Source organism: Notolabrus celidotus, chromosome 3, assembly GCF_009762535.1.
Source record: "Notolabrus celidotus isolate fNotCel1 chromosome 3, fNotCel1.pri, whole genome shotgun sequence".
Lineage (NCBI taxonomy): Eukaryota > Metazoa > Chordata > Actinopteri > Labriformes > Labridae > Notolabrus > Notolabrus celidotus.
In genome coordinates, this window is record NC_048274.1 from 26,158,254 (window position 1) to 26,715,770 (window position 557,517).

The 557,517-nt window shown below is 40.0% G+C and overlaps 17 protein-coding genes and 1 long non-coding RNA gene across 35 annotated transcripts in view; 12 read left to right on the forward strand and 6 right to left on the reverse strand.

Moving 5' to 3' along the window:
- Nucleotides 1-3,618, reverse strand: part of tfb2m (transcription factor B2, mitochondrial) — a 4,758-nt gene extending 1,140 nt beyond the window's left edge. Inside the window, exons 1-9 of the mRNA XM_034679560.1 lie at nt 3,422-3,618; nt 2,507-2,868; nt 1,764-1,947; nt 1,466-1,557; nt 1,205-1,358; nt 805-953; nt 461-550; nt 144-203; nt 1-63 (exon numbers count right to left, since the gene is read on the reverse strand). The exon at nt 1-63 is cut by the window's left edge and continues 86 nt beyond it. Coding sequence (XP_034535451.1) covers nt 1-63; nt 144-203; nt 461-550; nt 805-953; nt 1,205-1,358; nt 1,466-1,557; nt 1,764-1,947; nt 2,507-2,794 — 1,080 coding nt within the window. The 5' untranslated portion in view covers nt 2,795-2,868; nt 3,422-3,618. The remainder of the gene's footprint in view (nt 64-143; nt 204-460; nt 551-804; nt 954-1,204; nt 1,359-1,465; nt 1,558-1,763; nt 1,948-2,506; nt 2,869-3,421) is intronic.
- Nucleotides 3,619-3,633: 15 nt separating this feature from the next.
- Nucleotides 3,634-11,781, forward strand: LOC117810023 (saccharopine dehydrogenase-like oxidoreductase). The gene is made up of 12 exons (XM_034679561.1): nt 3,634-4,131; nt 5,606-5,718; nt 6,394-6,474; nt 6,885-7,014; nt 7,173-7,222; nt 7,380-7,510; nt 8,042-8,159; nt 8,407-8,526; nt 8,653-8,709; nt 9,300-9,411; nt 9,638-9,719; nt 10,247-11,781. Exons 1-12 carry the CDS (start codon nt 3,933-3,935, stop codon nt 10,335-10,337), a joined length of 1,284 nt encoding a protein of 427 aa, XP_034535452.1. The 5' UTR covers nt 3,634-3,932; the 3' UTR covers nt 10,338-11,781.
- A 3,263-nt stretch (nt 11,782-15,044) lies between these two features.
- gcfc2 (GC-rich sequence DNA-binding factor 2) lies at nt 15,045-23,018 on the reverse strand. Its single transcript, XM_034679053.1, has 18 exons — nt 22,589-23,018; nt 21,674-21,775; nt 21,249-21,479; nt 19,864-20,115; nt 19,421-19,521; nt 19,099-19,244; nt 18,788-18,971; nt 18,293-18,416; nt 18,134-18,185; nt 17,866-17,963; nt 17,536-17,735; nt 17,302-17,446; nt 16,973-17,094; nt 16,776-16,852; nt 16,457-16,523; nt 16,186-16,332; nt 15,902-16,038; nt 15,045-15,357 (listed from the first exon to the last, which is right to left on the reverse strand). Exons 1-18 carry the CDS (start codon nt 22,908-22,910, stop codon nt 15,225-15,227), a joined length of 2,640 nt encoding a protein of 879 aa, XP_034534944.1. The 5' UTR covers nt 22,911-23,018; the 3' UTR covers nt 15,045-15,224.
- A 2,128-nt stretch (nt 23,019-25,146) lies between these two features.
- On the forward strand, nt 25,147-65,800 carry itsn2b (intersectin 2b). The gene is made up of 41 exons (XM_034679054.1): nt 25,147-25,279; nt 25,622-25,928; nt 37,204-37,279; nt 38,775-38,867; nt 39,144-39,207; nt 39,334-39,506; nt 39,600-39,848; nt 40,388-40,493; nt 40,653-40,789; nt 41,874-41,937; nt 42,603-42,740; nt 42,861-42,949; nt 43,521-43,783; nt 43,888-44,037; nt 44,179-44,319; nt 44,457-44,548; nt 44,658-44,796; nt 46,841-47,022; nt 47,210-47,985; nt 48,120-48,241; nt 48,336-48,620; nt 48,751-48,947; nt 50,995-51,050; nt 51,228-51,394; nt 51,483-51,513; nt 51,637-51,758; nt 52,390-52,486; nt 53,321-53,515; nt 58,153-58,274; nt 58,368-58,474; nt 58,563-58,746; nt 58,996-59,094; nt 59,237-59,320; nt 60,167-60,250; nt 60,391-60,453; nt 60,900-61,049; nt 61,341-61,459; nt 61,573-61,655; nt 61,728-61,811; nt 63,106-63,279; nt 63,490-65,800. Exons 3-41 carry the CDS (start codon nt 37,273-37,275, stop codon nt 63,636-63,638), a joined length of 5,637 nt encoding a protein of 1,878 aa, XP_034534945.1. The 5' UTR covers nt 25,147-25,279; nt 25,622-25,928; nt 37,204-37,272; the 3' UTR covers nt 63,639-65,800.
- A 6,821-nt stretch (nt 65,801-72,621) lies between these two features.
- Nucleotides 72,622-73,312, reverse strand: LOC117809979. Its single transcript, XR_004630656.1, has 3 exons — nt 73,074-73,312; nt 72,783-72,836; nt 72,622-72,644 (listed from the first exon to the last, which is right to left on the reverse strand). It is a non-coding gene; the product is annotated as an uncharacterized LOC117809979 (long non-coding RNA).
- A 111-nt stretch (nt 73,313-73,423) lies between these two features.
- On the forward strand, nt 73,424-88,418 carry eva1a (eva-1 homolog A (C. elegans)). Of its 5 annotated transcripts, XM_034679494.1 has the most exons (6): nt 73,424-73,610; nt 74,033-74,086; nt 75,271-75,933; nt 82,869-83,039; nt 84,772-85,128; nt 87,004-88,418. In XM_034679494.1, the coding sequence occupies exons 4-6, from the start codon at nt 82,937-82,939 to the stop codon at nt 87,114-87,116; spliced, it is 573 nt and encodes a 190-aa protein (XP_034535385.1). In that variant the 5' UTR covers nt 73,424-73,610; nt 74,033-74,086; nt 75,271-75,933; nt 82,869-82,936; the 3' UTR covers nt 87,117-88,418. The 5 variants fall into 5 exon arrangements, with proteins under 5 accessions (XP_034535385.1, XP_034535389.1, XP_034535387.1 ...); XM_034679498.1 differs by lacking the exon at nt 75,271-75,933; XM_034679496.1 differs by lacking the exon at nt 73,424-73,610 and having other exon boundaries at nt 73,943-74,086; nt 75,267-75,933.
- A 989-nt stretch (nt 88,419-89,407) lies between these two features.
- On the reverse strand, nt 89,408-93,713 carry gnpnat1 (glucosamine-phosphate N-acetyltransferase 1). Of its 2 annotated transcripts, none has more exons than XM_034680998.1 (6): nt 93,519-93,713; nt 91,566-91,727; nt 91,358-91,420; nt 91,007-91,134; nt 90,701-90,762; nt 89,408-90,549 (listed from the first exon to the last, which is right to left on the reverse strand). In XM_034680998.1, the coding sequence occupies exons 2-6, from the start codon at nt 91,717-91,719 to the stop codon at nt 90,402-90,404; spliced, it is 555 nt and encodes a 184-aa protein (XP_034536889.1). In that variant the 5' UTR covers nt 91,720-91,727; nt 93,519-93,713; the 3' UTR covers nt 89,408-90,401. The 2 variants fall into 2 exon arrangements, with proteins under 2 accessions (XP_034536889.1, XP_034536890.1); XM_034680999.1 differs by lacking the exon at nt 93,519-93,713 and adding an exon at nt 92,494-92,519.
- Nucleotides 93,714-95,059: 1,346 nt separating this feature from the next.
- Nucleotides 95,060-105,444, reverse strand: LOC117810383 (E3 ubiquitin-protein ligase AMFR-like). The gene is made up of 14 exons (XM_034680203.1): nt 105,064-105,444; nt 104,245-104,565; nt 104,058-104,150; nt 103,788-103,952; nt 100,487-100,639; nt 100,046-100,086; nt 99,572-99,704; nt 99,350-99,483; nt 99,147-99,257; nt 98,093-98,283; nt 97,895-97,998; nt 97,647-97,781; nt 97,253-97,443; nt 95,060-96,844 (listed from the first exon to the last, which is right to left on the reverse strand). The coding sequence occupies exons 2-14, from the start codon at nt 104,494-104,496 to the stop codon at nt 96,688-96,690; spliced, it is 1,860 nt and encodes a 619-aa protein (XP_034536094.1). The 5' UTR covers nt 104,497-104,565; nt 105,064-105,444; the 3' UTR covers nt 95,060-96,687.
- A 2,337-nt stretch (nt 105,445-107,781) lies between these two features.
- On the forward strand, nt 107,782-109,354 carry LOC117810724 (leukotriene B4 receptor 1-like). Its single transcript, XM_034680658.1, has one exon. It carries the CDS (start codon nt 107,849-107,851, stop codon nt 108,866-108,868), a length of 1,020 nt encoding a protein of 339 aa, XP_034536549.1. The 5' UTR covers nt 107,782-107,848; the 3' UTR covers nt 108,869-109,354.
- A 3,104-nt stretch (nt 109,355-112,458) lies between these two features.
- si:dkey-148a17.6 (uncharacterized protein LOC108190685 homolog) lies at nt 112,459-114,758 on the forward strand. The gene has a single exon (XM_034680100.1). The coding sequence runs from the start codon at nt 112,574-112,576 to the stop codon at nt 113,651-113,653; it is 1,080 nt and encodes a 359-aa protein (XP_034535991.1). The 5' UTR covers nt 112,459-112,573; the 3' UTR covers nt 113,654-114,758.
- Nucleotides 114,759-118,498: 3,740 nt separating this feature from the next.
- Nucleotides 118,499-140,368, forward strand: esrp2 (epithelial splicing regulatory protein 2). Of its 2 annotated transcripts, XM_034680098.1 has the most exons (17): nt 118,526-118,665; nt 118,841-118,993; nt 119,463-119,591; nt 126,755-126,868; nt 127,259-127,373; nt 127,493-127,588; nt 128,357-128,411; nt 128,885-128,995; nt 130,341-130,473; nt 130,680-130,722; nt 132,397-132,698; nt 133,489-133,722; nt 134,038-134,236; nt 135,059-135,263; nt 135,353-135,548; nt 137,249-137,349; nt 139,005-140,368. In XM_034680098.1, exons 2-16 carry the CDS (start codon nt 118,862-118,864, stop codon nt 137,333-137,335), a joined length of 2,151 nt encoding a protein of 716 aa, XP_034535989.1. In that variant the 5' UTR covers nt 118,526-118,665; nt 118,841-118,861; the 3' UTR covers nt 137,336-137,349; nt 139,005-140,368. The 2 variants fall into 2 exon arrangements, with proteins under 2 accessions (XP_034535990.1, XP_034535989.1); XM_034680099.1 differs by lacking the exon at nt 137,249-137,349 and having other exon boundaries at nt 118,499-118,665.
- Nucleotides 140,369-144,736: 4,368 nt separating this feature from the next.
- nfatc3a (nuclear factor of activated T cells 3a) lies at nt 144,737-216,286 on the reverse strand. 3 transcript variants are annotated; one of them, XM_034680892.1, is made up of 10 exons: nt 215,706-216,285; nt 191,719-192,901; nt 184,858-185,020; nt 170,313-170,512; nt 169,619-169,791; nt 169,186-169,326; nt 163,174-163,229; nt 162,864-162,990; nt 159,894-160,976; nt 144,737-146,550 (listed from the first exon to the last, which is right to left on the reverse strand). In XM_034680892.1, the coding sequence occupies exons 1-10, from the start codon at nt 215,794-215,796 to the stop codon at nt 146,474-146,476; spliced, it is 3,294 nt and encodes a 1,097-aa protein (XP_034536783.1). In that variant the 5' UTR covers nt 215,797-216,285; the 3' UTR covers nt 144,737-146,473. The 3 variants fall into 3 exon arrangements, with proteins under 3 accessions (XP_034536783.1, XP_034536784.1, XP_034536785.1); XM_034680893.1 differs by lacking the exon at nt 144,737-146,550 and adding an exon at nt 156,865-156,969 and having other exon boundaries at nt 215,706-216,286; XM_034680894.1 differs by lacking the exon at nt 144,737-146,550 and adding an exon at nt 159,472-159,828 and having other exon boundaries at nt 215,706-216,286.
- A 5,870-nt stretch (nt 216,287-222,156) lies between these two features.
- Nucleotides 222,157-224,391, forward strand: ddx28 (DEAD (Asp-Glu-Ala-Asp) box polypeptide 28). Its single transcript, XM_034680764.1, has 2 exons — nt 222,157-222,412; nt 222,512-224,391. The coding sequence occupies exons 1-2, from the start codon at nt 222,355-222,357 to the stop codon at nt 224,059-224,061; spliced, it is 1,608 nt and encodes a 535-aa protein (XP_034536655.1). The 5' UTR covers nt 222,157-222,354; the 3' UTR covers nt 224,062-224,391.
- Nucleotides 224,392-228,988: 4,597 nt separating this feature from the next.
- tln2a (talin 2a) lies at nt 228,989-345,393 on the forward strand. Of its 3 annotated transcripts, none has more exons than XM_034679957.1 (58): nt 228,989-229,171; nt 259,844-259,891; nt 284,810-284,981; nt 285,510-285,607; nt 287,628-287,757; nt 287,995-288,147; nt 288,273-288,415; nt 288,567-288,694; nt 288,962-289,025; nt 289,134-289,238; nt 294,675-294,830; nt 295,841-295,942; nt 296,799-296,875; nt 300,236-300,416; nt 300,705-300,818; nt 300,994-301,102; nt 301,594-301,802; nt 303,121-303,219; nt 303,877-304,044; nt 305,226-305,360; nt 305,746-305,905; nt 307,953-308,119; nt 311,815-311,943; nt 312,713-312,826; nt 313,079-313,192; nt 313,665-313,799; nt 314,138-314,266; nt 314,450-314,552; nt 315,343-315,551; nt 316,730-316,849; nt 317,683-317,880; nt 318,058-318,197; nt 318,382-318,475; nt 318,895-318,984; nt 319,234-319,356; nt 319,508-319,651; nt 319,884-320,045; nt 320,362-320,502; nt 320,663-320,844; nt 321,960-322,092; nt 323,705-323,806; nt 324,224-324,394; nt 324,491-324,637; nt 330,479-330,580; nt 331,218-331,337; nt 331,608-331,754; nt 333,037-333,203; nt 334,039-334,222; nt 334,362-334,487; nt 335,436-335,552; nt 335,794-335,979; nt 336,120-336,227; nt 336,576-336,681; nt 337,352-337,476; nt 341,188-341,376; nt 341,472-341,654; nt 341,821-341,946; nt 342,578-345,188. In XM_034679957.1, exons 3-58 carry the CDS (start codon nt 284,846-284,848, stop codon nt 342,704-342,706), a joined length of 7,629 nt encoding a protein of 2,542 aa, XP_034535848.1. In that variant the 5' UTR covers nt 228,989-229,171; nt 259,844-259,891; nt 284,810-284,845; the 3' UTR covers nt 342,707-345,188. The 3 variants fall into 3 exon arrangements, with proteins under 3 accessions (XP_034535848.1, XP_034535850.1, XP_034535849.1); XM_034679959.1 differs by having other exon boundaries at nt 229,026-229,171; nt 341,191-341,376; nt 342,578-345,393; XM_034679958.1 differs by lacking the exon at nt 228,989-229,171 and adding an exon at nt 229,391-229,408 and having other exon boundaries at nt 342,578-342,706.
- A 5,828-nt stretch (nt 345,394-351,221) lies between these two features.
- LOC117810283 (tropomyosin alpha-1 chain) lies at nt 351,222-362,075 on the forward strand. 5 transcript variants are annotated; one of them, XM_034680039.1, is made up of 9 exons: nt 351,222-351,517; nt 351,931-352,056; nt 354,722-354,855; nt 355,468-355,585; nt 355,704-355,774; nt 355,919-355,994; nt 356,129-356,191; nt 356,426-356,495; nt 357,143-358,203. In XM_034680039.1, the coding sequence occupies exons 1-9, from the start codon at nt 351,404-351,406 to the stop codon at nt 357,223-357,225; spliced, it is 855 nt and encodes a 284-aa protein (XP_034535930.1). In that variant the 5' UTR covers nt 351,222-351,403; the 3' UTR covers nt 357,226-358,203. The 5 variants fall into 5 exon arrangements, with proteins under 5 accessions (XP_034535930.1, XP_034535926.1, XP_034535925.1 ...); XM_034680035.1 differs by lacking the exon at nt 357,143-358,203 and adding an exon at nt 359,815-361,187 and having other exon boundaries at nt 351,223-351,517; XM_034680034.1 differs by lacking the exon at nt 357,143-358,203 and adding an exon at nt 361,194-362,075 and having other exon boundaries at nt 351,238-351,517.
- Nucleotides 362,076-364,063: 1,988 nt separating this feature from the next.
- Nucleotides 364,064-373,498, forward strand: fbxo22 (F-box protein 22). The gene is made up of 7 exons (XM_034680724.1): nt 364,064-364,286; nt 364,556-364,688; nt 365,888-365,975; nt 368,449-368,547; nt 370,931-371,089; nt 371,180-371,345; nt 371,628-373,498. Exons 1-7 carry the CDS (start codon nt 364,156-364,158, stop codon nt 372,019-372,021), a joined length of 1,170 nt encoding a protein of 389 aa, XP_034536615.1. The 5' UTR covers nt 364,064-364,155; the 3' UTR covers nt 372,022-373,498.
- Nucleotides 373,499-373,811: 313 nt separating this feature from the next.
- On the forward strand, nt 373,812-426,691 carry LOC117810767 (transmembrane protein 266-like). 2 transcript variants are annotated; one of them, XM_034680722.1, is made up of 11 exons: nt 373,812-374,654; nt 375,318-375,452; nt 390,434-390,628; nt 411,316-411,470; nt 413,126-413,199; nt 414,602-414,658; nt 415,091-415,229; nt 419,073-419,188; nt 419,985-420,180; nt 424,537-424,599; nt 425,014-426,691. In XM_034680722.1, the coding sequence occupies exons 2-11, from the start codon at nt 375,439-375,441 to the stop codon at nt 425,652-425,654; spliced, it is 1,650 nt and encodes a 549-aa protein (XP_034536613.1). In that variant the 5' UTR covers nt 373,812-374,654; nt 375,318-375,438; the 3' UTR covers nt 425,655-426,691. The 2 variants fall into 2 exon arrangements, with proteins under 2 accessions (XP_034536613.1, XP_034536614.1); XM_034680723.1 differs by having other exon boundaries at nt 374,379-374,654; nt 390,437-390,628; nt 425,014-426,662.
- A 16,594-nt stretch (nt 426,692-443,285) lies between these two features.
- Nucleotides 443,286-449,570, forward strand: isl2b (ISL LIM homeobox 2b). Of its 3 annotated transcripts, none has more exons than XM_034680489.1 (7): nt 443,286-443,566; nt 444,543-444,824; nt 445,196-445,385; nt 445,766-446,028; nt 447,362-447,660; nt 448,411-448,578; nt 448,781-449,570. In XM_034680489.1, exons 2-7 carry the CDS (start codon nt 444,767-444,769, stop codon nt 448,895-448,897), a joined length of 1,095 nt encoding a protein of 364 aa, XP_034536380.1. In that variant the 5' UTR covers nt 443,286-443,566; nt 444,543-444,766; the 3' UTR covers nt 448,898-449,570. The 3 variants fall into 3 exon arrangements, with proteins under 3 accessions (XP_034536380.1, XP_034536382.1, XP_034536381.1); XM_034680491.1 differs by having other exon boundaries at nt 447,365-447,660; XM_034680490.1 differs by having other exon boundaries at nt 443,286-443,410; nt 443,847-444,824.
- Nucleotides 449,571-557,517: the final 107,947 nt, after the last annotated feature.

Genomic DNA, 557,517 nt, shown 5'->3' on the forward strand with positions numbered 1-557,517 from the left:
GCCTGCAGAGAACAGATCAGCCCGTGGACGCAGGCGTACCAGGCACAGGTGCTCGTTGGGAAGCTGAGAGAGACAGAACAAGAAAATGAAGGTGGGTGCCAAACAGATGATACCAACTCAATTGTTGTTGCTTTCTTCCTTACCATGCCCTTAAGTGCAGGCGAACTCTTCTTTGAAGACATCACAAATGACTCCCAGGGTTCCTGCACAGACAGAGATGGTGAGCTTGACAACTTCAAGGCTCATTCCATAAAGTTTACCCACATTATGTTGATTTTTAGCATGTTGTATATACCAGGAATTTGTTCCAAGAAAGTATCATAAAACATTCGTTTTATGTTTTACTGTATAATGTATTTATTTCTCTGTAGTCACTGTGAACTGTTTGAATGTCAACCATAATGGTTTATTACTTTTACAATAACATCAAATGTCTTTGCCACCCTCCATCATACTGTACCTTGTGCAGCAGTTCAATTTCACATGCCATCTGCCAGAGGACACTGAAGGCTCTGTAGTGCATCATTTGTCCTGGGCGTGACACCAGTTTCTGAAGGAGAAATGATCAGAATACCTATTTAGAGAAGATCACCACTGACCTGACAGGTTCATCAGTAACTTTAAAAAGAAAAGAACTGAGCTATTCTGAATTATCCACATCCATCCATCCATTTTCATTCGCTTATTCACATGAATACAAAAAAAAAAACAGGTCACTATGTGATCAGTGTACACAGTTCACAAATACAAGGATCAAATTAAATATAAATCATATATATAAATAAGGAAATATCACTCATTTACCAGATATTCCCTCTCGCTTATGAAGAGGTTGAGCTCTATTCTTCCGTATCTGTAGACAGACAGTCTTTCAAACAAAGCGTAGACCATCTTCAGTAGCAAACCACGCTCATTACGCTGTGGCAGCATGCCCACCACCTTCACTGGGATGTCTAAGAAGAAATCAATATCAGAGTTAGAAAAAAACACATTCAAAAGGGAAGGTGCACTGTACAATACACTGTTTATTCAGAAAGGTTGTGTTCAAGTGTAAAGCTACATACAAACTGTGTGTTGCTGTAATTTTATTTTTTCAAAATAGTTACTCAAGCCTAAGACTTAATATTTATATATAAAGTTTGCACTGTAGCAGTGTCTTCAGTTTGATGCACTGCTTATGTATTCGAGCATGTTTTGCCCTCACCGTCTGTCCAGCTGGTTTCTGATATTCCCAGGTCAGTGAACAGTTTGTCACTGAACATGGCAGGGGGTTTAACACTCCCGCTTCCGATGGGATCCAGTTTAAAGTAGTCACAGTGAACCACCTCCATTTGACCATCAAGACGACCTTCCAAATCCTACAACATGAAAACATTGACTTTTTAACAAAGTGCTACAGAAGTGGAGAAGAACATTTGAAAATTGAATTTTAGTACAGATAATGAGTTAATCTCATTTGTATTACCCGAAGATCTTGTATGAAGGATTTATCCCCTTCAAGTGCCACAACTCTCTGAGCTCCAGAATTTAGCAGTGTCCTAGTCAACACCCCAGGACCTTAAAAAACACACACACAAAAACAAAAAAGTTTACAGAAATATGTTGTTTGACAAGAATAATACACTGTGTGCAAATATTTGCTATCACTCCCCAGGCAAAAAATATATTGTTTAGTTGGCAAAATAACATTCAAGACACAAAACACACATTCAGGAGGTGGACTCTATGGTTCTCTCTGACTTTAACACTGTTTAGATTCATACCTGGGTTACATTCAAAGATTAAAGATTTAGTATCTTCAGGCTCCAGATGCTGGGCCACCAGTTTGGCTAGTTCAGGGTCTAAAAGGAACCGTCTTATTGTTTTACAGGATTGAGCACGGCGTATGTTTTCCTCGACATCGCCAAGGTCCAGGAAGTCATATCTGCACAAAGGACGGCATTGGCCCTGTTGAAACATATGGAGTTAGTAGGGTGCACAAATAATCTACCACAGATGAAAAAAGAAAGCATTTTTACTGGATAGTGTTCTTCCACACATTTAAATCAATGAGTGTATTTCCTCCATACACAAAGTGGTGATGAAAAACTTGATACATCTTTGTAAGCATAAACATACAATGGATGTAGCATAAATCTAAATTTTAGATTGGAGAACCGGAGAGGCCGTCAGTATCAGAATGCAAAAAAATGATACTTCTAGGATAAAGACATAACAAAAAGAGTCAATCTGTTAGCCAATATCTAGCCTGCTGGGTTCAACATCTAAGAAAACCAATGTATTATAATGGGGGGGGGGGGTACAAGACAAAAGCAAGTAAAGAAAACTATTATCAGAGCAGTGATGTTATCTCTGTAAAAGACGGCAAAAACCTTCCTGACCCCCATTGAGTTGCAGGGATAAGGTGCTAAAGAGATGTAGAACTGGGCTGTTTTGACTGGCCCCTCTCATTTAAAACATCACCAGGCCTCAGAGGACTTCAATGAAGCCAAAGGTAAGTGCATACCTGTAGTGCCACAGCAGACAGGTTCCTGTGTGCGAGAGCTGAGGGGGGTGACGTTCTCTCTGCACGGGGCTGTTGAGAGCATGGACCAAGTGAGGGCCGACCAGGACCTGAAGAGAGCGAGTCCAAGCTGTAGGCCCGTTTATGAAGCACAGGAACCCCAGGAACACAGCGGCCAGAAGGACCCAACGAAGCCAACACTGTTTTGTGCCGACAGGTTCTACCTCTGATGGTCTGGCAGCAAGCAGAGCGCATCAGCAACTCCACTGCTTTACAAATCTGGTGAGACATGGTGGACCTAGGACGGGGTATGGGGGTGGGGATAGGGGTAGGAGGTTATCGGGACCCCTCCTAGAGGTCACTGCCTAGAGAGGATGGAGAGAAAAGGGACAAGGGATTTTACATACAATTAATTCACATTAACACTACCAAATGAATACACCCATCCATGTATTAATGCATACATCCAATTTGGATAGCTTAATGTCAGAGAACAAATAGATAAAACTGCTGTGGCGGATAACAACCCTAGTTTTAAAAAGGTTAGCACACTGAACACAATAACACACAAGCTTTAAATGGTCAACATCATTAAGTTAGTGGTAATCTCTTGAACAGCTGTGGACCAAAGTGGAGAACAGTATGTTCTCCTGCACGTGGGGATGTAAACTTTGACGGCTTAGCCCTGTTGGCCTCACTGGGGAGGTACTTGCTGTCCTTTGCCAAGTGAGTTCAAAGACTATGTTGCATCAGATCTCCAAAAAGGCAAACAAGAACATTATATGCGTTGCGTGGCGAGAACGGTTTCATCAAACTGAGAATATCAACTGCGTTAGCCGCCTGTCTAGCCAAATGCTAGCGTCATGTAACAACTGAAGTGCAGTTAATATCATTTATCTGAAAGAAACACGGACATACCTTATTGCAGAATGTCCTATATAATAAGATGTAAGTGCATCAGTCATTTAAATGTGGTCTTCCTCTGTCGACACGCTGGTAAAGCTCCATGACATTGAGACTTCAGTGTCCCGACCACCCGCAGATTGTTTTCGCAACTCTCGTGGTGTTACAGGCGCATGTCATTGACGTCATTGTCACATGACTACTGCGAGGCCCAATCAGAAACTCACGGAAGTTGTCACGCTAATATCAGTTAACGCTTGAAAAGTAAATTAATTTTGACAGAAAACACGGCTACGTAAAACACAACAAAAGCTCGAAATATGTTCTTTAAACAGCGCTAAGTATTACTGATACGGCTGCTCAACAACAGCATTGTAAATATATATACTAGCATATTAGCATTTGTTGCTACGGAAGTGGACAAAGAAGCACTGTCAAAACTGCACGCAGTCCTGGCTCATCCCTGTCAGTCTGAGAGAGAGGTGAAGGTGTGGCTGTAATCTCCTGCACTCGGTTTGCTGTCAATATGGCTCGCGTTGAGACTTCTTCTAGTAGGCCGTACCACCTGGTTATTTTCGGAGCTTCTGGCTTCACGGGACAGTTTGTGGTGGAAGAGGTAGCCCGGACTGTGTCCGAGGGTCCGAGAGGGACTCTGAAATGGGCCGTGGCCGGCAGGAGCAAACAGAAGCTGGAAAAAGTTCTGGAGCAGGCAGCTGGAGTCCTAAGTATGTATCAGAACTTACGCATTTGTTATGCATATCAAAGCATATTGTTTCTTAAACTGAGAACAATGCAACACATAGCATCTTTGCATAATTTGTTCATAAAGTGTTGTCGCAGGAAATTGGATATTGCAATTAGTGAGTTGTGCTTTTAATCTGATTTACACGGAATGCATTGTCATGAACAGGACAACGGCATGCAACTGTCTCATTAAGGCAGATACTAAGTACGACTTTGACCCTAAGCGTTGTCCACTCCAAAGTACAAGAGAGGTTGCAACAGAGTTATCAATGCCATCATGTATTCTTATTTGTATTTTCTTGCTATTCTGAAAGTGCAACTAATGATGCAATCATCAGCGTATGTTATAATTATTCAGTCAATGTAATAACTTGAATGCATGTCTAAATTATTACTTTTTTTTATAATTTTTTTTACAGCTAACCAACCAGATCAGGTTAACTTTAAAGTGTTTATAGAGCATTTCTGGAAACTCTTTGCATATGAAACCGTAACTGAAAATGAAACTACAAGCTGCCCACGGCTAACATTTTTTGCTTAATATTTAACTTGGTATAATGTTTAATCAGTCAAAGTATGCTTGGTGAAGCATATGATGTTATCATGAACTTGGTTTTAACTCTATAATATTTTCTTGATTTCTCTACAGATGAAAACTATGGATACAAGAAATGCTAATAATACTATAATTCCTTTTAAAAGCAGAAACAAGTTTTTCAACACTAGCCAGATTAAGTGGTGGCCTCTTTATATGTCAGATGTTCTTTCCTCAGTCCTCTAAAACATGTTACTTTATTCTGAGGAGAAATTGTAATTATCACACTTTTGTGCATTTAGATAAAAGAGTGAAAGTATGTATCAATTATTAAAGCAATTTTAATACACTTGTTATGTTTTTTTATTCAACATCCAGTCATTTCACCTCCATTAACAATACTGAAGAAAAATTCAACTGAATGTTGTTGATTTTGAATGTTTACTAAATGTATTTGTTACGCTGGTGATTTTCCATGCAATCCATGCAACTCTCTAAATTTAGAAAACAGAGTCCCTCACTTGATCAAAGCTAGAGAGCTATTTGGCAGCTATGATAGTGATGTTGTTTTTCCAGAGGATTACATAGTTATTATTTGGTCCCCTGCTCTTTGGCTTCTTCTTCAGGGAGTGTACAACAGCTGATGGAACATACCTGCACACTCTACAGCCCCCAGCCAAGAGAGCAACACACAAAGCCTGATATGTTAGATAGTCAGTGAACAAACTGCAGTATCTCTGGCATTTTTACACAGCAATATGTATTTCCTTCCAACAGAAGTTTTGTGTTTCCTTGCAGTTTGGTGTTTTGGCCCTTTACTTAATGTATTTTTGCCATGAAGACTTATGTCGAAGAAAATTTTCACAAAAAAGTGCTTTAGAAACAAACCCTAGCACATAACCCTGTGTATGTCTGTGCAGGTAAACCAGAGCTGAGGACAGAGGTGGACGTTATCGTGGCAGATGTAGGAGAACCCGACTCTCTGGCAGCCATGTGCAAGCAGGCTGTAATTGTCCTCAACTGTGTGGGGCCTGTAAGTAGACTTCATGGATATGTGTGCTGTCTTTTTCTATTTTATATATTTATCTTGGATGGAGATAATAACAAAAAAAACGAACTTGTGCTGTACATCATCTCATCTCCCTTTTGCATCAGTGTAGCACAACTCTGCCCTGTTGTTCTGTCTATCTCCCTCTGTCTTTTCCCTTTCTCTCCCTCACACACAGAACAGCCTTTATTTGCACACAGAAGGCTACTGACTTGCAAACAATAACTCTGATTGTGGTAAAGTCTGAATTGAAAGAAGGTTTCCCCGCGTCCTGTGCATCATCACATAGGTTCTTGTTTCAAGCCAAACTGTGTCACTACAGTAGCCAATGCTTTCACTTTTCTCATAGTTAAAACTTAGCAGACAGTTGAAGCAGAAAGAAAATGGACAATTAGAAGCACATATGTATGAATTTGTTAAAAGCAGGGCTATAAATACTAGATATTATCTTGTAAACAAATCCAATGTAAACAAAATAAAAATGAGTCAATTACATGAAGATTGCAAGACCTGAAAAGTTATTTATCTGATAGTCACGTTAGATAAATAACAAGAATTATATGATGTAATGTTGATAAATAATCACATGACAAATCAGAAACTTGAAGACAAATTAAAAATAAGGCTCTAATTAATCTGTGTGTGTTGATCTGTGTATAGTACAGGTTCTATGGTGAGCCAGTGGTCAAAGCCTGTGTGGAGAATGGAGCCCACCATATTGACATCTGCGGAGAGCCTCAGGTATGTTCAGTATAATCTGTGCTTACTGCTGCTACATCATAACATCTACAGAGCACTATTTTTTTCTCCTCCTTTTTTTCAAAAATAATAAAGCTGACACAGAGAATGCTTTCATTTAAAAGTGCTTGCTAATGTCGCTGCCCTCCACTTTGACCACCATGTTTGGCTCAAAAGCCCCAACTTCAAATTTTCCTCTGACACTCAGAATAGAACATATATGCAATTTAGTACATATAACCATCAGCATATAAACATACAATCAGGGGCTGTCAGACTATGTTACTTCTAACTCTCACTCAGCAGTTTTAACAGAAGATTATCCTCTTTCTCATTAGTAATACACTTTCAATAATTAGTGAAACTTAATTCATTTCAGAATACTAAATGAATCATTGTCTGACTGTTTGTAGTTTCTGGAGGGGATGCAGTTGAACTATAACAGCGAGGCAGCAGAAAAGGGTGTCTACATCATCGGAAGCTGTGGATTTGACTCCATACCTGCAGACATGGGAGTCATCTACACCAGGGATCAGTTCAGAGGTATGCATACCTACGTGACACATACACACACAGGAGTTTGAAAAACAAAAGCCCCTCTGATGCTTAAATGTCATGATACATTTGCAATCTTTCTGTTACTGTTAATGTGCATTCATTTTCATATTTATACGTGTGTGTGTGTGTGTGTTTACCCACAGGTACTCTAACTGCAGTGGAGAGCTTTCTAACTGTCGGTGCTGGACCTGATGTATGTAACTAGATTACCCATAAGTCAATGTAGTACACTTTCTGTATATCTTCTGGATTATCACTCTATTCTCTCTGCCACTGCTTCCTCCATATTTACCCCTTTTGTGTGTGTGCGTGTGCGTGTGTGCGTGTATGTGTGTGTATTCCTCTGTCAGGGTGGATGTATCCATGATGGCACATGGCAGTCAGCCATCTATGGGTTTGCAGATGGTCCAAAGCTTCAAGGTCTTAGGAGGAAGTTCAATCACAAACCTCTCCCCACTGTTGGCTCTAAGCTCAGACGCAGGTAGATAACGGAGTAGTACCTTTCAGCTTTTTCAAATTCAATTATCAACTTTTCCTGACTGCCAGTTTGACAAACTTAGTAAATACATTTTAAATACTATTACGTGGTAACACTCAGAGTATAAACACAGTTTTAGACATTGTATGCCATACCCTTAGACTGATTTGATTTTATCCCGTCATTTGTGTGTGTGAATGTGTTTGCACAGCCTAGGAAGCCATGATATTGGGGTAATAACAAAAGCGTAGCTTCAGAATTTATACAATGTGTCATAGAAATACACCGGCCATGAGTCTTTTTTTTTTATCTTGTGTGTATATAAGGATACAAAACAATGTATTCATGGGACACCTTAGACATAGTAAGATGTTACTAGACACAAAGACGGCAGACTTATTAATGCTCTCTGGTGGACAGACCATGTAGTGTTTCTAAATGACCTCATCTTGTCTTACAGCTACAATTTCATCTTACAGTTTACACTGATACAGCACAAAGGTCATGAAAATGTATTTCTTTGTGCATTTGTAGGGGAACATTGTTCTTCAGTAATGAGATCCAGCAGTACACGGTGCCCTTCATGGGCTCTGACCCCTCTGTTGTGAGGAGAAGTCAGCGCTTCCTGACAGAGGAGCACCAAGCCACACCGGTCAGTTCTTCATATCTCTTTTCATAAACCAATTAATGACTGGTCAGATTGTGATCAAGAAAATGACCCCAAACTGTCCTTTCTGGCTTTGATTGTTGAGTGAGTGAAGTTACTGAATCATTCTGTAAGAACACTTATTTTACTGATTTGTTTTCCTGTGTTCATGGCACAACCATGAACACAACAGGAACTGATTTCACTGCTTCTGCTTCTGAAGCATTAAATAGTCTGTTTTTGTCCACTTCAGGTCCAGTATGGAGCATATGCAGGAATAGGAGGAATTGGAAACATTTTCAAGCTGATGTTTGCTGGCATGATGTTCTGGTTCTTGGTCAAGTTCAGTTTTGGACGCAATCTACTCATTAAGGTAAACAAAACATCATAAAAACTTTTACACATAATGCAATTTATAACTCACAGCTGGCCACAACTGAATATTTTATTGACACAAACAAGAGATGTCACTGATTGCCACTTGTACCCAACTTTTCAGCACCCAGAGTTCTTCTCCTTTGGACTCTTCTCAAAGGCAGGACCAAGCAGGAAGCAGGTAAGTGCTGACAGAACGGGAATCTACAAGTTTATACACTCTGATTCACAAAGGATTGCACAGCTTTTGCGCCCAGTAAACCTCTGCAAATAAGCCAAAAACACATCATCTTATTTACAAAACAAGCACATAGGATTAAGTGCTCCACAAACTTTGCTGCAGAGCAAAGAGCGTCACTGTGCTAGGGTTGTTTGCAAATATATTATGAGCCATTATACATTAGCTGGAAGCAAAACAGCCCCTTTCTATGCAAGTAAGACAAAAGAGCCTGCCACAATGCAAATAAAACCTAATTCACTAAAACTGGTGCTAACATCACCACACAGTCAACAAGGAAGTTAATGGCAACTGTGCAGGAGTGTTTAGGAGCGTTGTTATGCTCAAACCTTTCAGTAATCCAAACAACATTCCTATTTCTGAATTACATAAAAACAACATATCTGTCCTCAAAGTCTGTTAATGTTCCTCCCTCAGTTAATTCTCCTGTAGTTCTGGTCATTTTTTTACAAAATGAAATCTGTTTAGATCAGGGAGGAACGATGCCTCTGTTTCTGACAGGTATGGTCATGTGTGTTTGTGTGTGTTGTTAGATGGAGGCTTCATCATTCCAGTTTGCTCTCTATGGAGAGGGATACACAGAGGGGCAGGATCCCTCCCAGGGAAAACCCAACAACAAGATCCGCACATTGGTTCAGGGACCAGGTAAGTGGAAAATAAGAATCCTTTTTTTCTGAGCATGTTATAAGTTGTTGTAATAATACGTGTGGCCAAAAAGCTCTGTATTAGTTACAACTGTAACAGTGATAGTGAATCATGCTAGATGTATGTCTTAAATGAGTAAAGAGGTAAACATAGCCAAGTTACCCACTATAGCCTATTAAGCACATATGTCATTATGGTTATTAAGTTGTATCTCTGTCATTTTCAGAGTGTGGATATGTGGCCACGCCAATTGCCATGGTGCAGGCTGCTCTGACCATTCTCAACGAACCCACAGCTTTGCCCAAGACGTGAGTCATCAAACCTCAAATCCACTGCCTGATCTGGAAATTACTTTACACTCGAATACAAATATAGCACTACTTACATAATCACAGACAGTATCCAGTCTAACTGTGTAAAGTCACAATGTCAAGTATTTCAAATAAGTTTGGTGAACCCATTCTACCAGTCCATGTAAAACGGGCTCCAAAGGTAACTGGGCTGTTAATAATGGATGATAGACCATATGGTAGTTTGATGTGTTTATTCTAATGAGAGACTCAAAGCAGACGTTTATATGGTGAAATTAAATAACAGCTTAGAAAAATCTTTAACATGTGAGACTCAGTTTACCTGTAATAGTTTTAATCACTTAGGATGGACCAGACTTGTTGAGATGTAGCTTACATCACAGCAGTATTTCATCTATGCAGTCTTTGATTAAATGGTTTGTGTCATCTAATTAACAAGACACATTTTTTAAACACAGTTTATTCACAGAATTAGTTTAAAACCAATTGATTCTAATAATTTGAATTGTTATTTCCATTTCTAGGGGCGGAGTGTACACTCCAGGAGCTGCTTTTGCAAAAACCACACTGATCGACCGCCTGAACAAACACGGCATCCAGTTTTCTGTCATCTAGAGTTTTTCCCCTTCCTGATGCATTACCACAGGTTTTCCATGTCACTTACTAATATGCAAATCAACAACTGGCAAGTTTCCAACAGTAAAAAAAAAAAAAGCTTTTCCTCACAAGTTTTCTTGGTTGTTTTTAGATATTCTTACTCCTTTGGACAGGAACTTGTCAGTCCTTTAGCGTGAATGTACATTCAATACTTTGCTTATAAGACAGAAAAGCACAACCGGTACAGAACAGCAGGAGAATGCTTAGGTTGTCCCTCAATGTTATCCTTGCTAATGAAATGAAATCAAAGGCAACATTTTGTTCTCTGTATTTCTCTGAACATGGACATATATTTTGACAAGCTACACTGTTACTAATATTTGTAGCTTAAAATGGATAGAAAACAGTTTTGCATCATTCTGATGAAGCACGTGATAAAAGGTCCCTTTTGAAAAAATGCAAGATTTTAAGAGGCATTCATTTGACAGAAGAAGATCAATATTCTGTTTGTGTTTTCATTGAATGAATATATTTCTGCATCCACATCATCTGGATAAAAATAGACTCCAGTCAGCTGCCACACCTTCATTTTGGTATTCATCCACACAGCAGGAGAACGTTCAGCCAGAGTTACAATCATATGATTTTTGATGTCCTGTGTTGTAGAATAGCTGAAGTATAGTTGGCTAAAAGCTGCACAGTATTAAACTATCCTTGGAAATGTTAACCTTTCAAGGTAGGGTTCAGTAAAGTAGTCAGAAATCAGAGTGACATATAGGGAACCTCAATTAAAACATGTACACAGTCCAAAGAAAAGATGAACAAACTGAGCTGCTGTAACTGTTTGAGAAAAGTAAACAATCTGTTAAGTGTTTTTCTTGTAACAAACAGTAGTGTTTTATTAAAAGGCTATAATTCACTAGGAGGCACTAACATGGTAGCTGCACATGTGTTCTTTTGATTCATTGGAGTAAAGCTGTCTACAGGGAATAGAAACCTACTCTGTGTGTGTTTAAACATATACATGTCAGCCTGTCTCAGCCTGTTAACTGGAAACCCTGATGTGTTTGATTCTGACAGTTCTTCTCAGACTATCACTAAAACATCATACTCTGTTCAATCTTTGTTTTCCTGTAGCTAAATGTTTCAAACACTGTTCAAATCAACCTGTTTACTTAGAGCTCTGGCAGAAAGTGTGTGATGGTTATATTGCACAGCATGATTGCTGCATGAAATAGATCCTCTCTGCTGTTCTGTTAACAAATATGTGTGCGGTTTGTCTGAAGACGCTTTTGTCTGTACTGTGGACTGGAGGCGGTTCCTTCCGAAACGGTTAATCTGAGACCAGATTCATTCATGTTTTTGAGCATTAAGAGTGTGTCCAGATACTTTTGAGGGTTTGTTTTGGTGTGCTTTATACTTTGGACCTAATAAATGAAGCTAGCTCTGCTGATAGAAACAATCCTGGAGTCTTTTTCTCACATAGTTTTATGTAAGCACGAATGTAGTGTGCATAGAGCAATCTCTGTCGAGGTAAACAAAAATCAGCAGTCAGAATTTATAAATACACATAACATTAAATAGCCACTAACATTCATCTGATACAGTTTACATCTGAGTTTGTGTGATACTATCAAAAGGTTACTTATCAACACTTAAAGTAGTCATGTATAAGCAGTAAAATAACATAACCTTAGGGTCATTTTAATAATCTAGACACAATTTACATATAACATTTTGACTAGTTTCCTAATAACAGTATTTTTATTATGATTGTAAAACTATATTCTGAAAATATAAACTGAAAAGTTAAAAAAAAATTTTGTTTTTGCTGTCACTGCTATTTCTTCACTGTGATGCAATGTGTTCTGACAGCTTTATATCAGAACCAGCATGAACTTTTTTAGCAGTCTGCCCCCAGTAGCTCTTCTGTTGGATCAGACCACACAGGCCGGACTTCGCTCCCCAAGTGTATCAATGAGGCTTGGTTGCCCAAGACCCTGTCACCAGTTCAATGGTTTTCCTTTCATTGAACGCTTTTGGTAGGAAATGCTTTGACCCAGTAGTCTTTAGCCCTTTTCACTCACATTCACATCTTTACACTTGCTAATTTTTCTTGCTTCCAACACCTCAACTACACAGACTAAATGTGCACTTGCTGCTTAGCAAATCCACTCACTGACAGGTTCCATTGAAAAGAGATAATCAGTGTTATTAACTTCACCTGTCACTTGTCATAATGTTATGGCTGATTGGTGTATCTCTGGGATCCAGAGTTTTTTTCCCCTCCAAAGTTGAAATGTTTTATGTGTCATAGAAAAGATAAGTAGAGTCAAATGGAGGCTTTCAGTGCACTTCACCATGATTTCAATGGAAGCTCTGATGTCCCAGGTTAAGGTGTCATTCAAAAACTGTAAAACAATAAGCTAACACACTTACTCAGTGGAACAAAAAAAGTTTCTTGTATCACAACATTTTTGTGCATGTTCTGACCCATTTCTCCTTTTGTGTCTTTGCTCCTCTGACAACAATTATACACAGCAAAAACATGCCTTTAAAATGTTAATAATTAATGTGGAAATCAGAAACAGAATCAGAAATAACTGCAGTACACAGTACTTTTAAATATAGAGCGCTGGGGTAAAGGTGTTAATCAAAGCATTCTCTTCAGTTACTGCTCCTTATTTTGATATATGACATGACAATATGATGACACAATGGGGAGATGACAAATGAGTCGTGTTTTCCACCCAAACAGTCCCTATTCAAATCAGGCTCTTTGCATGAGAAAGCATTGTTAAGCTGAAATTTCAGATATTGCCACTAGTGTTCAGGGAGAAAGACAAGAACGAGCTTCCACAGAAGAACAATTGTCAAATATTGGTCAAGTTTTTGGCTTCAAAGAGGTGAGGTTCCTCCAGCTGCTGATACATTTGTTGTGGATATTTTACAGCAACCTGAGGAAACCAGAAGAAAATGATGATTCATGTGTACGGCCCTGATTTCAACAGCTCTGACTTCAGACGATGTATAATTGCACTGCCATATGAATTTGACATCAGACTTTTAATTCGCTCGGTCTTCATGCTCTGTAATTTTGTGGTGAGCCTTCCTACAAATACATGGGTGATCTGGATCATTTGTCGGGGAAACAGAGAGCTGCTGGCTTTAGAAATCTATTTCTTGAGCCTGGCTGTCTGTGAGATACTTTACTGTTTGGGACTTCCGGCACAACTGTACTGTTTTTACATCTTTGAACCTGTCAGTGAAGGCATCTCTCTCCTGCTGTCGCTACAATGGTATCTGGCTTGGATTGGGAGGCCATTATTCCAGGGCTGTATCTGTGTGGACCGTTACATTGCAGTGGTTCATCCGTTGATCTTCCTCAGGTGAATGTTTAAAACTTTAAGAAGCTTGTTGTCCATAATCTTGCAGTCTGCTGTGAGTAAAAGAAAAACAAATTTCCTATTAAATACTGTGCTGTTTCCTTCCCCAGGTTAAAGTCCCTGAAGTACCGCATGGCAGAGTGTGCTCTGGCCTGGAGTTCCTTCTTTCTGATCATTTCTCTTACACCAGTAGTACAATTCATTGGATTGATTTGGTTCACTGCCGCATTTTGCCTGCTTTTGTACTGCACTCTGTCAGTGCTGTGGTCTCTAAAGCGGCCTGGTCCAGGTGAGAGGGAAGGGGAGGAGAGAAAAGGAGGAAACCAGATGAAGAGAAAAGCCTTTAAAATTATATTAGTCCATCTTTTATGTTTTCTGGTGAACTATCTTCCTGCACTCATATACCGCATTCTGATAAAACAAATACAGATTCCATTTATTGTGTTGGATCTCATTTCAAGTCTCGCAGTGGTCTGTGGGCTAATCCAACCTGTACTGTACCTGAGCAGGGTGGGAAAGTTACCCTGTATCAGTGCAGCACTGACCTGAGGGTCAAAAAGTAATAAATACTTTGAAATTTTGAATGGATTAAAAGCCACTGTTCTAGTGATGGCAAAATGTTTCTAGAGGCACTCCTGGACTTTAAATTAGACTGTTGTATGAGATAAAGGCAGTTTAAGACAAGCCTCAGTACAGAAGATGTAAATACTCTTTTTGCTGCTGCTATGGCTGCGGTGTTGGAATGAAAGCTAAACAAACACCAACACAGGTGTTACCTGTAATGATATGCCTTGCCAATGGTTAGTAAAATGATTTTGTCATGCGTCTGCGTGGGATCATAGATACTGCATGTAAAAGAAATGAAACAAAGTGACAGTGATTGTGATAGAAAATAGAATATAATCTATACAATTCTATAAATACTATAATTTTAACAGGATGTAGTTCAGCAAGGTTTTTCACTAGGATTACAGATCTCATGCTCACATTAGAAACTGATGCTGTTTTCATTAGATGTATTGATATATTTACAAAATAAATCTACACTTAGTTATATCAGTTCTAGATATTCATTGTACCTATATTTTGTTTTGTTGCCACCAATAGCACATTTTGTATGACTGTCAAATAAAAGCTAGAATATGGTTCATTGTGTTTTTTTTTTTAAACCAGATATAACCCAGAGGAGCTTACCTTGCATGTCATTCTGACACTTGCTCTGATATTTGACTTGAACAGAACTCTTTTGTTAGCTGCTGTGCAAAAACTGTTTTAATGTTTGACTTTCAATTGAAATGTTAGGACAAGTGAGTCAAGTTTAATTGAAATATAACTTAAGTAATATTAACAAAAATCAAATATTTATTCATAAAAATACACTCTTGTACAAAACAAACAGCAAATTGTTTAGGACTGAAAAACAGTCCTCTCTGTACAATGCAGTACACTGTTGTTTTTTTATTGATACAGTGCAATGTGTTTGCTGCATTATCAGTTTCCACTCTTCAATGTCTCCTGCTCATACAGCATCTTGGTTGAGCAGCTGGTGAGAGTAGATCAGATCTTCATAGTGATATTTCTCTGCTAAAGCCATGATGGAGTCGTTGCATCGGATTTTACTCAAAACCTGCAGCACTTCCAGCACAGAAGACCTAGAGAAGACAAAAACCCATTTGTCATCATTGACTAAACTCCAGTGTTTTTATCACTGTATTAGGATGCATCATGGTATCTCCATGAATCTGTAAAGATAATTTACTGTTTTCATTTACTTTTTTGTTCAGTTTTCTGTAACTTTAATAAAATAAAACCTCAAAGGTTTGTAGGAACCGAAAACGGATATATAGAAGAACAGCACTCAGAATCTGTGAAGTATAGAGTGCCCATTTTTTTAGACTGCAAAAAGTGCATTAAAGATATGGACTATAAAGCAAACAACGTGCCTAGCAGCATTTTATTTCAATGGCAGAAGTTTTTTTTACGATGGAATAGGATGTTTCTGTTAATCAAAAATCCACCTCTAACCCTCTTATGAGGATGTGCTTATGCATCATCAGGTAAATGCACAATCAGCTACATTAAAGACATACTGATTATTTAAATGAAGACACATTACTTCCCTTCTCATCTTAGTCGATCTTACACCAACTCCAAAGCATTTCTGTTACTAATATAAACTTGTGTTGTTTGTCGTACCTCGTGTTTGGGTCTTCAGGAGGATGCTGTTTACAGAGAGTATGAACATTCTGAGCTAAGCTGTTTTTAAAATTCTGGAGCTGAGGTAAACAAACGTCCTGCCCCTTGAGCCAAGAGGTCGGCAGACGGTCTGCAATCTGAAGAAAGAGAAAAAGAGAGAGAGAGTGTGAAGTTGAGCAAGAGAGCATGAGAGGGAGACAGCAAACAACCAGACCACAGAAAAGATCAAGCGCACAGACACCAAATAACAAAGTTTACGCAGTAAAAGTGATGAATAAACTCACCATCCTGCATGCATGAACAGAATTGCTGTACAATGTCTGACTGCTCAGGGTGATCATCAGGTAGCGGTTCAGGAGTTTGTCCAACATCAGTTCCTTCAGCACCGACTCAGGAAGCAGCAAATCAAATTTTCCCATGTTACCTAGCAGCTAATACAGAACACAACAGAATCACTCTGATTATCAAACAGCCAGAACGTATGTTACTCCACTCTAACAAAGGCTAAAACAAGGCATACAAGTGTTTTAAAACTGAATTTTGTTGGAGCAGTACTTTTATGGCCGTCCCGAACTGTTGATCCCTGAAGTGACGCTGAGGAGATGAGCTGTCTTCTAGGAGGCTGGATAACAAACAGCACATGAAAAATACTGAAATGACTGAAGGATGGTATATCAGAATCAGAATCAGAATCAGCTTTATTCGCCAAGTATGTTTGAACACACAAGGAATTTGACTTCAGTAAACTGTGCTAACTTTGTACAAGGCTTATCATTGTAACATAGAAGTTATAGTGAGTTGAATGAAAATATATTCTATGCTTGAACCAAGACATGTGAGGTGTTTCCAAAAAGAGACAAGAAAAGAAACTGACTTTTTGGGGTAGAGAGGTATGAAGACTTCTTCATCTACACAGCTCCTCAATCGACGCATCACAGCCTCTAGGAATGCCTGCATAAGACATAAATACACATTTCAACAGAAGCATGAGCTGCTTATTTTGAAGTTTAAAACACACGTCTATATCATTTCTACATAAGGAAATAAGCTTATTTCTTGAGTTTTGTTTACCCTGACAGGTTTGGTTTGCTCTCCTTCAAAGATGGAATAATCCTCCTTCAGTCTGTGGCAAACATCAGACAGACAGACTGACTGATGGTAGGACATGGGGTCCCACAACAGCTCTGCATAGGCTAAGAGACAGAGGAAAGAAGACAGTGATGTCTCTGTAGTTTGAATTCATGTGGTTCACACAGACTTATGTTATAGAGAGTGACTATTTAAAAACAAAAAAACCCAAGACCTGATGCTAGCCAGCAAAGTGCTTCGTATTCTTGTGTCTTACATAAGAAATGTATTAAAAATGTAACTCATATAATCGGTCCTTGAGAGTATGATACCTGTTATTTTGGGTAGGACAGTCTTCTCTACGACATTGGACAGAGTTTGTCTGTCTTCATGCTCCAGCTCCTCGTGGCCATGACCGTGACAAAAGGTCTCCACTGCTGAGAACCATGGGAGGTTTTCAAAGTCCCCACTGTCATCCTGAAACACACTCAGAAATTAAATTTGACACAAACTGTCACAAGTTACACAAAACTCTGTTTCTATCTTGATGTATCTGCCACATTTACCTTTAGCGGGTTCCACAGCAGCAGCTGATGTCTTATGATTGGGTTCAACAGCTTGGGCAGACAGAGGGAGATGTATGCGTTGTGATAAGACTCAGAGTAACATCCTCTCCATTCTTCGAAGCGGGAAAGAATCTTCTTGACATTAGAAAACTCATCTTGGACGTCAGAAAACACCCCCTGAGACTTCAACATGATTTCAGCTGGAGATGTCAAAAAAGAGAAGGGAGGATAGAGACAAAAAGGAATAAATGGAGTTGATAACTCAGCTTGTTTTTCTGCTTAATTCAACATTAGAAATGACACAGCAAAAAGAGAGCATTGCAAACCCACCTTTCTTCTTCTGTAGCTGCTGCTCGTCTTCTTCTGAAGGCTGTGTGTCGTCAGGTATATTTAAATGATCCTCAGCTTTAGTTTTAGAGTCCTCCGTCCTGCAAAAAGAAACAATTATTACACAAATTCATACATCTTTTTTTACTATTAAATTAATTTTGTGAGAACTATTTTTTTAAATAACATCAATGTGGTTGTTTTGGGGAAAAAAGAAAAACTTGAATTAGAAAACGTTATCTCAACAAGTGTTTTTTTCTTTTGCACTCACCTCTGTGTTTGTGTTCCATTAGCTGAGCCTTCACTTTGATCATCCTTGTTGTCTGAAAAAGAGGGATTAAAACTTTTGTCTTCATCTAGAACAATATGACACATATTGTATCATTACATCAGAAACACATGCAGGCATGTTAACACAGCTGTTACTCACAGCTGAGCTGCTGCAGACGGTCAGCCTGCTCCTTGACCCTCTGCTGTCTCTGTGCTGTCAGTGCTTCCATTTGATCGGACAGCAGAGTGTGCAGCTCCAGTTCTAATGAGTTGATTTCAACAACCTGAAACAGCCAGCAATTTGTCATCAAACACCATCAACCCAGCAGTGGAGGCAAAACAATTCCATACAAGCTATAGCTGATGATGACAGAAAGCTTAAAAGGAGAAGAAAGAAACAACATGATTCTAACCATTCCTCATCAACACCTGGTTTAAATTTTATCATGATCCCTTGTAGTTGCAATCATGCCACCATATTTTTACTGTCTGGCATTGCCTGTGCTGACTGCTGACATACACGATCATCATCTTGTAAAGGTTCAATTGAAGTTCCTGTTAATGTTAATGTTAACCTTGAGAAGTATTTGATTCATTGGCTTTAATAAAAAGATGAATTCAAGATAATAAATGAACAGAAAAACTAATTTCTGACCTTCTCTCGTAAACACTCCACCAGGTTGTGGACATAGAGGTTCATGGTTCTGTAAAACTTCAGCTTGCTCTCAGAAGGACTCTCCTCCAGAGATTCCACAGAGGTTTTAGCGCTGTCAACATCACCCTCCATCCTCCTCAGCTCTGCCTGCCGAGCTCTGTACACCTCCTTCAGGGACTCTAGTCTGGAGAGATGATCAAAGTGAGTGAGGGAGGAATACAAAGATGTTGTATATGTTCTGCTTGGCAAATTTATAATAAATAAATATCAACATTACAGAATATAAGACAAACATTTGATTTGAGACGTACTTTCCATTGATCCTCTTCTTGACCATTGAGACACTGACTGCAGGGAGAGTCTTTGGGACCCCTAATGGCCTCTTCTTTTGGTTTCGTCTGCCTCGCCTGCTGCTACTAGCATTGCTGTAGCTGCTTGACTCACTGCCAGAAGGACTCTGAGGAAAAGAAAAAGGAGAGGGTGTCACAGCTGAAGGGGTGAGTAAAGTATGCACACTGATTGAAGGCTAAATCTTCAGTAAAGGAGACCATTATACCGTTGGAGAGGAAAAGAACACTGAAAAGAAAACAATATGGGGAAAAGAATAAGACTGTTTGACCAGTCTTTCCACACCTGTTCCCCTGGATGTCTCCTGACTCCCTTCCCAATTTGCGTCTCCTCCCAGAGTTCCTGTTCCTCGCCATCAGTTCCTGAGAGACTGCCATCACTTGCTCCTAGATCACGAACAGTCATACAAAACAACAAATCAAGCAAAGCTGTGTCATGTACGTTTTCATACAATCAAAATATGAGTTGATTTCTTTTGTTGCTGTAGTTTAACAGTTGTTCCGATTCATATTTCCATTGTATGACATTCTGAAAACTTTTCAAAGGGTAAAACAAGTGGATGAAGACTGCCAACTGATCTATTCATACATCCTAAAATAATACCACTTCTCTTTCCTCCCCTCTCTCTCCATCTTTATTTCTCTCTGTTTTATTTTCTCCCTTTTCATCTTCATAACTGGCACACCTCCCTCTCTTTCCTTTTCACCCCATGTCTTTTTATGTCTTACCAAGTTTTTCAGCAATCCTTTCCCTGATGCTCTTCAACCGTGGGGCAAACTGGATTCTTCTCTCATGATCATCTGGCTCATCATCATCATCATCGCCGACTCTGTCATCTTCGTCTTCTCTGCTGTAGCGATCTGGCGTGCTACCAGCAGAGCTGTGGCCGTCTCGACTCAGAGAAATGAACTCTTTCTGAGTTCGTTTAGCATGGCGTTGCCTCCTCGCAGCCCGGATCTCTTTAGCACTATGGACCACTACTGTGAAGACGTGATTGATAAACATGTAAAAAAGGGGGACACAGTGGGCATTGGTGGCAGACAAATACACACATATAGCTAATAGGATGCGTGTAACCACACATGCTTGTTATAGGAAATACATTAAAGATAAGAGCAAAAAAGTGGGAGCAGAAAACTGTCTGCAGAAAATTGGGAAAAATATGTGTATAGTTTGGGTTTCTTACAGTAATAACAGGAAAAACTATCCGATATTACATATGATCTTGAAAAGTGAGGGGTTATTGTAAAATTGATTTTAGGGATGCACCGAAATGAAAATTCTTAGCCGAAACCAAAAACCGAAAATGAGATGAGAAAAAAAAAAAAGAGAAAACCAAGGCCGAAAACTGAAACACTGAAATAAATTATTATGCCAATTATTAGTACCATTGTATTTATGGCTATGACTAACCTCAGTAAAATCAAGGCAAGTCGGTTCTCCACATCCATGAAGGATGAAGTGCAGAGGATCCGAAATGATCTCAGTGAAAGGTGTGCTGACAGACTCTAAGAGTGTACTTCTCATTGTTTTCACTCCGTGGTCTGTCTCAACCTCTTTGCTTAGAAGACGCTTTAGTGCTGCAATTCAAGGAAGAACGGATGCAGACATGTTGGCCCTTATCCAGAGAAGCGCGTACTGGCTGCGGCTTTTGCTTGCGCCATCACAACATGCTGTTTCGGCCGTGTTGTTTCAGTGATGAAAGTCTTTCGGCCGAAAACTGAAAATGCACTTTTAGGCCATTTTTGGCTGAAAATCTTCGGTGGCTTAATTTTCAGTGCATCCCTAATTGATTTCCATATTAACCATGGTAATTTGAGGACTAGTAATTCTTTAAATTTCTCTTAACATCCAGACTGTAATTACTCAAATGCTCTGCCAACAAAATGAATGCAAGTCTGTAATGGGGCTACTGCAGGCAAGGTCTCCACTGCAAACATGCCTGTCAACCTACATGCACTTTGCCAATACACTTGCTGGGCTTTAAGGGTCTTCCATAAGTTAAAGGTAGACACACAAGAATGGAAGAGAAAGTTTGTTTCATACGGCTGGTTGCCTTTTCTGTGAGTTTTTACAAACCAGACATACAGCATACAACCAGACATGCACATACCTGGTTTAGTAGCAGAGCGGCTGGAGTCTGAAGCTGAGCTTGCTGATGGAGACGTGGCACCTAGTTCATACTTGTTGTTATCATAATCAACACTTTCATCATCTTCATCATCATCATTATCCTCCTCCTCCTCATCATCATCAAGCGGCAGGGAAACTGGAGAAGCCACAGAATCTATTTCAGAGTCTGACCTGGGAGAAGCAGATGGTGGGACACGTCTGGCTGCTGGGGCTGGAAGAGAGTAGATGTAACACAAAAAATGAATGGTTTTATATCTTTAAGTCATCCTTTTTCTTAACCAGGGTGCAAAAGGGATAGAAAATCTTTACATAACACAAAAAAATGACAAGCACTGCAAACCACAGCTCCTAGGTGACTTGTAGTAATATGTCTGTGATCCAATGTAATCTTGCCAGGTCACATACCTGTCCTGCGGGTGGTTTTCACAGGTGAAGCCTCCTTCTTCCTTACTTGGAACAGCACAGCTTTATCAGCAGACTTCTTCACTTTAAATGTCAGCTCCTCAGCTAGAGTGAAAGCATAACCAGAGATATATGAGCAAAAAAATAACCCCAGCTGAACCCTGTGCAGTGTTTTAAATTAAGAATATAACACAATAAATAAGATATATGTTGCTGGGATACAGTATACACAAATCAGCCACAGTACTATGATCAGGTCAGGACACATGGACTCCACTAGACCTCGAAAGGCGTGCTGTGGTATCTGGCAACAAGACATTAGCAGCAGATCCTTTATATTGCCTACATGGACTGTACTTTTATGTCCAGCAGCACAACCCATAGATACTGGATTAAATTAAGTTCTGGGGAATTTGTAGACCAAGTCAACATGGTTGGGTTACTCCAGGCCACCCTTTCCATTGCTCTAAGGTCCAGTTCTGGTACTAACGTGCTCATTGAGCTTCCAGCTGTGGACAGGGGTCAGCATGGGCACTCTAACCACTCTGCAGCTACACAATCCCACACACAACAAACTTTGATGCACATTTTGTTCTGACACCTTTCAACAAGAATACATGTTGATTATTTTTCACCAGTTGGACCTCCAGTAGCTCTTCTGTTGGATAATATCACACAGCCTAGTTTTCACTCCCCAAAGTGCATCAATGAAGTTTGGTTGCCCCTGACCCTATCACCAGTTCACAGGTTGGCCTTCTTTGAGAAGGTACTGGCCACAGCAGAAAACACCAAGAGCTGCAGTTATAGGTGAGGTACTCACATCCTTACACTTCAAACACATCAGCTTGTAGGACTAGTAGTAACTTGCTGCCAATCACATCCCACCCACTGAAAAAATACCGTGTCACGTATATTTACCTTCTTTGTCATCAGAGAAACTGAGCACATTGTCTTTTTTCTTCTTAACGCCATTTTTATCTTTATCTCCGACTTCAATTTCTTCTGTCAAATCCAAAGTCTCCGAGTCTTCTCCGTCACTACTGTCCGGCTTGGGAGACGTCGGTTCCCGCTTGGAGCTGCAAGAGATGCCGCGGCCCTGCGAAAGTTTGGACGGCTTGTTTACTCCAGCTTTTGCTTTCTCGTTGTCTTCTCCATCTCCACTGTCCCTTTGCTTTTCCTCCTCGTCACTCGACGTTTCTTTTCTCTGCCGAAAGTTCCTCCGGGGCTTTTTGTTAAACATTTTAGCTCACTCGCATGGATTTAGTAAAGAACGGAAAGAGAACTATGCTAACTGACGTCGGAAAGTGTTCGAAGATGTCGCAAAATGTGACGTAAAGTACCCGCAATGCACCATGGGTTACGTAGAAAGCTTTGAAAGGCAGACTAGTGGCTCTTTGAAGGGAACCGGATCTTGAGGAGCCGTTCCTTTCAAAGAGCCGTTAAAAAAAATGGCTCTTTGGCTCATTGTTATATTTATTTATTGAAGTCAATCAGGGGTAACTCGTTTTTATCAAGGAAACAATCACTGGTAGCAATTATAAGATAAGATTTGGATCAGGATAATTCAAACTTAAACATCCCACCAATATATATACTCTATTGGTGGGAATTGTTCTGAAGTATTGATTATAATTTCATTTGGCATTGTAAACATTCAATAAGATGGTGCCATATCCCCATGCTTCGATAGTGAGATCACCATTTTCAATTTTCCCTCACCTTAAAAACTTTGTGGCACTATAAAAACTATGCAGGCTAACTTTACTGTAAAATGTTCCACACAAGAACATTTTAACAATACACAAAAAATATAAAAAATAATAAATAAGAAAACATATATTTATATAAAATATATAAATACAACTAGAATAAAAATTAGGACATTATGAAAAATGTGAATGCAAACTTGTACTACCCCACCTGGTGTTTCTACACCTGAATTACTTTACAAACAGGAGCTCAGCTCCTTGACTCGAATCCACATCAAAACAATGTAAACAATAACAAAGTTTGGACAATAAGTGTGAACCATAGACTGTATAAAATATGGACGTAGTATCCGTGACATCACCCATCTGTTCCTGAGCGCTGTTTTAAAGCCAATGGACGGCGGAAGCCATATTGGAAATGCAGAACTCAACCAGGCATAGTGTGACGTAAAGGGGCGGTGTTTGAGCTTCCTAGCCAACAGCCATGTGTTCCCAGGGGTGCATCCAGCTCGGCTGGTGGTGAAGCTTTCAGCGGAGTGTCTGCCCCCTGGTGGCTGGCTGCAGTATAGGTAAAAAAATCTGTCCAGTCAAACTTTAAAAAATAAATACACGCCGTATGAATGTTTCTCACATCTGTATGCTGTGGTGATATGTAGTTAGTATTTGACTGTTTTGTGTTCGAGGCCTCTTCTTTCTGAAAAGTTTCCTTTTCGTTAATTATTAGAGTTTAATAAACAGTGTTTTACTCAAGCGGCAAACTCCGGTCTCAAACGATGAAGCCAATGCGGAAGTGATATAAACTGCAATACATCGAAAATCCGCTTGAGGCTGGCTGCAGAAACACCGGAAACCACATAGATATGAATGGGAAAAAGACGATCTTTGCAGCATTAATAAACATGTTTACAGCCTGGTTCAAAAAACGGCTTAGCCCTACAACGCTAGTCTCTCTAATGGCACACACTGTACGGGGGGTGAATTTTTTTCTAACGTGACGGTTCAGAAGATATTAAGACTATGAGTTTTGCCCAAATAAGGACATGACTGACGTGACTCCCGGTCGGGAACACACAGCCATTGGCTAAGAGACTCACACTACGTCACACTCTGCCTAGTTGAGTTCCGCATTACCAATATGGCTGCTGCCGTCGATTTGCTTCAAAACAGCTCTCAGGAACAGATGGGTGACGTCACGGATACTACGTCCATATTTTATACAGTCTATGGTTTTACTTCAGGGTTTACTTTGATTCACAGCCACCGTAGAGAGAAACTTCAAAGGACACACAGCGTCTTGTGATGTTACGCTGTAGGGCCGAGCTCGTTACAGTGGCTTCACAGGCTCTGGCCGCACAATGGCTGTGCCCAGGAGCGGGATTTTTTGGTTTCAGAACCGTACAACGGGAAGAGGCGGAGCAACGCTGTCCATTTTTTATTTACAGTCTATGTGTGTTCCCGACCGGGAGTCAAGTCAGTCATGTCCTTATTTGGGCAAAAACTCGTAATCTTAATATCTTCTGAACCATTGTGTTAGAAAAAAATTCACCCCCGTACAGTGTGTGCCGATAGAGAAATTATCTACGTAGAGCCAAGCCGTTTTTTGAACCAGGCTGTAAACATGTTTATTGTTGCTGCAAAGATCGTCTTTTTTGAATTGATGTGTATGTGGTTTCCGGTGGTAAGCCAGCCTCAATGGATTCTCGATGAGTTGCAGCTTATAACACTTCCGCATGGGCTTCATAGTTTGGGACCGGAGGTTGCCGCTTGATAAAAACGGCTCCCAAATGAACGGCTCGCAACTGCGATCGGTTCTCATCGTTCACTTGAGAGAGCCGTTCAAAGGACTGACTCGTTCACGAACGTCACATCTCTAGGACCAACTTAAAATAAGAGTACTTCGGTAAGATTAAACATTATGCATACACTGTTATTTCACTGATTAGACGATGATCTATACGGTTTTATCCTCAGTGTAAATATTCCGGGGACCTCCTGTTACAGTAAGAAGGACAATTATTCAGGTGATATTAATAATATATGACTTTTGTCTTCAGAAATAAAAGCTGACATGCCAGGCAAATGAGATGAGTTGAGGAACGTTTGAACGTTAAGTCGGTGACTTGAGTCCCTGTAGCTTTTATGGAACCTCCCATGTATTTTCCCATTTAATATTCTCCTCTTCCATCTGTTGAACTTTTATTCCTCCCTGTCTTTCTCTGTTTCTCTCTCTCCTCCCACACAGTGGACGGTCAGACGGGAACAGCGCCCCACAGCAGCCACACAGCCTACTCCGCTCACTCGTCGTCAGCCATGTTGTTGGTGTGACACTGAGTTATCAGCAACAGGTTTACTGAAGAATACGACTCCTCAACCTTCAGGGAAAAATTTCTCCAACAAATACTGCTTTCTGTGGATACTTAACCTCTCCAGTGTGTCGGGGAAACCGTCTCGAAGTGGTGGATGTTAACTCCGGGCCGCCCAGGAGCTCAGAAGTTTGATGTTTTTGTGGCCGAGGTGAGAGAGGCGAAACTGCTTATCTAAGCATGAGCGTAAGTTTGATATTGTTATTTTAATGTTTCATAATTTGGCTTTTGGGTCTCATTTACGCTTTTGGACTATATTGCATATCGCCTGTTTCATTCTGATCCATGAATGTGAGGTGAAAATCTATCTTTGTAGGGAGTGATGCTTGTCAGCCTGGGATGGGAGTTAGGTTAACTAGTGAAGTTACGATATTGTTAGATGTTATGTATAATCAATACCCAAACTTAAACGTACTGAACATGCTTTATAAAGGCGAGTGTACTGGTTTGAATTAGCTGCAAAGGGCAGATTTGCGACAAAGTGTCCTAAATTCCTCTCAGTTCAAACTAGTTTAGCAGGTTGCAGGCAGGTCTAAGACCTGCTGGTGACAAGTGATCAGGGAATGTTACTGTATTAGTCTACACCGATACACACTGGGATGTTCAACTTAGTTTGACAACGTGAATGTAAAATATCTTAACAAGTGAGCTGAGCTGAGTTATGTCCTTTCAGTTTGAAATGTTTGCCTAGAGAGGGTCTGTTATGATGCTTGTCCATAGAGCTATTACAGCCAAGTCAGCAACAAACGCTTTTAACATCAGTTCAAACCACAGATTTGATGGTTTTAAATAGATTCTATATTGATATTTCCCCCTTGTTTTTTATCTTACAGTCTGCTATGACCCGTTTTTTAATTGATTCAGTTCACTGGCATGGAATCGATGTCAGATAATACCATCAGTCACAGTGACATCAAGAGAGGTATTCTTAGTCTTTTTTCTACAGAGACAGCTAACACTGAAAACTTTTCAGTGCATTGGCACAACATGAATACACCATCAACATTATCAGGTGTAATTTGATGTCTATTCTAATGCAAATGTTATGGTGAAGCTGTTTCTGCCTGGCCCTGATAAGCCTGGGGCCAAAGAGCTTTTTAATATTTATGGGACGTTGCATGGAGCAATCACATTATTGTGTTTTTATGGGCGTGACATACTCGAATAATGGATGTTTCACCACAACATGAGGCTAAGCTAGGACTTGCTAGGAGCATTATTCTGTTTGAAGGGCCTGAGGTGAAGTACCTGTTGAAGAGTCTGCTGCTGTCCTGTTGAGATTTAGGCCAACAAAGTTTTATAGCTGACCTTGTAGTATTAGTATGCTCACATTTGCATGCTGTTAAAGAGATTAAAGGCTGTATAAACTGCCTTTTTATGCTGGTTTTCTTTAAAGCCCCAGTGAGGAGTTTTTAGCTGATTATGAAACTCTGAAATGAATATTGACGGCTCTCTTGAGTTACGAAAGCAAACCAGGCCATCGACATGACCGCAAATTATTTCTACATAATTTTAATTTGAATGTTTGAAACAATTGGTTGGGGGGTAAGTGTCAGAAAAGGTGATTTAGAGGCTGAAAAGATGGTTAAGACAGCAAGATGAGACCTTCACTGAAAAAAAAACATAAAGTACAGATGTAGAGGACAAGATGTTGATGTTTATGTATTTGCACAATACAAAATATAAACAAAAGAAAAAAGATGAACGATAAATAATATACAGTTCAGGAAGAGGCAAAAAACTCAATGATTGATATTAATAATAAAATAAACATATACAAAAGTAAAACTAATATAAAAACCGTTATTACAGCAACAAAACCCAAAAGTAGAAAAATAAATGAGATTTTTTACTACTCTTTCTACACCACAGCAATAATATTAGCATTCAAATTAAAAACATATATATATATATATATATATATATATATATATATATATATATATATATATGTGTGTGTGTATTGAGTTGAATGTTTTTTCAGGCATCTTTTGTAACATGTTGCAGACAAACAGTTTTTGCCAAATAGGAATCAATATTTCGGATTTGGTGCAGAAAAGTGTGCTTTGTCTTTGTCCACATGGGGCACCAAGATTGACCCAAACTAAAAGTTCCATACAGGAGCTTTATGGCTGTATTGCGAGAGGCGAACAGTACTTTCTGTACCTCTAGTACTTTCAAAGCATAAATCCCTTCTCTTTCTAGTCATTAGCCCTTTTTATAATGCAGGTCTGTGTCAGCACAATCATACAGCTCTGCCACCATTTGTACCTTCATATTGATCCAGCATAATATTAGTGTCTCATTGTGTCCTCTTACATTGAGTTAAAGTGTTGGGAGAGCACAAGAGGTGCCTGCCCTGCCAGCTCATAGTGATCCCATTTTGTCTCTGTGACGCCTCTGTTTGTTACCTCTACTATTGCGCTTCTGAGATGTTCATTTTGAAGGTGAGATGTTATGATAAATGATGCGCATCTAACAGGCAGTAAAAGGCTACTATTAGAGTTTTATTGGTGAGCGTGGAGTAGTGAACACAGATATTGCACTTAAATTGATCGATCTCATCATGTCGTCCATGATTGTTAAGTTTCCCCCAGCACCTTCACAAGCAACAAAATCTGCTGCTGTTTAGCTGAGCTTCACCCAAGACCCTTCAGATGAGTGAAATGTTCAGGTTGCAGTTTACAGTTTTATCTCAGTGTCTTCGTTATTAGTAGTGATATCATTAAGCTGGCTTGCCAGTCACTGCTGTGATAAGTGTGACCATATGACCTGATTTTTAACCACAGGGAGCATCTCTGGCACTGGCACAGGCCTTGTACTATGTTGGTAGAGAATTCATTTTGCAGATATGAGATTAAAACTGATTTTTAACTCCTCCTTTTTACATTCTTCTTCATTAAAATGCAAATGAAAGTGTTCTAGACAAAACACATGCACATATTCCTAAGTACCTCAGAAGTATCCTGTTGAAACTGACAACAATTCATCAGAGCACCCTCTCAAGTCCTGGTGTATCTTCCTGATATGAGTACAAATCAGGGTGGGTCAAAGCAGAACACAGGAGGAAGGATAATGCCTTGCCTCTTAAGAAAACAAAACACAGAAGTATAAGTAGCATTAATCAAACACAAGCTGAAGTACTCCAAAAGTCATTTGCAGCGCTTCATAAAGCATGTCAAAATTGCTGCTAGATAGTGATAAATACAGAGGGGTGGGTTTTGAAAAGTTGGAGAGTGCAAACTATGGTGAAACAGAGAAAAAATAGTGGAAGATATAACAGAAGGGAGGGGAATAAGTCATGAATGACATAGATAGAATGGAGCATGGTCAGATTAACTGTACACAGTCGGAAAGAGAGAGAGAGAGTGTCATGGCCCAGAAAGGGAGTCATGGATGGAGTTGATGTCATTTGTGTGAGGTCAGTGAGTGAGGCAGCTGAAAATCAATCATTTTGTGGAACAACAGGCCATGCTTGTTTCTGAAAAGAGGAGTGGCGAGGACAGGTCAGGGTCATAGCTCTGTTTTGGTGAGGATTTAGAGGAAGAGAGAGGCAAGCACAGATGTACAGTGACACACAGAGAGAAGAAAATAGACAGCCGAAAAGAGGAAGTGGAGGGATTAAGAGAAGGAAAATTAAATCCCTCAGTTTCCTCCCCGACTGTAAGATGTTTGATTTACTTCGTTATGTCATATTAATAGACTACTTAGCAGCAAGGTGCAGAATAGAGTGTATGGAAACACAGATGCTCTCAGAGAAATACAAAGAGAGGTAGATTTGCAAGAAACTCCTAAAGCAGCTATCCAACAGTGTTTTCTGTTGTATATACTAGCAGGGAGACAGGAATGTCCCGGCGTTTCAACAAGGACCAAAGCAGATGGGGTCAGACCAACATAGCTAAAGCCATAAAGAAGGATAAAACGTGTGGAGTTTCTTTTCCCACCAAACACCTGTCAAGAGTAAATTCAGGTTCAAGTGGTTCATAAAATATTGTTTTATTGACCAAATTAAATCTGAAAGCTGAAGTAGTGTGCAAAATTTTGGTTGTTTTGCCCATTGACTGTCTATGTGGACCATGTGTCCCTCTCCACCCCCTTACAATGTACAAAAGTGAATCCAAAATATCCGAAACAACAGGTGCTGTCTTCTTGCACTGGTGGCATCATTTGGTGCTAAAGTCTGTACATTAGGGATCGGCTTGATCAGCAACAGAGCTGTCAATCATGGCGTCATATGACTTTTAACAGCACTAAAACCAAACCTCTGGAAAATTAACACATGGACACGAGTCAGCACAATAAGAACTAACTACAACAACATGTTAAACATGTTTGAGAAATATTTTATCTGACATAAATTTTGATTAGAAAGTTTTCAATGTGTCCCATCTGTTAAGATGGAGGAGGCAGGCTCTCCAACTAGTGTGTAGAGACTGTTATGGCTTCCCTTTTGGCGAGCTGTCATGTCAAACTTAATACAGTCTGTAGCTTTGAATGAAAGCCCACTTCTACTGCTAATTACAAGTGGCTGACAAGTCTCTTTCAGTAACACATTTGATTCAACTTAGAAGCATACCGCTGATATAACTTATATCATGAAAGAATTGCTCCTTTTAGCTTTGACAGTTTCAGAGCCAGGCCATCCTGCATGCTGGATCACTGCTGACTCTGAGGCTCACTTTTACACTAACAGGGAACAGAGTCATTGTTAACTGTATTGATTACACCTGGGCTCTCACGGTTAATTCCTGTAATGGCCAATTTATGTGATGGATTCATCTTGTTAGACTCCATATAGGGAAATGAGCTCTATAATATCCTGCCACTGGAGCCCATATAATGTAAACAGTTAATCATACAGCTGAGATCTGCAATGACTCAACTGCTTGCTGATTTATATGACCAGAGAACTGAGGGAAACAAGAATGAAGACTTACAGGCTCTTGTCTGTACCTGCAGACTGGGGTAGCTATCTGCCTGTAAGTCATGAGGCCAGTCTTTTTACTTGTACTGGATACCTTAAAGGTTTTTGACATGGTATTAACACATGATCTCTGCCTGGATACATTATCTGGTTAACAACACCCAATCTAGTAAGCATTCTCAGTATCTAAATTCTGCTGGGCTCACTTAAAGTGTATCAAACAGCTAGTGTTTTAGTGTTATGTTGTATTCTGCTTGCTACTTTTTTTTACAGTAAAAGCTGGCAGTTTGGAAATAACTTGTCATTGACAGTACTCAGTTGTGCTAAATGTGAGACTATTAAAACAATGACCAAGTGAAGAATGATAACCACTAACTAGTTTTTAGCCCACGTGTCAGTGAGATGGTCTTCTTTGTCTGCACAGTGTATTCTTATTTGCAATTGTGTTTAAGGTCTACTCCCTTCGTACCTTCTAGCCTATATCTGACAGAAAAGTATAGTCACGTATTATTTTTGGTCCCAGGACCTTTTCTTACTGTCTGTACCAAAGGTCAGAACTGAAATAGAAAAAAAGGCATTTCAGTATGTGGCTCCTAACCTAAGAATTGTCTTTCTTATTCATGGTAACTTTTAAGCAGAAAAGGTTTCTCTGAACAGATTGCATTTCAACCTACCTGATCGGTGGCTTCTACATTTAACTTTACTATGCATTAATGTTTTTAGGCTTTTTTCAACCGCAGGAACTTTATCCTGGAACTAGGGACTTTACCCCTGAACTACGTGCATTTCGACCGGAGGAACCAGGGTCTAAAATTTAGTTCAGGGGTAGTTAATCTCCCCCTGAAAAGCCCCTGCTTGGGGGGTAGTACTTTCAAAGGTCCTGGGACTTTCAGTTGAACGTAACAGTGTTTGTGGAGTTTACACAGTTGTTGAAACACATCAGTTCCTGGGAATGCAAACTAGTTTATTTTTTTTATTAAGATTTCAATATAGGATCGCTGGTGGCCTAGCGGTCTAAGCGTCCCACATACACAGGCTACAATCCTCGTCGCAAGGGTCGCCGGTTCGATTCCCAGCTGGTTGACTATTTCCTGCATGTCTTCCCCCGCTCTCTACTCCCCACATTTCCTGTCTCTCTTCAGCTGTCCTAACAAATAAAGGCAAAAAGGTCAAAAAAAATATAACTTTAAGATTTCAAAATATTTTTTAATATAATTTTTTATCTCCATACGTGACTGGAATGATTTGCACAGTCTACCCGGGACTTCAGCCCATGGTCAAAACGCAGACAACAATAGGGGCACAGGAACTTTTTAGTTCCAGGGAAAGTAGTTCTGGGGGCTAAAAGACCCCAGAACTCTTGGTCTAAATGCACCTTTAGGCTTTATCCTGACTGGATATGAAAGGGTATTTAGGTTGTTGAGTCCTCTTTTCTTCAGAGCTCACTGGAGCTTTCAATAGCGCAAATTTAATAGGTAAGAGTTGATTTAGCATTGAAGTGCTTGGTGATAACCTAGTGGGTTAGACATTATTATCATCTGTTTACTTGTCAACACCTGGTAGTAAGTAAATATCCTGCACATACTAACATGTTCCCACACCTCTGCATGACTGCGAAAGAGCTGTTTCTTCAACTACAGGTTGAAACCAATATGAGTCAGACGCCTATTTATGGTTTTAATCATGACAACAGTACTGGTATTACTGTATGGGTGTGGTGGTTCCTAAGATGGTCTAATACATGCTTCAGTCAAGTCCTTGTCGAATAGTAGGAAAACGAAATCCTGTCTTCAGCTTTGACTCTTCAAGAGAACTAGACTGTACTCTAATGATCCAACACTAGAGAACTCTCAAAATATGGAGTTGAGGAAAACATAAATATATTGAGTATGTCAATAGAACTACCAAAGATTATATTTTTATTCTATTTTAATTTTCTCCTTCTCCATATTATAAATGCTGTGTAGAATAACATTGTAGCTACAGTTTGTTTCCTTTTTGTATGGCACAATTATGGACGCAGCAACAAAATGTTTTATTAGATAATTATTTTTTGTAGTGATTTTGAGCCCATGCAGTGATTTCCACTATAGAGTCATGTCTGTTTTTAATGCAGTTTCGCCTGATGGCCGAAGATCACAGCCATTGAGTATTGATAATCTGCCTTGTCCATGTTTCTCTAGATTCTTTGGACTTTTTAATGATATTATGTAGATGATTAAATCCTCAAATTTCATTGCAATTTTATGCTTAGGAGCATTATTCTGACATTGTTCAATTGTTTGCTCACCCAGTCTCCAACAAAGGATCTCTAGAGTGCCCTTCTTATACGCAGTTATGTAACTAACCTGTTGCAAATTAACCTAATTAGTTGGGAGAAGTTCCACCAGGTGTTATTTTTAGCATTACATAACTTTTCTGTGCTTTGCTGTCCCTGTTCTAACTTTTTAAAACATGTTGCTGATATCAAATTCAAAATAAGCATGTGTTTTCTATGAAACAATATATTTTTTAATTTTCAACATTTGATATGCTGCCATTGCACTATTTGTAATGAAATATAGGATTTAGATGTTTTGCAAACCATCAAAATCGTTTTTTATCAACATTTTCCAAAGCCTACCAACTGTTTTTGAGTTTGGGTTGTACAAGGATCTGATGTCTGGTCTATGCAGACTTTGGGGGAAGGGGGGGTTGAAAATGTTAATAATCATGCAAACCTCTATGTAAAAGCAATGAAAGCCTTGTGCTTTCTGTTGATGTTTTAACAAATGCCTCTCTTTGGTCATGACAGTCATGCTATCAAAACAGCCTGGTGTCTGTAAGTTTCCAACCTTGTTTTCCTAGTAGTCACTGATGTCACCTGTGATAGTAAGACTAGGTTTGTTTGAGGATGGTGGAACATTCAAAAAGGATTTGCATGTGGTTTGCAGAGCTGAGTCTACCACCGTCAGTCAATTGTGCCAAGTGGTCAGTCGTTCAGTCGGTCAGTTAGTCATGCTGCAATCCAGCCAGGAGAAGTCAGACTCCTCTGTGGAAACTGTAAACCTCAAAGTCAACCGTCCACTGCTATCTCTCATTTATTCATTATAACTCCTGCAGTGTAACATTACCAGAGGTTACAGCTGTAGAGCATATACTTAGTGGCTGATACTGTCGGCTGATGTCACCTTACCACAAATGTTTTATTGTAGGGCATTGATGCTGAAAAGTTTGAACACTGGACCCACAGGAAACCAAACCCCCAATTTTATAGAGGCCTTAATGTAAACTAAGTTAAGAAAATTAAAGAAAAGGCACTGAAATGCAGCCTGACAATGCCGTCTTTCACTATGACACTTCAACAAATGAAAAGACAAAGTAGTGAGATGGAGCTTGGATGGCTCATGGGGCCAGCTGAATGTGATATATGGTGACAAATAGGGTTGCAAAATTCTGGGAATTTTCAAAGTTGGAAACTTTTAACAGGAATAAACCAGGAATTTACTAAATTGAAGGCTCTTAATCTGAACCTTAAATAAAGTTGGGAAAAATATATTTTAGTATAATCCTGACTAAGACAACCTGATGTCATGCAAGTACAGTTGAATATCTATGCTATTCCTCAATCACATGCACATAGCACACTGCTTACTGCAGGGCTATCGAGACCACGTCCCCTACATGCACTTTTTATTTGCATTTTGAATGGGGCTTTTTTGGAGGGAATGGGGCTCTTTTTTGGGATTGCATTTGAGTAATACTTAACTCAATATACATGTTTTTGTTCTTCAATGAAATAAGTAATTGTTCAATAAAACATTTAACACTTGATAAAGTTCTACTTACAAATGAATCTGTTTTTAATTGTATTATTTTGGATGGATGTCTGCTTATAACACAACAAATATTTATGCTTGGATATGATACCTTTCCATTAAATTACCCTAAATTCCCAGTTAATTCCCATAAATTCCCATAATTTCCAATTTGGAATATTTCCAAAATTCCCAAGCTTAACTTCCCATGGAAATGTACTGAAAACTTTTTGAAATCTAAGTATGTTGTGTTGTCAGGCATTTGGTAAGAGAGTGACATACTTGAATGGGATGTATCAGTGCTGAAATGTGTTTGTATACATACAAAACTAACTGCAGATTATGCTTTGTTGCTGTCACTGTGTTTGGACTGCCATAAACACAACTTCATACCAAATATGTCCCTCACAGGAGAAGTCTCATTGAGCACTCTATGAAACGGCAATATTTTTCTGACTACATATGAAGAATTATGGCAGAATAAACAACAATAAGGCAAAAACTGAGAGCCTGGTGAAGGTGACTGAAGGAGAGGAGGACTTAATTTAGAAGGAGACAGTAAGAGCGACAGATGGCAGGCAGTAGATTAGCCCTCCCTTGCTGATCTGCCACTGTGAGAGCATCAATCTGACCACACTCAGTATCAACACACTATCACTCTCTTAATCTCATTCAATTTCTGTCTCACAAAGCTTGTATCAGAAAACATGCCGGGGATCAGTGGTCAGAGGTTTTTCCTCCGAACAATCCGTCATCAGTCTGTAATTCTCTCACTGCCTCTGTGCCCCAGCTCTAACTTATTTTCGGAACATCAAAGCCATCCCTCTGCCAAAATCCACGATCACTTCCTGAAGTTGGATGAGGAAATGCTTGTGTATCTGAGGGTTACTGGGCAGGAAGTGTTGAGCAGAAGGATTGGAATTTCTCTCCTCCTTTTCCTCCTACGACCACATCATGTGAGTCTGACGGCTGATCGGAGAGAGGTAGTCATGGAGGAAGCAGGTGCTCAACGTGCCAGTAATGATATGACTATAGAAGCTACAGATCCAAAATAAAACACGGTGAATCAAAAATTGTGACACTGATGGAAAACAAGCAAAAGTTCACACTGTGAATCCCACAGTGACACACTGTCACTGTGGGATTTGTCACTGTTTTATATCCAAACAGGACAGTTTTGTTTTGGCTCCATTTCAAGTGGCACAACAGTCCTGCAGTCACAGAGGGGACCTAGAAGTATGCTGGCAAACCCAGCAGCATAGTTACTGGTCTTTTTTCAGCAAGGAGCCCAAATATCCTACATTCAATCTGTGGACATGTAGTCCAGAACATTTACTGAGCTTCATTTCAATTATATCTAGCATTATACTACAAAAAGTTGTTACAGAAAATGTTAGAATTGAATTATTCCACAAAAATATGAAATAAATTGAACACCTTCTCCTTTTGCACTCAAAACCTTACAAACCGTAGAAGCCACAAAATGCAGGTTGTTGCAAGAGCAGCTCCTGTTTCTACATTTTCTGTGCATGAGCATGACGGGACAAGTATGCTCAAAGCATTAGGTAAGAGAAATGTAGAAAGGCAGGATTGTGGGTGACAGGAAGGCGGGATGAAAATCATTGTGAATGTGCAGTTTCTTATGGCTATGCCAGTTGCTTGCTCCACCACTTTAAGAGTTTGCTTGTCACAATCACTTATCCACATTATAACATGTACATCACTGTATCGTTATGAACTAAAACAACCAGTTAAAGAGCACAGAGTGTTCTTTCCACTTTGTGTGCTTGAGCTGCATAGTTAATGGTTTTCATGTAAATCATATTTTCATCCTCTGTGATATGAATACATTGCAAAAGGCTGCCTGAAATCAACTGAACAAGGAAGCATTTAATTTAAATGCACCATGGGTTTAGATTGAGAATGCACATGTACCAAATTGACCTTTCAGATGAGTCAGTGGATACATGGGCCATGCATCTACACCATTTATCCAGATGAGGACAAACGTGGTTGGTGAGGAGCCTGCAGGGGAAAACACATTTCTGCTTTTGAGTTCTTTGGATAGAGGAGACACGTGTGACAAGCCAAGGTGCTGTGTAAATATGGCACAACACACACAAACTCATGAGATAAAAACACACACTAAAACATTCATTAATCCCATTTCACAATGTCATGGGAATATAAAAAAAAGATCACACATCTCAGAAGGTATTGTAGACTACATGCTTAAGGATGGCTGTGATTGCAGGATCTAAGGAGTAGATAATCCACTCATTAAATTTGGGCAGTAACAGAGAGACTCAAGCTAATTATAAAAGCACAACCAGTTCTGTGAAACAACCTTTGTTAGCCCCCATCAGAGCCTGAGTTCAGTCCAATGAAATGCTGTACAGGGATTTATAATTCTTTGGACAGTGAGTGCCTTTTCATGAAGGTTTTGATCAAACTAGTCTGTGTAGTATTGCTGTCTGGCCACTACAGAGTCAGTGTGCATAGTGTTGGAACACGTCCCGGTAGTTTAAAAGCCCTGGGATGCAGCCAGAGTGCTCCTGACTGAAGAGAACAGGAGGAGCCCTGTTTGACTCTGCTGACTGACCAGAATCTCTCTTTCTCTCTCTCTCTCCCTCTTTCTCTTTCTCACTCTCTCTCTCTCTCCTCTCGGAGACACCAGCGTTCTGTCTTAGCTGCAGTATTGATAACATGACTGACTCTGCTGTGACTGTGTGTTTTGCAGATGGCCACGAGCAGTAGCTGAGGACGCTGCCGGGAGTCCCCCCTCTGTCTGTCTCTGCCACCTGCAAATATGAATGGTAAGACCTCTGCAGAGTGTGTCTCTGTGTGTGTGTGAGTGGGAGTGTAAAGGAGGGAGGGGAGGAGGACCACAAATGTCAATGTGTGTGCTAAGGCTCTGCAGATCTGAGGCCAACACAGAGCCAGTTGTAGTAATGATTCCCAGTTAGATGCACTGACAGCTGCACTTGCATCAGTCTAAATACACACTGTTTGTCTATTTGTCTGTTATTGTTTGTTACTGCTTGCTAACTTTAAGCCGTCCTGCTCTCTGATCATCTAATACATGTACAATGTATTCCCACATCGTGACATCGTTTTTCGAGTTTTAGTGACTGGTCTAAAGTTACAGGAACTTTGTTAGTTTTCTGTACAGGACTCTGTTCACTGTGACTGCTGTTGCACCGTGGAGTAAGCACTGATGTGTATTTAGCCTTGGGTGGTTATGTTGGACAAAGCTACATACAATCCTTAGCAACACAGAGCTTCATTATCACTTTGTCAATATCTGTGCATTCCCACCACCTGACTGACACTGGGGCTGGCCTTGGTCGCCCTTCTTGTTTTACATCTGTGTGTGTTTGTGTGTGCACCTGTCCTACCTCCTGTTCCTCTGCAAGTTGTAAAACAGTCCCTTAATTTTGTGTAAAAGTGCAAAAGGAGTGTGTTGTTTACTTTGCTCAGATTTAGGTGTGACCTGTGTGTAATTAACGTTCATGTGATTTATTTAAACAGGGAGAAAGTAAAGCCGTGGGCCTGTTCAAAGAGCAGGTTTGCCGAGTAGGAGTCCATCATAGTAGAAGTCCTTCTTGGACAATGATTCAGCAAAATGCTGAAAAAAAGCTCTGCTGTTCAGCCTTGATTCTTCTTTTTTTTTTCTTTTTTACAAACAACAGCTTTATATTGTTGTCCCAGGGTCTGATTTTACAGTGTAGGGGCTTTGTGGGAGTAAAAGCAGCATGACGTGTAAACAAACAGAGCTGATGACTGCTGTCTCGTCTTGTCAGTTCCCCCTCCATCGATTTAACTCTGTTATTACGTCAGCTGCCAGCCTATTGGTGGAACGGCTTTACCCCACCATTTACCTGTGTTCCTTTTACACAGACAAGTAGACAGCATGATGACCTAGCGATGTAAAGCGACTGCTAGTGCTGCAACTACGGCAAGACTTTGCTTACAGAATTATTTTAGCATCATTGTTTGTTAGGCCTTTGTTAGTGCTGCTGCTGGCTAAACAGCAGCCAACTTCCCCCTCCCATCTTCTCTCCATACCGTCTACATACTACACCAAGTTGGAAAAACGTAACAGCCAGGACTTGAGCAGGCTGTGTTAAAGAGGCCAGATACATTAACTGATGTGAAATATATTTGGAATCAATCAAAGAAAGACATCTCTGTTTCTGAACAGGCTGCTGCCGATTAGCCGAGTATTTATCCGATAATAATGTACTTTGTCAGATGCTTTATACTTTTCTTCCTTTTTCTACCCCTGACATTTTTTCTCTTTCTCTCTAGGTGGCCCAAGCACGTGGGCGATCTCCCCTGAGGAGAGGGACAAGCATGATCAGAAATTTGACACCCTATCCCCTTCAATGGGATATGTCACAGGTACACAGCAACGTACATATGCCAACAGATTGTTTGACACATCCCTAGGCCATTAGCTGCAAAAAACAAAACTCTTTCTCAATACTGCAACAATACACAGGTAGTAAGTAGTACTTGTATTAAATGCACACACATGTTCTTGATATTTCATGGAATAAGGCAAATTCATACACCTGAAGGCACAAACAATTACTAGCATTTTCTTTTCCGTTTTGTGTTTAGAGGAAACTCAATGTATCTGTTCTTCTCTGTTTCCCTTTCTGTCTGTTTCTGCAGGGGAGCAGGCGAGGAAGTTCTTCCTCCAATCAGGGCTGCCTGCTTCAGTTTTGGCTGAGATATGGTGAGAAACACACACAGACTCTCACATTCACATCCACACACAGGGTGAGGAAACATAGAAGTTTCAGTTGAATTCTGAGCTTGAGTATCTTAACACTGATCATTCTGGGTTTGCTCTGTCTCTCAGGGCGCTGGCTGACATGAATAAGGATGGGAAGATGGACAGGTTGGAGTTCTCCATTGCTATGAAGCTTATAAAGCTAAAACTCCAGGGTATATCACTTCCCTTAGCGCTTCCAATCATCATGAAGCAGCCTCCAGTGCCCACCCCCACCCTCAATAACCCCACCTCAGCCTATGGTACAGTATTACAACTACATACTATATTTTGGTGTTAGTCATTATTAATCATGAAAGTCTGTTTTCTGATCAGTGTTCGTTCTTATGTTTTAGGTATGGGTGGCATTCACATGATGCCAGGGTCAAACCTCACCATGTTGGCCCCTCTCTCAATGTCAACCCCTGGACTCTCACCTTTGACCCAAATGACAGGCCTCACCCCTTTGGTTCCTACATCAGGCTTCAGCCCTCTAATAGGCTCCACCTCCAGCAGGCCCATGATGCCCATGATGGGAAGCGCCACCCTGCCAAATGGCACCATGGGACTTTACAATCCAATGCCAGCTGGAGCTTTGGCCACTGGTACAGTCTGCTCTCAGTCTAGCTTTTTTTTTCATTTTTGTTCCCTCCGCTGAACTTAAATCCTCAGTTTTCATTTGGTTAATAATATGTGTACCAATTAGAGTCCCCTAGATGTTTATTCGCATCATCTCCTCTTTTTTGTTATAACTTATAGATGCTTATTCTCTTTTTTCTAACCCTGGAGGAACAATACCGCGTTCTGAGAGTAAATAAACTTTCACTGCAAAGTGCAGAATACGAAATGTTTCTTTAAAGAAGAAATAAATCTGACTCTGTAAAACCAGGCCGAGTCAGATTTCTGCCTCATCTCCATACCAATAGCCTCTCTGTCCTTCACAAGGTCACAGCAGTGTCTCTTTGACAATATATTACTGACCCACTACAGGGCTCCCTACCCCATCTGAAAAATGTTCCTATTTGTTCAGGGAAACATAGGATCTAATATTTCATTGTGAGTGGCTAAAAGATGATGCCAACTTCATATTGCACATTAATATGTATGACTGTATTATTGATATGTGTGTGCTTTGTTGCATCAGGCCTGCCTTACCCTGCATCCTCCTACACATCTCCGCTGGCCCTCTCCTCTACTGCTCCTACAGGTTTGAACAGGGCTTCGTCTCTGTTGGACCTGGGATCTAGCAGGTACATACAGAAAAAAAAACAGACTTTTGGAAGCACAAAGCAGTTTCCTCTTTTGCACATTCAGATTCTCATCTATCATGTCAGTCACTTTGAAGTGCAAAAAGACATTAAAGTTTGTTGCGTTCTGCTGCTTTATTTGTGTCACTGTTTGTTTTTCAGCTCCGCTTCCTCATCCCCCTCTATGATGTCCCCCATGGCTGCCGGGCCTAGCGACTGGGCTGTGCCACACGCTTCCAGACTCAAATACAGACAGCAGTTCAACGGCCTGGATAAACAGATGGTTGGATACCTCACTGGTATGATGTGTGTGTGTGTGATAATGTACACTGTGAACAGTGTGTTGGTCATGGGAAACGGAATTATGCCGGGAATGCAGGCGCGGACATTCATAAACAACACTTACAAATGATTTCATAACGGTTGCCTCCCTCCTTCTCTCTATGGGTGTCAAGCCCTGACTAACTCTCAGGAAGTGAAGGCCACGGGTGTGTTTAGACACAGGAACAGTTTCTCAACACACACGCACACACACACACACACACACACACACACACACACACACACACACACACACACACACACACACACACACACACACACACACACACACACACAGACAAGTATGCATTTGTGTTCTTGCTTCGTTCTGTTTCTGCAAGCCTCGTTGGACCTGTTCTCTTGTTCGGCCATGAAGCCGCCAAACAACAAATATACATAGTGAGATCATGCACATGCACGCACACACGCATGCACGCACGCACGCATGCACGCACGCACGCACACACACACACACAGGTTTCCTTAAGTAAGACTTTCAGATGATTTCATCTCAGTTTCTTGACATATTTTGTGCGGTCCAGCATTTGTGGCATTTTGAAGTTGTGTAGCACAGTGTAGTTTACAAAATTATACAGCATATGCAATGTGGACAAGAGGCGTGTGTTGGGTTAATAAGTTGTAATAAACTATTAAGAATGGCTTTTATATCGTCGTGCCCCTTTGATCATTATCTGTAGTTTACAACTGTTCAAGTTTTCTGTTTCTATATCACACCCCTTCACCACAAAAAACATCCAGAAAACCTGATATCAGTCCATAAAGCAGCGGAAAAAAAAAACAGCTTTGGAAACCCATGGGCATGTCTCAGACATATTTAAGTTAAATGACCAAGAAGTACACACTCTACCTGCCCTTACCGACACACACACACACACACACACACACACACACACACACACACACACACACACACACACACACACACACACACACACACACACACACACACACACACACACGCACACACACCCCCATGACCTCATCCTCTCTTTACCACTCCCAGAAAATCTGTGCTCTAACATTTATCACTCTTGTTGCCAGGTCTGCAGGTGAGAGGTGCCATGGCAACCACGATGCTGACTCAGACACAGCTGGCCTCCATCTGGTGAGAATGTCATGTGTGTATTTGTATGCATGTGTGTGTGTGTATCTGAACATGTTCTCAGTTTGCTGCTGTGTTAGACAGCTTAAGTCAGGTTTGGCAGCGAGATGAACGCGACATCATTCCACTGAAGCCCGTGTGAGGATAAGGCATTGTTTATGAAGGAAATATTTGTTTGGAAATCAGGGTTGTTTGTAGTAACAAGACTGCTTCACTTTCCCAAATATGTTTGCTCGGGTTGCATGTGTGCAATTGTTTTCAACAGTAAGGCTCTAAAAAAATGTGAACTAGCAATAACAAGTTTATTTTTTTATTACACCAACTTTACATCATACCATCCTCCAGCAAGACTCTGACGATGATAGTTTTTAAAACCTAAAGGTACCATTATCATATGACCCCTAGCACTGCACATGTCAACGGAGATCTGACTCTGTATGTAGCTGAGAAGTTTAGCCGCTAACCTTCACTAGCAAATTCAATCATCTAATACAACAGTGATAAATAGAAGCCAATTTAAAATCATGATTGTCATTTGGAAGAGCTTTTTTTTTTCTTGAGATACCTTCCTATCCTGCATGTAATTGTGCTTCATTCAGAGGTAACAACTGTAAAGTTGGATAAATCATGGAAAAAACTTGCACCTGAACTGTGTAACTCTCCGACAGGAATTTGGCTGATGTGGATAAAGATGGCAAGCTTAAAGCGGAGGAGTTTATTCTGGCAATGCATCTGGTGGACATTGCAAGGACTGGACAACCTCTGCCGCTTACTCTGCCAACTGAGCTGATTCCACCCTCAGAGAGGTTTGTGCACACAAATTACTCCATTTAATGAAAACATTGAAAACTCCCTGTAAGGTAGATGTAGATAAAAATAATGTTTGTGCATTTTTATTAAGAGGTCATTTTTTATGTAAATTCCAGGGCTGCAGTGAATGGATCCAGCTCTTCTCCTTATGCTTCTCTGAAGGATGACCTGGACATCGAGCCCCCACAGAAAAACAAACCCAATTGTAAGTCCTCACACTAACATCCCTACACATAGAGTGTGCTCTTCTGTATCTGCTGCATTATGTTTAGTCTTGTTCTCTTTGTCTCCTTTATATCCCTGCACCAGCAGCTTTGTATCAGTGATACACATTGAAAAATAACAATGTAATGACAAAAATATGCACATTTTACACAAGAATCGTAAGGCAACACACTTAGGTGTTGTTTGTACATACTATCATTTCACACACGAACAAAGCAAGCTGTGGCAGTGAGATTTTAAAGTTTATATCACAGATTTGTCAATATAACGTTCACAGCTGAAGGTTATTTTTTGCCTCCAATTTCCTTAACTTCAATTACAATCTCACAATCCTGTAATCCATGACTTTTTCATAGTTTTAAGTTTCTGTCATACATCAAGGAGTGTTCACGATAAGGACATTCATTCATTTATCCTAATTATATAAAAACACAGTCTCAAAGTCCATTATAACAAAGTGAATTATTGCAGGATTTGACAGCTTACAAACAAACACAAACAAGTCCCCCTACTGATTAATCACTGCGTTTTGTATTTCCGTCAATGTTCAGATTCTTTCGAGGACAAATTCAAAGCTAACCTGGAGCGAGGAAATGCAGAATTGGAGAAGAGACGTCAGACTTTGCTAGAGGCGGAGAGGAGGGAGCAGGAGCGGCGTGCCCAGAAGGAGAGGGAAGAGCGAGAGAAGAGAGAGAAAGAGGCTCGGGAAGCCGAAGAGAGGAGGAGAAAAGAGGAGGAGAGGAGACTGGAGAGACAGAGGGAGCTGGAGAGGCAGAGAGAAGAAGAGCGACAGAGAGAGATCGAGAGGAAAGAGGTGAGTGCAGTGTTAAAGGTCTCTGAATGATTGCTTACACCTTTTATTTGTGAGTTGTTTCTTTACATCTTTTCACTTTTTTGTCCTGTGTGGGTTCATTCCAGGCTGCTCAGCGAGAGCTGGAGCGACAGAGGAAAGAGGAGTGGGAGAGAAGGCGGCGGGGTGAGCTCCAGATAAAGAGGGAGCAGGAGCAAGATGATATCACCAGACTGAAAGCGAAGAAAAGAAGTCTGGAGATGGAGCTGGAGGCTGTGGTGAGTGACAGAGACAGACATTGTGCAGGTTCATTTTCATCCTGTCGACGTAATTCAGTTTATGTTTAATCCAATATGTGCAAATCAGGGACAGATTGTAAAGTTTCTGTCATCCTCTCACATTCTCTATCTTTACCTCAGGGTAACAAGCACCGTCAGATCTCAGACCGGCTGCGGGACTTTCAGAACAAGAAGAAGCTTCACAAGACGGAGCTCGATCTGACCAATCAAAGGATAGAGACGCGCCAGCAGGACATTAACAACCTGCAGAAACAGCTGGAGGTGGGATTTTTGTGTGTGTGTGCATGTGTGTGTGTGTGTTCATGTGTGTTGCAGAGTTTTACAAAGTTGTTCTAGTGAAAGATTTCTTGTTGCTGGTATACTTCATGCATACATCTGATACATTTCCTCTCACTCAGGAGTTCCAGAGGAAGTTGTCTCAGCTGACTCCAGAGCAGAAGAGACTGACGGAGAAACTAAGAAACATGGCTGTGAATAACACATCTGGTTAGTACTGACGGAGGAATTGACCAAACCCGAGCATTGACTGACTTTCTTGTTTAACAGTACCACTTTTTTTAACTGAGATGATTCTCTTTTGTTTCTTTTTCTGTTTGTAGTGTCGAGCACGTCCGCACTGAAGGTGGGTGTTACAGAGAAAAAGGGACCTGTACGAAACTGAGACAGCAGCTGGAAACTCTGGAGAGAGAAACTGCAACCAAACTGACTGAGATGGACCAGTATAACAAAGACATGCAGGTAAGAATTAAATACAGTAACATCAGCATGGCATGACTTAAAGCAACGTTTAGCATGGCAGATGTGTACAAGTCTGCTAGTTAAATAAGGCTAGTCTTTTTTAAATGAAGAAAATGAGCAGTGAGGGCTCTTAAAGGGACAGTGGACTGTGTGTACTATAATCACTGTGCTGTGTTTTGCTGCCTTACACCTCTTATTAGCAGGTGCTCATTTGACTTAAATCAGTTCACTAATTCACCACTCTCTCTTGCTGTCAGACTTATTGTCTAATAATCATAATACTACTATAACTAATATATTGTCACTAGGGCTGTCAACGAATATTCTAAATTTGAATATATATTCGAATATTAAAAAAAAACGGAGATTCGATTCTGAAAATTAATATTCGATTGTGGAAAAAAACACATCAGCGGCTGCTTTGCGAGTGGGCACACTGCATGACGGGTCAGGGACAGGTCACAGGAGTCACACATGCACAGCGTGAAGCAGACTGCAGAGAGAAATCCTTCTGTTCCCAGATCCTCGGTGCGCTCTGAACGCGTCTTTTCCTCCGCTGGGAACATAGTGAATAAAAAGAGATCGGCACTGGCCTCTTCACGTGTGGACTGTCTTGTGTTTTTGGCAATAACCTGTCAGGCCTAAGACCCTACATTGACAGTGGACTAAAAGAGCCCAACAATCAGTGACACTGGGATAAAATGCAGTTTTTCCTCTTTTTTTTCATACTAGCGCCAAGAATGTAAGTGGACTACTTTTTCATTTTTAACTTTAACTTCAATTAATGTTAATAATATTTGCTTCAATCACTGAATGAAGCCTGCCTATATTAGGGACAAGAGTCGGGACCTTTAATTGCTCGCACAAGTCTTGTTCAGCACTCACTCAGCGCATTACGCACAGAGAGGGGGGCGAGCATGCGAGCCAGAGGTCTTCGAAGTGTTACGGTATAGACCATTAGGTCATCTACTTGTTTTGTAATGTGAAGGTATGTTTTAGGCATGTTATATCATAAATAAAAATACATATACAAGTAGTTATGTCTCCTTGTATTAGTTTGTCCACCTGTTATTGACATAATGCGCAAATATAGATATTCGAATGGTTCGAACCTATGGGATTTTTTAGAGCGAATATTCGAACGTCATTTTGGAGCAATTTTGACAGCCCTAATTGTCACTGACATTATTGAACTAATTTTGGGACATAAAATGTATTTTGTGTACCGCTTGTGAGGTACAGTGTGAGTAGAAAATTGTTTTGAAGAGAGCCCTCAACCAACAGGGTGGTGTGAAGACTACCAAAGAGCTGGATCTACTTTTATTAATTTGTCATCCCAGGACTGCTCACATAGAAGACATTTCCAGATCGTTCTCGTACACAAAGTGTGATGACTTCTTCTTAAGTTCCACAATTATAACATACTAACTGCTCTAGCTTGGCCATTAATGCCCTTTTCTCTCCTCCTCACCTTTTCTTCCCTTTGTAACATTTCTCTTCCTCTTCCTGTTTTTTTCTTCCTCTGCTTTGAAAATTATTTTCTTTCTTTTCCTTCATCTTTTCTCTCATCTCTTTCTCTTTCCTCTATCTCTTCTCTCTCGTCCATCTTTTACTCCCTGTCCCCAGACTGTACAGTATGAGGGTGAGGAGGACGCTATGCTTGAGGCTGTCTTCTGTCTGCTGGCCTGCCTCCGTAACCTCTTCTACCTACTAAAGGTTTTCGCTTTAGGTGTCTTTGTTGTTCTCCTCTTTTAATCTCACATCCCCGCTCCTCTGTTTTCTATTGTGCATAACTCTTCTCATTTTTCTCCACCTTGTTTCTGAGCTGTTTTGGCTTCGATTCTCATCTTTCCTTCTTCTTCTCTCTGTGTCGCAGAACCTGCTACTTATCGTTCAGTCAATATTTAGCCTCCTCATAATGTGTTTGTGCACGCCGTGTGTGCTCGCTCCTTTATCAGCCCATCTAGTCAGCCATCAGTCTTTTTTACACTCAGTCACACATGATGGATTGTTTCAGTAAAGGAGGGTTGTTTTGTTGCATCAGGAACTTAGAGAGAGCCAGAGAAAGCAGCAGGCAGAACTGGAGAAACTACAGAGCATCAAAGAGGAAAAACGACGTGAGCTGATTCGGAGGAAGGAGCAGGAAGAGGAAAAGAGAAGGAAGGAAGATGAGAGGAAACGGCAGGAGGAGGAAAGGAGAAGGAGAGAAGAGGAGGAAGCTCAAAGGTATGACTGTTCCTCAGTGATTTATTTTTACGGATTTTAAATTCACAAAGTGAGGGTCATTGGAAAAAGATGTAGATTTCTAAACCTGCTAAAAAAAAATCTCCATTCATAAAAAAAAATTATAATTGTACTTTCTGATTTTGCGACAAACTTAAGAAATGTTTGCTTCCCAATCACCTCATCACAGGCGTATTAAGATGGAAAAAGACCGCCAGTGGCAAGAGAAACTGAGAAAGGATGAAGAGGAGCGTCAGAGGAAGCTTCAGGAGGAGAGGGAGGCCAAACAAAGGGAGGAGGAAGAGAGAGAGAAACAGGCTCTCATCCAGGCTGCCAAGGAGCAGGCCGAACGAGAGCTCAGAGCAAAGGAGGAGGCAGAGCGGAAAAGACGGGAGGCGGAGGAGAGGAAGAAAAGAGAGGAGGAGGAGCGGCAGAGGCAAGCAGAGAGAAGGAGGCAGGAGGAGGAGAGGAGGAAGCTAGAGGAGGAGAGGAGGCAGCTAGAGGAAGAGAGGAAGAAACTGGAAGACGAGAGGAAAAAAGAGGAAAAGAGGCGGAAAGAAGAGGAGGACCGACGCAAGAGGGATGAGGAGAGGAAGAGGGTAGAGGAGGAGCAGAGAGAGGAGGAACGGAAAAGAGAGAGGGAAGAGGAGGACAGGAGGAGAGTGAGGGCGTCTGAGGCTGCCATCCGAGACAGGGAGGACAGAAGGAGGCAAGAAGAGGAGGAGGAGAGGAGAAAGAGAGATGATGAAAGGAGGAGGCAGCAGCAGCAGCAGCAGCAGGAGGAGGAGAGAAGAAAGCGTGAGGAGGAAAGGAAGAGGGAGGAAGAGGAGGGGAAGAGAAAAGCAGAGGACGAGAGAAAGAAGAGGGAGGAGGCACCTCGTCAGCAGCAGCAGCCGGGCGTTAGAGGGAAGGTAGACATCCAGGAGAAACTGACAGCTCTGCTGAGAGGGCTGGAGGAGAGGAAAGGTAACAGACACACACAGACAGACACACACACACACACACACACACACACACACACACACACACACACACACACCCTTACTATAATGTCTAGTCAAACCCATATATGTTGAGACTGATCCCTCGTCCTGTTCTAGGAGGACAACCCAGAGCATTGCAACACAGGAAGTCAGCTGCTCTCACCTCCTACAAAGCGATCTACCCGTTCACAGCACGAAACAACGAAGAGCTTACGTTCAATGCTGACGATGTTATTGAGGTGAGATCACATTTCATGTCTCACCAGAGTTTGATAGTTTCTGATTCTCCTTTAAATGATTTTCCTGTTCTCTACTCTCGTCCTCTCCCATCAGGTTGATGAGACGACCGAGCGGGAGGAGGGCTGGCTGTATGGTAGCAGACAGGGGAAGATGGGCTGGTTCCCAGAGAGCTACGTTGAAAGAGTGGCTCCATCAGGCACTGCTAATGCAACTGCTGCTGCTTCTTCAGTTTCTGCTTCTGCTGCTGCTGCTCCCCCGAAAACGCCACTGCAGTCACAGCTTTCTAATGCTCTCGAGGCTGCCAAGGTGGCAGGAACAAAGTCTGCTTTCACACCAACGCACTCTCCAAACCCTGCACCCTCTGAGACACAAGGACAGGTGAGCAGTGTGAGAGTGTGTAATGCAGTTTCTTCTACTGCTGCAGCAGTGATTTGATTTCAGCACTGTGGTAATTGTGTGGACTCCAGACTCAAATACTTACTGTACTGTCTGTCTGTGTCTCTAACAGCAGGTGGTGGGTAACGTGTTAGCCCAAGCTCTGTGTTCATGGACCGCAAAGACGGACAACCATCTGAACTTCAACAAGGATGATGTCATTCAGGTGTTGGAGCAGCAGGAGAACTGGTGGCTGGGAGAGCTTAAAGGTGAACAGGGCTGGTTCCCCAAAACATATGTGACACTGCTGGGAGAAGAAGACAGCTCAGAGTAAGTCTTCAATCACTCTTTTATCTTTGATTAAACCAGTGGAGAACAGTGGCTCTGTCACTTAGTGAGAATAACCGTCTTTAAATTCCTCTCTGATGGCTAAACATTTTTTGTTAATACACTTTTAGTGAATATTCTTCAGCAGATGTTTCCAGAATATGAGGGAAGCCACCTCTTGTGAACATCATGAAGGGAGAGTCATGAGGCAAGGTTACTGCATGAGTTGGAAGGACAGGAAGAATTGTATACTGTTGATTTGGTTGACAATTTGCATAAAATATGGCATCCCCCTTTCTGATTTGTGACTTAGTTATATTTAAAAACAGGGACATGATACACATGGTTATAAATTCAGTGCAACCTGTAAAGCAATGCGTGTCAGGAAGGGTTTTAGCTGTCTGATGTGTTCTGATTTCAGAGTGGCATTTGCTTCGCTTTGGTTATTTACAGGAAAACCTTGTCTGAAGTGGCAAAAACTTAAAAAATCTGGTTTGTCCTGTAACCAGATGGTACGGGCATCCACATCACACGCGCAGGCTGCAGTAAAAAATAAAAAAATCCAGTGAACGGTGTTTCAAAGTTTCTTGAGGTGTTTTATTGCAAAAAAGAAAAAACAACAAATAAACAAAACGAAATCAATCTTTTTCGAGTTAGAGTTAATCTTGGGGGAATGTCAGTATTCTTTCCTCCTGCGGTCAATGACGGTATGCGCCATGACCCGTCTCCTCTCCCTTCTGTGCCATGCGCATCAACTTAAGTACTAGCGGCCTCACCACCTGTGGAGGGCGCAGACAAAATTAAAAAGCAAAAAACTAAGAATACAGAAAATGAACAAACTATTCAAATAAGGAAATAAATTAGAATATGGCTCCTACAGTGTCAGAAGTGAAGGAGTTTGAACACATACGCCAAAATGCAATTTGATAACAAGCTTTATAAAAAAAAATGTCTCCATTTACTTGTTGCATTTACAGACACAAGCTGTTCATTTCAGCCCCACTCTGGCATCTGAATGTGCACTTGGACTGTAAACATTTGTATGTACATCCATGGGAACATTACTAAAGGAGAGTGCCAATTCTAATTTGACTACTTCTAATGGCACCAGATTTTAGGCTTGAAACACAGGCTTCAAGTATAGCCTACACTTAAATCACTTAATCCACGGCAGCATTCAACTGTTCTCCATGTGCAGATGTCCAAATTTGTTTCCACAATGTCTAGACTTTGAGAGCTCCTGACATACATCTATACCAAGCCTCAAACTTAATGCAAGCAGTCATGTTATATTTCACGTGACATCGTACACATAAACTCAGGAGGTATACCTTTCCACTCTGCAGAACAACATTATGTTTCTGAGAGATGTTTTTTTTATCTAGGTGTACATCACCGAAAACATGCATCAGCCACATGATCTGTCTCTGAGTGTCAGTGAGTTTGAGAGTCTTAAGGTGTGGTATTTATTCCAGTATGTGAGCTGCTCAGGCTGCTGATATGACCTCACTCCTCTCTGATGAGGAGTCTGCTATTAAAAGACTGTCACTCACAGATGACACATTACAATGCAACTCAGTTTACTCTTTGCTGCTGTGGTGTGATATGCAAACTCATACTTTATATGTAACTCTGAGCCTGAAGGTGAGTTTCTTGACAAACCAGTCGGCCAACTGCACGTTACATCGCCTTTGATAATGAGGTTTGATCACCATCAGTTAATGACACGACAGGTTTAGTGGAGCCTCTTCTTCTGAGTAATAAAATAAAAGAGTAAAAACACTTTCAGCCTTGAGTCCAGGTTTTCTAGGGACTTTGGCTCATAGATGCGCAGACCATGCTGCATAGATAAATAAACCCAGTCTTGATCTAGAATATTCAGCATCTCACAGGAGGAGCTGGAGAAAATGGTTGTGAAACAAGTAATGGTTCTACTTAGCTTATTTCTTCACTTCTTTCCACTTTGAACCTGATAAGTTCTGGTGAATGAATGAATGGATGGACTGAGTTGATGAATAAGTGTGCTAATGTCGTCTTTTTATGTTTGCAGCATGAAGAGCTCCCCTCCTGATGCTTCGGAGTCTGGAGACAGTCTGCAGCTTGAAGGTACAGTCAAGTTTCCTCTGATTGTCTTGTGTTCTAATATTTCATGATAGTTGATTTTCAGGTGGTTTAAGGGACAGAAATTGCATGTTTTTCTTAAATTTATAGTGAAATCTTTTCCAAATCAAATTCATTGCTTCCGTGACCTTGCTGCATTTCATATACTCCTTTCTTTCTCAGAACATGTGGCGCTGTACACCTATGAGTCTCCAGAGCCAGGTGATCTGACGTTCAGAGAGGGAGATGCGATCCTGGTGAGCAAGAGAGAAGGAGAGTGGTGGCACGGTGCGATAGGTGACCGCACAGGTCTCTTCCCAAGCAACTACGTCAAACCTAAAGAAACAGATGTGAGTCCTGGTCTGAATTACATGTTTTGAAGTTGTGTTGTAATGTAAATTTTTGATTGTACTTATTTGTATTCCTCTTTTGTTATAGACATCAAGCTTGTCTGCAAAGAAGAAACCAGGTACACTCAGGATTTTGTCTTTTTTATTCTCCCTTTCTCTCACCGTCTCATTTTAAAGCAATTCCTGTTTTTTTATATTTCTGCTCTTTAAAGTTTTATTTTTGTCTCTGTGCGCTCACACAGAGATCGCCCAGGTGCTTCGGGCCCACTCCTCTTCCACCCCTGAACAGCTGAATCTGGAAAATGGCCAGCTCATCCTCATCCTCAGCAAGAATGCTTCCGGCTGGTGGCTGGGAGAACTGCAGGTCAGTGTTTGTGTTTATTTGTGGTGGGTCTATAAGGAAATACTGTACAAGAGTTACCATCAGAGGGTGATAAAGCTCAACTCCACTCTGGGTTTCCTGTTAGCAGCTTTTTTGACTGCAACCCAAAAATTCTTTCATGATCAGTGAATTTAGCCGATTAGTTTACCAAGTAGTGGTTGAGACACAAACTCAAACAGTAGGGGATTGTGCTCGCAACAGTTTTCCAGAGCTCAAATGACATCTTCATAGACTCGTCATTAACTTTAAAAACACTGAAGATAGGGAAGAAATTGTGATATTTAAGACGCCTCAAACATTTAACAGTTTTGCCTGAAAAATATTCTGAGCATAAGCTGCTGTTAGAAAAGCTGGTGATTAATAATCTTTTAATCTACTCATCAGTTAATCTATAAATCATTGCAGCTCTACAGCAGTGGTTCCACTTTGTTTTGGCTGCTTAGTTAAAGAGTCTCAGAAAGCTTTCTGCCCTCCAGTAGTTCATAAGTTTGGTTGCATCTCTGCTGTTTGAAAAAAAACCTGAGATGTCACCTGTTTGTTTGTTTGTTAGTTTTTTTGTTGTTTGTTTGTTTTTGTGATTGTATGTACAAGTGTTTGTGTTTTGTCATTGTAGGCTCGTGGCAAAAAGCGTCAGAAGGGCTGGTTCCCTGCTTCTAATGTCAAAGTGTTAGGATCCAACAGCGGCAAATCCACACCAGCACCCCAAGCAGGTAACACACACGCACACACACACACACACACACACACACACACACACACACACACTCAGGTTCAGTCCCAATCTCCTTTGTTCTGACTAAGTGTGGGAATTATTTTGGCCTGTTCCACTGTCAAAGCATCAAGTGAGCGAGGGCTCTGACTTGCACTTAACAAAGTGATACTGCCCACTTTCTGCATACTGACACTTACCCAGAGTTCAATGCTAAGTTGGTGAAATTGTAATTTGGATTGCAGAGCCCCCTATTGTAAACAAATGTTGTATTCAAGAAGTTGTATTCTATAAAACTTAAAAAAAAAGAACTGATAGTAAACGAAGCGAGGACACGTCAGGAAAACCAGCATATAAGTTTATTTGTAAGTTACAACAGACAGTGAATCACTTTTATGATATTCATATCATGTTTGTTGAGTTATTAATTTTTTTTGTTTAGGTAGCTACTTGGAAAAAAAATTACACTCAATTTTACATTGATCGTGTTTACACACTGTAATGTACGAAAGAAATTGTTATACTGGAGGTTGTTTTTTTTTATTCAATGGCGTATTGTATTTCCAGTAAACATGGGATGTCATAAAAGTGTGTCCCATTCTTCAGTTTTTACCCATCTCAGGCTCTCACGCACTCACACACCCCTCAGCCCCTCACCTCTGACATCATTAAAGTCTGTGAGGGTTTGGTGCTCAGGCTTTAGATGGGGGATTTGGATTAGAGCACGCACAAACACTCGCACACTTCTGCACATCATCGTAACAGTATATTGACAGGAAAATTAGAAACCAACGTTCTAAATAAAGGTGATGTTCACTCTTTGCCTCTCTGTCAGTCTGTCAGGTGATAGCCATCTACGACTACGTGGCCGCCAACGGGGACGAGATGAGCTTCTCCAAAGGTCAGCTGATCAACGTCTTTGACAAGAACAACCCTGATTGGTGGAAAGGAGAGATCAATGGGACCACTGGTCTCTTCCCCACAAACTACGTAAAGGTGACCACAGCGGAATGTGACCCCAGCCAGCAATGTAAGCAGATCTTTGAGTGTCTTCTCTTAAAGAAATGTGCATCTTTTAAACATAATCCTCTTTTCTGTGTCGTCTTAAGCTACTAAACTTGAAACCCTGTCTACCATCACTCTTTTTCATCCACCCACCTCTTTACCTGTGCCTGAACACTGACTGTTTCACTTTGTCCCCTGTTTTTCCTCCCTCCCTCCCATTATGTATTTCTCCTTCCCTCTTCTTTCCCTTGCTTCTGTCTTTTTCTCCATCTAGGGCGATAGAAACTCCTCCTCTTCTCCTCCTGTTCTTCCTACCCTCCTCCTGACTTCAGAGAGACCCACTATTTCACACTGCTCTGATGGGAGCAGAGTGTCTGGACTCCCAATCCACTAACTTCTCCCACTGAGCTAATCTTTCTCTGAGAGTGTGAGGGCAAGAGATTGTGTTTCCTGAGATTTAATCATGACCTGAAAAAAACGTTCCTATGATTCTGAAATTATTCCATGAGCTGTGAAAGCCTCCGTGCCTTATGCTATCTTATGTTGTTTTTGCTCTTTGTTTTGATCATGAACTGATGGAGCTAAACTATACATTCATTTATCAGAAAGTCCACCCAGCAGAGCGATAGTGGGTCTCTCTGTGGCTGGTCCCTCTCTTCTCCCCTGTATCCATACCACATCATCCTCTTCTTCTACCTTCACCCCCTTCAAAATGTGTTCTTTTGCCTTCTTCTTGCGCTTTTTCCATCTTCATCTCCAACATTGAGGGTTCAGCTCACACAGAGCCCACTATTGGTCTATGTCATAGATGTGTCTATATTTAAACTCACCCACAAACCTGTTGAATTTTTGAGCCAGATGGATAGTCTAAGGCTACGTTCACACTGCAAGGCTTAATGCTCAATTCCGGTTTTTGCTCAGATCCGATTTTTTGTTTGCCTGTTCACATTACCATCTATAATGTGACCTGTATCTGATTCCAGTGTGAACTGCCCCGCATACGCAAAAGAACAGCAGCAATGACATCACATGCAGCTGTTTCACAAACGTAAACATGGAGGAAGTCAGCATTTTTGCCTTTGTTACAAAGTTTTTGTGCAGTGGGAGCCCGGTATGAACCCTCAAGCTTTGCTTGTATGGAAGTGTCACCACATATATTTATAAGGTCCAAGACCTCGCTGTCCATCCATTGACTTGCTCCATCGTTGTTATCCTCCATTTTTGCAAGGCTACCGCCGCGCAGAATTGTGTCGCTATAAAGTGACGTGTAAGTATCAAATGCGCATCAAATCCACCTTGGCTGTTCACACTGAGGTCGCATTGAAAAAAATCTGATTCAGGACCACATATGGAAATGGTCTAAATCTGATTTGAAAAAATCTGATTTGGGCCAGATTTGAGTGTTCACACTACCTCTAAAAAATCTGACCTGGTCACTTGACCCCCAAAAAAATCTGATTTGGGCCACTTTTTCCTGCAGTGTGAACATAGCCTAAAGTTTCTTCTCAGGAGTTGAAAAATATGCTTATACCGAGACAGGTAGTGGAAATGTAACATTTGGAATTGATCAAAGAAACATGTCAAGGGAGACATAAAGTTGCACATATGTTCAAAATCTCATGAGAGAACATGCTTTAACAAATCTCCCCTGATCTCTGCTGAACAGATGTTTGGAAACAAGCCTTTGCTTTCACTTTTTAAGAGCTGTAACCATTCTGCAGTGCATTTTGATCTTCTGCCTTTAAAAACCTCCTGTTTGAATGAATTAACCTAACATTGTGTACAAGCAGAAATATTCAGTCTGTCCTCTTCATTTAAAAGCCATAAATGGGTCAGCTGTCATCTCTAACTGAAGCAGTTTTGACTTGAGATGAAGTGACCATATGGAACACTGTTTCAAAGCCATGGACAGACGTAAGCTTTGGCCTCCAGGGTTGATAACGCAAACTGCTGCTGAACCTAATATTTAACCAATTGCTGTTTTTTGCTGCTCTGAATGTTTATTTTTTGTGTAGACAGTGAATACACATCTGCTCTCAAGTGACGAATGTTGAAAATACAAAGTAGTCATAGTTGACAAGACAGTGGACACATCCTCGTCATGCCAACATGTGGAAAAAAAAAATCTATGCAAGCTTCACATGTAATACTGTGATTTCTGCACCCATGCAGATAAACACTGAGCCAGACGGAGATCCAGTGAAGGATACTACTACACAGTTCAGAGGTCTCATTTATATTCGCTGTGCACACACAGGCCTGCGAGTAGCATTCACCACTTTCCACGCTGCATTTGAGATCTATAAAAACAAAGTTTAAGGTTAATGTGGGCTCTGAAAAGCAAACTCTGACCCATGCATGCATACATTTATGAGGTAGAAGAAATTGCTGATGGTGAATTAAATACAAATTATGAATCAATGCTTTTTAAATATTTAAATTTGACATTGTGACTGACCCATGTCATCAGAAACACTAAACTCAGCACATTTGATTTGAACATGTAACTGCAGTGAGCTTTTTTTAAAGTGTCAGGAAGACATATATCTTATACTCCATACAATATCTCAACAGTTTAGTCTTACCTTCACATTCACCATATTCAGACCATATCCTAACTTAATCATTGGATGTAATCATATAAAATAGAATCAAATAGAAAAACAACAGCGGAGCATCTCAACATGTTTGTGTTAACGAGTGTGTGCAGTAAAGCCAACAGCACCTCTCACTATTATTACCTTCCTCATAATTAGTTAAAGTGCCAAGTGGCCATTACAGAAACAACACATTAAAAAGCTTGCATTCACAGATCAAAGTTATGTAAAATAATATCTAAGAGAGTTGAAAACACCACTGATCGACATGAGCACTCTGGTACGTGTGAAGAAATCAGTGCAGGTTTTTTAACCCTCCTGTTATGTTTGTTTCTGAGGAACAGCAATAATGTTCCTGGGTCAACTTGACCCAGGGCATATTATCCAAAGTGTCAGAACCCAAAAAGTCCCAATACAATTTTTTAAAATGAAAAATGTCACACAGTTGCAAAGAAACAATTAGTATTTAACACACTGACCCCTTTTAGCCTCCACTTTGACTGCAGGGTCAAGTTGACCCACGAACAGTATCTAAGTAAATGCAGGGGGGTTGCAAATATGTTAAATCAACCATTTTATTTGATATGTCGTTTACGCTAATTAAGCCAAGCAGAAGAAGTTCCATACCAAAAAAATACTTTTAACATTTTTTTTTTAACTTTGAACTTTGAAATGGTTCAATCTGATCCGGAACATAACAGGAGGGTTAAATATGTAAGGACATATTGAATATATAAGGTCTATGTGGGCATGTAAAGAGCTGATGAATATGAGACTGATGGATGCGATTATTTGCAGGTGGATTGTGATTTATAAAGGGTACATTGCGTGGTAGTGTTTGTGGTTTTATAAATCTGAACTTCTTTTGGCACACGTATACTTTAAGTATGGATTGTACGCAGCGTTTTATAAATGAGACCTGAGATGTGCACTTCTGTCACTTTCCCTGTAATAATGAAGGAAGGAAAGGCTCAGGTTATTCTGAAAAGAAAAGCTTTCACAAACGGTTAGGTTGTCCAGCTCAACTCACCAAAAACTTGTATACGATTTATGAAATTGCTGCAGTGAGTTTTGCTTAACCTAACTGACTGAAACCTGCATCAAGAGTTCATAACAACACGGGCTGTTTGCACCACTGACTCGATAAAATATAAATAATATATAAAGAGAGCATCCGGGACAAGAAGGTGTAACTATTTTTTAAGATGTGTCTGATTTATATTTTCTGATCCTGAAGTAAAATATAAAAAATAAAGATTGATTTGAGAAGAAATGAAGTGTTTCATTGATATTCGATGAAATATGTCGTCACCTCTGCAGGGTTTTTGTGTCTGCTTATAAAGTTATCCATCTAAAATGATATGTAGTTAAAGATAGATAAATACAAATCTGAATAAGCTTTAAACTGTTTTAGTGAAAATGTTTTAAAGTGTCCCTAATTTTATTTTAGCTTGTTAGAGTAGAAGAGGTCAATAAAATAAAAAAAACTAGACCTTTGTCTGTGTTGAACATGCGTCAAAGGATCAGAATAGGGGGGGGAAAGCAAAGAATCCCTCTTCCTGTTTTGGTACAAACAGATTTGGTCCAGGAGAAGTTTTAGTCTTCATACCAGAAACAAGGAGATAACAGCAGAGAGCAAGAAGACAAACAAGGCAGGAGAGCAATTCGATCGGACATCAAGCCACAGAATACAGACTTACTTAGACAGAATATAGGTATGAGTTCACCGAGCAGATTCAACTTTCTGAAACTTTGGGACGAGACAGACGATGAGGCCGAAGAAAGAGGAGGGTCAGTGAGGGAGCAAGAGTCAGCTAGTATTACACCCTCACGTTGGGTAAATGGTGGCTGTGAATCAGGTAGGTTTGTGTGTTGCTCTTCTTTACCTTTCCATCCCTCTTCTTCTTCTTCTTCTTCTTCTTCTTCTTCCTCTCTCTTTCTCCTTTCTAAAAGCCTCAGGAATGTGCACCATGCTTGTTGCTGTCCAACATCCAACAGGAGGCAGTAGATGCCTAGTTTGACTTCAGTGCTTAACCACAGTGCATGTGTTCATCCTCTCCTGCAGGGTGTGCAGACCTGAACAGCCTGGACACTTTGAGCCCGCAGGAGAAGAAGAGGCAGGGTTACATCCACGAGCTGTTACAGACAGAGGACAGATATGTGGAAGACTTGCAGATAGTGCTGGATGTAAGGCACATGCAACATGCTGTGTAACACTAATTTAAAATAATTCCTTTATTTTTGTTCCTCACCACCTTGTTATTATCTTCATGCGTTTAGGTTTTCCATAAGCCCATGTCCGAGTCTGGCCGGGTGAAGGATGCAGAGATGACCATGATCTTTGTCAACTGGAAAGACCTGCTGGCCTGTAACACTAAACTCGCAAAGTAAATATCCACCAAGCATAAGGAATGAGATCTACAGTAAACTGTCACTCTGATAGAAATAACTTCATCATCATTTCTGCATGTGTAGGGCGCTGTGTGCGCGTAAGAAGACGGGTGGGGACAACATGCCGGTGCAGATGGTGGGAGACATCCTGGCCGCAGAGCTGTCCCACATGCAGCCCTACATCCGCTTCTGCTCCTGTCAGATCAACGGAGCCACACTGCTGCAGACTCGCATTGACAATGAGCCGGACTTCAAGAACTTCCTCAAGGTAGGAAGAAAAGGAGAGTGCAGAAAGAGTGAGCAAGGGAATAAAAGTATAAATAGTAAACACAGAGTGACAGAAGAGAGCTGAGGAGGACAGGAAGAGGCAGAGACAGAGAGGCAGTGTTTTTTTTGTTGTTGTGTTTAAACTGACCCTTAAATCATTCTCATTTAGAGTCTAAGAAACCAGATATCCTGTGGTCACATACATGACCGTAAAAACAAGGTTTTTATATGTTTGTTGTATTTCTTCCAGAAAATTGCAACAGACTATAGGTGTAAAGGCATGCCGCTGTCCAGCTTCCTGCTGAAGCCCATGCAGAGAATCACACGCTACCCGCTGCACATCAAAAATGTAGGTCACCATGTTCAGTGTTCACAATGCATTTATGTTTCAACTCCACATAGAGTGGTTCAAATACTGACCTAGTGTGTGTAACTGAGGGAAAAGTGTGGGTTTAACTAACTTGTCTGTGTATGCACTTGTGTGAGTTTAGATCCTGGAGTGCACGGCAGAGGGCCATCCTGACAGAGGTCCTCTGAAAGAGGCTCTAGAGAGGGCAGAAGAACTTTGTCAACAGGTTTGTTCACTTTATTTTTGACCTCAGTCATTGATTTCTTTGCATTTTAAGGGTATCTTTTGATATATTATTATTTTTATTTTTATTTTTTATTTAGATTTTTCAAAAATGCAAGTACACAGAGACATAAGACAAAACGATAACGAAAGAAAAGATGCAATATAATAGGAGACACCACAACACTGGACATCACACTGGTGGGGGGTTGGGGGGGGGGGTACATGATAATTCATAACCAATTCATGATGTGTGAGTTCAGGTACACAATGAAACATCTAGGAGGCTGAATAGCAGTTATAACAGCAGCAGGTAGACAACAACAAGGAAGAGATCTCCTTGCAGAGGACCATGCACACAGATAAATACTGTACAAAGCTCTTAACCCAGACCTCTCCTGACAATGTCAGCCCACTCAGACCTTGGTCAAAGACTTTTAAGGGACCAGCAGGTCTCTCCATATTTAGCAGGTCAAGGTAATCCTCCAGCCAAGAGTCCCTCATGAAGCATGCTGGCTTTTGCTCCTTCCAGTTAAGAAGAATCAGTCTTTTAACTGAAAGGCACCCAAGGGCCCATAGGCGTGTGACAGCAGGGCTAGTTTTAGTCTGGGGCTTATAGCCCAAAATGCAAACAGAAGGGGAGAAGGGAAGAACAGTATGCAAAATTCCTGTCATGACGGCATGCACTTCTGACCACAAGGACTTAACAGCAGGACACTTGCATAGCAAATGTAGTAATGAGCCACGATAGCCAAAGTTAAACCAACATAGAGCAGAGGCATTGTCAGATATGTTATGAAATATATTTCCTTTGAAGAGATTTTCTATGTTGAATCATTTTGTTGATCAGGTGAACGAGGGCGTGAGAGAAAAGGAGAACTCTGACAGACTGGAATGGATTCAGAGCCACGTACAGTGTGATGGAACTGCAGAGGTAATAAGCTCACTGATGTTATTACTCAATTTGTATGTGCTTCATTACCATTACCATCAGTATCAAAAATACATTTTGTTCAATACTGTAATATGAATAAACATATTTAAAGTATTTTTAATGTAACTCTCATTCAACAGAATATGGTTTTTAACTCTCTCACCAACTGTCTGGGTCCAAGGAAGCTTCTCCACAGCGGGAAAGTGAGTAAACCTGCAGAGAGTCTGAGTCAGTGAAGCACTCGGCTGGGTCTTCATATTTCTAGAGAAATTAGCATTTTTCGTTTTACTGGATAAATATTTTAAAGTCTAAGTACGAAGATCTAAGAACCAGACAGAGTAGGGAGCGCAGAGAGGTGAAATGTGGGAACATCAGCAGGTCAGATCCACTTGATGTCGTGGTCACATTTTACAAGCCTCAAACCACAGAGTGAAACCTCCACAGTGGAGATCAGTGAGCTGGTTCCCCTCATGAGGATCTCTGGCAGCGATAATACAACTCCCTGAAAAATATTCTATAAACATTATTGAGGAGGAAATATGTCCTGATGCTGAACTTTGATTAAACTGATTATGGTGGGCAAAACAGAAGTAAGAATTTCTAGTAAATATGTATTTTTCATCCTTATAAATGTGTTTTTTTTTTTCAGATGTTCAAGGTTAAGAGCAACAAGGAACTGTGGGCGTTCCTCTTCAACGATTTCCTACTGTTGACTCATGCAGCTAAACAGTTTACGTCATCTGGGCCTGATAAACTGTTCAGTAACAAAAACAACACACAGCTGAAGATGTACAAGCCTGTAAGTTTCAGTGTCTTCTTCTTCTTCTAACTGCAGCATGACCAGAAAATGAAATCAGTTCTTGGTAGTGCAAATGTGAGCTCTGGCAGGTAAAAACTTTAGGTCAGATGGTATTATGGTAGAAAAGTTTCCTTATATCAATGCTTGTATTTCAAAGATGATCTCAACATTAGAATAGTTAGGGATTTCAGGAGTGGCAGACAAAACAACTGAGTCACTTGGAGAAATATTCAGGGATCTACAGAAGTGCCAGGTGACGAACACTTTGTGTATATCTGTTTTTTCTTGCAGCCTGTCCTGCTAAATGAAGTCCTGGTAAAGCTTCCAGATCCTTCCAGTGATGAGCCCGTCTTCCACATCTCGCACATCGATAGAGTCTATATACTCAGGACAGATAACATCAACGAACGGTATTGCCACTATTATGGGAACACATGCACATATACAGTATATACACACAAACAGATGAGCTGTATCGGGTGACCTTAACATTCACTGTGTGTGTGTGTTTGTGTGTTTTCAGGACAGCGTGGGTTCAGAAGATCAAGGCAGCGTCTGAGGAGTTTTTTGAGACAGAAAAGAGGAAAAGGGAAAAAGCTTATCAAGGTTTGTTTTGAAGCTTAAACTAATAACAGCCTGTGATTTGATCTCTTTATTAATCTGTGTGTGTGTTTGCAGCTCGATCTGTGAAGGCAAGTGGAATTGGCCGACTCCTTGTCACCATCTTGGAAGCCACTGAACTAAAGGCAGGGAAAGCCAATGGTGAGCATCAATTCAGCCCCTACAGGATCTCACAGCTAGCTCTAGGATTATTGTGGCCTAATATTCCTGATTTTGTGAGAGGTTTTTAACAAAGTTGCATTCAAATTGTGATATTTACAGTCTTTTTTTCCGTGTAACACATTACAAATCCTCTGTGAGCAACCAGAACAAACATTTGACTAAAAATGATTCATCGGCTGAGTGAGCTGCTTGGCTTCTGACAACATCTACAGTTAGTTTTTGTGTCAGGATGTGAAATATATGTGCAAACATTGAATGAAACTAAAGTTAATTGCATCATACTACACAGTGCATAGTTAGTACACACTGCACGCGCCAATTTAAGGGCTATTCAAATGTCCATTGAACAATCTACACATTGCTCATAATATTTCTGCTTTAATACACATTATTTCAAGTGCTACACTGTTATAAATCCCACTGATAACACACAAAGGGATTTTTATCTCACTGTACAAGCACTGACATTTATTTATTTTATTTATTTTATTTATTTTATTTATTTTATTTATTTTATTTATTTTATTTATTTAATTTTTTAATTTTTTTTTTATTTATTGTATTTATTTATTGTTTAAAAGGACCATGCATATTAATTAACACTTCTGTAAATATGCCAGTTAGCCAAAAGGCTAGTTTACATCCGTAGTCCCTTGCCAGATGTTAAAAAGGCTCCCTAAAAAGATCAAGATTTAACAAAGATGAAATAGGGTAAAATAAGATCAAAATAAGAAGGTAGAGGACAAACTAAAACACAAACAAACAAACAAAAAACAGAAGAAAAGAAAAGTACAAATAGCACCATACGATTAAAAATGACTTAACATCAACACTGACACATGTAACAGAGCCACTGGTGACTTCGATGAATTGTAGCATCACAACTTTATGGAGGAACTGATCAATGCACTCATATTACAGGCTGTGCTCACAGCTCAGTAGACTTGAAAACACATCATGAGCTTCAAATGATGTGATAAAAAGAAGCTTTTAAATCCAGCTTCAGGCTGCATGCTCTGCTGCACTGACCTAATGAAGCCAGGAACCTTTAATGATGATGCTCTTCCTTTCTTCTCTCTTTAGTTATCTTAGTAACACTTGTGTAGATCATTGATTTAACTCATTTTCTTTTCCTTAAGGCTCTTGGTTTATTTTTGGTCTCACTCCACTTTTCTGTCACTCTTCTTTACTCTCCTTTTAAACCCTTCTTTTACATTTTTTAAATCTCCTGGTTGATCTTTGTGTTCTCCTCCCCCTCCTCTGTCTGCTGCAGGGAAAAGTAACCCCTACTGCGAGGTGACCATGGGAGCTCAGGTCTTCACGTCCAGGACGCTCAATGACACCCTGAACCCCAAGTGGAACTTCAACTGTCAGTTCCACATCAAAGACCTGTACCAGGACGTGCTCTGCATCACCATCTTTGAAAGAGACCAGTTTTCACCCGATGGTCAGTTACTTGCTCATGTCAAATGAGCATTTACATGTCCCCTCCACCCTGTTTCTTTACTCTGTAGGTTCTCTCTGTAAAGCTGCATAAATAGTTAAACCAAACTGATAAATAATGTGTTGATGCTTGAAATCCTTTCTCATTCCTGACCTAGCTCTTTTAAAATCCTAACAAAATGCTCCTCTCTCTCTCCCTCTTCACTTTTTCTAGTGTTTCTGGGTCGGACAGAGGTGCCTGTTGCAACCATAAAAAAAGAGTTGGAGAACAAGGGACCTGTAACACGTCGTCTTCTGCTGCATGAGGTTCCTACAGGGGAAGTGTGGGTCCGCCTAGACCTGCAGCTTTATAGCAAAAAATAGGATGAAGAGAAATAATAACAAAGTCTTAATAAGGCTACCATCCTCCTGCAGAGAAACCAAATAGATAAGGCTGCTTTTTTTGTCACCTAAGCAAACTCAGATGGTTCCTTCACACATGCCTGATACAGACTTATGTAAACCCCTTGAACTGTTTGCCACACAAAGCCTTAAAATGTTAAATATTAACCAGCACTAATAATACCTCCTCTGACATCATCTGAGTCTTCCAATAGGGATAAGGGCTTCAGTGACATCAGTCAGAGCCTCCAATAGTGGTCAGATTCTTCTTGTTCTGGTTCATGACCTGTTACAGAAAGAGAGAAGCACAGTGTGAACTGTACACTCTAATGTACAGTGTGTGTGCATGTGCACGTGGGGCTGAATCTGGGTCCTCTGCTGTCACCATTTCTGAACGTCAGGGACTGCCAAGAACCGGATGAAGATTACTTAAAGGCATTAATCATCTGTCGCTCAAACTAAGCAATAAAACTACAAAAATAAAGGTTATTTTCTACTCTGCTGTCCAGGCTCGCACAGATCTGAACCCCAGGTGCATATAGTTGGTGAAGTTTTTGAGGATTGAGACACAATTTGCCAAGTCCGGTCAACCGTGGTCGTAAAAAAAAAAGCTTCCATTATTTTCTTAAGAGTTTTTATGTTGGAGATGTTTTATTTTGAAAGGACAGGAGATTGAGACGGATAGCTTTCAGGAGGCGCTGCTCTCTGGCTGTCTGATGACTAAGGTGTCATCTCCCTAAAGAGACATCAGCATCATCTGCGGTGAAAGCAGATGACTTTATCCGACAAGAAGTTTGTGTCTGTAGCTCTGGTCTGGAGTTAGTTTACTGTAGATAGAAGATCTTAGGACCTGTTGTTCTGGGGTCGCCTGTGTAACTGTTAAGATGTTTGTTTTGTGTGTGTATGTCTGAAGTGAGGAAAGGTTTGAAAATTACCTTGAAGTTGGGGGATATGTCCTCAGCAAAGGGCTTTTTGATGCTGCAACTTTTGAAGTTAACTCGTAACTTCAGGCTTTAAAAGAAGTCATCTTTTAAAATCATTTAAAAATATATAACTTTTCTTTGAGATGATTGTGGTTTTAGGATAGATATATAAGATGTTCTCTTGCATTCACACAACCAGCCAAGGCCAAGTAGGGCAAAGTAACACAGGGACACAGGTATGAAAAGCTGCATGATGAACATTTGAACTCTCTCCAGCTGACTCAGCTGTTTCTGCCTCTTTTTAATATATAGGATATCAACATTTTGTGGCAGCACAGTTCGGCAGTTTTTCACACAGTATTTGCTCACTTCTGGTTTGATTCTTTACACTCTCACTCTTGCCAGAGAGATTTTCAGTATCACTTTCCACTCCTCACCTCATTGACAAAAAAATTGCCCATCTGTGTTGACTCAGAAAGTTGCCCTTTTCCAAACGTCTGCCATGAACATGTTACAAGGATACAGTTGAAAAGCTTTTATTTATGTTGTGGGTTGATATTTTTGGTGTCTTCTGCTTTGTCTTAACTCTTTTGTCCTTTGTATCCTAACTGAGCAGATAATAACAGAGAGGTATTTATTTCTTAATTTATGCGTGTGTGACGATCCGGAGGTTTGGAGCGGCTCTGCTTGCTGTGTCATCTTGGATAATCAGTTGGTATCCACTGGGTTTGTTTTTGTGTGACGTCAAATATTAAAACATGTTGATACTGTCTTGAAAGGCAATAATGACTTCTTGAATGATTCTCTGTGGTCGAGTTTTACTGTATGTACGTTAGGTCACTCGTCGGGTTAAAGGCCTGTTGTTTTGAGCTCGTAATTAATTTGTCTCTTCAATCAACAAAAGTCTCTTTTTAAATTCCTCTTTTAACTTTAATGTTTCTTTTTGTATGTGTGGAAAGTGCTAATAGACTGGACTACCTTCCTTGTATGCGTAGGGATGTTAAAGTTTGTCTGTTGTTATATGTAACTTTTTATTTTCTGCAGCCGCTGTGCACATGACTGCTGCTGTGCTCAATGAGTTTATGGCCTCTTTAACCCAAATTGTCTGATCAGCCTGGAGTCTGTAACCTGCTGTTTGTACTCACTTTGGCCTCCACTTGGCACTCTCTGAATCAGGGTTTCTAAAGTCAAATTAAAGACATTAAAAGTGAACAAAGTGTTGATTTATTGTCTGAAAGTGACCTTTAACACTAAACTGTCAGCATCAGGCCTCCAGAAGCAGCTTAAAGGGCCATGCAGTCACCTGAAATTCAGCTTTAGATAAGATAATCATTTAATGAATAATCACTGTAAAAATGTCAGACCTAGCTACATCTGGATTTATATTTTATTTATGACAACTGATCATTTACAAACAATGCTTATAGACTTTTAGTCACCAATATAAGTGACAGACTAGATATTGTGTATAGATAGATAGATAGATAGATAGATAGATAGATAGATAGGTCTTTATTTGTCTTTAATAAGGAAATGTGTTGTCACCCTCTGTACGAAAAAATACATATATAAAACACAAATAAACAATAAACATCCACCCAGCAACGTAACAATAAGACAGTGTTGTCGCAGCAGAGCATGCATGTGCCGGAGCATGAGCCATTTAGTGTGATTGACTGTAGTCCTGATATGATCTTCTCCAAATGTTTTTTACAATTTGGACACATTTTATACATAAGAGCTTACATTCAGTGTGGAGAGGTGTTAATTTAACTACTGAAAAACCACACTCTTCTAGTGTACTACATTTGACTTCATACAAGAGGAAATATTGCATTATTTAGTTTATTGTTGTCAATATTTTTAAAATGTTTCTTAAAAACTGATCACATCCAGGGACAATACAACTTGAATGGAGAAATGTTTTTATTAAATTCTGAGGATTGTATGCCCTCTTCGCTGGTTTCTGTTGGTGTCCAGCCACAGAGCCAGTGTAGTGCATAGTGGAGTTGTCAGTGCGCACCAATAGAGCTCATTAAGTCCTTCTTCACCCTCCACTGGCTCTGGGTCCACAGGAGCAACAGTGGTTATGTAACCTCACTGTGTGGCTGCGACAGACTGACAGCAACACACACAGCTGCGTCACCCAGTCAACAAAGTCAGCTGAACTCAACCCTCTCTAACACAGTGCTACTGTTGTAGTAATGGATTTAATGCCGTGGGTATGAGCTAGTATAAATGGTGTTAAACCATTCTGTTCCACTCTATTAAAAACAAATGTGGCCCAGATACTCAACTCAAAACAGACACAATTTGAAAAATGAAATTGCTTTAAACTGTAATCTGCAGTAATATTTTAACACGAGATGAAACTTAAATAAGTCTGTGTGGAGATACCAGGTTACATGACTTAAGGTTAGAACAATTTAAAGAAAGCACATGCTTAAAGGTGACCGTCTCACTGTGAGTACAATGCTAAGAAGATGCATGTGACATCTATAAAATGCTGCACCTCTCTGAGAAAAAGCTCCCAGTGAAGAGAAACGAGAAAGTGAAAGATATTCATTTTAGATTCAACTGAAATTAAAGGTTGTGAGTTGAGTCATTTATTCCAGTAGAAAGCTAAAATCGTACCCACAGAAAGAGATAAGAGTGGACAGATTGAAAATGCTAAATAACACATCCACTGCGACTGTGTGTCTGTTTAATCAGCACGTCTTCAGAGTTAAGGTCATGTGTGTCTGTGAGTTCAGTGTATGCTGTGTGTGTACAGACAGTGTCAGTGTGCGACTGTGGCTCTATGGTGCCATCCCTTAGGAGACATTATATCATAAAGGATGTATGGCATCATACTATGGAAGCATGGATGTGATTTAAAATATGAAATGCTTCTGACATGCAAAGTTCACAGATTTTAGAGGAACACTCCCACAGCACAGTGAATGTGTTGGTTGGTCAGCTGATAATGTCGACTTCTCACTTATGTATTTGTTGCTCCTAGCAACCTCCCATTGGAGTATTTGTGCTCAACTTTTCAGCTCTCCTCTCTGTGGAGTTTCTCTAGCATCCTTCAGCTCATTATTCAGTTTGTTTTGGTTTAGTCATACTGCTTTCATCAGCGGTGTTGTCAGACATTCAAGCAGCTGTTTACAGCAAAAAAAAAGCTCCAATAAACCTAACACGGAACAGTTAGCATCTAGCGGGAGAAAAGTGCAACATTTTAAACAGCAACAGTGTTCATATTTCATCACACTAAGCAGAAGTTTTATTAGGTATCCTAAAAATGGCAAAAAAAAAAGGTTTTTTTTTAACTTTACTGACCACAACATACTTGTGCTTTGCAGCAGAAAGATCTGCATCCTTTTGATTTTATTGATCTGTTTTTTAGCTCTTACATTAAAGTAAATTATGACTCACGATTCATCATACTCAGTCAATAGGATTTTAAATATAAGTAAAAGTACAGTGACAGTAGGGAGTGACAGAGGACAGATGTAGCAATATATAAGGCAATGGTTCAGACCAGGTCAGGAGAGCGAGGGAGTGAGTCAAAATCTGAAAGAAAAGTGCAGCAAAGCAGTAGAAGAGAGCAGTTGGGAGGCAGAAGGAGAAAAAAACAGAGACTGAAAGGAATTAAACACATGTGCAAATAGAGTAAGAGAGTGAAGAGAGAGTGAAGAGAGAGTGAAGAGAGAGAGACAGAGACAGAGAGAGAGAGACAGAGAGACAGAGAGAGAGAGAGAGAGAGAGAGAGACGTGCACAGAGGATGAGTCTGAGAGGCCCTCAGTTCCACTTGACTCAGTCATGGGAATGATTTGATTATCGCCACATGAACAGCTGCCTTATGTAACACACAGACACACACGTACACGTACACGTTCACGTATACAAACACAAACAGCAAACTCTGAAATAATGAGGGGTCTGTGTTTTGGCCAAAAACCTACACTGAGTGAAGGTGGCCCGTAGCAACAGAGAATAAAAGAGAGAGTGTGTATTAAAGGTCAGCCGGGTCTCTTCCTATTGTCAGAAAATATAGCTGCCAGGTTTCCTCATTTGGCAGCAGAACATTGTTTCAGGATATGAAAAATAAAATAGCTTTCAAAGCATTAAATTATAATTAGAGCAGCGCTGAGAAAAGTATTCACATCCCTTACATCAGAGATGACTGGGAACATTTCTGGGAACACAAAAGTGTTTGCATTTATTGTTTGTTATTATAAGATATTAACAATTAACTATGTTCTTTAAAACTGTAATTATTTTCATCAGTAAATGTCATCTATCTATCTATCTATCTATCTATCTATCTATCTATCTATCTATCTATCTATCTATCTATCTATCTATCTATCTATCTATCTAACTTCCATTCAGAGTTAGAGGTGTTACAGTTTTAAACGTTTATAAAAAATTCTTATAATACTTGATAGTACTATTTATAACACCAGTAAAGGAGTGCTGCTCAATTTTTGGTATACATGGTATTTGAACATCTCCTTCTGTAAGATGTTTCTTGTAAAACTGCTAGAGCTGAAATGTCAGGAATGACCTAAGTCTGAGATATAACAAGGAAATAGAAATGAAAATAAACTTTTAAGCTTCTTGCTAAAAGAAAGTGTGAATATCACTTGTGATGAGTGGAATTTACTCACTGAGACCATTAACCACCATCCTCACCTTTTCACCACACTTACTGGTATATTAAGGAAAACACGTATCTATACCTTTGACACGAGTACAAAATACACAATGCCTTCCATCTATTATGCATCCATTTCTTCACCTCTTGCTCAGTGCGATTAAATATTAACAATGTTAAATGTGTGCATGGTGTTGTGTTGTCATACCTCAATGAAATAGCAAGGGACAGGAGTTGTGAGTTTCAAATGTTGGCTAGGAGTGCTTGGTCTGCATATCAGTACAGTTTTTGCTACACTGGTGTTTCATTTCATTATTCATGACCATGTGGGGCTAACCTGCTGTTTGAAATAAAACAGGGTCATCTTCATTATGGATGAAACTATTTAATATTTACTGACAGATTTAAACATGTACTTCAGCTAGAAATATCTCCCCAAATCATCGCTTCTATTACTGTCTTTATTCATGCCCCAGTTTCCGTGGTGAAATCTCTTTTAATTCAAGCACAGAGGATAAAGGATACGCACCCTTTTACTTTTCTTATTGTCATAATATTGATTCAAATAATGAGTAAATGGTGTTCTCAATACCTCTTATTGAAAACATACATTTTCAAAGCAACTTTAATCCAAATGTTATAACATATTATATACAAAGTGAAAGCTATGTGATAAAAGTAATGCTCACAGTTACAAACATCCAGAAAACGATCACCTTAACTTACAGCCGTCCAAAGCTTTACAGAGTTTTAAGGTGAACTAATTGTGTTTCTGTCTCTTTACTTTCTTGGTTCACTGTCTCTGCTCTCAGTATCATGTTCAGTAGCAGGAGGCAGCTGTTTTCAACTAAAACGCCCAAAAGTCTCACTGTACAGCACCAAATAGCTGTAGAGCGGACAGCCAGTATTGGCGACAAGCTCGTGAACACAGAAGAGCATTTAGCAGCTAGAGAGCCGGATATCTCCCTGAGGATTGGTGGGGACCAAGAATAGAACTAAAAGAGAGTGAATACTGGGCTTGTATTCACTGAGTGGACAGAAACACAACTTCAATTTGATGCTGATGTTGCTCTGTAAATGCTACATGTGCTCAAGAAAAATCACTTAGCTAATGAAACTGAAGCTTAATTTCAATTGCTCACAAGTTTGGATTTAGAAACAGGTCACCAATGTAATATTCTACTTAATGAAGAGGCAGAAGTTTATGCACAGAGCTGGTCACGAAGGTGTTCAGCAAATTGACTCATAAAACAGCCAATACTAAATCTGTTGAGGACTATTTTCAGCTGTGGATCAATACACATTTGATGCTCTGGTGAGTATTAATTGTACAAGGACAGTGTGTGGGATAAATCAAATAACTGTGTACTGTGATGAAGAACTCTTCCAGTTCAACAAGTTTGGGCAGTCTAATAGACAGTTTAATGCTGTTGTGTGTTAATAAAATAATGAAAGATATTGATGTCTTTAGGGTCAGATGATCAGGATTTTGCTTACTTTATCAATTTATTGCTGACTTTGTTCCTCAAAGCAAAAAAGGGCCTTTGCTTCAGACTTTATGTGGGCTACAATATTAGGTTCACCTGTATTCTCTATTTTGATTCACATTGAACTTTAACTTCCCAAATTGATTAGAAAGTTTACTAGTTTAACCCCTACCCTATTTATAGTTACTGAAGTAATTAAAAATATGACAACATTATATAGATTACATTGTTCTTACTCCTCAAGCAGCAACATTAAGATAGATCAGTATTCCAGATAGATCTATAGATCAGTAATCTATAGCATTATCCGAACTGGCCACTGCATTAGTTCAAAACAGCTTCTCATCATGGCCATTGTATCCTTCCTGCCTTATTCACAGAGACATTTGAATCAAGTTTTAGCTAGGTGTACTTACAATTTTTCTCAGTCGCTTTGGTATATTTCTCAAATCATCCTTGACATTTGCAAAACAGTAAGTGCATTTCTCAAAACAATTCAAACAAATAGCAAAACACCATGGATTACCTGCAAAAGCCAGTATCTTGCTCAAAGTCCTTAGTTCATCTCTCAAAAGTAAATTCATTGCAAAACAGAAAGAAAAGGCAGGACTGCATAGCACAAAGAAAAAACAAAAAAACATAAGTAGAAATGTGAACATAGGGGAAACTGTACATGCAGTGCTGTAGGAATTACAGTGAAGCGCAGTCTTCCTACACCTCCTGACGTTCCTGTCTGTTGGGCCTTCGTTAGAGAAAGTCAAGATTCACCGTGGAGCAATTTACCAATTCAGGACAGATTTAGAAAAAGGGTCTGATGGAAATGTACAGAAATATGAATGACATATTCTGAAAACATGTTCAACCATTTTGCATGTGAAGACTTATGCGATGAACTAATGCCTAAATGTTGTGGAGGGTGAGACTATTCAACAGAGACCCATTATAATACATGTTGATCAACATGACATAAGCCCTTGATAATGTAGGAAACAGCAGCGAATTGTACATAATCATTTGCATTGATGTAACAAAGCATTTGCAACATGTTTAAATAAATGAGAAACTGCTTTTTTGATGTGCACAAGTGACGAAAGTAGTTTTGAGAATTTCAATTCTGATCTGAGAAAATGTACCAAAGCGACTGAGAAAAACTGTAATCAACTAGGGACTCAGTTCATCATGTTTTTTTTATACAGCACAAAAGTTGAGTTGATAGATTATATTGAGCTGTTTTTCAGGGAGTTATTGTTTGGAGTGTTTATTGGACCTGATTAGTTGGTGGTGAGAGACACAAGTTAATGAGTCCTACTAAGTAAGCTCATAACCTCAATAGATCGATAGATAGATAGATAAATAAATAGATAGATCCTACTAAATATTTCATTGAAAAAATAAGTTTGCTAACATTTTGCTAGCTTTGACAAATGTTACACTCTGCTAGCAGTATTCTTTGTGCTGCTTGTAAACACTAGTGGCAGCTACAATGCATATTGTTGCTTGGGCTTCCATACTTGACTTTTTTTGCTCTCACTGTCTACATTTCGGTCTTATCATTAAATTTGCATGCTCGAGGATAGTGAACATAAAAACGTTTTGTCAGCCAAACAGGAGCAAGTTAGTATTGTCATTGGGAGGATGTTTGCATGCTAAAATTAACATTTATATCAAAGGAATCTTCTGACCCTTTAGGTGTGTGTATCAGGCAAGAAAAGTATGAAGGATGATAGTGACTACAAGCTGAAGACCTGAAGCTATTTTTTCCTCTTTGATGCTGTGATACACAAACTCTCTCAAGGTGTAAAAGGTCAAAATGAAATAAGTATGTTTCCTACCTTAGTCTTCTCCAGGACATCATCATAAAAACCTTTCCAGCCATGAAGAATTTTCTGTAATGCCTTGTAATGTTTTCGCTCCAGTAATTAGTTAGTAATTGGTCTGTGGAGAGAAGTGGGATGGTTTTGATGGATTATAGCACACCCAGTATCCCAATTACTCTGAGGGTTAACACTCATCTGATGGAAACCTCTAAAGCTGTTAAAATGTGTACAGCTGTATTCCAGGCTTTGGGCTCACATTACAAGGGAATCTGACACATCATTTTTGTTTCTCATCTTCATTGTACAAGGCCTGAAAGATAATAAAGAGTGAAAAAAAGGAGGGACATCAGGATATATTTAAAGGTTAAACTAAATATTTGATATCCCACTATCTACAGACATCTGTCACAGACAGCAAAGTTAGCATTGAAACAAATCCTAGCTAGCTAGCAGTACCATAAGTGGATAATTTGCATCTCTTCTATCATGTTGTGTAACATTATTGAACAGTAATGTTAGCTATAAATACTATACAGTGAATGCTTACATTATCTGTGGACTAGTTATTAAAAATGACGTTTTATCTTGAATATGCCACAATATCACCACAGATATTCACCAGCATTTGAACTTCCCATCCTGAGCATAGAATCTGGGTAAAAGTGGCTGCTTGAAAGGACAATGATGAAAAAGACAAAACTCTGTTGTTTTCGTTACTTTTCAAAGATAGCAAGACTAAATGAGTGGTCAGGTGAATCTGGACTCCCCTCAGCAAGCAGTCCTGGGTCAACGGCACGAGCACTGGCTCGCGCGTAAAGTGATAATATAGGACCTCTATAAGATCGCATCATTCCTCTGGCCAAAAATTAACCAGCTGAGAATGTTGTCACACTCAGACAGGGAGGCCGTACACGCTCATGCCCTCACTCTTCTGCAAGATATGCACGGTGCTACAGGTGCACGACGAGATGTCTAGACTCGAGACCCAGAGCTCTCCAGAGACGAGCGCGCTCATCCTCCGACCAAAAGAGCGAACTTTAAGGAGTGGGAAAATGTACAGCGAGCTGACTGGGAAGACGACGAGGTATCTCGCTACATTAAAACTGGTGGAAGATCAACAGCCATCCTCAAAACTTGTAAAATTAAAAGGCCAGACCAGTAATGAATAATGTCGGAGCAGTCGGGCTGTAAACCTAGGTCATTCGGGTTCGACCGGGTTCGGCCGAATTCCGTCGGGCTTGGGTCAGGTCCAGGTCAGGTCTAAATTTTAAGGCCCGACTACAGCTGTAGTACACATGGTCCACCAAAGGGCAAAGTTCAGAGTTCAAGTTTTAAAGGCCTTGTTGCAGTTAGGTGTTGAGTACTATTTTGCCTTGGATAACACATTAAATTGGCATACCGACCAAAAGAGACCACTGTGTAGTCCACTTGGAAGTTTATCGGTTTTGTCTGGATGTAATGGAAACTATTGCAAATCGGTTTTTTTCTTTTTTGATTTATTTGCAGATGAAAAGACAGTGGAACATAGAAATCCAAAGAGACTTGCGCCCATAATCCAAGGTAACAACTTCTTCACAACAGCTAGAATTAGCATTGAACAGTTTTTAACCAATGGTTATCACGCTGCTATTGGCTCAGAATTTACATCTTTTACAAATGAAGTATATCATGTATCATGTGAATATCAAAACTATCAAGTATTTCAGTGGTTGAATGCTAACTTTGGTTTTATAACCATAGCAAATTAAGTGCAGCTGCTTTAATTGTTTTCAAAGTTAATGAGGCTACAAGCAGTCAAATATAGACTACCTGAGAGCAATATTTATTAAACTTTTAAGGACACCTTTGGAGGTTTTCCTTAATTTACCTAGTGAAAGCTTTTAACCTAAATAAGTCTGTCAGCGCCAGACTTAAGGCAGGAGGTTTTCTTGCTTTTCCTGTTGAATAATCAGCGCAAAAATAACCTGCCAAGTTGACAGGTTGCTAGTAAATATTTCATGAAACCTGTCCAAGACAGAGCAGATTTTTGGAAAATGTTGGCTAAGCTTTAAACTTCCAGGTGCATCAGACTAGAGGGAAAAAGAGGACAGTGTATAGTGGGCACTGTTGTCAGGGGGTCCAATGAGGAAGCAGAATAAATAGCTGCAGACAAGATAAGAGGTCCCTAGAGAATGCCTATACAGGGCTCAGTATTTTGAGAGAAACTCTTGCATACTTTCATCAAATCAGTCACACACAGACACCTACACTAACACATTAAGTTTTAAGAACACAACAATAACAACTACAACAACTACAACAACAGGTGTGCAATCATCATTACAATACTCTCATATAAATCTCTGATTCACTGGTATTTGGTGTCACCATGAATGCAGAACTCTTCACATTATTCAATCAGTTGTCCATTTCACTGGTTTCTTTATTGTTGCTTTCAAGCATCAATTTTAAAAATATTAAACTCTATCATTAGAAGTCTATGTTAAATGTTGAATTCCATTAAATTAACATGTGATTAATTCATGCAAAATCATGTGATTGTCAGATTATTTGGGCACCACATGCAAAAAATTGTTTAAAAAATCATAAAGTTTTATGACGGCAAATGTGTTTTTTGACATAACATGTGAAATGTATTCCCTCGTGGGCATTGTGTGGCACTCAGTTTGCTTTTCTGTCGCTCTGTCCCTCCCTCTCTCTCGCCTCCTTCACCCTTTTATCCTCCTCCCCCTGCTGAGAGAAAGGGAGAGAAACCAGGAAGGCAGAGGCATTTCCAGCTATATGCGTGAGTGTGACTGTGCTCTTGTCAGAGCGTGTGTGAGGGCATGAGAGAGACACAGAGAAAGAGAGAGAAAGGCGTTTGGAAGTAAGAGAAGAGAGGGATTTTGCCAACCTGCCAAGGTCTTTGATGTCACTTTTTTGCCTTGAGGAAGACCTGACCTCTATCGCTCTGTGTGGAAAGTAACCTGGAAAAGCTCGAATGGAATATAACGGAAAACTCCACTCTGTTAAACAGCTGGAGCAACACCTCTCCTGCTGCTCCTGTGTGACAGAAAGAAGAGACTGGAGAAAAGAATGAATGAAACATCTGATTTGTTTTTACTTACCAAAGTGAAGAGGAGAAAGAAGCTTGTTTACGAAGAACACTCCGACAACAGGAGGAAGATTTCTACATTTATTCACATTGTTTTATCAGAGGGGAAGGCAAAAAACAGAGAGGAGATAGTAGGAGAGGAGATGAAAGGAAAGGGGGAGGAGAGAGTACAGAGCAAAGAGTAAAGCAGGACAGAATAGAGAGACCAGAGTGGGGAGGAAGAGGAGGACGAAGAAGAGGAGTAGAAGTGGAGGCAAAAGAGGAGTATAGAGGAGTAGACACGCTCCAGATGGGACCCCAGCATTAATGAAATGTAAGTGTAAACAGTGTGTTTGCATGTGCGTGTGGAGAGCATATCATATGATGCTGCAGCTGATGAAATTGATGCTGTCATTGATGATGAAGAAAATGTGAAATGTAGTTCTCAGACAGGGGACTCACTTTGCTGGATTATTCTTCGTCCATGTGCTTTTTCTTTCTCCTTTTTGACAAGCCCATCACTCTCCTGCTTTAATGCCCCTCGTCTGCTATTTCAGTTTTGTGTCATTCTGTGTGCATGTTGTGTTTCTCTGTCTCTCTTCTCTCTCCCCAGGTCATGTTAGATAGTAACGGTGCAACAGCGGAGTGAAAGGCCAGTGTCACAATGCATTAGCATCACACACACACTGAGGGGAAAATACGCTCAGAGTCTGATGAGTGCGTGTGGATGATATGTGCAGAGTGCCTGTAAATCTCCTGCATATCTTCTCCTTGTGTGTGTTTGTGTGTGTGTCCTATAACAGGCAAGGGAACCATGCTGTCCTCTTAACCTCATGCAGGAAAACATAGAGTCTTCATTGTGCCTCATAAGAATTTGGCCAGCCTGCACAGACAGAGGAGAATTAGGGTGAAGATGAGTCTATGAAAACTGAAGGATGGCAAAGCAATTTGCACTTACTGTGATGCATGTTGGATCTTGATTTGTAGCAGTAATAAGTATCACACCCAAGTTGGACTTTTGGAAAGTCTGCCTGGATAGTTTCTTCCTGACATTTGATGAGGCAATCAGTGAAACTGCAATACCAGTGAGGTTAATATGGAGTAACACCCAGCAACTTAGTTTGCCTAGTATAGCTTAACCCTCCTGTTATGTTTGTTTCTCTGGAACAGCAATAATGTTCCTGGGTCAATTTGACCCGGGGCATATTCAATTATCCAAAAGTGTCAGAACCCCCAAAAAATCCTGATACACATTTCTTTTTAATCTCATTATTAACTCCATTACTAACCATTTAAATCAATATAGTGATTTTCCATTGGTGTTCTTTAATTATCACAGATAATGGTTCAATGAGGATAACTCACTCGTTTTTCTTTAAAATTAATGTTAAAACTTGTTTTAATGTACGTTGGAAAGACCTACATATAACTACAATAGTTTTACATGACATAGATTTTTGTTTATTTTATTTTATATTTGGATTTTTTTTTTTTTTAATGAAGTGATGTTGAAAAATTAACATGACTCCTCTTCTGTCACATGCTGCCCAGATTTTTATGCTGCATTTAGCTGGTTTGGAAGACATATATTGCCTAAAATAGAATTTAAAAGGGTCAATTTGACCCGCAACATAACAGGAGGGTTACAGTCTTGAAACAGGGAAACAGCTAGCCGGTCTTCGTCCAAGAGTAACAAAATCCAACAACAAGTACCTTCAAAGCTCATCAGTTAGCATGTTATATGTACATTTATCAAAGCAGTTTTGTACATTAACCTATAATCTATAACATTAATCGAAGCAATGTTTGAATCTTTCAAAACTGCTTCTCACAATACTATTTTTACTGAGATATATTTATATTTGACGGCACAAGTTTTAGCTAGGTGCTACTATTATTATTAGCAACTCAGGTTATCCTGTTTGTATTTTTGTAAAGAGCTAAAATGTATAAAAGATAATTCACTATTTAACAGGAATTCATAGTCCAGGTAATTTATTTGATGTGGCTTGTCAATGATAGCCAGCAAACGGACTCAAGGAAGTCTATGCTCCCTGGCTGTATGGCATGTAACCTCCATAAAAAGTTCATACTTGTTGATCAAACATGTTGGTACTTACAAACAAGTAAAAAAAAAATCAGTATCACTGAGTTCAAATTAGATGATCTAAAGTAAGCTAAACTAAAGTAAGCTAAGTTAACTGGCTTCTGACTGAAGCTTCATGTTTATGTTTTTGTAGATAGATAGATAGATAGATAGATAGATAGATAGATAGATAGATAGATAGATAGATAGATAGATAGATAGATAGATAGATAGCGTTAAGGTGTATCTCAGTGTAAACGGCCCCTGTTGTCTAGACTGCTGGATGGTGTGAGTGGCTGTAATGAGCTGGCTGCAGGCCAAATGTCTCACACTAATGTCCTTACACAACTGTGATGTTCAGCCACCTGATAGTAAATTAAGTCAGGATTTTCCACTACATTTACCTGCTGTGACACTGATCTCTGTTCCATTCTGTTCATGTGCTCTCTGAATATTTTATAGAAGCAGTCACCTCATGGGGCTAGACCGATCAGAGTGGAATTAAAAATAAAAGAAGCTTTTAATATAACAAACTATCATCTGAGATGATGTGCTTTTTTGCTGTAACCTCAAATAGTCAGACCCAAAAGACAGAAAGTGAGAGAGCAGTAGAGAGAAGGGGCAGTCCCCCTTGTCCTGCAAGATTTACACACAACATCATAAAGTGCTCCTGACAGTCGGTGGAATTAGAATTGCTTGGAGGTTGTGTTATGTTTGGTTGTGTTCTGTTGCACTGAAGTATCATAAGACGTCTTGTCATGTTGTTTCCCTTTGCACTTATGTACTATTTAATGCCTCTCGTACAGCTCTTTTGTTAGTTTTGGAATAAAACTATCAATATGAGATGTGTTTTTTTATGTTAATGAGCCTGTGAGGATAAGACGTTGGATTGCTTGGTAGTGTCATCTCAGCCTGAATGTAAGGGTCAGGAGTACTGCTCTTTCTGTTACAGTTGGAGGTTTCATCGCAGAAAATATTCTCAGAAATTAGGCCAGTTTAGACTTCTCTGAGAGCATCATCTATTTTTTATTTGTTCAATCTTCAAACTTTTAAGCCATGCCTTCAGTTTTTGAAAGTATGAAAGCCTCCTGTATCGTGCTTCTTTCTACTCGTGCATGGGATTAACCCCAAGGCTTAAAGCCGTTTAATTTTTAAAGATTGTGTTTTCAGAGTATAATTTGTTTACAGTTGTTTGTTGTGAAGTCAGGTCTGTCCTAATGAAGTAATTAAGCCTGTTTTCAATCTTTAATAAAGGGTGTAATTAGAAGAAAGCTCATAAACGGACAGTGTGAACTCATCCACATGTAATGAGACGTGATCAGAGTTGCCATCTGGGGAAATCACAGAACATTCAGGAAATTAAAAACATATGAAGAGACAAAATCTGTGTCTTGATAACCTGCTTCACTCTGTATCTGTACTTTCATAAAATGATTAACACTCACATCCCCAGAGCTTAATTTTGTTCTTTCCAGAGTTTGACAAGAACATTACGAAACATTACAGAGGAATGTCAGTAATAAAAATGTTGCCAAGGGGCTTCATGAATTCTTTGTATAATCATTGAGTCACGCTTCCAGCACAGCTCACAGATTTTAATGTCACTCATGTGTGCAGATATTGCTCAACTCGATTGTTACAACTTAGCAGGCACAGATTGGACACATATTTTTATTTGTCTTTGACAGTGCAGTGTTTGCAATAATTTCAGCGTCAGTGAGCTCTGCAGGAGATTATGAAATAACCTTTCTTCTTGTTCTTGTTTTACTTACATTAATACTATTATAATAAACAATACATGGGCTACAATGAGTACAATTTTGAATAATCCATGATGAGAGGAGGGGTGTTTGAACAGCTGGACTCACTGATGCAGAGAGGTTTATTTCTGATTATATTATGCATCCACATGAACATGCATTACATATACAGTATGTAATAGTAAACATGCAAAGCCTCAAAGCTGAGTCACCTGTTAACAGTGCACACAGTGCAGGTAAAGCTGAGTGTAAGGTGCACTAAAGAACCTAAGACTTATGTCAGTGGTTTCCAACCACTTTGTTATGTGAGCTCAACAACAACAAATACAGTTTTAAACCACGTAAAATTGAGAGATGTCTTAAAAGTACAAAAAGGCAAAACGAATTAAGTTAAACTATTGTAAGGAAAGCTTAAAATACTACTGCATGTATGCAGTTTTTTCTTTTTGGTTGTAACTTGTCATTACTTTTAGTGTTGTAAGGAGAGTCTATGAGTTATGAAAGATTAGGTGAATGCAGATGTGTATTTAGCACAATGAGCCAAGGCTAAAATATGACAAATATTGTATAGTATACAATAAGAATATTTTGTCATGATTTTTATTACAAGAGAGTGTTTTCTTTATTCAGATTTACTGTATGGAGGGCTCCTGGACTAATAGTTTAGGCAATGTTATCATTCACAGGACACTTGCACACCATTAAGTCAAACTCTTAATGCATTGTGTTTTTGAAGAAAATTGACTCACGTAGGATGGAACACAAGGTAACCTTAATGGAGCAATTCCATAAGAAGTTTTCAATTAAAGTATTTTATGGTAGCCCTTAAATTAGCACATCAGGTTTGCAAAAAGCAGACAGAGTGGAGGCTCTTAGTGTTTCAACCCTCCTCTCCCTCTGTAGGATGGAGGATGATCCTGTATCCACTCGAAGACTTCACCCCTGTTTAGGTCTCACTATCATCAGACAGTCTAGACCTATGAAACTAAATAATTAAAGATATTGTAGTTCGATCTAAAATCTGATCCATAAGTAGATAACACACTTACAAAAAATGTATAATCCTGAGTGTGTCTCGGGGACTTCCAGCTGTCAGGGTGTGGGGCCACATGTCTAGACACAATACTGTATAAAATTGTTTTCCTCCATCTCTACCCTACATTTAACCTGAGTGCTGCAAATAAGTGTTGGCAATAAATGGTGTGGTATATGGCACCAGCGAACACAAAACAAAACACATCCAAGACCTGAGGCAAGATCAGGACAAGATGCCTAAAAATACCTTCATATTTTAATGATGACTTCACTAATGGGTTTGTCTAAACTGAGCTAAGGATGCAACTCTCTTGATGCCGTCATGTCTGGTTATTTATCAAGAGCCAAAGTAAAGTGCAATGTTTTTGTGCTACAAAGAGACACACTTACAGTCACTGAGCATTAAGAAATTAATAAGGGGACAGTGTTTATGTCCAACAGCAAGGTCAGCTCCATTTTGATCTGGGTGAGTCTACTGTACTTACAACCACAAACAGGAGTAACATGAGGTAGCTGATGGCTGTATGTTGCCACCTAGTGGTTGACTCTACATAAACAAACCAGTTCCTCACCTTTACTTGATTTATTTCTTTGATCAAAAAGAGAATTGATAACATCCTGTACTTTTCCTTTATGGTTTTCACCAGTAGCATGTTCAGATTTTTTTGAGTGGTGTGGCTGTGCTGTCCTGACTTATGCAGAGATGGCATGAAGTATTTGAACAAATAGCGTTTGTTTACCCTGTCTTTCTCTACTGGCCAGATTTTTGCCTTTAATGGATAGGACAGCTGAAGAGAGACAGGAAATGTGTGGAGTAGAGAGTGGGGGAAGATATGCAGCAAATTGGAGTTGAACCTGCAACTGCTGCGACAAGGACTATAGTCTCTGTACATGGGGCGCACGCTAAAAAAAAGCTAGGCTAATGGCGCCCACACTATTTATATGCTCTTCACTAATACATCATAAAAAACGACACAAACAATGAGAAAGCCTTTCTCACACTACACAGCAAGAGTTTGAAATGTTACACTTAAATTAAAGAGTACAAAAACTCTAAAGTCTTTTTGACAACTGTATTTTGAGTTTGCTATGAGGGATACCCAAGATGTTCATTTCTCACAGTCCATGGGCAGTATCTAGTTATGCTAGATTTGCAGGTTACATGCAAAAATCTGCATACACAAGCATAATTATTTACATATAGACACAGAGTGCCTTACACACACTGCATATAATTATATTTGGTATAAGTAATTCTTCTACTTTAACCATTGTCAACCTTTGTTTTTAATGTTGTTGTTGCTGCAGGGCAGGAGAGCCGAAACCAAATAATTTTAATCTCTTGTTTTTGTATATTGTGATGTAACATTATGGGAATAATCCTAAAAGGAAAATCTGTTCCTGTTTACTTCTGCTCTGTTTGAGAGACATAAAAACTCCTCTCTGCTGTCATGTATTGTCGCCTCCATTTCACACTCCTTCATTTCCAGACTCCTCAAGATTTAACTGGAAGTGATTTTATGCTGCATAGAATATTATTTGTGCTTTCGTTGTTGTTTATTCTTGTACCGCTCCCCGCAAAACAATATTTCATACATGTTTTGCTGGTGTTTGGCTGTGAATATTCAATGAGTACTTGTGCGGTTTTACATGGAGCAATGTCAGGCACTGGGCTGAAACTTTCAGCCCCTCTACCCCCCCAGTATCTACATGTTGACTCCAACTACAGGGTTAATATATTGTCTCATTGCAGATGAGACTGGAGCCTATGCCAAACACAAAAACAGTTTTTGGCTGATGCAATAAACATTTCAAACCGTTACTAATGTGAGTTGCCTGACTGAAATATGAATATTGGCATGCAAGCTATTTGAGTTTTCCAAGGCACAAATACCTTTACTTTTACACCCTGCAGGCTAACAGCTTAGACATGTTTATAACAGGGGGGAGGTGAGAAGTGAGGTGCAGATTAAGGGGTAAACTGTTAAACCTTCTAAAGCTCGGTATAATTTTCTGTGTTGGCAATGAGTGAAGTCAAACAATGGGTTGCAAACTAGAGAATAGAGCACTTCATTACTCCAACATGAGTCTGGATCATTTCAATGAGCAGGGTTGGTCCCCATACATCACTAAATAAGAAAGAAGGTGAATAATAGCCATATTGATATTATTTGTATTGAGAGAGAGCTTTTTATTTTAAATTTCTAGGAGGAAATCTACAGATAAAGACTGGGATTCATAAATTTAAACAGTGACTCATTCCTATTCCCTAATTCTCCCTCTCACCCATCTCCCTTTTTTCCATCACCTTACCTTTCCATTGTTTGTATCCTTCTATCTATCCTTACTCATGCCTTCTTTCCTCCACCCTTCAAACCTTTGGTCTAGGCTGGTTCATGAAGTATGAGCCTTGCTGACCTCTGGACAACACAACAAGCTCAACTCGCTGTGAAATCATGAGTGCTCCAACGACAGGAAGCCCAAATGTGGAGGTGGAGGTGGGCTCCAAGGAAATGGCAATGATCAGCAATATACTGGCAGCCTACACCTTTATTGCAGGTTGGTCAAATAAGAAATGTGTGCCATTTGTGATTGTGTAAGATCAAGCTGTAGTCAAAATAAAGAGAATAAAGGAGAACATTTCTGAGTTTATTAAGTTAGAAAATTTGTTTGAAAATTATAGCAAATGTGTGATAAAAGATGTGAAAATGTATGAGATTTTTAAGTGGAATAAGGAAAACCAGTGAGCCACACTGCTTCTAAATTTAGTGTAGCTTTTTCTTGGTGCCCAGCTTGTTTTTCCAGGTCAGGATTTCTTCAGTGTATTTGCAACGATGACATAAGTGGACGAGTATATTATATGGCAACAATGACAATGTTTCTAGTCCTAATATCACCCTGGTATTGGAGGACTGCTGAATATTTGGCAATAGGGTTTAGGTGTTAGAATCAATGTCAGGAGGGAAATTCATTTCTGAAGGACTAATCTGGACATGGAATCTTGTTGCAAATGTTTTGCCTGTGTAAAAGTAAAAAATTGGATGCTTTAATTTGAAAATTTTAAACAGATGAACAAAAGAAAGAATTCAGTAATTCTATTCAGTTATATATTCAGTTATTATATACAATCAGGCAGCAGCAGGACAACTTGCTTTCATGGTTCTACGTTTTTAGAGCAAGGCAACTGAACTGAACTGTCAAACTAACAATAACAACTGACAGTCAGGGGTGGATCCAAAGGGATGGCTGGGGTCGGCCTTGGCCCCCCCTTGAAATTTGATTGGCCACCACAATATTCTAAACTTTGGCTTAATCCTAAAATTGTCTATTTGCATTGTCAGAGGCAGGACTAAATTAAAAATATAAACACAGGTATGTGACATCTGTTAGGAGAAAAAATAGATAAAATAACTTAGATAAAAGTGCGGAGGAGCATAGGGAAGTCAGTATGCATTTAGCAATGTTAAAGGTCCAATTTAATGAATAAAACATTATTCATTGCCTGTACATAAACACCATAGTCATCCTCCAGCCTAGCATCTCTGATAATGTGGAAGCAAAAGGGCTCTGCATTGTTTCTATAGCCTACCTCCTGGGAAAACAGAGCTTCTACAAGAGGATTTGAATTTGCTCCTGTGGTGATGTAATGACAGGACAGTTTTGCATAGGCATGCATGCAAAAGTACTCCTATTCCTACTCCTGGAGCAATTCTGCCTCTCCCTACACTAATGTGGTTTTGCTTGGGTGTTGCTAAGTCAAGATGTCAAAGGTTAGATACAGACACACCAATTGCTTTGCAGCTGTTTTAAAAACAAAAGAAATATCTATACTGTCCCAACACCAGAGGACAGTGATTGCTTTTGATTTGAAGATGAGCTGGCTAAAGTTGGTGTTAATATTTTTTTGTTTCAGCCACTTCATCACAGACTGCTCCAACAACAAGGGCCGACCACATTAGATTAGACACAAAAGGCAAGAAAGTAGCAATAACACAACATTTGATATTTCACTCAGAAACATGCTGTTGTTACTGCGGCTGCAACGGTTGCCTGCTCCTGTTCGACGTCAGATTCTGGATCATATGTGTAGTGTACTATCACAGATTCCTCTGGAGCGCTCGCCATTATTTTTTTTGTTGTTTTTCCAGCTCTGTATCGATTCGCAGCTGTCTACACCCTCCAAAAGACAACTGAGACATGTTGCAAACAGGAAAAAACACCTTTATATGAGACCTTTGAAAATGTTGATTTATTTAAAATGTAATAACTTTATCCTCTATTGTCTCTTTAGACCAGCCTGAGAGGACAGCGCTGGTGTTTCTGGGCGGAGTCTGTGTTGGACTCCTTGTCACGCTCTGCGCCATAGTCTTTCAAATACACTGTCAAGCAGACTGTCACTATGGCAATAGTAAACATGCTCACCGCCGCCATAGACACCGGCATCATCACCGTCGCCATCATCACTGTCCACACCATCAGCCCATTGACAGTAACCCGGACAACATGGCTGTGGTACCCTCTGGAGGGGTAGGGCCTGCAGCGGACAGTGAATCAGAGGAATGGGACGAGACCTCTGACCTGTCTGCACGGAGACGCAGACGCTTCGAGAGAGCTCTGCTGAACGCCACTATGTTCACATCAGCTGAGGGTATCTCTTACTGACACATACCCAGGCCTACTATACATAATGAAACTTATAACTCATAAAACTAGGCCAGCACAGCAGAGTATAATTCACATTAAGAATCTGTGAAGTGAGCTAGCATTATTCATTATTGCAATATATATATAAATCCCAGTTTATATTTTTATCTGTTTTTCTCATCTTTTACACAATACCTAGGTTTCAACATGTTACTACTGAATCCAAAATAAATTGGTACCAGTTAAAGTGAGGGTAGCCGATAGTGAGCTTGAGCTTCTTTTGACTTCAACAAAATAATATACATGCATGGACATTATACTCAGGCCTGAGGCCTCTATCCAAAAGGTAAATCGTACACATGCTGAGCAAGAAAGCATTGACTGTTCATGAAAAAATAATTCTTGTTGTTTGAAATAAGTCCACACTTGTGAGATGTGTTTACTGCAGAGGTTACATTGCAATCATGATGACATTGTGATTATTACGCTTATGAATTAAACAGTGAAACAAGAGCCAGTGTGTCTCAGGGTGTGCACAAAAAGCAGAGGAGCTAAATTAAATTTTAATATTTCCCTGAATTACTCTTGATATTCCACACATTTCAGTGACAATGTTTAAATGTGAATGTTTTCTTGAACATTTTTGTGCTATTTGAGTTAGTTGATACTTAAAAATAGTGGGACAAATATATGTTTGGTAACAACATTTTGCATTAGGGCATGAATGACAACAGTTGAATCAATGTTTGCTGATTACAGTTTTGATCAAAAGTAGCTCTGCACATCATAGGCGTTTCTAGACCATCTTTGGGGGTGCTGAAGCACCTTTAAATTGAATCACAGCACCCCTAAAATATGAGAGATTTTTAATTTTTTTTTGCTGTATGTCTTTTTTAACAAGCTAGAAAAGTTTCAAAACCATACAGTACATGGTTGAAATGTAATATTTAACAACAAAAACAAAACAAACAAAACAAAACAAAAATACAGCAGCTCCACCGCGTTTTAAATTTTTCATATCAAATGAAAGTCCAAAAAAATAAATCCAATGTCAATTTTTGGTATTTTTGGTACTCACTATAGGGGGCTGGTTTACTCCAGAAACATACATACTGTTTATGTATATGTTGAGGAGCTGCTGTATCAAAATTAGGTGGCTTTCCCCAGACAGTAGGGTTGCCATATGTTTCTTTTATGATTCCAATCCGTTTCTCTTTTCCTGTGGCTCAGCATTTAAATAACCTTTATCAGATTTGATGGTTTAGTCACAGACGTTCCCAAAAAGTGTTGTACTTTGAATCAAACACATTGAATTCAGCTTCTGAACTGAAAATACTTAAAACATTTCTGCACACAGAGAAGGAACAAGCTACATTTACTTAAAGGGCTTTGAATTATACTATGTTATTGGTGCTTGAACATAAATTAAATTTACTAATTTTAAGTCATCACATTAACAGTCCAAATTAAGTGTTTGGACAGCACATATTTAAGCGTTATTAGATTATGCTTTGTAGTAGTGTAGTGATCTTTTGTGTAAAATGGAATAGCAAACATCATACAAGCAGAGGCTAACGTTTCAGAACAGTGAAAGATAGGATAAAGTACAAAAAACATTTTCTTATAAAATGTTTGTTAAACAATTCTTTAAATAAGATGAATTTTACTCCTTGAACTCTTCATTCTGATGTTTCAGTGTTGCCTGATAAATTGTCAGTACACATTTATACACTTTTCTGTTTCTGAGCTCTGCTGTCATGCACACCCACACACACATGATAATCCTTTAAACATAGAAAGTCCTCTCCATAATTGATGGTTATGTGAATGGACGCTGTATGAGCCTGATTTTACTCTCTATTTGTGTGTGTGTATGCAGAGCTGGACCGGGCCCAGCGGCTAGAGGAGCGTGAAAGGATTCTCCGAGAGATCTGGATGAACGGCCAGCCAGACATCAGCACAGTCACCCAGAGCCTCAACAGATATTACTGACACAGACACAAAACAGGCAGGATGTGAGGAGGACATGAAGATGGGTAAAAGATACATCAAGGTGAACTAATGGGACAAACACTGGATGAAATGAGCAGAAACTGAGTGCCATGGAAAGAACAAGCTGTCCGTCGCCTCATCTTTGTGAACAACAGCAGCAACATGTGAGACCTTATGGCTCAGTCATCTAAGGCAGGATGATACAGGGGAAGAGGAATGTCTTCATGACCGGAAAAGACAACAAATAAAGACACAACAGACATACGAACTGCAGACTACAGTGCAATACGTGACTACTGACATGAAACTGATGGTGAAAAACTGTACGATGGATTTTCTATCTATTTAACAGGTGCTTTAACATGAAGCAAGTACAGGAATTGTAGTGGATGCAATACTTCACATATTCATGAATCTATTCATTCATAAAAAGGTGAAAATGTGTTGTAACTTTTATTTAGGTTACACAGATTACACAGAACAATCGAACAGACAAAACGGTTAGCATAATGCTATGGTAGATTTACTATTGATACTATAAAAGGATTGAAGATGCGTCAAAACCTCTTCACCGTTTGTACAAAGTGATGCCAACATACTATTTGGTGCATTTTAGGCATTTGCAGTCAGCACAGTAAGCATCTGCTATTGGAGCTGCAGTATATAACCAAAACACATTTAATTTACAGATAAAGCAGCAAAGATCCCTGAGGAGAGAAGTCTCTCATCTAGTCTGCTTCTCTGGTGCTCACAGAATTGCAGGACCCTGCATTTGTCAACAGAGCGGTCAATGGCATTTTACCCCTTTTATAGCATTGAATTATCTAAGTGGGAAAACGAATGATCAGGATAAAAAACTTACTTTAATGAAACTATGCCTGAGAAAAATGATTTGACTTGTATTTTTAATTTATAGTTTTATCCATGTCCCATCTGTTTAACATGGAGGAGGCAAGGTTTATGACATATACTGCAGCCAGTCAGTAGGGGGAACTCTAAATCTTTTGGCTTTACTTTTTGGTACTGTCGTGTTGTCTATCTTTTTAGACAGTATATGGAATTCATACATACTGGTGCTATTTCTGCTGTTATTCAGCATCTGTAGGTACAGTGAATGCACACAAATGGCTGTGGTTGTAAAGCCTGACAAATCCTGTGGTTGTTGCACCAAAGGACAGCAGTCATTGTGTTTAGGGGATTATACTGAATTTGTTTGACTTGTGGTGATGAGATTAAAAAAATGAATAAACTTATTTGTTTCTGTACATGTTATTGTGTTAAGTCCCTTATTAAAATGAAACACACTGGCTCACATTGATCTTGTGTCACTGAACATTTGTTCATTATGTGTGTCATCTACTAGGAGGATCTGTGGAGTTTAAAGATATGTACAGCTCATAGAAGAAGTCAGGCTTCCCCCTGGTGGACATTCGGTGCCCCCACTCATTAGACCAGCCCTCTTCTCTTGTTTTCTACACACATTTTTTAAAGCGAGAGGATGAAATTCATGACAATAAATATACGAAAATATCAACATGACTTTTGTGTATCGCACTGACCGCCTTTTTCTTCTGAAGCAAAAAACTTGAAAAGTGAACATTTTCTTAAAAAGCAAAAAACATAAAAAAGTGTTTTTTTTTTCTTCTGAAGCAGAGAAACATGAAAAAGCAAAACATTTTCTTCAGAAGCGAAAAAAGTTTTTCTTCAAAATTAAAAAACATTACGAGTGAATATTTTTCTTCCAAAGTGAAAAACATACAAAAGTGTTTTTTTTCTTTTAAGCAAAAACCTTGAAAAGTGAAAAAAATGTCTTCCAAAGAGAAAAAAACTTGAAAAAAAAGTGTAAAAAACATGAAAAAGTGATTTTTTTATCTTCTGAAGCAAAAAACCTAGAAAAAAAAGATTGTGTTGAGACAGATAGTGGTAGTTGTTTCAGCAGCTGGAGTCTGGCACTTCGACAGCAGTAGGACTCAGAGGAACCTACAAGACAAGGGAGCTCAAGGACTCCCAGAAAGGTATGGTAAGTAACTTTAATGGGACAGGAAGAGTTAAAGTGATGGCAGACAGAGACAGAGAGAGAGGAGTAATAAATGATATGTAATGACAGAAATCTTTACTCCAATTAAATAAAATCAACGTGAGAAGTATCTGCATGCTTAATCATAACTGCATAGAAAAAAAGTTGATGTTCTGTATACGGGTAGTTTTCATGACAGTTTCCACTCTTTACAGGGGGACAGTTTGTATATTTCATGTCTTCACATTCCAAAAAAGACACACAATGGATCACAGGATATTTTATATTTTTATTACATACTTGGAAATAAATTACATTAAATATGTACCCCTCTTCTCCAGAATATTACAATAATTATAAAACTTAAATAAGTGTTCATGTAGAAAAATCATTTCTATCCATTTCCAGTCCCATTCAAATCCTCACAGCTGTAATCCCTTCAAATAACCAATTACAAAACTTCAAGAATGTAAGTTAATTCCTTACTGCGGCCTCACAAATAAAGCTTTCTGTTCACTACAAACATTACATGTCTTCTTGATAGTCATGCTTCATGTCCTCTATTCAAATCTAATCATTTTTGTGCGGTGCCAACATCAGAGAATAAAAGCCAGATCACTTTGGCTTAGAAAATAAGAAAGTGAAACCCAAAACCCTTTTAAAAGTAATCAAATGTAAAGAGAAAGACTGTGTTTCTTTGGTGATTTGCTTTTAGTAATAAATGCAACAGAGATCTATTAGAAAAAGTGTCTTGGTTCTTGGTTTTCTTCATGAATTTGAAACTGTGGTCTGTTGTGAATAATTTCATAATTAATTTCTTTAGAAATCATTTACTATCGTTCATTTCCAAAGCAAAAATATGTACTCGTTAGTTCTATGATAGTTGCAGATATCATTTATACTTAAACTACAGCAAATTAATTATAACTATGTAACACAATAAGACATTACATTAACAGTAACTGACATTCGTTTCTTCAGATGGTGGGGGGAAGATGAGGACAGAGCTCCACCCTGCTGAGGTAGCCATGGTCACCAAAGGGGTGGACTATGATGTAGAATTAGGCAGAAGGCTTCTACATACATTTGTGTTTAATCAGGTATGCTGAATTCAGGATGAGCATCCAGTATGTGTCACAACCACAAACTCATCCTCATGCAGCTTCCCTAAGTCTTAAGAGGAATTTACTGTTGAAGTTCTGATATCAGTGGGCGTGTAAAGATATGGTCCATTCCCCCAAAATGGAGGTTTATAGCTGCCGTTGTCCTCATTCGTGGAATCGACACTGCATGTAAGTCTCATCTGAAGCAGTGTAGGCAAACTTTTGGTAGAAGGCTACATTTCTGGGTGCGCATTCCAGTGTGATTTTATAACAGTTCAGTTTTTCGCTGAGGAGAGTGAGGGTTGAGACTAACCTGTGGGGACAGAAAATACAGCAAGAGTTAAAAATAAAAGAAAAACAACTTAGCCTCTTGTATTTATGCATTTCATTGTCAGACATACAAGGTCTTTAATATAAAAAAAGAACAAAATGTCTTTGTGTCAGACTCCTGCAGGTTCACTCACAGTTTGCCCAGCTGTTTCCCCCTGCACACGTCGCTAACTACGACCTCCTCCACTCGGCCCCTCTGCAAACATCACATCAGAGAGGGTCTTTATTTCACTAATATATCTTTCAGTCAAGACCAATCAATATGTTTCTGTGCTATGCAGTCATAAAGGTAGCCTGATTTGATTTATGATGTAATGCTTTTACCACCGTTCTAATAACCACCACATCAATGAGTAACATATTTATGGCATTAGTCTTTGGAAGAAATGCAGACTTAAGTTTAAATTGTTTCCATTGTGAAATATGCACAAGTAGATTACCTTAGCACAGGAGTGGATGAATTTGTGTTCTGTGATCAATGTTGCGGTGGCAACAATCTGTCCCAGAATTTTATCCTCCACAACAACTACGTAGTAGTCTCCCGTCGCCTTCATATGCTCAAACTTTTCTGAAAGTTAACCGAAAAAATACATTAGGTCAAAGTTTTGTATTTAAAGTTGATTCCTTGGATAGGGAGGGAAGTATTTCTCTTCTTATTACTGAGGGATCTGAGAGGTGGGCCACTTTTGGATTGTAAATAATTTTGTATTAGTGGTAGGAGCTCTGTAAATTGCCATCAGAATCTCACTTTTGTCTAGTATAAAAGCAGTATAATGATAAGCCCGACTTACTTGTGAACTGCTCAGGTGTAACTTCACCTGTCTGAGTGAGTTGAGATAAAACTTTAAAGAACCCTGAAACAGAAACAAAAACAAGGATGAAAATGAGAGCTTCATTTTTTTTCAAAATCCAATGAACAAAAACAAAGTGGTTCTCAGATTCATTGCATCTTGAGAGTACTCAGACCACAATACAATATTAATTCCATCTCTGACTCACCCCGGTTATAGTCTGCCATACAGAGTGGCCGGAGCACCAGGCCTTCCCCTGGGCTGGACGGGGAGAGCGGGGGAGAAAAGGAGACAGTGTTACTACTCCAGTCCAGCTCCTGAAGCAGGGAGGGCTCAAAAAGAGGAGTCTCGTCCAGCAGCATTCCTCAAGCTGTTCATAAGAGACACACACACATTCACACAAACAGGTAAGTCCACTGACATTTACACACCCAGAAATGTATGAATGCTTAATACAAAAATGATACCTTACTAAATCACAAAGTTTTTTCTAATCTGTGTAACATTTTGTTTCAGCACAGATAGTTTAAATGGTCGCATCTTGTCATCTTGGATTTATGTTTGTTCTAGCACAGAACTTTGACCTGACAAATACAATTTGCCTTGGTGATCCAGAAGCAAGTTGGCATATAAATTAACATGTATTCAATTAGTTATAAACGCAGACATGTGATACATTAGCAGTGGTGGACAAAGTACACGTCTTCATTACTTAAGTCAAAGTATAGATACCCCAGTTCAAATATTACTTCAATACAAGTGAAAGTTGTTCTGTCAAATTATTACTTGAGTTAAAGTGCTGAAGTACTTCCTTTTAAAAATACTCTAGTATTCAAAGTACTTCTTAAAAAATCTCAAAACTTTGTATTTTCAAAGTACATAAGTAAAGTCAAGAATACATAGAAGTACATTTCTTACATCATGTTTATCTAGAAACCATTACTTTAAATCTCTAAAACTATACCATGGAGAAAAAACAGCAACTAAGTTACTCCAAGCACAGACAACTTAGTTTGAAATGTTCATTTGGAATTAAATAAATGTTACGTAGCTCAACACTTTCTCAGGTTGGACAGTGAATGTTTGTGTGTTTGAGTAGAGTGAGAATCAGGGAGAACATTTCAAACGATGCGTATCATTCTTCATTTCAAAAACCTCTAACACAGGTTGAAGATATGACCATGGGTGCTCAGGTGGAGAATTATAGCCACCATTACCACCTCTAAATGAACTGCCTGATCTGAGTGAAATTTGCATCTGTGTTTGCTCCAAAAATTCATGAGCTGACTTAAAAGCTAAAGTAGTGAGTAACTAGAGCATTGATAGAAATGTAGTGGAGAAAAAAAGTACAATAATTGTCTTCTGAATGTAGTGGAGTAAAAGTAATAAGTACCCCCCCAAAAATAATACTCAAGTAAAGTACAGATACTCAAAAATGTACTTAAGTATACAAGTAAATTTACTTTGTTACTGTCCACCACTGTACAGTAGTCTAAATAATGCCTCTTCCAGGATTTGGTTCAGGATGTTACATGAGAGGATCCCGTTCACATGGCTAGGTAAACAGGTAACAATGCAGCTGATAGTGGCGTTGACACCCGCCTTTTTGAATAGTTATTCTTTATATAAGTGATATATATAAAGATATTATTATATTATTAAGATATATTAGTTAGATTTAAACCCATTAAAGTAGTCGAGCAAAACGCGTCTCTAAATCTTGTTACCATGGTCGCAAAATACAACCACACTGTACTGATGTCATCATTTCCCGACCACAGTAACAATAACCATATAAAACTCTGTTTATGGGCCTGTAAAAACTCAAGACGACAGATCATTCCCCTGTAGAGGACCGTGTGACATTTCATCAATCTCTTCATGATGACAAAGTACAACAAAACTATGTTATAACGCCAACAGTGTTCATGCAGGTTAACAGCAAACCATTAGTACTGTGACAGCTAACTAACTCACTAGCTATACATGTATATGTTTTTGTCTTTTCAGAAGTCTAGTTAAATAGCCACCTGAGACCAGATTCAACCAATCCGCCCATGTAGAGTAGGATCTGAAGCCCACACTTCACTATGAATATCAGCTGTTTGCTATGCTAAGTAGCAAGCTTGCTAGCTAGCTGTCAACTACTTGAACTACTCACCGGTTGAAAGACGCACAAGAAGAGATAGTCAAAGTTAATCCCGACACAGAGGTATCGTATGATGACAACTGGGAAGTTTGACTAGTTATGAATGAGGTTGGGCTTCATCATTAGACTGTACAACGTGGGTGTTTCCCTATGGTGTTTCCGCCTGGCATGAGTCCTCCTGTATGACGTGGCAGAGACGCAGGACGTAAGGGGCGCAGCCTAATGACGTCAATGGATCATTATATTTTCACATCTTAATATAAAATACAAAGAAACCATTTTAACACTCCTGTTGTGTTGTGGGGTCAAATTGAAGTTTAATTCAATTCTATTTTAGGCAATGTGTTCAAACCAGCTAACTGCAGCAATAACATCTAGGCAGCATGTGACAGAAGAGGTGTCTCATGTTAATTTATCAACATCACTTCATAAAAATAAAGAAGATCAAACTCTTAAATAAAATAAACAAAAATCTATGTCATGTAAAACAATTGTATTCATATTTAGGGCTTTCCAATGTACATTAAAAAAAAGTTTTAACATGAATTTTACAGAAAAACGAGTGAGTTGTCCTCATTGAACCATGATCTGTGAGAATTAAAGAACACCAATGCACTAAATCTTGGTTTGAATGGTTAGTAATGGAGTTAAACATGTGATTTGAAAAACGTGTATTGGGATTTTTTTGGGTTCTGACACTTTTGGATAATTAAATATGCCCCGGGTCAAATTGACCCAGGAACATTATTGCTGTTCCAGAGAAACTAACATAACAGGAGGGTTAATATCATAATGAAAGACAGAGTCCAGTCTAACAAGTGTATGTTTGGTGAAGATATTAAAACTAGCCATCATTTATTTTTTACAGTGTATTTACTCTGAAGCTTTCTAACGGGATGTACTCGGCCAGCTTCACCCCAAATGGTCACCCCCCAAAAAAGAATCTCCTAAAAGAACCTCTCTCAAAAGGATATCACTTAAGGACTTACCAGGAACAATAACATTACCGAAAATTAAAGACTTTTTTTCTCATTACAGATAACTTAGAGTTTGTCTGATAGAAAGACAATTAAAGTCATAGAAACAAGGAGGCAAAGAAACTTCTTAGCAATGTAGAATAAAACATTTTATAAACCCCTGCTCTTTAAATTAACTGTTACGTCATCAATATTATTTAAATGTCTCTCTTTTCCTTACCGTCTTGCCTTTCTTTTTTACACATTTTAAGATGTCATATGTTTTTATTAGCAAAGGGAGAAAATTGAGCGACTCCAGTCAGCCAATCAGATTGATTCTTTCTGATTTAGACTGGGTTTGAACTGGTTTTATCACATCAACTGCATGAAACAGTTTTCACATTAGTCAGTCTATCACACTCAGGCACACACACACATTTATTGGACTGATAAGCTCAAAGGTCCAGTGTAAAAAAAAAATGCTCATAGTGTTCTGTCTGCAGCCGCCTCTGCATTTGTGACGTAGATAAAATTGGACATAGTTAGGTCGTAGCAGAAGTTGGCTCATCTCAAAAAGAAAGACTAGATAAAACTATATTTTGTTAAAAAGCTGTAGAAGCTCTGTTTATTGAGTCGTTTGTATCGTATTAACATATTTTACAAAAATCTAGATTTACAGAAATTATTCATAACCGAACCATTCTTGATTTAGGCACAAAATACAGGGAAGCTCAGTCCAAAAAAATCTTTCAGTTTTGATTGAATAAGTGATGGTTATGAAAGATAAGCCATGAATAGGAAAATATATAATGGAAATTAAGTTGTTAAATAACTGGTGAAAAACATGAGATGGGAAACAAGTTGTCCCTTTTTTTTTTTTTTTTTTTTTGCATTATGACAAAATGGAATACTAAAACTAAGTCTTCTATTTTTAAAACATCCTCAAATGAAGTTTGAACAATAAAATAAACATGAGATCACAACAATTCAGTTTTCAGTGGAAGTTTGTTGGCTGCTCTTTGGGATAAAAGAAACAAAAGCACTTGTCTAGATTCATGCATGTCTCACCCACATTATCCTTGCATTGAAAAGACAAGTACTAAAACAATAACAGAGTCTCTGTATGTTATGATTGTAGATATGCCTCAACTTATTACTGATTCAATGAAAGTTGGGCCCATTCTATGTTCTATGTTGGTTTAAAGATCTTTGAACATAGGACGACTATTTCATAGCTGGTATTATTTTTGATTTAAATGTCCTCAATGAGAGTAAGCAATATAAAAAAAGGATGGGCACAGATCATAAAGACCATTGAGCTCATTATTATTGGAAAATTATATTCTTGATCACGTCAATATGGTCATAAAAAGAAGGTAGTTGAAGAGAGACCAGGAGGATGACACCTGATTGTAATCGTATAAAATGTAATACATCTCCTTTGTTGCCTGTGCATCTCAAGGGAACATTATAAACTTTGACATGCACACTTCCCCTCTTGTTAAATAACAAAATGCAAACTGTTTGCAATGGGTGGTATAACACATTAAATACAGAGCAACCCCATGTGGTTCAGAAACACTTTGTTTGCAGCATTACTTTGATAGAAACATTCATATTTGACAGAAAGGCTGAACAATACTAAAGTGACATTCTCTTACTCCAAGGTAAGAAATAAAAACCTGTTGGATTTTTTTGCCTACACTTACTTCACAGTTAAAACGCCTAAAATAATAACACATCAGATGAGTGTCTTCATCCAAAATATGTAACTTTCCATTATGAGTAGAAGAAATGAAAAGCAAAACGTCTTGATAAAAGAAAACATAAAAGACCCAAAAAGCTCTACCTAGATCTGAAACCTTCAAAACCCCTCTGAATGCAAAGCATGCTTTTCTAAAAGCCAGTCCCAGTAATGGCAGATACTGACCCCCCCTGAAGCTGGTGGTTGCAATGTGTGGCACACGAATAAAGGGGTGATGCAACCTTGCATTTCTTGACCTGCAGCCAACAATTTATATGATGCTCCAAATACTCCATTACCAATACCTTTCACAGTAGTCCCACTTTATTTAGGCAGCCTGAAACAGTCCAAAGGCCATGTTTGCTATGCTTTTTAATATTGTTTTAAAGAGTTAATGACCACTGACTGTACACCAAATGGAAGAAGGGGGTTTTAGCAAATAGCTCTGTTGCCGATTCTCTTGCTAAAGCTCATCTGTGTCTCAGGGTGCTGGGTCATGTTGACTCTGCATGCGTCTCTCTGCAGCTGCTGCCATGGTTCTACGTCTCAGCACAGTCAAGTCCAACTCAGGAATAATGTCCTCCTCCAGTCCGGGCAAATCCTCATCCATGTCCTCTGGACTCTTGTTCAGATATTTCCTAAAGGAAGTGATGAACAATGTATGATCATGGCAACAGAAAATGTAAGATAATTGGTAAAACAAATGCAGTCATGAATCTCTACTATTATTATCATCAAATGTTTCAAAGTAAAACTCACTAATTGTTTGTTATGTATGGCTGAGCCTTTTAGCTGTCCTGGCAGCCAAGCAAAGAAGACCTCCTTTAAACATGTTATTAGCTCAGCCTTGGTTCAAAGACTGATTTCTGTGTAGAAAGGTCTATTTTGATGCAAACAAAGCTGGGCAACGATGCAAAATCAACCCATTGGAGTCACGCTTCAGATCTCAAAAAATGTTGCTTGTTTTCAGCATAGCATCTCTTCAAAATAAGAAACAGATTCACATGCTTTTACATGAGGCAGAAAACAAACAGCAGTGTACAAACCTGCGTGCTTGCTGGATCATCTCTTCTTTTCTCTGCTTTAACATCTTTTGCCTCTCCTCAGCTGACTTTGAGAAGCGCCCTCCTCTGACCTCCATGTTGTCCACCTCACTGAGTCCCTGCTCGTCTACTCCACTTGTCCCTGGCTGCTCATCTGATGCAGGGTTTACCTGTAGGGGTGCACGCTCTATGGCCTAGGGAGAAACAAATACTTAAAGTGACAAGGTTGTTGCATTAACCCCTCAAGATAAACCTTAAGAAGTAATCGACTCAAAGAGATGCAAGAAGCACAGACACAAAAAACATTGTAGAGTCAAAACCTAGTTATTTCCAACAGAGGTCTCAATATAATCATGAAAAATAGCCCCACTGTCAATCCCCATGTTGATTTACATACCTGTGTGGGGAAAGGCACCTGAATGCGTCCCTCCAGGATGTTGTCAGTGGTGACCTCAACTGAGCGGGTCAGCTGCAGGTCCTGCATTACCAGGTAGGAGGGAACCTGAGGGAACATCTCCTGGATCTGATGGGCCTGATGATCAGAGGATAAATCAAGAGCAAAGAGAGCAACAGAAAAGTTGTTAAGAAAATGCTATTTAATGTTCAGCACTATCGAAGTCAACAACAGGGTAAACAAAGACTCACCATGGCCATGAGCTGGGAGTTGTTGGCCTGTGCGATGCCTAAGATGTTGGTGGTGTGCATCACTTCCACGGAGAAACTGGGCAGCCAGCTAGCAATGCGGGACCCTGTAGGCGATGTATGGATTTTAGAATTTACTGTATCACCAAGTCTGTCTGATGTAATTATACTCCACTACCACGTCTTCTCTCTTAGACCTACCATCAAAGTGGAAGAAGTGATTGTGTTGGTTGATATGAGGCCTGGCATCTGCGGCAGCTCCTACAGCGCCAATGTTGTCTTCCCCGCCTTGCTCCTGGCCTCTCGCCTGGCCCCCATCCCCATTGATGTTCAGTGATTTCCTACATGTTGGACATGATGTGTCCTGCTCCAGCCATGAGCGTAAACACGAGCTAGAAATACACATTACATCATTTATAACTGTTATCATGTTGTTCCTCTGTCCAAAAGGCTGACATTCATTTCAAATAGGAAGTCCAAACGGGAATCGTAAATATCAAACATGTTCGATATTAAGATTCCAGAAGAAGCCATATTGCTGCTGTCGAGCGATTGTGACATAAAGAGGCGGGCTTTGAGCCTCCAAACCAACAGTTACAGTGTTCCCGCATGTCAATCAAGTCAGCTGTGCCTCTCATTGGAAGACTCGTAATCTAAATATCTTTGAAATTGCAGCGTTAGAAAAAAATTCACCCCCCGTACAGTGCGTGCCGATCGAAAAATGAGCTATCCAGACTACACTAGTCTTTTGTACCAGGCTGTAAACATGTTTATTTCTGCAGTAAAGATCGCCTTTTTCCCATTCATGTGTATGTGACTTCCGGTACTTCCGGAGCCAGCCTAAGCGGATCCTCGATGAACTGCATTTTTTAGCACTTCCACATTGGACTCATACTTTTAGACCAGAGGTTGCCGCTTGGCTCTAACTCGATCAGGGGTAGTAAGATTGTCATATGGAGACGATACACTTGAGAATTATTTGGACAAATAGTTGGTTACCACAAGCCTTGAATCAGGTCAGGCTCTCTCCCCGTTCTTTGGGGGTGGCGAATCACGTCCAAAATCTGGCCTACAATTTTCTAGTGTGTGGCAAGCCTCACAAACCTTAAACGAACCCTCAACAAAGTGTTTCTGTCTACACTATATCAATCTGTTACCTATTGTCCCGTGGACAGATAAATCCAAAACAAAATCTATATTTTGGTACAAATATTATGTAGGGAATCAACTCCTGCTGATTCAGAAAACACCTTACTTGTGGAAAAGATGGCCACAGGGTAATTTGCGAGCTGTCAACATGGTATCCCAGCAGATAGCACAGTCATCGTCATTAGCTGCCAGCTCTTCTGCCGTAGCAACAGCAAATCTGTACAAAGAAATAAAAAAAAATGTATGAAAATTATGGAAACTATTAAAAGTAGAAAGAAAAAAAACCCAAACATAAGGTAATATTATCACCTGGCCTCCATGTTGTTGATGACACGAAGGTAGTTCTTGTGACGCCGTACACGGCGCTGAACCTCATGGAAGAGATACCGCAGCTGCATGAAGATGACCAAGCTTGCCATGGATAGCCAGATGTTGCCAAAAAGCTGATGAGAAACATTTGGAGAAGTTAGAAATCAGGTGAGCAAACTAAAACACAGAAACATCACATGGCCAACTCCCTATGTATCTTACCAGCATATGGATGTGGTGCATGAGGTCCAGGAAGAGCATAGCCAGCTCCATGATAAAGTCGGTGTAGTATACATATGTTCCCTTGCTCTCCCAGGTCCCTGGATGGTTCAGATCCCAGAGATGTATGGAGTAACTGTGAGGGGAAATGCATGCTTGGTTTAAAACAATCGATAATCATATGTAAACACACCTTAACTAAAACACAGGTGAGAAACATTTTTGAACCGAGGATTTCACTGAACAGCCACAGAACATTTCCTGACGACAGTTTACAAGTTTATATTCACGGCTAAAGCTCTATCTTGTAAGAGTTGTTTCTCCTGCTTGTGTAATCATATCCACCCTCTTCTGGACAAAGAAGCCTTTCATACTTGTGCTAATGTAACTGTAGCCCCTGAATCTAAGTCCAAACCCGCAATGTCAGTTAGACAACTGCAGATTGTGCTTGTACAAGGACGCTTTAAAGTGACTTACCGCATAATGACATGCCCGGTGCGTACTGTCACCAGCAGACACTGAAGAAAAAAAGTAAGCAGGGGAAAATGATGTCATTCTTTCTCTGTACTTCACAAATAACATAACCTAACATATGAGAGAAAAAGTGTGTTGTTTTTTTCCTTCCAAATTTACCTGATGCCACATGTTCTGTGTTTTAAATGGTACAAAGATTACTTTAATAAAAGACTAAACTTTCCCCTGTTGTTCATTTTAAACAGTGGGGAATTAGTTAAAATTGAATCTTGGACATTCAGACCTGATGACCCTGATGTTCTAATTTCTAATGAAGTATTGGTTAGTGCTCTCTGAGATCACTGATTTATCCAGCTCCATTTAAGACATCACCGTGACATAACAAACTACAAATCTTCATTATCAGGCCTTCATTTTCATAAAGCTGTGGCTACATGCTCTCACCTCTGCTCCCATAAAAGAGAGCGTGTGCATGCCATGGGAAGCTCCAAGAAGACCACAGACCACAGCCAGGCCGCAGCAGTCCAGGAGCAGGGAGACCAGCAGACAAAGCACTCGCACATGGCTGTTCATGGGAGTGGAGGGTGAGAAAGACAGCTGTGGGAAAAAAGAAATGTACATAATTAGTGGATTATGAGAGCATGGGAACAAAAAAATGTAGAGAGAGTATGGAGTTGATTAACCATCGGGAAAATCGACAACAATAAAAACCTTCATAAAGACGCTTGTGAAACATGAAACTATGCAACATGGAATATAAAACGGAAAGAGAAAATCCTTTAACTGAATAAATTACTGAGACAACAAAGAACAGAGTTTATTTCTGTAAAAATGTAGAGAGAGTCTGGATGTCTAAAGGGAAAAATCATTTCAGATGTCCGTAATGTCATTCTGAACATCCTAAATGAAAAGTATAATTGGTAACAACTGGACTATACTGTAGATATCTGAAATGAGAGTTTTTTGTAGGAAGATTTCCTTCATAAATATCCAGAATCCTAGATAGGAAAAATAAAGTTGATGGCATCTGAAATGAAAATGCTGGGTAGGAAGAATGACACTGTGGATTTATTTTTACTGTTGAGAATACAGTGCTATGGTAAAACAGCACAATGCTATGGATTTCCACAACATAATAAGTGTTATTCTTATCTTTATTCAAAAAATGTTTGCTGCTCTCTCTCTCTCTCTCTCTCTCTCTCTCTCTCTCTCTCCCACTCTCTCTCTCTCTCTCTCTCTCTCTCTCCCTCTCTCCCACTCTCTCTCTCTCCCACTCTCTCACTCTCTCTCTTTCTCACTCTCTCCCACTCTCTCTCTCCCACTCTCTCTCCCACTCTCTCTCTCACTCTCTCTCTCACTCTCTCTCTCTCTCACTCTCTCTCACTCTCTCTCACTCTCTCTCACTCTCACTCTCTCTCTCTCTCTCTCTCTCTCTCCCTCTCTCACTCTCACTCTCTCACTCTCTCACTCAAAGGATGTTTCAGTCACTGCAGGTGGGCCAGAGGGTAAGGTGGGATTGTCTACTAGTGATTTTGTTTGGATAAAAAAAGATACTTGTAAAAGTGCTTCCTTTTTTAGGCTCAGTAAGATACTCAAAATGTATTTTTTCTGTTGTAATCAAAAGGGGTCTTCATTCTCCGGTCAAATTTAACACAACAGATAAACGGAAAATCTGCAAATACTGTATAATCCCCAAAACATCTATTTAATGGTAAATAATGTGAACTGACAGCTATCACAGTCTACAGTGTAAAGAAAACAGTTCAGGACTTTGCTGACACATATAGAAACACCCGAGCTAAGGAAATGAGTTTGATTCTGTAAAAAATTTAAACCACAAGGCTTCATCGAGACCTTGAAAACACTATCACATCATATACTATCATCGTCAGCAGCTTAACCTATATTCTTCACCTCAAAGCCAGATCCCATATAAAATAGGAAGGAAGACACCTGGGCTTAACCAACTGACAGACTTCAACAAAGAACAAGTTTAAAAATGCAGATCGAAAGTAACTGCTGAGAGAGATAAAAAAAAAAGACTAGCTGACAGTCATACACACCAACACAAAGCCCCTTGAAGCACAGGACATTCACACACAACACTGTAAGCACTAATGATCCTCTGGTTCACAAAACCAGTCTGCATTACAACACAGGCAACACACCAACTTAATGCCCGTTTTAAATTTCATTGCTTGCATGGAGCTGCTTAAATCTGATATTTTGTTTACCCCAACAGGCAGGGCACTATCTGATACAGGGTCATGTCAGTGTTGCGACTGAAACTGTATCAGTGGTCTAACAAGCCGGTACAAGTATCTATTAATAGAGCCAGAACCTAAAAGGAGTACAGTTGCTCTCAAGACTTTTAGGCACACACATTCTTTCTCTTAACAAAACAAGAAAAACACTCTAAAAGGTTTAAGAACACATAACTGAGGTGTGCTAGAAAGATAGTTTCTGGGATAATTTGAACTCAATCTTGGCCCTGATGGAAATAAGGGAAGCCATAATAAGTGCAGAATGCAGGCGTGCATTTCTATCATGTTTCAAGTGTAGGTTCCTCAGGAAATGGTTTCACACATACAGGGATATTAGCCCTATCATAGCCATACAATATGCCCTAGTAATGAAAAAGAAAAAATGTTGCAAACACATTTTGTATTAATTCTAGAAGTGTGTAAATTAACAGTATAGATCCCTACATCTGTTTGCTTCCATACAGTCAATTCCCATATAGACTTCACCGTTATAGGGATTGCAAAACAGAAAACCCAACTTTTCAAAATGCTTCAACATAACTATAACATTTTGGATGACGGTCTGGCCTATTGGTATGTTTACACCCTGTGTATAGATGCTGTAGTTGTCCTCACAGCAGTCGCTGGTTTGAATCCTGGCCACAACCCTTTGCTGCATGTCATCCCCCACACTCTACTCCCCACATCTCCTGTCTCTCTTCAGATGTCCGAGTTGATAAAAGGCAGAAATGTCCTAAAAATTAACTTTAAAACATTACTATGAAATTATCAAACTATGAAACTACAAATATCTTCACATTCAAGACATATAAGGTGCCCATTTCTAAAATGTTGGCATCAGTTACTTAAAATGATATGCAATGTCTCGGTTAACAGACCATCAACTTGTGGGTGTTTTTAAGAGTAAACTTCAGACTTACCTTTTTCATCTAGCTTTTAATTTGGAGTAATTTAATTTAAGACCTGGACTGCATTATTATTTTGATTATTATTTGAATCAATATCATTTGAATTATTGCATTAACATATATTTATCTTATTTATCTTATTTATTTATCTATTTATTTCTTGTATTCATCTGATCTTGTTAACGCTACCTTATTTTTAACTTTTCTTTCCACTATAACTTATTTTATTAATTTTACTGTATTGATTTTATTTTTAAGTATTTTATTTATAATCCTGTCTTTTATAATTTTACCACTGCAGTTGTTTTCTGTCTCTCTGTTATTCCGTGAAGCACTTTGGGCTACATGTTTTTATGTATGAAAGGTGATATATAAATAAAGTTGAGTTGAGTTGTGTTGTCAGCTGATGGCTGGTTGAACATCAGCTGATGGCTGGTTGAGCATCAGCTTGAATATCATTAGATGCTGAAGTTATTATTGGTTGCGTTTCAATGGGATAGTGATGAGAGTGTACTGGAAACCAAAATAGATTCATATTCCCAAACAATTATATCTATGGTTTTTAATACTTACATATTCAAATCGGTCCTTGCAGAGCTGCACCATAAGGTGGAGAAAAACCAGGGCGGAGAACCACAAACACCACATCACTACCTCCTCCACTGTCTGCACATTCAATACTCCAAAGATGAAAATAAACTTGTAGAAAATGAAGTTCCAAAACTTATCCTTTAGATGCTGGGAAGCAAACACAAAAATAAGATGCAAAATGAGAGGTAAATAACTCCAGGTAATTTGCTACAGCATTCATCATTTTAGAAACAGGTCAACACACAGACTCACCTGCTTCTCACTGACTCTCAGTGGACCAAACACCACATACTGAATCATTTTAGCTATAAGCATCAGAGAGCAACAGAAAGTGTTGACTAAGACCTACGGGAGTAGAGATAGTAAAATGACAATTAGTCTTCAAAGAACATCATCATATCAAGTAATGCAGAGTCCAAATTGAGTGGATGATACTCACCCATACAAAGAGACTGTCAGTGACAAGATACCACAAGACAGTGGTTGCCAATTCTGTGTTAGAAATGTCATTGTTCAGATTTTCGAGATCTACATCAGGGGCTGGAATTTCATCGGTTTCCAGGGCCCCAAACCCCGGGTCTGTCACCGTGGTGTAGGCACTGAAGATGCTGCCAGCAAGCAAAGCCACACTCAATGCTGTGTAGGTCTGCAGGCTGGGCCAAGGAAACCTCTCCAAAAACAGCAGAGGCATTGCAGTATTTATAGTCCACTTCTCAACCTGTTAAAAATATTTCTTTCCCGATCCAAGAGCTCCAAAAACCTGTAAGAGTACCGGGAGGTTAGAGAGCATTGAACTAACTTTATTAACGAGCTGATTTTAAGCGTACACATCAATAACATAGCAACTCAATGTTGGCATACGATCACGTCTGATGTCTTAATATTCACTGAAAACAACAGTTCTATTTTATTCAAAGACTGAAAGCAGGCTAGCATTTCAGCCGAATATGTCAGCTAAGACTACTCAGTTCACAAGCAATGCTAAATCCCCTCACCACAGTGAACCAATGTTCACATTTAGACTGTCTTCGGATAAGTGTCATAACTTCAGATGGTCAATCCAGACGATACATGCAGTTAAAGGGAGACTACTTTATATCGTAATAGTGTCAATGCTTCTGCAGTTCACGCCCCTAACATTAGCTATTTACCTGGCTAGCAGCAGGTTACCTAACACTAGCTTACTCGCTCTCTATTAAACGCTACGTAGCAAGCCACTGTTAGCAAGCACCAGACATCAACTCACACCTTCACTTACCGCTGAATACTTGTCGTGTCGATGTTAATATTCAGCATCCGTTGTTGTATCAAGTGAGTTACTTTTAATGCAGCTGCTCAGAGAACATCGTAGTTGTCAACAGCGTCATGTTTACTTCACCGAGCAGCCTTCAGCTAGCTTCTCCCTCTCCCTCTTCTTCTTCTTCTGTTTTGGGTAAGGCAGGCTAGACGCACAACGGCGTATTGCTGCCCTCCTCAGGTCGATGAATCAAGTCCTTAGATCAGTTCTTATATTCGTGTGTACACTCCGGTTCTGTGCAAGAACTCCAACAGTCTCTTAACTTTCGCCCAGTTGTCCAAGTTTAATAACGTGCTCATGCTAAAGACTGCTTCTCCAGCTGTTTGTAGGTCTCCGAACTACTTCTTCTTCTTTCAGAATTTTTATCAGCACTCGGCGTCAAGGTGCTTTACCGCCGCCTACTGTGTTGGAGTGTGGACCAGCGTTATTATCACCTTGACAACAAATTACAGTTTTTCTCAATTGCTTAAACACTCAACCCTATCGTCTGAACCAAACTCCTTAGCGGCCTGAACCCATGTACTGAATCAGTCACTCCTTTGGCAAAACCAGAGGCACTTTTCACCTGTTAGACACAACTTCAAACACATTCTCACTCACTAAAACACATGTTGCACTGTGATGCACTTGTGTTGAATAAAGGTAAGCACAGGTAGCAAAAGTGAAACATTCATGAAGCACAGCTTCAATACAACAACTCATAACTGATCACACCTGTGGCTAATGATGTGAGGAAACCAATATAAGCCAGTTCAGAGAGCACTGGTTGTTGAAGGTTGTACAATGGACAGAAATCTGAGAGGCAAAGGAAGAGTGTGTGTAAGAGGTGTTGGAGGAGGAAGAGGAGGGGAGTGATACCGAGAAAGACAAAGAACAGTAACTTCTGATGAAATCCGAGCTACTGTGATAGACCACGTTCTTCTCATTTATATTTGTTTTGACTTTATTTTGACTGGATATAGGAGCTAAATTCAAAATTCATTTAGCCTACTGTGAAGAATAAACATTATTTCTACAGCTTCATTTCCTGAGCGTTGTGTTTTCAATTTTTTGATGTAGTGTGTAGTGACTGCTCATTATTGTTTTTAATTTTGATTGACTTGGGTTATGATCTGACAACATTGTTTGGTTTTGCAGGAAGAGCCAGAGGTTTGGTGAATGTAGTTTGAAAATTTGGTTATGTGCTCATAGTGTTGAGAAAAGCATGGTGGATATCAAGAAACGTGTGTTAGCAATTGAAAAATACTGTAAAATAAATGTGTATGTGTGTGTGTGTGTGTGTGTGTGTGTGTGTGTGTGTGTGTGTGTGTGTGTGTGTGTGTGATTGGGGTGAAATATGTCACACAGTTGCAGATAAAACAATTAGCATTTGACACTTCTGACTCCTTTTAGCCTCCACTTTGACTGCCGAGTCAAATTGACCCATGAACAGAATCTATGTAATATAAACATGCAGGAGGGGGGTTGCAAATATGTGAAAGGAACCATTTTTTATTGTATATGTTGATTAAGCTAATTAAGGCAAGTAGAAGAAGTTTCATACCGAAAAAACACTTTTAACATTTTTTTTTTTTTTTTTTAACTTTGAAAAGGGTCAATCTGACCCTGAACATAACAGGGGGGTTAACGGTGTATATTTATAAATTATACACAACATTTAAATAAATGAAGATTTCTTTAAAAAATATATAAAGTACATTATAAAGGTGAAAAATAGAAACAGTGACGTAAAAGTTCAGTATGAGCCTCCTAACCCTGTTTTTTAAATCTCTATCAGCGCAGGGCAAGGTAAGGTAATAATTGACTATATTCAAATAGTTGCAATCCAAGCTATAGATAGAACTGACAGAGTCCAAAGTTAAGGCGTGTCAGAGCTTTGTTACAGACACAAATGCAGAATCCAGACACCACCCATGTTTTTTATCTGCCCCATGAGACATAGAGCAATGCATCATGTCAGAGATTACATGAAAAATATCTCACACATGCTCAAACAAGGAGGAAATAAATCCCGTGTTCCTGTGAAACCATACTGCTGTAGTAGTTGATAAGATGAGTCCATGTTATGTTTTAGGATTGATATCACAAGTACGAGTTGTCATGGGTTGATCTGTGCCTCTATTACTGTTCAGCTGAAGAGTGAAAAGGCAATAATCTCTCCAGGAATAAGATATGATTTAAAGTTTCAGCTTATTTTCTGAAGAGGAGCATTGACTAATGCTCAGCAGTTACAGCCTCTGGAGCAGTCTAAGGTCTTTAGTTTTTCAATTATTGCAGCAAATGTGCAAAACAAAGAAAACAGCTGCTTTTTTATGAACTCTAAAGGTAGCACTAACATTTCCAAACATTAACCATTACAAATAGTACAAGAAGTAGGAGATTCCTTAAGAAAGAAGACAGAGTTTTCCTACTGATCCAAAAAGAGGAAGAATAAATGACCTTTGACTTATGCAAAGTAAATCATTACAGTGCAATCAAACGCACTATATGGAATGTACATTCTTCAAGAGCTATAAAGATGCTTAACAAACCACGCAGAAAGCGAAAGCTGGATTGAAAATGGACCAGCTTTTTATAGTAGATTAATCAGCTTTACTTTCTTGACCTATGATACGTTCATAAAACCACGTCTGTAACTCTCGAATGGTCTTAGAAACCTTCCCATAAAGGGAAGTGATGACTTGCTTTTGCAGCAGTTGGTTTTTCCTTTCAAGTTGACTCAACTGTCAGAACACACACTTGGAACATGAACCTCTCCTACAAGCTGTCTTCTTCGGAGAAAATGGTCACTGATGGATTTGAAGGTGGGACAGTGGTGGCTTGTGTGATCCTGGGCCTGTCGTTTTTGGTAGGAACTCCTGGGAACCTGCTAGTGATCTGGACCATCTTGAGACAGATCATGCAGAGATCCCACACAGTTGTGCTCATGCTGCATTTAGCTGTTGCTGACCTGCTGGTCCTCATCACCTTGCCTCTGTGGATCTACTCTCTAGTTTACTCGTGGGTGTTGGGTGAGGCTCTCTGCAAGACTTTGGTTTACATTGTGAGTGTGTGTATGTTCAGCAGCATCTTCTTCATCACTCTGTTGAGCATAGAGCGCTTCTTGGCCATCTGTCATCCGTTTCTGATGATGCGCTGGAAGACCAAGAGTGCTATGAACAGATGTCTGATATTTTTGTGGATCCTCGCTTTGCTTCTCGGAGCGATTTCTTTACTGACCCACCCTATGGATGCCAGTGATGGAACTGAGCAGTGTTTCATCAAAGAATTCAGCTCTAGCACTCAAGCAATCATCTTGTTATCTCTGGAGACCATTCTGGGCTTTGTAGTCCCTTTTATCACTTTAAGTGTCTGTTACTGTCTTGTTGTGGCCCAGCTAAGGAAAATGAGGTTCAACTCCAAACAGAAATCCATGCGACTTGTGCACAGTGTGGTGATAGCCTTTATTCTGTGCTGGTTACCTCACCATGTCATCAATTTAATTGATCTGTACTGCATCCTAAGACCAGACACAGAGCATGATTGTGTAGCACAGGGTGTTGTCTTCACCTCAGGGGCACTTGTTTTCATCAGCAGCTCAGTGAACCCTGTGTTGTATGCCTTCTTCGCCAGAAACTTACAAGGAAGTTTCGAGGAGTCTCGTCTTGTCCGGCTGTTTCAGGAAATGGCCAGTCACACACAAAGGCTGATGGAGCTGGTAGTACAACATCAGACAGGCCAGAGGGCAGCAAATACACAGATAGAGCTAATGTCCGCGCCTGTGTAAAGAAACACTGAAGCCAGGATGATGTGAAGATTCGACATGTGTCTCGTTTATCAGACTAAACTTTTTCATGATGGACTAATTTTCATTTTGACCTACAGATGTGAACGAATGTACCCTTTAAAACAGTGCTTACAACTGCAATGTATTTTAATGATCATCATTAACTTTTACCATCTTCTCTGTTGTACAGTAGCCTACATTTACTCCTAGTTGTCCCTGAGAGCATACACATGACTGTAATATCTATAGCCTATGTTTCCACAATGTGATGGTAGGTTTTTATTTATGTAGCCTACCTTAAGTTGGGTGCTGGCAGCAGGTTGCTTCCAGAATGTCAGCTATTTTGTAGAGTATAGTAGTGAGCTGCTATCTACTGTCTTTTGCCTGCCCTACTGTAGTTCAGGTTTACCCTCTCAGTTTTAGTAATATTTGAGAGTGATTTTGTTTTTTACAGTTTTTTGTAAGTAAACTCTTTTCAAAACTCAACTTATGTGTGTGTGTGTGAGTCTGCTTCTGGGTCCTCCAGCCTACCTTGTCAGTCCACACAATAAAAGGATGCTAAGCCCCTTCTAACCAGTGCCGCCACTCTTCTCTCCTGAGACCCAGGAGAAAAAAAGTTCTGATATTATTTATTTATCTAGATAAGTATTGCGGCTGAAAGACATATATTACAGAAAAAAAAAATTCAATAATTTTGTTAATTAAATTTTGATCATTTGTCCTTTGTATTGGACATTAGGTCTTGATAAGTCCCAGACTGTAATTATATAATGTCATGGATTTGTGTGTTTCTGTTAGGTTTCGTGTCATTTAATCAACCCTTGAAAGTCAGCTAAATCAATTTTTTTACTGATTTGATGTGTCAGTGTGTGTGCATGTGGGCATGTATGGGCATGTGTGTGTGTGTGTGCATGTGTGAGTGTGTGTGTTCATGTATGTTTGGTGTGTGTGTGTGCATGTGTGAGAGTGTGTGTGCGTGTATGTGCGTGTGTGTGCATGCATGTAAAATCCTCTCAGCCTCACTCAGCCCTCTGCTTCCTGGAGTACAGAAATTGGTTAAACACAGATGTATTTAGTCCTGCTGTCCACTACAAAGGACACTGAATAAAAGTTGTGTTTTGAAAGGGTTAAAATAACTGTACATTTGTGAAATATTATTAAATTGAGGTTAAGACTCTTACATTGAAGAATCAATTGGATTATTTGCAAGAGAAACATGATATCTGCAAAAAATGATCCCTCACCTCCTTTGGTGCCTTAAATGTGAAAGTTGAGTTTGCAGCCAATTTGAAAAGAAAGTTCATATGCTCTGTTGGCCACACCCCCACAAGTGAAACATCATTAGAATGCCCAGGATGTCATCTTCATAGGAAAGTGGGGTTTTTACAGACTGCATATATGGTGCTTAACTTAGATGGCTAAAATGCATGTCCTCCACAGAGGACAAAAATGAATTGCCGGGTCTCAGGAGGCTATTGCCATCTTCACAGCTTGCAGCTCCCTGTTCCCAATGTCATAATTCCTCTATGTAGGGGTGAGACTTTTAGAAAAATAGGCACAGGGGTGTAGCTTGCTATACTTCGGAGAGTGCTGGGAGAGAATGGCCCCCACTCCCACCTCTGAAGCATCAACCTCCATGATGCTGGCTAACATTTGCATTCTGTCTCTTCTTAGATAACCTTTCCTTTTTAACAGTGATACATTAGATTAAGGAAAAGGAGACATTTTACTCTTATATCAAAATAAATATTTGGTACATTTATTTTATAAGCCTGGAAGTATAACTGGACCTCTCCCATCTTATGGTGTTAACATGCCTGGAAGCTTATTTTAGCTGTTGTCTAAAAGTAGCTAACAGGGTATCAAAGATAGCATACTGCTACGGTTTTGTGAGCACATTGTGGGGAAAATAAGATTTTGAGAATAAAGTTGTGAGGTATGACAATAAAATACATTAACAAATAAAAGGTTGTAACATTACAAGAACAAAATCATACATTTATTTGAATAAAGTCGTACATTTTTTAGAGGAAAGCTTCAACTGTATAATACAGTAATATAGGAAGAAATACAAAACATTAGGCTGTGGTAAGCCATTGTGTTATTTGAAGGGGAATATCAGAAGAACAGCCAGCCACCTGCACTAAAAAGAGGAACGTGAAGTATCTTGTGAAGTTACACTTCAGTATTGTTTTTATAAAAAACTGCTTTCATTGTTTTAGAATATCAGTACCAGACATCAGGTTTCTGAATAGATTGTGCAAGAATCTCTTCTGAAGAAAGGAAGGCTAGTGGGCGGCCTGCCCACTCTTCCGTAACCTCAGCCGGTGAGTACGGTATAACTTCATAAGATGATCCACGTTCTTCATTTTAGTGCAGGCGTCTTGCTGCTCTTCTGCTGTCCCATTTTTTATTCTAAATAAAGATGAACTATAGCCTGTGTGACTTTTTTTCAGAAAATTTAAGTTTGTCTTGCAACTTTACAACCTTTTTTCTTGTAAATGTATGGCTTAAAAGTACATTTGTTTTCTCTTACAATTTTGTTTTTGTAATATTCCAAATTTTTTTCTCAATATTTCTGCCATAATCCAAATATGCTGTCCCTCATAAAACATGTCCCTCTGGATTACACTACCTCTTGTATCTTCAGTAATTGTTAAGCCCCCCTGTTATGTTCATTTCTCTGGCACAGCAATAATGTTCCTGAGTCAATTTGACCCGGGGCATATTCAATTATCCAAAAGTGTCAGTACCCCAAAAAAATCCAAATACACATTTAAAAAAAAAATCTAATTCTCCATTACTAACCATTGAAATCAAGATGTGGTCCACATCTGTGTTCTTAAATCTCACAGATCATGGTTCAATGAGGATAACTCACTTGTTTTTCATTAAAATTCATGTTAAAACTTTTTTTTAATGTACATTGGAAATATAAATACAGTAGTTTTACATGAAATAGATTTTTCTTTATTTTATTTTAAATTTGGAATGTTTTATTTTTCATGAATTAATGTTGATAAATTAGATTTTTATGCTGCATTTAGCTGGTTTGGAAGGCATATATTGCCTAAAATAGACTTTTAAAAGGGGTCATTTTGACTCCCAACATAACAGGAGGGTTAATTCAGGAGTGAACTATGATGTTTCTTTGTTAAATTTCAAATCAATCAACATATAACCTTAAACAAACTTGCAGTATAACTTTATATCACCACTGAGCCTCCCAACCTGAGCGAATGTAAGGGTAAAATGGCTGCTGTGTAAATATGGGGAACACTTCATGATGTGTATTATAGTCTTAATTTTAGAATTATGTTTTTTCTGACTTAAACAGAAGAATCATGTTATCAAACATAATAAGTTTATCATTTATTTGACCATAGATGTATTGCTTCTCTTGGGAAAGTCGCTCTTATATCTCAGTGCAGCATCTGAAATCATGTCACTTCTAAAAATGATTTTAGACTCTTTATAAAACTTTCTAGAAATCTTTTCAAAATCACTTGGACCCCGATTTTCTTTTAATACTCTGATTCTTGACCTCATGACGCATACATGAATCACCGCACTGTGTCTCTAATAGCTCTATGAGGAAACCCCTTTCCTGTGCTGTCTATTCTTAAAGGGAAGTGAAGACTTGCTTGTGCAGCACTTTGTTTCTCTTTTCATGCAGACGCCGCTGTCAGCACACACACTCAGAACATGAACCTCTCCTACAAGCCGTCTTCTTCAGAGGAAATGGCTCCTGAGGAGTTTGACGGTGGGACAGCAGTGGCTTGTGTGATCCTTGGCCTGTCGTTTTTGGTAGGAGCTCCGGGGAACCTGCTGGTGATCTGGACTATTCTGAGACATGTAAAGAAGCGTTCCCACACAGTTGTACTCATCCTGCATTTAGCTGCTGCTGACTTGCTGGTCCTCATCACCCTGCCTCTGTGGATCTACTCTCTGGCCCACTCCTGGGTGTTTGGAGAACCCTTGTGTAAAGCTATGGTGTTCATGATCAATGCATGTATGTATAGCAGTGTTTTTCTCATCACCCTCATGAGTGTGGAACGCTTTTTGGCTGTGCGTTATCCTTTCGCCTCAGCTGGCTGGAAGAGGAAAAAAGCTTTGAATAAGGTCCTGCTAGCTCTGTGGACAGCAGCGTTCTTGTTCAGCATACCTGTCATCCCCACTCAGGGGATAGGAGAGGATTCCGGTGAGGAGCACTGTCTGTATCGGTTTTACAGCTCTCAGGCCCAGGAGCTGGTGTGTGTGCTGCTGGAGACACTGGTAGGCTACATTTTACCCTTCGCCATCCTGGTGGTCTGCTATGGCTGCCTGTTCAGCAGGATCACCCAGATGACCTTCAAGTCCAAGCGTAAGTCCACTGTCCTGATTGCCAGCGTGGTGGTGGTGTTTGCCGTCTGTTGGACACCTCATCACATAGGAAACATCCTCTCACTCGTCATCCTGGCCATGGGGGACTCTGATGCAGCAATTAATCTGGAGGGTGCCAGGAACACCATGGCCTTCATTGCAGGAGCCATGGTCTTCATCAGCAGCACCACAAACCCCATCCTCTACATGTTTGCAGCCCGCTCCTTCAGGACTTCCCTACGTGACACGGGCATCCAGAAGCTCTTCCGCCACATCTCCAGCACATCCCCAGGTGAGGGCAACAGAGAGTTGTCCTTTGTGTCCAGGAGGCACAGCAACCAGACCCAAAGCTCGCAGTGTATGCCTACTTCAAAGGACCAAATGGACATTTTAGTAAAAATGTGTGAAAATAATCCATCCTGATATTGAACGTATATGCTGTGTGTGTATCTGTGTAGATATTCATATTTGTGTAAGAACTTAAATGGAGGAAATGTTGCCTGTTATGAAGCTTGTTTTCTATGACATTATAACACAGATGAAAAGGAAGTTGGAATCTGCCTGTTACTTGTCCAATTCTTTTTTCTTTAAGATGTATATACTTTTAAACAGTGGACATATATTTAAAAAATATATTGTAAATAATTTTATTCGGTGCACTTTGATGAATAGTACAATATATCATCTTCTATCAAGGCCTGCCACAATGTCAGTTTCTTTGTAATAACACATTCCTTTATTAATTTGTTGAATAGTTGATGTCATTGATTTTGTTGTTGTTGTTGTTATTCTGTTCAAATGATTGCTGTTAGTGTGGGAACATGATTTGTCAGGGCACTGCAGGTTTTCTTTGGGTTATTCTGTGGTTGCGCCTGCCCCTTCTTATTTTTTCCACTATTGCAAAGTAGAATTTTTCACTCAACTTGTCTTTCTTACCTTGTCTGTGGTGGGAAACTATGAAAAAGTCTAACTATTCACTTAACTAAAATTTAATTTCAATTCCTTCATTTTTTAAATGTCTCTTAGAATAAAAAAATCACGAAATGTTGTGAAAACGGGCTAATTATCTCATGACAAAAGAGCCTACAATTGCCATGGTATCCCACCACAGACAACAGTCCGTACATTAACTTCCTCTTGAAGAAAAGATTGCAAAATGAAAAACTGCATGTTTCCTTTGCAGAGCAGCAAAAAGCGGAAGAGTGTCTTAATGTTTGTCACAGTTTTATGAAACTCAAGCCAGCACTTTAAAGAGAGAAAGTTTAATGTCAGCTTATTTAGTAATATTTCCAAATGCACGAGCCGTTAAGAAATGTATACTTTTATCATTACACATAGAGTTTGGTCATGACTATGGAGAAACGCACCTCCACTCCCAGTACACGTCACTGTGTCTATGAAAAGGATACATCAGCTCAGTGTGGCCTGTTTCACTGTCCTGTAGTATTTTTTTCATACTATTTGTAAAATGTAAATAAACATTTCATATGCACAAAAATTGGCTAATAAAGTAAGTTAATACATTTAATGGATGTATATATTTTTACCAGGTATACATGAGGGTATCCTGTAAATTGTCATGTTATGAACTGTGTGTGGACCATGGTGTGGACACTCGGCATTTATGCTTAACACAAAATCAACAACCAATGCCTTTCTGGGTCACTGAAAGGGGACTGGATTTTTTTCTTGACATATATGGTATAATCTGATTGATTCCAGTGAGGAGAAAAGTCAAAACAACTGCAATAACTAATATCAACACCCAAGATTGTTCTACAGAGTGTCATTGTGTTTATGACTGAGAGATTGCTATATGCAATAAAGACACTCCTGAATGAGTAAACCCACTGTGACAGCACTCGTCACCTCTCTGGAGCCTGTGAATATTAGTGAGTCAGGATCATTTTGATTGTGACAGTGGAAAATTACAGAGAGCAAAGAAAGGGTGTGACAAAAAATACAAGTCAGACAAGAGCACACATTAAAACACAGCTGACGCTTAGACACACTTAATGTTTTCTCACAGTATGAGGAAGCAGCACACTCATATGAAGCAATATCAGCTGTGTGGTAAATACACAAACAACACATCACCTTTCATTATTTGTACATGCCTAAACTCTGTACTCTGCACTCTTTATGAGTTGACAACTTTATGTTTTGTAATGTTTTTTACTGTTCATTAATAAGTATTGCAGCAAGATTTGTTACAAAGGAAGAATAATTTGGGCACACACCCTTTGTATGTAACATATTGTGACATGTTGGGGGGACAGCAAAAGTGATCACTTTCCCACTGTATGAGTAATTCCCCTATTTTAGACTCCCTGTAAATGCAACCCATAGCTAAAACTAATGACTACAAGTTCTAAGGAGAAGGCTTCTATATCTCCACCACACACTGCTACAATATTTGTCTCGTCTGATCTTGAAAATAATTTAAAGCGCCTGTGAGGTGTTTGTAAGTGGTTATGAAACAGAGAATATTCTTAGTAAACCCTCAATGTAGGCTACAAAAGCAACTGTGACAACATGTCATGAAACTGACTATTTCTTTATTCAGGTTTTTTTATGTCGTAAACCACTGTAGAGGGGGAATATGTCACACAAGAACATTTCAATTTGACTCTTTAAAGGAAGCAGGATGACATGCTCTCTCAGATTATACCATACTGAAGCATGAAGGACTAGATGATTAAATAATCAAGAGGGAGCCTTTTGTCCACAAGGGGTCGCCAAATTCAGCAGAAACCAAAAGTTCCTGAGAGGAGCTTTAAGAATCTGCCCCTTCATCATTGAGTGTGCAGTTTAGATTGAAATTGTCTAATTAAAATTCAAGCGGAGTAATGCAAACCCACATAGTTTGACAATTTGATGTCATACTAAAATAAATACCTATAAAATAACCCTTCTTAAAAGTTAGCACATAAACTGAAAAGGCAAAAGAACTTAGACAAACTATGGAAGTCAAGGTTTCATGTCTTTCTAAAGGACACTGTAATAGTTGGACTGAATTTTTACCTAACTCTAAAAAAAAAAAATACTTTTGGTCTTCCTTATCCCTTAAGGGCACAAGTGTTTTTAACGCCCGGTTTTTACCATTGGCTTGAAGACCTGTAAACATTCCCATCACATGATACCAGCACTGACGCTGGCACAGTTATTTTCTGGCTCATACAGGTTGCCGTTTCTATTTTTTTTCTTTTTTTTTTTACAGATCGCACCTGCTGGAAGACTTAGCTTGTCATTTTGGTGCCAAGATCGGACAACACGTTTAAGCACGCCAACTATGAGACGTCATGGAGACGAATACTCCTTGCTGTTGTTTTGGGGAAATATCATTGTGTCTAGGATTTCAGCTAAAGTGTTTCCCAGCGGGTCCCCCAACTAATCAGACTGGTTCAGCTGGAGAGAATGAGTCCACATGAGGAAGGAGACACTGGGAATTAGTCATAACATTGGGGGATTTAAAGGAGTGAAAGCAGGTAAAGGAACAAAAAGCCTTGCATTCAACAGTCTGCTGGCCCATAGCAAGCAGAGCTGGGAGTGTCAGGGGCAACAAAACACAGCCTCCTGGGAACGAGGCCAAAGACTGGTGAAAACTCTAGCAGGCCAGTAAGGACCTGGGAGGTTATTGAAAATACTAGATAGTTGTTGCTTTTTTGAAGTGTCATGTTTTTTTTACCATAAAAAAGGGGGTCTGTTCTCTACCCCCTCTTCTTTTCTGCTGTTTTTTTTGCATCAAATTCTGCATTTGGACTTTTAAATAGTATCAGAAATAAAGGTTTTATGAAGCCGACTGAAGTTAGGGCAAATCTTCTGGTTAAGCAAAATACCAGTCACCTCAAGTTTTTGAATTCCCATCAGTGCAAACATTCTTTTTCATTCTCAACTCAAATCTTCAACAAAGTACTTTTGGCCATGCAAGAAGTTTTATTTCTGTATTTGAAAAATATTGCATTGAAAAAGCCAAAGCTAAAATATGCCTTTATCACATAAGAAGTGCTTTCCGTGTGTGAAAGCTCTACTAATAGAATTTAGCCTCTGTCACTATGAGGGGAGAAATTGTGCAGTGTTTAACTAGATTTCAGCATTAAAGCATGCTATATTCATATATGTTCAAAGTAATTATTCAAGGGTGGAAAGCACAGCCCATTATGGAATTATGGATTTCAGGGCAGAGGATGCTGTCCTTCAAATTGCACAAACAATCAGGGACAAAAGGCAGGTCAGACAACCAATAAGGTCCAAAGATGTTTACCTAACACAGTAAATTAGATTCCTATGAGTCCTGTTAGTCTTTTAGAATATGTTATATACAGCAGGCCATTTTTAGGGGAATATTATTTTTTGAAGGAAATATTGTCTCGTAAAAGCACAAAAATGAAATTATTTAAATTTGCCCCATGACTGTATGTAATCGCCTATCTTAAGGGTTCTCTGTATTTACACTGGAGTACTGTTGATGTACTAGGCAAGCCCTATTCAATTAAGCGGCCCGCGGGCCACATGCGGCCCGAAAGCAACTGCTGAGTGATTGTGACTTGGGTCAGGCAAGAAAAAACTGTGCCCCCTGTTTATGTTTTTGATTACATGCACTGAAGTTGTGACTGTCTCAGATGGGACCAAATATGGACAGGGACAAACTATGTTTTTTATTATTTAAAAAGAAGAAAAATACCTCAAGTTCTGAAAAGTTGCTGTTGAGCAAATTACTTTTTTATGCACTTTCAGATATGACCAAAACAAAAGATTGTTCCTAATCTACACTTTGTTTTTTGTTTGTTCATATGCACCTTAACATGTGCTTGTATTTACCTGTCAAAATGTGTTGAAGTCGTGTTAAAAATGTAAAATTTAAAGGAGCAGTATTTCAGCATAGTTTTAGTTTAAGCACTGCTCTTTTATTGTGTTTATGCCCTTTTGGATGTGACAATATGTTAATAAACATCCAGTGTGTTTGTAATCTCATCTATTTGTTTTTCTTTTAAATGGTTAACTTTACTCACTGTCTGCTAAACATGCCCGGCCCAGCTCATGTCCTTAGTCTGAAAATCCGGCCCGACCAAATATTTAAATTAATTGCCCTGTACTAGTCACTGTCAAAGAGAAACAGCAGTATGCCTCATGGAGGCAACATAACCCTTTTCCCAGATTACTTCCTGATTCAAAAGTCCTGACAAATGGCATTACCTTATTCACCACAGCGCCCCGCCCTCACCTTTCCAAACCAGCCAATAGACGACGCCTCCTGAACTCTCCTCGCGCAGAGGCCGGGCCACACAGGTAACCTAGGAAAAAATAGAAAGGAGAGGAGAGAAAAAAACTCCAGGGCTTGTTATGGAGTTCGTGTGAACGAAACACGGATTTCCACCCTTCTTTACCAGTTAAACCAGTATCTCTGGATAGAACACGCTCAAGTACTTCAACAGGTAGAGTCTCTGACCGCAAACTCTTCCGTGGCTCCTCTGAAAATAATCTCCCTCTTCGTTTTCTCTCTACCGTTTACCTCAATTGAGTTTCCAGCCTTTTTGTTCGCTCTTCTTATCACTTGGAAAAAGGTGAACCCTCGTGTTATTTTTATTTTAATCTTTGCTTTAATTGTAGTTTTTACCCTTGTGGTCCCTGATGGCTTCGCACAGTGATACTCTGGTGGTGTTCTTTGGGGCAACAGCTGGTGCAAATGGGGGTAAACTGGGTTCGGATGAGAGGGAAATAATTCTCTTGGTGTGGCAAATTGTGGATCTACATGAGAAAAAGGTACGGACCTTCCTGACCCGTTCGTTCGTTGTACGGTTTCTTATGTAGCAACAGTGTTTGTGGCTTAGTGTCTACCTGTAGTGAAACAATATGTTTGACATTTGAATCAACACGGTGTGCTCTCTGAACCCGTCTATAGCCTGCTTTCCTCTCATGCGAGCTAACGCTACATCAACTCTCTGTCCGCCTCACCCTTAACAGGTGTGCGACCCAAATTTAACTCGCAGGTGAGGAGTGTAACTTCATTAGAGGAGATAACACACCTTTTTGGTTTGGCATGTCAGCTTGTGAATAAAAACAACGCTTTATTGACAATTATGTGCTTTTTGCATTTACATTGTCAAATGTTTGTTTTACTTTTGATAAGAGTTGATTTCCTGAATATTATAGCCTTCACTGTTATTATCCATAAATTAGCAACTATTTTCAAGCTGTATTGTCCGCCATGAAACGTTAAATCCCTTCACAGGTGGGGGAGCTTCAGAGGTGTCTTGTCAAACCAGACACTTTGGAGCTGACAGATATATGTAAAGAGGAGACAGGGCTGACTCTGGACGACATCATCAAAGCTGAACCCCTGGACAAAGTTCTACAACAGGTGAGTCCTACTGTGTCAGTGAGGCCTTAATGTGAGGGACACAAATCCTCTAAAGAAATATTTCATTATTCTCAAAGTAAAATAGACCTTACATTAAGGCAAGGCCACTTTTTTGTATAGTGCATTTTATACACAAGGGCAACTCAATGTGCTTTACATTAAAACATTAAAAGCATTGAAAACATTCAGACATGCAATAAAGAGCACAATTAAAATGACAAATATAATACAACAGAAAAGAAAAGGATTACTAGGAATATGTTACAAGTAAATTTAAATTTTTAATTTAAAGCCAGTTAAAATGAGCTAAGATAGGAAGGCAGTGACAAATGAAAAAGTCTTAGTCTTTGATTTAAAAGAGGTCAGAGTTGGAGTAGACCTACAGCTTTCAGGGAGTTTGTTCCAGATATGTGGTGCATACTGACTAAACGCTGCTTCACCATGTTTAGTTCTGACTCAAGGGACTGAGAGCAGACCAGTACCTGATGACCTCAGAGGTCGAGATGGTTCATACAGTAGCAGTAGATCATCAATGTATTTCAGGCCTAAACCATTCAGTGCTTTATAAACCATCAGCAGGATTTTAAAGTCTATTCTCTGACAGACAGGAAGCCAATGTAGAGATCTAAGAACTAAGGATTAAAAACCAACTATTGTAGGCCTTCAGAGTATGAGGAAAAGCTCTAATGTGCAACAGCATTGTTTAGTTTTGTGATGTCCATTATACATGCAACAAACAAAGTTAAAGTGTGCAGATTGGCAAGACATAACTCCCAGTCGTTCTGCGGTTCTGTTTGGAAGCCATAAGTGGACATGTAACCAAACTTCATCTTAGCCTTTTTCTAAACTTCTTTTGTGCTTTTGCAAATCTAGCGATACTAGTAATGATCATCTGACTTAAGGTCTCTAAAAAACAACTGCAGTCAAACGGTTATCTTTGGAAACCTGAGTAAAATGTATGGGGCTGTCGTAGTTCTCAGTATTTGTAACAAAACCTCCCTCAGCCACTTTTCCCTTACTCTCGTGGTCAGTTATTGGCTTGCTAGCCTTGCTGTTGACACCAGGTTTATTCCAAATAGATAGCATCTCAAGTCTTTCTGTCTTTGGTTATGAGAAATTTAGGAGCTTATTAAACCAAGCCAACTTTTTCTGACAGTCTTTCCCCCACAGCAAGATGAGACGTAGCAAGCTTGACTTGGTATTAAGCTGTAAATTAATGTGAGGGGTGTCAAATTTCCTTGATGACCTTAAAGAAAAATGGTCTTCCACCTGGTTGAGAGATGTCATTGGTTTGTTCCTGACAGTTAAACTCTGCTGACAGTTAGTAGAAGCTCAGGGCAGGGGATAGGCAGAGCCCGAGGCATGCCGAGATAAGGAGGAGTCACAGGTCTCGTCTTGTCCCAGCCTGATGCGTGCTGCAGACATCTGGAAGGCGGAATGTTTACCTGGGACCGCACCTCTGTTTTAAGCTGCAGGACAGATAGGAGGGGAGGCTTTCCGATCCTCATCCTCCTGCAGTCGGTCACGGCACGTTTTTACGACCAGGACGTGAGTTTGGACTCAAGTTCCTCCCTGTCAGGAGGTTTGTTTTTTGTAGAAAGTGGTTATGCTGCCAAACAAGTTTTTCAAACCATTCTCCCAACAGTGCTTGATTGAACTGAATGCACCTTCCTAATCCCTACATTGTCTATGTTTTATAACCTCTTATTATAGTGAGTAAACATTCTGTTATGGATGGTATTAGAACCATGCAGGCACAAGCAGGTTGGTCGGGGTTCTCAATTTACTCAACCTGGCTCATCTCGGCTCAAATTCTGTTGCTTTTTTCTTACAAACATGCAGCCAAAAGTGCTTTAGAGTGGAACAAACAGATAGGAATTAAGTCACCAAAGAAAACGTTGGATAACATTAAGGAAGAATAATAAAAGTTGAATAGTTCAAACAATAAAATGTACAAAATCAATAGATAGAAATCTGTAAAATCAGACAAAATAAACACCAGAGATGAAACTTTTGCGAGGGAAATTAAAACTCAAGTTAAAACATATCTCCAGATTAAACAGATACGTCTTTAATATCCTTTGAAAAATACTGACAGAGCGTGCCAGTGTCATACCCAGAGGCAATGGTTCTCATATAGGAGCTCAAACAGAGGGGTGTCTTGCCTATACTTGTTGTTAAACACACTAGGAACATGCAAAAAAAAAAACAGTTGAGGCCTGTAGTGTTGCATTTTTACATGTTTACATTTTAAGTGTTTTCTAGGTTGCTGCTTTATAGATGACATTCATACTACAGCCAAAAACAATCAAAAAAACATGAGGTTTGGTCTACATGCTCAAGTCATTCGTGCCTCATGCAGCCCTGGTAGGACTTCAGCTGCAGTGTAGGTTAGTTTGTGTGCTGAACCTTTAAATATTAACCCAAGTAATCAGTTTGTTCTTTTCTACCATTATCTCGCCGGTTACTTTCTCTCTATCCATTGGTCATTCTCAGATTAGTTTCATCCCTGAAAATTAGCAAGGAAAGCAAGGGAATTCACAGTCCTACAGATATTTCAAAGTGTTTTGTACCACTGTAGATTAGAAGCAGCTTCTTAAGTTGGTGGGCCCATTCCAAATTGTACAATGAAAAAGGGGAAACCAGCATCAGTCATTCACCTGTGTGGTCAGAGCCCCCAAGGACATCTGTTGGTTCCCTTTGGTAAAAGATTTATTAAGGTTCAGAGACTAGAGGGGTTGGTCAACACTTAGCCTCCTTCAGTTTCTCAGTGGACTTTATTTTGCAAACATGAAGGCAAAGTGTTTGATTTCTAGAGCTTCAGTTGCGCTTAGATTTTATATGTTGCAGCCAGCTGTAAACCACTGTTACTCCATATTACTTGTATGTTAAGTTACATGTTTTCCCAACACACTCCACAACATAACATCTGGCTGCAGACCTCCACAGTCAGGCCCTACCTCTGCAGACCTCCTCTGTGAGGCACCTCCACTGTCAGGACAGGAAGTGCATGCAAATGGTTTCAAAACAAAACCAGGCTGCTCTTTCGGTGTAGCGTTTCAGTCATATTTACTCTCGTCCCGCAAAATGTATGCAAGATATTGACATTTTGAGAATTATACAGTGGAACAGAAATGAGGATATGTTTGGTCCCCCTTTAGTCATTATCTCAACCTATGTCCTGTCCAGTGTGATGCAAAAGTTGTACATCTAAGAGGTCCTTGACGGGCATAAAATGCTTTAAAACTTAAAGTGCAATCAATTTAATATTTTGTTGCACGAAACACAGACTTCCAATACTAGTCCCTCAGTGCTTGAAAGTCACCACATAGCAGACAACCAATTCAAAATTCAACCTTTAGAATTTAATCAGGAAAAAAAGCAAGGACTCTACAAGGAAACTACAAGTCCCTTTAGTTCATGATTATCTACAGGGACCAGAAAGTACAGAGGTTGATCATAGAGACAAAGATACATTTTGAAAAGTAAACACATTCAATTCCCCAGTAAATGATTAGAATTGATAACATGTTATGAAGCCTCAGTCAGAATAGAACAGATGTGATGTGTAAGGTGACAAATACAGACACCATGCTTGTACTCGTACATCTGTGTTTGACGGCATTGTGACTCTTTTTATCACATTATTGAGCGTGAGCGTCACGCCTGCAGCCCAGTGTTGTTCCTGGAGGGGGGCTGACAGATAGTTTCGTTGTTGTCAGACTGTTGCTGACTGCACAGGTTTGACTTTACCCGTGCAACATTGATGGCATGTCTCAGCCTGTAGGGAGCTGCACACATTGGGAAAGCTCGATCACCTTGCAGTTGTTGTTGTGAAACAGACACATTGCTTCTCCTACTGTAATTGTTTTTTCTTCTGTGTGAGACCACAGCTGGAAGTGCCGACTACTGGATTCAGCTTTGAGTTCACTTGTTGATATTTGGTGCTTGTTTACAACGGCAGACATATTATGGCATGGTTGAAATTGTGATTTGTATCTACGAGTGAGTCACACAACCTGAATTTAAACCCAATGGTAAAAGGCTGTATCAGGATGACAAACAAAAATGTGGTCTGAACTCAAACCTGTGATGTTTAGGTTCTTATAGCTCATTTCCAAATCTAGTGTATCCAGCTGTGTGTGACTTTAGATCTCAAAGACTCAGATGTAAAGTTAATACATCTGACAGTCAGATCTTAAAAGAATATGCAAACTTGATTCAGGTAGAAAAAGCCCTTCAGAGCAGCAACTGGCTTATTTTCACATCTCACAAAACACACATCTCTATCTTGATCTTTGCTTACTTTGAATAACCCCTGTGAATGCAAGCAGTGTAGAGCTCCAGTGTGTCATGTAGACATGCTGATGCAGTGGGCGCGTTGTTTTTTAGCTGTAGCTCCCCTCAAACAGTTCGTACAGGGACTGTTCTGCACCTGACACTCCCCGCTGCTCTTATCGAAGCTTGTTTCAGCCACCACCACCCTGCCATCACCTCCGCATACAAACAGTTCAGCTACACTGGAGTGCAAACTCTGATAGCACCATGTTCAAAGGCCACTTCCTCCCCCTCATCTGTTGAAATGCCTTCCAGAGGGTAGAGCGAGACTGAAAGTTGGTTTAACAGAAAAATAATCCTCCACGGTGTGTGTGAGGCCCGAAATGATGCAGCAAAGAAAAACTGAATTAAATTTTAAGCTAAATTAAAAAAAGATATTCTTATTTTCTCTAATAGTACAATAGCTTTAACATGCAGAGAGTGGGGCATAGGTTATCACACCATAGCTAGTAATGAGAAGCCAGGTAATGATGACCGCACCACCAGATTAGGACCTCATTTGTTGTAGTCCAGCCTGTAAGAAGCCAAATACAGAAAAATTATAGAAAGCAAAACAAGAAAAAGTTTTTAGTCATGCACATTTCCAGATCCTGAATGAACCACCCTCTCTGCCTATTCGCTGTCAGTGTGAAATTCACCTTGTGTTGACTTTGTTTGCTCAGTTGACTCTGCGGTTTCTAACCCAGAGGAGAAAAGAGAGGGTGTGTCTCTGCATCTTCTGAAACATTTGCTTTTCTCTCTGTAATCCGGCTTTAATAATTGGCCCTAGGCGGAGCGGGATGCACAGCTATGAGCAAACAGGAGTTGTGTTATCACCGTAAACACCAAGTGAAGTATGGCTATGCTTGAAATGTGCAGCTGGGTGAATCTGCAAACTTTTGAATACCAAAGTTTTTGGATTTGTTCTGTTGGAACAAGAAAGCTTTGGGCATTAATTCGGATTAGAGAAGATGCTTTTTGATTGGTATTGTGAGCTTTGACGCACAATTAGCTGCATTTGAAAAGAAACAAAAACATAGCGAAGACTGTCAGCTGACTTCCTGTACATACATAGAACATGCATCAGTGAACAAGGTGCAGGCTTTTTGGCTGAATTCAGGGACCAAAGTTTTTGTTTGAAGTGCAGCTCCTGTTTGCACATGACCTTGGTCCTCAAAATGTTAGACACACAAGCAGGCTAAGATGCAGGCGGAGGAGCTTAGTGGAAAAAATTGTTATGTAGGTCCATCTCTCTTAGCCTCTGTTACACAGTAGCAAAGAAGATTGCACAGAATATACATTTTACCAACTTTTAAAAAGACCTTTACACTCTATTTTTAAGTTTAGCAAGCTCTTTAAGTGAGTTCTACTTGGTCTGCTGGTGTTCACAGACCTCAGGAATCAGTGCAGCCATCCTGAAAGCTTTTTAATCTAACCCTGAAGCACTTCTTCCCTCATAAGCAGCTGGGTTGGTGTTGCCAAATAGCCCTGCTTTTCTCCCTCACTGTTAAAAAAAAGCTTGCCTCAACACGAAGCTCTAATACCCTCTCACTGTCTGAAGATCTGTCATATATAGCCAGTGGCCATGCGTAATGAGTCAGTCACTGGGCTTTAGGTGGTCTCACACTCAGACGGTAATTTTGCAATTACAGTGGTGTCTTTCAGGGTTCAGTGAAGAACAGGGGACAACTAATAACAATTTACAGAGGTGGCCAAAGACACCAGCAGGAGGGTAGTCTCAATTTGATGCCAAAAGTGAGCCCTATGCCAGATAAAGTGGACGAGAAATGGGTTTGTTTTTGTTGAAAGATCTTTGTCAGCCAGAAACTGTAAGTCAGAGGGAACAGTTCAGCCAAAGAAGCTTTGTTTACATACTTAACTGCCCCTGTTCCTTTGAAGAGAACTGGCTCTACTTAGTGTTTCTAATACTTTAGATCTCACTGAGGATCAATAGCTTTCACTGGTGTTGTTTAATTTGAAAGTATCCACCCAGAACAATAATTTCTCCACACTTCAGTGGATGTTACTTGTGCAAAAAGGTGATATATTTTTTGTCCCCTGGAGTCTTTGTGTTGTAATCATCTCTAGTTGCTTTCCTCTTGAAGATCATGTATATGAAATAAGAAAGTCATCGTTACAAAAAAATTTCTCTCTGACCTCAGATGTCATTTGTCTCATTGTGTGTCGATATTAAATCGTGTCCTCTCTTGAGAGTTAAATGCTGCCATTAACAGGTTGACACAACACAAAGAACAGGGCTCGTTGGATGTGGTTGTAAATAAACATGCATATATGTGGGAGTTGCTGGTATTTGGGAATGGGTGTTGCAGCCGTCAGCATTTAGGTGAGGTGAGACAGGCAGGTCGAACTCGTATATGTTGTTTTTCCTCCCGCCCACTTGAGTCTGTTGGTCACACTGTGAGACGAGTGTGATCCTGGTGATTAGGGGTGTGATCATTCCTTTTCTTTTGTCTGCCTCTTTAGTCACTAAGCAAACACTGAAACCTGTTAGACAAGCTGCGTTCCCCACGAGAAACAAACACAGTCAAATGTCAACACAACACCACCTTCACTTTTGTTGCTTTAGATAGATGTGTCCACTGTTACTGCTTCTACACAGAGGATTGTGTTAACAAAGAGTAACACTAATAGACTGTTTAATTATTAAGTCACTACATAAGTGGGAGTAAATTCATCCCTATAAATTACTAATTGTTTTTTGTACAGTAAACATACCTTGAGTGATGTTCAGATTTGAAAGGTGCATATATAGGTTATGTAAACATTCTCATAATAAAATCCATGTTGTTTCTTCTTTTGTCCTTCTTCTCTGTGTCATCGAGCAGTTCCAGCAGTCGGTGTCTTCAGAACTGAAAAGTCTCGGCAGAAGCTCTTACACACTTTGTGTCAACAACCCCCTCATCATCCGTCAGGCCCTCCACCCAGAAGCCTCCAAGAAGGTAATAGTTGTTTGCACTGCCTGGAGGGAGGAACTGAGAGCTGTTTTGTTAAGTTGATCACTAGTTTTGTTATAATTTAAAGAGACCTGGTAAAAAAAAAAAACATTTTAAAGATTTTAAAGTTTTTAGTTGTCATTTTTTCCCACTGCTAATCACAAATATTATTCCCTTTCCTTATAAGTAAGAGTATTGACGTGTTTCAGGTGGTCACGATTTTATTTGATTGATGTTTTCTTCCTTTTTGTGTTAACTGAATATTAATCCGACATGAGACGATGTCTTCCTTTTACTTGTACTCATCTCTTCGATCGATAAGCTTCCTGCTGTATGTAATCTCCAAATTGTCATACTATGAAGCTAAATCCTTTACTTTTGTCTCCTCCTTCTCAGAATCTTGTCCTTCCAGAATGTTTCTTTTCATTTGCGGACGTGAGGAAGGAGTTTCACAAATGCTGCCCCAACGCTGGCCCTGCGCAGAAACTCACACTCGACTCCATGATGGAGTGTATCCTTTCTGAGCCTCTGTGCTAAAACTGTATGTGTGATCACATCTTATTGGTACTGAATGTGTAGGCATGATTGCTGACAGCTCAAACTGGTCGGCTTCTTTAACTCTCCGGGCAGATGTGGGTCTTCCTGCTGTATCAGAGCAGATGTTTGGGGTGAGGGAGGTGAACAGCATGGTGCAGCTGATACTCTGCATCCTGGATGAGCCCCACGGTAAGCAACAACCAAAGTTTGCATCAAAATGACCTGATATCGTCATCACATCCTTATTTAGTTTATGGACAGGAAGTTTACATAATCAAGAGATTTGTCTTATTGTTTCAATACATAACCAAACACATAAAATCAAACAAGTGCAAAGCTCTCAACTACCTGTGTGATGAAAGCAGGGAACACCATGTCCGTATAGAGAGCAGTGAATTGGCACGTGTTGTTCACAAGCAGTGATTACTGTGTATCAGCTGGCTTTGGCAACCTGATGGTTTGGGTTTCTATGATCAGCACCATGACATCAAAACTGAACACAACAACCCATCTGACAGCTTTTCTTTATAAAGCTTAAAGGTGCGGTAGTTCTTATACCATTAAACAATAACTTGATTACATCAATTGTACTTAATGAGGCAAAAAATACTTGAAGTGATTCTGGCATTGTTCAGTTTAAACTGATCTTAAAATGTGTGTTAAAAAGCAGCTAATGTTACATGATTTACAGACATATGGATTGATGTAAAAAAAACAAAAAAAACGATTCCACACGTGACAGATGAAACTTTGATCTGATATCTTCGTTCATATCTGTAGCACTCGCCTCAGGCTTTACCTTCTTAATAACAGACAAGTATGTATTTGTGTGTGATCAGTAACAGGAATCAGGGGTGTTTGAACACACGCTGCAAGGCAGGATGAACCTGTTCACAGCAGCAGAGTCAAAACATTGTTTGGTACTTTTAATAATACATATGCTCTTTTCTTTTTCAGATCACAAGTTCTCCAGTGTTGAAACTGTGAAGTACAAGTTTGATTCCGGCACATGGTACGTAGGAACTTTTCAATAAGCGTGCACGTCTTTGTGTTTATGCCGCACCTGTTAGCCAGCAGTGTTTTTACGGCCTGAAAAATCCCCCAGACAAATTCAGACCTCAGACCTTTAGCATTGATTACAGCAACAAGGAAACCAACCAGGAGCGTGTTATTTAAGCTGTCCAACTTTGCCATCAAGTGCTTACCTGGGTTATCTTGTAGCAGGGCACCAAATCCTGCAGTCAAAAGCCTGTCACCTTGACAACCCCCTGACATTTAATCAGTGTGTGTGTTACTGTGTTGAGCACTTACTGTGAGTGGCCTCTGTGTCTGCAGGCTGTGGACAATTTGTTCAAATGTAACAGGAGAGGTGGTGGTGGTGTTCTTTTCTAAAAGCTATAGTCCCCTGAACAGATTCCTCTATCAGGCCTTCCTTTGTAGATCATGTCACAATTTCATTGATGTTATTTTTCTTTCCATTTTCAGCAGTAAGACCGAGCCAGTGGACAGTGAGACGGTCATCAGAGCACGAGGGCTTCCATGGCAGTCATCAGACCAAGACATCGCTCGCTTCTTCAAAGGCCTCAGTATTGCGAAGTATGTTGGACTTGATTAGAATCTTCCAAAAGCCCCTTTACATCACACAACTAAATATAAGCTTGATCTGCAATAAAACATTACAGAGAATTCAAACAATATAAAAAAATCTGACCTTATCTGACAATGAAGGAGCTCTTATTTCCATCTGTGTGACTGCAATGTCAGTTTAAACATTTTTAAAGTGTGTTGGTCTTTGAAACGTCCAATGGAATGCTCTGACAATAGACTAAAAAGGTTAATATCTTGAGGTTACATGCACTTATCATTCTTTGTACAGTAGAATTGGAAAGTGATTTAGAACATGCTTTAGTAGCCTATTAAGATGAGCATGGTTCATCCCCCAGAAATCCAAGGAAATAAAAAAAGAGCAGTACCTGCAGATGTAGGAATTGACCTACACTCTGATTAGTCACATTTAGATATGGGGCTGTTGTTCTGCCATACTATGAAATTTGGTTGCATCTTAACTTAAGTGTAAAATGACATAATTAGTTTTCAGTCAGGTGTCTGACAACAGGATTTGAACCACTCTGATCTATGTATGTAAATAATGTGGGTGGAGATAAAACCTAGGTCAGCATAGCGTAGTCTAGCAAGGACTGGGAAGCAGGAAACATGGGTGAACAGTTACACAGGACTTCCACCAGATCCGTGTCCGGTCTATCTCCGATCCGCTGCAGTCCGGCCCCGTGCGCTCTCGTCCATCAACACCCACCGGTTGCGTTTTCGGAACGCAGCACGGAGCAGGACCGCTGGACAGCTGGAGTCATGTGACCGAGGTTTTCCCACGGCAATCACTGAATCAAGGATTCTCCTCCTTCTCTCCTCATCCATGTTGTCTCTATTGGCCTCTGACTTGATGACTCCAGGCCTGCCTCCGCTCTAAATGACATTTTTTTGTCATAGTTAAGTTAAAAACGATCTAAAAACAACACTGTTTTATTCTGAAAATTAACCAGGGTTTTTATTTTGTTTTGGTGCCTACGTCCTGTCTGCACCATCTGCTCTGTGCTGAATTGATGCGTCATGCTCCGGTATCTGGCAAAAACAGAGGTCTTGCGTATTTGATCCGTTGCGTTCCGACCTGCCGGATCAGAGACGCATGGATCTGATGGAATTTGGCTCAAACAGCCTTATCTGTTGCCCCCTGCATGTCTACTGTACAGACTTGAGAGTGGTATCATCCTCTCATGTAGCTCTTGCTATGGAAGTCAAGAGACAAAAAAAACAAACCTAAATGCTTAACTGTTTCTTTAATAAACACAACAAGAACCTGGTAACTGTCTCTTGCCATTAAGTGGGTTCATACTCATCCATTTGTCCATTCTCCTGTGTTTCGTAGAGGTGGAGTGGCTCTATGTCTTAACGCTCAGGGCAGGAGGAACGGCGAGGCTCTGGTTCGATTCATCAACTCGGAGCACAGGGACCTGGCCCTGGAGCGCCACAAGCACCACATGGGCAGCCGCTACATCGAGGTTAGATTCAGCATCTCTCCGTTCCTCACCCATGCTCCAGTTTTGTTCCACCTGAATGGATCTTAAAAACATCTTCTTTTTCACTTTTGTTTTGAGTTCTGTTGTCATAGCTCAATCACTTATCAGTGTGAAGAACAAGTTTGAATTGCATCTTCATGAACAAAGTCATATATTAAAGCTAATCGAAGTTTCCTTTTGTCTGTCAGGTGTACAAAGCCACAGGAGAGGAATTCCTCAAGATCGCTGGAGGTCAGATTTCAGACTTCTCTTCTCTCCTCACCTTGTTTGTATGAACCCCATGATGAAAGGCTTTTTGTTTGTGTAAGGTAGATTTCTATTTCATGGATCTCTTGCATCTCTGAGGAAAAACAAGACCCTTCCACATCTGTAAAAGAGCAGCCCTTTAGTGACTGTAAGAGAAGAGATCTCATTTGCTCTGCTGCTCTCTCTCCTGTTACCTCTGCCTCTGCCTCCTCACACTGACCCTCCAGCAGCTTATCTAGGACTAATGAAAGACGCTTTGTGGGGAACTTCCCCCCTACCTCCCTCCATCCCTTTCCTCACCTCTAGATCCCCAGCGTAAAGCTTCAGAGGCCAACGGGAGAGAAATTTCACTCTCCTCTAACAGCAGCTCACCTGTTCTGTTTAGCCTGGAGCTGCACTCCCCTGAGGGAGAGGAGGCTGACGGCCGGTGAAAGGACCGGCTCAGAGCTGGTACAAAGGAGGTGTGAAGAGACAAAGGCAGGGCCTGAGGCCTCTGGACCACAGAGCAGCCGCCCGCAGCAACACAGGACAGAGATAGCAGACAAAGAAACACAGTCACTCGTAGCAGATAACTTACAGAGGCTGCTGCGAGTGACTGTGGACTTTACTCTGATGTGTCAAGATGTGCACAGGTTGACAACACATTGGACTTCAAGCAAATAGTTTGAGCAGACAAGACACCTGCTGCACAATCCAAAACATTTAGAATATTTAGCATGGTCATAGGTGTTTATATGATATTGGATTATATTAGATTTTTAGCTGTTCTATGTGAGGATTTACATTCCTCTTTTTAAACTGAATATTTCTGGCTTGATCAAACAAGATATCACATAAAACAATGATATATCACGCTTTTATATCCACCGTCTTCATCACCTTGAATTACAGTAATGAACAAAAGCATCTTGTGATGGTTTATCTCATTGCTCTCCTTTTTAGTCTTCTCATAGCTCTCTACTTAGTTACATGATGATCAAAAGTAGCACACTTCTCTGCAAGCTGAGGTCGGTTAGTTTAACACTTTCAAACCAGAAGGAGTTATTTGCTTACACTTCATATGTGACATACCATGAGAAAAGTTTTCATGAACAGTGAGAACATTTTTGCATGGTTCATCCCCGCCTTCACACATGTCATGTTGCAAAGCCAGTGTGACACTTAAGGGTTGCTCACCAGCCAATTTTAGCAGTCCAGAAACAGATCCTTGTAGAGAGCTCTGAAAGACTGAACCTGCTTTGATCTGTTGCTTTGCACCAGCAGGTCAAAGTTGTCTTGTGAAATGTCTCAACATGCTTCACATGGATCAGAAAATAAATCAATATTTCCGGTATGACGAGTCCTGAGGATTTGGTGAACCTCTGACCTTCTCTGTAGTGCTGTCACGTGATTAACTGTATTTCAACTTTGTGATGGTTGAAATACAACGGTATTTCTGGGAATATTTCAACATAAATTCATGATTTTTGCTGTATGATCTAGTGCTAAGATACTACATTATACTACATTATCAGTTAGCTAACATCCCCTACTTCATAAAAGCGTAACAAAACCGATCAAAGAAAGTTTCCCAACAACATAAAAAGTCTAAAACATCTGAGAACAGTTTGAGTGCCTGGAGATGTGAGGTGTTGAATCATTGCTATCTTCTGACACCAGGTACATCTAATGAAGTGGCCCAGTTCCTGTCCAAAGAGAACCAGGTCATCATCCGTATGCGGGGGTTGCCCTTCACCGCCACACCCCAGGATGTGCTGTCTTTCCTCGGCCAAGAGAGCCCTGTTACAGACGGCGCAGAGGGTCTGCTGTTTGTCAAGTACCCTGATGGTCGGCCCACCGGTGATGCCTTTGTGCTTTTCTCCTGTGAAGAGTACGCCCAGAACGCCCTGAAGAAGCACAAGCAGATCCTCGGGAAGCGGTATATTGAGCTGTTTAGGAGCACTGCAGCTGAGGTGCAACAGGTAAATGCTTTTAGTAGAATGAGCAGGAGAGCTCTTTGAGCTGTGAGTTATGTGATGATGTGAAAAAACAACACATCATGTAAGATTTCCAAGAGAAGGCCTTGGAAAGTGTTCGAAGATACTGCATGGAAGGGTTTAAAATAGATGTCATGTCAGAAATGAGGAGGACATTGTTGTAGTTTGGGTCTTTTTCGGTTTTATGCTTCTTTGAACAAGAATCTAATCACATGAATTGAGTTGAGTGTAGTGACTGAAATGTCTCAAAACAACACTAAAAGTGAAATCATAAGAAGGGGAAGTTGTGGCTTTGGTTTTGTCATTCCAGGCAAACATAATCCTGTTTTCATTGGCAGGACCTGGAAAATTATATCATGCAAAAGACCATTACCATATTTTTTTAGGAAGAACTATCGCTTCATTTTATTTTCATAAATTGTGGGTATTGTTAAAAAAACAGAGCATAAGATGTCAAATAGAAAAAATTTAAAATGGCTGCCCTCCTTTTGTTAGACTTCTAAAGAACTGATGTCATGACAACTGAGAGAAGTGAGAAAATACAATGACGAGTGTGTGACGAAACAGTGGAGACATCATCAGATGATTCACAAAGTTTGCACAATGTGGATGAGTCTCACTCTGAGAACTGTCTGTAAACATTTGTTCCTCAGCATCATGTTCAATGAAAAGTTCTTATTCTGAAGGTTTTGTGTATTGTGTCTTATGAAGAACAAACTATCAAATCAAAACAGTAAGTTTCAACCGATTCTTCATCACTCTTCCTCTTTGCCAGGTGCTGAACCGCTACATGTCCACGCCTCTGATCTCCACGCTGCCCTCCTCACCCATCGTTCCCGTCCCTGTCCTCGCCACGCCTCAATTTCTTCCAGCTGCTAGCAGCACTAGAGACTGTGTCCGCCTCCGCGGTCTGCCGTACACCGCCGGCATCGAAGATATCCTGGAGTTCATGGGAGAACACACTGTAGACATTAAACCTCATGGAGTCCACATGGTCCTCAACCAACAGGTTAGATCACCCAGCGCTCAGGAACACAATGTAACTGTCAAATTCTGTCTTAAAGCGATATTGAATGTCGCCTTAGATCACTTTCTGTCAAGTATCTCTATTAGAATCCTGGACAAATCTTCATTCTGACATTATTAAATAAATTAACTGCTATCATCCAGCTCTATCCCTCCTCAGATTTGATCAAAATCCATCACCTAACTGTTGATTTAAAAATGTCATCTCTTTTATACATTGCCAGTGATGTAGCCCCTCACTTTTGTCCTCACTGTGAGTGGTTTATACGATCCGTTCCTTCTTTTCTGTACCCTGCAGGGTCGGCCCTCAGGTGACGCTTTCATCCAAATGAAGTCCTCTGAGAAGGCATTTATGGTGGCCCAGAAGTGCCATAAAAAGACCATGAAGGACCGCTACGTGGAGGTGTTTCAGTGCTCCACAGAGGAGATGAGCATAGTGCTGATGGGAGGAACCCTGAACCGCAGCGGACTCTCCCCTCCGCCCTGCAAACTTCCATGTGAGTGACCTAATTAAAGAAGCAGCTCATCTAATGGCCATGTTGTGCTGCTGTTCATTTGAATGAAGACAAACTTGTTCCTCTACAGTCATATCTTAGAGAATTAAAACTGTCACAGGAGTATTAGAATATTCAAAAGGCTGCAAACATGCTACACCGCTAAGTCCATGCTCTCCGCTGACACAGTGATGCCAATTTGGCCTGGACTGAATGTGGCTCAGTGTACTTTGCTCTGTTATGGCTCATATCTGTCTCTGGTGTTGGAGATTAGATTAGGATTGGCAGCACTAGAGTGATAGAGGTCACTCTGTATTCTGCGTGTCTCTTTCAACTGATATATAATTGACCTCATTCTCAGCAGACCTCTATTAAATAGTCTTTTTTGCAAACGGTGGTTTTGCCTTTTTGCTCACATCTCCCCCAGAATTACTGCACAGTCAGGGTGCATTATATCTTTCCACATAGTTTCTCTCTTGAACAACCTGGAAACACTTCCTCAAGGTCAGCAGTGTTGTGTGACAGCGTGTAGGCGCTGAGGGAGACCACAGCCGCCCACAGTCTCACACTGCTGGTGGCTGTTTGTATGTAAATACAGCAATACTGTCGTTTGTGTGTTTACATTGTAAGTATGACAGCCTGAAGGACGCAGTACACTTTGTAAACAAAAACCTGGCACACAGAAAGTGTGTTTGTCATTCTGGTAGTTGTGTGCTGTGACACATGCAGACTCTGCTTCATCACAACAGTTAAACCTCATCATCTAAACCCAACATGTGAATAACCAGACCTGATGTGTGTGTTTGTGTCTGTGTTGCTCTTTAGGTCTGTCTCCTCCCACAGCCTACGCCCCCTTCCCTACCCCACCTGCCATTCTCTCTGAGGCCGCCCTCTACCAGCCCCCCCTGCTGGCTGCTCCCAGGCCTACTCAGACTGTACCACACAACCCAGCTCACGCTCTGGCCTACTACCCCCACCAACCACACCTGTACATGAACATGAACATGAACTACACAGCTTATTACCCCAGGTCAGCACATCTTCAGCTCAAGCTAGCTCCTCAGACAGAAAATCAAGAACCACACCTCTAACTTTTTTTTTTTTTTTTTTTCCCATCAGCCCTCCAGTCTCTCCCTCCACAGTCAGCTACTTCACAGCTCCTCCAGGCGCAGTGGCAGCAGTCGCAGCCCAACCTCACCACCCTGCAGCCGCTGCTTCTTCCGTTCTGCCTCAGCCTGGGGCCCTGGTCAGGATGCAGGGTCTACCCTACAACACTGGAGTCAAGGACATTCTCAGCTTCTTTCAGGGATACCAGGTCAGCAAAGAAACAGATATATAGGCCCTGTTTACACCTGGTACCTACATGTGTCCTCAGTGATTTGTCATAGAGAGGCAGCCTTAACAACAAGTGGTGATGAATCCAGGACGCATCAAGGTCGCACAGAGATCTGACGAGAGGTGGTCATTGGCGTTTTTTTTTTGTTTTTCCAATAAGTGATGATCACTTGGTGGGATGAGGGAAGCAGGCGTGACCGTTTCTGGTGTGGGGGACAGATGTGACCAACACGGAGTTTATCACATAGACTATATATAAAATGGACAGCGAGATGCACCCCTGGTTTATTGTAGTTTTTAATAATGCACGTCAAGTGGACGCTGGAGGAACTGCAGTTTTTTGCACTTACGGGCATTAACCTTGTTTCCAGCCACTTTGAATAAAGACTCATTGGAGTTTATACTGTCACTGATAAAGTTTTATATCACATTCCCCCCCGTCTATACTCACCAGCCTCATCTTGTCCTCAAGAAATCTCTCTCTCTTTATATCAGCTGATGTTTTTATGAGACCATGTGTGAACAGGTCGGGTGTGAACAGAGGCACTCAGAGCTTTCCACCCTGAACAGACAGATCACCTAGGATGCGTAATAAGACCAGGTGTAAACAATTCACAGTTATTAAAGTGTAATGCTGTTTGATGCGATGTAGGAGCCACACCAAGATGCCTTTGTCCACAACCGCTCAAAGCAGTCATGGGATATTATTGGTTCATGTTAAATGATGTTTTAACGACAGGTAACCTATGTGATGATATTCTGTTGAGTGTGACCTCTCTCCCACAGCCTGACGGCTCACACACGGTGAAGTCAGGAGCTGTCGGACATCTGAGCCCTCAGCCCTGCACTTACTAAAGATTTACCATCGCTGCTTGTTATTGCAAAATCTCAACCACAGTAGTGTCTAATTAGGGGACGTGTGCACACTTGTGCTCTCTTCCCCTCTTCTTTGTGCTTTCCATATTTTTTCGCTGCCAGTCCAAATTAGGTGGAGTCTTCTGAAGCAGGTATGACTCTGACAGGTGTGGCTCCAGACAGTTTGGCTTGTCGGACAGGGAAGGCGGAGAGTGGGTGGGGTTTGAGGTGGAGGGGTTGCACTGTTGTTGTGGAACAGGTCTTGGGTCTGCTATCGGTCTTTATGGGTTCAGCCGTTTATTGTAGTGGATCTGTACCGCCCGTGTGCTTCTGAAGGGTGTGTTTGATTAGTTAATTTGACACTGGTTCAGATACACAGAGCGGGTTTTTATTCCCACTTGAGAAAGAACATGCTGATGGATGATTGCATGTTACCAAGTGTTGTTGGTGGGAGTGTGTGTTTTAGAGAGAAATGAGAATAAATCTGACCCATGTAGTGACTGCTGGCTGGACTACAGTAATTGTATCCTGAACGGAGTGTGAGTGTTTGTGTTTGTTTCTGTGTGTGTGTTTTTGGCTGCAATAGCATCTCTCACACTCTCCCTGGGTGAGAAACAGTTCCCACACCAGCGTCGGTGTCTTTTACAGCACAGTGTGACATTCCTTAACGCAGTATTTGGTGTGTGCTGTACGTTTTTCTGGTTTGGTGTGTATTTCTAAGAGTGTACATTATTCTGCATCTTCTGTGACTGTGTCCTTTAATGTGTTACAACAATGTGAAAAGCCCCTTCTCTGACTGTGCGTTCATTGTCATGCTGTCTGTAGTACACCCCTGAGGAGTACAACGGCTTGGTTCAGATGAGCGATCAGGCCAGGAGTCTGATTCAGCCCAAAGAATGGCTCTGTCTTTAGAGACACCCCAACAGGTAAGAAGAGGCCACAGACCGGTGGACCGTGGTGGACAGAACGGGCTTTTCTATTTATTCAGAACTTATCAAAACAAACTATCTGTATGTTAAAGTGCAAAACGTTTAGGAATGGACAAGAACCAAACAACCCAGTGAGCACTGGTTTGTTGATATAATCGTCCAGACATCAGAGCACAGTTGGGAGTGTTTTTTTTTAGTATCACCATGTAGGCCACATGAAACTTTTGAATACTGAAATATGTTGCATGTGCCAACTTAACTTAAAAACTATGCAAATAAATCAGATTCCTTAGATCTCGACTTACACATTTGATTCTAGAGTTGCTGTTGACACCTGCACATCTTGCAGCTTCTTGAAAATGTCTAGCATTAGATGTCACACTATTCTGCTCACAATCAACAACTTCTAGAGCACGACATCCCTAAAAGTGAAACACATGAGAGAGTTTTTAAAATCACATTACAAACTTGATGAAGCATTAGTGTTAACACTCATCTAAATAGGAATGCCCAATCTGATCCTCCAGGCTCTGAGCTCCTGACCCGGCATGTCTGCTCGCTGCTTACCAAACAGATCTGTTTCATATCTGCTGTCTGTCCTGTAGACCCTTTCAGAGTGCTGAGTCTGGACTTGTGACACACACACACACACACACACACACACACACACACACACACACACACACACACACACACACACACACACACACACACACACACACACACACACACACACACACACACACACACACACACACACAGATTTAACAGACTGTTTGACTTATTAGGCACATTATTCACCCTGTGATGAAGTAACCTCAGGCCCAAACAGCTGTCTCCCAGGTTCATGTCTTTAGATATGACTGCTGATCTGAACTTGTGCCTGACATTTTTTGAAGTGGGGGTTGGAAGTTAACTTTACAACCCAAACTTGAGAACGATTAATTGTTAGTGGGAAAGTAAGTGTACATGTCATGAGCTAGAACTTCTCATATATATATCATACCCAATAGGGTGTAATATTTCACTTTGATTAATACTTAAAACACCAAGCATTACTCCATGAAGTGTAAAAAACACACTAAAGGCTCACATCGCCTCTGAACTGTTCATTCAAATCACTAATGATGTGTAATATCAGTCTTCAGCACTCCATCTCTAACCCCCATCATTCCTACCTCACTACCTCAATTATTGCCAGAGAACACTATCCTGATTGCATTATCCTACTCACACTCTTCCTCTATTAACAATAATCTAACCTAATCTAACAATAATCCTCTTATATGTGCTCTGTACTGTTTGTCATGCATGACTTTAGGAAACTGACTTTCATGCATCAAACATGATCCTGATGAAATATGTGAATGCACGCACACTTACAAATAATCAACGTGTGATTTGTTCCATCTTTGCTTGTGGCTTTCAGGTCCTCTGGGAACAGCATGTGCTCTTCTTCTGCTCTCTTTTCTCCGCCCATTTGTCTCTTTTTTTTCTCCCCATCTAACTGGACCGGTTTGATGAGACTTCTCTTCCAGGGAATTGTTCATCCCTTGCTTTTTGTGCTCCCCCTGGTGTTAAAGGTGCAGGGAAGTAGGTGACACTTCTCAGGTCTCAGGTTTTGTGTTTTGTTTCTTTGTATTGTTCTGCAGCTCCAGCCAGATGCCGTTCTCATCTTGTACAACTTCAGTGGCCAGTGCAGCGGCGAGGCCTTGATCACCTTCCCTAGTGAGGAGATCGCCAGGCGGGCCGTAGCAGAGCACTCAAACCACTCCTTCTACGGCCAGCAGGTCCACCTGGTCCTCTGTAACTGACCATCTCTTTCCCTCATCCCTCACTTTAACCTCCCCCTCCCCTTACTTGGACACTAAAAACCGCTGCTGGACCCCCTTTTCCATCATTCCCAATTTAACCAAACATGAGACCTTCCTGGCCCTGACACTCCTGAAGTCACTGTTGGAGGTTGGACATCAACTGCTGAAGTCACTGATGCTTCATGTGAAGATGTCTCTGTGGAAGTTGAACTGCAGCATTTTGTTGAGATGAGATGGTGTGGAGCCTGGACAAACACTCAATGGCTACACAAAGCCAAATCTGCATGTATATTTAAATCCTCTATATATGAACGTGTACAGATGTTCATCCTGAAAAGCTTGAGGCTGTACAAACCACTTCTGCATTACCTTTATTTTGTTTATATTTCTGACTGTCACTCATAATCACTACAAGATCAAGATCTCTATGCAAACACTGATGTGTGTGTGTGTGTGTGTGTGTTTGTGTGTGTGTGTGTGCATGTGCATGCATGATGTTTATTTAGTTAATGGCTTCCAGCAGTGAAGGGATGCCTTTAAAAAAAAAGAAAAGAAAAAAAAGAAAAGAAAAGAAAAGAAGAAAAAATAGCCATAGAGAAATAAAAACTTTGACAACAGATGGAATGGTAATGTGCACTTGACTCAATGCCACTGATGTGCCAGCGTACCAGCGTACCAACTAATTTGTAACTTTATTTTTAGGAGAAAAAAAGTGAATAATGTACTTTATGTCATCCTATTTAGACCTTCTCAGCACTACAGATTAATTTTCTCCAATCAGAGCGACAATGTTTCTGTAACAGAGTAAAAAGATTGATTTGAATGAAATAGTCTTGAGTGGAGATTTTGTTATGACTTGTTAAAGACTCAGGCGTATCCTTCTGTAACGATGGACCTCAGCTAATGAATATCTTCTTTTGTTTCCACACTATTTATAAACGACTGGTCTGTGGCGTGCTTTCATTCCTGCGTAAGACCTGAGTCCTGTGTGAAAACTGCATGAGTTTTTTTCTTGTGACAGGCCAGCTATTGTAGTTTTTCTTCTTTACTGTGCCTACATTACCCAGAGTGCAATACTGGCCTAAAAAATAGGCTGTGTCAACCTCTGGTGGCAGAGGAGATATTTGCTTCTTTTGTTGCAAGTTTGACACTTGTGTGAATTTAGATCTGTGTACGAGTAAACAATAAAATGTTGGCAATGACCTGTGTTTCTCTTGTTCGCATCTAAAGGGTGGTATTTTAAGATACAATAATTAGGTTTGGCCAAAATACAAATTTCCCCCTCATGTCATGTGGAAGGTATTCTTGATGCCATATGTCTTTCAGTTAATAACAGAGAAGGTGTTTGCTGTATTTTTAGAACTATCCTCTGTTGGGAACAATCAAGTTATGTGTTACTTTCCTTGTAAGTGAATTATTTTCTTAATGTCACCACTAGAGGGTGCCACATCACACATTTCAAATTCCAAATGGCTCTGCAAATTGGAAAACTCATCTTTGATGATAGCTAACTGTAGTGATATTGAAAAGATGTTATCACAATAACATTTTTCATATCAGTCGATATCGATAAATTTCAAGATAAATACCAAATCATTCTTTTATATCATTTTAAATGCAGATTATTTTCTCCTAAGTGAAAGTTGAAGAAACCAGACAGTTTAACTTGTATCAGGATTTAGTACTCCCAAAAATAACAGCAACATTTCTCCACATTTAGCTCCAAAACGTCATAAAAGTGTAGTGCATTTTTAAAAGTCACTTTTTTTAAATCACATTTAGAGGAATATTTGTGACCTTCTTCACATTTCATTTTCTTGTGAAAAATATATTAAGTGAAAATAATTGTTAAATCCAAATGCTAAATATAAATCTAAATGTGAAATAGAAATCTAAATGTGAAATAGAAATCTAAATGCTAAATATAAATCTAAATGTTAAATATAAATATAAATGTTAAATGTAAATCTAAATGTTAAATGTAAATCTAAATGCTAAATATAAATATAAATGTTAAATGTAAATCTAAATGCTAAATATAAATCTAAATGTTAAATGTTAAATATAAATCTAAATGTTAAATCTAAATCTAAATCTAAATGTTAAATGTAAATCTAAATGCTAAATATAAATCTAAATGTTAAATATAAATCTAAATGCTAAATATAAGCCTAAATGTTAAATGTTGCTCTGCAATCCTAAATATTTAGCTGATATGCAGATTCACACTGCTGCCTAGCGGAAATACCAAAATAAAAGCTTCATAAAGCAAAACGGACTTAGCAATAGCAACTTAGCTTGTCCGTACCATAGACTGGGTCAGTTCTGTCTCTGAGCGTTGAGAAATCTCTTTATAGCCTCTTAAAACTGCCTATCCAGCATTTTTACAGCGGGCAGTCCGGCTGTAACCTACTGAAGTCATACTGACAGACTTTGATTGGGATATCTGTATTACTTTATGAAGTTTTTATTTTGGTACTAACAGCTCCCAATCATAGTCTGTAAAAAATATGGACGTAGTATCAGTGACGTCACCCATCTGTTTCTGAAGCGCTGTTTTGAGACCAATCGGCAGCGGCAGCCATATTGCTTCTGTCGAGCCAGTGTGACGTAAAGAGGCGGGCTTTGAGCCTCCTAGCCAACAGCTACAGTGTTCTTGCAGGCAGCTGTGCCTCTCATTGGAAGACTAGTAATCTCAATATCTTTCAAATTGCAGAATTAGAAAAAAATTCACCCCCCTCACAGTGAGAGGACATCGAGAAATTAGCTATTCAGACTACACTCGTGTTTTGTACCAGGCTGTAAACATGTTTATTAATGCTGCAAAGATCGTCTTTTTCCCATTCATGTGTATGTGACTTCCGGTACTTCCGGAGCCAGCCTCAAGTGGATCCTCGATGAACTGCAGCTTTTAACACTTCCGCATTGACTCATATTTTTAGACCGGAGGTTGCCGCTTGCTCACAATACAAATTTACACTGCCGCCCGGCGGAAGTACCAAAATAAAAGCTTCATAAAGCGATACAGATATCCCAATCATAGTCTCTGGTAAAATGGACAAGCATGGCACATAACACCCTAAATTCAACTTTACACTGCATGCAACACCATCTCAAAACCCAATGGCTATTCTCTTACTTTTCAACATTTATGATGGTTAGCAATTAACAACGTCCTTTTCCTTTTTGAAGTCCAGTTATCAACATGAGATGCAACCAAAAAAAGTGACTTTTAAAAAAGCACTCCACATTTTTATGAGGTTTTGGAGCTAAAGGTGGAGAAATGTTGCAGTTAATTTCGGTGTGCACATCTTTACAAACGGCGCCCCATAGTTTAGTGGCCTTTTTTGCTGAGCACTCTGCTGAGCTGGTAGGTTTTGTGTTTTCTTCAGTGTTGCTGTCGCTCGTTTCAGCTGTGTTTACATTCCGCTCCAAACGTCTTTAAGCCCGCCTACCTCTTACCCTGCAGCGTGATTGGCTGTTCCATGCCGACTTCTTCTGTTTAAAGCTGCTGTTGGTAGGAATGGTGTAAAAAACGTTCTTTTTTTCTGCTGGGTTTGGAGAAAAGGTCATAATGCTCATTGGTACTCATCGTTAAGTGGAGTAATTTGAGACTATTGCAAAATCTCTGTGTTTTCCAATGCCTTTGTATCAAGCAATGTTATTATTCCCCTTGTTCCCGTTATGACGGACCAATCATAGCTAATCTCCAATCCTCTGTCCTGATTGGTTAAGGGGCGGCCCCCACTACATCCTCTGATTGGTTATGAGTCCGGCACTATCATGACTGCACACGCCGATCTGTGTTGGGGGGCTAAGAGGAAATCTGGTTGGGTGGGATAGTGTTGACATTCGAAGTCCCTCTCTGAACAAATGTTTACTCTGTGACTACCAACAGCAGCTTTAATATAAGCTGGGGAGTAACATTTAAGACAGACTAGTGCCCCCTCCCTTTCCAGTGGTTGGGGTGTGTAATAACAGGTTTAAATATATCTACGTTTTAACGTACATTTGTTATATTTTTATTGAGAAAAATAATATCACAATAATTATCATTATCGTTTTATGGCCCAGCCCTAGCTAACTAGCCCTGATAATTACCCCAAATAAGCAATAAGTTCCATATTCATCCCTAAGTCAGCCTTTGTGTTAGAATATGAGCGTCTGTGTTTACTGTAATCTTTGTAATATTCATAACGGGAGGAAAACGCACTCACCTTTGCTTCACTCTCAAAAGTGAAGAAAGGCTTTGCACATCTACTTCATGGGACAGGTGCGCAGGAGAGGAGTGAGAAGCTCATAAAATGAAAGATACAAGAATCCTGCACACAGTCCAACATGTGAAATATTTTTAAAACATGTGAAAGGCATTGTTTCGATGTATTAAAAGAAGTCTGAAAAAGTGACACAAAGCCATGGTTGAGTTTTCAGCTTTATTGATATACACTACTTTAGAGCCTACATTATAAGCAAGGTATTCCCTTTGAATAATTTCAAAAAGCACTGCAGTCTTAAAAATTACAAAATTTTTAACATACAAAATATACAGTAAATGACAATACAAGGCTCGGTAAACATCAGCTAAACCTGTATTTCCCTTTTAATTTACAAAACATATATATGGATGTATGTATGTGTATATATATATATATATATATATATATATATATATATATATATACACACAGATATATATATATATATATATATATATATATATATATATATATATATATATATATATACAGATATTTATATATATATATATATGTATATATTTGTGGGTGTGTGTGCATGGATATATGTCGATATAAAAATATCAATACATATTCAACACTCATACATGTCCCCAACCTTTTAGGAATGACATCCATTGAAAGTATCAAAAATAGAGCAGTACAGTCTCTGTTGCTTTACTTTATGTAAAGAGGGAACATATTGTTCGGTCTTTGGTTGTGACAGAAGAGGACGGCAGCCAGAGTTTTATTTTGATGCTGGTTTTGGTTCCTTTCTCGTCTTTGAAGCTGCAGAACCAGCTCTATATGAAAAAAAACGCCTGTCTTGCCCCCCCCCATGACCCCCCCCCCCCCTAAACAAACGAAAAGTAATAATAATAGTTAGTGACTTACGTCTTCGTCATGGAAATAAAAATCAACCCAGAACAGCATACAGAAACACTGACAAACTGGTTTCAAACAAGAGTTAAGGCATCCTAATAGTTTACAAAGTGACATGAATCAATCTATCTGAAGGTCTTTTTTTTCTTTCTGCTCTGTGATGTTCAAAAACAACATCATCACTAATAGTTTATAATCTCTTTTTCTCATGTGGTGTCTCACATGTGCTGCTGTTAAAGTTTGCATAGCCTAAATACATGTGTGTGCTTCTGTTGATGAAAAGAGGACTCTTACGCTTCCTGTCTTCTGTACAGCATATTTGGTATAAACACCATCCATCCACTCACACTAACTCAAAGATACTTGCACTGCGTCCTTGACAAGGCAGATCAGCTGATGAACAACTCCAGGATGCTAACAGAATCTATCCACGAGTCTACTTCTAGAGGCATCAAGGTCTTTTTTCTTCTTTTTTTTTTTTTAAAGGCATTAGGCAGAATTTGAATGCATAGCAGAATCATTTTCACCTGGAAACTGACTTCAAAGCATCATCTGTAACGTGCTGTGCTCCTCACACGCAACAGGAGCATCATTGTCGAGCTTAAGGCAAAAAGAAACAAACGAAAAGAAAACAGAAATCTTCACGAAGCCAGAATCTGCATCTCTCTGTTCAAAGCCACACCGTCTGATCTGATTAGAAAACACTCCTATCGCACGGACTGTTATTGCTGCCATACAGGCACTGCATGTCTTACAGATCAGGAAACACCAGCCAATTCTTTGTCGTGGAGACGTTTAGGGAGAAGTCTCTGATTGTGAACAGCAAACACTGTTTGTCTTTGATCTTAAAAAAAGGGGGAATAAGTATGAAAACTTTAAATCTTTTTTTAGATTGTTTGTCATTATACGTCACCGATCACAGCTGTGATGGCTGCTTGCTATAAGAAGGCACACAAAGGCCCCCTGGAACATTTGGGGAGTTCTGCATAAGAGAAGAAACGTGTGAAACATTTCTCTGTAAAGTGGATATAATCTTCAAATGTCTTTGAATGAAAATGACCAAAAAAGGCTTTCTCTGTCCTGAAACTCACAAAAACACCCCTCATCAGGGGTCAGGTAAAGATCCGATCCACATGGATCAAGTTGCACGCCTGTTTCCACACACAAAAAAAAAAACATCTGTCAAACTCAAAACCAGCTGTGCAAAACAAGAACAAAAAGCTTTAGCTCTCATTCAAAGCTGTGAAGTGTGAATAAGGCCTTTGTTCAGCTTGAAGAAGGGGAACACAGAAGAGGGAAGAGGTTGGAAGGAGGGATTGTTCATGTACAGATATCTACACGGCTGCAATATCGCTAAACGTTGTGGAATGTCGCAGGTTGCAGACCCAGGACCTCCCTGCCGGGGCCGCTGCACCCCACACCTGATCGCTTTCATCACTTAAAGGGAGAAAAGCAAGGAGTGAACAGAGTTGTCATCACTAATGCCACAAGCAGACATGCGTGAAACTTTCTCAAAAGATTTCTATTTTAAACGCGGTACAGCCAATTTGTCTAATTTCACATCATGTCACTTGTGCTGATGCTCGCTCAGCGAAAGAAGAATGTGTTCGTAGCATCCTGGGAGCTTTAATATCCTGATGTTTGAAAAGATGTCGCCTGAGAAAACTCTTCCCACCAGTTAAGAATCCCAGCTCTGGCTTCATGTGAAAGTACCGTGCACTTTTGAGTCTCTCTCCTTTTTACTGTGTCTCAAGACGTCCTCATTTATAAATAAACGTCAATGCTGGTGAGAGGGTGGGGACTACAACACACACTCTGTGTTGTCTCCACCACAGAAAGTCAGTCAGTTAGTGCTCCATGAGCAAGAAGGGCTGATTGATCAGGAAGACAGTGGTGCTTTAACAGGTCCATCTTCCAGCTCGACTGTAAAGTTAACTCTGAGTGAAGATGTGAGTTCTTGAGTCTCTACATGAGAGAAGCGTTGGACGCTGAATGAGATCAGAGGAGACGGATGAGTGTCAGGTCCATGAGGTTTTGACAGAACCTCATTTGACCGTAGTCTTTCTTTTCCCCCTCGTGCCCATCTGTTGTCCCACTGCAGACAAGACCAGCACCTGGACCAGGAGTTGGATCAGCACCAGGGTCTGGAGCTGGAGGAGGGTTGGTTTGAGGGCCTGAGCGTGGGCTGAGCTATGACTGGCCGTGTGCTGACGGAGTACCATGGGTGCTGGGGGACTGGGACATGTCTCTGCCGATGATCTCATTCACTGTGAAAAGAAGGACAAGAAAAAACATTTATTAGAACCATTTTCTGTCCATATTTATTACATTAGACGTACGTAGTGAAAATGGTTGTGTGAGCACAAATCCAAAGCTCCAGTTCTTGTTTCTCTGAAATGGAGTGTAATGTTTTTATCTGTTGTGAGCAAACGAAGACGACTGATTGCGTCTGGCACTTTAAATGTCACTGCTGCCATGCTGTGACCGATGCAGTCAGTTAGTTACAGATAAAGGGTATATATCATTACATACTGAGGGGAAGAAAAATACAGTCATGTGTGCTGGAAAAAAAAGAGGAAACATTTTGACCTAATTGCAAGGAAAAAAAAGTTACATTTCAACAAATTTAAACTAACTAGATTAATACACTTCAAGATTTTTACAATAAACTCATGTATATAAGATTACAAACTCCCATCAGGTGTCACTGAGTGGTGTGTTTATGGTCTCTGTGTTTCAGCCATTACTCCTCAACTTTTGTCATTTTATATCACCCTGTTCTGTTGCCGTATCGAATAATCACACCATGTCACCATGTCAACCTGTCACGCCCACATAACATGTCCAAACTGCCTGATTAGTTCATCTATTTAAACCATGTGTAACATTTGTATATAACATTACATTTTTTTTAATTTGTCTATTTTAATTGTATTTCATTATTATTATTATTTAATTATTTATTTATCAATTTATTTCTTGTATTCACCTGATCTTGTTAACGCTACCCTATTTTTTTTAACTTTTCTGTCCACTATTATTTATTGTATTAGTTTTACTGTATTGATTTTATTCTATTTCTAATCCTGCCTTTTATAATTTTACCATCGCTGTTTTTTTCTGTCTGTCTGTCATTCTGTGAAGCACTTTGGGCTGCATGTTTTTATGTATGAAAGGTGCTATATAAATAAAGTGGAGTTGAGGGTTGAGTATTATTATCATTTTATCATCATTTAATTGTATTTCATTTCTATTTATTACAATTATAATTTAATTTAATTGAAATTTAATTAATTTGAATTTGAACTTAAAAATCAATTTTAATTATTACTTAATTTTTTTTAAATTTGTACTCTATTTATTTTGACCCTTATTCATGTACTACTACCTGCTACTATGTCTCTGTTGCTTTAACATCTGAATGACCCCCCATGGATCCATGAAGTATTATCTTATCTCACTCCTTGTAACAAAGCGCAGTAAAAGTGCACATATCTGTCCAGCAGGGGGCAGTGTTTTCCCACTCTGAGTTCCCCACACCACTGAAAGCTCAACCTCATCCAGCCATCAGCTCAAAGTGGAAAAACTCAAACACACTGGCAACCCCCAAAGTTCAGCGAGTCACGGCAATGACGCGGGATATAATCACTCCTGACATGAGAAATGAGAGAAACTATTCCATTCACAGCTCTGACCTTTTGTCTGAGTCCAACAACTGTGAGTGGTTACCACAGCACACTGACTGCTGTAAACACGGTCCTGTACGGGGCAGGCCTGCCTGTGCGTTACTTCATTACAGCTTTAATAGTGCTGTGGTGCATTCCCTCCCCCTTGGCCTGTTCGTGAGGTTTGAGAGCGTAAAACCAAACCCTGGTTAAAAACGTGCCGTCGAGCTGACAGTGGCACTGAGGCACGGCGAGGTTAATTACTCCGCCGACTCAGTGAGAGCTGCTTTCTAAATAAATAACACAAGTCTTCTTTTTGCTGCTGTTGTTCAGCCAGCACGGGTGATTGTTTTACATCTGCTGCCTCCATTCAGTATTCACACAAGGACCACATGAGACACGGCAGGGAAGCTAGTAAAAGTGCAGCTGAGGAGTAAATCAGCTCGGAGTGCTTTGACGTGGTGAGGAGAACACGAGAGCAGACAGACACATAGACAGTCACAGTTTTATTCGTGTGGAATTCAGGGATAACGTGGTTTTCCTTTTGTGACAATACATGTGTGTATTTCCCCCTCCTGTGTTTTCCAGCTAACGTCACAGGTCAGAAACACACACACACTTCAGACTGGGCAGACTGGTTTAGGAGGGTGCAGCAGACACCTCTAGCCCAGTTTGACACTGGGAGTTTTACAAGCAGACCTGCCTCTACACGACAGCTGCTCTTTATTCCTCTTGAGCTGCAGAATCACACATTACTCTCCTTTGCTGTAATATACAAATGTGTTACTGTAACTTGGGCTCCAAGAAAGTGGGTAGAGGGGGTGAGTCAGTGAGAGATGAGCAGCTGTATTTCACGAGAAAAAGAAACCATATTTAAATTGGATGACACACTAACTGAAATGAGCGCTTCAGATTTAAGTTAGTGAGAAATGCAGCTTTCAATGATTCAGGGAGACAAACATTTCCCTCCGTGCACCTTCTCTTGTTTTATTTGTGTTTTCTGCTGCTTGCTTTTGTGTCTGGCCACCATCACTCACATCATCCTGTTAGCGTGGGAGGCTCTTCCTTTCCCATGTCATCTATGTTCACACACACACACACACAGTCACACTCACAAGCACCACCACGAACCCACGAGGTTACACCGTGAGTGTCAGAGCAAACATTTACCTTCGTTTATGTTCTGCAAGGTAAAGTGTACAGCAGCAGCATGGTCACTTCATTGATTTTGTCAGAGAATTCACTCATGAAATAAGAGTCTGATTGAGCTGTACAAATCTCTACTGAAGGCCGTGACCTTTAGAAAGAGGAGCGGTAAAAACTGTGCTCAGAGTAAACAGTCTTACAGCTTTAAAGGACGACAGAGAAACTGTGTCACCACGAAACAACAACGAGTAAATGGACTTCTCTTGTCCAAATGTCACCCATCCAGTGAATTCAGAAAAGAGACTTCTTTCATATCTTGATGGAGGAACAAGATTAAAAAAAAAAATAATAATAGAAAACAACTATCATGTGTTTAAGGGTCTAAATGAGACTGATAACTAAAAAGACCTGGTCAATCAAACAGCCGTGTCTACAGGCCTTTACATTCTGAGCTCACAGTTCAAATGTGATGTGGTGAACTCTGTAGCTCTGCTGATTGACGGGAGTGAATCTGCTCGAACACCACAGGAATACAAGCGATGAAGTGAGAAACGCCGACATCAAGTAGGCGTTTGCAGAAGCATGTTCTCTTTGCGGTACTGATTAGATTATCGCAAAGGTAAACATTAAGCTAAGGGCAGACAGATAAGAAGGGACATGGGGAATTTGCTGTATAACAATTTTTAAAAATCCTACCTTTGTCAAATGAATTTTTGGAAATTAATCGACTAATTTTTTAACGAGTGTTTTGGGGCTTTTTATTCAGAGGGTGGGTCAGTGTAGAGAGAAGGAAACTGGTAGGAGAGAGAGAGAGGAATGAGACGCAGCAAAGGGCCGTAAGTTGGAATCAAACCCAGGGCGCCTGCAGCGCCTGATTTAACAACCAGACCAAACCAGTGCCTCGTATTGCAAACTTTGTGACTCAATTTCAGGCTGTTGGAACAGGAGTGAATGTAGTTTGGAAGTAAATCTCCATCAAAGTCCTCTAACAGGATGTAGAGAAAATGATTCTTCATCTAGTCTTTGTAGTGTTTGCTCTGATGGGTTATCAATATGAAGCAGAAACACTCAGGCTTAAGAAGCCTGCTAAAGGCAGGATAAGCTTTAAAAGCTCTTCACATAAAACAGAGGGTTAATTTCCCATATCGATGAGCAACAAATTCTGCTTCAGATACAGTCATTCACTCAACACTCGAGCCCCACACATCAACAATCCAGAGGTGAAAGGCAGATCTGAGTCGAGCCTGCCTTGTGAGGAGTTTCGTATGCTGATAGTGCTTTCTCAGATTTACTCGTATCGATGATGACAGAGCAGCAGAAAGCCGGTGATTCAGCGCTGCCTGGTATAGTAAGTGTGGCTCTGAATGGCTCAGCCGTAGGGAGATCCTCTGCAGATGACTGGAAGGGGGGCTCCCTAGTCAAAATATACAAGTGCATTCAGCCGACTGCTGCTGCTGCTGCTCACAGGTAATCTGACATCAGACGGAGCTCTCCCATGTGGTTTAGATGGAATTCTAATATAATTAAACAGAGGGAGGCCAGAAAAACTACAATATGATACAATATGTTGCTTTGACGCTTTATTCTGAATATTCGTGTTAATCTTTCGGGCCAAGCTTCTTTGAGTTTCAGAGGGCATGCTGGGAAAATAAATTATAATTAACTATTATTTCTTGAATCAACAACAATAGACTATTTATTATGTTTCATTCTATTATTACCACCATTTAATAAAAAAAATGTCTTCTATTATTGTTATTATTATTATTTGTTCTACCTTGTTGGAGTCTACCCTCATGTAATACACACATTATCACAATGGTTTTTCATTTTCCATAGATATTATTAATATTAGATTTACTTTATTTCAGACCCATAGGTCCATATCAGCACAAGAGTAATATAAAAGACTAAAAATAATTAAAATACATGTTCAGCAAGAAATAAAAAGATCATATGACTACAGTGTACACATTCATTGTGATTAAAGCATAAAAAGGTACTTGTTCCAATGTTTCCAAAAGCAAGAAAAATACCTTGTGTCACTTAATGTGGGCTGAGTGAGCTCCCTTAAAATGTCATTGAGCTCCCTTAAAATGTCATTTTCTGAATCAGCTAAGCGTCACATAAATTCATGCAGAAAATGTCTTAGTACAGCATGAAATGTAGGGACATTGTGTATGTATGTGTATATACATTTATGTGTACGTGTATACGTGTAATGATTAATTTGTGTGCTTTTTGTACTGTAATTAATATTATTGTTATTAAGTTTGTATTTATTTTTGTCATTACTGAAGGATTATATTGTTTTATTGTTATTGGTATGTGACACTGTTAATTACAAGTATTCAACACGAATGTCAAAAAGTTCTTGTAAACAAAGTTCATAAAAAAAAGTAATAGTAATAATAGCTGACTAGCTGTAGGCGTAAGTAACAATGAGGATTAAAGTGAAAAGTTAAGATATAACCAAAAGCTATTTTAAGCATGCGCTGCTCCTCTCGTTAAAAATGTTAAGAAGTAAAGAATTGAAATGTGAAATACTGTCGGGGACGTGTCCTCTAAATCAAGCAGGAGACCTCAGAGACTTGGCTAAACTCACGTCTCTGTTTCCAAAGTTCAAGTCTTTAAAAAAGATCTCCATAATTCAGAACAGAAGTGAAACAGGCAGATGGACAGTCAGTACAATAAACATATCATCTGTGGAAATGGAAAATGGGTGATTGTCATAAAGCTGTGACACATAGAAAAAAGTTCCCCCGGCCCAGGCTTAAAAAGCATTACTCTGGCAGAGCAGCTTAGGCAAATAACTAGAAGATTGACTGACTGATTCTGGAGTCCAGCAAATGAAGACAACATGCCACAGTGGAAAACATTCTGCAGAGGGAACAAAGACAGAGGCGAGACTTGGTTTTCCTGCAAGAGGGAATATCAAAGCGCACAGTTTCCACTCACCAGGCCCTGTAATGACACGCACACGTCTTCACACAGCCTCAGGTATGAGACACAACGTGAAGTCAAAATGCACAGAGCACTCACACACACACATTGGAAATAGACGGTCAGTTAATGGAATTTGTATTGAAACCTTCCAGATCCTTCTCTGGTTCACTCTTTCAACTGCTGCTCCTCTGTTTTATTTTGATTTCACATTTGTATCGGGTGAGTAGGTGAGGGCTCAGAGCGCTCCTGAGAAAGCTCATTTAAAAGTCAGTTTCTTGAAAGTCACGCATATCTGTGAACTGTCGGCGGATTTCCTATGTGACGGTAAGTGATTCACAAGACTTGCGCTTTCGCTGTGCAGACACAGAATCATGGCTCCACTCAGCAGGTGGCTGAAAGAGCGGTCTTTAAAAGAAGGAAAGCACTGGAGCCAAAATGACCGCCTGGGGAGATCAGCAGAGCCAACTACAATGGTTAATATTATTAACTGTCAGACTTATCAGCAGAGAGCATGATGGGTCTCTGCTGTGGTCCTGCTCCTGATGTTTGATCTGTTATGGATCTGCAAACACATCTGAAATAAGAGATGTGAATTGTTGTTTTCTCTTTTTACCTGAGCAGAGTTTTGTTTAAAGGCTCCTGTTCCATTAGGACAATAAAGAGCTGTAGAGCAGCATTCATAGTTACAAAAGAAAGTGAAAAATATCCTTCAGTCCAAAGTGATGTCTTCATATCTCTTATTTTGTGCAATCAAAAACAGTAAAAACATTTAGCTTACTGTACTTCAAGTAAAGCAATAACAGAACATTTCTAAAGATGAAATATGAAAATATTTTGGGGGAATCTTTGCTTTGGTCAGAGTTTAAAAATCCATATTTCCCACATCTAGTCATCGTCAAACAGGACACAGTAAATCATGACTCATCAGATGGTGAGAGAAAGATGTATAATCTATAAGGCGTAGTTTACACAAACTTGTATTCACTCAGCAGCTCTGCATTTACCAGGGGGGGTGAAATCTACTCCAGCTCTCTCTGTCAAGTCCACACTTGTCTGCCATAAGAAATGTGAAGAGCAGCATTCATCTTCCTGTCAAAAACTGGCGCTCATTGCTCGACCGACTAGAACACATCCCCACTGACCCTCAGAATAGCAAACAATGATACATTTTTAAAAATCTAGGTTAAACTCCTTTAAAAAAACAAGTCTATTCATGTTCAGAATAATGTGTTATTCAGAAACACAGACAAAGAGTTCAAATGTTGCAGTAATCACTGCTGAAGGATTTCCATGCTGCTCCTTCGTCTGTCTAAAGGAAAAAGCAGCACCAGGCTCCGTGCTCTGCCAGGACCTCAGCATTAAACTCTCTAAAACCTTAATTGTACGGAGATGACACAGAAAGTCCCTTTCCATTCATTTCTGGGGGAAAGACCAGTAAAGCTGTGCCATTGTTTTTAATGAGCTGCAGCAGCATTTGATTGAATCGTATTTTCCTTCCACTGAATCAAGAGCTCTGTGTTAGTACTGTTGAAGGCATCATGAAACCTCTGTACAAACACATGCATGTATATACAGTCATTAAAAGGATAATTTATACTGAATTTGAGAATTGAATTAACTATAGTTGTGTTATTATTCCATCCCTGTTGTTTGAAAGAAGATCAATCAAAGACCCAGCTCTTTAGGAAGCACTATGCACTTAGCTAGACTGTTCTCCACTGTTGTCCCCAGTGGCAGATCGTGTCTTCCAGCTACAGTTGACTCGCACAGTCCTGCTCTACTCTGGGAATCTGTGTTCAGCTCTTGAGGGACCCAGCACTTGGTACTTTTGTCATTATTGTGGTGATGTTAATTGTTGATGATGATAATGGAAGGTCTTAAATTGTTTGGTTGTTTCATTGTAGATGTTCCTTATTTAAAAAAGAAAAAAAACATCCTTATTTACTTTGTGCATTGCCTTCACACTGCTTGGCAGTACCTGCACCCAAATTGACTTGAAGCACTTTGTTACTCTTACTGATCTTGTTTCCTCTTGTTTAGATCTTTGCTTGTGTTGTTCTTGTTCTCATATGTACTTCACTTTGGATAAAAGCATCTGCTAAATGACATTGTAACATTATAATCAAAGAGCTATTTTGTGTGATTCAATCCCATCAATCCCAGAGTTTCATACAAAGACCAGTCAATGCGTGATCTGTAAGTAGCTTGATATACTGTTGTTGAATGGTGGTTGATGAGATGGAAATAAACAAGACATGTGGACTTCTACAAAAACAAAAACAGGTTCATATGAACTTGTTCTGCCCTCCCCAAAAAAACTAATATTACGTATTTGGCCAGAAAACCAAAAGTAAAGTAGTTTCATTTAGTAAACAAATATAGTACTATTTCACCACCTGACTAATGTAAGTCCAATATTTACCAACACTTTCTGTCTGCTCTCCTCTGCCAACTCTTAATAAAGTCTTTTTGGATTTCAGACGTTGGACTCTTCATTTCTTTCACTCATTTGACTCTTTCAGCCATTTTTTGGCTGCGGGCTGAGGACAGCTGCCCATGAGCTAAAGGGCACTTAAATCTGAACAGACTTCAAAGTTGGGGTTGATTCTCAGCGGGACTGGCAGCGCTGACAAGGTTTTTAAGTTACAAAGAGCTACTGTTAAAGCATTAGTCCGACATATTCTTTTCCTTGACAAGAGCATTACTGCTCTCATATCTCTCATTAAATATAAGACCGCAGCGAGCAGCCAGCTCACTTAGTTTGGCGTCAAAACTGGAAACAGGGTGAAACAGCTGGCCGTGATCTCTCAAACTGTAATAGTATCAGCCAACCAGCACCTCTTAAGATCACTAAGTAATGTTACATGTTGCCTGTTCCTAGTGGTGTAATGTGCTAACTGGCTTACACAAGTCGTAGAGTGCAGCAGGTGAGGCGAGGACTTTATCTTGTCCAAAAGAAATAAGCGGTAAGCGACCAGTGAGTACTTTATGAAGTGACTACCTCCTGTCAAGTAATCCTTCACATAACTTGGTCTTGTAAAATTTGAGTTTGGTGTTAATTATTGCCCCTTGTGACAGCCAGACTCAGCCATACCTGGTTTTCATTTTTTAAGTTAAGTAAAGCTAACTGCTGTTTCAGTATAAAATCTTACAAAATAGATATTTTTATTTATCAAATACATTATGCATGCTTGCAGGTCTCTGAGTAACAATGGTGTTGCCTGTGAAATTATAAGTTTGTGTTATGTGACAAACTACAATGCTCCGCACATGTGGCAATACAACTTTTTCATAACAGCTCTTGAGAGTTTGTCTTTTTCTGTGCTCTTATAAATCTGGAAAAACAAAACAATAAAACATTTTAAAGATTTGTTTCACTGCCTCTTATATTTGATTACATTTGCAGGATAACATGTGTATCTGTGCACATTTGTGTCAGTCCTGCCTCTGCATCTCTCTTAAGGAGTGTTGGCAGCAGGGCTCGTCCTATTATTAACCCTCAAAGCCGTGCACACAGTTTAAGGCAGCTGTGCATGTGGGCAGGGTCAACAAGAGACCAGCTTTTGTTGTGACCACAAACTACACAAACTATGGACACCACAGTTACTGTTCACCAACACGTGGACTAACACAAAAGTGTTATCTCTTCCCATGCACGCTCTGTCAACAGAGAGATCATCCCGTGCTGAGTAATTAGTTAAATGCACAGTTCCTGCAGCACATCGGCTGCAGACATCATCACGGGAGGGCCAGCTCTTCAGGCAGCTACTATGTTTGTGAGTAAAGAATCAGACACAAGTTTGGTAAAGCTGGCTGACAGTCACACTGGGGATTAAGGAGAAATACAGTATTAATAGTCTAAGTCCATCAGTCATCTATACCTGCTTATCCTTAAGTCCTGAGATAGAAAGAGTGAAGAGAGCCTGCATGTGTGTTTCTGTTGAGGTAGCAACACACCGTGGTCTCTATGCTGGATGTGGAAACATTTACAATGAACAAGCTCCCTTAAGTAGCATTTCATGCTGGTGGCATCCTAACATAAGCTGTTCTTTTCAAACAACAAAGCAGGAGATGTGCACAAAACTAATTTACAGGGCTTATCCAGGTCGCTGCTTTTGTACAAGCGGCAACCTCGAATCTAAAAGTATGAGTCCGATGTGGAAGTGCTATAAACTGCAGTTCATCGAGGATCCGCTTGAGGCTGGGTCTGGAAGTACTGGAAACCACATACACACCAATTAAAAAAAGACGATCTTTACAGCAGAAATAAACATGTGTCGTTTGGATAGCTCATTTCTCAATCGGCACACACTGTACGGGGGTGAATTTTTTTTCTAACGTGGCAATTTCGAAGATATTGAGATTACCAGTCTTCCAATGAGAGTCACAGCTGACTTGATCGACATGCGGGAACACTGTAACTGTTGGCGAGGAGGCTCAAAGCCCGCCTCTTTACCTCACAATTGCTCAACAGCAGCAATATGGCTCTTGCTGACGATTGGCCTCAAAACAGCGCATCAGAAACAGATTGGTGACGTCACATATACCACGTCCATATTTTATACAGTCTATGGTTTCGTAGCATATATTTGAGCTTTTTTTCAAATGTTAAATCTCAACAAAATAAAACGCCACAATAATAAATCCTTGTATTTCTTCAGTTAATTTTAAAGAAGCTTTGTTTGAATTTGTGTTTTGATTTCATCCCCTTACGCTGACACTACACTGCTTCATTAAGACTTCATAGTCAATTTCAAATCCACAGTCCACAAAGCGTAACATCTTTTTGTTTTTATTGACTTTAATCGGAGATGCCAAGTACACTTCAGATTGAGCGTCTCGGCTGAGTGACCCCGCAGTGGGCTTGGATCCTGACCTTGTCTGTCCATCTGTCTGTCAGTCTGTCTTCTCACCTCCTGTGTCTCCTGCCTTTCACGCACGCACACACACACATACAGTACACTCACACCTCAACAACATCAAACAGATCCACACAAACACAATCTCTCATCTAACACAAACACACACACATCTCAAGCATGCTCTGGTGTGCGTCACACGGGCCATCTGCTTGCTAACCAGAGCAGTTCTCTACACACTCGCAGTCATATTCCCGCTCACGCCTCTGACACAAATCTGTGACACTGCTGCAGGAGGTAATTTAAGGTAAAATGATGACGTAGAATATGCAAAATAATCGGTTGATTTTAGGTTTTGATTGGGAAAGTAAATCTATACAGACACAATTGGCATTATTGCATATTTAGCTTGACATTTTATTTTAAATCTATAAAATGAAAGGGGGAAGGATTGGCAGCAAACTTCAAAGATGGAGAGGAAATTAAAATCATGAGCTGTAACAAGTAAAACTGATGCACCTTCATTCTAAAATGTCTAAAGCTGGTTCAAACTAATGACATTTGGTTGAGTTTGATCTTATAAATGATAAAGATAGCCTCATTGTTCCACTGATAACTTCTAGTGCTAATTATTCTAGATAACAACAGTGTTCCAAACATATTTACTATCTTTACAGTCAATACTCACACATCTACGTATATACGTGGTATGTTTTTTACTAGATAAGTATATGTGCATGACTTGTTAAATTCTCCTACATGTATTTGTCCCATCCATTTCCATATTTCTGTCAAACTTGGATGAAAATGGTCTACTTAAGAGAGTGAGCTGTGACCTCCTAAAACTCAGAGCTGTAGTTTTAAGCCTCACGTTGCTACTCCAAAACATGGCCTACAGAGCTGGGCTGGCACAGAAAGCTATTTTTAGCCACTGGCTCAAAGGGAGAGCTTACATTCTCGGCTGAACCGTGTCACTCACAAACTTTCCTCACACTTTCTTCATTAGAGCGACTTTGGCCGGCTACTTGTGAAGCAGCTGTGTGTGTTTACATGTTACACAGAGGCAGAGTAAATCAGGGTTTGAGGTGAAGTGTTTCTGAGGATACAGATTTTATGAGTGCAAAGACGCATCGTGTGAGGCTGTAGAAAGAGAGACAGAAGAGCTAATTCATCAGTTTTTTTGTACATAGATTACATCTGTTAAATGCATGTGAGTGTGTGTGTACGCATACGTATTAAGAACTGATGAACAGTGCTTGTTTGTCTTTCACACATGACTTATTGACATTGGCCCTGTGTTAATTAGGCTGACCCTCGCTTGCACACAATATCACACCTCTCTGACACAGCCTTGCCAGGCTATTTATTAACCTTAAACCTTTAGGACCCTCATTTGAATATGGCGCTGAAGTGCACACTACAAAGCGATGCTGTGAAATCAAGATAAGGACGCTGATTATTTAGAATAGTTTGGACAGACACATTTAAGATAAGGAGGGAGAGTTCATGAATGACAGAGGAAAAAAAGCTGCTAAATGCAAGCGCTGACTTCACTAGTCAATTGTTAAGTCACTAAGTTCTCCTGAGCATGCTAATTGGGGCTGTTAACACACCTACACAGCCATTCACAAATGCAAAAACACATACAGGATGTAATTTTCGGTGGCCCCGAAGGACAAAACAGATTTACAAAAGATGAAACACTTTTACAAGCGGTGAGACAATTTTACAAATGGCGGAACACTTTAACCATTCCTGAAACAAATGTACATTTATTTTTACGGAAAGGGAATGTACCAAACACTGGAAGTGATCCAGGAGTGATCCAGTGAGGCGTCATTTAGTTTGTTTGGATGGAGAGAAACCAAACCGAGTGGCGTTTGGTACTGTTACTCCATTTGGTACCGGATCACTTCCGGTTAAAACTGAATGTAAATTTGTTTCAGGAATGGTCAAAGGGTTTCGTTGTTTGTAAAATTGTCCCAACGCTTGTAAAATAATTTTTTTCATTTTGTAAATTTGTTTTCTTAAATGTAAATTTGTTTTGGCCTTGGTAAAAGTGTTTTCCTGATGTAATTTTGTTTTATAAAATGTAAAAATGTCTTCCAAAGTGTAAATTTGTCTCCAACTTTGTAAAAGTGTTTATCTTTTGTAAATGTTTTTTGTCCTTCAGGACCACCGTAGTAATTACTGCAGCGGCACACAGCGGCAGTTTTGGTTTTCCAGCGACAATCCTTGCATGTAGCACAAAATGATGCAATCCTGTTTAAAAAGATACAGTGTACTTTATCTCCAAACTGCTGCCAGATGTGCAGAAGCTGTGTTTTCAATTAGACCCTTTAATGTGATGCTGCTGCTATCAGTCCTACTATGTCTATGCAACATGATACTAAGTCACAGGACCCCTCAGTAATCAACACATCAGCATGCTCTTATGACAGATGAAACGCCATCACCATTATCAGACATCAAGGTTTCAGACAGCACCTTAAAAATACAACCGGGGCTCTGCACCGTGTTATATTAAATTTATCGAGTGTGCGACATGTTGCAGGGTGATTTTGATCCCTGGGCGGTCCCTTGTTTTAGACTGAAAATGAGATTAATCACAGATGGGTTGTGTGATACAAATAACTCGTGTGAAATTACGGCTAAGGAAGGAAAATGTGATAATGAGAAGAATGACTGGACTGACAGAAAACTGGAAGATGAGAGTCAAAGCAAAAACAAAAGAGACGTGAATATAATCAAAGTGTAAAGAAGCAAGGGAAGGTGTCCAACAGCACCTCCTTCAATACATTTGAAGAGTTTCCAGAGTGCTTGCTGTGTAATCTGTTTATCCCTGACGTCCTTGCCTGTTACCTCCGTGAGTTTCAGTTCAACATCACTTTTCGTGACATTTCAGGAGCTGATCATGTAGACACCAGCTCTAAGAAGAACAACATACTATCATTTCATTGTTACAAAGATTAATAAGGTGAATAAATATCTTACCATCGTCCAGCGTGATGTCCTGCAGGCCAATAGAGCGGAAAGTGGGCTCCCTCTCCTCCGGCTCTTGTTTGATGTTCACGCTCTCTTCGTCCGTCGAGAAGGGCCCCTGGGGGCTTAGAGGGTGAACCAGAGGACCTGGGGACAGGCTGGCCATGACGGGGCTTGAAGCCTGGGGTGAAGGCTGACCTGAATGCTGCTGTTGTAGGGGACCCAGAGGACTGCCGCCAGAGGTGGGGGAGGATGAAGTGGGAGACTGGTAGGGCAGTGAGTGGAGCTGAGGGGAGGAAGGCCCAGAGTGTGGACTGGGAATCATCCGCGGAGGTGGGGGGGCGCTAGACGTTGTGGGACAGGATGCTGACCTTTGACCTACGGGGTGATAGCCCATAGCCCTCTGCATCTGAGAGGGGTGCTGCCCCACAAGTGGATGGCCGCCTGGAGACGGCACCTGGGCAGGGTTTGGGTGATAGCCTCCGAGTGTGTGGAGGTGAGGGGCAGAAGGATTGAGAAGGGGTTGCTGGCTTTGAGGAGACCCAGAAATGTGGTTGGTGGTAGAAGAGGAGGGTGCTGACGGTGAAGAACAGGGGGATGAAGAGTACACCATCCCCATGCCCATTTGGTGTGGTGCTGCACTGGGGCTGTGCTGAAAGGGCATCCGCTCATAGCCCTGAGGAGACAGGCTGGACTGGCCATTGTAGGGCAGGCTGTGACCGTGACTGTGACTGTGCTGCATGGGCTGGTAGGAGGGCCGGGGAGGAGCAGGAAGAGGGCCAGGACCAGAGCTTGGGTGGAACGTCATGTGGCAGTCTGCAGGGGGGTGGTGCAAACTGCGCCCCTGTAGGTGAGGCAGGTGCTGGAAAGACGGGGAGCCCAGGGAGGGGCAGGGGGCCTGCACGGGTAGCAGGCCAGGTCCGGAGCCCGTGGCCAGGCCGCGAGGGGAGCTGGACAGAAGGTTGTCCGATGGGTGGCCCTGCTCAGGAGAAGGCAGCTGGGTGCGCACCAAACTGGCAGCATGTACCAGGGGCATGGACATAGGGGATACTGTAGAAAGGTCCAGCTCATCTCTATTCTCCTGTTTCACCATGACTAAAGAGAGAGAGAGTGGAACAAAGAGAGTGGGAGGAAGAGATGTGACGAAAGAGGAAGAACAGACAGGATGAAAGAGAAAAACCACATTGTCAGTTAGGTCTATCAATCAAATACTGGGTTAGAACAGACACGTTATCTTCACATTTGTCAAGTCATTGCATTGCAACATTGTAAATGTCACTACTATTTTTGCTTCAGGTACAGAGGTGCAGTGACATCAAGACAGCTTCACAAATGGATCAGTAGGGTTTTTTTTGGTTGTTGTTTTTTCAACACCTACGAATTAACTCCCTCAATCTGTGGCTGTGAAGTTGTAACATGTTTCTGAAACCAGAAAAACTCGGTCAGAGGAAACTCTACGCTCACTTCATCTCTGTAATGTATGGATTGTGAAAAGTGGGTCTCCTTCCAGATGAAAAAAACCTCAAACTGATTGACATTTTGATAACAAATGGGGCCATTGCCTTTTACAGTGACAGCTCACAGCTCTGCTATGCCAATCAGTAACCTATTTCTCAATCTGGTGCCTTGTGACAGTGAGTTTTATTTTTATCCAGCTCTGAATCAGAGGGAGAGCATATGTTGTCAGTCCGGGTGCCATCATGTGAAGTGCTGTGTGGGAAGAGGAGCTGAATGCCCCGCAGCCCAGATCAGACGGCAGACAACAGAACAAACGAGTTCACTGATCTCGCCCTCCACTCACCCCTCTCTGCCTCTGGGATTGAGGGGCGAGGGGCACAAAAAGGCCAAACGGGGTTTGCTCTGGCTAAAAGTGGCGTATAAGGGATGTGACGGTTAAGGGAAAGTGCAGAATATTCAAACATAATGTAGGACCAGATTTAGGTTGTTTTACATATTTTATCCAACTTTACTACAGCTTCAGAATGGACTTAATGGAATGGAATAATCTGTAAAAACAAAATTTTTCTTCCAGACATTTCTTCCCCCAAACTGGGCCAAGTCTTCTGAAACCCAGCCCACAATAAAACATCTTTATTTGTGCCACAATAAAGCAGGCGTTGTTCGTGGTGACATTGGTGGTGTCAGAAACCCAGCTTGCCTGAGAGAGCAGGGTTAATCTACTTTGCTTTGATTGGCTGCCCTGATCTGTTAACGGTGAAAACAGGAACTGTCTGTGCCGAGTGGGCGTGCTTGCAAACAGAGAGGCTGGGTGGGTGGAGGGACGAAGCACACATGCACACATACACACACACAAACATACAAACTATTGTGGTAAAAGTCAGGGTTTAGCTACGTTGCACAAATTGTCATTATATTCCACCAACGTTGTTTTCACTTTGACTGACTTCAAGAGGGAAAATAAACCCATAACAATATCAAATACCAAGGAAGGAATTCAGCCTTAATGAGAGAAAGTAAGGAGATCAAAATATTATGAAGAGTGATATAATTAAATTAAACCACAATTCAAGGTTTACTGTTTGATTATGAAAGTTTCCTGGACAGGGATAGATTTGCATGATAAGACCCCAAACAAATATAAAGCACGTGAGTCGGCTTTAGAAAACAAACAGTTGGCAGGTGTTAATGTTAATGTTAGAGGAAGACACCCTCCACTCCCCACAGAAAAGCCACAGTGATGCCTTTAACCGGGGAAAGAGACTGAGAAACTGGGTTAGCAAAGCCCCTGTTGAGAAATGTGCAACATGAAAAGTATGTTACAAATTTTTCAGTTGAACTTCTTGTCGTGACTTAGCCAAGCTTGAGAGACCATTTGTGTGGAGGGGTACAATGAGGTCCAGCAATATACAGTATATTATGGGATCTCAGATACTTAAGTAACACATTAGTTAGTTTTGAGTTAGTTAGAGTTGATGGTCTAAAATCCCCCCCCATAATGGATTTCAAAAACTCTCCTCTCACCTGATAGGTAAGTAAAGCGTTGTGATTGGCTCCTTTTCCGCTTGCCATTGCAGACGTAAAACTGCACCTGCACAGCTGAGCCCACAGTCTTACTGTGGTAGGGTGGGACCTCCACCACGATGCAGGACTACAAGTAGAAAACACCCAACGTTATTTACATACACTTATTCCAGTAAAAGGATAATGACATTTGCATACCATAAAATGTAAAAACAGTTGAAACAACTTATAACAGAAAAGTTTATCAGAGTGTAAATACTAAAAGGACAGAATGGTGTTGAACAACTGTACTAAATAAATGGGTACTTACTCCTTGAGATTTCTCGCGTATTATTTTTGCCTCAACTTCCCATTGCGGTCGTCCATCTAGAGAGAATAAAGAGAAAATGTATTCAAAATTACATGAAGCTGCATAATTGACAGATCATTCTTTAAAACAGAATTTGTGAGGATGCACAATATGATGTTATTCATATCGAATCCTCACATTCTAGATCACATGTGAACCATTGATAATAATACATTTGAATAATATATTTTATTTATATAGCACTTTCAAAATACTCAAAGACATTTACATTAAAAGCACATTCAGGAACAACACAGTAAGACCATAGACTGTATAAGTCATGAACGTAGTATCCGTGGCGTCACCTGTCTGTTTCCCAAGTGCTGTTTTGAAGGCAATCTACGGCGGTAGCCATATTGGAAATGCTGAACTCAACATAACTGCTGTCAAGCTAGTGTGAGGTTAATAGGTGTGCTTGGAGCCTCCTCGCCAACAGCCACAGTGTTCCCGCCTGTCAAACAAGTCAGCTGTGCCTCTCATAATTGAAAACTCGTACAGTGTGCGCCGATCGAGAAATGAGCTATCTAGACTACATTCGTTTTTTGTACCCAGAGGTAAACATGTTTATTTCTTCTGCAAAGATCGTTGTTTTTTTTTATTTGTGTATGTGGTTTCTGATACTTCTGGAGCCAGCCTCAAACGGACACTCGAGAAACTGCAGTTTTAAACACTTCCACGTTGGCTTCAATTATCGCAGTCATAGGTTGTTAAGATTAGGATTGAAGAAAATGAGTGTAAATTAAAATCACATAAAAGCATTAACAAATGAAGGCCTCACATGATTAGTAATGACCATCACTTTATAAATGAATCTCCACTTGAAGTGTAGTTTCTGATATTTTTTAAATGAACTTTCCTCATCTGGAGTAATTCTCTGACCCATTTCTCTATTTTAAGGATGATGATGATGATGTTAGTGTACAGTGCTTTCTCAAAAAGACATGGACCACATGAGGCTTGGGTAAAGCACAAGATTTAAATTTGTTCTGCAGAACAAGGAGACATGAAAATGAGGTCACTTCTAGAGGCCCAGATGCTCCATGAAGAAAATATTAGCAGCTATTAAATAGTAATCAAATGTCCAAATATCCTGCTGTTTGTCTTGTCTGGTTAAAATTATGGAGAGACCAGTGGAATAATTGTATTCATTCTAAAATTCTGTTACGCACTGCCAGATTTCTGGCTAGAAAACATCCTTTCCAGTTTTCCAATGAAGGATCTAATTATTTGGCCAGACATCTTAGGGGCAGACGCTTAGAGGGAAGCAGTCGCGGTAAAAGCATTGACAGACTTGCTGTGTGGGTGGAGGGAATTATAGTCATCGCTGCAGCTAGAGAATAAAAACTTTGATAACGAGAAGTAAGCATGATGAGATCTTTACAAAACAAACATGCAGCCTCCTGCTGTAAGGTGTTTACATGATGCAATTTCACTCTGCACCTGCGTGACCTCTCCTTAAAACCATAGAGGATTCCCCCAGATACCACTGTCAGGCATCTGCAACATGTCTGCAGAGAGGACAAACCTATATATTCAAAGTAAGCACTCAACTGTAATCCAGGTTACATCTAGCTTATTCAGCTTTTTACCAAAATCCACTCTTCTGTTGCTTTAAGTCAGCAATGTACCTGTTAAAATCTCCCTAACATTAGCCTTATGTGTGGTAATCCACCGGCACATTAACCAGTCATAACCTCACACAGACTGTGAAGGAAGAGCTTAGCTTGTGGATGACAAAGAGAACTTTTCTCCAACAGGCGAATGACCTCGAATGTCTTTGCAGCTGACAGCAGTGCATTATTGCAGCGCAGCTTGTTGACATTCAACAGGCAGAAGCAAGGGCCCCACATGCTCTGTCAGACAACAAGCACCAACAGGAGCCTCATACCAGGCTAAGACAATGACTCCCATCCTTCAGACACAGAGTCAGAGGGGGAAAGCAAGCTTGCACCCATTGTGCCAGAGCATGGAACAGAAATAATGAAGGTGATTACTGTTTATGTTGCAATCTCTTTGTAAAAGCCCACAGCTATTTGGTTTTTACGACTGAGACAACCTGCTGACTATTGAGTACACACACTGTATCAGTTACTAGTCAAAGCAGTTAGTGTTACAGCCTTTAAAGTCCACTTCTTTACATAAACATTCAGCCTTGTAAAGTTGAATACTCATACCAATTATGGACTTGATTTGAACTTTGATTAAGTCACTTCATCTGTATTCCCTTTACGTTGGACTTAATCATGATCACTCCTCAAATAATATTTCAAAAGTTGTTGTAAAATAAATTAATCATTGACTAAATAATAGTTTAATTTTCAATGTTTTTTCTCAGTATGTATGAAACTTCTGTTAAAGCTGAAAAAAAATTCTAAAACATGTGAGAAAAACAAACATCTGTGACATATTCTATAAAGTATTATGTGTGCTTTAAAAATGTCATCAACAACCCACAGTCAGTGGCTGAAAGACCTGATGTCTTGTTTAGATCTTGAGAAGATTCGCTACTCGGTCGCTGGCTGTAACAACAAATTCAAAAAGATATGGGGACGTTTCCTGGACCACATTCAGAAACTCCCATCATTTTAAACTAGCACTCTCCTCTTCTAGTCTTTTTCTTTTTTTGAATATACATCTCTGATATATTATAAACATACAATTTAAATCCCTATTGTCTTTCTTTCGTACTTTTTAACTTTTCCGTTACTCATCTACTTTTGTATTTTTCTCAACGCACAGTCGGCTACTTAATTGTATTTCCTTTTTATTTTTTGTTTTTCCGTCATTCTCTTTAATTCAGGCTTCATGATACCCGAATTCCAGCACTCATTTGACCATTAACTACAAAATTTGATACTTAAGCACAGTGACATGAATATCCAGCAGTAGACAGGGATTTGAGGGAACGAGGGAGGGGGTTACTGTTTCTTTTCTGTATCTTTCGCTCTTTCCAAGAGCTCACTGTACTGTATTAATCTGTATAAAAAACTAAGAAAAATATTGTTGAGTAAAAATGTCATCAACTTACAATTAGAAGATTTCAGAAAAGCTTACATTTCAGAAAGAAAGAACAGTAATCCAACCAAAGCTCTGCCTAACAATGGACAGCAAAGCTAAACAAATTTACTCCAGTTTGATGTTAACTCGCTCCAAAATAGAAACAGATCACACATGAACAAATCCCATCCCGGGATATACATAAGTCATTTATAGTACCAGTTTATAATCTCTGTGTACTGGCAACAATAGGCCAGTCCCTGCACTTCTATATGGGCCCACTACTGTCTTTCAATTATGAGAGATGGTGGAAAAATGTCAGTCACTGCCTTTATTTTTCTTTTCTTCCATTCCTATACTTACTCCAATCAGTGTCTTTCTGCACTTAAGCGGACGGATTAGTCATGATGAAGGGGATAGCTTACAAAAACCTAATCAACATCATCTTCCCCTTCCCTTTCATTCTCTTTCTGTCTCCTTCCACAGTCCGCTGCCTCCCTGCACCATGGGGCCCAGCTTTCCTCGCTACCCAAGATGCACCGAGGTTTCCACTTGCTTGACCATCAGTGAGTTTTTTCAGCAATGCTACTTTTCTATGCCATGCTTCACCTAGTACGACTCAAAGAGCTAAAGACATTCCTGGGGCCTTTTTTTTTTTTTGCCCTGACTGAACCTTAAGAGAAAGAATGGCTCTCACTTGCAAAAACAACACTGCTCAACTCTCTGCCATGTGTGAACTTGATTCTGTTGCTGTGCATGACAAAGGTTTCTCGGGCAGGCAGAGACTGGCTCAACAAATGCTACCTATTTAAAATTTCCATCTCAGGGATCCCAGCTATTAACACATGTTGTGATTGCAGAGAGGTGTACAAGGCCGAGAAAACAGAGTGACTTAAACAAAAGAGATAAAACAGGATGAATGGTATGTTGCACTGTAAAGATGAGGCAGTTGCTCATAACATTAGAGCAACTTTTAAAGACACGATTCTTTAATGAAACAGAGACCCCCCCTATATTTAGTCAGATCTCTACTCTGTCTGCAGTAGGTGCATCTGAGGTGATACTTACGAGTTTCTTACGACAAACACCGTTAGACTGTCTCTGTAGTTGCAGCACAGACCCCCACTCCCAAAGACATGCCTCATTTCACCGGGCTTTTCTTTTCAGCAGCTCTCTGTTTCTAGTTAACCAGAAGCAAAACTGGGAGTATCATTTTTACAACAGAAACTGATGGTGACACATATCGTTCATGTGTTTTGTGTATTTCATCAATTATATTCATAGAGAATGATCATTGGCATAAGGTGTAAGAGTAGATCATCGCTTTATTTCTTTAAATCAATGACTAAACATGATTCTGTCTTCATTTTGTCATCACTTTTATGTGTTTATGAAATATATTGCTACTGCAGTTGTGTGATCTTCATAGAAAACAACTTAAAATGTTCATAAATAAGATTAAATTGACACATGCTGCTATTTTTCTTAAAAAACTGCAATGTAAGATTTACTTTTAGGATAAATACTGTATTGCGACTTGATTTGAGTGTTTGGTCTCTAGTTTCACAAAAGTCAACAAAAGCAGAAGACATAAATCTGTTCTGTATTTGACAAAATGCCCAGTTGTAATAGAGTAATTAATTAAATTGTCTTGTTTCTATAATACAGCCAAAAATATTATTCAATGGGGCACTAGTTGGTTTAGCGTTTTAAGCATGCCTCACATACACAGAGGCTATAGTCCTTGTCCCAGCCATTGCTGGTTTTGACCAAGCCGCAACCTCTGGTCTAAAAATATGAGTCCAGTGAGGAAGTGCTAAAAACTGCAGTTCATCGAGGATCCGCTTGAGGCTGGCTCCGGAAGTACCAGAAACCACATACACACCAATTAAAAAAAGACGATCTTTGCAGCAGAAATAAACATGTTTACAGCCTGGTACAAAAGATGAGTGTAGTCTGGATAGCTCACATCTCGATTGGCACACACTGTAGGGGGGATGATTTTTTTTCTAATGCGGCAATTTCGAAGATATTGAGATTACGAGTCTTCCAATGAGAGGCACAGCTGACTTGATTGACAGGCGAGAACACTGTAGCTGTTGGCTAGGAGGCTCAAAGCCCGCCTCTTTACGTCACACTCGCTGGACAGCAGTAACATGCCTGCCACCGACGATTGGCCTCAAAACAGCGCTTCAGAAACAGTTGGGTGACGTCACGGATACTACGTCCATATTTTATACAGTCTATGGTTTTGACCCCTTGCTGCATGTCTTCCCCGACTCTCTACTCCCTATATTGCTGGAAAAAGTCAACCTAACAGGTTGCAGATCCCTGCCATGAAAGTCTGGTTGCATGTGTGCTTTTATTTCTTTTGTATTTCACTCAATTGTCCCTCACTGCTACCTTTCAGCTGAGTAAGCAGAGAGGAGAAAAGGGAGAGATTTATTCATCTCAAACATTCCTTCCTTTAGTAGATCTTGGGCACAAATGTGAAGCTTACACCTGGATAGCTTCACTGGTATTTCTTCCAAAGATTTAATGTAAGTAACTAACATATCAGCCATTAGATTGCTCATCTGTAGTCCGGGAGTTACACGTGCGCAGTGCAGAGAGGGCAGAATTGACACATGCTAGCACCAGTTTTCTGTGTCACAGGCCTTCAAAGTAACGTTTTCCTTTAATTTACTGTTACTTCCTACAGAGCAGTTTCAGCACCATCAAATGCTACACCATTTATTACACCATAATAAATGTTAAAAGAAAACGTCTTTTTACACATATCAGATATGACTCATTCAAAATGTTCATGCCCTTCGCCTTAAAGCATTTGATTATAAATGACATGCAATATTTTACTCTGTGATAAAATCTGTCATCAACGGTACAACATGAGTTTTTATAAACACACATAATTGGCACAAGCTGTTTCTGCAGTGGTGTTTCAAGACTGAGCTGCTGTGCGGACATCAAACATACCAGGGCCTTTCTCCAGGAAGATGACCTTGGACTCTGGGAAGAAGTTGGAGCCTGTGATGACCATCTCTTCTCCCCCACTGACCAGACAGCTGGTCAGGCTGGATTTCTCCACCTGGGGCAGCTCTTGGGCTGAACGCTGGGCTGGTAGAGACAAAGCAAAGGAGGTGAGGGGAGAAGAGGATGATTATTTATTGAGATTTGTTCCTTAAAAATATGTAGTACTTATTTAGAGGTATGGTGATAGCAAGGCACTTTTAAATGTATATGATTTGACTTTTTAAAGCAACATCTTTTATCTCCCAGCAAAAAGCCTGTTTATTAAGGAGGAGGAGGTTTCTGTGTACATGTCTGTGTGTGTTTTTCTAATACACATTTTCTGAATGAGTTCTTTTGGCTGTTTGAATGTGTGTGAATCTGGAAAGTCGACACTCACAGCACTCTACAGGAATAGAGGCAGCCTGTAGCGACAGCACCTTCCCGTTAGGTTGAGGGATGTGCACTCGGAACACCACGCGGACCCGCGTGTTCTTTCTTCCTATATCCGTCTCCCCTTTCCGCAGCTCAATGTCGGAGTTCCGCAGCTTAAGGATGCCAGCACAGTCGATACTGCAAGGTAGAGAAAACATATTTGGCCCTGTAAGGCACCACAGGGACAGCAATCATCTACGGTACATTTAAGTAGTTAAGGTCTGGGAGTGATAAAAACCAACCGCATGCCCAGCAGGGGATTGGCAATGAGAGGAGAATTAAGTGTTGAATCACAAAATAAAAACGCCTGTTAATATGATTTATTGCAACTGTAAAGAGGGAAACCCCTACCAAATCCCTTCCTATGAATTCCAGTGTAAATGAAACCAGACCCTGTGTAAATATAATCATATGGGTAATGCAGAATCATAAATATCTTATAAAGTGGGCTTTTACTGTGTAATGGGAAATCCTCAAATTTTCCTCCAGTGCTTAGCTCCCCCATTAATCTGAATTAAGAAATCTATTAAATCTGCTTAGGCAGATGTTTCCACCCCGTCTGATCATAAATGTGGTCACTTTTTTATACAGCCATTATTTCCTCATGATGATAATCACAAAACGGATTTTTATAACCCCAAAGTGTTTATGGCCCCTACCTGGCTGACATGTTGTTTTCAGGCAGGAGAGGAATCTCAAGAACTTTGGTGCTGGAAAGTATGATTTCTTGGCTGGCAGTGGCTACGGTTTTCCCGGTGATCCGATGCACCTGGTAGAAGGCGTGCGGTCTCAGGTAACGGTCGTCTGCCGTTCCAATGAACATCTGCAGATTGACAGGCTTCTCGCTGTAGCCGATGAGCTGAGACATGACAGAGAGAAAAACAGAACAGAAACAGATGTGAGTTCTTTGGATCCAGACGAGAGTGTGAACAAAGGAATACTCTTTGAGTTTCCACAGCCTACAGAGGGCAACCATCTTTGGAGGGAATCTAAATGTCAGGTCAAGGGTATTATGATTTTTCTGGAAGAGCCGCTGGAGATTCATCTGGAGCTTTGGCTTCAGACTTGTTTGACTTGATGTTTTCAGCTCTTAGTCTCGTAATTTTTCCCTCGCATGCCTGCTCTTTAATGGGATTCTGAGCTGGACGATGTATTCTCCAAAAACCTCACAAGAACTTTAGAACCTGGCCAGGTCACTTCTTTCAAGACCAGGCCCAAAAATTGTGTCACAAACTAAAGGAAAAGGACGACACTGAATTAGCTTAAAGAGACAGAAAGAAGAGCTGCTGTGCTAAATCATGAAATCAGATTACATTAAACGTGTAAGTTATGCCTTGAAGTCATAATTCACACACATGGAGGTGTTAAATTTAAGTGAGTCAAAACATTGAATTAAACATAAAGCTGTACAAAAACATCATTTAGAAATCACTGAACTAAGTGTGTGTGGTTCCAAGCGTAAAGAAGCGTTTTAATGGTTACACTGTGGTCAAAAGGGAAAAAATGCCAGTGAAAATGTCAACATTTGAAATCCAGTGGTTCATGCATGCCAGCCTATTTGGCATGGGGCACCTGGGCGAGCGGCTGCCCCCTCCATAAATGCTAGAGTGCTGCTGGCACCCTGCTTTCTATACAAGCAGGTGAGATGTTCTATGAAGGAAAAGTGTTGTGTGTCAGGGAGAGACAAGGGGAAGATGGAAAGGAGAGCAGGACCTTTCCTCCTCAGAGGGACAGAACAAACACTCAGGCCACACAATCCCACTACTGTTGTAATGTTGTACTTGGCAGACTGCGTGACGGCAAGATGGCAGCCTCCGCTCGCATTCACATTTTCAGCGTACTGCCCTCCCAGTCCACACCTCCAGCTTAGATGGAGGGCAGCCCACTGAGGGGAACTGAGAAGAACAAGACCATTCATTGCTGTTTCACCCCAGGAACTGCCAAACCTCAACCCTGCCACAGCTGGCTCCTGACCCTTTCCTGCCTGCAGGTTTGCGTCACACACCGCTGTGTCAATGTTTGGTACAAAACGCAGGGTGGGGTCGGTAGAAGGAGAGAAAGTGGGTGTAGCTTCAGATTTGTCATGAACTGTTCCAAAACCAGCGAAAATAAAAAGGATTAAATTGATCACAGTGAGGCCCTGGAAACAAACAGTATGTACCTGACAAAGAAGTGTGAGCCAGCACTTCCAAAGAAATGAGTACTTGGTTTCAAAATATTGTCTTAGTTTCTTTAAAGTCAATTAATTATACAGGTTTTCAGCAGGATTATCAAACACAGCTTCTTTCCAGCATTAGTATGAGGTGTCCTGGAACCACTGGTGGAACTGTTGTCGTTGGATCAACAGGTAGCCTGTGCTCTTTTTAGTATTTCCCTCTTTCTCTCGCTACTTCCAAGACAGCCCCCTGTGGTGAAATAAGCCAAGGTATGGAGGCACCAATGTTGAGCTGAGCTGTGGAAAAATTGGAATATGCAGTGTTTGCAGCAGGTCATGTGAGAGGATGAGCCCCCAGAGGCAGATATTATAGGCAGGCTGGATGGCGGGGCCTTCATCTTTTATATGTTTTACTGTTCTTAGCTGAGTAAACTTGTAGGGTTTTACAACTGAGCTCAATAAAGACACATTGGTCCCTAGGACAGAGCTCAACTGAACATAATATACAGTAAAGGGAAGCCTATAGGTTTATTCTGGTGAGTAAACAAATGAAACTTTTTGGTAAAACTTTACACTAGCTACTTTAGAAAATGCACATTTGGTATCTTAACCATAGTTCCCCAAATGCATTGCTTTTGGAGGTAGAGAGAGAACAATTCAACATCCATAATCAACCCTAAGTGGCTAGGAAGCTAAGCTTTCAGCAACAGTTAGATTCTGTAGTCACCATGTATCTTGACTCTGAAGTCACGTTTGACCGCAAGAAACTAAGCAAGAGTTTCAGTTTTGACAGTCAGGACTGGAAAAAAATAATCACACTATAAGAACCAAACTGTCAAATCGATTTCAAAAACCTCTGGCCTGCTGGCCCTGCCTGGTTCAGACAACTCATTGAAACACTTAATGTTTCTTTATCTTTTTAGAAATAGACAAAGGGATGTAAATAAAAGCATAAATATATAGAATTTTAGTATTTCACCGTTTTTTTTCTTACAATAACCATTCATGAGCAAAGTATCATTACCTTCAAAACATAGAATTTCAACTTGAGAAAAAAAACTAATCTGTAAAAGAAAATGTTTTAACTTTTAGTGTCATGTGTAATGGTGTAATTAGAGAAAAATATTTGTTCATAAAAGAGTTATTACTTTGACAACTGTTGATTTATTTTTGGCTATTACAATCTCTCCAACCCAGTGGCTTTGTTTTGAAGCAAAAACTCCCCGCCCCAAGGTATGCCGTTACTCCTCCACCACATCCTCCATGTGTTTTAGCTGCTTACTGATGGAGGCATGTCTGACTTGGAATGAGTAAACAGATGAGTAACCTGTGTTGTTTTTGGGTGTGTGTGCTTCCTACCTAGACTTGATTGCTGCTGTCGGTTCCTGAGGTACAGAAAGTGGTGCTGCAGTAAACTTGAATAAAAGCTACAACATGTCCTGAGATACTCTTGAGCACCAGGGTCAAAGTGGAAGAAACCTAACCAATGCTCAAAACTGCTGTATGTGGCAAATGAAATGTATGCGGAAGGAAGGAAGGAGCAGAATGAGGCCCCTTTAATGACCAGTAATGGGTTCATCTTTGGAAACCACATAAGATCTCAAGAGCCACATGAAAGTACAAATCTTGCTAGTAGCAAGCTAACAGGTAATTATGCATTCCGGTCTGCATGGATCCATGGGTTATAAATGACACCATTATTCAGGATTCAAAGAAGCACAGAGGCACAGGGATCAACCGTATTGTGGTTAGTGTTGCTTGTTTTATGGTCATGTCTGCACACTGTGGAAGTGAGGACAGACAGGCAGTGCTTGCAAATGTGTATGTGTGCATGCGTCTGTTTGCATGGCCTGTAGCGCACTTTGAGTGGACGTGTGTGGACGTGTGTGCCTGTGTGTGTGTGTCCATAAATCAGGGTATGTTTATTTGTAGCACCATGTGTGTTCCAGACAGCATAAAATGAGTTAAAAGTGTTTGGGGGATGTATCTGAGGAAGGATAAACCCATGTATAAAAAACACTGAGAACACCTCACAGATGTAGATAACAGCACCGCAAAAAGAACTCATGAATTATAATAAAAATGTGCAAAAATATTAACCACAACTCAAAAGTCAAGGATCGTATTTGAGTAAAGGAGTTTTCTCCAAAGGTTAAGAATATAACTTTCTCTGTTTAACTCTTCTTCTTACTTTTGTTTACTGTACGGGTACATGCATGCATCTGTGGCTATGCCTATGTGTAGGCTATGTTTATATATGTATACAAGGTCATGGCTGGGTGTAGGTATGTGTATGGGTCTGTGAATGTATATTTATGTAAGTATACAGTTCTCTTAATGTCTAAATCAGGGGGGAGAGGGGAGAAAATGTTATATTTTTTTACTGTACCTTTTTAATGTACCTTTTTTTTTTTCTGAAAATGAAAAAGTTAAAACAAAAAAAAAGAATATAACTTTCAGTAAACATAGAGGAAGTTGATTGTGATGTTTTTTTTCGATTTTGTCAATTCTACCCAGCACCACAAGCTGTCACCACCAAACAAAAAATCAGATTTTCTCCTTTCCTTCTAGTAGCACTCACTTCATCTCTGCCTCCCTAGGTCCTTTTGTATTTTCTCCCTGTCTCCGTCTCTGCACATGAGGGATTTGGTGTTGAGCCAGAGTGTTGACAAACATACGCTTAGCAGGCCGGGAGTTCTCTCCAAATCAAATAATCGACCAGGAAAACCTGATTAGAGAGCCAGAAAGAAGGGCTCACTTTAGCAGTCGCAGTGAATCAACGCCTATGGCCAAACAGAAACAAGCAACACAGATGGACTGATTCAGTCACTCCACTGCAGCTACAGCTGTTACTAAAAACAATTATTTTCTGTTTGATGTTTTCCTCCATTTTTTCATTTAGATGATTGGAAAACATATAGCAGCTTTATAAAGGTTGGTCAACAATAACTAAACACATGCTAGCATTATAATACAGGAGCTTGTTCAAAGAATAACATTTACTTAGCGACGGGGGCTCAGCACATGCTATATGAGATTGAGGTTGAACAGGAAAGGAAGGTGGGAGGTTGTTAGCTGTGCGTTTTCAAAATCTCTGCAAAACATTAAAGGGTATACGTTGAATGGTGCTGTTTTCTTCCAGCATGAACACAATGTTTATCACCCCTAAGACAGCATTCAAACTGAAATGTTGAGTTCATTGATGCCACATGCTTCACTTTTTACACATACAGTTTGAGAAAAACACAACCTGCAAACAACAGATTGTGTCAACAGGCACACAGTGAAGTTATCATTGTCTGGGTGACGGATGCTTCCCCACTGTGAAGTGCACACGACACACACACTTCACTTGTTTCACATTCCTGAGTCACCCCTTCGCCGCCACCCTAAATCCATGCTCGAGTGAGAAATACCACAGGAAGGTGGTCTCTGCACTTTTAACTCCTCACCTTTTTGCCTGCCTAGAGTGCACTGAGCCCAGCTGGTCAGTCAGCAAGTAACTGAAGCCTGATAGAGATCGGTTCTTATATTAAACCACATTGACATTAAACCCAGTCACATGTCCCCGGGCCTGTGCTCGTCCGGGGCTGTAACTAACTAACTTACGGCTGCCGCTGCTGCTGTCGCTTTTGCATGTGGATCAAGTTTAGGATGAACCCTCTCCCCTAAAATAAAACAGCTGGATTCGGTTACACAGTCAGCTCCCACTAAATAAAGTTGGCATTTATTTTTGGCCTTCATCTGTTCCACTGATCCAGTAATAAGGCAAGCAAGCACAGGGGGAAACATCTCCAATCACTGCATATGCACATAAACGACTCCCTGACATACATAAAGCAGTGTTTAACCTTTAGCTCAAACTCTGAGAACCACAGTGATATTAAAGCTATTTTAGGCTCTGTGACTTTTCAAAAATGAAATGTTTACATGGTCTCAGCAAAGAGGGAGATCATCACCTGCTCCCTGACTCTCCTCACAGCGTGTCTCAGCAGCAACTACTTATAACAGGTCATTCATTTTCTCAGTTTATTCTCCCTTCCTACTTGCTTAGCTTTTTATATCTTGTTTTCATCTCTCCTTTTCCCCTCCTCCCCCTTGTCCCACTTCTTTTCCCTTTGTCACTCTCCTCTCCGTCCCTGTCCTCACCTCTCACCTACCTCTGCTCCAGCCCTCTCCTGTAACTCGACACTTTCTCACAGCGAGCGCCTGACTCTGCCAAGTTGTTTCCCTGTGTTGCTCCAAGGTTGCCATGGTGAGACTTTGTGCGTGTGTGTATGTGTGTGTGTGAGTTAGAGAGAGAGAGAGAGAGAGAGAGAGAGAGAGAGAGAGAGAGAGAGAGAGAGAGAGAGAGAGAGAGAGAGAGAGAGAGAGAGAGAGAGAGAGAGAGCAGCTACATACACTCTGCCTGTAAACTACATCCCTGAAGCTTGTGCTAGAGTGTGTGGATTTAAAGACCACTAACTTGGGTGTAAACTGTAACCCGTAGAAAGGTTTGTGATGTGTGTGAGAGAGAGAGAAAGAGAGAGAGATAGTGTGTGTGTGCATTTGTGTTTGTATGTGTGTGTGACCCTCTGGCTAGCATGTTTGTCTATCAGATGTAAAAACCGGAGCATGATGGTCAAGGTCACGGGTGGGTTCATTTATCTGGCAGTGGTTTCCCCACTGTGGCACGGTGGCACCACATTGTATGATCTATGGATACACACACACGCGCACACACGCGCGCACACGCGCGCACACACGCGCACACACGCGCACACACGCGCACACACGCGCACACACGCGCACACACGCGCACACACGCGCACACACGCGCACACACGCGCACACACGCGCACACACGCGCACACACGCGCACACACGCGGTACAGCTCACACAAGCTTGCTATTTGCCCAGCACACTAGGGAGGGCAGAGAGAGCCAGGGGGCCGGTTGACTGTTTGTTTAAACAAGGTCAATACATTCATGCACGCGCACACACAAAAACACACACACACACACACACACACACACACACACACACATACACACACACACACACACACACACACACACACACACACACACACACACACACACACAAAGGAGCGTTTACTGTGTACTGCAATGAGGGCTGTATATGGCCTTGCTAGACTGATCCAAGCTCAATTCTTCTTATTCCTCATTCTGTCCTCCCCCACTCTCTCTCTCTCTTTCTCTCCTTCACACACACACCTTGCCGCCTCTCTTCCCCTCTCTCTGAACACTAAGCCTGATTACAACAAATGAGAGTCAAGCTTCCGACATGTTTACATGAAATACAGCCCTGGGGCAACACTTCACCACATACAGTCTGTTCACACAGTGCAAACCGCATGGCACAGCATTGTCGGTGCGCCCTCCCTCTCATTATGACAGTCAGTCTACTGAGTGCCATACGGAGTGTGTGTGTGTGTGTGTGTGTGTGTGTGTGTGTGTGTGTGTGTGTGTGTGTGTGTGTGTGTGTGTGTGTGTGTGTGTGTGTGTGTGTGTGTGTGTGTGTGTGTGAGAGGGAGAGAGAGAGGCCAGTAAAGGCATGGCAAAGGCTTTACTACAGAAAGACGGATGATCAGATGGAGGTAAAGTGTGATGGATAGAAAAAGATAGAGGTTAAAAGCATTCAAAATGTGGGAGTGAATGACAGAAACAGACAGTAATGGGGTCATGGCCCTGCATTCAATCACTGGGATCAAAATCACTTAATGTGTCCAAGCCAGTGGAAATATAAGGCTGTCTTGGAAAGCTTCTGGCATATTCTATTACAAATCCTTGTTACCAGACACCACGGCTTCATTTAGATTTATGAACTGTCGCAACACGTTTAAAGATGGGCATCATATTTTTTCCAACTGTCTGTTTTCCTTCGGGACTTTCAGACAACGAGGTAGTCACAAGAAGTGTTTGAGTGGACTCATTTGGTTTTCTAACACTGTGTACAGGAAGTGTTACTGTATCTGGCAGCTTTTCTTTGTTGTGTCTGCCTGCCTCTATCCATGGCAGAGGTAATACCAGTGGGGCTCCTTATATTTGTGTGGGTGCTGCAGCACTCAATTAAGCTGGTTAAATACGCACAAGGATACCTCAGCCAGCCAGAGAGGCTTTGGACTTATATGTCTCCTAGCAACAGGTGTACCGATTATGGTCTACAGCGAGCCCCAGAGGAATGGCTAAAACAGCCAAGCAGACAGGCAGAGACAAGGCCATCCTGCAATGTACTGTGTGCAATTACTTTTGAAAAGTCAGCTGGGTTATATATTAAGAAGCGTCTGGATTGTGCACATCTTTCAAATAACCTCTGAAATTTGAATGTTATTACTGCACTATTATCATATATTATTTTTATCCTGTACATATCAGTCATGCCTATCTTTTATTCGTTTGTGTTTATAGTTGATGTTATTATTATTATATTTTAATCTTTATTTTTATGCCTTATTCTTATGCCTTTGTACAAAGAGAGCACAGTTTACCAGAGCAAATTCCTTGTGTGTTCAAGCATACCTGGCCAATAAAGCTGATTCTTATTTTGATTATCAATACCCCAATAAGTGTTTCCAAGTCTGTAAAATGTATTCAAAATTAACAGAGTTAATCTGAAATGTGTTTATGTTGTGAACAATATATTTAAATCATCAGTGTTCAATATTTATATTTTTTCTTGCAATCTCTGGATCATAATGGGGAGGATTTCTGTCATTGCATTCAATTATATTGTGCTTAAGTTGTCAGTCAGTGTTCTGCTGAATAAAACTCTTGACATATGGACTTCAACAATGATACACTGTGGCTAATGACAATAACATTAGCCCTGAGGATCAGTCTTTGCATAGAAATACACATCATTCCCTGCAGAACTCAGAGCAATGAATGATGTCTGCTTGTCTGTCAAAACAATTCAAAGTGAAAACTCTCGTGCTTTGTTGTCTTGATTTGTCTGGCAACCGTCAATTGGAAAAGAAGCTGTCTGTAAAAAGTTGTAGTCTTCGACAGCGTAGTTGCTATCCTATTGTGTGCAACTCTGGTGCCTTAAAGAGCCAAGATGATCATGTGGGTATGTCCACTGACATGCAAGTCTGGATATTTGTTGGCAGCTTTATGATTTATTGATTTTTTCTCAGATTTTAAAAATCACCTCATAGACCTATTTTGTGTTTGTAAACAGCAATGATGTGTTTGGTGGAAGAAAGTTAGCTAGCAGCAGCTGGCAGTCAGTGCTAAACAGAAAGTTATGGACAAACTAAGCAGCAACCTCCGGTCTTCAAAAATAAAGCCAATGCAGTTGTGCTAACAACTGCAGTTCATCGAGCGTCTGTTTGAGGCTGGCTGCAGAATCACTGGAATCCACATACACACTCATTCTAAAAAGACGATCTATGCAGCATTAATAAACATGATTACAGCCTAGTTCAAAAAATTGTTTAGATCTGGGTAGCTCATTTCTCAATCGGCACACACTGTAAAGGGGTGAATTTTTTTATAACTCAGTATTTGCGAAGATACTAAACTTATGAGTTTTGCTCAAATAGAGATATGGCTGTCTTGATTGACAGGCGGACGCCCTGTAGCTGTCAGTGAAAAGGCTAGAGGCCGGCCTCTTTACCTGTGTTCAGCATTTCCAATTTGGCACCCACTGATGATTGGCTTCAAAACAGCTCTTAGGAACAGATGGGTGACGTCAAGGATACTACGTCCATTTTTTATACAGTCTAAGGGACCAACACGCCACTCTCTGATCATTTGAAATATTTGTCAGCAGCAGAAAAGGTGTCTGATAGGGAAAAGCTCATTTTAAGCAACGGGGTGAGGTTTCCTCTCGTACTTGCTGTTGGGTCAGTGGTTCAAGGATCCGATTTTGTGGCCGGAGTTACATTTTCCTGATATCTATGTATACCTTGGAGAGAAATCAAGCATCTGTACTGAAGAAAAACTCAAGGCATGCAAATCTCTGGACGCTTACATTTTTATACTTTATGGACATGTCCAAGACATTGAATACAATGTCTGTGTGCTGTCATAAAAAAGGTAAACAACTATATACTGTGGATAATGAGTATGCCAAAAGTCAGAGTCTGAAGAAATCATCCAGAGACATCAGACATAGTTCTAATTTTGCCTAAGCTGAAATAGTATTTGACAGGCAGACCTGATCAAAAACGCAACGCAAAATAGGTACGGATTAACACATAAATCAGAAATGAAAATAGCTCACACTTCCTCCTCATGTACACTCAAAGTACAACATTTTTGATCTTGAACACATGTAAACTTGACCAGCAGGCACACAGCTTTCCCCAGACATCCTCTTGTTTTCTGTTGACACAGCAGCTCAGTGGTGCATTGATCTGAGCAACAGCATGGCCACAAAAGGAAGTCATCACCATGTCCAGATGGCAGCTATGCCGTCATCTGGTGACATCACGCCACTAGAGTCAAGACCTAAGGAGAAGTCCCACAGGGTGTAGGCAACATAGAAGTACAAAATATAGACAGAACAGTTACTGGAGTGTCATGGTGTTTTAGTTTGAGATAAGCTTGTTATCGAAGCTCGCTTCGATTGTGAAAATGAGATAAACAGAACATTTAAATGTTCATTACAGTGGCTGCTGTCTTATCATTAAAGCAGCACATGCACTTCTTACTATATACACACATTTTTGCTATCACTGTATAGAAACAGCTTCTTGTTAATGATAGCTGCCAAATGGTTTATCCATTACATAAATCACAAACAGACAACCTAGATTGAAATTTGGAAAGGCTGCAACCACATAAGCCGGCACCAGTGTCATTCTGCCTCAAGGGAATTGCTTGCTTCACACCTGCAGTGCACCTGGGAAACATGATATGTGCAAGCTTGTTAACACAGTCAAATGATTGGCTGAATGATTTTGACAACTACTCCAATTTCCAGTTTTAGCTTTAAGCTTTACTACATTCATCTTTGCTGGTCTGACCTTGTATCAGCCATCTAACTGCACCTTCTTTTGATAACCTCAGACAATAATAGAGCATACACCGTGAGCCTAAGTGTACTGCTTTTGGAGTAACCGTATTTGTTCCACAACAATGAGGACGTCACAGGGTGAGGACTTTACATTAATAAGGTCATTTTTTGCAGAGTGGATCAAAAAATAGTCTTGGAATACCAACAATAAAGGAGTGGGTGCTTAGTAAACACAGTATGTCTGTCAGACCTGCTGGACAACTGCTGATATAATCTATCCTCACATTGCACAAGCCAGCTGTTGGTGTTATGTCAACTGTCAACATTAAAAAGGACCAAACAGAAAGAGTATTTTCATCTTTGAATTATTCTGGTGCAAATACTTTTCTGTCAAGGGTAGAAAATGTGAGTTCTGTGGGTCCAATAAAAGAAATAATAAAATGTTTTTGTAGAACTTTTATGATTTAATCCACAATCAAAAAAACAGATGCTCATTCATCCACTTACTGTTGGCAGGCAAATGTTGTCTGTGTGCGTCTCCTGCTTCACCTGCTCTCTCCATCAAACGGACTTTTTTTGTCAATGAGATTGTAAACATGCAGCAAAACCTTTAATGTGTATCACAGCACATGTAGTTAGTTGAAGCATCCTCTGCCCGGATGCCTGTGTTATCAAAAATTCACAACACTTGGCCAGACAGACATAGGTGCCCCGTCAGATCATTAATCTTCTATGCATTGGTCAGTAATTGTTGAAAAGAGACCAAAGTGATTGGTTGATCTGAATCTGATAATCGCAATAACAAAAAAACAAACTACATTAAAAAAACTCATTGATGAAAGCATGTTTGACTGCGATCTACAACTGATAAAATGAATACCTGAGCTGAACAGGTAGATCCTGTAAACCAAATTGTTGGTGAAACAACTTTGAGATATAAACTCTCCTCTCACTAGCTTGTGCAAGGAAACTGCTATAACCAAACATTTCCCTCTGGGGATGGGGAATGAGGGCAAGCGTGGCAAACGCTTGGTTGAAAAAAATTTGGCGGATAAATTATGCATCGTCACATATGGCAGGATAGAATCTCGGTGTAACTGAGGTTGAAATGGTTAATGATTGGCCTGCAGGGAGCCTGCATGACTGAATGTATGAGGACATGGACTGTTTCTAAAGCAACAAATGACAGTGAATTAGCCTTTCTCATTGCTTCAGAAGTTTTGTTTTGTCCACAGCTGTTTAACATATCTTTTAGAAACTGTTTGACCTTGTGTGTACTGTGCAAAATTAACAGTGACTGAAGTCGCCTTGTGACCGCTCTACCTCTAATGTATAGTATCTAGCATACACTGAGCACAGTAGTACCAAAACAAAATACTAATTGCACACAAATCTAGATGTGCTTATTTTACCACAGACATATTATAATGTGTTAAGATATACACAACACTGTTTAGACTAGAGCTGTCGCAATACACAAGGAACAGAAATCATCTCTTTGAAAAATGAAACATTGACATTGTGCTCAGAATAAGCATATTGTAACGGTTTTGGTTTATGGTAGGGGGCGATAGTGTTCTTGATGCTGGCTGCCAACCACCATAAAAGGGATGGAAAACAAAGGAAAACCAGAAAAGAAGAAGACTCAATAACAAGCTAGCTAGAAGGGATGGGCATTTTAATAATAACATTATTGGATAATCACGGCATCTGTTCGGCGATTATTCCTAATCGAGCGGGACGAGGTGTTGCTAGAAGTGGGCACTGGCAGTGTCTGTCTCAGCATTCATGCTGTTTTTTCTGTGACGCAGCAGCGTGGCGTGTATGTTTACATTTTACAGCCATGCTCAGTCTCTGCAGTGTTCTCCATTTCTGAATCTCACACCACTACACACGTATTTCAAGCGACTGTCGCAAATGTTTTCAACTTCTTTCGCTGTTAAATGCACTTAGCGTTCATCTTCTTAAGAGGCTCTAGATCCACCGTCTGGCGGGAATACCGTATTACAACTGGGCGCCGTCGAAAACGATGAAAATAGTATTTTCAAAATGAGATAATATTCACATGAACTCTTTGATTTTTAATAAGTGAACTAATATTGAAGCATTAGAAAATCATGTCCCATCCCTACTAGCCAGCTAGCCTTTACCACAGTTTGTGGCTACTGTAGTTTAAATCATGTCGGAGGACATGTCAGACTCTACTTGCACAAAAAAAAGTTTACTAGCCAGTTCTGAAGTATTCTGGATTTTGTATTAAAAAAAAAGATGCAGAAGTCAATAGTAAGTTTTCATATGATTAGAAACTTATGTCACAATGTTAATCAGTTAGTTGTGTTTATAATTCAAGTTTATGAAGTAACGTGTTGCTCCACTCTTGTCTTACCTGTCCTTATTTAAGGTTTCCCATAAACATTGCAATTGTGGGGTTTTTTTTGGCCACAATAGTTATGAGGACAAAATCTGATATGGGCCTATTTTAGCCAAGTGGCAACCTCTGGCCTAAAAACACGAGTCCAATGTGGAAGTGCTAAAAACTGCAGTTCATTGAGGATCCGCTTGAGGCTGGCTCCTGAAGTACCGGTACCACGTCCATTATTTATACAGTCTATTATTTTAGCATAACAGTTATTTTAAGTGATTTGTAATAACAGTGGACCTGTGACCAATTATTATTATTCTATTATTAAATCATTAGCAAATGCAGCAGAGACTACAAACTTAAGCTAATCTTAATGCAAAATTTTCATGCAACAAAATTCTGAAACAGTTCGACAATCCAAAATTTGTGTAAGTGTGCAAGACAAATGGAGGACAGTGAACTATGTGTGGCAATGCTGGATGAATGGCTGACGGAGCTAGTCTGAACTGAACTCAGCCACTGTTGTCATGGTCCAGCTCTTAATCATACACACAAAGGAAGCTTTTCACCGGGGTTCTGAAATATTAATGGGACTGATATCCTCCGCTCTTGCTCTCTCTATCTTTCTCTTACAGCAGCCCTAGCTTTGTGCAGGCTCACCTCGTCTCTCACAGGTGCTATCAAATGACAGAGCAGCTGACTGGGCTGCAGGGACAACATCCTTGCCTGCCTGGCAGCCTGCTTGTCTTCCTGCTTCAACAGGTTGACTGACAGTCTTGCCATGGGAGAGGATCCATGTGACAAGCAACACATGCAAATATGTAAAATGACACCCTCAATGTAATGCTCTCATTCACAACATCCAGTTGATGTTTGAGCTATATGGATGACCAATGACTTATTTACAGCCATGTGATTTATTCATGTTTTCATTCACATGTGCTGTCTCTATCATTAGGATTAAAATGACTCCCTTTACACAGCAAGGATTAGCATGAGTTTCAGCCACAAGCAAATGTTACCCATGCATCTGAAAATCTTTCAGGCAGTCATTGCTAAATTCAGGTAAATAAGTGTGGTTGGTTTATTTTTCTACCTTTTATGTTTGATTTCACCACAGAAGGCTTAAAATTTGATTAAAATTGCACTATAGCAAAGTTTTAGCACTGTTTTAAACTGTATTTTATTATTTTTATTAGCTTACTTCTTTTTAATTTTAGCTTTTAGCTATTTCCTATGTTTATCTGTTGTTGTCGTTGCTAGGGTCTGAGAGAGAAACGTACTATCAAATCCTCTGTATGTCTGGTGCATACTGCAGTTTTTGACAATAAAGAAGACTTTGAACTTTGAACTTTGAACAACAAGAGTTGACATCTTGGACCTTGTCTGCATGTGGTAAATAGTGGGAGTTGATACAAACTGCTAGATGCTAAGGGAATAAATGAATGAATGAATGTATGGCCAACATCATGTTAACACAGTCAGCCCTAACCAGGAGGAGAAATGTAACCCTCAGTCTGGCAGACACATCAGGTGTGGTTAACAGAGAAAAAGTCTGAATGTTTATGTTCTGTTATAGAGATCTGGGTCTTTTTTCTGCATAAGATGTCAAAGGAAAATGCCTTCCACCACTAAGTGTGTTAGTGTTTGAGTAATAGTGATGCTAATGTCAAGACAGTAGAATGTCTGTCTCATAGATGTGTAAATATCGCACTCTGTTACCTTGACGAGTGGGTGGCCTCCAGACGCTGCCTTGACAGCTCCTCGGCTGCCCTCAGTCTCATAGTGCGCTCTGTGGTGGGCTTTGGGTTGCACCTCTATCTTCAGATCATACTGTCCGAACTGGCTTGGCAGTGGCCAATCTAGAGGAGGCAGTGAGGAGGTCCTGAGGAGAGGAAAAACACAAGCATTGTCTAGATTTATAATGATTCCGTAGAGATAAATCAATGAATGCAACATCACAGATTATGGTCAATCAGCTCTTGCTCTACTTTTTGATTGATGACAAGGACCTGAATGCAAAAATAAAAATAACTGTGGTATTCCCCTTCATGGTCAGAGAGAGTATAACAGGTGTAAAATGGGGGTAAACCATGCAGTGTATTTAGCCCCAGCAGACAGTGAATCATTGGAAAGCCCACATGCAACACTCCTGTTCTTGAACATAACACTTGTAAAAGGCCATGTTGAGCCTTTAAGGGTGAATCACATTCTAAAGGGGCTTTTCTTTTGTGAGTCTCCAGTGTGGGTCAGTGAATGGCTGGTGGGATGAGAGAGTGTGTCAGACAGTGAGTAAATTACTGCGTGTGCAAGGCTGTGTGAACACTGTTCAAGTGTATATTACACGTGCATACACCACAGGAGCTGGTATTGTGTGTTTTTCCTCCAAGCCTCTTTTTATCTTTGTAGGCAACAATCATATTTGAACAGCTGCACTCAAAAATAAAAAACTCTCTGGCCTTCTCTACAGAGAAAACGGGTCCGTCCATCCGAGTGCATTAGAGGAGTTTTTTCCCCCAAAAAATATTTTGTAAACACTGGCATCAACCATTAGCAGCAACAAAGGCCTAATCTTTTCCAAGTGTTGTTGATCAGATTTTATTTAATCACATAGAACTACCCAACCTATCATGATAGATTTTAGAGCATGATGTCACAGAAATCCAGACCTTGCTGTATTTAATTGTGGCCACATTCAAAAATATACCAGCGACATGGACAAAATTATAAAATTCACCAAACTTTCAACATCACTTACATCCACTGTTCTTAATTCACTTTATGATATCTGCACCGAACCACAACAGTACATCTGTTTAACACTGTGAGGTATTTGGATTCTAGTAAAAGCCACAATGTAAACAGTGTCACACCTTGAGAGTGTACACAATAAATTATTCATGATCCAAGAGGCCTGCAGTAGGACAACACTAGCTGTACGTAACACATCCAGGTGTTTTGTCTGGCAGCATGCCTCTTTTTGTTTATATATAATCATAGACTGTGCACATCCCCACCGTGTTCACGCATGTGTGTTTGTATGCCTTGTATGGATTTGCATGGAAGACCTGAGTTAGCAAATTTACCGAAATGTAGGCAGCTTCAGGAACGTGCCGTCTAATGAGCCCACCCTTTGCTCCGTCCACCCTTTTACATGGTGGCCTAAGCTTTTAATTGTCTCTGTCTGAGGCAGTACAAGCTCCTAGCATGCAAGCACACTGCATGACATATATTTGACAGCACAAATCATTTAGAAGGGAAAGTTTGTAAACTTTTTGCCAGCATGATTGACTCCCTTAATTCTTCCCTTTCCAAATGCCTGTCAAAGTGCTGGCTACACGCAAACAAATTTGATCACACTGAATCAAAAACATGTGTGTCAGGCTTTCAGTGGAGCCTTTTCGTTTCGCAAACTGCCTCAGAGACTGGCATCAAATCCAAAGGAAAGACTGCACTCTGGAATAAAATGCATGTGGCTGATATTTTTTGTTTTGATCAACCTAATGTAGTCTTGAGGTCACAAATCTCAGTGAGCTCCATTCTACAAATGCTCCTACCACACGTGACAGGGAAAGTTCATCTTAATCCCCTTAAAGCTGTGTATGATGTGTTTACATAGGCACATAACCCAAATAGTTTTCCTGTTCATCTTTAAAGGTCAGTGGAAATTTTTTAAATGTGACCAAAGAAATGCTCTCAATACCCTCACAGTTTTGACTTGGTGTGATCTGCAAATGATGGAAAAATGAACCAACCGCTAACGGCAAAATTCCACCTGATCCGTGTCCGGTCCGTCTCCGGTCCGTCACGGCATCAGGTCTGATATGTTCCTATTCTAGTCAATGTGTTAACTTCCACTGGATCCTCTCTGTTGCGTTCCGGCTGCGTCTCTGATCCAGCACACCAGAGCCCTCCTCTGATCAGATACGCAAGACTTCTATTTTGGCTGGATGCCGGAGCACGGCGCATAAATCTCAATAGAGAGGATTGAGCCGGACAGGAAGTCAGGCACAAAAACTAAATTAAAACATCAGGTTAATTTTCAGAATAAAACACTCTGTGTTATTACCAGATCATTTTTCCCTTAACTACAACAACAAATCGTCATGATGAGCAGAGCCATGCATGGAGTCAACAGGTTAGTTGTTTTCAAAGGATGATAAAGACAAACTGTCCCCTTAGTCAGCTGGTGAGGAAGTTAATCAGCCAGACTCCAGTCAGCACTGATCCAAAACACAACCAAATTAAACTCATCATGAAGCACTCCAAAGATCTGTATTTAGAACACTGGAGAAACCAAACAAAGACCCAAAGAAGAATGAATTGTTATTTGACCCTAAACCGTGATTATAAATTATCTGAATATCTGTACATTGTCAGAGATACAAAACAAAGATGTATCCTGACCAAATACAGGCTGAGTGACCACCAGCTGGCTATAGAGACGGGGAGACACAGACAGACATGGCTGCCCAGAGAGGAGCGTCTATGTGCTCACTGCTCTACAGGGGACATAGAGACAGAGATGCACTTCCTCCTCCACTGCAGCAAGTTCTCTTTACTAAGAGATTCCCACTACAGGGACATTACTAAAATGGTACCAAACTTCCCAACATTAACCCCAGAAGAGAAACTGTCAGTTCTCCTGAGGGAAGGGTCAGCAGCTCCTCTGGCTGCTAAATATGTGTCTGCCTGTCACAGCCTGAGGGACGCACCATCCCATGGTGTTTGATTTTGGGTGGAGGTTCTGTGAGCGCACTGCATCGGGTGAGGACATTGAGATATGCTGTATAGGTGACACCATCGTTCATTAATGCATATAAAATATGTAATATATGGTTGATATGTATGTGATGAATATAATATGTAATGAATATGGTGTGTGATCAATGTATATATGGTGAGTGTAGTGTGTTGTGAATATATATAATGTACTGTATTAATTTATGTGCTTTGGCAATAACATCTCGTTGTTCATGCCAATAAAGCAAATTTGAATTGAATTGACGACATGGAATAAGAGAGGAGTCGGACATTCATTGTCTGATCTCCTCCACATTGCCACCCCCTCTCGCTCCCTCAGTCTTCCACCTCTCTCCACCTCTCTGTGCCCTCTGCCCGATTAAGCACCATTCCACCCAACTCTGGAACTCACGCTCACCAAACAGGAATATTGACTCTCTAACCCTCTTCAAATCAAGACTCAAACTCATCTGTTCCAAGCTGCATTCTCTGTTTAATTCCACTGCTTCCTTTTAACGTGGTGTTACTTTGCTTGTTGTTTTTATTTATTTTATCGTGTTATTTTATTTATTGTGTTTTAATCCCTCTGTAAAGTGGCCTTGAGTGTTGAGAAAAGCGCTTTTAAATAAAATGTGTTATTATTATTATTAATGCAGTAATTACTGCGGGAAGACCTCAGTCACATGACTCCAGCTGTCCGGCAGTCCTGCTCCGTGCTGTGTTCTGAAATACGCAACCGGTGAGTGTTGCTAATGTGGTTAGCAAACAGCTTTAAGACGCTCTGTAGCCACCATCTGGCAGGAATACCGTATTACCGGTAAAAACGATGAAAAATTGTACTTTTAAAATGAGAAAATATTCTGAGTAACTCTTCGATTTTTACAAAGTAAACAAATATTCGCAAATCATTGCCCATCCCTAAGCCTGATATAAGTAAGGATATAAAGAAGTGATCTACCCATTTTGTTGTGTGTAAGATTCTTAAGAATTGAATGTAAAAGGAATATTGAAATAGTCCTTGCAAATTAATTTATTCTTTGTTGACAGTGTTAGTGAGGCATAGTAAAGTTAAAGAAATATCTGTCTTCTTTTTTTTTTTTTGGTCAATCTGTGAACAGAACGAAACTGTGACCCTTGATCCGATACTAAACTGAACCATGACATTTGTGATGTGTTGCACCCACTTATAACATTAGAGCCCAGGAAGTGTGGGGTTTACGTGACTCCACAATAACAGGAGTGGAAGAGGACAGAAGAAATATGAGCTTTGTAGCAGAGCAGAGCAGGAACGTTGGTCAATGTCTTGACGTATCGTAACCTTTCTCAAATGTCTATCCCTGGTGTCAGGGTGCCCCGTCCAACACAAACCTCACAACCCACATCCTCCTCTCTGTAGTCAAAATAATAATAACAATCTACTTCATTCATTGAACAGTGTGTCCTACAGCTACAGTTGTCATATGAATGTGAGTCATCTCAGCGGATGCCTCCAAACAAGACTTATAAAATTCTCCTCTAAAACCTTCTCTTATTCACATTGTAAATAAGGAAACTGAGAAAATACTGACTTGTACTTATTTCAGTCATGTACTGTCTTCTTATTGGCCCTTTTTATGCTAACAGATTCAAGCCAAAGCTCAGCTTACTGACTTAAACCCTGGATAATGTATTTGACCAAGAGAAATACTGGCCCATTGTTCATATAAAGCTTCAGGAAACCAACTCATTGCTGTTTATAAAATAGCTCATTGTATTACGCCCCTAAGCTGTGGAACTCTCTGCCTCTAGACATTAAAACAGCAAGCTCTCAGGGTGTTTTTAAAAGTAAACTTAAGACTTACCTTTTTAATCTAGCTTTTAATTAGGAGTCATTTATGCATTACTATTTTTATTATTTGTATTATTCTTATCATTTGTATTACTATTTTAACCAGCATTATTTGAATCATTGCTTTAACATATATTTATCTTATTTAATTATTTATTTATCTATTTATTTCTTGTATTCACCTGATCTTGTTAACGCTACCTTATTTTTAACTTTTCCTTCCACTATAACTTATTTTATTAATTTTACTGTATTGATTTTATGTATCTATATTATTTTATAAGTATTTTATTTATAATCCTGCCTTGTATAATTTTACCATTGCTGTTGTTTTCTGTCTCTCTGTTTAGCACCTTGGGCTGCATTTTTTTATGTCTGAAAGGTGCTATATAAATAAAGATGAGTTGAGTATTCAGCTCAGGGAATGAGATGTGAGAAAACGGAAGAAAGTGTCTGAACACCGCACCAACTCTGAGTCCTACCCACACTAACCCAACTCCACCCATATGGACCATCTGTCTAAAGCACCACTCGCACACATGTGCACACAGGCAACTCAATGACCCTCTATTTCATGAAGGAGATTACTTTACGCCTCATGACAGTCTTTTGAACATCTGAAATTTGAGATCTTGGTCCCAATCTAACCAGCATTTTACCTTGCCACAGAGGTTAGCTATTTGAGGCAGGTTAGCATCACCAGTACAGTAACTTTAGTAGGAGCAAGTGTAAGGTAATACTTGTAGGTCAAGGTAAAGGTAAACATCAGAGTTAAAAGAAGGAGTGGCTGCTATGCTTGCTGTGTTATAGAATCCAACGCCGCAGCGATGTCGACACTGTTCTGTCACTGTCTTGGGAAACTTCACTAACAAGGGCAAAGATGCAAAGATCAAATGGTGACTCACCACAGAGCTGACAATGTATCCCTGTTATTGTCTGTGTGAGCAAGCATTAGTGTGATGTCTTGATGTGTTTCTATGTGTGTGGTTCTGTGTGGTTGTGTGTGAGTGTGTGGTGGCCCCCTTGCCATATGTGCCCTGTGCTGATTTACAGTGCTAGGGGCCAGTGAATACAAACAAGGCCATGTCTTCATCTGCTGCACACATTGGAGAACAGACAGCACAGCAGACTCCTCTCCTTAAAAAAAAAATCTGTTAGGAGTTTCTCATTGCATCCATCACTCTTTCATGTGGAGATTGCGCCTGTGTGTTTACATGTGTGTGTGTTTGAAAGGGCTGGTGTTACGTGTGTCCTTATTTTTCCATCCACATACTAATAAACTTGAGTTACTCGATGTCGTGACTGAGCCAGATTGTGCGGCTAACACAAAGCTCAAAGTTCCCCGATTGCTGAACATTGATCTGTGGTTCGATCAACAGGCATTTATCCGTCTTGCTGATACTAATTTATTGCGTACCAATGTGCAATGTGGGGTATTTACAATTTCTGCCTGGATCAAAAAGGGTTCTGAATCTTTATGGCGGCACAAAACACTCAATAAAAACCTTTATCACAGAGGTCTATTTTTTAGCATAGCCCTATAAATCATTTTTGACGATTGACAGCGTCTGTCTGAATTATTAAAGCCTTATTGCCTTAATAAATCATAAATGTACTGATAAAGTGACAGTTATTGCTGAACTATCTTTTCTTTTTGGCTCTATGTCACAACACTCCTTAGTAATATGATTAAATACATCAAGAATCTATTCAGCACTAATACTGCAGTCACAACGGAGGTCACAGAGTCTTTCTCAAATACAAACAGGAAGTAGAAAAGGACGAATTGATTGCAACATGAAGTTGTTTCAACCAGTTGAGAAAGTCCTCTCTAACATTTAAAAAGATTTGTTTAAAAGTCTGAGTTATCCAGACACTTCCTGTCCTCTCTAGGTCTTCTACATCTGCATGAATCATTTACTCTTGCTGGGTTACTTCAGCTGACTGAATCTATGAGATGGCAATGAATCCTCCCCTTTTCTGTTTATTCTCCTCAATTTCATCACATTTACCTGAATATAGGTGTGTGGCCAGGCTTGGGTTTATTCCATGAGAAGTGCGAGGGCACTGAGAGGAACTGTTCCCCCGGTCCATCCTTCTTCAGGCTGTGCATGGTCTCTTCTGAAGGCGAGTCCAGATTAGGAGACATGCTTCCTTGATCGTCCATCCCTAGCTCCCCTTTCCCGGTCTGCATAGCTGTTCTGTCCTGTGAGGTCTTCCTTGTCTTGGATGGGATGTCGACTTCAGATGGGCAGCACTGAAAAGGTGACATGCTTACTGAAGGGCTTCCAACCCAAGTGTCCTCTGTCACGCTGCCCCTGGGTGAGGGTCCTGGTGTGGGTGTAGGTGAGTGGTGAGGAGACAAAGAGCTGGAGAAGCAGATGTCAGCGCTAGAATGGCGCCTCTTCCCACAGGGTGAGGTTGGACGTGAGGAGGGTCTGGATTGTGGTCGGGGGCTGAGCCAGTTTTCATCAGTGACACTGGTGCGTGGCGAGTGGCAGGGGGACTGTCTGGGTGACAGGCTGATGGAGTGTGAGTGGTGCACAAAGGCAGGGTGGTGGTGCTGCCAGTGTGGTTGCTCCTCCAAAACTCCACCGCTGGTTTGAGGGGAGGCACAGCCTGGGGAAGTGAGCGGGGAGCCCAGGGTGAAGCGGGCAGCCGCTTCATTTAGCTCTGAGTCAACATCATCGTACACATGTGAGAATGATTCACAGGAGGAGGCGTCAGAGAACCAGCTCCTAGAGGAAAGGCTGCTGCATGGGCTTGGGCTGAGTGAGGAGTCCCGGTATGAGTGATCCAGGGGTAGATACAGGTGATCTCTGGACAGGGGTCTATCACCGTGGTAGTCTCCATCAGGCCCATTGGCCCTCAGATCCTCCTCATTGGCATCCATCTCCTGCTGGCAGCTGGGGGAGATGGAGGTGATCTGGATACTGGGGCACTCAAAGGCCTTGGGTGCCTCCACAGGAGCAGAAGAAAGCAGGGGGGAGGTTCCATACTTGGAGTCTTGAGCCTCATAGCAGGGAGGCTCAGATCCTGGTTTGTGTGGCTGAAAGCGTGGGGAGGGGCTGATGACCTGGGAGTGGGACTGCATGCCATGACGATGCAGGCCAATAGACTGGTGGTTAGTGACCATAGATTGGGGCTGGCCCACATTTAGGATGTAGAACGATGTGTTGTCATCAGGCTCCAGATCTGGGAGAAGAAAGGGAAGAAAAGATTAACATCAGAATGACTTCAATGCAGTGTTAATTGTGTTAACGAAATTATGACGATAAATGTTCGTCAACGACCCATTTTTTCATGATGAAAACGAGACTTTAAAGATAAAAGTGATGACTTCCTGTGACAGGCTGAGTTATTATCTGACGGGCTCAGTGTTAGCTTGGTCTCTACCTGCAGCAGGTGTGCTTTATGAACCAGCTCTCCTCACCTCCATGCATCTGTCTCATCTTCATTGAGGATTTTTACCCCGGTGTGCGTTACTGACAAAGACACACCCGGGGGACGTCTGTTTAATATTTGATGTTTGACGTTTTTGCTGCTATTACCATAAAAAGCTCCGTGTCTACAGCTTGATTTAAGTCACTGCAGGTGCATTCAAGGACAATACAGTCCTTTCATGGCATTTCTCTGTGAATCATGAGAGTCAAAATACAGTCACAGTGGTCACATCTAGAATGTTTTCTTTTTAACTTTTTAGCAGGGACAGGTTGAATTATTTAACTTAAGATATTACACAAGCAAAAATGTTAAAGGAGTGTTAACGATTTTAACACTTGGTATAACCCTGTTACCAATATTTGATCGACTAAATTCATTATTTAAAGAGTGAAGATGTTTCAGCAAAAATCAAAGACTAAAATGTTTTGAGTTTTCGTCGACTAAAACTAGACTAAAACTATAAAGGGCTGAAAAGACTTAACTGTGACTAAGACTAACAGGCATTTTCATCTAAAGACTAAGACTAAATCTAAAATAGCCGCCAAAATGAACACTGCTTCAATGAAGACTGTTGATTCTTTGTTGATGCTTCTCATCCTGAAGCCTGTGTTGTTACCAAACACTGCAGGTTAGAGTGGTGTGAGTTTAAAGACTGCTGTGTCATATCTCCTGGAGCATCATTCTTTGGATGACTTGTGACACTAACAGTGTTGTGGCACATCTAAGGTTGTTTATGCAAACAAACAAAAACCCTTGTAGACACACCGCTGGAATCTGACTTCATCTGTAATCATAACCATTCATTTTGTTCCAGACCTGCTTTTAAACATTTATGTGCTACTCATGACTAGGCTACACCCTTTTTGTTAACAACATTTTTTTGGTCATCGTCACATGCAGCTGCACCTTGAGTTTATGTTTATACAACCGACCCCAGTTTGAAGAAATGAGAAGTCAGACTGTTGCTGGGTGGCAGGCAGTCGTACAGGCATCGTTCCAAGAGGGATAACCGATGAACAGCACTACTCAGGAAACAAATTCACACAACGATGCGTGCTGTCGGCTGTCATCACAGCTACCTCTGGCAGGCTATTTATACCAAAGGTCATCCGGCACAGGCATTAAGTAGACACACACAAACACACACCCACACACAAACAAATAGACAAGAGCCCATTGTCCGCATTCGCACTACTCTGTTAGAGGTTATTGATAAACTTTCACTGGGTATGCTCTGCTGCTCTCATTGGGAGTAACTCTCCCTCTCACTGTTTCACATGTGAGATGTTCATTTCATATGCAGAGACATTTACAGATTGTAACACATCAGGAACTGAGGATTTTGATGTCCCTGATATGAAAACATACATTTTAATAATCTCCTCACGCGGATATTTACATGACACTTTAGATAAATGTATTATTTAGGAGCGACATTTAAACTCACTGTTTACTTGTCCAGTGCCGCTCACCTCACCAAACCAAAACTAAACTTCATAAAACAACACAACACCTGCCTTATAATCCATTGTAAATACAAACGTGAAACGTGAAAGCATAGCAAGCCTTAAAAGGTCTTGACTTGATAGGAATTTAATGTGAGTTCTCATATTTGTTTCTTTTAGCGAGAAATGAAAAGCACGTAAAAGCAATATGACAGTGTCTTTAAATGAAACTCAAAGGACAGTCTCAATCAAGTTTTCAAACAAGGAAAGGAGTTTTGCTCTCTGTCCTTCTAACCTCTTTACTCCACAGCAGCAATAAAGGCAGAAGCAGCAAGCTCTATATTTATAGCTGCTCGGCTTCCACTGGTCCTGCCTGCTTGTCACAAGACCGAGCGGTGGATCCTCTGACGACAGCATCTGACTGACAGACAGGGAGCATGAGAAGGACAGCACAGAGGAGAGGAAGAAGAAGAAGAAGAAGAAGAAGAAGAAGAAGAAGAAGCTGTGTAGAAAAGAAGAAACTGTTGTCTCTTCAAAAGGAGCCTGAGCCTGACTAAGGAGATAATATGAAGGAAACAGAGGAAGAAAGGAAAGGGAGAATATGAAAAACAGACTGCAGAAGTGAAGACAGAAATATCATCAGTGAGGAAGATGCACTGGTATCACCATTTTCCTAATAACTCCACTGATGTGCACACTGCTGAAATATAACCAACAAAAAAAGAAAACACTGATAATTTTCTTACTTTCTAATCAGCTGACATTCTAGTTTTTTTTTGTTTAATCTGGGAGGCAAAACGTTTCCTGTCAACTGAAATGATGATAGGGCAAATATATCAGCCTCTTTCCTTCTTCCTCTATATACTCATTTAGAATAGAAAAAAAGGGAAACCTCTCTTTCAATTCAGCCAATAAGTATTCAAACCATTTGTAAGCATGTGACTTATCAGCAATAGGGTTTTAAATACCGCCAGCAATAAGCTGAGTGTGTAACACATTAGCAAAGCATTAATTACGCAATTTTAAGGCCATTGTTCCACTGACAGATCTAGAGCAATGTTCTTATAACAGTTTGTGAAACAGACGCATGGAACAAGGTGAGAAAAACATAAATATCCCTCCGTCATAAGAGATCTGAAAACACTAAAGTTACCCTTATTGTTGAGGATATGTTTAAATTTTGTTTTCATTGTGATGCCTTTTAAAGCCTTGTCAACACAAATGTGGATATTTTTGAAAACATAGTTTATTCTCTGTGTTTAAGCCTTCAGCCTTCAGAAAACTGAGGCTTCCAAAAATGCCTTCCGAGGTAGAGATTTTGGAATGTTTTGGGAAACACAGACATACTTTCATATAGCAATTGTTGTTTGTATGTGTTGTGCATGCACCAAGATGACAGCTACCAGTTTGTATGTGTCTGCTTGGTACTTTCAGGTTTAACTGCATGTTTAGAAGGAAACTTTGCTGTTCTTTTTCATAATACCACGGCACAGGGGCAAACAAATATATCAGTTAAAAGTTCTTCATTTGCCACTTCGTACACAGTTTGAAGAACATGTTTACAATAACTGCTAGCTCAAGACGACACACAGTACACATGCAAACAATGTTCTTCTATGATGTTTGACCATAGACTGTATAAATAATGGATGTAGTATCCCTGACGTCACCCATCTGTTTCTGAAGTGCTGTTTTGAGGCCAATCTTCAGAGGGAGCCATATTTGAAATGCTGAACTCAACCAAACTGCTGTCACGCTAGTGTGAGGTAAAGAGGCAGGCTTTGAGCCTCCTAGCCAACAGCTACAGTGTTCCCGCCTGTCAGTCAAGTCAGCTGTGCCTCTCATAATGGAAAACTCGTAATCTTAATATTTACAAAACTGGAGCGTTGTGAAAAGATTCACCTCGCTTACAGTGTGTGCCGATGGAGAAATTAGCTATTCAGACTACACAGGCTGTAAACATGTTTATTTCTGCTGTAAAGATCAGCTTATTTGAATATGTGTGTATGTGGTTTCCGGTACTTCCATAGCCAGCCTCAAGAGAACACTCAAGAAACTGCAGTTTTTAACACTTTCGCATTGGCTTCAATTCTCGCGGCCGGAGGTTGCTGCTTGTGTATGACATGACAGACTAATGCAGCCGTTTTCAACCATTTTCTGTGTTGTTCTGTTGACATAAAATATTCAAAAACACATCTGGTGCGGATAGGTTTTTTTGTAAACGGACAAGAAACGTGGATGTGCCTAAGTGGATTTGAAAACCAATAGATGGAGCAAGGAATGGGGACATAGAGCATGACATAAGAGGCCAAGACAGCCTGCTCAGTTCCTCTTTGCTCACTTGATTGAGAAGCTGTTTCCAGTTGCAGATTAACTTATAAAAGTCAAATAATGTACAGAATTATTTTCTGAAAGTTTCTGGATTTTGGAGGTTTCTGTTATGCTAACTTTCTGGACTCGTTAAAGCTCTTTGGACTCACTCCAAGATAGGGATGGGTACCGAATTCGGTACTTTTATAGGTACCGACCGAATTCCGTCGGTACTACCGAGTACCGATTCATGTAAAATGAAAAGGTACCATGTTTCGGTACCTATACGCATCCTTGTGACTGTGAGGGAGTGGAAGAGGATGCGATTTTCCATACTTTCGCCCTGTAATAAAGTTCGAGACTGATCGGGTGGACGTCTCTGCTCCCTGCTCTCTGCATCTGCACGGGAGCGCGCCACGGAGCCAACGGAGCCTACAGCTGACGGGCGCGCACTCACCGCGAGACAGAACTTCTGAAGGATTGAGTTTATTTTATACAGTCTATGGTTGAGAATAACCCTCTCGCTCCGACTACCTGCCATGTTCATAACCGTTCCTGTGTGCATGAATGCCCAACAAGTAAGTTGTGTGTCTTGTTATTATAAAGAGACGGCGGGCATTCACGTGTGTTCATTGATAAACTCCCGAAAGAGCAATTAGACGCCACGAGCACGTGTCAGCTAATATATCTAATCACCTATATAATCCTGTTTCTGTTCATTTCATGTTAAATTAAATAAACGTGTTAAATTAAACAAATTTGAGATTTTTTTTTTAAATTAACATTTATTACCGCATAAACACACAAAAGTACCGAAAATTGGTACCGTTGAGTACCGGTACCGATTCCCAGGTACCGGGTATCGGTACCGTATCGGTTCAAATGTGAAAGGTACCCATCCCTACTCCAAGAAGACATAAACCCCAGATGATTCAGGGCACAGCAGGGCAGTCTCAGGTGCTCCCTGAGTAATGAGCTGCTACCATAGAAAATTAGGTGCTAATTATATTCAAATAGGGAGCACATCCTGAATGAAAGTGGCAGGGAAATTTGTGCTCCTACATAGGTAAATCTGGTGCCCCCCCATAGCAACGTACCTCTCTGAGTAAGTACATCACGAGGAGCTAGATAATGGGAAACAACATAAGTAAGAGCAACAAACTGCTTCGAGTCCAATCAGACACAGGTGACGACATGCAGTGCCAGGTAATGAACAGCACCAAAGATTCAGCAAAAACATAATCATCATCTTCATGATACTACAGCTGCATCATCATCATCATCATCATGATCATCTTCAACATCACCATCATCATCATCATCTTCAACATCACCATCATCATCATCATAATCATCATCATCATCAATGCCATTGTCATCAATGCCATTGTCATGAACATCATCTCAAGCATCAAACTACCAGGTGCAGTTATTCAGCAGCAGAGCCGAGTCTAAAACTTTCTCAAAAGTAGAATAGGACTCAGTGGAGTGGAATGGAGTTGGGTAATTCATTCCACCACCTGGGGACAAGAGAGGAGAAGAGTCTGGCAAGAAGTTTAGGGCCGTTTTAATATGGGAGTAACAGGCACTTTTCACTGGCAGAGTGTAGGTAGAGTGGTGTGGACCTGGACGAGGGATTCCAGGTGGGCAGGAGTCATTTTTTGTCGCAGTTTTGTAAGCAAGCAGCAGGATGTTGAGTTTGATGCGAGAGGCAACAGATGAGCAGTGAAGTGACGTGCTGTGTCAGGTTGATTGAAGATCAGATGCACTGCTGCATTCTGGGCCATCTGCAGAGGTTTAAATGTGCATATGGAAAGCCTGCCACGAAGGAGCTGCAGTAATAAATGCAGGATATACAGTTGTGCTCATAAGTTTACATACCCTGGCAGAATTTATGATTTCTTGGGTCGTTCCTGTTGTCTTTTTGATATTAAAAGAGTAAACACAGTTGTTTGATAAAATTTTTGCTTTCCCCAACCACTAACAATGAGTGAAAAAAAAGTTTTTCTCTTATCATTCATATTATTTGAAAAATGGCCAAAAAACCAACAAATTCTGCCAGGGTATGTAAACTTAAGGGTAGCACAACTGTAACTATGGCGTATGGAGGACGAACATCTTCACATGCAGAGGAGATGTAAGTTGAGTTATGTTTTAACCCTATGATCATAATCACAGTCTCTGCAGACTGAACATCTATGTTTATTCTCAGTGTACCAACGTCTCACCTGTCAGACTTCAAGAAGTCATTCTGAAATAAGTCAATGTCTTTGTGACTGCTGCTTCTTCAAAAGGGCCGAGTCCTAATGGAGGGAGCAACATTACCTGGATTAATAATATTAATTTTCATGTATGGCTTGACCTATGCTGCATACACTTGTAGTGGGATTTTTTAAACTCTTACCCTGTTGTTTGTAATGTAAACTGAACACATGCAAATGAGATCTATCCAAAAGCAATAAGTGCACTTAATGCTAAATAATGCAATATGAAATGTGACTGTGCAATCTTTTTGATCACTTGAATGTCTGACTGTTGAATGCTGTGTGTCTCATTGTTTTATTTATTATTTCTGTTTGTCTACTGTTTTTATGATTTTTTTATTCTTTTACTACTGTTCTTTTAATGCATCTTTTTGAACTGAAATGGGTTTCACTTCAATTTCGTTGTACAATGTACAATGACAATAAAGATGTATTCTGTTCTCCTGCGGCATGCTTTGTCAGGTAGGGTCTGATTTTAATGATGTCATACAGGGCAAATAAGCAAAACCGATGTCAATGTCAATCAAGGCCACATGAACCTTTAAAGTTAGCTTGCTACCAATGACAACACCAAGACGCCAGGCAGAATTATTGGGCATGAGTTTAGTTGATCCAAGAGGGATATTGATCTGATGTGACTGATATGACAAGAAGCTCAGTCTTTGACAGCTCGAGCGGAAGATGGCTTCCTTCATTCATTTAGAAATATTAGCGTGGCATGATGAGATACAAGCTGAGACAGATGTGTCATCTAGTGGGAATGAAAGGATGAGTGGGGTATCATCTGAATAGAAGGGATGTGAGAAACCATAGGAGCAGATATTTGCACCAAGTGAGGTGGTGTATACTGAGAAGAGGAGGGGACCAAGCACAGACCCTTAAGCCCTCCCCTGTTGATTAGCCATGTGGTTTGGACACTCCTCCCCTCCACAGTACTTTAACCCTTCTGTTATGTTCGTTTCTCAGGAAGAGCAATAATATTCTTGGGTCAATTGAACCCGGGGCATATATAATTATCCAAAACCCCCAAAATTCCCAATAAACATTTTTTTAATCTCATTATTAACTCAATAACTAACCATTTAAATCAATATTTAGTGCGATAGTGTTCTTTAATTCTCACAGATCATGGTTCAGTGAGGATAATTCACTCGTTTTTAATGAAAATTCATTTTAAAAAGGTGTGTATGATTGGGGTGAAATTTGTCACACAGTTGCAAAGAAACAGTTTGACACTTCTGACCCCTTCTAGCCTCCACTTTGACTGTCGGGTCAAAATGACCCACAAACAGTATCTATATCCATAAACATGCAGGAGGGGTTGCAAATATGTGAAATCAACCATTTTGATTTTATATGTTCATTTCACCAATTAAGCCGAGCAGAAAGATTTTCATACCGAAAAAATACTTTTCAAAAATAATTTTTTAACTTTAAAAAGGGTCAATTTGACCCGCAACATAACAGGAGGGTTAAGAGGTCTGCGTAAGCTAGGACATGAACCAATGTAAAGCATATTTTAGAAACCAAGCACAGGGAGTGTGTAGAGGTGGATTTGGTGGTTCACTGTGTGGAAGGCAGTTGGCAGATAAGGCAGCAATAGGACTGAGGAATTTTGGCCCTCTAGCCAATTGCAGCAATTATGTTAACAACAGAAGTGCTGTTTCAAAAGAGTGTTTGCTTACAGCCAGACTGATTTGGCTCAAATAGGTTGTTATTGTGTAGGAACTCAAAGTCCTGATCAAAGACTGAGTATGCAAGTATTTTGTCAGGAAGGGCAAAAGTGAAACCAGTCTGTAGTATTCTACCTGGGCTGGGTTGAAGCTGGGGTTTTATTTAGCAGTGGGGTGACCCAAACTTGGTTGAATGCAGCATGGAAAGCAGCAGTTGAGAGAGGAGTTGATGTGTGTTACTGCAGGGTTAAGGGAAGGCAGAATGTACTGCAGGAGTTCTGAAGGTATAGGGACAAGTGGTGAGCTGTGAGTCTAGCAGAAGCCTGGAGACTTCATACTCCATCAGAGGAGAGCCTGAGCTGAGAGGGGCACAGACGGACCTTGGTAACTTACTCAGCTGCTTTATATCAAGTCATAGGAAGATGTGACGCTTTGCTGAAATATTTAAAGATATTTTTTAAGGGCCGCAAGTCATAAGCTACAGAGTATCATGTCATGATGCTGAAAAATACTACATCTTAAAAACTCATTATGCTGTGGTAAAAGTCTGGGCCTGTATTATATGTCTGTGTTGGCCAGGTTATAGTAATAAGAGCAGTAACTTGTCTGCAGACTGTCTCTTCCTTAGTCTGCTCAGGTAACAGATTAGAAATCCTTAAGCATTAACATTTTACGTTTTTTTTTTATTTGCCGTTATATTCTTTTTTTTATTCCTCTCTCTGTCCCAATGTGGAGTTATAGTTATTTGGCAAGAGTTTAAGTGGTAGATAGTAAGACAACGCAAACAATCCATCTCCTTTAGCATATATTCTTACTCATCATAAAGCGTGGTTTGAGAGATGAGTGGTTGCACAGATGAGGGTCAGACAGGGGACGACCATGTTACCTGGCCCACAGCCCACTTCTTGCCCTGAGATAAGATTAGCCTGCTACCTTAAACCCCCCAGTGTGAGAGAAGGGGTGGGTGGTGGGAAACCCCCTGGTCTGAGCCAAACACCAGTCACCTTAGGACAGGAGGTCAGGAAGAAGAGAAGGTGGGCAAGAAGTAGAAGGAGGTGAGAGGAGAGGAGGGGAGCGACTGAGAAGACAAAGGCAGTAAGGAAGACACAGTTGTTAGATGGTAGGGAACAAGCAAGCAGCCTTACTGTTGTTTTATGAATGGCCTTGGTTGCACACACTCCTCAAGTGTCCATACATCAGACAGCCAATCTGGTTAAATAAAGATCTCTAAGAGGCTTTGCTGTACCTAAGCTAATAATAGCTCCTCCTCTCTGGGAGATGTTTCTGTGAAGTGTAGATTGTAGGACCTCTGTGACATATGCACCACAAAAACCTTTGTGTTCTCACGGTAACCACATGGAACAGCCTGACCCACTGGTGATGGTGGCATCCGCCTTGGCTCTTTGACACACAAAACTCAGCAGGCCTCCAGGCAAAACGTAACACAGCCTGGGGATTCTCGCTTTGGGATAATCCGCACAGACTTTGTTCCTCCCTCCTCCTACTCTCGCTGCACACAAAGTGTGTCAGGGTCCTCTGACCGGCAGTGACACACAGGCACACATTCTGAGAAGGTGTTCTTTATCACTGAGGAAGGGAAGATTTATCTCCCCAAGAGGAGACAACAAGCTCAGCACTGCGGCAGGTTCCTGCTGGTGTGCCCACAAACTTTTTGACTACCTCTTTTTGTGTTAATGTGTAAGTATAAAGGTACAAAAGTGTGGGTGGTGTGAATGTGTGTGTATGTTCCTGTGTACCTGTGGTTGTGCCTCTGTGTCTTCCTGTGAGTTTTTGCACTAATCTATGGCTACATGGTACTACTCTGGCTGTGCATGTGTGTGTGTGAGTTTGTGTTCGTACACCCCAACACATATTATTGTCTTGGGTTACCCACCAGCACCAACACCATGCTGTGCTGGATGTAACCTTAGCCAGGGTTCCCTTTGTGGTGGTAAAGCAGATTGATTAGAGCGGGCTCTGCTTACATCCCCTGGATAGAAGGCTTTGTGTTCACCTTGGTCTCCTCTTTCAACTCTCCTTAAGGGCTGCTGACCAACAGACCACAACAAAAGTCTGCCAACACATCATGCACCGTAAGCCTCCTGGGGTACATGGCTTAGACCTAAGATAAGTAGTCAATGAACACAAGAAAAAATCGGATGTCATATGTTTGCTTTTTCAGTAAAACAAGAGCAAAATGTGAATACTCAGTCTTAATGCAACACTACTTCAAAACAGGGTTGGTAAGCCCGGAAAACTGGCATGAATTTGAATGTAGCATTTCCTCATGACTCCAACATTTTTTTATCAGTGGCACACACAAAACTAAAGTTAATCCAGTAATGTCAGACATATAGACTATACACAGGCTGCTTGTAAAAAGCATAGTATGGACGTAGTATCCGTGACGTCATCCATCTGTTTCTGAAGCGCTGTTTTGAAGCCAATCGGAGGCGGCAGCCATATTGTTGCTGTCGAGTGATTGTGACATAAAGAGGCGGGCTTTGAGCCTCCTAGCCAACAGCTACAGTGTTCCCGCCTGACAATCAAGTCAGCTGTGCCTCTCATTGGAAGACTTATAATCACAATATCTTCGAAATTGACGCGTTAGAGAAAAATTCCCCCCATCGTGTGCCATCGAGAAATGAGCTATCCAGACTACACTCGTCTTTTGTACCAGGCTGTAAACATGTTTATTTCTGCTGTAAAGATTGTCTTTTTTGAATTGATGTGTATGTGGTTTCCGGTACTTCAGGAGCCAGCCTCAAGCGGATCCTCCATGAACTGCAGTTTTTAGCACTTTCGCACTGGACTCATATTTTTGGACTGGAGGTTTCTGCTTGGTAAGAAGCTAAAGCTCTGGGAACCCTGCAGGGCTAAATTGAGCAGAAACACAAGAACTCTTAAAGGGGAACATTTTTCATATGAATGGAGTTATCATCGTGTGAATGTGCTCGATGACACTAAAAGAAAAATAAATATTTTATGCTAAAAATGTTTTTTTATTGGTCATAGTGTAGTTTTGAAAACAACATGAAACATGAGACTTCAGTCCCCCCACCACAACCCCAAAAGGTAAAAGTAGTGAAAGATAATGGATGGATGGATGGATGGATGGATGGATGGATGGATGGATGGATGGATGGATGGATGGAAGGAAGCAAGACTAGTCCAATGTTAACATGGATCATAACACTATAAAGTAGATAACTGCAGACATATCCTCAGGTATCAAGAGACAATGGCGGCAAAATAGGTTTAATTTCATATGTTTGTGATGATAATACAATCTTTTTATTAAAACAAATAAATGTATGTTTGGGCGCTGGTGGCCTAACAGTCTAAACGCCCCACATGCAGAGGCTACAGTCCTCGTCGCAGAGGTCGCTGGCTCCACTTGGCAGCAACAGTTTCCTACATGTCTTCCCCCACTCTCTGCTCCCTGCATTGCACTCTCTCTTCAGCTGTCCTATCAAATAAAGGCATACGCCAAAAATATAACTAATAAAAAAAGTGTATGTAAGGGAACATAGGGCAGGGCTTGCTGGGGCACAAAAAAATGGGGAAGCAATAAGCTGTTACTGAAATTGAAGACATGACTTTGAGTAATGCATTAAATAAATAACAATAATTCAGCATTAACTCCATTTACTTTTGTAAATAAAATAAGTATTTAAGCATAAAGGGTCTTTAAAACTTTCTTAAAATGAAAATATTTCATTTACTATTTTTAACTTTTGGGTTGGTATAGATAGTTGCAGGGATTCCCAGGAGCCCTGACATAAGCAAGTCTAATTCCTTCCTCCTGGGTTTTCCAAGAACTGGGGCTGGCAAGTTGCCTACACTAAACACAGACTCTGTGACGCACATGTACACACGTATTGTTAGGGTTGGCCTACACCTGTGGCTTTAAACCTTCCTGAATGGGTTTGTGCCAAAACTTACTAGTGAACCCTGTGAGTGTGGGCGGTTGGGTCTGAGTTTGTACAGTGTTCATTAAGAATGGTTGAGAAAGAAATCCAAACAGAGGGGACAATACGGCAGCATCATGAGACAAAAGGCACAGAGAACAGGCAAATCATGAAGTGGGTCATCATTCTGGTGTTTGTAAAGCTTTTTGATTGTCTTTTTCTGTGATGATGTGTTAGTGTTACATCAAAAAGCCTTCCTGTGCCGTCACTGAAGTATCGTCAGCCAGCAGAGGCTTAAAAATGGTAGCCTAAGCCAATGTTAACATATGCCGGCAGCTAAATTAAGCTCCTAATTAACAATCTCATGCGGGGATAACATTATGGGATAAACAAAGAGTGCCAAATAACCACCTGAACTAAACACCCACCAACGCACAGTTCCATTCTAACAAACCACTAATTGCCTCTAGGATGTATCAATTAGGTGCTGAACAGAGGATCTCAGAAAAGGTTCATATATGTATTCATTCATCAGAACAGTTAACTGGTCTAACACAGTAGCCCCAGTTAACCTTACTTTGTCTATACTACCTGTGAACTGGCAGCAGCATACCAGCAATATGGATACTTGCTGTGTCTACACAGAAAATAGAGAAAAGTTGTTTCCCAGTACATTGTCTCTTTTACAAGCACTACTTGCATCATAACTTCTCTGGTTTGATGAAGAACTGTACTAAGTTTTTAGTTAAGTATGTTCACTAGGTCAGCAAGGTTTAGGAAGCTCTCAGGGCTCAACAGACAATTCCTCCAATTATATATGTTAAAAAAGAAGAAAATGATTGCTGACAAAAGCACTAAAAAATCCTTTGTTAAGGACAAGCCTTAATTACAAAGTTAGATAAGCTTTGAACTAGGAACAGGACATGATTTTTGAATGTTCGAATATTCATTCACTTAGTAAAAATCAAAGAGTTAACGCTAATATTTTCTCATTATAAAAGCACAATTCTTCATCGTTTCACCATTGCCTGGTTGTAACAGGGTATTTCGCCAGACGGTGGCTGAAGAGCGCCTAAAAGCCGTTTGCTAGCCGCATAACAGGAGAAGAAGATATGCTAACTGCATTAAATAGCAAAAGAAGAAGAAAACATTCGTGACAGTCGCTGCAATTTGCTCCGTTTGAATTTGATTGAGATCATTCTTTTACAACAGGCATGAACAGATGAATGCCAACCAAGAGCTGATCTCAGTGAAGTGTCAGGAATTCTATGCTACACAACAAAAACAGAAGTGGACTCATAATTGAGCCGAGGGGGACCTCACAAAAACGGTTTCACTGTGGGTAGAGGAGGCTTACGTTACCAGTGAGACAAGTGGCACACAAAGTTAACCATGATGACCCACAACAAACCAGTGTCTCATAACTAAAGGCAACAAAGCTTTTCATAAGGTTGTTTAAAAGGAGGTGATCCACTATCCACTGTATCAGCCTAGGAAAATGATTACACAGGTAACATGTGCAGCACCGATGTCAAAGACAAATTTCCCTACGGGGACAATAAAGTACATCGTATCGTATCGTACTTCAAGAAATGTAAGTAATAGTGTAGTCCACAGTACAGCTAACCTGGCTCATTTGGAGACGTTCTGATACAGCGTTTTACCCAGGTTCATGTGGACCTATGTGAACACAGCAATCGCACTCTGATGTTTGAAAAAACACTTGAGCCAAGGTGGCCTAGAGCAGGTCGTCTAAGCCTGTTTCTGATCAAACCCTGGAGCGGTTAATTTACAGTCAGAATGCAAGCAACTCCAGAAACGGAACATGCAACTGTTGACTCATACCATTACTTGTAGTAGACTAGTAGTAATAGCTGCAGAAATACAGCTACCGGTCGATTTTGATTCCAACTAATCATGTAATTAAGGTATTTAGCATAAGAATAGTGATAGGCTAATGTTGCTCATCCTTTTCATCCAGTTAAACATCAGAAGAACAGCTACATCACAGGACTTGAACTCTGTATTTTTCTGAGTGGTGTCCAACTTTTGACACGTATGCTCATTCGAAACCTCCTTGCAGAGCTGTCCAGCTTTCAGAAGCGCTGGTGGGAGGACTGTGCTCCCACCAGGCATTGGTAAAAAAAAAAAAAGAATTAGATGAGCGCATATTTGCATTTACTCTAGGTTTTTTTATAACCTAATTAATATTTTAAGATACAAAAATCATGACCCGTCCCTAAATTAAAATAGGTGTATAAAAATACATGTTGAAACTCTCCTCTTAACCTGCCACCTCCCAGTAACCTAGTTTATTTTGTGCATGTAAGCACAGACAGTGTCAGACAGTTCATGTATGTACTATGTACTATTCTTCAAAGCTACATTGCATCTGAAGATTGGCCTTCAGGCAAATACAGACGGCATGATGGCCTATAATAACCCAGAGCAGATAACATCAGAAGCTACTGCTAGCAGCGGTGACATTTAAACAATCTGTCAGAGCTGACTGTGCATGTGCCTGAAAAAAGACAACCGCAGACAGGGAGAGGGAAAGAGAGACACAGCAAGGTAAAAAGGAACAGACGGGGAAAGAGAGCTATTGTTGAATGTGTGAAAGAAAAAAAGGGACTGTGTGAATAGAGCAGGACTGAGACAGAAGCTTTGACATTCATACACAATGGGTTTCAGAGAAGATACCGTAACTACATCATAGACTTAATACCACTAGCAAACGCAATTATGCCATCCAAGATCCTCTTAAAACATTTAAAAAGATGAATGATTATACTCTCTGTACCATGTTCCTGTAGAACATCATATATTTGATTATTAACAAAGAAACTGTGATAATATGAGACTACAAATTGGTACAAAATAAAGCCTATGTTCATCCTACCTAGTCTCCACAAGTCAGCTGCGGCAAGACCAACCTCCTGGCTTTGGCCCATCTTCATAAGGATAAATTAAACAACACTGAGCAGAGCCACTTCCCATCATCTGTGTTACTGGCTAAGTGGTAGAATGGTTGATAAGAAAAAAGTGAGGAGGTAAAAAAGAAATAATGTGTCCTAAAGTAAAGGGGTCAATGTGCTCTGCTTGGGGAAGCCTCATAACAGTCCTTCAACTTGTTATCATGCTCGCCATTGGGCGAACACAGGATGAGAGGAAAAAAAACAAAAGGAAATAATGAAGAAAAAACAGGGGGATAGAAATTTCCCTGTCGAAAAATAAGAATGGATGAATTGAAAAAAAATAAGAATAATAATTCCTGCATATTTTTCCACAGCCCTGCATGTCCATACGTGAAGAAAATAACTGGAAGTATCTCAGAAACCACATTCTTGTTTTACTCTTTTGAGCGTAATGTTGTGATTATGTATAATGATAATTATCATGATATTTTTTTTCTCAATATAAATATAACAAATGTATGATAAAACGTTGATGTGATTACACACCCCCAACCACTGGAAAGGGAGGGGGCACTAGTGTGTCTTAAAGACTAGTTCCCACCCAACATCAAACAGAAAAAGAAGTTGACATGGTACAGCCAATCCCGTCGCAGGTTAAGAGGTAGGCAGCACTTAAAGACATTTGGAGCGGAAAATAAACACCGCTGAAAGGAGCGACAGCGACACTGAAGAAAACGCAGAACCTACCAGCTCATGGCAGAGTGAAAACATGCTTGACAAGAAAGGCGAGTAAACTTCATTAGTTAAGATATTTTAGCTATTTACCAGAGTACTAAATCCCAGGTACAAGCTAACAAACCATCTGGTTTCTTCAACTTTCACTCAGGAGAAAATAATTCTGCCTTTTAAATGATGTAAAAGACTGATTTGATATTTATCGTGAATATTATCGACATCGGCTGATATGAAAAATGTTATCGTGATACCATCTTTTTGCCAAGCACTAGTTGGGATGTAAGATTTGTAATGGTCAAGCCTCTTTCCTTGTGTTTAATGCAACTGTTTCGAAACACATGGGCCACAATAGAAATACAGTATGTACCATCAGTCAGTAACTGGAGCATCAACATTTTTACGTGAATACTTAAGTCTTTCTTTCTGCATTGTGGTACTGTCTCAATTATCCACCTCAAACCTCCACAGGGTCAGTAGAAGGACCCATAATAATCAGCATTCTTGATTTCTCATTTTAGAACATGTCACACCCAATCACTGGACGCATAGTGGGACATGGCGTGGGACAAGAAAAAAACTTCATGGAGTAGAGGTGCCAATACCAAGCATTAGCCTGGCTGAAATATGGCTTTGAGGGACAGCCTAAAATAAAATGGGATTCAAACCACCCTAATCCCTGTGTAGCAAGCCCTGCCTTGTAGTAAAAGAGGACTGAAGGAAAGAAGAAAAAAAGAAGAAACCAGATGCAGGAGTTCAACAGCTTTCTCTCTAGTGTAATGCAGCCTCTGACATGTTGATACAGCGCAGCCAGCGGTAGCTTCAGTTACACTAAATTTAAACTAGACAGATGCCACACATATTTACTCATGCCTCGCCCCAGGAAACAAACGTCTCATTCATCACGCCGGGCGCTACGACCCCTTTCGGTTCAGCAGGGTTAGGGGGCAACCTCATGGTGATCTAGCCGCACATGTGGACCTCATGCGTGACCGTCTGACCTTTGACCTCTCTGTCTTTTACTTTTTCATAGACGTGTAAGAACCTTTGAATCTATCAACTCTCTCCTCTGGACACAGAAAGCCTCTTATTATAATTGAAAAACAGACAATTGCTCATCAAACAGCCAAACACTACATTTAAATGACCTCAGCTTTGTCTCACTGCCTTTTTTTTACTTTCATCATCCAAGTCTTTTTTATTGTTGTGAATGTGATGGTTGTCTAAACATTTCTCAAATAAAACAACTTGACAATGATGATACAAATATTTACACAAACAAATGAAGTCTCAAGCTAACTGCACATTAGCAAAGTGAGAGTCAAGTGCATTTAATACAGCATGTTACAAAATAACAGACAGTTTGGACATATATAGAAATCACACTTAAGACGTCTAGCCCTATTGACAAAAAGTGAGAAAACTTCTAGGTCTTTGGTCATCGTTTCAGGAAAAGATGAATATCACGTCTGACAGACTTGAGGACAGCTTGTACTCTAATGACAGCTGCCTGTCTGAGTGGTGGCACCCACCCCTCAACATAAAAGTCTACACTACCCAGGACGCACCTGGCTAAAGCTGGGAGTGCTGACACGCTCACCTGGCGATGTAGTGCAGAGCATTCTTCCGCTCCTCTCCCCGTTAAGATCGCAAAGTGCGCAAGCAGTAAAAAGTTGAAGGCTGCCGACGTGCTGAGACGAGAGGGGTTCTCCTGCACTGAGTACAAACGAGTCACTAGAACCTGCCTCCTGCCCTCTGCCACTCTCTTTGGGAGCTCAAAATAGTCCACCATGAGAGCGATGTAATTTCAGTCTTTCCCACGATGACAACTGAGAGGATCGTGCTCTTGGTTAAGAAGAGGAAAGCTATGACAACAACAAAGACAAGGGTATTATTGCTTTCTTGACTCGCTTGCTGTCTGTTAGATTACTTCTCTATGAAAATGTACGTGCTTTGACATTTTCTCATATCACGGCATGACAAAGACAATCACACAGGTATAGGAAATGCCAGAGCACATGGACAGAATCAAAATCAAACCTGACTAGTCACAAAGTGGTTGCGGTGACAGCTAGCATCTGGAGATTTCATTAGCCTACTTCAGTCTCTCTGATGTCACTGGTGGTCTCTTTCATTTCCTGAGACAGCAGTGAGAAAGGAAAGAAGCCTCAGTCGTCCTAGCAGGTCTAAAATGATCAGAACTGATATGGCGGCAACCAAGAAACCACAAAGACTTCTTTCAGTTTGAGCCAAATGAAAAGACAAAAGTCAGAATATGGGACGCATAGAAGAAAAAGACAGATGTAAAGTCAACAAGAGATGGTGAGGAAAAAACTGTCCATGTTCTTCTTACCAGCAGCTAGAGAGCAGTGTGTCCCACCCTCTCCTTTAATTCCACCCTGCCATCTGAACCCCACATGGCATGTCTGGGCAGAGATCCAGACACCTCCGCTATGGATCTACTACTCTGCCGCCCATAAAGGGCACTTCTTTTGCCCCCTACATCATTCCATTTGCAACACCCAATGAGACCACTGCTCCTGACCTGCATAATCCCAACAACCAGATACCTATTTCTAAACCACTTCACAATAGACACTCTGTCACAAAAAAGGGTAAGTGGTACTATGAGGTTTAAAGGGATATTTCAGTTGTTTGAAGTGGGGTCGTATGAGTTACATTACACTAGTGCTCCTGCTAGCCACAATGGGTGCAGGTGAGCTCTTCCCCTTTAATGAGAAAATTCCCAGATGACCGTCAGGCAAGCTAGGCTACAATCATCTGCGGACGGGGACACCTCTTTCGCGGAATTTCACTAAAGTTAAAAAGACATGGTCCAGGCACTCATCATGGTGTCATTGCATGCTCTACTAGAAAAAAATGCAGCTATTGACTTTGCCACCAGAATGATGACAAGAAGCTCAGTCTTTGACATATCAAGCTAAAGATGGCTTCCTTCATCCATTTAGAAATATCAGCATGGCATGATGAGGTCCGAGCTGAGACAGATGTGTCATCTGGTGGGAATGAAAGGACGAGTGGGATATTGTCTGCATAGAAGTGATGTGAGAAACCATAGGAGCAGATATTTGCACCAAAAGAGGTGGAGGAGGGAACCAAGCACTGACCCGTAAGGCCTCCCCTGTTGATTAACCATGTGGTTTGGACACTCCTCCCCTTTTTGATCTCAAATCAAAGCCTTAAAATTTGGTGCATTTTGTGATGGTTTCCCGTTGTGGTTTTGACAAAATCTGTGAAAAGTGTAACTATCTGAACCACTGATAGTTAATTTCTACTACCACTATTGTAAAAAGGTTTCAATTATATTAATAACTCTGCTCTGTGAACATAAGAAAGTAGTGTCTGCTTTGAGCTGCAGACCATTTGACATCATCCATTTTTTAAACACCAATTAGTCAACAGCAAACTAGACACAAACCCATTCATTAGCCTGATACGGACATTTTCAAATGTTAGAAATATGTAATGGCCGTAAACTGACCTTCATTCATTTTAAACAGAACCATACATCCCAAAATAGTGTGTGAAGACATGCACTTGATGGTACATTTTACGGTTTAAAACATATAAATTAAATGTAATTTATGAATTTGTTTATTGTAACTTTTTGGTCAATATTTCTATGAAAAGCTTTGATCGAAATAAAGATGGATTAGCTGCGGTAAATGCTAAGCATTGATTTAAAAGTAATTCATTATGTCAGTGAATTTTAAATAACTGAATCTCACTCTGTGGTTGAGCAATACTTCCAAGTGGGTTGTGTTCTTCTATTGGGCCAGCACTGTACATAACCCGGGGAAAACCCTCATAGTAAGCTTGCCTAATGCCTCTGAAAAGAACAGTAGAGTATTTCACCTCCAAGAGTTGACTGTTTCCCAAGCAACAAGAAAACAGTCAGACGGAGTGAAAGAAGGAATAGAGAGACATCCATTCAGACAGACAAAAAGAGGGGGAATTCACTTAATCATATTCAAATACTCAAGTAAAAACGCTGAAACCCTTAAAGAGTTAGAACAGGAAGTAGATATTCACTTCATTACAACAAAGATAAAGCCATCAGCTCCTCCAACTTTAATTTTCTCTTCAACTAGAAGTTGGAAGAATTGGTTGCAAAGTTGAAAAAAAAATCACAGAACACTCAACAATAAGAGGCTCAGTGCAGTGAAAACCTGCCACATATTCACTGTAGAGGTTTTCAGAGTTGTTACAAAAACAAGCCTTGACTTGATCCCCGCCTTCAGAAAAGGAGACTTACTCAGAAGTGTGCAACTCCCTGTAACTCCGGCAGTGTGATCCTGTATTACACTCCAAGTTATTAATTCAGACAAGCTCCCCCCTGTTAGGCCAAGTCACACAGTCAAGACCAGATTAAAACCACTTGCACAGAGGTGCTTTTATTCCTACGCTTGTTCCAACCTTCGTTTTTTTTTTTTCCCTCATTCCATCTCCAAATCAAACTTCATTTTTAATCAAAGGGGGAAAGAAATTAAGATTGCACAAGCCAAACCTCAAAGTCGTGAGTGCTCTGCCAGAATTTCATAAAAAGGAGAAATGTTGAGAATTCACCAGTTTCAAATGGTTTTGGCCAAACACTGAATCAAAAGAAGGAAGTCAACTTTAGAAGAATGTAAAAACCACTGAAAGTTGCATTGGTTTATAATGACTTGTGTATGTGTGTATAAGATCCCTTCATACAAACTGCACACTTCACATTTAAACTGATAAACAACTAAAATAAAAAAAAGGCTTCCTCTTCTTTCATCAACAGGAGTAGAGCTGGGCGATATTGAAAAAGATGTCACGATAAAATGTTTCATATCAGTCAATATCGGTAATTGTCACGATACATATCAAATCATTATTTCATTTAAATGTAAAGGCAGATTTTTGCCCCTGAGTGAAAGTTAAAGAAAGCAAATAGTTATTGTGTCTGGAGTTTAGTTCTCTGATGAGCTTCTTGAATCCCTAATTTTTGACAGCGCTAACAGGAAGCAGGTCCTTTTAAGTAAAATTTGATTTCAGTGGAGTTTTTGTTGGTAGATTCAAATGTTTCTAAGCGTCCCCTCCCTTTCCAGTGGTTGGAGGGTGTAATTACACGTTTAAATATATCACATTTTTATTGAAAATTGTATATATTTATATCGAGAAAAATTATATCATGATGATTCTCTTTATTGAATTATTGCCCAGCCCTAGACAGGAGTAACTTTCATTATCAGCGGTACCACATAACTTTACAGACACTTCAGTCACTTTGATTTTTTTTACACTGCAACACCACCACAGTGTTTGCATGTGCATTCATCTGTATTCATAATACTGTGTACATGGATGACTGTTAATGTCAGTCCTGACATCTGTAACACACCTTCAAGCAATTTTAGGCTGAAACAGTTAACTGACTATTAAAATAATGCATCCATACAATCCCAGGCATCCAGATGTTGTCACTGTTTGTCCTTACATATTACTATTTTTGGTGAACATGAGGTTTCAAATCTTCCTCTATCCCTCCTCTGAATCTGTAACACACTCTGCATAAATGACATATCAAAATTCTACAAAACCATTTTTATTGGCGTAACATTACATTAACTGGAAAAAACTTTGCAATGAAAGTTTATCATTTAAAGTTACAGTCACGCTCACATTCCTAAAGGTTTTACAGTTTAGTTTCCATTTACATTGTTTTCCAAAAACTTGCACAGTACACTCTTGGTGCACAACAACATTTATTCACTAGATACCAAGTTGTTTCCACTGAAGGCTGAATTTACTGCCACTGTCATGCTCGTACAATTACGATCATCTGTAACAACCCTCTTTTTACATATGCATATATATTTATTTGCTTTAAGCATCTCGAGTCTGATACATTTTGTTCCACTGTGTGTGTACCTGTCTGGTATAGAGTTGACAATAAAGAAATCTTGAAGCCTTTATGTAATCACTACGTCTTTGTCAGTGCTAGTTCCTCAACATTGAAAGCACCACAATAATCACCTGATAATTACAAATATCTCCTTTATTCAAGCCCTTAAAGTTTCAGACACCTAAAGCAAATGTTAATAAGCAGCACAAGAGGCACAATCATTTTAATAGCAAAAAAAGTGCTAGACTTCATGAAAGTTTTTGGAGATACAGTTGTGCTCATAAGTTTACATACCTTTCAGAATTTATGATGTCTTGGGTATTTTCTGTTGTCATTATGATATGAAAAGAGTAAACACAGTTGCTTGACAATAAATGGCTTCACCCAACCAGTAACCATGAGTGAAAAAAAAGTTTTTCTCTTATCACTCATATTCTCTGAAATGTGGCCAAACAGGCCACAAATTCTGCCAGAGTATATAAACTTATGAGCACAACTGTAAATGGCTTGATAAGTTGCACTGCTACCTGATAAACAACTACAACTTTGATTGATGTTAATTTGTTTTGACTTGCTGGAGCTTCTTTTGAGTCGTTTTATGCCTGATATCACATTTTGTATCTAGGAGGAAATCATTAAGCACTATTCAAAAGGCCCTGCTTTCTTAAAATCTACCAACAGGGTCTTTGATGGATGTTGAGATCCCCTGTGGTCACACCTTCATCAAAAACAAATGTATAAGCATTTATTTATATATCTACATGTACTATAAAGTAAATTAGTTATATCTATTTATTAGTCCCCACTTTTCAATTCAAATTAATTTCTACAACACTAATTTACCTTGTTTTGTCAACAAAGAAAGAACAAAAGTTTTGACAACATAAACATGTGCCACTTTGCAGAAATGTGCCTCAGTGACATTCAAACTACTCTCTCTCTCTTTCTCTGTCTCCTTCTTAGCCAAACTTCACTTACAACACATCCAGAAAACTACCTGCTGCCGTCCCGCCAAACTTACACAGCTTTCACTATGCTGCTGCTCTAAATGGAAGAGGCATTTTCAAGTTTTAACTGCATGGAAACTTAATTTATTTAGCATATGGCAATACCAGCAGTAGTGCTGCCCTGCTAGCATGTCAAGCTAATGACAGCTGGTGTTATGATGATCTGTGCGTCCACGATAGGAAGGTCGCGTGTTTTAATATCTCCATTTCTCAAATAAAAGCTCTTAAAGGCGCAGGTTCCTCTTTCACTGAGCACACACTGCCTTCGCATTTGGGGTTAATAAAGGCTGCCAAATTAACCCGACAGTATGTAACTTAACTGAGTAAGTTATATTAACCATATTGCATATTGAATACACATGTTTGCATGAAACATAACACTGAAGCGACGGGAAACACACTGACCTGTGGGGCCTAGCGGCTGCTGCTGCCCGTCCTCTCCGAATATCAGTCTGAAATCCAGCTCCTCATTCCCGGGGCAGTTTGCAGTAGTCATCGGGTTTGACAGCTCGGGTTTTTACCCCCGCCACTCGACCGACTGTCGACCGCTGCTGGAGCACTTTATATGCTCTCCAAAAAAATGTCACAACATTTACCAAGTGCCACGACGCCGAAGTTCAACTTTTAGTTCAGTTTAACTCATATCAAATGAAGCTGGTGGGGGGTTTTTTCGCTCGTTTTGACAAATCCAAAATAAATTGCTCTTCCTTGCTGGCGTCAACTTCAGAGAAAAGTCGCCTGCACCCCTCTGGCTGTGCTTCTCTCGCAGTTTCTCTCTCGTCGACGACAAAGAAGCGCTTTCTCCTCCAGCGGTAGTAAATGTTCGCTGTAGAAATGTCCTGTTCCCTGTCTCTGTCTATCTCTCCGCCGGTCTGTTTCACTATCTCTCTCTCTCTCCCTCTCTCTCTCCGGAGCTCCTATCCCAACTTTTACTAACCCCGCGTGACAAGGCAGTTCCAGCGGTGACGTCAGCAGACACAACACAGGGCACGCACATAAACACACACGCACACACACACACACAGAGGCAGACACACACGTACACATTTGCACGCACGCACGCACGCACACACGCACGCAGTTCACAATAATCTCACCAAAACGGACACATGTGCAATATCTCCCCCGTCTATTTATTAACATGCAATAATTACTTCATCCCTCTCTTCTTACATGTGCAATACTTCCACTCATCTTCTCAGTTCTGTTCTGTACATTGTTATATACCTATTCTACAAGTCTGCACATTTTCCACCTTGTCACTGGTTTTGTAAATACTTGTAAATGTACTTATCTAGTTGTGTAGGCCTATATACGTAATATATGCTTATTTTTACTTCTATAATTTTAATTGCTAATAACTTTTTAATAATTGCTATACATGCTCTTGTTGGCTTTATACTGTTTTGCGCTGTCTACTTTGCTGCTATCTTGCTGTTAAATTTCCCCGTTGTGAGACGAATAAAGGATTATTTTATCTTATCTTATTTGTATGTATTTTGTACGTAGAGTGTCAAGTTTGTGCCTGGCATTTAAAAACTAAACAAAAATGACTGAATACTTTCCATTTATGATTATGTCTTACTAATATATTATTTATTTTTTACCATAGTGTTTTTAATTGAAGTTTATAACCATAAAAATACAGCTTTATCATTAATCATTTTCCACTTTCACAGCTGTATGGCTGTACCTCAAGGTTTACCAAATGAACAAACAACACTATAACAACTAAACAAAAATGAAATAAAATAAATTAATTATTAATAATAATAATAATAATAATAATAATAATAATAATAATAATAATAATAATAATAATAATTAGAATGAACAAAGCTTCTCTGAATCAAACAAAGCTATTCACTTTGAAAGAAATAAAATCAAGGTCAGTTGGCATATATTAAGACGAAATGAAAGAATCTGCATTTCTACATGGATTTTGGGACTGCAGTGTTGGATTGTTTTTTAATATAATCAATGAAGGGTTTCTAAATTCTTTAAAAAACATGTTCTTTGGCTTTCTGGATGTTGTCTGTATGTTATTTTTTCTAATACACTTCTTTTTCTCACTAGTGGAGTTGATCGTAGCAAACCCTTTGACCTTGCAGTAACCAGGTCTTACAGCCACTTTGCTCTATTTAATTGGTCCTACATTCTATCCCAACCACCCACCATTAGATTACATCCGATTGCGCCTGGCTCTTAACCCTACCTCTTTGTTTGGTTTCAATCCAAGCCAGGATTGGAAGGCATAATGACATGATGCACTTTTTACCTTTACATCCCTTGAGCCTTTCAGCACAGAGGCCTATTAATTTCTAATCAGCTAATTCAGGCTTGTAGATGGAGCTATATCGGGGAGGACAAGACATCTTCATCATCAATGTTTCAGTCATTTATGTACATGGGGAAAAAGCGCCTTAAAATGTAAATGAAAACGGGTGCTTGTGTATGTAGAGCTTGTGGTTTACTTGTAGAGCAGGACTGAAGCAGTGTTTCTCACTCAGTTTAAATTTAATCTAAATGTACTACTTGTTTTACAGTATGTATTTATACCAGAACATTACACCAAATATCAACCAACTCTGCTGTAATGGTTGAATAGATGAACACCTTTTGGCATCCATTTAAAATGTTTACTGTTAACCTGTATGGCTGCTATTAAACCATATCTGATGAGTAGTTTTGCTTCTTGCTTCTTTCTTTTTCTTTCATATTCAGTAATCCTGATTTATAATCCTGCTCTGAGGGGTTCTCCTCTGCCACTGGTTTATTTAAATCACAATTCTAAATGCTCCTAGAGACAGGGTGGAAAGAGTAACGCTTTACAAGAGTAAAGCAATGGTAAATCTGTCTGTGTGTGGGCTGTTCCCATCCCTTTAACCCCTGTGTCACTGCCCAACCCATCAATCTCCTCAGGTTAATCTTTATTGGGCAAGCACATCAGAGGCTTTTGCCCTCTTTAATGTACTTGAAGCTTAAATTTGTTGCTGCTTTGATGATCGTCTTGTCCCTATTTGTGTTGATATTTCCCCTTTTTGCTTGTCCATTTTGGGCATAGTTGAATTACTGACAGTAAGGCTACATTAAAAAAAATACATGTTTATTAGCACATTTCTGTGCAATACTGGCAGCATGTAAAGGGTATTCAAACTCTTGTGTATTTTCTGACATGTACAACATATAAACACGCAAATACAAACCCACATATTTGCAGCTGATCAAAATATAAACCTCCATCGAGACAGTTTTTAATGTTTCACTAAAAGCCTGTTAAGAAAAGCAATAAAGCATCTAAGTTTTTATTATGTACAACTCTGCTGTTATTCTTTCTACTATCATACTCCATGACAATAAAATATTAATCTGGACTGTCTGGACTTTTAAGATCAACTTGCATCAAACAGGAACAAGTGCATACTTAAAATCCAACTAACTTTCTTTATTGTTTCTACTTCTAACTAAAGCTTGAACAGTAATGAATAAAAAAAACTTAGAACATTCATTCTGATGCTGAATATAATTTCTGCACAAGCATATTTTGATGTAAATCAGTCCATCCTCAACACAAAGTGCATGTGAGGAAGACAGCAGCCTCTTATTTTTCTGACACAGCCGCGATACATCTACCTATGCTAGAAGCATGTGGGCGTACAGACAGGCGCTCAGCTCTCAAATGCATCTGAAAGCATCAATATCACATTTCCTGTGGTCTTTATTTCCAAGCAAAAGCACAAGGTTTAACCCTTTTGGCTCACATGCCATGTTGATGTGGTTCTTTGCACATTGACTTGTGCTCCTCACAGCATTGTAAGGATCAGTGTTGTGTATTCGGAGTGCAGAACCCTTAGTGTTTGACCAAAGCTAGAGCTTTATTTGATTAAATGTTCCATATCTGACAGTTTAGGGTCTGATTTACATCAAATAAGATATTTTTTTGTTTGAAATGGGTTTTTTTTCATTAAGATAAAGCACAGAAACGTGTTTACAAAACAAAAATGTGTTGTATAGTCAGTCACATTGGCTATCCTTAAAATGCTTACTAAATAGTTATATGTATGTGCAACAGCTTTAAGTACAGCACACATGAAAGTTGCATGAAATATATCTACGTGTAACACAAATTTGACTTAAAATTCAGAAAAATGCAAACAAATTTGAATTATAATATGGCTCTGAGAGATTATTAACATATTGCAACATCATTGTGTCAAATAATGCAAAGAAGAAAAGTAAATTACTGAATCAAAATGTTCCTGTTGCATAATAAAGTTTTAGATTTCCAAAATCCCATGGAATTTTTCCTTCTTCACACGTATTAAGAAAAGAAAGCAATAAAAAAAAAACATTAAGTATTATACTAATTATTTCAAATCAATTTTAATTGACTTCTTATGAAATCATATTACAAATAAATCATTGCACTAATATGTGGCAGTCATACGACTTCCCTGAACTTTCTCCTATGTGGACCCGCCCGTGTCTAATTGAGGTTACCTGCGCCTCTTATCTGCTCAGATGACCTTTGAAGGGAAAAGATAAAGAGAACAAATTGTGTGGGAGGCTGTAGATGTGGTTTGTGATATTATGTTCTTGTCAAGAAAGTTATGAAGGAAGAAAAAAACAGCATCTGCCCCCACACTGGTCCTGTTTGAGAGAGGTGTCACTCTTTCAAGGATTGGGGTTTGCACACACTGCAGAAATGCAACACAGCGCCTTGGCAACACACGCAATGTTCACTAAATGTCAACAAAGATCAAATTGCACACAGCTCTGTATCAGAATGTCAGCTGATAAAGAATTAAAGACTTGTGCAACTGTTACATGAGTCTGGGGTAAGACGTTTTAGGGTTTGCATTTCTCCAATAATTAACACATTAAAATTAATTTTAATCTTAATTTGATGTTTAATGGCCTGCTTTTTTTGTATGGTGACAAACAGATAGCAGTATGTCTAAATAGAGTGTCAGATTGGATTGGTGCAAAGAGTGCTCTAGCATAATTAATCTGTGACAAATAGTGTGTTTTTGCATGAAAAAGAAAACTTGAAATAAATGTTGCAGACTTGGAAGACAGTGCAGAAACTTGCTTACACTACCTTAATTGAGATTTCAGGTGACTTAAAATCTTCCTGGTTGATTTATGCTGCCCTCTATTGTTCAAACTGAGAAACTGACTGTTTACTTCTATTACTTATTCATTCACATGCCTCCTTTTAGAAAATCACATACCAAGAATCTTGTTAGAAATACTGAAGCAGCGTGCATATCAATAATTATTATGAGTATGTTTAAGTGCTCATATTTAATAAACGAACAGATTCCAATATATAAAGGTAACCAGTGTGTGTCCATCTCAGTTATGTCAGGAGACAGTAATCAGACACAGGCCCACAGGGATTCCAGCAGCTACAGCATTAGTTTACTCAACATGTGACAGACAGTCTATTACTGAAAGTGTGTGTAATGTATTATAGCCACAGTAAATCAATCAATGAGCCCGTTCATTCAGCACATGGGAAGGGTAGATCAATGCTAGCACTGACGCAGACAGCTGATTGGTTTCTCTTATGCTGGTTATACATGTAATAAAGTAATTTTCAAAGAGTTATATGATGGGATTATGAATTTTTTAACCAAACTCAATAAGGGACAATCTTCCATGCAGGCAGGGCCAAACAGAAGAGACTTGTACCCCTTTTGGTCCCCTCCCTGGATGCATGCCGGGTTAGATTAGTCTCCTTTATATTAGCTTTCATTCCCAGTGGCAAAGCAGCGGCACTGGATTATCCCCCTCAGTACCCCAGGAAGAGAAAGAAAAAAAGGGTTTCCTGTCTTACACACAAGTGTAGGCTATACATACCAAGTCAACATGCTAAAAAATATATTTAAATTCTATTATGATACAAAAAGTATATCTTTTATTTGGCTAGGCCACCGTTTCCATACCGAAAACAAGTGTATTTCTGGTGCCTTGAGGCTTGGGTTTTGCTGAAAAGGATTGACCAGATCTCGGAGTGACATGGGCACATATTGATGGTCACCGTTGTGTCGATGACTGAGCTCTTTCTCACCCCTCGCTAATCCATTACAATCTCTGGTATTACTGTACCTCAGGCAGTGCTGATTCATAGGGTTAGTGATCAGCTGATTGATTTAGCGTTAGAGCAGACAAAGAATATACAAGATTTTGAAGTACGTTAGACAAAGACACAATACCTAAAAATGAACATTTCATTTGTTTTGTCTGCGATTGGAATTGTATCACACGAAAATGGAAATTAGAATCGTGTAATAATAATTGGCATGACTTTTTTCTGGCAACAACAGTTTTAGACTAATATGACGTTTTTGTTAGTGGTGTTAATATGCTGGTTTTCCATTCTGCTTATTGGAGCATGTCTTGAAGCATGAGATCAGACTTGCAGAGTCAGTCCCGTGTTTTATGTCATTACTCAAGACGCATTTTTACAGGAAAGCTTTTATTGTGTGATTTTATTTAATTTTAGCTCTGATTTTAAGGGTCTGTTTTATAAGTTTGTATGGTTTTTAAGCTTTTATTTCATTTTCCTTTTTATCTCTTCATTTTGTTCTGCACTACGTCTTGTATTATTATTATTATTATTATTATTATTATTATTATTATTGTTATTCGAGGCAAGTATAATATCATATATTTAATTCATTTGTGAAAATCGTTTATTACTCCTCCTTTTTGAAATACTTTTAGCATTTTTAAAAAATTTAAATAAAATTTGCAAATACTTTTCTTTGTTCCTAATTTCTGTGAATTTGAGTGAAATTAGAAAGAAAAAAATATTGGCGTTTACGTCAACAGTCCACGCACATGTGACGTCATCAGCAGTCGCCAAAAAGCATGGCGATACAGCAGCTGTCAAGAAAAGGAAGATGCTAATATATTCGCCGTGTTTCGTTATTCAGATGCCCCTTTTACGATCCAACGTGTGTTTACATTTTTCATCTTGTAATTTAGTCGAGCTTTTTACCAACTAGAAGATATTTAGCCCCTGACAACCCACATAAAGACGAAAATGCAGTCCGTGAAGGTCGGCTACCTGGCGTTAGCGTCCTCAAGAGCTCTGTGCTCAGGTAGGCTTTTCACCCCTATTTTTATGAAATCATCGGCCTGCTGTCGTGTTCATTGTTCTGTTCATCAGACTCGCTTCTGCCAAACTGCTACTAAACCAGGAGAGACCCCAGTGATCCGCATTCCTCGCTACTTGCAGAAGCAGGTAGAAAACGTGAAACAGACTCGAGGCAAAAACAAGATCAACACCATCAAAGCTGGCAAGCTTCTGATCCAGAGCAGAAACCCAGTCATGAATCAGTCTGCGGGATACATACTTGGTAAGTTCGAGCAGCCCGTCCTCTGCTCCAAAGGATGGAAACATAACAGATCATTCGGGGACTATTTCACCATCAACAACATCAAGACTGTCGCACCTTTTGTTGCTGAGTATCAGAAGGAGGACACTGCTGAACAAAAGACAACAGGGACATTTCATAAATTCCGCATCTGCAAGGAGCTGGTGGAAGTTTTGGACAGAATGAATATAACTCATCCCACCACTGTACAGCAGCAGACCATCCCCAAAGTAATGAGAGGGCACAATATTCTCTGTGCTGCAGAGACAGGCAGCGGTAAAACACTGACCTACCTCCTGCCTCTTGTTCACAGACTGCAGGCTGATAAAAAGTCAGAGATGGATGATGAGAACCAGCGTAAGATTAGCGCTGTGGTTCTTGTGCCTTCCAGAGAGCTAGCTGAGCAGGTAGCAGCTGTGTCCAGAGCTCTTTCTGCTCCTTTTGGCTTGCTGACCAGGACTGTGGGAGGGGGGCGAGGTGTAGGACACATCAAGATGGTCTTTAAGAAGGATCAGCCCGACATTTTGGTGGCTACGCCTGGCGCTCTGGTGAAAGCCCTGCGTAGACACTGCCTGGACCTGAGCGAGTTGAACTTCTTAGTTGTGGACGAGGCTGACACCATGTTCGACCCCAGCTTTTCTGAGATGCTGAATGACATCCTGCTCAGCACGAATATCGCTAAGGATCCCACAGAAACACGAGGCCCGGGCCATAAAGCTCAGCTGCTGGTGGTGGGGGCGACCTTCCCTGGTGGTGTTGGGGAAGTGATCAGTCAGGTGACAGATTTAGGCAGCATGGTGGTTATAAAGAGCAAGATGCTGCATTACCTCATGCCTCATGTGAAGCAGACTTTCCTGAGAGTAAAGGGTGCTGACAAGATTCTGGAGCTCCACCAAGCTATAAAGCTACTACAGCAGGAAAAAGAAGGAGGTTCTGTACTTGTGTTCTGCAACAAGTCCTCCACTGTCAACTGGCTAGGCTACTCACTGGAGGAGATGGGAGTCCAGCACGCACGTCTGCAAGGGGAGATGCCCGCTGTTGTGCGCTCAGGGACCTTCCGCTCCTTCCAGAAGGGCACAGTGGAGGTGCTGATATGCACAGATATTGCTTCACGAGGCCTGGACACATCTCAAGTGCGCTTGGTGGTCAACTATGATTTCCCAGAATCCCACACAGACTACATCCACAGAGCAGGACGGGTGGGGAGAGCAGGAGGGGTGGAGGATGGGGAGGTGCTCAGCTTTGTCACTCATCTATGGGATGTAGAGCTGGTTAACACCATTGAGACAGCTGCACGGAGGAGAACAAGTTTGCCGGGGATGGAGTCAGATATTAAGGAGCCACAACCCAAAGTAACAGAAGCAGAGGAGTAGAAGAGTGTTTAAGTGATAACAAGCTGAAAATTAATAAATGTACAGGCAGATGAAAAGAAACGGCAAGTCTTGTTCAGGCTGAAACCTGGAGTTCTGCTTAAAGAGCTTAGTCCTGATACCTGCAAAGATCTAACATAAATAGTTGTTTCTAATTCATGAAAATTTGCACAACACAGTGTCTGCTTTTTGTCTTTTTTTCCCTATAATTTGAAAAAAAAAATGTTAGAATGTATAACCCCTGATGTAAATAATGTTTGTATTTATGATGACTCATGTCAGTGAAATTGTCATCACTGTATTTTCAATAAACAGATGTTACTTTTGCTAAAAGGTGCTGTGATTTCAAATTAAAATCAAGCTTCGTAATATCCAGAACATGTTTTTCTCTAACAAAAAACTATTCATCTGAGCTATTTCAGTTTGTAGTTTGAACCAAAGTTTACTGCATTTTCAGAGCAAAAGCCTGAGTTTAATTCTCAACTATTTTCAAATGTGTTCAGGCTCATTTGAAACTCATTAGGTTGAAATATTTCTTCTTTTAAAATAAAGTTTACTGGGGCGCTGTTTACTGGCAGGTTCTGGCATTGACCATTTGCTGGATGTCTTCCCCCATTATCTACTCCCCACACTTTCTGTTTCTCTCCAGCTGTCCTATCAAATTAAGGCAAACATGCCCCGAAATATATTACTTAAAAAAATAATATAAATCTTACAAATATGAGATGAGATTCCACTCCCACTGTTTGAAATCAGGTCCTTTTCTGGCTGCTTCTAATTGACAGGTAATGACTTTTGGTAACCTGGCATTAAAACACTTTGCTTTATAATTTTACACTATACTATACTAGACTGTACTACACCAAACCAAACCAAACACTATCTAATTCATCATTAAAATCAGCAACAGACATCATGACATAGACAGATTGCCGTGAAACTACAGTTTACAGGAGCTGAAAAGAACAAAAGATAACTTTGTCTTAACCATTAAGCCTTTAATTTGATCATATCTGTCATGTAGTGAAATTCTTAAATCACTGGAGTATTCAGGTAATCTGAGATTTTTTTTCTTACACATGTACTGAGCATGTTCAACCACAAGGGGGTGACATTGGTTTGTTTTTAGCTTCTGCATATGATCAGCAGGTTTGTCCGTTTCACCATGTTTCAACTTCTGTGCTTTGTTCTCTTTATTATTAACTTTGCTCATGCTCACTAACAAGCTGGTCCAATTGATTGTTTCTTGAAGGTTTTCTTGATTCCACTACCTTTTATGTGTGCTTTCCAGAAACCTCAGCTCTTCATTAATCCTTAGTGGAGTTTGATACAGGCTAAAACTTGACCTCACTTCTGCAGGTTTGCTGTTCTTGGAAGATTCTCTGTTCCCTTCTTCAAAGCCAATGGGTGTGTTGTTGAAATGAAACCACAAAAATTAAAATTTACCCGAGTGAAGAAAACTTCAGTCGTATTTCAAAGGTAACAGCTTCACCTGTAATCCGGGTGTAATAGAAACTGGTTCTGTGTGTTGTTCAAGTTTTTTTTTCAGGATTTCAGATAAAATCCCCCAGTAAATACTTCTTCCAGGAAACAGTGCATACTTTTATTTTGAAGAGGCTTGGTGCGTGCTCGGGTTACATACCTGCTGGTTTATGCTGAGTGTTTGTGGCCATATAGAGATTACAGTAGTGAACGGACCTGAGTGTGAGATGGAAGGACAGACGTGTTAATAGTTCTTTCAGTAACAAGGGGCTTCCATCAGAATGTCTGGAATCTAGCCAGGATTGTCCCGCTGGGGCTCAGGTCAACATGTTGAAGCTTTACCCCCCTGTAGGGTTCACATTTCACCCAACTGTACCCTGACAACAAGGACCCTGTCTCCAAGTATAGCATGGGGAGAATATTCCTCCAATCCCTGCATTTATATTTTTGTCTTGACTTAACTCAACTGACCCTTGCAAAAATGCCGTCATAAACACTCTCAAATGTTTCACTTCCAGTAGGTTGTGCGCTCAGTATGAAGTATTTTTTTGTTGGAAATAGTTTTAGGCCACAGATCTAAGCTTTCAAGGGCCACACCCCAACTTCACACCTGATCAGTTTACTAGCAGTACTTCACAGCCTGTGAAAACAGTTGTTAATGTCTTTTGTGGCTCCCGAGGTGTTATCTCAGTTTAGGGTTTGTGATAATGCATTTAAAGTGAAAAGCTAAAAAAAATCTGATTCTGGGTTCTAATTATTTTATTATATAGCCTATTTGCACTGTCACTCAATAGTGTAACTAGAAGTATAATGTGTGACACCACGACCAGTTGGCCAATCATAGTCAGATAAGACTTTCTTAAGTACGTTGTGCAAACTTAAACCTCTGGTGCACTTAGAACTTTCCACTAAAATAGGAGTGTGTCATCAGCATTTAATGTCTTGAAACCAACCCTGGTTGCCAGATTAAAGATAATTCAGTCAGACGGGCAGGAAATGTAGACATCAGAAACTAATCAATCAAAGTTTCTTCTACATAAATCAAATCTAATCTCATATAATCCAGCCAGACTCCTTTAATGTGTCCTCAGATATGTCACAAGAGGGTTTTTTATTTAACTGACTTTGAAAGTGCCCTAATGTAACCTAAGGGAAGTTCAAAACTAAACTGCTGGAGTCCTCCTTGAGACGTTGGTCCGCACTACCCAGTCAGAAGTAAAACAAACAGAGAGCATTTCTGAGCTTCCTCTCAAATATTTGAGCAGGTGGTGTTGTTTGGTTGTCTCTCACAGGGGAATTTCCCTTTTTTCTTGCCTTGTGTTTTGTCTTGAAACCATCAGGTCCCTTAAAGGAAACTTTCACATTATTAAATGCTCCTGTTAGAAGATCCTGTTTTTACCTGGTTAAACAAACAGACACAAATTAATGCTGATGCCTCTTTATGTGATACAAAAGCAAACATGACCATCAGTGACAAGACTTCCTATTTCTGTGTTATTATTTTTAATGTTTGAAACTCCTGTGGGGGCGCGGATGGCCTTGTAGTTTAAGCGTGCACCCCATATACAAATGTATGGTGGCCCTGAAGGATAAAACAAATTTACAAAAGATGAAACACTTTTACAAAGTTGGAGACAAATTTACATTTTAGAAAACATTTTTACATTTTAGAAAACATTTTTACATTTTAGAAAACAAAATTACATCAGCAAAACCCTTTTACCAAGGACAAAACAAATTTACATTTAAGAAAACAAATTGACAAAAGATGAAATACAAATTATTGCAAATTATAAAAAATGCATTCAATCAATCTTAATCAATCAATGTTTATTTGTAAAGCCCCAAATCACAACAAACGTTATTTCAGGACACTATTACAAACATAACAGGTCTGGACCATACTCTATGTTATATTATGAACACCAAGACAGGATACAATCCCCTCTTACTGACAGGACTCAATCTTATCTAATCTTAATCCACCATGAGGATGGCACCTTGCAGTATTTAGCTAGTTACAGCGGCGAGGAAAAACTTCCTTTTAACAAGCAGAAACCTTGAGCAGACAGAGTTGGGGTTGGAAAGAGGGGTAGAGGAGAAGATAGATAGAGAGAGAGCGATGATATGGGGGAGTAGTAGTAGTAGCTGTTACCGCACAGTCTGGAACATCCACAGCAGCAGGATGTCTACAGCAGCGACTCAGAGGAACCTATGAGACAAGGGAGCTCAGGGACTCCAAAAAGGGCTATGGTTTAATGGGGCAGGAAGAGTTACCAGTAAGATACAAACTTGTACCAAAATTGTTACATAAAATGTACTTTCGACAGGTAGGGTGCAGAAGTTTGCTTGCAATTTTATTTTAGAATTTTTGATTACTGCGTTGGAAAAACATCTTATTATGGTCCTCTCCAAATTATGCTTGCATGAAAAATAAATAACAGGGGTGCTGGTAGCCTAGCGGTCTAAGCCGCCCAAATAGAGAGGCTATAGTCCCCGTAATAGAGGTTGCCGATTCGACTCCCTGCCGCAACCATTTGGTGCATGTCTTCCCCCACTCTCTTCTCCCTACATTTCGCTCTTCGGCTGTCCTATCCATACAGACAATAATGTCCCAAAATAGAATTAAAAATAACAATAATACAAAAAAACCCATTAAAATATAGGATTATCCATGATATGTGATGTTTAAATAGATATGATTAGTAAAACATTCATTCATCTGTGGGTGCCCACATTCTTTTTGGTACCCCTGTGACACCAAAGTAAAAATTAGAGATAGTCTGGACACTCAACTCAACTCAACTTTATTTATATCGCACCTTTCATACATAACAACATGCAGCCCAAAGTGCTTCACAGAATAACAGAGACAGAAAACAACAGCAGTGGTAAAAGTATAAAAGACATGATTATGAATAAAAATACTTTAAAAAATACAGTAAAATCAATAAAATAAGTAATAGTGGAAAGAAAAGTTTAAAATAAGGTAGCGTTATCAAGATCAGATGAATACAAGAAATAAATAGATAAATACATAATTAAATAAGATAAATAAATGTTAAAGCAATGGTTTAAATAATAATGATTAAAATAATAATACAAATAATACAAATAATAATAATGCAGTCCAGGGCTAAACATAAATTACTCCAAATTAACTCCCCTGGCTTCAGGGTAGATGTCATTTCAAGTGAATTACACCCCTAGAAAACACTAGCTACTCAGGACATGATCAGTATGGACCAGTTTTCATTCATAAAAAATATAATCCGTGATGCAGTTTTCTTTATATAGCCTATATCACAAAATAATATTATGAAATATTGATGCATCTCGCCCCCACTAATAGTCATCGCGGACGACGTAAGTGTGCGAATGGACTACAAACATTCTGTCCATTTAAAGTGACGCATTTCCTCTTTGCCCCACCGTGGATTATCTCTCCCCCCCTTCCCTTTTACACATACACGCTTACACACACTCACAACACACACACATCGTGCCGCTGTTCACACACCGTCCGGCCACTTGGAAATTTCCCTCAGCGCGGAGGATATTGTACTGCTGAGAAGAGTCGGTGTCGGCGAATGTGCATCTAGCTTGAAATGCTCCAGCAGAGGATCTGAAGGTAGGTGTACAACCTCCGTAATCGGCTTAATTCCGCTGCCCATCTCCCCTTTCAAGCAGACGTGGAGATCTGTCTGACCTTCTCTGCGACCAAAAGCTTCATAATAAACCCGCACACACACGCAGCGTGAGTCTGCCTGCTGCTGCTGCTGCTGCTTCTGCTAGATGGGAGGCTCTCTCTCTCTGTATGTGTGTGTGACTGCATTGCATCTCAGTCCTTTTTGGATGGATCGCTGATGTAAGTTGCTTTTCAGACGCTGCGAGGTTCATTTGAAGCAACGTAACTTGTGGAGCCTTAAATAGTCGACTTCTCCAGTTGCATCGGCGGGGTTTCTGGCGACTTTACGCACCGCAGGGCTGCAGCAGGGGGTCGCCTGGTGAGGATTTTATGTTGGGAAAGCTGCTGCTTTTTATGAGGCTGCAGGATTCAAGCATGTGGATAACGGAGGGTTTTGGTGCTCGTCTGGTGGGTGTACAGAGTCAAAGAGGCATGGAGAGTTCATGGAGGTTACATTGCACTGGCCAGGGGGAGAACGCAGCCTCCGCCATGTTAAGTTACTATCTCATTCAAGCTGCTACAGGCAATTCTTCCCAACTTTTACATTTTCTGTTATCGAGAATTACAAGGACGAAACGCACACATTAAAGGAGAGGGGAGGGGGGCACCTGTGCAGAGCATGTGGTTGGTTGATATTCCCTTGCTAACCTGCGCGCGAGCTTATCGTCGCCAAGGAGATCATTAAAGCAGCATGGGAGGATAAATGTGAAGTGCGACATGTAGGATAATGAAGAGCGTCTCTGCAGCAGGTTACGTTGTTTGAATGGTGAGGATGGCAGCTGTATCGGCTCTATTGCCACACCCCTTCATAGACCGGCTCTCCATACTCCATTTGCACAGTTAAAAGGACCAATCACATGCTTCTCATATCTGTTGTGTTACTACTGCAGGGGGGAACCTCATGATGTGTCCCCAAGGGATTGATCTGAATTGGAACTTGTTTGTGTGCCAAGTTTGTGTTTTCAGATCAATACCATCTATGGTAGAATTGTAGTCAGTGGATCAATCAGTTGTGTGTGTGTGTGTGTGTGTGTGTGTGTGTGTGTGTGGCTGTGAGCTTGTTATAGGAGGCAGATGTGACAGGTCAGATGTCTGTGGTGTTTGATGTGCAAGTGAGCTTCTCTGGCAGTCTAATAGGGAAAAAGTTAACTGTAGCCTGAAGCTGCCCCTCTCACACACTCACACACACACACACACACACACACACACACACACACACACACACACACACTCCTTTCCTCTGTCCCCCTCTGGCTTGTCAGAAAAAAAGACACATGACCTTATAGGCTGCAGGCTCCAATGTGTGTGTAATGCCTCAGGAACGGCTGCCTGGTTTGTTACACATCCTCCAGGTATGTCTCAACATCAGTCTGAGATCTATTTGGCATTTAGGAAATGCATTTTCTTCTTTGACTCTGCTGCAGTTTTTGAAGTATATTTTCCTATAAATCTATAGTTACTAAAGGTGTGAAGAAAATTGCAGCAGTGTGAGAATGTCATCCCACATCCTCAGGTTGCCCTATGTTAAAATCTGTCCTTTCAAAATGGCAGCCCCCGTCTAATGAGCCGAGCCCCCTGTTCTCCTGTGCCGGTCGCTTCTGCTTCTGTTTCATCTCCGTGAAATGTCATTTTCCAAAGCCTTGTATTTAACTGATGCTATCAGCTGCCACTGCCAGTGCTGCTAAGTATTCAAGCTCTGCCACCAGCCACAGCACTGATCATTTATTAAACTGACCAAACTCCATCTGACTCTCCTGACATTAAAGCAGCAATCAAGAGCTTTTTCATTATATTAGCTACTGCGCTACCCTTTTGGAGAATGTGTTTATGCATCCATTATGCTATAAGTAGTTTGAAACCAATCTTCTTCAAGTAGAGTGATCAACAAATACACTCTTCAGGGTTGTAGCTGTTCAGTTTTTTAGTGCTGAATTCAACAGCACAGGAATAAAATAAGTGTGAATCACAAAGGAGGTACTCCGGTAATGATGCTCAAGTCTGCACATTATGAAAGCTGAACCCATATTAACTGCTTTACATTCATAGGATGCTTTTAAATTAATATTTTAATGACTGTTTGTGCACAAGCTGCACTCTAAAGCCCTATTGCCCTTACATAAGCTAACATCAAGATACAACAGCAAGAATTAATGACTCAATTCTGAAGCTTGGTCTGTTGCCTTGAGGCACAATTTTCATTGCCATGTGCGCTCCTGGCTTGTAAAGAAACTTCAAGGCCAAACTCATCCAGAAGTGGAAGGGTTACTCATCAGCAGCACATGGCTAATTTATTGATCCGTCTGTTTGTTCTGCATGAAAACAGGCCTGTGTTGTCAGCATAGACCACAGAGGGAAAGTAATGAGCAACCCATAATGGCACTTAAATCACAAGCGGCACAATAGTAAGACAGCTGACAGCAGTTTGTTCTTCATCCAAGTAACTATACTGAACAAACAGGAAGTGATAGAGTTTAGGGGTTACAGTCTGCAAGTACAATTAATATGAATAACAGGCTGTTCCCCACGAGAGACCGGAAGGGCTAGAGGAAGAGGGAGGTAATGCTTAGCAATAGTTTTCCTTTGACATTTGTTCTACAATTGTTCTGACAATAAATTAATCTTCTTGATACAGTAGGTGGCTGAAGACTATGCCATTACCCTGCTTGTGTCACAAAGCAGCCCCAAGTTGGTCACCTGGAACTGGTAACATGTTTTTATGGGTCTCAGAGCCTAAAAGTAATCCTTTGGAAAGGGGTTGCTGGGTTGATGATGGATGGCAAAATGACCATACTTTGCTTATTCGCTTATACTTGTTGAATTTAAATTCAAGACTGTGCCAGAATGATCTTATGATCTTATTGTCTATATAGAGTTTAAAGCTGCTGTGAGAAATATGGTTCTCAAAATACCAGAATTTTACACGTTGACACAATACTATTTTGATACCACAGCAACAAGAACTAACCTCCTGTCACCCACAGTGGAGTGTCTTTTTATTTATAACCACACTGAAAACAGTGCTGGTTCAGAAAAAGTCACCCAACACAGACCCAGCAGTTGATATACTGATGAATAATACTGCATTTTCTGTTTCATTGCTTTTTTTTCGTAAGCAATGCTTGCTCTTTTCACTTTAATTAAATATAATGCAACCACCATCGCTGTTCTCTTGCTTTGGCTTGGAAACTTGACTGTGAATCTGTCTTCTTCATTAGCTTTGGTACTTTTAAACACTATCTGATGTAAAAATGACTCCAATTGACTTGTTCTATGTAGTGCTGGACAATATTGAAAAATATGTTATCATGGTAACCTTTTTAATATCAGTTGATATTGATAATTTTCACAATAAATATTAAATCATTCTTTCATATAATTTTAAAGGCAGATTTTTTCTCCGGAGTGAATGTTGAAGAAACCAGATGGTTTGTTAGCTTGTATCTGGGATTTAGTAGTCTAGTAAATAGCCAAAATATCTTAACTAATGAAGTTTAGTGGCCTCTCATGTCATGCATGTTTTCACTCTGCTATGAGCTAGTAAGCTTTGTGTTTTCTTCAGTATCGCTGTTGCTTGTTTCAGCTGTGTTTATATTCCGCTCCAAACATCTTTAAGCCCGCCTACCTCTCACCCTGTGACATGATTGGCTGTTCCATGCTGACTTCTTCTTCTGTTTAATGTTAGGTGGGAACTAGCGCCTAAGACACATAGCGCCCCACCCCTATCCAGTGGTTAGGGGGTGTAATGACAGGTTTAAAAATATCAACGTTTTATTATACATTTTATATGTATATTGAGAACAATAGTGTCACAATAATTATCGTTATCGTTTTATCACCCAGTCCTAGTTCTATTCCATATTTTGACAACCTTAGTGAGGAACTTTTGGGATGTGTTGAATTTGGCAGCTCTGGGGGACAAAGTGGGATGATTTATCTTTTTGCTGGTCTTATCCTGTAAATGTGTGAATTGCGTTTTTTTGTCCTCTTCATTTAAATTGTTTACATGCAACTCGCACTACACCTTTGGCATGAAAACATTTTACGAGGGTGCTTTCTGCAGCATGCAGTTATTCGCCTCATCTGACTCTAACCTAGGAGAGGTGAGAGACATTTAAAATAACCATATAGAAATATTAAATCTTCATGCTAAAAACACATTGCAGGAGCTTGAGAATTAAATTAAGTGTAGTTGTTACCTTCATTGTCACCAAATGAACTTTGACTCCATAAGATCTTGAGATTCAAGTTTCAACCCTCCAGTGCAGCACGTTTAACCAGCTGCTGTTAATGTAGATGAATGCTTTTACAAATGGCCACCAACACACACACACACACTAGAGACATTGGTTGTGTAGACGTGCTTACTGTCTTCATTTTGAGGGGGAAAAAAGGTCTGAATGGAGGAGGAGGAATGTCTGGCCTAGTTCAAGTTAACAATATCACAGAATTTCACACTTGGTTGTGACCAGGCCAAGGCATGCGTAACCTTAAACATAAGAGTCAAATCACAAGATTCCAAGCAGGGCTTCCTGTGAGAAACAGGGCCCCTCTGCAATCTTGACTTAGTTCAGAATTGAAGTCAAAACCCCTTTGTTTTTCTCTACATGCTCCCTTATCCTGGCCACAACCTTTAACTGAAAAAAGGCCGTAAATAGTACAGAAACATGGTTTACGAATCATGTTAGTGCTGCACGAAACTTTATGTTCGTCCTCGTCATTTGAAAAGGAAAATCATGAACAACAAATGAGGAAGCAATTTCAACCATCAAAGAGCAATTATATTTGGAGATTGATTACACATTTGAAAGGTTTTTTGCCATTTATAATGAGATTTTATCCATCCCCCTTGATTCTGGTCATTGTTGGTTGCATGCGGCAGAGGCTGCCTTGTTGGCAAATCCAATCTCCTGTCTGTTTTTTCCCACCTCCCACTGAGTTCTGGTTTGCCTGCCTCCCACTCAGTCCACCATCTAATTTTCATTGCATCACAGATATAAGACGGTGCAGTGACTGCCTGCCTGCCGGTAACATGAAGAACTATTTCTGCACAAGTGGCCTTTGCTAATTGATTGGTTTTAAATCCTCAGTATGACTCAAGGATAGGACATGTTTGCTGTGTTTTTTTTTTTTCTAGTCTAAAATTAACCGTGAAGTATGTTTCAGGGGGAACAGTCTGTCTGAGGGGCGAACATACTGCAGCAATCTGTGTATGTGGTTGTGTGTGTGTGTGTGTGTGCTGTGATGTACTGTGATGTACATCAGTGGACCCCAAGTTTTGTTTAAAGATACAACATTTTGGTCATGTGGAGAAGTGTGGTGCAGCAGATGCTGGTCTCGTTGTCATAGTGATGAAGGATAGAAACTCATTCTGCCTACTACTTACTACATTTTGAATAGAGTTGTTCATTTTAAGTGAGACATCAAAAGAAAGCGTGTCCCCACTACAAATAGTGAACCCTCAGTTGTAAGTTTTCTGTAGAGTCATCACCATGTACTTATTAGATTGTTAAGAGCGTGAAGATCAAACCAAGTTAAGTCCTGACATGAAACCTGAAACATATGTGTGATGAAATGAGGGGAAGTCCATTTGTTTAAGTTTGGAGCTTTGAAATCAATACCAGCTATTTCTGTATTTGAGTGTCTTCTTTATTAGCTTCCCAGAACAGTTTGTCACATGACCTGTTACAGCTTTTTGGCTTTAATTTAGTAAACACAAGCTTAAGTGGTTTAAGTGCCTGCTCATGAATTCAGGATTGTCATCAGGCTCTAGTCATCATGCCTATTCCTGTCATTGAGTTATTTCATCTTTGTTGACTTGGTCAGTTTCCTTTTCGCTTTCCTTAGTAGTGATCTATTATGGCATCGGTACACAGACGTACTCTTTGATCGATACTGGCTTTAAAAAACACTTCAAAATAGATTTGGACTCATTTGGTCTCATCCAGCTTGATTTCAAAACCGCAGTTACATTTCAGGGTTTAGGCCAAAGTGAGCCGTCATGTTGAACCCTAGCTGAAAGTGGATCTGCTCTGAAATGTGGTTCAGGTTGCAGCTGAGCTCTTCTGCTATTACTGGAGTGCATCTCTGGCAGAAATCCCTGCTGCCATGGTTGCCACCTCGAGGCCTCATGCCTCTTAGTCACCAGGGCAGAAATGTAACCTAATCAGGTGTCTGCTGTTCCTGTTGCATGAGCACACTGCTCTGCAAACAGAAGCCCTTTGCACACATGCACTCCTAGGAACAAAAATATAGAAAATGTTAGAATGGTCTCCCCCAGACGCTTTCCAAAGATGCTTATTCCTTAGTATTCCTGTAAGATGAGGGGTGGGCGTGGGGTTCTGGAGGCAGGACATGACATAAAAAGGATGCTGCAGGAGCCACAGTGTAATGTTTACAACTAGACATGGGCTGGTATGAGATTCTGCCGGTGTGATAACCTTTAGCAATAATGTTAGGTTTCACGGTATCACAGGGTTAAGATTACAGTTCCGAAATGTGTTATTTTGAAATGTCTAGGACTCTGGGTAAAAAAAACTCAACCTTTTTATCTATTTAACACAATCTATTTCATTTTCAAACAATGTATAGGATAGAATACTTGGAACATAAATAAACATGTATTTCAAGTAATAGTAATGAAATAAATCATTGATAGATTTTATTTAAAAACGTTCACTAATAGTACTGCTACTAAAAACATCTCAAATAATCTTATATTGATTCTGTTATTTCAATGATGACTCACAAATAACTGCCCATATAATTGGCTTCTCTGTCTCTGTTATGATCATCTGACAAGCATCTTTGTCCCTAGTTACCTTGGTGACTAGTCCCGCCCCTTCTAGTTTATGATTGGTTGGCTTGAGCAGCAACACTAGCACCTTGTCGAACAGTACAGGCTATAGCAGATGGTGCGACCAATGATACACTGACTAGACACTCTGAGTGCACTGAATAAGACACTGGAGGCAGCAGGCACTTTGTTTTTGGGTGCTTTGAAAATTATTAAATTCCATATAAACCATTTCTTAACTTTTTAAATCATAAGTGGGTGCTAGAGAAGCAGTTTCGCTATCAGCCGTTGCTTACTTCCACTTTCCGAAACCAGAAATCCCGCGACGCCTGACCCAGCATACTGCGAAACAGATCCAACAAAACAGTCATACTACATACTACCTTCAAATGCAGTATGCAGTATGCAGTATGCAGTATGCAGTACATACTGTATGCAGTATGCAGTATGCAGTATGCAGTACATACTGTATGCTACATTCATATATGTAGCTGGCCGTTTCGATACAACTTAAGAGTATGATTGAAGCAGCTTCATTAACTCAACTAAGATAGAAATCGCCATCAATCCCGCCCATTGTTGAATTTTCCTGAATATTTCACCCCCAAAATTCCTGAATATTATCAGGAGTGTGAATACACCACGAGTGCAGATTAGCTGCTTTGTACAAAACGGTAGGACCCAACATCGTCGTGAACCATGTCACCTTAAGACTCCTTGTCATTTCTAAATATGCGTCTTCTGTTGCTTAAGGAACTAGAATTTTATTTTACGCCATCCCTCATCTTTTTGTACTACAGGCTATTTGATCTTGTGATAGTACCAAAAAAATAATGCTCAAAGTAACAGAAACATGTTCATTTCAGACAAACGGCTGGTTTGCTTCTGCAGATTGAGTCCACAGCTAGAAAGTGAACCCTGAAACACCCTCTCAACCACAAGTGCTCCAGAGCAAAGTGCTTTCTATCACATTCACTCAGTGGACTACTTGATGCCAAGGCCACTTGCTGTTGATATTTTTGGTATCTTATCCAGAAGGGTTTGTGTATGACTTTCACTCAACGCTATTCTGATAAATCACAAAATATGAGCCTATGACCTGTCTTGATTTTTTGGGGTAAATTTTACAAAGTGTTAAGTCCAAATCCATTTCCATTTGGTAGCCATATATTGCTCAAAGTGTAAGAGAAGAAAATGTAGCATTTAAATGGGATAAGATTTCATTTGGATGTGTAACAAAAAAATAAATGGGCATGAGTGAATACAGCTTTGATGGTTCTGCCATTGGAGACATGGGTCCATCATTGAGTTTCTAAGATGAGTTTCTTCTGAAGATCCCAGCAGTTGCTTGTAGGTGTGTCTGTTCCCGTAGTCATGAGCAAATGGTGAACTTGTTTGTACTTTGTTGACAGATTTCAACATTTGTGTATCTCATCATATTATTTTGGTCTCTGTGATGCTGTGGTTTGTGAAAGTAATCCTGTGTTGGAATTCCCCAGGAAGTGACTGAGAAGCAGCTCGTTGCTTTGTTGAGCAGAGCTGAGCGAACATTCTGGGAGTGCTGGAAATGTATCCCACCCCTCTGCTGCTGCTGCTCCTCAGCCCTCCTGCAGCCCGGGGCAGCTATTCTTGGTTTCTCTTGAGGATAAATTCTTGCTTAAAATATTTGGTAGCCAACTTGCAAAGGGAGTTACCCCCACTGTATAAGGCAGAGGGACTAAAATGGTCCAAGCACTGCAAATTAAGAAAGACCAAGTATTGAACATATGTGGGTGTTACGAACTGATTTTTGAAACCCAGAACCACTGTATCATCATATTTGGCAGTTCTTGTACAGTATATCCTATTCAAGAGGCTTTTATAATGAGCTCATTGTTGGCTGGATAAGGTTGGCCTTAAACCAACAAATAATCAGCAGATCTGAGTTAGGCCAAATAATTTACTTTGGGAAATGTGAAATCAAGAAAATAAGTTGTCACAGTCAAAATTATTTATTTTTGGTAATCAAGTAGTGAATCTTAAAATTCAACATGCTCTTTGTTTTTTTTAAGATGTTACATAAAGAATTTAACTATCTGAAAATTCCTGAGAAAGAACGCTGAGGAATCCATGATGAAGTAATGGAATCTTATTACCTAGCTATGTGAAATATACTAATGAAAACCCCACACTACAATAATTAATTATCAACAATAGAGTCAACCCCACGCGTCAAATAAAATCAATCTGTCGAAAGGAGTCCACCAATAGTTTACAATTTTTCCTGTTGGCAAAAACTTTCGTTTTCAATAGCCTCAGTAAAAACATGGAGGTTATTTTTAGTATTAGTCCCCCTTTGTTTGGAGAGAACAAATGTTATATCCGTGGTTAATGGCTGACCATTCATCAGCAGAAAAGAGAGGAGGGAACTAGTGAGGGATGTTAAAACCAAGTGGCAACCTCCGGTTTAAAAATATTGTCCAATGCGGAAGTGCTAAAAACTGCAGTTCATCGAGGATCCGCTTGAGGCTGGCTCCAGAAGTATCAGAAACCACATACACAAATAAAAAAAAAAACAACGATCTTTGCAGCAGAAATAAACATGTTTACAGCCTGGTACAAAAGACGAGTGTAGTCTGGATAGCCAATTTCTCGATGTGCTCTCACTGTGAGGGGGGTGAATCTTTTTCTAACGCAGCAATTTCGAAGATATTGAGATTACTAGTCTTCCAATTAGAGGCACAGCTGCCTGTGGGAACACTGCAGCTGTTGGCTAGGAGGCTCAAACTCCTTTACGTCACATTGGCTTGACAGAAGCAATATGGCTCCCGCCGACGATTGGTCTCAAAACAGCTCTTCAGAAACAGATGGGTGACGTCACGGATACTACGTCCATATTTTATACAGTCTATGTTTAAAACACACAAGGAGTTGAGCGAAAGAGAAATTGACCAAATTGAAGAAAACAGATACAAAGCAACCACAAACTGCAACATGCAGGCTTCAGCAGTGTTACAGGACTGGTTGAGTGTGAAGAAAATGCCATCAGAGTTAAACAGTTACAGATAAGAAGAATTTACATAAGTGCACTGTTATTTTCTGCATCCGTTAAGAATGCCAACAGAATTTTTAGACTTTGCGCGGTGAATGAAAGTGTAGCTTAATGTGTTTTGAGAACAATAAAGCAGGATAAATTATAGACTGTAACTTGAGGGGAATGTTGAGTTCAATGTTAATTTGACCTTCAACTAAGCTTATAAAAACACATTTTTTGCATTTTTAAATACATAGAATTGTCTTTAACTCAGCGCTTAGTGTCAACTTGTATCTATAGTTGGAAGACACTGGAAGGGTGATAAGAGGGATGATGTATAATGAAAGGTTGGTGAGGTGAGATGGAATCCCTTAAGAATGGACAGGTGCTTGTCTCATCCTGAAAGGATCTATTTTGCATCATCACCTGCTCACCATACATTATCCCTTAAATAGCTCATAACTTGTTTTATTGTTTACTTCTATTCTTCATTACCTGAGTTAGCCATATCTTACTATTTTACCTATATTTCAGGACTGTGGATTAACAGATGTTACAAATATATAGCATCACTTCCTTGTTAGTTCTGCAGTTTATCATAAGCACCTTTAATACTTAAAGCCACAACACTATAAAACAGGCTCCATGGCGAAAGCTGGGATTGCTCTGATGACATCACCAAGATTATTTTCTTGCGGTCTCTTTTACACAATGTTATTTTTCCTTTATGCATCTATCTGTGTTTCCCAGTGATGAGTCATGAGTTCTTTTGTTACACAATGCATCATATAGTGCAAATATGTAGCACCATTACACACTGTGAGATACTTGACTACGGGGGGGGGGGGATTTTGGCAAATGCAGTAAACTAACAGGATAAGCTTCATCTCTCCTGTGATATTTGAAAAATATCATCCATGACCCAAAAGGACCCAAAGCAATAAACTGTGCTCACTTTGTTTCCTCCTCTTGGTGTGCGACTCTTAGCTTTCTTTTATGGTTCCATGTTGGATGTGTTTCACCTTGCAGCCATCTCAAACGTATCCAACCTGACGCTGCACATTTCTGCTGATGGATGGCACTAGAAATAGCCCTTTAAGTGGCTGTTAATGTATGACTGTTATACAATCATACTGTCAGTGCTCCTTGCCCTTGGCCAGAACCTTTCTGTCTGGAACAGGCTTGTTTTCACTCCCTACCTCCCTGCACGCCTCTGATGTTGCTTGCGGAGCTTGTCGAGCTTGAATAGAGCTATATAAGGGAAACCATTCTTTGTTTATTAGTTAAGGGAGCGTACATGGGAGTGCTGCCAGGCCTCTTAGAGTAGAAAATGGGGACAGGGAGAAGAAGACGAACACCAATCAAACAGAGCCTATGCAGCTATGTAGCCCTGTAAACAGTGCCCCTTTTTTTAAAGGCGGCGTTATGAGCGTGGCAGCTGTCTTACATTACATGTGGAAAGCTCAGTGTTAATCAAGTGGCTGAAAATAGGCTTTTATTTGTGTGCCGTGCAATGGGCAGCATGCGCTAATGCAGCCGGCCACAAGGATACATTAGATGTCTACCAATGACTTCAAGTGGTGGACGTCGTCGGTTGAGTTATGAGCAGTGGAGATTGTTGGATCAATGCCATCCACCTGCTGCATGGCTGGTGAATGGCAGTAGTAGTAGTTTAGTTGTAGGTGTGTCTTGGTTGTAGCTTTGTTGCATTTTAGCCTTTGAAAGAACACATAAAGCCTGCTGAGGAACGTTTTACAGTTTGAAGTTAATCTGACTCTACCTTGATGGTATTTCACATGATTCAAAATGTGAGCGCGTATAACAAGAGTAAGTAGCCCCTCCATTTAGTTGATGGTTTGCTAGCTTGTGTTATTTAGGGTTGCAGTTGTCAGCTGTGATTCAGTCATTTGCACAGGGCCACAGGCCAAGCGTGCTAAAAACGGTACAACCTCAAGTGCGATATTACTTTTAAACAGTTTTAATAATCTGGAATCACCAACAACATTTGGTTGATTTAGTCATTCCTGTTGATCCAGCAACATCACTGTATGCAACCTGTCTACAGTCATGGCCAAAAGTTTTGAGAATGATACAAATATTACATTTTCACAAAGTCTGCTGCTTCAGGGTTTTTAGGTGTTTTTGTCAGATGTTTCTATGGTATAATGAAATACAATTAGAAGCATTTCACAAGTATCAAAAGCTTTTATTGAGAATTACACAAAATTCATGCAATAAGTCAATATTTGCAGTGTTGACCCTTCTTTTTCAAGACCTCTGCAATTCTCCCTGGCATGCTGTCAATCAACTTCTGGACCAAATCCTGACTGATGGCAGTCCATTCTTGCATAATCAATGCTTGGAGTTTGTCAGAATTTGTGGGTTTTTGATTGTCCACCCGCCTCTTGAGGATTGACCACAAGTTCTCAATGGGATTAAGATCTGGGGAGTTTCCTGGCCAAGGGCCCAAAATCTTAATGTTTTGATCCCCGAGCCATTTTGTTCTGACTTTTGCTTTATGGCAAGGTGCTCCATCATGCTGGAAAAGGCATTCTTCATCACCAAACTGCCCTTGGATGGTTGGGAGAAGTTGCTCTCGGGGGACGTTCTGGGACCATTCTTTATTCATGGCTGTGTTTTTAGGCAAGATTGTGAGAGAGCCCACTCCCTTGACCGAAAAGCAACCCCACACATGAATGGTCTCAGGATGCTTCACTGTTGGCAAGAGACAGGACTGATGGTTGCGCTCACCTCGTCTTCTCCGAACAAGCCTTCCTCCAGATGCCCCAAACAATCGGAAAGGGGATTCATCAGAGAAAATGACTTTGCCCCAGTCCTCAGCAGTCCAGTCCCTGTACCTTCTGCAGAATATCAGTCTGTCCCTGATGTTTTTACTGGAGAGAAGTGGCTTCTTTGCTGCCCTCCTTGACACCAGGCCTTCCTCCAAAAGTCTTCGCCTCACTGTGCGTGCAGATGCACTCACACCTGCCTGCTGCCATTCCTGAGCAAGCTCTGCACTGGTGGTGGCCCGATCCCGCAGCTGTAACACTTTCAGGAGACGGTCCTGGCGCTTGCTGGACTTTCTTGGGCGCCCTGGAGCCTGTTTGGCAACAATTGAACCTCTCTCCTTGAAGTTCTTGATAATTTGATAGACGGTTGACTGAGGTGCAATCTTACTCACTGCTATAAACTTCCCTGTTAGGCCCTTTTTGTGCAATGCAATGATGGCTGCACGTGTTTCCTTACAGGTAACCATGGCTAACAGATGAGGAACAATGGTGTCATGCACCATCTTCCTTTTAAAGTGTCCAGTCACTCAATCATGACAGATTGATCGCCAGCCTTGTCCTCATCAACACCCACACCTGTGTTAATGTGTGTGACACCTGTGTGTCATTGAAATGATGTTAGCTGGTCCTTTTGTGGCAGGGCTGAAATGCAGTGGAAATGTGTTTTTGGTGATAAAGTTCATTTTCAAGGCAAAGAGGGACTTTGCAATTAATTGCAGTTGAGCTGATCACTCCTCATAACATTCTGGAGTATATGCAAATTGCCATTATAAAAACTGAAACAGCAGACTTTGTGAAAATTAATAGTTGTGTCATTCTCAAAACTTTTGGCCATGACTGTAGAACTTCCCTTCAACTGTCCCAAGCAGTCCAAATATTCCCAGCACTCTTGCATTCTTCTGAATGTGTTTTTGCTCCTTGTGTGTAAAGTTTTGGCAAAACATCATTTTCATTTTTTCCCCCTTTCTCTGTTTTCAGCAACCAGTAGAAAAAGGCTTGGATAGTTTCCTAGTTGACCCATGTGATTGAGATTGATGAGCTAGATAAATCAAGTCTGTTATAACATGCAGTATTGAAAACACCTGAGGTGGAGTGATCCAACGTGAAAAGTCCCAGTGGTGTTGAACTGTATATCAGTACTCTTGGAGTTCCACTTGTCCAATCAGATCACTTTCTGTGGTATCTGTCTTTGTAATACATATTATCTACTCATGCACTTCTGTGTCTCTTGAAACACTTGGAAAGTGGCCAAACAATTAGCTTCTTTAACCATGGGGTTAAACTTGCAGAGGTCTCCACTTGTAAAATGTTAAGTGAGACCATCTGTCAATGGAAAAACAATTTAAGAACTGTTAAAAACAAAACAAGAACAACCTTAGGTTTACAGCGGGAACAGTTGTCGTGGGTAGTGGAGGCAAATAATGGAGGTGGTGCTAAGTCATGTTGCAGTTGTCAGCTTTGTATAATAAGCATGGGGCACAGTTTGCATACTGTTTAAGTTTTTCATTGAATGCACTTTAAATAACCTGTTTAACACACACTTACCTTCAACTTCTTGCTGTGCCTTATGTGGGATTAAGTGAAGCATTGAATTTATTGATTTTCTGAGGCCTCTGTATGCAAACACCATTATCACCCCTGTTCCCACTTCGGATTTAACAAGATAATCCAATAAATCATCATTTTCTGCTTTGCCAATTTAAAATAAGATTGTTTCCAATTTTCTTTTGGGCTAAAACTTGGTGAGTGCAGTGTTTCATATCAACATGTCTATGGGGAGCTTGTTCTCCAGCTGGCAACGAGACAATTGCTGCATTGTCAGATTCCTCTTTTTAGATGGACTCAGGCGTTTTGTGTTTTGGACTCAGGGTAGAATGCCAGCCTTGTCCTCTTCGGGTTACTTATCTTCCTGGTGCAGTGCACACCCTCACGAAAATTACTCAGGGCGGCATACCACCCACTCCTCTTAACTCCCAGAAAACATGATGGAGTGATGTCTCCTCCTTTGAGTTTGTTACTCGTGCGTTAGAAATCAGACATCCTCTCAATTAGCTACCAGATTATCTGTGGTAGGACGGCTGGTAGGCAAACACCAGGTGGAAAATTTATTGTTGGCTGCTCTTCAGGGAATGCTCATGCAGAGCTGATTTTGAATTGGCAACATGCATGCTGGGGTGGTGGATTTAAGTGCCAGTTACAAGTGGCAGATGGGAAATAGGATTTTTGGATTGTTTTTTTCCCCCTGATGTCAAGTGCAGTTTGTTGTCTGATTGGAGTTGTATCAACAGCACTGCTAGGCCTTTTACTTTCATGCAGCTGTTGGAACAGGTGAACGCTTCTGAACAGACCTGGCTTCCCTGTGGACTGCCTCACATTCCACAACTTTCTCTGACCCTACAGAGCTGTCTAAAAGCACACTGCGCTCACAAGAAGCACACACTAGCTTGATGTTCTACTTTATGAGTGTAGATACAGAGGGGTTTGGAATGTTGTTTATTGGACAATAGGTGTTAATATGATCGAGAAAATATGTTGGAAAGGTATTTTTGGTATTTTTCTCACAGAAAGATTAAATGGCCAGCCCATCCTTATATCTATCCATTGTAGGTTCTAAATTGAAAATTTTTAGTCATGGTAGAAACTGTTCTTCACTGTGAAGGGGGGCGTAAAGTAATAATGAACCTCAAACAAACTCATTCCTCTCAGCACTTTAGTTCTTAATACCATTTCTAGCTCGGTGTTTTGGTTTCCTGGTCCTTAGCTTCACTGCTTTGGCTCATTCTCACTCTCCCAGCAATGTTTTTTATGGTACACAACCTATCAAACACTAAATTTTTCTCAAAATGAATGCTAATGTTGCTATGTATATGTTGAAGATTCAAATACATTTAATTTTTTGGCAAAAAAAACAATGCTGCATTAAGATGAAGTGGGAGCAACCAGGTGATTAGCATAGCCTAACTTGGCTGAAGTAATGGAAATGTGAGGAACAGCTAGCCTGTCTGTGTCTTACCAATTCACCTTCTAACACCTCTTAGTTTCACTTGTTCACACAAACAGTTTTTGTGTTTACAAATCCACAGTTAACAAACAACAGATGGTATGAAGGGAATTTTGTGCTGGTTTCCCTCGCTAGCTTGAGCTTTATATTTAGCGAACTGAGCTAACAGTGCCACTGACAGACACAGATCAGATTGGAGACAGATCAATGAGTCATTCCCTGTTTCTATTGTCATCTGACAACAGATGCCAATATGTTTGGAAGACATGACGACATGTTCCATATGTCGTCTTCTTGTCAACACAGATGATAGGGAGTGTGTACCTCTTCCTGTAGCTTGTAAATACGTCATCTTTGCTAATTCATCTACCTAAAGTGGGAAAGGGTTGAGCCTATTAGTATTTCTAAAAATCTGAACTATACCTTGAAAAATAAAGAGCATACTTGGTTAAACATACTGAAAGATGCTTTACTTTTCATTGTCCCATTTTGGGCAGCATTTCCTGGCACTTCTGAGTGCTGATGTCCCCCTTTTGGTATAATTCTTTAGAGTTTAGGCTTTCATCTTCACAGCAGTAATCCCAGCATTCTGCAGCATGCATTGAATTCATAGCCCCGGTCTCCTCTTTCCCTCCTGTCCCTGCCTTTGGTGCGGTTGTGGTATTCCTGCTGAAAGATAAGCCGTCCTGGAATCAGCCCCAGTCTGCTGACCGAGCAGGAAACAGTAGCAGCCAGCTCCTCAGCCCCACTCCCCTCAAACTCGGCTAGAGCCACCACCACTCGCTCCCTCTTTATCTCATCCACTTTTTCTTCTTCTGCCACCCGAATCTACCCCTCTCTTACTCCTATCTATATTTCACCACCCTGTCTCTCCTCTCCTTTTCCCCACGGCTAGCAAGCATGTCAACACCTTGGCTGCAGCCCAGTCACCAGGATGATATGACACAGGTTGCCTTGCTGTGCTGCATATCAACACACACATCATCTGGTAAACCCATGAAAAGTGATTGATGGACAGAATATTCATACTGCCTGTGTGACATTTTTTCATTGTGTTTGTCTGGGTATCTTAAAAATTGACTCCTCAGACATGATTTGTGATGACGTGAGGGGACCGCCAAACCTTCATTTAGCTTTACTTAAGTATCGCTGTCACTGACACATCAGAAGAAATTACTGCCTGAGGTTGTTTAATTCCAGTTCTGTATGATGTGACAAAGGAAGATTAACCTTTAAAGCTTTGGTTGGTAATCAGATTTAGATACACTTTTTGTTATATTGGTTAAAATGATCTTTATGTCCAGATGGCAATCAATACATAATGTGTTCTTAAAAAGAGCAAAAAAAAGCCGCTATCTACAGCCAGAGTAAACCTGGGAAAACTCCAACCAATCCATGCCACCAGGAGCCGCTTTTATGTTTTTAACTTTCACTATGATAATGTTTTGGTGTTTTCTTACAGCTGAGTGAGACATGAGTTGACGTAGTGCAAAACACAAATGATGTGCTGAGGACCGGTTTTGAATCAGTCACCATCATATGGTTGCTATTCAGCCAGTGTAAAACATGGATGCTGTCTCACTGACATCATCCATTGATTTCTGAGGAGGTGCCGTGAGACTCAAAGAAGGTGGCCACCATACTGTTCCAACTAACTTTCAGCAGTGTAGCAACAGGACCGCAGTTAGAGTTGCGACTGTTTAAGATATGCATGTTTAGTTGACTAAATGATCAAACGTTGTCACCCTCGTGAGTTGGCACCAGAACCACTTGTTGGTTCATTGATATGTTGATATGTCTATTATTGTTTGACAAAAATGCCAGTCAAATGTTGTGTCTAAATGTGGCCCAGCCACCAAACACTAGCAGGGGCTGTAGCTTGGTTTGATGGCTACTGCCATAATGCTATAAGGCTTTACTACCAGGATGAAAGCAAGCACAGATGACAGTTGGCATCGTTGCTCAGGCATGTAACTACCTGACCGGAGCACTGCATGAACAGAATAGTTAAATTAAAGAAATTAAGAAGGAGGACAGAAGGCTGTTGGTGCTAGCTCTGCTAATGTTGGCCACACTCTTCAAACCAATTTGACATTTTTTAGTCTCTGAGTGTTTTCCTACCTTTTAAACTAGTTGATCATTTTTCATTTAATTTTTCATTTAATTGCCTGAGAACATTCCTAGTGGCCATGGGTTAGCTGTCTTACAAACAGGTACAACACACCCACCTTCCAGTCAGTTTAGGTATGCTCTAAATTATGTGTATTTATGCACAACTCTTAGCCGCAGTGCAGTTTAACCAAACAGGTTATACAATAAATCCATCCTCTGTACAGTTAATGAATAAAGAAACTAGCTGTTTTTGTACCAGCCTGTGAACATGTTTATTTATGCTGTAAACATTGACATTTCAATATGGGTTCTAATGAGATCTCCTTTGCTTTTGGAAACGTTGTTTTGCTGTATAAAACTTGCAACGCTTCTAAAATAATTTTAGGTCATTGAAATGTCTAAAACAAGACCCGAGTTTGAAAAGGATTATCTCCCAAAGAAAATGTGCTTGGCTGCATAGTTCAAGAATAAAACCTAAGAAAACCAGTTGGCTTTGAACAAGAACGATAGCATCCATTTTTTGGATAGTAGCTGAAAAAGTCCAGGTCAAATGGTTTCACACTGGAGAATTTACATTCTATATTCTGAAAAAATACTAAGATTCATTCGTAGCCACTTAATCTGTAAACCAAGTAGAATATTTCTCCTGTGTGGACACCATGATGGTCTTTTCACTGTGGATGTGGCTTTTCTTACATTGCTTTCTTTAGATGCAAAGTCATGTCATTTACCATTTAAATCAGCAACAACTACCGTGGTATTTTTTAAACCTATCTCAAAGTTCTCAGTCTTCCTTGGATCGGCTCCTGATATTGTGTGTGTGTGTGTGTGTGTGTGTGTGTGTGTGTGTGTGTGTGTGTGTGTGTGTGTGTGTGTGTGTGTGTGTGTGTGTGTGTGTGTGTGTGTGTGTGTGTGTGTGTGTTTGTGCACGCGCAACCCTGGACAAGTGTGCCTGCCATTGCCATCTGACTCCCCAAACAATGCAGAGTATTTAATGTGTATGAGGTGAATTGGGAGCGGCTCCTGCCTGGCCCTAACAATAGCACTGACAAGCAAGGGGCCAGGCTTTCACTTTGCAGACAGCAGAGCAAAGAAGGGGCTTGGAGTTGCTGGATTGTTCTCCCTCAATAGGCAGCCGCAGCCCTGTGAGCTGGTTTACCTCCCATGTCATGTTTTTTTTTCTTCTTTAGTATCTCTGGGCCTCTGCCCGGCAAACCAGCCCGCTCTGTAATTGGTTCTTCTGCCTCTCCTTGGCTTACCTGCCTGGAATTGTTATCACATCAGCTTGGCTCTGGAATTGCACTGGACTTTTCAAAAGGGCAATAAGGAAAGTGTCACACCTACAATGGCACTCATCCATTTAGAAAAACCTCAAGCGGAAAGAGCTGCCAATGGGGAAAAAGATAAGCAATAGGAGAGCGGTGCTTATCCTAATTAAAGTGTTTGTCAGTCCATATTACTGTTGACTAAATTAGGTTTTGGAGGCCAGAGCGGGTCGGGCTACAGTAGCAAACAGTTAAATTTCTGCTTGCAGCTGTCTACCCAATGAGCGGATTAGTAGACTCCCATATCTCTGTGACTGAGATGCTAGAAGAGATTAGGTCAGCAGCTCATTGAGAGGACCGTGGCGTCCTAATCTGCAAGACGACTGGCGTGAGACTGCCTTTAAACTAGCATTTGATGATTCATCGTATCTTGGTAATGATCAGTGGCTGCCTGTATGTTTTTAATGGGTCATTTGTTAGGATGAGTTGAAGACGAAGGAAAGAAGCGGCCCAAGCAAGAGACACAACCCATTGTGTACTAAAAAATGTACAAAAATGTGAAGAAATGTCCCCTTAAATCTGGTAAGAAACGTATAGTACTCCTTGTTGTTAATGCAGCACTTGTTTTTGATTCAGCTTGTATCGTCTGCACGGTATGATTATATTCAGACTGAATGGCTCATTGTTAACATTATTAAGAGAAACTTACAGAAGCTCTAAAATAACCAAATATTGACTGAGGCTATTTTAGCGGACTCTATTCACAATGATGCAATTTGGTTTTACATCTGAGTTGAGATCTAGGCTACATCTGCTGATTGTGTTCATAGAAAATGATGATGCAGATACACAACAATAGAAAACATAATAGTGACAACTGTAGAAGCAGATAAACTCAACTTAATGCAAACCACATCATCACCCTGCCTGCTTGCTTGAGGGTAGTTTACCTTTCTGACATGCAGTCCTCCCAGATAATGTTAGGACATTTACAGGAACTTAAAGCATGTACGAAATGGCTCAAAGTTTCGATTCATGCTGCCCTGCTATGCTATGACTGCTTGTGTCTATGACCAGCCCAACCTGATTGGGGACATCACCCATTGCTTCAAATAGTGGACCTCCCTGGAAGCCTTTCTCAGAATAGATGCTGAGCATTATTTTTTACATGTTTCCGTGGTGGCCTTTTGCAACTTGAAAATGTCCTTTATTCTCAGTTTAACATACTCAAATTCCAGGACATGGACAGTTTACTTTCAATGTCACAGTAACTAATCATTAGAAGTATTGGTTTACCTTCAAGGCTCTTTATTTTCGGTTCCAGGTTAGCCCAGTTGGTTGAGCAGGCACCTCATGTACAGAGGCTACAGTCGTCATAGCACTGGTTGTGGGATTGGTTTCTGGTTCCAGCATGATTTGGTACATGTCATTCCCTATTCGCTCTCCAATAACTTCCAGTCTCTCTCTTAAGCTGCCAAAGTAAAGGCAGCCCCCCCCCCCCACCGAAAAAATAGCATTTTGTTTGTCATGTGCTGAAAATAAGTCTTGAACATTAAGATGTCATTAATGAGCGAAAAAATTGCATGCGTTCAAGCCAACAATCTGCATTACATCTTCGCCTTTGATAACAGTTTAACCTCTGTTCCATCATTTGCGTTTTCTGTGCAACAGGAAGGATCTTGGATTTGACCTGACTCTCAGGGTTAAACAGTTGTATAGAATTGTACAGGGCAGCTTTTCTCTCCGTGCTGGTTAATGAGTAACAAAAAGGAAATGGGTGATAAGTGAAACATTTGTTGAGGAATTTGTGACCTCAGTGGCAAGTAAAAGTATCAACATTAGAAACTCCCTCAGCAGTTACTGAAATGTTCTGTGCCCATTTGTCCCCCCTTTGAATAATAACTCTTCATGTGGTCTCTGTTATAAATTAATCCAGGGATATTCTTTGGCAGGCTTAGATGTCATTGTATAGCTGATATTATATTGTGTTGTGACTGCTCAGAGGATGTAAATGGGGCAGACTTGCCACAGCTTTATTTACTGCATAGAGAGTAACATTGTAAAAGCAGTTTCCTCTGACTATTAGTGCAGAGTGTAGCCTTCAGAAAGCAATCACTTAAAATGGAATTTGTTTTGAGGCTGTAAGAAACAGCTCAGTTAATCCCCCCTTTTCCCCATTTTGGAGCCATTTTCACTGTTTCATGCAGCCCCAGTCTGCACTGCCTCCAATTTAACAACATTTTAGGGCTTATGTATGAAAATAGGTTGGCGAGAAAAACACATCTTCACACTGACTTCCAATACTGATGTTCTGCTCTAATGCCACTTGGCTCCACATTTTTTCAGCAAACCTGAAAAGTGAAAAATTGGGATTTATCACCTCTATATGCCTGTCAGAGAGTCCCTGCAACTGTCACTACATTACAATCCACATCAGCTCACAGTGTTCAGGGAAAGAGCAGCAGGATGCAGACAGTCACCCTCACGCCGGGGCCCACTCACAAGCTAGAAGAAACAGTGTCAACAAAATGTAAACCGCAAATGTAAACACATTGTTACCTTAACCGTTCCCACCCCCTACTTGGCCTGATGGGTCTGATTCCATTCATGGACCTGGGTGTCGGCCCAGACGGGGACGAGTGGTCTGTGTAATTGAATTAGTCCCTGCCCCCCCCCCCCCCGTCCCTCTGGAGGGGCAGGACTAATCACTGAGAATCTCTGCCCTCTCAGAGGAGGGTCGAATACTTGCCTTGTATAGAAGAGAGACGAGAGGGGCTCTGTCTGCCGTGTGGTCCCTTTGTGAGTGTGTGTGCATGTGCATCCGTGCCTATTTTTGTGTGTAAAGGTGGCCGTGTGGTGTTCGATTTCCACAGATTGTCCATACCTAGACCAGATTAAATGGTGCGTGGACATAGGGCTCCTGACCCACTGACCTCTGATGGGGAGGCTGTGTAACAAATATGTGTGTGTCTGTGTGCTTACATGTGATGCAAAGCAACAGCTGTTCTCCAGATGTCCTCACCCCCACCCACCCCCCCAAGTAGCGGAAAAAAGAACTAATGAATGAGGCTTCCATCACCAAATAGACATAAATGAGGCTGAGAGAATATTTACTATAGTACGTCATTCTTTGGATGTCGCATAAGGACTTCTCATCCACAGTTTGTCGTACTTGTGTGTAGTAGTTGTGCAGGCCTCTGTAGGGAAACTGATGCATACAAGAAGATATGCATTTTTGAATTATGTCATTTTTATAGTTCCTTCAACCATCAAGCAATCAAAAATAATTAATCAGACACTAGACTCCCCTTAATCCTCATAACAGTAGATTCATCTTAAGAATAAACATCCAAGCAGAAATGTCAAATACTTTTAGCTCTTGAATCTGAAGGATTTGCTTTATCTTTGTTGTCTTAGGTGTTAATGAACTTATTATATCCAGTCAGTTTGTCTCCATTGCTTTTAACTGTAGACTTGATCAAATAAAGAAGTAGAAAAACATCACCTTCGGCGTGATAAGGATGTGTGACCGACAAATATTTTTCACTTTTTTGCTGCCTGGCTGTGGTAGCTGTTTTTGTTTTCATTTGCTAGCTTACTGTAAGTTGCCAGCTCCATGTGTTCATGAATTGAGTGGGTAAAAGTGGGTTATAACTTTCTATTATATCAGGCATTTTCTCCAGGCTTATGCTCTCTGATTTTTTTACAGTCTGCGTGATACCATCTTTCTATCACATTTGATTTTTCAAACATTATGGATGAAACAGATCAGAGTTTCAAGGAGATTGTTTTTAGGACAAGAAGTGCTGTTGAGCTTTACAAATGTCTTCCAGTGTTTTGAGCATCTCAAACAACATTTTTTGTCAATGTTACACACACGTGCTTATAGTATTCTCTATGACTAAAATAAAAAACATAGATAATTATCATTTGAAAGATTCCCTCTGCCCATAGCAGTCATTAAATACTGATCAGTTTATGACATATTAGAAATCATTGCACAGTCTGTATTTCTGTAGTAACTCATACTTAGATGTTCTTTATCTGATGTATAGAGATTAAAGCATATTGTTATAATGCACAGCAGGGTTTTGCTGAAAATGGTGTCATCAACTTTAAATCACTGAATCTCTTTCCCTGTGTGTGACCTTTGATTAAGAAAATTGCTGCTCTAAAAGGTTACATACTCTTTATTTTTGTGAATATGATTTTTATGTACTTGTTACAACTATAATCACAGTTTTCCTCCTATACTCTACACATTACATTGTGTTTTAGCAAGGTTGCTTTGTCTATCTCTACTTATGTGTGGGTTTAATTTTTTAGTGATAATGAACTCTTTATAATCCAATTCTCAACAGGTGGCTCCCTGTGAGGGGTGCAGAGAGTAATAAGTCACTTACAAACACAGAACATCCCCCCAGTATGCATTTATTAAGCCCTGATCACATGGAGCCATTTAGCTAATTGTATCAGGGTTTTCTGCTTATCCATGAAACTGGGGGAAGATACCAGACAGACAGTCAGTAGGCTTCAGTCAGTTTGCAACCCACATGTTTGTTGAGATTAAGAACTTTAACCTCGAGGCATATGGACAATTTAGAATCAGCTGCGTCATCCAGGGTTTTGTTTTTGTTCTTGTCCCCCTCCTCAGTTTTCACCCTGTCTGTCCATATTTCTGATTTTGCTGAATTTCAGAGTCCTTATCAGTGGTTTAGAGGAGATGCGTAGGACAAAAAGGGTCATTTGGGCTATGCAATTTCAGGTCTTTTAGTGTAGTATTGGGTTTCATGCAGTTTTGTAAAGCTAATGGAGGACAGGTGTGCTTAATGGCGTATTCATGATTTGGTATCATTTTTTCCTGCTGATACCAGTTTCAGTGTACAGACTTGAGTATTGGCTGACGAATACCCCTTTGATACTTGTACCGTTTAAAAAAAGAAAGAAACACATATTCATATTATTGTTGACTAGCTATAGTTTATATTGCCTTCCCTGTGTTATGTGCAACATAATGTTAGTATGGCCTGGCTTTATACATTAAAGGACTCTTAAAAAATAACCGGTTGGCCTGGCGGTTGAAGTATGTGCCCCATGTAGTGAGGGTATAATTCTTGTTGCAGCGGTCACTGGTTCGACTCTTGGCTACAATCCTTTGCTGCATGTCCTCCCCCACTCTCTACTCACCTTGTTTACTGCCCCTCCTCAGTTGTCCTATCTGATGAAGGCAAAACTGCCTCCCCAAAAAGTAAATAAATAAAAAAACAAGTGCCAAGAAGCAAGCTAAGCTAATATTAGCACTAGCTGGGCTTGCTAACCCTCAAAGAACGTTGACTGCTTCATTCTGTGTATAACCTGTTTGGGTTATACTAACTTAAGTCTATGGTCTTGACCAGTAAGAATTGCGCCGTCTACAGGTAGTCCAAAATGCAGCCGCCCGCCTGCTGACTGGTAAGAAACAGCATGATCACATCAGTCCTGTCAGGTTTTATTAATTGTTTTTAAGTGTTTAAATCGTCTGGCACCGTCTTATTTATCAGATCTTGTACAGCCTCACAGTACTTGTGTACTAGAAAATGATTGTGTTATGTATGATGACTGAATAAATACTACTTCTACTGCTACTACATTTTGCTAACTTTAACCCATGATGTCATACTCTATGCTAGCGACACACTGCTGCTCCTCTCTTCCTCATTAGCTGTTAAGGCTACAGTTTTGAAGAAGAGGGACACAATCATTTTTGGGGGGACAAAAAATCATGTAACACAATTCAAACAACAGTTTTGTCCAAGCTCCCCCTGCCATCCAGTCTTTCTGCTAGGCTAGGCAAACTGTCACTTTGGTCTAGCTTCATGTTTAATTGACAGAGAAGAAGGACATATTGATCCAGGCATCTTGCTCCGGAAGATTTAACACTATCTTCAGATGTCAAACTATTTCCTCGACACAAAACTTGTTTGTTTACTCAAAGAGAGTTTGAGGAATGAATGAAGCTTTTAAGAGGTGACTTTCAGCAAGAGCCCTAGCCCACAGCCTCACTTTGTTTTAATGGATCTGCAATGGCAACCAAAAAAACTTGTGTGATATGGTGAATTTAAATGTATGTTTTAGCAGGATGGCTATTTTAATTTACCAACATCACACACACACCTTCAGTAATTAATATGAGATGCCATTTGAGCCTGTGTGTGATCCAGCTGTGTTTATGACGGTGTGAGAAGTTGAGAAGTCGTAGTGAGCAGTTTTATTAAAAAGCTCATATTTGGGTCAGGATCGAAGTGTTTCCCAGGCACCATATTGTCTGACCTGTCCCCTTTCTATCCTCCTCTGCAGTGTGTGATTAATGAAACTGCAGGACGGACCAAACAATGAGGTCTCCAGTGGCACATTGTGCTTCTTAAGATTGCCAGTGGCGATGTGCCCCTGCGCCTCACCTCTGAAAACCACAGTGGACCAGAGGAGTTTCCCCACTCATTCAAATTTTCACTAGCTGTAATTCCTGTCATTTATTATTCTATTATGGCAGTCTGACAACGTCTTATCACCAAAAAGTATACTGAGCTTTCATTTAGATCTTTAAGTACACAGTCACTTCTGGTGTCTGAGATGTCTCATACCCTGAGGTGTTGTTTGCTAAACTCAGCATGTTGAATTTTGCTCAAAGCAACCCCCACCCTCAAGCTCAGTGAGGAGACTTACAGGAATGCTAATGTCTCTAATGTTGTGTGAGATAAGGTTTCTCTCTCCTCAAGCATGTTTTGTTAAATTTGGGTGCTCACATTTAGTTTTTCTTGGGGCAGATGGCTCTGTGTTTCTCTGTTGTCGCATCATTTTCAGCTCCTCTCAGTGAACCCTTGTATAGTGTGTCGTTGTTTGATCTGTGAAAAGTTTCTCTCTTGTGTTTGTTGTTGGTTAAAAATTTCACGAGCCTCTGTTTTGGCAGCTGTATAACCACTTGGCATTTTAGATTATAGATGCTTGGAAAAGATAGTTTTGATAGCATTTGATCTTAAGGGGTGTCATGTAAATGACAGAGGGATACTTCTGTAAGCATCTTGCTTTTCTGGCAGTCTAAGCAGTGGTTCTCATATTTTATCCATTATTGTAAAACTGAACTAAATTCTTTTTAAATCTGTTTTTGACTTTTCTTTGTTGCCACACCTCCCCTGAGGTGACTTAGCTATATCAACTTCTCATTGACAGCAGGTTAAATTACAGCAAACATTTAAAGGAAACAAAGCAACATGTGCACATGTGTAGTCTAATATTCTACTGACCAGCTAAATTAGGTATCTAAGGCCTTTTTTGGATTGGCCTAAAAGTGTATTCCCACGGCAGTGAGGACCATTTAACCACCTCCAGGGACAGTGGGGGTAGCCAGTCTCCTGCTCTGCTATCTTGGGGGTTGCAGACTTAAAAGTTTGGGAACCACTGGTTTGAGGTACCTATTGCCTTGAAATATGAAGGGGGTGACTTATTTTTCATATTAGAACAGCTTTTGGGGATTATAAAGGCTTAAGTTGAAAAATAGCTACATGAACTATTTTGTGACTAAAGGTGGAGCTACTTAAAATAAAAAGAAAATACCGTCTGCATCTAGTGACATCACTTGGGTCAGTGTCTGCTGGAGTTGGAGGGAGAGGGGAAAAAAGGGAGTTGATTTAGTAAAAAGTAGGTTTACCAGGCCTCTGAAGTCTGCTCCTTATCTCTGCCTGGGGCTAATGGTTTAAGGCTACATTTTTCATTTCTAGAATAACACATTTGAAACTTAATTGCTGGCTATTGTATTGTATTGTGGGTAATGTAGGCTTCAGGTTTTGATCAGAAAAAGAGTGCTTGGAGTAGAAAATATGCTCTTTTTTTCCCCAGACTGTTGGCCTTAGGTCCAATTCTAGTAAAGATATTCAATGCTAAATTTGCAGGGCATTCTTCAGGAGTTGTTAGACATTGGGAGGCTTGGAATTTCTTTGTTTAAACGTACACAACTTGGGTGCCACCATGCCAGTCCGCCTAGTGGTTTCAGCGCGCCTGCAGATATTGTGCTTGTCGCTGCAGTCGCTGGTTTGACTCAAAGTCACGGCTCTTTGCTGCATGTCTCCCCCGCTTTCTGCTCCTCACATTTCCTGTCTCTCTTCAGCTGTCTCATCTAAGAAAGAAACAAAAAAGACTTACACAGACTGTAATATTGACATAAAGATAAGCAACTTGAGATGAATACCTGTGCCCTTATGTTCGAATTTGTAGCTGAACCTGTGTCTTTATATCATTGCTCTTTAGCATACGCTTATGAAGATTTCCAATTTTTGACATTACCATCAGAATTTGTAGAGTTAGCTGTGATGTTAATCAGTTACCCCCTAATAAGAAACCTAAACCTTTCTCTTTCCCTTCCAATGTCAACCAGTCAATGAAAACTGAGAGACAGGATGTAGCTGCTAGCTTCCTCAACTAAAGCTAAGCTCTGAGGCCGCCTGATGAGTGAGCGGGAGGCAGAAAGATATCATTAACAACCGTTAGTGGCACTGGCCAGTGTTTCATCTAAATGCAGCTGTGTGCATTTGACTGTCTACCATTATGCTGTATTGAATCCATGGCTCTTTCCTGATTTGCTTTCATGGAAATTAAAATCTCTCAGTCTAGTTTTCCCTGCTAAACATACTTGATCCTGTCATACCTGTGCTGTGTATAAAAATGAATCACTTACCTGTGAGAGGATTTACATTGCTGATGCAATATTTCTTTTAGCATAGACTTGTTTGTGTGACTGCAGCATGCAAAAACACCCAAGGGACAAGGGGCCTGCATATAAGCGAGAGCCTGTGGTCCGCATCTATTCCCTCCAATGATCCACCTTGTGAGTGTCTCTTACTTGTCCCCATCAGTCTCCAGCCTGTCAGCACGGCTGCTGCAGCTCAGGTCATTAACTCTGCCTGTGGGCAAACTGTGCAGCCTAGACAGGTGTAATAACCCTCATTGCCTAGTGTGAAATATTTTAGTTGTCCTGCTATGGACTATTCTAGGTGACGACAGTGGGAAACTTGAACCGAAGCAAAATATCACAAATGTTAAACTGAGTGCAGACTGTTGTCACTGTTGTCATTATCTTTTCTTTTTTTACTGCAAGTAATGGGGCTGACTTTTTTCTGCTTCTACGAGTTAGCATAAAGGCTAAAAATGTATGCTCTAATTCCGGGGCTACGTTCTTTGAAGGATGCAAGTTACCAAGGATGTGTCTGTCTTAGCCTGCGAAGACTGTACTCAAATGAGACAGTCTGTTCCACAGGGGATTTCCTGTGTGTGTCATCAGCTCTTGCCCTTACCATTACGCTTAAAAACTACCACTCCTGTCGCCTATCAACAGGTAGCTAGCTGGCTAAATAACTAATACCACTGGTTGAAATGTCCTTGAGGAATCCCTGTAACACCCATGTTAAAATGCCTGCTTTTACAGCAACATCAAAATTGTTTGCAGCCTGGTGCAAAAAATGGTTTTGGTCTGGATAGCTCCTTCCTCTCTTCATTCACTCTGTACAATGGTGATTATTATTTTTAATAAATAAATTATTGGTTTGACTTCAATACCCTTATTCAGTAACCAGTGGGTTACTTTACTGAGATTACGTCCGTGTTTTATACCGTCTATGTGTTTAACCTATTATTTTATAGCTAATTTTAACCTTCAATTCCTCCATTTTTTTCCAATGAATAATGTGCATCTATCATCAGGTTGGCAGTTCAATCCCAGCTACAGCAGTCACATGCCGAAGTGTCCTTGGGCAAGACACTGAACTCCAAATTGATCCCACTGTTGTTCAGTGGTGTGTGAATGTGTATGAATGAGATTAGCTAACACTGATGGTCCCTTACTATATAGCAGCCTCTATCAGTGAGTGAATGGGTGTATATGTGACAAGTAGTGTAAAAGCGCTTTGAGTTGTCAGAAAGACTAGAAAAGCGTTATATAAGTAAAAAAACAATTTACCATTTACCAACATGGCCCAGGAAAAGGACACAATTGTTGGCTGAATTTGAAGGTGCCTTTAAAACAAGACAGCCTTGTCGCACCGTTGTGATGTAATCAGGCTTGGAATGTATCCGTCGAAGGATCCACCCCTTGAATTGGGTCACAGCTAAAGGGTGCTAGGACGAGATTCAATTATTAAGAGACACATTGAATGACTGCACTATTACCTCCAACTTAAGCCAGCTGCAGCTGCAGCTTATTATTAATGTCGATTCTCTGCGTTGACTTAGCCAGAAAATAAAACTATATGCAGTTATGTGTTAAATGTGCTCTTTACATTTAACCAACAATAGTGAGAGAAAAAATTATAGAGAATGGACTTTGACTTTCTGTACTTCAAAAGAGCAGCTGTGTGTCTTTTTAAAATAAAACAAGCTAACTCATTAACTCATATATACAAACAAGTAGCTAGCAGCTCGTTAGTTAGTACAGCTACAGCTGGCAGTATCCGGCCTAAGTCAGAAATGCTTTTACTTTGTGTCACCACTGTTAATGCAAATACTTTTTCTCCTGAACTTTCTAAAGGTTTTCTTTAGTTGCTAAAATGTACAAGGCTTACAGCCCTTAATGCCAAGCTGATAGAGAAAGCAGTTATTTTTCTGTGGCAGTGAATGTGAATGCTACTTAATTATAAAACTGTTTCTTCTAGGGTTGATAGTCAGTATCCTTAAATGTGCTGCATGACAAGTATGTCGAAGGAATAAAACAGTTAATTCAATTTAGCCCATTAACATAATCAACAGGCAACATCATTTCCAACGTGTTGTGGAAATTCATCCCGGCCTCTAACCCCACAAGACTCCGCTTTTATTAGGCCTCAGTGGATTTTGTCAGTTGGATATCATTTAATGAAAAAACTAACTGCTTCTTGGTTGTTGAAACATTGTGTGGTTTTGGCAGATTTAAGTGTTTTAGAGAACAGTGGGGTGTTTTTGAAAGCTGCTACCTGGAGTGCAAAAGGTCACAATGAGCTTAAGGTTTGAGTTTGTTACATTCAAATGAAAAACAGCCCTGAGCGAACCTGATAACAAAGCAGCACAAATCTCTACTCACAAAAACTCTGAGTAAATATTAGCCTTAGGCTCCACAAAGTAGGACACCTGATTTTGATTCAGCTGTTGTAAATGTTCAGAAACTTCTTAAGTTGAAGTTTGAAAAAGATCTGTCAGTCCAAGTATATTTTGTCTGTTGAATTATTCATAAAACAATCCAAATATATTATAATCTCTAACTATTGTTAATTAAAACTCCCTGTACTCTTTATGTTTCAGTCAGTCCAAATTCATTGAGAATACATGCTTTCTGTGTTCGAAGCCTTTTGAACTTACTGTCATCCACTCATTATTAACCTCAAGAATCTAATTAATTTATAGCTTCAATTAGTTTTGCCTTGACAGTATCTTAACCTTCTGCTGCAACACATGACTAAGCCCTTCACCAACAACTACATATATTTAGCTGATCATTTGGTGTCTGGAGGTCTCTCATGAGAAAAATGACTCTTAAGTAGACATGTATTTCTCAGTTCTATTTAAATGAATGATTTATTCAACCTTTATCTATATATTTGAATGTTCCTCTTTTCTAATACATGTCAATCATTTGTCCTTTTCAGCTGTGAAGATCAGCAGACATCCAAGGCTGCATTTTCCTCAGCAATAAGGTAAGAAGCTGATAACAGAGACATGAGTGTGTTTGACATGATAGAGAGCTCTAAAATCATCTCTTTGCGCTGTCACTGGATTAGAGGGTAGAATATCTGAGGACAGTTTGCATGCTACCACATGGATGTATGGATGTGTGATTCTCAGTGCTACAGACACTAAAGCATGAAAAGAGTGTAGGGTGAGTGAAATTGTGTGTTTTGGGCTTTTGATGAGTCTGAATTAAAATGTGGATTCACACATTTGAAAACTGCCATAGAAACATTTTCCTTTAATGTGGTTTAGGTTATAATGACGAAGCTAGAGCCATCTTTTCCCCAACCACCTGTGTTGCTCTGGTCCTCATTTACCAAGTTCTTGTACACACTATTACATATATTGTGAAAGGTCACATTAAGGTAGGTAGATAGCTTTAAGTGCTTTACTTTAACACTTTAATACTATATAAGGCTACACTTGGGGTCTGCTATCTTGCATCAGTGTTTGACTTGTTAGGATTAGTTTAATATCCTGTCCTCGCTGCAGCACAGCAGCTACAGCGTCTTTGTATTTCAGTGCACATAAAGTTTGACGTATTGTCTGAACCTTTTTAGAAGCATGATTCATTCTCTCCTCACACAATATTTGCGCAAATACAGGGAAAGCAATGTGTGGGACCTGCGTCATATGCACACCACCTGCCTCATTCACCCTATAGAATTAAACATCACTTTAAGCCCTCTGAGCTGGGGAAACTAAAGCATCCACTTCCTCTCTTTTTGTCTTTTCTCGGTAAGGCTGAGGTGTGAGTGTGAGACTGTCACTATAGGTCAGACGTACCTGGTTCAAGACGCTTTAGATGCTGAATTGATTTCCATGTGATCTCGTCTGTGCACACAATTCATGCAGGGCAATGGACTTCTTGATAAGCTGAATGTGCTTGTGCCTATGCTTCTGCATCTCTGCATCGCTCCAAGACAGTGAAAAAATAATGTGTATTATCAGGCTGACTCAATTACAGTAACTGGCAGCATCTGGTGCCCAGCCTCTCAGGACTGTAACCATGCTTGTCTAAACAATGAGGTTGCAGACATGAGCATTTTAGTTTTCCAGCACTTAGTGACCTTTTATGTTTATTTGTCTTGTAGCACGTTTCAATAAACCACCAGATCTGAACTTAACTGTTGTGCACTCAGTTAAGAACTAAACTGCAGGCTGAAATGTGATTTCTATACTGAAATGTGTCATTGGTGAAAAGTACAACTTTTCCTATTTGCTCATACAGCTTTGAGCATTGCTGCAGGCACTCTGGAAAGCAGGGGGCAAAGCAAACCAGTGTGTATATGAAACCATAACACATTATGTTTTTATGTAATCTTAAGGGTGAGGAACAACCTTTAATTCTGCACTTGTGTGAAGCTGTGTGAAGCTTTTGCCTGATCAAATTATCGTGTTTCAGATATTCTTCGTGCATTTTAAAAGGATGCTGTGCTCTTTGTGTAATGTGGTAAAAATAACACTGTTTAATCCCAGAGAAAAAAAAAGGCAGGACTCTAGAGGTTTTAGATTAAACAACAACAGCAGCAGTGTTTGAGAGTTTCAGACCTTTATAGTCTTGTATCTGAATCTAAACTTTTATGCATACATGCAAACTGGTGTCTGTCTTGGCCATATTGCATGCTATTACTTCATTCTAGCCTTAAGCCTTTTTCACATATGCACTCCTGAAAATTTCTAGAACATTTCAGGACAGGCTACCCCGGACAAGTTGCTTTTTCACATTTGTCCCAGAAGTTTTCCCTATTTGACAAGGTGTGTCTAAAGACTTTTTTTTTATTTCTGCGTCAAACCTACGCTGCAGGGGCTGATGCGGACGTGAGCACTACATATGTGTGTGCATTGATGTGTCCTTGACACGCAGCAAAGCTCCCTGATAGCCAGGTCGTCTGTTTCCGGCCCCACTGCTTTCTCTTTTTTCTTAAATTTACTTTACACAGCGATTCTGAGCATGTTATGTCAATTTATAGATGACAAATGTTGCTGTTTATCATACAGACATGATTACAGTGAAGAATATGAAGACACGTCGGAGGAGATGAAATACATGGCCAATGTGCGGTGATGCAAATACATTTTTGCCGAGCGGACCAATCACAGGACTTGCGGTCCACTTTGATTCAAAGTGTAGTTACCTTTTGGAGGAGGTGCGCTTGGGCTACGTGCATAGGCCTCTGTGTAGGCACGGCAGACCTACAGTGTAGGCTACGCTGTCGATTCGACGCAGAAGTAGAAAAAACACTTAAGGCGGCAGGACATGATGTAAAAGGATACTACAGTAGTCATTGGTATGGTTTATAACATATCAAAGACGGTGGCAAGACTTTCACAATTTGATTACGTTTTTTCTTGTCATGGTATGAATGCTACATGTTTGGACATTTCAGTATCACAGACAGAGTGGAAAAGGAATCTTCATTATCTATATGAAGATCACACAGGCCCACTCACTTGTGGTGAATTTTTCCTGCTGCGTTTGTACATCAGCTCACCCGACCTCTTGCGGAAGTGTTACCATGGAGGCTGACTAATAAAATGTAATGACAAATGCTGTTTTGTTTCACATGTAGCTCACCTTGAAAATGTTCAGGAATGCAGAGCATGTGTGAATACAGCTATCTAATGTATCAGTGTTGAGACAGGTCTGAAATGACTCTAATTCCATTGTTTATATGTGTCACATTACTATCATTAATCATTTTAAATGCATTATTTATAGGCTCTTTTGTTTGGTTGAAAAAAACATTTTTTCTATCCTTGATCCCTTTTTCATATTTCACACTCTGGCTCATCCTGAACAATTTAGAAATGCTCTCAAGAAATCTGGCAAATTTCCTGTGAGTGTTCTATTGCAGTGCTGCTCTTCTGTGGAGGAAGCAGTCTGCAGCAAACAGCTTGTGTAATTTATCCATTTTGTAAAAAAAAATTAAATCATAGTCACACATGCTGCAGCACCTCATTAAGCTACCTGACATTTACAAATGTGTAAGAGCTCTTATATTGATCGGGCAGCTGCAAACTTAATTTAGTTATTTATTAACAATAATCTGTTGCTTTTTATTACAGTTGCTGGCCGAGTATCAGATTTATCTCCTCAGCCAAAAGGAATAAAAGATTTAAGTGTAGCTTGCATGTGTTTATTTCTGTAGTTAGAGCAAGTATAAGCACTATGCATGCAGGTTTATTACATCTTAAACTTCCCAACTTTTCCACACGGCACAGCTTTGACTGGTTGGTCTTATTTGACGTTTTTTGTCTGGATGGTGGTTAAGAGTCAGCTGTTTTCTTGCCAGCTTGGACATTAATTGTATAGACCATTTAAGTGCATCTTGACAGCTTGGCCATGCTGTTTTTCTTATCTGAAAAAAACTGTCTGTGCTGATGATGTCTCAGAGAGGTCGATTCCCAGTCTGAGCAGTCTCATGTTCAGACGCTCCTCATGTTCAGAGTGTGTTCCTCTGGGCCTCAGTTAGTGGGCCAGACTCGGGATCGACTCTGCAGTGTTTCTGAGCAGACTGGGACTGCACCCAGATTAAACTTTAAGGGCTGTGGGAGTGTGATGAGAGTTACATATCATTGCATCTATAAATTCTGCATACTTTGTAAATTAAATAAAAAAACATACTTTGAATATTCTTGGACGGATGTGTATTGTAATATTTGTTTGCCCAGTGGTAAAACCCTCTGTTTCTGTATCAGTGTAGTCCAATACGTTGACTGTATATAAAGATCTAGGATGTGTCTCTACCTCCTCCCATTGCACAAAAGTGGAGTCAAAATAACCCCCTTGTCACAGGTGACCTATTGGGTTGGTGATGTTTTGAGAGCCAGAGACTGCACATTGAGGATTGGCCGGTTGAGCCATGGTATTGACTCTTACTATTCTCTTATTGTTTTTATTTATTGTTATATTTTGTATGATTATATTGTATTAATATCTGTACAGCACTTTGGTCAACTGAGGTTGTTTTAAATGTGCTTTAGAAATAAAGCTTGACTTGACTTGATATTTGGTCATACATTTTCAGGATGAGAGCTAAATATACAAACATATATAATATTGATATTGGGAAAAATAGTTGACATGTATTTTAATTTTCTACTTTGACTTATATTCCATCTGTTAACATTGAGGAGGCTTTATGTCCTAGAGACCCTTTTAAGATCACCATCATGGTATTAGCTGGAGGCAATACTTTAGTGACACATGAATTGCCACTACAGATTAGTAGGTGTCAGATGAGTCCTGCTATGTTGTTGGTTGCCACAAAAGAAGGAGTAACAGTGTCTCAAAACTTGAATTCTACTCAAGCCGCAACCTCCAGTCTAAAAATATGAGTCCAATGCGGAAGTGCTAAAAACTGCAGTTCATCTGTGATCCGCTTGAGGCTGGCTCCGGAAGTACCGGAAACCACAAACACAACAAATTGAAAAAAAGATGATCTTTACAGCAGAAATAAACATGTTTACAGCCTGGTACAAAAGACGAGAGTAGTCTGAATAGCTCATTTATCGATTGGCACACACTGTACAGGGGGTAATTTTTTTTGCAGTTTCAAAGATATTTAGATTACGAGTCTTCCAATGAGAGGCACAGCTGACTTGATTGACAGGCGGGAACACTGTAGCTGTTGGCAGGGAGGCTCAAAGGCCGCCTCTTTACGTCACAATTGCTTGACCGCAGCAATATGGCGAGCGATTGGCCTCAAAACAGTGCTTCAGAAACAGATGGGTGACGTCATGGATCCTACGTTTATACAGTGTATAATTCTACTGTATACCAGCCACCACTAGCCTGGCGTCACAAGACCAATTCATAATGGAGAACGCGCTAAGCCCTGGTCACCAAAAAATGTCACACTGTTTACTAACACTAAAAGGGTATATACTGCAACCTGTCGGTAGTGTGAGCTCTAAATCTTTCAGCCTCCCCTTTGAGGAGCTGTCATGTCATCCTTTTCCGTATACAGTCTAACCTGGATTTGTATGGTTACTTTTGAGGAAAGGGTCACATCTGCCTATGACCAGATGGGATGGAAATATTGAGTCAAGACAGCAGTTTAATTAAAAAGCACTGTTAGCTGTAGTTAAGACATTTTAATCAACATTGATTACAACTGGCTCTGCTAGTCAGCTCCATGTGCTGACTCTATGTGGACTAAGAGGATGTGGTTAGTCGGTCAAGTACTAATTAAGCTGTGTTGTGTTCTACTTGAAGCACAAAAATGTGATGTATAACTCAATAAGCACTGAACAGCTGTTTTCATAGAATAAGAATGGTGATGCATCTTTGTTCTTATCTATTGTACCACCTTGAATCCAAGCAAACTTGTTTCCACAAGGAGTTAAAACCATATCAGCCATCTTTAAGGCATTCAGGAAGACAGTTCCTCACAGGAATAAGTTTCAGTTTCAGTCAGTGTAAGGGCTCATGGCTGTAATGATTCATCATTAACAGTTTTTTGAGTCTCCTTCGCCAGGCAAACAATTATTTGTTGCATATTTAAATCTGCCAGCAGAAATGAGCCTCAAGGCAGCAATGTGACTAATCATTCAGTTCAACCTGCCATTTCTTAATTTTATGAGCACTGCTCTGTAAGCCTGGAAAAATGACTGGTGCCTGACCACATCCTACTGTTCTTCTTCGCTATCACAGCATTAATTCCACTCACAGACATTTTCCTGGTAAGCGGTATTTGTTCCTCTGTGAGGGGGGCGACTGAGGCCAGCAGCTGGCTGGCAATGTCACAGTGGATCACCTGTTTTTCCCAGCAGAGTTTCTGTTCCATTGAGAGGGTTGTGTAATCCTGACTGTGCCACAGCCAAATGGATCAGGCTTCAGTGTCAAGAAACCTATTGGACTTGTGACCATTCAAATCCAATCGCAATCATAGGTGATACTTTTGGAAATTGTTTTTGGGATTAAGTGAAAATAGGCTCTGATATTTTTTGCAATAAGGCGGCTGAAAGTTTCTGACTCTGTTCAACATTTATGACCTGTTTCAACAAACTGAATATTTTCTTTTTAACCTGCATTACCCTCTAAAGTAAAATGTCTACACTCTAAAGCCAACTGATCCTCACTCAAAAACACTTTTATAGGAAATATATACGTCAAGCTTACAGGTTTTATAACCAACCCCTCAGTAACCCTCATACTACAGCAAATAGCAAAGCTATTACTGATGAAATGGCTCGGTCTAATCTTCGCTTGGCATCCAGAATTGTCCTTTAATTCACAAGAAAGTCCCATGAGGAAGCCAGTCCCCTCAGTATGTGTTGAAACGACCAAAGAGCTGAGATTATGTGAACCTTTGCTGCATGGCAGGTTTTATTGATTCTTCATCACTTAATGATGTGACTTTCAGGCCTTAAGTGTTTACGTGACATGGCTATGTAGTCGCCAAATTTGCTCCCAACGTGAGATAAATAAACAAACAGGGAGGCTAAGACAGATATTTTCTCCAAATTCAAAAACACTGAAACACATGCTTGACATGATGGACTGTTGACTCTTTGTTTAACACATAAACAGGCTGTAAAGCAGTGTTGAAAGAAGATATTATACCAAAAGAATGTCGTATCCAAAGCAATCCATAAAAAGAAGTCTGACTAAATTAATCTCTGCCTGTTAACACTGTTGCATAATTACTTACTTCATGTTATACTAATGTCATACTGGAAAACCCCTCAAGATTGGATTTAGCAAAAATAAATAAACAATGTTTTCTTATATTTCCTAAATAAAACACTAGCATTGCTTTGATATCAAAAGTAAAACATATTTTTATACAAAATGTCCCAAATCAAACAGTTGTATTACACTTTTTTAGGTTTTGGCTCATAAGCTGTTAATAAAGCATGACGATGTAATTTTGACTCAACTTTTTTTATTTTCATACTTATTCTGTACAGGAACAACCAATGTAAAAAGCTACTTGTGATTTGTATGTCTTAATGGTAGCCATTGCTCTAAAGTAAATGTAGTTTGTGAGTATAAGTTTAAAGCAGCATAAATATTGAATGCTAAGTGTAAGACTTTTTTAGTTATTAAAAGTTGTATATTGTAAGAATTGGTAAAATAGTCTGTATATTTCCTGTAATAGACCCCCCTCTGCTAGCTTGCTGTCATAAAAATCATAGTATATTTTAAGGGAGGATCCCAGTTATAGAATGTCCTAACATGCACATACCACAAGATATTAGTTCACTTCTGCATGTCTCCTCAGACCCCACAGTTCTTGGAAGCGCTGCCTGGAGTCTGCAGTGAGTCATAAACATGAGTATGGGGTGGTCTCTGTCTGCTTTGGTGACTCTGGCTTTTCTGTGTCACAGATGGATGTGACTCAGCATTCCAAAAAATGATTTAGAACGCAGTGACTGTGAGGAGAGGGACTTAAGCTCTGAATCTAAGTATGTTTGAGATAAAGAGCTTTACAGACAACTAACCAACTGGAGCATATAAATACAGTTTATACAGTCATATGTGGTGTGTTCTTTTTCTCCTGGACACAGATATACTCTGTGTAAATCTGAAGTGCATTTCTGCTGCTACCAGTGTTGTAGTCGAGTTACCAAACCTCAAGTCTGAGTGGAGTCCTCATTAATTATGTTATTATTTATTACCAGGAAGGCAGTCCTTGGATAGATTACTGTTAACATTGGAGCTTGTCCCCATCTTCTTCTCTGTGGTTCTTTTACATATCCGTCATGTTGCTCTGCTCTTACTTGCAATTACTGTAAAATCATCTCTTTATCCTAGCAGGAATTATAGCTGAACCAGAAGACATGTGTACGCTCATGCAAGCGAACTGAGCTGAGTCCTCCTCTCTATCGTCTAATTCCAAATTTGACCAATGCTGGAGTTTGAGTCTGAGTCATCAATGCTCAAGTCCAATCAAGTCCTGGAAATCAGGAGTTAAATTAGACTTAGGCTTAAGTCTTGGACTTGTACTACAATACTGGCTGCTACAAATTGCATCTGTGTAATTGTTTTGCGACGCCAGAGTATTTGGGTAAAACTTACTCAACATGGATTCATGGCAACATGAGTTGTTGGTTTAATAGCTTTCAACTCAACATCAGCAGCGCTGATGCCACTACAATTGACTTTTTTCACTATAAGCAGTTGGTTCATATTCTGGTGTTCCAGAGACAATGTAAGAGCAACTTCCGAGAATAATGAAAAGCTGGACACAAAGAGAAGTTAAGGTATTTAGTTTCAGGAAAGACGGCCCACCCTGACTCTTCACTGGTTGTTTTGTATATGTGGTTTTGATGTAGGCCTGCTGTTGTGACAGGACAGGGCTGTGTGTGGATGATTAACCTCATGAAACTGATTGCAGGTTTACACTTGGAAAGTACGTGACACTGATACCTGTATATATTTCTGTCACTGTGGCTGCGTGCAATGCTTTTTCTTATTGTGATGTGATCGTGGGGTCGTTGCATGATGAAGGGATGATGATCTATTTTGTATGGTGAATGGATTTAAGGAGGTTTTGTTTAATGAAAATGTTCTACATATTAAAACTAAATTTTCAGCTTTTATCTGACTGTACTTCAGCTTTTTAGGCGGTCAGAGATTCTATCACAGCTTCAAACGTGTCAGTTTGTGCATTAAAATCTGGTCAACTCCTGCTTTTCAAACATTTCATGACAAAATAATGTTATTAGCCTATCATTCAGTGGAACTTTTTGTCTCATAGTTAGATTTTGTGCATATATGATCAATTTAAAGAGCCAACATAAGCACAACTCATCGGATAGCAGTAGCTTCAAACCACAAATGTATCAACCAGTATCAGTCGGACTGTGATGTTTTCTCATTTCTGTGCCCTCTAAAAGAGATCAGATTTAGTCAGGCCTTCGTAACCATGGCAACCTGTATTTTAACACATCCCCTTGTAGAAAAAAAAGAGAGAAGTCTGGACAAGGAAAAAAGGCTTAATCTATGTTCTAAATGGAAATCAGAAGCTGGAACTGAAATGATGGAGTGATGGATGGTTGTAATGCAGGATAAAGTGATCTCTGAGGAGGCTGATACATGTGTAGTCTCACATGCCACCTTCTTTTCAAGTACCCATCAGAAGATATTATGTAGCATGTGCCAAAGGATGGAGAGGAGACGGTGATTTGGCCACAGATCTCAAATTGATTCCCTCCTCGGGTAAAGAGGCTGAATTGATCTCGGGTCCATCTCTCTCACCGTGGCTCACGTTCAATTTGGAAGGAGGTAGGGAGCTCGCTTAACTTGGTAAACATTTGTTGTTCACTTCTGCTTCATTTTATGTGACAAATATATGTTGATAATGTTGATTGAAGCATTACTAACAAGCTGTATGTTTGTATGAGATTTTTGGATGTTTGGCTCTCCTCTCCCTTTGCATGAAACCCAACACTTGTGTGTGTAAACTGCTGCCTACAGAGATGCAACACCTGCCTTCTTGAACCGTTCGCCAAGCTCACTTTTGTTCCCCGTCTCTCCAACTTACTTATACACGCACACACACACACGCACACACGCACACATGCACACACACACACACACGCACACACATATGCACAAATACGCACACATACACAAACACGCACACACACATGCACAAATACGCACACATGCACGAAAAAGGTGTACAATTGAGCACATACTGGCAACACGTGTGTAGTTATTGTGCAGTCTGTCACCTGACTCCAACACCAACCAGGTGGAAATTATGTTCACAGGCTCCATTACTCACATGCAGCTTCTCTTGTATGAGTAGAAACATACATACATGTTTCTGTGTGTACCTTATGTCTTGTGGTACATGTGTTTCAGAGCTGTTTGCAATAGTGAAGAGTCATAAAATTCCTGAGTATATACAGTGGGGCAAAAAAGTATTTATATACACCATAATTTACAAATAAATTCTTTAAAAATCCTAAAATGTGATTTCCTGGATTTTTTTTCTCATTTTGTCTCTCATAGTTGAAGTGTACCTCTGATGAAAATTACAGACCTCTCTCATCTTTCTAAGTGGGAGAACCTGCAAAATCAGTGGCTGACTAAATACTTTTTTGCCCCACTGTAAATATTTTTGTTCTCTATGGGCAGTTTTTCTGACAGCAGGAACCAAATAAACTAAAGAAGGGAATTCAATTTATGATCAGGCATTTAAAAATTGTATTCTCCTTCTCCTTCAGGCCCCATGCCATTTATTCAACAGAAAAAATGTGATTTGTGGATCCATTTCTGCCACCTTGAAAAACCTTTAACAGCAAGGCCCTATTTATACCCAGAACAAACTATTTAGAGAAAGAATAAACTGAACCCTGCTTTAGCCTGAGTAATCATCCAGCTGTACCTCAAGCTCTGAGCAGGAGCAGGCTGTCACTGTTTGACTCAGACGCACTCAGCCAAAGCAGACTGATATTTACTCTGCTCCTCACCCTGCATTTCCTAGAGACTCTAGATTCACAAGTGTACTCTCTTAACCCCCCCGGCCACCGTGCCGCTCCATTCAGCCTGCTGGTTGATGATGACCTCACTCTGAACCGTGTCGGCTCACTCGTGTGTGACTAAGACTGTGTGCTTTAGATCAGTTCCATTTCTGCCTGATGAGTAGGCAGAGAGAGTCTCGGATATCTTGTTTACGCTGTGTTTGCATGGAGATGACGACAACTGTGAGGAAAAAAAACCAGTTGATCATTTGCAGCTGAGGTTATTTCAAAGAAAAGATTGACTTTTTCTGGAAAATAGTTAGAAACAAATTCAGCAGGGACTAACAGTCTAAACTTTCAACTGTAAATAAGAAAGTTTTTCTACTGCAACCAAGACCAAGAAGAAGATCATTTTACTCATATTTTTTAATTTGAAGTTTGAAGGTTTTTTAAATATTATGTCAACTTTTGTGTTATGTCATTCATATGCCCCGACCACAAGGGCTTTCATGACACCATGAGTTTTTAACAGGCCAGGATCAGAGTGCATAACTGGTATATTCATTGTCATAAAACAGAAGAGGAAAATGAAAACAAAAGAAACACCAATTTAAGAGGTCAACCCCACTCCCTTCTTCAAACCACACATCAGAAACCTCAGCAAAACATCTATCCTCAAACTCTGTAACATTGCACGCCTCAGATCATCTCTCTCCTCCTCTGCTGCTGAACTGGACTATCGCAACAACATCCTTTACGGCCTTCCCTCCACCGACCTCCAAAAACTCTAATATGTCCTGAATTCAGCTTCCCGCCTACTCACCCACTCCCGCTCCAGAGCTCACATTACACCCATCCTTCAGCAGCTCCAATGGCTCCCCATACAGCACTGAATCAACTTCAAGAACCTGCTCATCACCTACAAAGCCCTCACCCCCTCATGACCGACCAACTTCAAACGCCACTCTCCATCTTGCCGCCTAAAATCATCAGATGCCAATCTCCTGTCCCCTATCACCAAGCGCCGCTCCATCGGGGACAGAACCTTTGTCATCGCTGCTCCGGCTCTCTGGAACTCTCTCCCTCCACACATCCGCAACTCTGACTCTCTTCAATCATTTAAAAACCACCTAAAGACCTTCCTGTTCAAAAAAGCTGACAACACAAAACCTCTACTGCAGCCCCAGCTCTGTCTTTGTTCTGCTTTATTTATTTGCTTTAATTCACACTTTCTGTAATGCGACTTTGAGTACCCATAAAAGTGCTATACAAGTCCCATCAATTATTATCTCGTTTTCTTTTACAGGCTCTTTAGACAAAACGAAAAGCTTAAACACATCAAACTTAAACAGCACTTCCAGTTCTTGCTCATCAGTTTTTGCTCACTTGGACACTTCAGCATTTCAGGGTTTTGACGAGCCATTCCATGAAATGAGATCTCTCTCTCAGAGGCCGTCACATTTCTTAAGGTGCAAAAGACAGTGGGGCTCACTTTCCACTTCATTCAAATCACACAGCCCACAAAGTCTGTTTTATTCTGGAATATTCTGAAATCATCTAACCTCAGTAACCAGAGAAAGAATACCAGATCTTAACTGTGGGACCAAGGATCTTCAGCTTCTATATAAGAGAGTTGTTACATAAAAATCAGGGATGAAATTCTGTTTGATCTGCACATATGCCACGTGTTTTAGTTTGGACACAAAGTTTTGAAGCAGTTTTTCTGCAAACTTTTTCAAAGAAAGGGCTTATCTTTCATAGAGTTAAAACAGATTATTCCTGTAGATATACAGCATATCCACCTTACTTAAAAATTTAGTAAAGCTCTTTTGCCTATGGAGAGTTATGTTTTTAACTCACTTTCTCGTTTATTCTATCCTCTGCCATTTTGATAAGTCAATTTCACGACTGTATCATTTCACATTTGTGGTGTTCAGACCCTGGTATTTCAGCCCAAACCTCCCTGAATTGCTGGGATTGGAGCAAATCTATGAACCCCCTGGAAAGCATCTATTAGCTCTACCCTGAACAGTGTTTACAGTTAAGTAGTCTTTTAAATACAGCACACATGCAGCATAATTCAGTTTAAGAGATAGGTGTGCATAATAAAGTTGAGTGTTTGTGAAATATCCCTGATTCTTGCATAATTTAAGTTTGTTAGTGATATGTTTCATTAATATGGATAGCAAGCTCTCCAATAATTCAATGCTTCTTACCTACAGTTTATCTATGTTTGACAGAGAGGAGAGTACAAACTTTTGCTTGGAAAAGCAGCCTGAGGTTTATTTACCATTTTATCATGTATATAGCCATCAAGTGAATACTGAAGAACATTTAGTGTGGATTCAAACTTTATGAGTGAAACTTTTTTAGCTGACTCACAGCTACTAACTGAGCAAAAGAGCATACAATGTCAAATCAGAGAGCTAAGGAGAATTTTGCAACGGTAGAAACTGAAAAACAAAATAGACTTGGGGTGGCTGTGGCTCAGTGGTAGAGTTGGTCATCTTTCAGATCAAGGGTTCAATCCCCGGCCCTGCTGTCTGCATATAGAATTGCCCTTTGGTAAGACACCTAACCCCGAACTGCTACCGGTGGCTGTGCTATCCATTTGTGAATGGGATTAGGGGTTAATACTGATGTTCTCTTTACATAGAGGTAGAGCTGGGCGCCCCCCCAACCACTGGAAAGGCAGGAGTGCTAGTGTGTCCTAATGTGTCGGCATGTAACAGCCAATCATGTCACAGGGTAAGAGGTAGGCAGGCTTAAAGACATTTGGAGCCGAATGTAAACACAGCTGAAACAAGCGACAACGACACTGAAGAAAACCTACCAGCTCAAAGCAGAGTGAAAACATGCTCGACAAGAAAGGCCACTGAAGTTCATTCGCTAAGATATTTTAGCTATTTACTAGACTACTAAATCCCACATACAAGCTAACAAACCGTCTCTTTTCTTCAACTTTCACTCAGGAGAAAAAAAAATCTGCATTTAAAATGATATGAAAGAATGATTTGATATTTATTGTGAAAATGATCGATATCAACATGAAAAATACATAGAAGTCTCTGTCATCTCTGTATGAATGTGGTGTGAATGGGTGACTGTGACATGTAATGTAAAAGTGCTTTGAGGGGTCAGAAGACTGGAGAAAGCACCACAAAAACACAATCAATTTACCATTCACTTGTGGTAACGAAACGGTAAAAAAGTCTACATTTTCTTTGTGGTGCATGCTGTGGATTTTAAATCTCAAATTGAACTAACCTGAAATTAAGCTTCTACAAGTGAAACTCAGTAAATGTGACAATTCTGTATGAAAGACTTGAATGTGGTTCAGTTGCAATGATTTCCTTCATTATTACTCAACAAGACCCACTCAAAAAGAAGCCAGACAAAGTGGTGCATTACTTTGTCTAATTATTATTCAGCAGCAGTGCATATAAAGTAGATGGCTGATAATATGCATCTTGCCCAAGGAGCAAATTAGTTCCCTCATGCCACTTGTTAGTCGAGAATAATAAAGCTTGTGTCACAGCAGGAAGCGGAGACAGAGGCTTTACATTTCGGCATGTTTGTGTAGTGTTTATTTTTTGTGGACACATCTGCTGCCTTTTCATCTCTGTGCCCGTTTTATCATGTTTTAAAGCATGTAAAGCGAGACTTCTCTGGAGTCAGATTCCTAGTTAAAAACACAATGATTGATTTTCAAGCAGCTTTGATTTTCTCTGCATCTCCAGAGGCCATGTCTGGTGCCAGAGTGAAAACCACTGTCGTATATAGGGTTGCTCTGTGCTGCACATAGCAGTTTTCTATTGCAGTGGCGTTGATTTGGATCAGTGCAAAAACAAACACTATGTTTCTCTTAAAATGCGTATCTGGACTCTTTAGAGATAAAAAGCTGACAAATTTAAGTCCAGCTTTAATCATTATTCAGTCTTTACTTTTTAATGTTGAACAAAAAACATACATTTAAAAAGAAAAATCTTTTTAAAGTGTTACCTTTTAGTCTTGATCACTGTTGTCACTTTGTCATGTCTTGTCCTGTGCTGTTTGTTTGTTTGTTTGGTGTAAAATGAGGCTGACTCACTAACTGTAAAACAAATCTTACCTAGTTATTTAAAGCTCTTTATAAATACATTGTAAATGTTTTTTAATTATAAAAAGAATAAAGAGTATTTGGGGAATAGAAATATTTCTATTCACCACAGTCAGCTGGAGGGTGTGTGTCTATGTGTCTGTGTGTGTTTGATGGACAGCAGCTGGCAGGCTGCTGTTGTAACTCCATTGGGAACAAGAGACAAAGTAAATGAACTTGTGCTGCAGCTTACATGTCATGTGCGGACAGAGTGTAGTTTTGTTATATCAAAGAGTAAAGACCACACCAGCATCTTACTAGACAGATTTGACACAGAAATTCGGTTTACATGCTGTTTTATTTGCTGCAGCTGATGTGAATTGGCTATCTAGCTGTCAAGGAGATGCTAGTGAATGTTTTGTTGCTTGTTCAACGAGCTAAGTTGAGGGATAAGAAATTTGTGTCTTTCATTTCGCAGAAATGGAAAAAAATTGGCCACCACCAAAAAAAAAAGAAATAAAATCCACATTTTTAAAAATTATTTTCTAGTTCCTTTTAAAGAACTGAAAATGACTAGATAATTCCATAGAGGCTATGTGTAATATAGCAGCCATAAAATGCAATTTATTTCAATATCTGTCAGGCTTCAAACATAGAAACGTCACTAAAGGGTAAACAAAAAAGCATGTAGATTAATGATCATGCCTGTGTTAGCCCTGTTTGGCCCTGGTGTTGAAACTAGGCTACAGACATGCCCTGGCCAAATATTTAATATGCTCTCTGGACCAGAACCATGCTAGGATTGGCCTGTTTAACTTGTGGGCTGCTCTATTATTGGATTAGAGGCCATGTTACTGTAATAAGGTCTGGGCATTCCCAGCAGGCACTGCTCTGCCTCATTGATCTATTGAACAATAGCTACATGTTCCAGTGCTTGGTCTCATTTTCTTTTTATCTCATGAGCCTTTGTCTGACTTTTAGGCTGCCAGTTTTCTCCAAATGAAATCCAATACTGTGCATTTGCAGTGGCAAAATGTCCCTGTTTTCCTCTCACTCTGAGTATCCTCCTCTGCTGTGATTTCTCTTTTTTTCTGTGTTAAATCCCTGGTCTCACTGAGTATTTGACCCCAACACATTACACTATAACATCAGCTCACACTGTTCAACATCATTTATATTTGTTCCATTGAACGTGCTTTTCTCAGCCCCAGCAGAACGGGGCCAAAGCCTTAATGTCATTAAGTAACAGGTGGACAGCCTTGGTTGATAATTATAGACAGTGAGCAACTACAACTACTGCAACTACAGAGCTCAAATAAACCTGCTCAGTGAAGGCCAAGTCACACTATTCAGTCAGTGAAATCATCTTGCCAAAATCGGTTCATTCCTATGGATAAGCCAAGCATAAAATTCTAAATGTATCATTTAGTGTCTTCAGCAAACCTCTCAGTAAAATCTGCACACAGTATTTAGTTTTCCTTTCAGAAAATATTTAATTTATAGCCAGTTTTCTGTATAGGTTTTAACCCATGCCAAGAGAACAGTAAATCTCTGTGTTAGAAACGTATATCCGTGCAAATCCCCTCTGGTGGGAAGAGAAGACAACACAGTATCGACTCATCTGGGCTTACTGCAGGATCTTGTTTCTCCTGTTTGATTCAGGTGCAGTTTTTCTTCAGTGACTCTGACCTCATCCAAAGAGAAACATCTTGGGTGCCCTCACTTTTGCTCCAGGCCAATCTGCTGTTAAAGAGTTGTACAAGTACAGTATCAATTTTCCAAGTGGCCTCAGCTCCACTGTGTCTTTGAAGGCGGGTAAACTTCATCTTCCATGTGTAGTTTTTTTCTCTTTTTGTTGGCATCAGTGTGATACATAGCCAGAAGCACCTCCAGGGCCCCGACTTCTTGAATACAGCTGACTGTTTCTGTGATCACTAGCTTTGCTACAAATAGCTATTGTGAAACTTAGGCAAGAATTTAAAGATGCTGAACCTGAAGCTGCGCTGCGCTTTCTTGCAATTTATCAATGTTGTTTTTTGTTCTTTTAAAAGAGAACTGTGAGGTAAGCTTTGACATAATATATAGTCTTAGGTAAAAAATGAAAATAGGTCTACAGCAATTCAAACTTTTCTCTGAGGCTGTAACTCAACACTGCCACAGTAAATGTGAATGTGGCCATGTTACCCTGGTCACAATGACAATGCTTGTATTTTGATGTTTACCTGGTAAAACCATAGACTGTATAAAATATGGATGTAGTATCCGTGACGTCACCTGTCTGTTCCTGAGCGCTGTTTTGAAGCCAATCAATGGCAGCAGCCATATTGATAATGCGGAACTCAACCAGGCAGAGTGTGATGTAAAGAGGTGGAGTTGAGCCTCTTAACCAGCCGCTATGTGTTCCTGTCCGGGAGTCAAGTCAGTCATGTCCTTATTTGGGCAAAAACTCGTAATCTTAATATCTTCTGAACCGTCACATTAGAAAAAAATTCACCCCCCGTACAGTGTGTGCCGATAGAAAAAGTAACTACGTAGAGCCAAGCTGTTTTTTTACACTAGGCTGTAAACATGTTTATTAATACTGTAAAGATCGTCTTTTTTTAACAGGCGTCTATGTGGTTTCCGGTGTTTCTGCAGCCAGCCTCAAGCAGATTCTCAATGAATTGCAGTTTATAACACTTCCACATGGGCTTCATAGTTTGAGACCGGAGGTTGCCACTTGGTTAGCATGCGTGCAAACAAACCTTTTACCTCTGGCACGACACAAAGTACAGCCAAAGCAGATGAGAATGTCATGCCTTTGAAGATCCTTTATGTATAAGCAAAGCATTGGAGCGATTATGATGTTGTTAGATAAAAGGCTTTAACAGATCAAAGTAATTAGAGTTCATCCTCTGGGGACCATGTAAGCATGCAAGTAGCTGACTCCTAGCAACACTAATAAGTATGTTACCATACTTGTCCAGGAGGTACCATACATGTTCAGGTCAATCAATCAAGTAGATTTTGAGATATTTCACTCAGTTGACAAATGAGACTTTCTGGGTACAAAAGAGGAACATTTCGAATATCAGTCCATCCTGTGGGGAGCTCGAATATATCTGTCGCTTATGCTATGGCTATTCATCTTGTATTTTTTTAAGTACTTCACTTAGAGCTGCTGATGATAATGATGAAGAAGAGAGTAACAAAAATGATTTGGGAACCAACATCAGTCAGTCAGGGTTTATCCTCTGGGGAATGTGAATGTATGCGCAATTATTTTATAGTCTCCACGATATTTCAGCTTTGACAGAAGCGGTGGTTGGACAGCCAAATGAAAGACAGATATTAAGGTTTAAACATATTGCACAGCAGCTAATTACCTTGTACAACATGGTATTCCTCGAAATCCTTATCAACTATTTAATGCAAGGCCAGTCCCTCATGTTTTAATTGAGTGAGCCTCTTTACTGCTGCTGTAAACCACATGAAAAATGTTGCTCACAGCAGAGTGGTACTGTTGAATATTCTTTGTTATGTGAGCCTGCAGTAGATCAAAGCAGTGTAGGTGTAACTGGTGCAGTTGGGTTTAAAGTCAGGAGGGGGAGGGAGGGATGCTTTGTGCTCATGTTTCACAGTGTGGGAGTGTGCAGCGTATTAGTGATTATGGATTTGTGCTTTCTCTGCTTGTGTATGGAATTTCTCTATGCATTAGTGGTCCTGTAGCCTCAATCTCTGGGGACAGTGGGTCCTTTTTCTTCATCTAACTGTGTACCTTTGATTGTAAATTGGGGCTATTTTCTTATTAATGATAAAAAGGTTCTTTGTATTAAACTTTTTTTAGCAGGAGTTGTCAGTTTGGACAGTAGGGAGCAAGTCTGTAAAGAGGGAGGTAAAGTAGACGGATAAAGCTGTATAGACTGATATTCCCCCTGATGCAGCAGGTGGAAGAACAAGACAGTCAGAGGCAGCAGGAAGGCAGGAAGATGACTGAAGCATGCAGGCTAACAGATGGCTTCCATCCAGATGATTTAAGGCTCTAGGATGAAAATGAAGTGCTGTTCTTCTTCATACCATGTGGAAACTAAAGTTGGTGTGTCATCAGCTTCCCATAAACAATTTTTGCTGACTTTGTTCTTTGCTGAATTACATTTGTAGCTTCTTAGTAATAACTGACTTGAATGGGCTATTTAACTGATAAAATGTGAAGGCCAAAATTAGATAATGGAGTTAAACTTTAGGGATTGAGTTATCAAATCAAAGGCTTTTTCAAACGCTTTCCCCAAAACTGGGATTTGATTTTGACAACCTTGAAGGGACATTTTTGGAATCTATGCACCATTGTTTAACATGGCACCACTTAAGTCTCATCCAATGACATCCACTGCAGAAATGAGCCCCAAAATCCTCTGAAATGGGCACTGTTATCTTGCACTGTCTGGACTAAACAAAATACACATTATATTACAGATAAACATCAGAGCCATACTTTGTCTTTACAATGCTACTTACCAAGGCTTAGCATGCATGGTATATTCCGGTCCATCACGCCACCGGATCTGATAAGTTTCTATTCTAGTCAGTGTGTTAACCCCCACCGGATCCACTCCGTTGCGTTCCGGCTGTGTCTCTATTTTTCTAATCTATTCTATTTTCTAGAATACAATTTTTGCCAGATGCCAGAGCACAACTTATCAATCTGCACAGAGCAGATCCAGCGGGACAGGAAGTCAGGCACCAAAATAACATAAAAACGTCCGGTACATTTTCAGAATAAAACACTCTGTACTATCGCCAGATCGTATTTCACTTAACCACAACAACAAACCGCCATGATGAGCAGAGCCAGGCCTGGAGTCAACAGGTCAGAGGTTTTCAGAGGCCAATAAAGACAATAAGGACAATGAGAGGAGTCGTATAATCCTTGATTCAGTGATAATCGCGGGAAAACCTCAGTCACATGACTCCAGCTGCTCCAGTGGTCCTGCTCTGTGCTGCCTTCTGAAAACGCAACTGGTGAGTGTTGAAGGACGAGAAAGTACAGAGCCAGACCGCAGGGGATCGGAGACTGACCGGATACAGATCTAGTGGAAGTCCCGTGTTGCCAGTCAGAATGAACTTGGAAGCTCAAAAGCACACCATGCTAGCGTGAAAGCATTACCATTAAGCACAATGCACTACCCAGGTACAGCCCCACTGTGCTCCTCTCTTTCTCAATTTTAGAAATGTGTTTTTATGCGCCTTGGAATTGTTTACTCATATTGTTTGTATAACTTACAATGACAAAAGTTATGAAGAAGAATCCACTTTAAATGAAGATATTTTCTGTGTATTTTCTATATATCTTCTATCTTCTATGTATCCATAGACTGGCTGCTATCAGAGTTTAAATTGCCATTCATACGACTTGAAAATTAGTTGCTTTAAAACATCCCTAATGTCAATAGATACTTTTTTTGGGAAACGAAAATCAGTCCTGAAGATATACTCACTAATTATTGTTGTTTTGTGCTCCATACTTGGTTATTAAGGTGAGCTTGTTACTTCTCCAGTGTGTTCATATTCAAATAGGAGTCATATTTTCACACTGGCTTTCAGTAGCTGCCTAATGATTTGGTTGTACTTAAGTATTTTGCAGGCCTTACAATCACATTTGATCTCAGCAAATCCTTTTTCAGGCCAGAGAAGGAAAAATGTGTAATGGGATGCTTAAGTTGTAATCCAGCTTGGAAATAAGCTCTGCTTTGTCTTCATGAGAGATGAAAGAGAGGTTCAACTTCATGTTTTTGCTCTATGCGTGTATCCTGCTCCTGATTAAGGTGATCATTTGTTTCAATTTTCATGTTTGCAGCAGTGTTTGTCTCTGAAACAAATCAGTCCTTATTGTAAAACATGTTATTTAAGTACAATGAACAAAATTACAATTCACAGAGGATTCACTCAGGTGCTAAATCTGAACAGGATTCTGTGTGAGTGGATTAAGTTGGGTGTTTTTTCCATGTAAAGGCTGATTTCACTTTTGGGCTTATAGCACCACAGCGTAATGATTGTGTTCATGCTTCGTCAGTTTCTTAGCCCAATTACTAAGAGAGGTGGACTGACACGTTTTTATTCAGTTGAATGGTTGAAACTAATTTGGTCAGGACGAGTTGAGAAGCCTGTGGGGCTCTTTGTTAGGTGTTATGAAATAATTTGTTACCTGAGCTTACAGTTTGAGGTTTGTTTTTGTGCGTGTGAATATTTCAATATCAATACAAGGACATGTTTTTGTACAACGTCTCTTCAGATACCTGGATACAGCCAAAAGTACATAAAAAACATGTTACTTTTCAAATGTAACTTTCACTTTGAAGTCATTTTCAAGTCTCTACACATTGATGGTTACTTTTTTAGTTTCACAGTTCTTGGTGGGAAAAGGAAAAGCACCGTCTTCATTATTATCTCTTAATATGCTGAATATGATAAAATAATGTGATAGAATCCAAAAGGATCACTGACAGAGAACCTCCTTGGATTGGTCTCTTAAGCATGCAGGTATTAGAGCTGCATCAATAGCAATGTGTTGGGCATGTTCTTTGGAAGCACACTGCTTCAAAAACAAGTCAAATATTCATCAAACTGCTGCTTTCATATGATATATAAAAAAAGCACCCAAGGGTACTGTGGATTGTAGAAAAATCTGCAAATTAAAAATGTTGCTCTTTGGTATAGAATAGTGTGAACATCCAAAAGAGAACCCTATGATTGTAACACGGCTATAAATAAGTGTTCTCTCTATGTATTTCATTCTGTGTAGTCCCGCAGAGCCTGCCAGTGGTTCCACTGATAACCATTTCATCACATTATTAGCTTATCATGCTGGTTCCTCGTCCCGTCCTCTTATCTCTTTACGTCTTCCTGCTGTTTGTCAGGCCATTCTTCAGGCTGTTAGCGGCTGATGCTGCAGAGATTACTGTCTAAAATGGGAACGTCAGATTATTCTGTGGTTTCAGCTTACTTGTGGAGGCAATAAAAATACCACCCAGAGGTAAAATCAAAAGCTCTGAAAGGGCCTCTAGCCTGTGATGGGATCCAAACAGAAAGTGGGAAAAGTAAAAAAGTGAACTACTACTCTGACACGCAGTATTTCAAATGCTTTCATACAGCCTGTAATCAACCACAGCCGTGTGTCTGTGTCCACAAAGTCGCCTTTGTTGCTCTCATTCTGTGAACCATCTCTCCTGTTGGTCTTCAAGGGGCATCACAGAGCATTTGTCCCATCCCTATCCATCCTTTTAAGAGACTTTTTTTATTGGAAACAAGTTGGACTGAGCAGCATGGGATCCCAAATATAACAGATCACATATTTTCGAGAACAGTGTTTGTCCTTAAGGCTCAGTCAGGCTCGTACAGCGTGAGTGATTTCAAAGAAAGACTTTGGCTTTTGTCCAACTGCTATCAACAGGAGATTTGTGGAAGTGCTTGACTAATTGAGGCAGAGCCCAAAGCAATAAAAGAGATAAAATTAAAGGCTAATCTAAAATAAAATGAAAATGTTATTTTGGTGAAACAAAGAAGTGAATATTTATTTAAGGAAATGAATTGCTATGCTAAAGAAGAATCTCTGAAAGCCTGTTATATTTAAGTAAGAGGGTTTAATAGCAGATAAAAAGATAAAGTTAAACTTTTTTGCCACTATATCATACACCCTCAGCTAAAGTCTAGCTGACAGTTGGCGTCAGGATCCAGCCAAGGAGTGTCAACTTTATGAACCAGACTAACACCTTCGATCCTGTATGTGAACACATCTCACATAGGAACCAGATTCTGAGTGTATGAGTCAGGGTCAGAGGCAAACCGAGCAGATGAGGGGCCACCCGTGTACTTCAACCATGGCCCACACTGACCTCTCACATTTGACCCTGGAGCAACAGAGCAGCCCTGTGTTCCCATTGGTCCCACACAGAGGATGCTCTGTTGTGGAATTCACAGCTCTCCTCTTTCTCCTCTTTCTTACTACATTTCATCTCTGTTGTTCAATAGTTTTGAAATGTAGGGTAGGAAATTCACATTTGTTGGTGTATTTATTCATATATCTGCAAAAACAGATTTGTTTTTGTCTACGCAGGGGGAGGGATGTAACAGTCCAGTAGAAAATTGGTACTGATGAGCAATGTTTCAAATTCAATTCAGTGTGATCAAAATGAATATTTATACCCTTCTTTAAACAGCAGTACCACCAGTGTTTCCCACACATCCACACATACAGGACATCCCACAAAAGTATATTTGCCAACCATCTTCGCATTTTTTCTGTTTTTTGGGAGGGGCATTTTTGCCTTTATTGGAAAGGACAGCTGGAGAGAGACAGGGAATATGTGAGACAGAGGGTGGGGGAAGACATGCAGCAAATGGTAGATGTCAGGAGTAGAACCTGCAACCGCTGTGTCGAGGACTATAGCTTCGCTTAGACCTTATGTAATGTATGCAAGGTTGCCAACAGCTATCAACAAACTGAACAGTTTCTCTTTCTCTCTCTGCTTCTTGAGCTAATGTTGTGAGTAATGTCTCTAGCAAGCGGCAAGCTCCAGTCTCAAAGTACAAAGCCTATACGAAAATGTTATAAACTGAAATTCATCGAGAATCTGCTTGAGGCTGGCTGCAGAAACACCGGAAAACATACACACCAATTCAAGAAGGCAGATCTTTGCAGCAGAAATAAACATGTTTACAGCCTGGTTCAAAAAACAGCTTGGCTCTACGTACCTAATCTCTCTATCGGCACACACTGTACGGGGGGTGAATTTTTTCAAACGCGACGATTCAGAAGATAATAAAATTATGAGTTTTTGCCTAAATAAGGACATGACTGACTTGAACACATACCTGTTGGCTAGGAGGCTCAAACTCCGCCTCTTTATGGCTGCCGCCGTCGATTGGCTTCAAAACAGCGCTCAGGAACAGATGGGTGACGTCACGGATACTACGTCCATTATTTATGGTATATGGTCTCTAGGCAGCTGCTCTGTAAGCAACAGAGACAGAAAGAGAGATAGCCTTACTTAAAACGATAAAAATGTAAAGCATCATAAATAACTATTTCTGAGGACAAAGCTGGAACCTAAACAAACACCCTTAAAAAATTGTGATCAGACCGTATTATGAACCCAGTATTATGAAGGGTATCCTGACTTGAGTCGATCTTAAATCCCTACTTAGGGGTAGCAGGAATATGTGAGCACAAGATTGACATCCAATAGTCTTTGAAGTTGTTTTGACTTTAAGCAAATTAATTGAATACTTATCTCTCTTTGCTCTGTCTTTGGTCCCTACACGCTACCTAAGGTTACAGCAGACTCTGTATCAAACATTAAAGTTTCCGTTAACTGTTTGGTTCTGAGCATGTAGTGAAAAGTAACTTTTAGACTTTTCTTGGCCGCTTGCTTTGAATAAAAAAAGACCCCAAGAGACAAAACAGAATCAGTTATTTTGAGGACCTGTCAGTGGCACAGAAAGCTTAAACTTAAGAGAACTGTGGACTTCAACATTATGTAACCATGAACAGATGAGGTGGCAGGCTCTCAGCTTATCATTCAGAGTTACTTTCTACACTGTGTAGTTCAGGAACTTGTTTATAGAATATGACACATTCTAACTTTATCTTTAGAAGACTACACTGCTGAAAATCCTTCTGATGCTTCTGTATATATGAAAATGATGTGGATTTACACTTTTGTTCATATTTTAGACTCCACAAAAGAAGCTGATTTTAGATGAAAACGATTTTTGAGAGCTGCCTCTCGAGGACATGTTGTTTTGGATTTCCTCTGCTGCGTTGTTTTATCTTGAAAAGTTCTCATCCACGATTTTCAGCCTCTTTTTTTCTCTCCATTAGAGGCCAGATGGGCTGTTCTTCAAAAAGTGATACATTTGTTGTCGGCTCTTTTGTTTCATGAAGCATGACAATGGCCTCGCTGTGCACAAATTAGCACTTTCTTCACTTTCATAAAATGTCATTGTTTATGACAGTGCGAGGGAAAGCGTAGCATGCATAACGACGAGAAAGAACAGAAGCATGAAGTGTGAGGAATGGCTTCAGGTTGTTCTCTCTCTAGTGAGAAAGTGAGAGAAAAAAAAGATGTTACCTGGTTTACCAGGCGTAGCAGAGATGCCACAGAGAATTAATGTAACTTTTAGTACATTTAGATGTGAAATTCACAATTTGCAAGAGAAATGTGTATCAGACTGAGAGTAAAGTGTGAGCTCTTTTTTTCAACAACAGAACAGTCATTCTTTCTTTTGAACACCTGTCTCATTTATTTACAGTCAATGACTCTCATCACTCCGCTCCTGTTTTAAACCTGCTGGACTCATGCCACGCACTAATCGCAGCCTCTTCTCTCCTTCTTGTTTTGCGCAGGTGTAGCTGCAGCCCAAGCCCACGCCGCCCGCAAAGATGGTGGTGTTGTCGCTGAAAATCTGCGTCCGGCAGTGCAATGTTGTGAAGACGATGCAGTTTGAGCCCTCCACAGCCGTCTACGATGCCTGCAGGATAATTAGAGAGAGGGTCCCCGAGGCTCAGACCGGACAGGGTGAGAATGATGAAGAAGAATCCCACAGGAAGGACGGTCAATGACGTGTAAACTCTATTAGACACAAGGATACAAAGGAAAATGTGACAAGGAGGCAGAGTGATTGCACTATGATTTAGTCGATTCATTCAGTACAACACACATAGTAGGAGATATCACACCCCTGTGCTGCTTGTGCTGTACCACGGTGTGCTCCTTCAGGGAACAGAAGTTATAGACATTACACATTGTTACTTAAATTAATGTGTAGTAAGCATTTGATGACATTTCAGGGTTGTAATCGAGTTGTATACACTGAATCTGATTTGGCAAATGAGTCGTTCTACTTGACTTTTAGAGCAGGATTTAAGGGGTAAGTTGAGGAGATGTGAATGAGTTTACTCGGTGCCTGAAACTGGATGAAATAAGCGTGAGTAATTGTTTCTGACTTTCAACATCTGTTGGGTTGGTGTACCTTTTGGAGCTGATGTTGTGCCCTCGAATCCTGACATGATGATTAACTACTGTTGTCTCTCCTCACTGCTGCAGCTTCAGACTACGGTCTGTTTCTGTCCGATGAAGACCCAAGAAAAGGGATCTGGCTGGAGTCTGGAAGGACACTTGACTACTACATGCTCCGCAATGGGGTAAATATATCAACCTATTTTACCTAAAGCACATGCACACACCAAGCGGCAACTTCCAGCCGCGAGAATTGAAGCAAATGTGGAAGTGTTAAAGACTGCAGTTTCTCAAGAGTCTGCTTGAGGCTGGCTCCGGAAGTACCGGAAACCACATACACACAAATTCAAAAAAGCTGACATTCACAGCAGAAATAAACATGTTTAAAGCCTCGTACCAAAGAACGAGTGTAGTCTGGATAGCTTGGCATACACTGTACGAGTGTGAACGCACCAATTACGAAGATATTAAGATTACCAGTTTTCCATTATGAGAGGCACAGCTGACTTGATTGACAGGCGGGAACACTGTAGCTGTTGGCAAGGAGGCTCACAGCCCGCCTCTTTACCTCACACTAGCTTGACAGCAGTAAGGTTGAGTTCAGCATATCCAATATGACGCATGCCGACATTTGGCTCGAAACAGTGCTTCAAAAACAGATCAGAGACATCACGGATACTACGTCCATTGTTTATACAGTGTATGGGACACACAACTTGAACTCATTGCTTGATTCCAGTTGTTCCAATGTATAACTCAACTCAATTCTATTTGTGAAGCACCTTTCATACAAACAAGCATGCAGCCCAGAGAGCTGTACAAAAGAACAAAGAGACTGAAAACATCAGACATGAGTAAAATAATAGACGTAAACACAAAAAAAAAAAAAACTTACAAATTAAATGAAATCAATACAGTTGAACTAATAAATTATGTAAGGGTAGAAAGCAAAATTAGAAATCACTTAAATTTGAAAAGATTAGATAAATACAAGAAAGAAATAACTAACTAAATGATTAAGATAAAACAATGAAAACAATATGTATATAATAAGAACTACTGAGTTTCTTTATCAAAAACATCATTAAACTAAGTGAATTATTAAAACAAAGTATAAGGGCCACAAAATATTGGAGATTTCAAGAATGAAGGCATAATATTACAAGGAAAAAGTTTGCAATTTTATGAGAAAAAGCCATGATTTAAGGCTGTAGTTAGCCTTTCTGTTATTTCAATATCACAAGAGCAACCAGCCACCTGCACTAAAGTGAGGAACATGTAAATTAGTCTCTTGTGAGTTATTTTTCAGTATGCTGTATGTTTTTCAAGTAACTGGATACTTAATCTTTTGGCACATCAGCATCCCATTGTCTGATGTATCACAACTTAGAGATTTTGCAAGAAATTCCACAGACTGTTCTAGAGAAAGGCAGCCTAACAGGCAGCTCTTGACACTATGATTTTATTACCTAATGACTTAATTCTCCTTATATTACAACTTATCTGTAATATCACACCTTAAGTGTTTAAGCCTCCTGTTTTTTTTTCTTTAATGTGGCCATCATATATTACAATGGAGGGTGAATAACCTAAAAGTTTTACTTGCATTAAAGAGACGGTCTTCAATTGAATGTATGCTTTGATAGCACACAGGATGACAATAACTGTAGAGCAGAATGAAACAATAGGTGCCCAAACTCAAATTTGATGTCAAGTAAAACGTCAAAATCAAAGAAAGCTTTTAAACGTGACTTGAAAGAAGCCTTCGCCCAGCTGTAGATTCTTTGCCAGCCTCTGATCCTCGCTGCCAGAAACCCGGCTGACTGTTTTTTTGTTGTGTAGTGCTCCCTCTCTGTACATCTGCAGCTCTTAAATGGTTTCTCCTCCTCAAATCCACCAAAGGCAACCCAGGTAGAAGGCATGACTGTGACCAATTATTCTGAGCCAAATCTCTCCTCATTGTTTTGATTGGAAGAGAGCAGCAGGCTGTGATAGGCAGCCGTTAAATAAGGTTTTCTGGCTTATATTCTCTCCTCTCCCGCCACGCAAACCTGGATGCATTTGATCATTTTCACAGCGGACACTCTCAGCACCCCCCCCTTCCTTTCTCTTCTGTGTCTATCTCTCATACATTCAATTCCTGCATTCCTATCCTCTGGTTTTGTTCCCTGATCTTTCTTTTCTATACCTTTTGTCTTTTTGCAGGACATCCTTGAATACAAGAAGAAGCAGAGGCCTCAGAAAATCAAAATGTTGGATGGTGCTGTTAAAACCATAATGGTGGATGACTCCAAAACAGTGGGAGAGTTGCTTGTGACTATATGCAGCAGAATAGGTACAAAGCTTCTTTTACCAGCCTTATCTTTACAATTCAACTCTTTTTGGCATTCATTTTATACTTCACATCTTTCAGACTTTTGAAACTGTCACTTCCCCTTTATTTCGTATTTAAAAACAGATAAATTCAACATCACAAAACATCTTTTGAATAACAGGTTTTTCCATATTTAACATAATGCGTGTAAGCTAATTCATCATTTCTGATTGCTTTTGTTCATGTTTTTCATTCCAGGCATCACAAACTACGAGGAGTACTCTCTGATCCAGGAGACAGTCGAGGAAAAGAAGGAGGATGGGATGGGAACACTAAAGAAAGACAGAACACTGCTGAGAGATGAGAGAAAAATGGAGAAACTGAAGGCTAAGCTACATACAGACGATGATTGTGAGTTTAGCTGAATTATATTTGACCTGACATTCAACAGTTCAAACTGATATTTATATCTCAATTTGTCAGACTGGCCTGGAGGGCTTTTCTAATCCGATGCCTGCATCTTCTTGTGTTGTCAGTAAACTGGCTGGATCACAGCCGAACGTTCAGAGAGCAGGGGGTGGAGGAGAGCGAGACGCTGCTGCTCAGACGCAAGTTCTTCTACTCTGACCAGAACGTGGACTCAAGAGACCCGGTCCAACTCAACCTGCTTTATGTCCAGGTTTGGAGATGATTTCTTTAAACCAGAGATCAAATGGAGATTTGTAATTTTGTTCAGCCTCACCTTCATGCAACAAGTAGCTACCAGAATATGAAGCCAGTAGAGTAAAGTATTTGGATGAATGGTCACTTTCCTTTGATTTGTCTCGCAGGCTCGTGATGACATCCTAAACGGCTCTCACCCCGTATCGTTTGACAAGGCCGGCGAGTTTGGAGGCATTCAGGCCCAGATCCAGTTTGGACCTCACAGCGAGCATAAACACAAACCTGGATTCTTAGAGTAAGGGTCTTTACAAATAAATTCCCATGTACTGCGATCACACTGTAATAATTATTTTTCTTAATGTCATATCTGCTCATCAGAGTCAGATTTTTCTTTTTCTACTTGAAACTTATTTTATTTGACTCCTTCATAAAAAAAAAAATATCTGTGATCCCACCGGAAAAATACAGTCTGTTCTTAATATTTGGTGTAGAACCCTGCATGTGGAAAGTAAGTTACGTTTCTATGTATGAATAACAGTTGTTTTTTTGATTTCTTGATTAGTTTGAAAGAGTTTTTGCCGAAGGAATACATCAAGCAGAGAGGATCTGAGAAGAAAATATTCCAGGTGTGGTCAGATGGTCTTTTTCTTAAGCACATATTTATAGTTTCACATTCATTTCACCATTCTCTACAGTTGTTCAGAAACTGACATCATGTTTAATCCAACCTGCAGGAGCACAAAAACTGTGGAGAGATGACTGAGATAGAAGCAAAGGTAAAATATGTCAAGCTGGCCCGCTCTCTGAGGACCTACGGCGTCTCCTTCTTCCTGGTCAAGGTAAATTGGAAATCTAATTCTGTGAGCATTTAAATGAAATACCCCTGAACCAGTTTTATTCAATAAAAAAGATAATCTACCCTCAGAAAGTGAAAAATCCAGCCTGAAGTGAAGCCGATTTTGGAATTAGTTGAAGTGTTGTTGGAGCCTTTTATCTCCCGAGTGTGAAATGTGTTCTCTGGGCTCGGTGTTAACTGGATAAGGAGTCTGGAGGCAGCTCTCAGCAGGGGGAGAAATTGTCTGTGTCCACCTAAACCTTCAAAGCTACTAATGTCAAAATACAGATAAAAAAAAGCCTAGAATGAGGCAATGGGGACTGTTTTTAAAGCTAGTAAAATATTAAAACTACAAAAAAGTCTCAATCCTCAGACTCTACAGTCTTTTTATTCTGCTCAGTTTAAGAGTTAAAACTTTGAAAGAGGTCAAAGGCAGATCTGAAAGTCTTAACAACTGCAGGGTTTTTCATTTTTATGATTGAATGATCTTCTTTTATTCTAAAAGAGAAAATAGTGGTTATTTTATCAGACCAAATCAATAATTTATAAATCCAGTGCCTCTCTAAGAAAGCCACTGGTATTTGCATGCCACACATTCCCCTTACACATCTTTCTCTCCGTCACTAATTCCCTGACACACACACTCATACACCCTTGCATCACCACTTCTACAGGGAGTTCAGTTTGTCCCTGGAAGGAAACCAAATGTGTCTGTGCGGCCGAGTGTGGCACTAAAGATTATTTCAGAGTGAGTGTGGGAGGAAGTGGACTGAATGAGGGAGACCTGGAGACATCACACAGGCAAACCTGGGACACTAACTCCACTAAATAAGTCCAACTGCCAGCAGATGTCTGCTGAAAAGGAACAATTTATTTCTCTCCAACTGTAGCTCCAGAGTTACTGACAAGAGTGACAAATAACTTTTTTTTCTACCTCACATCATTTATGTCCAAGAGGACATCCTGCATAAGAATGATGGGAAACGTCCCCTCTACAACGATAAATCACTTTCCACTTGTCACCTTTTCTGACTACATTGCTGAGCTCTCAAAGAAAATGACATCATTTTTTGGGTAATTGCTTGGAGAGAAAAAAAAGTCACTCGCGCTGCAGTTACTGACTCTCTGCCAGGCAGGTCCTGGCTTTTCATCGGCAGCTTTCAGCACCAGAGGATGAGTGGAAATGAGGTCTAAAAAACACAAACTCTCCATTAGATCAGAGCCTACCTCTTTAAATCTTCATTTGCAGGAGCTTGCATTCCTCAGTCCTGTAAGATCACACTGTACCTCACCTTTTGTTCCTTTTAATCTCTGAAAACACACTCATCCCACCTCCTGGCTTTGGCTGTGTTCTCTCCTCGATCTGGTCACATCTTATCTGCTCACCTTTGTCATTTTCCCCCACCCTCGAGTGTAATCCAGTTGAGCAGAAACATTTTTAAAAATAAACCCTGGAAAAAAATGCAGCTTATAGTCCCCTAACCCATAACCCCCTGAGGCCTTGGATGGTTTACAAGCCCTGCAGGACCTCTATACACCTCACCTCTTTGCCCTCACGTCACAGCCCATCACGGTCCGTCCATCTGCTCGCCGACTGCAGGTCCTGAAGAAACCTTTCTCTTTCCAAGCAGCGAGTAAAGAACAACATCAGAGGCTTAGTGAATACAGGGGGAGGCTGAGGCTTTGTGACAGGCAGATAAAGACATGATTAAGACTAAACGCTTTAATGACTAACTAGGAAAAGTTTCTTCTTTCACTGGTGAGACAGATGAATACCCCTCTTGGCAGATCATTGTGACAGCAAGGTTTGAAATTCGAGCTGCTATGCCTCTGAATTAAAATTGTGTTGCTTGAACAACAGGCTTTTCCTGCAGGCTCCGGAATCTGAAAATCAAAGGGAATGAATATGGAGAGAAAAAGTTAACATTAGAAATGTTTTGATTGCACCATGAGTTTTGGCTCTTGTAGGTTGATCATCTGTTTTTGTTTAGTCAGTCTATCTGTATTAATGCACCCGGTTTCAAACAGAGCAGAGGGTCCTCTATAAACAATAAAATTAATAGGAGAGATGTTACAAACGGATGCCAAAACATACAGAGCTTTGAGTGAAAATCATGATCTGAGGGAGCGCTGAACGGTTGCCAGCAGACAAAATGAGAGCACTTGTAGCTTTTTGGTGGGTAATAATCATCCTATAAACCTGCAGGCAGTGTTGTGAGTGCTAATTGCACCAGTCCCAATATCAGTATCAGAGGCAATACAAAAAGATCCTCATAGGCCATAGCCAGAGGCTTTTTTGATGCTCTTAGTAACACTTCTGTGTGTTTTAGTGGTATTGCAGGATGGGTTTGTTGGATGTGCATGACTGATTACATGCAGAAAGCATGCATTGGAAAAACTGTGAGATTAGATAATTAAAAAAGGCATCAAAACACTTAAAGCTAATGCAACCTAAAGTGTGGATTTAAGGAAAATTTACAAACATAACAAATAAGAAATAGTATTTTATGTTACGGAAAAGTATTAAAGATCATTTAATCGAAGTAGAACATAATGTGTTACATGGCCATTCTGCAAAATCCTGTCTCCAGATCCTCTGCAACACTTTAATTTATTCAAAGGGGGCGATATTTTTCTTTATTGGGTCTGTATGAGGTACTTGTCAGTAGTAAGTGTATTAAACATAAGAGATTTTTTCAGTTGGCCCCTTCATCCATAAACCAGTCAGAGTACCAGCACAGAAGCTAGGCTATCAACCACAGACAGGGCCTGTTGTACCTAAAATTGAGCTCATTTTAGACAGAGGAAATTAATATTGATGCCTACATATGACTTACTAAGTCAAACATCATGACTCTCATAAATATTGATCATTTTCTGTTATTTTAATGTCTGTATTCACTGTAAGGGGGTAAGTGTCTGATGAGGTGATTAACAACATGCTGCAGAAGCCTTCGGTTACATTTTCCACTACAAAGACTCGCAGAAAGTGATTCAATTGACTTTCAAACATAGCAGGATGGGTTGTTTATAACTACATTTTTTGTCAGAACAAAGTACCCTAAGAGGTACTGCTTTGTCCACAGGGTTCACCAAAACTAACCACAATACAAAAGTTCCTCACTGGAGCTTTAAGAAAGACAGATTAAACCAGTTTTGGTGTAAGTGTACGCTGTTTAGAAAAAAGTCTTCACGCTTTAGTTTGCCATCGCGAAGCCACTTTGCATGGCATTGTTTCGCAGACACAAGCCATACATTATATTTGCTGTTGGTGTTTATGATGTATGACTAAACTTGAATTTTGCCCAATAAACTGAAAGCTCCTAATTTTGATATCAGTGCACGCAGTTTAAGTTAAATTAAACCTTGAAATTCTAAACATTGTCCCGCTGATACAGTATAGCCATGGCTACTGAGAAATAAAATGACAATGCAGAATTGATAAAAGTTAAAACAAGTTATTCCCTCCAAAGGGTTCATACAGCAAAAATGTAGATGTCCCCAGCACTGGAGAGTCAACTCATTTCTTCACAGGGTCTGTCAAAATCTCTCGCTACAAAGTCTTGATACGACTGTAAAATGAAATAAAAGCTCTCTGACTGTACAGTCATGGCCAAAAGTTTTGAGAATGACACAAATATTACATTTTCACAAAGTCTGCTGCTTCAGGGTTTTTAGGTGTTTTTGTCAGATGTTTCTATGGTATAATGAAATACAATTAGAAGCATTTCATAAGTATCAAAAGCTTTTATTGAGAATTACACAGAATTCATGCAATAAGTCAATATTTGCAGTGTTGACCCTTCTTTTTCAAGACCTCTGCAATTCTCCCTGGCATGCTGTCAATCAACTTCTGGACCAAATCCTGACTGATGGCAGTCCATTCTTGCATAATCAATGCTTGGAGTTTGTCAGAATTTGTGGGTTTTTGATTGTCCACCCGCCTCTTGAGGATTGACCACAAGTTCTCAATGGGATTAAGATCTGGGGAGTTTCCTGGCCAAGGGCCCAAAATCTTAATGTTTTGTTCCCCGAGCCATTTTGTTCTGACTTTTGCTTTATGGCAAGGTGCTCCATCATGCTGGAAAAGGCATTCTTCATCACCAAACTGCCCTTGGATGGTTGGGAGAAGTTGCTCTCGGAGGACGTTCTGGTACCATTCTTTATTCATGGCTGTGTTTTTAGGCAAGATTGTGAGAGAGCCCACTCCCTTGACCGAAAAGCAACCCCACACATGAATGGTCTCAGGATGCTTCACTGTTGGCAAGAGACAGGACTGATGGTAGCGCTCACCTCGTCTTCTCCGAACAAGCCTTCCTCCAGATGCCCCAAACAATCGGAAAGGGGATTCATCAGAGAAAATGACTTTACCCCAGTCCTCAGCAGTCCAGTCCCTGTACCTTCTGCAGAATATCAGTCTGTCCCTGATGTTTTTACTGGAGAGAAGTGGCTTTTTTGCTGCCCTCCTTGACACCAGGCCTTCCTCCAAAAGTCTTCGCCTCACTCTGCGTGCAGATGCATTCACACCTGCCTGCTGCCATTCCTGAGCAAGCTCTGCACTGGTGGTGGCCCGATCCCGCAGCTGTAACACCTTCAGGAGACGGTCCTGGCGCTTGCTGGACTTTCTTGGGCGCCCTGGAGCCTGTTTGGCAACAATTGAACCTCTCTCCTTGAAGTTCTTGATAATTGGATAGACGGTTGACTGAGGTGCAATCTTACTCGCTGCTATAAACCTCCCTGTTAGGCCCTTTTTGTGCAATGCAATGATGGCTGCACGTGTTTCCTTGCAGGTAACCATGGCTAACAGATGAGGAACAATGGTGTCATGCACCATCTTCCTTTTAAAGTGTCCAGTCACTCGATCATGACAGATTGATCACCAGCCTTGTCCTCATCAACACCCACACCTGTGTTAATGTGTGTGACACCTGTGTGTCATTGAAATGATGTTAGCTGGTCCTTTTGTGGCAGGGCTGAAATGCAGTGGAAATGTGTTTTTGGTGATAAAGTTCATTTTCAAGGCAAAGAGGGACTTTGCAATTAATTGCAGTTGAGCTGATCACTCCTCATAACATTCTGGAGTATATGCAAATTGCCATTATAAAAACTGAAACAGCAGACTTTGTGAAAATTAATAGTTGTGTCATTCTCAAAACTTTTGGCCATGACTGTACATGAGAAGCAGTAACAAACACTTTTAGTCAAGGATTGAAGTGTGACACCTGTTCAGTGTTGGCAATTATTACAAGTGTTTGTCTCAAACATCTCCAGATAATGTGTTTGGTGGTTACTTTATCCAAAATTGGATGGAAAAAATCAGCTAGTGAGAGTTTTTTATTTACTTATTATTCTTCAGTTGCAGTCTGACACTGCATTATTTTCATCTTAATTGTGCTGTTTTTGTCTGTTTTGTACAAAACATTTATTTGATACTTTGCAGGAAAAGATGAAGAGTAAGAACAAGCTGGTGCCACGGCTCCTGGGGATCACCAAAGAGTCTGTGATGAGAGTGGAGGAGAGGACCAAAGACGTGGTTCAGGAGTGGCCACTTACGACCGTGAAGAGGTGGGCGGCATCACCCAAGAGCTTCACACTGGTGAGAGACACACACATACACACACACACACACACACACACACACACACACACACACACACACACACACACACACACACACACACACACACACACACACACACACACACACACACACACACACACTTTACACCCACACCACAGATAAAAACAAAGACTCCTATGTGATTTTTTTTCATACAGATTTAACTCAGAAGCATCTTTTAATTATTTTTCTCAACTTTCTGGGACTTCTAGCTATTTTCCTCTTACCCATTTTCTTTTTTACTCCCTCCAATCAACACTGAGCGTTGTGTCCCTAGCAGTAATAAAAACGTCAGCTTTCCAGTGAACCCAACTGTTCTCTTCAGAGGCCATAAAACAATCACTGTAGTGCTCAGTCCTCTTCTCCTTTCATTCTCTTATGCACTTCATGTATTGAACTCAGTCTTTTGTCTTCCCTGTCAATATCCCTCCTTTGTGTCAGCACCTGGAGTCAGTGAGCAACACGGATTTAATCTTGTAGATATGGGAGAGGGAATGTCTCTATTAAATTAACAAGCTTTCTCTTTTTTTCCTCTTAATTCAGCTGAGTGCTTTGTGCTTCAGGATATGTGTTTCTGTGACACTGGGATTTGATATGGAGTCGAAGGTTTGATTGGTTGCCCATAAATTGAGTTGCATTCTTTAATATGTTGTGAGATCGCTTCACCTCACCTTGTCTTTGATGCATAGTACAAGTGAACCAGAATTCACACTCATTCATATTTTGGGGAGAACAGGAAGATTTTTTTACTCTGATCCCTGCATTAGCTATCCTCCAAGATGCTTCTTGGGTTAATCTGACTCTGCATATGTTTCACCCAACACAATGTGTAACATTCATCTGGAAGTAGCCAGCTCCACAGATTCACAGTAATCCTTGCAGTAAATCCTCAGCGTGTGTGCCGTGCAGGCACTGCAGAGGATTTTTCCTCATTCCAGAATAAAATGCATGTTTAGAAGACAAAGTGTGTTTGTGTGTTTGTGAAGGACTTTGGAGAGTACCAAGAGAGCTACTACTCTGTACAGACCACGGAAGGAGAACAGATCTCCCAGCTCATTGCAGGATACATCGACATCATCCTGAAAAAGGTGAGACATTAATCTCTTGAGACACAGATGAATCATGATGAATCGATTTCCTCCTGTGGCAGATGAAGTGTCACATCTCTTGATGCTTGATGTACTCGGGGTGCTGTGTCATTCAGCTGATGTTAAATAAAGGAAAACAAAGGACAGCTGTGCTCATCTGAAAAACTGTAAAAGTCTACTGTGTCAACCAATCACACGAACAGTTGTTGTTGCTTTTATCAAGATACCACCTTCAGAACTGTGGAACTAAAGAGCTCAAGTGACTTAAGGTTAAGACTCGGTTATTACTCTGTATTTTCACGTTAGATTTGGGGAATTTTATGTTTTTATTCTGAGAGAATAGGACAGTCAATAGAGCAGGGCACCAGGACAGAGACTGGGGAGTGACATGCAGGAAAGGGGGGAGGTTGGAATTGAACCCAGGCTGCCTCGCATGAGGACTCAGCCAAACCAACGCCCCAAAACTAAGACTCAGTTTGACTCAACTTTTTAATGTACTGTATCCACAGTGAGCATCACATTTTGCTCTCCATCCTTCCTTTCCTCGGAAAAGGCAATTTACAAAAATATAACATTATGTTTTCAAACTATAGAAAAGATACACTATTTTGCATTCCACAGATTTAAACAAGATTCATATGTTATTTCAAATGTTTGATAGACTTCATAAGGTGCATTCTAAACCTGCAAATAGAATTTAAAAAAGTGCAAGTCGGAGACCTTTGTGTAGCGGATCAATTTAGGCCCTGGTTTTCTAACATGTGACACACTTAAAAAGATACCCACAAGGCAGCTTTGCAAAATCCATTGTGCTCTTCTTTTTAAAATGGTTTATTTTTTTCTATCCATCCTGCAGAAGCAAAGCAAAGACCGCTTTGGACTAGAAGGCGATGAAGAGTCGACGATGCTTGAGGAATCAGTATCACCGAAAAAGTATGTCAGTCAGCTATTTTTAACCATATTTTAAAATACCTTCTTTATAACTGCAAAAATACACAATCCAATAAACCTGTCACTTTATTCAATAGAAATGTTTGTATGCTACACAATGAACTGAAATAGAATATACATGCTAAAAATCAGGGTGTTCAGTTGTGTGGCGGGAGGAATACAAAGAGGGTGAGTGGGGTTGAATATTTGTTGTTGACCGTCAGCGTCATCGTCATCGTCATTGTCATCGTCATCGTCATCGTCATTATTATTGTTTATTTAGATCTTTTTTGGTATTTAATTATTTTGAGTGTTTCGTTAATAAATAGAAAACTTTCCATGGACTTTGATTTTAATTTATGGCAAGACGCGTCACAAACACGATCCCACTTAGTCACTGCAGCACTTTTCAATCTTAGCCGCTTCACAGGGTTTCTCCTGTCATTCCAAGCTAATAGCATGCTAACTTCAAGCCAAACATGCTAGAAAAGTTATAGACATAGTTATTGTTGTTATTATTATTATTATTATTATTATTAGTAGTAGTAGTAGTGGTATTAGTATTAGTATTAGTATTGGCATTAAATGTGATGTAAAAAATGATATTCTTTTAGAAAGAAAGCATACTTAGCTGCTGGAAAACGTTTTTAAATATACAATAGTGACCCTTTCAGTTCTCCCCATGTGATCCTTACTCTGCTTTATTATGTTGTATTGCTTTATGTTGTCGTCAACTACAAACCATACTGGATGATGATGTTTTCTTCATGAGCAAAATAGCAGCACACAACATCATTGCTTTATTGTCCCAAAACACAATAACAGACAAGGTCCTTTTTCAATTTCCTCCTTACCACTGTTCACGGATCCATTTAATAGAGTCTCATTTTAACACATGAACTCCTCCTAAGCCGGGCTTTATCTGAAAGATAATCATTATGTGAGGTAATTTGGCTGCCCTGGACAAGCAAAGGTTCTTTTTGGACATTTCCTGATTAGATGTGTATTACCGCATTTATTCACTGTGGACTTACAGTGCGTAACTGAAGCCCTCTTTCCTGTCTACCCTCAATTGATATTCCTCTCCTGCTTAAACTCAGAAATAATTTGCTGCGATTGTTTTTGTGTGTAGTTTTCCCCTCTTTGTTTTATCTGTGCTTGTGCACGCTGCTGACGGCAAGAAGTCTTTAATACTACAAACATGTGGCAAGCCAAACTCTGCATGGCCTTATCTGAGGGACAAGAAAACAAAGCTTCGTCTGCCACAAGTACACAATGGGAAGTCTCTGCAGTGTAGGTCTACGTTCCACTGTCACAAATGAACACAACAACACTGCCTAGTGTTAAACCTCTTCCATTAGCAAACTCATCAATCAATCAATCAATCAATCAATCAATCAATCAATCAATCAATCAATCAATCAATCAATCAATCAATCAATCTTTATTTGTATAGCACCAAATCACAACAAACGTTACCTCAAGACGCTTTTACAAACATAGGAGGTCTAGACCACTCTATGTCAAATTATGAACAGAGACCCAACTTCAAGACAGGGTAAGACTCAGTCTGACCCCACCTTAATCCATCATGAGCATTGCACATCGCAGTATTTAGCTAGTTACAGTGGTGAGGAAAAACTTCCTCATAAACACAGACACACACAGAAACACTAACAGATTTTTTTTCCTCTTTATGTTTTTCTCTTCAATAGTTTTGTTCTTTTGTCCAATCACTGATACCACATTGCAGCAGTAGTAGCAATGCTATTTGTCTCAGGTGTTCAGTGTGTATCAGTATGTTATATGTATGTATATGTACTTTAAACAGAAACTGATAATTTGTACACAGAAGACCCCTTTAGGTAGATTATAGTACTTGTTTTTATTCTCCTTTCAACAGTTTCACAGATTAGGAATATAAACATTGAAGCTGTATGCTAAATTATGCTATTAGGTTTACTGAGAGATCAATTTAAATTTAATGATAAGTAATTTATTTTCATGGTTTTAGCTATTCTCATAAATATTGGACAACAAAACTGAATTGTTAAGCTTTTTGATCATCAAAAAAACATTTTTCCAGGTACAGGTTAGTGCTCAGTAAAACTAGGTAGATACATTTAGCTCTTTTTGTGAAGGCTAATTTAGCTCTAACTAAATAGTACCTTGCTCTGTAGGTTTGCATACTTGTCTAGTTTTGAGACATCATATTTCTAAAATGTTGCATGTCTATGCTGTTTTATTTTAGAATAACACATTTATTTTTTTGTAGTTCACTTTTTTCATTGTTTTCAAGAAAGTGCAAAATTCAGGATGAAATAAAACAATACAGAAACCAGATACATTTCACATAAAAAGTAGTAATAAGGGCAATGGCAAAAGAAAACATAGCGATATCAAACAAACAGTAATAACAACAATAACAACAACAAAAAACAACAAACCTAATTTCTAACAGGGAAAGCACGGAGCTCAGTGCATCGCAACCACTCACCCACTCCCGTCACACTCATAAACAAAGGTAGTTATTCCATATTGTATTGTATCCATGAAGGGACCCCATATGTCCAAAAACATCTCCTGTCTGTTATTAAGCTTTGTTGTTTAAAAATGAAGAATAACACATTTAGAAAAATCTTCATTTATATCGTAACTCCATTTTCAAAACAAAGTAGTTTCTGTGTTTTGTCTTTGTGTGGTTAGAATAGTGTAATAATTTCGGGTCTATTGAAGCAATGACAAAATTAATACAAGTAAAAGAAGTTCTCATTATGATGCCTTCTATCTTTCCATTGGTTATCATCTTGAATACTCTGTTGCAAAATACAACAGGTGACCAATGGGCAGACAACACTGTCGATGACAAAGTCTTTTGGCTCATATTGACGACTAATCATTACTTTCTCATGTGGAGAATCTGTCAGTCTATTCTCTGCATTTTCTGCAGCATTTTCATCTTGTTTCAGTGGGATTGGAACCGTTTTTTCAACAGCTGTGAGAACAGTAATTTGAGTGGGTGTGAGGACGATGATTAATCACCCCTCCCCCACCATTTATATTCCACCTCCCTCCCTTTGGTAAAAATGGCCACTGAGCCTATATTAACCAAATTAGAAGGTTTTGCTTGCAACCTTTCATTCTGTGCACACACTGCTGCTTTTAAATAGATCACCGTGATTTGCAGGCTCTATCATCCAAGAACACTTTGACCTCATCTTTTGGGATGTGAATCTAGAGTGTTGTTAGTAAATGTAGCTTTTCTGCTTCGTGTGCAATTACAATAAATTAAAGTAATTAGTAAATAAACGATGTTTTGAACTTTATAGATGCTGTCTAAGTGACCTCTTTGTGAACTCGCAGGTCAACCATCCTTCAACAACAGTTTAATCGTGTAGGTCGAGCGGAGCACGGCTCAGTGGCACTGCCAGGGGTGATCCGCTCCGGCTCTATCGGCACAGAATCACTCAGCATGGGCACCATGCCATCAGCTCAACAGCAGATCACTATGGGTCAGATGCACCGTGGACATATGCCCCCGCTGGTAAGAAGAACAAAATTGCTCTCAGTATGACGTTTGAATTTTTCATTCATGGATGACCTTCTTCTGTGTTCAGGACGTCTGTCTTGTGTGTCATTCATTTAAGATTGTTTTTTGATGTAGATATACAGTATATCATTGTATTTCAGTTGGTCCTCTTTTCCCCTTCTCTTGACTTGTTCCTATGCTTATTATTGGAGAGGTGTCACCAGGGGACATTTAGTTCCTAGAACAAGCCTTCTGGTCTGCATGCTGTGAGAAATGAGCCCACTTATGTTCTTGTACTTGCAGAGCTCAGCACAACAGGCTCTGATGGGCACCATTAACACGAGTATGCAAGCTGTGCAGAAGGCCCAGATTGACCTTGGAGAGGTCGACAACCTGCCACCACTGGGACAGGACATGGTACTGTACAGTGGTCATACATGTGACACTCATTGTAGACAGCACAGAGCTTACTTTTACCTAATGTTGTGCTTTTGATCCATAATAGTGCTGCATGCAGAGTTCAGCCATGTTTAGATGGAATGTATGCATGCAAAGTTCTGTTTTTTAATATGATGTACCACTTTTTACCCAGGCATCCAAGGTGTGGGTCCAGAACAAAATGGATGAATCAAAACACGAGATCCACTCTCAGGTGGATGCCATCACTGCAGGAACAGCATCTGTGGTCAACCTCACAGCTGGTCAGTGGCACTAACATGACTCAGCAGAAAGTATTCTGTTTAAATGTACTATAGTTCACTTAAAACAAAATGTTCAGTGATTGAAGTCTGTAATATATATTTCAAACCCTTCAATGAAACCAGAGAAGGTGTTTGACGTGGCCACAGTTTAACAAGCAGATTTGTAAGGGTGCTGTTTTCTGCAGAGATAAAATTATCTGGCCAATTAAGGACTTGAAGCAGAACCTTTCCAGCAGTCTCGTGTTCATTAACATAACTGTGGACCATGTATAAAATCTAATAGCCTCCTTAAATCCTGCTGTGGTTTGTTGAATTTTGGCAGTATGCCTCTTAGAGCCACTTCACATTGAAATGGGTTATTTTTTCCATTTAGCTTTTCTGTAGACACACAAGAATCTGCCTCTTGATTTCCACTTTACTAAAATAGACTAATGCAGTGTTTTTTGTTCTCTGTATTAATGTGTCACTCTGTCCTCTGTCCCCTTGCTCAGGCGATCCAACAGACACAGACTACACAGCAGTGGGCTGCGCCATCACCACCATCTCCTCCAACCTGACAGAAATGTCAAAGGGTGTGAAGCTGCTGGCTGCGCTGATGGAGGATGATGTTGGTGGAGGAAATGATCTGATGAGGGCTGCCAGGACGCTGGCAGGGGCTGTGTCTGACCTGCTGAAGGCCGTGGAGCCGGCTTCTGGAGAGGTGAGCAAAGAACCCTCAAACCCTGTTATGACACAGTGTCTTGTAAAGTCAATCAGAGACTTTTCTTTACACCACATACTGTATGACAGCATTGTGAGGTTGCCTCCATTTTGCTTTCTAAACAGACATTACATCATTGTTCTATCCTTTCTTCCTGACCCTACTGCACAGCTGAAAAAGGGCTGTCTTGAGGATCATAATTGTAGACAGAAAGTAGATACTGAGGTATGAAAAAAATATGCCAGAATAAACAGAAAGATAGAGGTGGTTCATGGATTGAGATGTAGATTTTTTTAAGGAAAGACAGATGGGAAATAGTGTGTAAAAGTGAACCTGGCTCTACATTTGAGGCTAAGCAGAAAGCCAACACAACACCATTTGTATTACCTCAAATACTGGATTCTGCACAATGATTTTTTCTTCATTCAAATTACAGCCTGAAAAAAATCACATCTTCAGTTCTGTTCTGGATTAATACATGTTCTGTTAAAAATGGAGTGTCTCCCCTCGTCCTCAAAAGTAATACATCTAATTATATTAACATCCTGTGCTGCTGGCCGACCTCAGATAACTGAATTGTCCAGGTGGGTCTGAGTGGAGTGCTCAGAGTGAGGGTAAACTAATTGGCAAGAATTCTCTGCTTTAAGAGAAACAAAACCTGCATTAAAAATCTTTAAAGCGGTCTCATTTTTCTGGTATTAATGTTGTCTGTTTGCTCTTTCATTGTACTGTTCTCACTGAGGTCTATTAAGAGCTTTTATTTGTTGTGGAAGTATCATTCTGAAGTTAATGTTCTGTACAGTTAATGGCTTACAATCTGTATAATGCACAGGCCTATCTAGCTTTGGGACAACCCTGAGCTCTGTGCATTATGCATGAGAGGTAACTTGTAACCTTAAAGCCAGTGTAAGAAGAGATGCAGACTGAGTGATAGACTTTAGCCTCTATTCATCACAGCTATGAGTGCTCTATGACACAGTGATGTATGTTAACTGCATAAAAAACTCAGATGATGCTGATGTTGTTTTTTGAAGCAACATGCAGCACAGTAAATAATTTTACAGGCTAACTAGAAGTCATGTATCAAAATTCAACTGGATCTAGTTTTTCTCTCAGGGATATAAATGCAGCTTTAAATCCTGATGGTCTTCTTTGTGTGTGTGTGTGTGTGTGTGTGTGTGTGTGTGTGTGTGTGTGTGTGTGTGTGTGTGTGTGTGTGTGTGTGTGTGTGTGTGTGTGTGTGTGTGTGTGTGTGTGTGTGTGTGTGTGTGTGTGTGTGTGTGTGTGTGTGTGTGTTTGTGTGTGCTTGCATCTAAAGCCCAGACAGACTGTGCTGACAGCAGCAGGCAGCATCGGGCAGGCCAGTGGAGACCTCCTGCGCCAGATTGGAGAGAACGAGACGGACGAGAGATTCCAGGTACTGATGCAACGCTTTTAGCCATTTATCATTACCATCACACTGAATGTAACAGACAAAGAAAGCTTGGCCTTGGATCACTCATTTAATCAAAAACATGTGGTAACCAGGGAAATATGAAAATATTTTCCTGCAACTTTTCTTTTTATTTGACTTCATCGTTTTGTTTAAGTGAAGCTATTCACTGTAGTCTTTTGTTTTTCCATCATGTTGCTCATACTGGCTGTCCAATGCTTAATGATGTAATTCAGTGTTGTATACAGAGATAGAAAACAAGCCTGGCCGTCACGTTACAGCAGTCATATTCAATGTACACCAGTATTTTATATGATTAATTTAAAATGACATGTACTGATCAGAATAGGGTTATTGTTTTTTTCTTCATGCGATTTGATGCAAATCACCAATAAGAATCATATATTTATGTACAGATGAGAAAACAGCTTAGCTTTTCCTGGAAAAAGATAGGATTTTGATGTCCTATTTTGTCTCTCAGCTTCCTCACCTTTCCTCTCTTAGCACAGTAGCACATTAATAAAGACAAATCCACATAAAATGGAGCTTTACTGAAAAATGGATTATCCTTTATCTTCATTGTCCAAGTGACATGAAAACAATCCTTTGCTAATGAGGTGATTTGTGCATCGTTTATTGCAGGACATCCTGATGAATCTGGCCAAGGCAGTGGCCAACGCTGCAGCCATGTTGGTGCTGAAGGCCAAAAACGTGGCCCAGGTCGCTGAGGACAGTGTGCTTCAGAACCGGGTCATCGCTGCTGCCACCCAGTGTGCTCTGTCCACCTCCCAGCTAGTGGCATGTGCTAAGGTACAAGATGATAAGATTGTGGAACTGTCAGGTAGTACAAATATGCCGAGTGCTGAGTCATTGTACTAAGTGACTCACATCATATCACTATTTATAGAATGTTCTGCCAATTACAGACGAGTACATCCATTAGATCTCATGCACAAAAGCTTAGTGGTGTCATTTTTTCAGTTTCTAATGACAGGTCTGTCAAGGATGTGAATATTAAACACCCAGTGATGTCGGTACATGACTTAGGAAGCTATTGTTAATGCCATTATATGCAGTTTGTGACAGTTAACTCTGATAAGTTTCATTGTCCATCTCAACAGGGTTTCCATTGAGGTTTAGCAACCCCAGAAGTATTGCGAGTAAACTGCAAGTCATCCACAGCTAAAAAACAAGACTTTTTAGAGGGAGAGCTTATCAGAATGCACAACGGCCCAGTTAAATACCCTGTGCCCTCATTATATTTGCACATCTTTAATTGTACAACCCACACGCTTCTAATTAGCTTAAATAGCCTCCTGGCTCCCGTTCTGAATTGTTACGTTTACTAAACAAACCTGCACCTCTTTGCATGGCAGGAAATTAAAATCATCTGCTGAATCCCATGGACTTTTTCTTTCCTTTTTCTTATTTTCTTTCCACTGTTCTCAGTGAAACATGAGTTGTGATTTCATAACAAGAAGACTACTATAGAGGTTTTCTATAATTAAACTGCACAAAAATATTATACTTTGGGGCGCTGTTGGCCCAGCGGTCTAAGTGCCCCACACACAGAGGCTAGAGTCCTTGTTGCAGGGGACGCCGGTTCGATTCCCGGCCGGTCGACCATATCCTGCATGTCCTCCCCCGCTCTCTACTCCCCTTATTTCCTGTCTCTCTTCAGCTGTCCTGTCAAATAATGGCAAAAGGGCCAAATATATAACTTAAAAAATTATACTTTATTAAACCTCTTTAATCCAGTTAACCCCTTAAAGGATGATTGATGGCATGTCTAGTTTCCAGTGAAGATGAGTATACAATTAAAACAGAATAAAATATATGAGCAAAAATATGATAACAAGGCAAAATAAATGAAACAGGCTATCTTTTCTCCTCTGTGAAGACTTGCTCCTTCATGTCAATTAATCCCTCTTTACTGTTATTTGTCTTTTACACCTTTCACCCTGTTGTTGTTGTTGTTGTTGCTGCTCTAGGTGGTGAGTCCCACCATCAGTTCACCGGTTTGTCAGGAGCAGTTAATTGAGGCAGGAAAGCTGGTGGATCGCTCGGTGGAAAGCTGTGTGCAGGCCTGTCTCTCAGCTACAGAGGACGGCGAGCTCCTCAAACAGGTTAGCACCGTTGATGTGTACACCAGCAGTGCATTGAATTCCTTTGTCTTAAAAGATGAAAGTATAACACAAGTTATACCCAGAAAACAAAGATTAGCCCTGAATGATAGTAATAATAATAATCAGAATTATAGGACTTATATGGCCCTTTCTCGATACTCAGAGATGCTTAACATTGTGTGCAATAGGTTGATTAATTCCTACAATACCGATTCACAAGCTTTCCATTTAAACCACACCAGATTCTATTCATGTGCTAGAACCCAGCTTAAGGAGCAATGAAGATAATGAGTCCAGTGTGGCTCTAACCAGCCTGCTGGAATAAGAAGCAGGGAATAATGCAGATTAACACTAAAGTTAATGATGTGTGTCTCCTGTTTTGAAGGTGAGCGCAGCAGCCAGTGTGGTGAGTCAGGCTCTGGGAGATCTCCTGCAGCACGTCCGTCAGTACACCTCCAGAGGAGAGCCCATCGGGCGCTATGACCAGGCCACAGATACCATCATGACCGTAACAGAGAGCATCTTCTGCTCCATGGGAGATGCAGGTGAGTACAAATGAGGTCATTGTTTAAAGATGAGAATGCACATCCTGCCAGGCTGGGGGATTTTTCTCAGCTGTGTAAGGGCTCTGATAAAATGTTAATGTGTTTTTGTTTGTGATAAAGTAATTATGTATGGTTCATAGGATATGGAACAGGTTTATGTACAACTATAAGTAAAACCATCTGCTTTTAGTGAGCTATCATTTTTTGGTGTTTGAGTCCAACACTTTGGTCCCGACTGAAACATCTCAACAACAACCGTTTGATTGATTACCTTGAAATTTGGTCGACACATCCCTTTCAGGATATGACATCATGCAAGTCCCAATGGCTCCAGAATCAGTCGCTTTCCCATCAGCTTCAGCTTATCTGAAGATCTAGTCACTAAATATCGGTCATCAATCATCAACAAGCTTATATACTGGACTATATGATGTTAAGTATATGTTATTTAAGAAAACATTATAACTGATAAAGATGACATGGTAGCTTTAAACATGTCTAAACAGTCTTAGTTTCATTTGAGTTGTCACCTTAAGCCTAAGAATTAAAATAGTCCTTACTCATTCAGTGCATCAAGATAAAGTGCACAATTTTAAATCCAAACATTTTGTCTAAATAACTCAAGGAAGCTTGTGGAATGTTATCAGAGTTCAATGGTCCATTATGACAGCTGTTTCTTTGTCATGATGTAATGTGAACTCTTCAAGGTTTGACCTGAATGTACTTCCCCAAAAGTCAGATTTCCTTTCACACTCCAATTAGCTCTAAATTTGAGGGGAAAAAAAGAGCATTTTTGATGAGTTTGACCCTCCTTAGCCTTCACACTTTTTCATTAAAAAGTAATGAAAGAGCACCTTGGCTTTATCCAACCCAAGCTTGATTTTTTCTTTCTACTGCTCTAAAGTTTCTAGTTCCTGAGTAGATGTGTTGTCTATCCCACGTCACCCTGTCTTCTCTCCTCAGAGACTGTGCCGAGATGTTAGGTTTGAATGGACTATCGTCAGCACTGGTGAAGCCACAGAAAAACGCTGACAGTGATGTTTATACTTCTGACAGCAGAGAGAGACAGATAGATAGAAAGAGATGCATAGAGAAAGCCCCGGCCCTGCGCTCAGTTTAGCTGGATTGATTGGCTCAGGAGACATGTGCAATCTCTATTTGTTTTGACGAGGCTTGAATACATGCAGCCTGTTGGAGGATGCTGCCTTTGAACTGGTGTCAAATATGTCAGGTGAAGTCAAACCTGGCATGTCAGGTACAAAAGTGAAGAAAAACAGAGTGAATCCCTCTGTAGTGCAGCGTTGGCAGATCGTCTGATACATTCATATGAATTATAGAAGCTCAGTGCCAAGCAGCTTTTGTAGTGTGCCATTTTTGCACTACAGTCAGAATGAAGACGACTATCCCTTTTGTCTTCCCTCATTATTCTGATAAAGAGGAAAATATTTTCTAAGGGAATCAAATACACCAGGGCTGGAAGAACATTTACATCATTTTATCTCTTCACAAGTCATATACAGGTGTTGGAACATTTTTCACATCTGATCGTGCTGACAAATACAACTGTGCAAGAAATTTGGAGCAGAGGGAAGGATGATGTATGTTTTTATCTTCTCTTCTCCCACGGAGTGCTGACATTTATCAGTTCAAACATTCACAGACTGAATGATCACACCATTAGTCATATTAACAACTTCAAATGTCTCGTTTTGGTAATAATTAAGTGCTATTGAATTAAAAATCAATGCAGTGCTTTGAAATTTTCATACCCATGTCTAAGATTTAACAGCTTTTTATGTCCCGCATTAATATCTCTAGTCTGCACAAAAGTGTGGAGTCATCACAGATCGTTCGACCTTTCTCACAAGTAAAGAAACAAAGATGCAGTTCTCTGTTCATAAAAGTAAATTCACAGTTTGCAGAAAAATGACGTTATGCAGATATGTCAGAACAGGTTAACTGTCTTAACATACTTTATCCCTCGCCCACTGATCCACTTCCCTTCCTCATCTATGACCATCTTCTAACCCTTGGTCTGTCCCCTCAGGAGAGATGGTCCGTCAAGCTCGGGTGCTGGCTCAGGCCACCTCAGACCTGGTTAACGCCATGAGGTCAGATGCAGAGGCCGAGGTGGATGTTGACAATTCTAAGAAGTTGCTGGCAGCTGCTAAATTACTGGCTGACGCTACTGCACGGATGGTAGAGGCAGCAAAGGTAAGAAGAGCCCAAGTGTTTCATATTTATTCTATTGCAGCAAATATCCTAAATGAAATTTACTGAAGAAAACGTTACTTCCTGTACTGTTCATATACTGACCTCAAAAAATCCTGAAGAGTTTTAATCAGTTGTGGCATTTCTTTAGACTAGATGAGAGTCTACAGAGCTGAATTTATTCTCTTGGACATCATGCATGACCTTTTCAGTGAAGCAGAGGGGAAAGAAGCCTCAACAAGCCCAAATAGAGCTGCTGTGTGCGCCAAAAAGAAAGTTGGGAAAGTAATTCTACTCAGTTTTAATTTCAGAAGTATTATTCTATTATTAGAAACTGACCTTTAAAAACTTTTTCAATAAAAATAATACATGGATGGATATTTCACTAGGGATTCTGACTCCTGAGGTTAGTTTCTGAATGGGGTTTAACAGCGTGTTATTTCATTGGTTTGTGGTGGGAAATCATAGACTGAGTAAAACAAGGGAGCATTTTCATCAGCTGATTGGTTTCTGAAAAGATCCCAAAGATGGTGGTTGCCTTATTGGAAATGCAGACTTCAACAAACCTTCAGCTAATCTACAAACCAACAAAGCAAGGGAGTGCACAGCCTTGCTGCCTGCTGAACAGCTATAATGCACCAACCTGTCATCAAATCAGCCATGCCCCCAATATGCTTAGCTATGTACAACTCGTAGCCTTAATGTGATCACAATGGATGTTATAAAAAATTCCATCACCTGTACAAATAAAGAAATGAAGTACAGAGAGCAAAATAGTTTTAGTATTTTTGTATTACTTTGTAGGCTGTAAACATGTTTATTCCTCCTGTAAAATTGGACATCTACTATGAGCTCTTATCTCTGCTTGGCTGTTGAAGCCAGCCTCAAGTGAACCCTCCACTCACTGCAGTATTTGGTACTTCTGCATTGGCTTATTTTTCAACACTGGAGGTTGCTGCTTGTGAAAGAGTTGCCATCTGCAAACTTTGTCATCTATCTCTCTGAGCTGTCATATGGAGCATTAAGACTTGAATCAGTGCAGAAATTACAGACTTGATCCACTGACACTGAACTGGTTGACATTGGTAGAATCTTAGTGGAGAAAAGTCTCCATTGACAATAAGCAAAAACACGCGTTTTCTTAGAATGAATTAATGATTGAATCTTTGTACAGCAGCTGCAGGATGTGACTCTGATTCAGACTGTTAGTGTGAGCAGCTCATCACATATTTCAGTTCAGCACCTCTGCTCTCATCCTGGCTTTTAACTCCAACAGTATACACAGATCAGCCATAACATTATGACCACCTGCCTGATATTGCTTACCTCTCTTCAGTTCTGGGCCAGAAAAGCCCTGACCCCAGACCTCTGAAGGTGCGCTGAGATATGAGTAATAGATCCTTTAAGTCCTGGAAATTGTGAGGTGGGGCCTCCATGAATTGGACTTTATGCCACAGATGCTCAATTGGATTTAGTTCTGGGTAATTTGGAGTCCACTCAATACCTTGAACATGTTGTCAGGTTCCCACAGGTGACATTCTTCCATACTTTGTGGTCCTGTTTCTGACCCTTCCTATCAGAGCAAGCATTTACCTTTTCAGTACCTTAAGCCTGCAGTAGCTCTTCTTTGATCAAACCACACGAGCCAGCCTCCATTTCCTGCACACATCACTGAGCTTTGCCCTTCCCTGGCCCTTACCACTGGGTTCAGTACCACTTTTGGTAGGCACTGACCCCTGCAGACCGGGAACACCTCAAAAGAGCTGCAGTTTCAGAGATGCTCTGACCCAGTCGTCTCACTGTCACAGTTTGGTCTTGCTCATTTTACCTGCTTCCAACACCTCAAACTCAAGGACAAAATGTCCCTAGCTGCCTATCATATCCTGCCCACTGACAGGGGCCATTGTAAGGAGATCATCAATATTATTTACTTCACCTTTCAGTGGTCACAATTTTATGGCTGATTAGTGTAATATAGATTTACAACTAAGATGTCTCTAATCATAAATGATACTGAATGTAACTTTGTGTGCTTTTGACTGTTATTCCTCTTCTCTTTAATCTGAAATATTCACAAACAAAGTTAATTAACATTTATGTTCAAGTGGTTGCACTGAGCTTTTATTAGATAAGTAAATAAAGGAGATGCTGTTTCAATATTCAGAGTAAACATCACAGTGGAAAATGTAATTAATCTAATATTGATTGATTGATTTGTACACACCTGTTGGTTTAATCATTTGGTTTATCAGCAGTGTTTTTAGATGCATTTACAGACATACTCATTATCAAATGAAATAACAAATGTCAGACTGAATGGTCAAATAGGTTCAAAGTTACAGGTTTGAACATTGAAATATTCATATGAATGCATGGTTCATATTCACCAGTTTCTAGCGTAACATGATTAAAGAGAAATTCAGACTCTTTCTTCCCACGCTGCTGAGGGGCAGCTTTAGCTTTGCTACACGTCCATTCATCTGCTATCTCTCTCCATCCCTCTCATTATCTGTCTGCTGAATCACACACTGATATTAATAACACTCCACTTCCAGCACGGATATTAAATAACGCCCTCCAGCTGGTTGGACGGGGGAGCTTGATGCTAGACTCATCGCCATCACAGCTGTAGTATGTGTTTATCTGTGTCAAAGGAGGCTCAGAACTCAGCCAGTCGTGGTAGCCCTGGTAACTGATTAATTTAGCTCTAGCAGTTCAGCTTTATCCTCGACTGTATTAATGTTGATATTTCTTTTTGCTCAAAGACCATGTCAGGTTATGATGTGCGTCAGTCAGACGCTTATTGTGAAAGTTTTGCATCACCGTAAGACAGATCATTCTTCTTGAAGGCTAGCTCCACTTTCTGAGTTGTTGCGTGTGGTATCTTGTTACTTCCTGTGGAAATCAGCACTTTTTAATAATTATGCAAATTGGCTGTTAAATTTAAATGGTGTCAGCAGGCAGATGACAGCTGCTACACTCAGCAATGATCATTTGAAGCTGGTCACTAACAACATTTTACTGTAATTAATGTTGTGGCAAATGTTGCAAAAAAAGAAAAATTGCTCCAAACATTCAAACCCATGAAAAGAGTGTTTGAACACTTGTGTGCATGGTTCAAAGTGATATCTGGGTACCTGGTGACTGCTATCTGTGGGGTTAAACATTAATGTGATGACATGGGTTTTCACTAGCACACCCACGCCACCTCTCTGTGCAGCTGCAGGTGTAGCTACCAACTTCCAAAGTAATTAACCTAATGGCAGCAGGCTTAGCTGTCTCTCCAACAGCGTGACACACACAGCTGCTGAGTGATATCAGCCTCCTCAGAAACCAGTAGTCTCACTCTGCTGGGTTTAGAAATATACTTTAAAACGTGCATTTATAGTTGTAAAGTTGTTGTTTTTTTGTAGGGAGAGGAGCTGAAGCTTAGTTTAAGTGCAGGGCTAAATTCTGGGTCATCTTAAAAGGCTTGTTTACACTGATGGGATTTTTAAAGATGCTTTGAAAGTGCTGATGTCAGTTTGGGTTTTTGTGTGCTGCTCGTCTCGGTGTGTGTTGTGATGGGTGCTTCTCCTAAAAAAAGCATAGAGTGAGGGAATATTGTGCATAGATTATTTGGGGTCATAATATAAGAGCTGTTATCTTATCCTGCCCACCTGTCATTTATTTGCTGATGTATACGTGTGTTTTCTCAGGGAGCGGCGGCATACCCGGAGAATGAGGACCAGCAGCAGAGACTGAGGGAGGCTGCTGAGGGGCTACGTGTGGCCACCAATGCCGCTGCTCAAAATGCCATTAAGAAGAAACTGATCAACAGACTGGAGGTTAGTGACGTTAGTTTCTTCCAAGGGAGATGTGGAAGGATTTGATTCCCTCCTGTTCCTGAAAATATTTACCTCAAATAGGACATAAAAACACCACAACTAATGCTAAAAAAATGCTGTCTAAAAAGTACAAAGAGGCAACTTGTAATACCCCAGACCTGCAAGTGCTGGTTGTTGATTTCAGCAACATTATATGGAAGAGATGTTTTAAACAGTTTTATGTTTGTAGTAATTCACTTTTTAAAAATTGTACAAAGATATTTTTTTTTCAAATTTCAAGAGGAGCAAATGGTTTGTCTGCTTCAGTAACAGGGTTTTTATTTGTTGTATTCCTAATTTAGTCTGAATAATTATTTAAAATCAATTACAGATGATTTTTATCTATAACAATGTGTAACTTTTGTGAAAACCAGGTGTTAAACCTTAGCTGAACTTGCTAATGTATTCATGTATTTCAACTCATAAGCATTTCAATATATTCCTGTTGATTCGTGACTCATGAAGCCTGCATAAACAGAGAGGCTTCAGCTTTTCATTGTTTGGAGAGAAAATGTATACCTTTTAAGAAACCACAAACCCTCACATAGAAATATCAGGACAGTTATTTTATGTCGACAACTTTAACCATGATATTCAATGTTCAGACTGCAAAGCAGTGGTGAGTTTGCTTTAAATGGACTGTTTAAGAGAGACTGATACAAGAGACAGACAGTGAACTACTGTGTAATCATACTTTAAGTGTGGATGTTTTTGTCTCAATTTTCTCTAGAATGCTGCCAAGCAAGCCGCGGCTGCAGCCACGCAAACCATCGCTGCTGCTCAAAATGCTGCCGCCTCAAACAAGAACACTGCAGCTCACCAGCAGCTGGTTCAGAGCTGCAAGGTGAGCATCAATACTTTCCAGCCTGACTTCCCCATTATTGCTTCTTAAATGGATTCTTCAAAGGGTTTACTCCACAGTGTTTTCTTTTCGTATCCTCAGTAAGCATCATTTTGTCAGCCGTTTGCTGTCATTGTTTTTGTGCATCCAAATGTTTCATGTTTATTCTAAGGCGTTCAGTCAATGTTTGAATTATCCATACTAGATGTATTGAAGCCTGGTTGTGTAAGTGTGACTGATTACTGATATTTATAGGCAGTGGCAGACCACATCCCACAACTTGTGCAGGGGGTGCGTGGCAGTCAGGCCAAACCTGAGGACCTCAGTGCACAACTGGCTCTCATCATTGCCAGCCAGAACTTCCTACAGGTGCAATACACACACACACACACACACACACACACACACACACACACACACACACACACACACACACACACACACACACACACACACACACACACACACACACACACACACACACACATTCTCTAACAACTTGGTGCCCCTGTGCTCAAATGCAGTAACTCCAGTCCTACATTGGGAACCAGGCTGAGCAAAGTATAAATAGTGTTTCTGCCATGAGGGAATCCTTTGAAAATAGGCCTGTAACCTCTTTTTGGTGAAAGCAGGCAGTTAAAGAAACAGTGGCGATGTGGGGGATTATGTGTTTAATGCCTCAGTGGTGTTTTAAAAGCGGATACAAGAGTCACATAATTTAACCTTTTATCCTCATCGTTCCTCGGAGCAACACTTATTTTTTGCTCTCAGAGCTCAAAGGGAAACTATTTTCATGTTTTATTTAACATCTTCTTAAAAGTGTTTGCTCTCCTCTCTGCAGCCCGGTAGTAAGATGGTGACCTCGGCCAAGTCCTCTGTTCCCACGGTGACGGATCAGGCTGCAGCCATGCAACTGGGTCAGTGTGCCAAGAACCTGGCCACCTGTCTGGCTGAGCTCAGGACATCTGCACAAAAGGTAGTGCACATACACTTCAAAACAGTATGTGGCCATGCATATGAGAAGTCACTGCACTTTACATGCAAAGTACATTCAAAAACACATCTAATATGCAAACATGAAGATGCAGGCAGACACTGACCTCTTTGAATCCTGTATTGTACACTCATGGAGAAGACAAAAACAGAGATAATGAAGCTCACTGAGAATAATTCTTTAAAAGATCATTGTGATTGTAGCAGCTGCTTTAATGTGTAACTAGCAGAAACTGAACTGAATGCATTTCTGTGAAAGAGTCACTTCTTTCAAAACATATGTCATGGCCCCTTTAACTACAGCACACCTTTATATTCTAGGCTCATGAAGCCTGCGGGCCCATGGAGATTGACTCTGCGCTCACCGCCATCCAGACCTTGAGAAGTGAGCTGCAAGATGCCAAACTGGCAGCTGTTAACGCCCAACTGAAACCTCTACCTGGAGAATCTGTAAGAGACCCACATGGAAGACTCAGTGTTTATTTGACCAAATCCAACATGAAAAATGGCAGTTACATTGTGTTGATCAAGAAAAACAAAAGATATTGACTCCTGCATGAAGCACGGTCTAATGGGTGTTGGATCTGAATAATTATACCAAGCAACTGTTTTTTCCATCTTTTTCTTCTTTAGTTGGAGAAGTGTGCTCAGGATCTGGGCAGCACCTCAAAGGCTGTAGGATCCTCCATGGCTCAGCTGCTCACATGCGCTGCACAGGGAAATGAACACTACACAGGTAACAATGCTGACATACTGACACCTTCAAAATCGGTTTCATTTCTCAGAACTGATCTATCTTTCTTCTTATGCTACCATACCTAGTTAACTCTGTGAAAATACACAATTCAAACCGCCACTATGAGGAGTGATGACAGCTTTAGCGTTTAACTATGAGCTGAATTTGTAGTCTCTGAACGCAGCTTCTTTTGCTCTGCTATAAACAAAGCACCTTACTCTTTTTCACATGACCTTCAAATATTTGAAGTAGTTGGGACATGATTAAAAAATCCAATAACCTTATACAGCATCAAAATTCCATTTATATTGAGCCATTTTTTGTAGCTCCTTTCCTTTAAATAAGCCTCATTGTATGATGCAGTCAGCAAGACTAGTTAGGGTGTAAAAATATGGTAAAGTCAATAAAATCTAATTCTTGCTGATATCCTGTTCAGCATGTGTTCTCCAAAAACCTTTATTACATTCACAGTGTCCTGAGGAGAAGTGCTCCTTTTGATCTTGAAGACTCTCCTGAATTAATTTCTGTTTATAACACGACAAAATGACACTCTCTCTGACCAAATTAATTTGACTGTTCTGTTTGTTGTGGAACATTTATCAGGACAGAAGAAACACTTTTAAAGCATTAAACAATCATCCTCAGCTAGTAGGGTGTCAGACTTCTGGATTTCTTAAGTAATACATGATCAGTGTCATAAACGCATAAATCCTATATGACAGCCGTGAGGTGCTTTCCAAACTGTTTGCTGTCACATCTGAACCCTGTCTCACCTGTAATCTGTGAGTAGGTATAGCAGCCAGGGAGACGGCTCAGGCTCTGAAAACACTGGCCCAGGCAGCCCGTGGTGTGGCTGCCTCCACCACGGACCCCAAGGCTGCCGCTGCCATGCTAGACTCAGCTCGTGATGTAATGGAGGGCTCAGCGCTGCTCATTCACGAGGCCAAGCAGGCTCTGGTTTCCCCCGGAGACGCTGAGAGCCAGCAGAGGCTGGCACAGGTGAGACGGCTCAGGGTTGCTCAGGGGTCTGGAGTCGATTCATCATGTATATCCCTTTTAGCACTGCTGTGACTTTCAGGTGCTGCAGGCTGGAGGATGAGCTTATCTGTCTGTCAGAGTAATGCACTAGTGCCTTAAAGCTAACATCAAATGTCAATGACATCTGTGCAGCATCCAACCATAAATACACATGCAGCTTGTGAGTTCATGAACCTGAAGTTTATAAATGATATATTCTTCAGTTTCTCTGACCTCATCACAGTGCTCAAACGGCTCAATTAGGAAGATATTTGTACATTTTGTCTCAAGACATACAGCATGTGTTTGTGTTCTATAAATGTTTTATTAATGTAGTTACATATTTAATTCATGAGGTATTCAAAAAGTATCTCAAGCTGGAGGTCTTGGTGAGTCTTTTCTACCAAAACTGAAAGTTGGATGATGCTTAACATCTCACGTAGTTTACTGCGAAACCCTGTTTTAACCTAGAAGTATCTGACATTTAAGAAGGACTTAACAGATTCTGTTTACGTGCATGAATAAAACACTCACCCTCATGAACTTCAAAGAAAACGCTGCTTTTCTGCCTAACAGCACGTCTGTCTTTGCTAGTCTTATTTGGCTAGATACTTTTCTTACGAGCCAGATGAATATCTAAATCTAATAATTAATACATGAAAGTGAACAGCTGTCTAATATAGCAAGGGACTCCTATAGTAAACATTGTGACATGTTTACAGACTGTACCATTCAATTATTGATGTTTTGTCCTTCTCATATGTTCTCCACAGAAAAGCTGGATGATAGCTTTTTTCCTTTTCTAGAGAATTTAATAAGGGAACCAATTACAACGGACTATTTTTATAACTAAAAATACAATACTACTTTGTCTTTTGAAAATGAATGTTAAATTAGGTTAGCAGCCTGTGCTGTGCGCTCTCACTTACTGTTTAATTTACTCCCTCTCTTGTCTTTATGTGCTTCTCCTTTTGGCCTCTGTGATGTTACAACCTGGTTTGTGGTGTAGCACAACCAAAGACACATGTTGTCTGATAATTATAAAAGAACAACAAGTAATATTTGTTATGTCTTCCTACTAATTAGCATTTAAAATGTAGATTTCTTGTTTTGCCTGGTTGCTTCAACTCAGCCGACTGTGAACCTGCTGTTTGTTCCAGGTGGCCAAGGCTGTGTCTCACTCCCTGAATAACTGCGTCAACTGTCTGCCCGGCCAGAAGGATGTGGATATGGCTCTCAAGAGCATCGGAGAGGCCAGCAAGAAGCTGCTGATTGAAACTGTGAGTCTGGTGTGACTCATCGTAGCTCTACAAGCAAAATTGGCATGCGTTTTTTTTTTCTGAAAGCACAAGAGTTAAAAAAACGTTTATGCAAAACTATTGAGAAGAAAGTTGACTTTATGATAGGAAAGTCTCCGGCATTGATTAAGTACTGACCAATGTCAGAATGTATCATTAGTTTAAAACTGGAGAGTTTTTTAGGGGCACCATTGGTCTAGCTTTTCTAAGCCCACTGCCCCATAGACAGAGACAATGTCCTCGTTGCAGCAGTTGCTGGTTCAACTCCCGACCTCAACCATTCCCTGTATGTCTTTCCCCACTCTCTGCTCTCTGCATTTCCTGTCTCTCTTCAGCTGTCCCATCCAATAAAAGATGAAAATACTCCTGTACAGATAGATAGATAGATAGATAGATAGATAGATAGATAGATAGATAGATAGATAGATAGATAGATAGATAGATAGATAGATAGAAAAGAGGAGTTTCACCATTTTTTTATGGCTTTTCAAAAGTAAGCTTCACCTTAACAATTCAATAATTTTTTATTTAAAAAATTGAGAGACTGAACAAAATTTGGTTTCAGGAGACAATTTCCAGAGTTCAGACCAACACATTTTTGTACAGATAATTGTTGTAGCCGAACTTATGAAACTCAGATTTTCTAATTTTAGAAGTTTAAAATAATGCTGTAGCATTAAATCAAAGACTTAGTTAACAATCTTTCTTCATCTGTATCCTTATTCACTGAGCACTCCTGTAAAGTCAACAACAAACTGGCCTTATACAGTAACAATTTTTTTTTAATCATAAACTCTTGTGTGTCCTCCGTTCAGATTCCTCCAGCCTCAAAGTCCTTCCAGGAGGCCCAGAGTGAGCTGAACCAGACTGCCGCAGACCTGAACCAGTCAGCGGGTGAGGTGGTCCATGCCTCCAGAGGCTCCAGTGGCCAGCTAGCTGTTGCCTCTGGGAAGTTCAGCCAAGACTTTGATGAGTTCCTGGATGCTGGTATTGAAATGGCAGGGCACACTCAGGTTGGTCTTTAATCATAGCATTCATGAGAACATCAGAGGTTTTTTTTCTTTTGGAGTCTTTATGAATTCATATCACCCATCACTATCTGGAGCTGCATGTGGACAAAATACCAAATATTTAAACAGCTGATCTATGTTAGATCGCAGTATGATGTTTTGATTTTTTTGTTGTTTTAGAAAAAGGATGACCAGGTGCAGGTGATTGGTAACCTGAAGAACATCTCCATGGCTTCTAGCAAACTGCTGCTGGCAGCTAAGAGTCTGTCTGTGGATCCTGCAGCAGCAAATGCCAAGAACCTGCTGGCTGCTGCAGCAAGGTAACATAGCTAAACACATAAACACCAATACACTCATTGAGTATCAGCTCATATTGAAACATTTAATATTAATGTAAAAGGAAAATGTGTGCTCAGTCATATAAAAACAAAAAATGTTTACAAACCCTTACACCATACATCTCGAGGGATGAGTGTGTGATATTTTTCCTCCTCTGTGTTTCAGAGCTGTGACTGACAGCATCAACCAGCTGATCACACTGTGCACACAGCAGGCTCCAGGCCAGAAGGAGTGTGACAATGCCCTAAGAGAGCTGGAGGTAAACAAAGCTTTAACACAGTGTAACTTTAAAGGTGATAATAAAGTGAGTTTTACAGAGAGCTTCACATGCTGGAAACAGCAGAGCAGGGACAGCCTGGATGAAAACAGAAGTGTAAAGACCAAAAGGTGTCAGTTAGCTTCGCAGTTATTTGCAGGGGCATTTCAAAAGTGGATGTAAAAGCAATACAGTGAAAATAATTAAAAGCAGATTAGGACAAGTGTGTTTTGAAGAGGGATTTTAAATGCAGTAGTGATTCAGCATGCTTAATTTCTTCAGTGATCAAACATAAACAGTCAGCAGTCATTTCAATAAAGGCTGGTACCCAAGAAAATAATAATCTAGGTCCACTCATACGGCATTATGTGGGAAGAAATGTCCAAATGAATAAGGATTTAAGCTGCTCTTTCTTCTCTCAGGCTGTCAGAGGAATGCTTGACAATCCCAACGAGCCAGTCAGTGACCTCTCCTACTTCGACTGCATTGAGAGTGTGATGGAGAACTCCAAGGTAGGCCCTTAAAATTAGACAGCCTGGTGATCAAACACACTCTGCTCACACACACACACACACACACACACACACACACACACACACACACACACACACACACACATACACACACACACACACACACACACACACACACACACACACACACACACACACACACACACACACACACAGAGCTTAGCATGCTAAGCATTCCTCTCTTCCTCTACTCTTTGTCTTGCCGGGTGGCTCCATTGTCTCGTCCAGGTCCTGGGAGAATCCATGGCAGGTATTTCTCAGAACTGCAAGACCGGGGATGTGCCAGCATTTGGAGACTGTGTGGGATCAGCCTCAAAAGCCCTTTGTGGCCTCACTGAAGCTGCTGGACAGGTAGAGAATTAGGGAAAAGAACTCCAACTATGCAAGAGCTATTCAGTTTATTCTATTTCTTTTGTTATTTGAAGTATGAATGCTCGGGATGCTGTAATAGCTAGCGCCAATTCTTGGTGATGCTGATGATGTGGGTGTGTTTTTCCTGCAGTCCTCCTACCTGGTGGGTGTGTCCGATCCCAACAGTCAGGCCGGGCACCAGGGCTTGGTGGATCCCATTCAGTTTGCCAAAGCAAACCAGGCAATCCAAATGGCCTGTCAGAATCTTGTGGACCCAGACAGTAGTCCATCCCAGGTATGGTACAACATTATGTAAATGAAAGCTAGACTATTGTTCTACTCCTAAATGAGTCAGTCCCAGCTCACCAGACATTTAAAGAGATGCATAGTATTACAGACGTAGCTTTTAGTGTATAGGAATATCCGTTATACAAAAGCTTGTTGATTTGATTTTGAGTTCAGATAAGCTGTTCTTAAACATTAAATGTCAGTCAGTCATGTAACACTTTGTTATTTCTGTCATTCAGGTTCTCTCTGCAGCCACAATTGTTGCAAAGCACACCTCTGCACTGTGCAACGCTTGCCGCCTGGCTTCCTCCAAGACAACCAACCCAGTCGCCAAGAGGCACTTTGTTCAGTCTGCCAAGGAGGTGGCCAACAGCACGGCCAACTTGGTTAAAACTATAAAGGTAGGGCTCCTTTGCCAAGCTTATTAAGCAGTTGGCTTTGGCTATTACCTGGCACCCCAGAGTAATTGTGTGAATTTAGCTTTGCCTATATTGTCCTTTTTAGATGGTGTTGATGATTCCTCCAATGAATGAATATTGAAATATTTCTGTTTGGAATCGATTCCTTTTTTTTCCCCAAAATCTTCTCCATCCAACTTCTGTTGTGTTTTTTATTTTTAACTCTTGACTGTAAAAAATGTAAAAGGTGCTCTAGTTTTTTCAGATTTACATAATGCTCCCTCACATTTTCTCTCTCTCTCTGTCCCTCACTTTCTAGGCTTTGGATGGTGATTTCTCTGAGGAGAACAGAAAAAAGTGCAGAGTTGCCACTGCTCCCCTGATCGAGGCTGTGGAAAACCTGACAACATTTGCTTCCAATCCAGAGTTTGCCAGCATCCCTGCTCAAATCAGCAGCGAGGTATGGCTATAATAACAACATTTAAAGCGCTTCATATTCATATACAGCTGTTAGATGCAGCATTGAGAAGCAAGAGCGTTATAACAGGACAAAAACGTCAGGATTTCATAATTTTTTATTCATTATTGATAAAGTGTCATGTTGTTGTTTTTTTCTGTAGGGCTCTGCGGCACAGGAGCCCATCCTCCAATCAGCACGCTCCATGCTCGACAGCTCCACCTACCTGCTCAAGACTGCCCGCTCATTGGTCATCAACCCCAAAGACCCACCCACCTGGTCTGTTCTGGCTGGTCACTCTCGCACTGTGTCCGACTCCATCAAGAGTCTCATCACAGCCATCAGGTATGTGAACGAAAATCCTTCTAAGTGTAACAAATGGGACATGACAGAACTTTTAGACGTTTAATTTTAGCTTGACCTAGCATTAAGACTGGCAACAGCTAGCATGACTGTTGAAAATTAACAAACTGCACCTAACAAAGTTACCAGAGCATCCTCTATTTCCATGCAAAGATGCAGTCACTCCTGAGCACACAAAAGAGATTGTTAGGTGAAACTCAGGTCAGCAAACTCAGAATAAAGCTTTTCCATTTATCTGTGTAATTGCTCTTTTAAAATGCCTGCCAGACTAATGCAGCGTCCTTGAGAAAGCATGCCCAAATCCTGTACCATAGCAAGACAAATGCTTGTTCTTATACCTCCACAGCTTAAATTTTTAATCTTCTTTTTCACACCTTTTGTACCTGACCTTGATCAGAACAAAACCAATGCCTAGAGGAACTAATTCCTGGTGTCAGACATGCTGAATTTTAATGTTTCTGCTCAGCTCAGAACATCTGCGCGTTAGCATTCACAAGCAGCCAGCTGAGCACCCCGTTCAGTTGCCCTGCCCTTATCCAGTCTTCCTTTGAGACTGCAAATTGGGTCCTGTGAGTTTGGCCTAGGCCTTTAATGGCATTGATCCACTACCTTGCCAAAGAACATAGGAACTAACACCAACCTCTGCAAGCCAACCTTATAACATTGTCAGTGTCATCCCACCCAAAGATGAGGTTTTATTTTAGTTGTACTCTCAGTGTGCCACCGTGCATGGAAATGGATGTTTAACTAACCTCATTTGGCCCGTGTGGCCACTGCCCCAGACCACTCAGAGGCTTCAAAGCTAATTTGGCTGCCCAGCTTGATCTCCCTGTGCAGAGACGAGGCCCTGCAGGCCACATTTAGCAGATGTGAGCTGAGCAGCAATGAGATGAGGCAGTCGAAGGAAGCTGTCTGTGTTTTAATAAGTGTTGGTTCTATTTCCTCTCCCCCTGTCTTCTAATATATCTCTTTTCTTCCTTTCTTCATCACTTTCTCTGTCCTGTTTTTCACCCTATTCGTCAACCTTTCATTTCTGTTTCTGACAATTTTTATTGCTCTTTGTTTCTCCACTTTTCCTGTTCTCATTTTATTCACAGGGACAAGGCTCCGGGCCAGCGAGAGTGCGACTCCTCAATTGATAACATCAACAAATGTATCCGGGACATTGAGCAGGCCTCTCTGGCAGCAGTCAGCCAGAACTTACCCAGCAGGGATGACATCTCACTGGAGGTAAGCAACCATCAGAATATAACTCAACATTTTCCACAGACACCTTCAGCTACCTCTCTCTGTTTCCATTTCTTATTATCTTTATGTCCTTGTTTTGTTGTATTTATTAGTTTTTCTTCTATATAGTGTTTCTGTTTTTGTCTTTTTCTGGTCCTTGTGTTCATTTTGTGTCTTTAATAATATGGATCTATTATTGCTAGTTACAGAAGGTTTCTGTCTATTCTAGGTCCCAAAAAGCTCATTAGACAGGAGCCAGGGATTTCATGTTTTTTAAACATAACTCTCAGATGTGCTAACCAATGTTTTTTGTCTTGATTAAAGAAGATATACAGTTAAAGGGACAGTGGGACTGTATACCAGAATTATTTTATGTTAAACATGTAGAACCAGTTACAAAACAGTTTCCGCAAGCTTCACACAGGAAGCGTGTTGACAGCGTGATGGCTGCAGAACGTCTGGATTTTCATTTTGGGCATGCATGTTAACAGATCAGACCACTCAGACCGCCAGCGGGACCCACGCACGTCTCACATCCGTCTCAAGCAACATAAATCAAGAGAAAATAAGGGTCTTTTTCCACAAGCTGCACGCATAAACAGAAACATGTTAAACCAAGGGCTACATTGGTTTTGTATCAGATATAATTATTTCATAAGAATGAAAAATATAGCATGGTAGCACTTTGGAAATGCTTTTCAAGGTAGTAGCCCATCTCTTCTTTCTGTGGAAAGACTACACCTGTTTTCACACAATACTTTTATTTTGAAGATGTGTCCAGGACAGTTATGTGACAAATTAAGTGGCTTGCTTGGGTCTTTATTCAAGTCTCTGCTGATCGTCTGTGAAGGGTCTCAGTCATCCAGGTCATGGAAATCAAAAGCTTGAGCCACAAGCTAACTGGACTGGTAGAAATTCTTGAATACGTTTCACCTGCCTTCAAGAATTTCCACCAGTCCAGTTCCCTTACGGATCAAGCCTCAGATCCCTGCTGATCTATCATGAGAAAAAAAAACCTGACATACCACATTGGCTGCAAGTTAGCCATGTTAATTATCAACTAATATCAGGCTGTTGAAAAAGTTTCCTCTTGTGTGATCTCCTTTTCGTGCCTCTACGTGTCTGCCCCTCTAACTGCTCAGCCAGTGTCTGTGTGTAAATTAAGGACCCGTTTTAATGTAAATGTGATCGTTTTCTAAAGGATAAAACCCCTGAAACCACTCTTGTATAGGAATGGCAATAGCTTGTTGAAGAGTTATTATAATTTATTATAGATCACACGCATCTTCACCCTTTCCCATAAAGAATTGATCCTGTTGATGCAAGGCATCTTCACAATAGAGAGTTTATGGCCTTAACTTGTGTGAGAGACCAGGCTGACAGCAGAATCTCACACAGCCAACATGCTTTCTGTGTGGAACTGGCGTTAGGCTCTTGGACCAATTGTCTTGAATCATAAAAAAGTGAAAGTGAAAGTTAACATATGAGAAGCCGGAGGAGCTTGGGGCAAATATTTCCCAATTTATTTTCCAGTCCAGCTGACTTATTTGAATGTACCTCTTTCTCCTTTGAAAAATAAGACAAAAACTAATTTCTTTTTCTTTCCTCTCTTCAGGCACTTCAGGAGCAGCTGACGTCCACTGTTCAGGAAATTGGCCACTTAATTGACCCTGTTTCCACTGCAGCCAGAGGCGAGGCTTCCCAACTAGGACACAAGGTATAAAGAGCAGGGAGCTAATTACTTCACTTAAGTACTGTTTCTGTGGAGCAGCAAAGTTCTACTTTTTTTAATGAGTCACAATAACACACATTTCCTCTTGTTAGGTGTTAAGTTATTCAGTCAAAATTAGAATTGTGATACTTTTTGTAGCACTATCACTTAATCCTAAAATACCTTTGAAGTCTCATGGGAAAGCTTAGAGGCAATGATTTCATTCCTGATTGGAGAAGAAGTGCACTATTTGAGGGCACAGAAAGATGTCATTGATTGCAAACTGTTCTAAACTGAACTGCAAGATACCATTTGTCCGCCCTTTTCCTCCTCCATAAACATTAGAATTTTTAGTTTTCATAGTTGACTTACTGTAAATGCAGCATTTTCTGAATCACTGAACTCTTCCACCGTATGTCTCAGGTGACCCAGCTGGCCGGCTACTTTGAGCCACTAATAATGGCCTCTGTCGGTGTGGCATCCAAACTGAGGGACCACCAGCAGCAGATGACTTTCTTAGACCAAACTAAGACCCTGGCTGAGTCCGCCCTGCAGATGCTTTATGCTGCCAAGGAGGGTGGAGGAAACCCAAAGGTAGAACTAGAGTTTCACATTACACCCAGCCAAAATAAGATTACATATCTATCTTTTGTTAAATGTCTGCTTTTGTCTCTCTGTCAAACCCCATAGGCATCCCATACCCATGATGCCATAGCTGAGGCAGCCCAGCTCATGAAGGAGGCGGTCGATGATATCATGGTGACACTGAACGAGGCTGCCAGTGAAGTGGGAATGGTTGGAGGAATGGTGGATTCGATCGCTGATGCCATGGCCAAGGTGAGTGCTGCTGAGCATTGTGTGTTTGTTCCACTTATGTAAACACCAGTGTTTCAGATACAAGCTATAAACTCTCCAGATAAGCCATTATTGTGATTGGATTATTAAAAGAACACCCAGTTTTTCCTTAACTAGACTTTTACAGACACTAAACTCCTCCACCTTTTTCCCTTCCATTTGTTTCATGGTAATAGACTAGTAGAGAAAAGCTCAGAGGCTCCTGGAATAGACCTCATTTTCTTTTTCTACCACACATTAATGCAGCATGGAAAAGTGTGTTGTTTCTACACAACACATTGCTATTTTATTATAATATTAATGCGTTTGCAAAATTGTGGGGCAGAAATATCTTGACTGGGCAAGAACTGCAAAAGAATGAGCCAAAATTGTGCTGTAAAACAAGTGGAATAAATTGGTAAGAAGGTAACTGGCAGGAATGCACATATTCTCAGTATTATCTCATTTTATTACTACGAAAACCTTTTCAGGGTTCCCACGCATCCTGGAAAACCTGGAAAACAGTTGACCAGTTTTCCAGTACTGGAAAACACCTGGAAAATGGGAGATAAAGTCAAATGTCCTGGAAAATCACATATAGTCCTGGAAAATGATTCCAACATGGCTGCATGCAACCTGACCCTATTAACAAAACACATCCCCATTCATTGAAAGTTGAGTGCACGCTGTGCTGGAAAAGACAGCGACACTGCGCAACTTTTTTCACATCTTTTCTCCTTCACTTCATAATCATGCATTCACAGAAAACGGGGGTATATTGTTTATGTTTTATGGTACATTAACCTTGTAGAGTACTCTTTTGATTCAAAGAGTCTTATATTTAAGTTATAGTGTGACCAGTGGAGTCAGGCAGAGAGCTTGGGGGTCTGTGCCTCACAACTTTCTCTGCAGGCTGAGAGCTCAATTACCGTACTCTAGCTCAGTTGTTCTCAAAGTGGGGTCCTGGGACCCTTGGAGGTCCGTGAAATAATTTGAATAAATTTCTAATAGATGATAAAATTGTGCTGTGTCATTACAAAACAGCATATACACCATTGTTATGATACCATTTGGTGGCTCAAAGGGATATGTGAGTCTTGCTGCTGTTAATTTTATGAAAGCGTTTAAGATCAATTACTTGAAAAGTATAAATGCTGTCATGTTGAGACCACAAGGAATGAAATGACCCTCTGTTTTAAAGTGAACAAGTGGTATTTACTTGATTCAAATTGAAGTGTTATCTGTTTATCACTATGGTACAGGTCTGAAGTATTTACATTGATACGTTTTACAATACAAATAGTTCCAAGGGAAACTAAGAGTGCAAATGGTAGTAAGCCTGTGCTTTAGTGATGGGAAGTTCGGCTCTTTTCAGAGAGCCGGCTCTTTTGACTCGGCTCCCAAAGAAGAGACTCCCGAATGGCTCTTAATTTAGGATCTTTATAGACATATATTTTACCTTAACTTTACAAAAAATAATGGTTTGTGTTGAAAACCCTTTAACGTACAGTGTTTTTATAAAAAGACTTATAATTGACCAATTTTGTGCATTTATTCTGTTACAAAACCATTCTTACCCTAACCCTAGGGTTAGGATTAGGGTTAGGGTTAGGGTTGGGATTAGAGTTAAGTTTATGATTAGGGTTAGGGTTAGGATTAGGGTTAGGATTAGGGTTAGGGTTAGGGTTAGGGTAGGGTTAGGGTTAGGGTTAGGATTAGGGTTAGGGTTAGGATTAGGTTTAGGGTTAGGGTTGTGATTAGGGTTAGGGTTAGGATTCGGTTTAGGGTTAGGGTTGTGATTAGGGTTAGGGTTAGGATTAGGGTTAGGGTTGTGATTAGGGTTGGGATTAGGGTTAAGTTTATGATTAGGGTTAGGGTTAGGATTAGGGTTAGGATTAGGGTTAGGGTTAGGATTAGGGTAAGGGTTAGGGTTAGGGTTAGGGTTAGGATTAGGTTTAGGGTTAGGGTTGTGATTAGGGTTAGGGTTAGGGTTAGGGTTAGGATTAGGGTTAGGGTTAGGGTTGTGATTAGGGTTAGGGTTAGGATTCGGTTTAGGGTTAGGGTTGTGATTAGGGTTAGGCTTAGGGTTAGGATTAGGGTTAGGGTTAGGGTTGTGATTAGGGTTAGGGTTAGGGTTGTGATTAGGGTTAGGGTTAGGGTTAGGATTAGGGTTAGGGTTAGGGTTAGGGTTGTGATTAGGGTTAGGGTTAGGATTAGGGTTGTGATTAGGGTTAGGGTTAGGATTAGGGTTAGGATTAGGGTTAGGATTAGGGTTAGGGTTAGGGTTGTGATTAGGGTTAGGGTTAGGATTAGGGTTAGGGTTGTGATTAGGGTTAGGGTTAGGATTAGGGTTAGGGTTAGGGTTGTGATTAGGGTTAGGGTTGTGATTAGGGTTAGGGTTAGGATTAGGGTTAGGGTTAGGGTTAGGGTTGTGATTAGGGTTAGGATTAGGATTAGGGTTAGGGTTGTGATTAGGGTTAGGATTAGGGTTAGGGTTAGGGTTGTGATTAGGGTTAGGGTTAGGATTAGGGTTAGGGTTAGGATTAGGGTTAGGGTTGTGATTAGGGTTAGGATTAGGGTTAGGATTAGGGTTAGGATTAGGGTTAGGATTAGAGTTGTGATTAGGGTTAGGATTAGGATTAGGGTTAGGGTTGTGATTAGGGTTAGGATTAGGGTTAGGGTTAGGGTTGTGATTAGGGTTAGGGTTAGGATTAGGGTTAGGGTTAGGGTTGTGATTAGGGTTAGGGTTAGGATTAGGGTTAGGGTTGTGATTAGGGTTAGGATTAGGGTTAGGGTTAGGGTTGTGATTAGGGTTAGGATTAGGGTTAGGGTTGTGATTAGGGTTAGGGTTAGGATTAGGGTTAGGGTTAGGATTAGGGTTAGGGTTAGGAAAGCAAACCAGACCCTTACCAGAACCACACCAGAACCATACAGGAACTGAACCAGAACCGAACCAGAACCAAACCGTATCAGAACCGAACCAGAACAGAACAGAACCAGAACAGAACTCAAGCAAACCCAACCAGAACCGAACCAGAACCGTACCAGAACCGTACCAGAACCGAACCCGAACCGTACCAGAACCGAACCAGAACCGAACCAAACCAGTACCGAACTCAAGCAAACAGAACCAGAACCGAACTCAAGCAAACCCAACCAGAACCGAACCAGACCCGAACCAGACCCGAACCAGAACTGTACCAGAACCGAACCCGAACCGTACCAGAACCGAACCAGAACCAGAACAGAACCGAACCCGAACCGAACCAGAACCAAACTCAAGCAAACAGAACCAGAACCAGAACCAAACTCAAGCAAACAGAACCAGAACCAAACCAAGCAAACAGAACCAGAACCAAACTCGGGAAAACAGAACCCAAACCAGAACAGAACTGAACCTGAACCGAACCCGAACCGAACCAGAACCGAACTTAAGCAAACAGAACCAGAACCAGAACCAAACTCAAGCAAACAGAACCAGAACCAAACCAAGCAAACAGAACCAGTACCAAACTCGGGAAAACAAAACCAGAACCAAACTGGAGCAAACATTATTAATGTCCTCAGGTTGGTATTGAGAAAAATCTGATGCCTCAGCTTGGATGGGCTGATCTGATTTCTCCTCTCAGTGAGTATTTGCCCGGTCTTCAAGAAGACTCTGTCTGAAGGAACAGATGTAGCCAGGATACACAGCCTCCCCTCAATCACCTGAATCCTATATCCTCACATGTGATTGGCCGCATGGCCGCCATGCTGACCAATCAAAACAAAGTTCTGCTGTGAGCAGAGCTGGGGCTGAGCACTGAGAGCTAAGCAATGAAAGGAAAAAACTGTGAGCCGGCTTTCTCTCGATGCGAGCCCGCTCTTCTGATTCACTATAAAGCATCAGCTCTCAGAGCCACAGCTTTTGATCATGACACATCACTAATGTGCTTAATCTGTGTTACAATTATGAGGGGGCCTTGGACAATTTTCCCACCTGTAAGGGGTCCCTGGCTCCAAAAAGTTTGAGAACCCCTGCTCTAGCTAGTAGGAGTGCAAACTCCTGATAGTGAAAACAAACGGAACAAAAAGAGCGACACAGCTGCACAGAAACTCCACGTTGTAGACATCGCTGATCATAATAGACATCGCCATGCAGGAAGACAGTTTACATTTTTTTAAACCTCTGAGAGATCTTCAAATACAGAGTGCACACACCGGTGTGATTTTTTCAGAGTTTACGGTAACTCAAATAAAAAACGTGACATTTGCTTTGTTTTATATCGACCACTTAGCAGGATGAATATCATGATTAAGCAGGTATATTTTGAGTCTGAGTTGAGTTGAGAAACATTTGTGGCCATTTTTGTCATTCAGTTCTATTTAGGTCATTAATGCACTGATCCTCTGATCATTATTATTATTTAATTATTTCAGTAAGGCAGCTTCCTGATTCCTTTGCTGGTTCTTTTTTTTTTTCTTAGCTCATTTTATATTTTTTGAGAAAAGAGAAAGCTGAGATGTTGCCCATCATTGTTACTTGGTTGCACTAATAAAGTGAAGTGCTGTACAGCTGTGATTGCATTATTCTATTATCAATTTGCCATAATTTTTAAGTATGTAAGAGATGATTTCATTGATAGCCATAGACTACATGTCTTTCAATGTAGACTTCCACTGAGAGGAACATATTAGACTATTCAGGAACTAAATTAGGAACTAAATTTAGACTGTCATACCAGCTTGATCAATGAAAATGTCCTGGAAATGTACTGGAAAATGATCTCTTGAAAAGAGTGGGAACCCTGCTTTTATAATTAAAATTTCCTTTTTTTTGCATATTGGATTCACCTTTGTTTCTTTGTTGCTATGTAGAACATCTTGATTACAACTTTAGTGTCTCCACGCACCTCTAAAAGTCATTGATTAGAATATTAATACAAATTATAAGCCATAGCAAAAGAGAGAAATGAGCTTACAAAAACAGCTGTTCTTGGTAGTGTAGACTACCTCTCCAATTAGCACTTACACTATTGGCAGACACATATGGTGTGAAGATAGAAAAAGCCGATTTCGTCTCCAGTACAGACAGAATAGCATCAACTAATTACCTCCTTCCTCGCCTCCTGAGTGAGTCTTACCGCAGGGCTGAGAAAGTTCCTCCGGTGTGGGTCACCCGAAGAGAACAACATCAACTTTGTGCAGCACGCCATGAATAATGAAGGAAGGGGGTTCACTCAGGGTCTGCATGATGAGCGAGTGTGTGTATGTTTTGTCTTTGTGCATGTCAGCAGTTGATTAAAAGGAGATAATCCATCAAAATAATGGTTTCTCAGCTGGGGTTTCAGCAGAGGTGGTTTGGATGTCTGTTGGACTTAAAGTCATTTAGTTAAAGCAGCAAATTCCAAGGTGTGTTTTTTTCCCTTGAAATTTAGTGGATTGATTTCAGCCCCAGCATGGCTACACATGGCATCATCTCTCGTCTCTGCAGCTTTAACTCTAGAAACATAAAGTATGCACTGCGATGGCTGATCCTATTTTGAAAGTGTAATTACAGAGTGGAACTAGTCCATAATTTATAATGAGCATTTATCTTTCACTCCGTGTTTATTTAAATATAAAATTGGATTAACGCTGGTTGGCAGATGATGTAATGCCTGCACACCTGGCAGAATTATTTTAATTAAAAGGTAGATCAGATTATCTGTCACTGTAAATAAAGAGCTGAATGATTCATTGTCTCCATGTTTGAGGATGCTTGTTTATTTAGTGGAGGATAAATTAATCGCACCTGATGTAAACACTGCTGTACTCTATTAACTGTGCGTATGTGTGTGTGTCTTGTCGTCTGCTTTTACCCAGCTGGATGAAGGTACACCACCTGAACCTGAGAGCTCATTTGTGGATTACCAGACTAGTATGGTGAAATACTCCAAGGCGATCGCTGTCACGGCTCAGGAAATGGTAAGCCTTCAAAATAAAAGTCCATTGCACATTGTTTTAGAAATGAGGCTGTGACTTCTGAGTATATTGATGTATTGATATAATTTATTGATGATTACATTAAATCTTTAAAGTGAGATATGTTTAGAATGATCTTTTTTAATTGTAGATCATTCACACTAAAAAATCCTTTTATAAAGATTGTTTATATGATGTCAGGAGAATATAAGGGATAATTGCTTGATAACCATACAACCCAGGCTTGTAGACTGTCATTACAGGATATAAAAAAGTAACAATTACATCAGTGAATGCATGTTCCTTACACAACATTTATGTTTCTGCTAATATATAAGATGTATAGAACAGGAAATATCTTTCTCTTCAAATTTTCACATAAATAAAACAAATGTCTGTTTATTTAATACACCACAAATCAATTCTCACCCAAAATACCTCCTGGCGGATGATTTAAGTCAAATTTATATAAGCTACCTTATTCTACCAAATGACCTACTTACAAATGGATTTATTCTTTTATATGGAGCATAAAGTTATTACACAGGCATCCCATTTGTGTACAGTTTAATAGGGGTCTGGAGGTGAGATGGACTTTATGTTTGTACTGATAGTCCATGTGTGTGTGTTTCTCCCTCAGATGACCAAATCAGTGACATGTCCAGACGATCTGGGAGCACTTGCCTCTCAGGTGACAGTGGACTACAGCCAGCTGGCTGTTCAGGGACGCCTGGCTGCTCACACAGCTGAGCCAGAGGAGGTAAGAATGACCCGGGTGTCACCAAGAGATAGACAGTCTCCCCATAAAAAATCATTATCAACCTTTATTTAGAGGCACCCATAGCTGCAAGTCTATAAAATGGGCTACTATATGAGAGAATGTGTCATGTTGAAGCTTTAATATGTTATGGTATTAAGTCATTAGTAAAGAATAAATAAATGACTATATGAACTCAAAAAGAGTTATTTTTTTCTACTCACTAATATTTCATAAGTAAGTTTGTATTATAATGCGTTCTCAATTTTTCAGATCGGTTTCCAGATCAAGGGCCGGGTGCAGGATCTCGGACATGGATGCATCTTCCTGGTGCAGAAGGCCGGAGCACTGCAGATCATTCCGTCTGACAGCTTCACTAAACGGGAGCTCATTGAATGTGCCCGCGCCGTCACAGAGAAGGTAATATCCTAACATTACAAGATGTGTTGTGTTAAATTGTTTTCTCAGTTAGTGTGTGACTTATTGATTTCTAACCTGTGATTTTGTCATCTGTTGATTAAAACCACTATACTGCTATACTGGTCATATAACTTGCCCCTTACAGTGAGGAGAGCCGATGTACATTTCCCGCCGTCCATGTTCCCTCTACAAATACTAAATCCCTCAATGCTAGAGGTTTCCTTACTCAGACTCACACCACACTAACCTGAAGTATTTCAGTATAGTGTAGCAAGAACAACATACAAGTGTTGGTGCTGTAATTTATTTGATCAAAAGCCTCCCGAATTAAATCATTTTGGAAGAAACCATTTGCCTGAGGCATTCTTGTGCTTCAAAGGCTGACTGTTTAATTCATCGGCCTTGACAAAATAAATGACTCTGCTGCAGACTCTTTTAATGATTCACAATGAAATATGGCACAGATCACGTCCAAGCAGTAAAGCAACAATGTATAGTTGTGTTTTGTAAATGCCAACACTGTATTCTAGAGGTAGCAATCCACAACAGTCTAGAGAATATGATATTATCTTTATTTTCTTTTTTTGTTATTTTCAAGAAAGTGTTTATTCTTCCTCTTTTATATCCTTATTGAAAAAAGAGGTTTCTTGGTGAAACATTATTTCACAGTTGTTCTGTTTCATTCTCCTGACCCCTGTACTTTGACGTCTATTATTCATGCAATGTGAGAATTTGTGTGTCAAACATCCAGAAATAACAGTTAATCAATTTCTGCTGCCACTCAGCATCCGTGCGCAAAACAAATGGAGTCGAGACCAGTTTGACATGTGCTCATTTCGATGAGTGAGTGATGCTGTGCGTCACTCTGCACCAATGGTGTTTTTTGCTGTCACAGCAGAAATGTTAAAATTCTCTTGCGACTAGTGTTGTTGGCTTCTTAGTTGAATTAATTATTTATGAAGTTCAAAAGAGACGCATGTCACAAACAATGCACAACTGAAGGATTTGTTTGGATCTATAGCAATATGTTGATTTATTTGACCCTGTTTTTATCAGAAAAGGTTTGTTTAATTATATTCCGAACAAACAAACCAACAATACTCTAAAGTAAGAAACTAGAAATAAAGAAAAAAGGTGTGTGTTGCCACCAAATAGATAAACACACTGATCCAACTCCATCTCAAACCTGTAAGGTATTTAAAGTGTGCTCTCTGCCTGAGGTCAGGAAACTGCACATACCCACCTGTGTGATTACCGGGTGTTTGTGTCTGTGTGTCCTCAGGTGTCCCTGGTTCTCTCAGCCCTCCAGGCAGGAAATAAAGGCACTCAGGCATGCATCACAGCAGCCAGCGCTGTGTCAGGCATCATCGCTGATCTGGACACCACCATCATGTTCGCCTCTGCCGGCACGCTCAACGCAGAGAATGACGAGTCCTTCGCTGACCACAGGTCAGAACTGGAAATATGCCCACTGTGTCCGCATATACATGAAAGTGTGTGAGACAGCTCCAAGTTTTACAAGTGCAAGATGTGACTGGAGTGAAAATCAGCCCTCCGGTTATCTCTCTTCCGAAAACTGACAGAGTGACATATTATCTGGTTAACAGGGAGGAGGGGATCTTTTAAGTAGGAAACTACAAATTACCCTCAGGGTTTGAAAGACGAAGGATGTGTCAAATAGCTGACTTGTCTTCTCTTTGACTAAATGCTTACCTTGAGAACAGAATTCTATTCCTAAAGGATTCCTATAGTAACCAAAAAGCAAAAGATTCTGGTTATATTCAGAGAAATCCAATAAATGTTTGTTATCTGGCGTTTGACTTTCAGTAAACTCTCTTGGCCTTGTGGTTTTTAAATGACCGGAGTTCAAAGCGAGATAAATCGAATGATCTGAGACAAGTTTTGGCACACAACATTCTGCTAGGATCACCACGTATTAACCCAGATCCTTGTAGATAATTGTTAGTGAAAGTCTAGAGTGAAAATATAGAGAAGCCCTGCTGGGGAAGGATAAAAGGCAATGGAATCACTTTTTAGCTCCAATTATGTCACATATCTCCCTTTTTAAAATCGAGGAGAAACTTTCCTGCAATTTCTCTCGTAGAATAAAAAGATATCAGACTTGACTGCTTACATGACCTTACATATCCTCCTTTTATTTTCACCAGCTTTGATGTGCAAATGTCTTTGATATGAAAAAGAGATTTGTGTGAGTGTGGAATACACACTAGTATCTGTGCCGTGGCTTTTGTCCAACACTTTGGCCTATCTCCTCATCTCTCAGGGAAAATATTTTGAAGACGGCCAAAGCTCTGGTAGAGGACACAAAGATGTTGGTGTCTGGTGCTGCTTCCGGTCAGGACAAACTGGCTAACGCTGCCCAGTCCTCTGCCAAAACCATCACCCAGCTCACAGATGTGGTCAAACTGGGAGCTGCCAGTATTGGCTCAGATGACCCTGAGACACAGGTTAGCCAGCCTTGTTTTACCCTCCCTCAGTCCTTTATTTATTGTCTCTTTTATCATTATTATGAGCTGTGAATGGTAATGTCTCTTTTCTAGTATGAGTTGTGAAAAATGATTGTGTGTCTGTGTGTCCTTTCTCTAGGTGGTTCTGATAAATGCTGTCAAAGATGTGGCCAAGGCACTGGCTGAGCTCATTAGTGCCACCAAGTGTGCTGCTGGCAAGGCAGCAGATGATCCGTCCATGTACCAGCTGAAGAGCGCTGCCAAGGTGAGGGGATCAGGAAAGTATGAGGTACTGGAACAGTGTCATCTCATTCAAAGGACTCCTTTTGGATCAAATACTGTTGTGTTTATGGTTTTTAGATGTTTACGTTTTAAAAAAAGAGTTGGTCAGAGTTATTTTGTATTTTTTTTGTTAGAAATAAATGAGTGAGATGAAAAAACGTCTATTAAGGTAACACCATCACATACACTATCTTTGCAGAGCAGACACCCCCAGTTTCCTCAGGCAGGGCCATTAATCAGTTCCAGCGCCCTCCTGTCACCATGAAACCTGTCCACACGAGTTGAGCTGAGGGCTCTGTCTCAGTGATGTAAATATATGGAGAATTGATGTTCCTGGTGAGAGGAAACTGGGATATTTCTGTAGAAGATAAATCAGCTCAATCCTTCGCTTCAACACACAAGCAGTGTCAATTTTTAAAACCACATTTCACAACCTTCAGACACCACCTTCAGCTGCTCATTATCATCTAGAGCTGTGAAGTTTAACAAAAAAAACATTGGTTTCACAGCCTGTGGAAGCTCAGAGTGTCATGGAGTCTCTCAGATGATAACAACATAGCTGACATGTTATTTTCGATCAAGGGGTGAAAAATCTTGGATATAGTTTCTAAGATTTAGCTACAATGTTTGGGGATAATGTTTTTTTCTGCATGGGTGCTTTGCGCCCCCTATCTATCAGTTCCAAGTATTACATCTTCAAACCTTGACATAAAACAAGGCAAGAAAGGGTCAGAGATTTGTAGTGAAACCCCAATACAAATGATGGAGTTTGTGGAAAGATATTTATCGTTTAAACGTTCTTATTAGTTTCTTTAACTTTCCCTGTTCATATCATGATTGCATGTAGCAATGTGTAGCTGTCAATAATGTTTTTATATGTCTCATAATATCTCATTGTTTCTATTTTGTGTTCTTCTGTGTTTTTAATAAGGTGATGGTGACTAATGTGACGTCCCTGCTGAAGACTGTGAAGGCTGTCGAGGATGAGGCCACTCGGGGAACCAGAGCGCTGGAAGCTACAATCGAGTGCATCAAACAGGAAATGGCTGTGAGGACTGTTTGAGAAAATATATAGACAGATCATGAAAAGGCATGATTGTAGTATCACCTGTATGATGTTGAATGATAGGTTTAAGGTCCAGGAATAGCGTTTAAAACAATCAGAGTAGGAGCAAATAGAAAGGGGCTGGCACAGATTATTTCAGTAAAGCTGGAGATCATCATCAGTCTCCCAATCACGTTTGTTTACTATCCATCAAATGACACCCGCCCACCTTTGTCCTCCCTAGCTGTTCCAATCCAGAGATCCTCCCCACAAGACAACCACACCTGAGGAGTTCATTCGTATGACTAAGGGCATCACCATGGCGACAGCTAAAGCAGTAGCTGCAGGGAACTCTGCCCGGCAGGAGGACATCATCCACACAGCCAACCTCAGCCGCAAGGCCATCTCAGACATGCTCACCACCTGCAAGGTTCCTATTTTACCTCGCCTACAGGACGAAAAATCATGCGTGTATAATGTCATAATGTCATCATATGATGTTTAGAAACACACTTCTCATACATTTCAAATTCCTGTTGAATCATGAGCATATGTGTCCATGTCTTCCAGCAAGCGGCCTACCATCCAGAGGTGAGTGAGGAGGTGATGAACAGAGCGCTGATGTTTGGATCGGAGTGTACAACGGGATACATCGACCTACTGGAACAAGTGCTGCTGGTGGGTTGAGCATCAAGATTTTTTTGTTTTTGCGATTCTTTGTCAGCAATTAAAAGTAAGACTTACACGCTAGATGATCATTCAAAGTAATGGTCTCAGTGGCTTATGCTTAAGGACACAATTGTGGTTTTTGAAATCCAGAGAAAACTTGAGTGATTGGATTATTTGTGTGTCTCGTATCCTATGTTCCAAAGCATCTCTCATACAGCATGGCACTCTAGCTTTTTTCAGTAGAAATCATGTCTTTATTTTTGATGCATCCTGTTGAATCATGTCCCAGCTGTACAGTCTACTCTGGTATAATAGGGTTCTTTTAATATGTGAATATGTGTACGTTCTTGTGTGTAGGTCCTGCAGAAGCCAACTGCAGATCAGAAGCAGCAGCTGGCAGCGTGCTCCAAACGCGTCGCAGGAGCCGTCACAGAACTTATCCAGACTGCTGAGGCCATGAAAGGTAATGGCACAGACAGACACACAACACACAAACACTGACTGCATAACCACACCTCACAAAACGCCTTCTTCTTCAGTGTTTTAAACGACGTATTTAATCTAATTCAGTAATTGTAAGCTTTATTTCTTCACTAATGACAAGTTCAACAAAGTCTGCACGTTTAGATTGTCCAGTATGAGTTTTCTGTAATTCTAAGAGGATACATTTATATGTTCAAAAATAACAATGAAATATAAAATGTTCCTTTAAACAAACTTAAGTAATATCCCTGTCCTCCTTCTCTTGCCACAGATGGAGGTAAGTCAGTGTTGTTTCTGCGTTGTGACTCATTATACCAGTGTTGAGCTGTTAAACACATTTTCTTTTCAGCGCTAACATTGATTCATTTAATCTCATTTTGAAATCAAGCCGCTCGTACTGTCAGCTCCATCCATCACGCTTCGTTTTGCGTTTCATTTCAATTCAAATAAATCAATCACTTTTCGTTTCCATGAATGGCAGTTTGTGGCCTCCATCAGCTTTGCATGGGAATCAGGTTTTTCTGTGTGATCACAGTGGTGTTGTTGTGAGGCATGACCTTTTTGAAACACTGCTTTGTGACATGTTTTTGTTAATCCTATTTTCAAATTTTAATCTTAATCCTAATTCTGTGTGTAAATTCACCCTTCAGGCTCAGAGTGGGTGGACCCCGAAGATCCGACAGTGATTGCTGAAACTGAGCTCCTGGGGGCAGCGGCGTCCATCGAGGCAGCAGCCAAGAAGCTGGAGCAGCTCAAACCCCGGGCAAAGCCCAAGGTGGGTAGCTGTAAGAAGGATAACTCACTGGGACTTCTGCACTTGACTCAGTGAAAAGCTTTATCATCATTATTATTCCATTAGTGTGTTATTAGGAGTAGGGGTTGTTTCAAGATATTTTCACCTCTTCACCTTGAGGTCAGATGGAGGAGGCCCTTTTCTTAAAGAACTTGTTTCCAACATCCACAGCTCTGTACTTTGTGGCACATAGAAGTATACTATTGTCTTCACTGTGAAAAGGATTACTTAGATTCTATGATACCACCCCAATTCCCCAAAAGTTGACACGCTGCTTAGAATAAATAAATAAAATCAGATTCTAATGGTTTGCAAATCATTTAAAATATGAAAAATATTCACATTTTAAATTAGATGTCAGCAACAAATTTTTTTAAGCAGTTGTGTAATGCTTAAAAAAACACCTGGAGGAACATCTCCCAACTAATTAGGTCAATTTGCAACAGTTTAGTAACATGACGCCTGTCTGTGAGAGACTGTGGGTGCATCTCAAAGCTCTTAACGTCCATTTCTCGCATCGTTCCCTCGCGTCGTTTCCTTGCATCGTTTCCTCACGTTGTTTCCTCGTGTCGTTTCCTCGCGTTTTAGTCCCGCCCACCAGAGATGCGAGGAAATGAAACGAGAGGAGAAAGGAGAGAGGAGATTTGTATTTAGAGAAATGAGATGTTCACTCTTCCGGAGCATCACGTGAAGCAACGTCGGTTTGTGATGACGGCTTTAACAGCTGTTTGTGTCTGCACACATGTTCACTGTAATAACTCTAATAAATATAAACAGTGACAGAGCTCTGTCTCTGTGTTTAACTGTTTAACACACACCTGTTTAACAAACACCTGCACATGAAGAGAATCTGCTCTCTGTTTATTCTGTCCTGAAGCATTACGGATCGATTTATCAGTAAAACGCCTCATTATTAAATTATTTATTACTTTAAGGGAAAATAGGAACCATGCAACTCTTTTCAAACCCCGTGCACATTAATGATCAGCCTCATATGAAACTTTATTAACGTGACAGGAAATATAACAAGTGTTTTTACTAACAGACAAACTTTACTTTCAGACTTCTCTTCATGAAGAAAACGAGAACAAACAGGGACATTAACAGGAGGAATAACCGATCATTAACGTATTCTATCTATGATATTACACTCTATTACTCTATTTCATTAGACAGTGAATCTGACAAAAACAATCAGATATAACATAATCCATCCTCTGTTATATTTAATTTATGATTTCATGATCAGTATTTTGCGTTTAAAACTCACATCAAACACTTTTTAATCTCAGCTCATCACATGCAGACTGTTTAGAAACCATCGTATGTTTATGATCTGTTTCAGGGCACCCTGAGTGACTGTTTTGAGGTCCGTCTTTTCTCTGTTATTAAACTCAGCTGATGTTAAGTTTCCGTTAAGTCTATGCCGCTGCAGCGTCCAATCAGTGAGTGATATTCGATAAGGGAGTGTGTCTGTCAGAGAAAAGACTTCCGCGAAGTCTGCTCCCGTGTTTCCTCGATTATCCCTACTCCGATCAGTCTCCTTGCTCCTCTCTCCTGGTGCGTCAGTAACTACTTCCGGTTTGGCTGAGGAGCAAGGAGCAAGGAGACTGCAGTTTAGAGCTTTGAGATGCACCCTGTGTGAGATTCAGAAAGCTGGAGAAATCTCTAGAAAAGGAATAGGACTCGAAATGAATACTAGATGGCCGTGATCTTCAGGCCCCACTGTATTGAAAACAGACATGACTCTGTAGTGGAAATCACTGCATGGGTTTTAATCGATTGCACACCCATTGTCTGTGATCACAGTTGGCATGTTACAGTTTTAACCTGCATTTGAGGACAAAGAGGAAACCATGTATAAACATAACATTGATGACTTCTCCAGGCTCAGGTAGATAATGCCTTCTCCAGGGAGACCCTCCATATTTCAGCAAGACAGAGCTAAACCACATTCTGAAGGTTTTATAACAGCATGGCTCAGTAGTAGAAGAGTTCAGGTGCTACACTGGCTAGCTTTCAGTCCGGATTCTTCAACTTTTTAAAACAATCAACGCATCATGAAACAAAAAATGTCTTGGACCAGACCAGTTGAGCAACTGAAATCTTATATCAGGCATGAATGGGACAACATTTCACTTTCAAAGCCCTAGAAACTGGTCTCTTTGGGTCACAAACTTTAACAGAGTGTTACTGAAATAACATGTGATCCTAAACTACATGCCACTGTGTCAACTTTTTAAAAATGTAAAATTACTAAAACCAATTAGCAACCATATTTTCATAAAACAGTAAAATTTTTCAGTTTCAACATCTGATATGTTTTGTTTTTCACTATTTTAAATCAAATATAAATTTACCATATATTTAATTAGACCATCATTCTGTTTTTGATAACATTTTACACAGTGTCCCAACTTTTCTGAAATTGGGGTTGTGTTGTTTTTTTGTTGTTGTCTCTTCTAACCACCACTGACCTGAAGAGACCTGATACAATATGCTGCATGAGTAGGAATAAAGGACTGATGTGCAGTTAAGATCGTCAGTCCAAAAGGAAAGGGCTGTTTATGTTTACTCCTTGGATGAAGTTTTCACACTTTTAGGTGACTGTCTGACATTAGCTTGTGGTTTTTGTCTTGTAAAGGGCCATTGTATTCTTTGAAGCTTATCTGAGCTTTTAATGAGTAAAATGTATATATTGTATATTTGATTGCCATGCATTGAAGCTTTTTAACATTTAGTGTCTTGTGTTTGTCTTGAAGCATCTCCATGTTTATATTTAGTGTCAGTGTTGATGTTTGGAGATTTCAAAGTAACAAAATGACGAGTTTCGTTTTGTTCAACATTCACAAAGGTTGCTCTTTGTCTTGTGCTGTTCCCTGCCTCTTTACTTATTCCCATCAACTTCACTTTGATTTAAGATCCCAACTTAACCCGACACTCTTTATTAGAGTTTCCCTTTAACTCTTCCAGAGTTTTACCCACTTTACTGTATTCATGCCCATCAAAGTTTCACATGATACGTTTTTATCTGTGTAGCTGAAACTTTTCCCCATTCCTCCTTTCTATATTATCTTCAGTCACATCCCCTTTTCCCACGCAATACATCTACCATGCCCCCACCCTCCTCCTCTTCCTCAATCAACCCATCTATTTGTATTAGTTTTAGCTGAAGCCTGTGCTCTGGCTCCCAGTTAACCCGTCCCCTCCCTCCCCGCCTGCCCCCGCCAGCGGAGGCCTTCTCTGCAGGGCTCTGTCTGATATGTTTGATATATTAGGTTGTTATTCAGTCCCAACTATATATCAAACATATTCCTACAGTGTCCCGCTCTGTCTACAAACTTGTGGTGTGAATGTGTTTGAGTTTGAATGTGTGCTTTGGGCAGACTTAAGTATGATTGGATGTGTGATACTGACAGACAATCCTTGTGCAGTCTTGTGTTTGTTCTTAATTGTCACTCAGCTCCCTATCAGCTGTTGCAATTCAAAAAGCTTTATATGTGGCTGTGGGAAGCTTTTGGAAGTGCTTTGTTGTCTCTTTTGGTTCAATGGTTTAGGGAATGTAACTAAGTTTAAGTTTAAAAACTAAAGGTAGTAAATGAAATGGATTTCTTTTGATGCACATATTTTACTTTGCATTGATTTTTATTGGTTGTATGGTTACAGTGACTCACTGATCTTCTTTCCCCTCAGCAGGCAGATGAAACCCTGAACTTCGAAGAGCAGATCCTGGAGGCGGCCAAGTCCATCGCTGCAGCCACAAGCGCTTTAGTCAAATCTGCATCGGCTGCCCAGAGAGAGCTGGTGGCTCAGGGCAAAGTGGGCCTCATCCCTGCCAATGCCGTGGATGATGGACAGTGGTCTCAGGGGCTCATTTCTGCTGTAAGTGCGCACCTAAGTGTCCTTTTTGTACAATTAACAACCTAAGAAACACTATTTTGCCAACAATCTCTCTCTTCTCTGGTTTCCTCTGCCAGGCTCGTATGGTGGCTGCAGCTACTAGCAACCTGTGCGAGGCAGCTAACGCCTCAGTGCAAGGCCACGCAAGTGAGGAGAAGCTCATCTCTTCAGCTAAACAAGTGGCAGCCTCCACCGCTCAGCTGCTGGTGGCCTGTAAGGTGAAGGCTGACCAGGACTCTGAAGCCATGAGGAGACTACAGGTACAAGGCGGACACACGCCGCACAAGATAGTGCCATTTTTGTTCACCTGATTTAATAATTGTTTTTGGCTTTCTCTTCACACAAGTGTTTCCAAGACTTCATATTTTAATAGTATACCAGATTGTTCTTTGTTTCATTGCACTCAATGCTCTCTTCCCTCAATAGATTGCTGGGAATGCAGTCAAGAAGGCTTCAGACAACTTAGTGCGGGCAGCTCAGAAGGCAGCGTTTGACAAAGCAGATGACGACAACGTGGTGGTGAAGACGAAGTTTGTTGGTGGAATAGCACAGGTGAGAAAATGAGTGTTCAATGTAATTTTAACACCTGCTTTCAAATAAACAGGGCTTATGGTGTGGTTTCCTGTAAGATATAACGTTTAGATTGTACAAGTTAATTCCCATCCAGTGGATTGACCTTCTTTACATTCTGCTCATTTTGACTGTTGTTTGTAATACTGGGGTCAGGAATGGGTGTCTTTTGGAAAGTGAACATTACCTTAAATACAGTTCTCACTTACATATGTGCTCACATTGTCGCAGCATTGTTACGTTATTGAACTTTCTCTTCCACAATGTTTATACTACAAACATTGATTTAATACCTCTAAAAAAACAACCCAGATTTTAAGATTAGAATGCAAATACTGACGCAAGTTCTGTTTTTGTAAGTAAGAAAAACCTACGATAAGAACTGAAGCTGAGTACAGTTTGCGTGCACTTAGAAACTTGATTCACAAAGAAGCTTACAGACAAAGCATGAAAAGTAAAAGCAATGAGAACAGATGACGTGGTGAATGATTCATTTTGTTCTACTTGCAAACCCCCAAAAAGACTTTTGGAAAACCTCACCTAAAATCTCTAGTTGTTTGATGAAGATGTGATTTATCAGAAAGCTTCAAATTATTATTTTTCTGTCTCTTAGATCATTGCAGCCCAGGAGGAGATGCTGAGGAAGGAGAGAGAGCTGGAAGAAGCGAGGAAGAAACTGGCTCAGATCAGGCAGCAGCAGTACAAGTTCCTGCCCAGCGAGCTTCGAGAGGACAGCAACTAGTTTTTCAAAATCTACAGCTCTGCTGCTGACGCTGACGATGATGCATAAACGTAAAGCAGCGTGAAGAGCACATCTGTATCAGTGTGATTTCTGTGTCCTTTTTTAAGGAACTCTTGAATGAACAGGTACGTGGCCTACAGAGACTTCAGATATGTTTAACACACCAGTAATGCCCGAGTCCACGACACATGGAAAGACCTTAAAGTCAACTAGCAAGTCTGAAATACTACTGTGTGGAACTGACTACTTCCTGGAAACAACACAAAGATTGAATGCTTCAACTGAAGAAGTGTTTGTGTCCTTGTGTATAGTATCACCACTTTGACTGATGTAACCTGAACCAGAATGTGACATGCTATGGGACAAACAGTTCAGCTCATACGCTCTCATGTTTGTCCACAAGCTACAGCTTCTCTTTTGTTTGTTTTGTTTCACAGGTTGCAGCTCTAGTTCATGAAGAACTGATTGTATTACTGTTCTTGTGATATAGCCATTTAACTGCAGTGTCACTCAAAGAGCATAATGAACTCAGCTCTGATGTGTGTGAATGTTGGCCTTCATTCTCCCATGAGGCACCTTTAATATCTGTTCAATCATGTGGTGTGTGTTGACTTAAAGTCATTGATCATTATTACTTTCATGAAGGACTTGCATATTAGTGTTTCCAGACTGTAAAATTCCAACAATGAACAGTTTTTTTTAGCAATTATCCTTTAAAGCAGACAGTTCTATAAGCTTCTTTGCTCCTCATGTTATTTTTTTATTGCAGGTGATAACTGTCTCTACATGCAAAAGTTATTTTGGAGATGCAGCAAATTCAACATGTTTGTCTTTGCCCTTAATTTTACGTGTCAGAATGTTTTACATTATGTTTCCATGTCAATGCTTTCTTCTACAGGAAGACATTAAACCATAGAAGGAATATTTATTACTCATTTATTTTTAGCAGAGAAGGATCTCTCTGGTGCAGAAGTAGTCTGTAACATCACTAGCAGCACCAGGCGTTATCCCAGATCCTTTAAACATTTTTTATTCTTTAGCATTTCAGGTATCTAGAACTTAAAACAGAAAATAGATAAATTGATCATGATGCAATAACATGGATGGTGCTTTAGGGGGCAGTATTGGTTTCCCTTACAGCATGCAAAATGAAAGTAATAATATAACAGAGGATGTTGTACAGAATATATTGGCCTCAAAATCATGCAAATTGAGAGTACATGTAAATACCTCAAACATTTTCAATCAACGCCGCTACTGTGCTTTGTCTTCTCCCTGCAGTTTATACTTTGGCCCTCTCCTCCATGATTTTCTCTCCTGCTTTTGTGTTGGAGAGCAAACAGTCATTTTCCAGCAATACTCAGTCACTGCCAGGGAAACAATTAGATTAACCTTCAACTTTGTAAAATCAGGAAGGAGCAAAACAGAAAGCCTGACACTTAATGGAGGCAATAAGTTAATTGTAAAGACTGAAAATATGATGTGAAATCAATGATGTGACAGCAACACTAATCAGTGCAGTTTATCTCCTTTTGTCCATCAGTCTCTGAATACAAGGGTGCTCTGTGCAACTCGACTGAATATACAGTTTTCTACAAAAGAGGAACCTTTTTTGTTTACCGAGTTTGATTGTAGTGTGTTTGGTTCCCTTCGTCTTACTCTATGGGCCGTGTTTCTATATTAAACTACAGTGTATTGTAAGATTTTAGGTCCTGCTGTGAAACTGCATGGCTTTGTGCTTCAGATGCATCTCTTGTTTATACGGTGACAGTCAAACTTTAAGGAATGCACTGAGTGATCCTGACCTCTACATACAGACAGTATCAAGCATCAAATCCCACAATCACATTTCCTTTTTAAACAGGTGAGACTGAATTCAGAGTCTTTTTCTGGTATTGTATTTGTACTGAGCATGGGTTGAAAGGGATCGGGGGTTAGGGAGGGGTCCACTGCTCATCATTCAAGTCTGTAGTGTTATTATTAGTGCCTTAGTCTGTAGCCCATACAGTGTCTGGTCTGCTTGAGTGACAGCTTCACCTCATCTGTCAGGAAGGTACTGGAAAATAATATTTTGAAGGAATGTAGGTTCATGTTTGTGGGTTTTTAATGATTTGTTGTCCCACTTGTTCACACGATGTTCCTCTAAGTGCTGAAACAACTCTTACTCTCTCTTTAAGGCCTTTTGGGGATGGCAGAGGAACTGTCCACCAGTCAAAAAATGTGTTGCTCTTTAAAATGTACCATCAGTATATATACATATATAAAAATATAAGTATGTATATTATATATATGAACACATTTTTTACTGCATTCCATGGGCATGTACCACAGTGCTTCAAAGCTGCAACAGGCTGGAGATTTGGGTCTGTTAACTGCTTTATTGTACGTTATGAAGTCACTCAAATTTGATGGACTGGCTTTTTTTTCTCTCTAGTGCTTTTAAGCCTCTGAAGAAAGATTAAATGTGATAAGAACATTTCAATATATTTGTCACCATTAAGATGTCGTGGCGCATTTCAATGATGTGGAGTATTTGAAGTGTTCAGTATGTTTTTCTCTCCCTTAACAGAAATACAATTATGAAGTTAATACATCAAAGACAAGTGATAACACAGTATAAAAGATATTTATCTGGCCTCAATAAAACTATTTTTTGTATTCATGATAAATAAAGCATTTCAATGTAATTTTGTGTCAGGTATTCTTTTTATGTTCCAAATTAATTATTATTATTATTAACACTGGATTTCCATGGTTTTTATGAAGACTATGTTTTGAAAGTTTCTTAAAGATACCCTCTCATGGTTTTCCAAGGTAGGTAATATTCCACTCTGGAGCACAACATTTAAAATTTTCATATGCTTCTTTTTGACTGCAAAGTTTTTGTTAAAAGATTTCACAAGAAATTAGAACAACATACAGATTACATTTATAATGTCATTAAAGCTCCTGTGAGAAGTTTTTAGCTAGTTATGAAAAAGACTGATATTAACACCAAAGCCTCTTTGTGACCTCAGAAAGCAAGCCAGGCCATTTGCAACAAAATGTACTATTCCTATATTTAAATTTGTAATGGCTGTAAGCAAATACTCACAGTGAGTGATAAATATAACTGTAAAAAGAAGGCAAAGTTAATTATTTTTGTCTAAAAACGCTTCTTACACGTGAACAGAACAAGATAAGTTAAGAGATAAGTGTTAACACTTCCAACAGGTAAGCCGACATTTGCACAAACAGAGAGTTCCTCACAGGAGCTTTGAAATAAACTTCATAACTTTTCTTGCTTAGAAGAAGTAAGCAAAGGTATGCTTTCTTTTTCAGTCAGATATATCAATCAATCTAAACCCTGTGGAAAATGTAAAAATGGGCTGTTTCTTTTTGACACCTGCTCAATAGCAGTGGTTTCTGGCATTTAAAATGCTATAAGGTAAAAGTCTATCTCGTTGGTGATGGTTGTGTTTTCTTCCATGGGTCATAAATAATGATCAATATTGATTCTAGTCTGTTTGATTTGTTAAAAACGTCTCACAGGGGCTTTAATAAAGGGCAGATTTTTTAAATTTATATATTATGCTGTCTACATTCCGTTCCAAACCCAAGAGCAGTTTTTGGACACTTTTTTAAACACACTCAGTTTGACTTCAAAGTTATTTGGGCCACACAACCAGATTTACTCCCCTCCTCAGCTCAAATGTCTGTAACCACAGCCAGGGTCTACTATTGAGGACACAGAGGTCGTGTCCTCAATATTTTCTGTCAATTTATACTTAAGTGGCATACTGAAAGGAGCTCCTAAATTTTAAATTTCCTACCATTTTACTGCCTGATTTCAGAAGGTTCACTTCACATGTAATTTAAATCAGTCATTTAAAAAAGCTGTAGTGTTCGCTGTTTAAAAAAGCGCAAGAAAATTTATAAATAAATTCAATTTATTGTAAATTACTTGGCCCATTTTGAGCATTTTTGTCATACAGGAAATCAATTTACTTGATAGCCTACATCAGTGTTAGAGGAAAACAAAATACCGGCTGAAGAAAAGAATGAAAGTAAACTTTATTCTGAAAATAAAACATGCAACAAATATGTCTGTCCCAACATTGATTATTATCTTTTGACATTTGACATTTTTAAAATCCTTGATTCCCAAAACACACTGGTGTCATTTTTTCGTGAAGGACTCAAGTCTCCAACAGAATATTTCTACTGACAGTCTGAGCATAATTTTGAAAGTGTTGGACATTAGTGTGTGGGAAATACAACTTTTTGAGAAAGTCAAACTGAACAGCTTGCTGAAATATTTAATTTATAAAACTTCCTCCTCTGTGTCTCCACAGCAAGAGACCGGAGGACAGGCTGCAGACTGTCTTCGGTCTCTGTCAATAACACAGAGGTGAGTTCTGGAAAGCGGACAAGGCCTCTTTAAGTGTCTGTGTCAGTTTAGTGTCAGGACAAGAAGGCATTTCTGAGTCAGCACTAAACCTGAAGTTATATTGGTTCCATGCTATGAACTGAGGCCCGTTCTAAATTTGTCCAGCACTAAAATTTGAGGCTGCAATGTCAATTACAGAGTCACAGCTGCTCCAGGGCCACAGCTTTCAGAACTGCAAATTTCCATATTCTGACCAATTCTGGCAATTACATTTTCTTTATGCTATTCCCACGTACTTTAGTCTGAGTGACAGGAATGTAAAACTGAGACACTCTTAAAGATTATCAGGTTGTTATGTGATCTGACTTGTAACAAGAGGCCTTGTTAAAGTGACTTGGCTGAGGGGGAGACATAAAAAACCCTGGCTTAAAGGATGCGGGCATTGAATTTAATGTGGACTAGCAGCTGATAGAAAACAGCTCATCCATTATTTTTATGCCTCAAATCTAATTATAATAAAAGTCAGAGAGCGGGTACGGTTACTAATGACCGCGGTGTGCTACATAGAAAGGTTACTGAAACTACTGAAGACGTTTGTATTCAGAACGAGACTGTGACTTGTTGCTGCAACCAGCACCAACTCTGTCTTGTGTCTTTATACTCTGTCACTCTGATGTGTAGTTAGGGTTTCATTTCCCTCTTTTACGTTTGAACCAGAGGCTCAGTGTCACATCAGGTTGCTCCTCCATTGATGGAAAATGACACGCCAATGTCATGTTACAGGCAGTCTACTCATCACACTCATAACTCTGATATTTATACATGACCTCATACATGAGCGCTGCATGTCACAAGGATAAATCAAGAGATATAGATTGACTCTGCAAAACTGGAACACCAAGATCAATGAAGTGTCAGTCTAAGCAATGGCATGTGATCGTCAAATAAAAACATATTTTATGATGAGCATTGTAAACTGCTCTGTTCGGTGTGCTGAATGTTGCCTCTTTAAATAACTGCAAACACTGTGTTTACATTTATGAGTTCTTCACAATAGAATATGAGTAATATATCAATGTCCGTCAACAGACAATAGTCACCTATTGAAATCAACCTTCAAAGTTCACATGCACCTCTTTAAAAGCTGTTACGTCTTAACCATAGGGCCTCATGCTTTCCTGCATGATGGGAATTCTGGGAGCACCGGGGCTGTTCTTGAGTTATCACTCCCCTTTGACCGTCTCATGGCTATATTGGCATGAATGAATTTAAACTGATGGTCACAATGACGGTTGTGTAAAAATATACTGTTAATTTCCATTGGGTAACACTCAAGAAATGACAGCCTTAAAGATATGCCACAATAAGCTGTCCTGATTTAGCTGCAAGTATTTAAAAAGGTTAAATTAAAAATTACTCTAACCCTTAAATTAAAAAGGTTAAAGCTCCTGTAAGGAACTTTTCTGTTGGTGTTCATTGCGGTCCCCCTAGTGGACAAAGCAGTACCTTTTTGTCTGTTAGCTGATCATGTTCTGTACATGTGTAAGATGTGTTTCCTTTTTGTTTTTTAAAGGTATATTTTTAGGGGATTTTTGCCTTTTCTTATAGCACAACTGAAGAGAGGCAGGAAATGCGGGGAGCAGAGAACGGGGGAAGACATGCAGCAAATGGTCGAGGCCGGAAGTTGAACCTGCGACGAAGACTATAGCCTGTACATATGGGGCATGAGCTTAGACCGCTAGGCCAACGGCGCCGAAGTAAGATGTGTTTTCTGACAAGTAAAACTCATCAAGCTTTCTTTTAACAGTCAAATGTATAACTGCAGTCGATAAAGTAAAAAAGGGGGTTATCCTTAACCATCTGACACCTACCCCCCAGGCAGCAGTTGTCGGCATTAAAAAATTGCATTATTGAAACAGTCAGTCTTCCTGGTAATTGTCTTGTTTGCTTTTGTAGATCATAGAGACCCCTCACTGTTCACTTTGGTTTGTTTTATAACCAGTTCAATACACCTCAACTTGTGGATTTGTATATCTCCCGGCATTAGTAACATTTATTCTAAGGCTCAGTAGCAGTAGCATAAAACATGGACGTAAAAACATCAAAAGAATCCTGAAGATGTCAACTTCATCTTAAAAATACTGAAGACATATCCAATAATACCCTGTAAGGAGATTATAAAACCCATCTGTCCTAGAAACCACAACTGTGTTCAGCTATGATGACCTCTTCATGCACTTTTGCACTCTAAGTATTGAAGATTCAATAATATACCCCTGAATAAGATGCCAAGCTCTTGATCATAGTAAATCATTAATTTTTGGACGGGTACAATGTGGTGATGTTCCTCTATCTATCTATCCAAGGTGATAGGGTGACATGGATTGCGCCCTGAGCCTCTCTGATCTCTGTATACGACCGGCATGCCTGGGCTGGCAGCTAAACAGTCCACAAAACACATGGTGGGATGACAACGCAGTGACAGCTGACTGCCTTAAAAAAAGCAGGATGGACTTCAGGCTGGACCACCAATGGGATGAAACAGGAAATAAAAATGTAAGGGTCAAAGGATTTAATGCCAAAGATAAAAAAAAACTAAAAACTAAGCAGGAATTAAGTAAGTGTTTCTTCTGCAGTCATTCAAACTGGAAGCATTTGCAGTTTGGGGTCAAGACTTCTCTATGATGAGGTGACAAAGTGAAAGAGGTATAATGAAGTTTCTCTCCCGCTTCCTTCATTTGTGCAGCTAAGGCCCCTTTTCTAAAACCTTACACTCAGTAAGAGTGAGAGTGGCTTGAGGGGCCTTGGACATAGTCAAGCAGGTGGTCATCCAAGATCCCAAAAATAAGCTCCCAACAAAACACAAGCATAACAGCCTGCAGGGACAAGAGGAGAAAGAGAGGATGCTAAGGATCCTAAGAGGGATGAAATACTGTCAGTGTGGCGTTATATATGAGGAGTCAACACTCTTCTTATTGTATTACACATATTGTGTATGTGTGTGTGTGTGTGTGTGTGTGTGTGTGTGTGTGTGTGTGTGTGTGTGTGTGTGTGTGTGTGTTTACAACAAATATAACCTTACCATACAAATCTTCTTACTTTCACTCATCAGCTTATACTTAGCAATAATTGGTTACGAATTCTTCATTTCAAGGTCCAATTTCCCCAACATGTTCAAAAATTAATTACTGTAGTCGACAGTAAACTATTATTACTGAACCCTCCAACCGCCCTGACCACAGGTTGTGTGGGACAGCTGCGCCTGTGCCAATGGCCCTGTGAACTATCACAGAGGCTCTGTGAGGGGGAGCGCTGAAATGCCAAATGCTCCTGTATCTTTTTCACAGTGCACGCCAATAAATCCACTGTGGCCCATTTGAGATCCAACTCTCAGGCATGTCTTAGCTGTGAAGAGAGCTAGACAAGCTTGATGATATATTTCTACAAAGAGCAAAGCCTATCTGATTGCTGCATGGATGTTGAACTATGTTGTGACGGAGCTGCTGAAATGATCTTTGGAAGACAAACAAGCCGAACTGGCTAACATGACACCAGTCCACAGAGGGAGAAAAACTTTCACAGGGGCTTATCCAATCACATATATTTGTTTTGTATGAATAGCTTGAGGGCTGTTACAATTCATTCCCATACCAATCTCTGTTCAAATGATTATATGTGTTGTTAGGACATGTTTCATTAAAAAGTGCATGAAATCCATTGTTTTGACATTCAATGTTGGCGTATGATTTACTGAAAGGTGTGTGAAACCCTTTACTCTTACACATTAACAAAAAAATTACTGAAAGTATCTCAAGACAATGGTAAAATAACTCATACTTTGTCTTCTCTGTCATGGAGTTTCTGGTTCATCTTCCTGGGTGATAATTGGGTCATTATTATCGTCATGTTTTGCCCAAATAACCCTCTTCTGAAGAGCTACAACCTCTGAGTCTTCACACTTCACTTCCTGCCTGTCACTTGGAGGGTGTTGGAAATCGGCGTGGACGTCTTTGTGAGAGGGGGCGGGGCCTCCCTGACGCCCACATCCCATGTATAGACACTAAAGTGGTCAAATGACATGAAAGAGCAAATCACAGAGGGGATCCAGAAAAAAAGACAGGTCCCACGTTGGCAAACAGCTGCAGTTGTTTCCAAAAAAGTATTGGGTGTCCAGTAACTGCCCAGCAAAACTACATATTTGACACACTGCAGCTAAGGCGAGCTCGCACTCCAGCTTGGCGTTCAGTGTTGTTCAGACGCTCCGCTCCTTTCATTCAGTTTCTTTTTGTTTTCTGGCCTGCGGGGACAGCCACCGACACTAAGCAGCCATGGATGCCATCAAGAAGAAGATGCAGATGCTCAAGCTCGACAAGGAGAACGCCTTGGACAGAGCTGAGCAGGCCGAGTCAGACAAGAAGGCAGCTGAGGACAGGAGCAAACAGGTCGGCATAAAGTGTGAAACCCACCCGTGCGCTTTTACGCACCGGTGCCAATGACATAATGCGCCTAGCGCTGCAATGTCCTGAGTCCTATGACAATAATAATTATATTTGTGCCATCAGATAATGCAGTTAGCTTTAAAAAACAAAGACAAATATATATGAATTGTGTTGTTATAACTTCCTATTTGGGCAGTGTCTATAAGTTGGGAACAATAGAACACATTCATCAAGGCCCTTTTTGATCTCAGAAAAATGTGTTTGTAAGTGGTTTATAAAAAGTTAATTCTATAAAAGAAACAATGAAAACATGATTAAAATCACTTTTTAGGGCCACCAAGTGCCCTTTCTGATGTTGTGCATGTGTCTGAGAGTAAGATATCAAAGTTAATTCCCCCTGTCTGTCTGTGCCCCAGCTTGAGGATGACCTGGTAGCACTGCAGAAGAAGCTGAAGTCAACTGAGGATGAGTTGGACAAGTACTCTGAAGCCCTGAAGGATGCCCAGGAGAAACTGGAGCTCGCTGAGAAGAAGGCCACAGACGTGAGTTTAGGTTGACTAACAGAAAGGCCCACAGTGAGGCACCTACTGCTTGATGGTCTGACCTTGAAGCACCTCTTGGGTCCCCCCAGGAAACTAAGATTACTAGCCCTACATGCATATTACCGCTAATGATTAAATGATGTACTAATCAATGATGGGAGACTTAAGGGCTGTATGGGATGAAGAAAATATGGATGGTTAAATTTAGCTCCCGTTCTGTATATGGTAAGGTCACAGCTTACTGGCTTACCAGTGCATTCCACAGCCATTTAGACAAATCTGAGGACCAGTGTAGAGTTTCACTGGGGCCTTTTACAAGCATATTTTGGCCTGTTCAATCCTTAAAAGATTTGCGGCTATGCTGACTAAAGCTGGCACTCAACAGTAATGTTCACATCTGATTGAATTACAATTTTATTGACTAGAATTAATGTTTCCCCAATTATGGCTTAAGTCACAATTTGCAACATCCTGTCAACAAAAGCAACCACAAAGTATAATTGTTGATCAAACAAGATAAACTTAATTAACTCTAATGCAGGGCCTCAATGATTGATTAACAGGCAAAAAAAACAAACAAACAAAAAAAACAGTGTTGCATTGAGCAGAGGTAGCCCAACAAAATATTTTGAGCTTACACAAAAATAAAGTTCAAATTTCATATTATTTTTTTTGGTCATATACATAGTTATGTAAAGTACAATGTGCAGAAAACTGCTTTTGTTACCTGTTCTGTCATGGAGATACACATTTTTATTTACATAAAAACAAAAAAACAAAACAACACTCTCAGGGATAAAAAATGTAAACTCTAATAAGCCTATATGGATCAAGGGAAAAATGGAGGTACAGTTGTGCTCATAAGTTTACATACCCTGGCAGAATTTGTGATTTTTTTGGGCCATTTTTCAGAGAATATGAGTGATAAGAGAAAAACGTTTTTTTCACTCATGGTTAGTGGTTGGGTGAAGACATTTATTGTCAAATAAACGTGTTTACTCTTTTCATATCATAATGACAACATAAACTACCCAATCAATTATAAATTCTGCCAGGGTTCATTTTTGAGCACAACTGTATGTTGTTTATTATTATATTTTAAGAAATGTTGTGCAACCAGCAGGTGTTATGTGAATTATGGCGCGTAAAACAGATGTATACAGTACTTTTTTCTTATGGCAGATGAAAAAGACAATAATTTTACAGAAAGATTACAGAAAAATTCCAAATAAATAAATAAAAGGAGAAATTTGACTTGAGAAATACAACATAGTGGAGGGTAAATGTAAGAGAAAGAAGGATAAAACAAATGTGTTGCACTTGTAGCTGAAAGAAGAGTGTTAAAGGTCAAATCAGTACAAAAAAGGTTAATAACACTAATGTCATTAATACCAATCAGTCAATTACACGATTACTTAGATGTTTATACTGCCTGAGCTCCAGACTGAATCAGTGACTCAGGTCTGGAGCTCTTATTTATAGGGTTGGCTCAATTGGCATGTGGGGGTGCCCCTAAAAGATCTCACAGATGAAATAGTTTTTAAAATGACAAAAACTATTAAATATGTCATGAAATTAATTTAAGGAATAATCTCAATAGCCATACATTTTAATGTATTTTTCAGTTTTTGATAAACAAAATTAATTGCGTGCAAAATGAGGTGCTTCCGGGTTTGGTGGCACGTCCCAATCCCTATCAGTGGTTGATTAAGGGAGGTGGTGGGGGCAGGGATCAAACGCGCCGCATCTCCAAGTGTGTCTATGTGTGTGTGTGTGTCTGCGTAGAGACAGCCCGCACAGAGCTGAGGCAAAACTAGCTTAGCTGAAACAATAAAGAGCTGAAAATGGCCGGTGGGAGCTCCCTGGAAGCTGTGAAGAAGAAAATCAAGTCGTTGCAAGAGCAGGCCGATGTGGCGGAGGACCGGGCGGCGTTACTCCAGCGGGAACTGAACCAGGAGAGGAGCGCGAGGGAAGCTGTAAGCCGCTGCTAATTATTTAAGGCAATTAGTGCCCAGACTGTCGACGGCATTAGGCGTAAATCTGCTCAAAAAGCGTGGCCGCTTGGCCCAGACAGGGATGCTTTATGCGTGAATACAGTCAGGTAGCAGGTAGACATCTCTGAAATTAGCCCGTAATAGGATGGGAGTGAACGATGAATGGATGAAAGGACACCACCCGACACATCCCTGTAAACAAGCAGGCTACTGCTGCATCAGCATTACAGGTCCTGTGGAAAACTCCTGCAGGCTACTAGCTCTAGTGTAAGCACAAAAATCAACCACATTAGTTAAAATGTTTTCAGCTAATGCATCAGTGATACAAGAGAACTAAGTAATCAAGAGACAGGGAGTGAAAATATGGAAGGAAAAGTGCACACATCTGTGCACCATTGTCTTTATACTACTTGCATTAATTAGATTTCAAAATGTATGTCAACAAAACATATAAAGCCTCCATCCCTCAGCCTGCATTGAAAATGTGCATATCATAGCCTACATCCCTCCTTTGGGCGTGTTCCTGACCAAGCCCAAGCTCTCCATGCAAAGCATGGGATGGGTCCTGATGTAGGAAGCTTGCAAAGCCAAGTGAATCAGAATGAATGATTTGAGTTTACTGTAACAGAATCGATTAAATTAAATCTGATTTGTTCTTTGTGCTTCCCCAGGCTGAGGGTGATGTAGCATCCCTGAACAGGCGTATCCAGCTGGTTGAGGAGGAGTTGGACCGTGCTCAGGAGCGTCTGGCCACAGCTCTGACCAAGCTGGAGGAGGCTGAGAAGGCTGCTGATGAGAGTGAGAGGTTGGTATCTTGCACTCAGACCCAGACCAAACTTTGTTAACACTATTAAGTCTGAAGCTCAGCTGTTAGTCCAGAGTATTTTGCAGAAAAATCACAGATATGGGAGGTGTTTGGGCCCTCAACTCATTATTTTGTTAGGTCTTAATAAAGATAGTGATATGAAGAAAGGATGTGGGCAATTTTGGTCAAGAAAAGTGTTCCATGATGTTGCAAAAAGAGCACAGTAGTTTTGATGGCATGGAGTGACTTTAAATTGATCTTTAACTTAGATGCTGGACTCTACCAACATTAGACACATTGCACTCTAGCAAAAGCCGCCACTCTTCCACTTCAATTGAATATCTGAGGCTCTTATTTATGTTAATTCCTACATGTGCACTGACTCATAATCATCATGTGGATAAAGTGTTACCCATCAAACCCGACAGACTGCTCCAGCTACTTTGTCCATATAGTAATCAAACATTGTTCTCCATTTTGCATACCAAACCCTACTCAGCATTCACATCTGATATCTTCTCAGTCGTCTTAAAAGAAATTATCAAAACCCTAAACCATCTGTCTTTGGTGCCCATGACTTACCCTGTATCCATACCACTCTCTGTCCCTCAGAGGCATGAAGGTTATTGAGAACAGAGCGATGAAGGATGAGGAGAAGATGGAGCTGCAGGAGATCCAGCTGAAGGAGGCCAAACACATTGCAGAGGAGGCCGATCGCAAATACGAGGAGGCAAGTGCCTCAGCTGTTCACAGCTCTCTGAGCATTTCTGACACTGATGTACTTGAATATAACAGCTGATCATCTCCTGTCGATCAGTGGGACTAAACTCTGCATGTTGTGACTACAGGTGGCCCGTAAGCTGGTCATCATTGAGAGCGACTTGGAACGTACAGAGGAGCGCGCTGAGCTGTCTGAGAGGTAACAACTTTGTTCCCGTTCCTGTCTCTTTAAACTCTTACCTTACGTTGACACTGAAAACAAACACTGACAAATTCTCTTGTGATCGTGTTGTGTTTGTACGCTGCATCTTCCTGCTGGTTCAACCGAACTATGAAACAATAGCAAATGCTCCGAGCTGGAGGAGGAGCTGAAGACCGTGCAGAACAACCTGAAGTCTCTTGAGGCCCAGGCAGAGAAGGTGAGAAAGCCATCCCAGAAAGATCAATGGGAAATAATTCATAGTTTTAACCTTTTTGAAATCAACTTGAATCTTCTTATATATGGTACTCTCTTGTATTGTTATCTAACTCTGACCTTTGATTGCAACCACAGTACTCACAGAAGGAGGACAAGTACGAGGAGGAGATCAAGGTTCTCACAGACAAACTGAAGGAGGTGAGTTGTCATTTTGCTCAAACAAACTTTATCGTCACTGTCCACTTTGGTGATTTGGTTATTGACTCGTTGGTTACTTGAATTAAATATGCTGACTGTACATTTTTCTTAATTAGAAGTGATGCTCGTTTTTCTTTACAGCACTTAAGATCTTCAATCGTCCCATAAGGCCGTAGCTCGTAATGTAACGCTTAAATGTGCATCGCTAATGTTTGATTGTACTCCTCTCCTCAGGCTGAGACTCGGGCTGAGTTCGCTGAAAGATCAGTCGCCAAGCTGGAGAAGACCATTGATGACCTTGAGGGTATGAATCTTTTCCACTTTATTTTTAAGTCGTTTTCTTATCTTCCACAAAAACTTTGGGCTGTTTGTTACATCTGTTTTGTACGATACAGCTCAACAAGGCGACACATAAAGGAAGCTTTTCTTCTTCTCCTGTTATAAAAGAGACACAAGGTTTAGCTACTTCATCTTTGCCACACTTATAGACACCAGAGTGTGTCTCTCATAAAAAAGGGTGTGGTGTGAGGTTATTTTTCTGTACAGCAAGGTGTTAAATAGTCCTCAGGAGAAGTATCCGCCCTGTCAGTTGTCTATAGGTGAAAAAAAAAAAAGCCATGGCTGGCGTGATACTATTCATGTCGGCAGCAACATTTCTCACCACTGTGGCGTTTGGCATTCGGCCGTAGTGACTATCCAAGGCCAGCGAGTCCCAGGAAGCGCTCGCAGGGTCGTGGAACATGTGAGGCGGTTTCTCCATGACTCCTCAGGAATCTAACACAACGACAACAGCTGTTCCCTGTTCACTTCCTATTTCTGTCCCTGCCTTTTTTTTTTTCTCAGTTTCTCCATTTCACTTCTGTTCTCTGACCCTGTCTTATTTTTTTTTCTGTCTTCTTATTTCATTTCCAATCCTTCACTGCCCGCTTCACAATAATTATCACACAATAGATGAGCTGTACGCCCAGAAACTGAAGTACAAGGCCATCAGCGAGGAGCTGGACCACGCCCTCAACGACATGACCTCCATGTAATTCGCCATATGCTTTTTTTTTATTTCTGCCCGCTCTGCCTTTGATCCCCAAACTCCCTGTCCATTGATAACACACACAATGGCTCCCCCTTGTGGCATGTTGGAGTGCTGTGAAAGCCAGTCAGCTCAATAATAGATGGATGTTTTTAAAAGATGCTCGTCTAACATTGAGTTGTTTGTCATCTAATGGAGTTTTGTGTGTTTCTGACTACACTTCTAACAACATTTGGTTGCAGTGTTCTCCCACTGTTTTATAATCTCCCGTAACACACCTCTTCATAAACACTTCCTTTAACGTTTCTATCCCAGTCCTGCATCTCCTTCCCTCCCTTTTTTCATTTTTGCACGTAATTTATCCACCATTCTTTCATTTTTATCCCCCAACACTTCTGTTCTTCTTTTTCCCCCACAGCTAAACCTTTTCACTGTTCACCTCAGACGCTGGTTGAGTGTTGTCACCGCTCTCTCCTGTGCAGCACGGCCCAACCCTTCGTCTCTTCAGTCTCTGTATTTCTTAATTTCCGCACATTGGGCCGTGGCTGCTGCCATCCATTTTCTTATCTCCTACACAGACCTTTTGAGCCATTTTGCTTTCTGTAAAATAAACATTCTACCATCTCTGACAGCCCGCCCCCCTTTTCTCCTGCAATGTTTCTTTCTTTCTTTTTGTTTGTCCTTTCATTCTTTTTGTGAATATTATTTTTTGTCTCATTTGTTTTGTTGAGTAGCTTTTGAATAAACTCCAAAGCTCCTCTTCCATTCATTCTTCCTGTTTCTGTTTGAGAAGACAGCTGTTAAGTTTGAGGTTTTCATTGATACTTTTTTTATATATTTTATAAATTAGTGTTTAATTTTTTCTATACCTGCAAGGTCCTGAGGGACTTTAGCTTCTGTAACGGCATTAGTTCTGCTGATTCTAAGTCACATTGCGAACTGCTGAGGCCACAATAAAACCAACGACATCTTTGAGAGTTTTATATACTGACTCAAACATCTCAATCGTTAATGTCTACATCCTTATTTTAATGAAGGAAGTTCTATCAGGAAATAAAGTAAGGGATAATGTATGGTTAGCAGGCAGTTTTGGGAAATAGAATCCCGACAGGGTGGACTAGACCCCGACTTGATTAGTCAAAGTGACCAATTTGAAAAATAGTCCCTGTGATTTGACTGTAATATTAACATTCCATGGTTTGATGGATTCTAATCTGTCTGTTGTGGTCCATTTAACATGAAACTGTCCACATTCGGCCCTCCTTCTCTGAACTCTGCGGTTCACACACCTTTAAAAATAAATTAGTCAAATGTCAGTACTTTTAACACTTCTGCTGTCATCACCACCGCTTATGGTTTAAGTTTCTTTGTAGCGATCGGTAACTCAAAGCTGCTCTTACCTGCTCCGCTCATTGCTAGGATTGCTGGACAGGATCCAAGATGTAAATATACATGCTGTTTAGCCAGCCGCATTAGCATGCTAACCAAAACTAACGTTTTAGCTAGGGATGCACAATATCATTGGCATTATCGCTATTCGGTATCAGACGATATTGGCTTTCAATTTTTTTGAACTACCGGATAAATAATGGGCTGCTGCACACATGTTGGGCTCATGTTTTAAGTTAAATTTGAATTGAAGCATCAGTCTGTAAGGTACATGTAGCTGACTAATTTACGCACATTTACTGTCAAAGAGTAAACCATTTTATTTAATGTGGGTTTAATTGCTGTACAGTTGCAATTTTCACATATTCCCTGTGAACAGAAGTTAGGTTTACTTACTATGTCAAATGTGAAATTGGCCCAATGTACCCTGCTTGTGGGTTTTGTTATGATTGTCTCAGGGAGAGCATCATCCAAGTTTTAAGTAGGATGTATCTTTTTGTTTTAATTTTGTTTGAAAGCAATTGTCATAAATAAATATGCAGTTTTAAGTATTAAGTATTTTTCTTATTTTGCACGAGAAATGAATATTACATAAAAAATGTGATAAGAGTGTCACCATAATACTGTACGCTAATTCCAATACAGAAGAGAATTGATGATCTCTGCAATTAGGTGTGCGGAAAAAAATATCGGTGTAGGTAATTGGCTAAATGAGTTGTAAAATATTGGATATCAGAAAAAAATCCAATATCGTGCATCCCTAGTTTTAGCCACATTGTTTTGATGCTAACAGAAACAATGCTTTTACCTAGGCTTAGGGTCTTTGGTGTCAACAAACAGAAACAAAATGGGCTGGAACTCTTGACCGCATATTGATTTGACATGACGTGTGGTCAGTTTGCCTATGGTGTAAAAGTTCATATTAGTGAAAGTTAACAAGGGGGTTGTCAAGGGGTTTTGACCAATCAGAATCAAGCATCTTACTCAGTTAAAGCTACAGGGTGTAAAAAGATAACACGTTTTGAGCTTGATGTTTCCATGGGTTACAAAGACAACTTATCCTTTGATAAACTCTGACGTTCAGCCGCTTAAACACAAACTGACACTTGTGTGATTATCTTCCAATCATCATTAACTCTGTATCCTTTGTACTAACTTACCTTCTTTCTCTTCCCCCTTTTCTCTTACCTGCTTTCTGATTGTCCAGACCATCTATACAAGCAGCTCGAGAAAAACCGCCTTCTCACCAATGAGCTGAGAGTTGCCTTAAACGAGGCTTAAACTGGAACAATTCTCGTATGCTTTCATCTGAAACTCAAACGTCCGGGCATATTGTCTAATGCTGTGATATAAAATAAGTATAGACAATTGTGTCTATGACACAAATGTACATCCAGACATGCTTTTCAAACAAACAGGAGTACTAATGTAAGATTGTCACATTATGCATGATCACGCTGCACTTTTAGAGGGGAGGTCAGACAGCCTTAGTATATGAATCGCTACGTAATGAATGGATGTGTGTTCTCAGTTATGGACAGGGCTGTAGCACAGAAGGCCAGCTGGGATCTGCATGGCGCTATTGCTCTAAGGGTGGAGGCTGGTGATGGTGCTAGTGGCCCCCTCTGCAAACTCCTAAGAAGGACAGGATTAATCAAGTATAGCCAGACTATGATGAGATGCAGAAACCAAACAGCCCTTTATTTTAGTTTAGCTGCAGTTTTGAATTCCCGCGTCTCTTTTATAAAGACTTTAGTTTTTGTCATGTAGCATTTCAGCCAAGACACACATCAGTGTTTTGAGAATTTATTATTTATTTACTTCGGGGCTGTGGTTTTTAGCCAATTGCAGTTCCAGGACACAAGAGTAAGACTGTCCCTGAACTCTTGTAACAACATATCTGTTCAGCTTCCTCAAGTCTAATAACAGCTCTGGAAGTAAGTACTTGGATGTGTGGCAGCAGGGATGCAGTACTGACTCCTCATAAATAAAAGGAGAAATGACAACATATCTATTTATACAAGCTGACCGGCTGATGGACACATCTTTGCATTCCTATTTGATTGAATAGAATCTCAAATAGGCGTATTGAACAACACAGCTCGCCATGTAATCCACTGTGGGGCTAAATGTTTTGAAACTGTAAATCAGTGCAGTCATAAGACAGTTTGGGATTTTAGTGTGAAATTTTAATTAGGAGGGTTGATCCAAAAGGCATTTTGTATTGTTCTCAATGTTGATTTTTTAAATTTATATTTGAGTGATTCTGATCAACACAAACATCTTTTGGAAAAGCACACCATATGAACTTGGGCCATTCTTCTGCCTTTAACCCAGCTCATGCAGCGTGGACTACAGCCCTGTTGATAGCTTGAGTATGCTTGTATTTACAGAGGTTACATGAAGGGAATAGACTGCTTTATGAATGCTGACTTCTGTTTATGCTAGAAGATGTGAGAAGGGTGAGATCTTCCAATCATATGGGTTTAACACTATCCAACACATGTCTAACACTGTTAGTTATCCTGAGCTACAGCTTTGTCTGTCTATCTATGATTTTTAACCACTGCACTGCTATATTAACAGATAAACTGACACGTGCTAAAGAAGAGGGCCTGAGCATTAAGCAGATGCTGGATCGGACTCTTATGGAGATGGTGAACATTTGACCCAGTTCTGTTCCCCTCCCAACAATACCTCCTCTGAATATGGCTGGCTCCCATATATGGCTTCTATAGTGATGTTGGGCCATGTGTTTATATGCGTCCTCTCACCTAGTCATCTTGAAGAGACAAGCTGATACAAGGTAGCACGAAATGGGCTGGTGAGCTTAAGTCCAGCCTACACTGTCTGAAACACACGATTACTACCGGTCAGTTTGAATTGAATGTGCATCTTTAATAGATTTACATGAATGTGTTTGGAGCAACTGCACTTTGTGAGGGATGCACATAATCAGCATGAACAAAGCCATAAGTTAAGCCAGTGTTCCATATACAAGGGACTTTCTTATGTTATTTTGTAAAGTTGCTTGTATGTTTTTCTCTCTGCATCATAAGCATTTATGTCTCAGTAAATGGTAATTGGTAAATGGACTTCGAATCTCATTCATACACTGCTGAACAACAGCGGGAGCAATTTGGGGTTCAGTGTTTTGCTCAAGGGCACTTCGGCACGTGACTGCCGGAGCTGGGATCAAACCATCAACTTTCGATTGATAGACAGCAGACTCTACCCACTGAGCCACAGCCACCATCAGTGACTCTGTAAACTTTCAGTCTAGGAAGGAAGGAGTTCTTCATGCATTTGCTTGAATGTGCTGTTTTGTTCGACCGTCTGAAAAATGTTTATACACAGCACCCACCTCTCTGTTTACTTTGGGAAAACGATTTGTTTAATTTTCTGTGTAGTGTCTCTCATTTTATCTTGGAAATGTAAAGATTGAGAATAAATGGTTGGTTCAAGTAACATTTTCTGCAATTCTGGCTTCATTACAAACATTTCTTTGGTATACCATGTGACTGAAAAGGAGGAATTGAGCAATATAACTTTTACAAATTGATATGGCAACATCAACATTTAATTTATTGAAACGAGAGCACAGTTGAAGTATCACTTTGATCTTTTTAACTCATGATATTTCATTTTTTCTGATTATTACCGTCTCAGTTATTCACACATACAAAGGCATAGCTGTGGGAAAGTATAGTGTGTCACACACTGCCTAGACAGGTGCACTTCTACATGCTCTACATGATTTGGTCCTCCTCTGTTGTTTTCCTGTTTTCTAACATCCATGCATTCTCCATTTTGTCACTTATCTTCTACCAGTGGTGGACAAAGTACACAGCTTCATTACCTAAGTCAAAGTATAGATCCTCCTGGTCAAATATTACTCCAATACAAGTGAAAGTTGCTCTGTCAAATTATTACTTGAGTTAAAGTACTGAAGCACTTGCTTTTAAAAATACTTTAAAAAATCTCAAAACTTTGTATTTTCAAAATACATAAGTGCAGTCAAGATTGCAAAGGAGTACATTCAGTTAAATCATGTTTATTTAGAAAACATTACTTGAAATCTCTAAAAACTATACCATGGAATAAAAACAGCAACTAAGTTACTCCAAGCACAGACAACTTAGTTTGAAATGTTCATCTGGAATTAAATAAATGTTACGAAGCTCAACACGCTTTCTCAGTGAATTTTTGGGAAGAGTGGCAAACGGGGAGAACATTTCAAACGAAACATATCATTCTTCATTTCAAAAACCTCTAACATGGGCTGAAGATATGGCCATGGGTGCTCAGGTGGAGAATTATAGCCATCATTACTACCTCTAAATGACCTGTCTGATCTGAGGGAAATTTGCTCTATTTGCTCCACATTCAACCAAGGGATCAGATCTCAGAAAAGAGAATTCATCAGCTGACTTCAAAGCAAAAGTTGTGAGTAACTAGAGCACTGATAGAAATGTTGTGGAGTATAAAGTAAAATAGTTGTCTTCTGAATGTAGTGGAGTAAAAGTTATAAGTTCCCCAAAAAAACAATACTCAAGTAGTACAGATACTCAAAAAATGTACTCAAGTAAATTTACTTGGTTACTGTCCACCACTGTCTTCTACAGACCTGACGTGAATGTTTGGCCTCCTTTGTAAGAACTAAATCATTGACAGACTAACTATATTAATCAATCAATCAATCAATCAATCAATCAATCAATCAATCAATCAATCAATCAATCAGACTTTATTTATAAAGCGCTTTTCATACAATGACATTGTAACACAAAGTGCTGTACAAGAAAAACAACTTAAAATAGAATAAATTAAGAAAGAGATCCCAGCCCCAGCCCCGACCCCAAACCCACCCCACAATCCTAAGGTTAACAACATAATATGCAACAATAGTAATAAAAACAATAAAAATAAAATAAATAAATAAAAAATCGAAATAATTTGCTGAACGAACTGAGGAAACGCTCTGATGATATCTTAATGAGGAAACACTGGAGGTAAAGTAAGATGTTAAAACTCAAAACAGGAAATTAAAATTACCAAAGTAAAATACATATCTAAGATAATAAAAGACTAAAATATTAAACCATTAAAAGAAAATAAGATGTGAGACTTAAAATAAATAAATAAGTAAATAAATATATAAAGTAGATTAAAAGTGACTAAATTTGAAATAGATAATAAATAAATAAATAGATAAACCTATTAAGAATACAAATAAAACTTAGTTAAAAGCAAGACTAAAGAGGTAGGTCTTGAGTTTGCCTTTAAAAATAAATAAATAAATAAATAAATAAATGAATAAAAATAAAGACAATCTTTATTACAGATATTCATTCTCGACTGGACCAAAGCATTTGTTAATTTCCAATACATTCCGTTGTCTACTCAAACTTCGAACTGCCATAGCTCCTCCCTGCCGCAGGGGGCAGCAGTGTGCTCTCTCCTCACCTATCCAGCAGTGGAAGAAAAGCAGAGGTGAAAGTTCGTTGCTGTGCGCCGTGCCGGAGATCTCACGTCTTGAGAGGGAAATATGGGTGAAAACGAAGAATTTGCCGTTTCTTTACAAGACAGCAAAGCTGCATACGTGCTCAGTAACGTTGCGGAAGTGGTTGAGCGAATTCTTACATTCGTACCAACCAAATCGCTCCTTCATATTGCAAGGTAACGACAATGTTTGCATGCTAAAGAGTTAACTTGGCTAACATCGCTAGTTGTCATGGAAGTGAAAGTGTTCTCCAGAGACTTACGGATCAGTTCAAATTTGTAAAACTGCAAAAATAATGTCAGATAAGAGTCATTATATCTGTGTTTTATCGTTTCTAGGGGATTATTCCTATTTCCTGACTTAATTCAACAGCCAGCCCACTGTTAAAACAAGTTTCCACCGAGCTTGCAGGTAAAGTTAAGTGTGTTTGTGTGCTTCTCTTCAGTGTGTGCAGGTTGTGGAGGAACTGTGCCCGCAGAGTCCTGAGGACACCCCAGCAGGTGAGCTGGGTGTCGGCATGTGGACCGTCTGACACCGAGGCTCATGCCCTTTGCAGCGTCCTGGCTGAGGAGGTGGAGGTAAATTATAACCGTTAATCTTGCACCATCACACTGCATTTACTCTGTCCATGTTCCTGCCAGTGTACTGTTACTAACAGACACTTTAATCCGATATGAACTATAGTGAAGAAAAAGACTCTGGACTCCTTTCCAGTATAACAACTGGGTGCTGAATCCTGATTGAGAGTCCAATAAAACAACAACAAAAAAAACCCAATACATTGCATTAGCCTTTTTAATAACCTTGTGCCATTTAAGAGGCTAAAAAAAGGAGGACTGCCCTTTTTTGTTTTAATATGCTACTGGTTAAAAACTTGTTCTAGTACCCCAATATGAATAAAAGCAAAGACATTTTTAAGGATTTTCCATAAACATGTCCCGATTAGCTTATTTGTATGGATGCGCATTGCATTCACTAAAGAAAAACAAAATTAGACCCATTATCTCGTAATTACGAGATCCAGATCTCATAATTAAGAGAAAAGTTTGCATAATCTCAATCGTCACTAGGATAAGACACATAGGGTAGTTATGGTGCTATCAGACTATGTGCTTTTATGTTCTACTCGGAATGAGACACTGGGAAATATTAATGTCTCTAAATGTGGATTGCATTCATATTAGTATGTGAACACAGTTGGCCAAAGTTTGAAAGTTATTCACAGATTCAACCTTCTCGGATCAATAATTTGTTGACGAAAGGTGGTAAAAACACGAAGTATATCTCCTTCCCATCAGTGTAAGACAGACGAGCTACAACATAATTTTCATTAATATAGGCCGTCTCTCGCGTTAGGCAAATAACATTGGTCTCTACGTGCTGCTGGTGGTGAGGCGAGTGGGCAGGGACTGTCTACAAAGTGTACTGCCGAAAAGATACGCCACTAAAAAAAGATCAATGACATCACTCCTTAACAGTGCAGTGTCCTGAAAATCATTGCAAACCTTAATCATGTCCTTCTGATTATACTACAACACTTGGTTTGATAATACACAGTTTTTCAGAACTGTAGGGATTTTTTATTGCATATAATATTCAATAACTTCACTGTTATACAGTGTAGTGTCCTGAAAGTCACTGCAAACCTTAATCATGTCCTCTTGATGATACTACAGCACTTGAAATACACCGTTTTTCAGAATTTTAGGGATTTTTTATTGCAGTTATTGTTTTAATAATGTTCTAACATGTAGACTCTGCTTGTAATTATTTTCAGAAAGTGTTCCTCCTCCCTAAAACAGTTCTGACAATGGTAGACTGTCAGGCCTTCAATGGACAAGCCTATCGCTACGGACAGAGTAAAGGTTAGTGTTGTGATAAACTCGTTCAGGGAAAAGTGACCATTGAATAATGTATTGTAAAATAATGCTTTCTCTGCATGAGTGAGAGAAATAACAGAAACAGAAGCAGGGTCTATAAGAAATAATTTTGTTCTTAAAGGTTTGAACCCTTGACATCTACGCCAGCGCTGCTGTTCTGTCTGAGTAATATTCATTAGTGCCTCCTGTTACTTGTAGCTTTCCATCAAGTTTTGATTTTGTTATCACAACAGCAACATGATTATGTGTTAGGACCTTTATAATCTTAATTAACACAAATGCATAGATAATATAGAATTATTCTCGGTTTACATGTTTTTGTAGTATCTTACAGATTGATGGAATTAGCGTGCAGCTTTAATCATAAAGAGCTTCATATCAAACGTGACTCATGAAGACTCAAATTTAGAAGAAATTATTCTTGAAAAAGTTGGCAATAAACCTTTGTCTGAACTTGTTTGTCTACTCTTACCTTAACAACTGAACAATGAATTTATAAGCGCTGCTCCAAAGCTGGGCCACATTATGATGCAGGCTCTTTAGCTTTAGGTGTAGCTCACTGTTTGTCTCTTCCCTATTTACCAGTTTCAACTGGTGACTGCTGTTCCTCTTTTTCTATGTTAGTGTTCTTGACATGTTGAATATGTCGTTATAAGGTTGTCAAAGTTTCCAATAGTTTGGATACTTTACAATCCCACATGCTTTAAAACAATACAATTTTATGTTTGGTGGTATTTAAAAGCAAAGAAAGACAGAGAGAGAGAGAGGGAGAGAGAGAGGGAGGGAGAGAGAGAGAGAGGGAGGGAGAGAGGGAGGGAGAGAGAGAGAGGGAGGGAGTGAGGGAGAGAGGGAGAGAGAGAGAGGGAGGGAGGGAGGGAGAGAGGAAGAGAGAGAGAGAGACAGACAGACAGACAGACAGACAGACAGACAGACAGACAGACAGACAGACAGACCTCTGCACAGATGTTCAGGAAAGTGTGCACTGTGCTGTACACTTATGTCATGGCTGTGTACTTACATTAAACACACATGTTGGGTTTGGGTTGCATTTCTGAGTTTGGCTATTGTCAGTTGAAGGCAAGTTTATTTACCAGGGAGTGTTCTGTGCTAAGAAGATGTACAGTAGAGTGTAATCCTTTATTTTGGAGGGGGGTTCACTTTTTTGCTTTTATTGATTAGACAGCTGAAGAGAGTGGGGTAAGACAGAGAGTAGAGAGTGGGGTAAGACATGAAGCAATGGCTTCTGCTGTAACAAGGATTGCAGCCACTGCACATTGGGCACACGTCTAAACCACTAACCAACCACTAAGGGCCAACAGAGGCTGTTATAATCCAAGTTTTAATGTGACTGCACTCTAATGTTTCAACAATAAGTGGTGATTCTGTTCATTACTAATCAAAGACAGCAAATAAACAAAGGACTTTTTAGGCTTGAATGCTAATTTTCCATCCTTTAATGTATATTAATCTCACTAAAATATTTAAATCTCATCTACATGTATGTGGCAGTGCCTTGCTACTATAACAAAACCTGATTTAGACTCTCACTGCTCAGAAAAGAAGCTGCTATGCTTTGCCTTTCTGTTTAAAAAAATAAAAATAAAGGTATGTCTTTCTTAATGATATGTCCCTACCATACCTTTTTATATGAGATTATTTCATTCTTGAAGGCCATCTTGACCAGCACTGGGTTGTACCAGCTGTGTGTAAGTTGAAATGTAGCTAGTTTGAATGTAATTTCTAATTTAGGATGGAGTTTATACTCTCTTAATGTTTTGGGCGTTGCACCAGCTGATGTGTTGACAACACACTCTCTGTGATAGATTCCATGAATCAAAAACATATGATGACTCTAATCTTAAATGGCACGTTGGTTTCCCACAAGTGCTGATAATTATCATACATCTGCACAACATTAAAGTACCGTTATATTTTTGTACAGTATGTTGTAGTTGATGATTTCACCACTCGATGTCACTGTTGTGATTTTACATTATAGATTGATTATCAACATGATTTTTTCATATTTAACTTATATTAAGACAAAAAGCTGTTCACTCATTGGTAACGTCATATCTGTGACAATATTTTGATTAGCTTGGACATTGCAGTCTACCAGTCTAGATGAACCTTATGTCCCCGTTGTGAAACCAAACAATGACACAACTAGTTTCAACGTCTGGTTTAGGTTGGACTTTACACCCTAACTTAGGACACAACTTATGCAGAGCTGGTGCAACAGGCCACAGGGTTCACTGACAGAAGAGATGTTTAACTCAGGGGGACCGTTCTGGTAAACTGAAGGATGAGTAGATTTAAATAAATCTGAAACTGTTGTGAAACAAATGATGTTATTGCCTGCGATGCATTTTTATTTATTAAGAATTAAACATTTAAAAACAAATTTAACATGTTTAACATCTCTTTAACATGTTTTGATTTCTATGTAACTCTGAAGCAAAAAGGAGTCGCCACAGTCTGGACACCATTGAAGAACTGAACCTGGTCTTCCCCAAAGGCTGTGACGTCATCGGCATTGCTGCACCAGGCATAGTCTGTAAGTGTTCCTCTTTTCTGTCTCTTGTTCCCCAACATGCTTTCTCATTCATATGGCTGAAAATTACAAACAAACAAAGCACAATCATTTAATTCAATAATCAGACAAAGGATCTAAATATCTTAGATGAGTTTTAAAGCTTTGATGATCAAAAATGTGGCCACAGCATGATCATTCACTAGAATTCTGTAGTTACAATGAAAGCTGACCAGGTGTCATGTTAATATCTAAGAGGAGTAGTTCACCTTTGAGCAGAGAGGACTACACATTAATCCCCACTGCTGCTCCCTAGTTGGAAAGCACAAGTAGTGGCTGGCACCTCCCTGCCTCCCCCTCTGATAGATTGCCCAGCCTGCCTGGTGCTGTGCTCCTCATTTCTCCATATAATCACAAGCCCCGCAGAGAAGTGATTCTCCATCAGCCACGTTCTTTTCCCGTTAGATGATGGCTTATCAGGTTCCTGTCGTCTATCAGCTGTAATGGCAGCCTCAGATGTTTGTGATAACTCTCATTTTGTGATATTGCATCACAGGGTCACTGCAGGGTCAGCAAGCACATCTAATTCAAATTAATGAAATATTTGATTAGATGAGGCTGAGTCTGTAGATTACATGTAATAAGCCTGTCATTCAGCTAGGAGTACCACTAATTATTTATATGTGGTAGTAGTTGGGCTGCACGGTATTAAAGAGATGAATTGTGATACACTTAAACGTTGTATTCCACACAGTGGAGGATGTGGATGGATTAGATATTGATGCCAGCATTAGCTCACTTTTAATACGGTGAATGGTGTTCCTTGAATTACAAATTCAGTAACACATCAGCAGAAAATGCTACTCTTAAACTCTAAAAGATATAGAATTGGTGAACTAGGCTACCTGTTTAATAACACTGTAAATCTATGACCGCACAACCTGATTCTTCATTGATATCATCGCTCATCAGTCCGCTAAACTCTTAAAACATGACTAAACCATTGTTTATAGGTAGTCAAATCCTGCCTGGTGTGGTCTTGTTCTTTGATATGAAATATTTTCCTGATGGATGTGATTCTACTGGATTTATCCAGAACTCTGTCATTCAAAATCAAAATCAAGATTCCATTTAAAGACTAAAATAAAAAAGATCTTTTCATGACATGGACTATGCTGTCTGCTATGGAAATTAACCACAGTCTGGATTATGATTTAATTTATTTTACCTTGTACATGCATGAATCAAAAATGTAGCTCCAGTCATAGTCTGCAAAGTTGCAGATTAAAGGCACTGCGAGGAGTTTCGACTGAATTTAAAATAGTCTTGCTCATATGCTGATGCCTCTACATGCCTTACAGAATTAAATGAGACTAACAGCATCAACACTGACAAGTAAGTTAGTGAGCATGGGTTTTCTTTTTACATAAAATGTTGGACTCCTGACTGATACTGGAACAGAATTAGCCAGTAGCACTGAGATCGATACACGCCTGGTGGCATGAGCCATGCTCATGTCGCGGCATGCCACGCCCAGCACCGGCATACGCCACCAACCCCAACATATGCCGCGACATAGGCGTGGCATGCCGCACCCTAAATATTGGCATTCCACCTGGTGTGTTTCCATCTTGCTGTCACTAAAATTAGCAGAAAGAGAATAATTAATTCTCTGTTGAAGTATTGTTTTGGACAGAGAAATTCTACAAGCAGGGCTTTGGCATTTAAAGTAGCAAAATAACTTTGCACAGGATTTAATATTAATGCTGTCTTGTAAATGCTTATTCACATGCTGGTTTCCAGTCTATGTTGGTGACTGTGTAAAAAGGACCACTGTTCACTTCTCCATTTTATTTTTAAGTTGCAAGCTTGATGATTCCCTGGAAAAAATGATTCCCATCCATCATCATTAACATCAATGTCTAGAGTTGCAGTTCCTCAGGTGGCCACTAGGTGCTCACTGTAACAAACTGCATCTACCAAAATGAAATATTAAGTCACTATTAAGTCATACATTAGTTCCAATTAAAGCTACCCCCACTTTTCTTCAGACACTTCGCTCAGGCGTATTACACTAATATTTGCACTGGCTCCATAAGTGTCTCACTAAAGCATGAGCCAGCACACACTATACCAGGCCCAAGAAGGACCCAGCCATATTGAATTCTGTCAATTTACCTTTGTCTTAACTAATGTAGAGCCTCTGTGTCTTCTTCACTAAAGTTATCACACTCATCAAAAATTAAATCTTATTATACCAAAGAAGAGGACCTCATGTGTTTTATAAACTTTGATAATTTTATAGCTTCAGTTTTGATTGGAATAAAAAGTCACAGGCCTCCATCATGACACCATGAGGCTACCTGTAGATCTGTACCTTACAGTGCATTCTTTTTCTTATGTGCAGTGACTCCCACTGGCCTTTGCTCCAGCCCTCCTCAGGAGTACCAGGAGGGGGAGGGGGAGGCTGGTTTTGCACTCATGTTCCCCAGCGTGGAAGGTTTACACATAAAGCCCTTTCATTTTTGCAAGAAGTCAATCTCCCCAACAGCCTTGCAAGAAGCAGGTGAGTCCAATCTTAAAATTGTTTGACCATCTAAAGTGGGATACAATACACTTTTGTTTGTATCACTATTATTTCTTATTTTCTCTGCAGGACTTGTTGACAACCCAGAGCTGCGTGTGGTCCTGATGTTTGTTTATGAGGCCTATAATACTGGAGGATCACGCTTCCTCAACAAAATACTGGAGCCACTGGCTAAGAGTAAAGCTCTTATCGCTGGAGGGCTTGTAGACACTGTTTTCTCTCCTACAAGGCACTGGTGGGTGAATTTACTTCCCTAGTAATGTTTATTAATAAATAACACTTGCCAGTTATTTCTCATAAATTCCTTAAGCTCAGATTACTGAAGGCCTTAAACATAAAAGGCTTTCTCAGTGTCTCACCAAAATTTTACCTTTCATTTCTGCATTTTCCTAATATGTATGACTTGCAATCGAACTGCAAATAAGATTTGGACAGTATTTTCAGACTTTCAAAGTATTTCTACTGTCTTTGCAAAATTCACACTTTCTCTCTCTCCCTATCATATCTCGCTCTGTAGCTGTAGCCAGGGGGCATGCGGGGTGGTGGGCCTGGCTCTGAGTGGCCCTAAGGTGCAGGGGGCATCTGTACTCTTGGACCAAGACATCACCAACCCAAAGGCGGCCGAAGCCACAATCCGGAGGCTGAAGGCAGCAAAAATTCCTGAAAGAAACACCATAGGGCTTATGTTTGCCTGCTTGGGCAGAGGCTCGAGCTTCTACAACAACCAGGCTAATGTAGAGGCTGAAGCCTTCCGCAAGGTATTCCCCAACACCCCGCTCTTTGGCTTGTTCGGCAACGGGGAGATCGGCTGTGACCGGATCGTTAAAGATGACTACACGCTATGCGACACTGACACAGAAAGCCTGCAGCACGAGTACACTACGGTCATGACCCTGGTGCATCTAGGCTGAGTGATGGACCTACAGTTACGATTGACAAACAGGCAAGATGACCCATCAAGCTCCTGTTTGCCAAGGCGGTGGGAACAAGAAATATTCTATATGGAGTGTTAAACACACTGCATCTCAGAACATTTCTGCTCATAAAGCAGGCAAACAGTCCCTTAAGTCATCACTGTAATGGCATCATTTGGGAAATTGCGACCCTTGGAGACTGTGTGTGTAAACACAGCTTCGGTTTCACAAAGTTCATATATATAAAAGACAAAAGGATCATCTCTTTTTACATTCTGATGTGATAGCACTCTTGTAAAATATATTTGTTTATATTTACCCTAAACTTCGCACACATTCAAGGCATATCTTACCCTCTGACATAAACCTCATGGTGTGTTTGCTTTGCAGGTGAGTGAATTATTCACACTTGTGTGTCCCACAAGTTATTATTCTAGTTATTGATTCAGCGCAGGCACTTTTAATCCATGTAAATAAGACAAATATAGTCCCTCTTCCACAAAATCGAGGTGATCTTGATTTAAATGTTTCCTTGTCATGAAGCTTTTACACTAAAGATTTTTACATTTTGTCTTACCAATGGGGAAAATAATAATCTGAGTAAGCTTATAAATAAAACCCCTTGGGACATACATTCCTCTTGGTTCAGTTGGTCACAGGGATATAACTGTGAACCTCACAGTGCCTCTTTTTGGTCCTTGTGTCAGGTCATATCTCCTGCTTCCTACTTCTAGTACTTAATGGTTGAGCTCAGTGTTTACTTCATACTACACACTTCTGCAGGTTGGGAGAAAAATATTTTGAAAGCTGAAGGTAAAATAGATTAGGATGGCTGTACTGAAGACCGACACTGAAAAGAGGAAAAATGGAATTCACCCCATGTTAAGTGTACAATTAATTCCTCGTGGAAACGGTTGATGGTTTGGAATTGAATCCCCTCAAGGTCAGAAAAAGCTTTTCTGTTTTGGATCCTTTTTGTAAAAAAAAAAAAAAGTAAAGATTCTCTTCAAAATGTTATTATGAATTACTTGATAATATGTTTAAAAGAAAGATCAGAATTTAACGGACAGCTCTGTGTGATATAATATAAGTCTCTGTTGAATTTATTAAGGTATCATTTCTTTAAATGGGCCAGTCATTGATGTAATTCAGGCGTTTTCTTTACTGACACAAATATCCAGCTGACCTGAAAGTGCAATTCTCGGTTTAAATTTCTTGGTGAAGTACTTTTTGAAGTTCAGTTTTTTTGCAATGTTGATTATTGCAGAAAATGTCCAGTATTTTTACCTTTTAATAAATAAATTAGAAATCCTTAACATTTAACTTTTAGTATCTGAAGAGGAACTTTAAAAGTATTGGTGCTTTTTGCTCGTTGAACAAAACATTGTTTTGGTGTTGATGCACTTTTCTACATGTGCCAAGTCATATCTGTTCTGCTCATTTCTTCAATAAATGACAAACATCCAATATTTAATATATATTGTATTTTCTCCTTGTATTTTACCCCATTCCGCTGTTCCATCAGCCAGCCTCAGAAGACCCAGTCCTGGAGCGCGCAGGGCGTTACGCATCCCTCCTCTGTTGTAACCACAGGCCTACTACGGTTTATTCAGATCAGCGCTCTTCCTTATTTGCGCACTCCCTGAAATGTGAGCCTCAGCCTATAACATCTTGAGCAGCCCACGTCCAGGCGTGTTTAAATAAAGGAAGAGACGCTTCAGATTGATTGATGTGCGCTTTAACCATCGACTGGCTAATCCCGATGAATGACAAACGGTTAAGCCAATTGCTGCGAAGGCAATTTATATTCCCATAGTATCTTTATTTTGGGAAACCATAAAAAACGCTCATGACACGGAGAGGGACGACCTACCAGGCGTAAAGCTAATAAAATCATCTGTGGCGATAATCCGCGCTTAAATTGGCCTCAATCGGGAACTGGGAAAATCTTCACTGGATTTTATTCTTTCTCTCACACAGATAGACACACACATAGACGGCCAATATTTTTATATATCTATGTCGTGACCGGAGCGATGCAAATGTCACACGATTCATTGGCTACTGTCAGTCTCCGGTACGAAAACGTCAATGTTTTGATGGCGTTTGGGTGAAATTGGCCCTGCTGCTGCCGTGGGATTGAGAGAGGGAGACGAGGATTCGTCCGGCTCGTTTCAGCACCTGGACAGCTCCGCTCGCAGGGATCCCCGCTGCGCTCGCCGGGGAAACCCTCCTCTACTGAGGAGCGGGATCTGGATCCAGATCTGGAGCAGTGATCCTTACCAGGAGGAAATAATTTTTTTTAAACCAGAAGGACACTTAAAAGCTACCATGATCTTCCCTAGCGACGATGATTCTTGCGTTTGAGCTTCAGCCCCTCTCTGGTTTTGCACTGAAATCCAAGCAGCGCAAGTGGGAGCAGCGGAAGCAGCAGCAGCAGCAGAAGCAGTGGTGGTGTTGGTGGTGGTGGTGCTCATCCAATGCAAAAGTGCTAAGGATAGCTGCAGCCTACACACACTGCGAGCCTGCTGCTGCTTCACTCACTCTGATCATCACCGAGGGAGACATCACTATCAGCAAGGGGGCAGCGGGAGGCACGATTACCCGTCCACAATGTAAATCTCTCACAGGTAGGTCTGAATAAATCATTTATTTATGTGTAGAGAGGATCTTTTAGCAGAAGTTGTGCACATTACTCATTTATTCTCATTTATAGTTACTCCCTACTGGAATCTGATAGCTGCTAATTTTTAGGAGAAGTGATGAAAAGTCTGAGTCAGTCGGTGGAGTGTTGAATGTTTGATCTCAGCTAGCTGTGAGCAGAAAATTGCTCAAGTTTGAGATTAAAAGTTCACATCAACAAAAGTTCATTGGTGGTGGGGCTCAGAAAATTATTTTTATGTATTTTTGTCAATCTAGTGTTTGGGGTTGTCTTAAGATTTCTTTAAACCAAACTTTTCATAAACGTTTTAAGGAGCAGGGTCGGTGTGTCTTTTCCTGTGAAACTCACCAATCTCCCCAAGGCTCACTGTTTAAGCATGTGATAAAAGAAGCTAGTTACATTCACTTATTAAACGAGCAGTTTAAAGGATAGATGTGGAAAGAAGATTTTCTGACAAATACTTCATTAAATGTTGCAGAAAACAGAAGATGCAACTGATGTTGCAAGTACTGGTAAAGCCACCTTTTGAACCTAAGTTGCCATCCCCCACGTTTAAGTCCTGTATCTATGTATCTAAAATAAAATAGAGCTGTTCTTCACCTGCACAAATGACCACGTTCTTCTCTCCCAGGTTCATCATGACAGCATCAATCAGGTGAAAAGGTGAACTGCAGCACACAAAATAACCTGAACTGAGTGCAACCTTTGTGACAACCACCACCACCTTTCTCCTCTTGGGATCTTCGAAAATCATGGCAAATGCTGAGTGAGTTCAGAACATTACTTGTATTTCTTTCGCTGCAAACGAAAACCAAAAGGATAGTAGTATTCGCTCGGAATACTAGTGTTTTCATTTATCCGAAAAGGAGAATTGCTTGCTTTCAGGTTACCCTCAGTTTTCCCAGGACATATCTGAATTTTTTTTTCCACTTGGTCTCCTCTCTGTCACTGCTTTTAAGATTTCTGTGCCTCCGTCTCTACAATAATGATCTTTATTCACTCACACACTGCCCCTGTTGAGGTATCTGACCCTCGTCTCTCCAAATGCAAAACACAGACGCACTCTGAGATGCAGAAACACACCTGCACAATGCTGACCATACAGAGTGTTCATTCTGCTGTGGCATAAACAGGAGGTCACTGTGTTAATCCTTTCTGTGGAACAACACACAGTTTATTGATCAGGATTATACATGAACGTTACCAATTAACACCTTCTTCAAACAAATCCGCTCCAGCTTTAGTCTTCACTTTGATCTCCATTTTTAATTTGTGCTCGGCATGTTTGCACTGAGAACAGCTGATGCATTTCATGCCTTAGCCTGTGTGTGTGTGTGTGTGTGTGTGTGTGTGTGTGTGTGTGTGTGTGTGTGTGTGTGTGTGTGTGTGTGTGTGTGTGTGTGTGTGTGTGTGTGTGTGTGTGTGTGTGTGTGTGTGTGTGTGTGTGTGTGTGTGTGTGTGTGAAGACAAAGTAAAAGGTAAGGAAGAACACAGAAAATCATTACTGTTAACTCACGATTCTGCTGCTGTAGCATGACTCTGTAATTTGTCCCATCTTAACTAGCTGCATTTATTCTCTTGACCTAGATGAATAGCCCTAAATCGGCGCTCCATTTGTGCTTTAAAAGAGAACCGGTTCTGCTCGTGGTCTCACACAGAGCTCAGCTCAGCATGTCTCAGTCGCAATGTCACATCATGCTGTGGTTAAGGTGAAATACATCCTCAAACAGATGACTATATCTGACAGAAATAGCTTTATGAGCTCCCCTTCATTTTTTTTTACCTCTCTATCACTGTCTTTCACGTGAAGTAACTCTGGATTTATGCACTTTTATTTGAAGGGATTTTTGGGTAAATAGATCAATATTTTACAGATCAGTCACTGTTTAATAAAAAAAGAATTAAAAGTAGAATAAGGGTCAAAGCAGTCTCAAAAATGAAGTAGATACTACATATTTTTATCAAAGTTAAAGAAGTTTATTCATACATTTTTTACTTTAATCAGCAAAATAAAGCCTGTGTGACTGCTTCATTAGTAACATGAAACTAGGATTGTTATACTATAGTCTGAATCTGTTAGCAGCATTTAATTATTTTACCTGATTGTTGATTTTACACTTGCATTAACTTTTGAGTTGTTCAATGCAGTGGTTTCTGTCCCAATGTGACAATGGAAGTTCACAAATGAAGTCCAAATCCATAAGGGTTGTGACCAAACTAAATGAGGTTAAAGAATAGAAAAACAAACGGTTTACCTTCTTCAGCATTGAACAGAGCTTCATCCTGACACTCTGCTTTTTCGGAAGTGTCACCACTCATTTATTCTTTGTCTTTTATGAGCTTATCTTTGTATATGTTTTTTTCTTAAAATTTAGAATTAAAAATAACTAGTAAATGCAGATGTCAGTGCAGAAATAGTGCAGCGTTTTCCTCTGAAATGTCTAAAACAGGTAAACAGTAGCACAAAAAAACATTTAAATCCTTGTTTAAAATAATAGACTCAACCCAAATAAGGAATCCATGTCCATGTTCTGGTGTATTGTTCCTCTAAAATCCTGAGAGGTCCTTGGTGCTAGTGGGGACAACTCATCTATCCTCTGGTGTTTCTGTTTACCGGGTTGTTTATGCTCCTCTGCTGGGGGGAAGGATAGGTTAGATGACTTTGCCTCTTTCGTTTGTGTTTGACGGGCAGTGAATGAGCGCATGGTTTTTTTCTGCCTATTCAGAGTTTAGTTTCTTTGACAGGGACCATGCACAATGCAACTGTAGAGCTAGAATCAGCTATACAGCTAATTTACATCTGTAGTCCCTGAGATCTAAAAACATACATTATAGAGAAAGCACTGTGTACCAATAGCTGGACATTTAGCTCAATTCCCTGTGGTTTAATGCACTATGTTTATTAGATGAATAGTAACAATCAGAATCAGATGTTAAAGGGGAACCCTGATAATTTTAAATACTGAATTTATTTGAGTCTTTACTGAGAGAATGCCACTGAAAAAGTTTTATTGTGTTCAATGTAGGTTAACGGTTCTGGAAGGAACTTTCTAAAGGAGAAAAAACATTTGTTGACTATTTAATCTTTAAAAAAAAGTATATTCACAGTAATTGTGATGGTACACTGATAGGTAAAGCGGAGTATAATCATGGCTAAGCTGTGGAAGCCTTCATAGTAAATGGTAGATAGACTTGTACTTTTATATAATTATATATTTTCTAGTCTTTCTGACCGCTCAAAGCACTTTTACACTACTAGTCACATTCACCCATTCACACCCATACACTCACTGATGGTAGAGGCTGATATGTAGTAAGGGACCATCAGTATTAGCTAATCTCATTCGTACTCATTCACACACCGCTGTTGTTCACACACCGCTGAGCAATATGGGGTTCAGTGTCTTGCTCAAGGACACTTCGGCATGTGGCTGCCGGAGCTGTGATCGAACCGCCAATCTTCTGATTGATAGACGACCGACTCTACCCACTGAGTTAGACACCTCAAGTTACCGATCTTAGCTGGTTATATCCTCAGAATGACATCACAGCCACAGAAAAAAACCCTGAAGAATGATGCTGAGAGAGAAAAGAGTTAAACTGCACTCTGAAACTGATGGTTAGTGAGGCTTCACTGATCCTCATTGTTGGCTGAGTAGGATGATACTATCCATTGGTGATGGAGAAAGACCCACCCTTACATTAAGGCATTGATGCCTTGTGGAATTTTGAAGGGGGCAGTAATCAGAGGAAGTCTGGTAACTTTCTGTAAAGAGCCAGCCTAAACAAAAAACCCTGATGATGTCTTTAGGTTCATAGCTGCTTGGACCTGGAGAGTTCTTTTTTTCTAGTCAATCCTCAACTTAGTATTGTTGTATCTGTTAATGACTGTCAGAGTTTATGTTGGACCTTTTAAAACTGCATTCCATGAACATGGTTTGGCAGGTTTTGAGGTATCGTAATTTGTTATTCAACAATTGAACACATATCAGTTAGCTTTCTTTATTCATACCAACCAAGTGGCAGCCTCCGGTCTAAAAAAACATGAGTCTAATGCGGAAGTGCTAAAAACTGCAGTTCATCAAGGATCCGCTTGAGGCTGGCTCCAGAAGTACCGGAAACCACATACACACCAATTCAAAAAAGCTGATCTTTACAGCCGAAATAAACATGTTTACAGCCTTGTACAAAAGATGAGTATAGTCTGGATAGCTCATTTCTCGATCAGCACACACTGTACGGGGTTGAATTTTTTTGTAACGTTGCAATTTCAAAGATTTTGAGATTACGAGTCTTGCAATGAGAGGCACAGCTGACTGCAGGAACACTGTAGCTGTTGGCTAGGAGGCTCAAAGCCCGCCTCTTTACGTCACAATCACTCAACAGCAACAATATGGCTGCCGCCGCCGACTGGCCTCAAAACAGCGCTTCAGAAACGGATGGGTGACGTCACGGATCCTACGTCAATATTTTATACAGTCTATGATACCGACACAACTTATTAATATGAGCTAATCAGTCTTACTCATGGAAAAAGTCTCCCTTCCGTCTATTTTTCCGTGAACTGTTCTAAATATTTTCTCACTCTTTACTTAACTTGCATGTTTTAATAAGATTGAAGCTGTTGCTACAAATACACCACGCTGCACCTCTAATATAGATCTGCCGAATATATTTACCTCTTATATTTCCTCTGTATGTAACAGTTAATTGCAGAAGAAACAAGCCAGTCAGTTAAGTTACTTCTAAAAGTCTACAGAATTCAGTTTATTTCAGTCATTAAGTCTTTCAACACCCATATTCCCTCATGTGTCTGTAGAAATTAAAATAATCTATTATTGGAAACTGACACAAAGTATAAAAGGTCCACGGACCTCTCCATTGTGAAGAAGGCTTATGTACATCTGCTGTCTCCGTCTTGCTCCGTGAGGGTCTCTGTGTCTCCTGCGTCTTCTTCAGCTTGTATCTGTAAAGGTCAGATAAGAGACTGGTCACACCAGGGCCAGAACAGTCCATTGTGCAGTCCACCAATTCATCATAGTTTAATCTGTAATATTATTAATGAGCTAATGTGCCTGGCAGACTTCATTAATATCCACTGGCGGGAAATTACCAAAGTTTCTTTGGAAGTTGAATTGTTCCAAGAAATTACCCTGAGCAATTTGTAAAATCTGCAGAAGTGAGGGATGATTTATGCTACAACAAGAACAATGTGTTAAACACAAGTTTGAATTATGCATGTTGTTGCCTTAAAAAGACTGTTGCTGCTGTTGATAAGGTGAATAATGACCATAATTCAAGTAGCCTGGTTGTTGCTGTTTTAGCATGGGCTAATCTGGATGCCAATAATTTCCCTTGGTTAAAACTGACCCTTTCCTTTGCTCCATCTTTATCTTGTAATTTAAAACATTGCTCACAGTATTTACTGTATTAGCAGCAACAAAAGACAGTTCTTTAGGGGCGCTGTCCTGTACAGTACTCGTTGCAGGGGTCACCGGTTCGATTCCCGGCCGCGACCATTTCCTGCATGTCTTCCCCCACTCTCGACTCCCCACATTTCCTGTGTCTCTTCATCTGTGCTATCGAATAAAGGCAAAAAAAGCCCCAAAAATATAAAATATAACTTCAAAAGACAGTTCTTTAGTTTACTGCACCACAGCAGTCCGTGAAACATTGTCAACAAATCACAACTCCACCACCAAACTGGCTGAAGCATTAAATCAGACTTTTTGTTGGATGTAAAAACGTTTGTAATGTTTGTATGTTGCAACATCAGTGGAAAAATGTTTACACAGAGTGTTTTTAAACACTAATACACAATGAAGTCCAGCTTCTCCAAAGTTCTCCACGGCAGCTGGTGGGAGCAGGAAACATCTGCTTTGTGCCTCCTTATTCTGGCCAAGTTTTGGTTGTGTTTCATACCCTCAGGGGTTCTGCTCAGACAGCCTAATCTAACATGTGTGCGTTGACCCTGTAGTCCACCAAAGGCCTTGGATGTAGTAGAGTGCGTTTCAGGATAAAATGTGTAAAAATGAAAGGAAATCAAAAAAATTTGCTGCACAGTAAATACATTTTCAAAGCTGCTATTGGGCTTTACAAAGAAAGGTTATAAGGAGCTTAACACCTGTGTGTGATGTATTGTTTTGAAATGATGGCTCTTGGTTTGCTTTTCTTTACCGATGCATACATCTATATACTATTTTAGAGCATGAAAGCATGTCAGATTTTAAAAATGGCACAATTTTCCTCAAGAAAATATATTACCTGACACATGCTCACCCTTCGAAGGCGCTAACCTACCCAGACCTATATAGCTGATAATAGTAATACTATGTAGGGAATATTTATAAGAGGAAGGCAGATCTTATCCCCATCATGATGAGTGAAAGTGGAATTTCTGATTTATGAACAGTGTCCAATAAAAGTTTCAAAAGGATATGAACTCAGTGGTTCACTTTACAGCACTTTAAGTCAATTTGATTAAAAAGAAACCCTAATGTCCATACAGTTCTTGTCACGACTTTCTTCTGTAGTCAGCTTTTTGAGGGCAATTTTTACATTCATTTGTAAGAGATTGCACCTTTAGACCTCCAGGTGTCTCAAGCTTATTGAATTGATATTACCAGCATGTCTTAATTGATTGTAGGAAGGAAACAAATCAGAAACCATGTTTTTTATTTTTACTCTAATAATATGATAAAAAAACCACTCCGCAGAAAGCCATTTGTTTTAATGCTCGGCAGTGTCATGCGCTAACTGCTAACCTTAGCACACTTCACAATCTCAATGGCAAAATGCAAATGTTAAGTTGGGAATCATTTATTCATTCATTCATTGACTACTCTGTTGTCAGACTACTATGTAGTGGACTTTATAGTGGGGCTCATGGATGAAAATCCACTTCAAAGTAAGTGGTGAGTTATGTCACGTTCAGTGTGAGTCTACAAACAAGCTAGCAGCTCTCCCATTCTTTTCTAATGAACAGCAGCGCTTTGAGCTGCTCATACGTCTTGCTATGACGATACCAAAATACAAATATTTAGTTGGTATAGTGTCTTCCATGCCTCTAAGTTACGTTTTTCAAAAGACGCTGACATTGCTCATTACCAAACAATACCAAAATCTTCCTTTTCTTTTTCCCAAGGCTGCATGCAACTTTGCAAACTGATCACAAGGGTCATGAGCGAGTCACTCCTGTGGTCGGATAAAGAACTCTGCCTCCCAGTTACTTTCATGACCTTCTGTTTTGGCTGTGAAATCCCTTGAGCAACTTTTGTCACATAATGACCTTTCCTACCTGGCCCACAACTCCACAGTCCGATATGTAATTTTATCTGCCGGCCCCCAGGGAATCCTGCTTCCCTGAATATCACTGCTTTCCTCTGGGTGCTCTACTGCAGTTGCATTCTTTTTAGTCTTTCCATGAAATCATGTTTTTCAGAATTTTGCAATTGCCACTTTCAGTTAGATAGGAACATTGGGCATACACAGAAAGGTCAATATTTATGTTTAGGACAGCAGAAATACCTTTACTTGGATGGATGCAGGAGTGGATTGTCTTTTATTCTCATTGACATTTTTTGGATGATGGTGCATCATATTTACTGTCAGAAATGATATCAGATTATCACAGTGTTACTTGATTGAAAACCTGCTGCTGTTAATGCAAGCAGCTATGTATTTTTTTCATTATCATTAGTGCAGTGCTCATGCCACTTCTTTGTCTGAGTTGCATTAAATGTTTCACAATATATGGGCCTTTAAAAAATGATACTCACTATCTGACTGTTTATTTCTACATTTTTGTGCAACATTAACACAGCAGTAACCAGAATAAATATGACATACACCAAAAAAGATTACCTCGCTGAAGCAGGCCAAAGAAATGTCACCTAAATATCAAACATATTTTAAAATGCATGACTTACCCTATTGCTTAATGTTAGAATTTTGTTTACATTGTACATAAAAATCCTTGGTCTGAGTCTGCAGCTTTCCCTGATATCTTGTCTGACAGCCCTGCTGCACACCAGGTATATTACTGTAAGCTGTGAGCTGGTGGGGCTCTGGACAGCTTGTGTCTGTCATGAGTGGTTATGTGTGCAGTCCTGATTGTTTGGGAAGAGAGCCAAACCTGCTGCTGTGCTGTAGATGAGAGGTGGTATGGATGAGGTGCTGTGTGTAGGAGAAGTGTGGAGAAAACAACATCTATCAGGCCAACCCACTGTGGCATAATGCTGTGTATCCACAGTCTCAGGGCGGGAATTAATTCTTTGCCAAGTAAAATAAGTGTGGAGGTATTTGTCATAGAGGCACATAAACAACTTTCACAGTACAACAATACTCCTCTCCATCTTACCATCTGTGTACCATGAGTGGGACATGTGAGGACACATTGTGTCACCTTGGTCAGTGGGTCATTTTCTATGGGAATGCACTGGACACAGGGTATTAGTGAGGCTGTACTGGAATCTTCTAGATAAAAGTTTTTCATTGTACAATTAGTCAGATTGAAAGATAGATTATTTATCACGCTGAATCTGCTACATAGCAAAAGCAACTGTAAATTTTGATAATGATAAAAACTTGGATTATAATCCTCTGTACAACCCCTAAGAGTCACGATTCTATTCAAGTCAAAAAGTGTTGGTGGGATTTTAACATCACAGCTTTCATTAACTGTAGCTCTGCAACATAAGCAGACAACTCCACAGCTGTTATCACACACTGGTTTAAATGTTGATGCAACCTCATTGTATCTATATGATTTCTGAGGCACTCCTCAAATCAGATCCTGGAATACAATCAAGAACGTCAAATAGAGAAATCTCAACTTTGGTTAAAAAAATGTCCAACTCTGGAAGAAAATAGTTTATGTAGCACATTAGTCGGAGGATGATCATTTGGTATGGTTTACAAGGCCTTTGAAATAAAAATAAGAGTCAAATTGTTTTGTCCATTGTCCACTTTCCTCCTAAAAACATCCCTGGCCCTCCTAGCTTGTCTGGAGTTTGTGATGCAGGGACCAAGCTTCTGCAGTATGGGGCACTCCAACTGAGAACAGTTTGAAGATGTAAAGAAAAAGACCCTTGGTCCTGTTTCAAGTCATCCTTTAAACTTTATTGTTAACTTAATTGAAGTTCAATATTTGTATGCCGTCTGCCCTGCTCTTGTTGTCTTGTTCTTGTTATTATTTTATCTTATCTTAACAATAAGCCTGGAAAACGGACAAATCTGCAATCTTGTGTTTTGCATCTGGTCCCAATGCAATACAGACAGATTTTCATTCCATGTGTTTCCAGTCAAGCCACTCTCCACATGTGTTTTGGTACTTGGGCTACCTACAGTATCTAGTTTAGCAGCATATCACTGTTTTGCTGAGTTGTAGCATTTTGGTCAGTGCTCGTTGACTACACCTCTTTAAAACTGAAGATGAACAGAAAGGATCCAGAATAGTTAGCATTTATAGATTGACCTAGCCATACCAGGACATTAAACTATACTATACTAAATAATTTGAATTATTCATTTTCTAAATGGAGAGAAGCTACGGCATACCAAAAATCTGTAATATTCTGTCTCTTTCTCTCAGCATTAATTTTCTTCACTCATGTAATACATATTGCCCTGTGCATTTGTCAACAGCATCACAGCCTCCTGTGACTGTCTTTCTGACTATATAGAGTATGTATCTTCAAAGAAATGTAAGGCCTGCTTACCGAGGGAAATAATCCCATCAAATTGAGATGAGGGTAACAGCTCTTGAGACTAGACCACAATATCAGTTCTTCCTGAAAGCAAAGGGTTTTTATTAATGAAAAACAAAACAAAAAAGCCTGCTGTCATATGCTATACATGCAGAGATGATGGACCACTCTTGGGAAATGCAACCATCTATCCTTTTTCAAAGTAGTTTCAGCCTCAAGTCACATCAATATCAGTGTAAACTATCAGTCTGCATTAATAATAGTTATTTTGTTGTTATGAGCTGACATTTATGATTGTGTTCGGACAGCTTTGTCTCAACTAACCTGCTTATTTAGGCATCTTGTTTGAACAAGTCAGCTTTATTGTTCCGCTGTGGTTAACTTGGATGGAGAGGGAACTAACATTATTAAATCAATGTAGAAGAATATGCACAGGTGAAGTTTGTCAACATAAAAAAGTGGGCTATGTTACGGCACAGGTCTCAAACGCTCAGTCAAAGGTAGTTCTGAACAAAAATATTCATGGAGAAAAGTATTCAACTTGTTTTCACAATAGTAAATAGATTTCCTCACCTCTCACATCACTACATTCTTTCTTTCTTTCTTTCTTTCTTTTAAATTCTTGTAATCACATCAACCTTTCTGCCTCTATAAACCTAAAACTACCATGAGCAAGGCAGAGCAGCAGTGGTGGTAGTCAGAGACATAGAGGCGAGGTTGAGAGAGCTAGTGCCGCTGATGAAAACAAAGCAGGGAAAGAAAGAAAGAAGGAGCTACATTTTGTTTGTATGCAGCTGCTCTTCATACTAACCACTCTGCTCTGCTCTCTGTCACACATGCAGCTTTCACTTAGCAGAGACACAGACTCTTTAATTTCACAGCTCGGGTGATAAACGTTTTTTTTTAATTGGATTTGATGGCTCATTGATATACACAAGTAACATATGAGAAACGGTGATAACACCTGATCACTATGTTGTCTTTCGGTTCAGTTCTGTGGACATTACTGCACTTTGACTGACACACAGAAATGTCTTAAACACAGACATGTGATAAGATAATAAACACAGACATGTGATAAGATAATAAACACAGACAGAGGCCAGAGTCTGTATTAAAAGAGACACCACCACACTTCACTGGGTTATAAATGACCATTGAGATTTAATATTGCAACAGGAGTCTTTTTTTTTTTACCTTATGTTATAATAATTTGGAATGGAAACTTTTAAAGTTGTATTTTTTAGGGCATTTTTGCCTTTAATGGACAGAACAGCTGAAGAGAGAAAGGAAATTTGGGGAGCAGAGAGTGGAGGAGGATATGCAGTAAATGGTCGATACTGGAATCAAACCTGTGACCTCTGCCACAAGGGCTATAGCCTCTTTACATGGGGCGCACGCTTAGACAGCTGGGCAAATGGCGGAATGGAACTTTTGAATGAAATAGTGTTGCCTCCAAGTACACAAGCTAGTTTATTCTCAGCTTGAAGTTATGAAGGGTATTGCAATATAACGCAATTCTTACTGCATTGTGCCCGTGTATCGTGGTACTTATCGTATCTTGAGGTCCCTGCCACCCAGCCCTTGCAAAAGTGGCAAGACTTTTATTGGATGGAAAAACAAAAAGAAACTGTCAAAATAATTAAAACTTATGATACATTTTCTTACCATATGTTGTTTCAGTTGGTCCTATAGAGACTTAATATGGTCCTCTAAGGGTTTGTTCCCAGGATGATCAACTTACTAAGATACTGTTTGTGTTTATGGCTCAGTAAGGATTTTCTTTTTTCGCCGTGGATTCAAATTAGGAGAGCAGTCATGTTTTATATATCCACGAGCTAAAGTCATAGAGTGAAAGTTAACAAGATAAACAGTGGCTTTCATTTTGTCATTATTTTTATGATCAAATGCCCAACAAAACTCTCTCTCACAACACACACACACACACACACACACACACACACACACACACACACACACACACACACACACACACACACACACACACACACACACACACACACACACACACACACGCCTTGCAGTCACTTGCAGAGAATAGGTTGCCCTCCAACAGCTCAGGTCACCCCAGATTGCATCAAAGGTCTTTTGGTGTTGGCTTTATCTCTGTATATTTTAATAAACTGTGGTTGACTTTTGGGATTGTGTCATTGCGTGTGTGAGTGTGTGTTGGGTGGTTATCTCTGTTATCTGCCTGCATATCCATCTGCCCTGTTTACCTGGCTCTCCTTTCTTTGAGGTAGGCCTGTCCTTCAGATTGCATGCCTCTTCTCTGAAAATTTCAGGTCACTCAGTGCTGTCCGTCACGGCAGTTTGAGAAGGAAACATTGTTTCAGTGTACAGAACATAGCAACTGAAAAAAAACTTATTTTGATTTGTATCCTCTGCGGATAAAACCATTCCCGTGATCACTTCAGTTATGTCCTGTGTATTGCAGTAGCCTGAGCCATGAAGAAAGACTTATGTTGTGAATTTCAGCTCTAATCTCACAACCTAATGACCATTATCTGACAATTATAAATCATTTGGCCGCAACCTCAAATAATTTGGAGCTTCCTGTGTCGCCAGCTAGCAAGAAAGTACTTCCTATTAAGACTTCCTTTTCTGTGGGTTGCTCCTTAGTTACAGTCAGGCTTGCAACCTCCGGTCTCAAACTATGAAGCCCATGCGGAAGTGTTATAAACTGCAATTCATCTAGAATCTGCTTGAGGCTGACTGCAGAAACACCGGAAACCACATAAACATCAATTCAAAAAGACGATCTTTGCAGCATTAATAAACATGTTTACAGCCTGGTTCAAAAAACGGCTTGGTCCTACGTAGATAATTTCTCTATCTGCACACACTGTACGGGGGGTACATTTTTTTCTAACGTGACGGTTCAGAAGATATTAAGATTCCGAGTTTTTGCCCAAATAAGGACATGACTGACTTGACTCCCGGACAGGAACCCATAGCTGTTGGCTAGGAGGTTCAAACTCCTCCTCTTTATGTCACACTCTGCCTCGCTGAGTTCCGCATTTCCAATATGGCTGCCGCTGTCAATTGGCTTCAAAACAGCTCTCAGGAACAGATGGGTGACGTCACGAATACTACCTCCATATTTTATACAGTTTATGCTTGCAACTCTAGAAGTTACAATGAAGTTGGATTTGGGAAACAGTACTTAGAATACTTTTTTATGCAGCATTCAGATGCAGACATCTATTAATAAAAGATAATTAAAGATAAATCACTGTAATGGTGCTTCTGATTGGCTCTGAGATAGCATTATTGTGAACATTGTCTGGACCCTTTTTGCCATTCAGACTACAAACAGAAAACTTTCCAAACCAAAGTTTCCACTTTCTTTTCTTTTTTCATGATCTGTTGTGAGCTTTATTTCCTCTTATCTAATTATATTGCCTTTCTCAAGTTTTTCTTTTAACCCGCCCCTTTCACTTACAGTCCTTCTTTTGAACCTTTGTGCCCCTCTGTCCTCCCTTGTCTCCTTTCCTTGCGCCTCTTCGTGCTGTCAGCCTAGTCTCACTGCGTTCCAAATTTTTTAAACCCATCATCTCTTCTGTTTTTGTTCATACCTCCACTTTCTTTATCACCCTCCCTTCTCTTGTATAACCCCTTGTATCCACCTCCCTTTTTTCTCCCACTCCTCTAGTTTCCCCTCCCCATTCACCTTTTTCCTGACTTCCTTTGACGTTTGAAGGGGAGTGGGGATCCGCTCAGCTGACAAAGGGAGAGGCGATGACGTCACAGCAGACATGATACACCAGCATCTGCTCTGGTCTAAAAATACACACCACAGGGCACACACACTCAGTCTGCAGCTGCACTCAGCATTTGTTTCCACCTCCACGCTTTACTGAGATGGCCCAGCTTTTTACACAACTAGGGCTTTTGGGAAATGTTGGGTTACTTTGTGCTGGCCAACAGCTGAGCATCCTCGATGTGTTATTTAGGGTCAAAGTTTTTGGGTGGATGAGGGGGTCGGGTAAAGGTTGAATAATATGGATACAGAGAAATGTGGGCATGTTTTTATACGTTAGCATCATGACATTTGAGGATTGATTTAAACTTAGATTTCAAGATTTTTTCTGTAATATTAATCAGTGCTTCAATGAGAAAAAATCTGCTGTGTGAAAAAATAATGTGCTAAACTATTTTTATTGTCCACCACACTTTTGGGAAAACAATAAATAAATCAATATTTCGTACTCCATGAAGTCCCCAGAAGTGAGTTTTCTGCATTATTTTTTGTAATATACCCTATTGTCTTATTTGTTTTACAAAATCTATTTATGTATTGAAAAAATAAATCCTTTTTAATGGCATAGCCCAACTGAAGGGCAAGCTAACAGCTGACTGTAGTAGCGAATATAACCTTGCTAGCTAGTTTTAAAGGAGCTTTTCAAGGAGTGGACTTAAGCTGGTTTCAGTGCATTAAGAGCTACCATGCACAAACGTCTTCAAGAAAGGGGCTCCAAGTGTCGCAATACTAATATTGAACCACTCCTGAATCAGAGACGACATCAGAAGTGTCTCACCTACAGACAAAAAGAACGGTTGCTCAGTGTGGAGTCCCCAGAAATGCTGATTTTCTGAAGGACATTGCACCTGTCCACAGCGCCAAAACTCCTACCTAATGGTTTGCTGACCATGAGGTTCCTATACTTGATTGGCCAGCCAACTCTATCAAAGTCTATCAAAGCAACCTAGGCTTTAATAACACCTCAGCAGTGCAGCAAGCTGACTGCCTCCATGTCACACCCAAGTGGCAACCTCCGGTCTAAAAATATGAGTCCAATGCGGAAGTGCTAAAAACTGCAGATCATCGAGGATCCGCTTGAGGCTGACTCCAGAAGTACCGGAAACCACATACACATCAATTCAAAAAAGCCGATCTTTACAGCAGAAATAAACATGTTTACAGCCTGGTACAAAAGACGATTGTAGTCTGGATAGCTCATTTCTCGATCGGCACACACTGTAAGGGGGGTGAGTTTTTTTCCAACGTGGCAATTTTTAAAGATATTGAGATAACGAGTCTTCCAATGAGAGGCACAGCTGACTTGATTGACAGGCGGGAACACTGAAGCTGTTGGCTAGGAGGCTCAAAGCCCGCCTCTTTACGTCAAAATCGCTTGACGGAAGCAATATGGCTGCCGCCGATTGGCCTCAAAACAGCGCTTCAGAAACAGATGGGTGACGTCACGGATACTACGTCCATATTTTATACAGTCTATGGTCACACCCTATTGATGGAGTTATTCATAATAAAGGAGCCATAACCAAGTATTGAGTGTATAAATGCATATTCTTCTCGTAAGGCGGACATTTCTGTTTTTTCAAAATTAGAAAAAATATAAGGCTTGAAATATTTCACTTTATATGCAGTGAATGTAGAATAAATGAAAGTAGACCTTTTTGAATTAAATTATGGAATGATGTAGGTCGAATGCAAATCCTGTAACTCAGCACTCAGCAGTCTGCAGTTTTCTTCTTGCTTGATCTTCCCCTTTTTATCAGTACAAGTTCTGTTTTGTTTGTTTTGTGTTGATGGGAATTTAGCTTGCTTGCTATTTGACAACATTGGCTCACATTTGAGTTAAATCTGGACGGCTGCTGCTAACACACACTGCCCTCAGTAACCCCTGACTTTGAGCAAGGCATCATATACCTTCAGCTCCTTGTGTCCTTCACAATAGAGGATGGTGTGAGTGCTCAGTAGCTCTCTGATGCTGAGTGGGTGTTTGTGTGTAACCCTCTCTGACCCTGCGCTCACTCCCCGAGGCCATCTCTGTAAATAAGAATGTGTTCTTAGTGAAGTTGCTCGGCTGAATAATTAAAGTCCTTTTTATCTGCACTGCTCTTGTACTCATATATATACAGCAAACAATTCTAGATGCATGTTACTGTTTACATTTTTTTACATAGACATGAGTGTTATTTTACAGTAATATTTTCTTTTCTCTATTTCCTCTGTGTGTCTTTTGTCTGTGTGTTGCTGCTGTTGGCATGTAAGTAGGGAAGTGGAGCAGGCAGGTTTGTCAGATTTGGAGATCATCTCACAGCCGGTGGAGGATGAGAACCAGTGTTTGGCTCCTCCGGTCCAGCTGGTGAGTTTTGGCTACAGGGATCTACCCCTCGCTGCTCTGGACCTCTCGCTGGCTGGCTCACAGCTTCTCTCCAACGCAGATGAAGATGAGAACAGGGAAGGGTGAGTAAAACTAGAGATACTTATGGGAACATTTGAATTCTTCTGAAGTAGTCAGCCCTTGGGCTTTGTGAATGGCATTTGTGTGTGATCAGTTATTAGATTCAAACAGCTTCTTCAGTGTACAAAGAAAGACGATTATTGCCTTCTATCATGTGTACATTTTCTTCCAAAAATTTGCCAAATTTCATAACTACTTTACAACTATATAGAACTTATATATGTAGCCGTTATTAGATGGGACAGCTTGAAAGATAGGAAATATGAGGATAGAGTGACATGCATCAAATCATGTCTGGATCATTAATCAATCTTATAACCAGTGCAAGGAGTGTAGCCTTCAGAAGGAGGGTGCCTGCTTCATAGCTGGGCTAAACCAGCACCCCACATTGAAGGTTTCAAGATGGGGGCTTTGCTGAAGAGTCAACAAGATGGATCAATATTTATTGATGTTTAATACCTCAGTTCGAACATCACCATGTTGAGAGGGAAGAGACTATTTCAAAATTATATAGAAATACTTAATTACGTATTGATTACAGATACCTTATGTTTACTCTATCAGTTCTCTATCAGGGTCCTTCCCCGAATGCATTGACGAAAACAATGTGTACTTCCAGGAGTCACTTTTCTTCACCTGTTACCGTGTTTGGCCTGTCACACCAGTTCACAGACATAGCTGCATCCATTGAAACCTCTTTTTCTATTTATTTTGATCTAATGTGAGGATTTCTTGATGAATTCCGTGCTAGTAAAAGTCAGGTAAATATTTTTGTTGGCGTACATAATGTCAGAGCTCTAATAAGAAGCCTTTAAAGAACATGGACATTTATCAAGCATGTGGTGTCACAGACAGATCAAGTATTCTACGGACAAAAAGACAGATGAACTTTGTATAGTGTCCATAGTGCTGTCCTTTTCTGTGTCTTGTCAGTCAACCATATTGTGTTAATGCATTGTTTTGCAGTGCTGTTTCTGTTTCGTCTAGCTGTACCACTGCTCCATGCAAACTTAAATATCTATGGACCAAGTACTGTATGTTGAAAATATTTAGTACTTTTATGCTTAAAGTCAACTTTTATTAAGTTCTTGAGACAACAAAGATCTGAATGTCAGGGTATAGCAGGTTTTCAAGGGATGTGAACATATTCTTCAGCCTCTGATCCTTCCTCAGAGGTAGGCGTAATGGGGGAAGACAGTGACAGTGTATTGCATTAGAGCCAGCAGGGTGGATAAGCGCTGTGTGTGTGCATATCTGAGTGTGTGTATGGGGTTCTCCCACTGTGTGTTCCTCGTGCTTCGTACTGTCCTTCCACAATGCCATAACACAATTTATTACAATATTACGCTTTTATCAGTGTTTAAGTCCAAAAGCTTGATGACAATGTAACTTTGTAATGGCGCTGTTGTTTAACTCGCAACATGTAAGCAGCTTATCATAGCTGCTGTGTGCTGGAACAGCAACGTGAGCTGTTACCACAAGCATTCTTTACATTTTTTTACATTAAACAATGGAATTGCATTCAACACACACACACACACACACACACACACACACACACACACACACACACACACACACACACACACACACACACACACACACACACACACACACACACACACACACACACACCTCTCATCACACTTGCATAAATGCCACATAGTATGCAAGATTGTCATCCATCATGTGTTAAGTCTCCTTCCCCCAAGTCCTTGTCATGCTGTCCCCGTTGCTCAGTATGGCGTCCATTTATCATTAAGTGACAACCTCTGGGTTATCCAGCATCCATAAGTTACCTCAGATCAATTCATCATCCTAGACTTAATACCCCCACAACCACCCCCCCCATTCTGCCTGCTGATAGTAGGAGCCTTTATTGCAAGTGACATTTAGCAACGCATGAGCCAAAAGATAACATGGCACCTTAATTTCTTGCAAGTCTTTTGCAGTGTTTAGCTATACATCCAGTCATATTTCATTATTTCATTGGGTCTCACATGGGTGATCAAAAGGAGGCTGCTTCAGGTTGTATTGTAACACATCGAGTCGTTTGAAGTCATGCTGTCTGCAAATTAAAGGATTACAAGTTGTCACAAACTGTTAGTGATAGAATTTTCCAAGTGTTCAATGCACAACACACGAACAAGAAGAAAGACCTTATCCCAAAGACATGTAGTGTCTAGATTATTAAAAAGCTTGATTTTGAGCTGATACAAATTAAATATAGAGATGATAAAACACATGTAAAGTAACTCCTCAGGTCTCAGGTGATAAGAGTCCTCACTGTAATTTGATTTGAATCAAGTGAAATGTTTGCCCTGCTGTTCTTAATGCTTGTTTTTCAGCTTTAACATGACTGTGTGAAATGCTGGTATGACATATGGATATGAGGTCACATCACAGCTGTCCTTTTGATTAGTCACAACATTAACAGATTTTTTCCCCTCCATGTAAAAACCTGCTCACTGTCCAGTCTTTCCATTTTGTCCAACAACTGTGACTCAAACCTGGCTCTTCGCTCAAAACTCTCACCAGGATGCACATAAACACCATAAGCTGTAGCACACGATCCAACACTACACACATGAGCACACATTCACATACAGACCAAACCCATACACTCTTCCTCATCCAAGTACTCCGTTTGACACCATATCAGGTCTCAGTCCATTGGTTCCCTGCAGTTAGCCAGTGACGGCCAGAAACAGATGGATTTCACAGACGCACCGCCGCCACTCACACTGTGCCTGTATCACAACCAGAACAACACTACATGTGTCCTATTTCAAATCAGCGTCAGTTATGGCATGCATCTCCATCTATGTTAGAAAAGTGTGTGTGTGTTTACCGGTTGTCCTCGCTGTGTTAGTTTTGTTGGAAAACATTTGATGAATGATGCATGCACCATTTTTTGTTGTAGCTCAACTTGTGAAATACCTGTAAGGTTCAGCTAATAACTGGGTCACAAGCCTGCCGTTGTTGTTGACTAATCAAAATATGAAACTACCAATATGTTTAAATGAGCTTTGGTCCGGAGGCGAGATGCTAAATTTCTCCTTCAGGTCCTGAACCCCTACTGTAAGAAGCTCCTGCAACCGATTTACAAGTCACTGTGGTGAAGGTTATTTTACCAGTGAGCTCAATTTAGTCAAACTGTGCTGGGGTCACTATTTCATATTCAAGTCATTAGTGCAAAATGTCTGCCTGTAAAAATGCTGCCAATGGGAGTTGTAAAAGACATTATTCTTTCTTTCGCTTTAATGAAATTCCATTTAAATCCACCAGGCATGAGCTCCAGTAATGTGCATGTTACATCTCCACTATACCTAAACGCTGCGCTAATCTGTCCCATTAATCACCACTAGCAGGCCGTGTGTCTGTCCTTACATTAGGAAGCTTCTTCGAATGTTCCTATATATCTTGCATTGTGATAAAAGAGGTGCATATATGTTGATAGCTATCACAACAGATCATATAAGATGCTTATGCAAACTGGGGAGATTTCTACACAAAGCATAGCAGTGAGACTCTCAGCAAAAGCTGAGAACATGCAAAGAAAAGGGGCCTCATATGACAGTAAGGCCACGTCACCAGAATCAGTGAGATGTAGTGGAGGGAGCGACTGAATGAATGTGTCAGTCAGCCGGCTGCTGCTCCCCACAGGACCCTATTCTATTTTATTCTGTGGATTTCAGCACCTCTGGGGCCTTCAGGTGATTACGCCTGTGCTGCCTTCACCTCCTCATTACCGTATTGATCTCCCTCTCAAACAGACAGCGGTCATTAGCCTCCTTTAATGACATTCACAATCACCACGCCCGTGCACCATCATCAGGTTTCACGGGGGCGTCCTGCGGCAGTTGGCTGCCTTCTTAACTCAGTATTTGGACATCAGCTACCTGTAAGTTGACTTTGCTGGGTAATCACAGTTTGTAAGCACCATCAGGCCTGTATCTGTATTTGCAGTTTGAATGCAAATGGAGAAAAAAGATAGTAGGAGTGCATCTAGCAGGAAACTGCTACACTCACCTTTAGGGAAATGGGGCGGAGGAAATGAACCTTTTTATGGGTGTGTGGAATGATAGAGAGAAGTTGAGAGAAGCCAAGACAGCAGAAGTGGGACAGCCATCAAAATGAAAATAAATGTGGGAGAGGAATCTGTTGGCTGCTCCACTGACTCTACCTGAGAAAGTGGATTGCCCCCCTGCCATGACTCCCGGTCTGCATTAGCTGGCTCATTGGCTTCCTGAGACAGTAAAGGAGCGTCACGAAGGAAGCTTCCCATGTGAAATGTTTAGGCATGCTCAACAGTGATGTTTGGCAAAATGAGAGCGTACAGTGCTGAAAGTGAGAATGTCACAACCATGGAAGAGGTGTTTCCTCAACACAGCGCCGGCTCATTGGGTGAGGGGGGGAGGTTATTTTCACTGGGAATATTGAATGTCTCATCGTCAGCAAAATTACTCTCCTATATTTATTCCAATAGGTGAAAAAAAACTAAGCAAACAGATGCATTTTCTGTTTTAATAAGTTTCCACGAAAATGAATGTAACAACTTGTAAGTCCTTGTAAGTCCAAACACACTTGTAAGTGTGTTTTGAAGTCCGAAATAAAACAAAAAATTTAAATGTCAAAAAACAATTGATGCAGAAATGTATGTAGTTATGTACCAAACAACCCGAGCTTTGTGAGTTATGGTTTGCATATATTCTAAGGTTATGGCATGTCTCATAGCAGAAAGTAAGCACAAGGGATTAATCAAGAGAAAAGGCTCCTGTGTCAAACTGCCACTGTTTGATGAAGCACCTACTGTCAGCCATGTTTGCATATCACAGCCCGTAGCATCGTGAAGGTGGAGCTGACCTTACTGCTATCTCCCGCATAGTGTGCTGCCCTCACTTCACATGACGGGGAGGCATTCACTTACACACAACCCTTCCTCGGTCGCTCACATGTACACACAAACACACTCATATATATGTATTTGTGCATGCATGATGAACTGGAACACAGCGCATAGAGTATTTATACACTGAGAGAACAAGGCCAGGCCTGTAAAGCTTCCTCACTGCACTGGATGTTAATCTAATCCTCTGTAATCATGGTTCACTTCATATTCCAGTTTATACTGGGCTGTCACATATCATTAGGAACAATAGCGCTCCTTCATTGATGCTTCTGCACTTTTAGAAGGGCTCTTCCTACCCTCTCTTTCACCACCTTTCTACATATTTCTGTAATTCCCTTGAATCCTTTTTTCTTTCTCCTCCCTCCAATTTTTTTTACACTTTTCACACTTGAAATCTCATCTTTTCCCACCTTTTTTATATTACCTTGATTTCTCTTAAAACATGCCTGCCTATACTGAATCCCAACCTGCAATGTAACTTCGGTAAAAGCCAAGACACAGCCTGCATGTACATCACATGTCAGCACATCAAACTGACCCAAACTACCTGAGGCATCTTCACATACTCTTGGACCCTCTAGGTTCACAGTCCTGCACTCCGAGTGAAGAAAGATGTCCATGATGGAGATTTCCAGCGCCCGTTTACTGTGTTGTTGCCTAACACACTGTTGAGAGACGTGGGCGACATTGTGGGAGGTGGTTGTTCTAGCTAGCATCAGGGGGCAGTTGCAGTGTTAGCAGTTTTGGCGTCATGGTAAGTGGAGTGTGGTTATTAATAGAGTTGGGCCCATCCATCTTCCTGTCTAGGAAAAATGCTGGGAAGACCAAGGTGGCGTGGGCTTGTGCTCAGCACTTTCATGACCGCCCACTCTCTTCCTAGTCATCAAGCTGCTTTTGTTTGTTTGCACACTTTTTTAGGTTGAAGGATTCATTTTGGTGCATTTAGCCAGTGTTTGTGTAGGATGATGCTGGTAAAAGATAAATGGCTATTTCAAAGAAAGTCAGCAAGGGAGAATCGAAGGTCCTGAACTTACTTGCATTTATTGCTTAAAGTGGCGATTGAATAGCTACTGGTTACAATGTTGCTTTTCCTAAGAATGATCAAACCTTTGGATCACCTTTGGGTGAAGTTTCTTGGGATTGAAAATATCTGACTTGCAGCATTCAATTAAAAAAAATTGAGTATTTTATTGAATAAGGATTTTGTAGCTTAGAAATTGTATCATGCAAGCCTTTTATAAGAATACAAAAAAGTAGTCAAGAACTTTCCAATTTAAGTGAAATTTTTGAAATTGACAAAGCCCTTAAAGCAACAATTACCAAAGCCATGTAACAGGTAACCATACCTGTGACTGTGACAGTACTGCAGTACTTTAGATAACTTGAACTCCATTTACAGGATAAAACAATTTATTCTACATCTGATTTTCCAAAGTTGGGACACTGTGGTAAATATTGAAAAAACAAATGTTCGCGGATGGCTTGGAAAATAGTGCAAAGACAACATATCAAACATTATAACAGAACATTTCCATTGGTGATTGTTCATGAAAAAATATGTGTTAATTTTAAATTTGATGCCAGTAATACGTTTCAAGAAAGTTGGGACAGGGACACATGGAGGGACATCTCCCAACTAATAAGGTTCACTTCCAACAGGTTAATAAAATGATTGGCTATAAAAAGGGAATTCCAGAGAGGCTCAGTCTCTTAATGTTAAGATGGACAGAAGCTAACCACTCTGTGAGACATCCCATGAGCAAATTGGTCAACAGTTTCAGAATAATGTTCCTTTGCGTAAAATTGCAAAGCATGTGTTCATTGCTGTATCCATAAATGTAAGTTAAAACTGAACCATGTAAAGAGGAAACCATCTACGATCATAATCCATAAACACTGGCAACTTCTCTAGGCCTTAGCCCGTTTAAGATGGGCTGACTGGGTTGAAGTGGAAAACTGTACTGTGGTCTGATGAAGCAAAATTAGACATTCTTTTTGGAATTCATGGATGCCGTGTCCTTTTTTCAGTACCGATATTTGACATGTTGTCTTAGCACCATTTTCAATTAGATATCTGGTTTAAATCAATTTGCAAACCACCAAAAAACAATTTAAATTAACACTTTTACACAGTTTCCTAACTTTTTAGAACTGGAGCTGTATGTAATCCTGCTCAGTGGCAAACATAATATTGCTCCTAACAACTGTAACACAAACATTATAACGTATGGAGAAGGTCAGAGTGTGGGCTATGATTCTGTTAGTGTGATAAGGGATAAAGGGAATTACCATGGGCTTATTATTGTCTGAGGACAAGGGTTAACACCTGAATAAAAGTGGGCGCTGCAGAGAGATCTTCTGATTGGCAGAATGGCTGACTGGACTGACCCCCCCCTCACACCCACCGCCATGACAAGCTCACACCTGAGCACTGCAATGATGTCACCTCCCATCCCAGTGATGGCTGTGTGGTTGCCAGACGCGGAGACAGAAGCATATGTTGCTGATACGGCTGTTCCAAATGTGCAAGGAGTCCAGGGTTAGAAACCAGCACCAGATGGTTCATCTAAATTTGTAGAGAGCAAGGGGGGGAAAGAGGAAAAAAACAAGTGCCACCAACTGGCTCTCAGCCAAGGTTCCAAATGTGACATTTTGGAAAAACACGAATAAAAAGACAAAAAAAGATCATACTTTCTTAAATTGTCATAACAATCTGCAGGAAATCACGTAATTGGGACTATAAAGAGAGTCAACTTTTGTAACTTGGAAATTCAGCAAACATCAGCAATTTTGCATAACAGGGACATTGACAGCTTCTCACATTTTTGACTTAATGTGCTGTATGACAACAGATAAGAGCTGGAAAATCTTTGCATCTTCCTGCCCATTGGAGGTGGTTCAGAATCTGATATAATACATGTCCTGCATGTGTATGTGATTTATACTTTCTGTCCATAGTTCTTATAAGATAAAGTCTATTGATAAACACCATTATTAAAGAGGCACCAAGGAACCTCTTGCATGTGGAAGCTAGTTTTAACACTTTACCCTTAAAATATGAAGTAAATATTTATTTTGCAACCATTCATTGCCGAGTCCATTCCTACATTTTTACTTCTCACACGGCAACTTTGTTAGAGGAAAGAGAAAAAAGTCAAATGTGAAACTTTTTGAAATAATGCATTCTCTGAAGGCTCACACCTGGCCGTGCCAATTTGGCTAGATTTAATTAGAGAGCACAGGAAGTAGTCTGAGACAGCGACCTGGGAGTAACCGGCCTCCCTGTTATCTCCCTGGCTCCTTAATTCCTCTGCCACAGGGAGAAGCTCAATGTTCATCGTCTGTCAAAAAGTTCTCTGTCTGTCTTGAGGACAAATAGACATGGGCAAACCTTTTACATTACAGATAAAAAATACACAGTAAAAACCCAATATTTTGATTATATTCCACAATTCTGAAACATGTCAAATGATGTAATTTGCCCTTGCACTGAACCGCCTGTCATTTTGTGGATTAGTGTCCCTTTATACCTGGGACTAAAACAATACATTACATTTAAATTAATTAAGTTTGACCAGCAATAATTGTTCTATACACAAGTGCTTAGACATTATTTGAAATATCAAAACCTTACATTTTACATACCTAAATCCACAAACAGCGACACAATTCAATAGATAAAACAACACTGGAGCTCTAACAGTGCGTTTTTCTCCTATTCAGGTCATCTGTTTTGTGCTGTACTGACTTTTTTCCTCATCATTCTGTCTTTGCTTTTAGTAAGCTGCATAGTTGCTGTGTTTGGAAAAGTAAAAATACCAACCCAGCCTATATGTAGCTCAATCCATGTCCTCTCCATGTTTTAAAGCAGTTGGTATTCACTGGCACCAGAAATGTTCAGTTGCTTTTCTGTCAAACAGAGGAGGGGGACTGAGTGTGGGAGCAAGAAACTATAAGTAGAGACGAGCTTGATGGCTTCAGTACAGATATAAGTATATCTGTTTTGCTGTGTTAGGGGGTGTTTTCTCTGCGTACAGGATTTTAGAAAAAGGTTGATTATCAAAAATGTGCAAAAACACATCACTTTGTTAAAAGTTTAAAGGGGACATATCACGCTTTTTTCATCAATATATATTGGTCTAAGAGGTCCCCAAAACATGTCTTTAAAGTTTATGCTCAAAAAAACACTTATCGTAATCAGATTTTGGTCTGCCTGAAAAGTCCTCTTCTTCATTCCTCATCAGAACACTCTGTTTTCTCTCTGACCACGCCCCCTCAGGAAGTGGATGTGCCTCGGCTCTCCAGCACGTTGATCTAATGTTTACATGTTGGCTGAATATACACGGCTGCTCAGAGATCGCGTTACTTCAACCCTCTGAATCTGATCCTGACGGAGAGGCGCCTGTAGCAGGACCTTTCTGAACGATTGGTCATAGATTTTGTGTTTCTTGTTGTTTTATTTATCAGTATGTAGACGTGTGTCTTGGTACACAGCTACGAACATGTAGCTATGTGGCTATGCTAACTAGCGCTAGCACTTATCCATGATAAATAAAAATCATCCACTAGATCTTCAAATCTGCAGACGTGGGGAGTAAAACCGATCTTTGTGTTTATTAAGACAGCCTACAACTAGAATGCCTCCCTCCTAAGCTCCTTGTTAGCACACATTTGTGCAGGTAATGAAAAACGGAGGAGGGATTCAGTATTATTTTATACAGTCTATGGGCTGAACAAGCTCCGAGCTCTGACTCTGTGACAGACCGGATATTGTTGTTACGTAACAAAAACACGGAAGTCTGAAACGGCTCGTTTCACACACATTTACAGAAAGGTGGAGAAATCAGAACAGGGGCAGAATGGATTTTTTACATTCTCGGGGGGTTTGTAGACATGCCAGGGAAACATATTTCAGGTAAAGAACCATTAAAAAGTCAATTTTGCATGATATGTCACCTTTAAGGCTTGAACACAGAGTTTAACTGGATTGTATTTTTGGATAAATATAGCATTCTTGCAAGGGTACCTATAAGTGACTGCAGAGTAGATCCCTGAATATTGGTTGATAACAGCCCTACTAGATTAAGAATGACAGGTATCCTGCAATGTTGCTAATGTTTTTAGGCTGTCTCCAATCAGGAATATTTGTACACCTTGTTTTAAAGCCCCATGCACCATCTCTACAGTCTTTCTTTTCCATGAGGTCAGTATGCTGCATCTTAAACGTGCTCCACTTTCACTTCCTTCAGATCAACTCACTCTGTTATATCAGCTGAGATCTATAACTTACTGCAGTCTATAGCAAGAGTTCACTGATGTAGTGCTGGCAGAATGGCTTCACACATATGAATGCACATGTAGACATGTATGGAATACAGAATACGCTTTTGCAGACACACACACACACACACACACACACACACACACACACACACACACACACACACACACACACACACACACACACACACACACAAGAGCGCACACAGTGACCTTCCTGTCCCCTTGTAACATACAAATGAGTCTTTGCTCAGTGTTCCCACAGGACCGAGGAAAAGCTGAACACCAGTTGCCCTTGTTCAGTGTGTGTGTGCATGAGGAAGGTATCATGGTAAACTCAAGTCTTCAAGTAGCTGCAGGTTAGATACGGTTGAAGTCTTTTTCTTGTAGCATATTTGTAGTCTGATTAACAGGATGCAGACTATGTTCCTGTCACTGGCTGCTGTTCACAATGAGCAATAATTGAATTATACTTGACTGTCAGATCAGTTAAAATCATTTAACATAGTCTTCATACTTCTTCTAAGATGAAGCCATGTCAATGCCAAGGCTTGTCCACCCAAATGTTAATGAATGTTTCGTCAAAACATGTCTCCTCGAGACGGTATTTTACAAAGATACCAACATCACATCCTGTGTTTAGCTGCTCATGACAAACGTTATTTATTTTAAGAACAACATAGCTTGGAATTATGATTGGTTCAGCTGGACCAATACAAACAGTTACATTAACAACACAACAAAAACAATGAAAACTACAGAAATAAAAATAACAATGACTACCACAATGAAAATTGTAACAAAAATAACGAAGCAAAAATGAAAAAGGGAACTATAACAATGACAAGACCAATGACAACCACAATAACAAAGACAGCTGCAACAACAATAATAGCAACACTACCTTAACAAACAATAAAGCAACACTGACAACAACAGAAACAAAAACAACAATTATAATGATGATAGCAAAAAGTACAATGATAATAATAACAATATGATAATAACTGACATCTGCAAAAACAAAAATAATTCCAACAATGAAAACTAAAACAACCACAGTAGCAAGGTTGACAACAACAATTAGAACAGTCACAACAACAACAAAACTATTTCAAAGAAAATGAAAACAATGACGACAACATTGACAATAATGAAAGTGACACTGATGATGGCGAAACAATGACAAAAACAACTTACCAATGACATATAACCACAAAAATGACGACAACAACAATAACAACATAAAAATCAGCAACAATAATAAACAAATTAATCAAAATATAAATGATTTTATAGACTTGGTTTAAGTTATGGAAAAAAAGCAAGTCTATCTTTAGGTCAGGACCTGGGAAATTTCTAGTTTAACTTTAGGATCCTAGGTTTATTCCTGTGGTAACGTTTCCACAGGAGTTTCAGGCTCACCTCTTCCCTACTGATGTGTTGTGATCAGTGGTGCACAGGCATTGGTAATGGGGAACCTTTCAAATGTAAAATTAATTACCTGCAATCTGACAGCATCAGGGAAACTCAGCATGTATTTTATGCTTAGTTGGTACTCCATCCTTTTCCACGCTTGCTTTAGCAGGAGGCATTGTGTGTATGTGTGTGTTTGTGAGTGTGTGCTTTGGTTGTTGAAACAGGGAGCCTGCTGGAGACTCATTTGTTTCAAGGGGGGCTAGGATGCTGCAAATCTGGTGTCTAATTTGTCAGGTGAGACAGAATTTGCCATCAGGAGACTGATTATGCTTAAAGAAGTGAAATCCATAATCCGTCCTCAAGAAGAAGAGGGTCGTTTGTGCACCTCCACCATCACTTCTTTGCCAGTTAACAACAAAATCCAAGGTATAAATTGCTTATTGAGATGATTTTGTCTTGCTTTATATGCAGTGGGTGGATAACTCCCCAAACTGTGGGCCTTGGGGCCATGGAGTACTGGCAATCAGAGGTTCTGGTTTGTCAAATGCACACAGCTAACAATTGGTGCTGATTGCCAGTTAATTTTCTAACCTCACAGAATAACTCAGAAACTAAACTAAAATAAACAATGAAATGCTACATTGAATCAACTTGATTGGACCTCATGTGTTATCCAGTGAGATATCTTTTTCTCTGTGTGTCTCAGTATTGTAGTGTGTTAATTTAATCCACTGGGGTCAAACTTCTTGTGCATCAGTACATCATAAAACGTGTTGATATGATCTCACTGAACTTCTAAAATAACATCTACTACACCTCACATCCCAGAAATAGTTGTCTCACCAAAGCACTCACGGTGATCAGCCAATAATAGAACTCATGTCGAGAGAAAAACTCCTGAGTTGCAAGTTGAAATTAAAAATAAAAACTGGTTCATGATACAATCATTACACAGAATTCATCATGCCTGACTGAATGTCAATTGTTTTTTAGGGATGACTATATATTATATTATATTTTTAAAGGGATATACTATACTATACTACACTACAATAACATAAAATTGTACAATAAAACAATAAAATTCAACTATTAGGTTTTTTCATTTTCCAAACTTGCACCATGGTGCTATTGACTCTGCTGGTTTAATTGGAATCTTTACTGCACCTCATTTCCATCATCTGTATGGGTTATGTTGGAGCTTCATTTGATGAAAGTGGACCGACAGCACTAAGAACCAATCTGATTGGAGGGTCACTTTTGATAAGTCTAGTTACAGAAACATATTTAATTTAATATTTATTTTCTCTATCACTTTTCTTTGCTTTTATTTTGAGAGCAGCTGTTTGTTTATTGCAAAAACATATTCATTCCTTTGAGGATAGTTTAAAACACATTTTGTACTTGAAATGGACTCAAGCCTCCTAAATAGGAGGCAGCTTTGATGGCCATTATCCAAATCTTTAAACCCAATCGGCTATTGTTTGACGATGATATGCCTCTGGGAAAGATAGCAATCTTTTCAGGCAAATTAGCCAGCTGTTAGCGTAAATAACTTTGAGCCAAGACTCATTTTCCTTACCATTGTTTACAGTCCTGTTAGCAACTTGTGAAGCGATCATGTGTGTTCATATCAAAAGCTGCTTAAAATAAACAAAATTAACTTAATTTCTCTGTCATTTCTTGGTTCAGTACATCCTCAGAATAGGTGCTTGTTCATCTGTTTCTTGTTAGTCTCAGTTTCCCTGTAAATAGTAAGTTAAACAGAGGCTTCACACTGGCTTACTTCAGGAGCCTCAAGTATGTGAAAAACTTACAATAATTGTTTGTTGACTTGGGGTCAGATTCATTATTGCTTGTTGCATTCCAGGAAGTTGGAAAATCTCAACACTGATTGGCATTTACGACAGAGCATCAAGCAGTAAATTATAAGTGTAGGTCTGGAACGCATTGTTAACTGCTCTTGAACACAAGTATCTGTTTATAGTGATAAATAAATTGCCATCAGATTATGTAGATGGTAGCAGAGATGCCATGATGGTGGAATGTAATCCGTCTGCTTTTGCATTCCACAATATTTTTCCTGCATACACCAAAGCCTGGGGTTAGATTACAAATGCACTACAAATAGAAACCAGAACACTTCCCTTTTACAGAAAAGACATTCAAGTAGATCAAGTAGAATGTGAAAATAAGATTTCAAAAACCCAAATCTACAATTAAAGAAATATGTTACAGGGCCAGAAATTAATTAAAAATAAAGGATTAAGATAATTATAATAATAAAAAAGAACATCCATTGAATGTGAATAATTCAAGATCTAATTTTCAAAACCTTCAACAGGCATCAAATCACTTACATTACTCTCTCCAAATATCAATAAAACAATAATTAGCATTTTAAAAGTGTATAAATTTAGTTGTCACCAACACTTAAACATTGCAAATATAGAAGAACAGTAAACTATGGGGAGAACACTTCCAATTCATCATGGATGTATGCCTTAATCTGTATTGCTGTCAGCTGGACTAAGGACTAATACCTGTTTAAGCAACATACCCCTTCCCTGCGCACGCCTTCAGTGGAGTGCTTTATCTGAAGAGGCCATCAGGTGCTGTGGGTCTGACAGTCCCAGTGTTTGGTGGCTTTCTCGACATGCTGGTATCGATTACCTCCCCTGATTTAATCTCCCTCCTCTGTTTCCCTGTCCGACTCTCCTCAATCTCATCGGCTGGGGAAAGCGGTGATGGCTATATCAACCTGCTGTACACACTGGCAGCAGAAAGGATGTAGAGGAAGAGTGAGTAGACGATCACAAAAATAGGAGAAATAAAGATAGAAATGTAGAGTGAATACTCAGATATAGACCTACAATTTGTATTTTTGTACAAAGAACAACTATCATTTTGTGAAATAACAACAGGATGTGAAAAATGTCAGTATAGGGAGTTAGAAACCAAGCAGTTTGAGGGGTGACCTTGTCCGCTGTTTGTGCTTGTCTACTATTGACTTGGGCCAGGTGGTTGTGTCAGGCCGTCAGGGCTGAGCGGGTCAGAGAAACAACATTTGCTACTGTTCTGTTGCTTTAATAAGACTCATTAATATACTGCATGTGTCACCAGCAGTGTCTGACTGCGTCCCCTCTGGGCTGGGCTAGTTTTGGCATGACATGAAGTAAGGACACACATTCGCCGAGTTCAGCCCATTGGTCTAAGGGTTCCTACCTGAGCCTTCGAACTGCCTGTGAACTCTCCTCTCTTATTTGTGTGTGTGTGTATTTGCGTGTGTGAGTGTGATACATTAGCATGTGGGATGGAGTTAGCCCTTTAAAAATGTATGGAACAAATGCTTGACAGATCATATCTTACAGGTTAATCACTTCATTAAATATTTTTGACATCTTCAAGTGTTTGTTTTGTCCAGGATGCTGTCCTTTAATGAAATATGATCAATTAAGGCCCTGACAATTGGAAGTAAATGTCTAAGGACTTCAAAGACATGCGTAATGGTTGTATTAGTTCTGTTACTGGCTGCAGTGGTATACTCAGAGGAGGGCAGGAGTGGATTACCCCCCTTTGTGCCCTCATGTCTGAAAATGCTGGACTCATGGATGTCCTTGTAGTAAATAAAAAAAGGTCGTATCTAGTTCCCTTTTAGTGGGAAACAATGTTCTGGTAGCTGCCCTTACAGTGGATACAGTTTTTAAAAGTGCTCTCTGGATATATACAGTATGTTTGGTTGTTATGCATTTTCAAAATTGTGTATCAATAATTGTATGTTTTCCTTTTTCATCCACATGAATTGTCACCAGAATGCAAGAAATCAAGACATTCTTAAAATGTATTTTTATTATTTTATTGTCGTCCTAGCCCCCCCTTTCTATACCACTTACTCAGTGGCATAGAAAAAAACATCAACACCAATTTGAAAGGGATGCTATGACATTCGAGGAAATATGCTTTTAATTTTTTCCCCCAAAACTTTGATAAGAAGATTGTAACCAATATTGTTTCTGTTAGCTTTGCATTTGATTCTGTGTTGTCCAAAACACCTGGCAATTTTACAAAATCCTTTAAGACTCCCAAACTGGCAGCTTCAGCTGAAGCTTCAGCTGAAGCTGAAGGGAACTTTGTTGGGTGCATTTGTCATCTGATGCTGTAGAAGCCACACACTGGAGTAAAGGTTAGCTAGCTAGCAGGTTACTGACTCTTCTTCTTCTGCTGCCTCTTCTTCATCTTGCATTTGTTTAAAGGTGACATATTATGCTCCTTTTCATCAAATTATATTGTTATAAGAGGTCACCAAAACATGTCTTTAAAGTTTATTGCTCAAAAAACACTTGGAAATCAGATTTTGGCATGCCTGTAAACCCCTCTTTTTCAGCTCTGCTCAGAACAGGCTGTTTTCTGTGTCTGTACCTTTAAATGAGAATGAGCTCTCTGACCACGCCCCCTCAGGAAGTTGATCTACTGTTCACATGTTGGCTGCATAGACATGGCTGCTCACAGACCCGTGTTACTTCAACCCTCTGAATTTGATCCAGAATCTGATCCTGACAGAGAGGCGCCTGCAGCAGGACCTTTCTGAACGATTGGTCACAGATTTAGTGTTTCTTGTTGTTTTATTTATCAGTATGTCGACTTGTGTCTTGGTACACAGCTACGAACATGTAGCTATGTGGCTATGCTAACTAGCACTAGCACTTTTCCATGAAAAATAAAAATCATCCACTAGATCTTCAATTCTGCAGACGTGGGGAGTAAAACCGACCTTTGTGTTTATTAAGACAGCCTACAACTAGCATGCCTCCCTCCTGAGCTTCTTATTAGCACACATGTGTGCAGGTAATGAAAAATGGAGGAGGAGTTGAGTTGTATTTTATACAGACTATGGGCTGAACAAGTCTAGTAACCATGAGTTTCCATGAAGTCACTGCTTTTGCCCAAAAAGTAGTCCATCATGAAACACTCACCAAACCAGACCCCTTCCCATTCCTACCCGTCATCACATTGACACGTAAGGAGCTAGAGTAGCTGTTTCCAGTCTTCGTGCATCTCCAAGTTATCCAGCTGACTGGTGGGATTTAGTGTACAAGCAAGATAGTGGTTTTGATTTTCTCGGTTAGAAAGTGAGCGGCGTAGGAAAAGGATGTTACGAAGGAACATAGACTCAAAACCTCAGTGTGCCTTAAATCCTGCTTGTTGTCCTAATTTGAGGATGTGTGGAGAAATAAACGTAAAATTATTGTGAAGTAGACTTTCCTTGTAAGTCTCATACTCTGTGCTTTTCATTGTCTGCCATGTTTTATGATTCCTAATGCCATTAAAGCCTGAGGAGGCTGTTCCCGTTATAAAGGTAGTGGAAAGAGTATTTCACTTTTACCACTTCCCTTTCCTACTCCCACTCAAGGACTTTTATTGTTCTGGTGATTATTCTTATTTTTTTGCTTGCCTGCAGCAGTTGAGCGAAGCGTGAAATCATTTGATTCAAGATGCACTTTGATGGACTATCTAATCACATGGTGGAAGTTTGCAAAACCATAACCTCCGGAAATAGAGGTTGTTTGAGGCAGTGAAATATTTGAATGGTCCAAATGCATGGATATTCTTTTTTTTTCTCGGTGAGGTGAAGAAAAATAAAAGATATTCCAAAACTGCCTACAGTCTCACTTGCATTAACATGATGCAACAGGAAAATAACATTGTTGGTGAGCCATTTTTGAAATGTTCTCACAGTAGCGTTCTTCTCTACTTATTAAGTTAATTTAATCAGATATGATGAAAATAGTTTGGTTAAATGAGACTCTATACTGGCGTTCTGTGTGATGGTGGGTGTAAGCCACAAATCCATAAAGGTTGGAGAAGGTTATTACTGGAGGCTGACTGGTGCAAATCCCCAGAGACTGCTGGAAAATGGGGGAGTGTGGAGGATGAATGAATAACTCTACACACCTTCAGATACTGTCAAGGTGGCCTTCAGCAAGGCAACAAATCTCAAATGCTGCGGTGAAACAAATCAATGGTGGTCAGTTAATATTTGAACAGAAAGCAATGCATTACAGCAGAAGGAGATGCTTCAATCTGTAAACAACAATACATCATGTTTGTTGTTTATTGATCCCATGAACAAAAGTTTGAAGGTTTGAAGTTTCCAGGTGAGCATAGGTGTGCATTAGTGACATAAACAATTAAGTTTTCAGTGACTGTCCCTTAGAATCCTTATGTCAAGTTTTCCTTGGTTAAACAACAGAACCTTCTTTGACATATGTCGGCTAGATTGAGAATTTGATGGAGCAGCTTGTGTTTATTTGATTTTTTTTTTCAGTCAGGGAAACATATGCTTTGGGGTGTGGCTGTCATGCTTCTGTAACAAACTGCTCCAGTGGAGCTCATAAAAATGATTTTCACTATTCGTGCCTGAACGTGCCATGGTCTGTTCTTGCTTACGGTCCCTTCTCACATGTCATGTCTTGATACAGCTGAAATGTCCTTAAATTTCTAAAGGCTGCGTCAGTACAGCTAATTGAGCTTGGAGTGTATGTTTCGTGCTAATATCTCTGATCCGGAGTTTACATGTGTCTTTTTCTGTCTTCGAAATTTTCAGCCAGTTTTAAAATTTAATGCTAAGAAGAGCCAAACATGAAACTCAATTACTATTATCTGTTTAAAGTAAATGTTAGCACAAGAATGTGTCCAAGATCTATCGATGTAAAATTATACGTATATCCAAGAAAAACATTAAAATATGCCTCTGCTGTCTTTCACTATCATGTAGGCATGTATGCTGATTTTTCGTATGGCACAATACCTGGCCTCCATGTCTCGCCAAGACTCTGGTGGAGCAGATTCTGCACCATCTGGAGCTTGTGCATTTACACTACCCCACCCAAGCCAAGAAGATGATTGCTATCAGCATGATTATGCCTTTATTAGATTAGCTTTGCATTGTTTACAGGCTCTGCCCATGCCGGCCTTGGATGGATACTTTCCTCGCAGTGGAAGTGTGGAATGATCTGCTCAACAGCTGCTGAAAACACTTCCCTTATTGCTACCAAAATGTGTAACTCTCAGAGGAAATCATAAGGAGAATTTAGAAACAGATCCTGCTGTTTGTTATTCTGTGACATCCTGGGAGCAACTTTATAGTTATATATGTGGTCACAGTCCTTGGCTGTATCAGAGCCGTAAACATGTAAAACAAAAAAAAGAGGTAAAAGCAAATCTACTGTAAAATGTTATCATTGTTTCATTATTTTTTTTTTTTGTAGAACCAAGGTTATTTTACTTGAATGTTGATCACTGGTTGAGTTTGTGTGTAAGACAAGCATTTCATATTTTAATATCCTAGGAATAATGCACACAAAGTAAAAAAAAAAAAGAGAGATGTCCCTACCACTGTCTGAGCAAAACCTAGTATGTTTGACATGAGGAGGTCACATGGGAAAAATGTCTCTCCTCAGAGATGATTTTCCAGCAGTGTTGAATCAACTGCAGTCTGTTTTGTTGTCAGATTTCTCCATATACCAAAGCCAGCCTATATATAGTACAGAGTGGTATAGGGTTATATAAGGTATTGCCATATTTGATCAAAATACTATAAAATCTGTTATTCACAAGCTTTATTTCCCAAGGAGGCTGGGTTTACTAATGCTATAGTTACTCAGTAAACAGAGGTAATGGTAGGACTTTAATAATGGCTCAATTTGCATAATTCCAATGAGTTAATAACAGATGCTTCATTTGTAAAAGTCCATTCAAAGACAGCAAGTCAAACGTATTTAGAGGATAAAAGTGTCATCATCCAAGGGTATAAAAAGTGTGACACAATGTAACAAAAAAGTTTCTTCCTGGTATTTAAACAAAGATGAACTACCCCCATCCCTCCATAATGAGTACATCCCAATCAATTCTAAAGCACAAATGGAAATGCAGCCATTTTGCCACCGTTACAGGTCATTTTTGCTCTATGCCAAGGAATGAAGACATGATCAGAGGAGAGAAATGCTCTGCCAATGTCTGTCTCCTCCATGCCAGTGCATGGGGAGAAGGGAAAGGTGGTGGGCAGAGCCAACTTTCCACTCCAGCTGGAGAGCTGGTGAGAGGCATTGTTTCTCTCATCTCCTACTGTCAGCCCTTGTAGTAGCTGCTCTGCAAGGCTCACCACTATTTTTAAAATAGCATTGAGTCATCTCGCCAGACGCTATAGTGGCCTAAAAATGCTGTACTGTTACAGTACCTGGAAAAACAGAGCTTTTGTTTTTTCAAATCTTGAAAAGGTTATGCTTCTCTCTGGAGCATGTTCTCCAAGTTAAAGGCCTGATTTTCTGACAGTGGATTGAGATGTTCTAAGGTGTGCGGTTGACGTTTCATTGAAAAGTCTCTGAATGATATTTAGATTTTAAATACATGTATTTTGTATCCCACACGATCACTTGAGTCTGCAGGATGCTGATTTTTCCTTTAATCCTTCCTTGTAGGCCTCTATCCTCTACAGTGAATCCCTTCATTACTGTGTAAAAAGGAGTCTATTAATATTCCGCTCACACCTACAGCTGATAGTCAAGTCACTAGTTCACAGAGCTTCACTGTCCCTCTCTGTCAATGCTGTCTCTGACCACACTTTGCTCTTTGAACAGACTTAACCTTGCTTAAGTGTAAAATACCTCCCTCTGTTGGCTGTGTCAGGGAGTTCAGATAACAAATCAACGCTGCCCTCGGACTGAGAATCAATGCAAGCATAGATTTATCCATAAACAATGTCAATTAAACATGCTGTGCAGGGATATAATTACTTATTCACATTTCAACTTGTCAGTCGATCAATATGTGCCCTAGTTATCTTTTGTTTAGCAGCATTATTGACTCCAAATCATTGAATTTGTAGCAATCAAAGATGAATTATTTTCTCTCTTAAATTAAGCAGCACTTTAATGCAAATCAATGGTTCGGGCCTACCTTTCTGTTATTACAAGAAAAATTAGTTCATGAGTTTCATATTTCTGCTACGAGAAATGCAAAACATATACAAATCTATTTCATTCTGTTTAAATAAGTGCTTTTTGTGTTCCTGCTCCCCAGGTCCAACTGGCTGAAGCCGTGCTGCGGTCGTCGTGTGGCCCTGTGGCAGGTCTGTCTGCTCAGTGCTGGCTTCAACTGCATCCTGGTGGCCTGCGTCATCCTGGTGGTGCTCTTCCTGTCTCTGGAACTGCTCATCGACACCAAGCTCCTACAATGTAAATATAGTGAATATCTATTTTCTTATTTTTAACCTTTATTTCATCATGGGGAGGTTTGCTGAACATACTTGTTCTTCTCGAGCAAAAATACACAGTGTGACGTTCGCTAAACACCTGGGAGGCATCCTGTGCATATTAGCATGCAGGAGAAGCGCTGGAGCTGGAGGGAGTTAAACGCTGTAGTGTCCTGTTTTTACAGGTTGACCTACCTAATCAAATCTGTTTGCCATCATTCTTATTCTATCTTTTTTTCTGTACATCAACAATGATACATTCTTAAATCCACGAGGATGATATTTAAGATGTGACCTGCTAAGGGTCAACAGAGGAAAATGAATGGAAGAGCACATCAAAGTAGGAAGGGCCTGGTTTCAAATCTCAACTCCATACTGTACTTTAAAAAATCATAATAAGAAACATACTTTACTTGAGTTGTTTTTATTTTATGCTATGTTCTACATTCACTTCAACACCCTTAGATTTACCTTGTAACTTTTAGAGGGTTTCCTGCTATTAGGTGTAAAAACCCTAGACTAAAAGTTTAACCTTACCTTGAGTTGATACGGCAGATCCACCTCAATGAACAAATTAATGTCATAGTGAACCAATCATAGAGGCCAATATAAGTTTTTAATATGTATTTCTGGACCTGTCCTTTTTTGATAAGCATTCCATGTTTCCCAGCGTTGGTTCGGGGTTTAGTCCTGAGGTACCAAGTCTATTTTTCCATTGATTATGCTTCCTCCACTCTATCCAACCATTGTGCTGTTTTTTCAACCAATCCCTTGTGATATCTTTAAATGCAATTGTCAAAATTAAGTCACTGGTAATCAGACCTTGGTAAACAATGCAAGGGTCTCTGGAGGTGGCATGTTCTTATCCACACCATCTCTAATGTTGCTGCTGTGTACCCGATAGTTGTCTTTTTATTTGGGTGTAACAAAAGAGTGCATTACATTTTTCAACCCAACTAAAAAAACTTTTACTTCCCCTGTTTTTTTGTGAATATCAGTGGATAATTTACCCTTAATTGTTTACCAGTATGACACTGATATATAAATGATTGTGCACCACGACACTAAAACACTGTAAATTTGAACTATTACCAACTACTAATCAACCTATGCTAAGTGCCACTTTAAATTTTTGTCTGTCTTTTTATTTTACTTAAACACGAAAGTGTTATTTGATTTAGTTTCTTGGCTTTCCACCACTGCGTATGTAGTCCTGGCAGTCTCAGAGGATCTGCTGATGTTTGTTGGTAAATTGCTGTGATGAAGAGTGATGGAGAGGGTTGATAATGAACTGAGGCTCTTGTCAATGGCAGCAGGCACACGTCCCCATCGATTACTGGCCAGCATCCAGCTCTGATGATACCTGAGTCTCAGTGTGGGGATGGCAGGACCTCAGTCACTTCACATCTATTGTAATGTAGTGCTTTAGCTGATGCCAGTCCTGAGAGACAAATAGAGGAGTGGGCAATAAGGCGGGACCGGGTTAGAGAGTGCAGAAGGTGATTAGTGGGTGGATACTGATTGAATTAATTTGTGCACTCACCTTACACATGCAGATACAGACACACTTTGTTTTTCTTGCACCTTTTCTTGTGTTTTCTTCTTGGTAAACATTTCTCTCATTTTCTCTCTCGAAAGTTTCCAATGCTTTTCAGTTTGCCAGCATTATCCACTGGATCAGCCTTATCATCCTTTCACTCTTCTTCTCAGAGGTTAGTATATTGCCGTCTATAAACCAAAATCCTGCACCCCCATTAACAGAGATCTTTCCTCACATTATGTTTTATACCTGCCTCCCAGCTCTTGGTTTCTTGACACAAGACTACTTTAGAGGAACATTATCCTGACATTTTAAGTAACACATTAAATTATTTCTAATTACATAATGTAATTTAATCAAATCTAACTGTACATTATATCCTTTCCATTACATTCTAGGCCTAAAGGAAGTGGAGTATGTGGTTGCCATGAAATTTACATTACTGTCTATTAACACCTATTGTCTAATCAGGGTAAAACTTTAGCTCAAAGCCTCAAGGCTTAATGGCTACTAAAATCTCTATTATTTGAATCATAACTGTAATATTTCTTAAAATATATATTTTACCTTTTTAATAAAATAATGTCTTATCACGTCTCTGGAACTGCTTAAAAAAACAAAATAGAAAGGGGAGAATTTGGCCCACAGGCCTCCACTTCAGTGCAAACCAATTACCCTGACAGCCTCAGCCCCAACGCCCTAAACCCAACATTAATTACCAGTGAGCCAGCAGGAGCAATAATTAAAGCCCAGCTTAATGAGCAGTGGGGATGGGGTTACAGTGATACGATCCATCCAAACACCTCGCCCACTGACATCACAGAGGAGCAGTCATCTGGGGATGGTGTTGGATGGAAGAAACATATCACCAGTCGCTCCCTCTGTTCCAATCAGAGAGCTGGATTTTAACATGTGGGCGGGTTCTCTGTGCTTCTCACAGCACATCCAATTGTGTTCAACATGGGCTGAACATGATGGATTAGCTGGAGCAGTCATACATGACACTCTATGCTAATTGCTGTGTAAATCAATGACCCTGCTCAACAACGGTCGTATCCACAGAGCACAGTGTATAACATGACAGGTGACGAAATGACTAGTGTTTTGTTACCATTTTTGTTGTTTAATAATCAAAATGAAGGAACAGATGAATGAGCATGGTTAGCTAAAGGCTGATTATACTTCTGAAAGACTGTTTCCCTTCTTCTCTCTGATGTGTTTTTGTCATTATTCAAAAGCATGGCATGTTGTTTCCCTGTATTTCAAGTGCTGACTGTTTTGTAACTAGGACATATTTTTCAATGACCACATCATTTTATTTTTAGGCCACTTTTAGGATGTCTTCCCTTTTAGCATTCTAGCATCGTTATAATTTTGTTTGAAAAAGAGGTGTTTGAGGTACAAAACTCTACAGGCCTTTCTCAGTTTTTAGTCAATGTTCACATTTCTCAACAAAGGTTATTGGAAGTGGTGACAACTCGAAAGACTAAAAATATCACAAGGGCTTTTTTTTATGCATCAGAGCACTCCCTCACTGATAAGTTTTAATGCTTCCATTAATTTTTCTGTTTCAGACTGTCTTCAGGATAGTAGTGCTCGGGATCTGGGACTACATAGAGAACAAAGTAGAGGTTAGTGCTTGTGTTGTGTATTTATTTGTAGATCTTGATGAGCAAGTGACAGATGTTATTTTCAGATAGGTCACCTGTTCGGATACATAAGATATTATCTTAATTATTTTTTCCCACTCAATAGCTGTACAAAATGCATTTTGTTACACTGGGCTCTGTTCCAAGGGTAGCAATGAAACCAAAAATAGAAATGGAGTTGTTGTTTTCACCAATCGAATGTAAGTTTATTCAGAGAAAGAAAAAAACATTAGTGATTAGGAATTTTCCCATTATTCCTTTAAAGCAGTCTTCTGTGCATTCGTCCCAGCCAAGTGCCAACCATGGAGCTGCATCATGGTTTGAAGGTTTTGCAGGATACTGACAGAGGACCTATGGTACACATCATTTACACTTATTTTGATTTTGCATGTTCTCTTGTGTGCATCCTCTTAGGTGTTTGATGGCGCCGTCATCGTGCTGTCCTTGGCCCCCATGGTGGCCTCCACGGTGGCCAACGGGCCCAGCAGCCCCTGGGACGCCATCAGCCTCATCATAACTCTTCGCATCTGGAGGGTCAAGCGGATAATTGATGGTGAGACAGGCTAAATTCTTGTGTCCATGTAAGTTGTCTCATTAAATGGTCTGTATGAGAAGCTGGATAACTTTGAGGAACAACTCAAGAAAACACCCAATCTTTCTTGATTCAAAAGGAGTAAGCTCATGCATAAAAAACAGCTTGTCTTGATAAAGCAGAATGCCCCATTCTCTCCATGATTGTACAAATTATTTACTATTCAGAGCAGTAGAGCTATTGATCATCCCTCCAAGTAAATTGCTGCCACTCTGCTACTCTAACTTGTATTGATTGTAAGGCTCTGGTTAAGTAAATTCAGAGAGGCCATAATGAATATAGTGGTTATTCTCCACTATGCTAATGCTAGCTGGTTCGATATCTGTGCAGAGGTCACCCTCACTACAGGCTTTTTACTGCATAAAACATCAGCTGCAGTGACACAAAGTCTTCTTTTCTTTGATATTTATTTTGTAAAGCAATACTTGATGTTTTGGGTGACTAAGTGTCTTTATTTGCTTTCTGGATGAGTTAGCTAAGACTGGGGCCAGCAGCTTGTTTGCTTTAGCTCAGTGCAGTGCAAGAAATGGGTACAAGGAGAAATAGGTAGCAATAGATCTGTTACCACCACAGCCTCTAAAATAATCGGTCTCCCCACACCAAACCTCACAGAGTTAAACAACAGGGCCATCATATGTGTCGCAACCTCAATAGAACAGGACAGGACATCACACATCCACTAAGCACCCACCTCATCCCACTCCCCTCAGGACGCAGGTACAGGGTACTGAGGTGCAGAAGAGCTTGCCTTGGCAGGGATTCTCCTTCATTTCAATCAAAACACCCAGCCTATGATCAATCAAATGTCCATACATTGTTTGAATACACTGCTTTTACAGAAAAGTCTAAAAAATACATTTCAGTCTTAGTTATTCCTGAAACTCAAAAATAAAGACATTGCTTTCATACATCAAATTCCATTCAGCTTAAAAGGAACACACCTTAATGGTAGAGTAGGTAACTTCAAGAATCAATATGATACAGCATCATGGTACACTCTCAGCAGTATGTTTCCTGCTTCTTTACATGCAGCTCTGGTGCTCAGGGAAAGAGTTTGTGATTGTCCTACTGCACATCTCGACCTGCTCGGTTTGATATCTGTGAGTGATTGAGTTTCCTTGTTATGCAGTCAGCAACACACCTCCGAAGAAAAAAACTCTATCACACCAATAAAGGTACAGCTGAGGGACCAACTGGGTTATCATTGTTGAGGGATTGAGTCTCTCGCAGAGTTATCTTGATGTATAGATGAACAATGGCAGTGTTTGTGTCAGTCTCATGGGTGTGGAAAAACAAAGGAGCAAGCTGCAGGAGAACTTACGTGGACTAGAAACACTAAGTCAAATTTATTAGCAGGGTGACATGTTTAAAGGAGAGTATCAAGTTATCAAGTCTTGTGGTAAGGGTCATGCTTTAAACAACAATTTTCTTTGGCCAAGTTAAATGCAGGTCAAATGGAAACAGGGTTTTATGTTTTGTTGCATTAAGAGACAGGCGTGTGTTAGCAGAGAAGCACTTGACTCTAGGGGAGAGGAGAGACTGAAGTGTTAACCTCTGTGAAGTTCAGATGTGAACATCTTTTATGTCAGAATATCTTTTACACACACACACACACACACACACACACACACACACACACACACACACACACACACACACACACACACACACACACACACACACACACACACACACACTGACACAGATACAATATACAGGAGCATGAATGTATTATTTTGCTCAGTAATGAACGATCAAGCTTTTTCATGCCTTGAATTCTGACAGGACTGACCCCTGTGTGTGTGTGTGTGTGTGTGTGTGTGTGTGTGTGTGTGTGTGTGTGTGTGTGTGTGTGTGTGTGTGTGTGTGTGTGTGTGTGTGTGTGTGTGTGTGTGTGTGTGTGTGTGTCTACTAACCTATTACTATAAATAGAAACAAGGAGCATGTGGCGCTGGCTGCTGTGCTCTGCCCCCCTCAGTATCAGAGAGGCTGTTTCATTCTTCTATCAGTGTTTAGACAAAGCCTTTAGTTTAGTCTTTTAATTGTTCAAATCCAAAATCCAAACAAAAAAAACAAAAATAAAATGAATCATCACAGCATGTTTATTCTCTTTATGTTGCTCATAGCAACATTCCTCATCAGGATACACAGTGCTACAATGTTTGAAATCATGTGGCTGGCTTACAAATGTGATCACAAAGAACTGTGAGGGACTGATTGCCTGCCACCTGTGATGACAACAGGTATCCACATTCACTCTCACTGTCCTTTTTTATGTACAATGTCCCATTCTCCTCGTGGAAGTGTGTCAGGTATAGCTAAAATATGCAGACTGATTGAAAGAGGGGGAAAGTTACTCACTGATCAAAAGTGATCTAAGTGTCTGCACCTCATACTGTCACTTCCTTTAATGGAATAACTGGATACATACATTGAACAATCAGTAATTAATCAACCAATCAGCTTCAGTTTTGTGTAAAATTAAACTTGATGAGTGGTTATGAGCGTTGAAAGAACTGATGAGAGGTGTCTCAGAAAGGGAGCAAAATTATAAAAGAGTGATTTAAGTACGTTGGAAATGGTTGGAAGTGGTTGCTGGAAGGTAAAAGTCAGGGGACCATGTGACTAACAAGATTAAGATATTCATAATAGCGTTTGCACATCATTCAAATGCAGCACATTGGTCCAAACTGTTACTACTGACCAAGCAGACCTCTTCATAATTATGGTCATTACAGCTCATTGTCTTTATAATATCTTATTTTCACTCAAATTTCAAACATTTATTTTGATAACTTGATCATTAAGCCCTGTCCAGTCTGTGCCCTGGGGTACCACCAGATATAATGGGCCCCTTTAAAAGGTATCACATTGGGACTCACCACTTCACTACTGCCAATGTTATAATGAATTTTGGGCCCCTGTCAGTCATGGACCCTTACCCTAGCTTTTCACCTCCATACATCACCCCTGCCTGTACTCCAATAACCCGGCCCATTCTCTTTCCAGAAGTTAAAAGTGTCGTTCTAGGCTACCTTTACTGGAAAGGACATCTTCAAGCCAGGATGAAACAAGTTCCCTGCGGAAAATGTTCAGCACCTTGCTAAAATCATTCAGTACAGGTGTAGGGGTTACCAGTAGCTAGTAATTAATGGGGTTTTCTAATGTGGTGTCAGACATATGAAAAGGACAAATGGACTTCCAATATTGACCTCTGGGCCCATTGCTGAATGTATTTTACTAGAGGCGTTTTTCGACCGCAGGAACTTTACCACTGAACTAGGGACTTACGGGAATTACGTGCATTTCGACCGGAGGAACCAGGGTCTAAATTTAGTTCAGGGGTAATTGATATCCCCCCTGGAAAGCCCCTGCTTGGGGGGTAGTACTTTTCAAAGGTCCTGGGACTTTCGGCTGAACGTAACGGTATTTGTGGAGATTACACAGTTGTTGAAACACAGAGGGAGTTCCTGGGAATGCATACTAGTTTAGTTTTTTATTAAGATTTCAAAATATTATTTAGTATAATTTTTTTTCTCCATATGTCTCTGGCCTGATTTGCACTATCTACCTGGGATTTCAGCCAGCGGTCGAAACGCATACAACAATGGGGGCACAGGAACCTTTCAGTTCTGGGGAAAGTAGTTCTGGGGGGCTAAAAGACCCCTGAATTCTTGGTCGAAATGCATCTTATAAGTACTTTAACCAGCTGTCTCTTGATTACACTTCTTTTATAACTTCTTTGATTGATTATAAATATGGTCTTTATTAAAATCCGTTTTGTCTCCATCTCTCCCATTTCAGCATATGTGTTGCAAGTAAAAGTTGAGATGGAACTGGAGATCCAGCAGTGTGAGAAGACCAAGGCTGTGAGAGAGGAGCAGCTGGAGCGTCTCACTCAGATCTGCCAGGAGCAGGCTGTGAGTACTTGTCCAACTTAGATTTAACCTTACAGCCTTGCTACACATTATCTTTCATGTCTACAGAGTTTTAACATAAGGTAAAGAAAATAAAATGAAAAATTTGATTGCACCCTCATGCACACTGCACAAGTCACTGTCCACATGTTGTTATGCATACAAATTAAAAGTAGTGCTCATTTTACACCTGCATTTTAACCTTAAAGATGGATGCTTAAAACCAAAAACACTGTGGCTAAATGGAACTTATATATAAGTCATAAAAACACAATTTCATTTGGAAAGTATCCCACTAACTTATTCAAAGGCATATTAATGCACTGTCTTTTGCTCTGAATGAGGCCACAGAATTACCTTTGGCCAAGTCAGAAACTCTAAGTTCATTAGCTACCACAAGAGGGCAGCAATGCCTTACAAACAGGTCGACTCTTTGCACACAGCTCATCATGATTCCTCAGCGCACAGACACATTAATGATCTCAAACAGGAAAATGCAGACTACACTGAATATTGTAATCACTTAACCTTCACTTGACCCTATGGGTGCAAGATTGACCCCAGAAATATAGATTTAATAAATAAATTTGTAGATTATCATAAAGAAAAGGAACCAAAATTCATAATACAAATCACATGTTGGACATAGGTTCAGCTGCTCTCCGAATACACAATTTAAGTTACACTTAGTCCAAGAGGCTCAAAGAAGACCTCAGCCATAATGCAATGCGAGTCACAATCGTATTTGTAACTTTTTCTTTTCTCTTTATTTCATCACATACACATCACACATTTCCAGTTTGAGATCAGGCAGCTGAGGGCCCATCTGGCCCAGCAGGACCTGGACCTCGCCGCAGAACGTGAAGCAGCCATGCAGATCCATCATGTATGGGGCAAGCAGGGGAGGAGTTTTCAGGTTGTTGAAGGTGTGACTCCCGGGGAGTCTGACGATGAGGGTGGACAAAGAAACCCCAGGGAGCCACATGCCACTACAGGTACAGTGTGGGTTTTGGCTAAATAGAGAGTGATTTGGTGATTTGCCAATACATAATGAACACAAGCTACACAGCTAATTCTGTAAAGGTAATAAGAAAGAAGCATAAGAATATATAAATCTTCAAGAATGATTTATGACACAAAATTGGGCCAGAAGATAACAGGCAATAAGCTTAATGCAGTTTTTAAATGACAGTTTGCAAATTGAAAACTGAGGCATTTATATAAGCATATGGCATTAAATGCAACAAATTTGAATCCACACAGAGCCTGGTGCAGTGTTTGCTTGAGAAAGCAGCATGACAAACCAGGAGAGAGGTGTAGCATAAAGTATGTACATAATTATGTGAAACAAAAAGTCTCTAACCATGTTACATCAGGTGAACCGGATGCCTGAGCAGTGTACAGTTAATCTGGAGCAGTAGCCCTGGAGCATCTCCCAGGCCAAGCTCTTAGCCCCTCCACTCTTGCACACAACACCCATCTGACCGCAGGCGCACTGGGATCAATATGAGGGCAAAAAAGCTTTTAGGATCTGGTGAATCCTGCAGACAACAATCATGTTCACTGACACTACGTCAGCTGGCATAGGCTTCACCGTTGTGCCCCAACTGCCCCCCTTGCGGCAAGGCCAGCTTGGCTGACCCGGACCATTTGGGCTATTTCAGGTACAGAGTGCTCTGTGCATTGGGCCTTGTTAGGAGAGAGTGGGCTACTGTCAACATCTGTTCCCCTTCACCTGCAAACCGCAATAGGGCACCAGGAAACTCCATGGTGGCCACAATATCACCCCAAGGGCATAGTGGGAAATCTGGCTCTCAGAAACAAGTGGGCCTTTTTGCAGGAACATGGTCACTGCGCACTTAAGCCACAGGGCTTAAGTCAAGCCAGGTCAGCTCAAATCAAGTCAAGCTATTTTTTTTTATTGCTCTGTATTGAACACACACACAGAGTCTCTATGGGCGTCACTCACACTCACCTGCAGGATGCCTTCAAACAAGCAGGAACTGTTATTGAGGCAGTCGTCTTCATGAGAATGACTGACCCAGGAGATTGAGGGCTTCAAGTACCAAATCATGTAGATTATATGGACAGAGAGAGTCAGAGTTACTCAATTAGCCAGTGGAGTTTCTTTCAAGTGCTGAAATTTGGTCATGCTTGGTTGGAAGGAGCTTTTCAGATGATCTATTAGATTATTTTTATATCTATTTCTTCTATTTTGATATTAATTGTAATAAAAAAACAATTTTAACATGTTTTAGCTACCTCAATAAGAGTCTACAGTAACAACATTGGCTCTATGAGGCTTGTCACTGCATGCTAAGGATCCCGCAATGAAGATTCTAGCAAAGTAATGTTCACACTTTAAATAAGTTTAACTTAGCATGTTAGCATGATAACTTTGATAGCACTAACAATGAGATACAGCTAAGGCTAATAGAAGTGATACATATTTTGGCTTATGTTACACATATGCCAAAGTTTTAATGATATTGAAACTCAAAGATTAAAAGTCAGGGGTGCCCCAAAGTTACATTGTTACTATTTTACTACTATGTTACTACTTAGGTAAATGAACGGCTGTACCAAGTATAATGGTTTGATCCATATATGAGTGATGAGACATTCACAACCATCGATGTCAACTTGCTTGGGTAAACTAAAGAAGTCACTAGAAACAATAGGTGTCATCCTCTAGAGACAATGAATCTCACCAGAAAACTTAGAGTCAATCCACATTCTGATAGTTGTTTTAATGTTTCAGTCTGGACCAAAGTGAAGGGTGGACTAAACTAACAGGAGGACATTGACTTTGCAAGAGTCATGCTTGTTAAATAGCCAAATGCCTTTATGATGCATATGTATATAAATATCTCAAATTGTGTTTTTTTTTATATTCAATTAAGATTTATTTATTTATTCAAAATAGTAATAGTTTGTCCCCTTTGTTTATCTGTATTGTCATTAGCTGCAGTTGCTTACCTTCAATTGATCTAGTCTTACAAAACTGATACTTCACTGATCAAATTATGGTTCAAATTGAATTAAAATAACCTCAGCATGTCACTTCTCTTTAGTCACAGACAGATGACAGCTCAGTAACTTGACTGTCACAGAAAAAGCCTATTATATATGCTGGACAGCCCATTCTTTTTTCTAAAGACTCATGTGTTATTAATTGTGGAGGGATTGTCTCGGTCTTGTTTTAGTGAGTGCAATGCTTCCTCTCCAGGGGTGGCTCAGGGATTAATATTTTAGACTGAAAAATAAATGAAATTACCCATCAGAGTCTGCAGCATGTCCCGGGGGACAGGGGCTAGCACTCAGGGTACTCTGGGTTCGCACTCAGCCAGCGGACAGTGAGCTGAAGACCAATCAAGCGAACAGAAGAGCCTCGCAGATCACAGCCATTCTCCACGCACACTTAGGCCTGCTAGACTGAAGAGATCTGTGCCTGAACAAAGAGATCCCACTCTCTCTCTCTTTCTTAGTTCCCACCATTTCTCTCATCCCTGAAACCAAGCCCGTCCTGTACCCTGTCCCAGTTTATTTCTAGTGCACTAGGCTGCAGCTAATGGGCATTGTAGCAGTGTGTAGTCCTGACCACATGCCAATAAAGCACCTGTGGCCTGAGGCAGAAATCATCTCTGTCAATATTATGTTGTAAACATAGGAGATATATTCCATTTGGACTGGTCTGCAATGTTAACACTGAAATGGATCAAAGAAGCTACATAGTAAATGTGTAAAATTCAGTAACGGTCACTGCCATACTGAGTATTAGTAGTATGAAACAGTGACATTAGGCAAATAATGATATATTTTATGTTCTGTATTTATATAATTTGATTAATTCGTGTCTTAATATAGCAACAATCATAAAAAGCACATCACACTTATAAATATTTTGTGTGAAATTGAGCATATAAACATCACAGGACAAACAGAAGCAAGTATAACAAGAAGAATATTATTTATTTAAAGTAACAGCCTTTCGTCATAAAGTGGTTTTAAAAAGGAAACAGGAATTCAGAGCACATGGATACAGGCACTTCTTTTAACCAAGCGGCAACCTCCGGTCTATGTGGAAGTGCTAAAAACTGCAGTTCATAGAGGATCCGCTTGAGGCTGGCTCCGGAAGAACCGGAAGTCACATCCACATGAGTGGGAAAAAGGCGATCTTTACAGCAGAAATAAACATGTTTACAGCCTGGTACAAAAGACGAGTGTAGTCTGGATAGATCATTGCTCAATCGGCTCTCACTGTTGTTGGGGGGGGGGATTTTTTTCGAACGCGGCAATTTCGAAGATATTGAGATTCCGAGACTTCCAATGAGAGACTTGATTGACAGGCGGGAACACTGCAGCTGTTGGCTAGGAGGCTCAAACTCCACCTCTTTACGTCACACTGGATCCACAGCAGCAATATAGCTGCCGCCAGATTGGCCTCAAAATAGCTCTTCAAAAACTGATGGGTGACGTCACGGATACTACGTCCATAGTTTATACAGTCCATGGTTAAAATGCACATTTTTACAACAAAATAAGCATGTCTAGCTAGGTACATTAGCATTTTGTTCTAAACAGCTCATTTATTTGTTAAAACACCTTGTGATTTTATTTTCATTTTTGTAATGCATCCATTTTGAATACATGAAGAGTTATGCGTGGATTCAGATAATGAAGAGCGTAACCGAGTCAACTGACAGAAGGGCACTGTGCAACTGTTTGCTTGGAGGCTTAAGCCCCACCCTAATCTCCACCTCTTGGTTGACTGAAAGTCAGGTTGAGTCGACATTACCAACATGGCGACCACCATCGTTTAGCTTCAGAACCCCTCTTTAGTAATCAAAGGATGACATCACCTAGATTTCATCCATGTTTTATAGAGTCTGTGATTTTACTTGGTATATGTGTAGTTTCTTGTCAGAATATCTCATTGCACTAATATAAGCTACATTGTCTGGACAAGTATTCATATTAATCTTATTTCAGCTCTTCAAAAACTGATGGGTGACGTCACGGATACTACATCCATATTTTATACAGTCTATGGCGTTAACCTATGATTTGGATTAAAAGACAGTTGATGATCACATTCACATTCCACATTGGGTAGAGGTTAACCGATTTTTGGGTGTCCTTGTTGAAATTTGAGAAGTTATTTGTTTTCTCATCAACTGAAAGCAAAACTATGTTGATGTCTTCATTTCAGATATCGGGACATGTAACCAATAATATAAATGATTGCTTCAGATATTAATTTAAGACAAATGTAGTTGTTTCTTTTACATTTCTGTTGAAATAATCACATGATTGTTCTCTTGTTCATTTCTTTACCATTTTAACTCCAGATCCAGTTGTACGTGATGACATGAACAACTACATCAGCCAGTACTACAGTGAGGCAAGCAGTGGTGAGTGACACCACTCTATGAACATTTACACCAATGTGTCTTTAAGTTAATCAGCTCATCATAACTTTGCTGCATGGTTACATGTCAGGGTATCAGGACAGATATAGTTTGAGGTTACATTTATGTTTTGATGTAACCTCAAACTTTATGATTTTCTGCTTGGCTTCTCTGCCAGACAAATATCTTGTCTCTGTTCTCGTGATGATCTCAGTGTTATTGATTCCAATGCTCCTTTTCCTTTGTCACGTTTAGCCAAAACAAGGAAATCTGTTGAGTACATATAGACCTTTTTATTGACTGCCAACTACTTCATTCATATGTTATAAAGTTCAGTCTATGTAACTGACTGAAGGTAAACACTTGTTTCTCTCTAAAGCTCTTGTTTCTATCTTATCGGTTAAACTCTTCCTAAAGATGCTGGAGCTTCTGGCTTGAATGCCCGGGTCATCACCACTGCAGCCATCGACGTTCACCTCCCCACCAACCCAAATCCCATCCAGTCCAACCCAATGCTTTGTATGGAGCGGGTGGGCAGTGCCGTTAGTGATGCCTCAACCAGCATATCTCGGTCGAGCGGCAGCCTGACAGCTCGTCCTCACAGTCTGAGCAGTCACACTCCGGGTTCATCCATGACAGACTGCAGCAGCAGCACAGCTCATGACCTCAGTCTAAGCTACAGTTCCCATCGCTGCTGCCCTTCTTCCTTTCCAGTCCAGGAGCCCTGTAGGGACCCCAGTGTGGTGGTGCAGGAGCTCCTCTCCTCCCTCTCTGAGGACTCCTGCCTTGCTCAGAAGGGCCTGGTTGTGGACCCTGTGAACCTGAAGCTTCCCAGTCCCACTGGCTCAGAAAAAGCCAGTCCTGAGCTGGACAACAGAATAAACATCTTTAACAGGAGGAACCAGGAGGAGAGACGTGGCCAAGGGAGGGGCTGCGTGCTGTTGCAGACTAAGCCACTAATCCACCTGCAGGGCAGCACAACTGAGCCGTCCCTGGAGGAGAAGTACCGACTCCTGGGACCAGCTGACACACCTCTGGGGCACATGCCTGATACATAAACTACATTTACAAAGTAATAGAAGTGTGTATTTTTCTTTTTACTGCCACCCTGTTTGGCTTTTATCTGAACTTTTGTGGCAGGTGACCCTCATTAGAGGGACCACATGAGATTTACAAGTTGGATTTTTCCTTACGCTTGGTAAATCCAATCTCAGCCAATCCAGAGCAAGCTTGAGCCTTCAGCTTTCAGCTAACACTGATACTCCTTAACTTGACATGATCAGAAGTTGATAGTAGAAGTGACAATAAGAACTACAAGCCCTTTGCCATACTGTCCAATCTCCCCTGTTCCTCTTTGATGGATTTTAAAAACCACAGATGCCCTGATATAGCACAAAAAGGACTGTAACATCCCAGTAAGGGGGAGTCTGATGTGTTTTTGGACACATTCGTTATCAGGAATTTTCACTTTAAATTGGTCCTAAAAGCACTGAACGTTCCATGAATTAAAACCAGCAAGGGGCCATTCAAGCCTTTACTGAACAAAAACTTCTCTACAGTCTTGCAAACCAAGACTCTGTTCTGTGCTTTTGGAATTTCAAGCAGTTAAAAGAAGTCTTTTCTAATGCATTCTTCTTCTTATGTTTTTTCTTTTAAACGTGTGATCAAACTGAAACACCAGTCTTGCTGTTCTTTGTTCAGACAGCCACAGGGTACATAAGACTGGCTCAGTTCTACAAACAGACAATTTATTTCCTTCTTTTTTTAACCTTTGCCTTTCTGTCAGCTATTTGTTTGATTTGATTTCATCAAAGTTTCTTCAATTGCATTTTTGTTTTAGTTGTTCAAAACATGAGTAGGGTATATTTGTGTGGATGGAGTGAAAAGGTAAGTGACTGGATTATTCACATGAAACTAGACTGGAGTGCTTGTAGCATGAACCTTTAAAAGAAAATTGTGCCCTAAATGGCAAGCAAATCCTTTGCACTTTAATGTTTACAGACACTTTTGTAAACTTGATATGAAGGAAGTTATTGCCAAATGCAGGTGTTGTCATTTGAATGAAAATAGCAAAAATAAAACTTAGTATTTCCTTACCAGCTGTCAGTTCACTGACTCTAACATATCATACGTGATCGAAAGAAACGCCAAAGACTTTGAAAGGACAGTGACACACAAACTTTTAAAACACACAGGCCTCTTGTTACTTACTGCGCTATACATAATTACGTCTGCATAGTATCCTCATATGCATATTGAAAAACCTAAATAATTTAAGGTTATCAACATTGGAACACCTGTCAAAACAACTTCTATTTGGTCAAGTCACTGTAAGTGTGTCGTGAGAGGAATCAAACCCCCCCTTAATTACCCGCTCATATCATTAATTCAGAAGATAAACTGCTGTACCGTTTTGTTGCTTGTCAAGTGTTTATAAGTATCCAGAGAGTGTTTTAATTGTTAATAACTATTACAGCTGCAATTAAGATATCCACACAAGTGTTTAAAGTGTCCAGGATTGAGTGTAAAATTGCAGTGGTTGGTAAGATGACTAATTTTGATTAGTTAAAATACATATGGGGACCATTACAGACACTGACCTGTTCAGGGAAGTATGGCATTAGTATGAGTTTACATCAAACTGCCACCTTCACAAGTGGTAATTATATTTTAAATCCAAGAAATTCCCAGTGCAGATTGGATATGTTTCATTCTTCTTCCATTTTATTTTTTAGGCTCAGCTGTTTTCAGGCTGGTGATGCACAAACCTCTTCTGTAACTGTTGGGTGTGGGAGCAAGATGTGTGCATATGTAAGAGATGTCTACATTGGGAAATGGGCATGATTTTATTTTTCATGTTGAAAGGAAGCTATTTTAGATGTCTTGAGGAATGAGGAAAAATAGATGCATATATGTCATTCAACATTCAAAATGTCATATTTAAACTTTTGTGCAGTTTCATTCATCCTAAAAGAAACCCCACCAACAGTCTCTGAACCACAGAAGACTGCTTTAGATATGATTTTTACTGTATAATATTTCTTTTATAAATACAGGTGGTCAATAACACTACACATCAAGACCTCTTGTATAACTTGTTAATAAAGGAAGATTCTCTGTAATATTGGAGTAATTACATTTTAAACTAATTACCACTTTTAAAAAATGCAGCCATCTTTTAAACAACCAATAAGAGACATTAAAATAAGAAAAAAGACAAAATAGTCATTAAAAATTAAATAGAAAAATCAATATCAGAGGAAAATTTTAACTAAGAAACAAGAAACACTTTTGCTTTAGCAGCCACCTGTGTTTCTTGTTTTTATTTTAATCCAACATGCAAGTTTATAACCTAAAAAACCTTTCCCTTTTATCCTTTACATTAATCTGACTCACAAAACACAACAATGCCTATCGCATGCCATGGAACATGTTAATAAATAATGACCTGCTTGGCTCCTGACACACACAAAGGAATCCTGTTGAATATGGGTGCCAAAAGTTGGCCCGGCCTCTATCTGTCATGGCTGTCTGGATATTTAATAATGTCTCAAGTGGACGCATGGTGCCTCTTTCTGAACCCCTTCCAGCTCAACCAGCCGTGTAAAAGAAGAGAACACTCGCAGCACCACACCAAGCATCACTGACCGATGAGGAAAAAATATTTGGATGCAGTAACAGGGTCACTTAAGATTAAAGACAATATTGCCTTTCCTTTATGTCTACAGCCAACTGTAAGGTTTGTCTAAATGATTCATATGAACCCAATTTGTCAATACGTATACACTGAGACAGCTTGAGTAAAGTGTTCAACTTTGACAGGCGGGGACACGGAGTGGACCTTTAGGAGACGTGCTCAGAAGTAAATTGCTTGTGGGACCTCTCTGACTCACCCAGAGATACAGTCGCTGTCACACTCACAGGAAGCTAAGTGAATTAACAGTGACCATTAGACACTTAATAATTAAAATTTTGTAATAATGGCACAGAGGAAGTCACTTTTACTGCATTAACATTACATGATCATTGTTTTCAATCTCATTAACTGAGGGAACACGGACAAGTGATACATTAATGTTTGAGGCTTAAAACCATACGGGATCGACAGTAACCAAGTGTGATGTCAGAGACACGGGACAGTCCTGGGATGGATGGCTTTGTGTTGGCAACACAGAGACCTCCACATTTTGTTTCTTTTTTTTTCATTTAGGCCACTAAAATTAAATTAAAATCAACCGATTTTCTGGCACAGTACTCTACATACTTCTTCCCTTCCTTCGTTTCCTACTATACAGTTTATAAAGTAAGTCTTCAAAAGAAAATTATATTGTTATTGTAGGGTCCCTTTTGACATGAAAATGTTAAATATCACATTCATTAAGTGAAGGAATCTCTTTAAGCTTACATTTTACATAAAGGTTAAACCTTTAAAAAAAAATACATTTTGCCCTTTTTTTTTTTTTTTTTTTTTTACCAATCTTTCAAGTCACTCTCTTTGTTGATGGTTCATTCACTAGAAAGAAAATAGATCCCAGGATTGTGTGCTCTGTAAAATATTCTAGTCTTGTCTCTCTCGGGAATAGAATAATGTGAAATGGAAATAGTTAAAATTGTTTTATAGATTAAATATTATTTTTAGACTATATCTCAAAATTATTTGTTTTTGCACTAATATACCCTCTAGGTAAACAGGTACACATTATACTGACCCAAGAAATGAAAAAGAAACCAGGCCGGCTGTGGTCTTACAGCAAAAGTGCTGTCAGTGACAGAAACGTCTTCGGCTGTATTTTCATCTTTCTGTCACCATCCTATAAAACCTAGAGCATCTCATTTTTTCTGTACCCAAGCTTATTTTCTAAACACAGTCCTGAATGCACTTTGTTTGAAAGAGATTAGTCATCTGGGTCTATAAGCTAAGTCTCCTTTCATCCTAGATTCTGCTTTCATCATGTTTAAGCTGGGTCTACAGTTGACAGGGTCAGGGTCAGGATTGGGGCATTGTGTGCTAATGTGAGGCTGATATTGATCATTTATTTATGATGAATTCTCCATCAAACAGGACCAACTGATCGTCAGAAGTTTTTTTTTTTTACATCCTGCATTTGGAACTGATGAAGACCTAAAAGATAAATTAAAGGTGAGCGAATATGAATAATGTGACGAAATAATCCTAACTTGTTTTGTGTCCTCCTGATTTGAGAAAAACAGACGAAAATGTTTTGATAAAAAGTGTGCCATAGTAATGTTTAAAGATGATAATCAATCACAGGGATTTTACTGCTTTAAAATGTAAAATATAAAATGAAACTATTGTACAACTGAACAACACAGACTAGGCTGTCTGAGTGTTACAATGCAAAAAAAGGTCACTGGCAGTGTTGAAAATGGAGTCAATGAGGAAGTGCAAAAAACTGCAGTTACTTGAGTGTCCACTTGAGACTGGCCCCAAAAGTCCAGGAAACCCCACTATTCCAATGTTTAAATCAAGCGGCAACCTCCGGTCTCAAACTATGAAGCCCATGACGAAGTGTTATAACCTGCAATTCATCGAGAATCCACTTGAGGCTGGCTGCAGAAACACTGGAAACCACATAGACATGAATGGGAAAAAGACAATCTTTATAGCATTATTAAACATGTTTACAGCCGGGTTCAAAAAAACAGCTTGGCCCTACGTAGCTAATTTCTCTATCGGCACACGCTGTACGGGGGTTTTTCTAACGTGACTGTTCAGAAGATATTAAGATTACAAGTTTTTGCCCAAATAAGGACACGACTGATTTGACTCCCAAACGGGAACACATAGCTGTTGGCTAGGAGGCTCAAACTCCGCCTCTTTACGTCACACTATGCCTGTTTAAGTTCTGAATTTCCAATATGGCTACCGCTGTCGATTTGCTTCAAAACAACGCTCAGGAACAGATGGGTGACGTCACGGATTATGCGTCCATATTTTATACAGTCCATGGTTAAAATGCACATTTTTACAACAAAATAAACATGTCTAGCTAGGTACATTAGCATTTTGTTCTAAACAGCTCATTTATTTGTTAAAACACCTTGTGATTTTATTTTCATTTTTGTAATGCATCCATTTTGAATACATGAAGAGTTATGCGTGGATTCAGATAATGAAGAGCGTAACCGAGTAAACTGACAGAAGGGCACTGTGCAACTGTTTGCTTGGAGGCTTAAGCCCCACCCTAATCTCCACCTCTTGGTTGACTGAAAGTCAGGTTGAGTCGACATTACCAACATGGCGACCACCATCGTTTAGCTTCAGAACCCCTCTTTAGTAATCAAAGAATGACATCACCTAGATTTCATCCATGTTTTATAGAGTCTGTGATTTTACTTGGTATATGTGTAGTTTCTTGTCAGAATATCTCATTACAATAATATAAGCTACATTGTCTGGACAAGTATTCATATTAATCTTATTTCAAGGCATTTGAAGCCAAACATGAGGACTTAATTGATCATAATGAGTAAAAATGGCTGCCAATGCAGCAACGAAACATTTCTTGACAAATTTCTTCAACTAAGTTTAACATTTTATTTCATGAAAATCTTGATTTATTGCAACATTTTTACGACTGAGGTCTCATTAAAGCAAATGAAATTGCAAACTTCAAAGATAAGGAACACCTTTAATATTTCTCTGTTATCTGTCACTTATATGATACAAATAAACTTGGATGTATTATTAAAATAGCAACCACAACGTATACTTAGACCCTGAACTACTGGAACATCTACAGTCTTTGATGTTTTCAACTGTCTATAAAAAAGACATTGATGATTCACACCGTAGTGGTTTTGTTTGTGGGCGTTGTTTCTCTCAGAGTGCGTGGAAGTGATTTTGAACACTGCCATATGGCCCAGAACAGCTGGTTATCTGTTAAAAAGGGTCAGTCTCAATGAGAACAAATAGATGTGGGGAGCACGCCTGCATTACTGCTGCAGTGTGACAGATTCAGAACACGTCTCACACAGGACGTTCTTTCAGGACGCTCTGAAGCAGAGAGAAAAATACAAATAAATTATACATCGCTCTTTAAAAAGCTTCTCAGGTTCTCTTTTTCAAACATATTTCTTAAGTGCACAGGATCCAGAGGTTTGCTTGGTGGAAGGAATCCACTCAGGAGACTGTTGCCATGGCCACAGAAGTTTTTTTTTTTACATTTACATAATTTTTTTGTGTGTGTATGTGTGTGTGCCTTCCCCTCAGATAGTTGTTCCAGCACTTGGGATAAAAGTGGGTCAACAACAGAAGAAACAGGGAGAACTTGAAACAAGAGCCACTGAGTGACCGAGCTCAATCACTTCAGTCCTCTGGAGAAATCATATCAATTATTAAATCTGTTTTTACTAAATGCAAATGACATCTCTAATTATCTAATAAGATGACACCCTGCAAACTATGAACAGGAATGAAATGAGTTTAAATTAGTTTAAATTTTCTTTTTTTAAAGAGAAAAATAACATAAACTGATTATTTGTCTTGTTGCTCGTGCATTTGTTATGAGCAATCAGATGAAGACGTACGCTAAATAGTCATCTGATAAACATGAGGAAACCACCGTGATAGTCCTCTGGGAGATGGGAGTCTACATCACTCTGTGCTCCAAAGAACTGAATGAAATAATCTGCAGAACATCACAATTAATTCAGCGGCCCAACATGTAAGAGTGTAGTTATGCATGACTTGTTACATGGAGGCTAAATTAGCAAACATTTTCAGTAAAAAGCTTTACTCTTTAGGGAAATAGCGGCTTCACACTTCAACCTCAACCTCACTCTAAATCCATGTGCATATTCATATTCAGTGTTTAGCTTCTGCAGCAAACGCATGAAGATCCTAATCAGACATTCACTGCATCTTATAGACATAGACCTGTGATGTGAGTTTAAACTGAGTCTCTGAAAGTTAAATATTTAAAGCCTTCAAAGTTATATTTAATTATGAAGATGAAACATAATGGCAGCATTTCTCAGCTTGTGACTCATGTTTTGTTTATTGTTCCAAAAACAAATATTTTGAATTAAATAATATTTCTGAGTTGAATATTTTGATCCAATTAAATCCACTTTATTTTTATAGCAAAAACCCAAATAAGTTTACTTAAGTGCTGCACAGTGAAACAAAATGAGTTAAAACACACAGAACAAAAAACACTGTAAAAATAAGAATAAAACACACAAATGACTTTAAAAAATAATAAAAAACACTGTAATTATTAAATAAAAACAAGTAAAGAATAGACAAAGGCAGAGTCCACACAACTCTCATGCTGGATTAAAAGCCAAGGAATAAAATTGATCATGATAATGATGATCATTTATCATAGCTGCACAATATTTGATTTTTGCAGATATCTGACATGCTGAAATTTTCCATTTCATTTTGGTCGATACCGATACCAGTACTGATACAGATGCAGATGCCCACAAATATACACACCTTTTTTTCACTGTAAAAAACATCAAGTCACTCCTGTCCTAGAACTGACCTGTTACTCTAATTGTGACAGCCTACTAAAGTATAGTACAGTCTACTTTATATCTGTTTTAGAAAACAGATATAAAACAGGACAAACAACATTTGATTCTACCATAAATGATAAAGAATTGTTTTTAAAATATAGACATTCAGACATTTTGATGCTGCTGTAATCCTTAGCTTTGTTGAATAACTGAGGCTGTACGTTTCCGCAGGTGCTGATGCTTTTTCTTTCTTTTCAGAAACACATAGTGTTGTTAAGAATGACTGTTTGAGTTGCACAATTAAACTAGTAGTAGTAAATGTGTTGTGTTTGCTTCTCCTTGCACATCTTGTGCTTTAAAAACATTGCAAATTGCTCCTTTGCTGTCTGTTTCCAAAACTTCAAAATACCTCCCAACAGCCGACATGTTGAAGCTTGTTGTCCGTGTATATAAGCTGTCTCTCGTGTGCATAATCAATGCGTCACGTTATCGGATGTACATATTGGCATATTTTCGTATCTGCTGATACCACTTTTAAGCATTTGTCTGCTGATACAGATATTAGGCCAATAATATTGTCCATCCCTTGTGTTTATATAGAAAATAAATATCATGTTTGCAGGCTCTAAAGATACTACTTAGTTTGTGTGACCAACTTACATTTCAGCCAGGGTCTGAATTTCTCAGAAAAAGCAGCAGACCTGTGTTCTAAGATACGAACATAGAGATGGATAGAAATTAATATTGTTTTATTTAACTTATACATATCTTGTATTTTATTCAGCAGCTTAACAAGACGATGTGTCAATTGCATGAGGAAGGCGGCTTCTCTGTTTGGACCAATCAAAGTGTGTGAACACTTAGTTAGTGTTGATGCAATTAGCATTCTCATTTAAGATTTAAGATCATTAAAGATGTGAGTAATGTAATGCATCCATGCAAATGCAATCACAATCTGATCATCATTTTTAGCATCCACCAACAACTCATCGCAATAAAGTACAAGTTTGACAGTTCAAATCTTTCTTTGGATGTTTGTTTTTAAAGTCAGTCTTCATCCTTCAACAAAATAATGGATTTTTATGCTGGTGACTCTTTATTCTATTTTCTAAAATATACATTATCAATATATGTTAATTTTCCTTAGGACCCCCTGTAGTTTGCAAAAAAACACACCAGACATTCTCAGTGCAGACACTGGCATTCACTGTCTTGAATCCAGTTAGTCTCCATCATAGTCTGATTGTGGATCTTAGGCTAAATCACAATCAGTGTCCCGGCCGGAGCTCAGGGTGTCTGCCAGCGTGTGCTGGGGCCCTGCAACATTTCCATCTGGCGCCTGGGGAGTCGCACATCAATTGCTCTCAGCTAAATGCACTCACATATGAATATTTCAGTGCAATTTAATGTTTCAGCTACAGCCCCAAAGGAGCAGAGCATCAATTTGTGAACACAGTTCTCCTGGAGTTAAAAGCCAGGCCGGATAATACAGTATGAAAGGCCCTGTCAATCTAGAGGGCCTTTATTTTTTTCACTCCAGAGAAAGAAAAAAAAAGTAGCCCTCTCTGCCTTCAATATGCAGCTTGCTGCTTCTCTAAGTTTCCTCTGGAAAGAAGCCGACGGAGGCAGCAGTGGGCAGATTTTGGTTCACCACAAACGCCAGTCGATTTGCCAAGCTTGGTCAGTTTTCCCAGAGCTCTACTAGTCTGCTATTTGGTCTCTACATGCTTACACACACACCCACACCCACACACACACAGACTCACACACAAACACCAACAGCTGGTGGAGGGAGCGGGTCAGGGAGTCGTGCACCTGCTGTCTTGTTAATAAAATACCCCAAAGTGATGCTGAAACCTCTTCCTTCACACAGCCAAGCTTCCCTCAGGTGTGAGAACACGAGTGACGAACAAAACAGGCAGATTGTGACACAAGTGAATGAAACAGCTGGTCAGTGAGCAGAGCACTGTGCAGTACATGGGGAAGACTACCGGGCTGGACTGTTGCACCAGCACAACTCTGCTTTAGACAAATCAGAAGCACTAAAAGTTGTGTTTGTGGAGAGAATCTTTTCAGGGTAGAGCTCTGACTAAAAACTATATTTATCATCAATTCATATAATAATTCCTTATAATTAGTCAATTCATTTTTGGTCTAGTAAAGGTCACAAAACAGGGAGAATAGTAATCTTCAATTTCATGGATTCAAAAGTAACAAAAGAGTAAAACTCAAAATGGTTATTTGTTTGTTTGTTTGTTTGTTTTTAGCTAATTGTCCAAAACCATGAGTCAAAGAAAAACAGCAAATCCTCATATTTGAGAATCTGGAACCAGAGCATGGTTCTAGCAATCACAATAAGTGGCTCAGTCATATTCAGCCGTTCAACAAATATGTTACTGTTCTAATAGTTTCACCTTATCTTTTGGAAATAGAGACAATACAAATAAATTCTTCCATACATAAAGTAATGTTGTCACACACTACTCCTGAAAAACAAAATATTAAATGACAAGAATAAGTGCATTCTTGAGCAATAGATCTAGAACCAGGAAGTAGCTTCATTACACTCTAACAGCTGTTTTGTGCATTTATTTGCATTATATTTGTGGCATTTTCGTTGTTTGGTCGAACTCAAAAAGAATCAGAACATATAAGCCTTTTATTCCTTAAGCTTTGCTGGGAAATAAACGTATATTTCAGTTCTTCCTTTTAGGTCTCAGTGGACAAAAACAGCTTCATCATGTTCAGAGTCGTCACACTCTACAGTGGGTGTTCACACACTCTGAATGGTCCAAACAGAGAAGCCGCCTTCCTCATGCAAGTGACAAAGCGTCTTGTTTAAGCTGCTGATGAGCTACGAGACCGCTGCTCTGCTCTGATGAGAGAGGCCGATAATAAAATACAAGATGTGCATTTGTAAAATAAAACAGTCGGTTGACAGTTACACTAATAAGGTAATAATGGCACAAGTTCTTCAGCCCAACAATGCACAACTTGCCCCGAGGCACAGATCAAAATTTAATTCTAATTATCACGTGAATACTGCATTAACTCTGAGGAATGATGAATTATAAATCTGCAACATGGTTCTCCTCTCAAAGCGACTTGCTCGCAGGATGATGTGATTTTTTTTCTCTTCTGCTGAGGCCCTTTTTGAGGGACTGGAACAAAGTCAAAATGCACACGTACCATCATTTCAAATTATGGTATATAAAGTCCATTCATGGCTCAAAAAGTAAAACCTGACCTTTTTGTCTTCTGTGTCATTAATAAATAGTCTGAGGAGGTTTCTCTTTTAACATGAGTGCTTCTTATTCATTTCACTTTTGGCTGATTCTTGATATAAGTTAACATAAAGCACTGAAATCTAACTCACTATTGGTTCCTGTAAATCACTTATAGCTTTAAACCAGACCAACTACATTTATAAAGATTTAAGTGTTTCCAAAAAATCACTGAGAGTAGGCCAACATGTACATTTATCTATCAAAATGTGTAAGAGTAGAATAAATCAAGAATACTTCTCTCTGCCATTCACTCTCATTACACAAAATGCAATTACTGACAAAATTCGCAACATTAAACTCACTGAAAAACCATAACAGCTGTTTAAAAAAAGTTTGCCTTTGTTTCCCAGAAAACATGAGTTCCAATATTCCTGCATTCTCTTTTTTTTTTTTAAGCTTTGTTGATTTGTTATCACGTGTATGTCACAGTTCATGGTGTATGTCTTTGCTGTAATTTGAAATGTTGAGACTAGATTATTTTAATATTTAAAATAACTTTACATTTTTCAATTTATTCTACCACCTAAAATCTAAATTTAAGTTTTAAAGTCCTTGTTTACTCAGAATATCTTATTTATGTCTCCTTCAATGACAAACAAACAAACAAACAAACAAACAAACAAACAAACAAACAAACAAACAAACAAACAAACAAACAAACAAACAAACAAACAAACAAACACAGAGGATTGTGTTATAAATATAAATGTCTGACAAGAACAACAATTGTCAGTCTGCCCTGCATGAAAGCAGCATCTCCAGCAGCTCTATACACAAACTGCATTTCAGTAGTATTGGTAATTAGGAACGCAGCCTCTCTCTCCTTTTCTCTGTCCCACATACAAACACAAAAACCTAGCCAGTACACAAGTAAGTGCACATACTAAAAAAAAAAATCTGATAGACACTCTAAAAGGAGGCTCACACACTCCCTGATACACACCAGAAGAAAGTCACTAAATACACAGAAGAAGGTAGCAGGTAGGACCTGCAACATTCAGATTTTGGCCACTTTCTGCAGCAGCTCTAAGGTGTCACAGCTGTTCGTGTCTCATCCTGAATAAGACAAAGACAGAAACATCAGCAGAAGCAAGGATGGAAAGACTAAATCCAAAAACCCTGCATTAACTTGTGTTAACATACAGCACTCTTCCACACTTGGCCTCAGAAAAGGTTCTGAACTATGAATCACAGACATGATAAAAGAACAAGAAAGGTATTTAAATTATAGGACTACAATGACTTCCAATTGTCCCAACTATACAATCTATCATATAAAACTGTTACTTCCTTTTCATATAAAGTAATAAAAAAGAGGATGTCACTTATTAAATACAGAAAATAGTTGTTTATTTTTGGTCATTGTACCTCTTAAAACTACAGTTAAAGTACTGGTGATGTGTCATTATTGGGTCTGCTGGAACCACCTAAAAAATCATAGATTAATCAAAAAAATAAAGCTTTGAATGTTGGGGCATGTTCATTTTAATCATCTTACAGGATATCATATATTTACTTGATTTGCCATGAGCTAATTGCCACACAGCGTACTTGCTTTTCAGTTAATCTTAATTATGTTGATGAACTGTCTATGTTATATGTTAGCTATTGAAGCAAAGAAGCCCATCTAGGTGAATATAATTTTTTACATACTGTAGTTATTGTGTATGTCTGTCAGCACTACGGCTGTGTTGGTGTCAGATGAGGCAATTTAATGCACACTGTTAGATAACCTTTTCAGAATGTTCCAGGTGAAAAAATCAGTTGCAGTTACACGTTAGACATTTGAAATAGAAGGTTGAAAGTTTTTATCAGAAAATGCTCCATAAACTACCGGTCAAACTTTTGGACACACCTTCTCATTCAGTGGTTTGTATTTATTTTAACTATTTTCAACATTGTAGATTAATACTGAAGACATCAAAACTATGAAATAATCTGGTTTTGCCATAATATGGATTACAACAGTAGTCAAACAGGGCTGTCCATTGTGTACTAACCCTACCTCTGAACAACACAACTGATGGTCTCAAACACATTAAGAAGGCGAGTCATTCTACAAATGAACTCTTGACATGGCTCATGTTCATTAGAAACCATTCCAGAAGACCACTTCATGAAGCAGACTGAGAGAAAACCCAAGAGTGTACAAAGCTGTCATGAAGGAAAAAGGGGCTACTTTACAGAATCTAAAATATAAAACATATTCTGGTTTGTTAAACACTTTTTTGTTAATCACATAATTCCATATATGTTATTTCATAGTTTTGATGTCTTCGGTATTAATCTACAATGTTTCAAATAGTTAAAATAAATACAAACCTTGGAATGAGAAGGTGTTTCCAAACTTTTGACTGGTAGTGTGTGTAGGACAAGATCAATAAAGATGTACTGCACCAAATTCGACCCAACCTGTAAGTTCCTCACAGGAGCTTTAATCAGAGAATTTATTAAACAAAATCTGAGACAAACATTTTTATCCCGATTATTAGTGTGAGGTGAAAATGAGATTTAAATTGTTAGATACTTATTTTTATATTTATTTACATTGTTTACTGTTCCTTAGTTAAAAACAGCAACTCTTTGGCATTGTGTACTCTGCCTGTAAGGTTAATAAAAACTGAGGTTGGTGGAGTGATATTATTGTGATACATCACAGTTGCTGGTGTTCATTTGCACAGCAATCAAGATGTTGAAGACATCAAAAGTGTACCAGACACAATTCAGAAGTTTTCCAAATGATATTTCTTTACCCTCTTTCTGAAGGTAAACTTTGTTAATCATATGAAGTTTGTAGTAAATCATAATACAACCCAGTATTAGATTATAACCAACACTACACTGATTACAGCATTACATTTTCAACAGACCATCATAGATAAAGGTGCAGACTTATATGCTTGTTGCATAAAGGCAACAGGATCCCAGAACACATGACAAATCTCAGATTAAAAACAGACAAAACAGACACTGCTGTAAACATAACATTGATTTTTTTCCCTGTTTTTAATTTGAAAAAAAAAAAAAGAAAAACAGACACAAACAAATAAGCTAAACCTCAGATGCATCAGGCCTGGGGAGTCTGAAGGATTTGGCACAATAAATAAGTTATAGGTCTGACAATAAAGGCAGAGTGCCACAGAAGCCTAAAACATTCAGGAGACACCGAGTCACAGTGAAAAGTTCAGTAATGAAGCCCAAGAAAGCCCCAGCTGAATTCCAAACAAGAACATTTCGCTCTTGCCAAAGTTTAAGTGGATGATTTCAGTCACACATATATATTTCATGAGGTTAATGGGCCCCATCAAATTGTGATTAGAGAATCTTCTGGGAGGCTTTTATACCAGACTGACAGCTAGGAGGGCTGCAGCTTGATGTAGACATCATTAACAGGTCACAGACAATAACTCTGCATGGGTTATTTCTTGTCACTGTAAATTTATTATATATCTATAGAAAAGTTGTAAAATTAACCCTTGATCTGCAGCATAAACAATACAGTGAGTGCATGTGATAAGTTACTTCACATTTAATATTTCATTCTATTCAATGCATAAATGAGCCACAGCATCATGACCTCAACTTTGCCAAATGAAAAAATGATAAGAAATTAGTTGCAATCCAAACCAACATGATTTAATTTAAGTTTCAGTAAATCTTAGGACCCGTGAGCTATTTTCTGGTGTCAATATACTGCCTCAGGTAGCGATGGCTAATTATTTGGGGCTTCTTCTGTTGCTAGCAGTTAGCAATAAGGGACTTCAGGCCCATACTTGCGTTCTTAGGAGTGCCATTGTCTAAAGTCCAATTAGCAACTTGATAGGTGACAATGGAGTCAGAGTTGAGAGGCAACATTTAAGATACCCAGGATTGCATAACTGCAACTTAGCACTGGCTTCATCCTTTGGCCAAGTACTGATGGTTGCGGTTGTTGAATTTTGACCAAGGTTGTCTGTGCATGGCTGTTGAAGTTAAGTTTGGGCCCATAGACTGTATCAAATATGGACGTGGGATCCATGACATCACCCATCTGTTTCTGAAGCGCTGTTTTGAGGCCAATCTTCGTCGGCAGCCATATTGCTGCTGTCGAGCGATTGTGACGTAAAGAGGCGGGTTTTGAGCCTCCTAGCCAACAGCTACAGTGTTCTCGCCTGTCAATCAAGTCAGCTGTGCCTCTAATTGGAAGACTCGATCTCAATATCTTCGAAATTGCCACATTAGAAAAAAATTCACCCCCTACAGTGTGTGCCGATCAAAAAATTAGCTATCCAGACTACACTCGTCTTTTGTACCAGACTGTAAACATGTTTATTTCTTCTGTAAAGATCGTCTTTTTTGAATTGGTGTGTATGTGGTTTCTGGTACTTCCGGAGCCAGCCTCATCCTTGATGAACTGCAGGTTTTAGCACTTCCGCATTGGACTCATTTTTAGACCGGAGGTTGCCGCTTGTTTGGGCCATTGGGTACCTTTCTGGGGAACAGTTAGTAATAATGTAGCTGGTTAACACTGCAAAGCCATTAGAAGTGCTTCATGACATATTTAGTATTTCTCTCTTTTGCATGTGCATGTGCAGGTTGAGGTTAGAATTAGGTTAGCAATGCATTTTTCTAAATCATGATTTAGTGACTATTAGAATATTAATACTTTCAGGTGACAGGACTTGTGCTTTGTCTGTTGAATCAAAAATAAGAGCATAGAGCTGCATACCACTTCCAAGCGAGCCACTATATTGTACACAAGCCAGACAGATGTCTGTCATAATTTGATAGGTCTGCCAACACCAAGATTTGTATATTAACAGCAAAATTAAACTGAGGTTTTTTAATAGTTATGGGCATTTTTTTCACTACATTTTTCATGCTTAATGAGAATCTCTCCTTTGATATCACTTAAACTATTTAAAGCCGTATTTCCAGGGGCTTTGAAATAAAAGACGTAATAACAAGAGTAAGCCTGAGGAGAAACCTTTAAGCTCGACAGCAGTTAAGTGTTCAATCCTCTTTACATTGTCATTGTTGTTTACGCAACTTACCGCATTTATCATAACAGCAGACACACCAGCATCGTCCTGACAAAAGCATCTTGGGATTCGGCCTCAATGATGCCAGAAATAGTAGCCACATCCAGCTTAGCAGACACTCAGGGGAAAAGCCTCTGCAGAGAGAAACTCAACATATTTACGCTCACAAAGCTCTCACAGATCTTGAGTGACAGAGAATGAGACTCTAAAAGTTAAAGTAATGGCTGTAATGAGCTCTCCGAGGAGAGGGTGAAGAGGTTATGTCGAAGCATAAAAGACGTAATGCTCAGCCTGGTTTTAAAAATATCTACAATAAACTTGTAGTATTTTCAATACACTTGAGCAATAAGAAACAAAAAGGGGCTTATGATACCACTTTGTCTGAAAAACAACATACCTTTAGTTCAAATGAAAGTGACTGATGAAAGCGAGTCTGTCACATTGAATTAACCACACAATGCACCTTGTTCAAATACTAAACAGAGAAGAGCCAATCCTAGAAATAAAGATCAATATGAGCTGTAATAAAATACCTAAGATTTAGTTTAATGCATCCTAATTCAATTGAAGTACCATTAGATCTAAGAGCTGACAGTTCCATTGAACCATCACAGATTACAGAGTGAGGTCACTCATTAGAAAGAGAAAAACTTTTAGATGCTCCAGAACACAAAGACATGATTGTTGGAGTTTTGAAATCCATTGTGCATAATTCAATAAATGACTTTTATATGCAGTCCTAAAAAACTTCAAAATATTAATAAGAGACTTCACCGAAACGACAATACCCAAATGAATTTATTATTTTGTGTTGTGTGGCCTGAAAAGAGTTTATCTTGTTATGGCTGAAAGGAAAAAAAAGATATTCTCTCACATCAAATCAAACAAATTCAAGAGACCATGCACTATGAACTTAAAAAATCCTTTATGATAAATGATATTTCAATGTATCACATCTTGTCTGTTTACATTAGACTGGGAGGTCACTTCATTTATAGATAGACTCTTCTCCATATCAAAGTGTCTCTTCTTTTCATGTGTTCAAAAACCACTAGATGTAGAGGTCTTTAATGGTACAAATAGTAGTTAGCATCTCATGGAGTGGACCAGTTTGGACAGACAAGTGCAGATAGTGTCAGTATTATGTGTAGTGCAGACATATTTATTAGGTTTAAGTCCTGTTAAAGTACTGTTGGTCACAATTCAAGCATGATGCCTGACCCACCATGAAGGCAGCAGTGATGGTCAGTGGGGTCATGCTGTATGTTGTTGTGCTACATACTACGAGCTGAGCTTAGTATATATTTGGGGGCTTGGGTAGTTTAGCATAACAGCCAACAGCTTTCACAGTTTTATTGGCACTTATGTCAAGAGAAGCATATTCTCTAGATGTTCTGAAAATGCAGCAGCATAATAACTGAACTAAAACTGTGGCCTAACATCCTCCATTTTACAACATTTAAAAGAGTCACAAAAACCTTTATGCCATGATACTCTTGCATAACGTCTGTTGAAGAAGATTTTAACTTCAAAATTTTACTCTACCTCAGTAGCCCGAGCTAAATAATAATAATAATGATAAACTAAAATCTGTTGTCTGTAAGGTTGAACAAATGCTTGTAAAACTAGCATAATTAGCGTTAACAATGTGCAGCTGCTCAATTAGCTGAGGCACTTGAGGAACCCATACCTACACCACAGCTCGCGCCTTTCACTTACATTCAAGCCAGCTTGATGGAGAAAAAACACTCAGTTCATCCTAATTTGACCCCACGAAAGCACAGCTAAACTTACACCCTAACCTTGGTGTAAAATGGCGAACTTATTTTCAAATATTTCTGCTCAACATCCCCTGTAATTTAATTTAATTTAATTTAATTTAATTTTGTTAATTTCATCCATAACATGTTGAGAAAATGGAAGTGGTGAAAAACCATGGACAGTTTTAGACACGGTGTTTAATACAGAAAGTGTAGGCATCTAGTTTGGGACTTTATAGAAGATCGAATCACGGAGGTAAAGAAGTAATGTTTAAACAGACACACAGCAAACACTGGCATTGTGCAGCTGTGTGTTGTAGGCTATTTGCAGTTTTCAAGACTTCCCACTCAAACAGACCAATCCACTCAAAATAAATGCTTTTTTTTTTAAATCAACGAAATGTTCATACTTGTAAGTAAAATAAATACACCCTAATTGATACATAAAAAAAAGACTTAGGCTATATGATTTTACTAAATTTAAAGAAGTTCTTCAGTCGTATGCAACTGTCCTCTAAATGAATTTTGCTTTATGGTAGTATGGAGAATTATAAATGCACTTACTTTAATGCTAATTTGATAACAAACGATCTAATGCACATTTAGTTTAAATACAATCTACTATATGCTCATTGCCTTTATAAAACGAATCTCCTGTTCTGATGAGTGCAGTTCTGCTGTTTCTCCAACAGATGGCCTCGTTCTCGTGAAGATGAGTCCGGACGCGGAGAAATTGTCGTGTCTTTAGATCCTGCTGATTTTATGTCAAAAAGAAAGAAACAAATAATCAAAAAAACCAAACAAATAAGAAAAGATGTATACATGAAAAAATTAAAACTATCTGCAAGAATTAGGTTATTTGTCGTTCATATAAAAAAAAGGCAGCAATCTTCATCATTTCTGCCTCCAGGTCAACGAGCAACGTAACAACTTAAATCTGTCCTCAACAGATTTAATCACTTTCCCTTCATGATACAGAAATGTAGAGGTTGTGATTTAGGATTTAGATTTAGATTTATTTTAGAGCTAAGAGACTGATCAAAATAGATGTAATAAGGCTTACTGTATGTGATATAAAAATCAGATCAGATAAGTAATCTCTGACCTGTGGAGCATGGTTCATAGATTTTGATATTGACCAAATATATCAAAATTATTTTCCTTTCAGTTCTCAGCTATTAATTAATGGTGTGACAAAGTTTTATCTACTTGAACCCCAAAAATATTGTATTTTTATGATTAACACTTACATGCAGGTTTCCCACGTTTTAATGTCACAGTTTTTAATATTATCGTGTCATTGTGTGCATCTCTGACAGTTTTTTAAAACATACACACAAAAAGTATAAATATTTGTTCTCCACCTTTTTAGACATCAAACTGTACAGAATTTATGTTTTTACAGTTTGAGAGAGGGAGCGCTGCTGTAGGCCGATTGGAGAGTCCGGTGTTGACGTCATGACGTCAGGTCAGCAGCGTGTGGGACCCTGCAGACTCCTCGCCCGCCCCCCCGAAGTCCGGAGAGACACACGTTATCAGGGAGGCAGCAGAAGGGCCAGTCATCTGCTCACATCTTTTCTGCATCGACCACAATCCCCTTCATCCTTCCTGTATGGTGGATATTATTTTCAGCTCTTCTTTCTTGGGTGATATGGGGGATCATTCCAAAAGTAAGTCACAGAAACTGCACCGTGGACTTTTGAGTGACAGATTTGGTTTTCGTCGCAGTGGCACTATGGGCTATACGTGATGTAGAGCAGTGCAGCAACTGCTTCAGTCGTTTTCTTAATAATGCAATTATCTAAGTAGTTATGTGTTTTGGATGCGTTTCTTCAAAGTAAAACTATTTGGTGTTTTTTGAATTGTGGCAAAAGTCTTTATCTGTTACATAAGAGCAAGACTTGTGCACTCTGCAGAGAAGAAGAGTCACTGCAAAACTGAGACAAAGCTACATGCTGTATTTTAATATCTATAAAACAGGGTTCATGCTTAACGAGTCTATGGTATTATGTTTGTTTTCAACGCTGTGATGTTTTTGCAGAGAAGCCAGGATTCGCGATGTGTGTCGGATGTGGAAGCCAGATCCATGACCAGTACATACTGAGAGTGTCTCCCGACTTGGAGTGGCATGCAGCCTGCCTTAAGTGTGCGGAGTGCAGCCAGTACCTGGACGAGACCTGCACTTGTTTCGTCCGGGACGGAAAAACGTATTGCAAAAGAGATTATGTAAGGTAGGAGCTTGGAAATATTGTCCTTAAACTCTGAATCACGTTTACATTTTAGAATGTATGAATGAAGCATAAATGAAACGATTTAAAATGGCCAAACTAACGCCCGATAACCTTAAAGATGTAGTTTTTCCATTGAAAGAAATGTGAAAAAAAAAAAGTAAAGTAGAAATAAATATTTTGTGTACTGTGTTTTGTGGTCCATAAATTACAAAAAAAAAAAAAAGACAAGGTTTTAAATCCGTTTGAATAAAATTTAAAAGTAGACCTAGATAATTTAAAACGTATAAATTTGTCTCTTTACGCAGCTTGAAGTTTAATTTGAAATTTGTTTAAGTCTTTTAAAATGTTTAAGTCTTGCACTTTTTGCCATTTTTCTCTAGGTTATTTGGAATAAAATGTGCAAAATGCAACCTGGGATTCAGCAGCAGCGATCTGGTGATGAGAGCCCGGGATAACGTGTATCACATCGAGTGTTTCCGTTGCTCGGTGTGCAGCCGGCAGCTGCTGCCGGGAGACGAGTTCTCTCTGCGGGAAGACGAGCTGCTGTGTCGGGCGGACCACAGCCTGCTGCTGGAGAGGAGCTCGGCAGGAAGCCCTCTGAGCCCCGGACACCTCCACCCCAACAGACCGCTGCACCTGGCAGGTCCGCTCAACATCATTATTATCAATACTTTTATTAATATTATTAGTATTATTATTGGATATTTACGACAGGTGGTAGTTATTCTAGTATCAACAGAAGTTTGTAAAATCTGAAGGTTGTTGCTAAATAACAGCCTCTCATTTAAAAACTAGCATAACTACAGTTCCACAAATGAAAGGCAAAAATAAATCCAACAATTTTTGAATAACAATTTTTAACACTAAAATAACTGATAGGTTAAATGTTTTTCTGTTTGAATTATCTTTATTTAAATCAGTGTAACTTTTTTACATGTAGTAACTTTCCAGTTCAGTGTGTGTGTGTGTGTGTGTGTGTGTGTGTGTGTGTGTGTGTGTGTGTGTTACTGTGTTTGTGTGTGTGTAAGGTGTGTGCTGCCACCTCTCTTTCGACTTAATTTCATAATTGATCCCATTAGCGTTAACCTGCTCTGTTACCATTATCTGAATAATCTGGTAGGCCTATTTGAGTCGCGACTGTGTATGAGTAAGTGTGTGTATGTTTGTGTGTGTGTGTGTGTGTGTGTGTGTGTGTGTGTGTGTGTGTGTGTGTGTGTGTGTGTGTGTGTGAGAGAGAGAGAGAGAGAGAGAGAGAGAGAGAGAGAGTGTGTGTGTGTGTGTGTGTGTGTGTGTGTGTGTGTGTGTGCGTATGCTCATCTGTGTGCTCAGGGCTGTCATCCTGCCAAGAGAAAGAGAACAAAGCAAATGTGTGAATAATGTTCCTGTTTAAATCGTTCAATTCAAAATAAGTCACAGAGCTGAGTGAGAGGATACAGGCCTGCAGCGGAGACAGGCACGACTTCATTTTTCATCTGCTCCTTTTGAAATGTAATGGAGTTTACAGTAGGCCTATAGATAGGAGGAAAATGGGAAATGGAGGCCTACCTCCTATTTGCCAGAGATATAGTCAAGGGTTATAGTAATCTGTGAACAAACACAGACATGCGTCAGATTGGTGGTCTACAAAACACTTAATCCTAGGTTTAGGAATACGACTTTTACGCAGCTGGCAGTGAGGGCTTCGTCCCTCTTTCCATGGAGGATGTGATTTAAATTAATTATTTGTCACTTAAAAAAGCTACTCAAGAATGTCAATCGTTCTTTATCTCTTGAACGATCTGAAGAAATTATAGGCCTTTCATCCTCTTCTTCTATTTGAGCGTTAAATGGGTGAAAAAACACACACAAAATAACATTAAAAAGCAGAACAATGCAGGTACACTGAAATTGGTTGCAGAAGTATCAACACAGAAGTCTTTCTGAGGCCTCTGTGACACTTTCTGACGGTGCTTTCCTGTCCTCCCTGTCGCCCTCAGCAGACCCGGTGTCGGTGCGGCAGGCTCCGCATCGGAACCACACGCACAAGCAGTCTGAGAAGACGACACGAGTCCGGACGGTACTGAACGAGAAGCAGCTGCACACCCTGCGGACCTGCTACAACGCCAACCCGCGGCCGGACGCGCTGATGAAGGAGCAGCTGGTTGAGATGACCGGCCTGAGCCCCCGGGTCATCCGGGTCTGGTTCCAGAACAAGCGCTGCAAAGACAAGAAGAAGTCGATCCTGATGAAGCAGCTCCAGCAGCAGCATCACAGTGATAAGACTGTAAGCATCTTCGTAAGTTTGACCACTTGATTTCTTTCAACGATTATGTACTTTTCATGTTTTTTGCTGTCTGCTTTTAATTGTAATTTGAATCATAAACATCTGGAATCATCTAACTCAGTAATGTTCCTATTTGAGTGCTGGCGTAAATCTTTGAAAATCTGGTGAAAACATATGCAAGCCACAAGATCTTAACTAATACCTCTATATATATTTTTTTATTAAAAACATCATGTATTCTATTTTTCTTCTTTGTGATAAATTCTATTTCAGATCTCCCTTTACTTCTAGCCACATTTCTCCTTCCTCGTCTGTACTTTTTACATTACTTACACAAAGACAAATTGAAACCGTTCCAGTTGGCTCTGATGTTGTTCTGTATTCAAACTTTACGTCAATGAATAATGAATCAACTGCTTTGGCTTCAGTTGCTTGACCTGGAAGGTAAAAACATCTACTGCAGGAAGACTTGGCCTGCATCTGAGACCATAGTTTGATTGCAGAGTTTGCTCGTTGCCCAAGAGAAAGCATTTGAGGAAGAAGCTGTCTCAATCATCCCAACTCTAGCAATTAATTTTAATGTCACATACCAAATTTCATTTGATTTGCGAGAGGTGTTTAAAAAGCTTAAAGGAAGCTTCTCATCAGTGTCTTATCAGTGTCCACTCAAGTATGACTTTAAGGTGATGATGCTATTTTGCTGGATGAAGAAAAAATGATGCCAACGTGGTTTATTTTTCTTCTCTAAAATTCTGTCTTCAGAACCTGCAGGGCCTCACGGGGACACCTCTTGTAGCGGGGAGTCCTATCCGACATGAGAGCAGCGTGCAGGGGAACCCCGTGGAGGTTCAGACCTACCAGCCTCCATGGAAAGCACTGAGTGAATTCGCCCTGCAGAGTGATCTGGACCAGCCCGCCTTCCAACAACTGGTGCGTGTGTGCGTGCGTGCGTGCGTAGCTGTCTATCTATCTATCTATCTATCTATCTATCTATCTATCTATCTATCTATCTATCTATCTATCTATCTATCTATCTATCTATCTATCTATCCTGTCTGTCTGTCTGTCTGTCTGTCTGTCTGTCTGTCTAATATTACGCACGCTCTTACGCATTGTTTTCCTGTCTGTTCAGGTATCTTTCTCTGAATCGGGCTCTCTCGGGAACTCTTCGGGCAGCGACGTGACTTCTTTGTCCTCTCAGTTACCGGACACCCCCAACAGTATGGTACCCAGCCCGGTGGAGACGTGAAACGGGGCCCTCCAGACCTCCCGGGTCCCCCTTTTCTCCTGCAGGGACATTTGCAGCATGATCCCGGTCCCCTGCATGTGACCAGCTCATCATCACCAACTACAGCGGAGTTTTTTTTTTATTAATATTATTTTACTTCCTGAGATGGAACAGAAGAAAGAAGCGATGGACTCCTGTTTTTTTCTTCCTTTTTATGGAGCTTTCATCGACAAAAACTGAGCAGAACAATTGTTGCATGACTTGATACGGAGATAGAAGATGTACAGAAGACCTCCTGATGGATATACTACAACAAATCTCCCCCTCTGATACAAAAAGGAGACATTTCCAAAGGACATTTCTGCGATTTCTTCATTGTGATCATATTGTGTCTCATTTTTTGATACATTTATTGCGTTGTGGAGTCCAGTTGACTCTTTGTCTTAAGGTCAGAGCATGATAATCTGCAAACTATTCGTGTTGTAAAATACTTTATCTTACGGGCAGGAAACAAGCTGTTTGAGCTCCTCGAACAAAAAAAGTAAATTATTGTTATATTATTTATTGTTAGGAAAGCGGTTCGTAAAGGGATTATTAACTGATAAAAAATAAAAAGATGAACACGTGATGCGTCTTGATGACCAATCTTTGTGCAGGCGATTTGTTATGCAGGCGCATTGGCGTTCTTATTTAATTGAATTGAATGGACATCCAGCTGTGGAAGAAGCAACATCTGTCCACCATTTTTGTAAGTGACTGCAAGGACCTAAGTGAATTTACAGTGTAAAACAAGTCAAAATCAACGAGGAGACATATTTTTCCCTCTCATGACAGTGGAGTCTTGTCTGATTCTGAAACGGGCACTATATTTGCGTTATTGCAGGCCGATTTAAAGACTCGTGTGTGCGCTTCTACCTAAATTAAGTTGGTCTGCCTGATTTGGAGCCTGCAGGTTCAGCTGTCTTATCTTCAGCCTCCATCTTCGGCGTTTCCCCCCTGGGTTATGTGTCAGGAATCGGCCAGTGGTCATTTACTATCTCGGGGGCAGAAATCTGCTGTAAATTGTGCTCAGTCCAGTTTCTCTGGTTGAGTCACAGGCCGGTCTAGACAGCGCGGAGGGATCGGCGACCTCTTATCTAGTCCTGGCATCACCTGCAAGCGATACACTGACTGAAGCCACAACAAACTAACCAAACATCCCCCTCTATATAGACACACACACACACACACACACACACACAGACATACACACACTCTCAGCAAAGCACTTCGTATGAGAGGGGAGCAGAGATCAGCTCGTAAAGGGTCACTTCTCCTGCTCGGTTTATTTTCCTTAAGTGAAATGCGTTATTGGGTTGGTTATTGCGCGCGGGTCAGTCGTCCTGACAGCTCAGGCTGAATGAGCTCTTGACATTTTGTGCAGGACCAAACAAGGCTGCTATGGATCAACTGAAAACCGTGTTTAAACATTGCTTTTTAAAAGTCTTACACTGGCTAACATTGTTTTAAGTTGGCTGTACTGTAGGACTGTATTTTATTGTTTACTGAGTTAAAGACTAAAATACTGAATACAATTTTCGTACACATTTTTATACGATTTTTGTAACAACTGGTTACAAATGGATCAATCCGCGCATTAATAAACAAACTTTCTGTATTGTAATAACAGGTAATAACTTCTAGAAATGGATGAAAGTGTTCTCATATTTGACCGTTTCTCTCTCTCTCTCTCTCTCTCTCTCTCTCTCTCTCTCTCTCTCTCCCTCTCTCTCTCTCTCTCTCTCTCTCTCTCAGAAAGGAGCATCTTTTTCTTAGTGTGCTGACAGCGTCTTGATCAGATGTTTGAATGACAAAAGACTGATAATAGATTTGTAATTGAGCTATTTCAAATAAGATAAGTAAACAATGTGAGCAGATTAAGATAACAGAGATAAGAGAAGAATAACAATGGCGTTTACAGACAAGAATGCAGGCCTATTAACTCTCACACAGCAGAAAATCATTGTGGGGCCATATATGTTTCCAAAACAGATCATTTCCAGCGTGGATACTGTATATAACTCGTCCCCCTGAGGTTTATACGGATTACATTCAAATGGATCACAACAATTATTTCTCTTTAATTGAATAAAAACGTCAGAATTTTAAAACAAAAATAAATGAAGAAAGCTGCAGAGAGCTGTCTCCAAAATAAGCGTAACATAGTCTTTTAAAATTACATTATGCGGAGAATTGTAACATCGTCATACATGTGGATGTATAAAAAATGAAAAATAATTAGAAAGAGAAGGTCTAATTATTTTAAAATTAACATTCTTCAAAACATAAAAGGAAAAAATGTATAGAGGAAAAATAAATTAAACAGACAAGTAAAGGAACAATTACGTACATTACGCAGGGACATTTATTTATTTACTATTGATCTTTTATTATTTTCTCTACAATGTCTTTGTCATTCCTGTTAGTCTGTGTTGCAGTCATAGTTCAGAGATCACTGCCTCTGACCGTCAGAAAGTGACGCCTGAGTACCTGTAAGCCACATGATCAGTGGGCGTCTCCCCTCAGTGCGTTAAACAAGAACCAAAATAAACACTGCTGATCCCGCGCGAGCAATCCCCACCCACTCTACACACACTCTCACACAGCCACGCGCTTGGCTGCAGTATCACTCATCGGATCACACATCTAACTTCAGCCCTGTGCAGATTTTTATTTAAAATAATTTGATGCATCGAATTTTAATTCTCACACATTTGTACCGGAACACACTGACAGTATATGGTTTCCCCCACATTGTGTCTGATTAACTCCGAGCTGTGTCCACATGTGTCATGTTGCCACAATGCAACCAGAAGCCGTCACAGGGAATGACACGCTATCATTAATGATTAAGAGGACGAGTCCATTTAAAGGTGTGATGTAATTCTCTAATTGGTGGAGGGGTGCTTGTAATTAGATCACCCAGCGAGCTCGCGATGGCTACAGCGCCGCCCACCACCACGAGTCGCTGATCAGTCACCAGCAGACACATATATAGAGCATGAACATCGACTGAAATAGCTACACAATGATTTTAATTTTGGTGTGTGTGTGCGTGTGTTTGTGCGCACGCGCTCGCGTGTTTGGGAAAAATAAACCGGATAGAAATGATATGGACACGTGAACAGCGCACCGCCAAATTTGTGTCTCTATATTCCAAGAAAAGGGATTATACCACATAATGTTTACATTAATTTGATGGGAATGTGATAGAGAATTAAACAGTTTAAATATATTTGTTTGGAATTTAAAATGCCAGCACGCATGATTTAAAGTAAAAAAAAACACACCCCTCTTTTAGAAAGCTTTTTTCATTCAGTCTATTTTGACTGTTCCAGGCGTAATTATATCTGACTTCCATCTCCATCATTCATTCCTGAACTTGACTCTAATGCCTTGTGTGAAATTTTCTCGTTAACGGGTGCAAAATGAGTGCAGTGTAATACAAAAGTCTTGCGTATCCTTTTAGAGTTCAGGTTTTACTGAAAATGAACCAGAGATTGTGTTTCTAAAATTAAGTTCACTTCGTTTTTATAAACTAAGTTTGTATAAATATTAGAAACACTTGTCTGTTTAAATGCATAGATTAATTATCTTTTTTTTCCTTTAAAAAATAAAAATAAAAATCGATCCAACTAAAGCTACGATTACTAAAGCCACGACGTAAAACAAAAAGGAAGATTTTGAAGAAACCATGACTAAGGTATGGCACTTAAATTCATGAAACACTGAAATATTGACAAAAAATGGGAAGAAAAAAACCATTTCGTTTTTACAAGGTATTTTATGATAGGAATTATGAAAACCAGCCCCTTACTCTAAAGCATGTGTATCTCACAGTCTGTGTTCAAGTGCCGGTTAAAAGTGCGTGCCAGCTTAGTAATACTTAACCATCTATTGTTTTGATTCAAATATGGGTTCACATTTTTTTCTTTCTCTTACAAAGCTTGAGCTTTTCATAGTTTAAATCCCAACAAGCAAAGCCATAGTGTGTAGCCATTGCATGAACAGAGGATGCCCTCAAATACCTTTCATACTTGAGTGGCATATTTAATGCATCTGAAAATGCATCTTATTTGTATAATTCTACCTCAAATCATTGTTGTACACATAGTGAAGAGCATGACTTTACCATTACATTTATTTTCAGTATATAAGTATAATTTCTGAGAGATTTAGTTTGATGTGTGTTCATTTTGAAAGAAGCCTCTAACATCAGCACTTATTACAGAATGTGATCATAATATTTATGCTTTCATTTACTTTCCTTTTTAACATTTTAGTCCCATCTTTAAGGAGGTTGATCCAAGTGTTATTTGCAGAAACAAAGGTTTGTGCATTTCCATCTCCAGTTATTAGAAAATTATACAGAGACAAAAACAGGATGTTTTTGGATAGCTCATTTTCAACCTGTCTATTTACCTCTTCTAATCCCTTTTGCACATGAAGAAAAAAAGTCCTTAGACCATTAACTCGGTATACTGACAATCATCGTGTGAAAATGAATGTGTGGGATTCTGTGGAGTCTCTGTGAAAGTTTCAGGTCCACTGTGACCTTGCTCCTCCTGTGGGGGCCACCAGCAGAGAAACTGCCGGGACCAACTTCAAGTCCAAAAGTCTCCTGGGAGATTTTTCTGACAGGCTGACTGAAGGCAGAGTCTGAACTGGGAGCTTTTTTTCTGCCAGAGGAAAAAAACCTACAGTGTGCAGGGGGGTAAGAGAAAAGTGTGGCACTTGAGTAGAGACACAACAAAGACTAGGCTGAGGGTCTCAATAGCTTATGTTAAAGTTAATCATAAAGCATGACATGGATGCGGAAAATAAAGCTGTCTGTGGTGTTAGCATGCCATTGCATTTCCACCCAGGGCAGTGATTCCGAAAATGTCTTAATTATTTTTATAATCCACACTTACAGTGCTTTAACTTCTGCACCAACACCATTCAGTGATGTACTGTGTGAGTGCAGTTTTCCACACCTCTTGTCAGGTGTTTTAAGGGGAAATTGAGCGCAATTTATTTCAGATGGCTAATGGCCGATTGAACAACTTGTGTCAAGACTTGAATCTTCTCTACTCTTAGGTTACACTGATAATGAAAGGGTAGTGTCAACATATGTGTCCTGTACCGAGCTACTTGTGTACTATCAATCCTGCGGAATGAATGCTGCTTTTATGGGAAGCTCACACATGAGAAAACATCCTAACAGTATCCTTTAAACGCTAAAAAACACAGAGCCAGACCATGGAGGTAGTTTAGAAAAACACATTTAGAAAACATAAATATTGAATTGTTTTGAAACCAATTAAAGCAAAATCAAAGAAAAAGACAAGACAGAAATAACACTCAGATAAACAACACTCACTAGTCAAATAACACTCAAAAAAGAACACAACCTAAAAAACTCACCCTAAAATAACAATCTCTATAAAGAACAACACTCAAAAAACAGCAACCTAAAAAGATAAAACACCTGCAAAAATGGGAAAACAACAACAAAAACCCACCAATAAAGAACAACACCCAAAATGATTAAAAAACACCAATGTCTGGTAAAAGATCGACACACTCAATTAAAACAACACTCTCAAAAAGAAGAATACTCTTGAAAGACCCCCCCCCCCCCCCCCCCCCCCAAAAAAAAGTAAACACTCTCAAGAATTTACTTTAAGTAAACAACACCCTCAAAAAAAAGATGAAACCCCCAAAACCCATAACAACACCCTCCAAGATATAAAAACACCTTAAAAAATAACAGCACCCTGTACTATGATACTATGATAAGTTACAATTGTACTCTAAATGATGGATACTTAATACAATAAAAATAAATGAATAACAATGCACTGAAAAAGAAAATAATTTGCAAAAGAACATAACCTGACCCAAGAACAGCTTTCTCCAAAGGAACAACAGCCTCAGAAAAAAATCAACATCCCAAAAATAGAACAACATCCTAAAAAATAAAAACAATGCTCTTAAAAAAACAGCACCCTCCAAAAAGCAACTCCATGAACACCTGAAGAAATTGATAAACACCCTGAGAAACAACACCCTAAATATCAGAACAACCCCTTGAAAAAACGATATTAAATAATAAGAACAACACCCTATACAATTCAACACCTCAAAAAATAAACAATATAGAAAAGAACAAAAAACAAACAAATACACAACATATTTAAAAAAGAACCATACCCTTAAATTACAACAAGGTAGAGATAAGAGTCAAGTGATTTAAACTGAGTAAAGGTTCAGTTCCTGCATGCCCTGCTTTCCCAGTGCACTTAAGGTGAACTCATGGGGAGGAAATTGCAACACTTGTAATTTGCTTGCTGTATTACACAACAAAAGCGAAGTGTGTATCAAAGTATCTGTGTGTTCACATTTGTTCAGGCAACAGTTTCTGGTTATGTTGCTTCCGCCATGTGCATGTGTGGGTCTGCAGGGATGTTGAGGAGACCTTAGGCTCACCTGGAACACACACATAGAGCTTCAGTCAGCCTCTCTGGTCCCTGCTGCTGAGACAGTGTCAGAGCTCCATAAATCACAGCGCCCCACCCACGCATAAATCTGTTGCAAAAAAACAACACACCAACGCCCATTAGCAGGGGTAGAGGAAGGCCGGAGCCGCCCCACTCTACAATGACTTGCTATAAAACACAACAAGGGTTCACCTGTAGTTCCCCTCCCTTTTGCTCCTCCTCCTCCTCCTTCTTCTCCTTTAACAGGACCAAACTGTCATTACACGAAGGAGGAGGACAAACACGTGTCACAGGAAACAAACAATGAGACAACGAGTGTGACTCACATAAGATGAGAGCTGGCATCAAAAGGTTTCACTGGGAGACACCGTGGCATTCATCAGGGTCACATCGGTGTCAGTTCAGGAGTTCAAGAATGTTTTCAGGAAGTCTTTCTGTTTTAGATTTAGTGCCCAAGTTCAATTAACCTTCTGACTCGAGAGTTTGGATGGAGCAGAGACAAACTTTAATTATAGCATACAGAGCCGAAACTGAGATGTAAATACTGCTGATTTACTGCTCCTGTCAGATGAAACCACTGTGAGTCAATAGAGTCATCTCTTCACACAAGATAAGACGTCATTGTTGATGGATATTGTTAAAAACTCCCTGTTAAAAAAATACATGAGTTTCCTTGCTAGTTTGATTTGTGTGCTTTTATAAATGACTTGTTGTTATATGACTTGATATCTACCTGGTCATAGTTAATAAGTGACTGCAACGACCCCTAATCTCAGCATTATACTGATGCTATAGTTCAGAGGCCCATCTCTGTTTCCTCTTCTTCTGTGGTAATTTTTAAAAGACTTGTTTTAACCCATCCTCTCTACTTTTTTATACGGTTCCCCTTTTGTAGGAGGGTTTATTTTAGATGATTAATCAGCCCCTTAGTCCTCATAGTTTTGTGCATTATACACTATCTGTATAATGATTTCACCACCCTGTTATGGAAATGTAGTTGAATTGGGAGTCATTGCTGCTAGCTTAGGACAAAACAAACTAAACGTGTGTGTAAATGTGTGTTTGATTTTGTTAGTGTAGGAGCTGGAGCAGACAGTACAACATAGTTAACATAGAGGTTCTGTTTCACTGTGTGTTGGTTATAATAAGACGTGGCCAACAATGAAGCTGTTCAGGTGCTATTTTGAAAACACAGAAATAATGTTACCAGTTCAAGAAATGGTCCCAAACACACAAAGAGCAGCTCAAATGGCCCTTACTCAACGAGACATACAGAGAGTGAGATGAAAAAGAGAAAGAGGCTAAAAAAGTAAAGGGAGGGCTCTGCCTGCCAACTCCAGAGATCCCCTCGTCCCAAGGCGTCCCTGCCACTTTAAGAAATGAAGCAATATCATTAATGGAGGCCTCTGAGGGTTGACATCTTGCTCCGATTCACCAGTCCCCGTCCATCACACCATTACGGTGGGCCCAGCAGAATTAAAATCCAATCACTCCTCTGGCTAGTTTGATTAAGGAGGGCGACCACACAAAGAAGGGGCTCTGACCCATTGTTGCTTCTGCCAGGGAGTCCCCAGAGGCCAGAGCATGCTCCTGGTCCCAGCCAGCACCCAGACCAAGCCTGGAGCCTGTTGAAGCTTCACAATAACCCTGTGTGACACTCCTGTCTAATGTTGGAAGTTTTCTGAGGGTTTTCTGAATTTGTTGATTTATAGTTTTTAAACAGCAGTGGTTAGATATAAACTTGTAGAATATCACTCATTTTTTTTTATTATGCATGTCCTTTTCTCAGCCTAAACTTTGGCATGGTTCTGAGGATAGATGTACTAATTGGTGAAGACTTAAATAATGCAGCGATTACTGCAGAATGCCAAAGACTACTTACAAACAAAGATGGCACAACAGCTCCCCTGAAGTGAATCCAAAACTGACAGAGCTCCTCCTGCTGACTGGCCACAGGATAAAGCATGACTCCTCCATTTTAACAAAAGGAACGTGGGTCAAACTTTCCTGAAACATGGTTTCTGTCACAGCAGCTCATTCTTATCATGAATTATATGAGTTGATATTTCAGAGAAGTTTAGTTTTATTTGTTCACATTATTTGATTCTAAAAAGACAGGATGTGACACTGTTCATTTTGTTAAAGACAAAAACCTTTTTTTCCATAACGAAGATGAGACGATGATGATCACTGATCACTAATTATGAAAACCCTGACCAACGCATGTGTTTTTTTCGTTAACAAGATGATGACAAAACTAAAATGTTAGGGGTGGATTGTAGGACCTTCAAAGTCCCTCAGTTTGCATCTAATCTGCATTCATGCATCTTTCTCATTTTCATTGATGATTTTTTACCAGGTGTATGCCCATGACAAAGCCTTAACCAACTACTGAACAGGCATTTTCATCTGAATAACTGCCAAAATTGACATTGATGAGACATCATGATTGACCGCTGTGTTGACAAATGCCGCTCCTGCAGCATTCTTTACCAGATTAACAGTGTAGAGGTGGAACACTGGGTGTCAGTGTTATTAAACTTTACATAACCGTAAATTTAACACGGTTTATTTTGGCTTCACTTCTTAAAGGAGAGGAGATGGAGGCATGTTGTCCATATTGATATACAGTCAATGGATTATAAACACATGGTGCGCAGAGAATGACACCTCTTGTCTGCAGCTTTCATGTAGCGCAACCAACAAGTTTTGAATGGAATACCACCAAAGGTTGGTACAGAGATTCATGTTCCTGTCAGGATGAATTTTCAGCCACTTTAATGATGCCCTAACTCTTTCTTTTGTTTCATCAGATCAACATTTTAACAGTCCAGAAATTTAGATTCTGAACAACTATTTGCAAAACTCTTCACTAGTCTTAACTCTGTCATCTTTAATTTTCATGTCAGGGTGCTGACACATGAAAGAAAAATTGTGAACATGATAAATTTTTAAATTTCTGCCTTGCACCAACATGTTAGTGTTGTCATTTGTCATTATGAGTATTACATATTAGCCTGTCACTCAGATATGTTAAAAATGAGCGTAAAGCACTGCTGTGTTTGAATAATAATGTAACAGGCTTTTTGGACTACATGCATTGTTTAGTGGAATAAAAAGCCTTAGTTTATATATGGTATTATTTTTTACTTTTGTCTGTATATTGCCTGACTTTTGTTTGACAAAGACTATCTTGTTATTCTAACTTAAAATTTTAATTAATGAATTTTTTAAACAGATTAAACGTTTGAGTGTAAAACGTCCTTTTTTGTACTGTGCTTTCGTTAAACTGGTTCGGACCTGCACACTTCGGTGGCCTCTGACACACATTTAAAGACAACATTTCAGGACAATTTTTTGCGTCAAATTTTGCGCCATGTTTAAAAGGTACATCGGCCTCAGCAGCAATAACATCACTTTCCCATCACTTCAATACACATTGTCCTACTTAGTTTTCAACTCTCTGCTATATATCTGAGGCTACTGCTGTCCTACTGTGGGGTCACATTGGTCAGATTGTGTCTGGGAAACCACGGCAGCGTCGCAGGTTCAGATCCCAGAGAGCAGAGCTTAAACCAAATTAAAACCAGAGGGTTGGGGTGAACCTCCCCCAACACAGTGACATAAATTACAAGGATTTACAAGAATTTTAAAACACTTTTAACAATACTCCCCTTTTAATGTGCTCTCTGTTTAATAATGCACTTTAGGTTTAAAGAGCATGATAAACAAACCAATAATTCACTTTTTTATCATCTGCGGGTGAAGCCCTTCAGGACAGGGTTCTACAGCAGTGTTCAAAGGGTCTCCGATGGATCAAATGAGAGGCTGTCGCAAGATGTTTTGGACAACAGTGAGACTTAACTTGTGATCTTTTTGCTCTTTTGAGGATAAAAGTACACCAAGGTTCATCTTCCCAAGAGCTGGGAAACATTTAAAAGAGACAGTAACACTGAAAAAGAGTAAACAGCAGATTTTATGGCTGAGGTTATTTGGCCATGTTGTGGAATGAGGTAGAAAGAGACTTGGTTCATGTGGATGGCACAGTGGTTTTTCACCATAACAGGATGTGGCATGTTTATGTAAAAGAAGAGAATGTAATGAGTCATTGTTGATTGTAAATAGATGATAAATAATGACAGCAAAGAAAAGAGAAACTATATAAACACACAGCGTACAGTAAAAGTGAAATTGTTTTCATGGCTTGCAAAATCAAAGTCAGCAAGCCTCCTTTGCTCTTTGCGCACCCGTTTGCTGGTGTGTCAGCGAGGCCTGTCAGACTGAGATCTGGGAAAGCTCACAGTAGCTTCTGGCTTGAAGTTTTCAGAGTGTGAAGCTTCACAGGATAAGTCAATGATTCTCCCGGCTGCCAAAACAAATAAAAGACCTACAAGAGAAGGGTTTCATAAATCTGGAAACAATGAAATTCAAAGATTATTAATCTTTCAGCAGGTAATATGTCATAGTTTAAAAAAAATCATAACTGTCTTTTCACTGCAGCACTGTTGTCTTACATTTAGGATTTCTGGTGAATCAGAATAGAAGACAACTTACATCTGTATTAAAGTCAGGACACACACACACAAAGACTGACACACATGCCAGCTGTATGCTTGCACACACACTCTCCCTCACTCGCTATGACTCACATGCTTACTCCGACCCACTACCAGTCACCACAAATCACTGGACCATCTCATATAATCCTCCAGCAGCCTGTGCTGCAGCATTAAACATCCAAACAAATTGTCCTTCGTCAAGTGGCCACTGCAGGGAAACACATAAAGCAAAAAGCAGAGCCCCGAGCAGGGCTGTGGGCTTGGATGTGGAGCAGTGGCAGCCTCTGTATTACTCAGAGAAAACAGGATGATAATGTATTGACTGCTCTCAGTCTGTCAGCCTGCATCAAACTGCTGCTTGCTACTTTACAAAAAGAAGAAGAGATATTTCAGGGATAGCAGAGGCACTGTGGAGCCTCTGGATAAGACAAATAGGCATCTTTGCTTTTTTCCTCTGTCTCTCATCTTGCTGGTGGAGTGGTTTCTTGAGTTGAATGAAGTAAAGTCATAGTTGTTTAGTGGCTGTGCAGCAGAATGTTACAAATGGCTCTTTTTAGCACTGTGATAAAGCAGCCAAAACAGCATGTGAGGGTTGAAAGTTCCTATTGGCGACTCCCCAGAAGACTTTGAGTGTTTTAGCAAAGCTAGCAGTGTGGCTCCAGGGACAGCAATGTCTGTTGATCAGTGCAAAACTGTACATCAATGTCAGAAACGACACAAATGTCTCAACAAACATCAGCTGGATCTATGAATAATAAATTCTTATGATATTAATGATCCTCAAATTTTCATCTAACATCACAAAGAATTAAACATTTTTGTTTGAGGGCACATTTTCTCCAAATTTCATGATGAATTGCCATAAAATTTGGTGCAGATGTTCATGTCCTCGACAAGATGATTAAAATCACTTTGATGATCCCTTATCTTTTCATTCACTGCCATTTCCATCTCCACCATAAATAAAACTTCTTTAGTTTCATTACCAAACATCTGCAACACAGACAATCATACATCATTCATCAGCTCTCGAAAGGAAATTCAATCCATCATACAGTTGTGCAAAGGTTTATATTTTCTTCAGCAGCATTGTGATACTTTTTTTTATTGCGCAACATTCACAGGTTTTCAGAGGAAATGAAGTCTAAACACAGTGGAGAACAGAAAGACACACATTGCAATGAATCACTAGTCTTTCGTTTAAAAGTAATAACATGTTTTCCTCAAAGTGACTGGAACTATGTCATGTATTCTTATTGTTCTACTGATATTATCCCACATTTATAAAAACATTTCTTTATTGCTTTGGTCTCTTCATCAGTTCCACAAACCACCATTTGGAGCAAACAGGTAGGGGTCTTGTGTCATCCTGTTAGGATCACCCACTCACCATACATTATCTCGCCACGTACTAACAACTAAAATACAATCAAGTTGACTCTTATGGTTTAAAAATGATTATATGATTTAAAAATAATTTATTCCTGAAGCAGAAATTAGTCCCTCGGGGTCGTCTGTTCAGTGAATAAACATAAACTACCATTTTTATTCACAGTAAGGATGAATCACGAGTGTTTTTTCATTAGCATGCTTCTTAACAGGTGCCGAAAATAACAGCAGCCCATGTATATGGTTCTCTTCCTTGTAACTTTTACGTTGGCGTTTACTTTCTGAGGATGGATTTGATATGATGTGTGTGATTTAGTCGTCCCTGATCGTACTTTTGCGATTCAGAATTGTATGTAATTTAATGTAGCTAAGGGCTTTTGACCAATCACAATCAAGTATTTAACACAGTTGGTTGGTGAGTTAGGAAACAGGATTAAACTGTAATGTCTGAAAACAGTGCAAAAGAACAGGGCAGGCTTGACAATTCAGCTGTAAGTGGTAGAACTGCTGACTAAGCTAAGACTACAATAACAACTTTCCAGTCAACTTGTCATTTTGGTCAAGAAATTTTAGTTTTTATGAAAGAAGCATTTAAGGGCTAAGTGTATTTGTGCCAAATTTCTGAGAAAATGTAAAATAAAAGTTAAGGTTGGTTGTTCAAAATGTAGTTTTATAATTTCAAAAAACAATAAATGACTGTTTAACAAAGACATCCATCTACAAACAATTAAATTATAAAAATGTATAGGGCTCAGAAAAATATTTTAGCTTGTGACTTTGTGACTACAGCAATTCAACACAATTCAAAAGTTAAGAATAGTCTAACTTTGAACACGTTTTAATTTTTTTTATGTTAGTTAAGTGTGGCCAACTTAAAATCAAATGGAAAACAATTTCTCAAAATGAAAACATAGATAAGGAAGTAAATGGTAAAAGATAAACTAAATACTGGGTTTAGCTCAGCAGCAAAATGGTGAGCCGACTGTGCACCCATTCCGATTCTGACTCTTTGCCCAAAGCTGCAAGTTATTCCCTACTTTCTCTTTCAATCTTTATCAGCTGTCCTATCATCTGAATAAAGGCACAAAACCCCAGAATAACTTCAAAAAACAAAACAAAAGATAAGCTAAATAGCTTCAGTTCCTTGGTAGGGCACTGTGAACATCTTTAAACTTAGATCTGAGATATGTTGAGCAAATGACACCTTGACTGATATCAGCCCAAAAAGATTTCCTGAAACACACACACACACACAACCACACACACCAGATCTCCATCTTCCTCTCTAAGCACAGGCTGGTCGGGTTTCTGATAAGAGTGAAGGGTTAGGGTTAGGCTATATCTGTGAGATCTGAGAGATGCCGAAAGCTCTCGTGAAAAGGAAGCTCAGCTTAAGCTGCAGTGGAGACTTATCTTTACAGTTTCCTATACCACCTACTGACAGATCCTGAGACTGTGTAAATTCCTCTGCCCCCTGAAATTACTCCAGGCAGACAATGAGACGACACTCTGTGTACTGATGTGTACTATAACACAGAGAACAGAGGATATTTTACAAGGTATGTGGCAGACAAAGACAAACACAAGTTTCATGTGTTTCAAATTGTGTTTGAAAATGGACATCCCTTGAAGTAAACCAGTGAAGCGTGTTTCATGCCCTCCTTATGTGAGCTGTATGATTCAGCAAGGATACTTTTATCAACAACGATATATAACTTATTTTTGAACAGTCAAACAACTTTTCATTGAATTTTTTTTAAAGTGACACATTTTACTTTTAAATAGCCCAATAAAAAAAATCCCTGCTGTTTGTGTCTTCATCAGTGCCTTACCATTTTTCCCAGAGTATGATTCAATATGTGAGGAACACCAGGGTTGGAAACACTGAGTGATGTTATCGTAGAACTGATGGTGCATAAGTCACTCCAGAGACAGCTTTTTGTACTATTGGGAAGAGTTATTTATATCCGAGGAGCAGGGGGCATTTATCATCCCGAGTAGTGGTTCCCCTTCAAAGTTCTCCTTTTTTATGACGTGCATTATTTCTCGTGCACACACATAAACAAAGCCCGGGCTGCCGGCACTGAATCAGCAGACTGTGTCACTGTGTGGCCTCCAGGTCAGGCCAGCTTTCTTGTGCCGCCAGTGCTTACATTAGCATGTGAAAGGCTAAAGCTGTTCCAAATATTCCCTCTAAACATTTATCCTGCTCGGATCCTGCATGGAAAAGTTCCAGGGAGCAGGATGAATCTAGGATGCAATAGCAGGAGATAACTACTAATAACATTTTGTACTGATAAGCCAATTAACAAGAGGATGGATGGATAAATGTTAATCCTATGTGCAGAAATTAAGCATGTTTGCATGTTTCTATGATTTGGAGACATCTGAGTCAGTACTGAGATCTGAGTTGGATTTCAGCTAAATATTTTTGATATAAACATATGTATAAGTGTAGTTTAGCTCAGTAGTTTATATGTTTGCATTTGTTACTTTTTAATGTATTGAAACTTTATTCCACATGTTTTTCCAGAACAGCCTCCATCAGTGAAGTGGAGCCCGTCCATAATGTGGCGGGCAGGCAGGCAGGCAGGCAGGCAGGCACCAGGAGTCTGTGTTTACATTGGAAGTGCCTGGAAATGAATTTCCCCACACTAGTCTCATTTGTCTTATCAATCTGTAAATGTGTTGCCAGCATGTTTGAAACACATTTAAAACACGCAGAAAAGGATTTTTCATATTGCAAAATTTGCCCTCATTCCACTTTGTTTGCAACCAATGAGCAGCCAGAGGTGAAGAAACAGGCTGCGCTGCTGCACATTTTTTAAATTAGCAGAATGCGTCTACTGGGGGCAACCACGCCGGAGCATATAAATATTCAAAAGGCACATGTTGTATTCCCAGTCTGCTCATTCTGTTAACTTTTCCACACTGCGAGCAGAATCATCTGTCATTCACCCTAATTTAATCATCAGCCACTCTCATTCAATTATCCAATATAATATGCAAATGAGGCATACAATGGCCCGCTCATGCTAATTATGTACATCAGAATAATTAGATTGGATAGAAGTGGTGGAGGGGTACTGAACTATCATAAAATGGGGAGCAGATTCTTTGATTAAGGCTGCAAAAATTTTATTAGAATCTGTAATCTGCCCGTAAATTGTTGAATGGTGGCTTTGCACTGGGGGGACATTACTCTTATTGGAAAGCGCTCCCTGAAGACTTGCTCAGGGAAGCACAGGGGGATGTGGCTCATATCAAGGGCATATCCATGCTTAAACAGGTTTGCCTTTTATTATGGCAATGATCTTGGACTGTGAACAAGTTTTCTCAAAAGAAAGCAAACCATAGAGCTCTTAATAAACTAAAGAAACTGACTGACAGGACACAGCAGCCCTGGATCTGTTCTGTAACCACTTGCGGTATGAAATAAAAAAGTCTATTTCAAGCTACTGTGAGGAGGTTTGTGATGATTTTTGGCTTCCCCTGTGGACCAAGTGGTGTGCCTTTTCTCTTTGCTGTGTTTGTCCATACATGTGTAAGCAATGCCTTTTGACAGAAAGAACCTGAACATTATTTACACATTTCCAGACAGCAGTCGGCAGAACTAAATGATGTAAATCATGTGTACTGTGCCAAGGCGGCAGAGCATGCCTGGCAGCCAGTTAGACACAGAGAAACCTCAACCTTAATCCTCCTCTGCTCTGCTGTTGCATGCATGCAGGCACCGCTGCCTCCCCACAACAGAGCAGCCACGTCCAGCAGCACCTCACAAAACAGTCTGCCATGGGACACACAAAGGCTCACTGAGGACCAGCAGACAGCCAGCAGCAGGACCCTGCACGAGGTGCTGAAGCCACTGAAATATTTACAGAGGCGTGTTTTGTTGCTTTTGTGCTGAGTGATTGAGGAGTTGGGGGGGACCTCTGAGGCGGTCTACTTCCCCCGCTGACAGTCTATCTGGCCTCTTGGTTAAAAGGAAGTCCCTGGGAGAAAAGAAAAGAAAAGAAAACTATGTCTATATCTGTGAAAATATCAATATTTGTCTCTTTATGTCTAACTTTGTAAATGTTTATAAGAGTAAATAAATGTGCATGGGTGTTTGAAGTTTAAAGCTGTTTGATAAGGAAGATTGAACCTCGTATAATCCATCATTCTCTGAGCAGAGAGACAACAACACCTCTGGTGAATCCTGCTCCAGTCAGACAGTATTTGTTAAACATGTCAGGGTGACAGAACAGCAGCAGGTCAGGAGCATGTAGATTAAAGTGGGAGTGAGTTTGAGTGAGGATGTAGAGATGTGTAAACTGACACATGACACATACGCAGCAGAGATGGGCTGTCTGCTATCTCTTCCTTTACTAATATATCGACAGTAAATGCATGCAGGAGAGAGGCCATTGTTTACTTTGAGAGTCATCTTTGCTCTACATGATATACGTGTATAGAGCCTGTGTGAAACTTTGATGTCATATGAACAAATGCAGAGTCTAGTCCAATTTTCCAGTGTTTTGGAGTTATTCCCATTTCACATAATTTTAACTATGAGCTGGTTCTGTTCAACAGTTCATGCATGAAAATATTTATATACATAAGTATGTACATAAAGTCCTGATGACTAGAGCTCTTAGATTTAGCTTTGCTTCAGAGATTTTGTTTGCTCTAGGCTAGCACAATAACTGTAAAGGTCAGATGGTATGTTTCATTTTGTTACATTGATTGTCACAGTGTTATATTATATATGAATTTATTCTGCTTTGAAGGTTGATTAGAATAATTGTTGTGTTTTTCCTATCTGTAGTAGTCTGAATTAACCAAGTTACAAATTTGGTCATGGAAAAATCTAGAAATAACGAATAAGCATGAACTTTTTAATTTCAAAATAACTATTTAAAAGTAAGCAGAGATTAAAATTGAGCACAGACTTGCTTTACAACTTCAGCAGTTGAATATGAAAATGCCTTTTACTGCTAAACTCTCCTCAGACATCATTCTGCACAATGAGGGTCAAACATTCAAGAGAAGCAAAGGACCTGTGTTCATTGGGGGTTTTTGCACTGACAGTGCCTATTTTCTGTCCTCTCAGTTCAAAATTGTTCAACTTTGGAACACAGCTCTGCTCACTACTTGTAATCACTAACAACTTTTATAACCTACTGACAGTAAGCATTGATTAGAAGCACTCTAACAACGAGGTTGTGGGTGATGCCAGATGCCAGCACAACATTGTGCTAATGGACACAGGCCCGAAGGCTAATTCATCTTTGTGTTAAAGGGGTCTATAAATGACATTGCCTAAAACAAATACACATTTCTGTATTTTGTAGAACATAACAGTGATACCAGTCATTTCAGAATTTGTAGGTATATGAGTGGTGTTTGTGTCTATCCTGACATTTCACTTAACTTAATAACTTTGGAGATTCCATTTTGTGTTGTTGTTTTTTTCTGACATACAGTGCTTTGTGATCAGCTCTTTCACCAAAGGACTAACTGATGAATAAAAGGAATTGTCTCTAGCTATTTCACAGTGTAGCAGCTCTGTAAACACACATTGTTATGCGACGTCCTAGACATCCTCATCCAGACAACGTAACATTTAGTAACCCACCAGGAATTAGTCCACTCTGATCCGAATGTTTATGTAGCGCTCTACAGACTTTAACAATTCAGACATGTTTACCACAGTCACCTTGATGACTTCAGTAGTCAGCATTAGTCAGAGAAGTTGTGTGAAGGGTAAAACTACCATCTAGCTAAGACATTTGCCAAATTAAAGCTAGTTCACTGTATATTTTTTGCCCTATGTTTGAAAATCAAAAAAAGTTGATAAGAAGATAACAGTCACAGCAGGGAGGAAATCACGCCACATTACCTCAGATATAATCACAGTGAAACAGTGATTATCTGCAACTTCTCATCCCTTGTTCCTCCTTTTGTTTGTTTCTGGTTCAGTGTCTATCTCTTGGCTTCCTACCTTTATCTTCTAAAAGTGAACTTTTCATGATAGAGCTTGTTTGAAGAGTTTTTAAAAGGCCGATTGAAGCATCGAAGTACCAAAGCGCATTAAAGAATACACATACCCACATTGTTTCTTGGGAAAAAACAACAGTTAAGTGAATACATGAAAGCAGCAGGTTGACTTAGCTTGACTGGTTCATTAACAATGCTATCTCCCACCCCTGTCCTGCCTGTCCCCATGATGGATTAACAAGGGTCAAAGGTCACACCAGTTTGTCCTCGCAGAGGAAACGTTCTTTCCTAATGACAGTTTAGAGGTACAATAAGAAATCTCCCTGTGCTAACTGCACATCAGGTGGAAACTTTTTGAGCTGATGTGGTTTCTGGTGTGGGACTCATCAAAATGCATGTTGATAAGAATAAATCAACCATTGATAAATTAGCAGCTGTGTATCAGTATTAGTGTTAGGACAGGTTCATCACCAAATATAATGTTTGTGATTTTGGTATGAGTATAGATAATTTGTCGTTCTGATATGTGTCTCTACAGTAAAATGTGTAATTTACAATGTGTTTTTTCCCAATCCTAACATAGGTTGTTTTTGTGAACCAATTTGACAAAATATTTTAGAATGATTGACATTTTTTACCTTTTGGTCATAGCATTGATCTTTGACTGTTAACTTATAGGGTTAGCCATAACTTAGTAATATCATAAGGGCTGTTTTTATTGAAAATACTTTTTTAGAGGCATCAGTAATGCCAATTTTGGAAACCATCAGCAATTGTATCATGATGATAAACGCCTCTGGGAATGATGGCAAACTGTTCTGCATTTCTGGTACAGCTAACAAAACTTCCTGCATTGTTTGCTGTCAAGTTAGCAACTTGAGAAGCAACTTTATGTTCATATCAAAAGCATGGCAAAATTTGTCTGCAAAGTAAAACACCATAATTCCTTGGTGTATTAAATAGCATACGTTCATCTTTTTCTGGTAGGCCTCAGTTTCACTTTTAATTGTTGGTTAAACAGAAGATTCACTGTGGCTGAACCAAAAAATAAACACTTACGGTTTATAATTTTGCCGGAATAACAACATCTTGACACAGATTTGTACAAGCAAAAATACTTGCGTTTGCCAGGTCTGTCCTAAAGCGGAGAAAATATACCGCAACATTGAAAATGCTCGATATTATAAAGGAGGTCAGATCTATCATTTCTGGTACATACCAAAGAGTCAGGAAATCTAGACACTTACTAGCTTTTGTGACACGTAGTTAAGCAGATTGTTAGATTACGTTTTATGTTTTAATTTAAATTGCATTGAAAGCTGCACTTGCATTCAGATGTCTGTCTGTCTGTTTACAGAGGTTCATAAAGTGTCATGACCAAGCGGCAATATATATGAAACTAATGAGGAAGTGCAACAAACTGTAGTTCTTCAAGTGTCCACTTGAGGTTGGCTAAAAAAGCCTAGGAAGTCTCATAGATACCCATGTTAAAATGCCTGTTTAAAAAGCAGAAATAAACATAAAACAGTTTGGGCCTCAACAGTTCATTTCTTTATTCATACACACTTTATGGGGGTGATTTTTTTCCAATCTCATGATTTTTAAAGTTATTCATGTTGAAAGTATCACAACTTTTATTTTTATAGTTAGGGGTGTAAAAACTTCACATACTGAAAATAATGACCCCTGATAATAGATTCAATATTTCGATGAAGAATCTATAGATAGAGATTACTATGATGATAACTTGGACTGTGCTTGTGTGAATTTCAGCTTTTGTCCAACAACAACTGAAGGGCAGCACTGCAAGATCCAATGTGTACCAACAAGAGGGATCTTCTGGACAACTCATGGGTAAGTGATTATTCTCTGATGTAAAATCTCAATGTAGCGTCCAAAGCAAAGAAAAAGGCAAATAAATAAATTGTCCACTAATAGATGTTATAGTCACACACAGTGCAATCCAGATTTTCAAATATTATCACATTTTCCTTTGTGTGAAAAGCAAATACATTTGCTTGAAAGCAGCTGACCTGTGAAGGGATTTATGTAAATTCCAATCCAAAACATTACCCATCAGTTTGCTCCTTTATTTAGAGACTTCTGCACATGATCAGAGTTTGCAGGAAAAACAGCCCGTCAGCAAAACTTGAAAAAAAGCTGTATGGTATGTTGAATATCAAAGGCGTAGCTGTTAAAATCAAGACACTGTAAAGAAAACTTCCCCAGATGAAAGTTAGGGAAGCGGGCTGGAAAAGTAATGATTTGATTGAACACAATTATCTCTAATAAAGCAATTATGTAATTTTCCCCAAATCCCCTGTTCCAGCCAATAAATGTTAAAGTTGTTCACAGCAGGCACACAAACAAACACAAACCAGACTGATCTCTCCGAATGCTGCAACTTAAACTTTCTTTCAGGACACATAATGAGTCAGCAAACATTTTCATTACAAGTTCACACCACTTCAGCCCTAAATGAGTGAGCCACACTTCCTCTTAAATACCACGAGCAGGTATCTCTTACTCAGCCACATGCTTAGCACAGGATGGAGAACTGTATGCCAATACCTCTGCAGTGTAAGGGCCTGATTGTGTGCAGGGTTGCCTGGTCACACTTAATGCTGCACTGAGACACCTGAGCATGGAGGACAGCTATTGTACGTCAGCCAGCTACTCCTTAGCTCTTCTGTCCTCTGAAAACCAAGGCTGGAAGGAGGAGGGAAGACCAAGGGCTGGATTCCACTGCCTCCTGCTAAAATCAATGCATCTGTGGACACCGGAGGGTCAGGGCTGTCAAATGGCACTAAAGAGACACCATTAGGTCTCCTAGAGGCCATGGGTGGCTTCTTGATGTACTCGTCTGAGACAGCACTAAAGACAAGTGTGCCTCTGTGTGAAAGGTAACATTTTAAGGATACATCCACACCGGGGCAAGAAGACTAAATCTTAAGTGAACATACAAAGTGCAGCCTCTCCTCTCCTCATTCCCACACATTAAACTCTCTCATATTATCCACGACTATAGGTTTCATCCACTGGCTACTGTGCAAACTGCCGTTATGTTGAAACTGTGAAATGAGTGAGGGAACAAGAGGCAGGTTTCTCACACATATTCAGTGACAGGCCTGCAGTCGACCAAACAGCTGGCTGTCATTAGAGCACAGCAGCTGGACTAGACATGGACTTTGGCAATGCTACACAGTGAGAGCTGACACTGACACAGACAGGAATCACTCACAGAGATGTGGGATATGTCAGGCTACTGCTGCTGTTGGAAGAATTTTCAATCGGGGATCAACACTATTATAATCTCTGGTGATTTATCCGTAATAAAAAAAACTTAAAGAAAGATTGTACTGACATGACACAGCCCACTTAGTTTACATTGTTCAGTGACTCTGGCATTGATATCTCCCTTGCAGTAAGTAAGGCTAAATTAGACAGTACAACCACTTAATATATTTTCTCTGCATCACTTTTTAAATATTAAATTTTTTTATTTGCAATATTTTTCTCAGACCTAAATCTATATGATAAAAAATAAAAAGTGTGTCCACAATTTCTGTTTAAATTTTGACTGTGCAGGTTGACATGTTTAGTTATATGGGTAAATACTAGCTAACAATGATGCACCCTAAAAAAGTAGTAGGCTAACTCAAACAAATTACAATACAAATACAATTGAACTTGTCAGCAGCAGGCAGTAAGCAGCACCAAAGAGTCCGGCGTGGGTCCTAAGGAGTTGCAGCTTTATTATCTTCACACAAACTGAACTTTCTATTGATACAATGTTGATAACATTTACCGCTAACTCTTGGCTCTCAAGCTCCGACAAGCACACAAAACAGCACACATGCACAGATGTCACTTCCTGCTCCACTCTCACTTGCTCTATGTCCCACAGTTACTCACACAACTATTCCTAGAACAGAGCTACGCTACTGATATAACACCTGATATTATGTCTAGCTGTTCCACCAATTATTTGCACGTTCCTCAACCTATGCTGACCAGCTACGAAGCTTTATAATTATTGTGCAGCGGTCACATATGACTTAACTGTCATTAATCTTGTGCAAGACAACGTATTTCTGATAATATTAGCCAATTCCTTACAAATATTGAAAACAGTTCATCTGTAGGCTTTTCTCCAATGTTCATCACTGTTAAACACGTCACGTCTTCCTGTCGTATCGAGACATTGAGAAGAAAATCTGTCTTCCATTTGTCTGTCTCTTGTATTGCTTTCATCCCTTCTTTTACATTAGACCTCTCACTTTCCTCACAATGCTGATAAAGCTCTCTGATCATCTCCCCTTGCATGAAAACATACACATTTTGTTGCACCCATGAAAAAAAACCCATTTGACTGAAGTTGAGGATGATGACACAAAAGATCCTGACAGTGTTAGAGGAAGTTGAGGGACTTCTGCCCAAAACTAATTTGGGTTTGGAATTGATTTCAGCTAGTTTCACTGTAAAGAAGCTGGCTAAAAAAAAAGACTATAGCCTCCAAGGGAATTGTTAAGACTGAACATTTACATACATAATACTTTTTCAGGCATTTTGATGACAAGTTGCTAAATGTAATAATAAAAAAAACCCCTAGAAAGTAACAGAATGGTCTAAATAATCTAAAGGAACCAATACCTGATCTGAAATTCAATACCCTGAGTCCACCCGTGACTATGCATTATTGCGAAATCCCAAATTTGTCTGGCAGTGACAGGTCCAGAGCACATTCCCTCCCCGCCCACCGCAGTACAAATCACTGGTAATTGGCCTATTACTCTGTCGCCAGGTCTGCTCCTGTAGCAGAGCTCACTGAGCCCTGGAAGGAGCTTCTGCAGAGACCCGTCTCACCTTGTCTGAGTGGCTCAGGTATGTCTATCCCAGAGGGACTGTGGCCCACTTCTCTTAAAGGGATGTCCTGCAGAGAAAGCTGTCCATCAGCGGACCTCCCAGTGTGTCAAAGTTCCTCCAGTCCTCTCTGGATGCTGAGCGGCGTTCGATCATTGCTGCTAAGAGCCTTTAAAATAGCCTTTCTCCCGCTTTCCCCTTCTTTAGCGCAAGCCCACTCCTCTTTCACGTCTTTGTTGAAGCTGTCCATCAGTGCACACTTTACATAAACCAGTAATTACAATTTCAAACTGCTCACGTCCCTCCCTACTCAGTGTGTCACATGTCACTTGGACTTAAGCTTGTTGTTATGACATTCTTCCACTAAATGGCTCCACTAAGGCATCTATTGTCAATTTGTCAGTCTTTGACTCTAGGCTTAGCAGAACAGGAGGTATTTACCTGCGGACATACTAGACCATAAGGACTGCAGGGCCAAGGGTGCCTTGCTGTATACACTTACAGACAAGAGAATGACATTTAAGCATGGGACTTAACAGAAACTGAGCTCCTTTAAATTGATTGAATCTACTGGACATCATTTTTTGTCACTGTGGTTTGCTTTGATTCATATCTACATAACATAACTTTGACCTGCCTAACAAACATGCAAAGCTTATTGTGGCTATACATCCTACAGCCACTATATGCTCAACAACACTAATCTCACACATGTAAACCAAACTATCTAATACAGAGCCCCTTTTTCTTGGAAATGCTAAGTGACAGCATGTTCAAAACTCTTTCACATAACTTTACTGACTGTACGACAGGTCCGACTGAATTCAGCCTTGCAGATTTGCTGCATCTTGTTTATTGTTCATTAAAGCAGAAGTGAAAATTCTCTCTTTTCAGTGTCTCAAATAATAGATGCCTGACCTTTGCTCAGTGCATTAAACTGAGATTCATTTCATCTCTGAATTAATTGTAATGAACAAAAATGTTCTTCCAAGCAGACAATTACTTAATTGTAGCATTTTAAGAGGGACAATAGCGACACTTTGCTTTACGTAATGGCTTCTTGGTGACTGGCCACAATCATTTCCCCCACAGGGCACCAGCAGGAGTCTCTGGCCCTGCCAGCATCCAGTGAAAAGTGGGCTCAATTAAAAGCCCTTCATAAATATTAAACACTATCTATCAGCAAGTTATTCATATAAGTGATGTCTCCACTTGTAAGCACAGACTATCAACATCTACAAGTCCTCTGTAAATACAGCTCAGTCATTGTGTTCTGCCTCTGCTGTAATTCCAGAGCCGGGCAGATGTTAACGGGCATGAGGCCAGCTCTGCACTTTGCCATGCTAGCTAACGGAAGGCAGCAAGGCTAATGTTTGGCCTTCTTTCGTATGATAAGTGATCAGCTTCGTCAGAGCAGGGGATCCCTGCACAGGCTCAGATTCATCCGTCAGCAGAGAGAGCGAGGCCTACTGAAAGATAAACAATGTTTGGAGGGAAAAGTTAGATTGCTGATTTTATTCTTAGTTATGCTAAGAGGATAATTAGACCGAATTTGGTACAGATACATATGGTGAAGTATATCTAAAAACACCATTTAAATATGTTAAGATCAATGATGATGCTTACAGATATTTTGTAAATACCAACCTACAAAATATCATAATAACTTAGACCAGATGAGGTAAGATATGACTTCTTAAAACTCAAGGAAATCTGGTTGCTCTGAAATTGCGGTTCCGTACAAATATAAGGAACAAAAAGGAGCAAAACACATCAAATGTACATGACATCAATAACATAAAGTGTGTGGTATAATATGAGAGAATGAGGGTTACATGCACACAGTTTCTAAATTGAAGTATAAGTTAAGTAATAAAAGAAAGGTAAGTACAAAACTTATTTGGAAAAGTTAAGTCAGACATGTTAAAAGCCCAGCAAACCAGACTTAATGTTGTCTTCACCCTAATGAAATAAAATTTCAAGAGCGTTTTGTACCTTCTCAGAGCTGATTAGTCTCAGAGAGAATCCAGCAGCATTGTAACATGAATAATAGCACATGTCTCTGTATTATTCATCAGCTTGGGGCTAAAAGTTGGTCACCAGAAGTCACTGTGACAGATGCTTTCTGGTCGGGTGCCAAACTCAGGCAAGTGAGAAGTCTCGGAAGTGTTTGCAGCGGGGTGTAAGGGAGCCCTGCAGGTCATGTCAACCCTGTTCAGATAACCACGACTAAACACCGGGGCTAACCAGGAGAGCTTCACAATGACAAACCACCGCCTCCCAGAGTTAACCCTTTAGTGTCTCAGCAGGATGGAGTTGTTGTGTCTGGTCAAAGAGAGTGTGAGGGTGTGAGGATAAGACTGAGACATGGAGAAATAACAGAGAAATGATGAGGAAATATTTGGGAGGTTTAGTTAGTCAAAGATAAATAATGTAGAGCTGCACTAGATGGACTATGGTTTATTGTTCTAAATAATTATGACTGACTTTAATGGGTTATTACAGGGAGTGGTGCTTCAGAATGGTGTTAAGCTTTGGTCAAGTGGGGTGAAAGACACAGCAGTAGGAGGGGCTTGACATTTTCAAGCCATGTGTTGGGTTCAGCTTTCGGTGTGTTATGCATTTACGCACAAAAGAAATTGAAACACAGATAAAAAACGAAGAATGTTTAAGTGCATATTTACTGAATGAAAAAACAGGAGTGGAAGGGCTACATTTCAATTAAAAAAAAACTAATTGTAGGGTTAGGTGCTGAGCTTGGACCAAATCTAACATTCTACTTGCGGTGAGGTTAGAAAGTCAGCAGGCGCACAGACTTGCAGTGAAATGGTGGAAGTTGTCTGATTTAGATTTCCCTAATGTGAACCACATGTGTCGTACACTTGTGATGATTCTGACAAGTCCACATTGTTTAGTCTGCGTGGTCCGTTTACATGAAAATGTGACAAATTCAACATCACTGCTGTTTTTTGATCAAGAGATAGGCTTTAACAATAACACATTACTGCAATGTGTAACAAATTAAGTTACCATAGAAAACAGAGAATTTCTACAGTCAACATCAGCATCTGTATAGAGGTTATGCTATGATTGTTAAAGCTCTATGCTTTTACTAGTGTGTAGCATTTTGTGTCAAGATAAATGCAGACAAATTAAAGATGTTATTATTCCTACAACCGTACTTAACTAAGATTTGAATAAAACTGGTATTACATTTCTGTAGACTTTAGCTTCTCATAGCCATTTGTTAAATCCAGGAAGTAGCCAAACATTTGTGCCTCTTCATCTTCACAATGCTGTGAAGAACTCATTTGTGCCTCTGAATACTGTGCTAATTCTGAAACCCCATTAAATTATTCATGCCAAGTACATAACTTTTCAATTAACTAATTGCCAGGCTCTGGAGGTTTCGCCGTGCCTCCAGCAGGTCACCAGCAGCAAAAGACAGGATTCTTCACCTGGTTGCTTAATAGTCAGTGACTGACAGAGAACATGATTTAGTAATATTTAAGAGAACAAAATGATCCATAATACGTCCACAGGCTTCAGGACAACTGTGCTTTTGTCATTAATGGACATTCAACTTTGGTAGAGGTTCACATTTTTTAAGAGATCTTATAATACTTAGATAACCATATTTGAAAACCACTCCATTTATTTTGAAAGTAATCTATCAGTGTACTTTTTAGTTTTATTGTACATTGTCCCTTAAAAATGAACATGAACACACTTTAAATTTCAAAGAAGATAGACTGGTCCCTGAGAAAATTACTTTTCCTTACAATTTGGAACTTCTTAATTACAAAATAATGTATTTTTAGCTATTTAAGGACTATAAAAATTATTTTAAGATTTTAAGATTGCTCCTGTTATAAGGCTGAGCCTTTGGTATGTTTGTATGGTTCAGGTTACAGGTATGCAACATGATGGTTAGCAAACCACGACAAAAAGGGGATTCACAGCTCAGAGGTTTATTCTGCAAAGCAGGCTTACAAACAATGGCAACTTTCGAAAAAAGGACATTATGACCATTATTTTAACATAATTTTTATTTATTTTAATTCATTCTATTTCATTATGTTATATTTTATTTTATGTGTATTTTTCTGGTATTAATCTGATTTTATTTTATTTTATTTTTCTGTTACTTCCTCTGAATTTAATTGTATTGATCTGATCGTCATGGTTTTATTTTTAAGTATTTTATATCCCTTTCCTATCCACTTTTACCTATTACTGCTATTTTCTGTCTCTCTGTTCTTTTGTGAAGCACCTTGGGCTGCATGCTTGTATGTACGAAAGGTGTTATTTAAATAAAAATGAGTTGAGTTGAGACAGAACATTATTATTATTATCAGGTCATTTCTAAATGTACATGATGGCAATTTTGTAAGAAATCTGAGGTGATCACAGCTGCGTTATACATAAGCTTACATAACAAAAAAAAGTGTGTGTGAGGAAGCGTGCAGCAGACAGTCGTAGGTACTTGTTTCACTCACCTGCCAAACTCAGCCATGCTTCTGACAATCTAATCTCTGACCTGATGACCTGAGCGCAGAGATAAGAAGCTGGACAGTAGGGACCTCCCATGACCAATGAGACACTGAAAACTAGTGCAGACTCAATGGAAGTAACACTCTGTTGTGTTACAATTTGTTCATTCTAATTTACTTCTCTATTATGACTATTATTTGTATCACCTTTTTTTTCTTTTACTGAAAATCTATTGATGAATCAAAACAAGCCACAATAAAATTAGGTTTTATGAACACATTATTTGAAGTAGCTAAAAATAACTTTGAAAATTTCAATTTAACTTGTACACAGTCATCATAAAAGGTAAAGGCTTTTAACTGTGTAAACTTGGTTAGTTTGCCAGAATGTTCTCCTCTGTTATCTGTTTTCCTCTGTGTTCTCTTGGCTCCAGCCCCACTTAAACCAAAATGAACTTTGCTTCAATCAGAAATGGAATTAAAAGGGAGCAGCTCATAGTTGGTGACATTTTAAAGGAGATGTCCTTGTCATAAACATCTCATCATCGACTATAACTTTCTCCATCTGGTCCTCATTCTCAAACCAATCCTCGCTGGAATAACAGAACACTTTATAAACCACACAGTGTACCAGCATGAAGAAGCCTTGCATGGACTCGTGGTTGCAGCAGATGGAGCAGATTTGAATACAGTTAGAGTACGGCTGCCTCCGCCTCAGGCAGGGTAAACAATGTAATAGGATGCTGTCACAACTGATTTGAGTGGCATACAGCCCAATAGCAGGAGACGATATGACATTTCGACTCAAATCACAGCCTGGTGATGGCAATCTGTTAAGTTGGAGAGTGTGTAAGGAGTAGCTGAGCATGAGAGGAGGAGGAGGAAGAGGAGGAGGAGGAAGATGTTGCCGGGAGGAGAAAAGAGGAATAATGATGGTGGAAGCGGAGACAGGATGGAGATGACAGGAGGAGAAGGAGCTTGGGGAGGAGGCAGAGGAGGTGACAGGGGAGTGCTATACAGTGATAATACTGGCTCCTTTCAGTCACAGTGCACAGAGGTAAGGTGAGACTCCCTCCAAACTGTGCTTTCTGGGCAGCGGCCCAAGCCCGGGGCTGCCTGATTGATTTGCCCAGTAAAAGGCCCGTTTGTGCAGCCGTGCCAAAGCTGATTTCTCCCAACCAGCCCACTATAGCTCCCACTGTGGAGGAACCACACCAACCAATATGGAGAGACCTCTTCTGAGAGTGAGGGTGACCGTAACTTCCTGGACTGGCAATGCATGCATTGAGTTTTAAGAACAGTGTACTTTATAAAAAATATAGATACAGATTACAAAGTACAACCTGTCATTATGTTTTAGAATATTTAACCTGTTTTATCATTGCACATTTATAATTGATACTTTGTAGATGGGTCCTACAGTTCTCATTTGTTGAGTACTGGAAGCACAAAGAGACTGGTGAAACAGCAAGTTTGACCTTCTGGATGTGGTGTTTTGACCCTTTATGTTATCCGGGTATTGTGATTATTAGGCGAAAGACAGCTTTGCAGCCATAACAATTCACACAAATAATGGGATTAATGGCATTGATGTAATATGTTGTATTCACACCTCTGCGGAAATGCAGACAGTTGGCTGAGGACACTTTTGGTACTCTGATCAAAGCTCCTGGGATTAAAGTCCTGGCATCTTAATGAACACTTTTAACAGCATGATTCGTCACTTATTGTTTGACTGATAACAAGTTGCTTTTATTTTTGAAAAAAATTGATCTTGTTTCTCGCTTTGTGATAGCCATGGTGCAATCTGAAGCAGAAATGAGAGGCATCATGGTGGTAAAACGAATGTGACCAAATAAAGATTTTTACAAAGTAATTAAACAAATTTTGAATCTTAACTACATGGAAGATGCCATATAATGGACAATGGGCCACATTTCACAATGGTAACTTGAGGACATTTTTGATAGTAATGGGAATTCCGTCTCTTTTTTAAGTGATCCAGATCATTTGGCTCAAGCTCAGCAATGAGAGCTGGCCCCCAAACGGCCCTCCATTACCATTTTACTTTTATTGAATCAACTATGTTGCAATGATTTGACCTATGAGTATATTTTAGTGAATTATTAAATGTGATTATAATTAACCATATCATTCCCAGAAAAACACATTGTCATAGTGTGTGGTGTGCCTGTGGCCAAACTGTGTGGAGAGAGATCGTCTCTTTATGCTTTCCTGCATCGAATAACAACAAAAAGAGGAAGAAAAGAAACCAGCTCTTAAACAGGAGCCAGCTCATATCTTATACATACAAGTGCCTGCTATGCTAGCATATTTCTTCATTTTTCTGCCAAATTCTTTTTAACACTGCAGAAAAAAACATTTCCTTAAAGCTCCAGTGAGAAACTTTCTGTTTTTATTGATTCGGCGCCCCTGTGGACAAACTGATACAATCAATTTATTTGCAGATCTTGTCTTGTACATACGTAAGTAACGTTTTTGACAGAAATCTTCTCCTACTGTCTTTTAATAGTCAAAAAATCACCCTCACTGTGAACAGTTGTTGTGATAAAGATAAAAAAGAAGGCTTCCCTCCCCTCTCAGCAGTTACATGCATTGAAAATTAAAATATAATAACAGTGAATATTATTGCTGATGCCCCTTGTTTCGTTTTTAATTCATAGACACACATCACTGTTATTTATAGTCCTGTGACACCATCAGTTAAAATGACCATCAGGGCTCCTCTACAGAAACTATACAACTTCTTTGGCTGGGGAATCATCCACTTATTCGCTTGTTGCCAGAGCTGCTTCTGAGAGCCATGCTCATCCCTGTGTGAACAACCCTCTCTGATTAGCCGTTCAGAGTGGATGGGATAAAGCGGGCCCCAGGTGGCCCCCTCTGTTAAATGGCAGATTAAAGAGTGCACAACTAATTTCTTTAGCCTAATCTTATTAAAGGGAAAAACAGCTGTCAACTGTCACCATATGAATACAAATGGTCTGCTACAGAAGAACAAGTGTGTGTGAGGGATACACTCAGGCATTGCACACACACACACACACACACACACACACACAACACACACACACACCCACACACACACAACACACACACACCACACACACACACACACATTGATACGTGCATATTCATCACCTGTAAATCTGAAAGTTACCCATATCATTTATTCACATGAATACTACGAAGTACAGATTTGAGACATTATTAAACTTGATGTTGCAATGTTAAGCTTGGTCGATCTGGCACAAAATGTGGACAAAACTTACTGTGAGACATTTGATTGTATACCGTTTTTTTTTAATTGTGGATATGTTTATTAAAGTAGCTGAAAACAGAATTTAAAGCTGGCCGCTGATCTAAAAATGACCATTAAACCATGCATAATGCTGATTTCACTGACAATTATATGAAAAATGCACATATGCAAATTGCTTAATACATAAATAGCCTAATTTTCTATTATATTTTACAATTATGATTTCTTTAACCATTAAACTTCAGTATGAGTTACATAAAACTGTATCAACAGTATACACATAAAGAAAAAGCTCCTTTCTGCAGGATCCATCTGTACGGCCTCACCATCATCACTCGCTCATATTCACAGCTCAGACTTGGAATTTTTTGGCCCCCTGCCCTCTTGACATGATCTGACACCAGGTGCTTAGGACCCCAGGGTCTTTTGGGGACCCCTCCAGTTTAAAGCCTCATCACCTCTGAATCCCCCACACATATAATCCTACCACCCTCATACACACGTACATGCTGACAGAACCACAGTCTCATTACACATTCAATTCATCTTTGAAGCAGACCCTCAAGATGAAAACTTTTCCAGGACTTGAGAAATGGTTGGTTTGAGTTGCGGCGGTTTATGACACCAGAGGACCTCGGCCCACACACTCCAGCGTCACCCCATCATGGCCTTTTGATTGCTCCTCCTCTCTGTAATTGTTAGTGATTAACCCTGGCATGAGAGCAGGCCAGAAAGAGTCTCTCTCCCCTCTCTGCTGACAATCCTTGTCAGTGGGTTGAGGGGCAATTGGCCGCTGACATGCCTTCTCCAGTCTCTTGTTACTAGTGGAAGTATGCTGTGTGACCCAGCAGTGCCAAACTATCTGAGGCTGCTGAATTCCTTTCTCTCTTTTCTCTTTCCCTCCTTTTTTTGTCTCAGTTGTCTGTCTCTCATTGCTCTGTACCCCTTTCCTAGACCTTCTTTCTTCTTGATTTGCCCCTATCCTCCGCCTCTTTCCTAACTTTTCTTTCTCTTTCTGCTAGAGTTCACATTGGACAAGCAGTCTCCCCGGCTTTAATGCCTCGGCTGCCTGTGTCTGCCTGCTCGCTAGGCTGCACGGAGGCAACAAACAATGGGCATATTGTTAATCTGTCCATAAGAAAGCCTTATCTTGTTGTAGACATGGTATTAAATTTCGGAGCGGCCCCATGCGGCCAGCCCGGGGGGGAGGGGGTGAGGGGGGTTACGGGGGGGCAGAACGAGAGAGAGAGAGAGAGAGAGGAGAGAGAGGAGAGGAGAGAGAGAGGAGAGGAGAGAGGAGAGAGAGAGAGAGAGAGATGTGGATAATAAGCTGTGTAATCTTCCCTACTCTAAACAGCTTAACCTTGTCAGTGGCTGCTGGCCCAGTGGCACTTTGGCTATAGGGATAACACAGGGTTACTATCTACTGTACGCAACTTGGGCACAATGTATGAGTTATAGAAACAGGTTATCTGACATAGTTGGTGCATATATGCTGAATTGAAGTGATAGAATAGTATATTTTTCCTTGTTTTAATCTTTCACAAACAACAAAGTTCCCATCAAAGTCATTGCCTGTGAAAAATAAACTTGTTATAGCAACTTATGTAAAGAACGCTAATTTAATTTAATACCATACATTTCAGATTTGGAACAATCCCAAAAAACATTGATGAAATAGGTATTAATTATCTTGTCATTATACAGTAGAGGTTTTAAGGGGTTGAGAAGTTGAGTATTTGTCTACTTACTTGAGCTTTCTTAACTCTGTATGAAATCCAATCTGAATTCCAGAGCAGATGGTTTATCTGGTGGGAGAAAAGAGGATTATGGGAGCTACAAATGACAATTTTTACTTGAGACAATACCCTGACGTTCCATCAGATGCTTGATCGCCGTTTGAGCTGTAGCATGTCTGAAAGTGTCCTCAGACATTTGGAATGGACTTAACTAATATTGAAAAGTGATATTAAAACTTGAAATGTCTTAATACATTCTGACAGTAAAGTCGAATTTCATTCAGTAAAAAAACAGAAAAAAACCTTCATGAGACAGGGGATCATCGGGGATTAACAAGGTTAGGTGTGTGCACCCAAAGTTCAGATTTTTTAGTTTAGACGGACACATTATGAAATCCTTGGAATGTACAGTGAGGATCAGGAGGTCAGAAAAGTATGGATGCCCTTTCATCAATGTGTTTTAAAGACACTGTAATGCCCGGAGTGTGTGACTGTGGTGTCTAAACACTGAATACAGTTGTACCTCAATAAAAAAACATTCTTACAGGAGAACAGAAGGTGATTCAAAACACAGTCTGTCATCTAACATCCCAGAGATTCTGTCTACATTGATATCACATAGGTACAAAACAGAACGACACTGATGAATATACCGAAAAAAGGCAATATGCTCATGTCATCTCCACTTTTTTCTGTCTCTATCAAGTGACAAAAAAAGTAAGACCAAAATGGCTCCAACAATTTAATCAACCGCCTCATGCAGCTGTTTTTCACACTGCTTAACTGGTTTTGCTCTTTTTGTCTGAGGTTGATGCAGACTTATGCAACTTCTACAGGCCTTAAGCAGAGAAAGCTGCTAGCTGGAGCCTTGTGCAGAAGCAAATTGTGGAAGCTAATTTGCATTGCTATCTCAACTAGGAGACCAGTCTGACCAGTATTTGGACTGGTTTGACTGCAGTGTCACAGACTTTTTGTCTGCATTAACTCCTTTTTTTTGACAATTTAAAATAGAGTCAGAGAAAATTGGAAATATCAACACACCAGCCACACTTCATAGAAAGCAGTTCATGTAAATGATAAAATGAAAATGTATCAGATTGTATTTTTAATTAATACGAGTCATTCTGTTTGGTCCCGATGCAATAAAACCCCCACATGTATCAGGTAATATAATCCGGTTTTAAACTGTATCCCTGCAAATACTGTAGTGTCTCAGGTTGTGAATTGGCACTTAGTGTTGCGGTGGCTTCTTCTATCAGCGTCTCCCTGGAGGACCGTGGTGAGTCGTGGTCTTGTATGCTGACAGGAGGTTGGTGTGGCGAGCCCAGATTGTGGGGACTGACTCACACTCACCAATGTCCCCTACTCTCCAGCAGCACCTACGGAGTGTGCAGGGAGCTACAGAAACCACATGCAGAGAGTCAGCAGAGTGAGGGTTAATGATATCTGTGTTAACATATTGTATTGAATAGTTGTGTTTCGGCACAACTACTAATCCATATATAAGGAAGCCTAAGAGGATTGATCATATGCTATGTACATAACATTTACAGAATTATCTGAATATTGGCTTTCCTAAGATATAAGACCTGTCAGGCTCAGATTCATGTTTGGGCACCTATAAATCATTTCTAAAATGCTTCTTGATTGTGAAATTATTGAGAGGGTGGTGGTTCCTCTGTTGCTATGTGTGTTAGTGTCTGGAAGATGAGGCTGTTACAGGTACAAGTAATGAGGATATTGTACAGAGTGGGTACTTGAGCTGTATATACTAGGCTTCAGCATGTGTTTTTACATGAATAATAACCACTGAACACAACAGAACATAGAGGACAATCTAATTTAATTATAATTAGTGTGTGCTATTATCAGTTAGCAAACCAAAATATAAAACATAATTTAGAAAATACAGCATCTAATGTATCTGTTTCTCAAAGTCAGATATATACACATCGCCATCCCTGACCACATAAATTACAGAAATACTTAAGGGTGCAATCTGCTCAGACAGTTCAAGGAAACCTGTGGAGGAGCAACATTACCAAAACACAAATCAGTCGTGTTCCATCTGAGGGTTACAGACAGAAAAGTGACAATATTATATGTGTTTTATGTGTGTGTAACAGAGAATGAAAATGATTGAGAGTATGAATGCACAGCGTCCAGGTAGATGGTGAATGCAGCTAATGTGCTGTGTGTGAGCTTGTCTTTATTTATTAGGGACGTTTAGGGTCAATGTGTTGGAGACTGTCCATGCACATTAGATGCAGATCCTTGCTGCATGTTCAGGAGGTGGTTATTTATGTGGATGAAAGCAGCTGCTTCTGCCTCTGAGGGCTAACGATATCACTCAGTCTTAGGGTGCTCTGAACTTTTCATGCGCCACAACAACTGTAAGAAACTGTAGACAAATAAGGTGTTAGTTTCTTTTGTTGTGATCATTTAAATGTCAGAAAAAGATGACACTTTACAGGCATTATCCTACTTAAACCCCAACCCTGATGTAACAGTATATCTTAAAAACATGACTTCTGTAGCAATTCAGGCCTAAGAATCATTGGAGCAACTCACAGAGGGCGATTAAGCCAACATGTATTGTTCCAAAAAATGCAACACAAAAACAATAGTTTTTATTTCCAGGAGGCTACATAAATAACACTTTGAAGCAAATTGTTTTTTCCTTCAAAGAAGACATTCAGATTTGGCCTTCAGTGTCATATCTTCCATGTATCCATAAAGTGCATCTTTAAAGCCTCTTTGGGGTTCACCTTTTCAAATAATGGGGAAAGCTTTTCTACCAACTTCAATGTTTCATCTTGAAATGCTTTTGTTTGTTTTTCCTTTGTCTGAAATCAAGGGCACAGTGTCCCTAAATCTCTTTGAATTTCAAGCGTTAAATCTTCCGTCATCATTATTATTAGAAGCTATGCATCGTGCAAGAACACAAAGCCTGACAGGTGTGGCGACAGTTACCAATGGGGATGGGGCTTAGTCAAACGTCAGTGGTGCATTAATGCAAAATCCTCCAGGTTGCATCTTTCCAGAGAATAAACAGATTAACGAGCCCCAGAGATCTCTTGAAAGGGAATTGTTTTCCTCCAGGTATCTTTTTTTGCCACCGTAGTCCTTTGGTTAATGACTGGACTTACTTAAGCTGTGCTGATCAATACGCTCCGGGGGTAAACTTGCTGAAGTTACTGTCCGTCTCCCCTCTGGTATCAGCCCATCTCACACCACTGTGAGGTAAAGACACAGGACTGACAGGACAGGATGAGCTGATCCATGTGTAGCATACGTGATACATATGAGTCTGACCTTGGTGATGGAGAACAAGTAATCCAGGCATCTGTCCTGAGTGTTTTAAAGGAAAAGGAAGGGTTGATGGTGAAGGGGTGGGGGATGGGGGTAAAAGAGTAGATAGGACAGAAACATAAACACAATATAAAACTGGAAAAAACTCTGAGTTTAAAAAGATTATAGAAGTAAAATAAAAAAGTAAGATGAAGAGAAGTGAGAAAGAAAGATTGAGATTTAAAAAAATTGTTTGCGTGAGGCTAGTTTTCAAAACGATGTGGCGTTTGTGTCCTTCCTGTGGTCCATTAGCCTAAAGCCAGCCCTGAGGAGACAGATCTCAGAGGACCACCATGGTGGTTGTGGGTTTTTATCGCTTTGTGGTGTTTCTGATTATGTGTGGCATATTGTTCAGTTTATTACACTTTTTCCTTGTGTCATATTTCTGGAAGTTTTTTATTGTGCTCCGCAGATTTTTAAAAGTAGCCTGTATTTTCTGACAAATTGCACAGACAATATGTGTGTGTGTGTGTGTGTGGTGTGTGTGTGTGTGTGTGTTGTGTGTGTGTGTGTGTGTGTGTGTGCATGCGTGCGTGCATGCGTGTGTGTGTGCTTTAGCTCAAAGTCTATATACGCTATGCTGTAGGCACTAGTGAGGGAGTTCCTCACATTGGTCAACAAATCCTCCCTGGCTCACACTTCTGCAACACCAGCGATAACATAAGAGGAGAAATCTCCTCACACTCCACACCACTGCAGCACACAAACACACACCACACCACACGCACACACAATCTCTCTATCTGTGTGTCACACACTCACACAGGAAGCAGAGGGTGGCTGGGGAAGCCCCCTTTAGACCAGAAACAGGACCCACTTTCTTATCTTGCACACTCTTAGAAATGGGATGAAGACTTGCCGGAAGCTGTCCCCGGAGCCCAAATTAAAACAAACATCATATAAATGCAGGACTTCGTGACAATAAACACAATGCACTATATTTTGGCTATGCACAGTTTATCATGATACCTATTTGATCTTACTTTTAGATGTGGTGTGCCTTAGTTACTCCTTTAGGGAAGAAATGAGTGTAAAATGTGAAACAGGCTCAAAAGTTCCGTATTCAAACGAGGTAAACTTCTGAGTCATTAATATGTTTTCAGTTCCATAAACAGAATCTCTTTATTGCTCCACCTTTTAATCAGGATCCATTATCCTCCCTAGACAGCAAACCACACCCTTATCAAAGTGTTTCTTCTTGTTTTGCAACTCAACCAATACTTTCTCCTTAATGCCCACAAAAAAAAACCTTACTTCATATTCAACAATCATGTAGATTATGATATTGATCGGCCCTCTCTGTAAAAGCATTATAAATATAAAGAGCATTCCTCCATTAACGGAGAGTAGGAAGCTGGCTAATGCTAATGAGCCTCAGAGTGCCCATTCCAGTCCATTAAGGGCTCTTAGCGCTGGGAAATGATTGTGTTTTCGCAGGGAGAAAACTAACACGGCCACGTGGACCCACAACTCGCACACAGGGAGGTTAATGATGAATGGTACTAATGGACTTTCTGTACATTTGAGGGGAGAAAACAATAGGAGATTGGAAAAAGGGGAAATGTATTGTTGCTGTAAACTAGAAAGACTCGATTCATTTGAAGATGTAATTTGATTTCTGATGCATGACATGAAGCAAAGGAGTTTTATGAAGCTCAGAGAAGTTATGTTGATGTTACGTCATGCACTTTTTAAAGTTGTGATTCCACTTTATTTGATGTGTAACTCAAAGACTTTTGCCATGTAATTATTATGCCATTTGGACTAAAGTCTAAACAGCTCACCATTGTTTCTTTGGTAAATTGCTGAGTGTGCAAGAAGTTTTAAAGTAAAAAAAATAGCATTGCACCTTTTTTTCATCCATCCATGAATGTGAATTATCTGAATTATATATTGGGTGTAAAAGCTTTAAGTGAACATGCATAATCAGACAAGGATCCTTCTTGTGAAAAGGTCTGACAAAGGTCAGAGCATTAAACAAAGACAACAGCATGAACAGTGTTTAATGAATGGTGCGCAAGGGAGGTCAGACTGCTTAATACTGAGCCAGAAGAATGCACATGAGACTGTGTAAAAAGAGGGGACGGCTGGAGGTGGAGGTGGTGGGGTTAGAGTGAACTACCTGTCTATTGAATCAACAGGAGACAGAGGGGGTGAGAGAGGGGGAGAAACACAATGAGCACACAAGAAGCAGGAGGGGAGAGACAGAGGAGGGGAGACAGGGCAAGGGTAAGGAACGCATGTGAGAAATAGGGATGAAGTCGGTGTGTGTGTGTGTGTGTGTGTGTGTGTGTGTGTGTGTCTGTGTGAAATGGAGAAAATAAACAGGGGGCAGGAGGGGCAGTGACTACCTGTCTGGAGAATCAGTGCTCCCCTCCGACCTGAAACGTAACTCCGTGTGCATTGTTCAGTGGACGGACAGAAACAAGACACAGTCAAAGACAGGCAGCCAAGGCCGAGGGATCAAATTAGTTCTCACAGAGGAAAAGATTTACCTGAACAACCCCCACCCCTCGCACCACCACAACCACCACCCTCATATATCCACATTCTCCTCCCTGCTTTTGCCTCCCTTTCTCCCCCTTCCTCCCTCCCTGTACCTCCTAAAACTGAGGTGAAATCTGAAACAGAGCGATCCCCAAAAATCCTGCTAAATCTCAAAAGCCAACACATGAGCATTGCCTCCTCACACACACACACACACACACACACACACACACACACACACACACACACACACACACACACACACACACACACACACACACACAAACACACACACACATGTGCATGTGCATGGGCAAACAGTAACATACCAGCACACTCTTGCATACATGCTCATACTAAACACTCATGCACACACACACGCACACACACACACACACACACACACACACACACACACACACACACACACACACACACACACACACACACACACCACCACACACACCACACACACTTGTGCACGCACAGGGGGGTGAGGAGAAAGATTGAGAAGTTGAGAAGAAGCAGGTCTGTGTGTGAGCGGTGGCAGGGAGGTCTGCTCTAATCCCGGGCTTCCAGGAGGAGGAGGAAAGAAGAGAGGAGGAGAAGGAGGGAGAGAGGAGACCATCAGCAGAGGATATCTGTCAGACACCTGAGTGATAAGAACCCTTCCACGGAAGTGGATATTTCCATCTATATTTTTGGGAGATGGGGATTAAAGAAAAAAAAAGAAAAAACGCATTGTAAAAAAAACAACAACTGTAAAATAAGGAGAATAGATTCTTGTTTCATAAGTAAGGTATCTTATTTAATGACCCTGAGCTTTGACCTCAAATAAAAGATAAGTATCTGTAAAATACTTTTATTTTCTTCTACAGTTTAATCTCTCTTCTACGTCTTCTACGCTACTTTGTTATTGTGCTGCTTTATACATCATTACATAACATCAGATTATAATTAGTGATTAATATCAGAGTTGTATTTGTACATATTGACATAACGAAGATAAACTGTTGCTAAAGATTGACATCTGAAGCTCAGTCAAGGCAACATGCTGGATATAATTTATCACCGTAGAGATTAGTAATTAGACTCAGATAAAACCTAGAGTAACGACAGAGAAAATCTTTCAGATGAATCTCTTTAAGCACAATAATGATTTTTCCCACATTACAAACCTACTTGTTAAGCTGTAAGCTTGATCTACAATTACTTTTCGGACAATGGAGAAAAAGAGGAAGTGTTTCCAGCTAGTCTGGCCCACCCCTCCATTCTTCCATTGTCCTTTCTCTTTTAACACACAGAGGGAATGTCTGACGTTTTGATTTAGCAAAATGCCACCTGAAAATAACCCTAAACCTCAAATTTCTTTCAGTGTTTTACACCATATCCTCAGGAATGATCATGCTAATTTTCAGTTGTTTCTCTTAATAAATTAAACTATGAATCAATGTTTACAACCCAATAACCAACCACATTAAATCCAATCCCAGCAGGCTTTTATCTTGTAGTCCTGCAAGGCATCCGACCAAACTCATGAACAGGCCTGCCGTTAAAACAGCTGGCAGATATTCTCAAATATGTATTTGTGAGTTACTGCTAGCTACTTAAGCTGTTAAGAGGTAGATGTTTGGTGCAGGACATTTCACTGTAAGCAGCAGGTAAGCCTTTATGAACTATTTGCATTGCTGACATACTTACCTGCTTCCACCCTGAAAGCTTTCTGGTGGAGGTCATGAGGCTCAGATACTGTTGCTTGCTGTAATAACGTAAACAGAATTACTGGAATAAAACAAATCCTAATTTACACGTTTACCCTTAGGAATGGCTGAATCTGATGGTATCATGAAGTAGTAAAGACAATATGCTTAAGTATTTCTTTTTATAGGGGAGATGAGTAAACAGAGACAGTCAGTGAATAAAGTCAATAAGCACATGCAAAGATGCTTGAGGCCTGATTTACACAAATAATTGTGCAGTTGTTCTGCCTGCTAAACCTGTGCAAGTGACACAAAGACAGTCTAATTAAAAAATGATTGTAAAGGGTTAAATGCATCCCACACTGTGCTGCAGAAAAAACAGCGTCTCTGTGCACCAGTGCTGTGATCCATCATGCATTCATTTGGGACAAAAGTTCCCTAATCCACGCAAATGAGCCTCATTATGAAAAGTGTCTCATGCAGAGATATCAGCCGTGGCAGACCTGTGCAGTTAGAGTGAAATGTTTATTTTCTGTTGTAAGTTTGTTTTTAATGGTCATGACAACTCCACCACTGGATGACCTAAAGATCATTTGTCTGCAAATTACACTATTACACTTATTGTTATAATTAGGAGTTAAATCTGGCTGTCCAAATGTCAAACTCAGCAACACACTTGATGTGCATGTGTTGACATGGTTTCAACTTTTACACATGATGGAGTTTTCTTTTTTAATGTGGACAAGCTGCTCTTGCTGGCTCGTTCGAGAGACACAACTTTGTTATAAACCGTGAAATTTATACCACATCTGTCATGAATCGACTTTGCAATACACTGGCAAGACATATTCTTTCCCCCATCCAATATACCATATATCTGTGGACAGAAATGAGCTCCATCGGGATGAAACCCCACAGCGCATATTCATGCTGTAGAGAGTGGAGATGCTGACCGCTCATATCCACAATCAGACGCAAAACAAGAGCAAACAGCACAAGACTGCAAAACGTTATGGGCATATCTGGGCTTAAATACCATAAGCTCAATTTGCTTTGTGAATTAGGCCTAAAGTTGGAGCAGATAGTGTAAGCAATCCATTTGCAATTGTCATGCTATCAGTGTCTGATATCCATTTTAAATGAGATCCCCCTTACAGGGAAAAATGTGAGTGTGATATTGAAGGCCACAAGTCTCAGATTTCTCCTTCAGATTCTGTGCCAGCAATGCCTCACAAGCACCTGGACATTGCCATAATAGAAGATAAAAAAAAAAATCTTCAAAAACATGCAACATAACTGTATCCTGCCCGGTCAACTTGAAGCAGACGGTATGATGGTTCCTGTTTTTTCAACATCCTGCGAGTCCCAACACATTTCTGATGGAAACATTGGAAAGTTTCCCCTCAATTGCACCTAAGCAGCTTTCTGTCCATCACTTTAGCCGCCGAGAGGTTTCATCATGCAGCGATAGCATGAAGGGCAACATGTTGGCATGTACTGAATTACTCTGGTTTCAGTTGGCTGCAATCCAACCATCATCGACAACTGATTGAACCGTGCACTGATTTCATGGCCAGACATGTTTCTTTGTGAGTGAGAACAATGGAGGACGTTTTTAGTGTGTGTGTGTGTGTGTGTGTGTGTGCGTGTGTGTGTGTGCGTGCGTGTGTGTAGGTGTATGTGTGTGTGTGTGTGTGTGTGTGTGTGTGTGTGTGTGTGTGTGTGTGTGTGTGTCACAGAGCCATCGCTGCTGCCTCACAGAACAATAAAACACCTTTGCTGATCAAATAAAAAATCTGAGTGATAACCTAAACATCTTGTTTCACTTCTGTTGTAAATTGGATGACATGTTTTGACTTAAAAATCTGAAAAACTTGTTTTTTTTTTAGAGCATACCCTAACTCTGTTTGGTCAAGAAGGTAACTTTAAGGACTTTCAGATTTTAGTTTAGAAAATATTTATATCACAGAATGTACTGCACATGCAAACAAACTCTGTAGTTCCTTGAAAATTTCACCCAGCGGCTAAAACCAGAACTAGACCTGTTTGTAGCAAGTTGAGAAGTATTAAGTCAAAGGTTAGAATGGTGGATGAATTTGGGTTTTGTCAGATGAGCACTAGTATTGTTTTCAATCTTGACCACAATCTTTCCCTGGTATCCAAGTGTTTCAAAGGTCTCACCTTAAACATGTACTATTTGCTACAGTCATGGTAATTCCTAAAAGAAAATTATGAATCAGTTCTAATGCAAGGATATTACAGTATATGAAAGTCGGCATTAAAGTAACCAGTATCATTCTTTCATTGAGTTACTTCAATCACCTTTTAGACATGATGGGTGTATTTGTGTTGGAATGAAGGTCATACTAATAACTTATATAAATAATACTCTCTACTATTTTTTAAGTAAGACACGCAACTGTCAGGATCTCTACATTTTTCACAGAAGCATGATTTAAGTAAGGGATAATGTATAGTTATGCAAAATAAAAAAAATAGAATTCCGACAGGGTGAGCATGAGATAAAGCAATTGGATTTGATACGACGTGTAATCAGGTTGTCCCATGCACTTCTTTTGCCGTTAAGAATTAATCATCATTGTTATGGGGTTTTGATTGATCTGTATCAAGTATTTAACAATATTTAGCTAATGTACTGACCGCTCTGTGCAATTTTGATTATGTCCTGGTTAAAAGAAAAAAAAATATTTAAAAAGAGCTTAACACATTGTCCACTGAAAACATGAAGATAGAAGTAAACAACACTTTTTAGATACAACGTAATCAAACCTTCTGACCATGTAGGCATTTTAGAATGAAACAAAGTTAAATCCACAAAGGACAAATAAGACCGACAGGTAAGATAAATAATATCTCTGTTAATGACAGGCTTAGAGGAGAGACAGAGACAGACTGAGACTGACTGTTTCTGACCTGCGTCTAGATTAGAGGCTCAGTTTTTGAGCAGCAGACCAAAGACATACAGCAGAGGTGGGCAGGGTGGGACGGGAAGGGGAATGTCCCGAAGATGGGTGACATGGCCCAACTAGCTGTATCCCATGATTAGCCCTTTGTGTCCAGGCCTTCTTGGCCCTAATCAAAAGACTAAGACAGGGTTAATGGCTCGAAATGATGGCTCAGAGGAGGGTGGAACGGGGTCAGTGGGTGGGCCAGACGCTGTCTTTGTACTGCCCTTTCCTCACCCCCACCTTAATTAGTCGACACTGCGGGACGAGGAAGAAGAGAAGGGGAGGAAGAGAAATGTTAGGAAAGAAACAGGAGGAAGAAAACAAGAGGAGAAATGAAGGGAGAGGATGAAGGAGGAGGAGGTAGAGAAGATCTCAGGCAACAGATGGAGAACAACTTAAGACGTCCATCAGGGAGCAGTGGAAGTGGCACAGGGCGGTCAGGTCTGCTACTGTTACAACACAGTTAATAGAAAGTGACACAGCTTCACACGCATTTCAACATAACTTAACAAATGCTTAGTCGAGCTGTGATGAACGCCCTCAGGTGCTCCATTCAGCTGCTCCAGAGCCGTGCTGATTAATTCACAATAAGCTGAATTATAAATGTACCAGCAGCCATCAGGACTACATCCAAATATTTACACAAACAGCATTTGAAAGGTTAACGAGTTCTTCAGTAGAGCATACTGTCAGGCATGATGGAATTTTATGTTATCATAGGATGTGTGATAAGCTAGGATGATGCTAAATATAACAGTTTATCTCATGAAATGAGCTAAGTACTGCATATTAGCTCGAAAATTATAGTTTTCTTCCACCACTTTTTTTCTGTTAATCCCTAAATTGTCATTGTGATATTTGTTCAATTAGTACATCCCAAATTTGGCCTGAACAACATCATATGAATTCATTTTACTTCAGTTGTTTCTTTTGAGGTATTTTTTAGCTCTTACAGTAGCTTTGTTAGTTTGTCCACAACTTTGGCATGGATTGATAAAAATCTGCTATTTTTAAGATTGACATGTAATAAAGGATTTCATCGTCCCCAGAGGATGATTCCAGGCAGGGGCAGAGCTAGACTCTCAGCGCAAAGGGGGCGCAGCATCCTCAAGGGGCTGTTCTGATAGTCAAATTCACAAATGTAAAACAGCTGATATATTTTATCCCCTACTTATCAACAAAAAACATAAATTATCACTTCTTGATCCAAGACAGCCCATAATAGGCAAGAGGTTGCTTGTCGAGTTCAAATGTTTCAGCTGCACCGAGGACAGCACACAGCACTCTACTGCATTGATTAATGAATGGTTCTGCACCGACGCCGATGGACAGCGACAGACAGGTGCATTGTCCAGTACTGTCTTTCTCAGGAATAACATAAACATTAAATAGACACAGCGGTCTAAAACACAGTAAAGTGAATTTAAACATTAAATAGACACAGCGGTTTAAACGCAATTTCAAAGGCAGTCTACAATACCTCAGGAGATGACACATAGATGCTGAGATCAGTATTTTCCGTGATCGATCTTTGGAAATGTTAACGATCGATTATCGATTAATCATTAAATAAAAAACATAAACGTTTTCCATGTCAAGAACAAGGCCAAATGATTTATTTCCCTGAATCAAATTTTCCTTCATGTCACAATGTATATAATTGACACTACTGAGTAGCTCCGGATCGTACTGAGGTGTTCAAAATGTTAAACACGCTGAATATCAACATGTGGAGCAGGCTCATAATCTCTGTGGACACAGTCATGATAGTGAAGTCTCAGACTTCAACATGTGGATTACTGCAACAAGAGAACTGAACTGAAACATATTTTAGACTCACAGTGTCCAGTTTTCGGTCTACTCATTCTTGTGAAAAATAAGCATGTGAACGCAGTCAGGTGTCAGCCGGGAGCGCAAACGGGTCATAACCAGTACGGCAGCAGAGAATAAAGAGCTTAAGGAGACATGTTACTCTGCCCAGCCCCCAGCTGAGCGCCCCGGCTGTGCGCAACACATGTAGTCACCTGATTCACATACAAACATGCTTAAATTTAAAAACCACACCCTAACCCTAATCAAAACCCTAACCCTAATCAAAACCCTAACCCTAATCAAAACCCTAACCCTAATCATAGCCCTAACCTTAATCACAACCCTAACCCTAACCCTAAGCATAACCATAACCCTAACCCCAACCCTAACTCTAACCCTGATCACAACCCTAACCAAAACCCTAAACCTAATCATAACCATAACCCTAACCCTAACCCCAACCCTAATCCTAACCCTAATGACAACCCATACCCTAATCACAATCCTTACCCTAATAACCACCCAAACCCTAGCCAAAACCCTAACCCTAACCCTAATCACAACCCGAACCATAATCACAACCCTAACCCTAATCACAACCCTAACCCTAACCAAAACCCTAACCCTAATCATAACCCTTATCCTAATCACAACCCTAACCCTTTCCCTAACCCCAACCCTAATCAGAACCCTAACCCTAATCACAGACCTTACCCTAACCCTAATCCAACCCTAACCCTTATCCAACCCTATCCCTAACCACAACCCTAACCCTAATCACAATCCTTACCCTAATCATAACCCTAACCCTAACCCTAATCACAGACCTTACCCTAGCCCTAACCCTTATCCAACCCTAACCCTAATCACAACCCTAACCCTAACCATAACCCTAACCCTAAACCTAACCCCAACTCTAACCCTGATCACAACCCTAACCAAAACCCTAACCCTAACCCCAAACCTAATCCTAATCACAATCCTTAACCTAATAACCACCCAAACCCTAGCCAAAACCCTAACCCTAACCCTAACCCTAATCACAACCCGAACCATAATCACAACCCTAACCCTCATCACAACCCCAACCCTAACCAAAACCCTAACCCTAATCACAACCCTATCCCTAACTCTACTCATAACCCTTACCCTAACCCTACCCCTAACCCTAATCACAACCCTAACCCAAAACCTAATCCTAACCCTAATCACAACCCTAACCCTAATCATAACCCTTACCCTAACCCTAATCACAATCCTAACCCTAGCCAAATAAATGAGCTATCTAGACTACACTCGTCTTTTGTACCAGGCTGTAAACATGTTTATTTATTTTCTGCTGTAAAGATCGTCTTTAATGAATTGGTGTGTATGTGGTTTCCGGTACTTTCGCAGCCAGCCTCAAGCGGATCCTCGATGAACTGCAGTTTTTAGCACTTCCGAATTGGACTCATATTTTTAGACCTGAGGTTGCCGCTCGGTATGGACTTAATCGGGTGATGAGCAGATTTTTAAAACACCCACACCATTTCAACAGTTTCAACAATTGTTTTGAAGTAAACAACATCCACCCTTTTATAATATACTTGTTCCTGATATTCAACACATAATAAGAGAGTAATAATAACAAAAATGACAGATAAATGTGGTTTATTTAATCACAACGCCTTTCAAATGAGCCGCAGCACTGTGAAAGACAGAAGAAGAAAAACAAAGCATTCAAATCTATAGTTTAAAATATAATAAATAACAAACTTTAAGCTTGCAGACAGGCACCACTCTGCTGCAGGGTGGAGGCAAGGGGGACTCAGCAAACATCAAATTAGCCTCCCAACACCCTCCCAGTGGACAGAGCTGCCAGGCGCAGCCCCCGACAGCTCCCAGCATCCTGTAAACACTGTCCATCTTGGCTACCTTTTATTTGAAAGGTGTGACAAACAATGGCAGCCCTGCATTGTAAACATGTGAGCTCATGACTAGTTTCCAGTTGCACAACTGCTGAATTTGTCCAGAAAATTTGAGCAGAGTGGAACCAAAATGCACTTTGACACAAAATAAACCATTAGCGGTCACTGAGGGAGCTGCACTCAGAGGTCAGGGGCTTTGCCAAACTAGTAGATGGGTAGAAGTGAGGGAGAGTCAGGCTGTGGAGGGGCACCAGTGGGGTGGGGTTGCAGAAGGAGGGGTGCTGGCTGCATTTTCTGCTCTTATTGCTTTTGAGTAGACGTAGGGCATAAGATCAGATAATCCTGAGAAAACAAACTTTCAGTTAGGGTGGCTCCAGGACAGGAGTGATGGAGATTAGGTTAGAAGGGGGGGGGGAATACCTTTTTTCTAATTTGTCGAAACCAAAGTGAGCACAGCAGGAGGTGCTACTTCTTAAACATTAGTTTGAGCTCCTGCACTTTTATAATTTCAAGGAAAATTGGAAAATTGTGACGCTCTGACACAAGAGTAACATTTATACGCATAGGTATTTGCTCTGCTGTGTCAGGATGAGAGCGCAAAGTCTCTTGGCTTCCACACGGTTTAAGAGCTATGAGTCTGTGGTGACTCAGAGGTAAACAGAAGAGGCTTCAATATGCCAGGAAGAACACAAGAAGCCAAAGCTTTTCTGGAACTGAAACTTTTAAGCGCTTTTTTTCTCACTGGACTGGATTCTTTTGCAGATTTAGTTTAGACATTCCAGTTATGGCAGAGATAGTCTTTGTCAGTTTTCTGAATAAAAATGTCAAATTTTTACTTAGATCAAAAGGGTGTTTCCAGAAGAGAAAGTGCATCCAGGGTTGATTGCTGTTTTTACTATCAAACACAGATCTGTAGGGCTCTTTCAATCCAAAGTATTGTGTAATAAAAAAGATAAATGAGAGCCACTCATACTGTAAATCAATGTGATACAGTGTCACAGTTGAGTCTATAGAAAAAGGAACAGTATTGTCCGTGTGTGTAACAGTGACAGCAGCCGCTTTATTGACTGCAGTGGATATGTGATCTGAGCGCTCTGCTGGGAGACGTTGTGACCTTTGACCTCACAGCCCTTAGGCATGGCCCTTGTGCACGCTGGCAGATGTGACTTACTGGAGCAGACTTTCCTGCAGTGTGACAGCTTGTTACCCCTCCATTCCCCCCTCCCCCCCTCTCTGCACACACACACACAGACCCCAAATACACAAACCCCACCTCCTGCACCCCCTCTCCTGTTGCAGCTCCTCCCTCACAATCTGCGTCTCTGGGGAGATTCATTGACAGAGTCTGGCTCCTCCGCCCTCAGCCAATGATTGGCACCATCAAGCACCTATCTGCCCCTCCCCTTTGCATGGATCTGGTCTACTGCTGTCTTGCAGAATGTATAACAGCTGGAGGGAGGGAGGAGCAAGAAGGACACTGTATGTCTCTGGTGATAAACACAATAGATAGTTGTGTAATCTATCTTGTCTGATGTTGCTGATTGAAAAGGAAGACTCACTCATGGAGGTAATAAGGATTAGATGCTTCACAATGTCCACAGATTTCAAAGTACATCTCTCCTAGTTCTGTTTAAAAAATAGAAGACAATAGAGCAGTATCCCCACAGTCAAGGGAAATATATGAAATCAAATTTGCAATAAAGATAATACAACAAAATATATGCAGTAAGTTTTGTGGGAAAAAAAGATTGTGCATGTGCAAATGTGAAACGCTGACAATGTGAAGTACAGGAATGCTATGCAATGTTTCTGTGCAATGCGATTTTAACACTTTTGGTCAGCATATTTCTGCATCTACAAACTACAAGATATCGTCTACCTTGCTGTGTGCATACCTTGTGCAGCTCTGCGGTGGCTAAGTGGAAAGAAAACAGCGAGTGCTTGCCAGAGAGAGGTGTCACTTGTTCTCGGTATTAGCACTGGAGTAGATAAGAAAACAGATGGGACAGGGGAGGTCAGAGGGTCCTGCTCCGGCTGACAGCTTTGTTTATTTGGCCTGTCTCTGATATCCTGCTTTCCCCCACTCCCCGCCCAGCCCTGACTCTGCCTACAGCCTGACCTGGAAGTGACCATGCCGGGACGGATCAAGGCCACTTTTCAGCAGAGAGTCAACACCACCCACCCCACTCAGCACTCAGGCCAACTCAAAACACATGGGGCAAGCGTGGGCTTGTTTCCCTCCTCTGACAAGAATAACAATTGACTAATTTGTACTCACGTAGTTGTGTCAAGTTTGGATACTGTAGGGGGGGATTTCAACCAAAACAAACATGGCTGATACTGACAGCAAATCTGAAAATCAGATGGAAGTGACAGAAACTAATGAAAAAATCTCCTGATATTTCACCATGTGAGTATTAGATATATTTATGTATTATAATTGTTATTGATTGTTGGAGGATAAACAGCTTAAAACGTCATAACAGACTAAACTCCAGTATCCTGTCTTTACGCCGGTCTGTGTGAGGTCTGAGGTCCTTATTCCTGAGCCAGGCCAGAGCTGATAACCTGCCTGAGCACAGAAAGATAAGAGCGTTCAGTGAGATCCCTCTAACACTGAGCTAAAGAGGCTCTGTATTCAAGTGTAAGATAAACTGGACCCCTCAGATTCCAGGAGATTCTCTGAGTCGTCATGACTCATTTCCTTTAATGACGGATGGTAAAAAACAGACAGCTCAAGTTGAGGAAACATCAAATATTCCCCGTGAGACCCCTGTGACTAATTACTACATGAGTTGTCAACAAATAAAGTACATCATAAACAGTGTTTTGTGATCTGGGACACAGGTTGATATACACCAGACCCCATCAGAGGACTGTTATGATCTTTTAATGTATTCTCATGTTGTTGAAGTACTTGCTTGTGCGTAATGATTTAAGGAAACAGTCATTTGAACGATGAGTCATTGGTTAGAGTTCAAGCATGATTCAAGCTGGAAATCCAGAAACTGTGTAATCGGAGAACTTGTCTAAGCATCAGTGTGAGTTTGCTTGACATCATCTCCAAGTCATCATATTGTAATGCTGACTCAACCTAACTTTCAGTCAACCTAATGAGGCAAAAGATGGAGTTAAAGGCTAATTGTGCAAAACTCTCACCCATACAGTGTGAACAAAAAGACGGAAGGTCTACATAGACCAATATCAGTTTTTGGACCAGGCTGTAGACATGCTTATTTGTCCCTTAAAAATTTACATTTTAATATGGGTGTTAAAGGGACAGTTAGTTTTTTTTAGTGGGGTTGCATGTGGTACTTGTTAACAGGAAGGGTATCACCCAAAGGAGATCCCAGTCACCTCAGCCCCTTTGATGAGAAACCGTCCAGAGAACCAGCATGGAAGCTAAAGGCTTACAACAGCTACAGAGGGGGGCAATGCTACCATGTAATTTAGCTAATATAAAGAATCTCTGACCTATTTAACTTTGCCATCAGAAAGCCACTCTGTTTGCGATATCCTTATATATCACACATCTGTGCTCCATGCTCTGCCTGCAGCACATTGATCAGCTGCTTGGGTCTGCAGGTTTCGAAAGACAAACAAATACAACCAAACTAAAACCCTTGGCCTTCAGAGCAACCTCAAGTGGGCACTAGAGGTACTGTAGGTTTTATTTTTACACCTCTGCATTGGCTTCATTTCTCAAGACCGGAGATTGCTGCTTGAGTAGGACAAAAAAAAACATTGTATAAACAGGCTTTCCACTGGTTAATTACATTCTGGTCATGATTGAGGATTTAAAGTTTGGATATTAACAAAAATATTGGTAAAGGTTGAAATAAGAATAATATCTAAAAGTGGGATCAAAGTACAGCAACTGGGTTGGCACATCTCCACCATGCTTGAGTCAGTTTTCACATGTTATCCAGCTTTCTGTAGATCCTTAAAGGAACATAATTCCCTAAAGGCCATCAATCATACATGCAATCTAGTATTACCGTACTGTACAATCACATAGACAAACATTTACATGATTATACAGGAAAACAGCCAACTGCAACCTTGCAAGGAAAGTAAACTGTGTAGGCAGCTGCAAACAAAGCATGAAATTTGACCCATTCAGCGAGAGAGCTCGGAGATAATGCAGTACTGACCTCACCGGCACAATAAGCTCAGAGTTAAACAGTTTCAGGGAAGCCAGCACATTGTGCTATGTTCTTAGTTCAAGCCTAAACTCAGAGAATAAACAAAAACAGAGGACAGCAAGACTTCTTCTTCATCTATCTTCATATTGTGTATCTGTGTCTGAAAGGTCCAGAGATAATGGGAATGGCACAGACAGTTTTATAGAAGAGACAAAACACACAGCCTTTACTAACACATCTTCAAATGTCCAATAGTGGATGGCTTGTAATCCCTCCATTTCTAAACAGACGAGAGGAAATCAAAAACAAAGCAGCGCTAAAAACAACCAAAACATCTGTGGAGCGGTTAAATGCCAAAGCAGAGGGTCCATGGAGCACACCCAGATTCAGTGAAACAGATGGTTCGTCTCCACCATCACTCTCACACACACATCCTGCTCGGACACATACACTTGCACCCACACATCAGGGCTGGAGTGAGACGCCTTGCCTGGGAGTGTCACGCTGCACACCAGCTGAGAAATTTGAGTATTAATGGGTCTAAAAGTCTCTGCACCCACATTTAAAGAATAGATAGGGGCTTAATATTCTTGAATTAACAACTAACAAACAAACACAGGAATGTGAGAAAGCAAACGTAGATATCTGTGTAAAGGACAGGAGTGAGTGTGTGAGTTTCTTTCTTCTCTGTGTCTCTTCCTCTCCGCTCCAGCAGACCTGTTCAGACAGCGAGGGCTGACTCCTGTTTAGACTGAGCCGGCGCCAGTCGTCCCCTCACTTCGCCTCAGCAGCGACAGGTGAGAGGCTTCAGCTGACGATCATCACACTCACTGCTGACAGCCCAGCGACACACAACAGTCAATCCATCACTCCTGTCACACACAAATCTTGTATTTCCTATGTAGGGGTTCAAGAAATAAGATAGAAGAGTTTTTCTTTAATTTTCTTTTATCTTTTCAGTTTTAAAAGTAGACTCCACAACGCTTAAGAAAAAAAAGAAAAAAACCATTGAGGCATTTTTCAAATAGTGGAATACAAAAAGTGCCCAAATGAATAAAATTGTTTATGAAAAATCTTTAAAAAAAACTCAGTTTTATTCCTGTATAATGGTATTCTGGGAAAAGGGGCACTCAAGGTTTCAAGACAAGTCCAAATATTTTAAAGGATGCAGAGATTTAGCTAAAAAAAAAAAGGTGCATTCATATTTACACTAAATTGGATCAAAATGATTGTTATAATTATTGATACAAAAACTGCACATTTGTTTAAAAGACAGATCAAAAGGGTTTGTACAAGGCAGCTTGTAAATCAAATCAACAGGCTACGCAGCTCTTATTTTATTCCCTTTCCCTCTCTACAGGAATGTCTCCAGTAGTACCATCTCTGTCACACAGCAAGATACATATTTATTTATCTCTTCTTTTTTTAGACACTTATTATCTCAGGACAAACATAAAAAAAAAACATGACTACTCTAGTTTTTCCTCATTCCCTACCTTGAGAGATGGATATTAAATTGTCAGAAGTTAATCACATACAATGAGTGCATTGTAAAAGTTGTGCTCCATTTAATATGAATATTAATAGTTAGAAAATGATCTAAATAATGTTCCTGTAAAAATAACATTCAGGCTTAAAACAACGTTATACCTTACATCAACCTAATTTTGTCTTGTTGGATGATTAATGTTTAATACACTTTTTAGAATCAATTTCATCCTAATTACATTAGAAAGTATCAAAATTATGTTTCTGTGCTTCTGTGATTTATTCAGACCCTGATATGAATAGATCACCGACCTGAGATTAAAACCTTCTTTTAAACCAAAGTAGAAGGGTTTAATTTGCTTCAGTCGAGACAAAAATATTGCATACAAGATATGAGATCAGTGTTGGTTACAAAAATTATGTATGTAATTAGGTTCAATATTGGTGCACCTATTTCAGCGTCTCACACTTGCTTGAAAATGACCACCAAGTTTTTGACTTTTTTTGCCCTGTATAAGCTGTAGGTTTCCCCCTCATGAAGGTGAATGTTACGCTTTTCCACCACGACAGCTTTACAGTCCTGAAGGTTAAATGAGGACCAATTGCAAAGCAATATATCACATCTAGACCCGTCCCAGTTAAATGGGCTTATGGTTATAAATATTAGTAATCAGCTCAGGCAAAGAGGGGAAATACACAAGGCTTCAAAGCCCAACTAATAATCAATTAATCAAAAGTGTCCCTGCATTCACCCCTTTGTGGGATTGAAGCAGACAACCCTTGTCATAAAAAGAGATCACTGTGGAATTTGGTCCTCAGTGTGCTTACCAGACCTGACAGAGGACATATATCTGCTTGAAAGGCTTGGTGAGTGCATGCATCTTCAGTAACACAGTTCTGAGGACATGCAGTGACCCAGTTATGCTGTAAGTAATGTTTAAGTTGTGAAATCATGTGGAAATCTGTGCAGGGGTGTTGCATGAGCCTGCATGTAAAATGACTCTATTTATTTACTCTAATTATTATGCATGATGAATGATGATAAAACTTAATTTCCAGTGTAGTGTAGTTTTGTTTTGACAGTAGAGATGTATATTAGACACAAAGTGAGGCAATGATAAAAATATTTCAGTTAGCACTGACATACAATGAATTATCACTATTGGCATAAAGATACAGGGACAGTTTTTTACTGGTAACATCGCACGCTCCATTTAAAAGGCTAATCTAGTCTAACCTGCAGCAGACTGGTCTGCTCAACTCCCTGCTGTGCTCTTCAGATGCGCTGGACACACACAAACATATAACACACACACACACGCACAACCATGCAAAATCTTATCACATGCACAATCTATACTCATGTAGAGCTCGTGCACAAACACAGGACTCGGCAATGCATGCATACACACACAAAAACAGTGACACACAAACACTGCCATGTCCACTGTGACCCTCCTCCCTTTCTCCATCCAGTCCCCATTTACAGCCTCTAAAAGCCTTTTCCATTTAGCAGTGGGCCCGGGGCTGTGAGTGACAGAGAACAGAATGGACCTTATGTTGTCACTTTCTCAGCGCAGTGGCCTGGAGGGAGGCCTGGCACAGCAGTCTGCTCCTGGTGGAGGAGCGGGTGGTGGAATGGGGGTGGGGGTGGGGAGGGACCAGGGGCTGCAGAAAGGGAAAGAGGTAGGAGGGCTGGACAGTCCAGCGCAGACTTGCAAGGGCACAAACATAAACTTGGCTGCTGCAGTTTTAGATTTACTTAGAAAGTGGAGCCTGCAGGGTGGCCTGGCACAGCTGCCTGTGCTCTTGTATAGTCCAGATGAGGGCGGAGAACAGAGATTTGCCTGAGACGATTTTCATCTGACCAGAAATATGTTGTCCTCTCTGAATGATTCTGTTGTTCAGGTCAGAAATACTTTTAAGAACACTTTAATTTTGGAGTGTGTGAAAAATGTTCAGCAAATAACTTACATTTACAGTTTGCCTCAGAGACAACAACTGGAGAAAGAATGATAACAAACAGTTTCTTTTTCATATGTTAAATGGTCTGTTACCTTTTTATTTTAGAATACAGAAATTGTATATTACTATATTAATGAGTGTATTCCCAAAATTGTAATGTAGAGTGGTGTTGTGATTAAAAACGGAATGTGATGCCTAATTAACATATGGACAGACCCAATTGATAGATAATTGAAAATTAGCAAAAGCTATGAACCCTCTGTGCAACACACCAGTATCATGCTTTTTACTGGACCCTTTAGATTAAAAAAAACAAACTAGGATGGGAACATTTTCAAAATTCAGGAGTGAAAATAAACTCTGACTCTAAATAATGCCCAATATCAACATCTAAATAGATTCATGATTTATTTTTAGAGCTCCTGTGGAGAGTTTTTAGCTGGTTATGAAACAGGCTTGATGCATCTTTAAGATCAATAAAATAAACAAAAAAGAACTATCATTCGTAAAAAGACTGACAATTATATTGTTGATGCCTGTAACAGTTATAATGGGGTAAGGGTCAGATAAGCCCCCCAAAAAATCTTTTTTTCACTTTTTCCATCACAAATAACTAAAGTGCATAATACAATAAGCTGTTAGTAGAAAGCAGAATATGATTTTTCATTAGCTTCTCACTCATGTAACAAGATCAGCAAAGAGAAAAAAGGTCTAACTTTGTCCAAAGGGGGCACCAAAATCAACACAAGAAAGTTCCTCACCAGAGATTTATAGAGAACAACAACATGTTGGATGAAGTGCCATTTTTCAAAAAGATCACTATTTCCCCTCATTTAAAGTCAAAGATTAGAGGAAATAAAGAGAGAGTTAGATGGTTATGATTCACGAAAGGTCCCCCAAACAGGGTGGATGCAGTTAAACAGTGTACTTAGTAAGCACAGTGTCACTGGATGCCCCAATCAGACCTGACTGATTTACTGACAATGAGGACCCATTTCAAATCCAAGTTACTGTAATAAAGTCCAGATCCATTTACATTCTTGTAAAAAAAAAAAACGTTCTACGTGACCCTAGTTTTTTGTGGAGACATCTCAAATAGATACCGGTCCATTGTTCGGTCTTCATGCATGACAGCCTTTATCTGTAAAAAAATATGAATCAGTCTTTTAGGGTTTGGTTTCTGACTTCCTTCACAGTGGGTCTTTCCAACCAGCCCATCATTGGCTCAACCTCCAGGTATGCAGCAGGTAAGGAGACGTGTGACGTTGACAGATGGCAGGGTGTTGACAGCGAGTGGCAGGCCGACTACCTGTTTCACAGTTCACTTGGAGATTCATTAAGCATTTTGGACAGGCTCCTTTGGAAAGAGCTCACTGTGGTGTAATGTGATCCCCGGCCTGAGGGATACTGTAATGTTTTTACATGAATCGCCCCAAACTATGGTTGAGCACCCTGACACAGGCCAAAGGAGAGAGGGGAGGAGGAGAGGAAGAAGGGGGGAGGACAAGCCTGATTTCCCTCTATCCTTATCTCTCTTCTTCCCTAATGACAAATGGCTCATCCCACAACTCACTTTCCATTCAAAGCAGGTTCCCAACTTTTTTTCCACGTCTCTCCTTCGGCCCTGTGTTGTGACAGGCAACTAAATTGATTAAGCCGTGCCCCAGGATCTGACACTACAGCGTGTTGCTTCTATTTGTTGATTACTATTGATTTTCTTTGATACTTCATTTAAAAATCAATAGGCGGAGCAGAAGAAAAATAGGTGCAGTTTACACATACTTTAACATACTATTGTGCAACAGAGAAGGCCGCACTTTTGGCAGTAGCTGTGATGGCAGCAGCCAATTACTAGGAAAGCTCTTAACAGGTGAAAGAGAGAGGCCCCGGATCGATTCTGAGCTTTCTTCTCCAATCACAGAAAGTGGCCATAAATTAATGCGCATCTGTTTTGTTTTGAAGACAGCCATGAAGCATAGCGGCAACTTTTTATTTTTTTTATATCTCAGTATCCTCTACTCTTTATACGGCTCCCCACTTTTGAAATAACTGCTCCATCCTCCATCATTACATGACAGACAGAAAGGACAAGTGTCAAATAACAGGCAAACAGCGTGCCTACAGCATGATATATCAGTGAAACTTGACCTGTCTTACTACATTTGAATTTACAATGGCAGTGAAAAGTCATTTACAGTAAGTTATGGTATTCTGCTCCTCAGATCAGCCACTCAAGCTGTATTGCTTCAAAGTCTTTATGTATGAGGTTTCTTTTCCATAAAACCAGAGTACCAAGTTGTCTACAAGTCTGCACTGAAATCCTCTGACATACTTGAGGATTGCTCTTTTTAAAAGCAGTAACAGTAATACTTGTAGCACTATGTGCCATTTCAGTTGTAGTAAACAACAAGGAGGGGCAATAAAGAGGAGAGAGAGTGACGGACTGCAAGCAGCAGGACTGAAATGCATTTGATTGCTGGATGCTGTTAAAGTTCATTTGATTTCTGCCTTCTGCAGTGACAAAAAAATGACCTAGAGTTGGGTGACATTGTTCACTCTTACTGAGATCAAATATGATTGCATGTAAACAGAGACACAGTACAGAAAAATACAAACACATAGAAGAACGTTTCATTTATAAAAAGTAGAAAGGGAGAAAGCACTTCTCTTTTATATTTTGATTTAATGAAGAGAAACAAACTCATCGACCTCATAATTCATGATCTCATTACTCAGTCTCACACAAAGAATGTAATTCTACAGCAACTTTGTCTCAGTTTTGAAAAAAAATCAAGAAGACACTAAAAGCACATATTTGACAAAATGCAATCCAGGAACACGTTGGCTACCGTAAGACAATTTAGCTTTTTAATAACCCTTTTTAAAATAGGTTTCTTTATAAAAGCAAGTTCATTTGTTATTTCCAATTACAATGGCAGGTTTTAAAGTACCATTCAGACTGTAAACAATGACTTGGAGGCTAAACATTTTGACACCACTTCTATGAGCTGTGTCGTTGTGAGACACTTTAATGATGAGTTGAAAAAAAAAAACCCATATATGACTGCAATTAGCCCCCAAGGTCTTTATTGTTATCAAGGATTTATTCAAATATCATGTGTCTTCTAACCTGTGGAGAATGTATTAAAATCAAGACACATGATGTTACAATTCAACAAGCAGGTAAAGATTATGTTGTGGGACTTTGCTGACCATTCACAGCTAGCTGCTCAGCTCCATTGTTTCAGTAGCCTTTACGTTAATAGATGGTGAATGAAGCAATCAGCCACCCACCAGGTCTAAAAATTAACTCAAGGCTGTTTCTAAATATAAGCTCAACAGTGGCTAAACTTAGCAAACCACACACTGAAAGCACACAACATGTAAAAGGGTAACTCTTGGGGTTCTAGATGTATCTCTTTCAGTTTTCTCCCTGTCTAGTGAACGTCTGTCCTCAGTTGCACTAATCTTTCTGTCTCATTTCTCTCTCCTTCTCACCTTTTCTCCCCTCTCTCCCCCTTGTCGCCCTTTACCCAAACTCAAGCATGCAGAACAGAGCAGGCAGGTCTTCTCTAGCAGACCAGAACGCTCTGTTCTCAGAGTTCTCACCTTTCACCCGGGGTGAACGTGAGGCGGCATTGCTTCGCCCCCCCGAGGCCCGCGGAGACCAGAACACAACACCGACCTAACGAGACGAGCTGTGTGGAGAGGCAGTGTCCTGCTGAAAGACGCAAGCTTGTAGAAAGAAAGAGGGTAGAACGAACAAGTGACTGACTACACAGAAAAGACTCAGGGACATCATCAGAGATCAAAGCTGGTCTGACTGTAAGGTACTCGAGGCTGAAGGTGTCAGAGTCTATGTATTAGTGTTTGTTTGTTTGTGTAAGTAGGGAGAGAGATCATTTTTATCTTAATTTGACATTTCAAATAACCACAAGGCCATCAATGTATAGTTATTACCATGAGTTAGGCATCAATTATGTCACAGATTGATTGGATGATCGAGTCTGATTGGTCATTTACTGCATTTAAGAGTAGACTGCTGATTTAAGTGTCAGACTATTGCTACCAAGTGTATTTATCAACTAACTTTTATTATTGTCACCTCGTTGAATGTTGACGTAAGTGGAAAGAAAAGTAGAAGAAAAATTGACAGCAAACCAAGAAAGATGAAGAAAACTGGTATGTATAGTCTGTGGTTCCAACATTGCATTACAGTGCATAAGCAGGTTGGAATGGATTTTGGTATCAGTAAACTGTCTTATCTGCATTTGAAGTACAAAAAGTGTTGCACACAAGCAATTTACAGGTCTCCCTGATGACTGGCTGCAGTAAAGGGTCTAAAAGACTTCCCTTCCATAATAACAGATAGAACATGGGTCAAACTAGAAAATCAAAATACGCATGAAATAAAAAAAAATGAACAAATGTTCTATCACACTGATTTAACTTCTGGAGCACAGAAGGAGTAAGAACAGAAATTGTAATAAACTAACACAAGAGTAATTTAAATTTTCAGCCATGAGTATCTTCTTCAGATCTACTCAAGAACCTGTTGTGCTGTGGACTGCACCCACCTGAAGTACTGTATCTTTTACAATACACACATTCAACGCAATTCGAATGTGTGCTTTAAGTTGGTGGCAGGGGTGTGATGTCAGTCCCGCAGCTCCACCAGCCAGGTGGATTCTGCTCATGCCTTGGCTTCACCAGCACGATATTTTAGCACCCATCAATGTAATATTTATCCTTCATTTCTCACAATGGGATGAGATGGAGGCTAGAACCCATTGGCAGTCATTGAGGATTAAGCTTCCTTTAACCTTTTTTTAAACAGATATCGGCATACGGCAGCGTGAAGATAGCCAACCTGGTGGTGTGATGATCTCTAGGACTGCTTTAAAGTGAGTTTTTATAGATTATAAAAGGGCTCTTAGCAAAAGATAGTTTATTTTAAATCAAAAAGTTTCCTTTGCATCAAGGTTCTATCTGCTGGGTTTGTTTCCGTGTCTGTATAATAACCACCTACACACTGTACATCATCCCTTACATATTCACTGTGATAAGGTTAGGGTTTGATGGCTTATCATGCTAACTTTGGTAAACTTTTATAGAATTGTTAAACCACCAGGAGTAGTCCATAAAGTGCATGATTGTCTGTCTGCCTGTATACTGCTGTGAGCACACGTGTGTTCCTGCAGCGGCGACCTTGTGCCCGCCCCCCTCCAGCAGGGGTGACAGATGCTCAGTAATCTGTGTGAAAGGCGATCCAGCACTTAATGGGATTGTTTCTGTTACACCTTAAAGAAGAGGCAGCCAGCAGACCAGAGCTGAGCAGTCATCCTCCATAACTGCTGTCCTGGGACCTCAGGTGGACACAGTGGGTGGAGAAACGCCACACGAGTGTCTGGGGATAATAGAGGTGGGGGGGCTTCACACCTCACAATCATAAAACAGTGCCGAGCTCCCCTCCCTGCAGAGTGCATTGTCTTAAAACAGATGGCTGACATATTGACAAGGGGCAGGGAGATGATATGGTTGAAAGTGTGAAAACCCTTCAACATATGGAAGCCTGATTGTCACAGTTAATTGATATGTTTTTGAGGTGTTGTCAAACAGGTGTCTCTAAAGACACTGAGACACTTAGGCAATTAAGGCAGGACCCTTTTGAAAAATGTTCAAAAATGAGTCCCTAATTACCAAAAGTACTCTGGCTACATGTTTATGTCATGTCAAAAAAGATCAAATTCGTTAAAAACTACTCTTTGCATTGTAAGTGGAACTCTTTTTAAGGAACAAAATGTCTGTGTTTTAGTTGCAGATATACAGTATATGACCTCATCGAAACATAAATCAACACTCAAGGAACGTACTCTTTCCTTTCCTGTAGGCAGAGTTGTGCAAGATCACACTAAAGTGAGTTAGCTTAATGTTCAATATGCGTACCGAACGATCACATTATGGTTGAGTTTGACTACATTGAATGGCTGAAAACTGGTTATGCTAAATAGGTGCTTTCAATCAACTCTAGCCAATTCATTTGCTCGTATAATTTGCTTCATTCGGGCCACTAGCGCCGTCCAATTCGCATCATTTGCGCTGCCAGGCATAGTACCAGGGCTACTTGTGTCTTTACATTGACTTAACAATTAATTAATTTGTGAATTATTCACCTCTCTAAAACCATATGTGATAGTAGCTTGTTGGAATCTGTCCTGATTCGTTCATAAGAACTGGCTTCATCAGCACCATTTACTACATTTGAACAACTAGCAGCACTAGTAGTGCCGAATGCCTGCTGGGGCCATAAATCTGACTTCTGCTGCCGTAAAACCCAACTCTCTGTAACTCTTTATACCTCTCAGATCCTCTCAGAATGTGAGCGGTCACTATCTCCAGATTGAACTACACTCAGGGCTCAGATGAGCTCAGCTAACATGCAACTAGTCATTAGAGAGTGATAATGCCCCGCCCTACCACTTTGAAAATGTAATTTTAAGGATGCATTTCAAATTTAGAATAAGAAAGTTGATTATTATAACATAAGTTAGTAAAATGTGTATCTATGGTAAAAATGTAGATTAAAAATGTTCTATGCATCTTAAGTATCTGATGGTTACATTTCCAGCCAGGAGTGCACTGCTTCAATACAAGAGTTCTTTGGGGCGCAAGAAAAATGCACCTCAAATGCATTACACACCACTAACCAACAGGTGGCAACAGAGGGATGCACCTTGTGAATCCCTCTTCATCTGGAGTGACCTTTTGAACTCTTTGATTCAATAAAATCACGATCACATCACCCCAGTACTCCACACACTTCACTGGCTTCCTGTCACTGCAAGAACACATTACAAAGTCGCTCTCATCACCCATCAATGCATCTGTGGAAACACCCCACCATACCTCAAAGAACTCCTCACCCAGCAAACCCCAACCCGGAATTCACGCTCTGCACATCAGAACCTCCTCCACCCTCCCAGAACCAAGCTCCGGACCATGGGAGATCGACCTTTTGTGCTGCTGCACAGCGTCTGTGGAACTCCCTGCCCAGCCACCTCAGGACCCCAAAGACTGTTGATGCTTTTAAGAAACATTTAAGGACCTTCCTCTTTATAGAGGCTTTTAACTTATTTTAAGTACTCTTTTTAAGAAATGAGCAAGTTTGTTCCCTCCATTTTACCGTGTACCTGTAGCACTTTGACATTTCTTGAAATGAAAAGTGGGTTATAAATAAAAGTTATTATCATTATTATTATAAAATCCATTTTTGTACTACCTGTTGTTTTATATGTAATAGGTATATTAAGTATTTTGTTAAAATGCCCCATGTAGGAAATCACACCAGCTGCCACTGCAACTAAGGTTAGCTACAGCTCTATGCACAGACATAAGACTGGTATCTTCTCATCTATCTCTAAGCAAGAGAGGAAATAAGCCTTTACCCTAAAATTTTTAAGTTTTTTCTCAGAGGCCATTTTCACCACAGTAACCCAATATAGAGCCTGTGACTGAGAGGTAGACATCAGAGAGACAAAAACACACAAAGACAGAGAGAAGCAAAGATACAGAAGAGTTAGAAAAGGACGACAGCATCTCCATAAGTGCGGGCACAGAGTAACCTGAGAAGGAGTTTCCTTCCTTCCTTCCACCTATAGCAGCAGTAAAACTGTCCGTGTCATAACGCCCAGCGTGTCAAAATGATATGTTTAACCATCTCCTGGCTATTATGCAGGACAATAGTCAGCCTGGATGGATTTCCTCCCCGTGTGAAATGACAGATTCTCCTTCTTTCTTGCGGAGTGCCCACTCGGCTCACCGCTCCTCCTCAAAAGACTGCAACTATATGTCACCTGTGTAGAATGTAAAGACACGATAGATAGAGTTTCACAGCGCGCCTCTATTCATGCTTATGATCGCTTTGTTCGGAGAAGAGATTTCAGTGTCCATAGGGGATGGAAAGGTGGGACCTCTGCTTTATAAATGAGCCGTTGCTTTGTCAACACAGGAGTGGGGTTATCTCAAACGGCAGCTGAAAGAATGATGGAGTGAGATGATTATCAGTGAGACCGCAGTATGCTGATCAAGCTATTAAGATACTGTACGTGTGTAACAAGGCAGATAAGGGCCATAAAGCTTTCAAAGGATCCAGAGTTTCAAAGAATGAAAACAAAGACATAAGTGGTTATTTATTATGTGTAAGGAGTTTTACATATTAGGCAGAACATATCTTTAAACCCAAACTGGGACCCTTATATTTATCATGAATTGAGCATGCAGTGTAGGCATTATTATCAAGATTTGGGATAGTTCCTCTAGGGATGAGCAAACCTCTCATAAGCTCTGATTCGATGATCGCAGCATTTTTATTCACTTTTCACTGGAGCACAAAGGTCAACTTTTTTTTTTGGTATCAAGGCTTAAACTTCAAGAAAGATGACTCTTTCCTGTCTAGCACACCCACAGGAAAGAGTCATCTGTGCTATGGCTATGGCTCTGAAGGCTAATAACAGCTAACATACTGATTAATCAAATCACAAATAAAGATACTGTACAAATCAACATTGACTGATTGACAACCGAATGTTTGTAACTATGTCATTTTAGTGAACTAACTTAAGCCTGGTTTATATTTCTGCGTAGACTATACGCCGTGGCATTCACCGTACATCCACGTAGCTCTGTGCCTAAGCAGAAGCCTACACATGTAGCCTGATGTGCACCTTCTCATAAATGTCACAACACGTTACAACTATGCAGAGTGACACTCCAGCACAGAAGTAAGTATTGCTCAGGACGGGGATGGCCTCTAAGCATATACTGTATAAATAATGGACGTTGTATCTGTGACGTCTGTTCCTGAGCGCTGTTTTGAAGCCAATTGACGGTGGCAGCCATATTTGAAATGCGGAACTGAACCAGGCATAGTGTGACGTAAAGGGGCGGAGTTTGAGCCTCCTAGCCAACAGCTATGTGTTCCCGTCCGGGAGTCAAATCAGTCATGTCCTTATTTGGGCAAAAACTTGTAATCTTAATATCTTCTGAGCCGTCGCGTTAGAAAAAAATTCACCCCTCATGCAGTGTGTGCCAATAGAGAAATTAGCTACATAGAGCCAAGCCGTTTTTTTGAACCAGGTTGTAAACATGTTTATTAATGCTGCAAAGATGTGGTTTCCAGTGTATCTGCAGCCAGCCTCAAGTGGATTCTCGATGAATTGCAGTTAGTAACACTTCTGCATGGGCTTCATATTTTGAGACCGAAGGGAGCCGCTTGCCTCTAAGTCATAACTTTAGAATGCTTTCTAAACAAAGGGGCCTAGCTGATCACATGTGGCTAATACACTTACTATTGACCAGTATCTCATACAACCCCAATAAAAAAAATATATATGTATGTATCTCTGTAAGATCAACTTTTGTATCAAACTTAGTGTTCGCATTCTGACAGTGATAGCAGCCAGCGTGTCTCTGTGACTCTTAGTATAGCGACAGTCTTCAAAACACAGCATTAATAGACACACATTCAGACAAATTGGTGATGAATTCAGCATTTACAGATATTTGTCAGCCCTTCGTGACACTCAACTTAAAACTGGTTCCAATAGATCCAAGCAACACTCCCTACAAGACAACCCAAAATGTAAGCTGCGTACAGGAAATTAAGTAGGAGATATGGGAATAAAATCCAGCATTGTCCACCTATTAATGCACATCCGTTACATTGCAGGTCATGAGATGCATTTTACACCAGTATTGTAAATGTCATTATGGATTGTATTTCTGATTTTTTCCCCCTGCCTTTGATAAACATTTATAACACTTTTAAACAGATACTCTCTTTTCTTTCTGTTAATAGTCTCTGTACATTGAAGGGACATCATAGACCAATAAAAACCTAAATATACAGTGTGAGACAGCATGACAGCCTCATGAAAAATACCCAGACATAGCTTATGTAAATACAGGGGCAGAATACACAGAGGCTCAATCCCCAATAACTTCAGTATTTCATCTATTTGAAGCCACTTTTAACTTACAGAGAGACAGATGCACAGTTGAATGAGTGAAGACCTGAGGTCACAGCAGAGGGTTGTGGGGCCACAGATCAGGGGTCCCGTTCCCTCTCCAGCCTTTTCAATTAAGCTCCAGCGCACTGCGAACAATTTATGAACATGACCTTACAACTCTGCAGCTCCCTCGCTCAGCCCTGGGATCAAACCTCTCCCACCCCCAAACTACATCAAACCAGCCCTCAGTACCCCTCTGACCCTCTGACCCACAACACAATGCCCATTTTGTTGAGACAAACCTAATGTTGCACATACAAAAGCGTGTGTGTGTGTTATGTATATGTAGTCATACAGATAAGATCAGGTCCCCTGTGTTCACATTGAAGGGTCAGTGGTTATTCTTCAGCACAGGCTCAAAGGTGAGTAGTTAAAAAATCCAATACAGTAAATGCACAGGGTCACCAGCATATCAATATATAATACAGAAAGGGGACAGATGACAAGCCATAAGACGGTGGAAAGCGATTGGATTCTCTGTTTCTGGCTATCTCTGAATGCATCAATCTGCAGCTGTTGATAATTGAATTAAGAAGGGGACGTGATTAACAAGTTCTTCAAAAAAGCTGGAATTGCCTGCAATCTGACGCCCGGAGACCCTGATGGGCTTCTTTGGGAGTGAAAACTATTTGTGACATCTCCACAGTTCAGCCAGCTGTCTTCATTTTAATTAAAAATCTTTCACTGGTGTAAGAGTTATGGAAGGAACAGCGAGGGCTCCTGGCAGCAGCCTGAGTGAAATACCACATAACAAATTGTGCGTGCGATCGGAGTAAGCAACAGCTACATCAATCCGATGTGACGGAGGATGCGATTTTCCAAAATGGGGGCAAACCTAGGCGGCCAATGCAACGTAATGCTGCACAACTTTATTGAAACTATGAAAGTTTATTTGATATTATGGGACCTGCTGTCATTAACCTGAGCTCATTGCATTACCAGTAACTTTATTGCTTGGCTGTTTGACTTTGGAAGGACTGTAATAAATATGTGTTTCATATCTTGACTTTTATTAAACCTGAAACATGAAGTCAAACATCTATTGGAAATATCACATCAAACAGAAAAGAAGTCTAGTCTGGTAAAAGGCTGTAAATGGTTTTAGTGTTTTATATGGAGTGTATGGATCTTTCTCTCTTTCATCTAACAGTATTTTATCAGAAAGAACGTATGCCTGTATTTAAGGCTTCAAGCTTCTAAATGCACGTTTTATTATAAAGACAATATAAGATTGTGTTTTTTTGACTTTATCTTAGAGTCTCATTTTGGAGATCAATATAGAACTGTTAGTTCAGACCAAGTAAACTGATTACAAGAGGCATTCCTTAAGTGCTGATTTACAGTACAACATCACTGGGACTTTTAATCATGTATCACTCTGCCTTAGGTTCTCTAGTGGATTCGTATCAGCCTCCTCATAGTACAAATAAACATTAAATTGAACATTTTAAGTTAAAATATTAGCCTGCTTATTCATTTTAAAATACATTAAACTGAACATTTCCACTGAAGGTAATGTTAGACAAGATGAACAGCACTTATGCAGGAATATTTATGGCAACATTACTGTAAGCTCGATCAGCTCTCCTTCTCAGAGCTTTGCCGTTGTCACACCTTTAAACATAAATGAGGAAAATGTTCCAATGGTTAACATTGTTGCTTTTATCATTACTGCTCCTGTTCTAAGTTACTCTGTGGCGATCAGCAACTTGTGTCGCATTCACATTAAACACGATCAATCCCTTGATTTGCGTGTATACGAACGCCAGAATGTTTGGGGTGTACTCCCTTTATTCGCATCTTTGGTACTTGCGTACATGCAATTTTAAGGCACGAATTTGCAAGTCATTCGCAAGTTAATATCGCGTTCACACAAGTACCCAAGATCCTAATTTTCACAAGAGTTCCCTTCCAATGTCACTCCAGTCTGTTGTCATCAAATAAGGTCGAGCTGGACTGAAAGGTGAAGCTGGTTATGCTAAAGGAGGAAGTGCTAACCGGTAGCTGGAATCAAATGAAAGACAAAGGTTTCCACAATTTACCAGATAATACGACCTCCTCACTCATTTTCCTCTCTGTGAGCTCCTGTTTATTTATGTTCCCATAAAAAGCCAGTCATGTCACAGATTTCCGAACAGATTGGTTGTCACATCATACGTCACTGGAGGAGCTGCTCGCTGATTGGCTATCGCTAGTGTGAATTTTTCGTTGGAGTTCAGACAATAGACTGTACAAAAAATGGACGCAGTATCTGTGACGTCACTTATCTGTTCTTGAGTGCTGTTTTGAAGCCAATCATCAGCGGGTGCCTAATGGAAATGCTGAAAGCAACCAAACCGGAGGTTGCCGCTTGGTTCAGACTTTTCAATTCTTGAAAATGAAGCGAACAAATCGAGTTTAGTGTTGAAAGCGTCTCGGGAACAACAGAACTTTTTATTTTGCCCAATACTGGCAAGTTAACAGCTTCATAGACATTTAAGTGATGAACAATTATTCAACAGATGTTCGGATACATACTTTAAGTCCTCATTAAATTGTCCCTACAGTACAGTAAACCCCAAAAGTGTTAAAGTAACGGGTTCTTGGGTCTGTGAGAGGAACTCGAGGGATCAAACACAAGCCTAGAAATTGCTCATCTATATTCTACTTGTTTCTGATAAACTGAGCTATATTTGATGAGAGGGAGGGCGTTTGTATCAAAAAAAAAAATACAATAGCCCCACAAATTAGGTGATGTAAATTGCAGACAAATGTCTGAGAGCATTTGTCTGTGTTTCATATTTCAAACAGCAGACACCAATGGGAGTAAACGAGGTGCAGTTACAAGCATAATCACATGAATAACATTAACACTGGTTGCAGAGAACATCAGACACATTAGATTGTTCGTCACAAAATTAATTGTCAAATTAGTTCTGATCTCATTGCTTCTTATGTCATGTCTGTGCCAGCCAATAAATATAAGAAAGACAATATGCTACATCTGTAATACACAGGCTAGTGCTATTATTCCAGACACTTTAGTTTAATGACTATGTATGCAGGGACCCTATTTGCAAATCATTTTAAATACCAATGAATGAGACATAACTGACTGACCTCGCTATAAGGCTGCTGAAAACTACCCTGTATCTTACCTCTGATAACATCACCTCTTTCAACAAGTAAAGGAAAGGAATCATTCGAAAAATATGTTTCTGTTTTTCATGGGATACAAGAAATGAGAGTCTTTTTTATTGTTCGATATAATCAGATTTTTATTACGAAAATCAAATATTACCCTCCACTATGGAACTGTCGCAATCCGTCACCTTTATTCAAGTTCACCTCCATCACACTCCCTGCTGCTCCTTAATAGACTGAGGTCCTCCCAGTGACACCGTAACTCACTCATACATCTCTTACTCAGGCTATTGTTCTCTTCCCTTTATTGCTGTGCATGAACTCTCCCCTCCTGTAGTAGTCAAACAATCTTCAATTCATTCTAGTTTTTAAAATATGAATCTCAGTTTGACTTTCCTTTGACTCTAAAACCCTGTCAACCTGTCAAATTTTTCATTCTGCTTTCAAAGAAACAGGCACGCATCATATAGTTGCACCAAAGATCAAAAGCGGGCCTCGGTCATAACAGGGTCCAGTTTGCTGCGTGTCATTAGTGTGACCCTGGCAGGGCAGTGGAAGGGGAAGTAATGAATTAGAGTGGAGCTCTGGAGGCATTAGAGATTAGGCAGCGGAGTGGGCTCCACTGAGGAACAACTGCAAGGTCAAGGGTTAGGCATATACAACCAACAGTTGTAACACAACCTAAGCATGTTTGTTAAGCAAAGATCTGCTTATTGAGGAATGAGAGAGGGGAGGCAGTGTCTCCATTGCAAATTTAAGAGCTTGTGTGTTGATGAGACTTTAGTTCCTCTTCTGAAGATGCTGGCAACCTATTATGGAAACCGTGATCAGTTTGTTGGGACATATGGACAGTTGAATGAGCATATCAAGAAAATCCCAACTGTGTAACTTCTTGTGGTCAAGGAAGATTTCATGCAAAATTAATGTTACAGTTTGTAAAAAATGTTTAGATTGATTGTTGTGGTTTAGTATCACTTTGTATATTTCTTGAGTATGCTTTTCATACAAGTTATATAAAAGTGCTTTCCTATTTTCTATATGGTCTTTAACTCAGGAAACATTTGGCATCAATAACTTTTCAACTTCCAAGAGATCACTCTGAGCAAAAATGTGTTTTGAACACTTGATGATAAACTCCATACTTTAACAGAAAAACCCCACCAGTATGTTTCATCTTACTATAACAACATGGCAAATATGTGTAAAGTTTCACGCCGAGGGGAGGGTTGGGCCTTGTGGTGTAACCAAAGTAAGGCCATGCATTTTTTCCCCATATGTAGGCCTACATCCACGCGTGACTCTCCATGAACGAACTAAATCAATGCAGGATTCATGGCTCTTTAGATCTGATCCTTCCCCTTTTGAATGTAAAGAATCACTGACCAGGTGTAAATTGTGAAATGCTCCGTGAGAAAGACCTCGCTCTCCCCCTCGCTGGCTGCCTGCCCCAATAGGTGCGATAAGTAAAGCATCCCCATAAATCTGTGTTCATCAAAGAAGTTGTCCTTTCCAGGCATCGTAACCACAGACTCTGAACTGAGACACAGAGGGGTCAGGAGCAGTGAGCACCCTGACTCACACAGAGGCCGTCAATAACAAACTCCTTCCAGACCGTTCTCTCTCTGTGTATTCATGGGACACATATTTTTGTTTGTGTTAGGGTAAAACATTACACAGAGTCCAACCATCCAACCAAGTCGTAAATGACGAAGAGAGACGTGGGAATTTTATTACCTGTCGATGTTGGCCAGTCTGGTTGTTATGTAATTTCCTTTTGCAAAGATGGTAACTGTAGACATATGTTTACTGTAAATACAGAGGTTCATGAGTGTGGAATGGTAACTTGCTTTTGATTTTTTTTTTTAACAGCACACAAATGTCATTAAAGGAAATCTTGACACCACAAAGGAATGTCTTGAAATAACATTAAACTGTAAAAAATAACAAAATAACTTTGGAGCAGGTACAGGCTTTTGGAAGATATGTAGAGCTTAGACATTGGTTGCCATTTGCCACACTCATTAAGATTTATTTTATGAATTTGGAGTGAAATGTTTTAGTCACAAAAGGAAGTGAAACTGATAATTGCTGTTTGCTTGAGGTTTATTTTTTTACCTTCATCACATTAAGTTTGTCTGAAACTGAGAAAAGGAGGAATAAAAAAGCAATGTTAACTGACATAAGCATGAATACAAAGGGTTTTAACTAAACCAAGCCAAATGAGCCTTTGTGATCAAATGTCAAAATGACATAATCTAGCATTCCAGCATCTGAATTCTTGCTTGAACAAACAATACAATGCTTGGAATTCCTTTAAATGTACTTTAAGATCAGTCTGTCACTCAGCCAGATACTTTTTTTTTTTTCGTTTTTTGAGGAACTGGTCAGGATTGTGTTTTGCATGGTCAAGTGATCAGCAGAAATGGTGTGACTCCTCTCCACAGCTCGGCTGTGCAGTCAAGGCTGATGTCAATTAAACAGAGTGGCTCAGTGACTGTGACCTAAAGATGATGGCTGGTGTCAGCTGCTGGCCAAGGTCATGCCACAGTGTTAACAAGATTTGATCCTCTGAGCTCTGCGATGCACTTTTCCTCTCTGTTTATCCTTCCGATGTGTCCTGTCTCTCGTAACGATATTTCACTGTCAGGTTTTTGTTGCTCTTGGTTTTTACTATACTCTCACTCTCTCTCTTTCCACCGTGCACTTTATGTCTCTTTGTCTCCCCCTTCTCTCTTCTCGTCTGCAGGATCTTTTTAATCAACAAGATGCCCGTTGACATTCATTGTCGCACCCATTCCATTTTGTTCCACTGCAGATAAACGATCAGCATGTTTTGATTTGTGGCTTTCTGTCTCTCCTCATAAATATAAACATTTCTTATTTATCACTGAGACCATTTAATGTTCAGTCAATGTTGTTAAATACTCATTTAAATATGTTCTAAGCCATTACAAGAGTACAGGTTCTCACCCTAATCTCATATGCCAAAACTTGTAAATGTGACATCTTGCATATATGTATAATACATTACATTCTGGACAATACTCTGAGCCCAAGACAAATGTTGCTGAATGATTTGTCCTTTACCAAAATTAGAATGACTAAAGCTACTGTGAGGAGTTTTTAGCTTGTTATTAAATAACCTGAAATCAATAATGATGTTTATTTATGAGCTACAAAAGCAAATCAGACCATTAGCATAACGATTGAACTTTCCTGAACTGCTGCTGTTGGGTCTGTGTCGGATGAAATGATTTACAGCTCCCTGCAGGAACAGGTTTTTTTTTTTTACTTTCTCCATGGCAAAGACATGGTCATACAATTGACTAAAGAAAACAGGACAAGATGTTTATTCAAAATGATCACTTACACATGTCCAGGACAGAATCAGCAAGAGATTCAATAGTTTGCTTTGTCCACAGAGGCTACCATAATTAACACAAACGGAAAATACCTTATAACAGCTTTAAAAACATTTTATATTTAATACATTTAGGGTTTGAATAAATAATGCTACAAAGGTTTTTTGTTATAGGTCTGCCTGTACAGATGAAATAAAATACTTTTTCTCTTAACTCTTAACAAAGAGAGAGGGATGTCCAGATGAAACCTAATCTTTGTCTTTTCACCGACCAGGCCTGTCATATGTTACTAATAACATTGATGGTTTTGCTCTGGTCTGTTAAAATCATGGGAGTTTGATAGTATACAAGGACCCCGAATCTGAAGTAGCCATCAATCTACAAATTTAATATCAAACCAATCAAACATTACAAAATATTGTTTTTCCATGCTCTTAAACAGATAAAACAATTATAATGTGAGTTAATAATAGGGACCATTGTATACATCACTGCTCTATTTCTTTGAAAACTGTTCATGTCATTGTTAAAAACAAATGTGTTTTTTTCAGTGCTGTTGGGGGATTTAAATAAAATCGGACTTATTGCAGGCTCTGATTAATCAATCAACATGAATATAACCAGTTATCTACACTAAGCAGTTTATGGTTATGAAAAAGCAACATTCATATAAGAAAAAAAACTGACTGATGGTTTGAAAGGAGGAAGGACGGCCTTAATTCAGTCTTGTGTGTAACAGTCTGAAGATCCAGTTGATCCACTTATGTACCCTGTTTCAATTCACAAAACAAAACCTGTATGTATATTACTTTACTATTATTATAGATTGAATTTTAAAGTTATCCTTACACAGACTTTGTTGCTGCATGACAACATCAGCCTTCATGGCAAAGCTGAATAATCAAAGGCTACCCTTAATTTATCTCTCCAAGATTTTGCTTCACTAATTCATTAACTCAGTAATCTCATTATAATCAAAGGAAATACTAAAGGATTTTAAAAAATGGGACATCATTGATTATTTTTCAATGTGTAAGACTGTGAGTGTTCCCGTTAACAATACTAAGAATGTACCTGCAGCCACTGATTTGCCATCAGGGTATCTATTGATTTTCATGAGACAAACAAACAGCCAAACATCCATCTCTGGTAAGTGATGCTTAGATCATCACTCCTGCTCTACAAAATGATTACTCAGCTCCATAAAGACATTTTTATTATGAGAAAAACATTCCCTAGTAAGGCCTTTCAAATAGGCATGCACATGTGAAACTATCACTCACACACACACACACACACACACACACACACACACACACACACACACACACACACACACACACACACAATTTTACTATGAAGACAAACTCACATTTATAGTGACATGCTCATACACGTTGTATTAAATATATGAACCTGTTTATGAAGCAGTAAGACAAATGTACACATATGATGTCTTTAGTGTTGTGGCACACACAAACACACATACGTACAGTACATAACATTCAGTTGTATTAAGCTACTTTTCCTTGCGCATACACTGAAACTCAAAATCCATATACACACAGGGACAGGCTACACATACATACAGTGTTTTGTCAGTCAGAGGGAGGAAGCAACATCAGTGTTATCTTCATCAGCAGCAGCAGCAGTAGCATTAGAGGCATCATGGGTCTCACTCAGATGATGTGATTATCTGCTCCACTGGACACTGTCTCCTGGCTGCCTGACTGGCTGGAACACATTAGTGACCAGGATGTTTCTGCCTGGCAGAGTTGCCACACCAAGCCTCACTGAGACCAGTGTGTGGCTGTGTGAGCGAGTGTGTGTATCTCTGTCTATAAACGGTTGCACTGGCTACACACAGGAACATGTTTCAACCTGGATATAACTTCCTAGCAGTGCTAAAACTCCACACCGCTTCATTTCTGCTGTGTGGATGGAGAGCATCTTACATAGTAGTGGTGGAGCATTTGTGTCTAGGGCTATCTTTTGTAACCATACCTGTGTGTATATTCTTACTCCCCTGAGAACCTGCTCTGTTTGTAGAACTTGTGCAAGTTAGAGGTTATTTCTTCTCAGGTAAAGAGATGGATTTAGGTCACCAATAAACAAGTACACAAGTGCCACAAACGTGTATGCGCATGCATGCGTAATGCCTATGAAAGGGCCCCCTGTGGACTGAACAATTGCACCAGTATCCTCCTCAGTGAGTGAGGCAGTGAGAGGAGATAGATCATTCAGACATAATAGGCTGAGACCTGCTGGAGCTCCCTGCTGGCCCACCAGAGACTCGCTCCCAGACACACAGCAGCTCTGTACAAACAGCCTTTAACACACCTGCATGCTTCACTGAAGCCACCGCAAATGTGAATATGATGAAGGCTGCATCAGAGTCGGAGGCCTAAGAGTCTAAGACTGGAGGCCAATGATGCAACAATTGTCTTTTTTTTTTAAATATTTGCAGACATCCTAAATTGAGCACTGGGTATTCTTTCAGTTGTATACTAGGTTTGTCTTTTAACAAATGGCTGGAACACATTAGTGAACACTTTGATGTACAACCTCAATGCAAATGAAGTTGGGATGTTGTGTAAAACGTAAATAAAAAACGAATACAATGATTTGCAAATCCTTTTCAACCTATATTCAATTGAATAAACTACAAAGACAATATATTTAATGTATGAACTGATACATTTAATTGTTTTTTTGCAAATATTCACTCATTTTCCGGTACCTATGCAGAGACCTACGCAGAGGCCTACACATGTAGCTGACATGCACCTCCTCCAAAATATAACTATGTGTAGAATTGACGTAGACTGCAAGCCCTGTGATTGGTCCACATGGCCACATTGTATTTTCCGCATTTACAGCACTTCGGGATTGGCCGTGTATTTCATCTCCTCCTCTATTCTTCCCTGTAGTCATGTCTGTATGATAAACAGCAACATGTATCAGCAGTAGATTAACATAACACGCTCTGAATCACTGTGGAAAAGTAAACGGAGAATGTAGCAGGGCCGGAAGCAGGTGACCGCCTATCAAAGAGACCATGCTGCCCTCAAGCTTTTCCGCGGAGAAACAATATAAAGTGCTATTACCAAGCTCACATCAGCTTACAAATGCTACTGTTAGCTGCTTTCCTATAGCAGTGGTTCCCAAACTTTTTCTGCAAGTAGAGCCGTTGTAACAGAGATGCAAATCCCTGCAGAGTGAGCCGCAGCTGCTGCTGTTTGATCAGCGTGGCTCTGCTCTGTAATGTCAAAGGGTAACATGGAGAGGAGGGGGGTCCGATCTACGCTGTTGTTTGTCACAAACTATTCTGCTACAAGACTATTATTACCTGGCACTCTGGCTGCATCGGTGTTGAGGGAAGTAAATCTCCATTGTGTGTGCACTCAAACCGAAGCAAAAGTTTTGAAACCGAAACGTGTGTTTATTGATGACTGTAAAATCCATGTCATGGGAGAGTGTAACACTGATGACTGTATTGAAAAGAGTACATTACCCACTCCTACCTGGCTGTTTTCTTTCTTTCTTTTTTTTTACATATATAGTATTGTTTAAGATGAATAAACTCTAGAACCAGGGCTTCTCTAGGTTAAAAATGTTAAATGACTTCCTAGGGGAATTGGGCCATTGTTTAAACCTATTTTGTATATACTATACACTGGGGGCAGATATTGGGTTTTTCTATACGTACATAAGAACACACTATGGAAGGAGAAAAAACAGGGATAGAAAGAAAGAGAAATAGATAGAGAGGCACACCTTGATCAATAAATATATCCTTTCTAGCAGCCACATTGACCAAGAGTCCCTAAATAAGTGCAGTGTTAGCTCCTTCAGCCAATCTTACATTAGCCCATAGCTCTTGGATAGCCTCATATTCACCGCCTGGCTGTAAGAGGTAGTGCCAGCGTAGTCGTCACCTTTCTCTCTCCTCTGATCAACTCATTCTGCTTCATAGACCCCTCTTCTGTTAACTTCATGACACGGGCTCTCTCTGCAGGCTGTCCACAGATTGCCAAGAAACCTGTTGCGTAAGGTGTGAAGTCCACACACTCGTCTTTCTGTCTATGAATTCCTTCACACAGCTTCTTGGCTTTGGTAAACCGCCTCCAGTCTTTGGTTTGTATCTACAGTAGCACAGTAAGTACCAACACATATTAAGTCTACACAATATCTCCCTTTATTCATGTCCTCCATGTACCTCTTCTTGCAGATACTAAACCACACTGTTCGCAGACATCCAGGACTTGTTTGACAGCAGATGGTATGAATTATTTGCTGGAGTCTCATGCAAGGAATCTTGGCATCTTGGTTTTTTGTGGTGAAATATTTATGGGGCCAGTGCTAGCCAGCAGAGAGGGTGCTGTTGTTATGAGGAAGCGAAGGCAGACCACAAGCACAAGAGAGTGCATCTCTCTGCTAGATGAGCTCTGACTGCTCTCTCATGTGCTATCAGCACTGACGTGTCGGTTATGGTTATGCTGAATGTCAGATAGGTTCAGATCGGGGCATGACGAGAAGCCCTCCATGCACACACACGGTAAGAGATAGGCCATCTCACTGTGCCGCAGTCTGCCAAGGCTCATAATGTCTCTGCTGCAGAGACATCTCAACCCCACATCTCAAGAAAACAAGGTTTCGAGTAGCAATGGGGATTTGGATCGAGAAACTTGCTTTGAATGTAAGCTTCAATTGAAAGTGTTTTTAAATATTCACTTAAACCAATGAGCTCTGTTCAAAACTTTATCAAGTGTATATGCATGTAAAAAAAAAGCAATTGAAAATTACGCATTTGTCAGTATTGTTATCACCTGTATCAGATTTACCTGATATTTTGGGATACTTATATTAATAAGATGATGAAAATATTGCACATTTCTGAGGGTGAAAACTCACATTTTAAAAAATGTTGATCAATAATTTGACAGAAAGGAGTCTGTCATTCATACAATCTGTAGTTATTGTGAGTTTATTAAGTTAAATCCAGCTCCAAAGGGTATCATCTCTAAAACTACTTTCACTGCATGATTCAGAACTTTGCTTTCCTGCCATGCTCATTATAATACTAACATCTAACTTTTTCAGGCTAGTTTCATGCATTGTTTAAGCTTTTTCTTAATCTCAAAGTATTCAATCACTTCACACTGATAGTGCAGTTTTAGGTGCTGCATCATTTTACAGGCCGATACAGCCTATCATGTATATACTTCACCTAAAATTAAAGATGCAGTAAAATTAGATAAATAAAGTGGAATGATGTGACTGTAATCAATAACTGTGTTGAAATGTCTTATTTACTCTCTTGTTAATAAATCACTGAGGAGATACTCTGGATAGTAAACCTGATCTGTCTTGTCTGCGGAAATTAAGGCTAATATTTAGCATGTAAGTGCTTTGTTTCATTGTTTGTTGTCTTTTGCTTGCAGCCTGTTAAACAATATTTCAGACAAAGCATGTTGTGTTTTGGAGGCTGGCTGTCTGAGCAGTGTGTGTTCAGTTTTGAAATGCTTATCCTCCCGTTGACAGATGAGATTGGAGTTTTTCCATGACAACGCCTGACTTCGGCCACCTAACAATAGCTTCCCCCGTCTCATGCCTGTTGACAGGACACAACAGGAGTTAATGAGGACGGGGGGGACAGATCCTTCAACTCTGTGAGTGTTGTAGCTGTAAAGAGAAAATTTACATTAAAATGGAAAGAAACGTTTGTTAGATTTCTCTGTAGACTCAGTGGTTGTATAAATGCAAAGGCTGTGTCCAGTTACACACAAAACATTTTGTAAGCTTTTCTGGAACATTTAACAATAAACATCACTCAACAATTCACAGTGTAAAGTACTTTACTAAACTCTGCTGTACTGGGTTATTAATACAAACTCATTTTGTTGATGATCTGGTGTTCTTCTTGAATAAAACACTTTCTGTATGTGTTCTCACTGACATATGGTTTATGGTACCTGCTGCAACTCACTTTACGGTATTACGACACCCTGAATAACAAGAGGAGAGTACATATTCTTTGTTCCACTTGTTTTTTCTGCTCTTTGTCAGACGTGGATCCTGTTAGGGTGGCATTTTGAAAACCTAGGTGGCCTGTCTGCCACCCAATCTGGTTTCTTAGCCCACACTGGGAGAAGGAGCCAGACCAGCCTCCTTAGATTAGCATCAATCCCTGAAGGCTATTAAAAAGCCATTTGTCTCAATACAAATGGCAGTCAGTCATAGGCAGCCCAAGTGTTGCTTGTTATATTTTAACCCTGTAGATTCTCAGTCTGCCAAAACCCCCAGCCTCTAGTGTTACACCAGAGGCTAAGGTTTAAAGACAAGCTGAATGAACCAGCTCACTGAAACAAGGGGTGCTACCAACTGATTGTTCAATTGTTAATTCCTACATTTATTTAAGAAAGCATTTCATTTCCATCAATTAAAAAAAAAAATACAGAAAAACAAAATAAATGTTAAAGATGTCAAAACTGATGATCAATGTGACAGGAAATATTTGATAGATATTGGAAATACACTTCGGATTTTAATATGGGAAATTAGAGCTGAATTATTAGGAAATACCATAAAATCTGAAATAGAAGTTGTACCAGTAAATACAATGAAGTTTTGCCCAGAGTCCTGCCACCATCCTCAACTAATCACTTGTTGTTTTGAATGGAGTCTTTTCAATCAGACAAGCACCCCGTTTATTTACCTATTGAATATACAGTTTTCTTCAAATGCATGAGTATGACCTAATGATGGAGAAAAACTGTTACAAACTGTTGTCAAGTGGTCCACATTGTAATACTATATATCCCAGCATGCTTTTGTGTAGTAAAGTGGTCGCTTGCTAAAGTAAAATAGCATAACTCAATCAGAACGTAACTTTCTGCATTTTTATACTGGTATATAGCCATTGAATGGATGCAGCTCACTTTACACAACAAGAGGTCTTAATGAAGTACCTAATGCACCACATTTTATGCTAATGATCTCACTGCATTGTTGACTGTAAAACTTTTTAAGGTTTCATCAAGTTAAATTAATGTAGATCATCACATACAATACATTGAGTATGTTTTTGTAAAAGCTTTAAAATTAGATCAGTATTCTAATCAATCAATTGAAATGGAAAGTTAAAGGTCTGGGTCTGTTTCTGTAGGATGCAGAATCCCAATGGGACTTAAATTCAGCGTAAAAGTCATGGCAATAAAGAAGTGCTACAAATAGGACAGTAGCCAGGGGTTTAAATTCTACTTAGCAAAAGTGATCCATATTATTGAGCACTTTGAGCTTTAAACTCTCTACCTGATCACTTGAAACTGAGAGCTTCTAAATCCTGGGTAATTGAGCAACAAAGCAAAAACTGTGAGGAAAAACTGCATAAGTAGGGTTTTACTTGCTATACTCGTGATGACACATGGTAAAATGTGATGTTCACAGAATGTCAGATACATCAAATCTACTACAGGATATTTGGGTTGATTTAATCCTTTAATTAAATTTAGCTAGATCGTAACAATAACAAGACAATCCTACAGTGCAAAACTTTTTCAACATACAGTACAGTAAGAACAACAATCTCTATTTTTACATGATACTTCAGCTGCCTCTCACCACTCTTTCCTCTAAATTGTTCATCCACACTAAAAAAAGTGACCTCATCCTGCACTGGATGCTGTTGAAGGTTAGCATATGACCTGAGTAAACAAGGCCAGAAAAGTGGCTCATCACTGCATCGTCTTTGTTGGGACTGAGACCAGAGAGAGAGTGGTGAAGAGAATGACGAATGACAACAGCAAAGGAGAAAGAAAAAGAGATAACGATAGGGACAAAGAGAGTTTGAGAGCAAGAGTTGTGGAAAGCGGGCAGGTTGGAGTGTGCTGGCCGGGCCCCAGCGGAGCCATCGATCCAGGCTGGCCTTACATCAGAGACAGGAAACCTGAGCTGCATGCTTCATCACCTTCCCCATGGAGTCCTCCCTCTCTCCTCTCCTCTAAATTCTTCCCTATAACCAGCTCCTCTCCTCTGAATCCTCCCTTATAACCATCTCCTCTCTCCTCTCCCCTGCTCTCTTCTCCTCCCCTCCTTTCCAAGGCCTGACAGCCTCCTCTCCATGCTGCTGTCAATTCATCATTCTCCGGCTGCACCCGGCGCTAAGTGCACAAAGTCGTCCATTCACAACCACTCATTCATTAAACTCCCAGTGCGTGTGCATGTGCACTTGTGGTTTTCTGTGTGTGAACATGTGTGCACATCAGTCTGTATAATAAGCACAACCTGTCCTGCCTGTCTGCTTAAGCTATTGTTTTGAAAGGAGGGGGGGGTTTAATATGGAGGCCAGTGCCATGAGACTCAGGGGTAACAAGGTTAGGTTATCGAATTTGTTTAGGCGTCACTGTCTCCTGTGGGAGTCAGCTCAACTCCCCCACACTCCACTACCTCACCCTCATCTCTCACCCCGCTCATGCAAAAATATCTCAGCAGGCTGTGTTGTGTAGCAGCTTGGGTGTTGGCTTATGTGTGTTTAATGACACTGTAATACTCCAGTTAGTACAGTTTAAAAATGTTATCATACTGCTCTCTAATTAGCTACACCAAACAGTTAAAGGCTAAAGCAGTCACTCAGTGTCTGAAGTTTCACTGCTGACTCTGGCAACTGAGGCTGTTTTTTAAGTAATTGTACAATCAGGTCAAGACAACCTACATTCAAACACAGTTAATAAGTGAGCTAGTTCTTCCTTTTTTCCAGGGGCAGCTTTGTTTTTTCTCCCCCCTCTGTGCTTTAAATGTGATATTTTTCTTTAGCAGTTAGCAGAGTCACAGTGGAAGCAAAACCAGTCCAGTTTGTGCACTTCACCTGTACAATAATGTTCATAAACAAAAACAAAACATGTAAAAAGTACTGATCAGGTTGTAATGGCGGATTGGAACCCTGACAGGGTGAGCAGGACATAAGGGAAGAGGGGCCGTCTATTAAACTCACTCACTCTGTGGGCTGCATAATACTGTAACGGTTAACTCTATAGCTTTCATAAACTAAGCTAACTTTATTTATATTACTCACATTAAACTGAGCATCTCCTGATATGAGCTAACTTCCCAGTGAGCACTATCAGGGAAAAGTTGAAATCAGGTCAGGAAGCTAATTTATGAGATACAGCTTGAAAATCACTGTCAATATGTGTGATGAATCTTGTATCAGAAACCCTGGTTGAATCAGGTGAAATACAGACAATAGACAAAATGTTTACTTTTGAACCATTATTGAACATCTTTTCATTAGAAGCCAAACATCTGGAATGTTGTTTTATACATTAAAATACTTAGCTGTTAGTATTTACATGTAACTGATCATTTACAGTGATGGTGAAGTGAGACAAAGGGAACACAAATGCATGAATTGGGAGTTTTCTTCCTCATTACTGTACAAGTTATTGACATTTCTATATTCTGTCTATAAGTCTTTAAAAAGAAGTTTGTCTCTTGTTGTTTTGCTTGTGCATTTTCTGCAGTTTAAGTCCCTTCCCTTGGTTTTCCCACTGTAAACAAACCAATGTCAAATTAATCTTTCCACGCCTCAGTTACAGTTAGTCCTCCAGAGTGTGAATAGAGCCACATCAACAGCTCTGTTATTCATAACAACAGTACTCAACTGAGAAATAACAGGCTGTTTAAATTAACTGTTGATGTGTAATGACCAATCAGAAATAAGTACTTAACACAGCTGCATAATAAAGCTAAATTAGTTGTTAAAATGGCTCTGAAGAATGAATATGAAGGAAACAATATATCTTGCTGGCTTTACTCCCACTGTTCATCAACAAAGTTGTTCAATCTGTTTGACCATTTCCACACTGGTGAGTTGTGCAAAATACAATACAAAAATTACAGTGTTGTTTTTTTCATCAAGCTGTATGGACATGTGGTTCTGAGAGGATGGGCCCCACTGATATATGCGGTAACTTTTTTCAATAATGGAACTGTTTTCTTAGCGAAATAATGCTTAATTCATGTTGAAGTAATGCATGACTCATGATGAATTTATGTATGAATTAATAATTAATTCCTGTTGTTCACCATGAACTAATAATAATAATAATATAATACATCATTAGTTAAGGTATGGTAATTAACAGTTACTTCATATATAAGTTCATATATGACCAAAATGATATATCTATGCTTTCTTTCACTAACTTACAGATTAATTGAAAATCGGTACATTAACTTGTAATTTTAGTATCCGGGGAATCCCCAGGCCACGTTTGTTCTGGTACCATTTTTCAGGGACCACAGATTCTACAACACACACTGATCCTATCAGTTTTCAGGAGGAGACATGAGCCTAATGAATAACCCAAACAGCACAAACACACTTTTTCTCCTTTCTCATAGTGTATCGATTTATTCTGTCGGTATCATACTCTCACTTTCTGCCACATACACACATACATTTGCGGTCTGTCCCTCCTCACACATCACCCCCAATCAAGACTACATATATCCAAAAGTGAAACAGCATTAACAGAGAGTAGTCCTCTTGAATTCCCTCTCTTTTTCTTCATATCTTCATCCTGAACATCCTGTTTGTCTGCTGTCCAGATCAATGCTGAGGAATTCCCTGGATGAGAATGGTGGAAGAAAAAGAAATATATACATTTTCCCATGAATAATGCATTGGCTAAGATCTTGCAGAATGACATCAGTGTGTGTGTGTGTGTGTGTGTGTGTGTGTGTGTGTGTGTGTGTGTGTGTGTGTGTGTGTGTGTTCTTTTGTACTGGGGATTAACTAAAGCCTCTGTGTTTTTGTTCTGTTGTGTATAATAATAAAAATGTCATCATGACGTTATAGGTTTGTAATTTTATCCTGTTTTTAAAGAACTCTCTCCTCCAGTAAAAATTAAAGAAAACAAAGGAACCAATTTAAGCAGGCAGATGTGAAACACTATGATATATTACCCAAAAGAACACTTTCACTGTTACTATGACTAACTTGACTGTTCTTGGAGGGCATTAGCCCTTAACATGCATGACTAGCTGGTGCATTTGGGCCCTCCAATGAATTTTTCAGTAACACAGGTAGGTTCAGGAGCCTGATAAAGAAGGAAAAATGCAGACGCTAACAGAAGCTGAAAGCCCGGGCTTTAGTGTCTAGGCAAACAGATTCTGGGATATAAATAATGTAAAAACCTGAGAAGAGGAGATGCGTAAATAGCTGAGAGAATAAGAGGGGGATTTGACATCCCGTGCTGATGGCAATAAGGAAAAAATGACTGGTACATGGACCAGCTTTGTGAGTTAGAAATGCTTTCTATCATTTTCACTGCTGCTCATCTAACAGTGTTTATTTCTTTTGAATGATAAAGAGATGGATGAGATCTGTTACTGTGATTGTCAGCAAGTTCAATTAAAGGCCTGAACAAGGAGGTATGAGCCCATATCCCAATACTGTCCCAGCAGTCTGTATAGATCTTCAGTACATTTGTACGATTTATTTATGGATCTTCAGGAAAAAACAGAAGACTTCTTCTTTTGCTATCAAAAAAAGGCTAACGCTCCTCCAATTTTCAATTCTGACTGTGTTGAAGTATTTGTGGCATCATAACTGGATGTACACGTGAACTCAAAATAAACATTTTCCATAGTTGTAGGAATTGAATACCCAGACTTATTTTTGTGTTTTACAAACGATACTTTCCAGTAAATTAGTCTTGGTTAGTTTGGCCTTTCCAATGGATTTATTAGAAATGAAAAAATGTTGGAAACCATCAGACTCATCCTTTAGAGACAAACAATGCAGTCATCAGCTACCGGCCAAAAAAGCCACCAAACCATCTCTATTCAATGAAGAGTCTTCAGGGTAGGCCTCGCTTCGCCCCCCACACAGCCAGGGAGTGAGTAAATGGTCATCATGATCAATATCTATTTCCTGTGGTGTCAGGTTTCAGAATAATGTCCATATTGAACCAATGTTTCAGCAGACTCCCTCCACAGTTTCTCTCTCCCAGCCGTCCAGCGTTTCCGTTGCTGAAGGAGAGAAAATCCCTACAAATCAGATTAAACAAATGATTTTCAGAGAAGCCATTGATCATCCATCTTGCCCTGCTGGCCTAACTGGGAGATCCTAACAGTACAGAGTGGGCATCTGAGAAGGGAATGTGCCTGTAATCTGGTTTGCAATTCCTGTTTATCCTGCACAGATCAGCAGTGTTAACTTAATAGGTGGAAACTCTTGATCTCATTCTTACTGAGCTTTAGAAAACCCACCCTAGAACAAGATCCATGTGTAATGCAAGGGAGAGGAGCTTCTGATTTTAAATAAGAAGAAACTGTAACCTATGATCTCAGTTAAAGCAGCTCACCTTTTTGACATTTTGCATGACACTGATTATATTAAATTTACTGTTGGTCAGGCCACAGATTTTTATCAGTGAGCACAGTAAATCCAGAAGTGATTTGAGGCTGGTTTAAGCACTCAACAGAAAAAAAAAAGGTTTGACATTAACACCCCCAAGATCAAAGAACTCAAACACATATTTTGTTTAAAGGTTGAATTCCGTCCGTGAAATATACTGTAGAGATTTACGTTTTATTAACACAGGCTGCACAGTGGCGCTTCCAGAAGTTGACAAGGTCTGGGGGTTAAGCCCAAACTATCTGGGCCTGAGCTTTGGGTGGGGCCAGGTTTTTTTTTTACTGTCATTCTGTATTGCTCAACCTGCCTGGCTTTCATTTAATGTATGTGCATTGAAAATATTAAAGTGTGTGTGTGTGTGTGTGTGTGTGTGTGTGTGTGTGTGTGTGTGTGTGTGTGTGTGTGTGTGTGTGTGTGTGTGTGTGTGTGTGTGTGTGTGTGTGCTAAGAATATACAGCTTTTGAGACATGCTCATCTCCTATTCTTTACTTTTTTTGACAGCTGTAATCATAGTGTCAACCAAACAGGAATAAATCAGCAGGCTGGTTACAGATTAAATGTAATTAAATATACATTTAAACATCTATTTAGGGATCATCAGGTATTCTGACCATCAAGCTTTTCTTAAAATTATATCAGTTTCCCAAGTATCCCCTGTACCTTTGCTTACACAATTTTTGCCTACACAACAAAAATCAATTGTTAAACATTTTCCCCTCATGCTTGTCCATGATGGCCGACAGTGGTAATAGTGCTGCTATGGCCTAAACACCTTCTATAAGAACAACTGGCTACCATTTAGAAATAATGTCAATGTTATGTTTCCCCTAAAACAAAACCTGAAGGACAGGGGTCACAGTGTGGGAAACTAACAAAAACTGCACTGAAAAAGAAAGTTAAAAGGAAAATAAAAACAGCTTCTGTTTTCTGAAAGGTGTTGTAGGAAGTATGACCCCACACAGACACCCACTGATTCCATCAAAGGTGAGACAAAGGAATTTGATTCAAACAAAAAGGAAAAGGAAATGGGAGGGGCGCCGTTGGCCTAGCGGTCAAAGCGCACCCAGTATAGAGAGGCTATAGCTTGTTGCAGCGGTCCCACGTTTGACTCCTAGCCTCTACTATTTGCTGCATGTCTTCCCCCAATCTCTATTCCCCACATTTCTGGTCCCTCTCCAGCTATCCTATCCAATAAAAGGCAAAAATGCCCAAAAGCATGACTTAAAAAAGAAAAAGAAAAATGGGAGTCATTGACTGAGGGTAAAGAAAATGATTGTCAAAAGAAGAACAGAACTCATGCACCCAAACTCAAACGCTTAATCATGTGTTCAAAGACAGCCAACTGAAGTTGGTGACCCTCTTGTAAGCAAATCCTAACTGAGCAAAGAGACCTCCTGATATAACCTCTCCCAGCTGGTTGCCACCAGCTGAGGGAGATCACAGGTGCTCTCAATATACGCTGATGAGTGAGACAACTTGTGGACCAGATTTGAATCGCTCAACAAACAAACAAAACTACTTTAATTTAGTAAATTAAAGTTAATTTAAACACACTTGCCGAAGACCAAAACAAATGCAACAAAAAAAAACCAACTATGCTGCAGCCAAAAGAACATGCAGCAAAAAAACGAAACAAACGCATTATAAGCAAACGGGCTGCAAATACAATCAACTATGCAAACACAGGAGCACACAATCCAGACACGGAATCAAAACAAAAAACAGCTGGATGTAGTTATCACATTGGAATTGCTCCAGACCTTCATGAGCGCTACAAGGTACAGCTTTGTCTTTTGCGGCAGAAAGAGGAAGACGTGACGTAAGGTGGGTGTGAATTAAACCCGATGTGTTTTTTTTTCTATTGAGCTTTTTTGCAAAAATTATAATAAAAGGTAAGAACTGATGTAATCTAATCAAAAGATGAACATTAGATTAAAGGTAGTCATGTCAATTCTGGTATTGCTTATTTTGATGTACATTGCAGAGGGTTGACTGAAATGAAACCACAGCCTAAGTGAATAAATGTGGCAGGGAAGAGAAGAGGAAAATGATGGAGCTACTGGCTCTTAATCAGAATCAGAATCAGAAATACTTTAGGAGGGAAATTTGCATGCTGCATTTCATTGATTCAGCATGCATCAATGAAATGCATATTATAAAAATTGACTCTTTTTTTAATTTCCAGACGATAATGAGCATTTTCAGGTATAAAAATATACTTATCCATGTCACTAAAAGCCTTTGGATACAATCTCATTTCTTCAGTTCATGTTGTTTTTAAAAAAAAATATTTACTGCATGTTTGGGTTGTTGCATGTGCTTTTAAATTTGTGTATTTTTTTCTTTAAACAAATACCTACAAATGTTGGGATTGTGCCACAACTCCAGCAAAGCTATCATGATTTTTTTCTAACATTGGAAACTTGTTTTCATCAGTGAAATTGCTCAGAAAGACTTGTATACTCAAGCAGACACAAATTACATAATCCACACTCTAAAGTTCTAAAAATGTCAAAGTATCCCAATTATTTTTACTCTTACATTGTTATTGTTATTACTCTGTCAGAAAAGATTCAAGGCCAATTAAGAAAAATATTTTTCAAATGAAGCCTCATTAGTCCGATGTTGATGGTTATGAAGTAGCACTAGTGACTGTGATGGAGGCTGGACCTTCCTGTTATTGGCTCTCTCCAGCAGGAGTCTTTGTTATACTAAACACCAGCTCATGTAAAATACATTTCTACATCAGTAAACTGAAATTATTACTCTTATGGGACACAAAAAGGCAAGAACCCATGCAAAGCATAAGCCAATCAATGTACTGTCTGTGCTAAAAGCACAAATCTGGGAAGGGTGTACCTACTTAAAAGCCTGCACATTTATGCCTTAATCAATTTATGGGTGTACTGGTCATTCAGCTTAAGCCAATAAACTGCTGGATTACCTTGAAATACTGCTTGGGCCATTGACCAGCAGTGTTTATGATGCGAATTATTAGATGTGTGTGTGTGTGTGTGTGTGTTTGCGTGCATGCGTGCATGCGTGCGTATGTGTTTTTTCTGTTAAGGTTTAGGCATATATGATTACTGGTTACTATAATACACCATGAGAGTTACACTGAAAGCACAACACTATGCTCCTGGACCAAATTAAACGATGCATCACGATGAAGAGTAAAATGTAGAGAGCAACATTTTATATTAATAAGTCCCTATTATATAACAGGCAGTGGGGCATCTACACACTATTATGAACTCTTACTTCAAACTACTGAAAACGTCCTGACACTTTCAAGTTGAGCTGAATAGGTAAACACAAACAATGAAAATTTTCACCTGACTTTATCAAGATTGTTTCCTACCAGTGTCTCCCTCAGAAGATGTTTTACTCAGGGGGAGTAAAACATCTTCTGAGGGAGACACTTCACAGAATGAACAAAAACATCCTGGGTTGAATAAGGAGAATCATTTTACAGATGAGAATAGTGAAGATGTCTGCATGTGACTATTTACACAGCACTGAAAGAAATGAAAAAATTGTTATCAAAGTGTACATCTATGTTGCTTCACTGCCATTGTGTTATAAACATTACATTGTGGCCTGCGTATTGTTGAGGCATTGACACTTCTGATGTCATGTCTTGCCTCCTGAGACTCATCTCCTGCCCCCATCCTTCACCAACCTCAGAACACTTCACACTGTGAGGGGCATGTATGGAAATTTCCAATATTGCAACATTGCATATGTGACAGAGGCTTTAGAGTGATAGCATACTTAATGTCAACAACCTTATGGAGTTGAAACAGTATCAACTATTCCTCATGTAAGATTTCTGCTTACCATTTCACTCCATGTCAAATAAAGAGTCAGAATTCAACTTCTGACTGGCACTGTCAGTTATGTTTGAGCAAACCATGAACAAACCCAGGTTTGGCTTCCTTAAAGGGGACATATCACGCTTTTGTCATCAATATATATTGGTCTAAGAGGTCCCCAAAACATGTCTTCAAAGTTTATGCTCAAAAAAACACTTTGAAATCAGATTTTGGCATGCCTGAAGAGTCCTCTTCTTCATTCCTCATCAGAACACTCTGTTTTCCCTCTGACCACGCCCCCTCCGGAAGTGGATATGCCTCGGCTCTCCAGCACGTTGATCTAATGTTTACATGTTGGCTGAATGTACACGGCTGCTCAGAGATCGCGTTACTTCAACCCTCTGAATCTGATCCTGACGGAGAGGCGCCTGTAGCAGGACCTTTCTGAACGATTGGTCATAGATTTTGTGTTTCTTGTTTTATTTATCAGTATGTAGACGTGTGTCTTGGTACACAGCTACGAACATGTAGCTATGTGGCTATGCTAACTAGCGCTAGCACTTATCCATGATAAATAAAAATCATCCACTAGATCTTCAAATCTGCAGACGTGGGGAGTAAAACCGACCTCTACCAGAAAGGCAGCAGGACCTTTTATGAAGGATTGGTCACAGATTTAGTGTTTCTTGTTGTTTTATTTGTCAGTATGTCGACGTGTGTCTTGGTACACAGCTGTAGCTGTAGCTACAGCTACAGCTACAGCTATGAACATATAGCTATATGGCTATGCTAATTAGCGCTAGCACTTATCCATGACAAATAAAAATCATCCACTAGATCTTCAAATCTGCAGACTTGGGGAGTAAAACCGACCTTTGTGTTTATTAAGACAGCCTACAACTAGCATGCCTCCCTCCTAAGCTCCTTGTTAGCACACATTTGTGCAGGTAATGAAAAACGGAGGAGGGATTCAGTATTATTTTATACAGTCTATGGGCTGAACAAGCTCCGAGCTCTGACTCCGTGACAGACCGGATATTGTTGTTACGTAACAAAAACACGGAAGTCTGAAACGGCTCGTTTCACACACATTTACAGAAAGGTGTAGAAATCAAAACAGGGGCAGAATGGATTTTTTTCATTCTCGGGGGGTTTGTAGACATGCCAGGGACACATATTTCAGGTAAAGAACCATTAAAAAGTCAATTTTGCATGATATGTCACCTTTAAAACATCGATTCTGATAGTCACTTCTGTGTGTGCACCAAAGACATGCATTAGATTATTTTACAACTAAAAAACATTCAGTTTAGGAAAACCGGAATAGAGGACACTGAAATGCCTCTATGACTACAATTCTTTAGCAATGTGTTCAGAGTTTCCAGCAACAAACTCCTTTTAAATTATATTAAAGTAATTGAATGACACTGTTGATGTATCCCTCTGATTACACAGCGTAACATAGCTACCCTTACATTAAGGTAAATCATTTCACAGTGCAAACAACAAATGACCTCCAAACCCCAGACATTCTGCACGTGAGCAGGCTGAACATTTGTAGGCAAATGCAGGTCACAACACACATGCACCTTTTCTATCTCACTTACAGGCTACGTGCTTCTGTCCAATACTCACTGGGTTTTATTTACAGACTCTCACACTTTCCCTCTGCCTTCCTGTCCTCCTGTACGCCCACTCCTTTCTCTCTTTCCCTCTTTCTCTCTCACTCTCTCTCTCCCTCTTTCATGCCCGGGCTGACAGGAAGTGTCAGGTCAGGCCGGGTTATTTCAGGCTTAATTGGGAGATTGATGTTCCTCCAGAAACCTGGCACCTTGACATGCCTTTCATCCTCTCTCATGCACTTCCTCCCAAACGCAGAGCCAGACATGGTGACGGCTCACTGAAACACAGAGAACTGTCCTTTTTGAGGACTTTCTCTCAGCCAGTCATGGGCAGGGATGACACCAGAGGGATAGACAGGACCATTGGGGGAAGGCTGCAAGCAGTCAGAGGATCTCTGAGGAAATCACTGCTGCTGATTTTATCCACCACAATTCCAAAGCATTAGACTTAACTATTACCGAGTCTTTTGAAATGCTGAAAATAAAAGAGTATCCTCCAATGGGCTCAAAGAAAAGGGGCATCCATCCCGGCTAATGGAGCTATTTATAGTAAATGTCTAGAGGGGTACAGTGGCTCTATCATGTCCCCTGTCACAATGCCATGTCCGAGCAGGCTGTAACCTGAACCTCACGTCCAGGACTTTTAAAACACAAGGAACAAGCTTTTGGGGCAGGTAGGGTTGGTGGGGCATGTCCTGACCAGTGTGCTGTTTGAATAAAAAGTGACTCGAAAGGGTCTGGTCAACTTTTAAAGTTGTCTGTTAAGCCAGGTTTCAAATGCCTTATATATCACTCTATAGCCCAAATGTTTAGACCATTTTTTATTTTTGGTCTATAGAGAAGTGTCTTAACTCGTACCTTCGTGCAAATATCTTCAGAGATTTTAAAATCAATTGTACTACTTCCTTAAAAACGAAAACATTATTTCCCACTTCGTGCATGGGTTCAGAACAAGCGACAGCCTCCGGTCTAAAAATATGAGTCCAATGCTGAAGTGCTAAAAACTGCAGTTCATCGAGGAACCGCTTGAGGCTGGCTCCGGAAGTACCAGAAACCACATACACACCAATTCAAAAAAGATGATCTTTGCAGCATTAATAAACATGTTTACAGTCTGGTTCAAAAAACGTCTTGGCCCCAAGAAGCTAATCTCTCTATCGGCACACACTGTACGGGGGGTGAATTTTTTCTAACGCAACGGTTCAGAAGAATTAAGATTCCGAGTTTTTGCCCAAATAAGGACATGACTGGCGTGACTCCCGGTCGGGAACACATAGCTGTTGGCTAGGAGGCTCAAACTACGTCACACTCTGCCTGGTTCAGTTCCGCATTTCCAATATGGCTGCCACCGTCGATTGGCTTTAAAACAGCTCTCAGGAACAGATGGGTGACATCACGGATACTACGTCCAGATTTTATACAGTCTGTGGTCCAGAAGTTTAATTTGATTAGTCCAGCGACATGTTTTTAATGGGACTTCTGCATGTTCACTCTTAATGTGAAGTAGTCTGTATAAAATTGTTCACAGCTTTGCATGCATTGTTCAGAGTAACTGTGACATGGTTCCTGAAGGTGGATGTTGATCATTCACTAATTTCCTAGATTTACTAAAATCAATCTATAGATGAGTTTAGTAGTCGGCCATTTCATTGTTAAACGTTTTTTGATAACCATTAATTGTTCTTTGGTGCCATTATCAAGACAACATTTCCTTTTCATATTGACCCATGATTGATGGACCAAAAATGTGTGCAGAACTTAAAATATTCCTGATGGCTTCAGCTGTATAGTTTATTTTCAATTTGGCTCATAAAAATGCCCTTTTGATTTGGTGGTGGAGTGATTTGATGACTGGTTATCTGCAACTCTGAGAAAATATGCCCAAAATGTTCCACACTGCCTTGGACTACAGTGCTGACTTAATGATTGGTTGTCTGGCTAAACCAATCATTAAAGAATTCATTCAAGAAAATTTTAATTTATATTGTTAAAATTAGGTTTGTCACATTTCTGAAATCTAATATAAAGGAAAACATAACATAACATAACAATTATTTTGGCTGCCTGAGAATGTAAGCAAATGAAACTTGTGAAACACTGGGAACAAATCACTACAGTGATTACAGTAACCCTTTAACAATGTATAGCCAGGCTGTGCTAACCTTAAGGCAAACTTGCAGTCTGTTTTTGGCACAGCTACAGTGAACTAAAATCTGTCTGAGGAGATCTCACTCAGAACAACCGCACCAGCAGCCACAGCTAGATAGCTAGATGCCCATCCAAGACTAGATAGGCAGCTGAAATTACCAATTAGTTTACCAATTGGCTGCAGCGGATTCGATTGGTTTGTAATTAATTCTAGTTACTGGCCCGTAGAGCAGGACGGATGGCGCCATGCCTTTGTCCTACTGACACACTATCCCACAGAGCTGAGCCCCGGGGGGAGGCAGCGGACATCAATACAGGCCCCTGCAGCTACTGAGCCCCACACACACATACGCACAACTAAGAGACAGCCCGCTCACACACACTAAGACACGCAATACCTTACAAACACACACACACACACACACACACACACACACACACACACACACACACCAAACGGACCCCTACGCAGCGCTCGGCTGATTCCGGAGAAGGCGAAACCTCAACCGCCTGAGAAGGTGCTGACGACAAACAAAGACAACAGAAATCTTGTGTTTCGAGACCCTGACCCCCACACACACTTGTGCATGTGTATGTGTACGTGTGGACAGGTGTGTGTTTGTGTAGAATAAGGGGGAGACAGCTCAGAATTGAGACTGGGGGCTCTGACGGGTAGGTTAGAGAGAGAATTTTATACCTTTTATATATGCTCCTGCATTTATTTAATAGAAGTTACCTGACACATTTTTGAATGTGCATGATCAGGTGTGTGTAGCCCTGTGTGTGTATCAGTGAGTGTGAAAGAACAGTGTAGCAGCAGTGGCCCAGAGAGGAGGTCACATGGTTCATTGATACCTCCCACATTGAAGGTCAAGGCTTCTCCACCCAGGAGCAGAGGAGGGGAGGTCGAAACAGATCAATGATCCAGATAAAAATACTCTGCACCTCAGCTAGTCTCCTTTATAAACACACGTTCACACACACATTTTCTCAAACATATTCACACACCATCCACAAATGACTTCAATCCAACTACAAATGATCCTGGCCTGCTTTAAATGAAAGTGATATCAAAGCGAATGCTTTCAGCAGTGACTGCTGGCTTTAAGGATAACGATACAGAAATGGAAGACCATTAAAAAATCATAACCACTTGAACGATGAGGTCTCTCTTGTTGTTCTGGGACTAAACCTTCTGCAATCAAACAACCGTTTCCACTCAATAAAATGGAGGAGTTTGGACGGGAAAGTTACTGCTACCTAATTTGAAGAGGAAAAAAACACCTAAGAAGTAAAAAAAAAAAAAAGACATGCAGGGCAAAGCAAGATGCAACTAAAGGTGCGTTGATTGGACAAGTTAAAAAGTAATACACTTATAGTTCAAAAGAGTACTTAAAACCAAAACATCATATACAATACTTAACATCAGTCATTTTTAATGTTTAATATAAACTTTTTAATTTGTTTTGGTGTGTTTGAAAGTCAGATATGTTGATCCGGCTTGACTAAGTAGTCAGAGTCAGATTTGTCTGTTGGATTACTTTTGTCTTTTAAAAAACAAAGTTTTTAGGGGGGGCATCGTGGGCATAATGGTCTAAGTCCACTCCCCATACAGAGAGGCTATGGTCCTTGTTGCAACGGTCATGGGTTTGACTCCCAGCCTTGAACATTTGCTGCATGTCTTTCCCTACTCTCTACACCCCACATTTCCAATCTCTCTTCAGTGGGCCTAGCCATTAAAGGCAAAAATGCCCTAAAATATAACATTAAATTCATATTTATATATTTTTTTAATGGTATATTTTTGTGTTTATAAATTATACTAAACAACGTTACAGTGGAAACACCACTGAGTCACTCTGCGGATTATTTCTATCATTGTTCAGGGCTTAAGCATAGACAATGTTGAGCTGGAGACAGATTAAATAGATGAAGTAGCCATTGGTTTCAAAAGTGCACAAAAAGACAGCTACATTGTAGTACTTCTAATTTGATTGGTAGTCTCAGTGAACATTTTCCTGAGTTCATGGTCTCAATCACAGCACATTTTCTTTACTCCAACTACTGTAGTAAAAATGAAAAGGCATCAAAGCATTCCTTTTTTGTGACTGTTGAAAAGGTACAAATGTACAATGATGTGTAAAACTTGGTGGCACAAGGTACATGCCCACCTCAGGCTAGGATTGGATAGGGATGTGGTTGGCAACAGCCTCTCACACACCACCACATGGCAACCACCCTGACAACTTCCTGTCTGCAAGAGTGATCGCAAGTAATATCGATCGTGAATAGAAAATTTGTTCACTTTATTGGTGTGGATTTGAATACCAGAATGCTCTGTGATAATTCGCTTAATTCGTGCAAATAACTTGCTCATTCGCTAGTACTTGAATACCAAAAGACTAGCGGTATGCATGAGCCAGGTTAACGCCCCAACAAAGCATTAAATTTAATGGCAGATGACACCACCATTACAGTTGCTAACAGCAGGATTTTTATATTTTATAGGTCTTCTACTAAAGAAACTACTGAAACTAAGACACACCACATGCATTTACCCGGTTCAAGATCTTAAGCCAGACTTTCCCATCATCCTTATTGTTATCTTTGACGATTGACTTGCTGATTCTACATTCTTTAATGAAATGTCCATTTCTTACGCTGAAAATTAGTTTTTTCTTGATCTTCTCTAAGTCACACCAGTACCACTCACCATGCTTAGTGTTGTTTATGCATAGTAGGCATGCGCAATTCAAATTTGTTGTAAAGGTGTTTTCCAGGAGGTTCCCTGGACATATGACGTTATACACAAGCCTTGCTTTCATGGCACAATTGGTTAATTGGCCAATTATTTGCAGTCGTGCATGCGGTTACTGCTACGGCCAAATTTGCTGGTCCATAATGGTACGTTAAGACTAATGGTCCCGTTTGTGTAATGGCTGGACGTGCATACAGGCCCTGATAGTGAGTACAGGTCATGAAGCCTCATCCTATTAGGGTTAGCTTTCCCTCATAAGACACCTCGTCAGCGGCTGGCAAACAATCAAAGTAATCCAAGATGGCGTCCAGTTGGTAACTTTAGGATTAGTACTGTCACCCAGCTACTGCTAGCTAACTTTCTGCTAGCAGTTTAGCTGCACCAACCAAACACATCACCCCTGTTTACAAACACAAAATTACTCTACAGCAAAAATGCTGAGCTTGGTGCTTCAAAAGGGGGTCCACAAACCAATAGGTGAAGCCAAGGTGCCCACATCCACTTATTTTTCGACAGTATGTGACTGGAGAGCACGAGAGAAAACCAGACAAGACTGCTGCTCATGAAAGACGACAATGTGTGATTTATGTGAGCAGAGTGAGGAGTGGTAATTGAGAGTAAAGCTCCACAATGCTTTTAGTTAATGACAAGTCTACTAGTGAAAGATGTCTGCATCACCACTGCTCCTTATTATGTATGCTGTTTAACACAGTGAAGTGTACTTGGCTGGGGAGCCCCCATCAGGAAATGAATGAAGATGATGTTGAGAAAGGATGAGGGCTGTGGCAGCCATAAGCAGACTGACAAGATCATATGTTATAACCTCTTCAGGTAATGTTATTTAATGGTGATCTGAACATTACATCAAAGGATGTTGACAAAGAAATGATAATGTTGGATGGTGAACAAGGTACAGCTCAGAACATAAAATCATTTGCAACACAACAACAGTTCTGCTTTCAGTTCATTTCAGTTCAGATCTCAATAACAACGCCACTATGTTAAAATGCTGCCTGAGTGACAAAGAGCCCCCAAGTCAGTCGGGTAAGGAATGGCCAATTCATCTGAGGAAATGAATGAGCAACACATCTGATCTCACCGCACTCCTCATCATCAGCTATCAACTGCAAAGACGGATGAGTGAATCCACCGCAGGAGAGTCAAAATCAATATTGATACTATCTTTCACCCTGAGACAACTGCTGGCATGATACTGTTTGTTATTGGGATACATAAGAAATATATCCTATTGAGCTAATCTACCTCATCACAGCACAGGATCAGACAAAAAACCTCCCTTACCTGAGGGGAAATATCAATGAGTGTTTTATTCTGTCCAGGCTCCAATGTGTTTGGTTACTGCTTGCAGTCATTAGCTAGATATGAGACATTTATTCTACTACATCTTTTGTAGACAAATCAATGACATGGAGATGGTTTAAAGTTTTCATTCTCTTGGTTAAAGCAGTCTTTGTCTTTTTAAAACTACTTCCGTTATTACAATCTGAGTGTAAACACCTGAGCTTATTCTAAAATCAATAAACATTTTCAACATAAAACATGAATACAAAACAGTGGTACATCACTCAGTACTAAGACTATTTGATTTGCCAGATAATTCAAAGTATTGTCTCATGTGATTTCACCAGGAAGTATATGGTACCACTGCTGTTAGAAGCTCTGCTGTCCCTGGTGAGGGAACAAAACAATGGAAACAATCAAAGTTCACACGTCTTTGAGCTGACATTTCACTATTGGTAATTTGAAGTAAACAAAATATTTTAGTTAATGAATGTTGAGTCAATGTAGCATGTGATCTGTCATGGTCTGGGTGTGTGGACCAATATAAACAACTTCGACGGTGACTTGTCCAGCTGATACGGACGTGCTGGACTCCAGCGGCAACAGCTTCTATGACTCGTCTCATTACTATCACTTCGCTCTCTTACTCCCCTCTATCTGTCTTTCCAGACCCAACTCGGTCGAGGCATGATGGCTGTCTAACATGAGTCTGGTTCTGCTGGAGGTTTCTGCCTGTTAAAAGGAAGTTTTTCCTCACCACTGTAACTAGCTAAATACTGCGATGTGCAATGCTCATGATGGATTAAGGTGGGGTCAGACTGAGTCTTACCCTGTCTTGAAGTTGGGTCTCTGTTCATAATTTGACATAGTGTGGTCTAGACCTCCTATGTTTGTAAAAGCGTCTTGCGATAACGTTTGTTGTGATTTGGCGCTATACAAATAAAGATTGATTGATTGATTGACTGACTTGTTGACATCACTAGCAAACTTAGTAAAAATGTCTCTCTTTTCAACCATACACTTATCCTGACATTCTGGTGATAAAGAGGTCTAATTAAGTTGATGTGAAGGTTAATATTTAGGGTCAAGGCTTTACAGTGAACTTTTTGGTGAGAGAGACAGTTTTACCCATCTGCATGAATGATATCACCCACCTTTACTTTGGTGACAAAGAATTTCTCACCTCTCATCTCTCAAACTACAGCATTACTGACTCGACCGAACCAAAAGTCCTTTCCACATCATTTGACTTTACCAGTTTCGTATTTCTGGTCCAAGCTATGATGGATAAGCTAGCTCATTCACTGGGTTGTATCCAATAACAATATTCAAATGTGTTTTACTCTTACAACTACATCATTATTTGAATATGTATTTATAACCACATATAAATAGTGTTACTTTGATTTGCATGTCACTTGTCGCTGGCTGGCAAACTCCACTATTTGCTAGTTTGAAGAATCGCAATACATTCTTGGGTGATTGAGGATAACTTGTGAGCTCCCTTTTCATACTTATAATTTCTGGCCAATCTAGTGTACATAAGGGCATTTCTCACACACACAAAATTGCATTGTATTAATTTGGATTGTACTGTATACTTAATATGATACCATACCTTGAATGAATCGTATGATTGTGTGAAGTTTCGAACACAACATTGGGCTATGATCAGCTGGGTTTTGGGATTCTCCTTTTTTGCAGCAGTCCTCAGGTGGACTCTCAAAAGCTTCCGTTCTTTGCACTTAGAAATTTGCTTCATTTTCAACACCTGAGGTTGCCCCTAAACAAAAAACTTCTGTAGTTTGGATCTGTCCTCACAGCTGAAAACTTATGACAGTGGTTTGTGTCTTCAGGTTAATGTTACTGTAACCCGTGTGTGTCAAAGGCATGAGAAAGTTATTTTGTTGGTGTTCTAGTTGTTGTGATTTATGCTGAGTTAGAGGTTAACAGCATGCTTCTAAAACTTTATCGCTTTTATCTGCAGACTTGCTGTACAACCACAAATCCACGTCAGTCACTCATGGATTCTCTGTGGACATTAATGTCCGTCCCATAAAATGTGTGCATGCAAAGTGCTTGTCCAGTTTTCACCTGATATCATTTACTCAGTCAGTGGGGATGGTTTTATATAAATCTACTTAGGATTAAGCTGACTGTACCTTTTGCCTCAGCATTTGTATCCTAAACACATAGCCTGCTTTTATCTCAGTGTCTTTTGAATGTAGTGTCATGCATGTGAAAAAGAATCCTGAAAATGTGTAATAACACGAACAAAACCACAATCAATAGCTGCAGTGTGTAACAACAAGAATCCTGCACATTCAAGGTTAAATACATCACATCAAACAATCGACCTGATGTTGAATGAGATGTCCCCGTTCCACCACGACTGTATCCAAACCACTCAAGCTTGCCAAACATACTGAGAAAGGACAGAGAGAGCGGGGGTTTAGGGTGCTCGGAGCATGCCTGTGGCAAACCTCCGTCAGATATTGTTTGTGTTTAGCGCTGGGCCCCATGAAGAATTGATGAAGCTCTCTGGAACTCTGCTATCATCAGAACAGGGAAGAATCAGAGCATGGTAAAAACTACATCTTTGCCCCCCCGTGCTAAGCTACCACCATTTATGAGAGCTGTCCATTAGCTCAAGCCATGGGGCCCAAGTCATGCACGCATTCGTGATCACTATGGTGGGAGGGTAAATCTGTCTGTGAGTGTGTGTGTCTCTGAGTGTCCCAATGACAGGAGGGAAGGAAGAGAAATTGTTTGCAAAAAAAAGAAACAATTAGTAAGACAAACATGCAGATTAGGAAAAAAAAGAGAGAAAAAGGACAAGATGAGTATGAGAAAGGTATTTTGTGTGTGACGACTCATTCAAGCAGTAACAAGATTGGTTGAAAACACTTAAGTGCACATTTAAGTATGCGTTTATCAAACGTATACACTCATCCCATGCAGTAAGGCCATTAGCACTGGTGGCTTGTTTGAAGCCTAAGGCATTTCCAAATGCTCATGGGTAAAAGTGCATGTGTGTGTATATCTTGAGTTTAGGTGTGTCTAATTATTAGGGAGGGAAAAACAGAAGACAACAAAGAAATAAAATCACAAGGTAGAAAATAAATAAATGAAAAACAAAAAGCAAAATATGGAGACAGAGACACAGCATGGAGACAACACGGAGAGGGCACAGCGGTAGTAGAAGACAAACCTTGCACACTCACACACACACACACACACACACACACACACACACACACACACACACACACACACACACACACACACACACACACACACACAAAGTAACACAGCTGATCTTCTTACACGGCCTTGGCTGTCTGTAGGCTAACCACAATCCTGCTCCCTGCAGTGCTGACCGCAAAGCAGTCAACAGAGGCACGCTGGGCCTTATCCTGCATGACACGCTGGTCGATAATCATGCACACCACCGCATAGCACAACATCACTGGAACTGCAATACCTAGGCCTGCCTGCATAGACAAACATGCCGAGGTGAAGCCACATTCAAACTAACAGTAATTTATCTTGTCAAAGAAAATAATATTTGACTTTGCTTGTGAAGAGTGTGTACAGTTGTGAGATAATGGCAGTTTGAAAACAGATTGCGACTGAGATTGAAAAATAAAATCCAGCTTAATAGTATAACAGTAGCGTTTGACACTAGGAGATGAGCCTCATGTGAGCTGAAATATAACAATTGAATTGTAATGTGTATTTAAAGAATTTTGTACAGCACAGAATTAAATGTGAAAATAATGTTTACTGGGTTGAGATAATTCTATCAAGCTTCTTAGTTAAGATAGTTTTTGTTTATTGAATTTTGGACAAATGTACAGACTTTTAAGGAAGTGCACAACATAAGATTCAGTTTTTTGAGGAGGAAAGGGAAAAAATTGCATATTAAGTTCACATACGGACAAACATACATAATCTAGTCATTCTATGGTTGATTGTGACTCTAAGTGATCCCTACAATTCCCTACATTAGTGGGTATACCACCCATAGCAGTGTTCTCATACACAAAGCATTCATTATTTAGTAATTTGCTGTTCTGTCACATTTGCTGTAACAAACTGCATAAAAGAAGGCATTACTGTGACAGAGGTAGAGAGGAGAACCTCTAAAACAACCCAGTCATCTACCAATTCTGTAAAATGCAACCTGTGTTGTCCTCTATTTTACACGCCAATAAAGTGTCTGATGGAACGCAACATTGGAGACGAACTGTCACATAAAGCAGCTGATGCAAGATCCTTATAGAAGTCTTACATCGGTATCCATCAGCAGATCACTATCACAGCATTAGAGCAGTGATGTACGAAGTATGGGGACTGAATTTCAATTCTAGTTTATTTTTTTCCTCAAAAATCAGCTAATAGGAGAAATCAACTGCTTTTGAACATGAAGTGCATGCTTGTGAATATTTCAATTAAATGCTAAAGGTCTTGTGAAGAAGCTTTCCCTCTGCTACAATGTGGTCTTTATGACATTTACATGCCACTCTACATAAACATTTAAATGGCGTTATGAAATGTATACATCACAAAGAACCACATCTGAGGTCCCCAGTATGAGAACTTCTTTATTGTCTGGATGACTAGAAATAGGGATATCATCAATTCCTGTGTAATTTCCTGAAGTAATTCACAGACATATAGTGTTTTTAGTCAATTTTCTTCAGGTGCTTGAATTTAATGCAAAGTAAAATTCAAAAGTAACAATTCCAAATCAGTACAATTAATATGTCCAGGTGAAGTAATAGGAAACACTTGTTTGTTTAAATTGTTCTGGTTGAATACAAACCAATCATGTGAGTGCATGTTAAGCATCATTCACACTTTTCACAGTTCTTTTTTAATTTTTTTTTTTACATCACTGTCTTTGTGGTTCCATGTTATCCATCAGTCTCTATGGATGAGCACAGAGCGGTCAGTAATAATTCTTACAGAAGGCCTCAGCATGCGCTTTGAGACTGAGCTGAAAACAAAATAAATGTGAACAGAGAAATGTGCGAGGCCCATCTCAAACATCAACTTTAAAAAACTCAACAGCCCCACCTGCTGCTCTGTGTGCGAACTATCCTCAGAGATCAAGTTTATTCAGGATTTCAGTCAACTAAACAGTATACATGATTTAAAATGTATTCTATAGGGTGACTTTAAATGTAATACATTCAATTTGTGAGAACAGATCTGTAATTCCTGTTTTGGGTGCTGTGAGTTTTGAAAGAAGGTAAAAGGGGTGCCATGATAAGCTGTGCTAGTGGAGTAGTGGAACCAGGTTCATATGATTCATGTAGTGACCAAAATTAGGATGTATTGGTCTCTGCTTTATATACGTATATATATATATATATATATATATATATATATATATATATATATATATATATATATAACTTTGAATGATGTGCTTAAAGACATTAGGATGCATACATGTGTCAAGTTTGAAATTTAAGCACTTGATTGAAATTTAAGAGGAACTCGGGTGACTTAATATCAAAATCAAATTTTTGTAGGCTAAAAGCCCAAAGCAGATACTTTGCAATACTAGTGGTTATTCCTTTGGGATAACTTTCAGAAGATGCTTCCCTCCAAGTCTGCAATTATGTCCCACTCCCCTGCATACTGTCAATTTGTTGTTGTGTTTTCTGAAATTGACAGTATGCAGGGGAGTGGGACACAATTGCAGACTGGGAGGAAGGGGGTTCTGAAAGTTTTCCAAAAGGAATAACCAGTACTGCAAGCGATTAGAGGGGGAAGGGGAAAAAGACAATAATAATGAGCAAGAAACAACTGAAACAAAACTGGGGCAAGGCAAACTAAACCATCGCTGCCAAGCATCTGATCAGAAAGCAAACTCTCAAAGAGACTCCGGAAAAACTCCTCAGTAAACACAAAGATGGCCCAAGAGGCTTTAAAGGGTGAACAGAAAGTGCTTGGGTGAAAAATAGGCCCAGCGAAAACAAACTACTGTACTATGGACACACTTTGATTGCTCAAACACACCGTTGGAACCTCTCACTATCTCTGAAGGTAAGACAATGGCTGTTTTCGAAACCGCCTACTATACTAGCAGTACGTACTGATTTGGCCAAAATTCAGTATGTAGTATGTGAACAAGAACAAAGCTGCACAATCTGCAGTATGCCAAAACTCCCCGGATGTCGCACTGATTCGGGAAAATTTCACAGTATGCATCAGACCAGTCTGCCTCGCGTACTGTTTCCCACAATGCACAGCGCTCGTTACGCTTTTTCTTTTTTCTTCTTTTTTTGACAAGGGGAACTCAGTTTTCAGGTGCTGTGAAATGTATTAAATTCCATATAAACCACTTCTTAACTTTTTAAATCATAAGTGGATGCTAAAGAAGCAGTTTCTCTATCAGCTTGGCCGTTGTTTACTTCCGCTTTCCGAAACCGGACATTCAGTGAGGTCTGGCCCAGTGTACTGCAACACAGATTGAACAGAGCAGTCATACTACATACTAAATTCAAAGCCAGTATGTAGTAGGCAATACTGCCAACGACATTAGTAGGTATATGTAGCAGGGCCGTTTCAAAAACAGCCAATGAGTCAGCACAGAGCATGCAGGCTGTTTCCGAAACGGCCTGCTACATACTACTTACTAATGTAGTAGGCAGTAGGTATTGCCTACTACATACTGCGTTTGAATTTAGTATGTAGTATGACTGTTCTGTCCGATCTGTCATGCAGCATGCTGAGCCAGACTTCGCTGGATTTCCGGTTTCGGAAAGCGGAAGTAAACAACGGCAAAGCCGATAAATAAAATGCTTATTTAGCATCCATTTATGATTTAAAAAGTTAGGAAGTGGTTTATATGTAATTTGATAACTTTCACAGCACCCAAAAACAGATTTCATCCCGTCAAAAAACGAGGAAAAAGAAAAAGCAGAACGAGCGCTGTGCATTGTGGGAAACAGTACGCGAGGCAGACTGGTCCGATGCATACTGAGATATTTTCCCGAATCAGTAGACATCCGGGGAGTTTTGGCATACTGCAGATTTTGCTCTTGTTCACATACTACTCGCTGCATACTGAATTTTGGACATATCAGTACGTACTGCTAGTATAGTAGGCGATTTTGGAAACAGCCTGACACTCACAGGTAAATGTAAACTACCCACACCTGGTCTCAATCAGGGCCAATCAGTCACACACACACACACACACACACACACACACACACACACACACACACACACACACACACACACACACACACACACACACACCTGACTGCTCTGGGATGATTTGCCCACAAAACTCAAAAAGTAGCAAGAGTGAGTGCCCCTCCTGTAAAATGTTGTGTTTTGTCAAATGTTGTTGTGTTTTCTGTAATATCTTTGTGTTTTTAGAAATGCCCATCAGGGCCACCGCACATTAGGTTACGACATTGACATATACTTTGAGATACAACGGACAGTTTTGCTGTGACTGTGATAAGAAAATAAAGAGACCTTGATGACCTTTGTAAATCTCTCTTTTACTGTTCTTTCTAAAACAAATTGTATAGCATTTAACACAACAATTAGCTACCACTTACTCAATAATCCAGATTTAAAGTGTTGCATTAAAGTATTGTAAATATTGTAAGAAAGTGTGATATAATTGTCGTGAATATTGTTCAATGCTGTATCTTTACAAACAACTTCATTTGAATGGGCTAAAAAATCTAACCTCTGGTGTGATTCAATTTAAAGTGAAGTGGAATGAGTCACAATTGAGTTTATCTAAAAATCTGAATCCTCTTGCAAGAAAAAACTTGTACATGTAGAAAGAAATAGTAACAGACACCTTAGGGTGAAACATAATCCAAATCAAAGGAAACAAACCTGATACTTCTTATCAGCATGTCAAATCTCAGGGCACTTTCCACTTTAAAGCCCTTTAAACTTCACAAACAAACACAAAGGAGAGTTCGTGCAGTCACACACACACACACACACACACACACACACACACACACACACACACACACACACACAATCCATTACCTTGCACTGTGCAAACATACATAGCTGTAAACCACACACACCTATGTGCATGCCCTCACACACACACAAACACTAAATAAATCCATTTTAAGTCTTTGAAGGTGCCGGTGCATCTTCAAGTGGAGTGTCCACGTGTGTTGACCTGCATCTGGGCAGATTCTGACTCCCCCAGCGGCCTGGATCAGAGGAGTGAAGCCAAGCAGAATCTCTGTCCTCTGTCAGATGGAGAAAACCACTTAGCAAATTAGCAGTCTGCTCTTTCTGCCTTTACAACACACACGTGAACACACAATGCAAACACATACTGTACAAATGGAGGTGTGTGCAGGGGTACACACACAAACAAGCTGCATGATAAAAGGGCCGGGTCATGAGAGACCTTCAGGGTTAGAAACATGCAGAGACTGGAGAGAGACAGAGTTAGGGGGGAGAGAGGGAATGAGAAAGAGGAGGAGAGCATGAGGGAGGTGAGAGGCGAGAAGAGGAGGATGGCATTAGTAGAGAGTGGGTGAAAGAACTTAGGAGAGGAGGAGAAGATGGTCAGGAAGTGTAAGGAAAGAAAGAGAGAAAAAGGGTGGATGTTGGGGCAACTGAGGAGGACAGAGTGCGTCCCTGAGGAGAGAATGGCCGCTGGGTATATTAGCGTAACACCAGAATCAAGTCCACTGAGGGGAGCGTGCAAGGGGAGGCGGGAGGAGCAGGAGGAAGAGGGAACAGCCTGTGGCACGCATCTCGTTTTCAGGGGTCACTACTAATGCACATCAACTGAAATATACAGACACACACTGACATACATGCAAGCACTCACACACAATCCTCTCAGCCATATATTTCACCAACAAACTTCAATACCCACTGCTTCTATGACTTTTATTATTATCAACCACAATTGCTTCATAACAATTGGCATTATTGCCAGCATAACTCATATTTGTACCTCTTTAGTCATTATTGGTGGTGCATGCAGAAGGTAGGACCCAAATACAGATGGTACAGTCAGACTGATGTGGTTTGTTTGGACTTACAAGAGGGGTGGTAAGTGAGCAAGTATGGAAACAGGCAGGTAGCCAAGCAGGTGGGTCCAGGAAAACACTAAGATATTCCCAGTGAGCACCAATTGTGATTTCATGCAAAGATGTTATTTCAACACATTTTATTTTACAACAAAAACTGAACAGGAAGGTTCAGAGACATTTGAAAGGCATGTACTTTGGCTGTCCAGCTATGACTATGAAGGCAGAAGAACCCCTGGATGCTAACGTAGTCGATGATATCTGACAGGAAGATGAGTTTGGTAGAATATAGTGGCTTAAAGTGGGAAGTGGTGGAGTTCAATGCAGTTTAGTACCCAGTATATTTTACGTTTTTTAACAACAGAGCTGTGTGAATCTTTAAGTCCATAGTGATGAGACAGACAGACATAAACATTTTCATAACATCACCATTAAATGCTTTGATACTTGTAATCAAAACATTTCTGTATTGTAACTAGTATGAAAATTGAATAATGAAACTTTTTAAATGCCAATGAAATAGTGACACACCAATATTTTGTGCAAAATTTCACTCCTGCATATGGCAAGAAAAAAATGACCTTAACGTTATCGTAATTAACTCAAATCCTAACATTTAAAGCTAGCTTGTTTGTTCTCTACTCCAACTTCTTTCATCTTTGCCCCTCCCAATCTGGTGTTTCCCTCTGGGAGACTAGCAGACTCTTCCTAAAGGAACTTGGTGCCCCCTAATGGACATGTCTTCTTTTTTGTGAGCAAACTGTATTATTGACCCTTCAATAGATGGATAATGCATTGCTTTCTCACCAAACAGAAATTTAAAAGTTTTTTTTTGTTGTTGTTGCTGCGCTTTCTCATCTGAACACAGAGAGCTACTATCTTACGCAGGGGTATAGATAGAGGTATAAAAAGGTAATAATTGACAGGTATACTTGCATTTTATGGCCTATAGATAATGATAATATAAAGGTTTGCAACACTGATTACTATTAATTTTATTATGCGTGTATTATTGATTAATTCAACAGTGTAAAAAAATGTACACACAATTATGCACATGTATGCAAATGCACCTTTGAAGCAATGTATTGAATAGTGGACATGCATGCTTGCACGCTTGCACCCATGACACACTGTTCACAGACAATGGTTTTTGGAATTGTCCCTGAGCCCATGCAGAGATATTCACAACAAAATCATGTCTGAGTTTAAGGCACTGCCATCGGGGGCCCAAGGCAGACTATGACAAGTATAATAACTGCCATTGCTGTCATTTATCACTTTGATTATCAAAGTTGTTGTTATTTCTGTCCGTTACTGTGAGTCTGTCTTACTCTCTTTGCATTTCTTGAATTGCTTTATTGATGGCCGTGCAGTTCGGTTCTCTTTGTGGTTTCTGTTTGTTAAGGAGGGAGAAGTTTTTCCTTGTTGATGTTGTCAAGTGCTTGCTCATGGTGAGTCTCAGTTCATGATACTAAAAGGAGAACAGCCTGGGCCTGGTCTTTTTGAACTTTATGAGATCATTTTTGTTGTGATTTGGCGCTGCAATAAAGAATGTTGATTGAAAGGAAGGATCGACAAACATTCAGGAGTCTACAAATACTTTAAATTATTAAATAAACTGAAACATTGTCATCATTACGATATGTGATGTCATTGTTTATGAATTGAAAAGTGTGTGTGTGTGTGTGTGTGTGTGTGTGTGTGTGTGTGTGTGTGTGTGTGTGTGTGTGTGTGTCCAGTGTCCACACTGCCTTGATCCTAGTGTCCACAGTATCACATTGGGGAATATGGGACACATAAGGATCATACTGATTAACACTGGACTTCTCAGCAGTAACGCTGAAGATTAAGACAGCTAATAAATGTTTCATTCAAAGCCGGACACAGATCAAACGTGAGAAAGTCCCCCACCTCACACTTTGGAGGTCCGTGTGGTTCTGTTCTGTCCTCTCCTCCTACTCCTCCCCCTCCTCCTCCCTCAGCTGTTGGTTTTCAGCTGTATTATGACAGCCTCTACAGATCGCCTCACTAGCAACTACAGGCCCTGTTCTTGTGCCTACACATCATTAGCTCTGCATCTGTCAGCTTCCTAACAGGTTCCCACTAATGTGGCCAAAGACTCACTTCATTACATTCCTATCCAACAGGCAGCAGCAGTCTCCATCCAGCCTCTCTTTCTTTTACTTTTACTCCTTTCTCTCCAATCCTGCGTTCCCCTCCTCACTCCATGCCTCTCTTCTTTGCCACTTCTCTCCTTCCACTGTTCCTCCACTTTTAACCTCTCCACTCCACTCCTTTCATCCCCCTCTTCATTCCTCCCTTCAGACTTGTTCCTCAAAGTATCTGGAGAGATTCAGGGCTGGTGCCAATGGTCAACAGGGGATTAGCAGGGATGGAGGTTGGAGAATGTGTGAAAACCAGTTAAGTCGCACACTCTGCAGGCCAGATGCCCTCCCTCTCATACACACATGCATATAGGAACAGACAATCCACACATGTGCACAAACTCCATGCAGCCAAGACCAAGCTGTCTCTGACATCACATGTATAACACTCTGCACGCATGCATTATCCAGACCTCACTATCAGAAACGTTTATAGGGACACAAATTATGTAAAACTGTACATTATGAGATTAAAATCATCTGAAGGTTTGAATTAGAGTGATCAGAAGAAAACAGAAACTAAAAAGTAAATTTCAAAAATGACAAAATTATGTAGTGTCCAATGGCAGAGACTATGACACTGGTCCCTGTAAATGGGCTTTGTGGCTGTGTATGTAACTCTATCTGTGAAGGGGAATACAGCAGTGGTTGGGTAATGGAAAGGTCATTTAGCCAATCCCCCAGGTAGGGGGCTGCTCTGACACGGCTCGTTTGTCACAGTTCAATAACTGCCACTCCTGGGAGTGTGAGGCAGGGAGAGAAAACGAGTGAGAGAGGGGCTATGAAATGTATGTGTATGTGTGTGATAGTGTGCACAGAGCCTGGCAGCACAGCTGATTCCCAGAGCTTGTCCCTCCATTAGAGGCCTCAAACAGGGTCACAGCGAAGGCCAAGCAGCACGGACTTAGCCATCTCGACGTGCAAACTTGTAAGCCTCGGCCTGGGAGGATTATATCCGCTCTAACTGGTAGATGTTTGGTTTGTCCAAGTGGGAAAACTGTATTCTTACACCCTTTTAAACCCAAAGATGGCCACTCCGGAAAAATGGTTAACTGTTCTCCAAGGCTTAAGATAGACTTCTGTTGTATATTTGCTTTTTAATGCATCTAAAAAAATATTATTCAACATTTCATGTGCAACAAATTAAATTCTAAACAAACAATTTTTTTTTACATGTTTGATATTCTTTAGATATTATGTTGCGGTAAATTGAAAACCATTCAAATGTTGTTGTTTTTTTCAACAAACATCCATCTCAACACTGAGTTAGTCTAACTTTAGGAGTTTTATTTTACTAAAATTGCATGTATATTAATAAATAATTTGATTAACTAAAAAAGCTGTCATCAAGACTGTTTTTAACATTCAACTGGAGGGATAAAGCACAAAGGAAGCACAGGACAAGGACAATATTTTGTAAAATCACACATAAATCAACATTCGTCTGACCTGTGTAATATATGCAGAATTGATGCTCAAAGGCCACATAGTTAAAAAACAAACAAACACTGAGATATAAAGTATTGGTCTATAAGCTCTATTTTTCTCACTTGGCTGCACAAATTTGTACCGTCCCTTTAACGTGTTGTTAGGTGTGACAGGATGATTCCTCGCTTTGTGAGAGCAAAAGATTTTCACACATCTCATTGAGCGGCTGGTGAGAGACACCGCTGTCTGTCCTTCTCCTCACTTTGAAAATCAATAATACGCTTCTATGTGCTCATCCACGTGTCTCCATGTCTTCCCGCAGAGATGCCCGAGGCACAGATTTGTATTAATCTCAACAAGGGTCAGAGATTTACGATTTCATCGCCAACCCCCTGTGGAGATTAAAAAATCTACAGACTCAATGGAGAGGGAAGAGTTTGACCATGACGACTTAAAATAGTTGGTTTTTGGAGATATTTTAGAAAGGTCTCTGTCTCCCCCGTGTGGTCATCACTGGTAACATCACTGGTATTTCAAGAAATACTTGGAAAGCCACCCTTTTATGAACCTTATTTAACTAACTTTAGAGTCCAGTAAAATGCAAGGGCACAAGTAGACATCACATTTGCAATATGTTCCACACTTATTTGGTTTCTACTGATGAAGTTGAGATGGATTTGAGTTATAATGTAAGTAAAATACATTTGAACATTATAAT

Excerpts from the sequence above, each read along its gene's own strand:
- LOC117810023 (XM_034679561.1), top strand. The coding sequence starts at position 3,933 with ATGGCTCGCGTTGAGACTTCTTCTAGTAGGCCGTACCACCTGGTTATT. Across the intron at positions 8,710-9,299 it reads CAGGACCAAGCAGGAAGCAG|ATGGAGGCTTCATCATTCCA; the intron begins GTAAGTGCTGAC and ends GTGTGTTGTTAG. Across the intron at positions 9,720-10,246 it reads CCCACAGCTTTGCCCAAGAC|GGGCGGAGTGTACACTCCAG; the intron begins GTGAGTCATCAA and ends TTCCATTTCTAG.
- gcfc2 (XM_034679053.1), bottom strand. The coding sequence starts at position 22,910 with ATGTTTAACAAAAAGCCCCGGAGGAACTTTCGGCAGAGAAAAGAAACG. Across the intron at positions 18,972-19,098 it reads AAGAAGAGGATCAATGGAAA|ACTAGAGTCCCTGAAGGAGG; the intron begins GTACGTCTCAAA and ends TCATCTCTCCAG. Across the intron at positions 17,447-17,535 it reads TGCTGTGGAACCCGCTAAAG|GATGACAGTGGGGACTTTGA; the intron begins GTAAATGTGGCA and ends AGTGTGTTTCAG.
- tln2a (XM_034679957.1), top strand. The coding sequence starts at position 284,846 with ATGGTGGTGTTGTCGCTGAAAATCTGCGTCCGGCAGTGCAATGTTGTG. Across the intron at positions 287,758-287,994 it reads GACTATATGCAGCAGAATAG|GCATCACAAACTACGAGGAG; the intron begins GTACAAAGCTTC and ends TTTTCATTCCAG. Across the intron at positions 335,553-335,793 it reads GCATCAAACAGGAAATGGCT|CTGTTCCAATCCAGAGATCC; the intron begins GTGAGGACTGTT and ends TGTCCTCCCTAG.
- ddx28 (XM_034680764.1), top strand. The coding sequence starts at position 222,355 with ATGCAGTCCGTGAAGGTCGGCTACCTGGCGTTAGCGTCCTCAAGAGCT. Across the intron at positions 222,413-222,511 it reads CTCAAGAGCTCTGTGCTCAG|GAGAGACCCCAGTGATCCGC; the intron begins GTAGGCTTTTCA and ends CTACTAAACCAG.
- fbxo22 (XM_034680724.1), top strand. The coding sequence starts at position 364,156 with ATGGGTGAAAACGAAGAATTTGCCGTTTCTTTACAAGACAGCAAAGCT. Across the intron at positions 364,689-365,887 it reads TCCTGGCTGAGGAGGTGGAG|AAAGTGTTCCTCCTCCCTAA; the intron begins GTAAATTATAAC and ends AATTATTTTCAG. Across the intron at positions 368,548-370,930 it reads TGCTGCACCAGGCATAGTCT|TGACTCCCACTGGCCTTTGC; the intron begins GTAAGTGTTCCT and ends TCTTATGTGCAG.
- LOC117810724 (XM_034680658.1), top strand. The coding sequence starts at position 107,849 with ATGAACCTCTCCTACAAGCTGTCTTCTTCGGAGAAAATGGTCACTGAT.
- LOC117810283 (XM_034680039.1), top strand. The coding sequence starts at position 351,404 with ATGGATGCCATCAAGAAGAAGATGCAGATGCTCAAGCTCGACAAGGAG. Across the intron at positions 355,586-355,703 it reads CCGATCGCAAATACGAGGAG|GTGGCCCGTAAGCTGGTCAT; the intron begins GCAAGTGCCTCA and ends TTGTGACTACAG. Across the intron at positions 356,496-357,142 it reads GACCATTGATGACCTTGAGG|ATGAGCTGTACGCCCAGAAA; the intron begins GTATGAATCTTT and ends ATCACACAATAG.
- esrp2 (XM_034680099.1), top strand. The coding sequence starts at position 118,862 with ATGGCTTCGCACAGTGATACTCTGGTGGTGTTCTTTGGGGCAACAGCT. Across the intron at positions 132,699-133,488 it reads CTGCAGCTGAGGTGCAACAG|GTGCTGAACCGCTACATGTC; the intron begins GTAAATGCTTTT and ends CCTCTTTGCCAG. Across the intron at positions 135,549-139,004 it reads GCTTCTTTCAGGGATACCAG|CTCCAGCCAGATGCCGTTCT; the intron begins GTCAGCAAAGAA and ends ATTGTTCTGCAG.
- nfatc3a (XM_034680892.1), bottom strand. The coding sequence starts at position 215,796 with ATGACTACTGCAAACTGCCCCGGGAATGAGGAGCTGGATTTCAGACTG. Across the intron at positions 170,513-184,857 it reads GAGGCCACCCACTCGTCAAG|CTCATCGGCTACAGCGAGAA; the intron begins GTAACAGAGTGC and ends GTCATGTCTCAG. Across the intron at positions 169,792-170,312 it reads GAAAACAACATGTCAGCCAG|TATCGACTGTGCTGGCATCC; the intron begins GTAGGGGCCATA and ends TCTACCTTGCAG.
- itsn2b (XM_034679054.1), top strand. Across the intron at positions 47,986-48,119 it reads AGGGCTGGAGGAGAGGAAAG|GAGGACAACCCAGAGCATTG; the intron begins GTAACAGACACA and ends GTCCTGTTCTAG. Across the intron at positions 59,095-59,236 it reads ACCCGCTGCACATCAAAAAT|ATCCTGGAGTGCACGGCAGA; the intron begins GTAGGTCACCAT and ends GTGTGAGTTTAG.
- si:dkey-148a17.6 (XM_034680100.1), top strand. The coding sequence starts at position 112,574 with ATGAACCTCTCCTACAAGCCGTCTTCTTCAGAGGAAATGGCTCCTGAG.
- eva1a (XM_034679494.1), top strand. The coding sequence starts at position 82,937 with ATGAGTGCTCCAACGACAGGAAGCCCAAATGTGGAGGTGGAGGTGGGC. Across the intron at positions 83,040-84,771 it reads AGCCTACACCTTTATTGCAG|ACCAGCCTGAGAGGACAGCG; the intron begins GTTGGTCAAATA and ends TTGTCTCTTTAG. Across the intron at positions 85,129-87,003 it reads TATGTTCACATCAGCTGAGG|AGCTGGACCGGGCCCAGCGG; the intron begins GTATCTCTTACT and ends GTGTGTATGCAG.
- LOC117810383 (XM_034680203.1), bottom strand. The coding sequence starts at position 104,496 with ATGCCTCTGCTGTTTTTGGAGAGGTTTCCTTGGCCCAGCCTGCAGACC. Across the intron at positions 100,087-100,486 it reads TCTCTTTTATGGGAGCAGAG|TGTCTGCTGGTGACAGTACG; the intron begins GTGAGAGCATGT and ends TTTTTTCTTCAG. Across the intron at positions 98,284-99,146 it reads TGTGGCCATCTTTTCCACAA|CTCGTGTTTACGCTCATGGC; the intron begins GTAAGGTGTTTT and ends GTGTATTTCTAG.
- LOC117810767 (XM_034680722.1), top strand. Across the intron at positions 414,659-415,090 it reads ACATAGAGAACAAAGTAGAG|GTGTTTGATGGCGCCGTCAT; the intron begins GTTAGTGCTTGT and ends GCATCCTCTTAG. Across the intron at positions 424,600-425,013 it reads CTACAGTGAGGCAAGCAGTG|ATGCTGGAGCTTCTGGCTTG; the intron begins GTGAGTGACACC and ends CTCTTCCTAAAG.
- isl2b (XM_034680489.1), top strand. The coding sequence starts at position 444,767 with ATGGTGGATATTATTTTCAGCTCTTCTTTCTTGGGTGATATGGGGGAT. Across the intron at positions 446,029-447,361 it reads CAGACCGCTGCACCTGGCAG|CAGACCCGGTGTCGGTGCGG; the intron begins GTCCGCTCAACA and ends TGTCGCCCTCAG. Across the intron at positions 447,661-448,410 it reads ATAAGACTGTAAGCATCTTC|AACCTGCAGGGCCTCACGGG; the intron begins GTAAGTTTGACC and ends TTCTGTCTTCAG.
- gnpnat1 (XM_034680998.1), bottom strand. The coding sequence starts at position 91,719 with ATGCTGCTGGACGAGACTCCTCTTTTTGAGCCCTCCCTGCTTCAGGAG. Across the intron at positions 90,763-91,006 it reads TCATCCACTCCTGTGCTAAG|AGGGGCCGAGTGGAGGAGGT; the intron begins GTAATCTACTTG and ends TGATGTTTGCAG. Across the intron at positions 90,550-90,700 it reads GGGAAACAGCTGGGCAAACT|GTTAGTCTCAACCCTCACTC; the intron begins GTGAGTGAACCT and ends CTGTCCCCACAG.